Raw genomic sequence first — 563,350 nt, 5'->3', positions numbered from 1 at the left:
TCCATTCTGAGTGGCAGTAGGGACATTTTTTCTCACTGAATGAAACTTTTCCTCTTTTATGTCTAAAAATACACCTTGTGCTGATGGGGGTATTTCTGATACTTTTGTCAATTTTGTCAAATGCCTTCAGTCTGAAAAGACAGTGAAAAATATTTCTGAAGAGTGTTGGAACATCTCAGTTTTCCATTTTTGATGTGAAACTTCTATGTTTTCCTTCAAAATGGTATTTTGCTGGAGTTTAGAAGGGGGAGCAAATGATTCCCTATTTTCTTAGGAAAAATATGCATCTCCTTGCTGCAGAGAAATACCAGTGTGAGAGACCTGGTATTCTACAGCGCTGGAGGGCAATTGTCAGATGGGAGGAAAGCATCTGTGGTCTGGGAATGAAGAAATAGCCAATGTGATATAATTTGGCAAATGGTTTCAAACTGGCCAAACTGTCTGCACTGAAATTCTGTCTCTTCAAAGTGGAAAAGCCCTCAGCCGCCGATCTGAGCCTGACAGGCTAAAACCACCCAGATCCTGCACGATGCTGGTGACATCCCATACACTGCAGTTTACTGACAGGATCCCTGTTGGAAATTGGGACTCTTAGGAGTGATCGGGATGTGATCAGAGGTTCTTTGATGAGTGCTCAACAAGCTGGCAGCTCTCCCGAAAAAATCAGACAGTGGGGTGGCGGCTGTCCTGTTGAGGGCTGGTCCTTCTTCGGAGGATGCAATCCTCGGGCTCCGGCTTGCTGCCGACTGCGGCTCAGGCAGCACAGTGAGGAAGTGAGGAGAGTGGGAAGAGGGGAGTGATTCTTGTTCCCAGCACTCCTGAGCCACTGCTTAAAATCATTTAACGCCGAATAAATTATGGTGTAATTTAGTTGCATAGCGTTTCATGCTCAATTAGTGCCACTTTAGAGGGAGGCAGTTCTCGATGGAGGATGAAGCTCGGGAATTCTACTTTGCACTGGGGTGGGGTGGGGGGAAATGTATCTTTTAAAGATAAACGGGTAACCATGGAAACAACTCAACTCCGGGAGAAGCCGGGAAGAGAGGAGCGCCTGGAAAGGAGCGCAAGGTAGATAAGGGACAGGCTGGCAATAAGTCTTACTTAGGAAACAGATGTATCTGCTGGAGAAGTGGAGCTGCTGGCTGCTGCGTCCAGAGCTTCTGTAGGAGCCCAGCAGTTTGGTAAGGGTGGTCTGCCCGGGAGAGGTGGTCACCCCTGGCCAAAGAGGGCCCAGGAGGCTGGGTCAGGGAGCAAGGGAAGGTGAAAGAAAGTCAGGAAGTCCCTACAGCCGACATCCCACAGGATAAAACTCTTGGGGAAACCTAAGTGGGCTGGCGGTCGTGCCAGGGCTTGGAGAGCATTGCTGGAGGTGGGGTCCCAGCCATGGAGGTAAAACAGCCAGCTGTGACTTCCCATCCATCACAGTGCAGGGGCACTGGTGTGGACATCAGTCTAGGATGTCCAGGACCCTTGGGGAGCCCTTCTCCTCCTGCCCATCTCCTCACCACTGGCACCTGAGCAGGTGAGATGAGAGTCATCCAAGGATCCACCCATGGGAGAAGGATGCAGGAGCTTGGGGCTGGACACCACGAGGAGGATTCACATCCCTCCTCCCAGCCTGTGAAACCAGACATCCTGAGGTCTCAGGACTACAGAGGGCACCCAGCAGCACCCTCTGAATGACATCAACACAGTGGGGGAGTAATGGCAGTGCTGGGACTGTCCCAGCTTGGCACAGGTCTGAGACAATGACTCCTCAACAGGACACTTCCCTTCAAGCTCCGAGGGTTGACGAGTATGTCTTGAGCAAACGTGTCCTCATCCTGTGCCTAAGGATGCAATTCCCCAAGCTAATACATCTATGTGACAGAAAGCATTTCCTGATGTTCAGATGCAGTCTTTCTCGCCTGATTTAATTCCCTTCCTCCCAGTGAAACTGCCAGGGGACCCTTAATACCCTCCCTCCTCCTCCCAAGTTCTTGTAAGCAAGGAAGTCCCCCTTTTACTCCTGCTCTGGGCCTTTCCCCACAGACTTTTCATCACTTCTGCCTATTTCTGAAGTGCCTTCGCCTTTCCGGCAACTTTATGGTGTCCAGGAAGTCACACAAGCACTGTTCCCACTGCTTGTGTGACTTCCCAGAAGAGAGGTCTGATCCAGATGGGTCCTGTCTCCAGATGTCTCCTTGCACAAGACCTGTGTGTGAGCAGCAGCGTGTCCAGCCGGCTCCCTTGCAGAGTGCAAGGGGAGGGTCAAGCCTACCCTCACACTTGGCCTTACCTTTGCTGGTAACTTAAACAGTAGCAGCAAAAACAACCTTCAGCCTCTCTCCTCCACCTTGGCTTCCTCCCCAGGTCCCAGTCCCCAGAGCCCACTGCTTCTCCCTCTGGCAGTGTCTGAGCTCCTCCTGCAGCATTAATTCAAGGTGCATTTAGCATTAGGTAGAGCCAGCAAGAACCCCTCAGGAGGTGAATTCGGGGTACCTGATACCAGGTTGTCTCAACTTAAGAGAAGAAGAGACTGTGCTGTTGAAAAGGATGCGAGCTTCATAACTGGGGGAAAAATTTATTAGCACAGAGAAGAACAAAGCTTTCCTTAAAGAGAGCACAGCGTAAGTTTCCTTCTTTAATAGGCTCCTGCAGTTCTAGGAATAAAACAGGAACTGTCCTATTGAGATCTTAACCACAGGTGTGGAAAACGCATGGGCAGCCACCGGCTGTGCTTTGAAATGACGCACAGCCACGTGGGATAAATGAAGGCATTGGTATAGCAAACATGACAAAAACAAGTGCTCCACAATATCTAGAGATACAGATGCAGATCTGTAATTAAGGGTGTAAAGAGGATATGCCAGCAGTTGTGGAATGGAAAGGAATGAGACACAGCATAAGGTATTTAAACATCCTCTTCCAGCCAAGTAATTCTGGAAGAAAACCACAGGTCATCTGTCATGACCCCCTTTGCAGCACAGCCCTCTTGTGTGAAGCAGGGAGTTGCATCTGGTTTCCGCTGAAAGGCGTCCAGTATTTGACTGGAGCATCTTACAGAAAATCATCCCTTGCTTTAAGATGTGAAGAAATTACCAAGTCCCAGAAGTTACCACATCCCTGGGATTTTGACTGAATGTCTGGTCACATTTTCTGCTGCAAATCTGGGCCTTGCATCTTACTGGAATTTGTCCGACCTTAATTTCCAGCTGTTGGCTCTTTTGTTCCTTTCCCCATGTGATTGAAGAGCCTTTCACACCTTGTATTTTCTTCCTGGGAAGGTACTTATGCACTGCAATCAGTTAAATCTCAATCTTCTTTTTGATGAGCTAAACAGATCAAGAATTTTCAGTCTCTCATTGCAAGGCTGATTTTCTTCCAGCTCCACGGGTTTTTTTTGTGGCTCTTTCCTGCACTGTCTCCCACTTGCTCAACTTTGATCATCTCACTTTCCTGCCCTCATCTTCCTCCCCAAGAGTTTTGCTCATAATTCCCTTGAAACATGGAAAATTAGTCTTTCTGAAGTATTGAGTGTGCGTGTGTGTGTTTCCCTAGCCAGAACCATGCTCCAAAAGATTACATAAATGAAATAAAATGACAATTGCTGGTATTAAGCAATCACCAGTATCCAAAAGCAGGGATCTCACTGATCACTTCATGCTTGCTGTCCATCCTGACACATCTATTACTGACACAGCATTCTTTTGCACCCGGGCAATACCTCTGGTGCTGAGATAGACAGCATCTCTAATTTTAAGCACTTCCCTGAAGCTTCTTTGGAGGGTCACAACATCTTAAAGGGAGCATCTAGATATGGAGACATAGCTGCCAATTTTAATGGCCCGTTGTCTGTAGTGCCCTTTTTGGTTCAAAAAGGAGGATCTTAGGGGGTTAGAGAATGAAATTTGACCCAAACTTGCTTTCCCTCAGTTATCTCACAATATTCATCTCATGCTTCCTGCCTGGGCTCCTTTTCTAGATTCCTTGCAGCCCAACGGCTCCTTTCCCACCTTCAGTGCCCAATATATACCTTGACCTTGATAACAAAAAGCAAGAAACTATGCAGGGTCAGCCCTTGCTCTGCAAATTCCTTCTCTTGTCTCTGTCTAGTGAACTGTGCTGTTCAGTATCATCCCGGGATGTTATTAATGTGTTGTTTACTTCTCCCTCCCTGTCATTAATAAAGATGTTAAACTAGACCAGCTCTCACATCGATCCCTGTGGCACCTCCTGGACACCTTCCTCCCCATGCAGACCCCTGTAGTTTATCATGGCTCTGTGTTTACACACCTCTTAGCCAATTTTCCGTCAGGTGTCTCAGCTTGTATCCACTCCAATTCGAATTCATTTGCCAGGTACGGTTTTGCAAGGCACTCCATCAAATACTTTATTAAAGGTGGCCCCTAGATACTTGCATTTTTCTTCCCTTAATACAAATGGCGCCATCTGAAGAGATAACAGGCAGGCTGGTATACACATTTAGAAGAAGATAGGGGCCATGTTTCATATATAGGCAGTGGTTATCAGCATGAGTGTTTAAGTTTAGGGGTGTTGGGGAATGCTAATTGAAATTGTCCATGCTTTTTGAAGCCAGGTGTTTTGATTCTGGTCACCTTTACTTGGTGTGAATGTGTTTGTTTTGTTTTGTCCAGAACACAACTGCTAATTTTTAACAAGGTTCCACATAACAGATCTGCGAGAGGTTTCTGAAGTGCTCCGTGACACTCAGTCAGGTGTATTTCCTGGAAAACCCCAATTTGCCAAAAAAACTCTGCTTTGAGGGGACTAGAACTCCTGGCAAATTTGGACTAAATCCAGCAGAGAAGGACATGGGAGGGAATGTCTGCCCAGGACAGTGTTACAACCTGAATATTTTCAATGTGAATTCCAGCTGTTTGGCTTCAACATTGGAGCACCTGTGTGGGCAGTGGGAGAAAGCCATGGACTTGCCATATGGATGGGCTTGAGACATTGCTCCATGCCCTTTGTCTGGAAGGAGGGAGCCCTGGTCCCTGCCTGTGGGGACAGTCCTGGCTGCAACGGCTGACTCCTGGCTCACTCTAACCCTGTTGATGCTGCTGGGGGTCACAGTCAGCTCTTGCAGTCTGCTGACTTGGTAGAGAGTCTCCAAACCTAGGTGACTTTCCTCCCAACCCCTCAGGGAGCTGCCTTTTACAGGGCTATGGATTGCAGAGGGAATAGTGCCAGGACAAACCTTGCAGGGTCTGCAGTCGATAAGCATCACAGCAGGTCAGAGAGGGATCACATTCCCATTGCCCTACTTCATCTTTTCCTTCTCCTTCCAGCTAAGCTCTCCATTACAAAATGTACAAGTCAGGCAGAACGGCCCTTCTCCCCTCATTCGTGTGCTTGCCTGTGTGTGTGTGTGTGCAATCATTTTTCTCCTCTGTCAGAAGACAAAGCTAGCTTGTGAAGAAGCCATTAATCTGAGCCCATGCCTCGTGCTCCTTTTCTGCTGTGCAGGACTCCAGAGGAAGTGCTGAACGAGACATTCTGCTGTGCTAATGCCTCCTAATCTTCCCCTCTACCCTGATAGTCTCCAGCAAACCCTCGCTGAGCTCTGGGGCTATACGTCTTCACGGCTGCTCACCAGGGGCATCATTAGGAAAGGGCTCTTAAATGGCTTGACATTCATGGCTTCCCAGAGGAATGGAGCTGCTGACAGATCTCTCCATTTGGAATATGAAATCTATTTGTTCAGATGCATAATGACCGATTTGTCTTCTCAGAGGAGCTGCTGCTGAGTCCTGGGACTCACTCAGTTGTGGTGCTGCAGGCCAGCAGCTGTGTGCTGAGACCGCAGCAGAGCCAGCCCTAAGTGATACTGATAAGAGGAGGGGGAACAAACAGCCCTGAGGGGGCAGAGGTTGGTGGGGAATTACAGTCCAGGGATGGAGAAGGTCTGCAGAAGGAGAGCCCTCAGGGATCCAAGCCAAACAGTGTGCTGGAGCTCACTGAAGCTGGAGGCAAAAAAAGGCAGCAGAGCTCCGGGAGGAGATGCTGAGTAGTGGTGCCATTTCCTGTAAGGAGCCTTGACCATGGCCCCATTATCTTGTTTGCAAGGAGCACCTGGGCACTCATCTTACACTGCACCAATCCTGACACCAAGTGGGAATGGACACTGCTGGTCCTTCTGTTGCTGGTCAGAGCACTGTGGAGAGCAAGGTGGAACAGCAGAGCAGCATCACAGTGCACTACTCAGGGCACAGTGCTTCCACATCTCAGGCTTTGTCAGGAAGGGTCACACCTTTCCCTACCTGTCTCATCCCCCCAAAGCCTTGAGCAGCTTCAGGGCAATGAAGGAAGCTCTGGGGCAAGGAAAGAGCAGAAAATCCTGATGGGAAATTAGAGAAGAGATATCAGAACCCAGAAGGGATTGAGGAGGCAGAGAAGGTCACAGAATCACAAAATCAGGGAATGCTGAGGCTGGAAGGGACCTCTGGAAATCACCTAGTCTACCCTCCCTTCTAGAGCAGGTCATCACACTTGGGGTGATGCAGCCAAGAGTAAAAGAAGGACACAGAAAGGGCAGATGTTAGAAAAGCTTCACCTGGAACAGGGGAGAATCAGATCCCTGGAGAAGCAACCTGGAAACAAGACTTCTTCTGCAAGTGACCTGCATGGATCCAGCATTCCAACTGCCTTGAAGTGGGAGCTGCTGGCAGGTTCCAGGCTATTTCCTAAGGGATAAGGGCAGAAGATGCCCAGGGCACTGAAAGCTTCACCCCAGCCTTCACCAAAGGGTGCAGCTGTGTTTTAGGACCTCCCTCCCTGACACCCTCCTACTGCAGCTGAGTCAAGGCACTGACCTCTACCACCGAGACATGGGACTTTTTGTTCCAAGGGGAATCCCAACATTTCAGTGTCTGCTTGTTTTTCCCAAAAGGGATGGAACAGTTGCCATTTCGAAATGTTCCACAGAGCGATAATTAAACAAACAAACAAACAAAATCAGGAACAACAGTAAATCTGGGCAGCAGCAAAATGTTTTGATGCCGTGAGAAGGTCTGACAGAGTTGGACTTATGTGGTGTAGGAATATGCAGACTGAGGGGATATGGAAAGCTGATGAAAAATTATTCTCAGGTCTGAGCTCCCCTCTAACCCCCTGGCTTGGCATCAACAAGTCAGAAGAGAAAAAGGCATCTCAGGACAATGCAGTACCTGCTACTTCAATGCCAAAATGTCTGTACTTGGTCTGCCTCCCAGCTTCCACCACGGATGAATTCTTTTTCAAAGCAGAAAGCAGCTGAAGATGCCTGGACTTGTCCTGTGCCAATGGGATGTCTTCCCAGGCACACAGAGACTGCTGCAAATGCTCCCAACCCAGCTGCCTGCTAAATCAGAAGCACATTAATTGAATCAGAGGAAAAGGAGGGAAAAGCCACATCTCTGCTCTTCTGTGCTCCATCAACAGACCAGTTGGCTATCTGGACCTTGGGGCTTTTCCAGGGGGCTCTTGGCAGCACTGCTCCCAGGACTGTTTGCCTCTGTAATTACAAATAACACCAAGGAGATTCCCGATGTGCTCTGGGTCACCTTTCATGCTGGGATTTCTCTGTTTGCATTGGGTTATCAGTGTACCATGAATTTCTGGGCGTGTGAATCAGGACAGGTGCCAGCTGGGGACCAGACAAGAGGAGAGCTGCAGAGAATGCCAGGCCCCTGGAGGTCCCCAGAAGATCCAGCACTTGCCCTGGTCATTGTAGTTAGATGAAGGGTCACTGAGGTGGCTTTCCTGTAGCTTCCTGAGGCACCACTGGGTGTGCAGCCAGGTTGGGTGTGGAGCTGGAGGACATGAACATGCCTCTGTGGTTGGGGAAGGGGTTGTGTGGTCTGGTTCAAAATCAAACCAGCCTGGAATGTATCATCTCTATCACTATCTCACATGCACCCACAGGCCAATCTACCACCTGGACTTCTGTTTTCCTCCTTGTCCTGCTGTCAGATTAAGAGGAGAATGCTGTTGTTACTTCACATGAAACCCTCATTCTGCTGTGGAAACAGCCCCGGAGCAGGCTACAAAAGGCTGTGTGGCAAGGGCAGCTCCAGCAGGGAGCAGGAAGAGAAGGGAGCAGGCAGCACAGCGCAGCCAAGCCCCCAAAATGCCTGTTCTGGTTGCAAGCAGCTCTCTGATGGGAGTGCTATCAGGATGTAAACAATGCAGGCAGCACACAGACTGAATGCTTGCTTTTGGCCACAGAGAAGGGAGTAGGAGCTCTGCTCCAGAGCCACACCCATTCCAATATGAGCCATGGTGACTATCATACAGCCTAGCTTGGTCTGTGTGGGCAGAGGTGTGCGTGGGATGCCCTGGTGATGTGTTCATCCAGGGCTGGAAGCACGTGTGCCAACATCTGTGGGAAGCTGGCACCCTGCAATCAGACTCCTGCTAGTCTGAGCCCCCAGAAAGAGCTTGGGGCAGGATTCAGACAATGCCCAGATGTCTGTGAAAGGATGAGAGTGGCTTTCTCAAACTGTATGGAGAAGCATTACTCCCAATACCACAGCAGGAACATCAAGGTCCTTGGGACTGAAGCAGTCCCTACCCACATGGATGGATGAGGATGCAGCCTTGTGGTGTATCTTGGAGCTGATGGAGCGGCTCTGTGAGTGACAAACACAGTTCTCAGGCACTGTTCTCCAGGGACTGCTAGCTTAGCCCCTGTGTGTGTAAAAGCTCTGCTGGAGAGAGGCTGCCTCCTTCACCAGTGACTCACAGCAAAAGAAGAGTGGCCCAGAACCCAAAACAACCCAGTGATCAAAACCCTTCCTTAGCAGGCTTGTCCCTGTTGCAAGAGGGTGAGAAAACAAACAGCATGTCAGACAGATGTTAGTTAATGAACTGGAAGATGCCCAGGGTGCAGCATCCAGCTGGAGTCACACCAGAAGATCTGTGCAAGTACGATAAACCCCGGCTGTAGGCATTTAGTGGGCAGGCTGTGAAACGCAACTTCGAGGCATTTCAAAACCAGGAGATCCTGCTATGCCTTGCACGACTTAATGTAAGGGGATTTTATTTCCTCCTAGTTGTCCCTTGCAGGGTGCTAAGACATTACAATATTACCTGGTTGGTGTCAAAGTTTATTCTGGGGCAGTTTACTTGTGGAGGGAGGGTTGGAGATTGTGCTGATTTGGTTTTTTTTCCCTCTCTCTCTGCAGCTCTGCTCCCCAGCACTGTGGGACCACTGTATCTTTTTTGGCAAACTGTAACCCAGGTCCTGGTACTGGCTGTGAGCACAGCTGTCCATGGAGCTTGTCTTCCTTGAAGGCATTCCTGAAGGATGTGGTCTGGCTTCCCTGCAAGGGGTCTGCTGCCCTCTTACCTTTGTCCTGACCTGTTGGATGGTTTCAGACCTGGCTGGTATTCCCACAGTGAGCTGTATTGCCTCTCTCAAAATGAAGTGTTTTGAGACAGATAGTGGGTTTTTTGTACTTGGAGCTTGGAAAATTTGCACTGGGCCCCTCATGTAACAACGGGCAGAGAAATGAGAATAAACAGATGCCTGTGGTTAGAGTCCTGATACCTGGCTCAGGCCAGCCTGGGGTCCGTGACTGGCTCTGCCCGGCCATGTCCCTGCTGGAGACATGTCACCCCTGAGAAAACACAGAGAGTACTGAGGGTCCCCAGCTCCTCCAAAGACCTTCTGTGTCACTGCCATCAGAAGACAAGGACAGGTCCCACCAGTCTGGTTTCACTGCTCACTCTGAAGTCTCCCTGGGTGGGACAGTGTCTTCATCCTCACCAAGGAGCAGCTGCAAAGGGTTATGGCATGCCAGGGGAAGAACAAAGCAAAAAGCCTGATGGAATCGGCTATGTGCCTGTGTTCTGGAGGTCTGCATTTCCCCCAGCTCTGCTCCACGGGGACTGTTCCCAGCTGGAGGACAGGGTGGCTGTGGGGACTGAAGGGGGATGCTCGGTGGATGTGAAGACCTCCTGGTCATGCTCCAGCTTCTCCACAAACAAATGGGGCAGCAGTAGACCTCAGTGATCCACTGATCCTTAGCTAAAAAATCATCCCAGCCCTGTTTTGTCCTCTCTGCTCCATGGAAAGCAGCTACCACGGTGGTACAGACACCTCATTATCACTGCAGGCCTGCACTGATGTATTTATTCATTTTGTCGTATTTATTCATTTTATCTCTCTCTCCCTGTTGTCGTCCATCAGGGCACTTCCAGGTACTTTGGAGCATCAGCACCCCAGGACCACCTTGCAGTGCTCAGCCCTGCTCTTGCAGAGGCACAGTGTGTTTGCAGACCTGGCTCCACATGGTGCATTAGACCCAGCAGCATTTATTGCTCAAGGAGCAGAGCCAAGCTGCAAAATAAATGTCTGGCTCCTTTACTGCTGGTTTCTAGCAATGAAAGAGTGTCATAAACTTTATGCAAACTCCCAGGTGATAGCTGCAGAGTGGAGGGACATATTTGCTATATTTTTAACTTCCCCTCTTTGGCATGGCATGTTGTTTCCCCTTTAACTGTGGTACAAGGGACATATGTATGGAGGATGGCTCTTTTCTCCCGTTGCTGACCTTTGACAGCTTCTATCGCCTTTCTCCACCTGAGCTCCCTGTGCAGGGTGATTTATCACCAGGAAGACAGTCACCGTACCACAGGGAAGAGCCTGATGGAGTACCTGTGTGAGTGAAGTGAACTGGCATCTAAAGGCTGCCAGACACTGTGCCCAGCCCTGTTCCCTCGCAGACATAGGGGAGGTTGTGTAAAACACCCCGTTCTGTAGATTGTAAAAGCATAAGTGTCACATTCGTGCTACAAGGCAGAGGCAAAGCCCTTGTCTCTGTAGTCACTGGAGAGGACTGGGTTCGTGGCTCTGTTTGGCAGCCTGGCAGTGCCCGCAGCCAGAAGGAGGGAGCAGTGTGTGCTGTCTGCAATAGGGTTATCCCTGCAGCTGCTTTGCTCCCCAAACCTGAGCTTTGTGTGTATGTCCTGCAACAGGCAGCACCAACCCATGCTCCCACGCACCAGGAATGGTGGTTAAAGGCTCAATATCATTTTCCCCATGCCTTCTCCCCAGCTCACCCCTCCTCAGAGATGTGCTGTGTCCATCAGGACTTCTGCTTTTCTTCTGTCTTCCCGGCCACACCGGGGTCTTTTGTCTTTGCTTGTTTGATTGTTCAACACAGTGGGGTTTACAGGGAGATCACAACTAACCTTCCTCAACCAGGCACTTCTCAAGCACCCCCAGCTGCTGCAGGGCTATTGATGGGTGCATGCAATGCCTGGACCTGCAAGGGTCCTGCCAGCTGAAATCACTTGTATTTTAAGGGATCATTCCCATGATCTCCTGGAGTAGGAGAGTTTGAGTGCCCACGGTCACCGGGACCCAGTAGGAGCCTCCAGCATGAAGTCTGTGTGCAGTCCAAGTGCTTTTATCTCTACGCAGAGTCATCTCCGTGGGGACAGTTAAGAGGAAGAGGCCGCTCTTCACCTCGGGAGTGAAACACCAGAGGACAGCTTGCTCTTCTGCTTCCCTTGTGGGCACCATGAGATCACTCAGCCCAATCCAGAGCATGCTAAGGGAGCTCTTGTGGGGGTTTTGTGTGGTTTTTGGTGCTTCCTTCACAGTACTCTAGGATAGCTGTCACCTGCTTTTGCTCTCTAGGATCCTCGTGCGGCTGGGGCTCCTTTTGTTTGCTGAGTTCTTGTTCTCCTCCTCCCTCTCTGGACTTACCATGCCAAATGGATTTTGATTGCCTTTAGCCAGAGATCAAGCACTGTTCTCTCTCATTAGAAGCAATATTTGTTGTACCAGGACTTGAATGACCCCAGTGCAGAGAACTACAGAACAATCCATTTTACTGCTATGCAGAAGACAAATATTTGCTGGTACAAAACACTTTGGATTATGTTATAGGGAAGATTTCTGCACACCTCAAGCATGCAAAAAAACTGACATGCCTTTTCACCAAGTCACATGTACCCTGCTCTATCAGAAGAGTTGGAAAACAATTGTTTTATTTTACAAGGAAAATACATTTGTTGAAAGTCTGCCTTTTTTTTTTTCTTTGCTTATTTTTTTATCTTCCTTGTTTTTTTTTTCCCTTCTCTTGAACTGGAACAAAACCAAGTTTCTTAATTTTATTTTAAATGTATTTATAGGTTGTGGGAAAAGAAATGAAAAGAGCAGTGCTCAAGACTGGCCAACAGCCAACGACCACTTCTTGGTATAGGAGAGATGAAATGAGTCTCAGCCAGGCTGATTCTCCCTTGCCTACCCTGAGTGCTCTGACTTCTGTGCTGTTGGCTACTTTGCATCACTGATTTTCATCAAAAGTCTAATCAAGGACCTGTTGAATTTTTCCATCAAGAATTTAATCAAAATCGGTTCATTACCATTACATATTTGGTTTTAAATTTTTTTTCTTTTTTTTTTTTCCCCCTGAAGTGAAGGACAATGTACTCTTCAAGTAAAAAGAAAATTAATGACCATTTCAAGTTGAGAAACTGAAGTGGAAGAGGTATTTTAAGTGTGTTTTCCCTTCTGACTCTTGGTAGGAAACAGCAAGTGGTGAAATCAAGTTAAAATATTTTTCCAACTGCAGAGAGCAAGCTAGGCTCTTAGCTTGGAGTGAAGGATCAAGGTCCTTTCCTAAAGTGTCACCTCTTCCAAACCAGCACTTTGGTGTGTAGCTACACAGAGAGGGAGAACCTGAGTGTGGATACTTTACAGGCTCCAGTTAGCAACCCAACAGGAGAACAGATATTTCAAAGGGATGGCAACAAGCTGTGCATCTATCCAGAGCTGAGCCATTCTTTTTAACCCCAGGAAACCTTCCCTGGCCTGTGGATGTCGAAGCAGGACAGGTGAAACTGGGAGCAAGTGGGATGGGGAGGTTCTTCCTTGTTGGCTTCTTCCTGTTCGCCTTTTTGGGTTGCTCATTTTTAAATGCTAATGAAGCATGCTGATTTCACAGCTGGGAATTTCTTCTGCAAGAATAATTATCATCCTTTACCTTCCCCTAGCTGCTTCTAGTCCGAGGCCCCTACGCCTCCATCCAGTAACAGATCTTGTCTTGCCAACCCTTCAGGGCTCATGATCTCCATTTGACAGACAGAGGAAAACAAACAAAGGTGAAAACAATGGGCATTTCTTCCCTTCACTGCATTCTTCCCTTCCCATGACAGATTGGGGTCCCTCGGGGATAGGTGCTGTTCCCTCCCTCTGACTCATGGTGAGGTGAGGCTTAGGTGGGGAGGTAAGAGTTAGGTGATGCTTGACAGGCTGATTTTCCCCCTGCAACGCTGCTTTCAGGGTTTCATAGCACAATTTCAACCATCAGGCTGAGCCTTTCCACAGGGAAATAGACCTCTTCCCCTCAGGACTGGCTAGCCCTTGCTGCTGCTTGCAAGAGCAGCAAAATGATGCTCTGCCACACAGACCCAGACTGGGTGGCAAAAGCAAGCACATTCTGGCAAAGGGAAGGGCGGAAATGCCCCACTCCAGGCCCAGAGAAAACTACAGAAACAAATAAACAGTCAAGACATGATGTCTGAGTGCACTGGGCACCAGAAGAGATTGAGTGCAGCATGTTGGGGCACATCACAGGCACAGTGAGCTGGGAACATATCAGACCTGTGTTTGGAAGTGAGCTGTGCCAGGAAGACCAAAGAGAGCCCAGCTCTCCTTGTCCAGGACAGGGCAGAACAGCTGCCCCTTGGGACTCCCTCCTCTCCCTCCAGCCAGGCAGGCAGGGAGGGTTTAGCCACATTCTTTCCCAGCACAGTCCCTCCCCTCGATGTCTCATACAGACATGCAGGTGTGGACATCATTCCAAGGCTCACAGGGGACCAGACTGTGACACGTGGTCACCTGTGCACTCTCCATGCAGCACCAAGGATGTGGAGACCCCACTGATGGGCAGGTATTTGCCTTTCCAGCTACAAACCACCTCCCAAAAGCGGTATTCGTGATCTCATTCCTGGCATCTTCCCATTCCCGGTGCTTGCTGGGCAAAGGGTTTAAGCAGGGTTCAAAACTTTCTGGCTGGCATTCCTGGGTTGCTGGGTTGGCTCTAGTAATGTACTTCAGCCAAAATATGAATTCTGTAATACAATAAAGCCCTAAATAAAAAATCAGATGATCCTCAAATACAGATAGATACTTCAGTTTCTGTCTTAGACTCAAATGTGCTTAATTTGCTGAGCAGAAGGAGGGTTTGGAAGGTCTTTGAAGGACCCTGCAGTTACCAGCGTTACCAGATTAGGTCTCCCAAGGCTCCAAACACTGCTCCATACATCACATGGTGTCTAACCCAAAAGCACTGAGAGCCAGAGAGAAGGAAATTTGGCTTGGTTTCTCATCTATCAACTCTCTGATGCTTCTCTTAAAGCTACAATGTACCCTTTCTCACTAAACAGACAATACTGTGGCCATAATGGGTAGTTTCTTTCCCCATCCAGCTGCTTGGGAGCTCATAATGACACTGCAAAGCATCTCTCATTCTGCAAATTCTCCTTTTAAGACACTTTAGGATCATTCTTTTTTTATGGGAAGAAACAGAGAAGGGAGGAAGGAATGATCCTGAGGGAAAGAGATAAATAATCTTCAAAGAGAACAATTAGCAATCAATTGCAGCACTGCTGTAGAGCAGAGATAGACAGCATATTTCTGGCTTTTAATTCTGATTAATGGGAGAAAGGCCTGGAATCCCCTTTCTCCATCCTTGAGAAACTGGTCTCCTGATTATGTCACAACTGATCTGCAATTGTTCTCTCTGAAGATTGTTTATCTCTTTTCTTCATGATTGCTTTCTCTGGGACCTTAATAAATTGGATCCAGCCAGCAGCAGTGCTTGCTAATTTCCCCCTGAAGAGGATTTGAGTTTTTGTCAAGCTCATAGGGCACCTGTTGTCTTGGTCTCTGTTGCTTCCTAAAAGATTGTGTTTGAAACATCACTTTCCAGCACTGCAGCATCAAGGTTGCTGGTAGTTATGTGTTTGCACCAGATGAAATCAGTAGCAGGGCTCAGTGTTGATCTCTAAATGCTCCACAGAGATGACCTTAGCAAAGACACTTTTTTAGGATCACATTTTTCCAAGCTATGGGGAACACTTGGTTCTTCTCCCCAGTCTTCAGAAAGGAGTGAGATGGAACAGGATTGCCAGAAGCTTGGAAAAGCCTTAGGCTGAGCCAGGTGGAGGCTGGACAAAGCTCACAGGATTAGTGTAAATCAGTGGGTATCCAGGTGGTAAAGAAGGGAAAACCTCAATGGATGCAGAAAAGATGCTCAGAGCCAAGGCCATGGCACAGCTGAATGCTCCTCTCCAGGAGGCTGTGGGTCCTGCTTCAGGGTTGGCTGAGCAGGGGGCACAGTGTCTCTGGTGTCCTGGGGCTCATGGTGCCTCTGCCATCCCTGTGGGCTCTCCCAGGATGTCAGGGAGACTGAGGACCAGCTCTGCAGTAGATTTCTCTTGCCACCACCCTATGTGGAACTTTCCCTGCTGATGTCAAGCTGTTGTATGGATATGCAGTGAGGCAACCCTTCCCCACCAGAGCCATTCTCTTTCAGGTGGAGCAGGGGGGAAATGGATGGCGTCTGTTTTTGTGGGCAGCACAAAGGTGATCATGCACTTGCTTATTGCTCTGCAAGTGAAAATTAAAGATTTCTTGCCTTCCTCCCTTCCTGTTCTCAAGCTGATCTTCGGTGAGTGTATGTGTCTGCACAAGTGTCTCTGTTACTGCCTGCACAAACACAAGGGTCTATCTTGCCTTAATGCAGTCAGATAAGGAGGTCTCCTTGGGGAATCATTCCCCACTGTTTTTATTTCAATATGACAAACACTGCGTGCTTGAGTGGTAAATGAGATGGTGTTATTTCTCTGACTTCCTTTATGTTCTTGTCCTAATATTCCCTCCTATTTCAAGCTGTTGCTACAAACCCTCTCCCTCTGCTCCCTCTTCCCTGTGACTCTCATCCTTCAGATGTTTAGGCTAAGTCTCTCTGTGGGGCCTGATGGGATCAGCTTCATAAACCTTCCTGCTCTTAGGTTACCTAGGAGAAAGGCCATGGGAAGAAGTGTTACCAAAGGCCTTGCTTTCCCCAGAGGCGTATACTGTAACCTGCTTTGTGATATGACCATTTCCTCTTGGTTGGAGTGATGAAAGCTACACCCCTAAAAACCTGCATAAATATTTCAGCTGAAAAAGAAAAAAAAAAGAAGTCATGATGAGAATGGAGAGCCGGCTGCATTGCCAGCTCTGCTGGAAACTGCAAACTGGGATGCGGGTTCTCTAAAGGTCACCCTGAGCCAGAGAGAGCCTCAACTGAATTCAAAATACTTCCCCTCATTATTGGCAGCAGCACATGTGTTTTCAGACAGTCTCTAGGTTTCACTCTTATTAATGTTGCTTCCCTTTTGCACGCTCCGGAGTCAGTCTCCGGTTCGCAAAGGGATGGGAGCTCTCCCTGGTTTTGGGTTGCCTGAGCCTGGTGTGGCTGGATGGAAATAAAGTTGTATTTTCTCAGGATCCCAGCTGGCCTAACCCTCTGCAGCACTGACCATGCCATCAGTCAGGCTGGAAGCTCTTGTGGATGTCTCTTGCTGGGAATTCAGCATTCACAACAAGAAGTCCACCGCTGCCCTATGCAGGTATGGAGACGTCCTCCCATCATCTCATGGAAAAATCCTGTACAGGTGACAAAGCCACACAGCCCTCTGGACACCTGTGTTTTCCCAGGTCTGTGAGGAATACGTGGCTGCTTCCCACTTGCCAGCATCAGGAGGATATTCCCTGGTATCCCAGGGAAAAGCATCCAGCTCTGCCTTGAAATATGTCACAGTAATTAGCAAGCAGCAGCCTGTGAATGACAAACCCCCTGATTAAGAATTAAGCTGACATTTTATTTCAATCTATACCATGTTGTTTTTAAGGAAAAGAGCTGCTCATGCAGCTCTGACCAGTGCCTGGAAAACTGGGAGTGGCAGAAGGTACTTCTCACTGGTCCCAAGCAGCAAGGTGAGTGTGAGAAGCCAGACTGACACCTGCAAGAGCCAGCTGAGCTCCTGAATGCACACACACACACCTGCATCCTGCCTTGAAACACACGAGAAGCCAGGCAGTGGTGTCACAAGTGATAACCACAGCCTGAAATCACAGGTCAGGTTTGGACATTCTCATCCCCTTTCCCTGATGCATCCTTGGCTCTTGCCCAATTTGTCCTGCTCCAGCATCTCCCTGACAGACCCAGCTGGCTGATGACCAGTTCAGGGTGGGAAGCTTCCCCAGAGACCCATGGCAGCCTTGATGGTGCAGTATTAGGGTTGAGACTAAAAACTTCATCTTGGGGCTTGGTGCCAGACCTGCCACTTGCAGTTTTCTCCTCCTGGCTGTAAAAGAGCTCAGGACAACCTGTCCCAGACATAGGCTCACCAGGCTGGAGACATATCCTGGTTTTGGCAATGATGCCCCCTGCTCTAGGCACCAACTCTGCAATTCCAGTTTGTAAGTGTTGAATCTGTCATCAACAAGTTCACCTTCTCACCTGTGGAGAGAAATAAAGTGCTCGTGTACTGTGATCAACCTCACCAGACAGCAGGGAGCGCGAAGAAGGCTTCTCTGACTAGGAAAGGGAGGTGGAGGTAGTTGGCCCTGGATGAAGTGCCCCAGATTTTGTGTCCAGCTCTGGGGAGGTGGGATCTGCCCCCAGCATTGCTGACCCTTGGCACCTCCTGGCTAAAAGGCCATCCTGTGCTCTTGTAATGATGCACTGAAACCTCTCATTACCTTCCCACCAAATGACAGCAGTAAGCAAGAGAGCATCAGATCCCTGTGAGGAAGAGTTCTCCCAAATCTACCCCAGGATTTCCATGAACAGCTGATCCAGCCCAGTGTGCTTGCCCCAGGGAGGAACTCTGAGGACAAGCCTTGCTTAGGAGGTAGATGATGTCTTTACTGACTTCCTCCTGCTGCACGTCTCTGATGGACGGGGTGATCTCACCACAGAGAGCAGAGGGATGGAGAACAGTTCACTCCTCGGTGGGTGGCACTCATTACACAGAGCAAGTGCCTAAAAGCAGCGGGGCTGTGCAGCCTTTCTCACTAATGGGGAGGTCTAGCCTGAAGACTGCAAAATGTGTTATTTTTGCAACTTCCATCCCTGCAACTACATGGAGTGTAACAGGAAAGATTATCTTGACAGCTCTCTTACCTTATTCCCTCATTACAGCTCATCCAGCGAGGATGGAGGGGGGAAGAAGTTAAGCAATGTTAGGAGGCTGTGCATTTTTTATGGTTATGTCTTATGATGTGTTAATTTGCCAAATCAAATATATGTCTCAGCACTTCCACCTTTACCTCCTGCATGCCTGCAAAATAAATAGTCATATTAATCATACTTTGCCATTCTCCCCAGGGACTGGAAAGCAGTTTGCAAAGATGGGTTGGGCCAGCCTTGCTGCCTTGTTGAGAGGGTGCTCTGAGTGAAGCTGAGGCATGAGGAAAGAGGAGCAGCTTGCTGGGCGGTGGGTGAGAAGTGGATGGGTTAGTTCAATCCCCACAGCTCCCTGTACTAAACTGGGAGGTAAAGTGGCCAAAGGCAGAATGGAGAGGACCCACCAAGGTTTGAAAACTGGGTCTCATGAGCTCTCACTGACTGGCAAAGCCTAGCATTGAGTGGTGAAGGGTGGACAGATAAGAGGTACCAGAGATGTGAAAAGGAACAATGAGGGAAAACCACCTCCAGTACATCCAAATGGGAGCAGAACATGATGTAATCGTTCAGCTGTGAGCAGCTGAAGCTGAAGCCAAGCAGCAGCTGCATATTGAGGGAAGGGGTTCTAATGCTTCAGCATGGAGTTTGTCCTGCTTCCCTCTTCCCTCCCCTCCCACCTGCCAACTATAGAAAAATTTTCCCTTCCTTGCAGCCTGCTTTTCCTCTTTCTTAATCTTTGATGACTTCATTTACACTGGTTCTCCGTCTGCTGACACCTGCCATCAGCTCTGAGCCTCTCTCTGCTGGAGGAGTCTGTGACCTATGGGCTCCAGCATGGTAGAATACGTTGTTAATCAAAATAATGTCATCCAGCAGCATTGCAAGCCAGGAAAAAAATAATTTGCTGTAGAAGAGATATTCCTGGGGATCTGCAGTGAGAAGTGTCACTATGTCCATGATGATATGTGTTCCTGGCCAGACTTTCCAGGAAGAAATCAGTGTGGTACATTGAAGCCCACAGTTTTGGGAGCATGTGGGCTGTGGGACTCACTGAGATGTGAGCACTGCAACACTGAAGGCAATCTCCAAGTGTTTAAAAGTTGGAATAAGGGGCTCTCTGAGTGGTCTGCTTCACCACTAGGATATTGCACATGCAAGATGGAGCCCAGAAAACCCAAATGTACAAAAAATCCCTGCGGTCCTGAAAGTAACATGCTAGGGGGAGGCTCAGAGAAGGTAGTGTTGTGTGCCTCATCACCTCTCCTATGAAGGGTTACAACCACTCATGACCTTGATCCCTCTGCAAACATCAGAGTGGATCCCTCCCTGAAGGCATCTTGCTGGATGCCTGGTGAGGAAAGACTGTGCCAGGGTGCAGCTGGGAGAGAACAGTCTACTCCAGGACCCTTTCAGGTGGAGCTGGCTGTAAATCAGATATCAGTCCTCTTGGCGGCTTGTAGTGAAATGACAAAGCTGAGGAGCCAGGGAGGGGATCCAGGAGATATTTGTCTGAGTAGGAGAGGAGGTTAGAAAGAAACTAGTGAACTTTGTGCTCTGCAAGGGAGAACTAAATCTTTTGGCTTGAGGTAAGAGAAATAAAACAGTGCCAAGCATGGCCCTGAGCCCCTCAGTTTACGGCCAAAATGCCACCACACTGCCTTCTCACTCAGGCATCCCGAGTGCTCTCCAGACTCCCATCTCTGGCCACACCACCGTACCACTGCAGCCTTTGGTGTTTGCAGATTTAGTCTGGGGAACATTGACCTGCTGCTCCCCTGACATGGTGCTCTAGGTTTCCGTAACAAAGACAGGTTGATGCAGCACCACCAGGAAAATTTGCCAACCCACCCCTGCCCCATGTCATATGGCAGAGGAGACCTAGCATGGCAAGTGTGATGCTCCTCCTGGATGCTGATGACTGAGCCAAGGACTTGGAGCCACACATCATGGGGGTGTTATCAGTCATGTGGGACACAACCCCTCCCAAGGATGTCATCTTTGAGGAAGATGGGTCACATTTGTCCTGTGCTTTCCATCATGTCATCCACAGTGAATGACTCCTTCTCTTGCCCTCTGGACAGAGTGTTGGCAGGCCACCCTGTTCCCAGCACCTCTCCAGTGTCCCTCCCGTGCACATGCTGGCAGCCCTGTCTCAGTATCCTGAGGCTGTTCCCTGTGTAAAGGACAAGATAGAACTGCAATAACCTGACAAGTCACTTATCCTTATGGCATGGCTCAGTTCCCAGCTTCTTTCCTATTATGTCCTTAGTCTCAAACAATTTGCATTAAGGTCATGGGATGAGACCGCATAGGATCGGAGGCTCCCACATCTTCCAGAGGTTTGGGGACAAAAGGGTGACAAAGGCAGACAAGGACTCTGTTGGGTGCTTCACACTCAGGGAAGGGGTGGAACCAGCTTCCTGCACCAAGAGGGGTAGGAAATGCTGGACATGCCTGCTTCCCTACCTGAGCTTGGAACTGCAGTTATCTGCCAGCCCTAGCGTGCAGCAGTTTTAGGAGGGAGGGTGGCACCCTGCAGTGCCCTGTCCCCCAGCTGCCCGGGGAGGAAAAGCAGGCTCTGTGCAAATGTGCTCCCTTGGAGGCTGCGATGGGCTGAGACCAGCTAAATGCTGATGCGGCTCATGCAGAGACTGTCATCCAGATGACTTGTGGGGAGCAGCGTGGCTGAGGATTGAAGGTGCCACAGGAATTAAAATTACTGTCTCCAGATTATTTGTGAGCCCTGGATGGAGGCATTCATCAGCAAGTCTCTCTGTAGAGTACTGCTCCCCAACTGCTCTGCATTTTCTGCTGTAATGTGTATACATGTCTTATTGCAGCGGAAGGCACAGCCCCTGGTGCCCTTGGGGACACCCCCAGGGACCCAAAACATCTGCACAGGGATGGTGGATACAATAGAGGACAGCCTCTTGCACTCTTGGAAGGCCAGGTGGGACCTCCTGGACATCTCCTCAGGGGCTGGAAACCTCCACCAGACACATGAACTGCTCCCTCAAGGTCACAGAGTAGAAAAGCAGCTGGAGTTGGTTCACATTTTCTTTTTTTAAACAAAACAAGCCTTTTCTTAGATACTGTTTTCAGGAATTTCACCAGGAAGGAAAAGATGTCTTTTATTTCAGGAACATTTTCTTAATGCTCCAAACTGACAGGCACACTGACAGCAAAAACATCCTGAACCCCCCATGACTTTTATTTTTTGCACACAAGAAAATTTGCATATGTTAGCATATATATTTGATATATAATGTGTATATCCTCTGAAAAGTAATTAGTATTTTTTCAACCAGCTGCAATGATCACATGTTCCTAGGCTCCGTGCTGGCATAATTGGATGAAACTCTGTTGTATGTGTTATACTGCCGGTTTGAAGAACACATCCAAAAGTTCCCATCTGGCCCTAAGATTTCTGAATTTCTTTCAGTGTTTCAAAGCATCTCTACCATGGCCAAAAGGTCAGTACAGTGTGAGAAGCTGTGAGGGCTGAGTCTGGGTGTTAAAGGTCATGTCCAAAAAACCCATCAGAATTTGTACAGACTCCTGAAATCAGGAGACTGGGGAGACAAAGCAGTTTTGAAAGCCCCAGTCCCTGACAGCACATTTGAAGAGTGGGGGCTATGGCTTAAATAATCTTGTTTCTGCTTGTTTTCAGTTATCACATCATGCAGCTAAACCTGGAAAGCCACTCCTGACAGGAATGTGTCATGGAAGAAATGGTTTTTTTCTGAGGGCACTGTGAAGGCTTTCTGAGGATAAAAAATAAAACTTGTGCAACTTGTTGTAGGAGCTGCAATACAGCAGGAAAACTGTTGAAAGGAGAACTCTCTGTATCACTGAGGATATGAACTACCTGCCTAAAATTGATTGCCAACCTGCTCATGCTGTGGTCAGGTGAAAACGCTCCTCATCCTCCACTCTGGCAGGATTTTGTCATGGGGAAAATAGGCAAGAGGCAAAATGCGAGGGTTACTTACATGTTTTCCAATGCAGCAGATGGAATAGTTTTTTTATCAGCAGATTTAAAAGACTTTAAATCTTTTGAAGAGTTCAGGTGAAGAGGAGTTGAAGAAGTAAGAAAGGGTAAGGCTTGCTTTCAAGTCTCCTGCACCAGGGGTTTTGTTGATACCTGTGAACAAAGCAGTTTTGGGGTTGAGGTGGGCTGAATTCCCCATCATTAAAAGGAGTTCAGCTGCACTTGTCCACCTTGCAAGGGCATTCTGGGGATAAGTACTGCCAAATGCTGAGATGCTGCAGCAATCACGCATACACTTGAATTAGAAGGTTTCCATGTTGCCCAGAGGCAGCCATTTGCCAGCTGGAAACTCACTGCATTGAGAGGTTTTATTTCAAAGTAAGCTCAGCCACAACAGCAAATGACATCCTGGTGTGTCTGGCGGTGAAGGATGATGTGCTCTGAGGAGCTCTCTAACAGCATGCTTTAAAGCAATTTTGAAGGAGCAGGTCTTGATGGCCATGCCTGTGGATGGAGAACAGCATGGAAGGCCATGGTGAGGTTTTTGTTTGCTGCTTGTGGTGTGCTGGCTGGAAATCAGGCTCCAGGCTTGAGACAGCACAGGCACCTCAGATCTTCAACCTAAATAGCAGCAGGGAACATGTTGGCTCGCTCCTCTCAGCACATACTTGAGCTAATTGCAAAACGTGAAGGATGACAAATGGCAGCAGAAAGCACACCTGACAGAAGGTTCAGGAAAAGGCAGTGCATGTTCACCAGAGCTTGGACACTTGCAAGCAACTACTGTTTTTCTTCCAGTCTACAAAGTGCAGCTACTGTCACGGGTGTTGCAGAACCCAAAATGTGAAACAATAAGAAACTTAATTTAGGAGGGCTGAGTAGAGGAAAGAAATTCAGGAATATTTTTATTTCATTGGCTCTACTTGTGGATAAAATGCCAGTGAAGCCCTGGATTTCATGCACTTGCAAACTTCGAAGCTATTGCTCTGTGCCTTCCAGTCAGAGGAACCTGGGCTTTGTAGTGATTCTCTGGTCAACACAGGAACAATCCCCTTAGCAGAAGGGTCACCTGTTTGCTGGCAGGGCAGGCTGGCCCCCTGGCATGAGGACAGAACACACAACAGCATGGAATGCAAAATGCCAGCCCAGCAATGGTCCTTGCCGGAGCAAGCCGTAGCCAGGAACCACCAGGGCCAGGAGACAACAGCCTGCACACCCCCATTTAAAACCACCTGATGATAAATCCTGCAGGTTCTCTAATTGTTTTCCGACTCTGCAACCTTCTTCCTCACCAGCCCTGAGACTCCTGTTTCAGACTCTGAGCGTTACCATGGTGTTCAGTCCACCAAGGTCACCTCAGCAGCTCTATCAAAGCCCCTTGAACAATAAACTGCTGAAATCACTGTGTGTCCCTGTGACTCTAGCAAAAAGAGTGTCACAGTACTCCTTTGTCCCCAGCACAGATGCTCTGAGGTGTCTAAGGGTTTCATGAGTCCAGTCTCAGACCACTTTCCCAATGATTTGTGCAAGCTGGAGACAGAACTGTGCTCACCCTGACACCCCTTGTTGAACTGTCGTGCCTGTGGTGACACAAGGGACCCAACACCCATGTTTTTCTCATACTTGCTCATCTCACAACCTTACAAGGGATATAGAATGGCAGGAATATCTTTTACAACTGGTTTTTTTTACACCTCCAGATGTTTCACTTCCTCTTTTCCCTCCCACTTCCGGTGACAATGATGAGAGACTCATTCCTGGAACTGGGTTAAGATCTTTGCCTACCAGCTTGGGAATTACATTTTGGGGAATTGCTTTTAACTTGTCATTTCCCAACTCTAGCAGCTGCTGGTTACTTCCTTTTGCCTGATACCATGTCGGTAGGCTTGTTCTCCCCTAAAAGTACTCTGCTAAACTCCAGCCCTCCCCTGCAGAGCCCTTGTGAAGCACAGACAGGCTTCCATGACTGCCCAGTTTTGCATTTATCTCAAAATCCTCCAGCTTATTCATCTCCCAGTTGGATAAAATCTTTTTTGGGCTTCTTACAATCCTTCATAGCTCTGTCCTTTCATCAATTTCTTTCCTTCTTCTATTAACAAATAAAACCCTACACAGTATGATACCACCTGGATAAATCTCACCTCTTGCTCTGTCCTCTTGCTTCTCCAAACCATTAATATTTTCAGTCACACCCCTCCCAAAGCTAGTTCCTTGAGTCTTTCCCATTTAACCTCCCCCTGCTCCAAGGATCATTTATTCACTCCTACCCTTTGTATCCCGTTGCTTGAGCAGTTTTTGACCCACAACAGGATGCTGCCCCTTACCCCACAGATATTTATTTTCCTTAAGAGTCTCCTGTGAGGAACTCCACCAAAAAGCCTTTAGAAAAATCCAAGTAAATTATGTCCAGAAGCGCCCTTTATCCCATTTGCTGTATTAACTCTTTCTCAGGTTTTGGCAGGCTCAGAAGTCATAGATTTCTGTGTCTGCTGCGTTCATGCTCCTCCCCATGTGCTTTCTGTTCAAATACCTGACCAGATTTTTGCACGGCTGGGATGCTCTGAGGTACTCACCCAGCACTGGATTGCTCAGGATACTACCAAACCAAAGATCCACAGGACCCCAGAGTATGGTGCCATCTTAACACAGGGAGGGGTTTTTAAATAAGGGCAAAACTGTGGAGCCAAGATGAATATTCTCACTTTAATTAGCCCAATCTTCCCTCTGGAAAGTGTATTGGGGAGAGAAAAACTACTTCTTTTTGTATTTTCAGATTTTGATTAAATTTCTGTATCTTTCATTCGCTGTTTTTGTTTACTTTTAAAGTTTCTGGTTTTTTAGAAACAATTTAGTGTTGCAGCGGGGATTACTGCAACAAGCATATTTCAAACCAGGAGTCCCGTGGAAACGAAGTATATATGGACAGATTCGTGGTAGATGTTTCAGGGATGTTTATTTCCCCAGCTGCATGGCTGGGGCTCAGCTCAGGAACTCTGCAGTCACGGGACCCGAGGGTCCTTGGCCACACCAGGGAACACAAAACAACCAATGGGGAATGAGGCTGAGCAGGGGCAGGGAAACCCCGTGTCTCCCCCCAGGGCCCATCTCCCAGGGCTACACGGCAGGGGAGGGAGACCCCAACATCTCACCTGTTTTATTTTAATAAAAGGAGAATGAAAACAACTGGATAAACATAACAAGAACAGTTTCAAGACAAAACAAGCCACCCTCCTGAGTCCTTAAATGTCCAAACAGATTCTGTGGAACATCTTAGGGCTGACAGAAGGGAGACAGGACTCTCTGGGCATGCTTTGTGGGGAAACTGAGGCAGGAGAGGGTTTAATTTCTTCCCTCCCCCTTTTCATCCCCCCCTCGGTACCGGAGAGGAATTGTAGGGAAATGGAATTGTATGGGGAAGCCATGGGGTGAAAAACGGATTAGGAATAAACTGGGGATAGGGTAAACTTAGGAAGGGGTTCATATTGGGTATAGGATAAAAGGGGGAAGTAGGCTGTGAGTAAGGAAGTTGCTGGGACGGATATTGTTTATAATTTTGTGCATAACGGCTGCCTTTGACTGGAATACCCCCAGGCCCAGTAACATTTGCTGCTTGTAAACCCTTCTTTCCTTGCACTATATCAAACTGTACAACTTCTCCATCTCCTACACTTTGCAGGTAATTTTTAGGATTATTCCTTTTAATGGCAGTTCTATGGATGAATAGATCTTCCCCTGTATCATCTCGTGTTATAAATCCATAGTTGTTTTTGACATTGTACCATTTCACAGTTCCTGTGACTTTCGTGGCTATAACTTCTCCTATCACGTGCTTGAGTGTTTGTTGTGGCTGCTGGTCCCGCGTGGCCGCCGCCTCGCCGACTCCGACGTCTCGGCCGGGCCCCCGTGTTGCGGCTGCTCCGCGCTCTCCGAGCGGCGCTGCTCCGGCGCGTGTCTGGGCTCTGCGTGGCCCCACGTTGCCATCGCCGCTGGCCCTGTGCCCTGTGAGCGGTTCCGCTCCGCAAACTCCACGCTGCTTTGAGAGCGGCCCTGTTTCGGCTCGGTGCTGCGCTGCGCGGCTTCTCGTGTCGCTGTGGAAACCGCCGCTTCTTCCTCCACAGGGCTCTCCGAGCCGTGTGCTCAGAGCGGCCTGCCACGCCGATGCCCGGTTCCTGGCTGCTTGTGGCCCACGGCACCCGCGGCGCCTGCGGCATCGCTCCCTCACTCGCGGCTGCGTGGCCGGGGACCCCGAGACAGGGATGGGGTCCGCCATAAGGTGCGCGCTCCCGAGGGGGCTGGGCACATCCAGAGCAGGCACCTCCGCTGGCACGGCTGCAGTCACGCGCTCCTGGGATGGCGGCCGCACAGCCTCGGCCATGGGATAAGTATGATCTTCTTCTTTAGGGGTAATGGGACCATACAAATGCTCCTCAAGAGCTTCCCTGATTATAAGGTATGCACGGAAAGGTTCTCTTTGATCCCATACTTTATCCCATATCTCGTCCCAGAAACACCCCTCACAAGATACAGGAGGTTTGATATCAAAAAGTAAGTCTCGAGAAATATAGGAGAACCTTTTGAAAAGCCAGATGAAAAAATGTTCTAGATCTCCCGGTTGCATTACTTTTTTGTTTTGTCGTTCAAGGATTCCTTTTAGTTCTAGATACATTTTTCTCTGTGGCTCAGAGAGCCCCATTTCCCACGATTCTTCCATAGTCCAGAGAGAATATCCAAACCAAGATGAGAAGAGAGAGGTCTAGAGTGGTTATTTTACTCACAAATCTTCCTCAGGGATCGGTGTCTTGCCCGCATTCCTCCACCAGTTTGTTGCAGCGGGGATTACTGCAACAAGCATATTTCAAACCAGGAGTCCCGTGGAAGCGAAGTATATATGGACAGATTCGTGGTAGATGTTTCAGAGATGTTTATTTCCCCAGCCGCATGGCTGGGGCTCTGCTCAGGAACTCTGCAGTCACAGGACCCGAGGGTCCTTGGCCACCCCGGGGAACACAAAACAACCAATGGGGAATGAGACTGACCAGGGGCAGGGAAACCCCGTGTCTCCCCCCCAGGGCCCATCTCCCAGGGCTCCATGGCAGGGGGAAGGGACCCCAAAAATTTAGTAAATGTTCATGTTTTCATCCTGGGATCTTTTAGGCAATCATAAGCCTTTTTCAAATAGAAAAAAAAAATCCTCCTTTCAATGTGAGATCCTCGGTTTATTCCCTGGCATCTCCACAAGGATGCTCCTCTTTATACCTGAGTGCTGTGCAAACCTTCAGAAGGACCTCGACAGGCTGGACAGATAGGTAGAGAAGAACTGCCTGAAGTTCAGCAAAGTTTAACTGTCTGAGTTTTAGTGCAGGTCCTGCACATGGAGAGCAATAAGCCCGTGCAGTCTGGGGGTTGCCTTGCTGAGAAGCAGAGCTGTGGAGAAGGAGATGGGGGTCCTGGTGGACAAGAACCTGCCACTCTGCTCCTGAGCCAGCAGTGCTCCCTGTGGGCCAGGAAGGCTAATGGTGCCCTGGGTTGCATTAGGATAAGCATTGCCAGCAGGTCAGGGAGGTGATCCTGACCCTCTGTTGAGCCCTGTTGAGGTGTCACATGGAGCACTGTGTCCAGTTCTCAGCTCCTCAGGACAGGGGAGACGTGGAGCTCTTGGAGCAGGTTCACAATTCTGTGGTGTATAAGACATGGCCAAGGTCTTTTGTTTGAACATTATCTGTAAGTTTGGTGTTCAGCTTTTGGAAAGATGTTGAAAAATGAATGATTGAAAAAAAGAGCTGCGAAAATGATGGGATGCCCAGGAAAAATGAAAACTTGGAAATGAATGTGAAGAAATTTATTCTATTTAGCCTACCAGAGAGAAGGGTAAAAAGTAATTTGACCTATAGGTATCTATACAGGAAGATGGTATTTGATATTACAGTCTTCTTTAATTGAGCAGACAAAGCAAAATGAGATCCAATGGCTGGAAGCTGAAGATGGAAAAATTAAAGGTGGATATAAGGTACAGCTTTTTTTTTTTTAATAGGCTGAGCAATTAACCACTGGAGCAATTTCCAAGAATGGAAAAATTATCCATCACTCAAGGTTCTGAAGTCAAGACTGGATGGCTTTCTGAAATGCACATCCCATGTCAGTGCCCAGTCACAAGTGCCATGTGGGACTGCTGTAATTCCATGGATCAGGTCCTTCAGGAGGTCAAAACCAATTACCATAATTGCACTGTCTGCTTTAAATTCCCTGAATATCCACGGCCCTTTCTCCACCATGTTTTTAAGACATGACTACTAAGAGCTGCACATCAGAAACCTCTGTTTAGGTTGAAAATGTATCTAAAGGAAAAATTGCCATGATGTCCTTTCCTTTCCCCTCTCTAGACGGCCTTTGGAAACACAGAGGCAGCACTGAACACCGTAACACCTTTCCTCACCACTTTTGTCTTGATGGTGCACATATGGAAGGGCTGCCTGAGGCTGGGCCCTCCCTGTCGATCCCCTTCCAGAGCTGGGCAGTGGATTCCCACCTGCCATTGTCTCTCAATCCTGGCATCCCACAGCCAAGCTGTTCCCAAACCAGCCACCTTGTGTGTTTCCCCACTGGGGCTTGTGTTTGTGAATTCCCTGCGCCATGTTTGTTTTGCTGTGATGTTTGCCCCAGTACAGGCAAATCACATCTGGCTGTTCCCGGGGACCACTGCCTGAAACTGGTCTCATTGTTTTCATGCATTTACCTTAAACTTCTGCCACTTCCACAACAACTTTATTGTTTCACACTTTGCATTAGGAAAGTTGTTGGGGGTCTCCTCTCCCCGCTGTGTAGCCCTGGGAGAGGGGCCCTGAGGGCACAGACACAGGGTTTCCCTGCCCCTGCTCAGCCTCGTTCCCATTGGTTGGTTTGTGTTCCCTGCGCGGGCAGAAGGACCCTTGGTCCCGTGACTGGAACAGTTCCTGGGCAGAGCTCCGGCCATGCGGCTGGAGAAATAAACATCTCTCTGAAACAGCTATCAAGAATCTGTCTGTCCATATATATTTCCTTTCCACGGGACTCCTGGTTTGATATATGCGTGTTGCAGTATCCCCACTGCAACATAATGGTGGAGAATTGTGAGCAGAACGATCCCCGATCCCTAAGTGACTGATTTGTGTGAGTAAACCCTGGAAACTTTGGATTCCTCTTCTTGGTTTTGCTTTGCTCTTCCATATCTAAACTATGGAGGAACCGTGGGAAGACTCTTGGCTCTCAGAGCCACATATGGACATTTAACTTAAAATGATTCTTGAACAACGATTTGTAAATTTTAGCTTGATTCAAGCTCAAAAAGAACTGAAACACTTCCTGGCATGGTTGTTTAAGAACTTTTTCTATGTTTCTTGGGATTTAATTCTTACCAAGGGCTTTTGGAAAACCGTTTGGACACAGTTAATATTGGAGTCAAAATATATGCCAATGGAAGAATATTTTCGTGAATATTATTTAATTACCGAGAGTGTTGAGCAATGTCAGCTGTGTCTTGGCGAAGGGAAGCCTGGCGCAGGGACCGTGCGGCCCAGGCCACGTGCACCGAGCACTCTGCGAGCAGCAGCGAGGCAGTTCCCGCGTGCGGGCGGAGCCAAGCGAGCCGCAGTGTCGGTGGCGGAGCGAGGCGCGGCGGGAGCAGCGGGACCCGGCGGACCCCACCCGGCCCCACGCAGCGCATGGTGGAGCGAGTCCCGTGAACGCCCGACCGAGAGGGGCGGCGCGCGGGCGGCGGCTGGCAGTGATGGCGGTAGAACGGAGCTGCGCCCAGCCGAGACGCGCACTGGAGCAGGGCACGGGGGGGTCATCGCTCGGGGGCCCGGCCGAGACGTGGGTACAGCACCAGGCAGCGGCAGCGAAGCTGCGACCAGAGGAGGCGAGGCACGGAGAACTGAGCAGCGTGGCCCGGCCCGGCCCGCGCAGCCCCGAACGTGACCCCGGGAAGAGCGCGCAGGCACGAGCAGCCCCGACAATTCCAACATGGGAGCAACCGAAGGAGAGAGCAAAGACGCAGCGAGACAGAAAACAGCAGCTACTCGAAAAAAGGAAAAGATCATAGTAACTAAGATCTTAGGGATAGTAAAATGGTATAATGTTAAGCAAAATTATGGTTTTATAACAAGGTGTGACAACCAGCAAGACATATTCGTGCATAGAACTGCTATTAAAAAGAATAACCCTGAAAAATGCATCCCAAGCTTGGGAGATGGAGAGGTGGTGGAATTCAAAATTGTACTAGGGAGAAAAGGGTTACAAGCATCGCAGGTCACTGGACCTGATGGTGTTCCTGTAAAAGGCAGTATATATGCAAAAAATCGTAGTCATGTTAGACAATATCTCCATTGTAAGCCCCCCCTACAGTCTCCCTTTCCTAATCCCACCTTTCCCTTTTACCCTATGTCCTATTACCCCCAGTGTATTCCCAATCCGTTATTTCATCCATGGTTTCCCTCACAAAACCATGCTTTTGCCAATTGTTTCCCCAAAAATCCCTTTCCAATGCCGAGTGGGGGATGAAAAGGGGGAGGGAAGAAGTTAAACCCTCTCCTGCCTCAGTTTCCCCACAAAGCATGCTCAGAGAGTTCTGTCTCCCTTCTGTCAGCCCTAAGATGTTCCACAGAATCTGTTTGGACATTTAAAGACTCAGGAGGGTGGCTTGTTTTGTCTTGAAACTGTTCTTGTTATGTTTATCCAGTTGTTTTCATTCTCCTTTTATTAAAATAAAACGGGTGAGGTGTTGGGGTCTCCTCTCCCCGCTGTGTAGCCCTGGGAGAGGGGCCCTGAGGGCACAGGCACGGGGTTTCCCTGCCCCTGCTCAGCCTCGTTCCCATTGGTTGGTTTGTGTTCCCTGCGCGGGCAGAAGGACCCTTGGTCCCGTGACTGGAACAGTTCCTGGGCAGAGCCCCGGCCATGCGGCTGGAGAAATAAACATCTCTCTGAAACAGCTATCAAGAATCTGTCTGTCCATATATATTTCCTTTCCACGAGACTCCTGGTTTGGTATACGCATGTTGCAGTATCCCCACTGCAACAGAAAGTGAGGTTATTATGTGAACCCAAACCAGGGCAGCCTGAAGGTTCTCTTACTCTTGCTGCCCATCTCTGGCAGCATGAAGAGCTGATACCAAGAGTGAGAACAGGAACCATGCATGCTTTTGTGCTCCTGCTTCCAGGAAATTCTCCTTGTTGTGTGTTTATAGAGCACCTCGCAGAGCTGGCCTGTGATGCAAGTTCCCCAGGGGCATGCTAAGAGGAGCCATTACTATCAATTATTGCAATTATTGCAATTATAATAATTATTATTCTGTCACTTAAATTTCAGCAATTAATTTTTCCAGAGTCTGGTTCAAGCCATTTTCTCTCTGCCAGATGCTGATCACAGCAAGAGCGAGGTGCAGCATCTGCTGCTGATCAGAATCTGGTTTAACTCATGAAACACCACGGAGGCAGGTGCCTGGTAAAGTGCAGGCCTGGGTCTCTTTGATGGGCTCAGGGAGAGCCCATCAAAGCACCTGAGTGTGTAGTGTGATCTTTATGCTGCAGACCAGGCATGGCATTAGTCTGGGTAGTGCAGGCTGGAATAGGACTACACTAAACTGGGCTATAAGGGTTCAGAGCCAGGATGTTGTCAGATTAAGGGGGGTGGGTTATTCAAATTTAGGCAGCTGAAGGCTGTGCCTCTGAGCTATGGCAATTGTCTAGTAACCCACCAAAAGAGCCTGGACACTCCAAGAAGCAGTTCATCCCATCCTCATAGGAGCACCTCTGTTGCAGCGGGAATTACTGCAACACGCATATATCAAACCAGGAGTCTCGTGGAAACGAAGTATATATGGACAGATTCGTGGTAGATGTTTCAGAGATGTTTATTTCTCCAGCCGCATGGCCGGGGCTCAGCTCAGGAACTCCGCAGTCGCGGGACCCGAGGGTCCTTGGCCACACCGGGGAACACAAACCAACCAATGAGAAACAAAGGTGACCAGGGGCAGGGAAACCCCGTGTCTGTGCCCTCAGGGCCCATCTCCCAGGGCTACACGGCAGGGGATGGACCCCAACACGTCACCCGTTTTATTTTAATAAAAGGAGAATGAAAACAACTGGATAAACATAACAAGAACAGTTTCAAGACAAAACAAGCTACCCTCCTGAGTCCTTAAATGTCCAAACAGATTCTGTGGAACATCTTAGGGCTGACAGAAGGGAGACAGGACTCTCTGGGCATGCTTTGTGGGGAAACTGAGGCAGGAGAGGGTTTAATTTCTTCCCTCCCCCTTTTCATCCCCCCCTCGGTACCGGAGAGGAATTGTAGGGAAATGGAATTGTATGGGGAAGCCATGGGGTGAAAAACGGATTAGGAATAAACTGGGGATAGGGTAAACTTAGGAAGGGGTTCATATTGGGTATAGGGTAAAAGGGGAAAGTAGGCTGTGAGTAGGGAAATTCCTGGGATGGATATTGTTTATAATTTTGTGCATAACGGCTGCCTTTGACTGGAATACCCCCAGGCCCAGTAACATTTGCTGCTTGTAAACCCTTCTTTCCTTGCACTATATCAAACTGTACAACTTCCCCATCTCCTACACTTTGCAGGTAATTTTTAGGGTTATTCCTTTTAATGGAAGTTCTATGGATGAATAGATCTTCCCCTGTATCATCTCGTGTTATAAATCCATAGTTGTTTTTGACATTGTACCATTTCACAGTTCCTGTGACTTTCGTGGCTACAACTTCTCCTATCACGTGCTTGAGTGTTTGTTGTGGCTGCTGGTCCCGCGTGGCCGCCGCCTCGCCGACTCCGACGTCTCGGCCGGGCCCCCGTGTTGCGGCTGCTCCGCGCTCTCCGAGCGGCGCTGCTCCGGCGCGTGTCTGGGCTCTGCGCGGCCCCACGTTGCCATCGCCACTGGCTTCGTGCCCTGTGAGCGGTTCTGCTCCGCAAACTCCACGCTGCTTTGAGAGCGGCCCTGTTTTGGCTCGGCGCTGCGCGGCTTCTCGTGTCGCTGTGGAAACCGCCGCTTCTCCCTCCACAGGGCTCTCCGAGCCGTGTGCTCAGAGCGGCCTGCCACGCCGATGCCCGGTTCCTGGCTGCTCGTGGCCCAAGGCACCCGCGGCGCCTGCGGCATCGCTCCCTCACTCGCGGCTGCGTGGCCGGGGACCCCGAGACAGGGATGGGGTCCGCGATAAGGCGCGCGCTCCCGCGGGGGCCGGGCACATCCAGCACCTCCACCGGCACGGCTGCAGTCATGTGCTGCCGGGATGGCGGCCGCACGGTCTCGGCCACGGGATTAGCATGATCTTCTGCTTTAGGGGTAATGGGACCATACAAATGCTCCTCAAGAGCTTCCCTGATTATAAGGTATGCACGGAAAGGTTCTCTTTGATCCCATACTTTATCCCATATCTCGTCCCAGAAACACCCCTCACAAGATACAGGAGGTTTGATATCAAAAAGTAAGTCTCGAGAAATATAGGAGAACCTTTTGAAAAGCCAGATGAAAAAGTGTTCTAGATCTCCCGGTTGCATTACTTTTTTGTTTTGTTGTTCAAGGATTCCTTTTACTTCTAGATACATTTCTTTCTGTGGCTCAGAGAGCCCCATTTCCCATGATTCTTCCATAGTCCAGAGAGAATATCCAAACCAAGATGAGAAGAGAGAGGTCTAGAGTGATTATTTTACTCACGAATCTTCCTCAGGGATCGGTGTCTTGCCCGCATTCCTCCACCAGTTTGTTGCAGCGGGGATTACTGCAACACGCATATATCAAACCAGGAGTCCCGTGGAAACGAAGTATATATGGACAGATTCGTGGTAGATGTTTCAGAGATGTTTATTTCTCCAGCCGCATGGCCGGGGCTCAGCTCAGGAACTCTGCAGTCGCGGGACCTCAGGGTCCTTGGCCACACCGGGGAACACAAACCAACCAATGGGAAACAAAGGTGACCAGGGGCAGGGAAACCCCGTGTCTGTGCCCTCAGGGCCCATCTCCGAGGGCTACATGGCAGGGGATGGACCCCAACACACCTCCAACCAGTGCGTCACCTCACCCTCTGGAGACACCTCTTTTTCCCCGCTGGTTTTAGTGAAGCCCAAAGTGTTTGTTTAGACCACACACCTACCTAAAGTGGGAGGAGAATTCTACCCTTCACGTTCTTAATTGTAGGTTTGATAAGAAACCTTGACACGTGAGAGGAATCCATCAATCCAGAGGTTTAGGAACCACCAATTCCAGGTAAGTGCAGCAAGCAGAAAGCCAGTGGCAGTTTCCTCTCATCAACTGGTATCAAGTGACACTAATAACACACTGTTTTGACAAAAACGAATACAGAATATACAGGTCACCTTCCTGAGCTACAGATCTGCGACCTAAAATTGGCATCAGTTGGACAGGTCCATTGAGAATTATTTAACTATTTTTTTTGTATCAGCTCAGAGCTGGCTTACACCATATTTAGAGTGTAATATTAACCTCACATGAGGTGCTCCTTCCTTGGGCATCACTGCTGCTCCTTGTAATAAGCATTCTTCTGCTGCAAACCCTGAGAAATTCCACACCCAGGCCAGCAAACTTGAAATGAAGGCAGGGAGCTGTACCTCAGGAAGCAGTCATTCTTGGAATGTTCATAATAGATATTCAGTTCACTGCTGTAAGAAAGAGACTGAATGATATCTTTGAATCTTTCAGAAGCAAGACAGTAGGCAGGAACCAGAAGATTGCTGCTGGCTTCTTATTGATATTGTGTCCAATTCTGTGTTTCCGCCTTCCAAAAAGACCTTTAGTTAATTAGAAGAGGATAAGAAAACTGCTGCCATAATGACTTGATGCTGGGGAAGGTTGTCTTCTAGTGAGGAATTCACTTATGTTATTTATCCAAGGGAAAATTAAGAGGCAATTGGATCATGGCCTATGGGTCTGGGCATTGAAAAACAGTCTAGAGAAATAAATGGGACTTTGATTTGCTGGGAAAAGACAGCTGAAAATCCAGTGGGGCAGCAGAAATGAAGTCACACTGGGAAAAAAGTGCAAAAAGTGAGTGGATAACAAGGCTTGGCAGGGTTTCCCTCACTCATCTTAAAGTCAAGGTTGGGGATGTGCCGTGGTGCATGCAAGTACTGTGTGAACAGTGCAGAAATCGGTAGGGTGGAACTCTGCTCTCCTTACTTCTTTTTGGTGTTTTGGATTCTCTAATTCCCAGGCCTACAAACAGCTGCCTTTTCTCACTGATAACTGATAAAAAGTCTTTCTCACACACAGTAGTATGAGTTAGGATTGTAGCAAATAGTCTGGCATTTCAGGCATCAGGGACAATGTCTGTTCTTTAAAAGACACTATTTAACTTCACTTATGTGTTTGCTTGCATGTTTCTTGGTGATCCATGGGAAGATATTCAGAGAAAAAAATTAAATAAATGGACCAGAAACCAGACATGAAACATCTTGCTTTCAATCTGTGTTCTTCAAATTAAGAAAATTAGAAAACAAAAGGCCAGATTCTGCAGGATCCACCAGCAAAGCCCATGTTTAATGCTATGCAAACTAGGGGAAGGTTTCTATTATTTCAATAGTCTTTTTAGTGAGCTCTGCTTTAGTGATGGTGTTTCGTAGTTCTCTAGCTGAAAAATAAAAGGAAGTAAGGATGATTTTTCCTTGGTTGATGACAGAGCTGCAGGAGGCTGCAGGCTGAAACCCAGGGCTGTGAATGGGGCTCCTGGGGTGGGTCCAAGGCAAAGCTGGACCCTGACTCTGCTTCCACGTTTTTAAAAGGCTTCAGAACAGCAAGACTGGAGGTTTGTTACATGAAGGCAATTTGCTCAAGGTAATTGATCAAAAAAGTAATGGAGAGGTGGGACAAATAAAATGTGCAAACAACTTCATGAGTGTGCTGTGTTTGACTGGGATAGAGTTAATATTTTCCACAGTAGCTACTATGGGGCTGTGTTATGGATTTGGGCTGAAAACAGAATTAATAACACAGGAAGGTTTTATTTATTGCTGAGCAGATCTTGCACAGAGTCAAGGACTTCTCTGCTTCTCACGCCACCCCACCAGTGAGGGGGCTGGAGGCTGGGAGGGGACACGGATAGGGCAGCTGATCCAAACTGACCGCAAGGACATTCTGTACCATACGGCAACATGCTCAGTATATAAATCTGGAGGAAGAATCTAGGGGAAGGGGGAACATTTGGAGGAAGTTTTATTCCCAAGTAACCACGAGGCATGATGGAGCCCTGCTTTCCAGGGGAGGGCTGAACATCTGCGGGCCCATGGAAATGGTGGTTGAATCCCTTGCTTGCTTTACCTATGAGGCTGTTTTTATCTCAACCCATGAGTTTCCTCACTTTAACTCCTCTGATTCTCCACCCCATCCCTACACAGGGGGAGTGAGCGAGTGGCTGCATGGGGTCTAGCTGCTGTCTGGGGTTAAACCATGACAATGAGGAATAAGTAGCATTTCTTTAATCCAGCAAAGGATGGCACCAGTCAGAACCAGCAGCTAGAATTCAATTGAGGCAGATGAAATTCAATTCAGAAGGAAAGCAGAGGTTTTTCACTGTGAGACCGATTAACCACTGAAACAAACAATGAAGGAAGCAGTGATTTCCAGCCCTGTTCGTAGATCGGGCTGACATGCCATGTGCAGTCACAGATGGATCCAAAATGGGGTGAAACTGGGCTATGTGAAGTGAGGGAACATCTCCTGATGGTGGTAGTCAGGTGAAGCTCTGCTTTCCAAGTTATCAAGTTATCACTGGCCAGACGGGATGACCATGTGGCCCATCTGCAGTTTCAGACACAGACTGGACTTGTTAACTAGGAACATGCAGAGACCTTTCAGCAGGCTCTGCTCAGCTACGCTTGCATAATGAAGTCCTTTAAGGAGGAACTGTTTCTGTTTAATTCTCTAATAGGGCTTCGTTAAAGCCTTTATAGACCAAAAGACAAAGAGTAACCCAATCAAAGGTCCCTGGTGAAGAGAAAACAGCAAAAAAATGAAAACCAGAATTTACTATACACCAGGAATGTGTGAGCCCATTCCCTACAATGAACAGAGATATAGTTTCTTCCTTGATTTACACGGGCATTTAGTGCTGATTTGCATTTGAAAACGTGTGCATAGAGAAGCAGAAGACCACGGAAGTGTCAGCACTCCCAAGGATCAGTCCTGGCTGGGGTGGAGTACATCCAGCCTGTTTTGCAGAGTACAGGGCTGTGGGTGTGAGGGTCTGGGTCAGTGATGGTGCATCTGGAGGATGGAGTCTGAGAGGGTAAAAGAAACTTCAGTGTGGTGTCACAACAATGACAAGATGCAGCCCTGGCCATGCTCTGAGGACCCAGTTTCTTATATTTTGCACTCCTGCAGGATGAGCCTGAGGTGGATGGCTCCACAGTTGCAGGTGATCCAGGAGGAAATGCACATACAACTACTGAGCCACCCGTCCCTCTACGAGCCTAATACAAAAGGTGGAGGGACCATGTGAATGATCCCAAATTCCCTTGCACTTCTCTTGCTGGAAGGCAAAGGGTCACAGAGAGAGTCATGGGTACATAGAGCCCTACAACGTCCATCTCCAACACCCCAGGAGAGGAACCCCTCCATTGTGCTTGTTCTTGACCCTCTTTCTTTACTGGCCGTGTCTGCTAGTGAGGAAGGGTGTCTGGCAGAGCCTGCAAAGGGAACCTTGCAGACAGTTTTCTCTGAGCTTATCTTCTCCTGGCAATCAGAGATGTACAGTCCCAGATCTCTCCAAGACACACCATGGTCCCTATGTCTTGCCAGCCAACAAGGTCTGTTTCCTGGGAAAACAGACCTTTCTCTCACAGACAAAACCAGAGTGAAAAAATAAAATACCCTCAATGTGAAATGTCTCCCTTGCAGTGAGACGTGGGACAAAATTTGCCACTGGAAAGGACCTCCTAGGCTGCTGCAGTCACTCAGCTACAAGAACCAAAGCCTCTAATCCCATTAAGAAACTTATCCTTCCTGATGGACAGAAAAGCTTTCTTCCATCAAACATCTATTCTGATGGAAATCTTTATACCAGAACTCTTTCTGTCTCACAAAGGGCCAGGGTGCAATCTAAGCCTTTGATGTTGTGTTTGCAGTATAATGAAAGGCATTAATTTGAATAGAATTATTGAAATGACATGTCTGTTTCTGCTATTAATAGAAAAGTTTTAAAACAATGAGCAGCAGAGATGGAGTCTATTGCAGTGAGCAGGAACAAAGGCAGAGCATTTTACTCTGGTTGTATTACAGGAACGGCCCCAGGTCTCTAATGTTCTGGGCTCTGCACACAGCAGAAAAACAAACCTTGCACGAGGCTATTAGAGCAAAACCTTCGGACCTGGGCTCTGTCTGCACATCTCTTACAGCTCAAAAGCTGCAGTGCATCAAAGAAAACTGCGCGGAACAGATCCAAAACAAATCAGAGGTGACGGGTCTACGTTTACCTGGGCAGCTCCTTGCCAGAGGGTGTTATGGCTGCTAAAACTTTATCTGGGTCCAAGGTCAGACTGAATGAATTCACAAAAAAGAAATCCAATAAGGATCAAGCCTATAATTCCCTAATATCTGTAGCATGGGAAGGATGCAGGCGGGGATGATCATACCTGCATGCCATGATATTAGGCCGTCCTTACACATGCACTTTTATGAGGATGCTGAGATATCTGGGTTTTAATCTGACTTAATAAAATTGTTCTGATAGTCTCGAGTTCTTCTGATCCCTGTATGTAAAGTATTTGTATTTTTATATCTGTGCAGCACTGCATAATAAGCTGACAATCATAGATAGACCTAGGTGGATTCCTTGGTGAAAAAATAAAAACCCCAAACAACCCTTCCAAGGGGCTTGAGCTTCTAATGAATTGTCTCTTTGTCTTTCCTGCTTGCTTTCCAGGAACAGGCTGACAAAGTGACTCAGGAATCACTGCTCCTGTGCTGTATTCTGGGAGCAGAGCTGGCAGAGCGAGACAAGGCACCTCATGGGCACTGGTTCCACAAGGAGCTCACAGTGGGAAACATCTTAAGGAAAGCTATCTATGTGGGGTGAATGAGATAGTTCCTCTGTGGTCCAGGAGACTGAGAGTCTCTGGGGAAAGATGGCAGAAAAATGTTCTTGTCATAGTGTGACACAGAGCCCAGTAGTTCAAGAACCCTCTGCAAGAAACTACTTAGTGGTGGATGCTAGAAATTCACCAGCATCCTCAGCAGCTGTTTCCATGAGGGAAAGAACACAGGGAGGGATGTGAGTTTATTCTTTGCCTTGACAGGGGCTTTCTGTAGTTTCCTGGCTCAGATAACCTCTTCAGCTGTATCCACTAACTTTACCTCCAGAGCTGGTTTGATGGGCACAAGGTGATGCAAGTCCCAGACACAGCTTTGGAAGGGGCTAAGAGCACACCTGGGCAGCATGGACATTAGCTGCAGGAGGGCTCTGGAGAAAACCTGTGTGCTCTGGGATGCATTCCCAGCATTTCCTTCTGGCCTCCACCATACATGGAACAAGAAGGCTTGCCTTGCACAGCTGCTCTGAAACCTTGGCACAGCTTTGCCTTCTTCCCAAGACACCAACACCATGGCCAGCGACATCCTCCCTCCTTCAGGTTCTCTGTGGTCCACCATTGCACTGTTGGGGTTTGAAAACATGCACATGCAGAGGTCCTGCAGGGCTTTGAAAGAAAGTGATCAAGGCTGGACATGACCCAGGGTACAGACAGAAAGAGAAACCAGCAGTGGGTTTGCAGAGCAGAGGAGCAAGGGACAGGAATGGGAGGCCAGTTAAAATTAAAGGTGTGAAACGGGGAAGACCAGAAGAAGCTGAGAACAGGAGGCAGCATCACAACTTCTGATCTTTGCTGCTCTGATTTTAATTACCTGGCAAAGCCTTCTGCACACATTCTCACCCCTTCCATTCAGGACACTGGTGTTTCTTTCCTATTAGTCACCACAGATGAAGCCAGCACCACATTTTACCTTCCCCAGACTGGGAGAACAAGGCTGAAGATTTGCATCTTCAAAAGGGCACGGGCAGCTTGGCAGACAGCGCCGTTGTGTGTTGCTCCCACTCTGTGTGTGCTGCACCGAGGAGCCTGCTCTGTGTCAGTGCCACCGAGCTTTCTGCAGGAGCTGGCCCCACCGGGCAGCCGTGCTCCATGAGCTAACGCAGCCCTCTGCTCCATCTGGAAGGATGCTGGATCTGTCTGCAGGCCAGGAATCAGTGGACTGGAGGCCACTGTGCAACACTTATGTCTTGTAATGCAGCTTGTAATGCTGCATTTCTTCTCTGCTGCAGTAACACAGCCCAGGCCCCCGACTTGAAAACCTTGAGCTGCTATCACAGCTGCATCACTAATATGTGTGCATGCTGCTACAGAGTGATGCTGGATAGATTATCCAGCAATGTGAGTAACTAAGGGCATGTCTGTATGTATTGAAGAGCATAAAACAGTCTTATGTGTGCAGGAGGGTCCACTGCGAAGCTGGAAGCAGGAGACCTATGTAGCATCTCCTTCAAGGATGGAATCCCAGCCTTTGGAATGAGCCCTGCCACACGATCCTTGGGACCTTCTGTGTGCAAGGCTTCATCCCCAAGGCACCCTGTAACAGAACTGCCCCAGAATGCTTTTTTTAAAATATTTTATTTAATTCATCCCCCAGCTGCTGCACTATACCCTGTCTCAAAAACTGCCTCTGAAGCACAGCGGTGCAGCACTTTTCTGGGGGATGTGTGGGCTGACGTAGAACAGATAGAGAAGCTTACTGTATCTGAAGAACTTGCAAGCTGTAAACTTTTCTCTGCTTATTATCTGGGCTGATCAGCTGCTGGGTTTTCACACACACTTCCAGAAGCCTGGTCTCCCAGGAACACTGGCAGAGAGGACTGGAAACCAGTGGAAAATGGCAAAGCCAATGAAGCTTTCAGTGGTGTCAAACTGAGCATCTACAACTAAATATGATACCACTGATGCATTTAGAAGGTTACCTCTTAGGATAAAAGGGAGTTGCAACAAACAGATTTCTCCTTTGTCCTTCTTTCCTATTCTTATTTCTCACTGAAACTTGTCATTGTTGAGGACATGGCAAGACCTGCAGCACAGGGAGGAGCAGCAAACACCACATAAAGCCTGGGACAGGACCAGCAGCAGACAAAGGGCCATACTGTAACTCAGGCAGAGATTCATTAGAGTCTGGCAATTCTGCAGGGTATTAATTGCTGCTGCACCAGTCTGGTGCACTGGCACCTCTGGGTTGGCACCACTGTGGCCCCACAGCAGCCCCTGCTCCACCTCTCCTTGGCATTGCTCACTGCCTTGCTCCTGTCTGTCCTTTGGCAAACCTGGCCTGCACATTTGGAAACGATGAGATAAAGCTCACAAAATGAAGAGGTTTTGAGCAGGTGCTGGATCTATTGATTTGTCTGCTGGCCTTTCAATTGCTGGGGGTCACTTCTCCAAGTTCAGCCACGAAATAACAAGGACTATAAATAAAACAAACAGGCTGAGATTTTTCACAAGCCTCTGGTCACTAGCAACTTCTAGAAGACAAAGTACCAGGTATTACAGAAGTCCTCAGGATGTACAACCAAAGTTGTCAGGCTGCAGTCCATGAACGCTTCTCTTACCAGCCATAGGAGTGAACACTCTTCTCACCACCTCCTCTGCCCCCAGCAGCTCTTTCTCCCCTCTATGCACCACTTCCGTAAGCAGATGATGAACTCTAGGTGATCTGGCTTAAACATAGGTGTGTGTACATATTTCCATGTTTAATACATGTATCTATACAGATGTCTTACTTTCTGTCAGTTCAGTGACTGGGGTTGTTGTGTCGCTTCAGAAAAAGGGGATGCTTTCCCATAATTACCACCATTTGCCATGAACAACCACTGTGAGCTGTCTTGCCTGCCCTTAAATAATTTTAGCAGCAAGTCCTCTGACATCTTCCTATGGAGGGAGTTTGATAGCCAAAATCAGCTCTTCCTGAGAGCGCTCCTCTCCAGTCGTCAGCATAAATTTCCTTTTCCCTCTGCTTTGTGCGAAAGAGCTGTGCTACAATGAGTGTTTTATTTTTTTCAGGATCATTGACTCATAGGATCATTTAGGTTGGAAAAGACCTTCAAGATCATCAAGTTCAACTGTTAACCCACTACTGCTGTGTTCGCCCCTAAACCATGAATGTAAGCACAGCAGATCTTCTAGATAAACCCTCCTGGAGTCCAATGCAGCAGCTGCTGTGCAAAATCCACTCATTGCAGGGGCAGAGGCTGAAGAGGGGGAATGCAGGGTGGGCTTCTCAGGGGGCAGCTGAGCTGAGGGAGAAGGCTCTGCATGGTGTGGGAGTGACCTGGCAACCCAAGGATTTGTGTGAACAGAGTCAAGATGAATGGATGCACAGAGACACAGCTGTGGCAGGGCTAAGCAGTGATGATGATGGCAAGGAACAGAGTTTCATGCCAGGAAGTGGGGGACTACCAAGGGGTGCTGAAGGTCATTTAAGCTTCCTTCTCTATGGCCCAAAGTACTACTAAGGGACAGGTGTGAGTGAACATTTTTTCTGAGGATCCTGGGGTGTCATGCTCTTGTTCCTGCTGCTGCCTGGTCCCTTGTACGCATTGATTCCATCAGGCTGAGCTCCCAGAGCAGACTGCTCTGGGTTGCCAAGGCACCTTGTGTCAGCTGAGCCGGGTAACTCCAGGTGCTGCAGACAGAGTTAAGGGTGCTGAATCAGAAGAAGCTGTCCAGCTGCAAGTGAGGGGGTTAAAAACCTCAGCCAAGAGCAACAGAGCTGCTCTCTCCTGCCTGCTGGCACTGACAGACCACCCTGTCAAAGCCACCCCACGACAGAAGTGCCACTGCTGTAGGGGGGAGAGCAAAGCTGGGTCAGTACACTGCAAGCTGTGCACGCCCCTTCTTGGCATTTTACTTTTACCTGAGGCTCCATCTCCCTTCTGCAAAATGGGAGTTTGCAGCTGAACTTCCTTCTCCCCAGCCTTTGGAAGCTCAGTGCTCTGTATGTGGTACATAGATAACCAGGGGTCCTGCTTTTAGCAGGGCTGAGTCTCCTGCTACTCACATCGGGTGGAGGCAGCTGGGTGGATTCTCCCTTGCCTTGTAAGGTGTGAGCATCGCCACCACACCACAGGACCTTTCTGCCAACAGGAATGTTAGAAGGATTTCCTCTCCTCCACCTGGTGCCCACTGCAATATCCCAGAAGCTTCTTGCTCTTCACATGCCCTCTCTCTTGCTGAGTGGGTTGAAGCTGGTCTGTGTGCTCCAAAATGCAGAGGGGAGGCAGAGCAGCCCGCCTACACATCTGCAGAGAGACAGTGCTGGAGCAGATGCTTGTCCCTGAGGACACTGGACAAGGAGAGCTTGTCGTGCCTCATCCTCTGGGAGCCAGTGTCCTCTGTGGGGGTTAAACTTGGCAGGCAAGGTACAAGGACAATTCAGAAAGGCAGGTGGTAAAATGTAATTTCAGATCCCATGCAGGCAAGAAAAGAGAAGAAATAGCAACTGAGAAGACTGAATTATTTGCTAGTTTGGAATGCTTAATTTTTCATCTTCTCTAGAGCCTTTGCATAATCTTTTTCTTTTTTTTTTTTTTTTTTTTTTTGGTGCATGCTGGATTTTTTGCTTTGTTTTGTTTTGGGTTTTTTTGCTTGCGATTTTTTTTCTTTTTTTTATGAAACCCTTTTTTGTCTGTGCTACCTTGGCAGCCTCTGTTTGAGCACCAGCAAATTATTCTGTGTTTACTGCCATTAGAAGATGCCAGCTCTTGGGAGCCTCATAATGCAATTGCAACCAAAGCCTTGGAAAAGGGGAGAAGCTGGGGACAGGGACGTCACTAAGCTGGCTGGTGCCACCATCCCCACAGAGCAAAATTTCTGCACCCAATCCATCAGCCTGTGTGTGTCCACAGCCTATCTCATCCCTGCAGGGCCACGGTGTGTCCCTTTGGCTTTTCAGCCCGTTGCTGTGGGTTCAGGCAGGGGATGGTGCCCAGTGTGGCGTGGGTGGAGGTGTTGCTGAGCAGAGCCAAACCTTGCTTTTCCTTGGCCTATTCAGCATTTCTCTTGATCAGAGAGTACTAAAGCTCAGAAACTCAGTGGAGGCTCCACCAGGGTGTTTCAGCTGGTTATTGAGATCCCTTGCTAAGCCCCTTCGGCACATCGTCAGGCTGACAAACACAAGCATTGCTGAAAAAAAAGGGAGACATTTCATTTAAAAATTGTGCTGAAACCCAGCTTTCAGCCTTCTCTGCAAGAAAATGTGATTAAACATCTCCTCTTTAGCTTGAAAACACTTGCCAAGTTTAATCTGAAAATTCATTACACCCTCTCTCCACATACGTTTTCCAACGAATGCACTATTTATCTCCACCCTATTAAAATATATATAAATATCCGTCTCTTGCTGTAACGCCAGACTGCGGGCTCAGTTCAGAGCTGGCTGGTTCAGAGCCAGACTTGCTATGAGCCTCTTCCTTCTCCTACGTGTCCATAACTGTGCAGGAAATCTCTGGATGATGGACTTCCAAGCATGTCTTGGGGAAGGGAGAGGCCATTTCCAAAGGGAAAACTGAGTTAAATCATTTTAAAAAACCCAGAAAACCCAAGAAACCCCAAACCGACACAAACAAACCAGAAAAACAAACCAAGCCAAAAAAACTCTCAGAAATAAAAATGAGCAAGCTTCTAGCTCACCGGTTGCCTTGGAGCACCAGAGAAGTGATCCTTGATGGCTAGCACAGAGCTATCCAAGTGCTTCAAGTCCTGATCTCCCCAACCAACCCCCCTCCTAATGGGGAATATTTATTCGGTGTTGACAGAAGTGTGGTCCAGGGTGGGAGCTAATATTAATTATATGACAAACACATCCTTGGGCAGTGATTTGCATGCGGCCTTACATCAAACAACTCAAGGTCCTATAAAAGAAGAGTGGAGTCTGCTCCTGCTCCCTGCTGCATACTGAATGAATCCAGGCATGATATTTGATTGCTGTGACCTTCAGGAAGGTCTGAACCTGTTTCCAGCCCTAGTGCGCCCACGCAGGTGACTGGCACAGACCCGGAGCCCATCCTGGTGGGGCTCTTCCAAATAGTTTGGAGTACCTCTTGTGAAATACAGGGTGTGCAAAGGCACAGGGCGCCACGAGCTGGGGTCTGCCTCCTTAAACCAGCGTTGTATTTACAGCTTTATCATCTGCAGAGAACAGCTGGTGCCTCATCCCGCTGCATACTCTGCAGTGTGACTCTCTAACTTGCAGTCTGATTTATGGAGCATGCCTTGCTTTACTCAGTAAAATTTATAAATGGCACCAAAAAAAAAAGAAAAAAAAAAGAAAAAAAGAAAGAAAGACGAAAAGCCTCTTTACTTCATGCTCCACCATCTGAACTGACATGTAAAAGGGCAGATGGGAAAATACCTGCTGAGAATGAAGGAAGATCTATCTCCGCTCCCCATGAGGTTATCAATGCTGTGGTGATTTGAGTATGAAAATAACATATTGTCAGAGCCAGGTGCCAGCAGAGGAATAGCCCAGCTATACAGGGCCTCATAAGAAAACAAATCTGGGGTGTTTGGAGTGGCCCAGCCAAGCGATATCTGATCCCAGAACTGTCTCTTATTTTGCTTATCCATTTCATTACCCGTGGTTGCCTTTCACTGCCAGAAGACACAGAAACAGCACCGTGAAATCCTCTGGCTCAAGGGGATAGGTTTGGAGATGTTTGGGAAATCTTATGATTTTTCCCTCCATCAAAAAAAAAAAAAAAAAAAATTCTGATTTCTCAATACCAAAACTTGCCTTAGGGAATTGTTGGGATTGATGGATTTCCCAACTCTAAAAGTAATTGGTCCCAATACCTTTTGGAATTGTAATACTAAGGGTCTCTGACTTCTTTCAGTGCTTACTTAGGAATGCAACCCCAGGGTAACAGAAATGTTTGAGGCGAGAGCAGAGCAGTCGACAATGACAGTAGTGAAATATTTTGACCGTGCCAAACCAGTCTTGAAGGATTATTATTCCAGTTCTAGCCCAATCTGGAATAGATATTTTGTTAGTTTTCTTCCCCCCCAACACTTTTTTTTTTTTTTTTTTTAAATTTTAAAAATGTTCACAGCATGGGAAAACAGCTCTGGGCCAGGCTCCTGTTCTGCCAGCATCCTATCATCTGTGTGGGGACTGCATGGATGTGGTACCAGTAGGAAACTGTTGGGAACAAAGGACAGAGGTACAGAGAGTGTTCTTGTCAGAGTGGAGCTCCCCATGCCCTAACTGCATGAAACTTGGGAAAATCCTTACTGAAGCAGGGAAGAGGGAAAATTTATCTATGCATTGAACTGAGTGTTTCCTCTGAGTTGTCCAGCACTGGACTGAACCTTAATGACTTGAAGGTAGGAATAAATCAGTTGTGTGGAGTTTCTGAGGGGAATTCCTTTCAAATACCCATCACCCGGAAAGGAGAGCTCAGTGACTTCTCGTACTCCCATTTCCCCTAAACGCTTTGCTTACAAAATTAATACCTGCTGGTCTTTTGTTTTGCTTTGGTTTTTCCCTGAGTGCCTCCTCCCATCAGTTGGGATCCACGACCTGCATCCTCATTCCAGTGGAACAGTTTTTTTTCTCTGGGAAAGTGTACAGCTCTTGCTAGTGCTCTACTCTGCCTCTCCACTAGGATATGGTCCTGACAATGCTGGGAACACTGCACTGTGGGATTCAAGGTGAGCCTTAGCTGCAGCTGATGGGAGCCTCCCCAGGAAAGAAGCTTGTCCAGGCATAAGGATCACACACCTCACCCAGTAAGAGCAGAAACAGCCTCAGAAACAGCCCTCAGGACATGGGGTCTTTATCTTTTCCTTACTGATGTAAAAAAGCCCAAGTTATATTGGAATCTCATTTCCTGGTGATCCTGAGAGAGGGTGCACCAAGGATGGAAACAATTTTAGGCAGGCTGCAGATTAAAAAAGAGGGAAATGAGGGGAAGATGTTGCCTGATGGTATGAGGACTCTGGAAATCCCAGTGTCAGGTGATGGAGTAGAAAAAGGAGGTTGAAATGCAGAGAACAGAAAAGGGAAAAGTCTTAGAATGAAAGAGAACAGCAGCTGCCAATAGCGTGGCTTTGATGGAGAGGAGATACACACAGCTGCCAAGGGGTTTTTTTCAGCTTCATGTGTGAAAATTCATGTGAATTATTTAATGAGCAGATTTACATATTTTCAAATAAATTGCAGTTTGTCCTGACATTGCTTCTCATTCTGTTTCTGTTGACAGAAGCTGTGCTAATCATGGAGCTCTTTTTCTGTAAGGTTTTATATGAGGTGCTCACTGAGACACTGTTGCTCCTTCCAGGAACACATCAGGAGGGGGAAAAGCCTGTGGACAGGATGAGATTTCTCTTAGGACACACACCAAAACCCCATTTCCCGGTGAGAACATAATCCTTTCAGGATTCCATGCTATGCTTCACATAGGGTGGGAGGAAGCTGAAGGAGGATTTGCAATGGTGTGAGGACCAGAGGAGTTAAAAGTGTAGGGACAAGTCAGGAGCCTTTATCCTCTGCAGAAGAGCAGGTAAAACAAATAGTTGTGCTGTATTAATAAAGCCTGGGGATGGCTTTCTATAAATATGCCTGGGTAGTAAGCACACGGGGGTAGGAGAGCTGTTTCAGCCAAAGGATAGTGCTGGCATGAGAACAAATGTATATAAACTGGCCATGAATAAACCAGGCTGGAAATTAGTCGAGGGCTTTAGAACCATTAGAGCAATTGGGTTTGGGGCAGCCACCCAGTAGGAGCCATGGACACAGAAATCCAAATAGCTTTTAAGAGAGAGCACACTCCAGCTCTGAAAGGATGTTGTGATGTGTTGCTGCAACAGCAGGGGTTGGATTTGGCAAGTCTGGAAGTCCCTGCCAGCCCCACGTTCTTGTGTTTCAAGTGTTTGGGAGGTTTGACTTTTTTTTTTTGTAGATAAATATGTCTTTGTGAGCAAAAGCAAATAAACTGCTGGTGCAAAAAATTTATTTGAACATTTTTCAAGGTATTTTAAGGCAGAAGGAGTTGAAAACAAAAGTTGAAAAGCCAGCTCTCACCTCTCTACCAGAGCTATGACAGCCTGGGGTATCCTTTCCAGGTAGTAAAGCTGAAAAATAAGGGTGTGTGGAAACATTACTGACCTGTGGGCTCAAAGAGGGCATGGGGATGGGGTATCCTGGAGACAGTGACCACTGAATTCTAGAGGGGTTCCCCAGGAAAAGTGTCCCACCAGGCTTTGCTCAGTGATGGAAACGATTGACTTGAGTTTCTGAAACAAGTTCCTTCTCATCAGTGCCTTGAGAAGCCCCTGGTTCATGTCCCAAACCAGCAGTGTATTTTCTGTCCTGCTCAGGCCCATGTTTTCATTTGGTAGCTCCCACTAAGATGTGTCAATATCATGCAGTGTGTGGATGAACAGCCCACAGCCCACAGATCACTGTCTCCAGGATACCCCATCCCCATGCCCTCTTTGAGCCCACAGGTCAGTAACGTTTCCACACACCCTTATTTTTCAGCTTTACTACCTGGAAAGGATACCCCAGGCTGTCATAGCTCTGGTAGAGAGGTGAGAGCTGGCTTTTCAACTTTTGCATGTCAGGGACCACCCAGCTGGAAAGCAGCTCAGCAGCAAAGTCCCTGGAGGGCCTGGTGGGCATAAGTTGACCATGAGCCACCAATGTGCCCTTGCAACAAAAAAGACCAACGGGATCCTGAGCTGCACCAGGCATGGCATTGCCAGCAGTGAAGGGAACTGATCCCTGCCCTCTGCTCAGCCCTAGTGAGGCCACAGCTGCAGCATCGTGTCAGTTCTTGGCTCCCCACTGTGGGAGAGATGTGGATGTATTGGAAAGTGTCCAGTGAAGGACTGACAAAGGGGCTGGATCATGTCTCCTGTGAGGAAAGGCTCGGGGAGCTGGGACAGTTCAGCCTGGAGACCACTGAGAGGGGATCTCATCGATGTACAGAAATACCGGAAGGGAGGGTGAAAGAGAACAGACCAGGCTCTTTCCAGTGGTACCCAGTGACGGGAAGAGAGGCAGTGAGCACAAACTGGGACACAGAAGGCTCGTCCTGAACATCAGGGAACGCTTTGTTACTGTGTGAGTGACCAAGTACTGCAACAGGTTGAGTCCCCACCCTCAGATATTCAAAAGACATCTGGACACAGGCAGCCTGCTCTATGTGGTCTTGCTTGGACAGAGGGCTTGGATAAAATGACCTCCAGAGGTCCCTGTCAGTCTTATCTAGCCTGTGATTCTGTGAGTTCCACAGGCAAATGATGTTCTGTTTCAAAGGATCTATTTTATCTACAATCTGCCATCTACAGTTTTCATTTGAAGCCTCCTAACTCCATTGTAAGGAACAGAAAACAACTGGCTTCTCTCCATCCCTTCCTTCCCTCTCACAGTCTTGCAGACCTTTCTCACGCTTTGGTTATCAGTTTGTCAAATCTTAGCCTCAGCTTATTTGGTTCCTCCTCACACAGCTGCAGTTCTATTGCTTCGCTTGCTATTTTTGCCTTTTTCCAAACCTTTCCCAAAACAGCTCGCTCTGGGGAGCATCATGACACTGGAAAGTCCCAGGTCACAAACAGCAGGAGACACATACAACCAATTTATAGGCCTCAGCCATATACAGAAGATGAAATTGAGGTCTTGGCGACCAGACAGGAGCAGTATTGACTGGGAAGCTGATGATCAACAGACAGCTTTGGGATGCTGTGTCTACTTGTTTGCACCAGCAGGATCACTCTCATGAAGGAGCTCCAGATGGACCTCCTAAACTAGTCCTAGAGCTGTATCTGCTCACCTATGCAATATGGCCAAACCCCATTAAACTGCCTGTCCCTCTGGGGCCAGAGTGGAACCTGTCCAAACTCACCCCTAAAGGACTCTAAGTATGATATAGTCGGGGTTCAAACGTCATCCCTCTCCTTGAAGTGAGAGGGGTGGATTCTGTTACTAGGGGTTTCCATGGCTTGCCTACACATCTCCTACTCTCCTTCAATCAGTGAAGCTCTCTTTGTTTGGACCCAACATTTTCTGGCATATGAATGGAGAAACAGCAATTGCCAGAGGTGTTCATGCACTGCAATTTAGCTCTGGGTTGCTGGGCAGAAGTTTAAACTACTGTAATTTCAGGAGACCCATAGAGGGACCCTTCCCTAATTGAGCCTTTTTACTTCAGTCAGTCAGAGATGCTGAATGAGGACAATGAGTCACTATAGAAAACATCAATACAAGAAGTCACTGGGAAAGGAACAGGACTGAGTTCAAACTGCCCACAAACTTCCTGCAAATTTCAGCTCAACAGCAGCATTTCATAAAATCAACCTCCTCTAAAATATTTTTTGAGAGTTGCTGCTTTGTTTTGTTTTTTAAGAAAAAGAAAAAATGTAAGGATCCGCACAAGAAAATGAGCAATACCAATCCTGTTCTCTTATTGTGAAGTATTTTCTGGTTGAGAATTGAGACATGGGACTGGAAGTCAAAGATGATGAAGTCACGGCTCCTCACCTGGATTTCTGGTCAGAGCAGCCCATGTGGGAGCCCGGAGGGGTGACTTTGGAGCAGGGCTTTGTCTCACCACCCACACCCTCCACCCTAAGAATGCTTTTGCTTTGAGTCTGTTTGAGCAGAGGGGAGTAGGATGTGTGCCTGGGAGTAGGATGTGGTCTCATACCTCAGCCAGTACCACTTGTCCTTTCTCACTAAGGCAGCACACCCCTCACAGCTCTAAACCTGGTTATTCCTTCCTGTCCCAGCTTCTGAAAACATTAATTAAAAGCTTCTGGGGCCACTCCATCCTAGTTTGCAGGTGAATGTCTTTTCAGTATTCATCAAGCTTCATTCTCTGGTGCTTGGTGACAATTTTATCTTCCTCTGGGGAAACAAAAGAAGGAGAGATGATGTTGCTGTAAAGAGATGCTAATCGCACTATGGGGATCTCCTGAAGAATTCGAAGAGCTCTATGTTGCAGGATGCGGGTCTCCTTGTCCTCGGCTCTTTGTTTCCTCTCTGATTTCTGTAACAGTACGTGTGGGCAGGAAGAGAGGGTAGAATTTATAAAGATATTGAAGGGCAAGGGAAGGGCATTACTTCATACTGCATCGCAGAGATTGCTACAAGCTGTTTTGAATTGGGTCTGTCTTCTTATTGCACGTGTGCAGTGCCTAGCTGATGGGGACAGGGATCTGCCCTCACCCTGCATCAGTGGGGTGACTACGTTTTTTCCTGCTATGATTTTTGGTCCCTTTCTGGCTTACCAAGAGCTGAAAATGGATCACCATCCATACATATGCATTTCTTCTTCTGCAGTTTGAGCAGAGCTTGAGGAGTCTCTGGAGGAACACATGGAGCCAGGTGTGGAAGGAAGATGCTTCTGGATGGGATTGACAGTGAATGGAAGCTTCAGGTGACAGTGTTTTTTGCAACACTGCCAGCAGCAAACCCCACCTCCCAATGGCAAAACCCAGGGGACATTTTCTCCTCCTCCAACGCAGCCCAAGGGCAGCTGTTTGCAGTCTGTAGATATGTCCAAGACCTGCCTCTGTGCTCTCAAACACAGCCTAAGAAGAAGGTCACCTTTTGCTTGGATCCTGGCTGCCAGGAACAACAATCAGCTGGGCTGTATGTTGCTGGATGAAATCAGCAGTGCCTTTGAGGGCTGCTTTGTTATGTCCATCAGCAGTGACTTCTTCGAATCCTCCATCACCCCTGCAGATGAAGCTACACAAACCCAGACTTGCCTTGCAAGTTGTCCCCAATGCCTGAGGAATACACCTGACCTCTTAACCAGCCTAGCATGTCCTGGCAGCGCCAGCTGCTTGCAAAGCCTTTTGGCTCTGCATGCCACATCCCAATGCACGTCCTGGGCTCTGTGGACTGGCAGCTTCAATGCCTTCAAAGAGTTAACTTCCCTCCAGATACTCTTCCCTGAGTGAAGTGACTTGAAACAGGGGCCAGCACACAGCAACACAGAACAAACTGGAGCAAACCATATGCTTCTGCACAAGAATAACAGCATCATTAAAATCCTGAACCAAGAACTCAAAGGAGCATTTGAAGAGTACATAGCAGCGGGTCCTGAATCCTAACTATCAGCTTCTCTTCCCCTTGAATCCTCTGTATGGGTTGAATGTGAAAGCAAAACGTACACTCAATCACAGCAACCCACTTCCCCCTCAAGTGACTCTCCAGTCGTGTGCTCACCTCACGAGTGAGATGTAGCCTAAAAACAGCAGGGAAACAAACAGGTGAAACAATAGAGAGAAAATGAGTATGGGGGGAGAGAGAGCAAGACAGACCCCAGCCACTGCTTAAAGTTTGCTTATTTACAGCTCCAGCATATATATGAAGATCTATAGCACTTACACCCAAATAAATCCTCCCCTGGAGACAGGTGGCAGATATCCCCCTCCATTATTTACAGCCACTTCTCAGCGAAAACTGCAAGCTGTAAAATGCCCATACAGTGTTGGAGAGATTTATAGTCCTCCTGTATTTCACACACTGCCTTGCCCTGCTGTGCTGCCTTTGGGGGAGACATGGCAAATGGACTCCAAGGTGTTTGACAAAGATGAAGACTCATTTATTACTTGATGCTTTGGAGAGAAATATTTGTACGCAGCAGTCTACACGGGTGGCAAAGGTTAATCCTCTCCTCTCCTGTCAATTCAGCTTTTCATGGGCCAGGGGAAAGCCTATCAGTGTGTTGGCAAGGAAAGGAGTGAGGAAGGGGAGCTGCAGCAGTGACCCATGTCACCCTGCATCCTTTTGCAGGGCCAGGGGAGACTGGGGAGTTCACTCTGTCACTGACCCTTCACCCAACCAAGTTTGAGCTCAACTTTTTCTTTCACAGGTCTTGGTCCTACAGGAAGGGGACTGATGTCTTCACTTCTCTGCAGCAGATGAGCTTTTCTGTATCTTGCCATTAGAGGAGACTTTTGGCTTGCAGGTCAAAAGCATCCATGACACCCAGCAGCGTGAAATCCAGTTGCGACACGCCTGACTCCACCTGGCACAGAGGGGCATAGGACCATAAGGGCTTTTGGCAAATTTGGCTTCGAAGTGGACTTCAGAGTGTCTTCTCTAAGGTTGGGACCCCACAAATGCATCCCCTTGTCCTTCTCTGCTGGCAGTGCCAACAGTACAGCTCTCTCATCTCTGAAGGTGATCCTTGAGAGTGGGATTGAGGGAAAGAGCGAGTGTGGTGCCAGGAGGCTGCTAGCATGCTGCCTGCCCTGGATATAGACAAAGAGCTTCAATCTCTGGGGCTGTCGATAGAACACTTTCCAGCAGCACTAAATTCTTGCAAAAAACTCGAACATGAAAACATAAAAATAAAAACACGGTGTAGAAAACACACAATAAAAATGTAACACCAAATACATCACTTAACTAAAACTGCTTACCCAGTGGCTTTGATGTTAATGCATTGTCTATAACAACGTGACATTCCAGCTGAATACTAACCGGCTGCGGAGCCCAAGCCCAGCCTTGCTCCAGAGGTTTCTGGTTTTACTACCCTGATTTCTGCAGTCAGTCTTCCTCTCCTGGGGTTTATTAGGTCTCATCCCTTGCTGTGATCAACTAAGAGCTGTTTTCACTTTCTCTCCCCAGTGTTAATTAAAGCTGGGGTGGAGTAAGAAGACTGAGAAGACTCCTCAGAGGAGGAAGAGGAAAACTGAGCCCAGCACGACGGCAGGGTTTGATCAGTGGAGAGCTGTGTTAACAAGAGCCCTATGGATGTGAGTGGGATGAACAGTCAGTGGGGAAGGCTGGAACAGATGGTACCCAGCTATGCGTAGCATGGTTCCCGGGGTCTGCAGGATATGCAAAAGCTCCTGCTCACTGCGCAGGCTGCCTTGTGCCTAATGACAGCACCAGCCACAGCCTCTGGAGAGCCATCCTGACCTGTTCCTCTACATGCAGCATGGAGACACCCCAGAGGGGATCCCTCCTGCTCCAGCCCTTGCATGCTGCTAGCACGGACTCAGACAGAAATTACTCACCCCTCTTTAATGGCAAGTTTTAGCGGAGTTCCTGTGCAGACCTGATGCAAGAGTGCCAGCTCTGTGCAGATATTCAATACCCAGGTGCAGGTGAAAGGCTGAGTGAAATCCAGGCAGGAAGCAAGACAGAAGGGGAGTCTCCATCTGGGGACTGTTTTAAGCTGTGACACCTGGAGGCACAACTTCTGTTCCGTACTGGAAGAGGTACCAGTTGCTCCAAAAGATTCTGGTCGCTTTGTTGATGGAGAACCTGGATTTCAGTCTCACCTACTGTGGTCTCTTGCTGACTGCTGCCAGCCAAAGGGTGAGGGAAGGGGGTGAGGATGTCACCTGTAGTCGAGTCCCTGCACTGTAGGTGAAGTCAAGGGGCAGGAACTGAGAGAGGAGACAAACTGGAGGGCTTAACCCTGGGGGCTTTCACTGCAGACAATTTGTAGACACTGTTTCAGCTACAGTTAATAAAGCCAGTACCACAGGGTGATGGCCCTGGATGGCCCTGCATAAGCTCACATTGCTTGCTGAGACTGCAATTGCCAAACAGACAGCTGGGGACAGCTTCTATCCAGAGCCTGTAAATCCACACCCTGAGCTGCTCCAGCCACATTCTGCCCTTGGATTTCAACAGGTGGAGTCATGTGGAGCAAAGTGATCCAAGTTTCCCATTCCTGCAAGGTCATGGTGACCATTCTCTGTTCAAAGGAAAGCATCCCATCTGTTCATGGCTGCTTCATGCTGCAGAAGGCAGGTGGTCCCTCTTCTGTCCCTGGCTTAGCTAACATTTACTTCCATGCCCAACCTTCTTCCAAAACACATTTTTGTTCTCTAAGATAAATCCTGAGACAAGCATCAAGCAAATCTGTTGCTATGCTCTGTGGCTGGGCTACAGCTCCCTGGAGCTTCTCCCTGGGCCACTTCCCTGCTGCTGGATGGAGACATGTCCTTCGCTTCCTCAGCCTCCTACCCTTTTCCTGCCTTGGTATAGACGGTGGTGCTGGGCTGGGGCCAGGGTGAGCAGTCAGAGGTGTGCCTGCTGTCTTTAATCACATGGCAGAGGTTAAGGGCAAGGCTGTGGCTGTGACATGTGTTGGCAGCAGTGTGGCCTCTTCCTGGGTCTCTGGGTTTGGATGCCTGACATGGACAGACAGTGGGAAGAAGGTGGTGTTGGTTAGCTGAGGCAAAGAAATTCTGTTCTGAGTCAGTGGAGGAAGTGTCCAACTTGACCTAAAGGGAGAAAGGAAGGTAAGAAGCAGCTGAGGAGGCTAAATATTACCTACAAGCTTGAGAGTCTGCCCTTCTTTAATTTTTTTTGGCAACTTATTCATCATTGCAAGATGGTATTAAGTCTTGCTTTAACCTAGTTCTCGGCTTTAAGTGACCCAACCTGCAGCAAGGTTCTCTCCCACATTACTACACAGCTTGCTCGAAAAGCTGTGCAAAATTGTTTTGTTCCTCCAGGCATCCTGAACTCTCTGGTGATTTTGCTGCTTGACAGCAAGGGATATGATGGGGAATCAGGAGGAGGAGAAGTGTCTCCCAGTGACGAGGGATGAGTAGCGAAATTCCTCCTGTAAATGAGTCTACTCATTTACTACTACTTCTAGCTGGCACCAAGGACTAGGAGAGAGACACCTCAAGAGCCTCCCATTAAGGGTGTGATGTTGCCTGTCTGTCCCTCTCACCCAGCCCTGGATCCACCTCTGCTTCCTGCAGCATCTCCCAGGCTTGCAGTCCCACTCCACAGCCCCTGTGCTTCCCACACCCGTGGAACATGGAGACGAGCACCTCCCCTCTGCTCTCTCATGCTTCCTGCTCCCATCAGAAGTCCCAGAGAAGCAAGATGCACTGTGGGGGGCTCCAGCTTGTCTTGTCATGCACTGTCTGCTGTGTCGTGGGTTGGAAGCACTCGCTAGTTTAATTAAGGCTTTGAGGACCCAAGTCAGTCAGATATAAGAGAAAATGCTAAGAACAGCTAATTTCTTAAGCTGCCCTCTGGCACCTTATGAAACTTACCTCATGTAGCAAATTAAAAATGCTAATATATGGCCAATAAAAAAAACCCCAAAACCCTTTCTTCTCCGTAATTTCAGTGAGCTGAGTGGTTCTGTGCATCAATTAGTGGTGGGAAATGAGATTTTCTCCACTGGGGAAGGGCCAGGGTGAACGCACAAACTCGTAGGCTGGCTTCTGAAAGGGTTCACTCCCCTGAATGTCTTCAGCAAAGGCGCATGGGGCCATGCTGAGCTGCCCCTCTCACTTTTGTAACTCTTACAGACTTATTACTCCTCATTACCTTTTGTCTCAAGGCAGACTGTAAGTCTGGACACTCAAATGGAGCAAGCACCGCCCCTTGTTTTTCAGAGGACTTGATCCCATCTGGGTATTGCTTTTACAGCAGTAATTAATACAAAATTACAACAGGCACTACCCTTGTTCTGCCTGAAGTTGTCTTTGCAGAGATGCTATCTATTACAACCCCAGCTGCTTGCCAGCAGCACTCACGGCTGCAGCAATCTCAGCTTGTGCTCAGCTGGGATAACAGCAGCTTTAAGGGTTTAGAGAGCAAATGGTCACTGAAGGCCTTGCAGATCCTGGGGACAAGACATGGGAAAACCTGCCTTCTCTGCAATCCACCCTCTGTCACTACAGGGCTGCAAAATGAAAATATATATACCTTTTTTTCTTCCAGTCAGAGGTTTGACGACCAGGCTCCTGCTAGCCAAACAAGCGCTGTACTAGCCAAGACCAGAGAGTTTTGAAGGAAGGATGGATATTGATGAATACTGAATAGTTCATCCAAAGAAGGACAACCACCAGGTAGTGGACACCAGCTGAAAACCCCGTCTCGTGTGTATCTGCACGGGACACAAGTGAATTAGAGGACAGATTGAACTAGGCTTTCCCACTCTCAGTAGAGAGTCCAAACATCAGGATGACTGGAAAACATATGAGAAAGTCTGTAGTGCTTTGGATCATCCATGCTATGCGTCCATACTCTATGATTGCTCCTGGGGCAAAAAGGGGGACTTCGGCTTGGAGAAGAGAAGGCTCCAGGGAGACCTTACAGCACCTTCCGATAGCTAAGTATGCTACAAGAGAGCTGGAGAGGGACTTTTCGCAAGGGGGTGTAGTGAGAGGACAAGGGGGAATGGCTTTAAACTGACCAAGGACAGGTTTAAATTGTACATTAGGAAGAAATTCCTTACTGTGAGATAGTGAGACACCGGCACAAATTGCCCTCAGAAGTTGCAGATACCCCATCCCTGGAAATGTTAAAAGCCAAGCTGGATGGGGCTTTGAGCAACGTGAATTAGAGGAAGATGTCCCTGCCCAAGGCAGGGGCATGGAACAAGATGATCTTTAATGTCCCTGACAGTCCAAACCATTCAGTGATTCTGTGATTCTATCACCATGCTATTTCTACTGAACAGCATGAGCTTATTCCCTTCTTGCACCGATCTTTACACCCTTTCATTGTCATCTCCCATTTGTCTCATGCCAGAAATACCTACCTGTGATCTACACTTTTGAGGCCTTGGCCCAATACAAGCACTCAGTTAAATGTGCAGTCCCAGCATATTGATTTTACAGGTCAGCTGGAACACCTGGGAGGTAAAAAGTCCAGGAAGCCTGAAGGAGGTCATGGACAGCATCACCGCCACACAGTTTGGCCTATATCCAGTGGCTCTGCACTTAAAAGCTTTCAGCCAACTAAAAGCAGTCTTGGAGCACCAGGAAGGTCTGAATAATAACTCTTGAGCATGGTTAATGAAACTTCTGGGCTTGACGTATTTCAGCCACATCGTGTGTCCCTCCTCCTTCTGCCCTCCCATCGCTGCAGTGGAGCAGACAGGAAGGAGTGAGAAAATTGCAAGTGGAAACTTCTACTTTCCTTTTGAAATTGTCTTGACTTTTAAGTCCCTCGAGGGCCACACGAGTTTGTTGCACAGCACGCCCAGCCAAACGAACATTGACACCTTCTTAATTTCCTTGCACTGAGCAAGGAAAGCTTGGTGAGAGCAGAGGGGGAAGAGGAAGGCAGATTCCCAGGGCTCCGTGACCACATCCTTCCACTGTCACAGCAGAAGCACAGGGAGCAGGGAGATAAGGCAGCACTGGGGAAGGAGAGGAGCAGTTTCCAAGCAGGGTTTTGAGCTCAGCTTTCACACACCAGGTGCTTCATGGGGTTCCAAGGCTACTGTGGTCAGGGAGCTTCTCTGCATGGGTGGGAAGACAGGCTGTTCCTTCTGTGGGGCAGAGTTAACAGAAGGGCCCCAGTTGGACGCAGGCAGCTTCTCAGTCACCAGTCCCCAGGATACAGTGAAGGAAAGGATGAAGCCATACAGTTTTGCGGTGTTGAATATTTCTTCTCCTCATGGCCAAAAGACAGGACCAACTTCTCTATACTTGCAAACCCCACATGTTCAGTGCAGCACAGCAAACGCTACGCAGCGGCAGGTCTCCATGAGAGCAAGGCCAGCTTTCACTGCTGGGGTGATGCCACAGAGGATTCTCTCACCATTTCTTGCAGCTCTGTGGGAAACATGCTTCAGCATCACCTCTAGCTCCTTCACACTCACTGGCACACAGCAAAGAAAGACGGGCAGGTCTATAGCTCCAGCTGTCCTCAGCAGAACGGAGAAAAAACCAGCACAAGTTTGCAGGACCTTGGTGATCTAAACGGCAGCAAATCAGGACTGGGTGGTGATGGCATTCACCAGCACTGAGGAGCAGTTTCATGTGCAGTTTTTCAGTGGATGGTTGGAAATTTTCTCAAAGCAGTGTCATTATGGGGTTTTTTGAAGATTCACTTATGTTGGGACAGCATGCAGGCTTTGTGTCCAGGCTTTGGGTGTCTAGATACTTGCCATATTTCAGGTCACTTACAGATAGAAACTGTCTCAGGAGAGGTTGATTTTGATTTCTAGAGGTTCAGTTTTTCTTCTGTCACTAAATCATACACAACAGCAGAGGTGTTGCAGCCACAGGACCATTTTGCCTAAGTAGGACAAGTTTCTATGGTGCTAATCATGCTTTTCCTTTCCTCTGCTGCAGGTCACTGTCTGAAACCAGTTGGGAACTCTAAGTCTCTCCATGATTCCCCAGTGGGAGGTGGTTGCACTGTAAGCTAACTGGGCTATCAGCAGATGCAGCTGAGACTCCTAGGACCAGGGGCCATGAAGGAGAAGACCCTGCTGTCCTAAGCAGTGACCACAGGGAGTTAGAACAAAGATATCCAGGGCTATAAGCTCTTTATCTTACACAAACATTAAATTCAATTTAATACAAAGGGGGGAAAATGAGAGTTATATCTTCCAGATTCTGCTGGTCTGGGACACAAACTTAATTAGAAAGACTGAAATGTCATCATCTCCTGGAGGAGGGTGAGCATCTTTTTCCAAATCCTGAGCATCTTTGTTGGATGCACTCGCTGGCCAAATAAATGTGAACTGCTATTTCTTAAATGGCAGTTTCTCATTGCAAAGAGTGGGGAAATGACCCTGTGGAAAAAGAACAAACCTCTGCTCATCCTCCAGTCCATTTAAGGAAAATTATTAACCTGGCCTATCCTTACCTAGACTGTGCATGCTGTAAAGGGGATCCTGGACCCGGCTGTGGTTTTGCAGCCATGGGGAGAGTTGTAGGCACAGCCTCTCCTGGCTGTGCAGCCCCTGGCTGTGCAGCAGCTGCAGGCAGGGCAGAGAGCATATAGAGGAACACAGGCCTGTGCCTCTTGGCACCTGCTCAGCTGTGTAAAGCATGAGCTGAGCAGAGCTGCAGTGACAAGCAAGGATCTTGTACTACTAGAGGCTGACATCTCCAAAAGGCCTCTGAATTTTGCAAGTGACCATTTAATCTGGCAGGCGATGAGCAGTCTGACCTTGACAACTTCCTAGTGGAGTAAGTGGTACCCACACTTGCAGGACATTAGGCCTGTGGTTCCCAGATTGGGACCTGGTGTCCATGGCATGAAAAGGAAGTCACAGAAGATGACCTGTGGTTGTCCTTGGGAACTGTACTAGTCAGCGTTTCTTTCTCAGTGGTACAAAGAGCCTTAAAACATCTTCGCTCTGCCATGGGATTAAAGCCAAGGTCAGACTGTTCCCGTGGAACAGCCAGGTCATGGAGACATGTTTGTGCAGTGTTTTCTGTTTTCCATTCCAGCTCTGCCCTGTTCACTGCAGCATCTTTCACAGCTCAGGGAGGATGTGTGCAGGACGGAAAATCAGGAGGATGGGGAGTGTGAGATGGAAAGCAGAGATAGGGTGGAAAGCAGTGTCCAGGATAGGTGGAGCATGGATTAGGAGACTGGGGGATGGAAACAGGCCTGGGACTGAAAGCTTGATTTAAGAATAAGAGTTTTGAAGGAGAAATGGAGACGGAGATGGTGGAGAAGGAGAGGAAGAAGGAGAGAGAAGCTGGATGGGTCTGTAGGATAGCCCCCAGATCTTTGTTGTAGTTTACTTTGCCTAAGGCCTGCTCCTGTGAGTCAAAATATTTGGGGACATGTGTATGGGGAACAATCAGGCAGTGGTGATGGGAAATAGAGAAGAAGACAGTTCTTCTCCAGCGATGTTTGATCCTGCCTCCAAGGGAGGGAAAGACTGGATTGCTTTACTGTGGTATGGCTGTAAGCTGCTGGCTTCCACCCGTGGTCCAGCTGTGCCAGAGCTTTGCAGGGCTGGCCCTTGTGTGCTCTTGGGACAGACAGTTGGACCTGCAAGGGCAACGCTTGAGTGTGTTTGGACCCCCAAGTTATTCACACCCTACCCCCAGGACTGCTAAATAGCCACCCAGTGAATCCCAGGGCAGTGGCAGAAAGCTGGGCCAGGGATGGTTGTGCAGTGTCTTCGACATGATATTTTCTGAAGGAATTGTGGGATAAATGGAGGCAAACTCAGACTGAACAACCTTGACCTGACTGCTCTCCAGGCCGCTCTTGGACACGTCCTTAGAGATGACAGATCCCAATCTGCCTTGATGACCATCCAACACCCAAAGCCTGGTCTCCAGTCAGTTTGGAAAGAAGGCGATCACAGGTCTGTGCCAAAGCAAAAATGCAGTCTAGGTATGGATATGGGACAAGAAGTCCTTTCTGGGGAGATATCAAGCTGAACAACACAGACAAGCTGTTTCCAAGGAAGGCTGAGGAGTACCTTGAGTGTTGTGACCTAACTAGGATGGGTCGTATGCCCAACAGCAGTGGTCACTCTGCCCCAGTATGGCCCACAAAGAACACATTCCTTTCAGCTGAACCCCATTAAACCATCAATTTCTAAGTTTCCCCTCAATTACAGAGATCAATGACCCCTTAACTCTGCTTTCCTCCATATATTTCCTGCTTCTTCCAAATGTGGAGCAGTTAATTGCAGTTCACTGCTCATCCTAATGTTTCCTCCCTTACTCACTTTCCCTCTCTGCTGTAATTTACTGACATTTCCTAAGCACGTTTAGGCTGTGTTGGCAGCTGGATTCTGTGATAAGATTTTTTTGACATCTAGTGATTGTTGGTCGATAACATTTCTATCCCATAATGAACACAGGAGGGGAACAGCGAGGGGAAGTGCAGACAAGGAGTGATCTTCAACAGTTAGGAGATGAGATCATTATCTCTCGGAAATATGGGAAAGGCAGAAGTGAGAGCAGAGAGGTGATGCAGTCATCACAGCTGAGAACAACCTCATAATCACCTTTCACAGGGCAGGCACTGCTTGGTACAAACACAGGTGGCCCAGGGTGCTCTCTGCTTCCCCAGCTCCAGCCTTGGGATGTCTCAGAGAGGGAGTCCAATTACAGATTTCATTGCAGGGGATGTGGCCAGGGAGGGAGAAGCTTTCAGATCGTGCTTTCTCTCCATCTGGAGTTATTGCTGCTGGCTCTGCCCGTGTGCTCCTGAGGGCTAGTGGGCAGCCAGCACACTGCTGGGGTCTCCAGAGCTGTGGGATCACATCTCCCTCTTTCTTTCCCTTTCAGCTGATCTAAGACCATGTTTACGCTCAGACCTGCGCCTGCAAAGTCCAGCCTGACTGGTGAGCTCAGTGAAGGCTGAGGAAACAGGGTGCAAAGCTCCTGGTTTCCAGGAAACATCCAAGGAAATCAAGGCTGCTGCAAGTCAGGATTTGTGTCCTTGGGTTATCAAGACCCAGCTGTGTTTTATCTGAGATGGTAAGGCTTCAGAGTCCTCTGCTATCACAAAGCCACAGAATCACAGAATTGTAGAAGAGTTTTGGTTAGAAAGAACCTTTTAAAGGCCATCTAGCTCAACTGCCCAGCCGTGAGCAGGTTGCTCAGGGTCCTGTCCAGCCTGACCTTGAATGTTTCCAGGGATGGGCCATCCACCACCTCTCCGGGAAAGTTGGGACCCTGTTCTACCACCATCATCGTAAAAAACCTTCTTTCCTATACCTAATTTAAATCAACCTTTCTTCGGTTAAAAACCATTAAAACTGTTATCCCTTTTTCTTTCACACTGTGTGAGGTGGACTTGCTTGGGGTTTGGCTTGGCTTGGGCCTCTGGTTAAAAACAGGTTGAATGCTCCTGGATGCAAAATGCTGTCTCTGGTGAAGGGTCCCAGGAATTTCACACAAATACTGTTGTGTGGGCTGGCACCATGCAGGAGGGGTTGTGTTCTGGCTGTCACACAGGCACTGTGCATGGATTTGGCATAATGACTGTCAGTCTTTCTCTTTTGTCTCCCAGACTGCAGAGGAATGATGCTTCCTAGTCAGGAAACTCCTCTGGGCAAGAGCTGCCTGTTCCCTGGCTGCCTGGCAGGATGGAGTTTTCCCCTGAGCTCTCAGGCTTTCACTTTTCAGCAGAGAGAAGTGATTTCATGACCTTGAGCTTGCGGTATGGGTCTTGTGCTGCTCTGTGAGCCTCACTGGGCACTGATCTTTGCTCTCAGCACCGTGGGGTGGAACTCCAGCAGTAACCTGGACTGGCTCACCTGGACCTTGACATGCTCACATGGAGCAACAGGAGATGAGACACCACGTTGCTGCTACCTCCATGCCCAGTCAGATCTTCAGCTGTCAGGGATCAACTGAGACCACAGCATGCAGGGATTCACCAGGCAGCCAGGCATCTGCCTGTCTCTGACTAAAGGCATTGCAGCCTTTTGCAGTCACAAAATTGGCGGTGCAGTTAGTGAACAGAGAACTGCTCACTGCTGGGGAAGTCCCAGAGCAGCAGATTGCTGCCAGAAGGGATGATTTGCTGGGGAAGCACTACTACAGGCTTGTCCTGCTGTTTTTGTTTGAGGTGGATGCTCCTGGCTGCTGTCAGGGACTTCTGGTGAGCCTCACTATGGTCACCTCTATCACCAGCCCTGTGACTGTCTGTAGAGAGGCCTGAAAGCATTGGCACATCTTGTTAAGGAGCCACGCTGAAATGTAGATGGGGTAAGGCCAGACCCGAGTTTCTTTTACTGCCTGCCATTCTTCTCATCCCTGGAGTCTAAAGGGTGCTTAGCTCTGCTTCTGCCCATGCTGGCCCACCCCAAATTTATACCAAAGGTCATAAGGACAGGCAGCAAGGGGCAGAACCATGCTCCTCCTCCCAAATCTGCCCTCTGCCACTTCCCACCAATAAAAATTTTGGAGAGAAACACAAGAGACAAGGCACATATGGCCATAGCCTCCCCACTCCCACACCTCTCAAGATGGTATCTTTGCCCTTAATAGCTCTTGATGGGATTTTTTTTCTTCTACTCATGTTGCTCAGTCGCTTTTGGAAACAGATGAAACTCTTGTCGTCTTAAAAGATCTGCCAGCAACAAGCTCCACAATTCAAACACAAACTGGGAGGTGGGGTGGTTGGTGTGAGGATGGGTGGCAGGAAAGCATCTTTTTGTGTTCATTTTAAGCCCTTGCCTGGTGAATCCCCTGGATGTTTCTTCACCCTTGTGTTGCAAGCAACAACAAAAAGGAATACTTCATTTGCCACCTTCTTTTAACCTGTCAGGTTACTCCCAACATCTACATTCAGCTTCTTCTCTGAGCTGCAGGATCCTAAGTGATTTAGTCACTTTGTGTCCAGAGCTGTTGTGTGTCTCTGATCAGATCTGACACCTTTCCTTTCCTCTGCTGTTTCCAGCTCTCTTTCTTTTCTAAGACAGAGGTCAAGGCCACATCCAAGATGCAGCTCCACTGTGGTCTGTGTGGTCATGCAGATGCCTTCTCCATTCCTCCCCCAATAAGGCACAACTTTGTGCTTGCTTCTTTGTCTGCTAACGAACAGGAGGCTGAGACTTCTGTAAAGCTGTCCACGCCAAACCCCCTTTCAGGAGGATAATAGCTTGTTGTCTGTTGGATACAGCTGTGTGAGATTCTTTGTGGTTTTTTCCCCAGGTGCATCACTTTGCATTTGCAGGAGCCACACGGAGCCAGCAGAGCTACAGGCTATTCACTGCAACCACCATGATTCGAGTCACAGTGTAAGCAATAAACTAATTCAGCACAGGGTTCCTGCACCCCAAATTAGGCAGGGCAAGGTGGGGCAGGACTTGCTTTAGGCTGTTAAAATATTAATGTGTCTGCTGGTTCCTGACTTGGTTTTTAAGGATGTCTGAAGACACTCTTCTCAACCCTGCTGCTGTCTCTCCCAGAAGACACAAAGCCTCTGCTTCCTCAGCACACCCTTTCTTCTGCTTCTTCTTCCACCCACTGCTCTTAATTTGGTCCTTCCTTTATTGAATCAAGGAAAGAGGAACATCCCCTATGTTCTTACCAATCTATCCAGATAAAACTAATGGGATTTCAGGCTGACAGGACTCAGAAAAGACTATTTTATCTGACTGAGAAACATAACCACATGCCTCAGACTGATGGAGAATTACCTGTTGAGAGCCAGAAATAAAGGAGAGTAGCTGCCAGATGCTCTGTTTGGTTGTTAATATCATCCAACTTTTAAAACTCCTTAGTTATCAGATTTTCCAGACCAGCTTAAAAAAGAATTGCAAGATCTAAAAAACAGGAAGCATTTGCTCTTTGCTATATTAGGAATGCATCGCCCAGCTTTTCTCCGCAACTATGACAGCAAAGACTATGCTCCAGAAACTGAAAAAATCCAAGCTGAAGTTCCCTGGAAACAGGCCATTTCCGCCACAGGGAAGGGCATAAAAAAAATGAAAACCACCAAATAAAATCATTAAATGTGAACTGTGGATTGTCTTTTCATCTCTACAGTTATCAGGATAACAAGGAGAGAGGGAAGTAACACCTGAGGAAGGATTTTCTTGGAGATGCTTGTGGTGAGGGTGCCCCAGGAATGGGACATCTGACTTTTGCGTCCTCCTGAGATGGGAAAAGGAGCTGAAAGACACTTCTTCGCAGTCCTCCCAGCAGAGGGAACTATCGGTCCTTGCTGGAGGCAGGTCACTTGGCAGCTGGGAGGTTTAGCAGAGCTTCAGAACAGGAGTGCAGGGGTAGCCGCAGTCTGCACCGGGGGCCACAGGCTGCAGCTGCTTCATGTGCTGAGGCGGCAGGAGATGTTCGCAAGCTCACAGGGCTGCCCCATCCTCTGAAACACAGTCCGTCCTGGTCTTGGGCAGCGTTATGGTAGCTCCTGCTGCCTCTCTTAGTCACCTCCTGCACCAAGATGGTTCACATTCCTGTAGAAAAGTAAGGGAAAATAGATGCTCTCTCTCTCCCCTACCACAGCCCCTGTCTGTACAAACCCTGCCTGGATTTGCCCAATTCCTGTGTTAACTCTGTTTACCTCCCAGCACTGAAAGGGCAACCTAAGCTGCCGGACTGCTGCACCTGTAATATAGACTTATTTTTATTTAAGAGGCATTATAAAAATGTTGAAAGCAAAAATCAACCAAGTAAACCGCAAAATTTATAAGGGAAAAGCTGTATCTAAGGCAGCAAAGTAAAAAACTACCATTTTTGCTGTTGCCGGAGTACTCAATTTCTGCCTCTTCCCACCTGTGCTGTCTGTACTGACACTCAAACTCACCATTTTTCATAGGTCCCCCATATATCATTTAATTTAGGACGTAGGTGCACAAAGGGGATAAATTAAAGTTAACCCAGATAACCACGGATTTCCTTTTCCCCAGCTTTACCTCAGGAATGTAACTTCCAGAGCAGTGTTTACGTGACGCTGCTGTGGCCGTACGAGCAGCTGGGCACAGACACACACGCACACACAGAGGCTGTGGCCACGCTTCTGATGCAGGCTGAGGGTCTGCAGGGAAGCGAGGGACTCCCAAGGAGCAGATTACACCTCCCTTCACAGGCACGTGAGAACGCTCAGTGCACTTCAAGCACAAGCAAATGGCTAACGAGTGGAGGAAACTGGTGTTTTATTGTGCAGTATAATAGGATAGCACAGCGAAACACAATAAAAGGCAGACAGCCATATCCCCGCGACATAAAGCTGGCTGGGCTTTGGAGCATTCGGGGTCTATTACACGAATCTCCGTGGCCTGGGGAAGGCAGAGGATTTCTGCTCCATTTACTGACATTAAGCAGGGCTGCTGCTAGCTTAGGTTCACCCCATTACAGCCACCTGGCAGGCTATCCTGCAAGTTGTCTCTCCCTGAGACATCCCTGGACTTATCTCAGGATATCCACACAGGACAGCTGGAAGCTCCTGTAGATGCCACAAGAGTTAAACCCAGTCCTTCCCGGTCTGGCTGCCTGTTAAGGTTTTTTTGACCATGGTTTTCCTCTTGCCCCTTTTTTTCTTTTTTAAGTCCCCAATTATAGTCCAGCCCCAGCAGCTCAAGGCTCCCCAGGTGGCTGATACAGCCCCAGCCCTTGTGCTCATCTGGGGCCATGGCTGATGGCTGTGCTTGCTTTGACTTCTCACCAGCCTCTTCAGAAGAAAAATGAGCTTTGTTAATCAGCAAGTGGCTTAAGGATAGGACTCGGGGCTAACATACCTAACATGCCCAGAACTAAGAAACTGGGTTGTCTTCTGTCCTCTGCTTTGATGTCTTGTAATGCATGTCACACCTTAGAGAGGAAGATTCAGAGCTCTGCAATTAGGGCTGATTTCTTAGCATTCATTAGGCATGTATTGTTCCTGAGCTGCAGAAGCCCTGGGCTCTTTCAGACTGTGCTATTCAGCATCCCCATGAGCAAAACCTTTTCCTTGTTTCTATTCCCAGCCTCATGTTAGCCTTTCCCTGATTCTGACCATTCCCTCTCTGATGCTGGTTTCTGGGCTGTGCTTGGTTGCTGATGGTCCTTGACATCTCCATCAGAGCTGCAGGAGAAGGTGAGTGCCCAGGTGCATATGAGCTGCCACAGCAGAGATGACCTGTGCTGGGGAATTTGGGTTTGTTCCACCGCAGAGACCTCCCTACGGCTCCTCAAGCAGTGCAGATGGGGTGCTCTGTTGGGGTAAATTTCACACCCCCAGGTAATCTATCCCATGCTGCTTCATCCCTCCTCCAGTCACCCTTTGTGCTGCAGAAGGGCCCCAGCCTGGGTGACTGCTCCCAACCTGGAAACCATCCTCCAGTTCATCTTTGCCAGAACCCTCTAGACCTTTTCCAGCTTCACCTCAATGGAAGACAAAGAACAGAGCAACACCCTGTGCCCCAGGCAAAGGTGTAGTGGCTCTGTTCCACACCATAACGTGTGCCAGGCATGGCAGATCCTTCCTTATAATTCCTGGCTCTTGCTTTGCAATTTCCATCACCACAGTTCACCAAGATGACATTTCACACACAGGTGTCTGCTCCCCCATGATTTTTTACTGTGCAGCAATGCTTTGTTCAGAGCAAAGGAAAGCCTAAGGAAGCCTTTTAACACAGGCTTTCTCCCATAGGCTGATGGAGCAGCGTGAATGGCTCCTGACAAACACCTGCTGTATAATATACATAAGTACATGCTGCAGAGCCTGCCCTCTCTTCCTGCCATGCCTGCATTCCCCACAGCTGTGTTTCACCCATCACTGCTCCAGACTGCCTGCATGAACCTTCCCAGCAGGACAGAGCTGGAAATCAGTTGATTTTGCTCCTGTGTTTTTCCCTCCCTGGGAAGCAGTGAGTCCTCTGCACGGGTCAGCGCATGCATGTGGGTGTGCCAAGAGGCAGTGACACAGGGATTGTGATGCTCCCTGTAGGAACGTGGCTCTCCACCAGGGCTTCTTGGAGCAAGAGACATGCTGAGAAGTCACCACTGCTCTGCAAGGCAGACACAGGAGACCAGGGAAGAACAAGAGGGTAATTTCCCCTCCCCAGTGCTGTCCCCAGCCACCCTTGTGGTAACATCTCACCCACTGCTACCCAGAGCCCATCTCTGCACCCTTGACACGCCTTGAAATGCTGTCTTAGAGAAGCACAACTCCACATGCGACACCTGAAGGCAAATGGACTGATTTAAAATTATGAATCCTCAAAAAAAGCCCCCCGATAGCCTGGATGGAAGTGCATGGGAGGGTGGAGGCAGGGCTGTGGGAAGAGCCAAATGGTGGGGCGAGGTCAGGCATTTGATTGCTGAAGTGATGGGGGAGATGGTTGTCCAAAAGACCTGCAGTGAAAGGAAACAGGATGCCTCAGGGATGAGGATGAGGGCAGCCCAGTTGTGCCCACAGAGGCAATGGCAACTAATAGGTTAATAAGGCAGAGACAAAGTCCTGCCTAAATATAACCACCGTGCTGCAGGGTGGTTAGGCCATGTCCCCAGCAGGTCATTCTGGTCCTGACCTGATCCAGTCGCAGTGACACGAATAGCCATCTGTGAGTTTTGGTGTGGAAAATATTACTAATTAAAATTAAAAAAAGGAAAGCAAAACATCTGTACTCGGCAGCATCTGTCATTCTTGCTTCTTCAGGGCATCGTGCTTGGAAACTTTAAAACAAGAGGGTATTTTTAGTTTGAAAAAAAAATTAAAAGCATAATTTTAAAATTATATAAAAAAAAATAAAACCAGCCCAACTTTCTTTTTTTTCCCCATTGCTGCCTGTGCAGCCTGGAGAAGCTCTGTGAGCTCCTGCCAAGGAGCTGAGCATGGGGAGGGAGTCGATGCGCAGGAGGGTAGGGGTGCAGTCCTACCCCTCCACATCGAGACCTGGCTTCTTTCTCCAAAAGGGAGGGACAGCTGAGCAGGAGTAAGGTCTGACTCCAGTGCTGCCTCTGCCCCTCAACCTACTGAGGGTGTCACATGTATTAACAGCAATGTTTTGTTGATTAGGACGGGGCTGGGTGGATACCAGACCAGGGCAAGAAAATTGGGCAACTTTAAGAAGTCTTCCCTGCTGGCATATTGGAAGAAAATAAATAAAAAGTTGCCTGTGGCAAGCCAGTGGGAGACAATGTTAATTTAATTTGGTGAAAAAGTACCAGGGAAGGCAGAGAAGAAAGCAGCCAACACCAAAAAAGGGGCAGGCATGCAGGTGGTGCATGCCCTACCCGGGTGGTCACAGCCCCCATGACGCCAGTTCAGCCCCATGGTGCTCCCCTCTGGTTTGTCCCTCCATCTCCCCACCTCATGGACATCCCAGAGCCCGGTCCTCAGCCACCATCCAGCAGCACCCCTGTCTCAGAGGTACCATGTACAGCCTCCAGAGCTCTGGAAAACAGGAAACAGAAGCCAAACACTTGCCTAAGTATCATTCATCTCCCCCATGTATGGACATGCCCTTGCCCTCCTGTCCTCTGCCCTGCAGCCCTTGCTGCCTGCTGGCAGAAGCCCCACACTTTGGGAGTGGAGGGTGACCTGCTCCAGAGACAACCCCAGACAGCCCTGTTCTGTAGATCAGTTTGATTCCTGCAGCATCTGGGTTGAGCTAGCTGGGAAATGGCAAGGCTTTTCTAAAGGGCAACAGAATTGTTTGCAGTTTTTCTCATGAATATTTTCTAGATTTTGGGGGTTTTTTGGGGTTTTTTTTTTTAGCTGGTGGCAAAATTACCCAAGGGCTTGTGTGGTTGCCTGCCTTAATCCTGAGCATTTTTCAGTTATTAATGTGAATGAAGCTGAAATCCTTGTCTGTCGGTCTGTGTCTGCAGTAAATATGGAAAGCCCAAGGGATCAGGGCCACTAGGGAGGTCTGGGATGCCCTGCAAGAGCACTGAGTGCTGCAGGATGCTGGCCAAGGTCTCTGCATTGTCCAGGCTGTCCTTTACCCCATGGATCACTCACTTCCAGTTTTGCCCATGTTGGTGACACCAGCCTTTGAGAGCAGGCTCATCACTTCCTGGCTGCTGCCAACATTAAGGGCAGTCACCCATCCTCTCCACCCAAGGCAAACTTAAAGCTAGAGAGATGCAGGTGGGAAGTGCCAGGATCTGTTCAAGGGCCAGACATAGTTTTGGCCTCCTTTCTTTACTAGGTAGGCTCAAACAAAATAATTTCTAGGAGTAACGTGCGAGGTACATGTTTTCATATGTATTTAGGTGTCTCTATGTGCACAGTCATCTGAGTGGCACTTTGGAAACCTCAGGAGATGTTCTCTTCCTGGGAGGAGACACCTTCATCTACTAAGCATGATGGAAAACACGGGGACTTGTTCAGGTATCTCCTATCTTCTTGTCCTCCCAGCAGCAACACATCTCTGCCCTGTGTCCTGCCCACCACCTGTGCCACAGTCATCTTGGCAACTAACAGGCAGGGAGGGTGGTGCTCTGCAAGAAAAGTGTGCTCTCTTGGGAGGGGGTATCTCAACCATTATCCCCCACAAAAGTCAAAAAAGAGATCTGCACCACCCTGATGCAAAATGGAGTTTGCTCTCTAAAAGAGGTGGGAAATTAGGATAATAATTCCAGGCACGACTTGTGGAGGGGCAGGAGAAACTCAGGGCAATCTGTGACTCCAGGAGCCTTTGCACTTCCCAGACAGATGGCACTTGGCAGAGGCTGCTGGCGTGCTGCTCATGTTTGAAGCCTGGCTTGCTTTTCTGGGGGAAGACAACCCACAGAGGGGAAGTTGTAAATACTCCCAGTCCCAAAATCTCCCTGTTATCAACCCACAGCTCTGCCTAGAGCTTGGGGATGCAGGAAACATAGAGCATTCTGGGCAGCAAGAGACGGTTTGCTGTTGCAGGGGCACTCGGGAGCGCACTGAGAGAGGCGACGTAGGCAGGGACACATGGCAAGTGCTGGAGGGGGAAGAGCACAAGTTGTTTAGTCCCTGTTTGTCAACAGCTCACGTGGATGGCAGCTGCTGTGGAGGGTTTGAGGGTTTTGATTATTTTCCGAAGGGTTTCCCTGCCCAAGGATGTGGGATGTGCCAGGCGTGCAGGGCACATGCATGTGCAGGGGCATGTGCATGTGTGCACAAAGCAGTCGCAGGGACGGGACAGGAGCATAACCCCACGTTGCCTCAGCTGCAGCCCATTAGCTGACCATGCTCTCTGCTCCTAAATCATTTCCTGAAGGGCTTTTTGAAACCAAAAAGAAAAAAAATCCCCCTCAAGATGGTGGTGGAGGGGAGGGGGGGGGGAAGAAAATGGTGAAAAGTTCAAACACAGCCTGATATCCCGGAGCTGCTTTCATGCCTGGCTCCATCTACCAGGAGCTTCATCTGGGTATGCAAAAGGTAACGCTAAGCACAGGCACACCCTCCCCTCCACCGGGGTGGGAGCCCAGGGACCCAGACTGAAGCTTTTGTCTTTTTTTTTTTTTTTTTTTTTTCCTGCTTGTGACTTTTTAGCAGTCCTTAGGGGACATTCCAAGTATGTGGCCAGGCATGGAGATAGTTTAAAACACATTAAGTTCACGGACAAGGTGTCATTAGGGCTTCTTTGGAGGGGGAGAGAGGGAGGAATTATTTGAAGTTCATTCGCCCAGAGGGAGTGCTCTCTGAAGAGGAATGGTTTCGGGGCACGGCGGGTCTGGTTCAGGGTTTTTGCTCTTCCTGCGACTTCGAGGAGCTGTTTCGTTTGAAGACGTCGGTTGTTACGGTGCAGGACGGGACAGAGAACAGAAAGCATCAGAGGTATTTCGCCTGCCCTGCCTCTAAAGTTGCTCTCCCCAGACCGTCTAGGAGAGCAGGTCGGAGCCCCAGAGTCCTGTTTCATGGGAAATATCGACCTCTTTGTTGTTGTTGTTCCAAACAGGAATGAAAAATGTAAATTTCTGGTCAAGCAAACATTCCTCAGGGCTGTTCTGGAAAATTGAAGCGACACTTTCTCAGCATTTTTGTTATATTAAAATTCAGCATGCAAATTGGGTGTGTGATATATATTACATAACATACTGTGAGCAAATTGCAATAGAATATAAAGTATAAATCTAAACCATTAATTTGAATGGTTTCCCCTAAATATGTTACCAAAATGATACCTTTCTGGCAAAAGGTTTGGATTTCATTGAAACAGCTTCTTCTTTTGTTTTGGAAAATTTGCCTGTTGCAAACAAATCTGAGCCGTCCGCAGGCATTGTCCCAAGCCAAGCCTGCCCTTCCTCGGGGCCATCTTTCCATCAGGACCATCTCCTCTGTGAGCAATGGGCTCCTTCCACTGCTCCCTGCTCAGATTTTGCAAGAGCTTCCTTGTGGCAGGGGCTGGAATTTTACCATTGTTGCCGGGCTCCTTGATACCAGTCACCTACTTTCTGGAAAAGGCAGGAGAAAATTAGCCAGACCTAGAAGAGCTTCTCCTTTTTTTTTTTTTTTCTTTCTTTCTTTTCCATGTAGTAAGTCTGCAATTAAAGTTGGGGTTTGTTTGTTGGTTATTTTTTTTCTTCTTTTCTTTTGGTGCTGTTGTTGATTTGAGCAATGATGCAAGCAAACTTTTCCAAGCCCTCACAAGCAGAAATGCTGCTTCAATACATGTACTAAAGTGTGTCCTGGGTGCTGAGAAAGATGAGGAAGGCAGGCAAGCCTGGGCTGGAAGTCACTGCTCAGCCTTACTGCAGCAATGGGCTGCCCCATAGTGATGTCCAGGGGTCTGGAAATATCCCTGTACATGTGAAACCTCAACAGGAGACAGGGAAGGGCTGTTTTGCTCTGAAAAAATTCACAAGCTAAAAAGAAAGCAGATATGGAGTGACTTCTGAAGTTTCCAGACCTGAGCACTACCCCCAGCACTCTAAGAAGGAAAAAAGCATCTTTTGAAGACACGACTAACTTTGGATTCACATTGCACATTAACTGCTGCAGACCTGCCTCAGGCTCAGGGGGTACACAAACCTGAGCATCCCAGGCTGGTACTGCACTTGTCCCTGCAGCTTGGTGAGTCTGGGGATCATGTTTCCTTGGGGAAAGTCCTTGTTGTGCAGGCTGCAGCGTGGAGCCAAAGCCTGGCTACTGTGGGGCAGCTGCAGACTTCAAGAGTTGCCTCAAGACAGCAAGATGCCCTTCAGCTTCCAAAATCTCTCCCTCCTGTGCAACACCCCACTGGTGACACAGATGGTGTATGAGGGCTACAAGAGTTTGTAACATCTTTTATAATTCAACGAGGCACTGAGGAAAGCAGGATTACCTGTGTCTGTAGTTGTGGGACGGTTTGGGGAGGCAGAGTTTTTAATGATAATCACTCCAGTGAAGGCTGCAGGAGACATTCTGTCCTTAGCCTGTTTTTCTCCCTAAAGAAAGTCACCAGATTGGCAGGTTAAATCTAGAACTGGGGGAAGATGTCCCTACAGAGCTGGAATAGGGTGGGGCAGGACCTGAGTCCCAGCTCAGTGGGAAGGAAAGGTGTTAGCACCGCTTTAGGATGGCACTGACTGAAAAACAAAACATCACAATCTTTAGAAACCTCTCTCTAACAGTAAAGGAGGAGTGTGGGGCCTGAAAACAAACAGTCTGTGATCAAAGCCTCTCCTACAATCTGCTTGCTGCGAGATGATGTTTTGATGATGTGTTACCTGTTCAGCAGCTGGCAGGGCCCCCCTGGAGCAGGTGTCACCCCCAGGCCTGCAACAGCACCATTCTTGCTGGGGCAAACTGTGCTGGGCTGCTCAGCCCACAGGCTGGTCCACAGCGTGGAGACAGGGGCTGTGCCTCTCCATCAGCTCTCCCTCCCAATGTGCCTGGGCAGACCTGACAGCTAAGAATGTGCCCTGAAAGGCTGCAGGAGATCCCCAGTCTGCACTGCTGCAGCTGGAGAAGGTGGATGATGTTAATTAACTCCATCCGTTTCTAAAGCTGGAGTGGTGAAAATTGTTCTGCCGTCTCTGCACAGCTCAGCCCAGGGAGAGCATCTGCTCAGAAAGGCTTACAGTGAAACCATAGGGTGAGACAGTGGGTGGAGGCAGAGGAAATAACTGTGACTAGAACCACAGAGTGGTTTGGGATGGAAAGGGCCTTAAGGATCACCTAGTTCCAACCACCCTACCGTGGGCAGGGACAGCTTTCAAATTCAGGCAACAAGAAAATTACCTGCATACTTATGAATAGGGTGGTGTGACAATTCAAGCATCTAGGCAGGACCAGAATTCTAGGGAAATTTAACATCTTCTGTCAAACTAACTGACACAGTTGGAAAAAAAATACCCAACTTTTTTTTGGGACACATCAAACCTTTCCCAGGTCTCAAACAGAAAGAGCAAACTTCAAAGGGAAATGCAAATGGGGAAGCGTGGCTCGAAGTTTAATTGGACTTGTTAATCAGCTAGACTGGGGGAGTGAAGAAGTAGCTGATACACGAGCAGAGGCGAGATCCTGGCCTCTGTCCCACAGAGCCAATGCTGCAGAAGCACAGGTGGATCACCACATTGCCACAGTTTGATTTTTAAAAAGATAATAAAAGCAGGTAAATTACCTACTCACCTTCCCTTTTGAGGCAACAAGTGCCCTGGAGACCGGGTCTGCCTGGTTCTGCAGGTGCAGCTCGCATCCCCACTGGGTATCACAGGTCATGGCACAAGGGGCCCCGAGAAGCTGCAGAGCTGAGCTCGCTCATGGATGGCCTGGTGGGGATTCACAGATGTGTCAGAGGGGACCAGAGATGGGAGTTTTACTTTCTACTGAAATCTCTGATATTTCTCCAGCAGAGACATCATGAGGGATCTCACTGAGCCTTTGCTTCAGCAGAAGTGTGCGTCAGGAAATCAGGAAACCACCCTATTTCTGCACGCTGAGAGCCCATTTGGGGATCACAGCCTCAGGGCTGCTTCTTGGGGATGAAGAGGGGTTTGTGCCTGGCATTGCAGATAGAAACAGGCATGTCTGCCTTCATGGTGGGAGAACAGGAACTGGCAGCTGCAAATACCAGCAATGCCTGCTCCCGAGGGGGAATCATATTCAAGAGCCCCAGTCCTGAAAAGCCTGACAGTCTCATTTTCATATTTTTGGTCACTACAGAAGAAAACTGAAAGTTTTCCCAGCCTGAAGCACTCTGCTTTAACTTCCTGAAATTTTTCCAAGTGATTGGAGCTGGTTTAGCATCTCCTTGGAGATGGGCATTGCTTTTTAAGATGTTTCCCTTCAGGAGCCCAATGCCTGTTGCTTTCACTGGGTCCTTCTCCTGGCTTTGGAGCTGCATCTTCCAGTGTCTTCCTTGATAACTGGGAAGCTTGTCTGGAGCAGTCTGTGCTGCATGGTGAAGAACAAGACATTTTAGTGGGAAACTGCCACTGGAGGGAATGATTCACTGGCTCTAGGAAATGCAATTCTCTGTGGAACCATGCTGGTGGATTTACAATTCCTCATCCCTTTTGCATAGCAAGAAAACTTGCATGACAATAGCTTACCAACCTTGAGATGCAAATATCTGGCATTTCTGGAGATAGCAGAGGGCAGAGCTTTGTGCTGGGACTTGGTAGCAGCAGCGGTGTGTGACTGGCAGAAACTGATTTGAATAATTGGGTGTCACGTCTCTATTTTTCTTTCAGTTTAACTACATGTGCAATTAATTAAAATAATAACCTAAACGGTCTCCTGCTGGGGTTGTGTTTGCTGCTTCACTTCAGTCTGCCATCAATGCTGCTGAAAGAGTTTTATCGAGAGTTGCTTCTTGCTGAGAGGAGCTCGAGCAGAGAAAGGCTTTTTCCAGCAGAGAAACCTTTAATGCTAGTGGCATCTTCCCACCCATGCTGTCTGGGTGGTGGATAGACAATAAGCAGGGATTTAATGTATCACTTCCCACATCCTCTGCCTCACCTGTGCTTTGCCCGGCATGGAGAACTGCCTTGTCCATGTCATGGGAAATGTGGCCCCTGTCCTGCATTCAAGGCAGCCTGGCAATGCTGCAGAAGGGCTTGTGGGGGTCGCTGTGAAATCAGGACCTCCCCCAGGTGTAGACACAGAATAACCCTGACTATGTATGACAGAGACAAGGTACAGAACACAAGAGCTGTGCTGCTGAAAGGTCCTCCAGGAGCACTCCACAGAGCATCAACACGTCCAAGACTCCAGGCGCTGAAGTTTTCCTGGAAGTGCCAACTTCTTCTCCTCTAATTAACTCTAATTTCCAACACCTCGACACATGTGCGGCTGCCTCCAGATCCCACCTGATCATTTTGCCGTCTGTTTACATCCACGCTCCCTGCCTCAGCTCTGCTCTGCAAGTCCAGGGCTGGCAGGTGCCCTCAACAGCCTTTGCAAGAGGAGAAAGCTCTGGTCCACGAGGAAACCATTACAGGCCCTTCCTTCCTGCCTGCCTGCCTTCCTGCCTTCCTGCCGTCCTGCCTTCCTGCCTTCCCAATGCTCCCTAAAGGAAGGCCAAGATTTTGGTGCACACTACATCCCTTGCAAGGTCATGGTGCAGCTTGTGCCCGTTGCTTCCATGCTACAGTTCTGTGTGGAAAAAACAAAATTACTTGGGGAACTGTGCTCCAGCTTCTCCCATTCCTCTTAAACACCCTTTATCTGTGAGTACATGCTGTTACAGTGGCAGCAGGAACATACTTTAAAAAATCAAGATGCTTACAAGTCTTTCCCTGTTACCGTATTCATTGCTGGTACAAGAAATATTGTTCCCCTGCAGCTGAGTGCATTCACATCTCATCTTGCTCCTTTTCCCAGTTCTTTTTTCTTGCCTGGATGATTCTTTGTCAGCAGCCAACACTAATCTATCCCTGGCAGAAGCAGTTCCTTCCCTCCCTGCTTTTAGCTTTAAGGATGTTCGAGATGCAAGGTATTGACCATGGTTGTGAGTGAGCATGGTGCCAAACAGCCCCTCACCCCACAACTCCTGCCTGCTCCTGGCAACAGAAGACAACGGTAGAGATTAAAGCGCCTGGCTGGCAGAAGAAAGATTATGAACTTGTCCAGAAGAAATTGAATTGGAATTTAGCTGAATGGGAAAGCAATCAAAATTCAAAAGGTTTTGTTGGTTTTGGGCTTTTTTTTTTTTTTTCTTCTTAAACCAACTGACTGAAGTAACGCTTCCAAGACTTTAAACTGCATTCATAAACTTTAAGGACAGTGAGGACCATTTTGATCATCTGGTCTGGCTTCTTCCTTGGTGTGATCCTGATCCCTCCTGCCAGCTTGAGCACTCCTGCATCAAGCACAGGACTTTTGTAACTCTTCTAGAAAAACAGTCTGTATTGATAGAGAGATCAAGAGAATGGCGAGCATCTCACACTCTTCAGTAGTCCATAAGTGCAGGTTAAGCTCGTTTATCAATTCTTTGAATAAAAGGATGTCTCATGCTTACCCTAGAGATAGTGATGACCTGCTTCTGTGCCCGCTTCTGGGCACAGGGTTCCCAGAGCATAAAGGATATACCAGGATAAAAAGCCAAAACACTGAGCCAGAAGAGAAGGGGAAGGAATCTAAAAGCATCTGCACTGCTTGACAAAATGTTGTCACCAGTTTCCTCTGAGCCCATTGTCTGAAAATAAGAGATGGTGTGCTTTTGTTTCCATCCCTCCTTCAATTAGCATCGTGGGGACAGCCATTAGTACCCAGCACGCCTCGTCCAGAACCCTGACCTCCACAGAGAGGTCTCTAAGTACAGTTGTGATCTACAGCGGGGTCACTGCAGTTATTTATCACTGGTTACAGCAGTGAGTGATGTGGTAGGAGCTGTTACACCCCGAGTACCAGCATTACAGCACTCTCCTAGCATGGGCTTGAAATGACTGCTGGAGGGGGACATTTTCCTCTGGCCCCCACAATCCAAATGCTTGGGAGGTGCTGAGAGGCAGAGAAAGGTGAACTCCCAAACTGGGATTTGCTCCCTGGCCAGCTCAGAGGAGCCTGTGGGAAGAATCCAGCCCGTGAGAGGCATATATGGGACACTGCTGACCTGGGCACAGCCAGAGTGGAGCAGGATCACTGACAGGAGCAAGCTGGGATCCAGCACACTGAGATCTGGGCTGTCCCAGCCCCGTGGGGCAATTCGATTGTTTCTTAGTTCACTGATCTCTCCTCTTGCCTCTGCCTGCCTTATCTGGTGGGTTGCACATCCCTGGGGAACACTCACCTCACCAGCTGGTTGGGATGTCTGCTACCCCCTCTTCTGTCCTGACCTCAACACAACCCTGCTTCACCAGCCAGCGCAGATCTCAGATGTGAGCCCCCATGCTCCTCAACCCAACTACACCCTCCCAGAAGCAAAAATGCTGCTCAAAACCTCTCACAGAGCAAGAGCCACTTGAAGGTGTGGAAACTGGTTCTTCTCAACACTTCTTCTCCTCCATATCACTGCTGCTCTCCCAGGGCTGCCTGAGGAGCCCAGGACCGACTGCTTGATAATTTGAAGACACAGGAGGAGGAGTCCTTGCTTCCCCACACTGCTGTAGGAACAGGCAACAGAGGAAAGATGTTGGGACAGCACATGGACACTGCGAGAGCTTCTCAGGGATATTTTCATTTTTACCATGCTGTAATGTCCAGCACCACTCTTCCCCTTCTGTCCAGACATCAGGTTTAGCAAAGGTCTCTGTCATCCTATTTGTCAGAGAACACCTATCTCGTTTAGACACCCCCCACACGAGGCATCACTAATATTAAACCGGGGGAAAACGCGAGACCACGGTGTTCTCTCTCTCCCCTGCAAGCTCAGCCCCTCGGCGCTCAGCCCTGTCCCCGGCAGGCTGGGGGGCAGCACCCCAGGCTGAGCACTGCCCTCCCGAAACATGTGCCCACCCTTGAGAGCCCCCGCGGCCGCTCCGAGAGCGCCGAGCATCCTCCCGCGGTCCCCGAGCGGGCCCTGCCGGGAGATGGCACTGCAGGCACGGACAACCATCCCGCCGCGCTCCGCCGCTGCCAGCAGCCGCCCGAGCCAAGAAAGTCCTTTTATTTGTCTTTCCCTCTCCTTCCCCTGAGACGCCGCCGGAAAAATATTCCTCTTGTCCCCTGTGATCGCTGCATCCTCGCCGCTTTGCAGCATTTCTTTCGCGCCACGCAGAACTCGCTGCTAAGGAGGCAGCGGGTGCACAAGGGCTGGCTGGGAATAGCTGGCACATCCCTGTCAGCATCCAGGCAAAGAGGGATGGAGGCAGAAAAAGTCTGTGCCCTGGCCTTAAGCGATGAAGACATCCCTTTCCAAGCATGGGGTTTGCAGTCTCAGACTCTGCCTGGAATCCTCCAGAGCATGAATATTTCAACTGCAGCCTCCTCTGGATCCATAATCACCCGAAACTTCCCTGGGAGCCTTTTTTTTGGTTCAAACAAAGAAGCTGTGCAAGCATAATTAATTTTCCCGTCTCTAGGTGGGAAGCTTTGCTAAAGTGGCTGTCAGGAAATCAAAATTTACAGCACCTGAAGTTTTGCTAACTCGCTGTTTCACATCATGGTATCAGGGGAGATGCAGATTTTCTTGTTTCTCATGAGAGCTTGAATCTCCACCTGGACGAAACTGAGAAATTTCGGCAGCCTTTTGCAATGCTGGCCCAATTTCCCAGGGAAATTTCATGGGCTTTTCCTCACCCTGCCAGATTTTTCAACACCTTTCAGGAAGTCACAGCTGAGCAGTTTTGGTCAGGATAGTTTTGCGTTTCAGGGAGAATATTTGGACCATTAGGTCTTCTTGGCAAATAGTTGTTGAATACTCCCAGGATGGGTGTTTGTGCTCCCCAGTGGTGCATTGTCCCAGGCAGCAAGGTGTTCCCAAAATGAGATATAATGCAAAAACCCAGTGAGAGGATGCTCATAATTCTCTTGTGAAAACAGATCTGTTTGGGCTCAGATAAAAGGCTCCAAGCTGATGCTGTCTGAGGGTTGTTGTTTTTTCCTGATGGTTGGGTGGTTTTATGTTTTTTTCTGGTTTGTTGGTTTTGTTTGTCCTTCTTTTTTATGGGGGGTGGGGAGGAAGCCGTGTAGGGGGTTAGGGGAAATTCTCAAATCTGAAGTTTTGAGAACAGGAAAATGTAGGTGCCCTACCTACTCTGAGGAGATGATAAAAAACAATTATGCAATTTGACTTATGCTCTATTCTGGCATTTTTTTCAGAGAAATGGTATGCTCAATTTTAAGAAGGAGCCAAATAAATCTGAAAAAAGATCAGTGTTGAAGTGTCACAAGTGGAACATTTCAGCATGGGGTAAACAGGCAGGTGGGCTGAACACCCTGTGATTGTGCCAGGTGTGTGGCAGAAAAGCAAACGTTTGTCCACTTTTGGGCTTGCCAGTGGTCAAGCTGAAGGAAGGGATGGCTGGAATGTGGCTAATGGAGAAGAGAGAGGAAGATGGCAGAGGAAGCAGGAGCAGAAGGAAGAGGGGGTATTTCTCCACCTTTATAAAAGGGCTGGGTGGCGCACAGCAGTGTCCATTCTGATTTTGTTGGCGGCCAATGGTATAGATGTACCCCACACAGAGGCACCAAGGAGCTATGGGGTGAAGATGAGGCTTACCCCAAGAGGGTTTCACTTGCCTGATTGAGCTTCTGGACTTACAGGAATTTATCCTCATGTTTAAGGAGGAGAAACCCAGCAAATCATTATAAAAAAATGCAGTTTTGAAAGATTCATACTCACTGAGAGCCAAAGAGTGGGGGGGCACAGGAATGGTGGTGGTGGTGGCATCTCTTCACAGGCATCATATTCGGGATGGTGATTTCCCGCTGTAGCTCTCTCCTCTGAAGGCAGCTCATGGGATCTGCTGTTAGAGATGTTCTCATCCCCTGCTTACCACAGCCGGCACTGATGTTTCCCAGGTGCTTCTGACTTGCAGGGTTTGAAACTGAGTCACCTTTGATTTCTCCTGACATTTCCCAGATTTTTTTAGCTGCAATATTGTATTATCCCAAATGTGGATTTCTGGGAAAATTGTGCTTTTCAGCTAAAGGCAATAAAGAGAGAAAGTGAAAGAAAATTAATCTCTCCCCATCAAAAACCCCCCAAAAAACCAAAAAAAGAAAGCCAATCAAAAAAAAGCCCCACCAAAAACCCCAAACCCTTTTGAAAGTCATGGGGGCAGGGGTTTTCAAATTCCTCTCCAAAAGACATTCAAAAAAGCAGCTCTTTCACTTTTTTCTTTCAAACCCGATCTTTTCATGCTAAAAACTTCAAACTGCTCTAATCCCTGGCTTCTGCTTTCTTATGTGAGGAAGATGATTTGTGATAGAAGCCAGTCCCTCAACCAGAGCAAGGAGCCACACCGCAGCAGATGCTGGCTTGCCTCGAGGTGTTAATCCACAGGCGGGTCGTGGGGATGAACCAGCCCTGCTGGCATTGGCCACAGCTTGGGAGGGGCTCACACGTAGCTGCAGAATGGTGGGGTTCTGTGGCAGGGGCTCTCAATCCAGGCAAAAGCCACAACCATCAGGACATCCTTGCTTTCTCCAGGGCAATGAAAGCACTCCTGCCATGCAGAACCTGCATGTTTGGCAGCAGTTCTGCTACAGAAGGGGCTGGAGGCCGAAGGCTGAGAGCAGCGCTAACCTGGGTGTGCCTCATGCCAGTCACATTCCATCTGGACACCTCCATGGCCCTGGCGCTGGCAGTGGGGAGCTCCTGTAAAATGTCCTGATCCGTGGGGAAAAAACACCCGACCTGGCAAACACACAGGATTATGGTGTTGATTTCCCCATTCCAGGAGCATTGCAACACTAATCCTGTAATTCAGGGCACAGTGGTGAAAAACATGATCGCTTTAAGGTCTCAGTCCTTGCCTAAGATTTCATGGGGTTGTTCTTCTGGCACCACAGGAAAGAAAGTGCTGGAGGAAACCTTTTCCAGACCCCTATGCTGTTGTTCCTCATTCAGGAAGACATATGCAAAAATTTATTTTAAATATGGGTTTCATTCCACGCTGAGCCTCTTCTGAGTGAGGAGTTGGCAGCCATGGGTCATGTGTGAGTGGGTGATGGGACAGACGTTATTTATAACAGGTGTCAGGTGATATTTTGTCATCGATATCTTACCCGGCAGCAGCAGCAGCAGCAGCAGCAGTGAGGGGTCTCTCCATATGCCAATCTCTGTTTTCCAGGAGTGGGTTTGGTAATGGCATGCACCGAACCTGACATCCGTGCTGCACATGGAAACTTCACTCACTTATTTCAGCTGACTGGTAAGACCTAGTTCTCTCCGAATTCACTCTGCATCCCAAATCATGACAATCACTCATCTCCAAGGCACTTGATGCCTGTGATCACGGCTACATCCAAGGACAGGATTTTCTCCTGCACAAATCTGCATGGACACGTGACTGCATCACACTCTGTCCAGGCTCTGGAGGTCCCCACAGCCTCTCCCTGCCCACACCTTGTTGTATGCATGCGGATGCTCACTGCCATCACCAGGACTCTTCCCAGACAAATGGGTAATAAGCTGGAAAGCCACAGCCAGGTCCTGTGCTTGTTATCTCCATCTTTGCCTTTTGCACGCACCTCCCACTATCTACACAGGAAGAAGTTTGGCAAATGTAATAAAGACAAGGTGAAGTTTTACATAAAATATTCTCTCCTGCTATGAGTCCTGAGGAATTTTAATCAGTCCAGGAGTACCAGTAGAATTCCTTTGCCTGCAGTCTTTTCAGGATCTTGCTTTCCCCTCTTGTTCCTCGTGGGGAGCATTTGCTGAGAAGATGATTAAATTGGGCTGGTAAAAAGCTCGTCGGCTCCATAGCTTCCATCTTTTCCTGCTTCTTTGCAAGAACATTTGTACTTTTTTCTGGCCTGCGGCATGCAAGGTCAGCTGCTTTCTTTGCAGTTTTCTTGTACGTTTCCTCACCATTGTTGTGGGGTTTTTCCCCCTCCAGAGAATCTCTTTTGTGCAAAGGCGAGAGACAAGGCTCCTAGCTCAGCCTGCTGTGTTGTTGTTCGCCTGAAGTCCAGCAGGAATTTAAGGAATGGTTCCCCACGTCTCCTATTCACCTTGCTTCTGCCAGTGGCAAGGGGTCGGGCAGGGGGCGGATATTTTGGGGAAGCCGTGAGCAAGGAGTGCAGACTCAGGGGCTGATGTGAGCTCAGGGATTTTGGAGGGCTGAAACTCATCTGCTGTTGCCTCCCAGTAGTTCAGTGTAGGAATTTGGGCATTTTGCTTTGAACAAATGATTCACCAGTAATCATTTAATCAGCTCTCCCAATGTTTGAAGAATCTGTGAGTAATTTAGTCAGATGTTTGCCACAGAGTATCAAATAAATGGTTTGGAAAGACACTGGCTCAGACTCTCACCTTGTACATGCACAGCTTTGGGGCAAACCAGGCCAGTGCTGTCCCCTGAGCTTTGGCCTCAGGTGTCCAAGAGATCTGTGCTACTTTACAACTGGCCAGGACCAGCCTCAAACTGGCCAGGTCAGGATCTGGCCACGGTTCAGCTGCTCCATATTTTTGCCATGAAGCTGTGGAGCATCTGCTCTCCTGCTTGGGTTACCACTGCTGCTGGAGGCCGGTGGGCAGCGTGTAATGCAGTAAAGTGACATTTTTGGTGACAAGTGTCCTGGTTGAACATCAGTGTACAAGCTTGTGATGAGCCCCTTGCTTCCTCTGAGTGGCTCCCACTGGGGTGCTGTGGATGGGGAAAGCAGCCCAGGGTGATGGACAGATGCTGGCTCATCAGCTAACGGAGAATAATTTCCCCAGGTCCAGTTCCCTTCCTGGACCTATTAATGCTCTGGTGTCTTTCCATTCCTGTCCCCACAAAACCACCTGCTCTCCTGACACACTTCCCAGTGGCATCGGAGAGCTGCTGCTTCTTGCACAGCTTTTACTCCTTCTTTTTCAGCTCTGCTACTCGCTGACAGCAGGGAGGGATGGAGAGGGAGAATAAGGGGTTGGAATTTTTTTTCCTTTTCTTCCATTGTGTGACTTTTTCAATCTAGTCCTGACTTTCTGGGCAGCAGGGTCACTCCCCAGCTCTGCTGCAACCTGATGAACAGCCTTGGAGACATCTCCTTTTGACTTGTAATTTTCCCTCCTGTTTTCTTTTCTGTTCTTTTTCTGGGACCTGCTATCACAAATTCCCCCAGAGTCCCAACATGCTGGTTATTCTTTGTGGATAAAACAATAAATAGATAATTTATTGTGCACTTTCATCTGAGACAAAACATCATTATTTCCATCCAATTAGTAGTGTCTTTTAGCAGCATCAACGACAAACTAGACAAAATGTGGCTCCCACCCAGCCCCCTTCCTCTGCCTGTGTGACATTATCTCCACAACTGCAGGGAGAGGTGGTAGCTTTGATTTGATCAACACTTATCTAGTCAAAACAAAAGAGAATTCCTTTTGTAGGCTTGCCCAAAGATTACCTTTTTGGGTTTTTCTTTAACAGGAAGATCAGGAAGAAATTTCTGTCGTTTTGTTACTACTGCTGTTTTCTTCAGACCAGGAGAAGTCCTGGAATGTCAGGGAAAGTGGGAACCTGCCAATGGGAGTATTTCTCCCAAGTCTCTCTGCAGAGTTTTTTCACATGTGTTGTTTCCTGAGTCATGGAGATTTGAGCTGGGAACACTCAGATATCTGGAAGCTGGAACAGCTCTTACTGCTGACCTGAATGCTGATGTCCAGGGAGCAGGACCCCAGCCCTGCCACAGTCACCAGGCTGGAGATAAGGGCAGAGGATGTGCATAATTAGTTACAGGGCTCTGTAGGGCTCCCCAAAATCCCCTGTGGCCACTGGCCCCTGCCCCTTGCTGGCAACTAGCCCCTGGCAGGGAGCAGGCTGTTTCTTCATGGGCATTTGTCTTTTCCAGGCTGGGAAAACAGAGGTATTTTTCTGCACACTGGCAGCCAAGTGGGGGATGTGCCTGGGAAAGGCTATTCCCTCCAGGCCCCCTGCCCCATGGCATCCCCCAACCAGTGCCACCAGCGTGCTAGTCAGCCTGTCCCCAGATCCCACCCACAAGGTGTTTGCAATTGCCTGGGCAGTTGGCAGGAGCTGGCAAGGGGCGGGGGTGGATGCCCTGCAAGGGTGCCTTCCCCTCGGCCTCCTGCCCACCCTGCCCTTCCTTGCCCTGAGGCTGCTTGGCTGTCCTTGCTCACCCTCCCCATTGGCTCCTGCTTGCTTGGCCTCACTGCCGCTTTAATTTTAGCAATTCCTTGGAAAGAGTCATTTTCCATAACTCAGCTCTCAGCGGAGCCCTCTGCCTGCCAGCTCTGCCTTCTCACACGTGTTGCTGGCGTGCCCCAGCAGCACACGCCTGCACCTGCCTGGCCAGGCCTGCCTGTCCCAGCCTTTTGCACACCAAAGCCTCACACCCGGCTCCCGTCCCCCATTGGCACATTTCAGCCTGGCACTCCCAATTCTCTTTGTGTCATGGCTGGAGCGGGCAACCTGGCCCAGCTGTATGGCCACCCCTGGGGCTTCGCCCTCATCAGGAATAACTGAGCACAGCACAAGGGGACATCTGTCCTCCTTGACCTGCAGGCCCCACCCACACGTGTGACAGCTCTCTGTCTACCTGTGATGGGAAACGTGGTGATCCCACATGCTACAGGCGTTGTGATGGATGGGCAGGGTGCATTTGTTCAGCACACACCAGCAGGTTTTATTGAAGTGGGGAAGGTGGGTGCAGGTGTGGCGGCAATGGCTGCGTGATAGGGAGCACAGCCCACGCGTGTGTTGGGTGTTTGGTTGTGCAACGAGTGCAAGAGGGGTGAGTGAGGTGCTTTCACGACATTCTGCCCCTTCCTGTGGCGCTTCTGTTGGGCACTCCAGGAGGGTGTTGGTGTGAGGGAGCGCAGTGCTCACGAGTGGGGCTGTGTGCTAGGATGCACACGGAGGTGTGCACGGAAATGGTAGCGCTGTGCCTTCTCTTGGGTCTGCATCTCTTGGTGGAAGGAAGGGGCTGTGCTTGTGGAGGGCACGTCGTGCAGGACCGTGTGTGTGTGCACCAGGGTGGCCACGCTCGGGGCTGCATCTCTGGGGCGGTGGGGGGACTTGCAGGGACTGCTGCTCATGATGGGGGGGGTGGCTCCGTCCCCACGGTGCTTCCACGAGTGTGCGGTTGCACGGGGGTCGGTGGGGCGCGCGTGTGTGCGGTGCCTCCCTCCGGCTCAGCATCCGTGGGGAGGGAGGAGGCGGCGGCGTGCCCGCAGGGGCGTGGACCGGCGTGTGCCTGTGGGGGTGCGCGTGTGGGTGTGCGTGCGTGTGTTTGTGAGCCCGTGTGTGTGTGCGCTGCGTGTGCGTGTGCGTGTGCGTGTGTGTGTGTGTGTGTGTGTGTGTGTGTGCGGGCGGGTGCGCGCGGCGCGGCGGGGCCGGGAGCGCGTCCCCGGCGCTGTGCCGGGGGGTGCGGGCTGAGCTCATCGCTGGCTCCCCGGCGCTCCTTACCAGTGGCTTCTGCGGTCACATGGGTTATGTGCTGGAGTTTAAAAGAGCTTATAGCCCCCGAGCCGGTGCAGAAGCAGCCGGTGGTTGCATGGGGTAGCGCCGGGAGCGGCGGCAAGGAAGGCGCCGTGAGTACCGGGCGGCCGGGGCCGGAGGGCGGCACGGCGTGTACCCCCCCCACCCACGGGACGGGGGAGGCGGCGTGCGGGCACGGGGGTCAGCGGAGGCGAGCCGCGGTGCCCGCCGCCGAGGGAGGCGGAAAGGAGGGCGGAGGGGAACGCTTTTTTCCGCCGCATTCGCCCCCGGTCTGGTGTACCCTCCCGCCCCGCAGCCGCGCACCTTTCCAGCGCCCGCGCGTGTCCGCGCCCCGACGAGGGCCGCGCGTCCACTCCTCGCCCGGGAGGAAACAATTTGGGCGACTTACTTTCCTGCCCCACCGTGCGCGTGTTCCCGGCAGGGAGAGATGGGGGGCAAGGGGCCGGAGAGTCGCCGCACCCTCCGGGGCAGCGGGTCCGCATCCGGGCGCGGCGGCAGGACCCCCGTCCCCTGCCCGGCGGGACCCCCCGTCCCCTGCCCGGCCGGGAGGGCTTCGCGGCCAGCACCAGGTTGAGGACTGGGAGGGATGAGCCCTCCCTGCGGCAGTGCACGGGGCTGGAGCCGGGACTGCGGGGCGGCTCTTCGTAAACCGGAGCCCGTGGATTTCCTGGGCGGGAGAGCAGGCTTCTCCTCCGTCTCTCCGAAGGCGCAACCTGCCTTCTTCTCTGCTGTGGCAGTTCAGATTTTCTTTTATATTTTTTTTTTCCTTCTTTGATTTTTTTTTTCCCAAGTGTGATTTTATAAGGAAAGTGTCTGCATGGCGCTTCTGGGGAACTGCTCTCCCTGGGCTAGGCAGGCAGTTCATCCCGAGCGTGAGTACAAGGGCTGCTTTCCAGAATTGCATAATACACACCGATCCCTATGCTGCACAAAACTCCCTGACATTTCCACATCTTGGTGACTTCCCCCACTGCAATCTTAAAAACGAGTTGTGACTCCAATCAGTTCGTGAGCCAGTTTGTGCTGCCTTCACTGGGGACAGAACCAGGTCTGCATGTTCCAGCTTCCCTGGCTCCTCCGGCAGTTGTTTCTTTAACCACTAAACTTTTTGGGTATAACGATCGGCACTTCTTCACTCTGTTATCCTTCCCCACCCCGCACTTACAGACACATGTGCAGGGTCTGTTTAGAGCGCAGGTTACAGAAAAGGGATTGTTTGCAAAGCTGTTCAGTTTTTTTCCCCATCTCTTTGTGTTTTAATTTGCGGGATGGTTGAGGAGGTCCTTTTCTCGGATTGCTTTTTGCTCGGGAACTTGCTGACTTCTGCTCGGATTTAGCAAATTTCACTGACTGCGCCCGCTCTCAGCGCACCACGTTGTGTACTTGGGTGAGGGACGGGACCTGCATATGCTCCTGCCGGTCCCACTGGCCGTGTGTGCAGGCAGCAAGGCACTGACATTGGCTGCTTCCTGCAAAATGTGCAAATACGTGGGAGCAGCCGTTCTTGCTCTCAGCTCCCTGCCCTGCCCCTCCATGAGGAGTTGGAGCTTTGCTGTGATGTCTGGAGACGTGCAAGGGATGCTCGTGTCTGATCAGGCAGCACGCTGGGACCAGGTCCTGGGACCAGAGGTCTCTGGGGTTCACTGCAGCGGATGGTCTTTCCCAAGACTGGCTGAGCTTTAGAAATGAGAGCCCCATGCCTGGCAGACTTCCTTGCGACAGCTCCTCAAGATAAGTTTATCAGAGCCTCTTGTCAGAGCAGGCCAAGCCGTGATCTAATGATCGTACATTATCTTTGGTCTGATTTACCCCAAGAGGACCCCATCCTGCCAGGACTCTGCATCCCCTTCCACTTGAAAAGTGCTCAGCACCTCCTGGGCTAGGGAAGGGAAAAGCCCTTGTACCTCTCAAAGCCACAAAGCTTGTGATGCACACACACAATCAAATAACTGTGCAGCCAAGGCTTAGCTTTCGGAGACGTGACTGAGTTTCTGAAGCCAGCAGCAGGAGTTTTGTGGGTGCAAGCCCCAGCTCCTGGCCACTCTCAGTTAATTCCCTGCAAGCTGGAGGCATGCATCCTGCTCCAGCTCATGCTGGGGCTGGGTGTGTGCCTGGGGAGCCTGTCTCTCAGCTCTGTCGTTTATTATTGCTGCCGCTGCCATTATGCCTGACAAATGGGAGTTGCTGAGTAATATGCTGTTTGTGTGTAAATATCTCAGTGCTTGCAGCTGAGCTCACTCCTGCCACTTTGCAGGAAGCCATCTCAGCACCTTTCTCCTGTGAAGACCCGGGAGTGCAAAAGCATCCTTCTGCAGGGACCTTCCCACTGCTCCCAGCAGCTCTAGCCTTCGCTCTCCGCTGCTTCGCTGCAAGCGTGAAGCCTCCATCCTCTCCGGCAATCGTGGCGGCCCTGCTGCTTTCCTGAGTGTGAGTCAGGGCTGGGAAAGGGCTCTGTGTGTGCCTGTGTGTGTTTTTGTGTGTGTGCCTGTCTCTGTGTGTGTGTGTGTGCATGCACAGGCTCAGCTGCTCCCGAGGGTCCTTGTCCGAGGCAGAGTGAGTTTTGGGGACTTTGAGTGTTTTGATGGAGACAGTCATGCATAACTAGGAAAGGAGTTTTTGGGTTGATTTGGGATTTTTTTCCCTGCCCACTCAGCCCTGAGTTCCCCCTCATTTCATCCCAATGCTGATGAAGATGCTAAATTACTCCTTCCCAGATTGTTTTCATCCCATTTGCAGATTAACATCCAACTGCTTTTTGCAGTCAGTACTTGCTCAGCCCAGCTTTTTAATCTCCCCTTGTAAATCAATCCCTTCTGCCTCCTGATCATTTTTGTCGCTCGTTTTTCTGAAATCCCTCCAATTTGTCCATTTTGTGTCGGTGACGTATGCCTGGCCCTAAACATGATGTATACCAGGCATGGCAGCGTGAGGGAAGGACACCTCCTCCCCTCCCACCCCGCTGGGGCTTGTGATGCTTTGTCAGCACTGAACTGAGTTACTTCCCCATTATTCTAAGCTATAGTCCCTGCTCGGTGTTGCAGAAGAAAGCAGCATACTCAGGTCAGTGCCCTGGGGAGAATTCCTCCAAATTTTGGTGATGGGTTACCGAGGTTTGCTTGCATGCTGCTAGCAGATGCTGGAAGGGGACGGTGGTCTAGGTGTATTCCTGGGGTGCCTCTTCCCACAAGAACTAATAGTTGAACAGGAGGGAGGAGGAAAATAAGAGAAGGTAAGCTGGGCAGATGGGGAAACTGAGGCACATGCATGCACATTTCCTGTGCACCTTTCCAGCACACAGCTCTTGTTTCGGTGCTCTGTGTGTGGGGTCTGCTCTCCATTGCACTCATTAGTGCTGCAGTCAGCATGGGCATTTTTCAAGGAGATGCTGGATCTTTGGTCAGAGCAGGCTGGCAATCAGGGATGCTGGGTTCTGGGCTGATTTTTGCGTATTGCTTCTCATGCTCGTAGCCAGAGCCTGATGCCACAGGTGCTCTCATGGGGATGAAACAGGGTGAGAAAGTGCCTTGCATTCGTGCACTTTGAAGTTTTATCATGCCAAACCCTGAGCTCCTAGCACTGAGCATTCCCATTCCCTGGAAGGGCTGTGCCCTTCCAGGGTCTATCTATTTTTAGGAGGAGTTGTGTTCTGGACAGTGTCCACTGCAGATGCTCTCTGCCTCCTCCTCTTGGCCCTTCTCCAGGGACACTGTGTGGGCTATCTGATGGAGGGGCAGATCTTGCCGGGGCTCCTCCAGAGCAGAATGGAGGAGGCACCGTGATGGTCATGGGGACACTTGGGGGGGTGTGGGTGCCCCGGGGTGCTGGGGAGGGACAGCAAGCTTACACTGTCCTTTACATGAACTGCTGGGAATGGCGTTTCACTGTGGTCTAGGTGCCAGCAGGACACGGTGGCAGCTTCGATGTGGGATAAGCGAGGGCACTGCCTGGGCCAGGTGGTACCCGGAGCTTGGCGGTACCCGGTGTCAGTCCGTTCGCCAGGATGACACTAGGGGGCACGAGATCTGCTGGAATTCCTTTGTTGGGGATGGGAGAGGAGGTTGCAAAGCTGCTCTTGACCCTTCAAGCCCCGTACATAATCCCCCTGCAGGTACATCATTCCCCTGCACATTTTGTAGGATTATGAGTGTTAAACCCCACGAGCTGTCCCGGTAACTCGTCCTGCTGCCAGGGAAGGACACAGCTCTCCGGATGCTGCTCCACTGGGTCTGTCTGTCACTGACCGTGGAAGCAGCAGGAGTAAGGATGGAAGCGCTCAGCTGGAAACATCTCCGAAGTGAGAAGGAGATGGATGCGGCCAGAGTGCCAGGGAATCTCCGGGGAATCTGGGAAATCCAGGAAAACACCTTAGCATGGTTTTAATGCCTCTCTAGAGGCATTGTCCCGAGCAGGGATTAACTTAGATTCAGGGCTGGCTTTCAAGATGCAGCGTGTTATGGTTTCATTTTCTGCTGGTTGTTAAGTTCATGCGTGATGTCTCCTCAGGGTCACGTTTTCCCAAAGCAGCAGAAACTTTAGAGAGTCTGATTTAATGAATGGTTCTGATCGATCTGAAACATGGAGAGTGTGTGTGTGTATTATATATTTGTCCGTCTACATATCTGGGTAGAGTGCAAAGAATATGTTTTTGAAGGTATGTTTATGCATTTCTGCATACATCCAGCTGTAATATTGTCTTCAGTCCTTAAAATCTATTATTCCAGCTGTGAATGTGTGTATATATATTAAAACACTGTATACTGGAGTCTTTCTCTCTTGTTATAACAAACCTCGCAGAAAGCAAATAAAGAGACATTGTTCTCATAGCAGGGTTTTAAGGGCTCAATATTTATCTTCTATGAATTTTGGTAGTTTTTGTTCAGCATGTTTGCAGTTATGATGGTGGGGGGGGGGGGTTGCCTATCTACTTCAAATTCTGTGCTATTGGGAAACTGAAAACATTTGGATCATTTCAGTTTGTTCATTACCTAATGAAAACAGAAATCAAGCTTCTGGATTGAAATGCTGGCACTTGATAACATTCTGGCATATTAAGTTCTCAGTGGTTGGGGTTTTTTCTAATGCCTTCTGTTGCCAGATACCAGGCTCCTTTGCTGGAGCCCTGCTTCTCTCGCAAGCCCCCGGGCAGTATTTTTAGTAGGACACTGACGCATCGCAAACACTCCTGTTCTGTGAGAAAAAGCTTTGCTGTCTGTTGTTGAAAGTAGCACTAGGATGGCTAGAAACCGGAGATCAGAGGGGGACGATGCTGCTGCTGCTGCGTCAGAGCGTTTGCTTTGTGCCTGTGATGGAGGTTTTGTGTCAGGTCGTGCAGGTGCATGCCTGTGCGGATGTGAGGGCAATTCCCCAGCTGGGCTCTGAGACAGGACTGAGGAGCAGGGCTTTATTTATTTTGAAATGCCTTGTGAAATGGAAGGAGGTCCGGGAAGAAGTGCGGAGTCAACTTTCAAGTCAATTAGGGATGTATCTGGAGGTGTGAAGTGGTTTGAAGAGGACAGGGTGATTTGTCTGAAAGTGTTAACTAATTAGAGGGTATAGTCAGGGCTCTAATTAGCCATGACACCCTAAAGATGTCATCAAAGCCCTCTTGAGGCATGGCTGATCCAGTGCCGTGGCTGTGAGCTGTCTGGTCAGTGTGGCCATGCACGGCCAGAGCTGCCGCCCTCTGTCTCAGAGGCAGCCCAGATGCTGGTCCTTGAGGAGGCTCTTTTCCTTTCAGGTGACTTGTGATACCCTCTGGGGCTGCTGCCAACATCGAGTGATGTTCATAAAGTCACAGAACGAAAGGAACGCTGCAGCAGTTGGAAGAATTAATACTGGTGCCCGTTATGTGGGAAATCTCCTCTCTTTTCCCGGGAGGGGTATCACTTTCTGCTGCTCTGTGCCTGGGGGAGGCTGGAGGAGGAAGGCTGTGAGGGTTTGCACTAAATGATGCTGTACTACCAGCTGGTGGAGGAATCATGACTCCTTTCTTAGCATTGCCTGACAGAGGGGACATGGGATCAGCTGAAATCTGGCTTGCCCAGACCTGGTTGTATTTAAATACTATGCAACACACCCCGTGAGGGGGAACTGTTGCGGGAAGCGGTACAAGAAGTGCTGGGTAAGAGAGGCTTTTCCCTGATACTGGAAGCAGCTTGCAGCCTGGAGCTCTGCAGGACCACACCTGGGTGGTGGGTGGTTGATTCCCCTTTGAGAGGCGGGGCTGGGGGTTGCTCCCTCTGGGGCTGCTCCCACTGCCTGTTCATCCATCAAAACCATTGTTCAGTCTGCCCTGTGAGGAGACGAGAGCGGGAGTTGCCCATTCCCAGCAGTGGTGCCAAGAGCCAGTAGGAGCCACCTAAAGCTAGGGAGTAGGCTGGTGGATGAGTCTGGAGAGCAGGGCCCATTGCCATTCCCAGCAACAGGGAGCAAAAGCATTCTCTCCTCTCTCAAGGCTGAGGTCCCCATGGCTGTCAGAGCCCTCTGAACTGCCAGGAGAGAGAAGCAGTGGGCGGCTCAGACCTCACTGGCAGGAAGGAGGTACTGTTACTCCTGTTTCAGTGGGAAATAAAATAGATCCTGGGGCGAGGATGTTCCCTGTGTGTTTCATCAGTGCTATGAGCAGCCTGGCTCTGCAAAGGGACTCCTTTTGCTTTTGTAGGTGGTATTGCAGCCCCCCAAAAGTGAACACACCACCAGGCACACCTCCATGCTAATAGCTACTGAGGGATGCGCCTGCTTTTAATTATGTGGGTGTTAAGCCAATGAATTAATTTTGTTCACAAAGTCGCAGCCTGGTATTTTCCTGCTGCTCGTGGTCTCTGGTGGCATTCCCAGACTCTGGAGTACACATGCAAATAACTTGGAGACTGGTTGTAGTAACTTGCAGGACCCTGCCACACAGGGCTGACCCACACAGCTCTCCCTGTGCCCCTGCCATGGGGTCCCAGTGCTGCAGGGGGCACGCAGCATTTTAGGGTGCCGTGTTAGAGGTGATGGATGGGGAGCTGCTGCCTGTGCTGAAGCATCACAAACTGATCAGCACAGAGGGGGTGGTCTGCATTGCTGCCCTCCTGCCTGGAAAAGCAGCCTGAGTTGGGTACCTCGGGGACAGGCGTGAGATTCGGTTGTGAAATCAAACAATATCGTGTATAATAAAACAGCCTTATATCTGATTTTGCTCTAGGTACACTCTGCACCACAGTCCTTTTGTCTAGGGCCTAAAAAATGCTGGTGATAATGAGGACACATCCTTTCCTGTGGTTAGCGTGTGGTTCTCAGATGCAAAGAGGAGGCAGCCTGTGCTAGACTTCACCATCAATGTGTGATTTACCCTCCTCTGTGCTACTGAACTAAGGGCTTGAAAAATAAATACATTAAAAGGAAGGAGAGACAACAAAAGGATGCTGCTGCTCTGAAATTCGATCAAAAAAAGCTCTGTCCAGTCCTCTGGGCTTCTCACTTAACTAAGAGCTCCAGAAATAACAGTGTTACGGTAAAGTGCACCCACAGATAACTGTGGGTTTGGGGATGGGACTGCTTAGTTCTTGAGGAACTAGGATGAAGTTCATTTTGGGTATTTTTTCTCCCCAAAGTGGGGGTTATTTTCACTCCGTGAATCCGAGGCCATTCAAATCTGCCTGGGACCTCTCAGCTTTGAAATCCTGGCCTAGCCTGTTGTCTCTCCCCAGCTTGCCAGACACACATATGGGTGGGAGGCTGCTGGATTTGGGAGCCCAGCTGGTGGGGGTGGGAGAAGTCACACCGAGCTGCCGCCGCTGTTTCTCCCGGCTCGGTTCAGAGCAGTTTCCTCTTGCCCCATATCCTGGCCATGTGCGGGGTGGCCGATGGCCCACACGTGTTGCACAGACACATTTCCGTGCTGCCTCTTTGTGCCTGCCTACCTATTTGCAGCTGGGGGAGCTGAAGCTGCTCTTTCTTGTGATTTGTAAAAAAAGTCTCTCTCTGGATGGAGTTGTCTGTGCTTTTATTGACCTGGTTACGGGAACGACAGAGGCTTTTCCGTCTCCTGGATGCGTGATTTCTGCAAGGGCTGTGGAGCAGGGGCCAGCTCTTGCTGCTGGTGTGTTTCCAGTCCTCCTAATGTGATTAGTTTGACAGGCCCATTGGGTATGTTGGCAAGTCTAGTTTTTATTTTGTGCATGAAAGTAAGTGCTGTGACAGGGCACGGAGCAACAGCTAATGCTGACATCTGTGCAGGAGGGAGCGTTTTGGCTGGACAGTATTTTTGGCAGTGCCTCAGATGTGCTATGCCACCTGGCAGGACCCCCTTGACCTTTTGATGGGGCATTTCTGTAATGTCCCAACTTCCTGAACATTTTGGAGGCTCCTCCTTTGTATCTGCAGTTGGAGTTGCTTGGCCAGAAGCTGCAGTTTGAGTTCTGTGAAACCTGAGTGTTGAGGACATCCCAGGCGTGCACCTGGTGACTCCCAGTGAAGGTGTCCATCCTTCAGAAGTCCAGCAAGCCGCCATCAATCATCCCCATTGGTACACTCTGCCTGCTGGGCTCCAGTTTTTTACATGCTGACATCTTCCAGCAATGCTGAGGCACACCATATTCTTGGGGCTTGTTTGGATGAGAGGAGGACTGGAAGGGAGATCATCGATCATCTCCAGTCTGCAAAGTGCTTTTTGCTGTACAGACACATCTGCTCTGCCCCAGCCCTCTCTGCTCTGGATCAGCAGTTCCAGGTTCACCCTAGCTTACTCATCTGCAAAGCAAGGATGAAGAGGAACTTCCCCAACAGCCATGGTGGGTCCTTGACTTCAGGGGCATGCAGCATTTGTGCTTCCAAGTTTTGGCACATCTGTACCTGTGGTCAGGCCAGAAATGGTGGGGTTTTTTTGAAGTGGGGCTGCCTTATGCACAGGGGAGGGCCATTTGTGCGCAAATGGACCTGGTATCTCCCCATAGCTGCTAGAGGAAGGAAGGAGATGATGGCATGACTTGCCCAGGTCGGAAGAGCCAATAGCAAAGGATACGTGTTGATGATTTTGCCTTTGCCTCTCCCAAGGAATTGATCTGGCCTGTTCTTGGGTGTAGGACCCAAACTAGAGGTTTGACTCACTGCACATCTGCATTTAGTCTTGGAGGGTTCCCCAAGGCTGCCTGCTGTAGTACATTACCAGGGTCAGCCTTTAACCTTGCCACCACTAGGAGTTGGAGGGAAGCATCATTGCCTGCAAAGAGGGGAAATAGAAACCTGGAGAGGCTTTGGGATTTCCTTGAGGTCCCAGAGCATAGCTGGTGGCAGAAAACCAAATTTCTTGAGTTGCTAACAGCTCCGGCCAGCTGTGGGGCACATTAGTAAATACCTGAGTAGATCAAAGTAGGGCATCCGGCTCTTTGTGCAGCACTGTGCTTATCTGTCTATCTGTCTGTCTGTCGTTCTTCTGGCAGTCAGACCTGAGATGACATTTAAAGGCTTTACGTTTTTTCTTTCTTGCCAGTTTCAGATCAAATTTGCTGAGCTGTCAAGCTGAAGATGCTTTTCTCCTAAGTGCTGGCCCAGCAACAGCTCGCTCTGCTCCATCTCTATCTTGGAGGAGTCCATCTGGGTTCCTCCTGCCTCCCATCACTGGCATTAACATGTGGGCGCTGGAGCAACAGCTCTGCTGATGGATGGATGAAGAGAAACAGATTTTAGCTCCCTTTTTCTCCCTGTTGTTCAGGCCATTCTAGGCTCAGCTAGCAGTAGGTGTTCAAAAGCAGCAGACAGAGCCAGGTTCACACTGAAAAAGTTTTGTTGGGGCGGAGAGAGCAGTGGTAGAGGCTTGCAGGCAAACCCTTCCTCCTCCCTAAGCCTGTGTCTGACCTAGGTCTTAGATGCAAGCATGTGTGCAATGAGCTGGTGGGCTCTCAGCAGAGTCCCATCAGGCTGGGTGTCTGCCTTGAGACAGCCAGGATGAGTGGCACTAATCAGCATCTCACCCACTGGGTTTCAGCAAGGAAGGCGAGTGCTGTCCTTGTATGTGCAGTGAGGAAATTGCTCCCATGTCCCTGGGGGCTGTCACTCCAACACTTTGCCATGCTCTCCTGGCGGGGAGCAGCACCAGAGGATGCCTCTGTTGCTGCTGTCTGCCTTGGGGACAAGCACAGGCACGTGTCTCCAGCTGGAAGTCAGCTTGGGGAGTGGAGAAACCTCCCCAGAACATGCATTTGCAAGCTCTGGTGTGTCGCAGTCCCTCCCAGTCAGTTACAACCTGTGTGTCACAACCTCCTGCCACTGTGTGAGTGGGAAGGCTCAGTGCCTGTTTCCTGGCTCTGGAATAGGGAGCCAGGAGTGGCTGCAGGCGCTGAAGCTGGAGCCAGAGCCATCCCTTGGTCCCAGCACCAGCAGCCAGCTCCAGCTCTAGTCCTCGGAGCATTTTTGAGGGCTCTGTGCAGCATGGTTTTAACTCCATCCCTTCCTCTTGTGCAAGCCTCTTCCCTGACCAGACACAATGATAAAGTCAGTCCTGAGACAGCTGTAGCTCACTGGATTTGCCAGGCTCTCATCTTCCACTTTACACTCACCAGACCCTGCATGGTGCCTGTTGGGAGCTGTCTCAGCTGTCCCTGAGCAGCATTTTCAGCAAGGATGGCATTTCAGGAGGGTTCCCCATAACTCAGTCGGGTGCTGCCAGTTTAACCCAGCCAGTGGCCCTCTTGCAACCCCAGCTCTGCCTGTGGAGGACACCAAGCAGCTAGCTGCTAGGCAGCGGAGACACAAACTGACCTGCACCTTGGCTTTTCAGGGCAGTTAGGATATGTGGATGGAGCAAGGCTTTGTGACACAAACAATTACAGAGTTGGCTTCAATGCCCAGAGGAGCCAGAGGTTGCTCTTGTCACCCAGACTAGGAGATGGGAGGAATTTATTCATTGTTCTAACTCCTTCCAGAAGTAGCTCAGATGCCTCAGCAACAGGCAGCTCTGTAAAACTGAGACGAAAAATAAAGGATCTTTCCTTTTGCTGTGTCCTGGACAGTTAACCCTTTTAACCATACCATGTCCAGGTGGTGTGACCAGGCTCCATGGGACTCGGGATCATCTCTCCGGAGACACCTTTGGGCACGGCCATGTCCACAGAGCAGCAGTGCAGAATTCTTCCATCAACAGATTTAGGATCTGCCCTGGGTAGAGCCTCTGCCTCGGTACTGCTCAGTTTGAAAGCCCTGCCTCATCATTGTCCCCCCAACAATTGCTGCTGTGGATATTAATTTTTCCCAGATTTTTGCTTCCCTTTGAATATCTGTGCTATGGATCATTTTCCTTTCATGTGTTAGCTGGTATTTTCCCAAAGGTGAATCTTGTGCTATTTCCTGCCTCCCTTTCTATGCTTTCTCTTGCTCCCTCTTCTGTCATGCCTAAAACCACCTTGGGCTTTTCTTCTGCTCACTTTAGAACAGACTGCTCCTCTTCTTCTGAAAGGTCATAAGATGGGAAGAAATGGCCATTTAAAATATGAGGAATCCTGTCCACCCACATCTTGCTTAGCACCTCCCCAGCAGGAGAAAAGTGACTCAAGGCTCCCAGGGTGGGAGGATAAATCAGGTGTTCTGTGGATGGGGAGAGCCTTGCAGGGCAGGAGCAGGCTGCTGAGGCTGTCAGCAGTTTGTGAGGGCTGCAAGGTGAAGTTCCTGGCTGCAGCAGTGATGGGAGGGGATCTGGGAGCTCCTGTACCAGGAAATCTGAAGTACCACCATATGATGGGTGCTGAGGATGAGGCAGCAAGGTCAGGCTGGATGGGTAAGAGGGGTATCTTCTCTCTGGTGTTGTAGCTGTGGTTTCATGTTGGGGAGCTGGGGGTATAAAAATTAGTCAGTTTGTCCTTAAGCAGTGTTTTTCCACCATTCTCTGTATATTCCCAAGTGGAAACTTATTTTAGGCTTGAAGTCTCCCCAAGGCATTCTGTTTGTCTAGCTGTGGGTACTGTTCAAGCTGAGGCTGTGTGGGGAGTATGTGATAACCTTTTTTTTCATGTCTCTTTCTTTAGTTCTATGCTTCTTAATTGATATTTGTAGTCTTTTACCCCTTCCCAGCTGCTGCACTTGTCTCTTCCGAAGGACAGTGGTGCTGCAAGGAGTGGGACAGGATTGCTGCAGCTCCTCAGGCCCTAAGCTGGGCACAGAGCATCCACAGTGTTGGGTCCTCTTGCTTTGCCCTAGTCCTCATGCTGTGCTGTGCCATCCTCAAAAGCTGTGGGCAGCCCTGTTTGCAGGGGGAGGCTGACACAAGGTTCCGAGAGGATGGAGTGGAAAGGTGGCTTTACCTATCTGGAACAATGAGCCCCTTTGTGCACATTGTTTTTTAGACCTTACCTTTCTTGTACCCTCCATCAAAGTAGTGGGAAAATACTGCTTCTCCCAAAGCCAGGCGCCAGGGTACCACTGCCTCATGCTGTAAGCTCAGGAGTCAGACAGCAGCTTAAAGAGTAAATAAATATATCTGCCTCTGCAGCTCTTGGCTTCTACAAAAATAAATCTTAAGGAGGTAACTTTTTGCTGTGCAGTTCTCAGTGCTGGTTCTGCTGTGGTTTCCACTGAGATAGCATTTGGCTAACACAGCCAACCAGGAGTGGAACAGGCCTGGAGCTGTATAGAAAGTGATTAAGATAAGGCAGGGTTATGATTTGCCTGTCTGATCCTGAAGCTTTGTGCATTATTTAGTGTGTGTAGCAGGAGGTCAGTAGCCTCCTGATAATTTTCATTAGATTAGTGTAGTGGTTTGGTCCAAAATACTCATTACTGTTTATCTGCTGTGAGATAAGAATTAGGAGAAATGCAAAACAGGCACCAAACTTGAAAGAATATAAAGAAGTTTATTAACAGACCTAAAAGAAGAAAAAAAAAAAAAATTATACCACCTTCAGAACTCTCCTCCTCCCCCCACCTTCCTCCCTTCTCCCACTGACAACGTTCAAAGACAACCCTTAAGATGTTCAGTCTGTTTACCACTCCCATAATAACCTTGTTCAGTCCATTTAGAAAGAGAAGTCTCTTCTTGCTCATGCTATGAAAACAGTATCACAACGAGACAGCCGCCCACTTCCAAATATTGTTCAGTCCATTTAGGAAGAGGAGTCTCTCTGCCTGCGTGTGAGTCCCTTCCCCCGACTTGCAGCTTTTCCCGCAACTGCTTTCGAGGGTCCACTCTTGAAGTTTTTTGGGGTACAATTTTAGGTTGAGCCGTTCAGAAACAAAAACAGAGGCCCTTCTCCTTCCCTGGGAGCAAAGGGTCTTCATCATCTTCATCTTTAGGACTATCTCTGGGAGCATCTCTAGGAACTGAGGTTTTCTCCTTTCCCATTTGGAGCAAAAGTCCTCATCTGGTTCATCTCTCCCTGTCCAAACTTCTCATGAAATTACAGCTGCGTCAGCATCTGCCTATCTCACCGCAGGTGCTTTTGCTTACGAGTTGAACACTCCACCCCCCATATCTTCATGAAATTACAACAGGATACTCTGATATATCACAGCTTTACAACAGAATTTCAGCTTTAAGCATCTCCTCTCTCTCTTCCCTCAGGTTTTCAGCTCTTCACAGCAATAAAAGGGTTAATCTCACCTCGGCCTTGCATCTTTGCAGCTGGAATGTTGAATTTTTCTTATCGCAGTGGAGAGGGAGGAGAGCCGAGCCGCTCCGGCTGCCCACGGCAAGGCAGTGGGGGGGGTTCCACGGCTGGAACAGGTCCATCGACCCAGGATGGCTGTGGCCCGGTCCAGCCTGGCCCAAGCAGGGCCTGGCCGGGCCCGCTGGCCCCCACACGGGGCCTGCAGCCACCTGTGCCAGCGCCGGAAACGAGAGAGAGCTTGGAGGGGGAGTTTGCCTATTCTTAAATGTGGATCACAGAGGCGGTCACAACTTTAAGTGGCTTAGAGAATTGTCCATATTCAAACTGGCCAGCTGATAGGTTCTATCAGTTCCCAGAGGAAACTGTAAGCACCCCTTAGCAAGGACATCCCTTCCGGGACTATGCTTGCTAACCTATGACAATTAGTCAGGCAGGATAATCACCTGCTCAGGAAAAAACCAACTTGGCACTGTCTGTTCAATAGTTGGGGTTTAACTGAAAATAAATAGTCTTGTAATTATAAGGACATTGTCAAGGTCAAGAGGCTCAAAGATTCGCTTCCTTTTTTCCTCTGGTATGTTTACAGAGATCCTGCAATTCTTCGTGAGATTTTTTTTTTCCTCTCTTAAATTCAAACCAAGATCTTCAGGGCTCTTAAAAGAAATTCAACACTTCCACTGCAGTGGACGTGAGTGGTGTTGCAATAGCCAAGTGGTGCTTGTGCTCTGCTGCAGCTGAGTGACCCCATGCTAATGAGCAGGGCACTCGCTAGCGAGCTGGGAGTGTGTGCAGCCAGCCCAGGCAGACCTAAACTGGGGTAGAGATGCTCTTCCCTCCTCCTCAGGGCTGACTGTGGGATGGATCCAGCCCAGAACACTGGGCCCTGCTAAGGTGGCAGAGGGTATCCCCTCCTTGGGAGCAGTCAGCCCAGCACGAGTGCCACCCTGTTGAAATGAGAGTGCGCATTATCTCCCCCGCGGGTGACTTTACTGCTGTGATTAGCTGAGGCTTTCAGAAAGCCCAGGAAGGAAGAAGTGGGAGTGAAGCTGATGCCCTAATCAACTACCAATGGGCTCTGCAAAGGGTACTTTACTAAAGCAACAGATAAGTTATTAAAGCTGGGGTTGGTGCTTGTGTGGTGCCTAAATCCCTGCCCTTTGTCACCCTAGAAGGGGTTGTGCTTGCAATTTATCTTCCTCATACAACAATAAAGCCCAGAGGGATCTTTGTAGTCTTCTTAATCTGTCCAGCTGCAGGACTGGTGTTTGCTGGATGAGATCTGGGAATGGCTTGTAAGTGCTCAAGGTAGATTCAGAGGTAGTAGTATTAGCCCAAGGTGAGCTTGCTGTGTCCATGCTGGTGCTGTGGTTCCTTGGCAGTATGCTGCAAAGGCAGGTAGCCTTGGTTTGCACCAAGCAGTGGTGTGGAATATATGGGGGAAGCTCTCAGCTCTCTGTCCTGAGCTCTGCTGAAAGCCAGGAGAGCTGCTGGCTGTGCAGGGAGCCTTCAAACATGGTAACCTATATGGCAGAAGAGGCAGTGTTTGCATGCTTGTGCTTGCTGTGCACATTTCTGCCATGGAGAAATGGAGCTGATGTTGTGGCTACACGTGCTAGCTAGTGCCCTAGAGTCCTTGATGCTTTTGTTTTGTTTTGTTCCCAGTCTAATTGCCCATAAGTGGGGATTCTTGTCATCAGAGCTGGTGGGGCTTGTGCTCAGCCCATCTTCACTTCGAACCTGCTGCTCTGGCTCCCTGTCACAGGCTTTGACGGATGTCCCAGGGGAAAGCGAGGGCATGGTTCGGCCTGATGTGCCAAGTGACTGATGGTGTGGTCTGATGACTGATGCCACGCGTCCGCAGCCGGCGTGCGGGTGCTCCCTTGCTCTTCCTCCAAGGGAGATGGGAGGAGAGGGGGCTGCCTTGACAGCTTGCTTTGAAAGCAAAATTACTCCAGGGCTGGATTTCTTCTCCCCACTTCCCATCATCTTCTCCCCCCTCCTCCTCCTTTCTTTTTTGCTTGACAGAAAAAGCATAACTCGTCTTTAATTGGTGCTTTGTGCCTGTCTCCTGACAGAATTCAGCAGAGAGGGGGCTGGCTGGATCAAAACAGCTCAAAGTTGTGAGACTGTTATATGTCTGGCCTCCCTGTTTAAAACAAAAAACTTCCTCAACTTTTATTTCTAGCCCCCCTCCCCATTTTAAGCCAATTCCTTGTGAACCATGAAACCAAGCAGCGGATGCTGTTCCAAGCGCTCCTCAGACATCCCATTGAGGAGCCTGACTGACACGGGGAGCTGAGCATGGCGCACCACACACCTGACCTTCCGCTGAGCCTGGGGCTTGGAGCATCTAATTGGCATGTATGTGGAAGGCTTCAGACCTCTTCATCATCTTACAAATAAGACCTGCCAGTGCCTGAAACACAGAACAAATGTTGCATGGTGGATCAGGCGGGGAAGTGGTCTGCACTCCCCAGGCAGCACTGCAGCATGATGGCAGCAGGAGGAACAGACCTGGCCAGGTACTTGTTCAGCTGTGCTTCCTATGTGAGCAAGGCAAAAGCAGGGTTAGAACAGTGTCCCTGATCCCTTCAACTGCCCTGTTGTGGTTTCCCTCTCTGTTGAACATCTATGATTATAAGAGGCCAGGTAACATCTCCTGGGGTCAGGTGGGGTGCTGGGAGGAAGCCCATGCCCTTGTGGTATCTTCAAGATCTAACTCTGTCAGAAAACAGCATTATGAGACCCACTGGAACCTTTGCAGGCTGGCTTACCCTGGTCTTTGCAGAGCAGAATCAGAGAATGGTTTGGGTTAGAAGGGACCTTAAGGATCATTTCGTTCCACACCCCTGCCATGGGCAGGGACACCTCCCACCAGACCAGGTTGCTCAGAGCCCCATCCAGCCTGGCCTTGAATATTTCCAAGGATGGGACAGCCACAGCTTCTCTGAGCCACCTCTGCCAGTAGTTCACCATCAAATTGTTTGCTGCAAGATGTGGCTCCTGCCTGGTCAAGCACTCCTCTCTCCAAGGGCCTCCAGTTCCTCTCCTGGATTTCTGGAAGGGGCTTGGGTATGTCCTAATGCTGCTTGTTCCAGTCCTGCCTGTTGAGGTGGCTTCCAGGGGTATAAGACATAAGGTGTGTGATTGAGGTCCTTTCCAGCTGGATCTGTCCCCATGCAAGAAGAGGACAGCAAGAAATTAATTGCTTGGGATTATTTGTTTGTTTGTTTGTTTGTTTGTTTCTACTGTGCAGTTTGCAGGTGTTTCTGCCCTTGCCCAGCCAGAGGCAGCGATAAGGCAGCAGCTTGCAAACTGTTCCTGGCTGGGAACTCTGCTAGGCTGTGCTCCTAACTCTGCTTTTGGTGCTGACCAGCCCTGGTGTGGGTGGGGCAGAGGTCATTTCAAGTGGCTTCACAGCAGTTGCTTGGTCCCTTCTGAGGCTCCAAAGCAAACCTGATGCTGGGGTGATACTTCTGTAGGTCTTTCTGGGGCTCCTTCTAGGATGATGGGAGCAAAGTACAAAGTGATTTGTTGCTAAATATTGGGCAATTCCATGGGCATCTTCAGGAGCCATGCCACTGGTGCTAAGCAGCCCTTTCAGGGAAAGGAGATGGCTGGGAAGGGGCTTGAGGAGGATGCAAAGATGGGATTACTTGCAGCTGGAGGGTGGTGAGGTCTGAGCAGGGCCTGTTTGCCCGAGGAAAGGTGGCTTCAATGAAGGGCATTGCCAGAAGTGGGAGCCTGGAGGAGCTGGGTGCAGTCGGAGGGATGGAGTGGTGTTACAGGGTACAGGGAAGGGCCAGGGAAGCACCATGGTGAGCAGATGATGGTCAGGGTGAGAATATAGTTGCTGTGGAGACTTCTGGAGAGAGAACGGGTAAATTGGCTTGTCCTGGGCTGAACTGGAAGTGACAGCTAGGTGTCAACAGGAGAAGTCAGACTTATACTGCTGCAACTACTTCACACAGCCACCAAAGGGCTGTGAGCAGGGTCTTGTCAATGTTTGGTGGGTGTTTGTCTACAGAGAAGGGAAGGAGCTGGAGCTGAGTCCTGGCTGGACTGATGCAAGTCCAGAGTTACGTCACTGCCTGTGGTGAATTGTGCTGCTGCAATGATCTTACCCACCCTTGGGACAGGCAAGGAAGGGAAACACCACCTGTGAGAGGCCAAAGCCCTGATGGGCTGCATGTGTTGGGGATGTTTAGATTGTGGACAGGGCTGGAAGCCCAGAGGAAGAAGTATTTGAGGAAAGCAGACCCTTTGAGCTTGTTTCTTATTATATTCTCTATGGGAGCTTTGGACCCTCTTATGGGAGGGAGGAAAAAATATGTATCAGTTCCATCACAGTAAAATCCTTATTTGCCAAATAATCGTGTCCAAGGCTGTCTGCACTCCGTGTTGTAGGATTTTTCTTTACTTTTTTGGGGACTGTTCCAGGCATTCTCCCTCATGGGTGGTCTCTCTCTCCCATCCACAACTCTTCTTGCAGCCACCCAGAGCCTTTCCCAGCTTGTTCTCTTCTCTGGGTTGAGCAAGGCATTGATGCTCTGGATTGTTCTTGTTTCCAAATTTGTAAAGTCTATTCAGCAGATCAGTATTTCAGACCCTCCCCAGAGCTGGCTGTGTGGGAGAAGCTGGCAGCCACATTTGGGGGCCACTTCTCTCCTGTTTTTAGTTCCAGGTCTGCAGCCTCGGGGCTCCCACCCCACCATACCAAGAGATCTGGTTGCCCTCCCCAGGAATGTCTGGAGAAGAGCAGGGCAAGGTGCTGTAACCTGGTAGTTTAGGTAGTAATGCAGTGAGTCTTTTTTGCTTTTCCTTCTGCTTTAGTTACTGTTTTCTTGCCAGTGGAAAATAACCAGTGTATACCTATTAAGTTCCTGAGAAGTCTTATCTTTATTTCTAGGCTGGGAATACCATATGCCACATGGCAGAAACTGAGGGCTGCAGTCATCCCAGCACTGCCCCGTAGCCTCTGGGGAGCAGCCCACTGCTTCTCCCGCACAGATACTTTGTTGGTATCTCCTTGTTCTTGCTGCTAGGTGTGTGATGGACAGTGGCTCCTCACCCCGAGTCTGGAGGAAGGAAAGTGGGGCAGAGTGATGTCCTTCAGCAGAGGAGGCTGGCAGCTTTCTGCACTGTGCTTTGCTCTGGGGGCCAATTTTCTGCCCCTTCAGCCTGCTCAGAGCTCAACCTGCTACAAGCTTCCGATGTGTGTGCCCCTCCCAGGTGGATAAAGTGCAGAGGCTAGAGGAGAGGATGGCCTCTTTCTGGATCCCTCTTTGCAATAGGTGGGATTAAAAGCTGGGGAGGGAGTCCCTCTTGCAGAAACCCTAATTGCTCCTCTTCCCAAGGCTCCTGTGCGTGTTAACGACCTGTAATGGGACGGGTTGTGCTAGCCCATTAAGCCCCAATGGGGTCCTTGTCGACTTAAAAGTGTGAGGAATTTCACTCAACCATGTTAAAACACTTCCACCCCCTTTAATAGCTTCACGCATTGATTTAACCCTATGGCACCTGGGGTTATTGGCTGGGAACAGCCATCTGGCTCTCCCCAGCCTCCTGCCCTGCCTTCACGCAGCTACTTTGGCCATCATTCCCATTTCTGGGGGATCTTATTAGCGGGAGGGCTGTTCTAGCTCTTGCCTTTGCAGTGTTCCTGGTGGCTGGCTCGACAGAGTCGGTGTGGGAAGCAATTTTCCTCCCATCGCACTGAGCGTGCTCTTGCTTTGCTGCTTTTAATGAGAGTACTTTTGCCCTGGCTTGTGTCAGCTGCAGCCCACCTGTGCTGCCAATTACTCCAGCGAATCTGGTGTGACCTGCCGGGCTGGATGTCCGAGGTTTAAGTGTTTCTGAGCTGCAAGGTGTGAAAAATCTCACCAGCGTTGAAACAGCGGGGTGGGGGAGTGGCTTTCTGGGTTATGAAAGACCTGAGGACATGCTGGTATCAGGTGCTGTTGATCTCCGGGGAATTTAGAGAATCAAGGGCTCAGTAATTGCAGGCGTGTTGCCAGCGTGTTGAGAAAGAAATTCTTAATCACAGGCTGTGTGCCCTCATTTTTTATTATTTTTTCCTAGTAATTGAATTAGTTAAATGTGTATTGTAACACCTCGCTGCCTGGGTAGGCTGGGAAGGGTACACACACAGACCTGAGGTGTGCCTGTGTGCAAGCAGACTGACAGGGCTCTGTGGGAGCGGCAGCAGCAGTTCTGCTACACAAACACGATGCATCTGTCACATATTTCTCATTTCTGGAGAAGCTGGCATGCCAGCTAGCGTGTGCCTTGCTCATGCTGACCCAGGCACCATCCAAGATCAGCTCTCCGCGGTGCCCACGTAGCTGTGACTTCCTTCTGGCTGGTGCCTGATGCTCAGATTCGTTCCTGTCTCCTTGTAAAAACTGTTGTTATTGTCATGGTTTCAGTCATTGCAGGGCAGGTTTGAAGGAGAATATTGGCTGGGCCAGTGTTAGCCCGTACTTGGTTTTTGTCTTGCACCAGGCAAAAGGCAGTAGTGGGGGTGTGGAAGTGTGGGGAGCTGGGTGATTGCTGGGGAGTGAACCCTGTCTTGGGGGTCAGTGTCCCTTCTGTTGTTTATGCACCAACAAGCAACTCCTGTGTGTAAATACACTGATATCTGAGGCACACATTTAGAGTTTCAACTGGCTCGAGATCCTCTGCTAGGGCCCAGCATCTGAAGGTTGGGAGAAGATACAGCATTTTGGATGCTGGCTGGACTCTGCAATGGCTTGAAGGTGCTGTGGTCTTACCTTGGTGGAGAGCAGGAGGCACAGTCCGTGGGGAGGGCAGTCCCTGGCAGCCGCGTGTCAGAGGTGTCACAGCAATAGCAACTCATGTTAGCTCTCACTTTGTCGAGGTTTCTGGTGTGGGGGAGAGCTTGTCTACAGCAAGCAGTTCTCAAAAGGCTGCACCAGGGTACTTGGTGAATTTTAGGGCAGAAGCTCTGCTGGCTCTTGTGGGATCCGCTGTCTCCATGTATCATTCAGAAAGTCCTGTGCTTCCTAATAAATACCTCTGCAGTTAGGGGCAGAGAATAGAGCTCCAAATATTTAAGGTGGGGCAATTGCAGGGAAAGAATGAAGAGGGATGTGCAATCTCTCTCCTCAGAGCAGGGAGGGCAGTAGGGATTGATGCATTTAAAAGAAATGTGAAGATGCTGTTGGTGAAGTGAGGTCTGTTTCAAAGGTTTAAACCTCCTCTGGACACCTGTGGCACAGCCTGGCCTGGGACTTTTTCTTTCTTGGCAAGGATATGTCTTGTACGTGGAAAGCTGGTCTGAGTGACCTTCTGTGGCTGGCTGTCAGAGGAAATGTGCTGAGTCGGAACAAGTGTTTCCAGAGCTGAATGCTCAGGCTCGGGGTCTGTTTATCTCCCTGCTGAGATGCTGGGGTTGGCAGCCAGGCTGTGGTCCTTCTCGAGTGCCTGGGCTCGCTCCCAACCCGGGCCCATCAGACCACTTGTGATATGAGCTTCCTTCTGGCTCTGAAGGTCAAATGGCTTGCAGCAGGGTGACAAAGGGGCCCTTGATTTGAAAGAGATTGTTCTTGTGCCTTGCCCTAGGAGAGGTCTCATGGGCCAGGATGCGTGCTGGCTGAAAGGAATGCTTAAAATGTTCTTTCTTTGCTCCTGTCAAAAGCCTTTGCAAATGTGAATCAAAATATCTGCCCCAGTGCTTTCCTGCTGCGTGCTTTAGGCTGGCTTATTCCTTGGGAATGGCTTGGTCAGTGCAGCCAAATATCCTGGGGTTCTGTCCCTAGCAGTGGACAGTAGTGGACATGCAAGGAACGGCATAACAACAGCGTGAGCATGCACTATGTAACTCCAGCCTCTGACAGTCTGAAAAGTGAAGAGATTTTTATTTTTTTGCCCTCTGCTGTGAATTTGTCTAAGTGCATGGATTCAGGAAAGCAAGTCCTGATCACCCACAGCATCGCCACACCACCCACCCACTCTTGGGAAGAGCTGAGGACCTGGCTGAGCTGGCTTTTTCTCCCTCCCTCTGTGGGGGCTCAGCTGCTCTCACGGTTTAGTGGGAAACTCATCCCTCACACTCCACCACTGCAAAGCCTGTGCTTGTGTACCTGCAGCTGCAAGGTGCCCTCCAGCAAGGCTCTGTGCTGTGAGGAGCCTTGGTGATGCTGTGCACCCCAGCTTCATGCTGCATCCCTCCTCTGCCCAGACATGCCTTGTCAAGCGCATCCAGGTACAGGTTTTATGCTGTATGACAGTAATCTGGTTGTACATCTTCAGCACTGATGTGTGACAGCAGTAGGATCAAGCACGTCCCAGCTGCACCTCACAGAAGTTTTCCCTGTTCCTTCCTGTTCTTGGTGCTTTGTTCAATTACATCTTTGCAATAAAGCAACTGAGGGTGCTCATACTGGGCAAATAAAATGTCAACATCTTCGCCTGAAAAACACCTCATAGATTTCTCTATGCAACTTTAAATTCGGAAAGAGAACCCATGAACTGGCAGCACCAGTTGTGGTAAGCCTTTGGCAGTCCCGTTTTGATCAGGAAGAAAAGGGGCAGGAGTGACTTTGGCATGGCAGAAAGTTGTGCTGGGGATGGAGCAAGGTTCTGATCAGTAGATTGATCATTCAGCCTTAATCAACTGGAGATGAGGTGTTAGTTACTGTCATCATGTGTAAATTAAAGGCAATGTGCAGGTGCTGGGAGGCAATGACTCTACTTACAAAAGGCAAAGGCCTTGCCAGTTGGAGCAGTGTGGCTGTATTGCATTTGTAGCCTGATTCGAAGGCTTCCTGCTCTGCTCCTGCTGCAAGTGTGGCTTTCTACCATCTGCTTGCCCTTGAGCTGCAGAACACAGCTCTTGGCCAGGGCAGTGATATGCAGGGATGTTTGCAGAGCAGGGATGAACTGCATTTAATCCAGAGGGGAAACACCAGCAGTAAAGATGCTCAGTGCTCCCACCTCTGCCATGTGCCTATTATGCTTCTCTGGGAGTGATCCTCAGGAGGATGGGAGTGTTTTGGTGTTGCTCCCCAGCTGAGTGCAGTCTCTTGCTCCCTGTGTAGATCATGGCAGGCTGGTTTGGTGCTTTCAGGTTAGGATAACCCCTCACCAGGAGCTAGCCTGCAGATGTGGTGCATTGCAGCCTTGGTAGCAGTGTGCCTACGTTCTTTTGGGTAGCCAAAAACTGAGTGGCTGTAGCTCTTGCCTTAGGAAAAAGTAAAGGATCTGCCGGCTTGTGGTCCCCATGGTGAGGCAGGGTCTGAGCAGCCAGGCTGCAGCCAGTGGAGAGCATGTTCCCTGCGTGGCATTAAGCCTTGCACATTGCTGTTACATCTGGTTGTGAAGTCTTTGGGGATCTCTCTGCTGTCTGTGCTGTGTAAGTGTAATATAAAATCCAGTCTACTTAAGATGCAGGTCTGTATCCACTCTCTCCATGCTGCAGCTCTGGGTCATGGATGGTCACTTAAAAATCACAGGATTCTGTTTGCCTTGAACTGAAGGAGGCTGTTCGACCCACAGCCTTAGATTGAGATGCTGCACAGGCAGGTGAGGGAGGGAGGGAGATTTTTTTTTTAACCTCTTGTTCCTTGTACCATCCCTTTGAAACGATCTGAGCTATTTAGGGAGTGGATGGTCAGAAGGCTGGCAAGGATGGGAGAATGAGGATGAACTGTCACTTGGTGATGGTCCAGAGTACCCGAGGATCTTATGCAGAACTGCCCAGACATTCCTGCTGGCGGAAGATGAAGTGTCTGTGCTGTCAACAGCTGATGGAGAGCCCCACTCTGATGCCTCCCTGCATCTGCTGGCCCAAGTGACCTTCCCTGAGAGAAAGGGACCTGCCAAAGGGTACTTTTGCTTTCCCTTCTGCTGTTCCCCACATTTGGATTGGGGATTCGGATTTGCATTTGGTTGCAAAGCTGCCACGTTTCTCCAGCATCTTCCAGCTCCTGGGGGACAGGCATGAGTAAGCCTATGCTACAGTGCTACCTGCACCTGGCTGGCCCTGCTGCTTCCCTGAGAACTGAGAGGCATAGGACAGAAATGGCACAGGCTGCAAAGGAGCTGGCTGGTGTGCTTTGATCTGCTCCTCTTAAGCAGATCATGCAGCTGATCAGCAATCCTGGCAGGTTCCTTGTGACCAGGAGCGAGTGTATCATGGCAATGCAGGGAGCAGAGTGCAGAGGGTTTGAAAGGGCACTGGGAGGTCAGGGCTCAGGTCCAGCCGTGGGTGGTGTCACCCTGGGCTCTCCCAGGTGATGTGCAGGAGGATATTGCTGCGGTGTGGGGATTGCTGTGATCCCTTTAACAGGACATGGTGAGAGGCACTTAAGAATTTAGATCTCTGGCCCCACACAGAGTGTTCAGTGCCCTGCTGTGTCTAGGCTGGGCGGGGTAAAGCCTGGTAAAAGGTTACCTCGTGGCACAGCATGATGTTTGTTTGAAATGCTGCGGAAGGAAGGAAGGAAGGAAATCTCCCCTCCTGTTTTTTTCCAAATCCTCTTCTAATCAGAGGGATTAGGCTGATTGTTGGCATGGTAGTGCTCTGACTGTCCAGTTGATAACTTCCACTCTTTTGTCTTAAGGGATGGAAAGTACCAGCAAGTAGTCTGTTTGCAGGAAATTCATTTAAAACCAAAATTGTGTGATACCCCCATCAAAGCTGATAGTTTCTTGTCTGCCCTTTGGCTGTACAAGACCTTAGGCCAGCAGAACCTCAGGTAGAGCCAGTTCCTCTTTTGGTGCTTAAGTGCATAAGGACACCTCATTCTGCTGTTAAGGCCAGGGTCCGTGCACATCATCTGCATTCTCTGCATCAAGGAAACAGTGGGAGTTTTAAGGCCCCTTGGTTGTAAGGCTCCTTTCTTTCCTGGTCTTGATGTAGCTGCAAAGATCTGAGCCTTCAGGACTTTATTCCCTGACTTTTAAGGGTCACCTTGCCTCTTACGACAAAAACCCATGGGCTGTTTTATGATACATTCCAACATTTCTCTGCTCACAAACCTGCTCTCCCTCTCCTACGGCTGCTTGTGTGCGCAAAGTGCTGCTGTGTGGCTGTGAGGTTTTGCCTTTGCAGTGTTTTTTGGGCTGCTCAGTGATGTCTTCAGTGTCTTGGAATGAGGAGTGCTGGGGTAGGGAGCAACATGCTGCTGCATGGTGCTGGGAAGAGGCACCTGAAAATTGTCTCCTCCCAGCATGGGTTGCATTTCTCTGTTCTTGTTTCACTCAGTAATGCCTGACTGAGCTCATCTTGCTCAGGAGAAGTTTGTGCCTGCCTTGCCAGCTCTGAGCCCTTCTAATACGCTTCCCCAGGCATTTATTCCTGTGCTTCCTCCAGAGCTGTCACCAGCTCGGAGCACAAACGTCTTCAAGATTGAATGGTCTCGTGTTATCATTTGGAAATACATGAGCAAAAACGATTTTTTCTAGGGAACAATAATGACCTTGTTTGCAGGCAATGAGACATCAAGCTGCCTCTTCTAGGGTTCCTCTTGTGTGAGTGAAGCTGAAGCTTTCTTTTCAGGGAAGGATCTCTTGGCTAGTCACACCTTCTAGCAGCACCTGCAGCCACCAGGCCCCTGTGTTAGTTATTCATCCTGGGAGGTGAATCCTTCCTTGGTTCAGGCATATTCTTCCTGGGGATACTTCCCTAGGAAGGGAAGCTGTGGGGAGAAGGTAAAGGGTTTTCTTCTCCCCCTACCGCAGACTCGGTCTCAGTGTTGAAGCATCCTGATGTCCCTCTAACACCTTGGATGTGCTTGTGCTGTGGGTGGCGAGCAGTGGCATGGCAGGTCTGAGTTTACTCTCCCATTGCTCCTGGAAGCCTGGCTGTGCCAGAATCCAGCTTCAGACTGGCATCTGGCAGGCCCTCTGAGTTGTGCCACTGGCCAGCAGATTTCAAAGCTGGTGGCCCATCGGGGCGCAGTGCAGGAGCTTCTCTTGGCACATGCTCTGCTGCACTTGGCTGCAAGCTCCGTGGTGTCTGCCATCCCTGCTTGGAGGGGACAGGCGTGCTGAGGGTTTGATCTTGCCAGCTGCTGGCAGTAGCACATTTTAATTTCCGTAATGGACCTGGTTCCTGCAGAGATGGTCTGGAGAGAGATAAATCACACGACTTGGATAAGAGAGGTTGGGTCACCAGGTGAAGGAAGAGCCCATCTAGTTTCCCATCCAGTTCCTTCCCCTGTTTCTTGTTTTTCCAAGGCAGACATGCTTCCTGCAGTCCTGGATCCTCTCCAGTATCTTATCGTTTACCAGGCTGGAGATGGTATAGATCACATAATTCACAAATGGAAGATGCTGAACCTGAGTTTCCTGACCCTGATGGGAGCAGGGGAGGAAGAAAAGGAGCAAGAAGGGCTGAAGAGAGGAGGGAGGTGAGGTTTGAGGGAGATGGTTTTTGGGTAAGAGTGAACACGATGCAAACAGGAGCCTGATTCTGCAGGCAGCGAGGCTGTTTAAAGGAAGGTGGTGTGTAGCTGCAGCCTGTCACTTCTGCTTCCCATCACTCTTTCCCCATCTGTCCCCACATTTGTCACAGCAGCTGCAGGAGATGACTCGGAGGTGGGTGATGGTTCCAGATCTGTGCATCCCACCATCCCTCAGAGGAAAACAGCAGTGCTGGGGGTAGTTCCGTATGTAGCTACCCTCTGCCCAGGTTGGCCAGGCCTCTTTGCTTCCTTGATTGAGACTAATGCTATTAAGAAAAAATGCAGTCTGATTTTAGTACAGGGGCTGTGTGCAGCATCCCTTCTGGATCTCCATGGCTCTTCTGGAGAAAGGGACCTTGAATGTGATGCCAAAACAAATTTTTTTCCCTCTAAGTCTTCTTGTTTATCTGTTTTTTTGCTGTTTGTCTAATGCCTTGCTGCTGAGCATAGGGCCTTTCTGCAGTGAGCTGGCAAAACGTGGTCCCTGAACACCTTTTTGAAAATTTTCCAAGTGGGGAGGAGCTGTGAGACTGTGAGATGCTGTGGTGAGACAATGAGTGGCCTGGGTCTCATGTGTCTGTCCTGTCACCTCCTGGGAGGCTCCAACCAGCCATGACAGCAGAGTAGAAGCAGCCAAAGGTTAGCAGCAACTAACTCCATGTGCAATGGCAAAAAAAAAAAAAAAAAAAAAAAAAAAAGGACCCCAAAGCTTAAGAAAATGACTGAAAAGGAAGAAAAACTTCTTCCTTTTTCCAAGTCATCTTTCTGTTAGACTAACCAGTGAGGTACTGTTGCCAGGGTTAGGAGGCAACCTAAAGGAGGGCAGGACAAAATCCACACAAGTCAATAGATGAGAATTGAACTCTACCTCTGATGCCCCAGGACTGCCCAGTTAAATCCACTCTCTTGCATAAGCTCAAGGAAGCAACCTGGGCTGTGCAAATGCCCTAGGGCTTTGATATCCTGGCCTGAGCACAAGCCCATGTGTCTTTGCCAGTCCTTCAAGAGCTATTAAGTGGTTTTGGTTTGGTTTTTGTGCATTCCCAGCATCAGTTCTGCCCCTTACCCCTGTGCTGCACTTTCCTGTTTGCTTGGAGCTGATGGAGACCAGAATGCACCTCACAGCTTGTAATGAGCATGGATAATACAGATCAGAAGTGCTCTGGGAAATGATGTTTTCCTTCAATTATCTGTGCTTGTTACTTGTGGCAAGGGGAGGAAGTGTCCCTGAAGGTGAAGGGTGGGTAACAGTTCCTGCAAAACCTCAACAGCCTTTTTTGGCTGGTGCTTCAAGTCTCCCTTCCCTCCTCACGGAGGTTTCTTTGCAGTGGTGCCTGGAAGCCACACTTGTGCTCCAACCTCCACCAGTTAGGCAGGAATGGTTGCAGAAGAGCACCTCAGGCAGTGGAGAGGGAGCACACAGCATGCTCTGCTCGCTGCCCTGCAACTAGCTGCCTTCCTCTCTCCAGACCTGGTTTTGTTTTGTTTTTTCTTCCCCCCTCCTACTGTATCTGCACAGGCTCTAAATCTTTCCAAGCAGGGCCTCTCACTGTGTGAGTGGTGTTGGAGCTGCTGTCCCAGCTGATTGCTCTGGGAATGCTGCAGAGACACAGCTGCAAGTGGATGGTGGGGACAAGATGGCTCAGCACTGACTCCACTGATGTTGAGTGGCAGCACTGCAAGCACGCAGAAGTCTGGTGACCAAACAACTTTTATTGGTTCTAGCTGCCTTCAGGAGAAGGTGATGGGAAAGCTGTGATGAAACAGTGAAGGACTTTTGTGGGGAAAAAAATGCCTGGGGCAGGGTTCTCGCTGTGAGGTTGTAGGAAGCTTTATATCCCCAGAATATCTTGCCCTCTTGCATTTTTAGGTTAATAATTCTGTACCTGGGGAAACTGAAGTAGAAAGTGGAATTTAAAATGGGAGGCTCTGGGAGGTGTGAAGTGGCCCTGGAGAACTGCATCAGGGAGAGAACCAGGAAAGGAAAAAAATTGTGAGAAGACATGCAACAGTGAGGGAAAGAAAATGAAATATGCTCATATGTGGATTTCTGTGGGCCTGGGAAGAACAGCTATTAAAAACTTTTCTGCAAGGATGCTGCTGGATGCCAGAGGGGAGTGTGGATGCTCTTGAGTTCACAGTGGGATGAATCTCTAAGTTACGGTGTGGAAGTGTCTGAGCTGTATGATGTCAGCCTTTCCAGCTGCTGAAGGAGAAAGGGTTTTTCACAGTACTGCCAGGGAGAAGAAGATAGAGGGGAGACAATAGGTCCATTAAATAGAATTGTTTTCTCACCAATTTCTTTTCCTATCTCAAATGATTGAGATCCTTGCCATCTCTTTATACCTGTCTTTAGCAAGACTGAGAAAGCCCAAAGAGATATGTGGGAGATTGGGAACAAAACATGACTATACAGAAATAGCTATTAAGGAAAGCTTGAGAGTACTTTGCAAGCATCTCAAATGCTTGGCTAACCTCAGTAAATACTCTTCAGGGCATTAGGGGAATTAATGATGGAATGTAAATAACTGTGTCCCTTTGCTTTAAAAAAAAAAGGTAGTCTGGTGCCACGGGTGTTGACAGTGCAAAGGATGCCCCAGTCTGAGGGGCAAGACGGACTCCCAGTGAGTTGTTCCTGTCGCCACATGGAGTGGTATGATGTCTCTCCTCTCTCACATGCATGTTCAGCTCCAGGACGTAGTTCTGAAATGGGATTACAGCCCCAGCGTGAAAGATCCGTGCCATTTATTACTCAGCTCAAAGAGGCATCCTGGGCAGCCTTGCCTTAAAGGTGAAATGAGCTGCAGCTGGAGGGAGGAGTGAAGACCAGGCTTTGGTGTTGCAGATGAGTTTTAGAGTTGTGTCTGATGCAGAGCTTCCCTGACAAAATTGGTTTCAATGTGGAAGCAGGAACGGAAGAACAGGGAGACTTCAAAGTGATGGAGAAAGACATGAAATGCCTGCTCTGACCTCTTAAGGTTGCTGGTTTGTCCAAAGTGATCCTCCCCTTGATCCAGTGAGGATAGCTGACTTGCATTTTAAAAGCAACATAATCTGCTTTCTTTTTTTCCAAATAACCATTGGCTTGACTCTGAAAACATGGGCTTCTCCTCTGGCAAGTCTCTTACATGTGAAATGAAGAGATAAAGAAAGGTGCCAGAGGGACATCTCAGGGTGGGCTGTCAGTCAATGGCCTTGGTGTTGCGGTGCAGGTTGGCTTCTGGTCCATCCTTTTGGCTGGTTCAGGGATGGGGACCAGGGCATCTCCAGCATTCATCTGCCCTCCTCTGTTACAGCTTGGACCCTAATGGGTGGGGTGGCTTGCAGCTGGAGCTGTCAACCTGGGCATAATACTTTCCACCTCAGCCTAGTTTGCCCTCTTACAGTGACCCACAAGCTGAGTTGTCTCCTTAGCCTTCACTGTGTGGAATCTGGCAGCCCTGGAGGAGAGTCCCACTGCCAGCAGAAATCTCCCTGCACTTTTGCAGGGGGTGATTAAGTCCTCTCGTGATCATCTCTTGGCTTAGTTGAACCAATCGAGCGCTCAAGCCTGTGTCTGCACAGCAGGCTTTACAGTTCCCAATTCATTCTCCTAATTCTTTTTGGAAGCTGTTCCACTTCCACAACCTCTTTTTTTCACAAGTGTGGACACCAGCACTGGAGGCAGCAGCCAGGAATAGTCTCACTGCGCTCTAGAAAGAGCTAATATTAAGCTCATGCTGTTCAGGATACTCCCTGGTGTATGCAGGGCATTTTTTTCCCTTAATTATATTACTGCGCTTGAACAGCCTGACTTGTGTGTAGGAGCCGCAGAGGAGATTTGGAATGGTATTTTAGGATATAGGAGGCTCATTTAGGTTAACAAGTGGGCTGCAGTATTTGATAGTGCTGGCATACACGGTGCTCAGCCTGGAAGAGGAGATTCAGCAAAGGGGACACAGCAAGGAGAGCCAGTTGCCCTTGTGACACTGGGTGTGCAGCTGATACAGCGCGGCAGGGTTTTGCTTATGCCACGGCCTCGGGTCCGAGGGTAGGGATGAAATAGTGATGATTACGTGGGAGGATCGGTTTTCTGCTGAGCAAGTAGGTGGAAAGTCAGGCAGCAAAATTAGCTGAGTACACAAACAGTCTGGGCAGGACGAGGTTCTCTCCCCTGGGAGAGATTAAGGCATGTGGTGCCTTACGCAGCAGCGATGGCCCGTGTGCACTCGCCGTGCCTTGGCTCTCTGAGCTGACAGTTGTTGAGCTGCTGGCTTTGTGCTCTGTCCTCATCACTCCCAGTCCCTTTCCGGTGACCAGCTGGGGTAGAATATCTCCTGACACATGCTCAGCTCTTCTTGCTGCTCTTTTCCCACAGGTGGTTGAGCACCCTGCCTTCCATCCCTGGGGCACTTGAGCTCAGTTTTGCATCTTGCCTGGATCTGTGTGTGACTGTCAGGGTGTGAATGGTGTTGTGGAACAGGCAGGACCCGGTAAGCTCTGTGTCCTGTGGTTTGTGGCAATTGAGCTTTTAACAACAGAGGCTGTACCTGTGAACAGCACATGAGACTTCAGAAATAACTGTGATTGCACTCAGACAGTGTCCCTGAGCTGCTGGATGCAAATGCCAGCACATCCATGAGCATGGGGCAACTGGCATCTCTCTCAGCCTCTTCCCTGACACACAGAGGGGATCACAGAGGGGAGGTGATAGGTGCAGCTGAGCATGGCAATAAAAATCGTCAGATCCTCAGCTGTTTGTCACCTGGAAGTGTAGAAATCAAACTTGGTCCTGGCAGTGGGCTGGTGTGCAGTGATTTTCCCTTGCTCACTGTAGCTGTGGTCTCTGTGGGAGGCTGTGGCTGACCAGGGCCCTGCAGGTGGTAGCTGTTTCCAGTACAAGTCTGGTAACATCCTGTCCAAATTCCATGGAAAAACCAAATAGTCATTTGTCGCATGTTTCTTTTTTTCCTGCAAGTGGGTCATATCTGTGCTTTAGTGTCAATACACCCTAGCAGGTGGTAACTTTTTTGCAAAAAAACTTGATGCAGGAATGGAAAACTTCCAGCAAAGTCTTAATCTTACCTTATTTCTGAGAAGGATGAGAGCTCTTCCCCCAAAACTATCTAACAGGATGTAGATAAACACTTGGCAAGGTCTGAATGTAAAGTCCCTTGGTGGGTCAGAATTCACAGTACATGGCAAAGCAATAAGAGGCTTGAAGGTGTCTCAAGTGGCATTGCAAGTAATCTCTTTAATTCTGCTTTTAATTTATGTCTGCTAATGAGTAGGGAGGAGTGGCAGAAGTCTTAAATTCATCTTGTGTAACTTGGAAAAGAGAATGAAACTTGAGGAGCTGCCAAAAAGAGAAAAAAAAAAAGAAAGGCAAGGATGTGAAAAGAGTGTAAGGAAACCAAAACAAGAGAGGATGAGAAATGAAAACTCCAGGCTACTGCAGGAGGGAAATTAAATCCTAAAGTGTAAGGAGTTTGGGTGTTTCCTGTGCTGAAAGCATCAGACTTCAAGCATTTTGCAAATGGAGTACAGGGGCCAGGTTTCCTTCTGCAGAGTTTGGTGTGTGCCGTGCTGGGTTCCCGTCAGCTGCCTGGCTCCAGATGTACAATTGTCCTGCTTAGGCAGGAGTGGGGATGGGAGGAGAGCTCTCTGATGGTCTCCTTCCTTGGTGTGCACCCCTGGGAACTCTCCGCTGCTCTGAGGCTGCTGGTGTCAGGGCAGAAGTTAACAGTGTGGGTTTTCCAGGTGCTTGCAGATACACAGCTTGACCTGGTTCTCTGGCTGGTTTTGGTAAAAGGGTCATTCTGACTCACATGCTGCTTCTTTGGAAGCATTTAGCACAGGGCTTTGGTGTCTTGTAGCGTCTTTGCCATGGGTGTGTGCCACCCAAAAAGCAGTAAGGAAGGAGCAGAGGGCATGGGAGGAACACGTCTGCATTTTCCGTTCTGTCTTTTTTGCCTCAATTTCAGTCTGAGAAGCCCTAAGGAGATGCCTTGAGGTGGAAAACACATATTGGAAAGGACTGGAATTGTGTTTTGCAAGATCCAAAGGTGGCTTGTGGCTCTGGCACCAAAAGTCAAAAGAGCCCCTGGGCTGTGCAAGTTGAGGGAGCTTTTGCCCTGCCTCCAGCAGACCCACTGAGTGGGGCTTTGGAGCCAGGCACCTTAAACCACAACTTGATCTCTGGCTCCTTATGACTGCCTCTGGACAAGGCAGATGTTCAATTGCATTGCTTCCCCCTCATGTTCACCTGCAGACCCCCACAGCCTTGGCTAGTAAATTACCAGCCTAAACTTCTCCACAGGAAGCTGCAAGGTAAATAAATATTCTCTTTCAGAAACTTCTTTCCCAGTTGAATTGACTCCCTTGGTACTTTCATGCATTTTAAGAAGTCAGAACTGTTCACAATTGAAAACAAGCAATGTTTAGCTCCTGTGAAGGGAAATAGTCAGGTACCAGAAAGACTGTCATTTTCACCATGCTCTTACAAAAGAGGGTGTTACAGTAAACTTGCTTATTTCACTGGAGGAGAATTCAGTAGGCTAGATGAAAACCAGATGAGACAGGCAGGGTAAATGGATTTTGCTGGGCGAATTGAAAGCAAAGAAACATGCATGTGTGGTGGCTGGTCAAGAATTAACTGTGTCTTGCAGAAACCAGGAATGAATTAGGGACAGAGAATTAGGAAGCCCTGAAACAACATCTGTCCAGCTATATTTAAGATCTCTTCACCTGTGTATGCCTCTGATGACAATTGGATGCAGTGAGCCAGGTGGGTCTGTTGAACCGTCTTGCTGCTTTTTGGCTCTCCATGGGCTGGAGGATTAGGGGTGTTGATCTCCAGCAGGCTGCCATGCTGGTGTAAGGTAAGTCAAGGGGGCTTCCTCCAGATGCAGCATCCAATGGGGTCAGCATCACTTGCTGGAGGTGGCCAGGAGCTTCTGAGAACCACTGGGGCAGAGTAGAGGAAAAGGTCCGATGTCTCCTGGTCAAGGACCCCCAGGGGAGGAGTGAAACCCAGCCTTGCTTACAGGGGCAGGAGGTTCTGCATCATTTCCCCACTTTTAGAGGGTGACGCCCAGTGAGCACGGTGTGGGGATCACTGTATCCCTTACTGGCACAAAACACTTCTTCCCTGTTCCTGATGCAGCATTGGCAAGGACCCTTCCGATGGAGTGGGACCTGACCTGTCTTGCTCACAGCTGTGTGTAGGGCTGGGGAGATTGGGTACTGGAGAGGTGTACAGCATCTTACCTGTGTTCTCTTCTGCAACAGCTCACTGCCATAACATGAGAACCAGGCTCCCGCCCTGCAGAGCCTTGCAGCATCTGAGCAAAATTACATGTTTGCAGAATTATAGCTACAAAAAAAGAACCAAATGCTGCAGAGGTGGTTTCTGTGAGAAGCTGCCAGGAGCTTCCCCTGTGTCCAACAGAGCCAATGCCAGCCAGCTCCAAGATGTACCTGCCACTGGCCATGGCTAGGCCCACCAGCAACTATGACAGAGATTCTGGGATAATAGATTTAAGAAATGGGGGGAAAAATAGCAGTTGCAGCCAGAGAAGAGAGGAGCGAGGGTACGTGAGAGTAACAGTTCTGCAGAAGTGAAAGCTTAGAGGGAGGAGGTGCTCCAGGTGTTGGAGGAGAGATTCCCCTGCAGCCTGCGGTGAAGACCAGGGTGAGGCAGCTGTGTCCCTGCAGCCTTTGGAGATCCATCCTGGAGCAGGGATCCACATGCATTCTGTGGAAGACCTCACTCCACAGCAGGTTGATGCCCAAAGGAGGCTGTGACCGTGTGCTGGAGCAGGCTCTTGGCAGGACCTGTGGCCTGTGGAGAAGAGCCCACACTAGAGCAGATTTGTTGCAGGACTTGTGACCCTGTGGGGGTTGCACATTGGAGCAGTCTGTTCCTGACCCTGTGCAGGGGACCCACGCTGGAGAACTGCAGCCAGTGAGAAGGATTCACGCTGGAGAAGTCTGTGTAGGCCTGACTCCTCTGGTAGGGAACACACACTGGAGCTGGAAAAGAGTCTGAGGATTCCAGCCTCTAAGGAGGAAGGGGCAGCAGAGACAACGTGTGATGAACCGACTGCATCCTCTAATCCCCATTCCCTTGAGCCTCTGTGAGGGAGGAGGTAGAGAAAATTGGGAGTGAAGTTGAGCCCAGGAAGAAGGTGGTGTAAGATTTGGTTTAATTTCTCATTACTCTACTCTGATTGGATTGGTAATAAAATACATTAATTTCCCCAAGCTGAGTCTGTTTTCCCAGTGACTGCAATTGGTGAGTGATCTCTCCCTGCTCCTCTTGACCGAGGAGCTTTTGCTGTCTTTTGTACCTTCCCTGTCCAGCTGAGGAGGGGAGTGATAGATGGGCTTTGGTGGGCATCCAGCCCGGTTCAGCCTGCCATGGTGGACTCTGAGCTTTATACCCTGGGGATAACCAGGTGGGACTCCAGCAGAGGAGTGGACAGCATGGTAGGGTGTGCTGTGCTCCCCCAACCTGAGGAAGGAGCCTCAGAACTGCTGGGGGCTCTGTTTAGTGTGTGGGGACAGCTACAGCAAAACAGCCTTTCTGGTGTCATCCTAAGGTAAACCACCTTGGCAGGGAAAAGTCTGAGTGCCAGAATGAAATATCCTCCTTAATCACACCCCAAGATGCTCCTCCAGCAGAGACTTTTTTCCTAAACAGGAGTGACATTGGCCAGGTGTAATGCACAATAGCGGACTCTTTGTGTAGTAAATGTGACCCAGAGTGTTAGGAAGAGGGTTTTAGTTCTTCCACGTTGACTGTCTTGCCTCCCTGGTGAGCACTGAGGCAGAAATATGCTCATTAATAAAAAAATATTGTGCTCTGCCTCTTGGAAGTGACTCTATTTACTTTAGTAAAGGGAAGTTATATTCTCCATCAGTATAAATCAGGAATAGTTGCCAGTGCTGTGTCCCTTGGCAGGCTGCTGAGCTCCAGCCAGAAATGAGGAGCAGAGGCACTCGAATAGGGGGCAAATAATAAGCAAATTATAAAGCTTATCATTTATAAGCTTATAAAGGAATAAGCAAAGCAGGTAAAAACTGAAGAAAGAGGTAGGGGATCTCAAGATAAGGGAGGCTACTTGGGCAGATGATGATGATTCAGGCTTGGCTCTTGGACTGTTTATTTATGTTTTCTGTGCATTTGAAGCCAAAACACCTGGAGTCCCTCTTCACCACTGATCTTTTGTATGAGGTGCAAGCTGGAGATGTGCTTGAGCTCAAAGCCTTGATTGGAGATTCACAGATTCACCTGGATCTTGCATGCTGTGTTGGAAATGGCTGGACCTGGAAGCCTCTGCTTTTGAGCAGACAGATGCTGGCCGTCTCTGTGTGTTGGTTAGTGGCACCGACCAGTTCAGCATTATGGTTGCTGTCAAGGCTGAATGGAAGCCCGATATTTCAGGATGAGAGGGATGGGAGATCAATTTTACATGGGCCCTGGTGGCGAGGGTAAACTAAGTTTGTTTCCTCTTTGACAAAAATTAAATCCTTCAGCTTGTGGGGTGTACCAGCAGCACCTCAGTTTTGCAGAGATATCAGTGTCCCTCCTGTTTCCAGCACTACTACAAGGTTCCTTGGGGCCCCATTGCTGTTTTCCTCTGGTCCTCTTCCCTGTCAGCGTCTCCCTTGCCCCACAGCTGGCACAGGTGGTGTCTGGATTTCCTCTTCCCTGCCAAGGTACTGCCTGCATCTCTCTGCCTGGCAGCAAGCACCTGGATGCCCTCTGAAGGCAATGGGAACTTGCTTGCCTGGAGCTCCCACTAGACTTAGAGGCAGACAGTGCCTTGGGGAGGTGTAAATGATCACTTCCCAGCTGCTGTCATGTCAACAGAGGCTTGCTATGGAGCCACAGCTGCTGTGGGATGGGGGACAGGCTCTCTGTCTTGCTGGAGGGTTTGTTTTCTCTCAGCAGCCTCCTTTTCTGGGTTAAAGCCTTTGACCTGATGGAATCTGGCAAGCTGGACTCCTTGTGAAGTGTGCTTTGGGAAGAGTGTTGCTTAGTGTTGGGTTGTAACTGCCCATTGCAAAGTAGCAGCAGGATTTTTACCTGGTGACAGCATTCCTGTGTTCAGCAGCCTGGCAGGAGGCTGCCTGGACCCAGAGCTATGTTTATCCAGCTGCTCCAGTGGCTTTTGCAGCATCCACTGGGCCCTGTGCCACTGCCAGTGCTGGAGGGTGTTGCATGGGCTGGAGGTGCTTACAGATTTGGTGGTGTCCAGCTGTCAGGCTGTGTTCTCACTGACAGTCTGGCTCCTGGTCTCTCCCTCTACACCAAAAGGACAGGCAGGGCTCTACCTCCCCCAGATACTGCAAGGGCAGGGTATTTTCAGTGTGAGCTACCTTTGTGCCCTTCACTGGCTCAGAAATGTTCTAATCTCTATGCTAATGCACTGCCCCATTGCCCCACACCTCTGGATTCCTTACCCCTCCATCCTTTTAGACCTTCCACCCCAGCCTGGCAGTGCTGTGGGGAGAAGCATCCATTGGGGAATGGGTACCAGACAGCAGCAGGATGAACCGAGGCAGCAGGATGTTGGTGCATCCTAGTCAGCAGTGCCACCTGCGACTGTCACATCTCCTGCCAGCCAAATGCTGCCCGTGGATCCCATCTCCCATGGGCAGGCATGGGGAGCCCATCGAGTGCCTTTTAGCAGGAGGCCAAGGCTGCTTCTCGAAGTTGGGAGGACAATGAAGGCGCTGAAGCAGCCAGAGCACGGCCGGGGGCAAAGGGGGACAGGCAGGCAAGGGGAAGCCATGCAAATGGGGACTTTGATGTGGCTGCAAGGAGCGGGGCTGGAGCATTGTTCCTATCACATCACATCAGTTTCACATTCCTCATGCAGGAGTGATCAACGCTTTCAGGGCCAGACAAAAGAGCGGGGAGATGAACAAAAGCGAGAGGGGGGGCTTTACCTACTGCAGAATAGAGACAGAGGATGAATTGCTCTCTTGGCAAGCCATGGAGATGGGATGGCGGTTGCTGTGCTTTAAAGCACCAGCTTAAAATTTTTCTCTTTTATTTAGAGGAGGGGGGGAAAAAAAAGGTAGGAGAAAGGGTTTCCTGTGTGTAAAAGGGGGCATAAATAAGATTGCATGACAAGTATCTGTGGTCTTCTTACATTCTCTTGCCTGGTCTCCCCAAGTGATGACTCTCATCTTATTGCAGAAGTGTCCTCTTGAGAAGAGGGGCCGGCAAACATGGGTTTGACTGAGACTGCAAGGTGAGAATACTTTCAAGGGAACCTTCTCCCAAAATTAGCAAGGTGAATGGGCTTGGATGGGGCTGGCCACATACAGCAGGAGCCTGGGCTCTGCAGACCCGTGAAGGTTGCTGGCATCAGCCCTGGAATGGGGAAGAGCCATGTTGGAGGGAGCTGACCGCTGTGCCCAGCCCTCCTGAGCTGGGGTGTGAGGAGTGGAAGGATGGAGGAGGTGAGGAAGCACTTAATCTTTGCTGCTGGCCATTCTGGGGATCCTGGCTGTTGCTGCAGGGGTAATTTGATCAAGTCCCTTCACTGGGCTGGGTTTTGCTAGAGCTGCAGAGCAGGCATGGGGTCCAAGGCAGAGTATGACACATGTCCATGCTTGTGTGTGCTTCTGTGCTGCCACCTCAGCCTTCACTGCAGCCCCAGTGGCCAGGCCCAGGGTCACTGAATTCTGGCTTTGCTCACTTGTTTTTCCATCCCTGATGTCTCCTGTCTCTTGCCTGTCACTGACTCCTCTCTGTGAGCCTGGGGTCGCCCTTCCACTTTGTCCTCAGCTTCCTGCTTTCTCTGGTGTGTGCTGTTATCCCCCTCACCTCAGGGAAGAGTGTGTTCTACCAAATCTATATTTTCCCCTTGTGTGTGCTATCTGCAGTTTGGATTTTGCCTGTATTAAATGGAGCTTAATAGTTCCTCAAGGATGCTCTAGCCTCTCAGCCTTTCCCAAAAACCTTTTTCCTGTGGAGGCAGAAACCTTGAACATTTTCCCCACCGCACAGCCGTCCCCTGCTCTCCCAGCCCCATGCACTGCTCTGGATGCCCCCCCTTAGCCCTGACCCACGGCCCCCTCCCCTCCCTCAGCTCCGGGCCCCTCTGCCTGAAAGGCTGTCAATCAGGCTGAATTGTCTGGTGTTTTTGTGATGTGGAAAGACTCCCACCAAGGAGTCAAGGGCCAGGCTGAGACCTTTAAACTCGATCCCATTTGTGTCTTAAATCAAACAGGAATCCAGATCCTGGGATGGAGGGGGAGGTTTAAGGGGATGCAGAGGCTCAAAAGCCTCCACTGCCCCCCCTGAGTTTTCCTGGAGCCCTTTCCCCACCTGCACTATGTGGAGCAGGGAATGTGCCCATGCCCCTGGAGTTTAGGGCTTGTTTCCCTCTGTAGCCCTCTGCTTCCTTTAGTGCTGTCCCTTTGAACCACCCTCTTCTGCCTGGGGTACATGGCAGAGGTGGTCCTCTGAGTGAGGGTTGAGGAATATGCTGGGAAGTAGAGACTGCCCTAGGGAAGGGAAGGTTTTTGAGATCTACTGTTGGGAGCATATGGGGCTGGGGAGGTGGGCAGAGCTCAGCAGCATCTCTGGTCTCATCAGTTTGTGGTGGCTGCTGCTGCATGGGAGAATGTGGGTGCAGAGGGCACATCAGTGACTGATGTCCAGATGGTTGCAAGGTTAAAAGCGAGGTTTTAGCCTCCTCCCAAGACCCTATAGGTAAGCTTGACCTTACTGGACTGTTGAAATTGCAAAGAGGAGAAGTGCCCTGGTCTCTGTCTCTGGTGTGTCCGTGTCTCAGTGGCTTGAATCACACAGTGCCTGGTGTTACAATTCATCTACTGGTGCTCATAGAGCGGGGACAAAACCAAAATGAGATGTCCCAAATTCCCTGTCTATTCCCAGAATAGGGCATCAGGGCAGGCAAGGAGTGTTAAACACCCTCTACTTCTCCTTACTGTGTGTAAAGATGGGCCCAGTCTGCAAAAGGAAGATCATCTTACATGGCAGGTTGGAATTTCTACTTTTTTTCTCTAGAAGGGCGTTTGACAGCAGCAGAGCTAGGGCTGCCATGAGGTTGAGCCCCATTCCATCTCACAGGGTTTGCTGGGGGCCCTTGACCTAGGGCTGCTGCAAAGAGGAGGGAGAGCAGCTCTGGGTGGGGAACCAGCTTTTTCAGCTCAGTTCGTGGTTTTCTCTGCCTGCTCATAAGCAGAGAGTTTGCTATTCTTTTTTTTCTTCCAACTTCTTTCCAAAGTCCACATAGGTCAGAGATTTCATTTTGTCTTCCCGAGGGAAAGTTGCATATCTCTCTTCCCCTGACACAGCCGTGTTTTCAGGAGAAGCCCGGAGCTGCCTTAAGACATGTACAAGCTCAGAAATGCAGTGGCTGTGTTTATTTTTTGTGTTCTGGGCAAAGTCAGAGCTGCTGCCGGTGCTAAGTAAATACAGAACTACCCTCATGAATGACTGCATTAGCCAGGGCTGTACTTGCTGCCTGCATGAAACCAGATGGATCTATCTGGGGACTGGAACAGCAGCTTTCTTGTGACTAGCAAAGGCAGAGCCACTGGCATTTGGATTACCAGCTCTCCTGTGCTTTTAAGAGAGTGCCAATGTTTGACAAAACCATTAAGTTAAATTAAGCCCTACGTGTTTCAAATGGATTCTGAGACTTCTGGCTGACTCATTAGCAGAGCTGTCTCTTCTCCCTTTCGTCTTTCTCTACTTTTTTTTTTTTTCCCCTTCCCCCTCCTCCATTTAATTCCCTCACTGTAGCTAGTTTTAGTGCTGACATTTAAAAGCAACATGTGGAGACACCAGGAGAGATCTGGCATTGGGATGGCACTGCTGTGAGCCCAGACATGCCCGGTCCCGCTGTGGTGGGCAGGGAGGATGCTTGGAAGGTGTTTGCTTGAGGCCAGCCCTGGGTCACACAGAACCTGCCTATGGGTTGGCCAGGGATGCTCCGGTCCCTGCAGAGCCCACGGCTGCTCTGCTCCTACCCATTGCCAGTGTTATTTATGGCCGGGGTTGCTGCTTTGCTGGGCCATTTCCAGAGGGCAGAGAAGGGTGCCCTGGGCTCCCCGGGGCTCGCAGCGCAAAGGCAGGGATTGCAGGCAGCATCGGTGGGAACAGGGGTAGGGGCAGCACGGTCTGTCCGAGTCACCTTGACTTGCCTCCAGCGAAAGTGAAGTACTTTAAAGAGGCACAGGGCGATGACCTTGTAAATGGATGCATGACCCAAGTGCTTCCCTGTGGCGTCGGCTTCTTTGTGTCCCTGATACTGCTCTTCACGCCTGTGGGGAATCACGGGGGCTGGGGGGTGGTTGCTGGGGTCTCATTTGCACAGCTGCGTCTCAACTGTGCAAGCTCTGCTAGTCACTGGTGTGAGAAATGCTGTCAGCCTTTCCCTGTCCCTCTAACGCAGCTTTTCTTGGGGCAGCAGAGCATCTGTGGGACCTCGCTCTATCTACTGATGGAGCTGTTGCTACCCTGGAGCGTATTTTGGGAGTGTACAGTGAAGAGGGTGAGCATGAGAGGGGCACCAGCACCTATGCCACTGGGATTTGGAGGAATGGATGAACTCTGCATGAGGACCAAAGGCAGCTGCTTCACTGCAGCTGTGCTGGGGTTTGAGTGGTGTCAGGAAAGGGGGAGAGTGGTGGCATGGGGTGGGCTTAAAGGCCAGGGATAAAAAAGCACTGAATAGGATTGGAGTGAAGGTTTTCCAAGCAGTAAATGTGCTGAGGTGGACCTGATGGAACTTGTGGACTAAGGAGAAGATACAGCAGTTGGATGGTGGAACAAAGCTGGAAACGGCTTTGTGCTGGTGTCTGAGGCTTTGCAGTACTCTGGTGTGCTGCTCTGTAGTCCTGGTCCGTGGAAGCACACTGTGCCAAATGCTGTACTGGCAGACAACATCCCATATAGAAGCTCCTGTTCCTCTGCCCGAAAACTTCAAAATATCAGTTGCAGATGATGTGGCGACTGCAAGCTTTGGAGAGTCTGGTCCGCACTGCTGGAACAGCCTTCCCACTGAGCAGGTCACTGCTCTTTGCACTGAAGTGCCCTCAAGCCCCTCTGCTCCTGTGCACCTCTTGCCCCTGGGTCTTTGCTGCCTTGGCCCCATGTTTATCAGGTCACTGTGAGATGTGGCCTCTTGACGCACATGATCTCCCCTCTTGCTCTTCCTGTCACAGGCTGTCTGGAGAAGAGCCAGGAGCCGCACGAGGGGAGCTTTCAGCAGATCAACATGATCTGGTCTCAGGTGTGCAAAGCTACAGTGTTAACCCACGGAAAGCACATCTGGGTGAAGCCATGAGAGAATGTCAGCACCGTGGAAGCTGCTCCCATTGACAGCCAGAACATGGTGCCTGTCACCGTATCTCCCTGCTGTGGGCACAGCCCCCACCCCCCATCAGTGTCTTGTTTCTCTGGGTGCTCTCTCGTTATTTCCATGTTCATTAATGCTGATACGCTCAATTGCATCAGCTCATTTCGAGGGACCAAGTGCAATCCTGTGCCTTCATTTGCATCCCCGCTGCCTAGCTGTTGCCCAGGCAATGCCAGGTGCTTTGACATCATTACCCAGCCAACTGGCATCCTCTCTGCCCCATTAACCTTCCTGTAATTGACTTCAAATTGAACGGGGAAGGGAAGGGGAGGGGAAGAGGGAAACTGTCTTGAAATGGTGACTGTTTGCACCACCATGGAGCAGGGCTCTTTGTTTTTTGAAGGGAAAACTGTGACAGTTGTTTACAACTGGATACAACTAGATTTGGGAAGGGTTTCTTGTCTGTTAGGAAATTGTGCAGTTGGGAACAGTGGGTCTGTGCAGCTTGGGGAAGGGAAGGTGAAGCAGGATGTTGGGGGCCATCACGGCAGTCTTGAGCCTCAAGATGGGTAGGGAGAGGCAGGAAATGGGGTGGTTTTTGTAAGCACTAAGGGACAGGGCAACAGACCATGGCCCAGTTTGGGGTCAGCCAGTCAAGCACAGAGAAGTATCTTGTCCCCATGTCAAACACTGCAACAGGAATGGGAGATGGGAAAAAGTCCAGTTTTTGAGATGCTCAGCCCTGACCTGCAGAGCCTCTGTACCTGAGCTGGTTGGTCCTGTGTCCCCTGCATGGCATTAGATTGAGATCTGGGTCAGACTACACAATATTCTATAGCTCTGATCCTAAATCCATTCTGGTAACTAGAAATACTTTTTTTTTTTTTAATCTAAAACTTAGGTATTGAACTTCTCTGGAGTTTTTCCCATTTAAAGGTAGAATTTGGTTTTGTGCCATTTTTGTTTTGTCCTCTTTTGAGCCAAAGTCACCCAAACAGATGCTTCACTACAGAGTCTACCACTGAACTGGCATCTTCTATCAACTTGAGTCAATTTTATTTATTCACCTTCTGCTTGCACAGCACTGCGGTCGCCAAGTCTTCCTGTGTTTGCTCATGACTTGTGCTGGATGTAATTCGTTAGGCTTAATTGAGCTGCCAGAGGAGAAGGGCAGTGTGAGAGTGGATGGATGGAAACCTTGGCATCAGCTGCTTGATTGCCAAACCCAGCAGAACTGGTCCTGCTCCAGCAGAGCCCCTGGACAAGGCAGGTCTGTCCAAAGTGGGCAACTGCTGAGCTTCCCTTGCAAGAGAAGAACTTCCCATGTGCTTCAAAGTTGGGGCAAAGGGGTGAAATGCTTAGAACTTTACTGCCTCTTATTAAGGAATGCAATATTTACTAATATTATTGTTTTATTATTTATTACCTGTTACTTATTAAGAGAGGAGGTAATTCTGCACTGTGTTATTAGCTTTTCAGAAGGCAGAGCTAAGGAACTTGTGGCCGGAGGGATTTTTTAAGCTCTAGGATCTCAGATGGCACGATCCTACCTGCCTGGCATGGGTTGGTTCTTGCATTGCTTCATCTCCTCATTCCCTGCAAGATGCAGGAGTCTGCACAGGACCAGACAAACCTGGGCCTTTTTGTACTTTTGAAGTGCTGCTGGGTTGTGGTGCTAGGAAAACTGCTGATCCCCTCCAAGAGCAGAAATCTTTATTTGGGGTGAGCCCTGGGACTGTCACCCCTAATTGCTGTGTTATAGAAAAAGTCTGATGAAGGCAATCACTGGCACTGGTGGATGGTGGTTTTGCACTGGGGAGAATGTACAAACCTTTGGTAGTCACAGTGCTGGGAGGCAGGTCAGGGATGGAGGAAGTAAAATATTAAGAGATCTCTGGGCTGGGGTGTGCAGCTTGAGCTGGAAGTGCCTCAACTGTGCCCTCAGCTCTCTTGGGCATCTCAGGCCCCTCATTTTGCACTTGCAGTCAGTGAACCATCATGTGAGGGGCACAGCTCTGCCTCTGTTTCCCCTAGAGCTAACAGAGCTTAGTATCAATTAGCAGTTTAATAATTAAGTAATTAATAACTTGCTGCCTCTTTGCTAAATGGCTTGCAGAGGGGCTGACACAGGAGGCTCACACAGTCTGCAACATGCTGTCATCAGCTGCTGAGGAGCATCCCAAGATCTGGGGGGTGGGTTTGGACATGGATGTTTTCAGAAAGCAGGGCAACAGCCCTGGCAGGGGGTTTGGGATGCAGGCTCTCCTGGAGATGAGTCTGGGACCTCAGAACACTAATGCTTTTCTGTCTTTGCATCTAGGAGTGCTGGCTGATAATCCTGGGGCGAATGTTGCTTTAGCCTGTGGCATCACTGAGCAGGGATCAGTCCAGGCACTTCAGTGTCCTCCCACCCTTGCAATCCTGCTGTGACAGCAACCTGAGCAGTGCTGGGGGCTGCAAGTGTGTCTGGTGGGTGCTGTGAGAGGCTGGCAGAGCCATCACTTCCCCCTGCAAGTGGGAGCTCCTCCAGCAGCACAGGTTGCATGTGTCCCAGCCCAGCTCAGGATCATCCTTTCTGGGGCTGACATATGTCATCTTACTTGCAGTTCTTTGTGGGTTTCCCTTCTCTGTCCATATGGATTGTTGCTCTGCTGGCTGCACCATCCCATGCAGGATGATGTGGGGGGACTCCAGCCTGCTGAGTGCCCTTTGCACAGGTTCCTGCGGTGTAGAAATTGGAGCTGCCTTGCCAAAAGTGGCAGTGAGTGAAGAGATAGCAGAGATGCAATCAACCCAGAGCCACCCAGCAGGGATGCACTTGCCCTTCCTTGTACCCCGGCAAGATCTGCTAGCTTTAACTGTGTACTGTGTTGCTCTCCAAGTAGTCTTCATGGCACTGTCCTCCAAGGAAGAGCTGGATGTAATGATGATGATCCCATTTCTTCCCAATCCCCATTCTGCTCCATCCTTCTCTGGCATGCATGTTCCATGTAAGTGTCCAGAGGACTCCTGCCTTGTGTCTTGCTCCCAGGCCGTGTACCATCTGTGTCTCTTTTCCGGGAGCCTGTACCCATTGTAGGACAGAAGTGCTGTCTTTCTTTTTTCTTTAGAGCTTATTCCTGAACAACTGGTTACTGTTTCATTCTCTGAAAAGTCAAAAATGTGTCTGTGTGCACGGAGAAAAAAAAAAATCTTCTATACTTCACTTGGCAGAGGAGATGGCACAGAAAATACAAAGTGTATCTGTGCAGCTGTGGGAACCCCTGGAAAACGATGGCAAGATGTCAGCACTGGGGGATGCTCCGCATGTCCCAGGTGGAGTGGGAGATACTGGTGTCTGAGGGATAGATGTTCTTATGTCACACCAGCCTTGCCTTCCCTGTGTGAGTGATGTAACTGGGTTTGAGCTGTTTGTGTTTTTCCTTTTCAAGGCTTTTCAATGCCCAGCTGTTTTAGCCAAGTGTTCCCTTAACATTTGAGGCTCTCTGTGCAAGGAGAGATTTGCATCTGAGTTGTTTGGCATTCATTTGCTGTCCAGTGGGTCTCCTGTCTGGAAAGGTCTGCAGTCGGGTCAGAAGCTGAGTTAATTTGCACTGGAGGGCAGGCATACTTTGTTTTCCATGCTTGTTTCTTGAAGAAATCCCATTTGAGGTATTGGTTCTCTTCTCTTATTGAAGCCATGTTAGGAGCCATGGCAGCCTCCCTGCAAGGTTGGGAAAAGAGACAGCTAGCCTGAAAGGTGCAAATTAAACCTGTGCTCAGATAAAAACTGCTATTGCACTGTTAATGTGGGCCCTTCTCCAGAGTTTTGATGCTTTTTGCTTGCAGCTGAGGAAGAAATACTCACAGAGACAGTCCTGTGGGAAGTAAAGCGGGCTCCAGAGTTCAGTTTGCAGCTACACTGGATGAAACACTTCGAAAATTCAGCAGAAAAGTGCCAGAGGGTCTCTAACTCTCATTTGGATCAGCTCATGAAATGATCAGACAGGGCAGGCATTTTGGCACAGCTTGCCTACAAGGAAGGAGACTTAGGAAGAGCAGCTGTGTGGGGCTGCGGTGCTGCTGAGAATGGGGAATGTGGCTGCTGCTCAAACACTGGAGGTGTTTGGTTTGAAACTTGATTATCCAAAAACTTTGTTCTTCCCTACCTAGGTGCCAGACTTGGGATCTGTGTGGGTGATGTCCTATGCCTCCCCACGAATGTGTCCTTCAGGAGGGATTGCTCCAGAGCCCACTTGCAGCTCCCAGCAGTGTATGTTTGCATCCTGGCTGGCTCTCACTGCTGACAGCCCAAGGACCCTCGGTGCAGCAGGAAGGGTCCCAATGGGCTGGGGTAGAGATACCCCAAAAACATCTGTGTAGGGAAGGCAGCTCCAGCTGCAAGTCTGGAGGGGATTAAATCCAGGAGAGGCCATAAACCCTCTTTGCTGTTAAGAGGCTCTTGGTGACTTGTTACAACTCTGCATATTGGAGATGCTGTTTGCACAGTCCCCAACTCATCCCAGCCTGGGGGTGCCCCTGAGGCCCCAAATACACCTTTTTCATGCCCTGCAGCAACATTGTCAGGCATTTGACAGGTAGAAAGTGATCCCTATGGAGTGGTATCAGTACTTGAGCTTTCCTTCACCTCCCCTTGCACCCCAGCCAGCCCAGGAGGGAGCTGGGGGGGACACCCATCAGTGATGACAGGGCTGTGCCATCTGTGGAGGGTCTGGTACCAGTGGAGAGCCAGCTGTGGGCTGCAAAGGGTTAAAGAGACATTGACAGTAAACAGGAAGAGAGGACAAAGCAAGTCTGCTGTAATTATGTAGCATTTATTATTAATACGCTGGAATTGCTGGAAGCAGCCTCTGTAATGTGAATACTGATACAGAGGTTCAGAAGACAATTTAGCTCATCTGTCTGTTTATTAGTTCCCTCAGCTCTGGCAGGCAGTGAACTAGAGCCTTGTTTGCCACTGCCTTGTTGCAGTCCCTCCTTCTGCCCCTGAAATCTTTGCTGTTGCCATAAAGAAACCTGGTTTTCCTCATCCTCTGGCCGGGCACTGCAGCAAGGTGTGGCATGATCCTGGATATCCAAGCAGGTTTTAATCCTTGACCTGAGCCTACCTGTTTGCCAGGCATGGCCCAAAGCATGGCACTGGGCTGGGCAGAGCCATTGCCTTTCTGAGGGCAGCACAGCCACAGCCGATGCTGGAGAAGGATGTCCCAGCTCCCAGGGAACAGGGCTGTACATCCTTGGGGCCGCAGCAAGACCACATGGCATGGGCTGCTGCAGGTTGGGGCCCACAGTTCATAATGAGGTTGTAATGAAGTGACAGGGCAGAAGAGCTTTAGGAAGCTGCCTGAGAAGTAATTGGGAAGCTGGCTAGGAAATAATTAAAGGCTGCTGGGGTGGAGAGAGCAAGAAGAAGTTAAACCATCTGCCAGGGGTTGCAACAAGTTTCCTTTTTCTTCTGTGGCTTGCTAGGATTTGTCATTCTTGCTTCTGTCCAAGTTTCTGAGCTCCAGCCTGAGATTTTTCTGCATATCCCAAGCATATAGGACATCCATTCCCTTATGTATTATACAGTAGTTTAAAGAGGATTAAGACAATAGCTAATCTAAATGATGAATGATGTAGATTGCTCAGCCTCTGAGCCATCAGGGTTTTTCTTGCACACAGATTAGTCAGCTCAGTAGCTAAATATTGGGGCAAACAGTATAAATCCATACACATAAGCCTCTCTGGCTTGAATAGATAGAAAGATTTCGAAATGGGCTCCGACACTGCTCTGTGTCTTGTCACGGCGTCTGTGGCTGCCTCGCTGACACAACGGATGGGGAAGGAGGCTCAGTGGCTGCTAGTGCACAGCCCAGGTGGCTAAGGAAATACAGCATCCAGTGCTGCTCGGTCGATGCTGCTTTCAGATATGGATGGTGGCAGGAGAGGGAAGGGATCGATGCTGCTCACCTCCCCGCCGCTGGAGACGGCTGCGTGCTGTTTGAGCCAGGGGAGGCTGATTCCGTCTCGGGGAGAGCAGCCTGCAGAGGGACAACATGAGCTGGTGTGGCTGGTACCTGCCCTCTATCCTAGCATCAGTGCCAGGATGGTGCTGGCAGCCCCCAGGGAGTGTGACCTGTAGGAGAGAGCTTGTACTAGTGCTGGACTGACAGCAGGTTTTTCTTAAGCTCTGAAGCAGAAGGATTTAAATCTTTTATTTATATGTCTGGTCGAGTCTGTCAGAGTTGTGTCAAATATTTTTGACAAGCAAAAATGCCATTTGCTTCAGCTTAATGAAAAATGATTTTTATTTTTCACCCCCCCAGGAGCTAAAGGAATTGTAGTTTCAATTGCAGACCCAAAAGCTCCTCAGGAAAAAAAAAAAAAAAACAACACATCACAAAACAAAACCTAAAACCTTCTGATCGTTGTGAGAGTTGGCTGTTAAAAGAGGCTCTGGGTTGATGTTTTGGGTCTGTGTAAAATGAGGGTCTGGAGAGCATTCAATCATATGGTATCTCCTTTTATGAAGCTTTCTGGGCATATTATTCTAATGTCGTTTAATGGCACTGATTTCTTCATCTTAACCAAGTGGGTCTTTTCCAGTCCCACATCATTTTAATTTGTTCTCCTTCTGAAAAGTATGAGAGCTGGGATTGGCTTTATTTGGCACTGAAGAAGAGCTGTGTTGGTGGTTGTCTCACCCCTCCTGGTGGGGATGCATCTGGCTGTCTAAGGCTGAGGGTTGTGTTGAGGTAAAGCTTGCATCAGGACCAGCACTTGTCAGAAGACCTGTTCTCGAATTTTCCCTGCTCCTCTGGAAATCATTTGTTTTCTGTTGTTTAGTAGGAAGCAGCGTGGACATTATGGCCTGGCCAACACAGTGTGTCTAGCCTGAGGTCCTGTGGCTAAGGCCTGCCTCCTCCTTCTCCCCAGGCTGAAAAGCCTTGGTGTGCTTGGAATGCCCTGATGCAGAAGATGCTTTGTTCCCCCCTTCACCTGTGCCTCTTGTTGTCTCACTCTTCCCTTTCTGTGAGGACCAGAGCTGTGTGTGGTGACCAAGTGACAGCCACGTAGTGGACTTGTACAGTGACAACATGGTCTGGTTTGGGACAGAGGAGTGCTGGACCCTGTGGCATAGGTCATCTACACCTCATGACATGGGTACAAGCTCTGCTCAGGAGTGCAGGGTGGATCTGTGTCTGGATTTTATCTGGTCTCTTCATTGAGTGAGATCTGGGTTAAGATTCAGTCTGGGTCATGGCTGACTGTGGAGAAGCTCTGGGTGCCACAGCTGGAACTGCACACTGATCCCTCTGGCTGGCTGGGTAGTGTGGGCAGAGACACAGGACACTGCAGGCTCGGGGAAAAGGTCATGTGTCCCCCACACCCTCTTCCCCCTTCCTTCCTGAGTTTCAGGCAAGGCTTGCTTTGTCTATGCCATCCTCTTTAGGCACAGATGTCCCTTCTCCAGTGCTTGGTAAGAGAGACCCTTTCTTGGGTGCCAGCTGGGAGGAGGCTAGGGCAGTGGGACAAGCTGACAAACACTGATCCTCCTGAGCTGAAGTGTTTGTCTGTGCATCCTGACTCAGGATCATGCTGTCACAGCCCAGTTCCCTGCCTTGTGTTGCTTCCCCTGGGAGCTGTCAGGAGGCTGCTGGAGCCATGCGGTAACACGGGTCTCAGGGAGGCAAGCAAGGTCAGATGTCTGCTCAGAAATGAGATTGGCAATGATGCCACCGGTGCTGACAAATGGCCTGTCATTAATCTCTGACTCATGGCAGTGGAGAGGGCAGCAGTGGAAGAAACCCATGAGGTCACTGGCAGCCTCTCTCCCTGGGGACCTGCACACAACTTCCACCCTAAACCTTTCTGCATGGGGTGGGCGTATCCCCAGGGATGGGAGGGGGTTCTTTTCCTACACCTGCCCTGAGTGTTGGTGTTTGTGTGCAAGTGCATGGCACCGCTCCAGACGAGCTCCAGTCAAGCCCCTAAGCACCTGGGAACTGGCACAATCCCCCATGTGGGGACTGGATTTTGGCTTGTGGCATAACTCTGGCTCAGCACCGGAGGCAGCAGGATGAAGGTTGAAACAGAGCTTGTGTTATCAGCATGTTGCAATACCGTTGTGGTACACGAGGTGCTGTGCTGCTGGGAGATGTTGCAGGGAGCTGGGGGAGACCAGATTGGGATGCTCAAATCCTGGCTGTGCTCTCTCTCCCATGCTGGGGCATTGCCTGGGGCTGCGTCTGCAGCCTGCTCAGCCCTCTTGCAGAGCAGCCTTCCCTCCCCTCCTGCTCTCTGAGTCTCTTCCCATGCTTTTTATAGAAAGGATGTCTTTCATCAGGTGCAAAATACACCTTGGAGGTTGTAGTCAAAATAGACAGGACTTTCTGTGGTAGTGGATGCTGGTGGAGATGCTGCACTCCCTGCTCAGCCATGCTGGTGAGCTGCACAGGACTGAGCTGCCTTTCGGGGCAGCTGTTGGTGCTACAAGTACAATCTTTGCATACGTGCAGGGAACAGGTGACTTTCTCCTCTGGGTTGTTTGGGGGTTGTTTCAGTCTCTTTTAGGAAGAAAGGAGACATGGTTATTCCACTCCTGACTCACTCCAGGTGGTTGAACCTCTCATCTAGCACTGAGGGAGTGGAGGCAGGGGCTACAGTGTAGGATTGGGATTGGGATTTCTGTGCCTGGAAGGGCAGAGGAGAAGAGTGCACTGATGGGCATGAGGAGGTGCTGATTTTGGAGAGTGAGGGCTGCCACCACCCCAGGCTGCTGCAGCAGTGGCACAGCCTGAGCTGTGCCTTCAGGACCTTCCCCCTCTGCCTCTGCTGAGCTACAGTTTCATTTTTCACATTTCTTCCATCCCCTCTTAACTGGAAGAAGTCCTAAATAAAGTTGCTGTCACTTTTATTTATGGGCACAGAGGAAGACATGGACAAAAAGCCTGTGTGCTCCTGACAGCTACAAAGCATCCGGCTGTTTTTCCTCGCTCGCCTCAGCGAGACAATTGATCTGGGCACAGGCAAGCACCCTCCCCAGGTGCATGGGGCTCCCAAGTGCCCCTGCCCAGGGCACTCCATGAGGATGGATGGGAGGGGGCTCTGCATCCTGGGTCCTGGCTCTCAGCTGTCACAAAGCCAGGCTTGTCTGGGAACACCTGCCCTAAAATCCTGGACCCCTGAAAATACAGATGCATGAACATGCCTGCCTTAAGAATCCACCACAGGCTTCTTGTCTCCATCTTGATTGGTTCCAGTGAGGTCAACTTTTTTTAATAACTCCTGGACTTCGGCAGGGAAAACTATTTCCTTCAGGAAATAATATAATTAAGGCTGCCTGACACTTCTGATTATAAGCCCCTGTCTTCAGTTGCTTGAAACTATGCCAGCCTTTAACCATTTGGACTGAAACTTCACATGTCTGTGCCTCCGGCTGAATTTTTTTGGAAAATTTTAGCAAAGAGTTTTAAGCTGCCTTCAGAACAGTGTTGGGGTGTGGAGGGGAAGGCATTAGTTTATCCACAGTTAAAAATAAAATTTAAAAAAAAAACAAACAACCAGCAGAAAAATTCTTGCATTTGTGCTGAAGAAATTCCAGTGTCTTTGTGCTGTGAGACTGGGCCTGATAGTTTTGGGGAAGGTTTTGAGCCAGGCGTCAGGGATCTGCTTCCTGCTGACGCCACAAAAATCCACCTTCCCCACGCCAAGTCGCGAGGCTCTGAACTGTGCGGGTGCATGTGTGGGTCTGTCACACACAGCGTGTGCAGGGAGCTCCCCACAGCCCGAACTGCGCTGCCTCGAGCACACAGCACTGCAAAACCTGTGCCCCCCAGCTCATGCACGGGATGCCTTGCTGCTGGGAAATGTCGGGCCCCTTCTGCTGGTGCAAGTAAAATCCATGGATCCACGATCAACGTAGCCCCAGCTTGTGTTGGAGAGAAAGATTTTTTGGCAAATGCTGTGTGTTTGGAATTTTTTTTCTTTTAAGCAAGTGGTTCAGTGGGTTCCACTAGCCCTTGCTGTGCCATGCAGATGCATCATGTGGGACATGCAAGTATGCCATGGGTGCTGGGCTTCCTCCAGGATTTTGCAAGGACCCATTTAAAAAGTTAGTGCTTTTGCAGGCAGGTTCCTCTTAAGTCAGCTTGTTGCTACAGAAATGGCCAAAACAGGAGTATTTCAGTGGGGCAGCCCAGACTGGCCCTATAAAGCAAGTGTCACATTGATGAAGTGCCCTGACCATGGCATTGCTGAGAGCTCAAGTCCTGGTGATGCAGGGTCAGCTCAGCAGTGATGCAAGCCCTCCTACAGGGACCTGACCCAGGACTTGTCCCTGCTCTGTGGCTGATGACATTTGCTCCTTATGTGAGCCCACCTGAGCCATGATGAAGACTGTCCCTTGATTATGGGGAAGCACACATCTTCCCTCTGGCTCAGCAATAACTGATGCCCCAAATCAGGTCCTTCAGCTGTTGACCTGGTTTGGACATGCCGAGTTCCTCCAAAACCCAGTTTGACCTCAATTTGGAGTACTCAAAAAGCAAGGTGTGCTTTGACTTCCATGTGGAAAGCTAGGCTGCTAGACCTGTGGCAGGGCTGGCTTATCTGATCAGCACAGGGCACAGAGGTGGCAGGGGATGACAGTCCTTTTGCACAGGTTTCAGAGATGTCTCTCAGAAAAGGCACTGGGATTTTGCACTTTGTACCCATCATAATGCACTCCCTCCCTGAGGTTACTCAGGGCTAAGCCCAGTCTCTCTTCTCAGGTCCCCGCCAAGCTGGAATTAGAGCCCAGGAGGGTCTCTGGCAGGTAATGACAAACGAGCCTCATCTCTTGCTGTAGCCTGGTCTCCTTTGTTCCACTTCATCTGTGGGTAGGGAAAAAACCCAACACCTGCAACCAAAAACATTTCAAAAAAACAACCAAAGATTTACATTGGCATTGCAGAGTGAGAGGAGGCTTGGTGGGGAGCAGCCCTCTCCCCTCCTTGCCAGTCACTCCTCAGCTCTGGGGTGCTTGGCAGAGCAGCTTTTGAGTGATGGGGTATTGCGGGTGCTGGGCTTGGGGCAGCTGGAGTTAAATTTCTTGGTGGCTGACACCTGACAAGCATGATAAATTGTGGCACACCGTGGCTGCCGGCATGACAAACAGTCCACTTCCCTCCTTGTAAACTCTGGGAAGATTTTGTAATTATTTCCAAGCACTTTGCAAATGAGGGTTTCGCCATCAGGCGCCCAGTGGAGTTTCAGGGGGGGACATTTATTTATTTAGGTTTTGTAGCCAGGCAGGGGGTAGATAGGGGTTGTAGTTTGGGTTTCCATAGCATCCTCCCATTGGCTTCCCCAGGCTTTGCATGAGGTCCTGGGAGGAACTCTGGCAAAGCTCATCAGCTGAGGGTTGGGTGCTAATTAAAGCCGGTGGTGTTCCAGACTTGGAGTCACTGTCACCCTTGGGAAAGAATCTCTGCAGGAGTGACTCCCAGACTTTGTCTTGCCAGTGGATTTTGGCTCCTATTTTTGATTTTTAATAATGCAGAGCCATAAGACATTTTTTTTTCTTCCTCTTCAAAGCATTTAAAAAGAAGCAGGGGGAGCAACACAACCTCAGCCACAAGAGCTGGATAATGAGCACAGATCTTGACTGATAATTGTTTGTCTAACACAAAAAGCGTATTTCCTGCTGTAAGGGAGGGTACCACTGGTTACACTAATGCCTGTGACTCCATCTCACCAGGCAGCATGTCAGATGTAGCACAGAAAGTCCTCCTCCTCTTTCCAGTCCTTGGTGTCTGTGCTGCAAAGCCGTACAGGCATGCTTTCCTCTTCACACTCCCAGGTTCAGCCGGAGTGGCCTCTCCCTGCACCGTTTAACACGTGTGTGAGGCTTTTCAGGATTAGGGCTCAGGCAGCACAAGACCTTGTGGGCGAATGCCTTGGTGCTGGGCTGACAGTGTGGTGCTGCTGTGCTGTTCTGTCTGGGGAGCATTGCTGTCTGTCTTTAAAGAAGATCAGAGATGCCCCAAGCTGCAGGGTTTTTTTTCCCCCTCTCCCATTTCATGTCTCTGAATCGAAATAATTAAGCAAATACGTGCTTTGGGGCTGGACTGTGACGCTCTTGTGGGAGGGCTCTTATTCTAACTAGCTTCGTGTTTGCACCGGTTACCCCCAGCTGTCAGGGCTGGGAAACAGATGCTCTCCCACCTTGGTTGTTTCCTGAACGTGAAGCAGTGGCAGAGCTTCACCAGGTAACCTGACAGGTTGTCTCTTCTGTTTTGTTGAAGAAAATCCCAGATCTGAGCGGTGAGGATTGGTCAAGCAGCCAGAAGAATCCCCCAGACGTTTATGAGAAATTGGGGACGCCCCAAGGACTCTCGACTGGTGGAGAGGTAAGAGGTGGGTTAAAAATCTTGCTCACCCAACTTGTCCTGAGTTGGTGTGCTCTCTGGGACTGCAGGACATGTCTTCTGGCGAGGATGGTGTTTATTGAGGTGTGACAAAAGGCTGCTCCTGGCTCTGGCTTGTGAGCAGCCTTTTGGCTGTTGTGTAAAGAGGGCAGATGCTGAGAGCGGTTATTTAGGATGTGGAGGGGCAGGTGTGGATGAACAGCCTGGAAAATGCCTGTGTTACGGGCTGCCCATGAACAACTTCTCCATAAAGAGCTCTCCCAGTTGAAAGCCCTTTGGGCAACTCAGAGATCCACAGTCTAACCACAGTAGCAGGGGTTCTGTGTCGTGGCTGAGCCACTCTGGAGCAGGTAAGTGTCACCCAGCCCAGCTTTGTGGTGGGAGGTGAGGTGTCACCTCTTGCAGACAAGCACAGCTTGGAGCTCTCAGGTCTGCTTGATGGTTTTTTTGCTCTCCTGCCCTGGCAGGCTGCAGCATCAGAGATGAGGTGCATGGGCTTTGCTTGAAAAGGAGTGCATCCCCCTAGGAGACCCCCACCAGCAGCAGCTGTGGGCAAGAGGCTGCCCCACCTCTGACACCTGTTGCATGTGCTCAGTATGGGGCTGTGGTAACACAGTGCCGTTTGAGGAGGGGTTTGGGATCATGTTCTCCGAGCCATGGTGGAGCAGGGAAGGGGCCTCGGGATAGAGCTGCCACACTCAGGGATGCAGACCCTGCAGAGCTGTGCTGGGGAAGCCCAGTGCTTGCTGGTGCTGTGCTGAGAAATTAAAATGATGAATTAAAATTTAACAAGTCTCTAAATGCCAGACAAGGACATCTTAAGTGGGAATTGTCACTGTTTGACTGGTGCAGCCTCTCACTTAGCTAAAACTGCATGGCTTTAATTATGTTGATCCTAGAAAGCAATAGCTTACACCAAAGAGGAGAAACTGTTGGCCAAAATAGCATGAATGATGAATTTTCCTGGTGCAGCTCCCCTGCCCTCTACCCCTGCATCATTCTTCCCAGAGTTGTTTTGCAGCCCCTTTAACCCTGGATAAGCAGAGTCCTTTATACTTTGAGCCACAAGCAAGGACAGAAATGCTCCCTGTGTGCACAGGTGATTGTTTGCCCTGGAGGTAAAAGGTCAGGGGTAAGGAACCCAGTGGTGGGCAACACCTGATGGAGTCACAATGGGGAGTGGGATGGGGTCTGGCATGCAGAGATGCTCTGCAGTAGCAAAACCCTGCCGTTGGCATTGGTCCTTGGTGGCATCCGTGGAGTGGCATGGAACAAGGACTCCTTCCCTCCCCATCCTCGAGGTAGATCAGCCTACCCATGGGACTCCTTGCAGCTCTGCAAATAGAGCAGCTCGAGCAGGGTACGTTGCTAATAATACCAATTACTGTTACATGCTGGCTACAAGGTACACTGGCAGTAATGGGATCCCCGGGGGGATGAAATGAAAGCGATATAATATGGTGAGATAAATTAGCATTGTAAAATTAGCCATGGGTCTAGTCAGGGATCTGACAAATGTGTCGCAGCTTTGGTACAAGCACTGAGCGCTGCTGAATTGGATTTAGTGGCCCAGAGCAGAGCAGATGGGAGCAAGGGAAAAAAGGGTTTGAGGGGTCCCCATACACACGTGCTACCAGTTAATGCTGCTTGTTTCTTCCCCGGATTTGTGGAATGATACATCCCCTGATGCCTGCTTGTGCGTGGCAGTGGAGGAGTAAGAGCCCAGCCCAGATGATGTGCTGCTAGAGGAGCTTGAGCCTGGCAGAGAGGTGGGAAGAGGTTGGAGAAGCATCAGCAGGCTGGTATTCCTGCCAGCGTTGGTGCGTCAGCTGCCGATCCCTGCCCTGCATCACTGGCTTCCTCTCCCAAAGGGTTTGGTGGGACGTGTGGCAGGCGTTTGCACAAGTTTTAGCTGTGTAGGAAGGGTAGAAAGCTGGTTTCTGCTTCCTGTGTTGCAGGCTGACCTGTTTTCCCATGCCTGGATGGGCTCTGGGGCAGAAGGATGTCTGGAGCTGGGCATCCCACAGCCCGGGGACTTCTTCCTGTTGACCAACGGTGTACAGCCAACTCTTTCCAATCCAGATGCACACTTTATTCTTCACCCTCTGGGGCAGAGGGTGGAAGCCAGGAAATGGGGGTTTGTGCTTTATGGAGGCTGGGAAATGAATGTGGCCAGTTGCAGTGGGATCCACTTTCTGGTGGCTCATTAGGACAGGCTCCACCACAGGGATGTGAGCACTCCTGCCCATGAGAGGACAAGAACCTCTCATGGATTTGTAGATGTGGGATAACTGCACATTTAATGGCTGACATATTACATGGGATCTGGGGAGAGGCAGATGTGATTCAGGTCTGGTTTGATAAGGCATGCTACGTGACTCACCATAATAAAAAAGGGAGAAAAAAATCCTGAATATGCTTTGTAGTGCCCTGCAGTGGAGCTGAGGGGGCCAGAGGCATGCCAAAGGGGACTGTGCAAGGCATCTCCCAAGTCATGTCATGATGGTGCAAGAGGAATGGTGGGCACATGGCAGATGTGTCTGCAGGAGGGAACCAACTTCTCCCGTCCCTGGGGATGAGTTGGTAGAGGTCAGGCCGCTGCAGTTCTGCAGCAGCACCAGCTTGAGAAACAAATCCCAAGGGATTGTCTCAGCACTGCTGGGAGAATCCCCAGAGACTTGAGCCAGTTTGTGTGCTGAGCCTGTGCAGACAGGCCTAAGGAGACAAGCTACACTTTGTGGGAAGTCAGCCTGGCCACTGCCAGTGGTCCCTGTGTCCTCCTGCTGCCCTCCTGCTGCCCGCAGGGCACAAGGTGCAGTGGTGACACACTTCAGGTATATCAGAACCCAACCAGCCCCATGGGGCTGAGCTGTCCTGGCAAAACCAAGTGTTGAGCTGCAGCAGTGGAGGGAGTCCCTTCCCTCGACTTTCCAGCTGGAGAAGCAGCAGGACATCAAACCAGTGGCTGGAGTGCCAGTAGCAGCACAAATAGAAATACAGCTTCTCAGCTTCTTGTGCAGCTATGATATATCTTGTTTCTATTGACTTTCTTAAACCTCTAAAATACAAATACATTGTAGATTGATCTACAGATCTGCAAAAAAGCAGCTTTTCTTTTTTTTTTTTTTTTTTAAGCCTAAAGCAATATTCTGCCTGCTCCTTGTGGTTGGCTCTGAACAGACACATGTTCTCTTGTCCTATTTGATGCTGGCATGCTGCCACAGTGGTAGGAAGTTTAGTAATACTTGAGCTGGATCGATTCAAGCCCATTATCTGTGCTGCCTGGGACTTGGTAGTGAAGGGGAAGAAAATATCCTCCCCAAACACATCAAAGCCCTGTGATAAGGACACACAGTTGAGCTCTATTTATAGATGGACAGATGTCATGCCAAAGCTCCACTGCTGTCACTCGATAATGCAGTTTTTGTTTAACAGTGTTTGGATCTGAAGGTGTCTGAGGTGTGTCCCCTCCAGGCACAGCCCCAAGCAGTACAGCTTCTAGGTGGGCTTTGTCCTTCCTCCAGGTAGGGACCTAATCTTTAGATAGTAAGAATGAAGTGGCTGAGAGGTCTTTTCCTGGAGTTGGTGACTCAGATAAGGTCAACAGTCCCTCATCTTGTTCTTGCATCTGCATAGACCTACAGAGCCCTTGGAGCTTCAAAGCAGAACTGCCACATCAAAACAGTGTGGCTGTTGAGCTGAGGGTTCATGGCTTAAGCATGGGCATCCTCCATCTCCTGGGATACCTTGTTCTGTCACAATAGTTATGAATTTGGGAATGGGAGAAGGGCAGAGGCTTCATTCTTGCTTAGCCTTGAGTGTTGTTGTTAGAGGTGCTATGCTGGTTTTCTCTTGGTTCTGACTGTAGAAAAAGGAGGGAAAAGCATCTCCTAGCATCCAGTGGGAACCTTTCAGCTGTGCCCACTGCCACTTACCTTCTTGCTATGGGCTGCTGCGAAAAGCCTGGCTCAGTCTCCTCAACAGCTTCCCCAGACATTTCAGTGGCCATGGCTGAATTTTCTTTAGTTAATTAACACTGGGACTCCTTTCAGGGGTCCAAAACTAAGGGCAATGTCTTGATGTGGTTCAAGTGCTGCGTGATGTGCTGCCTGCTGCTGATCCCTTTGTGGCTTGGGCAGGCAGCTGGCAGGACCTGTGCTGGCACAGAGTGAGTGTTCCTATGTCCAAGCCCAGCACCAAACCACAGCAATGAGCTGGAGAGTTTCACAGTAAGTGCTTCTTTTGAGGCCTCTGTGAATTGTGGCTCCAAGAGGGAAGTTGTCAACCATGGGCAGGTTTGGGGACCAAGACCTGACTTTTTTAATTGATGTAACACATTGCTTTGATCAGGTGCAGGATAGGTGCGTGATGGATCCTGGCTGTGTGCCATTCCCAAGGCTGGGAGAAAGGAGCTTTCTCTTCCTCAGGGTGTCCATAATGTGTTTGCCTGCACGGCTCCTGCGCAGCCCTCCAAGCACCATTTGCTCTCCGCTTGGTTTTAGTCTGTCTCCAGGGTGCTGCTCAGTTCTGCTCGTATATTCCTCTGATGAGTGGGCAAGACAGGAAGCAAATACCTTTGCTACAAAACCACATATGGGCTTTCAGTGGGTGATGACACTTTACCAAGTTATCTGTCTAGCGAATGCACTTTCCCTCCTGCTTGTTTATATTCACAGGAGTGTTGCTTAGCTGCTCAGGTGAGCCACAGATGTCAAGAAAGATGTCGGTGTCAGGAGAAGGCTTTAATGCAAGTCTCCCTGCTGTTCCATGTGACAGATGGTGGATGAGACCCCAATGTGCCAAGAACCAGGGGAGAATGAGTGGGACACTCTGCTGGGTCTGGCACAGCAGCTGGGGTTGGGAGAGTGCTGCAGTAGTGCTGGAGGTGACATTTTACAGCTGGCCCAGGATGCTGCTCTACAGTGCGACCAAGATGATAATTCAGTGGAGGAGGGGTCTGATGGAGGCAAGCTGTGTATTCCAGTTCAAAGAAATAACCATCAGCAAGAAGGGCTGAACTCCTCTAAAGCCATTTCAGAGGGTGTCAGAGATGCTGTGGGTCTCATGGCTCCTGCACAGCCTTGGCAGTGGATGCCTGGTACTCTGCACAGTAAAGCAGGAAACCGTGGGGCCACAAACATGAGGTGCATTTGCCTGGGGTGGGACCTGCCCCACTGAATCCTGGCTCTGAGCCATGGGGAACTATTTTCAGCCTGGTGGAGGGCATAGGTGTGTAAAGTGGGCACCTGCTGCACGAGATGGAAGGGAAAATTCCAGACCTACTTCCTTGTAGTCCCCCTTAATGCCCAGGGAGAGTGCTTGGAATTGGGAATCTACTGGAGGAGCTGTTCAGCTGTGATGCAGATGGACAGGATCCCACATCTAGGTGGGAAGAGGACGGAGGGGCTCAGCTGCACACACCTGGATCCCTTCTATGGCCATGGCATTCCCAGGGTTGTGTGCTCAGCACCAGTGAGGCTGTTCAAAGAGGAGGTAGACAGCACTCCTTAGCAATGTTTAATGTATTATTTCCCCCTTTAAGATTACCCTTTTCAAGTCCTGGATAGCTCCAGGAAGCCTCCACTGAGGCTTATGTCTCCAGGGCAATTTACAGCACACACCAGTCCCTCAGCACTCATTATAGCCCCCAATGAGGACACCTCAGCACTGCCCTTCAGTAAGATCACATATTACTGGCTCTTTTTTCTTCCTCTTGCCCCAAATCGTTGCACTTTACATCTAAAAGGAGGGGCATGCAGGTGGGGAGCAGCACAGTTTATGGATCAGAGATTTATATGCTGCTGCGATGCTGTATTTTTTCCCCACAGTGACACTTTATTGCCACAAATTACCAAACAGGCAAGGTTATGTGAGTGACAGCAGGCAGAGCTGTAAAGGACAGGAACAAACGGCAGCAGGAAAAGTACCCAGAGGAGAGGGGGAGGTCTGGCAGAAATAAAAGAAGGCGGGACAAGCATCAGAAATCAGTTTGCCTTACAGTGGGATATGTGGGTGAAACCTGGGAATCAGTATGCCATGGTACATGGGCATGACATGGGGTTCGGAGAGCAGCTGGTGGTCTGGGTTGGGATTCTGTAAATCCCGGGTTTTTAAATTCCTTTTTCCCCCCCCTCTCCCCTCCTGACCTAAATTGCCAGGTCCTTCTGCAGGCTGCTTTTTTTTCTTTTTTTCCTGTAGAAATTGCAGATTTTTAGTTGTTGAGGTTTTTTTTTCCCTATATTCAGGGTGGTGTCAGCAGTGAGAAGCATCCTTAGAAAGCAAGACTTTATCTTCCTTCCAAGAAACCTTGATCCCTAAAAAAGTCCAGCCCATGGTAGGGGTTCCTGGTAGGAGGCAGTGTGCAGAGGGTTATTAAGAGGTATTCTGCCCTGCAAATGGTTGCTGTATTTCCTTGCTTTATGCTTGTGGAGGGTGCACATATCCCAGGCTTGCCCTTTGGTGGGGCAGGATGGTCACTTACGTCTTTCTGTATTAATACATTCAATATCCTTGATGGTGTGTGGGGGACAAGCACCAGCCCTTGGGCAGAGGAGTGTCCGAGATGTTCTTTGGCTTTGGTTGAGCAACACTGTCTGCGTCCACTCACCCAAGTTAGATCCGCTTAACTTCAAACAAATGTAAAAACCAAGAGGCTGGACTTTGGCAGAGGTATTAAGGGTGCCTTTGAGCTGGGGATGCTACTCAAAGCTGCCAGGGAGCTGTCACTCTATTATTCTTGCAACAAAACACTACTGGAGGAGCTGAGAGCCTCAGAGGCTCCAGAGCCACAGCCAAAATTGCATTTAACTTGCAGAAATGTGCTACAGCCGTGGGGCTCAACACGCCAGCCCCAGGGAGAGTCAGCACTGCCCATGTGCCCAACTCGATGGCAGCACCAAGGGGATTCAGGGGCACCTTTGCACCACAATATGGACCATTGCACAGGGCAATTTGACTTGTCTGTTCCCGTGCTTGTAAAAGATAATTTCCCTTGAATCCCAATGCCACAAGCCAGGTATTGAATCTTGCCTGAAGGGAGCATGTCTAAAGCATGCAGGGCATCACAAACAATAGTAAGCAATCAATAGGCTAAATCCTGAGGTCTCTTACCCAGACTTTGCTGGAGTAAAGGTTGACAAAAGTGCTGAGTAGTTACTCCAGACTTCAGCCCTGAGCTGAGGGCAGAAGTGATTGACTGATTTATTGATGATGCATTTCACTATGAATCTAACCTGTTAGTCACAAATGCTCATTTAAGCATAAATCGTGGTCTCCCGTGAGCAGAGAGCTTCTCCTGCAGCAGAGCTGGGGAGAAAGATTTCAGATGAATGACTTATTTGGTGAAAAGTAGTTTTGGATCAACGCAAATAGCTTGTGTTTCTGTGTTGTGCTTGGGAAATAGCCTCACAGAAAAAAGTGAAAGCCCACTTGTGAAAAAGATGAAGAGCTGGATTCTGACACGATGTTTAGATCTCCTTTCCAACTGGTTTTAGGTTTTCTTCCCAAATCAAAAAGCCAGACAAGTTTCAGAAGATTCCTCTGAAACACTTTTTCCTTGCCCTCTGAAAACCTTTTTCCTTATCCTCTGCAGCAAAACCAGCAACACACAGCACTTCTAAAACCTGGCGCTGACTCTCTGTGATCCCACACCTCATTTATTTTTAGTTGGCCCAGCAGCATGAGGACTCAGGCTCTGGCGGGCATTCATTCAGTGCTGCTGAGCTGTGGTCTGGGATGTGTAAGGCTGCTGGGTTTGCTGCCCTGATGGGGAACTGGGCTTATCCTGCCTGGATGGAGCCTTGGAAGGCTTGGAAGCAGGGTGCAGCAGCCGAGAACACCATATCCCTAGTGAAAGGGTAGGCAAAACATTAGCTGCTCCTGCTGCAAAAGGCTGTGCAAGCCCTTTGGAGGTGTCTGTGGTGTCACCTTCACCCCAGACTCTCAGCAGCTGGGACATGGCTTGCTTGCTCCCCGTTCTCAATTCACCACCTTTTTTTTAATCCCTTAAGCTTAGTAGTTTCTTACTATTCAGGAATAAAACCATGCTACTCTATTGCCTCCATAGCTGGTTTTCCTCCTCATAATGCTGCTTTTTCTTTGTTTTGAGCCTGGCTGCTGCTGGCTACATCTGCTGTGGCTCCCAGAGGCTGTGCTTACTGTGGCAGCACATGGGTGCATCCATGGTGGATGCTGTAGGAAACCTCTCAGACAGATTTGTGCATGTGTATATGCCTCTCTCAGTATTTCCTGTTAATTAATGGGCACTGGAGTCTGTCGTCTGTAACAGCACTCACTGGTGGGTGATAAATTGTTTGTATGACAAGATGGCAGTGAAAGCCGGGTGAGCTGCGGCTGTCGGCACTGGGTTTGGGAGCCAAGGGTGAACGTCAGTCAATATCTGGATGGCAAGAGGGATGGTGAAAAGCCCAGCAGATGATTGCAAGATCCTCGAGGCATCTTGCCTGCTTGTGCTGGAGGAATCCTTGCTGTGGGCTCCAGCAAGAGGGCAACAGTGCTGCACCAGACCCTGTGATTAATTGGCAGACCCCAGCCCCGTTGATGCTTTCTGGTGTGGAGGGAGGAGGAGGAAGGGTCTTGTGCCTTGGTGGCCATCCCCACTCCACAGGGAGGGATGCTGGCTAGAGCTTGTAAGGATACACCTGGAGCAACCTCTCCTGACCCACGCTGGGTTTTGCTGCCTCTCGTACCACAGGAAAGGCACTGTGCCATGACCTGGGATCTCTTCTGCTGCAGTGCTACAGCTTCCAGCAAACCCTGCTTGGTAGCTGGAGTGCCCTGCACTGCTGCCACCACCAGAAATCCCTGACATGCTTTACCTGCTGATGCCAGCATGCTAATAGTGGCACAAGGCTTGGCTAGGCATCTCCATGTGGGACCAGTGCTTGTGGTGACCTTGATGGGCAGCCTTCATGGCAGCAACTGTGTCTACACCGCAGTAACTGGGTTTAAACCACCAGCAGGTGGTGGTTGAGGTGCTCTGTTGCAGAGAGATACGAGGCTTCATGGGTGTGCTGGAGTATGGGGCTGGATGTGATGGATCTGAGCTACTGGTGTTCACAGCGTTCTCAGCCTGGTCAGTTGTAGTCCTGAGCCCAAACTGAGCCCACATTCTGAGCCCTGCATAGGAGACTCATCCTAGGGAAACAGTGCTAGCCCCAGAGTCCAGCCTCCTGGGGAGCAGACGTGGAGTGACATAGCTTCTTGCTGCGTTCCCAATGGGACTGGCTCCTGCTGCAGCCCTCTGGAGCACACCACCTGTGTGCTGTAAAACCGTCTCCGTTCTGGCTGGCATGCTGAAGCTGGGGCTTAATCGCCCATTGTGCTCATTGGGACTCCAGCAGTCAGAGCAGGGATCCTGCTCAGGAGGACAGTGTGGGTCCCCGTGGGATCCGTGCTGCCCTGGGACCTGTTGTGCTTCCCACGGTGCAGGGGGGACAGTCTGGATTTACTGGGAAACAGAATTATCTGCTTCCCCAAGTGGGGAAAACAATAATAATAAAAAAGTGCCTTCCACTAGGTCATGAGCCATTACCTCGAGGGGCCCTTCATCAGCTGATGAATTCTACTTAATAAAATAAATACTGAGAGAAAATGTAATTGGATTTCATTTATTACCCAGTTCCGCCTAGCAGCCCCAGATTATACAAAAGCAATTAGAGAAAGCTCTCCATTAATAGCTATCTTCAAGCCGCCCAATGGGTTCATTCCATCAAACCTTCTGGCTTGTGTAATTTCCTTTCTTGGAGCTTGCTCCTGGCCAGGGGAGGATGTGGGGTGTGCAGCGCCATTGCCAGCAGCCTGTAAACAAAAGCAGCCCTGTCTCTAACATTTGCACAGGCATCGTCTTCCCAAGCATGTGGCTCAGCCAAAGGGTATCCTGGTTTAGGGCGAGAAGCCAGAGCACCTGGGCAGTTTGGCTGCAGCCTAGGGCTTGGTTGTGCCTTCCCTGGGATGAGAGCATCCTTCCTCTGCTTGGCATTGCCACGCGGTGGATCTGACTCTGCTGCTTGGCAGTGGGTGGGTGTTCAGAGTCCATAGGGGCATCGGGTATAACTGTCCACCTGAGGGCCTGGCTGGTTCTTTGGTGCTGATTTTTCCTGTAATGCCATCAGGTTGCATCCCAGCTTCTGTCTCTGGCACCTTGCAGGGACACAGTACAATGCTTCTGCTTCCTTGGGTTTTTTGCTAGGAGCACAAGGCAGGCGTGGGACAGCTTGCTAAAGCTGGGCAGAGGAGGATGTCTCATATTATCTCCCTGAAAGTCTTATGGCAACACAGAGAAGTGTGTTTGAGGACTGTCACAGGGCATGGACAGATGTCTGGCACCTGTTGTCACTGAGGACAATGGCAGGTTAATCTCCAGCAGAGGCTTAACCTCATATCTTGATTCATTATCCCTGTTTACAGTGGTGGATAAGGAAAGACAATTACAGTGGAGATGGCAACTGGGGGGAAAGATGCTGAATGATCCTGGAGGATGATTAGTGAGGAGTGGTCTGTGGTGGAAGTAGAAGGGGATGTGCACATCCCTTGTTTGTGCACATCCCCTGTTTGTGCACATCCCTTGTGTGTGCACATCTCTTGTGTGTGTGGCATGGTGTACAGCTGTGAGAGGCTGCAGTCCTCTCCCTCATTCTTCCAGCACTTGCAGCCCTGGAGGAAAATTGTCTGGCCATGCTGCCTCCTTTTGGGCCAGTCTCATTTTTGAAGGGACCACATTTTTGTTCCACCACAGCAGATGCAGGGCTGGAGGGAGAGAAGGGATGTTAAAGGTTGGTCCCCTTGCATTGTGGAGAAGGAGGGAGGGCTTTAGGGGCCAAAGAGGTTCTTACCTTCTGCCTGTGGGTGACATTGTCTTGTCATCCCAGTTGTCACTCTAGGGAGAAGCCAGCACCCTTTCTCAGCTCAGACAGCCACATCTGTTCCAGCTGATGCTTTGATGGAGTCAGAGTGGCTCATCAAGGATGCACCAGCACCTGTCGTGCTAGGCAACCTGCACTTGGCTCTGGCATCTTTGGTCACTGCTGCTGTGAATACACTCTCTCCCCCACTGCCTCTTGCTGTCCCCTGTCCCAGCTCACTTTTCCTCCCCTCCGTTTCATGCTGTAACATCCCCGGCACAAGGCTGGGGTGAGAGTAACAGCACAGCCAGGAAGGAGCTGATGTTTAGTTTCAGACAAGAAACAACATAAGGCGTAATGCAACCGGAAAGGTGAGGGCAGATGGAGAGGGCCAGCAAGGCTGTGTGGCTCTTCATCTTCATTACAAGGCTGATGTCTGTGGTCTTGTTTCCGTGCTGCTTGCCAGCAAGGGAGGGATGGCTAGTGAGCAGAGATGTGCAGGGAGAGCTTTGCTTGCAGGAGGCGAGGCTGGTCCTACTGGATGGTGAGAAAATCAGAAGGAGATTTACTGGGGGTAGCAAGCATGGGAGTACGGGGGTACAGGAAGATGATGTGATGGAAAACCCAAAAGAGACAAAGGGGGATGCTCTCCTTGATGGGAGATGGCAAATGCCTTGTAAGTGCAAGCTGCCTGCTCACCCTGGGTACTCACTCTGGAGAAAGAAGTGTTTGAGAGCATAGGAGGGGAGTGGTTGATGCTGATATAACTACAGAGGCAGGGGATTAATCGTGACTGGTGAGATGGAAGGTGGTATGGGGGCACCTTGCTCAGGCCAGAGAAGAATTAGAGCATGAGATGGTGAAACTGTGGGTCTGAGAAGAGGGCTGAGGTGTGGAAGAAGGTGGAGACCTTTCCAGCATGGAATGAAGGATGTGCAAAGGTCAGACACGGACAGTTGGACTGCTACTGACTGGCCCTCCCTCCCAGAGCAACAGCTTAACTTTGGCCTGAGGGTTAACCCTGGGCTCAGTTCTGAGATATCAGAGAAAACTCCAAAAGAAGTAAATCCAGCCTCCAAAGAAGAGTGGGGGCTTGAAAACTGCTTTTTCCAAGCCAGCCCACAGTAGTGACCACATGAAACCTTCCTTTTTTACCTCACTGTTTATTTTTAAAAGGGTCTTTTATTTATACTCCCTTTAACATCCCTGCTGTTAAAGCAGCCTTATTAGGATGCTGCCCTTCACCAAGGAACTTTGCTATCGAAAAAGAGCATTAAAGATTCAACAAATAGCTGAGAATTGGGATTGATCCTAACCTCCCATAAATGGGAGTACCTTCCCCATTAATCAGCCTTGGTTTTCACTTACAGGATGATGGCCTCAGTGCTACACTTCTTCAGGACTAAAAGCACGTTAAATATTTATCACAGCTGAGTATTCACTTCCCCCACTATTGCCAACTAAGATCCACTGCTTAAGCCTGCATTGGCTTGACAGGTTGTGTAGTGAGGTGGCATGCCATTAGGAAACCTCTTGTGCCAACATCTCTGCTCATCTGCTGCGCTAAGCACAAAGAGATGGTGGCATCTCTCATCCCAGAGCATGGTCAGCATGGGACTGTGTTATAAAGTCTCTCTGCTGGTATTCTGCATTAGTAAATTAAGCATACTACTAGGGATAAGATGCTTGGGTTTGCTCTTTAGCAGAGGGCTGGATCATCCACACTCCGCCATGTCTCTTTTAAGCTCAAAAATAGCTTTATTTTATCCAAACTGCTCTGTAGGAGCAGCCCTGTACTGAGGCTTTGCCCCATGCAGGATCTTCATTCGCAGTTCAACGTGGGTCTCTTTACATTGCAGTGCCTGGAAACATTTCCCCGTTTACGACCCTGCACTCTCCTATGCTGAAAGGATGGCAGGTATTGGCAGTACTCTCTGCCTTTCGTTAGGATGTTGGGAGAGAGTTCTTACTGCCTTGCGAGGCTTAAAATGATGACAGGGTGTTCAATGATCCAGTTATTGGTCTATACATATGTAGATACATCCTTGCTAATTGTGCCTATAGCATTTCAGGTGTGCCTATAGCATTTCAGGTGTGCCTATAGCATTTCAGAGAGCAGCTATTTTAGGAGCATCTCTGGAAGCTGCCTTTCTATTTTGCTCTCTGATCTTGTGCTGGCTTTTCTTAAAAGATGGCGCTCAACTTTGAGAGTTGCTGATGAACCTCAGAGGTTGGAAAAAGCAGGGGCTGCGCCATACCTGAGGTGCCTTATGGTGCTGCTGAGAGCAACCCCTGACCCACAATGGGAGCAGTTTATCTGCTCAGGAAAAGCTCCCTGCAATGTTGGATGGAGTTTTACTTCTGCACCCGAGCTCCGCGCAGACTTCCCTTGGCCAAGTCCAAGAGCTGAGATTGAGCTGTTGTTGCTGGGTTAGTGCTTTTTTTTTTCTTTTTACATTTTCAACTTGCTGGTTTGGCATCATCATGATGCATCTCCCCGTCTTGGCACCCACCCCCTGCCGCCCCCACCTCCAGTTTGAGTTGCTGATGTGTGCAGCCTTGTTGTAACCGCTTACATGTACGGGCGTACAATGTGTTTCATTATCCTTGTCTCAAACTTGTTTTGCTGCTGTCACGCACCAGAAAAGTTAAACACGTCTGATCAAAGGCATGTAAACACAGCTTCAAAACAAATGCCCTCGAGTCCTGCCAAAAGCACAGAGCTGTCTCCGAGTAAATCACGTCTCGTATTCCCCTGCCTGTGCCTCCTGCTTCTCCGAGCGGGTGTGCGATGCCGCCTGATCTCCGGGAGCCTTGTGGGCTGCTGTTTGCAGCAGGGAAGGATTGCCCACTGGTTGAACAGACTGCAGTGAGGATTTGCCCCAGCGAGGCAGCTGGGAGGAGAGTGGAACCTCAGCCTCAGGGCAGGAGGGAAAAGCTCGCTGCATCCTTGCACATGAGAGGCAGCAAACCCCAGTTGTCTGCAGCTCTGGTGGGTCAAGGGAGAGCAAAGCATGATATGAATTGGCTGAAAATAAAGGTGCCAAGTGTACTTTTTCCAGGTCTATCCTCGTGCTCCAGCTGGTGTATTATCCTGATGCAGTAGATGTGGGACCAGGAGCATCCAAGGCTACTGCTGTCTGTGCTCCCAGGGCATCACTGGCTTTTGGGCTTGGTTTGACGCACAGTCAGCCAATTGCACCATTTGTGGGATGAGAGGGGCCGGGCAAAGGAACTGGAGATGGTTCCAGACCAGGAGATGCTTCTCCTCTGCTCAGTTTCCAGCCCTGGGGGGCAGGGAAGGATGAGGTGAGGTGAGGTGAGGTGAGGTGAGGTGAGGTGAGGTGAGGTGAGGTGAGGTGAGGTGAGGTGAGGTGAGGTGAGGCTTGCACCCCTGGCTCAGGGACTGATGTCACTCGATCTCCCATGAGATTGATAAAAAATAGGGAATTCTCTATAGTGGCAGACAAGTCAGGTTTTCATCTTACTACAGCTTTACAGAGGGCTGGATATGCATCTTAAGCAGGAATGGAAATCTGTGGGTTTTTGCAGCCTCTGAGGGCAGGTGTTTTCAGAAAACACTGGCTCCTTTCAAATCTGCCAGAAACCTATTCACAGCTTGGCTACCAGCACGGCCAGCAAATAGTTTGGGAATTCATGAGCTTGTGAACTGACCCGGACTCTGCAAATGAGTTGCCCAAGGTCTTTGCCAAATGCCTTTGAATAATGGACATGTCAGAACCAGATGGGGTTGCAAATGGCAGGCTATTAGTGCCCGATGCCTGTGCCAAGCAATGCTGCACGTGTGTGCAAGCACGCAGTATGTGCAGGGCTTGTCCTGGGAGCAAGTGGAGTGGCCGAGTTGCTGCAGGTAAGATGATCCAATGGGTCTACTTCAAACCACCTAATTGCATTAACAGGGGTGGTAAAATCTCAGTTGCCCCCCCTCCCCCCCCCACTGCTGCTGGGCAGTCGCAGGCAGGCTGCAAAATGCCCTGCAGGCAGTGGGGACATGGTCAGAGGTTAACGACAGTGTCAGCCTTCATAAATCATCCCTAATGAGACCTGGGAAAACGTTGGGTTGCAGCTCTGATGCATGGCTTGGCTGCACTGTCTCCCCTTTACTTTGTGCTTCTCCTGCAATTTGGTTTCTAGGATCATCCGTGTGAAACCTTTGTGAGGCTGAAGGCGCTGGAGGATTTCCTGCCTGACAAGGAGTCCTGCGCTCTGCTCCTGGCACAGGCACAGGCTGCGGAATAAATAAATAAATTTCCCCTTTTTGTTGTCCCTAAGGACAAGTTCATGTGTCCCTAGGGTGCTAGGAATCTTGGGCTGGAGGGTATTGCCTGTGTCCTCGTGTGGAGGAGCAGCATGCTCTGCGCTTGCTGATGCTGGGTTTGGGAGGCCTCCAAGTGGAACCTGAATCATAAAGACTGGCTGGTCCACTGCTGCCTCTGGGCATCATCCTAGTCAGACAGAGGGCTGCAGGCACCTCTCTCAAGCTTTCCTCTCAGCCCTTCTCACCTGCATTGGCACCCCATTATGGGCATGTCATGAAGTCCAAATGCTTCCTCTGGGAGAATCCTGTGCAGGAAGCAGGTCTCCAAATACGTTTTGCAAGGTGGGAGGATGAAAAAAGGTTATTGATGTCCTCACCAAAGGCTGCCTCTGGGCCTGGCAGTGGTGGGCTGCTCTAGGCTGTGTGTGGTCTCTGCAAAAGCTGCCAGACACCGGCCGGGACACTGGGAGGAGTGAAGCAGGGTACAGTCAATACTCCCTCCGATTTATTATTTATAAAGTACTGTCACAGCCCTGGAAGTGTTGGGACTCTCAGAAAAGCTGTAGGAATGTACTAATTAAAGAACACAATGGGAATGTAAATTGAGAAAGCTCCCCAGGGGGAAGCGGCCCTGGGGGGAGCTAATTTGCCAGTCCCCACTCCTCCCCTGCAAACTGGCTGAGACACTGGAGCAATTAAGGAGGAATTTGAGTGTAAAATATAATCTGGAATTGTGTTTTTGGCTTTTTTTTTTTTTGTAATTGGTTTATTTTTCTCTTGGGTAACCGTGTTACCAATTCCGTAATTGCGACTTTAACCCTCTGTTCTGCTACAATAGGGTTGTTTGTGGGATTTTTTGCAGGGGGTGGTGGTGGCATTGGTCCTTGTTGTTGGAAACAAATTCAGGTGAGTCTGCCAGCACCAAGGTGGCACGTCACCTCCCTGTGTGATGAAGGATATATGGCCCCAGGGCAGGGATAACACCAGCTGATCTGGTAAGAGACAAGCCCTGACTTTGGTATCATAGAACCACAGAATGGTTTTGGTTGGAAAGGATCTTAAAGATCATCCCATTTCAACCCCTCTGCCATGGGCAGGGACACCTTCCACTAGACTATGTTGCTCAGGGCCACATCCAGCCTGGCCTTGAACACTTCCAGAGATGGAACTTCCAAAACTTCAATGAGCAACATATTCCAGGAATAAAGTATGATTGTCAGAGTTGTCTCCTGAAACCCATCCTAAGAATATGGCTTTTTTGATCTGTCTTTCTTCCTGACCATTTTTCTTCTGTGTGGCCTGGCTTACTCCTTTCTCCTGTTTTCACTCATCTTGCTCTCCTTGGGAAATACAAGTATTTTGTGTCATTGGAGCGGTGGCCAGTAGTGTGGGCTCAGGGTAGTGGCTGTGACTTATTTCTCTTTTCCTGTCAGCTTCTGTTACACAGTCCAGGGTGAGAAGACAAACAGAGAGATTGTCACAGATGGGAGTGAAGTAAACACATGCTGAGGTTATGGTGGTCAGCAAGGGGTGGCCCTCAGCTCATGTGCTGCTTGGTGTCGGGTTCATGGGTCAGCTGTCTCCCTGTGGTCAGGTTTGCAGTTGAGCAAAGGGTTTGTGTTCTTGGGATTTGGGTTTTTTTCTTTCCTTTATCTTTATCACACACTTCAGTGTGCTGTTTAGTGGAGGATCTTCAAAGCTGTAAAAGAGCTTTGAGAAGAAAAACTGGTGTGATTGTAGCTGCAGTTATTTGTGATGGCTTGGTTGTTCAATCATTTTAAGATGGTGTTCTCAGGCAGGCAACAACTAGTGTGTTGCAGGGTCCTCCTCCCTCTCTCATTTTTATCCTTCTGATTAGCTTGAATATTTATTACATTTTATCAATAGGCATTAGTTGCCTGAGGTTTCATCCATTGCTAGCTACCGTTTGCAAGGGTTTGAGAGCTCTCAAAGCCAAGACATTGGAAAACATCATAGATGTAGATTCATGTGATAATGAGAGCCCTCAGAGAAGTAAGATTTTGTCTGGCTGTGGGGGCTGACGTGCTCTGGATAAGCTAATGCTTTGTGATAGAACAGCATCCCTGGTCCTAACCCTGAAAAGCCTGAATTCAGCCTCACATGAGGGTTGCAGAGCATCCCCCTTTCTCCCAGGGATATTGGGAAGGGAAGCCCCCATCCACACAGCCTGCTGCAGCTGGTGGTTTCTGCTGCCACCAGACCAGGCTCCATCCCCAGGGTCAAGCCACAATACCCCATGACCTCCTTGCTGTGGCTGCTCCTGGACAGCCTGGTGACTCTTCATCTCCTCTGCCCACGTGGATCCAATAGCTGCATGCAGTGAAAAGTCACACCGAGCTTGGGAGCCTGGGGAGAGTCCCTTCCCAGCTGGGGCTGGACCAGCTTCTCCCTGCCCAGGACAGGAGGGTCATCTGGTGGAGCTGCCACTGTGGTCCACATCTCCCACCATGGGCCACATCTGCCACTGGCCAGAAATGGGCCCTGGGGTTTCAGCATTGTTCAGAAGATCGCAGCCAGGATCCGGAGCAATCCCAGCCGTTTTCCTCTAAGCCTGCCCATATTTATTGCCATTTGTTCTGGTTTATTTTTCCAAAAATAAAAGTTGGTTGAAGTAGCACAAAAGCTGGGGAGGAAACAGGCTGAAGGAGCCTGAGGAAATAAAGATTTAGAGACTGTGCTGTTCGCTCCCCCCCCCCGCCCCCCACTACCCCTCACCCCCATGTCTGAAAAATCCATGGAAATGTGGAATTCAAAACCCTTTCACCTTTTTTTTTACTGTAGGGCCTACAGACTCCATCTATTACAGCAGGTAGTCCAGTGAGGCAAAACAGGAGAAAAGTAGTATTTTCCCTATTTGAAGGTGGGAAAGGTAGGGCTGGGAAGCTGTGGTGGAGGCAGGAGCATGGCCCATACCTCTCCAATCACTGGCTGTCCCTTTCTCTACTGCCTCTGCAGCACCAGTGATGGTCTTTTAGAGACCATGCTGGGACCTGCTGATACTCAGGATTGCATTTAGGTTCCAAAATGGCATTTTCCAATGTGACCTCTGACCCGCCTGTGCTGGGGTATCCAATTCTCTGCAGAGCTGGTGCTGATCACTCTCCCTTCCTCCCTCTCTCGCCATCTGAAGTTAGTTTCCTCTGGAAGACAGGGGTCAGGAATACTCGGGTGCTGACGGATCAGTATGTGCTTTCCTGGATCGGGGCCTTGCATTCCTCTTGCCCGTCCAACTGGATGCGTGATCCCTCCTGGCCTTGCAGCGCTGGGGAGATGCTGCAGCGGGGCATTGAGACCCGAGCAGTGCAGCAAAGCCACTCGTCTGCAGCCACTGCTGCTGCTTTTCTGCTGGCAAAGAAACTCACCTCGAGTGTGGGGATAAATTAAAATCAAGGAGCAGCTGCTGCGCACTGGGGTGGATCAGGCTGATGGTGGCTATCGGAGCTCAGTCCTAACCCCAGCCAGCTCATTTAACTTTCTGACCTGTGAGACAGCAGCTTCCCGCTGGGAAACAGCCCTCGGCTTTGCTTGTCCTGTCTTTGGGCAAGGGAAGAGGCTTCCTGGAAGCGGGCGGTCTGCGATCTCAGTCGGGGGACAAGGTAAGTCACCTCCTCAGCGGGGTTGTTTGCACAGCTGCGGGTGGCCATGCCCGCTCCAAGAACTCCGCATTCTTCCCCGCGCCGAATATCCGGGACAGGCATCATCCCTCCGCGCTCCGCGCACTTTCCTTTCCGTCGGCGAGCCTGGGGAGGCTCACCCGAGCATCCGAGCGCTGGGGCTGGCCCTCCGTCATCCCGCCGGTGTCCCTTGCCTGTCCGACGGCACCTCGGTGCAGCCGGCCCCAGGCTGCTCAGGGGGAAAGCCGCCTGTGGGAGTGCCGCCCCTGGGCGCACACGCAGTCGCTGCCGTCCCGCTTGGCGTGGCTCGCTGGCAGCCAGGCTGTCGGGGCAGGAGGATCTCTGCTGACAGCCTCCCTGCGCAGAGGGGCATTGTCTCTCTCCGCTGTCACCCGGAGCATTGTTTTGTTTGTCACCAGCCCTGCCGCTGCCCAGCCGAGCCCTTCCCTGCGTGCGGGTTTTATGGCGGTGCCTCCGGGACACTGACAGCCCGCTGACAGCCGTGGGTTGTGGGTTTTTTTCATTCTGCCTCCATCACCCCGAAACCCCAGCATGAAGCCCATCTTCAGGCTAGCAGCCGCTGTGAGATTTTCATGGCTTCTCTCTGTTCCTTTCCTGCTTTGCAGAGCGCTCAAATCCTGCCCCATTTGTCCCGAGACTCCACAAAGTGGCGAACCCCGCGCAGACAGCATGCTGGGGCAGCTGCCCGTGCTGGCCCTGGGATTTACTACAGGCAGTTTGTCTTCTCGAGGAAGTTACTTTCCAAGATAGCATCTGGTCTTTTATGAGGTCTGATCTAATAAGGTGGTATGTGTGCAAGCATGGGGGTGGTGTTTTTATGTTTGTAGATGTATTTTAAAAGTTTTATAAATAGCAGAGTGATGAGATGCTTTCTTAGTCCAAAACTGCATCTCTTGTGCCTGTGGTTTTGCTGAAATTATTGCTGGATCCTGAAAGCAATTTGCTTCTCTGAAACGACAGGAGGGCGGTACAGATAGTCATCCTTGGAAGACACACACATTAGCAGTAGTATTCTGCAACGTCAATGCAGAATTATTCTCTAAGAGTCTTATTCACAGCACAAGAGGCAGTCAGCCACGGAGGTTATGGGGGAAAACCAAATACTTCTGCACACAGCTTGCTGGCCAATTGAATCTTCTTCAGAAAATAGCAAGAGACATACCATGTTTTTAGGGGGCTAGGGCTCAGTTTGCAAATGATTTTCCTGGAATAAAAAAAATAATAAAAAATAACAAGAGGTTTCAATGTGTGTTTGTGGGCAGAGCTGGAGAGAGAAGCTACATGCAAGTTTCCAAAGGGGCTCTGGTCTTTCACTGGTGCACAGCAAGTCCTGCATGGAAAAAGGACTGGATGGAAATTTGCTGTGGAGCTGCTTTTGCTTGTATTTGTTGCTTTTAAAGCTTTGGCTGAAAGAAAGGAACCTAGAAATTGAGGTGCAGCTCTCGGGTGTTAGCTTTTGGAGGAATTTCTTCCAGTAAAATTGGAAAGAGAAGGAGGACTGGCTGAAAAGCATTGTAGTGATAGGAGAGGGGACTGTGCTATCTGCAGGCCTTTCATTAATAGGCGGTTAATAAGTGATGTGCTAATGGTGTGTGGGGACCTGGTTACTTGTGGCTTTCTATCTGGGTAGTTTTAAAAGTATGTACAGAGCTGTCTCATCTAATTTATATTTTAATGCTACCTCCTCACCTCTTCCCCTTCCCTTTCTTCCTCTGTGTGCATCCCTTTCACTCTTTCTAGGCTGGCTGCAGCAGAGCAGGTAGGCACCATCCCTTGGCATGGGGTTTGTCTGTGGGAAGCCTGGCTGCCAGGGAGGCCACCAACACGTAAACTTCTCCAGGTCCCACCAGTGCTTCGGCCAGCTGTGGAACCCACGGGGATACAACCCCCCCGGTGAGACCTGCCCTGCCCTCCTGTTGGTTTTCAGAGTATCTGCCCCTTTCCCCTGCCTTTACAGACCCATGTCTGGATGTGAGTGCTTAATCCCCTCCTCCCGTGGTGACCCCCACAGAGCCCACCCTGCCCGACAAAGATAACACCACGCTGAAGCCACCCCTCGGCACATCCCCAGCTCCAGGATTTGTTTTTCATTTCCTCTTGGTCTCCCCTCTCTCCCACTGTGAGATGTAAGGGTTTGGCAGCAGATCCCATTCACCCTGTTTGCTTTCATGCAGAGAATCATTTCTTCAGGGTGTTGTGTTAGCAGCGCTGGGGGCCTGAGCTGAAGCCACTGATGTCTTCTTGAAGAAGATGTGAAAAGCAAATATGTGCTGTGTGACCTAACCTCCTACCTCCTCGCCACTCCCTGAGGGACCACCACCAGCTTCCCCAGATCCACCCTTTTTGGGCTGTTCTGTACACCCTATTTTTTCTTGCAAGTTTTCAAGCTATTCCTATAAACTTGTACAGAAAGGGGAGACAAAATGTCACCCGTGTGAGATGGATTGACAATAGACCTGGTATTTCCACTAATTTAAAGCAAGCCATCCATCATCACATGGAACCAGGGTTTTCTTTGCCATGTCAGAAAAGCATTACCTAGAAGCCAACAAAAAAAAAAAACAAAACCAAACCCCAAACCAAACAAATCCCACCTTCTCACCGGAATACAGAATTACCAGCTGATTTAGCATCTGCACCCAAGCTTTGCTGTTCGGCTAAATCTACACATGGGTGTCACTGCAGTCATTTCCAGTTTGGTACCAGCTGTCCTGCAGGCATCTCTCAAACAGTGCCCACATGATGACAATGTGATGCTGTGTGCAGGTGCTGGTTTTTATGAAGATCAGAGCTGCTGGTCAGGAGTGGATGATATTTCACACAATGAGCTTCTCCTCTTTCTGCTCCAGGAATGGCCAGGAAGCTGTTCATATGGAGGGGAAGGATTCTGGGGACAAGAAGTTAGTTATGTGTGTGTTTAGAAGGGAGATGGGAGAGGTCAAGCCTTTTGATAGTTCAGTAAAGGGCCTAAGAAAAAATAGCCCTGAGCTTTGATTGAAGGCCTGGGTGCTGCTTTACCAGGAAAATGCTACTTGCTGTTGTTTGCACTGCTGTGAGATACTCACTCAGTGCCTCCTGCCAGCAAGTGTTTACATCTCTCAGCAGCAGCTCGCCCAGGAGGAACTTGCCTCACATCTCTGTTTCTGGCTTCTGGTGGGACACCCAGCCCTGTGGGCATGAGGACACTGATGCTGGGCTACCTGCAGCTTCACAGAGGACAGCTGATGTGCCAGTGGCTCCTGCTTTAGCTTTTTCTGGAGACACAGGGCTCTCCCCAGAACCTCTGTCAGATCTTTCCAGAGCTCAGTGGAAGCAGGAGGAAAACGCCTCCTCCTCAGTTTTGTCCTTTGTTTCTGGCTCCACCTTTGCTTGCTCAGCTGCCGTCCTGCTCTCTGCAGAGGGCAAGTCCAGTGCCGTGAACAAACAGCACTGGGGACTTTCTGCACCCAGTGCATGCTCATGTCCAAATTCAAAGCCATCCTTCCATGAGGGCTTTGTAAGCCACTCTGCTCCTATGCACATTTCTTACCTTTAGCTGAAGTTTTTCTGGGAAACAGACACAAACTCTTCATGGGAAATTATTGTTAGGTATTTGCTCGGTTCTGGCCATGCCTTGAGGAGGAGCAGGCAGTGCCTCACCATGACCCGGGAGTCTCTGCTCAATCCTCTGCCCTTGCTGGGCAATGGAGCAGATAAGAGATAGCTGCCTCATGTTGCACTCTTTTTTTCTTTCCCCAGCTTCTCATTTGGGATGAGGTGAGCATAAGCAGGGATTAGTTTGTTAAGCTGTGACAGTTCATTAAACTTCTTGGACTTTTTTCCTCTGTGTTTCCTCTCCAGACACTGCTGATGGCTGAGCTTGTGTGGGGGTGTGTGTGCAGATACTATGGGACAGGGCAGGCAGTGGAAAATTTTGAGATTTTAGTTTCCAGATGCCCTTATCTATTTGCAAAGCCTGGCAAGTACCTTCAAGAACTTTTGCATTTTAGATATTTCTATTTTGAAAAGCCTCTGGAAGTAAAGTTCATTTTCCGCGGCTATTTTTTCCCTTGAAGCAAGCCTCTTTTTTTGGTAGGAACTGATGGCTAAGGCTTAGATGTGTAAAACTTGGTGAAATTAATGGGAGCCATGCCCTGAATCTCCTGCACGGCTCTTAAATCCTCTGACTTGTAAACAAGGAGCCTAGTTTGCAGCTGGCTTTAAAAGTCTGCCAGAGCAAAACCCAGAATGCTGAAGGTAAAACTAGGGGGATGCTCGCAGGGAAGGGGAAGGGAGCAGTGTCCTGCTCCTTGATTAATACCTTGTTAACTGCTGCACAAATATCGGGGTTGGAGCTGTGGTGGTGAAGAGTGTCAGGGCTGTGCTGGTGGGTATCAGCATCACACCAGTCCCTTTTGGCTCTGAAGCCTGTGTAACCCCATCTTTTAGGGTTTGCAAGGAGACCCCAGCACTGAGGACTCTCCAGGCTCTTGCAGTGGGTTTGGCTGCCCTGTTGGGTTACTGTGCATGGGAATGTGCTGCTGGCTGTATTTTTCCCAGTGTGAAAAAGTCATCTTGGAAGGGAAATTAATTGCATGCAAAGCTGTGCCACCCCACAGTGAGTTTCACCCTGCACATAGCACAGAAGGGGCAGCTGAAGGTAGAGATGTGAGAGCATCTCTTGTGTAGCCACAGAAATCTCATTTGATCCTCAGTGGTGGGAAAGGAAACGAAGCAATAACCCAGGACAGTTTAATAGAGTTTGGGTGAAATACGGTTGTTTTTGTAAGCTGGTCTCTGTGCAGTGAGGGCTCTTTAGCCCATTTGTTGTGCTTGGCTCTGCTCTGGATGTTGGCATCAGCTGCTCTGCAGGTGCACGTGTCTTTGGCAGGAAGGAATTGGGATTTGGGGATTCGCCTTTGTTTTGGGAGGGGGGAGAGCGGGGGGGTGGAGAGGGAAAAAGCAATGAGATGATGTTTGTGTCTTTCATGTGAGTAGGACACACTGGGGAGGCGGAAGGACACAGCCCAGGGTTCAGTCCTGTCTCAAAGAGTCGGCTGGAGAATGGGGTCCTCTCCCAGTGGCTCTCTCTGCTTTTCCTGGGACAGAGCAGGAATGAATCCTACAGGCTGTGGGGCTGCAGTACCAGGATGAGGCCAGCTCTGGTGAGCGGAAGTTTGCCCCAGAGTTGAGTGCAGCTGAGACAGGGAGAATTTCCTGTGATATCCCCAAAATCTTGAAAGTTTGGGGCAGCAGGGAGGTTGTGCATTTCCAGAGCAGAGCCCATAGGGATGCAGAGACATGACTTTTTGGGAGGTTTTTTACCATGTACTTTGCTGTTGTTTCCTTCTCCACCTTTGCTTCCTCTTTCCTGCCTTGTGCTGTGCAGGGGACCAGCAGGAGTCAAAGCAGGAGTCAAAGAGGTCAAAAGCACAAAAAAAAAGAAAAGCTCAAACCCCAGGTGCGCCTGAGGAAGTGGTTTCACCCTTCCAGTGGTGGGACAGAATTCTGAGGGCAACTGGTCCCCGTGGCCCTCAGATGTAGTTTATGGGGGGCATCACTGCTGCGAGCACCCCTGTGCTTGCCAACTGCTGCCCAGTTTTGGAGCACGGGGACTGGTGGGAGCAGACTGGGATCCCCTGTAGCTAGCCCTGGGACAGGGGCTCTTTGGCCCAGCAGACAGAAGAAGGGAAGAGGCTGATGTTTGCCCCAGCTAAACCCTGCGGATGAGCCGAGCTCCGCACGCTGGCACGAGCCCAAGGCATCTTTGCTTCCTGCCACCCTTTCAAATTAAGCAAACGATTCATTTTATTTCTTTAATTTTCCAAATGGAAGTGAATTGGCTGCGCTGGCAGGTGCCTGATTGACGTTCCAGAGAGGATGGGAGCTGGGGGCTGGAGGGGGCTTTCTGATCCATGCCTGCCCCAGTAGGGACCCAGCCCTGCTGCTGGGGGCCACTTTGTCCTTTTAGGAACAAGAAAGGGATAGGTGCATTTCAAGCCATGGGTAAAACAATTGCAAAGCTGAGCTCCTTCGAGGTCTTTCCAGGGCAGAGGAGAGAGCCGTGGCACCCCTGGTGCCCCCTATTAACTCCTGGCGTTTGGTGTTTTATGAGCGTGGCTTTTCCTCTTGCCTTTATGATGCTTTGCAGAGCCTTTCTCATGCATTCGTTCAGTCCCTGCCTGCTTCACAGGGACACTATCAATAAATGACACTGGCTTCACTGGTGAGAGACAGAGTCCCCTCTTGCAAGGAGGTTTTGGGGTGAGATGCTCCCACTGGGGACCCACAGGGAGGGCCATGCACCCCTGCTGCAGGGCTCAGCACCCATCTGGGCGCTTGTAGCCACACCCCTAAACCTCCCTGGCTCTGCACACAGGTGCAGGGCTCTCTGCAGAGCTGGCTGCAACTCTCCCTGCAGCGAAATAAGTGTCCAGAGATGGAGAGGGGAAGATTATCCCCACTACATGACAGTGATTATCAAATCTATCCGCTGCATCGGTGAAATGAATGGCAGCTGGTGGCTCACTGCCCAAGTGCATGGCATGTAATTAAGGTCTAGCTCCCCAGTCTCTGTAAAGATCCCTTCCTAATCTCTGGCATCACAGTCTTGTTCTGGCTTTTTACCCTGCTGCTGTTTTTCTGTGCTGTTTTTTCCCCTCAGCTGCCCTCCCCTGTCTCTTGGCGAGCAGCAGTGGGGTAGGAATCCTCTTCTTGACCTGGTCTGGGGTGCTGGAAATGCAAACCCTCAGGATGTGAAGGCACCGTTGGCTATCCTGGAACTGAATCAATCTTACTCTGAGATGCTACTGAATTGCCAGGGCTTTTTCACCTTGCCTCCATCTCCCTGAAGCATCTTGGCTGCTCCATGGGGTCCCTGGGAGGGTGCAGGGGAGCAGCCTTGGCTGAGCATATAAACCCCTGGGCTGTTCCACTGTGGAGCAAGAGAAACATGGCTGTGTCATGGTGGTGATCCCAGCCTGAGTATTAAAACAGAAGTTTAATTGGCCATTTGAGGGAGGAAGAAGCAGTTCTCACACTCACCTCAGCTGCTCTCAGCAAGGAAATCTCCCCTGAATTTCAAACCGGGACCGATGTTCTTGGGACTCACGCTGCTGCTCCTCTGCTTGGTAAAAGTGTCACCAACTCTCAGTCTGTGTCAGTGGGGAAACTGAGGCACAGCATGCCAATGCAATGCACTTGGGGCTGCTCAGCCTGTGTCCCAGTCAAGCAGGACTCCCAGCAGGGCAGGGACCACCCATGGGACAGCAGAACCCACAGCTGTGCAGGGGTTGCAAGCCCACAAATCTTCTGCTTTCCCTGATGCCCTGCCTATGAAGGACAAAACCACTGGCAGTTTGAAAGAGGAAAGGTAAAACATGAGCTGTGTGTGAGCTGCATGGCAGCCAGAGGGGTGCAGATAAAAGCTCTCCTGTCTACCACCAAGATAAATTTCATCTCTGGCTAATTCAGGAGTGAAAAGGAAGCTCGGCAGCTGGGTTTTGTAATCCTGCACAGAAAAGGTTTTCTGGGAGACACTGGAGCTGACTCATTTTTACGTGGGCATTAGAGATGTGACAACTTAATTGCGGTGAGTTCTTTGGAAGGGGAGCAGGAATCAATAGGTGTTGGGTAAGGCGCTCGTTTTAAGATAACGTCTGTTTGTTAAATTATAGTAATTTGTCTCCGTGCAGCCTCAGAAGCTGTTAATTGCGAGCAGCCCAGAGGGTCGGCATGCTCTGTCCCAGCTTGAAACCCAAATACTCGCCCTGCCCTTAGGATGCCTGGGATGGACATGCTGGCAGTGCTGCCGGCTAGTGGTGCCGCTGCCGCGGTTCAGGCAGGAGGGTCCCCAGCTCCGGGGGACGCTGAAGGTTATGAATTCAAGCCCTTAAGCGTGTCCTGTAATCCCTTTTCTGGCGCGGAGAAGAGGCAGCCTCTTCAATTACCAGGGCATGAAGGGCCGGAGGGTATGCATTTCCCAAAGGCCAGCCCAAGGCTGCAGGGAGAGCAGCCAAAAATACTCAGCTTATTTGGGCACGGTGGGGATTCGCCTTACATGGCTGGAGAGTAGTTTGTTAAACCAAAAAAAAAAAAAACAAAAAAACCCAGCAACCCACCCTGAGACCAGATGCTGAGTTTTGCATGCTGGAGCGGCAGGGAGGTCTCCACGGGCTTCCCGGGACTGGCTGTGCTCCAGATGTTACAAGCACAAACCTCCCTGCTCCTGTCCTGGTCCCACTAGGGCACGGCTCTTCTGGAGCTAAAGCCTTTTCTCTCCGGGGCTTTGGGCTGACATGGTCTGGGCTTAGAAGTGTGTTGCAAACAGGAGAAGCTTCAAGGGGATACTGCTGCTCCTGGATGGGTTTGAGGAGGGGGCTCTCATAGAATCACAGAATGCTTTGGGTTTGGAGGGACCTTAAAGATCATCCAGTTCCATGCTCCCTGCCATGGGCAGGAATGCCATGCACTAGGTCATATGGCTTTGGTGTGGCATGGTTGGACAGATGAATTCCCCCATCTGGTGCATGCTACAGACCTCCTCTGTGCTCCTGGCAGCTCCCTGCTCCATGTCTCAGCCACTTTGTAGGATGTGGATCCAGTGGGACACTGCACACCTGTGTGTGAAGATGCCACAGGAGTATGGGATAGCTGGAGGTGGTGGGTGACAACTGCAGGAACTGTGTCTTCCAGCCCCGTGCAAGCCACCCCTCAGAAAAGCCTGCATTTGTGCGCCTTTTCACAGCAGGCAGGAAAGTCTCGACAAGTGCTGTGTGTTTTCTACCCAGAGTTTTGCTTAGAGCATGTTTTATTTTTCTGATTTTCCCCCTCTGCTTTCTCCGGCTCTTCTTTCACTCCCCAGCCGTGTGAGCACAACTTACTGCCACCTGGTGAGAGCTGTCTGATGCTACACATCCCCCTAGGCTGGGAGCCTTCCCCGGGCTGCCTCCCTACCTGGTCGGCTTTGCCCTGCCCAGCTCCTCACAGTTCACTCAGCTGGTACCCAAAAGCAGCAAGGGGTTGGGAAGAACAGCAGCCAGATCAGAAAATTAAGAAGAGGCTCTTAATGGAGCAAGGGATTGTATATTCTCCCTGTCTGACACTGGGGATATCTGTTGTGCAGTGGTCTGGTCGATGGTGCTTGATGTATCCTCCAGAGCTCTTGGGAAGAAGGAGCACACAGAACTGGTTTAGTGCTGCGCTGTGCTGTGGCAGTCCAGCTGAGGAGCAGGACTAGATGGGCCCTGGTTTTCCCTCCATATCCAAAACGCAGAAAAGAAGCCAGGAAACAGTTCTTTCTGCATCTCAGCCCTTCTGTGCTCAACAGGGTGAGGGCCTTGTGTCAGTGGCAGGGAGACCTTGCCAAAGGAACACGTCGTGTTTGTCCTGGAGCAGGTAGGGAGAGTGTCATGCAGTCATACCAGCATCCCTCCCTCAACACCGTGGAGATGGCTAGGAGGCTCTCCAGGGAGGGCAGTACACAGAGTATTTGGGAGAAGAGTTTCTCAAACGTCTTGTTTGATCAGTAGGGAGTGAGGATCTTGTCTCTGCAGAGAACTTGAGGCGATTTTCTTTGCAGGCCAGGTAGCCAGCAAGCTAGCACTGCTCACCTGTGATTCACTGCTTTCAGCCTTCAGTACAGGCCCCACCATGCTCCCCTATCTGTCTTCATCTTCCACTAACTCATCAGTGTTAGCCCCTGGATGTGGTATTGGAGTGCCTTTGGCAGTGCCTGAGCTTTGGGTGCTGGTGCTGGAGGGAGCAGGATTTGACCTTCCCACTCCCATGGTCTCTCACCATCTCCATAACCAGCAGTAATCCTAGCAAGAAGGGTTCAGCCCTTGTTCCCTGACCTGAAAGGGCAGGATGCTCCAGCACAGCCAAGCATGAAGCAATGTGGGTGTGCTGGGATTCAGGGCATTTGCAGGCAGGTCCCGCCAGGGCAGCCAGGAAAGTCCTTTGCATGTGGGCTGCATGTGTTGGTCTGCACCAGGCTTTGTGCTGGCACGTTTGAAAGGACACGTGTGTTCATCCATGCACGTGCATCCCCTCAGAGGGACGGGGAGGGTGCCCACATCCTGCACGTGTGGGTGTGGAGGTGGTTTCTGCACTCGCAGGCTCCAGGGAAGACGGAGGCGCACACATGATGGTCTTTGTGCCTGCACACCGTCCACATTGATCTCATGTGCTGAGATTCTCGCAGGCACCCAAAGGAGTCATCGAGCTGCATGCTGATCGCTGCACGCTGCCAAAATCCTCTGGAATCTGCTCCCCTGCGTCGCCCCTTCCCAGGTCAGCGTCAGGCTTTGCCGCAGCAGGTGCTGAAACCCGTCCCTCCTCGCGACCTGCCTCCCTTGCTTTTCCAGCACATTTTCCAGAGGTCAGTCATCCCCTCCCCACCGCTGGATTGCTTTCCTGCCCCTTCCCACCTGCTCCATCCACCCGGCAGATTTTTGGAGCTGGAGAGCAGCTATGGAGGGGTCTTGCTGGGGGAACATGAGTCCAAAGGAGAAATCAATCCTATCCCAACCAGAGCTGAAATCTTGTAAACACCATGTTCCGATCCAGGAGCTCTCGAAGAACCAGGGCCGAATATGGCACTAGCTATTTCTGCCCACTGGCGGCTATTCCTGGCCTTGACCCCAAGGTCAGTCCTTTTTTCTCACCTCCTTCCCTGTGTGCTCGGGTGAGCTCAGTTCAGGGTGTGCACACTCAGCCAGCTATAAATAACGGCAGCCATGGATGACCCCTTGGAAGGGCTCCAAGCAGAAAGCATCCCCAGCTCTGCAGGCAACCAAGATCCCCTGACCCAGCCCAGCTGAGAGTGATGGGCTCTGCCTTCCCACCAGGGGTAATTGGGTGTTTTCCATGGGATTTTGAGTCCCAGAGCCCCACTCTTTCCTGTAAGCAGCCTCTGGGACTTTTCAGGCTGAGTGAGTGCTCATGGAGGAGTTTATTTTTTTAATATTTCTTGAAAGCCACTCAAGCTCCACTTGCTCTCCTGCAAGTCACCTGGGTTGAAATATCTTTTTTCCTCCAGATCTCTTTTCCTCTGAGGAGTACTGAGCAACCCGGTGGATGTGGCAAGAGGAGTGTCCAGGCAGAGGCAGCTCTGCGGGAGCCTGCATGCCGCCACAGCCTGCTGTTTCCTCAGTGCTTTTCTCCACCTCACTCTCCCTCTTTCCTTCTCCACACTGTTGCTTTCTCTGCACTATTTCCCCCTTTCTCCCTACTGTCTGTCTCCCTTTTACATGCTCTCACCTTCCCTTTCCATCAGTTTTCCTCTGTGCTTTTCACCCCTCCGCATTTCACTGCATAGCTACCCTGCCCTCGGGTACACTCCCCTCCCTATTCCCACTGTTTTTTGCTCTCCTTCTGCTCTACTCCCTTTCTCTCCTTGATGCTCCCTCAGCCCCTCTCTGCAGCTGGGTACCGTTTTGCTCTGCCAACACCAGCTGTCTTGTTTTTCTTGTGGTGCAGCAAATGTTTCTGCAGTGTTGTGGAGATTGCCAAACAAAAGGATCTTTTCATTTTGGTTGCAGGATGGAGAGGTCGGCGCTCAGGTGGCTCCCACGCCTACATCCAGCCACCTTGCCAGCCTGAGCACTGACCCCCCGTCCACGGAGATGAAGGGAAAGCCTGGTGGTCTCGGGGTCGCTCTGGGTTTAGTTGAAAACACCCAGCTTGTTTTCACTTGTTCCCCCCTCCTGCCTCTCCCACTGCAAAACCAATGTAATTGGAGCAGGAAATTAAACATTTGAAGTGTTAACGTGATAATCTGCTGGTTTAGGCTTTGTGGGGGGCAGGGAGCTATGAGCTGAGTACTCTGCTGCTGCCATGGTGCGCAGAGAGGGAGAAAGGACGTGGCGCCAGCGGGGTCTCTTCAGCACGTCCCACCCTCCTGGCCCATCTGGGGAAACCACAGGGAGGGCTCTTCTTCAGTTCGTTCTGGCCTCAGGTGGTCTTTAGGCTCGTAGTTAGGATGGTTTTTTGTTTTTCCATTGCTCCTGGTAGCTGTGCCTCATTGTCCTTGCTGGTGAGATCAGGACCACTGCTGGTGTGTGGCTGCACTCATCACCTGTGATGAGTTTCTCAGTGTTTTGCTGATGCTGGTGGTGTACAAAGTTGGGAACCTATGTATGTCCCACATCCCCAAGGCCATGGTTTGGAAGTGTTCAGTCTGGAGAAGAGAAAGCCCAAAAAAGCTGTAAGCTTTCAGAGATGCAAAAATCTCCTGGAGAAACCAGCCCTTGTGTCCCTGGGGCAATAAGCTGGGGGGGTAAAACACAGTGTGGGAGGTTCAGGCTGGGTGCCAGGAGAAATGATCCTCATGGAGAAGATGGGTAGATATCCAAACTGACTGCCAGGCAATTAAGCTGGGTCTTCCATCTCTAGAGGCGTTGAAGAGCTGAGCAGATCATGATCAGGATGACTGCACCAGGATGGTCCTGGGTGCAGTGGAGGGTGCATTCCTCTGAGGGAGTTGGGGCACCCGGCAGGCTCCTCAGTGGTCTATAAAGATGACTGGCACAACAATATTATGGTTTTTTTAATTCTTTTTTTTTTTTTTTTTTTTTGGTCAGGCTTGGATTGTCAAGTAGACGCTTGCATTGTAATTTTTTACTTTAATAGGAATCATTTGTAGAGAGATCTGCTGAGCTCAGCATCCCAGTTAGAGCTTTTGCATTATGGAGAGTTGCTGTCTTTGCAGATGGATGAGTTTCAAGGATTTCTAAATACACAGGCCTATCTGTCTAAACAAAAGTTCAAATGCTGTGCAGTTCACTGGTTTGGAGCAAATGTCAAAGAGGCAGACTGGGCTGTCACCACTAAACAAACCTCTGTCCCATTTTCTTTTGTGCTTTCCACAAAATCCTGCACGAATTTGGTGTGATCAGCCCATTTCTATTTATGGGGTGAAACACCAGTGTGGAGCAGAGCTGTGGGGTTTTTTGCTCTGCTTGAGCTTGTGAGAGTGTTGAAGGGAGGAACAGTGCCACAATTGCTGTAATCCCCTTCCCTTTCCAAAATGCCTTTCAGGGAAGAGACTATGACCTTTCCTGAGAAGTATCAGTCTCTCTTGGCCTGAGATGCTGAGTTGAAGCCTTTTCCCAAGGATCTTAGATGAAGATGAAGGTTGTCCCATGTGCTCCCTTATACTGGAATATGACCAGCCTTCTCTCCTTCACCTATGCGGATGCTTGTCTCACTTTTCCTAAACAATACCCCAAAACAGGGGCTCTGGAGCCACTGGCTGCAGAAGTGGGACAAGCTCCTGCTGTGCCTCATGGGTTTTAACATGCTGCAGCACATCTGAAAAAAAAAAAAGTACAGTTGTTTGCTGACAGGGATGTCACCAGGAGGTGCCTTGGGGGTTAGTGTTTAACTCCTGCCCTGACCTTTGCCCCTTCCTTTGTTGCACCTCTGAGGGCAGAGAGAGGAGAATCTGCTTTCCCCAGTGATGCTTATAGCTGAATGGCAAGGTGATATTTGGGTGGGGGCTCACATGTACAGCTCTCTATGTCAGCATGGATGTATTTGAAGGCTTCCAGAGTAGGTATCATCTCCAGACACTGGTGCCAATCCTCCCCTTTCTCCACCTGGTCCAGTTCACTGACAAGCCAGTGGAGGGAAAGGATCATCCTTGGCTATTAACCTCTCATGGGAAGGCTTTGTGGGATGGAGATAGCAGCCTGGCGTGGGAGACAGGAGACCTTTTTCCCTGACACCTGCAGATGGTGCGACTTCGGCACAGCCTCTCACATCCGGTGTTTTTTGTGTGTTTTCCGAGGCGTTTTGTATTTGCTCCTTGGCCGGTGCTGGGAGGACTGGATTGGAAAGGAAAGGGATTTTCATACTTCATCTTTTTCTCACCGGGGCCTGAAACGTGAGTGCCTCGGAGGCGTTGCCGAATGAGGTGGTAATGTGTTCATCAGCTGGGAAATCACCAGACCTCCGAAAACAGGGAGGGGAGAGGTGGAGAGACACACGAGGATTTGTGTCTGCCCATCTGCCCCATGGAAGCTGTGGCTTTTAGGATGCAGCTGGTGAACGTGAGGAGCACAGTGTTGAGGAGCATCCCAATGATGTTGGGAAAGCTGGGGATTCTGCCTCAGGTTCCCCACCGTGGGCAGCAGCTGCCCTGGAGAGCTCTATGGATGTGGCATTCATAATGATGTGCTGCAAGTGGTGCTCCTCATCAAGGGTTGAGGGAGACATGAGAAGAGAAAGGAATACCTAATTAAATACCTAAATATGCCAAAGAGGTGCTCAGGAGAGCCTGCCTGCTGCAGAGCATGGGCTGACCCTTGGCTCTGTCCAGTCAGGTCCCATTTTCCTGTCTGGATACAGGTCTCATCCATAAGACCTCGTGCTGACTGTGGTGGCGTTTCTCCAGACCTTGGTGTTCTTTTCCCAGCATGGCTCTTCCTTCACCCACTCCCAGTGCCACCACACACCTATGAGTCTTCTTAGAAATCAAAGCACTTAATTTTTGTTCTCAGCTCTCCCTGGTTGTGGATCTGCGGGATGCTCGGAGGTGGCACAGGCCTGGCTGTACACCAGGTGCTACTTGTGCCAATAAAGCATCTTGAAGTCTCCTTTTTAGTTTGTAGACTCTCCCGCCCTTCCCATATTCAAGGAGCATTTATCAGCTCCCTTTCGTTGCTCTCTATACCTCCTTTCTCTTCCTGTTTATCCACCTCCTTTGTAAATTAAAGTCTCAGGCTCCACTCTTTCTCTGCATCTCGTTGCTTTTATTGCCTGTCTCTGAACAGATACTCTTTACCCTTGACTTTTTTTGTATGCAGGATATCCAGGATTAATCAGAATGTTCCAGGTCAGGGCGTATAGTTGATTTACAGCATCACATATAATCCTGGGTCTTTATATATCACCTAACATTTTGTTTGCCATTTTAGCTGCAGCCACAGAGCAAAGGCTGACATCACTTTGCTGCCTGTTTTCAGCTAATTTAGGCTGCAGCAATATATGTGGTTAGTTCAAAATCTCCCTTTCAGCATGCGGTGCATTGCATTTGTCATCACGCCATGCTTCCTCAATGCCTGGCACTGCCACTCACTTTGATGGTCTCCCCTATCTATCCATCGTATTCTTTATTAGCCTAAATAGTGTTATCATCTGCCAGTTTTTCCTCCTCATTGATCAGCCCCTCTTCAAAGCATTAATAAACAGATTATAACATGCTAAGCCTCATCCAAAACCACGAGGCACAGGGAGCTGGCAGTGCCAAGCTCAGTCCGAGTTGCTTTGGGTGCTTGATAAATTCGGGGTCTGAGACATGAAGAAGGTGATAGCAAAAGGAGACAGAGAAAACTTCCATGGTTTTGCTACAAATAAAAGTGTTTCTATTTTCTGACATGCCCACATCGCTGCCCCATTCACTTTATGAATGGTTAATGCTAGTCTGCATAACCAAATATGCTCCTAGTGCTAATAATTTGAAATGTAACCATTTTGCATTTGAATAGCAAGGGCCTTTTTAGGGGAATACTTAGGAGTTTGGTTTCATGGGAACAGTTTAATATGAAAGTGTAGAGTATTATTGATGTGCAATACGGTAAAATTATGGATGTGGATGTATGCTTGTAGTTAAATCAATAAATGTTATTAATGTGTAAAGATATAATTTTTATGTTTATTTTTTTTTCCAAAGGATTTTGTGGTTAATTTGTATTTTGAGCTTATTGATGAAAGAATAGTATTTATTTTGAAAAGTCAATGATTCAAATCAGGGCAATTTTTTTAATGGGCTGTAACTTGTAAGCAGCATAATAAATTTTCTTTGTCATTTACAGAAGTATTTCCCTTTGTGCTCAAGATGAATGTTTCAGTCTTCAGGTCAATGGCTCCATTTTTCCCTAAGGTAAATTCTGGAGGTGCTGAGCTGGCTTCTTCAGGGTGAAAGCAGATTGCAAGCAAAACCCTTTAAAATTTGCATTATTTAGGAAAGGAAGCAAGGGAAGAGTGATCACAGCCGTGTTCACAGTTTTCCTACGTGTTGCCCAAATTGAAATAAATGTAATTCTTAAAGGACATAGGAAATGTGGCAGAAATAGCACGTCTGTGCTCTGGTTTGTAGCCTCACGGCTTCTTGGAAGCAGCTGCTGCTCTGGCGGCTGCGTCAGCGTTAGCAGACCTGCACTTCATGAAGGTCCCTTCCCATCTGCAGTCAGGATGGGTGGGTTTTTTTTGTACAGTATGCCCTGGCAGTGATTTCTGATGTTTTTTTTCTGAATGAAAACACCATGAGAGTTGTGTCTTGTGCTTGCTGTAACCAACTGTTTGATGGTTGCATTGAGCAGCCTGCAATTGCTGAGCTGGGTGGGGAAGCAGCCTGTTGCTCCCTCTTCACTTCCCTGTTTATTTTGTTTGTTTTGCTTAGAACTTCACTATGGAGAGGTTGGGGACTGCACTGCAGCTTGCCTGCTTCCAAAAAACTCTACATAACCTCCTTTGAAATGCTGGCTGGGATGTGGAAGGAGAGCTCCCACCTTTGTGGGGGTGCCCTAGGGGTGCCATGCCCCCTCTGCTGGCTCCAGCTTTCCTCTTGTCTCAGGCAAGCTGTGCTCTTCATAATGCTGAGCAAGAGCTGATCAGAGACGGGAGATGGACTTGGTTGGCTTTATTTGTGTCTTTGCATTGGTGGGATCAAATTTCTGCTCTGCCTCTGAGTTCAGCTTGGGTCCTTGCTCTCCAGACTCCCACTGCACTCCAGAGCTGTTGGGAATATGCTTCTCCAAAAACCTCCATTTCCCCTTTTAGAGGATGGTGGTAACTTTCTTCTGCTCCTATTTTACTCTGTAAATAGGATGAAAATAGATGAGGTCATTGGTGTCTATACAGGCAGAGTTGGCCTCCATTTTCTGTTTACTAGGACTGCATTAGTTATGAATAATGGCGCGTCAAACTACTCGCTCCAAGCAATTTATTCATGGGATTTGGCCCCGCTTGCTGTCTGAGAGTTGCCTGCCAACAGGATCTGATTTTTAAAATACACTTACAAACATGCAGCCATTTGCCCGATCTGTTTGCAAATATATCTGGGCCTCTGGGTGCTCAGTCCTTCTCTCAGGGTGGCACAGCTGGGCTCCACAAATCACATCCTGGTGTTTGAATCCATGCATGGGCAGTGGCCGTGTCCTCTGAACCAGTTAAAAGAGATGGAAAACTATAAGTCATGGGTGATTTTAAATAGTCTTCTTTCTCTTTTTGCCCCAAGGGAATGTCATTATGGGAAGCTGGCGGCACACACGCAATCCCAAGCCTTTGAGAAAGGATTCCCTCCCTGACCCAGGAGAGACGGCAACAATTTCTAGCTCGTTTCTTGCCGTCTGGCAAATTTTACGTCTGATTTTTTGCTCTGTCACATCCCTGCAGAATAACCATTGATTTATACGGCGTCCGAGTCCAAAACAAATGCTGGATACCTGTGTTCTCTCCAAGAAAGGGTCCTGCTCCCCAAACTTGGATTAGAAAGCAAAAATCAAAGGGAAACCCCCACTTGCTGTGATGTTGGTGAAGAAGGGATACAATAGCCCACGTGTGATGGGAGGCAACCACTGGCCAGCCCTGCTCCGCTGCTGGTAGGATGTGCCCCGTGCGCTGCTCTTTTCCCAGGCATTGCTCGCTTGATTGATTGCTTAATTCGCGTGCTGCTGCGATAGCGACTGTCATGCAATGGCTCTTTTGTCACACTGGACTGAAGGATTTTATTCTTGGGAGACAGTTTAGGCTCTGAGATGCTTCCCGAGAATGCCTGGGCTGTTGCTCCCATGGGCCATATTTGGAAATCCCAACCATTTCTGCTTGGCCAAAAGCACCAGTTGATTTTAAGGGACATTTTGTTTGTGTTATTGTGCAAGTTTCTGGCCCCTGAGAGTCTTGAAAGGAAAAAAAAAAACCATGTTCCCAGCTCACAAGACATTTGTACTAATTAAACAGCAGGGAATTTGCTTCACTTCACCACAGGTTTGGTTTTTAGGCTTCTGTGAGGCTTTTTGCACACAGATTTCTACAAACCTCATTAATATGGATGGTAGATGTCATACGAAGTTGGGCAGTTTTTTCCTCTTGAAGCTGGTGGGTTACAGGCTGAAGATTAGGGATGTATTCCCACCACTCAGTCCCATTTCCTGCAGTTCCAGATCCCCTCCCTTGCCTCTACAGGAAGGAGGCTCCTCAGTTTATTAGGGGGTGATTTATGCCAGGAGTCTGTCCAAGGTCCTTTGTGCTTCTGCCTCTCTCCCTGGATGTAGAGGTATTTTGGGAGAACTGCATCCCAGCCAAGACAGTGAGAAGGATGCACAACCTCCCCTAGGTACCACACCGCAACTGAAAGTCTTACTACTTTTATCACTAAATGCTGGAGCCACTGGTGAACTTGAGAATCCCCCTTTGTCCCAGGGAAGTGAAGCAGTCCCTGGAAAGCCACCAACAGATTGGTCTTTGGTGATTAACCTCTGCTGCCAGTGGAGCAAGCTGGGTGCCATGACAGGAGAACCCTCTGGACTGTAATAGATGCCCTGGTGTTACTTGGAGTGTTGGGACCACAGGGGCAAAGCTCCTGCTCCACCCAGTTTGGAGCAAGGGACTAAATCCCTCAGCCCACATCAGGGCAAGCCTCTGCTTCTTGTTCCCACAAGGTCTCTGATTTCGACCACAAATTCCCCTTCTTCATCCAAGAGATTCTCCCTGAAACACCCACCCCTTCCAAGGAATCTGAGGATTTTTTTCTCTTCCCCTCCTATGCAAAATCACACAGTCAACAAAATCTTTTCCAGCGCTAATCCTCAGCTATGCAGGAGGACTCCTCCGGCCCCGCGATAGTAGGGGAGAGACAGATGTTCAGCAGATAATTAGTGCAGTTGTGCAGCGCCTTCCTGCTTGAAGCCTGGATGCCAGAGCCTCCAAGTAAGTTGCTGTGTGTCTGCCTGCATTGCTTTGTGCTGCAAGGCCTCTTTGGAACACTAGCACCAACGGGACTTGCTGCTTTAGGAGACAGAGAAGTCCTCTCTCACCCCAGTTCCCAGAGCCATTTCTCCTGTTATCCATTAAAGCATCACTGAGCCTCTCCAAAGTCATTTTCCTATGGGTCATCCCCAAAAGAGGTGCTCATTTTTCCCTTTTGGAAGTTTTCTGAAGTCAAGGGTTAAATTTGGGGACAGAACCAGTTCTTTCCTCCTGAGGATATAGCAGGACTGAATGCAGAGGGAAGTGACAGTTTCAGCACAGGGCAGGGAAACACTAACGGTTTCTAGAGATTTCATTTCTTAGTTTCCATTTTTGGGTTGTTTTCAGAAGCAGCCAGAAAAGGCATAGGCTGATTTTGGTTGAAAACTAGGCCAGAGGAGTCCTGACTCCTGTTTGAAAAATGACCTGAAGTTGGGTTGCAAATCCCCTGCAGAAACTGGGCTTTGTGGGAACAAGTGGCTCCCTTTTACATTTTTCCATGGTGGTCCTGTGGTCCGTCGTCAGCTTGTTTCCTGGTAATCAGTTTGTGTGGGTGTGATGGCATCTTTTAAAGAGCCAGGTCATCCACAGGGCACTGGAGTGCAGCTGGGGAGTGTGGCACAGGCCTGTCCTCACAGCAGGGCTCCTACGCCAACATCTGAGGACACCTGTAAGGGGAAGCTGGCAGCCACGGTGGTCAGAGGTGCCCACAGTGTTAGAAGCATTGGATCCTCCTACATGAGAGGTCCTAATGGTTGAATTCAATGAGATAAGAGGTCTTCTCCAGCCTTAGTGGTTCTGTGATTCTTGGTTTATGTGGCTCATTTCTCCCTGACTGGGAGGGAGTGGAAATGGGGAATGCTATTCCAGTTTCCCAGGGCAGCAGCATCACCCCCTGAGGATGAGCACCTGCATCCCTTCTGGTGTGAAGAAGACCTGCCTGAACTTCCTCTGTGTCATTCTCCAGCTACCTCTCCCTCCTAGACTCCATTTGATCTCGGACTAGGATGTTTTACAGAGCTCCTGCCCCTCCAATACCTGCTCCCCAGATGAAGTGCCTATGGCAGCTCATCATGGGTCTGATGAGAGCTGGCAGCTCATTGTACCCATTTGAAGGCAGCCTGGCCTGGGTGGACCTACTCCAGGGCACGCTCCTTTAACATGCTTTTCAGCAAATTTAGTGCTGTCTTTTAAATCTTGGTTGTTCATACAGAAGCACTGCTTGCTTTCTGTGTGCTCGTGGGGTGGGGATGACCTGAGACAAGGCTGGCCATGTTTGGCCCCAGCAGCTGGAGAAATTTGTGAGTGGAATAGCAACTGGAGAGCCCAAAAGTGGAGCCAAATTGCTTATCCTTCCTCTGTCCTCCTCTGGGCAGCTTTGTAGCTCGCTCAATATTCACCATGCAGCACGAACTGACTGTTCACAGCACCTAGTGCTGCAAAATTAGTCTTTTGGGGTTTTTCTTTGTTTTAAAAAAAACCTCTTTCAACCAAAAAAAGGGCAACTTTTGATGCATGTCATTCCTCCGTTCTTGCATATGTTCATTTTTGATTCAAACACACTGTTGAAATCTTTCTTCCCTCACAGAGCAAAATCCCCTGGAAAAGAGCAGAGCCTGCTTGTGTGCATTTATTTTTACTGGATCTTGAAATAATTTGTTATTTTAAAGGAGACGGTGGGGGGAAAAAAGTCTGTTCCTGATTGAGACCACTGAGCATTACTGTGATAGAACTAAAAATAATAAGGTAACAAGCAGCTCTAACCTTAGCTTAATTAACACATCGTTAAGATCAAGTGCACAGAGAGGTAGCAGCTCAGTGTCTCTGTGCCTGGCACAATGCTCTTACGGGTGAACTGGGAGGCTTGGTGACCTGAGAAATGCATCACAATTTATTTCTTATTTGATTGTTTATTCTTTAGCCCCAGTGAATAACATAAGTAATTTTTCCAGGGGAAACCTGCAACAGTCGTAGCAATTTTCAGGTACGAGCGGAAAAAAATGAGTATTGTGAGAAAGGGCAGCATGTGACGAGGGAAGATTTGCTCAGAAGTGCAAGCAGGTCCAGATCTGGATCCTGGGCTGCTGAGAGCAGTCAGGAAAATGGGACATGACTGAAAGCTTTTAGTGCCAGAGCTATTTGTTGACGTTCGAGGCAGATCACTTTCTGATCTCATCTCCCCTTGCGCTGGGCTTGGAACCAGAAGGAGAGGTAAATGGGTCAAGATTCCCAGAGGGGCAGTGAGAAGGGCCAAAAAGCAGGCGTCCGCGGGGGGAAAACAGTCGATTTGGCAGGTCTGGAGTTCATTGAGAAGTTATTGCTTTGGAAGGCACAGGAATATCTGTTGGGAGTCATAGAAGAGTTATTGGTGTTGGAAGTTATGATGTAGAATTATGGTGGAGGATATAGAGACCCTTATAGAAGCTCAGCAAACCTGTGAATCCATCTATCTAAGCACCCTCAATTCCCACTGAAATCCTCTTGGAACAATAATAATCATTTAACAAAGGAAATGGTTTTTGACCCAGACAACTAAATGCATTTCCGCTTAGTGCTTCCCAGCCCTCGCCTGATGCTCAGCCGTGTGTTGAGGTTGCCTGTTATTTTCCCAGACATCAAAGGCTTTGAAGGAAAAAAAAAATGCAACTGGGGAAGAATTGATCATTTGCCATGAAAATCTACACTGAAAAGAGCACTCTGAAGAACAATTAGCCAGAGGTATGCAAACAGATTGCAAAGGAAAACACGGCTGGGGAGGATTCCCCTGGGAGAGGTGGTGCAATGCCCTGCTGATACAGGAGTGGTTAAGGAGGATGAGGGCATTGCAGTGACATTAATGTCTCCTTTCATCAGGTTTTGTTAGGGTGGGTGGTGGAGGGGGATCTACTCTGAAGGAGTGCTGTCAGGAGGGAATGGAGGAAACCTGGGCCTTTGCTCCGCCTTTGGGATGCCAGGTCCTGTCTAATACATCAAAAGCCCAAAGAGCACCATGCCCTGGGTGGAGGGACTGATCTGCAGCCTACCTACCCTCTCTCCTTCAGCTGGGGAATTGGGGCTCTGAAGTACTGTCTTTCCTGTAACAGCAGGTGATGGTACCCACGCAGGGGTGCTGCTGGACATCTCTAGCACGGACACCTACCTGTGCCAGCTATCCTGCTCTGAAGCCCCTTTTGGGTCATGAATATTTAAAGCTAAATTATAATTTTGGGTCATGAAAACTCTCTACCTGCAAGCTACAACATCTCTTCCTTGACAATGGAGAGAAATAAATCCAGCTTTGTATGGTTCTGTCTGCAGAAGGTACTGTGAGCCTCTGGGAAGGACCAGAGTTCCGCTGGGATGCCAGTGACATGGGGCCACATGCAAGCACCGAGTCCATTTTGCCATTGCAATCTCATTCCTTTATTTTTTGTGTGTATTTTGAACTAAAGAATCATTCTGAGAAGGGATCAATAGCTCAGCCAAGTGTTCAAGTTATTAACTCACAAACAAACAGTGTCAGGGTTGATGGGAGGAGGAAGAACGTCAATTTTCTGTGCAAATGTTATTGCGAGGAGCCATCAAGGAGTGTTTTATTTAGCAAATCGGGGCTATAGGAAATTGTTATTCCCTTGCTGGGAGAAGGGAGAGAGCTGAGGAATCAAATTATGTATCTGGTAAAGTGTCTCAGGGGCATGAACCTTCAGGCTGAGGATCAGCCTGAAGGGACCAGATGGGGTAGGATGTCAAGTGCAAAGGATTCCTCTCTTTTCTTATCCGCCTGCCCATCTATCTCTGCTCCCTCCAGTAAAAAAGCTCTCTGCTGAGTCTCCTCTCTTCTCTCCCCTCATTTTTGGGATGTTTGCCTTCACAGGCAAAGGACATGAACTTCTCCTGATTCTTTCCGTAAGAGGAAAAATGAGAGCTGTCCTGTTCCAAGTCATCCTCCATTAGAAGTGGCTGATAAAAAATGGGGAATCACCCACTCGTCACCACAGAGCAGAGTGTGTGTCTCTTCCTCCTTTGAATCCTCATCCTCCTCTTGCCTAGACAGTGTTTTACATCCCCTCAGATCATTTCAATCTCATTGCCTTGTGCCCATAATGAAGAGTGGCAGAGGGCTGGAGGACCAGGCTGGCAGTTGGGGTTGTCCCAGTTCTTAGCAGATCCAACCATGCATTAAAATGTTTGAAATGCCAGCCCTTTTCTCCTGGTATTTCCCGTGTCAGCAGTGACTCAGTATGTAAAAGGTGTTACCAAGGTCGGAGTGTATGCTTTGAAAGCTGCCACAGAGGAGGTGGCTTTGCAACACACAAAATGTAGTTGGTGCCTTGCCACATCCCAGACTTGCAATGTTCCATGCAGTGTGCTCTCTTGCCTGATGCTTAGGAAGTACATGGGGGGAAAAAAACCTCCATTTCATTGCTCTGCACTTAGGTTTGTCCTGCTGCTAAAAACAGAGAGGGTGAGGTAGGATTTCTCTAATGTTTTGGTGTGGATCTCTCTTACTGAAGTTTTTGCAGCCAGTGTGCTGAACCCTTATCCTGCAAGGGCATTACTGTGACACCAAGGGGCTCTGTGAGAGCTACAGCAGGGAAACCTTAGGTTAAACCTGCTCAGGTTTAGTGTGTTCCCTGATGAGCTTCCAAATCCTGGTGTTGCTGTTGGGCAGAGCATGTGCAGGCGCCATCCCTCCACCCTTCTCCGCAAGGCAAGTCAGGTGCTGGTTTTGGGAAGGCAATTCTCTACTCTGGCCCAGCATGGGTGCAAGGGGTTCGAGGGCTCCTGCCCACCTAAACCCCCTCACTTTGCACCACCAAGAGCACTCTGCTCCCCTTTCTGCTGGTAAAACCTTATAGGTGGCAGGTCTTCAGGAAAAGTGAGCCTGATGTTTCTGGGGAGCTTGCAGCCACTTTTCCTTTGCAAGCCTGTAACAATAGGGTGGAAAAAAGCCTTTCTATTGCCATGCAGCCATCTGACACCTAAGAAAAAAGTGTGCAATTGAGGCAAACATCTTCTGGTGTTCTTGCGATGCCTCTATTTCCATGATTCTGTGGGGGTCTCTGGCTATATTGGGTAAAGCCCTGCCCACTGAAAGGGGTCTGGCTGCAGTGGTGCATCACAGCCTGGGAGCTTTGTTTGGCCTGGAAAGCAGCCAGCCAGTTTTTGGGATTCATGATTGTACAGTCCTGACGCTTTCTAGGTGTGTGAGGCAGAGGGCCCCAGTGCTCCTGGACCCAACAATTGTTCTTTGCTTGCTGAACCACATCTCTCAAGCTAGATTTTTAGGTCCTGATGTCCCAGTTGCTGGAAGCAACAGATGTCATGCCAAACCCACTGGACTGCACAATTGTTCCTTTACATACCTTTTGCTCACACATCTGTATATCCCAGGCATGCTCCTGTGAGCATTGCAGTGTCTTACAGGCTGATGAAAAGCCTTTTCCTCAATTAGAGGTGGAAAAAATAGCGAGGGGTGGCATTGGGTTCACATCCATTAAACTTCTCCCAGTGCTGGTTTGCTGTGCAACATAATGCTGTGTTCATGTGAGGAAGTGCATGAGGTACCTTGCTGAGCAGCAGTCATGCTCCAGAAAGCAGTTGTCTGCAGTTTTGTGTTACTTTCTCCCCCCAAAATCCTCTTATTTTCAAACACAATTTGCTAGTGATTTTCTGCTGTGCACATTATGCCCTCTGACTCATGCACCAAAGGAGTTCAGGCTGGAGGGGGGTGGTGGTTTGCAGGGCAGAAGAAGTTGTGTGAGGAGGCAAAACAGCAAAAGCTTTGCTCTTGGATGAAACAAGAAAATCTGTCCATAAAGTCCAACACTTTATTCCACATACAGCAATTCCTTTAAAAAAAAAATAAAAATGAACGAGCCCTTCATATTTTTGCAGAGCTCTGGTCCCAATCAAATAGCTGGACTGGGAGAAGCATTAGAAAATGGGAGAACAATCTCATGTTAGTCCATTGGGAAAGCTAATAGACATTTTCCATCCCAAGTTTGTAGGATTCTGGGCTTTTTGCAATAGCTGTTTCACTTAAACCACAGCTCTGTGCATTGCCTTGCTCAAACTGACGGCTCCTTCCCCTCCAGCGGCCCCGCTTGTCTCATTAAAGCTCCCACCTTTCCGCTGCTCAACTGAAAATCAACAAAGGGAAATTTAGGCTGGATATCAGGAACAATTTCCTCAAGTTGACCGTGAAAATGCCTCCAGGGAAGAGCAGCGGAGGCTTCACTGCTTGCAGTGTTTAATGGGTTTCCCATCTAGGTGTAGGAGGGAGGGTAGCCTGTGCTTGGAGCCGTCCAGAGAACTCTGGGCATCCCTGGCTGTGGGCAATGGTCTTGCCCTTCTTTTGATCATTTCCCTAGGGACAAGCCGAGCAGGTGTTGCTGATTCTCCTTCCTTACTGCTCGCACCCCAATGCTTCAGGCATGTCAGTGCAGTGGATTTCCCCATTAATAAACCCTGAAAAAACTCCCTGCCTGGGACAGCGACTGAGGCATACTTGACTTGAAAGAGAATGCGCTCGCTAGCTGCCCAAAAACTGATTTCAGGTGAGAGTAACTCCACACGTGTGCTGGAAAAAGCAGGCGCCTTCCTTCAATGACTCACGTTCTTTCAGCATCTCATCCTCGGCCCTGTGTTCGCTGGAAGGGGGTTTCACTCACAGTTTTGCTGTCCCAGGTTGGCTTGGCTTGGCTCTTCCCTGTGTGGGGTGAGCCTGTGGCTGCACTGCAGGCTATTGCTGCTCTGTTATTTACTGTATGGATGGGGGAGTGTTTTTCCAAATGGAATGTGGTGTCCTGCTCCATGCTCCATCAAGGCGAGTGCACAGAGCGCTGTCGGGGCTGAATCCTGGCATCAGCACATTGCACATTCTCTCCAGTCCCTAAGGAACCATCACTGGAGAGGGTCCCAATGCATTCCCTTCCTGAGGAGGCTGGTTGTGGCATGTCACCATGCTGGAATTTAATTTCATGCTGGACCTTTAAACTAATTATTTTAACTGGAAATGCTATGTCTCATGTCAATCCTCCTTGACCAAACAAAGGGGCAGGGAGGATGGACGAGCTGCTACTTCACTGAGGTCAGTCAGTTTGAATGGAGCAAACCATGTTTCCCTGGAGGGAATGCTTGCTGCAGAATTATCATGGATGATGCTTTGGGGCAGAGGAGGCCTGGAAAGGAGCAGGCATAGGCAGGACTGCCATTTCTGGCTGGCAGTGCAGGCAGAAGTGCTCACAGGTGAGAGGTTCTGAATCAAAGTGAAGCAAACATCCTGAAGAGCTAAGCTGAGGGGTCAGCTTGCAATTCAGACAATGTGAGAGATGAGAAGAAGAGGCAACAAGGAAGAAGCAGATGCCTAAGGGGAATTAAACCCTCACTTAGACTCCTGAAGCATGTTGGAGGACTTCTTGGAGATCAGTGGTGTTGAGGAACAGAGAACCTAAGAATTCTACAAGGATATTTGATATTACCTTGGATCACTTTTAGCCTGGAAGCCTGGAACATGGAAAAAGGCAAAGAAAGATCTCATAGTTTAGCATCTCATCATATGGTTGCTGTTGCGGGAGCTTTGAAAGGAGAAGAAACCACATCTGTGGCGTGAGGGGGAGGTGAGTGTTTCCGCAGTCCATGTTCCTCATGGTGCCACGTGAGTATCTTACGGCTGCTCGTGGGCATTCCCCTTGCAGTGACCTTGTGAGGCCATACATATGATGGAGAGAGAAACACCAGGGTTTCTGGGGACCACCATTTCAGGGTGTTGGCAGGTAGTATCCCACAGTGATTTTTCTGGGTCACATGTCCTTCCTTTCCCACCCTCCCTCCACAGCTGGTGTTGAACAAATGCAGAGGAGGACATTTAATCCTTTCTTTGAATAATTTCATAACCTAAGGCTAAAGGCTACAGATGAGCATGGCCTGTGGGGGACGGGGAACAGTTGAAGGTCCTGGTCAGTGTGACAGGAGGTGGTGTCAGTGCAGCAGCCGCCAGACTGTTTTAAAGCAGAACCCTCTCCAGATAGCTTTTAAAAATGTACGTGATATCTCACAAAAACATGGTCAGGGTGTGGATTCCAGCTGTGCACTTCAGAGATTTCCGATCTTTTGTTTCCCGTGCATGAACCCAACACTAATCTGCAATTTGGGTCTGACTCTGCTCTTTGCTCCAGCCGGTGGAGCTGTGCTGGGAAGTGGGACGCCACGTGTGACCCGCAAGGGCTCGGCAGAGAGCGAGCCAGGAGCAGCGAGGGGGAAGGGGAGCAGGTTGGGCTTGATTTCTATGGCTCAGTTTGCAGAACGCTGTCTTGCCATGCAGGACACTTCTGGGAGATGGGGCATCTCCTTGGATGCTCTTCTAAAGACTGTGGATCCTTGCAGCAACCTGCTGCCCTCACAGAAGAAGCACAGTGTCAGGGCTGTCCTGTCCTGCACCCACATCCCAGGTCTCTAAGGATTCATTGCTTGGAGTCTTACTTTGGTGTAATGATGTGCCCTGAAACTGCAGGCTTTGGGCAGCATCCCATAGTTATAACATCTTATAGTTGTCATTGATAAGAGTGCAAGCAGGCTCTGAGTAGGGACAGAGCTGGTGCAGAGCCCATTTTCCTTATGCATCACAGAGGACCAGCATGACGGGGGTATATCTCCAGGTCTTTTCTCTATTAGCATTGTCCTTAGCCCCTCCAAGATGGGCCCTGGGTGTCTTCACCCTCCTGGGCACAGGAGCTTCATGGGCACTCCCATGGCATCACTGGGGAGACTCATGAAACAGGATGAAGACCTGCACAGGAGCCAACACCAGCAGGATCCATGTCAAGCAGTCTGCAGTCAGGGTGTACCCAGGCAGCTGGGTACACAGGCCTCAAGAGTTTCTTTGGAAGAGGAAGCCACAGCCATGTAACACAGGCAGGGCTGTTCCTGTAGCATGCTGTGGGCTGCGAGCGATTGCCTTTGGGAAGCCCAGATGCAGCCCTGCAGCCTTTCCCCAAACTTTCTTAATTTCGTCACTGACTCCGGCAATGTGAGGGTTTCCCTTGTGCCACGAATGCTCGTTTTGCAATGGAAGTGACATTTGTTTCCTGCAATGATGACACTTTGCCCTTCCAGAGCCAGAAGAATTCTTGCTAATCCTCCCTTCCCTCTATTCACACATTTTTTCTTCATTCTGCTCCTAGACCACAGCGCTTCGCTAAGCATCACAGTCACCAGCAGGTAATTTAAGCACACATCTGCTTGCAATCTGGGAGGAAGGAGAGAGGCAGTTTGTCTTTGTTAGAAGCCTGGCGGTCATTGCTCTTTGCTTACCTGGTGGCATTAAGGCTTTTCTGTGGCTCTGTGGGGGCCAGGTGGGAACCAGGGGTTGTCTAGGATGGGACAGTGCCTGGCTCTGATGCCTTGCCCAAAGGTATCGCTGGGGATGTCCAGCCACAATTGATGTGCTGTATGACCCAACTTGAGCACTGATACCTGCCTAGTTTGGCGTCCTCATCTCTCTTCCCTTAGCTCTCCTTCTTGTGACTGCTGGACTTCCAGCCTTCTCTGGTGAAGGCTCGCTGTCCTGCTGGCTGATGGCACCCAGGTCAGACAGACTGAGAAAGCCACTGGAGTCAGCACCCAGATCCGTGCCCTTATTTCAGGAAAGCTCTGAGGTTTTAGCCGCATCCCTGTGGATGAGACAGGGAACACAGTACTCACAGGAGGAGGTTGGAGCTATTGCTGGGTGCATGGGGGTATTAAATAGCACAAGCCTATGGGAAACCAACGCTTCTCTCCTTCCAGTGCTTCAGGGCAAACTTATTTCAGCAAATCCTCCATCCCCTATTGCTATTCCATCTCTTGGGTTTCCTCTTAATACACTGAGCTGCTGGGTTTATTTTTGGAGCTGCCCTCTCCCCACTGGCAGAACAGACATGCAGGAGCATTTATGTGTCAGAAAGGCTGAAGGTCTGGAAATCAGGAGGTAAGTGCTGATTTTCCTGAGGAAATTTGGACATGTCCCCTATGTTTTTACAAGGAGCTGTAGGAGTGGAGCAGTGCTGAGATGCTACCATGAGAGATTTGGGCTGTGGAAGGATGCTGCAACCCTGAAACACTTCGCATGCCCCCTTGCAAGACCTCTTATTTCCTGTTTGAGTCCCTGTGACTAGTTTTTAACTGCATCGAAGGCTTTCTTCATATTTTGCTAAGTTTAGACTGCTTGCCATTTCTTTCAGTGTCCCAAAACAGCTGCTGAGTGAAAGGCAATCTTTTTCTGATATTCAATACCATAGGCAGGAGTGAATTGAAAATGTGTTGATTCCTTAGACTGTGGGAAAAAGACCTGTACTGCTGGCAAAACTGGGCTGAAAAGTAATGTGGGTTTTTTCAGGGTTTTTTTTTTTTTCTTTTTGCAATAGCTTCATGGAAAAACAACTCATATTTCTTCATTGCTTTGAATTTTCCCTGGAGGATTCTGAGGGGCTGAGGTCTTGTATTTCTATACACTTGTTTGCAGAGGCGGCAGAATACAGTGGATTCACACAAAAGCCTCAGATTTGGCAGTATTCAAAAAAGGGGATCTGCATAATGCCCCGAAGCATCGTTCTTACAGCCCACAAAAGCCAGACATCCCAAGGGGAGCCCGATGCCAAAATTAGCTGAACTCACAGCCACATCAGTGGGGTGAAGTGGCTGTCCCGTGGCTGGTGCCGGAGGAGCTGTGCTTCCCGGCCCTTGCTTTGACACAGATGTTTTGTGTCACACTTGGGTCCACTGGCAGCAGTGCAGGGGCTTTCCACTCTCTGTGCCTTCAGGGCATCCGTGAGGGAATTGCTCCCACCATCAGGCTCAACCCTGCTGGCTAAGTGCAGGGTGAGGGGCTGATACCCAGCCTTGGTCCAGTTGCTGCGCTGCTGGCTCTGCATGGGCTTTCCTCCACCCAGACAGCAGCCTCAGGTCCTCTGAAGATTGCTTGTTTGAGATATGTGTAACATTAGTCCATGTAAATCACATCAAGCCCATGGTTTCCAGCACTGCTGGCTTGGGCTCTTGCAGACTGGCTCGCTGTCACTCAGCCACAGGCCGTCTAGGTTAGCTTAATGAGGAAGCCAGACTAAGATGAAATAATTAATGCAGCTGTAGGAGTCTTTGGGGAATAAGGGAGCTGGCCCAAATCTTCCTCCTCAACCAAAGCAGTCCAGGCCTTTGTGAAGGTTCGGAAATTCTCCATTTCCACTGGGTGCTGAAGGTGGGTCTGTGGTCCTTCCAGCCCAGGATGCTCCCAGGAGCTCTGTGAATCAGCTGCATAGGCATGGAGACGTGGACCGGCTCCAGGGCAGCAGCTGGGCTGGGATTGTGAGCAGGGAGCATTGTGGGGGGTCACGGGTGTTTTGGGAGGGTCAAAGTCCCATGAGAGGAGCGAGGAGAATGGTGCTAGGCTCTGGAGGATACTCTGTGGCTGGGATGCTCCAGTTGGCTCTGAGAGTTGGGAGACGTGCCAGAGACCTCTCACTCAGGGCTGTCCCTGCTCCAGCAGTGCAAATGGGCACTGACAAGGGGAGGCACCCGCTCCTGCTGTGGTCCTGCTGCTCAGCACGAGCCCAAATTAAAGAAGGTTTATTTAGTAAACCCATTCCAGGATAAAGCTTTTGATTTATAGGCGCCCCAATAGCGCTCCAAGGAGAACTTGTACAACTTTAACTGCATTTTCTCAGCATCACACCAGCCCAATAAAAGAGAGTTCATATGCGCTGCACAAATTCTCACTTCCAATATAAAAAAGGTTTTATGAGACTGGAAGTCTCACTGGCTCTGCAGGGCCGGGTGTATTGGCGGATACTCCGCATGACAGACCCTTGATTCCTCTTTGAGTTGTCAGACTTCAGTAGCATTTACAGCTATTTAGCTATCAAATTTTATGTGCAGCTCTGAGAGAAATGTGTCTTTTAAATACTGCTCTGTCTCATAAACAGCAGTCTGTTAAACTATGTCAACGGTACAAGCAGTTTGTGAAGTCCTTCAATGCAATCGCCTACAGGTCCGCTCGTTACCTGAGCAGCAAAGTGCTGAACAACTCACCAAGTTAATTTCTCGAGCCAGTTGTCTTGGCTGGGGATCAGCTTGCCAAGCAAAACTCGGTAATAACCATGCTCCAGCAGCCCACATTCAGGTCATGTTTTAGGTAGAGTCTCACTTGCTCGGTGCTCACTCAGACAAGTTTGTCATCTCTACTATGGTTACATCAAGAAGCCATGTGCAAGTGTGCATCCCTGATTTTCTATCCCAAAACTTTGAAGCTCAGGATCCTCTCCTTTCTACAGAAAGACCTTTCAGTCTTCTCTTTGGTCCTTCTCCTCAGAGAAGAGGCTGGAGGCAGGATATTTGCAGGGTGCTGTCCTTGACCTTGGCCATAACAAAATCCCTTCACTGCCCCTTCAAACTTCCCCCTAGTATATGCCTTTCCTGTTGCTTTCCCCCTCTGCTTTTGCCAGCCACGGTTCAGGGGAACAGCATGTACCACATTACATCTTCACTCTATTTATTTGGTGACCCAAGCTGAGCCTGTTTGTATCAGATGAGGAACAGAAGCGTTCTTGCCCTTTTTGCCGATAGTGCAATCAGACCAACTCCAACACTGGGATATAATTTATGGACTCTGAGTTCGGAGCTGAGCCAGACATGAGCTTTCAGACTCTTTTATTTCATTCCTTACTTCTTTTTTTTTTTCTTGTTATTATTTTAGCGTAAACTGGTGACTTTATGTGTGTATTTTCGAGCCTGCACCACTTGGAAGGTGCAGACGGTGTGAAGAGCCCAGGCAGTGGGCGCCTTCACCCTGAGGCGTGGGGTAACGAGTACTTGGATGCCTAATTGCTGCCGTGTGCTGCAGACTGGGAGGTTTGCTCTCCCATCGCTGCTGTTTCCGTGTGCAATGAGCCGGGGGGACGGCAAGGAAAAAAAAAATATATATATATGTGCGTGTGCAGCATGGTTATTTTCAAATATGAAATTGCACCTGCAAAAATAGAAGCCAGGAAAAGGACTGGCAAGCAGCTTGGATCTGGGAGGCGCCATGCGTGCGGAGCAGAGATGGAGACGGCGTCTCTGAGTTCCTTTCCCATGCTCGTGACGCCTGATAGTTTTAGCGGACATTGCTTTTCCTCCCGCTTGCATTTCAATTAATCATCTGCTTGTCAGCGCTCTTCTCCCCAGCTCCCCTCCCCGCCAAGTCCCGGGGAGCGGTGCGCACACATGCAAAGCGCCCATGCACGCAGGCTGCGTGCTGACGGGCTTGGCCGCTCGTTAATCACTTACTGGTGTCATGCGAGGCAGTCCCCGCAGAAGGAAGTTTGGAAAAGGGACAGACGGCCATCTCCTTGGTCTCCATTTCATCAGTGGGGTTGAGCTGAGCACAGGATCTGGCCCTGACACGTTGCAGTCCCGCGGTCTCTGTTGGTCTCCATGGTCTACGTCCCGCTCCAGGCAGAGGGCTCGTCAGAAGCGCTCACCCAGATTTTGCTTTCCAATATTTAAAACAAGCACTGAGCAGGGCCATCCCCAGCAGAATTTGTGGGGGACTTCATAATATTTAATTTTTCTTGGCAATGGCATGCTCATCTGTCCAACAAGGTAAGAAATGGCCTGGGAAGTCCCTAGTCCAGAATCTTGCCCCAGGCAGGGTGAATACTGAATGTGAACCAGTTTACTTCACCCGTTTGGGTTTTGAAAACCTCCAGGCTTAGGTCCTACAACCTGTCTGGGTTCATCTTCCAGCAGGTGACTGTCATGAGACTATGCCTTCCTTATAGCAAGCCTGAACCTCTCCTGTTGCAGCTCTTGCAGCTCATGCCTGTTGTCTCTCATCTTCCCACCATGGAGAAAACAGCCTGTCTCCATCATCTCAGTAATCTCTAGGTAGGTACTGTGAGGTTGCTGTTCGATCCCTCCAAAACCATCACTTTGGAGGCTGCACAAGCCCTGTTTTCTCAACCTGTCCTCATCCCCATGTGCCTCAGCCTCATCACCACCCTTCAAGGACTTGCTGGAGGTCAGCATTGCCAATCTCGTACATGGGCCCCAAAACTGGGCACAGTGCTCCAGATGTGATCTAAGGACTTTTTTTTTTTCCATTAAATTTTTTTTTCCCATAGTAGATCTTGCAGACCCTGTCTAGGCATACACTTGGCATCAAATTTCCTCTCCAGCTGGGGAAGGTTCCCAAAAAAAAAAAATTAATAAAGTCTCTAATTTGGTGTGATTCCTGTTTTGAAGATTCAGTAGATTTTTTTTTATTAATACTTTTCACAAATGTCTGCAAAAACTACCGTTTGAGCCCTGCACAAAGGGGCTGCTCTGCTCAGAGACTCCTCTGCAGCCCCAGCAGGAGCTGTGCCCTCTTCCCAAGCTGTCTTTGACTTCACTTCCACAGAGATAGTCAGATCAGATGGTTTCTTTTCCGACCCCCTCTCCTTGCCCAGGGTTTCTCCTAACTAGTGCACTGAGTTTTTTCTGCCGGGAAGAAGCTTTTTTTGGGGCTAGTCAGAATTGTTCCAGCAAGGCTGGTACACTCTGTGCTGGGAGAGCAGCTTGATGGGAATGAGGGGTGCAACCAGAGTTGGGGAAAGGGAGCACAAATGATTTAGAAAAGGTTAAAGAAGACACCCTGGGCAGGCTGCAGAGCAGGAGGCAGAGGTGGGGGCTCGAGGGGAAAAAGGGAGCATTTTCTGGAGATGAGCATCCCAGTGAGAGGGCGAGAAGATGTTCGGTGTGAGGCTGGTCCTTCCAGAAGAGCTCACTGGCCTGTTACAGAAAAGCAAATCCTGCTGAGACAGAAGCTGAGGGGTAAAGGGAGGGAGCCAGCAACACTGGAGGGAGATGAGGGCCCGAGCCATGCCAGTCATCCCCTTGCTGGGTCAGGCTCTGCTCTACGGCCACAGTGGAGTATTTTCAGTCCTCCTGAGTTTTGCAGAAGGGCATTAGCTAATGGATATACCCAGTGGCAAGTCCAGGATGAGCCAGCTCCACATCCCTGGAATGGAGAGCTGGGATGTGAACTGAAACCACTTGCTGTGCCAGGGAAGTGGAAGTCAGGCTCCCACTCTCCATCCAGGCAGCATCAGAATGGGCTCAAGCAACCAGAAAGCAGCAAAACCAGGGGTAGAAATAGGTTTCCCCACATTTGCTGCTCATCTGTGGCTCTACCCTGTGGTGAGCGCAGCGAGCTGATGAGTACGCGCAGACCTGACTCTGGCTCAGTTTTTCCTTTGTTCTGTCATTGACAAATATTCAGGGATTGAAAGTGAAATACTGTGCTTTCCTCTTCCAAAGAGAAAAAAAAAAAATAAAGGGAAGGGAAGGAGCCCCTTTTGCATGCTGCACCGGCGAACCCTCGTCATCCTGTAGCAGGAGGCCAGCACACATGAATATTCCTGTGCAATATGCACAAGTGATGAGCCCCATATGCAGGCCTTGGGAGAAATTAAATGTTTTCTACGGCATTTTCCAAAAAGCCTTTCTATCAAAGTGCTTGGTCGGGAGCCAAAAACGCCCCAGCTTTCGTGGCCCCAGCTGGTTGACACTTTTTTATTATTTTATTTTTAAATGCTGATGAATATTTTCTAATTAAAAAACAAGCCCTCCCCTAAACTGAGTCTTGCCCCAGTGGATGGAGTGGAGCCAGAGGTTGGGAGGGGGCTGGAGGCCGCTGGGGACTCCATGGCTGCTCTTGGCTGATGGTTTTCTCTTCCTTCAGTGCTGGAGCTTCCAGGAAGGGTCCTGAGACAAAAGGCACACGTGGTTCACATCTGTCCTGCCACACCTGGTGGAAGACAGCCGGCCAGGCAGGGGTGGCACCCTGGTTCCTGCCTGCTGCCTGGCCCCCAAGAGAGGGGAGGAATGAGTGCAGGCTCCAGGCAGGAGGTCTAAAGCACACCAACCTCCTGGGATGGGGATCACTGGGGTGCAGCTAGGCAAAGGGATTTCCAAGTCAAATTTGGCATTGCAAGGGCTGTCCTTCATACACTGGCTGCTTTGCCTGCAACGGTGAGAAGGAGCAAAGCCATGGTGTGATTTTAGGGGTGGAAGAGATGGGGCAGTTGCTGGAGGGAGAGGGAGCCTGAGGAGAGGCAGATGCACAGAATGAGACTTGATACCGGTACTTGTCTTGAGCACAGGATCAAAATGTCCCAATAATTTTAAGGCATATGAACTTGGTGCAGAGTTGGAGAGGGGCTGACCTGACAGGGGCATAAAAGAGAGATAGGCACTGGTTCTGTGGCCTGGAAGGACAGGAGGGCCCTGAGAGCCCAGAGAGAGCCTGGCTGGTGGGGCAGGGTGATTGTGTAGGGAGTGTGGGACCAAGCAAGAGGAGTATCAAGCACTCCCCTGCTTACTCCTGGAGTCTGGTAGCATGGCCACCTCCAGACCCACAGCCCCTAGAACTGCCGTAGGATGAAGATAGACCTGGATCTGTGTTCTTTGAATGTGAGTCTTCATGGCAGATCCCAGAGGCCAATGCATTCATATTTAGTGTTTGGCTTTGGGGGTTTACTAGTGGAAAAAATGCCTTGCTGCAGGAATACTGGCAGCAGGATGGAGAAGAAGGCTTCTGGGATCTTGCCAAGTGGGACCTCTCCCAGCTGAGTTGTTTTTCTCCTATATGGCCAGGTTGGCTTCAGACTGCTTTCAGTGTTGGTAGGTAGGAAAGTGATGGTGTGTCCACCTTGGGTGCTGTATCCCATAAACAACAGGAAAGAGAAAAAGAAAGGAACTGCATGGTTTGACACCCCTAGATCAGTTCTGGGGCTTGGTACCACTGTACGCATCTTCCCTCCCTTGCAGGGCTGAAAACAAATTGGATTTTAATCCAACCTCTTCTTTATTGAGTATTCATTTAATTCTGCTGGCTTTACATGGCAAAATCTTCCTCCAAGTGTACATCCTCTTGGCTTTGGTTTTTTGGAAAGAGGCTGAGACTCAAATACCGTTTCACACACGCCTCACCTGCCAGTGGCAACACGCAGCGATGCTGGGCTTGCCAGAGCCATGCTTGGAGGGAATTCTCTTTTCCAAAAGGGTGTTTTGTTTCCCCCATCACCATCGAGCCCAGCACACCACCCCAGCATGCGTCTCAGTGCATCCTCCTCTCTGTCCCAGTGAAACTGCTTCCCTGATGTCAGACAGGGAATACACCCTAACAAACATTTTAATTTAAGAGCTGTTAAAGCCCAGGGGCAGCAGGAGGTCACAGTCTGCACACACAGATGGTGTTTTGTCCTTGATAATTAAACTTTCCTGTAGTTTTGGGTGAGACACTTTCTTGACTTTTATTCGGCACAGCTGCGTCTAGCCAACTCCATTTCTCCCTCCTCATCCTCTGCTCACCCTCAGCAAACGCTGTCTGCAAGGTCTGGGGCTGGATCCTAGGGAGGTCAACGATCCCCAGGGGTTTTCAGAGGGGTCCTCAGCAGCCCCTTGGTCTCACCCCACAAGTTCTGCTGGCTCCAGGCTGTGGCAGTCAGAGACCCTCAAAGAGGCACCAGTTGGAGGCCAGGGGAGGAGAGCCAGCCTGGGGCTTTGGGGTGCCCGCAGCCCATTTAAGCAATGCTGTTTCTGCCTCCCATGGCTGCTTTTCCCCTTCCACCAGCTGCATCCAGGCAATGCCAAACTGATAGGGGGCAAGGGGGCAGGGGCCAGTGAGGTCCTGCTGCAGACTGAGGCAGCAGTGGTGCCAAGACAGCTGCTGCCATGTGGTGAGGCTTGGCCTGTGAGTAGGGCCATTTGGGGGGGGTCAGAGCAAAAAGAGGTCACTTCTATCCACTGCTTTCCCAGGAGGGTGTTTGCAAGCAGAAGAGGGCAGGCACATCACCCCAGTCCCACTGCCAGCCTTAGGCTCAGTTCTGGGGCAGACCCCTGAGCCTACCAAAGAGACTGCTGGCAGCAGAAAGCCCCCTTCCAGCATCACTGGACACAACATGGGCTGCTCTCACTGAAGGGTGGGATTAGTTCCTCCCTTCAGTGCCACCCTTTTCACTTGTCATCAGGGTATTACAGAAAACCCACATGCCTCCGTTTTTCCCCCTCAGTTGCCCACTTCCAGAACTGGGTGCTTCTGTGACGTAGGGACACAGATCCCAGAAGGCTGCATGGGACATGCTGGGCACCTGTGAAACCACCTGGGGTGAGTGGGGTGATGAAACTGGATGGAACTGGGTGAATCAATGACCACCAAACCCCATCTGTCTGCGATTCTCTCCAGTCTGCTTTTTCCTGGCCAGGTTTTGAGCAGCATTCTTGCAGTGAGGAAGGAGGCAGGGGGCAGCCCATATGCAGCTGGAGGACAAATGTCCTCACTGTCACATCTATCCTGGCTGCCTGCACTGGCCTGTGTCCCCACAGCAGCTTGTGGGCCAGTGACCCCGGGCCACTTGGTGGTCTGAAGGCATTAGAGGCATTAGTGGGGACACCAGCAGCTCCTGTGGAACGTGGACAGGGAAGGACAGCAAGCAGGGACCCGTGGGGACCACACAGTTCCCAGCATCCTGAGCCCCTGTCTGCCTCCAACAGTGTTTGCTGCTCTCCCTGGGCCTTGGAAGCTGCCTGGGTCCTGCCTACCCCATCCTCCTGCCAACTTGTGCTGCAGGCATGGAGGAGAGATGAAACAAAGCAACACAAGCCATAGTCACCATCCCTGGAGGTATTTAAAATACATGTGAATATGGCACTTAGGAACAGGGCTTAGTGGTGGACTTGGCAGTGTTAGGTTTACTGTTGGACTCGATGAGGTTTTTGTCCAACCTAAATGATGGATTTTATGATTGCATGATCCTGAGGCGTCTCTGGGGAGGCAGCATCAGAGTCATTGGAGTGGCTTCCTCTGTGCCAACAGCTTAAAAAAAAAAAAGAAAGCCCAATCAAAAAGCCAAGCTAAAATTAAAATGCCCAAGAAGCTCTGTATAACTGGGTGTTCCATCGCTTACTCTCACAGTGCTGCTAAGCCCTTCCCTCTTCTTCCCTCCTTGGACAAGACATCTGCCAAGGTCTCTTCCAATGCTCCTCACTCCAATCCTGCTCATGTCCCTGAGCCCCTGCAACACAACTTCAGGCTCTCATCCTCCTCTAGCTCTGTCTCAGCATGCTGGCAAAAAGCAAACCTGTCCTGCTTTTTGAGCAGCAATGCTGTGGCCTCAGTCCTTGGATGCCTGTGATTCAGGAATGAGCTGTAGCTCTCCCTGGCCTGGGCACATCACCACCAGGAGGTTTATTGGGGCCAAGCTAGCATGGCCCTGCCTGCACTGGAGGAAGGGGGTCCTGCAGGGTGCCAGCAGCTGGGTTGGGATGGCAGCTGGCACTTTTTCCCTGGTTGCCCCTGTGCTTCCACAGCAGCGCCATGCTCTTCACCTCACATAACCCCAGTGCCACGGAGCTCAGATACAGTGCCCACACTGTGTCCAGCCCCTTGCATGGGAGCTGCAGTGAATAGACCTCCAGAGGAGCAAGACTGGGCTAGCAAGAGATGCAGTCTTCATGTTTCAAGCAAAGCCCTGTGGAACCTGTGTCTGCAGGTGCTACTGAAGGGGATGCTAAAGCTTCTGTGGCCAGACATACCCCAAAAATCGCTCCTAGTAGTAACCATGGGAAACACCGTGCTCCTCTATGCCATGTCTGCTGTGTAGTGGGCATCCAGCTGATAGAATAAATCTGGACAAACCCTGTCTGTCCTCCTTTTCCTATTTGTTTTGCTCAGGATAGCACATGACTATGCCACAGTCCAGAGTTTAATACTAGGATGCTTCTCTCTGCCCTGGAGCTTTGCATCTGCAGGGATGTTGGGCATTTCATAAAGCAGGCTCGCTACAGTCTCCCCAAGGCAGAAAGCAGGGTTGTGAGCAAAATCCTAGGGGGACTGAAGGGCAATGCAGCCCCGCAGACAAAAATAAGAAATGTTGACAGCATTTGTCTGGAAAGCATAAACCAAACCTGGCATGAGACAGCAGGACCTTCCTAAATTATTTGGGGTTGTTTGCTCAGTTTATGTGAGTTTGGTTTTGATTTTGTGAGGTTGTTTAGGTTTTGTTCCGCATCATTAATATTCTGTTTTTGTGGGTGGAGGCTGAGAATCGAAGTGCTGAAAACCAGCATGACACCAAGAGCTCCATCCCACAGTAACCACAGCCTGGAGATGCAGAATGAGCAGGATCTGCTCCCAAGTACGCCCATCTTAGGTGATTTCTCCAGCTTCCGGAGAGGAGTACTGGGAAGCACCTGAACCACAAGCATCACCCATCTCCAGTCTCTCTCCCTTCTCTGTCTGATCTCTTCTGTCTGTCCCTGACATGGCACCATCTATGGAGAAACACTGCTCAGGACCTCATTTTAACGGAGGCTCCAGACAAAAAGCACTGGTTCTGGCAGTTCTTTAACAAAGCAAAGATATGATTGATTCCTGCAATCTCTCTCTGCAGGGAGCCAGGAAATGCTCAGTGCAGAGGAAAGTTGAGTAAAAAGAGAGGGAAAATTACATTTCCCATTGTTGGTCTGAGCTTTCCTGCATCTCAGAGGCTGGCCAGGGGTGGCTGTGGGCTGTGGAGGAGTGGGGTTTGGGTATGGCAGCTCAGCTGACCTTCCTGCCCAGGTGGCACTCGTGTCCCTGGGGAACAGTCCTGGGACAATGTTCCTCCTCTGACATGGGATTTAAGCCCCCTCCTGCCCTGCTGTGCCTCCTCACAGTAGCACTGTTGAGGACGTGCAATGCTTTATTAGTATGCTGTTCTTTGCATTGGCTTTTATCACTGCTGGAGCAGATGGCTGGTCTTGGACTGCTGCCTTCCACTTGCAGAAAAACTGGTTCACATGGTGGGAGGTGTGAGGACAGGTATGGGCTATGGGAAACATCCCCCGTCAAGGCTCCGTGCAGGAACAGGGAACGGGCAGCAGCACTGCCCTGCAATGGATGTGGCACCGGGGGCTGTTGCTGGGCAGGGTCACTGGAGAGGTTCCCATCGATTGTACCTGTCCCATGCTCTCCTGACATCGTGCTCCTGCCTGTCCTCAGGCCACGGAGGAATCATAGCACCCCAGTGTGTCCCTTGTCCTGCCAGGGACAGGGGTGGACTGCACTGCCATGATGCTTTAGGGCACCAATTTGAAGGGCAGCAAGGTGTGGTTTGAGAGATCCCCATCTTGCTCCTGGAGCAGGAATCCCCCAGCCCCTGGAGCTCCAGGGTAATGACCTCACTCCTGGGACTCTCAGGACCCTGCTGGTCTTTCTACAGCTCCCTGCCCCAGTGGGAGCATGTTGCCATGATCCACAGAAGCAACAAATTACCTGTCCTGGGTGCCAGCTTGCCAGTTTGGCATATTCTCAAACAGCCTGAGCTTTTTCATGGGTTCTTCCTCCCCAGACCATCTCAGCTACCCCTGGAGCTCCTAAACTGTGCATTACCCCTTGCAAAGTAGCTCTGGTTTCATCTGGGCTTCCGAAGAGCTGCTTTCTTCATCCCCATGGATATGGGGAACAGCTTTGCTCATTGCTTTTAACACAGAGACACCCTGCCAGTGGCATCCAGGGAAGATGGAGCAACTCCAGCAGGTATGTTGGAGCCAAGAGCTCTGCAAGTCCACAGCTGCCTTCACAGGCACACCTTCAACCAAAGCAGCTGGGACATTTTGTAAGGACCATCCTTCCACCATTTGTCCATCTTTTAGACCACAAGAGAAGGAGGGTCTGCGCAGCCACCCAGGGGTCCAGCAGTGCTCGCTGGGATGGTAGAGGCTCAGTGATGAAGGAGCTCTGCTGTGGGGTGCTCCTTCTTCCAGGGTATCCTCTTCCTTGGGGTCTCCACTTCATTACCAGAAAGGGAGGAGGTGGAGGGAGGAAAGTCATGGTCCATGACAGCCAGGAGTGAATTAATTTCAGCTGGCCCTAGTCATCCCTGTGGCACTCATGGTCCAGCAGGGCAGTGCTAATTGCTCTATTGACAGTGGGGGTTTAAATTAGATTTAAGAAAGCTTTTCAAGCACTGGGCATTCTGTCTCTGCAGATAAGGCTTTCTGATAGCACGTATGAAGGAGATGATGAAGTCCCTCTTTTCTCTTTTCCTCTTAGGCAGCAAAGAGGAGTTTAGTGCTGACAGGGCACTGTAAGGCCAGAAGGTTTTATGGCTGTTAGCAAGTGTCTGACATTAAGTGACAACTATTTTTTCCTCTCCTTTCCCTCGCCTTGCTGCCAGGGATGATCTGAAAGGAGGAGACAGCACTCAGTGCTTTCGGGTGCCCAAGCACTGCTGCCCACAAGTGGTGCAATCCCTGGGAAGCCAGGGCTGGAGGGTGTCCTGCCGGCTCCAGTGCTTCACTGCTCATACCAGCATCACACCCTGCCCTTGGGGAGGGATGCCTTCCCGTGGGAGGCACCCTGGATCCCCGGGGCTGGGGGAAGCTGTGTTGGGATCTCTAGCAAAGGCCTACACTGAGGAGTCGAGAGTGGCTTTGGTAAGGGTGTTGTTTCTCCTTCGGTAACGCTGGGGCCCAGGAGGTGCCTGCTGTGAGTGCGGGGGCACTGTAATGGCTACAGTCGGCATCTGCACTACAGGCACAGCACCACACCCCAGGAAGAGGCAGGCTGTGACCTGTCCTGCAGGGTAGGTGGGCTGCAGTGTCTTCAGTCAGCATCTGCACTCCAGGTGTTCAGTACCACCTTATAGCCAGTGCCTGTGGTACAGGTGTGCAGTACCACCCACGCTCGGCATCTGCTGTACAGGTGTGCCCCAGCATGCGCAGTGGGTGTCTGCAGTACAGGCAAAGTGTAGCAGCTATAGCCAGTGTCTGCAGCACAGGTGTCTCCATCCACAGCCCATGCCTGCAGCAGAGGTTGTGCCACAGCATCGATAGTTGCTGTGGGCAGAGCACTCACACCGTGGTGCCTGCCACAGGTGCCTGCAGGACAGGTGCTGCAAAGCTCCTTTGGAAGGCTCTGGGCAAGGCTGCAGGAGAAGGAAATGACTAAACAGAGTTTGTTTTCCCCCAGTTCACCACTTCAGAGCCAGACCCCATAACAGCACCTGGTGGGGAATTGCTTGACGGAAGACTTTGTCATGGAAACACTAGGTTTTGAAACTACCACTTTTCTTTCATGGCAGCCACACACTTCTAGAATGAGATTTTATTTATTTATCATTGCTGAGAGCAGCCTATGGCAGGTGAAAGTTGTGGTGGGAGACTGAGATGCAGCCCACATCCCTCGCTAGCCAGGGACAAACCTGCCCTGGAGCTGCTGTTTCCAGGTGCCAGTTGGTACCCCCATTACCAAAGCTTTGGAGATTATACAAAGGGACAGCTGGAACGGATCCATCCCTTTGCCTGCTCAAAAGAGGACACTGGGACTGTTCAGTAGAAAGTGTCATCCTACTTTTTTGCCTGGGTACACAATCCCCTTCACTACTGCTGTGCCCCCATGGCACTGTCCTCACCCCATCACACCACAACAGCTAATGTCACATTGCTGTGCGCCTTCAGTCCTGATCCAGCTCAGGAAACACATGACTAGAAACATGTTTTGGTTTAGGCTGAGAGCTGCTGGAGGGGACCTTATTCATTTCTATGTTGAGTTGTCTTCTGCTGCGAGTGACCATGACTGATGCCCTCACTACCCTTGGTGTAGAGGACAAGGCAGGGAAAGATCAGCTATTTGCTCTCTCCCAAAACAGGAGGCTGGGGACAGGGAGGATGGCTCCAGAGCTGCTGGTCCACCACTTCATGTGTTCCCTCACCCCTCTTCCTTCTGCCCAGGCTCCTCTCTCCTCTCCACCTCCAAGAAATGATTCATTACAGGGGGAAAATCTACCTTTTGCGCACAAGATTGAGTTTCCCACTGTTGGCTTCTCTGCGTAATATATGTGGTTCCCCTCCATCACCTGTGAACTGCTCCCTGCTGGCACGGGACATAGCTCAGGAATCTGCACACCTGGTGAGCTGCTGCTTACTAGCCTGTGCACTCCGAGTGCTGGGGTGCTGGCTTTTGCTAGAGAAATAGTTAAGTGAGCAAATACAGCAGCAGAAATTTGCATTAGAAGCATCTGCAGAAATTGCGAAGGTTTTTTATGTGCTTGGGGAAAAAAAATCAACATGGCTTTGGGCAAAACAGTCAAACAAAGTAAACACTGCATGGAAAATTGCAATTCAAGTGAGAAAAAGTTGGTTTTCTGGCTAGATTTTTTGGACTAAAATAGCTCTGCTACTGCCTGGTCACAGAGCTCATCTCTAAGAAGAAATGAGGTTTTCCAGGATGAGAGCAGCTGAGTGGTGAGTTCTCTGTGCTGTCACTGGAAGCCTCTGCCTGTGTCCTGGTCATGCCACAGAATCCCCAGGGATCTTACCTGGGTCCTTCTGCTCTCTCCTACTCCACCTGTATCCCTTGAGATAATCAGTGTTTCAGGACAGGAAGCATTCCTTGCCACACAACTGTGTCTGTTTCGATGCTGGCCCAGGCACATGGGCAGGAGCAGCAGCAATTATTTTAAGAGCTGATAAGATGAGGGAGGAGCAGCAGGGGGGGCAGCAGGTGGCTTTGCTCCCTGACAGGGCCGGGAGGTAGAGCATGAGGGTTGGTGATGGTATTTGCACTGAGCCAAGCCAAAGGCTACATCGAGATCTCACACTTTCTGAAGAGCTGGCTGGTTGCTGGGGGGTCCTGTCCTGCCTCCTGTCATTGCCACTGTCCCCAGAAATGGGGTGGCTGCACTAGCTGGGGATATCTGGACTGTGGTGAAGGGAGGCTCTGGCCCCCGTTTCCTTGCCTGCTTCAATTCCTGGTGCCACCCATCAGCTTCCAGAGCTGTAGGAAGGGACTATTCAGTGGAAAGTAAATTTGGGAGTAAATAGGGAGAGTTGGCTCCTGGTTTGCAGGTGGTTTCCAAGCTGCTCAGTGCCTCAGGTTCCAGCTATCACCCACTCCCCAAGCTGCCCCTTGTGATGGCAGCTGGAGCACAGGTGGGGTGGCTGCTGGGGAGCCATGCTGCAGGCACAGAGGGGACGCATGGAGAAGGCAGTGGAGAGCAGGCACAAGAGGAGCAGGAGGGAAGAAACAGAGGGAGTGATAAAGATGTTGTAATCAGCACTTAGCGCTCCTCGCCCAGAGCTTCCAGAGGAAGGTCACCTTCATTATCTCTGCTTTACAGATGGGGGAAACTGAGGCACAGGGGAGGCAGTTAGAGTGATTTGCTCAAGGTGACTTGTGAGGGCTGGCAGCAGGGTCTGGGGCTTGCATGTCTCTGCAGCACCAGCACACTGGGAATGGCTCTTGCTGCCAGCCCTTCGAGCCCAAACCCAGCACCCAAAAATCAGTAGTGAAGGCTGTGGGTCCCTTCTCTGCCCATCTCCAGGCTCGTCCTCTTCAGACCCACTATCTCCCCCAGCACCCCTGCCCCTGAGAGGCATTTGAGATCAGGCTGGTCCAGCTGCACCCCAAAATCTGCTCATGAAATCCCACCCAGCTGCTCTTGCCTTCCCCTCCAGCCCTGCAAAGGCTTGCTGTGAACCAGAGGCCATCTGGGCTCCTGCAACAGTCGTGTTGGGTAATGGAATATGTTTTGCTGGATTTTTTTTCTCTTGCCAATAGAGCTCCCCCTTTATTTAGGTTTAAATGGATGCCATCTGGCTAATGAGCCCATACTCATGTTCTAGATTAAAAGGCAATCCTGTGCACGTTACTGATACGGCACTGGAGATTAGGGAGGTTTAAATGGTTTTGAAGGTGGAATTTGCTTTTCATGCATGGTGCTATTTACCTCCTGGTGGGTGGGCCCGCATCCCCATGGCTGTCCCCAGCAGCTCCCTCCTGGCTCTGGTCTCCTCTACCAGCCCTGGCTGCAAGAAAACGAGAGACTGGGCATCTCCAGCTTGCAGGGCCGTGCAGGGTATCCTTGTAGTTTTTGCTGCCATTTGTCCACCCTTGGAGGGGCTTTTTGGTGCAGGGAGGATGTCTTCATTACGTGCTTTCTTAGCTGTAACCCCCTCCACACCTCCCTGCACCACAGCATCCCCTGGGACATGGCACAGCTCACCAGGATGGAGTAGCCTCTGCCCCTCTCCCAGCCCAGAGAGGTGGGGGACAACTGTGGCCCATCAAGATATTGATGGCAGGTGGCTGAGGCTGAGGTCTGTGCTGAGATCAACATCTTGCGTGTCCTAAACACCACCTGGTGCTGTGAACTACCTGGGTGTGCTCCCATCGCCTCAAAACCCCTCTGCAACCCACTTGCAGGCAGTGCTGGCTCCTAGGAGGATGCTGCATCTGCCAAGGAGAGCCTGGCACCAGGGGCTGGCTTTCCTAAGGAAAATGTTGAAAATGAGATAGGGAAGATAGAACATTTGTGCAAAGCATATCATCACCTCCAGGCACCTCCCGTGGAAAGGGCCACAGGCTATCGAGTGATGAAGCGTGCGCCAGCAAAATGCCTCATTTTGCAGTGAATTTCCCCTTGGCTGCGATGGAGTTGGTTTTACAGTCATCTCCTGCAGTCCCATTGCTGAGGGCTCTCAGCATTGGGGGCAAGCCCTGACTGCTCCTGCCTGTGTTTGCTTCCACAGATGGCTAACCCTGTCCCGTCAGCCTGCTGCGTGGTGCTCGCCGTGGTGGTGGTGGTGTACGCCCAGAGGCACAGCCAGCAGGGTGAGTCCTTCACGCCTCCCAGGCCTTGGGGGTCCTGAGAAATGGGAATGCTGCTCCTCCAGCCTCTCTCCTGGGGGCAGCTGGGAGCACCCTCCAGGTGTGCCTGATACTGCTTCTGTGCATGTTATCACTTCTCTCCATGACAAGCGTCCCCTCCAAGCCATCACTGTGGGGTTTGGGCACCCTGCATCTCCCTCTGCTGATGCCCCTTGCCCTGTCCACACCTCTCTGTGTCCCTACTGCCAGGACACTGCTTTGGATGCCTTCCCCCACTCTTTTGTGCCCTATGCAGCCCACCCATGAAGGGATAAGAGTTGGGAGGAAGCATCAGTCTGACAGCTCCATGATGCCCTGCCCCAGGACAATCATGGATGGTGCTTCATCCTGCTCTCACCTCCTTGGGATGACTTAATCCCCACTGCCACCACGTATCTGGGCCCACCACTAGCTCACATCTCTCCAGGTTGGCAGAGGATTCAGGGCTTATTTTAGTGGTGGCTTTAGAGAGATTACATTTTAAAGTCACTGGTGGCATTGAGAGCTGGAGGGCCCCACATGATCTTGGGTCTACGCAGGAGCAGGAAGGTCATCAGGGATGGTTGCATCTTGCTGTGGAGTCCAGCCCTGCAAAAATGGGACAAAATGGGGAACCTCCAGCATTCACTGCTTTTCCTGGCAGTCAGTCTGTCTGTAGTTGCTTTTAGAGGATCTTAGAGGGGGATTTTGCTGATGAACTCCAGTAAAGACATCTATGGGTTCTGTGAAATTGAGGAACCCAGCCAGAGTGCCCTGCTGAGCTGCCCTAAATCCAGTTGGGTGGGTTTACATTGCCAGAAGCTGCCAGGTTGGACACAAAGCAGCCAAGGTTTGGCAGCACATCCGCATTTGTGGGGACAGCCACCCTCTGGACATGGAAGGAGCTTGCTGGCTGGTGCTGCAGGAGGGTCCACTACCCCTTCCCAGGGAGCCTGCTCAAAGCATTTGGGTGCTGAGCTGTGTGCTGCTTGTGGTGGTGTGATGCTTCCTGCAGAGAAGCAAAGCTGCTCAGTCCTGCTGTGCTTGTAGGACCACTACCTGGGAAGCTTTGAAGGACCCAGCAATAGGACTTGCAGAGCATCCTTTGGACGCACCATGCTGTTCCTGCTGTGCTGTAGGAACAGTAGCCCAGACCTGTTGCACAGGGAGATGCACAAAACGCAGAAGTGCCAGGTACCTCAGGGTTGCACACACTTGTGTTGTCTAGACAGAAACAAATGCTGCTCCTCACCAGTAAGCAGGACCACGTATTTTGCCACTGACAGCTGGTGCAGAGCTGCAGCGACTGTCACCTTCTGCTCTGTGATCCAGTAGGATTCAGGGGTTTGGCAGCATAGCCTCCCATGTCCTCCTGTCCCTCCTGTTTCCCTTGCTTGCCTGTGTCTGGGAGGGAGGTGTCTGGGTCACCAGCTCAAAACTGAAGCTGCTGAGGCCTGTGTGCATCAACAAGTGCCTCAACAGGGGGTGAGAAGTGAGGCAGGGATCTTCCCATCTGCAGGAGCTTCACTGGGGGACAAAAAAGGACACAGGGTCAGAAAATAGGTTACAAGAGCTGGAGAAAGGCTAATAGGGCACTTTCAGGACTGTCCTCAATCTGTTCCCCAGAGGCACTGCGTGTCCCTCCTGGGCACCTCTCAGAAACACCGAGGTATGCTCTGCTCTCCTGCCCACCCCACCGTGCCTGGCTTAGGGAGGCTGCATGCAGGCAGGTGAAGCTGGGGAGTGTCTACCCCACACTGGAGACCCAAAGCTTGTGCCCTGTGCTGCACCTGCCCTGCTGCAGCCTCTCCTCACCAGCCAACCCCAGAGCTCATCCCCCACCAGTGGGGCACTCAGGCTGGAAAAGCACAGCAGGAATGGGGTGGGAGGATGGATTAATCCCACTGGTGGCCGGGACCCGGGGGAGTGGGGGGAAGATGCTGGCATAGAGTCCATTTATCATGCACTTGAGGCACGTTTGACTTTAATAGCTCATGAAGCACTTTAAGAGATGCATTAGCACTGAATACTTGAGTGAGGAGGATGTGACAAGCTGTTAAGTGAGCATGAGCACAACGGAGAGAGCCTGGCCACCCTCTCCTGGCTCTCATATGCACCCTGGTGATTACTGGAGCATCCTGCAAAGTGCCACATGAATTAATAAAAGCAGCATCAGCCTTGGTAAAGGTGAGGCTGCTCATGTATTAACCCCTCTGCTGCCCACCTTTGGTCCTTCTCCTTGGAGCTGGCAGAGCACAGGGGGCATCTGTCTGGGATGTGGAAGCCCGGGATGATCTCCAATGTCGGGGGAAGGGAGTGGAGGGGCTCAGAAGTCAATGGATTTGAAGTTCCTGTGATCTTTGGGGTGACGGAGCTCCCTTGCTTTGCATCCCTGGCAGGTTGCTCAGGTTTCACCTGCATGACACAGCTGGGGACTGCAACTTCCAGCTACCCATGGGGATGGACACTGTGTGATGGGAGACCAGAGACATCCAGCAGGGCAGCCCCAGGGGGATACTCTGAGGCTGGCACTAATATTCTGGCTCTGGCAGTGGGTTTGGGGTGTCCTGCTTCAAGGAAGGGCAGAGGGGCAATGGAAGAGCATGTCCAGGAGTGTCATCCCCAGCACATGAATAAGCAGCTTTAGATGGGGCTGCCAGATTGGGCCAGACTGCCTGCAGCGATGGGTATTGCCCTGGACAGTCTCAGGGCTGTCCCCATCTGCACAGATCCAGCTGGCATGGAGGGATGGACAGGAGCTGCAGAAAGAATGGGAGAGGACAGAGTAGACAGAACAGGCTGAAGACCATAGGGGAGAGCCTTGTGCCCTCCACACAGAATCAGAGAATGGTTTAGGTTGGAAGGGACCTTAAAGATCATCAAGCTCCAATCCCTCTGCCATGGACAGCAACGCCTTCACTAGATCAGTTTGCATAAAGCCCCATTCAACCTGCCCGTGAACACTTCCAGGGATGGGACATCCACAGCTTCTCTGGGCAACCTTCACCAGTGCCTCACCACCTTCAGAGTGAAGGATTTATTCCTGATACCTAATCTAAACCTACTCTCTTTCAGTTTAAAGCCATTACCCCTTGTCCAGTCACTGCATGTCCTTGTGAGAAGTCCCTCCTCAGGTGTCTTGTAGCCCCTTTGCGTACTGGAAGGTGCTATAAGGTCATCCTAGAGCCTTCTCTTCTCCAGGCTGAAGAATACCAAGTATCTTGGCCTTTCCTCATAGAAGAGGTGTTCTAGCCCTCTAATCAACTTCCTGTTGTTGTGCATAGCTCAGTTTTCCTTCCCATGTTTTGTTCTTCAGGCAGTGGTTGCTGCCAACGTATTTCAGAGTGGAGGAAGGTGGTGGGGACAGCTGAGCACCGACGCGATGCTGTCTGCTGTGACACTCACACCTTTGGTTGTCCAAGGCCTCCACTGTGTGAGAGCAGAGCTGGTGGGGGGTCCCTGCAGTGCAGAGACCCTCTCCCTGGCAGGGCCTGGGTGCCTCCAAAGGTCCGGGAGAGGTCACAGCACGAGCTTTGGGGTTTTACCCAAGCTCTTATATGGGAAGTGTGTACATGGTGGAGATGCCTAACCACATGTCAGACTACAAAGTGCACATGCATGGGTGATTTCAGCTTTTGCTGCTAAATGCTGTGACTGCCTGTTGCTGGACTTACCTGTTCTTATTAGACCCAATGCCTACAGCAGTCCTGAAAAGAGGGAGCTCTGCTTCCCCAGTCTCTTGCTGTGACAAAGGCATTTTCCCAATCCATCAGCTCTGCCAGAATTATGTCCACATCTGTCCCAGACTGAGATTTCTTTGCTTTTAAAAGAGGAGTAATTCTGCTCTATTGATCCTCACCTTGCTGAATTAACTCATGTTTAAACAATAATTATGTTTTCACCCAGGAGAGGAGACAAAGAGATAAAAGTCTCTGGAAATGAATGCACTTCAGATGCCACATGCCGGGGTTAATTTATTGATAGGAGCAGAAGCTCCCATCTCCTCTCTTCCTCACCAGCAACAAGCAATTAGCCCCCATCATTCCTCAGCCGAGGAAAAGAGAGATTTTGTTTCGTTACTCTCCCGTCTTTCTTGCTCTCTTAAGCCCTGACACTAATCTTTTGCAGTCGGTTCTGCTGCAAAGCTTCCCGGGGGCTCCAGTTTGCACGTGCCTCATTAGAAATGCTGCTGCAAAGACAAAGCATGGACCGGTAAATAGTCTTCAAAATGCACAGCAAAGCCATGCAAATTGGCTTTTCAAAGAGAAACCAACTATGGATAGGAAAACCTCTCTCCCCTTCTCAAATTGCCCAACCCTGTCTCTGTTGCATTGTTTGGCTGACAGAGATGTGACCAGCTCTTTCTGTACTCTGCTTCCTCCACATAAGCCAACCCATGCCAGGAAATGCCCTCTGCCTGGCATGCTTAAACTAGTCATTTTGATTTTGGAGTTTTGTCTGGATTTGCTGTGTAGGAGATGGTTAGTACATTCTCCTCTCCTCTCCTCTCCTCTCCCTTGTGGCACTATCACAGTGTCCTTCAGTCATGCATTAAGTGACATGACAAACATCTGTCATTTTTTGTTTGTTTTTCCACGCAATCCCCAGGGTGAGTTGAGTGTGCAACAGAGTGGTCTGGAATTTTTGTAATTGCCAGGGCACAGGCAGTCACTGGGGAAGGCAAGGTCGAAGGGACTGACTGTGTGTGCTGAGCTGGGAGGCTGGAGATGGTGCCTTCTTCCAGGCTCAGGTTGGGGCCAGCTCAGGAAAAAACTCCGTCTTCTCATTACACAGCACCTTCATACCTCCCGTGACACTTCCTTTTGCCTCTGGCCAAGTTTTGCTCTCAGCACAGCACACTGGCACTTTATCTCCATGTGGCTCCTGACAAGGCCTTATCAGTGCTGTCGTCCCTGGGACACCATCCTGCATTCTGTGAGTCTGACCTACATTCCTCCACTGGAGATGAATGGACTTGTGTTTGGCTGCATAAAACACATGCTCCTGCCGAGGGAAGGCTCGTATATTAGCTGCTCTGGACTCTGTGTGTGATGGACTCATCCTTTCCATTATGTACATCAGCCCTTGTGTCACCAGCAAACTTTGCCAGCAACAGTTTTATGTTGCCTTCAAGATAATTGATAAGACGAGTGATTAGCAATTGGCCAAGAACAGATCCCTGCGGGGCCACACTGGGAACACCCTCCTGCAATGATGATTCCCCATTAACAATTAATTCCCCATTAGCAATTACATTTTTTAATCCTTCCTGTTATAACTCTGGATGCTCTCATTATCCAGCTGGCTGAAAATACCAGCCTCGCTCCAAACTGCAGCCCCATTCAGCAGACCCTGTTTAAATCATTCTGAAGGCTGCCGTTCAAGGGCAGGCATCTGCTCTTTGCGTCCTTTGCCTCCTTTGCCTTGCTCACTGCTGCTCACAGCTAAGCTAGCCCAAGCTCATGGCCACCCACTGGGAATCAGCATTGTCCTACTGCATCTGCTGGGGGCCAGTCTGCTGGCCCATCCCTTGCTGGCCAGGGGTACAACCTGGCTGTAGTTCAAGTTGCCCTCTGATGCCTTTCCAAGGAAGGTCCATCATCTCCATCCCTGAGCATTCATTACTGTGATGGTTTTCCCACTGCCTCCCCATCTTCCCTGCCAACCCACAGCTGCAGGGAAGCAGCAGAGACAGCAACCCCACCTGCAGTGACACCCCTGCTGCAACGCATTAGACTCTGCTGCATGCTGTTAGGGTGTTTAAGAGCCCATCAAGTTCTGGGGTCCCCTTTGTTACTCTGATCTTCCCTGGTGAAGGTGATCCTGTCAAGAAGAAGAACCCCAAACCCAAAGAGGCACAAACATCTGCAAGCTCCCCTTTCCATTTCTACCCCTCTTTCTGTCCCTGACCACATGACTTTATTTTTCTTTTTTTCCAGTACAAGATGCATCTCCCGAAAGGTTCTCTGTCTGCAAAATAAAAGAAAATAGCCGAAATAGCCCAAGGTCCTGGAACAACTTTTCCTATTACTGGACATCCCCCTGAGCTAAAGTAGATTTCCTGCCCAGACACAGAGTGAATTACGGCCAAGCTCTCGGCAGCTGACCTTGTGGTCAGCCAGAGCACAGGCTTGCTAATAAATGTGGTCAGCCCCTACCGCAAACAGCCTATTTTTAGTGCCTGTGCTTCCTTGCCCACTGCCTCATCACTCCACAGGGTCCAGAGCCGAGCTTCCCACAGGGGGCCAGCCAGCAGTGCAGGGTAGCCCTGTAGGGAGCACATCCCAGGCTTGATCCTCCCCCCTGGGAGCTGGGAAATCAAGAAGGTTCATTTCCATGCACTGTCTGTTAATTTTGCACTGCAGAAAGTCGCTGGTGCATGGTGCAGTGTGGCTGGTCTTGCTGGGACACGCTGTGGGAGTACAGCTCATGCCCATCAGACAGGGACTGGAGACCTCACAGCTCTTGCCTAGGGTCTGTTTGAAAAATAGCCACAGGTCAGCAGTAAGACTGATGTCCCATTGTGCTCAGTGCTGTCAAATGCAGGAGATGAGATGTTCCTGAAGGGTGAGTGGGGGAGAGAGAAGGACAGGAAGAAAACTAGAGGGACTGGCACTTAGGTGAGAGGAAACACAGCTTGGTGGTTCAGGGCTTTTAAGTATTGCCTTTTGCAAGTTATCAAAGTTTGTGGACATTGCAAAGAAGCTGCCTGCTTTCCATGTACAGTTCTGTTTGGAGGCACTGGAACTGAATTTGCCACTTTCTGGAAATGGAAGAAGTTGTTTGAAATGGAGCTGATGGAGTTCTGGAGTAAAGTGGAGATCTGCCCCTCTTGAGCCATCCAGGAACTTGGAAGGAAACCTAGCTGGCAATATCTGTGATGCTAACAAAAAAGGGAACCCTTCCCCAAAAATAGGTCCTGTGTATTGAAGCAGATGACAAATCTGTAAAAGAATAAAAGACAGAAAAGAAAAAAGAAAACACATCTTAAGAGTGTGGATCTATCAGACTTTGGACAAGCCTGTGATCCCACAGAACTGGTGAAAATAGTTTGTATCTGTGGTGAGAAGAAACTGCCAGGAGGATCACAGTCAGCCAGGACTCATTAGTTCTGCCAGTGTCAAGGAAAAACATGTCTCAGTAGTCTCTTAAGGCTTCATTACACATCAGCAGGCAATGAAGGAGGAGGAATGGGATTTGTAGTCCACCCAGACATCTAGAGAAGCTTCAAGTGGAGGATTACTGCTGACATAGAGCAATGATGCCACAACCTGTGGGGCGGAGGCTGGACGTGCCAGGCTGTGGCTGTGCAGAGGGGACAGCACTAAATTTGTGGACCATCTACATAAGCCAGAGAGTCCTTGCCAACAAATCCTTGCTGACACCCAGTGCTGAACAAGGCCTGCTTATTGGGGAGAGGCTGAGAGGAAGGGTTTGGATTTCCTTCTCACCATGGCACTGCCCTGCTGTGTGGAGCAGGAGCATGGCTTCTTCTGCGGATGCATGGTTCTAAATAGACACATTGCCACAGCAGCTGGGAGCCTCCAAAAGCTGATAGAAGCCAAAATCTCATTTGCACAGATTTTCAGACCCTGGGAAGCTGAGGTTTAGCCCAGCACAGAGGGAATAGCCATGGGCCTTGTTCTTTATGTGAGCACTGGCTGCTGAAGAAGGGCTGTGTCCTGTCCTAGCACAGAGCTCCTTTTGTGGAAGAGGAAGCAATCCTCACCCTTTCTTTACATTCTTGAAGGCTTCCAGAAATGGAAGATCGCATAAAACTGTCGGGTGGGGTGGAAACCTTTGGTGCTTCAGGCATTTGGCTTCAATTAGCCTCCAAAAGCTCCAAAAGGAAAGGTCTCACCTTGGAAGTCACATGTGGCCATCCCAGTGAGCCAGACATCTCACATTTCCAGAGCAGCCTGCTCCCACCAGCTCACGTGTCTAACAGAACTTGGACTGAAGGTACCGCTCACTATTTATCTGATTTGAAGAGTTTCCAGTGTCTGAAGTCCTGGATGCCCTGGAACTGCAAAGCCTATCTCCAGGCAGGCTCAAAGAGCAAAACATGGCAGCCCTGGGGGAAGCTCTGGGCACCACTTGTGGAAGCACAGAGCCTCAGTAGAGGGTGCTACAAATCATCCCCAGGACACATCACAATAGAGCTGTGTGTGGCAGAACCCAGGACCTAAAGGTCAGGAAAGGCTGAGACATTCAGGTCCTGCACATCCATCTGTAGTGTTGGGCATGGAGTCACTTGCTGCTATCTTCAGCCCACCTGTGACACATCTGGGAACAAGCAAAGCCCTGGATAATGGGAACACAGGCACAGCAAGACACCGAGTACAAATGTAATCATCTCTGCTTCCTCAGAGAGGATTTTCTGGGGTGGAACAGAGCAAAGATACCATGAAGCACGATCAGGAGTGCAGATCAGATGCTGGGACACAACATCCACAAACCTCTTTAATTGAAGTCCTTGGTGGGGTTAATTTCTCTGAGCAGATACTGTGCTTCTGTGGAAAGGGAAATACCAGATTCCTAATCAGGCCAGCAGATGCTGGAGTGTAAAAAATACACAGAACAACTTGCAAGATATGCAGTCTGTGCTGTGGATGAAAAGAGCATCTTTCAGGATAAGCGGTCTTGGGCAGCACTAAATGGGGTGGATCCATGCAGAGAAGCCAATATAATTGTGGCCTATTAAAAGGAGAAAGAGAAGAAGGATTGAGGAGGGGCTGTGGCAGGCTCATTACAGAGAGGAAAAGCAATGTGTGTCACCTTGTAATGACTGCTCCAGGAAGGCCCATCAGGTGGAGAAGTGAAGTGAAACCTCAAGGCAATTGACAGTGATGGAGGCAGGAGGGGTTACAGCAGTGTTAGTCCTGTATGAACTATTGATCTCTTGGTGTACAATTTGCTGGAAAACGCTGCTATCTAGGCTTAGCTCTTAGCACGTGCTGATTGAAGCCGAGCAGTCTGGAGCCTCATTGCACTTTCTTCCCTTGATTAGACCCATACTGGGGAGGCTGGTGCTGGGGAAAGGGATTTTTGGCTGTGATTCACAGCATGGGGAAAAAACAGCTTTATCTCTACTTAGGACACAAGGGGAAGGGGATAAAATATCTGCATGCAGGGAGAGTACCTGGCAAGACACATCCACTTCTCAGTTCAAAATTCCCTATGGATGGGGCAGAACCTCACCTCGGGGTGCACATGGTTGACAGAAAGGTAGTGCTTTTCATCCCAGGTTCAACGCACTTGACCTTCCTAGCTTTTTCAGTTTGCAAAGCCTGCAGCATTTCCTCTGGAGCAGACCTGTGTTAGCAGATTTAAGTCATCTGCCAGTAGCCAGGCTCTTCTTAGTCATCTATTCTGGAGCTCTGCAAAACAGCCAGAGGTCTACAGAGCTGATGCTGGAGAACATTGACCTGCAAGGCCAGGAGCCCATAGGACTTCTGCCAGCCAAGACCTCTGTGATTTGTAGGCAGAGCAGAGCCGGCACCATCACACTGAGGAATTGACTGGGATGCACAACCTAAAGCAGGGCTGCAGCATGTGGCCTGTCTTACTTGATTCCTGCTGGATTTGCAGAGGTGTAATGAGGTGTGCCCTTGTGTGCATGCATTTCTGATGTCCAGGCCTCGAGTGTGCTGCTGAATAACAGCTCTGCTCGAAGACAAATGGAGGGGAATGGATGTTTTGCTCCTCCAAAGAGCACTTCTGTTCTCTGGAGAAAGGTCCACTCTGTGCTCAGCTGGTCTCTGCTGCTTGCAGCAGGGCTACACCTGCTGCCTCCAGGATCCAAACTGAAATAAAGCCAAGGAAGTTGAGGAGCATCCCTCACAGAGGTAACAGAGCTGCAGAGGGGGATCAGGGTCTTATCCTGTTGTGAGTGGCATGAAGGCAGGCTCACAACAGCAGCACCTCCTGGAAACCTGGGTGGTGCAGAGTGTACACACAGGGGTCCACTGCCAAGAGCTTGTCCTCATTAGCCCCACATCCATTCATCCATCCAAGTGAGGATATTCTCCAACCAGGCGGTTGAGCTCTGCTCATCATCTGCATTGTTTATGCACAAATCCACTCCCAGAGGGAGTGTAAATTGAGCCTGGAGTGCTCCCGATGGGATTCTCCAGCCATAGCCACGAACTTGAGATTTTGTAGGATGAGTCACAGAGAGCCTCTGACTCCAGCCAAACCACAAGCCCTGGCAGGTTGGACTCCGCTGAGTTTGTGGCTTGCCTGTGCTGTGGTGTGGTTGCTCCAGCTGACAGGATGCTGTGCAAGGGAGAAACTGAGGCACATGGGAGTGAGAGTGCATTAGATACAGAAGCTAATGTCTGTCTGTCTAGTCCTCTCCTGCAATTTGCCATAGAAACCTCCATGTCTGGCCGTAACTGTGAGTCTGGAGACCTGCCACAACCTATGCCAGCTGCTGGGACAACTGGAGAGGCAGGGTGCAAAGGGATGAAAATCCAGTGATGTTGCCGAAGAGTGGGAGGAGGCTGTTGAGCCCTGCAGGAACTCCTGCTGTTGAGAGGGGGTGCAGCATTACATAGGATGCAGCAAGGCACGAGCCTGGTGGTCATATTCATGGCATAAGTTCCTGTGCTCAGCAGACTTGAAAATTAGTTTTACCTTTATGGTATGGAAAGCACAAGGTCTTGTGTTTTTCCTTTGTGTGAGGGTCCCTCTGTGTGGCAGAGTGGAGGGGCAGATCAGGAGCTTGGATTCCCCACTGGTGCCTGCTCACCTTCAGAGCATCACACAAGCCCTTTGGCACGATTAGGAACCACAGCCACAGGCTCACCGGCTGGTGAGCTCCAGTACTGTTCCCACTGGTGATCCAGTGAAGTCCATTCACTCTCCTGTGACTCTTCCCTGTCCCCTTTGCTCTCAGGGAGACTCTCCATCTTTGTCCATTGACACCCAGCCCTTGCTTTCCCATCTCCCAGCATCACAGGGCACATCACTTTGGGAACTAAGAGAAAGGGCTTTGCTCATCCTTTGTCTTTCAGGGTGCTCGTGCTCTGTCTCTGGTCCCATGCAAGCACCCTCCTCTTAGCCTTGGCTGGGTGTAAAAGCTGTGCCAGCTCCGTGGTTCCTGTTGGGGGGAGAGCCTTTAGGGATGCCTGCGGGATGCCTCACTGCTGATTTACAGCTGCAGCTCACTGGGGTCTGTCCTGGCTCAGATGACTCCTCCAGGTCTCAGCTCTGACACAGACATACCTGTCCATCCCTCCTGGTTTGCAAAGAGAGCTTCTGTTGTTTTCAACCCCAGTTGCTGGAGGCTGATCCTTGCTTTTATGGAGCGTGAGCCCTGAATATTCAGGAAGCAGCACTGAAGTTGGTTCGACCATGGTTGGCAGGCTCTGGCCCTTAATTAATTAGCATTGATTGTACTTCCAACAGTGGAGGAGGGAGCTGCAGCTCAGGGAAGCAGTGAAGTGTTGCAATATAATCACTGCAGCTATTTTCACGCTGCTGGTTGGTGCTCTTCAAAAGTTACCTAGCTGCTGCATTCGCAGCATGGTAGACAGAAAGGAAAATCCCAGGGGGAATAGTAGCAACATGGGACTTTCAGAAGCTGTCATGTCATTTTAGAAGAAACATCTGTCTGCATGTCTGTATAGGGTCGGGGTTTTTCTAACTTTTTGGTTTTTTCTTTTTGAAATTTGTTATTTATTTATTTATTTTCTGGGTATTGACATTGTCTTAGCTTATCAAAGGTGCTGTTCATGTCTTTTGCATGGCAGCAGGGTCAGTTCACCCCTGGGCCACCAAGAAGTGCTGTTTAAGAAGTGGGATGTGCCTTGTCTCCCAGGAAATTTGGAGCAGGTTGTGGGGCTGAATCAGTCACTTTAAAGTGGGAGTGTCTGCCCCATCTGAGCAAGATAGCCAGTGGACAGCCCAACCTCTGTGTTAGTGATCCCCTTCACTCTGTAATCTGAGCAAGTCTGTTCCACAGAGCTCTCTGAGTCTATGGGCTTTTGTATCCGTGACGCATTTCTTCCTCCATATTTTTGTAATTTTCTTCTTGGCAGCTCCAGAGAGATGGGCCCAAGCATCCTTCTATTGATCTATGAGAAGGACTTGGAGATGTAAACCCAGAAGGAAAATTTCAGGATTTAGGTAGACAGATTTAATCCCATCACATTCTTCATCCTGCCCTAAATCACAGCTCCAGAATGAAGAACTTCACAGTGAGAGCCGCCACGAGCGCTCACAGCTCTTTTAATGCTGTTACCTGGTGTTGCAGATGTGTCTCCCAGCCTGGTGAATACCGAACCCTCCTGAAAACATTCAGTGCCTTTAATTTGTGCTGTGGCATGGGCTTGTCCCTGCACAATGTGCTGGGCTGTGACTGTGTGCTGGGAGCCAGGGCTGTGGTGGGGGGCTTTCTTTCCCACATGTGTGCCCAGAAACCTTGCCAGGATTCTGGGAAAGCAGTGTCAGGGCTGGATGAGGGGTGGAAAGTGGGTGTCAGCAGGCAGAGACCTTCAAGTCAAGCCTGGTAGCAAAAGGGATTAGTGGATACGGGCTGTTGGGTGATTTAATTGTGTTTTCCTTCCTCCAGTGAGTTTGCGCCATTTTTCTTGACTTGCTTAGCCCTGAGGAGTTTTTTAGTGTAACCAGTATTTATGGAAGGCTTTTTGCTTTGGTGCCTCAGAGGGAGTCACTGGTGCACACGGCAGCAGCTGTTCCATAGCCCCACAAGCCATCCCTGCAGTGCCCGAGTGCAGGCATCCCGAGAGCCATACGGGGGTCCCAGGTGAATAAAAAGGCACTGGATGAAATTAATTCAGTGCTTTGTGGTTTTGTATTTCAGCAGGGTCAGGAGAGCCTGACCAAACCCTGGTGTCAATGTACCAGGTGCCATAGGATCACAGGGAAGGAGGAAAACCAGAGCCTAGCTCTGATGAAAACAACTCTCCTGGGCCAGTTATTTCATCTGCTTTGGGGACTTCAGCTCCATGTGTAAGGCAGGGAGAATGATGCTCTTCTCATTCGTCTCACTCATTTGTGTTGTCAGATCCTTTTGGCAGGCGCTGCATCTTGCTGTGTGCCGGCACCAAGCAGTGGATGACAGGGTGGACATCCCTGGGGGGCTGCAGGCAGTGTGGCAGCATGAGTGCTGAGGAGGAGCTGCCTCCATCCCCTGTGCTTCCCATGAGGGGTACCCCCATCAGGGAGAGAAGCGCTTGCTGCCAATCTGTCCTGGGCAAAGCTGATGGGCAAAATCCTCAGGGGAGCTGTTTCCTGTTGGAAATTAAGTCCCATCAACATCTAAATGTTTTACAAAATCATATTTCTCTGTCAGGGGAGATAACAAAGAGATGAAGCATAGGGGAAGGAATGGCTGAAGTTTGTCTTTTTGGTATTTTTCAGAAATTGTTAGGTTCTTCACTTTGAATTGACCCCCCCTTCCCCTTATAGAAGCAAATGTTTTGCAAGCTATTTGTACAACTCAGCGTAGACATTTTGAAAAAACACCCTAAAACACATGAAAACCTTTGTTTTCCTCTGAAGGAAGGAACTTGCTTGTTTTGGGGCTTTTTTCCCTCTTTAACAGAGAATATTTGTAAATTTGGACCTTTGCCCTGGTGGAGGCAGAGCAGCATTTTCAACTTCATGGCACCCTGGGCCTGCCCTGGCCGTGCCAGAGCTGCGGGAGGGGCTGCAAGCACCAGATCCTGGAGTAGCCGGGGCATCTCCTCTCGCCCATTCCCGCTCCCGTGGCCACTCTCCCGTTGCCGTCTGCAGCCGCTCTCCCTGGGTGGGCTGCAGAGCATCCTCTTATTGCTGTGCTTCAGTTTTCCTATTCGTGATCTCGAACTGGAGGTAGGGGAACAGCCGCTCTCTGCCTGTAGCTGTATGCATGTGTGCATAGATTTGCACTGATTTTCTCTCCTTAAGGACTTTCTCGTATTCCCCCCTCGCAGGCAGTGCATGCAGTTGTTTGCAGGCTTCTGCCTCTGGGCAATTTCCTCCTCCTCATTACTACCCTTCACTCCCTCATCCTTTATCCTCTTCCTCCCTCCTGATGGAGACAGTCTTTCACAGCCGACTCATTTCAGAGATGTTTTTTTCACTGCCGAAGCCAAGATTTTTTTCTCTCCCATTGCACATCGCCTGGAAATGGGAGGAGGAAGCAGGTTTTGGGTTTGGTTTGGGATTTTTTTTCAGCAATAAATAATTTCTGAATGCTGAAGAGGCAAGAGAGTGAAGCTGGCGTTAGGCTACATTGAAATACTCCATTTGTTCTGGGAGTCTTTCTCCCCCCTCCTCCAGAAAGCTTCCTCTAGTGTTTAATTTTAAAGCAAATTGCTATTATTTTTTGTTTTCTTACTTTCCAGAAGAGATTCCTCTATTATTTTGGCTTGTCTGGAGATTTCCATGTACACCAGAATTTTTTTCCTTTGCTTTTCTTTCCTCTTTGATTTCTTTTCGCCGGGGTTAAAAGCCCCAAGTCAGCAAGGTACTTAAACACATGCTCAAAGTTAAGGCCTTGCCTAAGTGCTTTTCTGACTTGGAGCCAAAGATATTTTCTCAAGTCCTTTAAATGCTTCTGAACCTGAATTCAAAACGTTTTACAGAAATTCCAGAATTCAAGTATCTCTTGTGCTAATAATAGTTGTAATTCAGTACTGCCTTCAGATGACTGGAGCTCTGGACATGGTGAGCTTCTGAAGACTCTTACTCTCAGAAAATGTACTTCCCTAAAATCTTCTGCTTCAAACTCAAGAGCTCTCCAGAGAGTGGGGCACACTTACTTGTATTTCAGGCAATGATACATAACTGGCCTTTTAGCTGTTGTTTTGCTACACTCAAAGCTTTTAAACATTGAAATTTAGGAAATAATGTGCAATTGGTTCAAGTCATACTGAATGAATGTCTGCTCCTGAACATTTGCTCATTGTCCCCAACAGAGGGAATGAAAAAACCACACCAAACTGACAGCTCTCTGAAATGGCAGCATCACTTATTGGAGGTTAGGAGATGCTCTCAAAGGCAGACTGGGCTCCCAAAAGCAGTGCTGCTCTCTGCTTTTGAGAGTTTAATCAGATGGATGGCAACAAAAGTGGTATGGAGAGGGAATGGCAGTGGGTAGACAGGCAGGAAAGGCTGTGTCAAAGAGGAGGAGGAGGAGAAGGTATTTCCAGAAGCAGAGAGACCATAAATATCAAATGGAAATTACAGCATGTTTTTTTCAGGCTCTGCATGATGAAGCCGTGAGGGTTCTGCATGATGAGGCAATCAGCCAGCCAGTGGGAGCTGCTTTGGAAATGCTCAGCTGGTTAAGAGCATCTTCTTCACAGGTTTTGGAAAAGGTGCTGGACATTGGTGCTTAGGGCACCAGCAAGGGAGCAGGGCTAGGCAGGAACAGTTCACAGTCCCTCAAGGACCTGCATGCTCCCTCCTCTGAAAGTATTCTGTGATCCTTCCAAGAATGGGAACAACCCTGCTGAAAGCTCCTGGCTTACTGTCCTTGTCTTAAGCCTCTCTCTTCTGAGGTGGTGTTATCCCCTGCGAGCTTCTGCACTGTGCTTTGCAGATAGATGAACAAGAGGTATCCATTCTATGATTCTGTAGTACGTGCACATCTGTCCCTGCTCATGGCAGGGAGGTTGGACTAATCATCTTCAGAGGTCCCTTCCAAACCATTCCATGATGCTATGATCTGTGCAAGAAGGCATGCAAAGGCTCTGTCTGTATGCCCCAAAGCACCGTGCACTTTCAGTCCCCTGCTCTCTCATGGATTGACTTCCTGCTGCTGGAATCATCCATGTAGTGTGCAGAAAACCCCATCTCTCCTACCTGCCCAGAAACAAATCCAAAGGCACTTCCACCTTTGATAGCTCTCTGACCACAGAGTAATTTGTAAATACTCAGGCAGTCTGTGGATTTATGGGGCTCCCAAATAGTGCTGGCCCCCACAAGCAGCTCAGAAAGCATTTGGGGACCATAACCCTGCAGTCATGATGTCCATTGTTCAGATACACTTTCCAGCCCTTAATCAGAGTCCCAGCCTCATTCAGCCCCAAGCTGGAGCCTGCTTCCCAGCTCTGCTCAAGATCCAGGAGCTCTGTCCTGGGGTCTTTTTGTGTGGTCTGTAGTGCTCCATTAGCTATACTCAGCTATTTATTTTGTGTCTCTGGTGTAAGTAATGCTCTTTCCAGCATGACATGGCCCATCTTTCCCCCAGGAGGTACTTGCACCCAGCAGGTACTGTGTGATGGGTGGGCTGCAGCTCTTCTGGCTGTGACACAGCTCAGCACGTGCCGGTGATCCTTTCCAGGCTTGTCTTTGCTTGAGGATCCTTCAGAGTGAAAGGTGTCAAATGCAAATGCAGTATCTCGTTATTACCAGTGCAAATCCCAATGCCTTGCCTTGGTTGTTGATACAGCCCCTGCAGGGGGGAGAAGATGAGTGCCTTATTTTTAATATTGTTTTGAAATCAGCACCGGGCTCCAGATATGCAGGTGTTACTTGGAGGAGTGATGGTGACTGGGTCAAAAAACCCCTCAAACTTGAGAAAACGGTTCCCATTTTATCAGCATCTATTCTTCCCACCCTCTTCACTGTGCTGCACTGGCAGCAGCTCAGTTCCTCTGCTATTCTAGCCATGTGCACAAGAAAAGTCTTGGTGCAGGGGTAAGAAATCCTTCTTTTGGGAAGAAATGAGCCCTGGGGTGTAACCTTCAGGTTACAGGTTACAGGTTACAGGTGGAGAGAAAAGTTGTGGTGCTTCTGTTGGGAGCCCCAGGGAATGCCCTGTCCCGTGTGTCTTGGTGCTACAACAGGGGTTGATTTCTCAGTCCAGCTTCCGTGATGCTTTTGAGTCCTGTCCCTGTGTGCAGTGCACTCTGTGCCTCCTCCTTGTGGGGCTGAGCAGTAAAGGGGAGGATGAACCTCCTGTACCTGTGGTTAAAAAAGCAGAGGAGTTTTTCCATCCTCAGGCCACAGAAGTTCATGTGTTAAGTTGTAGTTACCCCAGCTTCAAGCCCAGCTGCTGCTGATCCACCCAGGGGCGTGAGCATTACATCTGTAAGCGACAAGCCACTGGCCTACAGCAGGCAGAACCCAAGCCAACAGACAGACAGAAAGAGCCTGAGGGGCTGAATTTTAGAGCTATTAAATGATTAAATGCAAGGGAAAAAAAAGTTAATTTAGCATCGCGGTTGTGATTTTACACACCCAAGAGCCTGGAAATTGAGAGCTCTGCTTCTCACACAGGGATCGTAACTTGGCACTGCACAGATTGTACAGTATGTAAAATTAGACTGGAGAAATAGTAAATATGCTGCAGGGACCAATACTGTCTTGGCAGAAGGAGGATGGACTGAGTGGGACCCAACAGGTCTTTTACGCCTCTGACTTCCATAATTCTGTGCTAATAAAAAAACACTGCACAATGCCTGATACTAATCCGCAGCCCTGAGTGAGGTGAAGCAGGAGCTGGGTTGTTATGTGAACAAATAGCGGTCGCCCCCGGTATATCTGAGCGGAGCAAGGCTGTTATTTGAGGGCGGGCGTGTGGGCATTGGTGAACGGGGATGGGGAGTGCTGTGCACCGGGTTGGAAAGGCAGGTTGAGGTTGGTGGGGAGTGAGGCACCCTGATGTCTCTATCTGGCTCTGCCCCCACCTCTCCCTCCCCAAACCTTGGTAAATAGAGGCGTCTTCACGCTACTGCTGGACAACAATGAGCTTTTCTTGTGTTTATGGCTCTGATTTGGGCACCTAATTCTGAATCATATTGATTTCCCCCTAAACGGCATTGAAAAGCCTGATCTAAGCACTGTTTTGTGGCCTAGAGTTATTTGTCCTGTCTGCATGAAAAAGCAGGACAAAAAAACAAGCCTCTAACTCACCCGTGGTGCTAGCACTGGTCATTTGGCAGCAAAGGTTGAAGGCTCAAGTGAGCCCAGCCTGGAGGATGTTGGTGGGGTTTTCCTGCTTGTGTGCTGGTTCCCCTTAGTGCCATTTCCTCTGTTCTTCCAAACACCTTTCCCTCCATACCACCCCACATGCCGGAGCAGCCCGATGTAGTTGCAGGGAACTGGAGGAGTTGCTGCTTTGCCAAGCAACTGCACTTCCTCAAGATGAGTCGTCTCAAGCTGACTTCGCAAGGAAGCCAAGGGGGCAAGGTCCCATTCAACCTTGCTTTAGGATGAAAAGTGTCACAGCTCAGCAAGTTGCAGCAAGGAGAGCACTTGGAGTCCCAGGACACTTGGACTAGAAGAGCTAGGACAGAAATCCAAGTGATGGTCTTACCAAGACCTTCTGGAAAGCAGATCAACACATGAACTCAGGTCCCCTCCTGGGATGCAAGAACAAAGCCTCCTGTGGAAAAACCCAAAAAGCCAAGATCACCAGCCCAAAAGAATCCAGACCTCTCTGCTGTAGAGCAGCTGAGACAGAAAAGCAGAAGTAGCAGCAGAGGTGCATCTTCTGGTTCTGGCTGGGCCAACACAACATGATCCATGATAGAAGTATGCGACCATTGCAGATGGGTGCACACCAGCATTAGCATCCTTGGGCAGAGCTCACTCCTACCCCGAAGCCATGGGAAAGGGCAGCTCCTTTGTGGTCTCCTGCCCATGCATGGCTGAGGAGGCTCTGTTACAGAGGCAGGATGGATTTGGTTGCTGTTCTCAGCTTTGCTTGTCCCCTGTGACCAGGGTCAAGTTGTGCTTGGGGCAGCACATCACTGTACAGCTCCTACTACTCCCAGCGAGAGCTGGGTTTGATGGCATGCAGGGAAACAAGGCTGCCTCTGACACAGAGCCCTTCTGGCTTGCAGCCAGGAGCACTGCCAGTGTGGAGTTCTGGGCTGATGTGATATGTCAGATCTAAAGAGCTGCAAGAGAGCTGCAGAATGCAGCAGTACCAGGAGAAGACACAGACATAATAGGGCACAGGGAGGACACACTCTGCCCTGGTGAAATCCCACTCAGACCAGACCAAACCAAAGGTGTTGATTCAGCCAGGCTGATGATATGCTACAAGCAGAAGAATGACACTTAACTTACTTGTCTGCTAAGGCAGCATTCCCCATCCTCCTACCGTGTCTGCCAGCCAGGGCTCCCCATCGGCCCACAGCCCAAAAGGCACAGGGAGCTGCTAAATCCCATGGAGCTGAACCAGTCCTGCAGCAAAGACTTGGCCCTCACTTCTGCTGTGAGACTGTGTGTCTTCTTCTTCCAGCAGTGGGTCTCTGTTCTCTGGTTTCCTGCTGGGTTTAGCACTGTGTTTTCTCCGTGGAGGGTGTTGATTCTCTGCCACTGCACAGCCTTGCTGGCCCCTGTGCATAAGCCATGCAAGTGACACCATCCTGATGGTGCTGCCATCCTGACTGTGTCACCTGGAGCTCAGCCTGGGCAATGGCATGTCAAGGTCATAGCAGTGCAGGCATCACACCCCCCCACTGCTGGACCATCAAGTCCAGGAGGGAGCCCATGAATTGGATATCATTTGTGACAATGCAACTTTTGATGCTAAATGTGTCCCTTCATCCTCAGAAAGACCCAGTAGATGTTGTATTAAGGCTCATGGGAGAGGCACCAGCCTTGTGCAGTTGAGCAGCTAGAAGGGCCACGAAGGCCCTTGTCATGCCATGATGGACATCCCCAATTGGATTTGGGATGCAGCTTCAGAGGGAGGTGAAAGGTGAGGCTGCTGAAGAGCTGGAGCAGAACTTCTCTGGGGGCAGCAGAGCTTTGCCAATGCTCACAGGAGGATGATTTGTGTTCACATCCAGGCTGAGGGAAGAGGTTTTCCTGCCCTGGATCTTGCCCTGAGCCAAGCATATCAGAGGGGTCAAGTCCCTCCTTCACAACGCTCCTGAAGTAAACCAAGGTCTGCTTCCAGGCTGTCATGATGTGATTGAGTACAAGTCCTTTAGCACCCATCTGTTATCTCTTAATTAAAGTTTCTTTCTAATTATTTTTTCTTGTCAAGAGCAAAGCTGCTGACTCCAGGGATTTACCAAAGTAGAGCAAACAAATGCGGGCTCTGCTTTCTGCAGCTCTTCATTAATGGACAAAATTAACTTGGAACAGTCCATATCTTTGGCTGCATCAATGACACTTAATTATGCTTGTTTCCTTACAAAGATGTACCCAGTTTTAAATCACTTGTGGAAGAAGTGCCTCTTTAAGCATGAAATTTCTTCTCCATGAAGGAAGATTTCTGCTGGTAAGAAAAGCTGTGCGAAGACCAAGTGGCATCACAGGGAATAGATGTGAGGAGATCAAGACTGGGGTATGCTTTGGGAAGCTGGTGTCAGGAAACCCTCTCCAGGGCCAGGGACTGCTTCATCTCAAGAAGGGCAGACCTCAGGGGCTGTCAGGCTGTACATGGGAGTGGAGCCACTGGCATTTCTTGGACACAGTTGGTGCTGCTCAGGGCAGTGGGCATGGGTCCTGAAGCAAGTGAGAGGCCACAGGGTTGTGCCACTACCCTGTCCCATGGCTGGAGGAGGCCAGGAACATCCTCATCTGGAGGCTGATCAGGACACCCCTCTGTCCTCTTGCCCCCTCCATCCTCTGGGGCTCCCTGCTCATCTCCTGTGGGCTGATTCATCTCATTTACCATGGGAAGTTGTGGAGTGAAAGACCCTTCTGGTTTATATGCTTGGAAAGCTCTTGGCATAGCCCTGGCACTGTGTAAATATTAAATGTATAATTTATTGTGTACACAGACAGCTAATTAGCTGCTGAGACAATTATTTGTGGCTGGTTTCTCAGCTGTGGGAGGGACATACGAGGCCCAGTGGGGTGATGTGAAGGCCTCTGTCCAAAGGCACATAAGTAATTCTCTGTCCCACTGCAGAAGTGCTCCATGTCCTATCAGAGAAAGTGAGGACCTGGCCTTTCTCACTGCTTTGGCTTCACCATCTGCAAAAGAAGGAAAGAGCCAGAGTCTCTGCAACCTGCAGAGTGCTCATCCCTCTCCCCAAAAATGCTGCAGTGCCTTTCTTTTGCTCGGTCTCTGCTTACACAAGCCACAAACTTGCAGTGCATTTCGGCAGAGCGCTCAGAGGGAATCTTTGTCCCCGTCTGCCCACAAATCACTGTCACAGCAAGGGTGGTTTTGGCCGTGTGTGTCTGCTGGATGTTGTCTTGCCACAGGCCCTGGCTGAAAGACCCCCACTGAAGGGCTGTGGTGAGCACTGGTGCCAGGAATGCAAACCATCCTCGCCACTTCCTCTGCTCGCTGTTCCAGGGACCCCTCAGGCGTCTGGGCACAGACCCCCAGTGCCACATCCGTGGCTCCACACATGCCAGTGCCCAGCAGCATTCCTGCCATGGCTGGCAGCTGCCCATGCTGGCAGGGTGGGAGCCTCTGCTGGGGCACAGGCAGAGGAGTGGAGATGGAAGGTCCCAAGAGGAGTTCTGCTCCTTTTTAGCACAGTGCATGCCAGGGCAGTCCTCAGCTTTTAGCAGGATTTCCCTATGCTGTTGCCCTTGATGTAGGTCAGGATTCATTAAGGAGGAAAATGAGGAAGAGGTTTCTATTGGATTTCCAGATGGATGGGTTTGGAAAGCATCAAATATGTTTTCATGGGCCCCACATCTCAGCTGCTTTGTCTCATCTTCCCTCCACATCTCTCTGCTGGACTGCTGTCCCGTTGGTCCCTGTTGCACTTGCAGGACCTATCCAGCTGTCACTCATCATTCTTAGTGCAGCAAAGCAGGTCACAGCTCATTTCACCAAGCTGCCCCAGGTTCATTGCTGGAAGCTGTGTGTGTTTATCCCACAACTGGCTCCCATCTTCCCCCCACTGCAGTTTTGCAGAGCTGTGGGTAAGATGTAATTTCTGCCCCCATTATGCATCATGATTGGCTCCTTTCTAGGTCTGGGACTTCAAGTCATAAGCCATGTTGTGCCTGACAGAGGATGTGGCCCTTGGCAGGCTGGGATGCTGAGAGGCATGTTGCTGGTTGGGTGCAGCAACACAGCCCCTCTATGATGACATCACAGCCTTGTGATGTCACTTGACCCAAAAGGCTATGGCTATCGCTCTGGCTCTGTGGCTTCTGTGCCCAAGTGCGGGGTGTAGCGATCTCTTAAAGGTGTCTCCAAAGCGAAGCCGCTCAGCAGGATCAGCTGCATACGCTCACACACGCGCGCACGCACAAACGCACGGATAGTTTCAGTAATATAAGTCGGCAGCAAAGATACAAGAAGGGTCTTCGCATAGACTTCCACAGGAGCAGCTTGCTGCTTCTACATTGTGAAGGGTTCCAGAGGCAAGAAACCCAGAACAATACAGAACTCAGGTCTAACTACAGGAGTGGGGCTAGCACCAGGAACCAATGGTGTGAAGGCACGGGGGCGGTACAAAGGCGGGACTAGGGAATGGGGACCAGTGGGGGAGCTCTGGGGGAGTGGGGAGGGGCAGAAGCCAATGGGGGCAACCTGGAGTGGAGAACTTTCTATGGCATGGAACACACATGGTAGCAAGGGGGCGGAGTGGCCAACAGCCAACTGGGGAAGCAGAACGGGGGTAGATTACCGTAACAGAACAAAGCATCCTAGGAGAGGCTTCTTTTCTCACCCTGACCTGCAGAGCTCTCTGTAATAGGGACTGTCTTACCGAGCACTCTGTCTGTTATACCGCAGGCTAACCAGCCACCACAAAAGGCAGCACACTTTGGAGAAGCAGGGTGATGTAGGGATAGGACAGCATCTTGAGGTGTCAATTCTAGCCACTGATCACATCTGTGTTGCTGGGAAGGAACATTTGGAAGTGTCTAGTCCAGTGTTCCACTTGGAAAAGGTCTGTCCTCAGCAGAAGACCAGATCAGCCATGCTTTTGTCAACAGAGCCCTGACAAACCCCATGGATGAGGATCCTCCCTCTCTGTGGGTACCTGTCCCAGTACCCTGTTACTCTCCAGGAGAAAAGATTATTGCCCATGTCCAGCTCAAATCTTCCAAGCTGCAGCCCTCAACCATCCATGTCACCAGCTGATGTCCATGCAAAGGGGCTGGCTCTGCAGCAGAGGCACCATTGTGGTCACTGATCCCATGTGTAACCAGTGACCAGGAGTGTGGACAAACCACCCTTTCCTCCCTGTTCAAGGGAGCAGTGGAGCTCTGAGTGGGCTGGAGGGGCTCCGGCCCATTCCCAGCCTGCAGCAAGTGGAGGGTCCCTGTAGAGCTCTGGTCACCCCTGCCCATCCCCATCCTAAAGCAGAACTGGTGTTCTCAGTGCAGGACAGGACTGCTCCAGCATTCCAGGGGAGCTGTCCCCATGGTGCCCCTTCCCAAAGGGGCTGCCACACATGTGCACATCACTTTGGTTGGGTGGGACTCCCACGTCTGGCATGGAACAAGGGAGGACATGAGGACCTGTCTCTGCTCCAGTAAGATCATCAGCAAACTCTGCTGGGAGAAATGCCTCCTCTGAAGCTGTGTTTAGGGTTTCTCCTTCATCAGGAACCTTAAATCATTGCCTTGGAAAGGAGCGTCACTTTCAAAGACCTGTCTTCCAGGAATGGCTCCCTCAGCCCTTCTGGATGAATGCTGGTGTGTTTGCACCATTTTAAGGACAAACAGGAAATAACTCAAGGTGACTTTTTTCCTTCCCAACTTAGTCCTTCAGCCACTAGTTACAGACAAGCTCTCAGCCACAGTCCTGAGAGGTAGAGATGAGCATCCCAGAGCTTTCCCCCATCTCAATCCTTTGGGAATAGGCATCAGGTAGGCAGGAGCCAGGTGAAGGAGACAGGTCTGTGGGTCCATCACTGCACCGAGCCTTTCTCCATGCCAGGCTGGTGGGTGGTGCAATGTCTTCAGTGTCTATGCCAAGCAGGACTCCCAGTGTAAGGACAAGATTGTCAATAGTCACATGTGAGCCAGCAGGAAATGGGAAGACAAAACCTCTTTACCTTATGCAATAAAAGAAACTAGAGGAGAACATCAGTAAAATGATTGAATTCTTACTGAAACTCTGATATCTGTATTTGTCCATCCACACATGTGCCTAGTCATCTGTGTGTCCATCCATTCATCATCCAACCATCCATCCACCTCCAGAGCCATTCAAATAGCCAGCCATCCACCCAGCACCGCTCCCATTCATTGTCCTTCCATCCCTCCTTCCCTCCATCCCATCTGTGCCCATCCAGCCTGCTGTCCATCTGTCTATGGTTACACACATCCATCCATCCATCCATCCATCCATCCATCCATCCATCCATCCATCCATCCATCCACCCACTGTCTCCTTCCACTTCTGCCTATCTGTCTATCTGCTCCTATTCCAGCTACCCCTCCTCACACAGATGCTTCATCTTAGATGTTCTTCCCTCTTTCTGCCTTTCAGTAAATGCTCCCAGCTTTTTAAAGACCCTTGAAATACACTTTTCTGATCAGTACAGTTTCCCAAAGGTCTCCATCCTTGGCTAATGTCACAAATGGTCCTGAGGCATTCCATCAGCATCTTACTCACTACAAACCAGTCTGCCCCTGTCCTTAGCACCCCCTTTCCCAGCAGGGATAACATCCCCAAAGTTGCTCTATTCCTCTCAGGAGCAGGTGTCCTGACAGACCATCTGCAGGAGGGCTGAGACCTGCCAGGCACACATCCAGAGCCAGCTTTGCAGATGGGATCAGGATGTGGGCTTAGACACAAGGAACGGCTGGATCGTGCCCATGTGGTTCCACCTATCAATGGGACCCAAGAGCTGACATCTGGAGAGGGAGAAAAGAGAGGAGAAGCCTTGGAGGTACTTCTCCCATCTGTCTCCACCATCAGCTGCTTGCAGTCTCCCAAGGCTCACTGGGCAGCTCAGTGTTTTAGGTCATGTCTTGTGCTATGGATTCATTTACTCACTGTTCTCGCCTTCAGTGCTGACATCAACAGCATCTGAGGGACATAGATTTCTGTAATTTAATCACAATTTGTGCAAAAAAAGACCACTTTCTTTTGCTTGTTTTGCTCCCCCTTATTTTATTAGGAGAAAGAGCAAGCTGTCCTTCTCTATTTGTCCTCTTCATGTCACTCGTCATTGCTAAGGTGTCTGTCACATCTTTGCTTGGTTGTCTCCTTTTATGGGTGAAAGGTTTGAGTCTACTAAACCATCCTTACACGGGATCTGTTTCCAACCTTAGCTGTTCCAGTTTCCTTCCTCTGCCCTGCTTCCAGTGGTGCTGTGCTCCTAAACAGCAGGGGGACAGGTTTGTTCATGGCTTTCAGGTTACAGTGCTTTCCATTTTGGGTTTGAGATGTCATTTCAGCAGTGACATCTTCTACTGCTATATTTGATAGCTTTGGTCTCGTGACTTTAGCTGCTATAAATCCTCGCAAGGACTTTCCCCATGTGTCAGGGCTGCTTAGTTTCCTTGGAAGGCACTTTGTCAAATGTGGTTTTGAAGCCCAAGAGAATTTTGAGAACTGAACCACCCTTGTCTGTGCACAAAGGTTTGATGAAGCCTTGAAGGAACCTCATCCCCATTCATCCTCCCATGCTGCTTCACCCTGTGTCACGCACACACACTCACATGGTTTTATCCTTGCCACATGCAGCTCAGCACAGCCAAGTGTAGCAACACGGGAAATATTCAGTTGCTAAGGATCATTAATGAATGTCAGCTCCAGCTCCTGTCCAGAAACCTGACAAAATTCAATTAGGCAGCTGGTGCCCAATGAGCTGTGTTGCCCCACTCGTGAGCTGCTACATCAAACAGCTCAGCAAGGCATCATGTTATTGTGGAAAGAAAAGAAAACCCAGACAGAGAGACAAACAGCACTGCATGCACCAAGCAGCTGTGCCTTTCCACAGCATGGTTAGGTTGCAATCCTCCTATCTGCTTTCCTGGATAGGGAATTGCAGGGAGAGTTACCTGCTTCCCATCTGTGCTAGTAAATACGTGGAGTTTGTTGGTGGCAAGTCCTGGGGCTCTGTTGTATCTCTGATGGGAGTTTCTGATGCGTGTGTTTGATTTTTGTCCTGCAGCAAGTCACCTAGATACAGGACTGGCAATGTGTTGTGTGCCTGGCTGTGCTGTGAGGTGTTTGGCTGGTGAGCCATACTTGCACCCCTGACATGTGTTCTCCATAGCAAAGGTGAGAGGAAACCATCCTGTGGGTGAAGGTGGTCCACGAATACTGATCCCCTGGTATTTGATCACTTGTCCACTCTAGCCTAAAATAAATCATGACTGGGGACAGGAGAAGAACTTGGACTTCCCTAGCCAACAACAGTGTCAGTCCATGCCTCAATCCTTCTCTTACTTAATGGATGGGATGGTAATATCTTATTTCCAAGGCAGCTGTGCTGAGAGGCTCTGAGCTCACCTGTTTTTCTCCTCTTCCTTCCCACAGACAGCCACACCCAGTACGAGCGCGTAGGTGCGGACGTGACCATGAAGTGTGGCTCCATGGACTGGGATGCAGCCGTGACCTGGACAGCCAACGGCACTGACATCGATGAGTCCCACCTGAATGGGTCCTACCTGATCCTGAAGAATGTCGACCTGTCACAGAGTGGCCAGTATTCCTGCTATGAGGGCTCCTCCTGGCACCTCAAATACCAGACCTACCTGAAGGTGGGAAGTGAGTACCCCAGCATGCCACGTGGAGGGGGGCAGTTTCTGCTCCCATATTGACTCCTCACAGCCCCCTCTCCTGCCATGCCAACCCCTCTACTTTCCATACATAGGGTTGTCAGCTGCACACCACCATATGAGGTCCTCATGGCATACTAATCCCTGCTGGAATCAGCCACTCTGCCCCAAGCCTTGGATCAAAGCCAGTAAATTAAATGGTGCCTCAGGAATAATTTGAGAAGGGATGTAGCTTCTCCATCCAGCCTTGTGCCACAGAAACCATCTCTGTAGATGGAAAATGCAGTCAAAGAGGATTGCAGTCAGCAAGGACAAGCCCTGGCTGGCATTACTGCAGTGTGGTTGTTTCAGAGGAGCAACCAAAAGGTGTTGGTGATCCCTGGGTTTGCACAGGCGTGCTGGAGGACAGCTGCTTGTCCCTCAGCATTTTGCATTCTACGCGAGATGTGCCGATTCACAGGCCTCAGCGTGGGAGATAAGAGTTGTGCTATATTTCACATGATGCTGAGAGCTGATAGCAGCTGTGTGTTTTGAGGACTGCTGTGTTTGTACAGCTGATAGCAACTGTGTGTTTTGCAGCACAGCGTATCCAACTGGCAGCCGTGGGTGTCTGGGAGCACCAGCCAGCTTAGCCGGCTGCAGGATGGTAACTGTGATGCACCAGCTGGGAGCTCCACCATCCAGGGATGTGTCATGGTGTTTTTAGGTGGGTGTTATGTTCCGAGGTTTGGAAGACACAGCAGAGCCTTCCTCTACTCCTTATCTCACCTTCTGCACCTTGCATCAGAGCCAGGGTGGTGTTTCCATCCTAGGCCATGGTCCAGGGACAGAGGGTCACAGGAGGGTCTGTGTAAGCCCTGAAAATAAGGCATGAGGGGTTCACTGCACCTAGAGGAGGGATTTGAATTTTAGCAATGTTGTTCAGTGTCCAACTCATTTAGGGTCATGTGGGATGGATCCTGCGTGTTGGCCAACAAGAAGGGGTGCTGGAAGGAGCTGGTAGGTGATATGAGAAGCAGGTGAGGGGAAGCAGTCAACACAGGGCAAGTGAGCAGGTGTGGAGGTTGGGAGTATGACAGGCAAAATGGCCACTGCTGCTGCCTAGCAAATGAGTCAGGGGCTTTTTAGCTGCATTGTCTGGTCAGGAGGTGTTCACAGCTAGTTCAGAGCCGGAAAAGGCAGGAGCTGGATCTGGTGCAGGCAGCAGCAGAGGGAGGCTGTGCAGCTCCTTTGCTTGGGCATGTGCTCACCAGATGCCATCTACGGAGAGGTCCCAGGCTGTGCCAGTGCACAGAGGGCTGCAGCCCGGGTCTGCAGGAAACGGGGAGTGGGGAGAGGTTTGCAGCCTCCAGCCACCTCCTCTGCAGCTGTGGCATCACCGTGATTTTGCAATGGCTCTTCCGTCTACTGAGCAGCTCGCTAATAGTAATCCCTGTCAATCCACTCAGGGACCCGTGGGAATTGCTCAGCATTAGAGCCCAAATCCTGCTGTTTTCTATTACTGTGTTCCCACTTGCTGGAGACTCACAGCCCCCTGAGCACTGGGCAGCTGAGAAACCCAGTTGGACACTGCTGGGGCCACTGGTCCCAGGAGAGAGGGTGACAAATAAATAAACACATGTCTGGTGTTGTTAACATAATTAACTGTGCAAGGAACTAATCAGGTGAGACGCTTTTAGTGGTAATTAATTTAATTGGCTGGATTTTAATTTAATGTTCTCTGCAGGGTTTCTTTTCCCAGCACTGCACCCCCAGCCCCTGCCTCCCCCACCCCACCCCAAATGTGCTGGCTCTGCTGGGCATGATTGATTGATTCTCTGGAGGTGTGTGGACTCATGCGAAGGAGTGGGTTTGGGAGCATCCCAGGAGGGAATGGAGATGGGCTTGGGCATGTAGATGGAGAAGGGTGACTCGAGGGAGATCTGCAGCATGGCCCTGTGGTAGCATCGCTGCTGCAGCTGAGTGCATTGGGAGCCCAAACCTGGGATTTGAGGGATCTTGGACTCATTTCATTTCAATTGCATGGGAAATTAAATGAAAACAGGCCTGTGCCTGCATTTTTCTCTTTTACTGGGGCAACAAGAAAGACGACTGCAGTGAGAGTGAGAGGCTGGGGCTGCACGTGGAGAAGTGCTGGGGATCTCATTAAATAAATGATGGTACCTGGAATGTGGCCCCCAGGCAACGCAGGGGTGCTCCTGAGCATACAACACCCGAGGAAGGATGTGGAGAGGGAGCAGAGAAGGGTCGAGGACCAGGAAAGGGTGTCAATTAGCAAAGCAAGCTCTGGTGTGGGGGTCAGTGAGCACAGGGATAAAGGGAGACCTGCCAGAAGTCAAGCTGAGCAAGACCTTGCAGAGGAAATGAAAAGGGGGGTTAGCCATATAAATGCAGAGCAAACGAGGAGAGAAGAGCAGAGCTGGTTCTGCAGACAGGTTTCAGGGGAGATTAAAAGTAAGCTCGGCAGAGCCCGATACCAGATGAACCCCACCGGGTCTGAGCGATGCTGAGAGCAAGGGCAGCACAGGCTAAGGGAGAGGAGGGAGCATAAAATGTGGAGATGATCCACTGTTGTGGAGGCACCGTCAAAGAAGACAATGCCCTGAAGGCTTGGGGAGAACCTCATCCCCATGTGAGGACATCTGTTCATTAGCAAGGCTCATTAGCAGCTGAGAGGTCAGTGGTGGTACCCAGTGCGACGTGTCTCCTATGCCTGAGAGAAGGAAAAGTCCTGATCAGACAGCCTGACCCCATAGCACAGTGGGGCCGCGGGGTGCACTTGGAAGAGGGAGCAATTAAAGACGTGGAGACAAATGGAAAATGGGAAAAAAACACAAGGGGGGCTTGCCAGGGATATATCACAGCAGATTAACCTGATAGCTCTCTTTGATAAGGGAACCAGTTTTTTAAGCCCAGAAATGTGGTCAGTGTAATCTGTCTTGACTTCAGTGAAGTATTTGCTATGATGCCACATGGGAAATTATGAGTTAAACCAGAGAAAATGTGGATTAGTATGAGAATTGGAACACAGCTTAGGAAATAGCTACAGGGGATCAGATTGTGCTGAAAGGGGGAGCTCCTGGAAGGGATGGGGAAGCTTCAGCACCAGGTTTGGACTGCATTTGAGCCACTCTCAATGGTGTTATCTGTAATGGCTCTGGCCCACAAGGAGCAGGGAGCTTTGGTTAGATATGCCAGTGGCTATGGAGGGACAAGAGGATATCTGGGGTGGGGATTTAATGCTGAAGGGGCCAGGATGCTACATAATGGTGCAGGCACAAGTGTGTGAAGGTTTCTCATAAATGTGGCTCAGCAGGCGGGAGGGAGGGCACAGGTAGCTCTTCTGGTCCTTGAGAAGAGTTTGACACCTAGGTCCACATCATGGGGGATGTGGCTCAGAGCCCAGCAGCACCCTGCAGAGGCTGGGGGTAGCTGGGCTGTCTCGCCCACTGCAGAAATGGGAACACTGGTGCACATGCAGTGGGACAGTGTGCATCCAGGGATGGCGAGAAGGAAGGGCCCACAGGCTTGTCTATCGCTAAAGGTCCCAGACCAGCCACCTACAAAGCATGAATCCTCAGCAAAAACTGGCCTGGGGGAAGCTGGCACTTTTCCAGGGGAAACCTCTTCCAGGGCACTTTGAGCAGTGATTTGTTGGTCTGCCCCTTTTTTCAGGCAGGTGAGTGTGAGGTGAAGCACAGGAGAGCAACCAGGTGTTTATATCCAGTGATCACCTGCCCTGCAGCCTGAGAACAGCAGATGCCCAACTGTGGCCAGAAGCAGGACATGGATCCAGGTCTTTTGACACACCAGGCATCCCTGGCCTGAGCCCAGGGCTGAGCACCAGGAGCAGGCCAGGAGGGAGGGCAAGGCTCTGGGTAACGGGAGTGTGGTGCCGGGCTCCTGGCTGCCCCCACAAGCCACAGCTCTGCATTTGGAAACACGGAGCCGGAGGGCCCGGGGGTGGATATAACAGTGACGTTGGGAAATAATGCACTCTTGAGGTTTGGCACACGGCTCTGTGCGTTACAGAATGTTATAAAAATACTGCTAATGGGCCAGAGAGGAGTGGAAACGCGCGTCGGAAAGGCTGCCAGAAGCCGGAGAGCGCACATGGGAGTGGGGAGGCCTTGTGTGCAAAAAAGGGAGGGCGAGAGGGAGGCAGCCAGAGCAGGCACCCTCCTTCCACTCCCATCCCTCTGTCCCTTTCTGACCTCCTTATCTCTATCCTGGCCCAGCACCTCTGCCCGTTTGCCCTTCCGTCCTGCTTTGGGGATGCCCAAGCCCTGGCGGACATCCATCTGACCCTCATCATTGATCCTGCTGCCCAAAAAGGCTGCAGCCTGACGGGGTGGAGTGCAAGCAGGGATGGGGTCTGCATGGGAGAGGAAATACAGCAGAATCCCCTCCAGCAGCAGGGGCACAGATCGGGATGCAGGCAGGGGAGTCGTCTTCCATGCCGCAGTGGTGGCCTAGCGTCTTGTAGCCTGGTGCTAGTCCCAGGGGCATTGCTGCCTCCCAGGCCATGGATGTGGGAAAGGGACTGGCAGAGTACAAGCAGTCCCAGGCTAGCCTGCTTCCTCCATGTCTGTCACTGCAGCGGCTGGCGAGAGAAAGAGGAAAAAACATGCGGTTTGACAGAAAATGACATGGAAAAAACAACCAAATTAACAGAAAAACAAACAAAGCAAAACCAGAGAGAGGGAGGGGGAAAGGGGCAAAGCAACAGGAACCACATGTGAGCGGGAGGCCAGGAGAGCCTGAGTGTTCTCTGGACTGATTAGCAAGCAATCAAACATCAGCCACTAATAAATAATCAGAGCCTCCCTTTTCTCTGCCTTAGAAGTCTTTTTCCTCCCAGCTGGGCTCCAGCTGCAACCAGAGGGTTGTACTACAAGTCTGCATCTATTTTTGTTGTTATTTTTAAAACATTTTTTCTGTTTCACCTATCCAAAATAAAGAAGCAAAACAAGGAGGTAGTGACCTCTCCATGTAAGACGTGCACCTCTGGCTCTACCAGGGCAGGCATGAGCATCCCGTGACGGGCACTGGCTAAACAGTGGAGGAAGGCAGTGCTAGGGACTGGTGTGTGCCTGCCTGCTTCCATGGGTTGGTTGGGTGGAAAAAGCTGCAGAAGGGCACTGATGACATGCCAGCTTGGGAGAACAGAAGTTTGGCTGGCTCTGGCAGCCAGTGGTGAAGATGCCTCTGCCTCAGATCAGGGTGCCTCTGGTCAGGCTGGTGCTCCTGCCTGGATGCTGAGGAAGAAGCATGGGCTTGGGGTCAGTGTATGCAGATGGTTCCTTGCTTGTGTCCAGCGGTCTGTGATCCAGCAATCTGTGATCCAGAGCGTGGTTGTTTTTTTTTAAAAAAGCCCTTTTTATGGATTTTTCCCCGCTGAACTCTTCCAATCCCTTCCCATGGCGATGTAAACTTAGGCTATTTCAGGAGCAACAAGTTAAACATGACTGCGACCATTCCCTCGTACCAGGGCCAGCTGGCAGGGAAGAGCACCTGCCCATTGGATTCATCCCTTTAACCCTCCCAGTGTGCTCCTGCCCTTTGGGGATAGTCCTGCACAAGGGCAACCCCAAGGCTGTGCCCAAGCACTGCTTGAGGCAGGACTACATTAACATGGACCAAACCTACATGTTGATGGACATGAACATGGACCAAAGGGTGGAGCTAATAAATTTAAATGACTGCTGGTATTCCAGAATCAGGAGATGCACCCCAGGGCTGTTGGGTTCATTACTACGGAGGGGTTTTTTTCCCCCATGTGCCGGCAGCACTGGGGGCTGGGTAGGTGCAGTGGTCCTGGGGTGATTCACAGTCAGGCATCACCCCCTGATTCCTGAGAGCTGCAGAAAGGGAGTGTCAACAAGCTTGCAGGTATGCTTCGTTTATTGAAATTTGGCTTTATTTCACAAGGTGTGCAGGCCTTCCCATGTTGTGCTGTTTTTTCATGGCTGGGAAAATTCAATGGATGAGTTGTGCTGCCTGCGACCAGATTTCGGGTCTTGGCCCGGCTGAGAGCTGGAAAGGCGTACCGGGTAACAGTATGCAAATTATTATCCCGGCTCTTTAAGGAGAAAGCCAAAAAAAACCCACCCAAAAACCCCACCACGCTCTCAAATGCAATTAGTCCTAATCGAATTAGGAGCCGGACTAGAAAAACAAACACGTTTGCAGGCAGCAGGCGACCTTTCCGCCCCATTCGGGGGGCTGCAGGCTGCATGCTGCAGCGGGAAGGGCTGAATGAAGCCGTGCCCCATGGCCCACGTGTGCACACACTCGTACGCTCACACCCGCGCCCTGCTGCTCCTCTCCGCCTTCCCCTCGCTGGGCTGGGCAGCCAGCCCAGCTGCAGCATAGCAGAGTGATGCTTCCTTGGCTCGCTACGTAAAACATGATAATCTGGGGCAGCCAGTGTCAGAAACAATAAAAATATCCCCTCTCCCATCCTTACGGCTCGCCCCTTCCCGCAGGGGAGTTGGGGATGGCGAGGAACATGCAGTGGTGGGGCCAGCAGAGTATCACGTGGCATTTATGAGTAGCCACGGCTCGGGACAGCAGCACCAGCAGCTCTGTCCTGGCCTTGCCAATGCTGTCTGAGGGAGAGCATGCCCAGGAGGTGGCCAGTGTGACCAGCCTGAAGGGATGTGGCCCCACACTCGACTCCACTGACCGCCGAGCCCGTGTTGTGTTGGGTGCTACGGGGAGCTCATGGCTCCACCAGAGTCATGGCAGGAGCATCATGCAGCACAAGGGCACTGAGAAGGGGAGAAGGTGGTCACTCCCTTGCCATCCTCCTCCAGTGTCAGAGTTCCAGGGTTGCCGGTGACCAGCCAGAGCCAGGGATGGAGTGTCCATCAGAGAGGCTGATTAAGATGCAAGAACCCTCTTAGTGAATGTGAGATCCTGAGCTTTGGACCTACGTGTGAAATGAGCCCCAGAGGCTCACTGTGCATCCTCTCCTGCAGCTGGGCTGGGAATAAGCTGATGGGATAGGACTGATAGGGAGCCCGGTTCCAGCTGCCGGGCTGGAGGAGAAAAGGAAAAAGGGCTTTGGGCCTTGGCAGCTTCCCGGAAAACCCTCCCCATCCTTGCCTAGCACAGATACTGAAGGCTGCATGCAGCACCATCCCATGTCCAGGGTGGATGGCAGCACAGCCTCCTTCTGCTCTCCTGAGATTTGTTTATCCTGCCTAACTTGACAAGAACAGCTCCATAATTAAAGAATCCCAAGTCCAGTCTAAACAGCTTCCCACAACCCTTGCTCTTCAGTGCCAGGAATTAGGGATGCCTAGGGCTGAGAAGACAAACCCTCCTTGGCTGGGGGAGGGTGGCCATGGGTGGGGACGGTGACTGCTTTGGGGACTGGAGGGGACACACACTGGTTCTCTGTTTGCACTGGCCTCTGCTCCAGGAAGGATTTTATCTGAGCTGCTCCTAAGTGCCCCTTGTCAAAATATTTGGTGCAAGCTTCCTGCCGCTCACCAGCAATGTGTCTGCAGCTTTCAGGGTCCTGGGAAGGGAGGAACAGGCTGGGATACAGCCACCCCCTGTCGCTGCAGCCATGGGGCAGTGAGCAAAGGGGTGGATGCTCCACATGTGAATGCTGTTTTCCTTTCTCCACCACAGCTCCAAACGCCTCTGGTACTTATATAAGATCACTGTTTGCTTCCCAGAAGGTGCTGAAAGAAGAAACCCCACCAGTGTCACCAGCACAGGGCATAACTCTTGCCTGTCACTGCCCACATGTGCCCATGTTTGCAGGGACCCAGGCCAGGCATGGGAAGACCATTCACCAGGGGTGGGAAGACCCCACAGTGGATCCTCTGTAGCCACATCCCTCATATCTGAAGGAGAAGAGATGGCAGGCAGCAGCAAAGTCTCATCTTTTCCCAATATCCAAAGCTTTTCCATCTCTCTCTGAAACTTCTGGAGATGGCTGGGAATGACGGTGGGGCCCAGTCAGGCAGGGAGGTGCCAGCCAAGGGCTTAGCAGGGTCAGGGCAAGGTCCAGGGTACTTCAGCATGAATGACATTGTCATTAGCTGTGGTTTCCCGAGCCGCTGCGTCTGCTGTAAATAATTTAGCAGACTAAATGTGTGCTAACAGCAGGTCAGGAGAGGGAGCAGAGGAGAAGGAGCAGAGCTTTGGGCCTGGAAAGCAGGGAAGCACACCAGGATAAAGTGAGATTATTTTCCTCCCGTTAGCAGGACAGGGTGGTGTCACCCCCCCGGAAAAGGAGTCAGAGGATTCCCATGCCCAATGGATCCCTTCTCTCCCCAGTCCCTTCCTGAGCTGTCAGCATCAGTACCAGAGGCAACTGCAGGACAATTTCCAGTTGCTCTTGCTCCAAGCACTTTAATGCTGTTTAAACAATTACGCAGTTGATAAATTTTGACAAGAAGAGATAGAAATAGCCTGGGAGAGCCATGCAGTAGAAATGCTCTAAACAGATGTCCCTTTTCTCCCCCTCCTGCACTCCCTGGGGGTCTTTATCATTTTCTGCCAACTGAACAAGGCAGTGTTCGCATGAGTTAGGGTGGTGGGGAGGGGGAGAAAAAATGCCTTATTAAAATGGTTTATGATACCATCCCTAGGGTGACGGCTGCTTGTTTTCTCTCCAGGATGGTCTTCTCTGCGCTGACGGGAGCCATACACAGACTGCCGAGCACAGCTAATATCAGGCTCTGTGCCCCTCTCTCCACCAGCTCACAGGGTACCAGCCTGGGCAGCCTGGCTGCTGGTGATTCAAGGGAGGGAGAGGGGTGTTTGTCAAAAGCAAGTGATCAAAGATAAGCCTGTGTGCCAAGCCACATGGGGAAATTTGGTCTTGCTCTGGGGACATGAAGAGCAGAGTCCAGCAGTGTGTGCACAAAACCTTGTGTCAGCAGGGACCAGCAGTGGCTCCCCAGCGCTGCTGTTTGCCCCAGATGGGAGATGTGGAGGAGAGTGATCGCAAAACCAGACTGGGCCACAGTCAGGTTCACAGGGAAACTCGATGGCCTGTGTGGCTGAGTGTGTAGGAAGTGTAGGGTGTGTAGGGTGTGTAGGAAGAGTAGGTTCACCTCTGGTGGACAGGAGATCACTCAATGGGTCCACGCCAAGAAATCGTGAGGAGGTTTGGAGCTGTAGCTCAGACCTTGGTGCTGCATTTTTGCTCGTGTTGGGCTGTCTTGTTTAGAGCATTCCCAACCCTGGATGTTCTTCCTCTCCACAGCTGGACAATGTGAGTAGCTTTGTACTGAGCATGCCCCAGCTCCACATGTTCCAAGGAGCAGCCTTGCATGGCGTGGCTTGTCACATGTCATGGCTACATCCTGTCCTCTTGGTCAGGGAGGAAAGCAGAGTGTTGCAAGCAGGTCTCTGCCTTTTGGCTGCTTTCTGGATGCCGTTCAACCTGTGTTGGTCTGAGCCAGTGCCTGCTGGAAGCAGGGATCTGTGAAATATGTTGTATGTATGGTGGATGAGCTGGAATTTGTCATCTCTTGATGTCTTTGCAGTTGATGTGGTATCACTCACTTTTTTAGGGGAATAATTGCTCAGCCCTCCAGTGCAGAGCTCATCCCTGTTCTGTCCATATGACCCAAGCTGCTTCCTCTTCCCTCTGTGCCTGACCTCCCTGAGTTGCCAGCCAGGTGCTGCTGCCCTCTGAAAAGGCTCTTTTGACTCACCAGCCTCTTCCTCCTCTTTCTTTCTTGCCCTCTCTGAAACCCAGGGACATGGACTCCAGTGCTGCATTGGGGATACAGAGGAGCTACCTCCCATTCCTCCCCAATTCTGGTAGTAAACACAAACGTCAGAGTCTAAAGGAAAAGGCAGAAGGGGAAATTAAGACACGGATTGGGGAGGAATTTTCTGAAGCCACAGAATTTGGCTTAAAAACCTGTGTGATGATTCAGTACCATCCTGACCCTACAAGGCTTCCCAAATGGGGTGTGCTAGGTTGGACACCCCCAATGCCAGGACTCCAACCCACTGCAGCCCACCCCAGGGCAGCATCACACTGATCACACAGTTCTGCTTGTTCCTGCTTCACACCATGGAGTGAGACAGCTCACAGGCAGCTGGGCTGGATGTGTCAGCCATGGACAACCTCCCCTTTCTGCCACAGCCTCCTCATCCAGCCCTTCCTCCCATCGCTCCCCCCTCTCCTGGCCAGCATGTGAGTTTGTTTCTGCTTTTTTCTGCTCCCAGAATCATGAATTCTTGGGAGAGGGGAATTCCTCTGTCTCCTGCTGACCTGAAGCATTGGACTTAAGTGGCCAGTTAAGGTCCAAATCATAAACCCAGACATTCCTAGAGGAAAGAGCATGGAGGGAGGAGCTGGTACTGTGGGCAGTCCTGCTGTTCACATGAATGCAAAGCAAGTGTGATTACGCTGCTGGGTTGTTCTGTGCAAGAGCACCAGGCTGTTCCTTGCTGCAAATGTCAGTGGTGATACATGGCCTTTGCAAACCTCTCTTGCTTTGCTGGAGCAGCATAGCCACACCAACAATGCTCCCATCACCCTCAAAGGCTCAGGAGGGGAAGCACCACTCACTTTTTTAGCTGCCAAAGCAGTGTTCATAGATGTGATTTTTACCGTGGTGGTGTGAGGACTGCTGTGTCGGCCCATCGTGGGTTTTGTCCAGAAGTGGAAAAGAGCAGTGGGCTTTTACATGGGCATTAAAAAGTCACTGTGAGACACTGTGAGACACAGTCGTTGCAGGCATCATTTTGCAGCATCCCCTACTCCTACTTCCCTGTCTCTCAGCAAAACTCAGGGATGATTCCCACTTGGAGTGAGCAGAGCAGTTGCCCAGGAATGGTGGCAGTGTGACGTCTGTGCTGCCACACACCTCCGGGGCTTGATTAAGATGAAAAAGCAAAATTGCAGAGAGCACAGAAGACAGCTCCTGCAGGAGGGTGCCAGGATGGAGGTGCCCCAAATTGTGAGTTTGTGTTGGGACAGACTGGCCAAAAAGGGGACTGACTCTTGGATCCAAGATTGAGCCAGCTCTGCCAAGTGCTGCATATGTACAACAAAGACAATATTAGGTCCTTGCTTCATTCCTGTGATGTTATCAAAGAAGTTATTTGAGAAGGACCCTGGGAAAACAGGGGAGTAAAAAAGGATGTGAAGGGACCAGGGGGAACTGCCAAAAGGAGAAAGACTTAAAATAGTCTGTTCAGTGACTTCAGGGGAAGCTGGAAAGATTCCTTGACTCCTTTTGGTAATTACCTCCAAGCAGAGAAGGTACTGGGTAGTAAACCAGCAAGCAAAGGCAGAACTAGAGCCAATAACTGGAAGCTGAGCCACAACCACGTTTGAATTAGAAATGAGGCTCATATTTTTAATAGAAAAAATGATTAAGCGTTGGAACAAACTGCCAAAAGCCATGTCGGCTCCTCTGTCGCTTGTTATCTGCAGAGCAAGGCTGGCTGCCTTGCTGAAAGATTGTTCCGTCAAACACGAGTTACTGGGCTCAATAGAGGGGTAATGGAGGGACGTAATGGCCTGTGCAACCCAGGAGGTCAGGTGAGATGAACTAATTTTCTCCCATGGCCTTCAAGTGAATGACTTAAGGAAGGTGCATATCCCTGTCTTGCAGATTTAGCTGCACGGTTGCTGTTTCTTTCATCGGATAATGTGGCTCGGGTGTTTGGTGGTGCAGATCAGGGCTGCGAGGAAAAACCTGCAGCACAGGAGGATGTGGGGTGTTCGGAGGATGCTGCATGTCCCCAGTTAGGGTGCTCCTCACCCTGCTCCATCCCAGCTCCATGGTGCCTTGGCTTTCTGTGTGCCCTGCTCCTAGCTGGGAGGAGAGAAATGTTGCCTAAGTGCTGGGGTGTCTGCAAGGCACAGGCAAGGCAGAAAAAGCAGATGGGACAAAATGGGTTGAGATGGCGTGGGTCTGAGAAAGGGAAGGAAGAAGAGAGATAGGATGGAGATAGTCATGTAAGCATTAACATGAAGGACAGAAAGCTCTCACAGCCCTCCTTCGAAGGAGGGATTGACAGAGAGCTTTTGATGAGGAGCCGAATGGAGATAATGTGCCATCAAACGGCACGAACTCTGCCTCCAGCGTGCAGACAGGAGCTTGGCACAGCATGCCCAGAAGCACTTACCTTCCTTAATGGCTGGGCAGAGTCTCTCAGGTCACCCCATTACGAGCTGCCTCCCCAGGCAAGCTGGCACAAAGTGCTTGGCCAGCCCAGGAGCAGTTGTGCCACAAAGCCAGTGATGCTCCAGCCCAAACAATCCCAGCCCCTCAAACAGGGTGTAAGGCAGATCCTGAGAGTACAGTGGGGCAGCACACAGGTTTGGGGTCAGACCTGATTAGTTTGTCTCTTTTTAAAGCTGTCTGAGCCTCCGGGAGCAGGAAAAGCCTTGCATCACTCAGGGGGGCCATGCACCCTGCGCATCCTAGTGTTGACATGGTTCATGGAGACACAGCCCAGAGCAGGAGGAGCTGGTGGCAAATGGACTGTGGTGAGCTTGCAGCTGGAGTTTCAGGGTGGTGTTGCTTGTGAGCAAAGCAGCACCCACTCCCCCAGGCTTTCCACCAGCACTCTGCAAGCAGCAGGCACAGCTGAGTTTACCCTCGGTGCACAGTCCAGCAGAGACATAAGAGGAGGGGGATGCAGCCCCAGCACAGGGCTTCTGATGAGCAGCTTTTCCCCACGAAGGAACTGATGCGCCAGCAGCTGCTGCCAAACACGATCCGGGGCACATATCAGCAGGATAGCTCCTCGTGCTAGGAGGGGGCCAAGTCATGTTCACTTACCACCCCAACAGCGCTCCCTGCTTTGCATGAAAGAGGCGCTTTGATTGCTGACATCTGTAGACAATCAGATAAGAATTAGAGTTATTCCTCTAGGCATAAATGGTATTTCTAATCTCATAATCCCTTAATATTGTTCTCACCAGGATGTGGCTGGTGCTAATCCCTGAGAGTTTGTTCTAGGGCAAATTTCAGGGAAGCTAGGGAGGTGCAGGAGGAGGGGTTGCCCACCTTCCCTCCCCTCGCTCCCAGAATCCCTTCTCGGTGTAAAGCGGGCAGGGACAGCAGGTCAGCCTGCAGCCCCTCTTGCCAGCTGGAGGATGCTCACACTAGGATAGAGGCATTTGCAAAGCCCTTTCACCACAGCTGCAAAGAGCCCCTGCAGGTCTTCCTGCCCTTGCCACCGCTCCAGGTTTTTCTCTTGCCTGATCAGCTCTGTGGCACCAGCACTAGGCTCCAGCCTGGTTTAGCCACTTGGCTGCTTTCCAAAAGCAAATACTCATCCCTGAGGGGCACCTGGGGCCTCTATTTCTGTTCTGAAGAGGTGCAGTGAGGGAAACATCCTACTGCTTCAGGGCTGCAAAGTCCAAGGTTCCCAGCCAGGTGAGGGTGGTAAGTGTTTTGCAAGGACCCTGGGCTGCTTTTGGCCCTAATTTTGCATCCTCTTTGGGACAGGGTAGGGAAAACCACTTGGGTTGCTCCTTACCCCCTGTTCTGACATTGGTGTACTGGATACTGATGTGCCTCTCCTCAGCAAACCAGAGTGGCCTTGCATCCTGGCCACCTTGCAGGCACAGTCAGGGTGGGAAGGGAGCTGAAAACCTCTCATACACTCAGAACAAGCAGGGATTCCCACTTCTCTTGTTCCTGCTGCATCTTCCCTTCTGCAGCCCAGCCCAGCTGTGTGTGACAGCTCCAGTGGTACTGAACCACTCCAGGGGCTTGCACACAGCTCCCAGTGGGAGCTGGGATGAAATTCAGCCTGGGTGACATGGGGCTCCCCTGCTGTCTGCAACCATGAGCATCCCACCGTGTTGCAGAGATGGAAATTCTGCTCTGGGCACCAATCCATCCCAATGGATGGGAAAGGGCCAAGGTAGCATTGTCTCAAGGAAGCAGCTTGCAGTTCAGAGGACCTGGTGTGTGCAGACGCAGGTCTGTGCCTTTCCTGTCTTCTGGGTTCCTATGCTTTTACAGCAGATGCTGCTTCTCCTGCTGTTTCAAGTTCTTTCCCACTTTTATTCTGCGGACAGGTTGGAGAGGCAGCACAAGTGCTTCAGCCGTATTCTGGGCATCTCCTTCATCCTGGTGAGGCGAAGGCATTGGAGATGGCTTGGCAGCACTGAATACCCAGCAAGTCTGTGTCTATTTGTGAAGTTTAGAGAACCTCATGCTGGTGGTACATGCCCAGGGCATGGGCGTGCAGCAGGACAGGAGATGTGTGAGGAGGCTCTTTCCGTAGGGAAGTGTGCCCATCACTGTACCCTCCATACTCCTCTCACAGCATCCTCTCCACCAGCATTCTGCCTTGCTGAAACCTGTCCATCACTGCCTTGCAGCCCTGAGCAATTCGTTACTATAGCTACATTTTTCCATGTGGGAAGAGCTCAGATCTCTGCCAGGGTGAGGTCTCCCTCTCATTCTTTGTGGCTGGAAGGGAAGGACAGGGCTTAGCCTGGAGGCCAGGCACTGAAGACTGTGCCATGGGAATACTGTGATGGCAGGACTCAGGACATAGTGGTGTGATGGTCCAACCTGTCCAGGACTCCCTTGGTGTCTTACAAACACTGAAACTCTGAAAAGTCCCTGGGAAGAGAGGGGTGGATGGTGTAGGTTTGTAGTGAGCCAGCCTAACACCACAGTGTATTTCCCTCCTGCTCCCTGAAGGGTGGCAATTGGAGAAGGAGCTAGCAGGAGCCCCCACTGCACTGGGAGATGCTAATCTTCAGATTCCTGAGTGGTTTTCCCGGAAAGAAGAAATGAATGGGATTTGCTATTCACTGGCAACTTTGGAAAAATGCCCTGGAAGTCAGAGCCAGATGAAAATTTTTGTTGTATATTGTTCGAGAGTTGAGCACTTGTGGTCAAGATTTTGCTCATTTTATTTTGGTCTGATGAGGTTTTTAATTAAATCATAGGGAGCTCCAAAAGGAAAAGCACTGAAAACTCAACCTTTCATTTAAAATCACCAGAAGCAAAAAAACCCTGCTGTTGTTGTCCTGTTTCTGTTGTGAACAAACAGGCTGCAAAGCAGCCACAGATGTCTGAAAGCCTTTGGCATATTCAGATCTGTGGTGTTCCCCAGGGCAAGGTGCTGGGAGGACAGTTTGCTTTGTACCCATTTGGGTGGTCCCTTGGTGCAGACAGGCCCTGTCTGCAGTAGCTGGGGAGGTGGTGGGTCTCTCACCGTGGGTGGGTGAGAAAATGCTGTTCTGAGCCCCCTGGGGCTGGTGTGGCTGCAGAGCTAACAGAGCAGAGCAAGGGCTTACCAAACCCTGAGACACGAGGGTGGGAAGGAGACAGGTAAATGTGTCCATTGGCACTGGAACTGTGAACCTCTGCCTCTTTCCATGCTTCCCATGCCAGGACTACCATCACTCTGCCCAGAATTTGGGCCTTTCCCTGTGTCAAATCCTGGCCATATAGTTCCTGAGGTCAAGTAAACATCCTAACCTTGCTTGGGTGCTTCATACTGAAAGATGCCATACGGCATCTACATCTGCAGAGGGAGGGCATTCTGTGGGCTCTGATGACCTCCAGAAGTGGATTGTGCCTGTGTTATCTCCCTCCCCATGAGCAGCCCAGTCCCCGTCTCTTAAAACTTGTTTTAACCAGCCTTTTTTCTCCTTGGGGCTGGGATAACATTGCTGTTCACAGCTGAAGGCCCTCCTGCCTCCATGGTAATCATCAGGGCTGCACGAGGAAAAGCAGATAATTAAATTCAGGCCCTTGCTTTTCCCCCATCAAGCAGATGCAGCTTGATGGCAGTCCTGCAGAGACTTTATTTGGGACAGGGGGCAGAAATTTCAGTCTTGAACTTCCCCATAGCAGCTGCTATTATGTGTCCTCTGAGGCGGAGACCTGCTTCCCCCTACCCGGCCATGCCTCGCTGGCTTATCATTTTCAATCCTATCAGAAACAAAACTGCTGCTGCTTAATGCTTCATTACAGGCTGTTACGTGTCTCCTGCACTGCCCAGGAGAGCTGCAAGAAGGGCTCTGACTCTATTTAATAACTGTTTCATGGCTCCTAATTGACAGATAAAAACGCTACTAACTCAGTTTCATCGAACATAAACCATGGGCAGGAGCAGCGGTGCCCTTCTGGAGCCAGGGTGGCAGCACGAGTTCTGATCCATTATTTTGACGTGGGAAATCCATAATGTGCCCATATGCCATCACAACGATGGGTTTACACCTCACTTTTTCCACCTGTTGTTGGTTTTGGCTTTTGCAGCCTAGGGGGAGCTGTTGGGGAGGGATTTGGGGAAGGGTGGCCAGGGAAGACAGAGGAAGTGAGATGGTGGTTGGTGCTTTATTTTGGGGGGCCATTCCCACAGGGCTCTGCAGCACCCCTGGCACGGTGCTTGGCAGTGAGGATTGGCTTTGCAGTATGTGCCCATGGGGGATCCATGTTTGGTCACCTCAAGACTGTGCCTCATCCTGGCAGGTCCCCAGCCCCAGGTTTGTCACGCTGCGGTTGTCAGGCTGAGCCATGCTTGTACCCAAAAATTTCATCTATGGTAGAAAAGGGCTTATATGTGTTCAGATGAAATGGGTAAGGATTTGTTATTTTAATTTGGAGATGCTGGTAAATCAGGGTGTTTCTTTGTGCCATGTGTGGTTAGCAGGACTGCATCAGAGCCTGGGGGGTTCCCCTGCCTCTTTTTGCTGGTGTAGGTGACCAGGTGACCCAGACTTCTTCCATGCTCTGCGCTGAGAAACTCCAGACAGAGAAACCCCTACTCTCTCCAGCAACAGTAATGATAAATGTTGGGATTCAAAAGCCACATGCTGGACCTGAAACCTGCTATTCAACCCATGCACTCTGGGATTTGCCTTATCAGATCCCACATGGGGCTGGCACTTAAAAAAAAGTCTTTTGGAAATTAGATTTTTCAGGGCTTTCTCCTCCCATCACAATGTCTGGAAACTTAAATACCAGCTGGGAGTCCCATAGGTATTTGTGACTGCTGCTGGGGTTGAATTGCACCTGGGGTGGGAGCAGCCTCTCTCCCAGGTATGGGCAGAGGCGGAGTTGCAGAGAAGTGTTGAGGGCTCATAGCTCTGCGCAGAGCAAAGCAAAGCTGACCTCCACTGAAGGCATGCTGAGAGGATGAGAGGTTATTAGTAGTGAGCGCTTCAGGGATAACACAGAAGATACTGATTTAAATAAAAATCACCATAACAGCAGCTCTAACAGTACCCTGTTGGTCACTTGGAGGAGAATCAGAGGCAGCGGAGCTGGCACACTCAGAGCACTTCCTAGCTGGAAATATCATACTGGAGAGAGCCAGGACTGCTGCCCATGCTCCTGAGCAGGGACAGGGACAGGGAAGCAGGCACTGTGCCACGATGTGCAGTGCACACTGGGATGCCTAAAGAACATCACTGTGGTGAGGTGAGAGGCTGGACCCACCGTGACTCACAAGGGCACGCGGTACTGTTTGCAGCTCTGCTGGGAGCCACAATGCCGGGACATGGATATCCATGATCTCAGCCAGCTGCACAGCCTCCGTGGAGGTCAGATTCCCATGGTGTGAGTCAGCTGCATTCCTCCTCAGGGTCATCGAACTGTGCTGGGCTTCAGTGGCCTCGGCTGTCTCCTGCCCCGACGCTTGCAGTGATTAACTGCACTGGGGATGCTCGGTTTGGGTGGACAACACAAAGGCTAAGGGTCTCAGGTCAGCTGGGGACAGCTTCAGCTGCTCGTCCATGGGAGAGGAGAGGAGCAGAGCGGTTTCTTGGCCACCCCTCATACCAGGAGTTCTTTTATCAATGGGGTGTGAAGGGGTGATGAAATGCTACCAACTGTCTCCATAGACAGCTAATCCATTGGTATGGATTTGTTGTTAGGGAATCCGGCAGGCCTGTGCAGTTCCTTGTCGCTGGCTGTAGCTCTCCTGCCATGGGTACAGCCATCTGCAACCCCAGCTGCCCTCATCACAACATGGAGCTGTGTCATCATGTGCTATCAGCAAACGGAGATGTGATGAGAGATAACAGCCAAGCTGTCATGATAGAAAAGGTCTCAGCACGTAACAGAAGAGTTTCTCCACTCCAGGGATTTTTGTATGTGGAGTTTTTAGTGTGTTTCCTCCTGATCTGTGTGCTTCCATGAGAACAGGGCATTTTGCAGAGGAAATCTCCCATGCCCTTCAGCTTTCCCATCGAATATGGGCAGACCATCTGCTGGACCTGCTGCACAGACAGCATGGGCTGCACCAAGATGGATCCACATTACCAGATCTCGTCACTTGCTGCTCAAGGGAATTCAAACCACCTGGAGCAGCCCCTCCCTCTGGGAGGACACAGCTTCTGTGGGGCCAGCTCGTAGCCTGGTTCTGGCATCCAGCAGCATGTGTAAGGCTCCATCCAGCACATTCATGGATTAGAGTCAGTGAATGGAGACACCTGCCCATCCTGGATCCAGCCCTGATCCAGCCCACTGGGCTGTCCTGGGAGCATTACACACCTGATCAGCATCTCTCTGAGGACAAGGCAAAATGAGCAAACTCACCTGCTTGGAATGGCTGATGGAAGTGGTCAGGTGCCAGGAGCTGTGGCTGGGAGCTCCCCATTGCCTTGTGTGGTACCACAGTCTCTGCTTGCACTCAGACTCTGCACCAAGACAGTCACTCAGGTTTAATGTCCCTGTAAATGACATGTGTGGGGCTTTTTTCCAAATCAGCGCGACCTTCTTGTAGATGTGAAGCTTCCAGTGCAGTGCTGCAGCCCTTCACCATCACCCCTGTGCTCTGCACAGCCCCTCAAGGAGCTTATATCTACACGGAAAACCCCACAGGGGACAAAACTAACGGAGATGCAGCACAGTCAAAATCCAGCTGTCTGGGGCTGCACAAGCCTTGCTGTCAGTGAGTCCCAGCCAGTGGTAGTATGAACACGGTGTCAGACAGCATCTGCAACAGGGATAAAGATATTTCCAGCCCTCTTAGAGGCAAGTTTACAATGCTGGGATTCTCTCCAGCTAAACCACTTGGGTTCAGATTTTCACTAACCCACCTAATTTCCTCATTTTTCTTAATCTCCCAGCAAAAATTGAACCACTGGCTGCTTTGACCAGCTCCTTGCCTGGAATTATATGACTAACTTCTGGCCACTGGTGGTCCTGGGCTGGCTTGTCCTAGGAGGAGGGCAGTAGAGAGTAAAAGAGGGGTAATAGAGAGTAAAATTGCAACGAAAGTGCTTTGGCCAAGCAAGCAACTTTGTCGCCAAGCATTACAAGGTGATTGACCCCAATATCTTTGTGCCATGGGAAAGAAAAGGCAGATGTGTGCACCCCCTGCAGCATCCCTGTGATGTGGGATGTGAGGAAGGTGAGGGCGCCCAAGGCTGCTGCCTGCCCTGCTGCGTGGCCCCTGCAGGGCAGGATACTGCCCTGAATAGATCCCTTTTTGAAGGGCAGCAGAACTGCGAGGAAAGCTTTCGGCCCTGATATAAAGACTTCCAATGGCAGGGAATCCTCTTGAGCCTTTGTGAGCTCTTCCAGGTATTAAAAACCTTCACCATTTTTTATGCATTTTTGTCAGGCACTGATCTCTTCTCTGTGGTGACAGTGACAGGACCTGAGGGAATGGCCTGAAGTTGTGTCAGGGAAGGTTTAGGTTGGATATCAGGGAAAGATTATTCACCCAGAGGGTGGCTGGGCACTGGAACAGGCTCCCCAGGGAAGTGGTCACAGCACCAAACCTGACAGAGTTCTAGAAGCATTTGGACAATGCTCTCAGGCACATGGTGGGATTCTTGGGGCTATCCTGTGCAGAGCCAAGAGCAGGATTTGATGGTCCTTGTGGGTCCCTTCCAACTCAGCACATTCTGTGATTCTGTGAAAACACTGCAGACAGGTGTGTACCCCATTTAAAGGACAGATTCAGTCTGCCTTCCCCAGGTCTCTGTCTGTCCCCATCAAGCATGGCAAGAATGGAGACAGACTGCTTGGCCCAACCAGTTCCTTTCCAGGTGGCTAAAGATAGATAAAGGCAACTGAGAGCATCAGTCCAGCCCTTCAGAGAGGTGACTATCCAGCTCTCCATGGCATTCCTGCAAAGTTTCTCAGGCTTGGCTCCCATCAGGCTGGCATCTCTCCTGACTCAGGGCTTGGGGAGGGAAAGATCTGCCCTGCACATCTCTCCATTATTCAGTCTTCTAAATCCTGCCTTGACAGACATCCCACATCTTGAAAGACTTTTGGCCATGTCAGAGCCAACATCCCCATCCTGTAAACCCTCAGCTCAGGAGGAGCTCAGGTGGTTTTCCTTACGGAGATCTATTGGTAGCTTTATTTTTAATAGCACGTACGTGACGTGGACTGGGATAGACCACTCCAGCTCTGGCTGGCACATTATAAATCTCAGAAAAAAAAAAAAAATGCAAAGGGCCAGGAGGCTGGGGGGGTGAAAAAAAAGCAGAAGAAAGAGACACTTTTCCCAGAACCCAAAAGCAGACAGGCGTGGGGAGCGGGAAAGGCAGGGTTGTACGGCTCGCTGGGGCAGAGTGTGCAGTTGTTTATACTGGAAATGAGTTTCTGTTTATTGCAAGCTATGGTGGGGAGACCACAAAGTGAATGTAAAACAAAATGGGAAGGGTGTGGGAAAAGTCAGGGGAGGGGGAGCGGGTGCCTTTGACAAACTCCAGAAGTCACGTCCAGTAATAAATCAAGCCAGGATCTGTCCCAGGACACAGGACCCAGAACATCTGCTCGGGCTGCAGGGAAGCCGTGCAGGCGAGTAGGGATCTCCCAGCCTTGCCTGGGGCCAGGTAGGAGACAGGGGCTTGGGCATCTCAGCCACCCAGGGATGCTGAGCCCAGCAGTGCTCAAATGCCTGCAGAGGTGACTGAGCACTTGGGGTTCACCAGGAAACTGCACTCCGGGCTGAGGGATTTAACAGGCATCCTCAGTCAGCCTTTCCATCCTCAGCCAGCCTCTCCATCCTCAGTAGCTGTCCCTTGACTGCTCTGTGCCTCCATTTCCCTGTGAGATGACTGACTGTAAGGTGACTGTAAGGTTGCACAGGATGCCTTTCTCCCATTTATTGCTTTTCCCAAGCCTTGCAGCAAATACCACATGGGCAGGCAACTCCTGCACCGGTTCAGAGCTGGGGCATGGTGTAGGTGCCACCAGGAAGGGAAGTCCCCTGCCCAGTTCCGAGGCAGCAGGAATTAGTGTGTTAACAGGGCTGCGGGTGAAATGAGAGACAAATCTCACAATAACTCCGCGGGGCCAGCAACGCATTCATTCGGTGTACAGACTTTGAAGGTATTAAGTGCTAAGGATTTTGGTTTGACATCTGAATCCAGCTGCATTGTTGTGAGAAGCCCTTGCAGGTTATTGCTCCAGACCAAACTTCCATAAATAATCTATTGCCTTGGGTGTAGTGCTTCAGAAGGGGTGGTGAATGTTTGTTTTGCTGATTCAAGCATTCCCCTCCTCTTCTTCCTTTTCCTCTTCCTTGAAAAATGGATCCTATTAACCACTGCAGATGACACAGCACATGCCAACATATTTGCAAACCATTTGGCTCACAGTGACGGCCGCTTTCGAGCTGCAATTTCTTCAAGGGTCCAAGTGAAGCATCAGCATGGGGGTGAAACAAAGTGCATCTGCCCAGTGGGTCCTGGCCCAGTTCTTGCTTTTCCACCCCATATTAGTGCAGAAAGGAGGATGGACAGCCAGTGAGATGTATGTGTGAGTTATGACCTCAAAAGTCATTTGAGTTTCACTGTGCTGGGCCATGGTTGAGCTGCTCTGCCATAAAGCCATGGTTGCTGCTGTGGGATCTGCTCTCCAGAAATGCAAACAACTTTCTGGGCATGGGGCAGGTACTGATGCAATGCTTCTAGCAACTCCCTGAGGCAGACAAACCCCAAATCTTCCCGTGCTGGATCCTGGCCGGGTTCAGCCTCATGTCACCGCTGGAAAGGACCGAAACTTTGGCAGCATCACAGCATTTCCCCACTTATTCCAGGCCTGTTGCCTTCCTTCCTGTACTGCTGGTGACTTACACACCATGGGACAGACCTAAATGCATTGGCATTAACCCAGTCAGAGCTGTTTTTTCTGCTCCAGTAGAGGATGGCAAGCTATCAGGTAAACCCAGACTGCTCTGCCCTGTCTGGTTTTGCCAGTACATCCTTGCAGCTCTCATCTGCAGCCAAGCCCTGGCTCTCAGACCTGTCCCAGCTGCTCACCTCATCTCAGAAGGATTCTGAGCCATCTGTGTGCATCGAGAGGAGAGTCCCTGTTGCAGGAGGCATTTGCAGTGTGCTCCTGGTCCATGATAGGGAAATGGGGCTCACTCACAGACACTACAGCACTTATATGCTGCTGGCGAGGTCCAGACCACAGGGCTTGCTCTTCACCTGTAATTTTCTGTGCAACGCTTCAGAGAGCACAGCAAAATCCTTCAGTGACTCTAATAACATTTCTCTCCAAAGCTCTAGGGTATTTCCCCCCCCATCCCTGTGAAGTCACGCTTCAGGTCTGCTGAAATCCTAGCAAATGCCTCCTAAAATCCCCTGGAGCCCCTGCAACAGTTTATGGAGACTCCAGGACTGTTTGACCTTGGAGAGGGTGAGAAAGGGAGGGGAAGAAAGAGCAGTCCTAGGCTTCCCTGCCAAACTACTTGATCCATTGCTGAGCTTCTTGCAGAGACCACAACACAGCCGGAAATCAGTCCCAGACCATCAGTGGGGTATCTGGGCACAGTGCCTTCCTCTCTCCTCTGCCCCAGGTCTCCCGAGCATCTCCTGCTGTGCTGGGCAGTGCCACTGCATGAACAGTCTGGTGTGTTTTCCCCAAAGAAGCAGCAGGGCCCCAACTACCTGTGCATGGTGCCCATCCCAGCATCCTGGCTCCCTCATCCTGCCCAGAAAAGGTTTGTGAACATCTGGGTGACAGCTCCTTCCTTGCCGTGGTGCTTGGAGTGTGCAAGAGGGTTGCCCACGCTGGGAGAGCTCAGTGTTGGGCATTCCCACCATTCCTCAGGAAATAATTAAAACACTGATAACAATATTTTCATATGACAATAAGTGCTTGTTATTTCTTCTTTGTTGTAAGCAAGTCAGAGAATGCCTGACAGGCTGCTGTCCTCCATGAGGAGGGAGAGGCTGTGCTGAGCATCCAGGTTATCGCTGTCAGGGCAGACGTGGCAACAAGGCTGCTCTTGCCGCTGATCCGGTGCCGATGCTCTCAGGGAAGGTGTGTTTGCTTCTGGGGTTTCATTGTTAAAAGACCATCGATAAATTACAGGGAGTCCAGAGGAAAATTGATTAAAGAATTAAAAGATACCGTATGACCTAAAGGGGAGATTAAGGGAATTTAGTGAGGTGCTTGCTGCGGAGCGGAGCTGCGGGGAGCAGAGAGGGAACAAAATGGAAACAACCTTGCGAAGGTGGTGATTAGAGCAGGTGGAAACAGGAGCTGTGAGTAACTGAATTGGTTTGTGCCTCACGTTTTGTTTTGCAAATGCTAGGCTCTCACACACGGTGAGAGCTTGAGCTGCTGGAGATGCCCTGGCTGCACATGCCACAAACATCCCCTGGGGTTTGCCCTCTGCTGCTTGGGGGGATTTAAGCATCAAGCCAGGATTTGAGGAAGATGAGCATCATTTTCTTAAAGCAAAGGGCCTTTTCTTAGCTCCATTTCTTTACGGATGGGTGGAATAATGGGACCTCCCTTGAAGCCAGCTGAGTAAGGATGCAGCTATTACTTCCAAATGCAGTGTAGTCTGGAGTTGTGTGACTTACATCATCCCAAGGACCCCATTGCCTTAAGAAAAGAATGAGGCCAGGGTCTGATTCAGACCTGAGGATAAAAAACCAGACATTAGTAAAGAGAGCAGTGGTACTGAGCAGTGCTGTTAGCTGAGCTGAGCAGTGCTGTTAGCTGAGCTGGTATGGCAGCCCAATGCCTCCAGAAATGTAACACTCCTCTGGTTTTCATCTGCTTGAAGGACACATTTTGGGTGAGCTGCAGAGACTGATGCTCTTCCTGCCTCCACCCCAAAGTACCAACAGCACAGGAGAGGGTTTCGGCTTGAGCTAGGACACCCCTACTCAGTATTTTCTGACTGGTATTTTCTCAAAGCCAGAGAGTGAGTAGCTAAGGACTGGTGTGGAGACCTCATTTCCTATGATCAGTTAGGCATCTTCCCAAATGTCTGTCACTAATGGGCTATCATCATCCCTGAGCAGCCAGAATAGCACCACAAACCGGAGCCACCCCCTGTGGTGTCCATCTCAGCTCCATCCCCACTATGGCCCAGTGCTGTGATTTTTCCAGGGTGTATTATGCAGAAGCACATGTGGGATGGGCCAGGTGGCTTCTATGGATATACCAAAGGAGGCTGGCTGCTGCTGGGAGGACTCACACATGTTTGGGGTGGGAACAGCATGGGGGGAAGCTCCTTTTGTGTCAGTTCTCTACACCCAACTCCAGCATTTCCTTTGGCTCCAGCCCAGCTGTTTTTGCAAGGTGCCTGCAGTTGGTTTCCCAGCAGGACTGCGACAATGACATGGAGCTGGGCAAAGCCACCAGCATTACGGGGGACAGGGCTCTCACATACTCACAGCATGGCCCCTGGGGCTGAGGGACAGGCACAGGGTGCAGATCAGCCCCAGAAGCAGAGTAGCATCTCACCAGGAGATCAAGTGGGGCAGAAGGGCAGCCCCAAGGATGTGAGTTGCTGACCGGGGGATGCTGAGCCTGCATGAGCAAACCCAAATGCAACCAGGATGGCCAAACACAGGATGAGCAAATGGCTCCTCTGCCTGTGCACTGTGTGGTACAGATGCCCACTATTAAGCCCCCTGTCCTGACTGAATCTGAGGTAAAGCATCAGTACAGGCTCAAGGACACCATGAGGTCTGCCTTGTGAGGGGGTAGAAGAACAGACTGCAACATACTCCCCAGCAGAACATGTGGGTGAAAGGAGAGGGTGGTTTTCAATAAATGCTGAAGGGAAGGAACTTTTCATGCAAAAGCCAGTGCTAGCGCGAGAAGAAAGTGGGTAGGGGATATGTCTGCTTACTAAGCCCTCCCATCGGCTCCTCCCGCCCGGACAGGAGAAGCCCAGAAATATCCTTCTCTCCTGCAGAGAGTCAGAAATCTCTTACTTCTTCCTCTCCATTCCCCGTGGGGAGAGAGGCCTCTCTGTCAGCAGGTACCTCCCTCACTGGGGAAGAGGAGAGCAGAGAAGGGGATGTATCCAGACTGCATGTCAAGGCAGATGAAGAGAGAAGGAGGCATTTTTGGAGAGCCACTGCCTGTTAGAGGCAGCCCACTCTCCCCCGCTGGTTGATTGGTGGTAATATTTGTGGCTAGCTCGTTGCTCAGTGCATGACAAAGTGCTTATAGCTTCCCTCCAGAGGCTCCTCCTGGATAAATATACAACTTCTAGGAGTTCTGGTGGGACAGCTTTGCCAAGGATACATGGCTGTTGATGGTCCCAGTTGTGTTTGATCACACCTGGTATTTTCCCTGTCTTCTCCATCTGCAGAGAAGATGGATTGCTTTCTTGCAGCCATTAAATAAGGAGATGGAGGGGGCAAGGGCATTGCATGGTGTAGGTTGTGCAGGGAATTTCTGCCTGCAGCTGGGAAAAGAGGGAGAAGGAAGTTCTGAGTTCTCTTCTCCACACAGTGCAAGGCAGGGCACCCTTGGGGTCCTCAATACCTGAAGAACCCTTGAGAGCACCCTACATTCCTCCTGCACAACCAAAACAAGGAAGCCACAGCCCTCCCTCTCAGCAGACAGGGATGTTTCCTCTCTATGGCTTTTCCAGCTGAGCTCCTGGAGGAGATTGTCAGGAGTCTGCAGGCTGCTCTGGTCAAGCCTTTTTTCAAGGAGAACCAGCTACTTCTCTGTAGAGACCAGGGCTGTGATGTGCTCCCAAGTGCACCGACCACAAGCTCCTCGGGGTGTGGAGCAGTTACTGGGGAACCCGTGTGTTATAAAGAACATTTCCCTCCTGGATTGCCTTGGCACAGTGCATCCAGCCCCATGTCGAGGAGAATAGTCCCCTGGAAGGAGAAATTATTTTGGCAGGGACTGGAAAATCCCACATAATTCATGCCCTTCATCCTTCCCAGCCATTTTACAAGAGACAGGCCCAGCATTTGGGTGGGAGCTGCAGGGGCATGAAGCTCTCCTCTCCAAATCCCAGCTGTGGAAAGCCCTGTGAATGTGCAAAAACTGAGAGCACATCAGCCCCCTGCTCCTCTTTCCCTGCCGTCTGCCCATGGCAGACTGGCATTCTGGGATGCTCCAGCCCTGAGCTGTGGGCAGGGATATGCTCTCCTTCCCCAGACCCTCCTAAGGCCCCGTTTGCCGGCACTTTTCCCTCGGTTGCTGCACACTCCCTTACCCCAGACCGCTCTCCAGGTCTCCAGGAGCTGGACGGGGGCCCGGCACAGTCAATCCCAGAGCAGCCGGTAACGAGGTTTGGTCATTACTGCCCGGGGCTATGTGCGAACCAGTGACCTGGCTCTGAAATGGTTTATGTTACATGCAAATCCCCTCGCAGAGGTGTTGGGGGAGGAAAGCCGGCCTCGCCGTGAACTCCCTGGGCTGAAGAGGAAACCCCAGCGCTGCAGAGAGCTTCCCATGCCCGGCGCGCTGCCGTGCTGCCGCATCCCGCCTTGCCGGGGTACCCATCCCAGGGGTACCACACCGAGCACCGCGGCCCCGGCCCCGCTCCAGGACTGGCGGTGCTACTGTTATACACAAAACAATAATCAGCTGCCGTAACGAGGATGCAGAGTAGCTGAGCTGGCTTCCCTGCTGTTGTGCCGGCTCCAAGTGGAAACAGCTGCATTTGGTTTGGTTAAATGTTTTATTTACTCACAATTATCCCAGATAACAGGTTTTTCATTCGTTTGTTCAATATTTAATATTGTTTCAGAGCAAAGCTGCTCTTTGGTTTCTGGTGGAGGACCGGAGGGTCAGAAGGGACTTTCTGCTGTGGTGTGGGGTGAAGTGAAGGGGTGGTGTCGTCCAGCATCCCTGCTGCGCATCATTCCCTAAGGCACCCAGCCTAGAATGCTGCCCCACGGGAATAAAGTCACCTCCAGGAGCACAGCTGGGCTTGGGGTGCTGATGTGCTCAGCAGGATGGGCATTTCCCTGGGACAGCAATGCTGCCAAACACCAGCGCTGCTGGAGGGAATGGGAACAAGAAGGTCTGTGCATTTCAGGATGCCAGATGGCTTCTCATGCCTAAATAACCTTGCTGTAGCATCCTGCACCTTGGGGAGCACCTCCAGCAAAGGCTGCCAATCCAGACAGCCAGCCCACCTCATGCCAGGGTTGCCAGAGCCCCTCTGCTCTTGCTCTTTCCTCTCACAGATCAAGGCCGCGAGGTTTGCTGGATAATTTTCTGGAGGCTGAAGAATGATCAGGTTTCAGGAGCAGTTCTGCTATGCTGGAAAAAAGCACTGCCTCATGCAGTGCAAGATGGAGCAAACTCCAGGGAGCCTGTGATCACACTGGGAGCTTGCCCTGCCACTTTGGCCGAAGGTGGGATGCTGGGCTTTCTCTTCTCTTTTCTCTTCTCTTCTCTTCTCTTCTCTTCTCTTCTCTTCGAGTAATGCCTTGCCCAAAAATTTACAGCATTGCCTCTTGCCATGCTCACTGAATTTTCTGCAAGGGAAATGAGAAAATCCATAGCTTGGTTTATGAGCCCCAATCAGTGTAAAACAGGGCCTTTTAGAAATTTATCTGTTGCTGAGTCCATCTTTTTCTCCAGCACCTTCTTGGGGAATAAATTCTTTCTCTTTGAGGCTGGGGAGATGGCTCTTAGGTGGCAGCAGGGTCAGGGGACTTTGGTTACAGCTGCAGGTGTCCCTGGCCCATTTTGGGAGCTACCAGGGAGGTGCTGCAGTGTTGGGTATGAGGGCTGGGCTAGGTGCTGGCTGGATGTGGGCAACTCTGGTGTTCAGCTGGTATACTCATGCTCCAGAGGGATATATCTTCAGTGTCTAATTTCAAGGAAAAGGAATGTTCTCCTGAAAATGTCCACTTGATAAGCTTAGGGTGGCTTAGACTGAAAGGGAGAGACATAAAACCTGTCTCCACCACTTGCCCAGGTCACCCAGGAGGTCAGTGAGGAACAAACCCACGACACCCTGTGCCCCTGCACCCCTGAGTTCTCTTAATTCTCTCTCAAATGAATTTTGCTGAATTAATTAAAGAACAAACAAATAAACCAACAGCAAAACAAAACAAAAAAACCCCAGCAAATCAAACAAACAACTTCCTTTGTCCTTCTTGAAGAAGTGGTGGTTATGAGCATGATGTTCCCAGAACACAGGGAGCATCACCTGCCTATGTACCCCCACACTTCTGTCCTCTGCACCCCTTCTCATCCTCACACTTATCCAAGAACAGATGGTCAAGGGGAATCAGAGCAAATTCAAAGCTTCACCTCCCTGCCTTTCTCCAGCAACAAAACACAGTTGTACCCAAACATTTGGGTCTATGGAAGGAACCATCCCCAGCCACAGCCACACTGCACTCCAGCACAGGTGGCACACGGCAGACGGATGCTCCCCTGATCCACCTGGCAGCAGAAATATGATTTATTCATCATTGCTTTCTTTGTTGTTTCCTTCCAGCCTCTCATACACAAACAGGCTTTTAGAAAAGCAGCGTTGGATAAATAATACATCGTGCTGGCAGCCAGAATATGCATAACAAAAGCATCTGTGTAGAAGCGTGTGTGGACGTGCGGGGTCTGCTGCTCTTGTGCCCACATGCTCAGTGTTGGCATCTTCTGCCCAGGTGGATTCCTGTTGTGCTGTCCAAGCCTCTGCAGCTTTGCTTTTGGTCACTTGGGTGTTTTTTTAAAGTATTGGTACATACCCACCACCTGTGGTGTGAAAAAAATCGTCAGGTGATGATCTGGTCCTGCCGCATGCACTGGGGTGCAAACAGCAGGAGTTTGGCTGCACAGCAGCATTGTTTGTGGGGTTGTCCCCCCATATGGGGCAGCAGGGCAGTCCTGCCCATGTGCAGGCAGGCTGTGTCACAGCTGTACCTCTAGCACAAGCACATGCTGCTGTCATGGACCCTGGAGTCTTTGCTGGCCCAAGACTGAGATGATGAGTTATGCAGGTGACCCCAAAAGCACACAACGGGCTCATTATCCCCCATCAGCCCAATGCCTGAATGTGCCCCGAGTGCACCAGAAAAAATACCTCCTACAGAAGTGTTTGAGAGGCCTCTTAAAACTTTTATTGGCGCTATTTTTTGTATCCCTCCACCTGTGGAGCAAGGCATCTTTAGTACGTTCAGCCCTCAGCAGGAGAGCAAAATTATAACTGATCCATTTCAGAAACCTCTAAAAGTGACCTAAAATAACTTTTCTATATATAAAAGTGTCATGATTTTAATGTCCATTATCTCATGACCTAGCAGAGCTAGGAAAAGCTCTTGTAGATCATTTTTAGTGGTTTCCAGAATGGATTGGTCACACTTTTCCCCTGCACAGTGGGACTGAGGGTACAAGGATGACTGGGCTTTAGAGATGAGGAGGGGAACAAAAATCTGTGTCTGTGCTGGTGTATCCAGAGCTGTTTCATCCTCAAGGACTGCTTGTGGTGCTGTCCCCAGCTGAGCAGAAGTGCTGGAGCTGGCCAAGTGACAGCTGTTTCCAACAAGATGGAGAGACAGAGTTAAATGAGTGCAAAGCATGGTGGGAAAGCCAACTCCTTCCCTGCCACTGGTCTTTTCAGGGGTCTGCAGAGATGATGACCCTGGCACCAGCTTTCACTGCTATGGCAGCCCCAGATTTTGCTGGAGCATCTCATGGCTTGTGAGCCATGGGCCCAGATGGGATGTGCTCAGCTCTGAGCTCAGCTCTGAGCCTTTCTTCACCTCACCCAGAGCTTTTCCAGCGAGGCTGGTTGCAACCCAAGCCTCTGGGAATCTGCCAGAGCCAGGCATTAAACATGCTGGGTTTTCAGAGAGGACATCAGCAGAGCACATGGGAGAAGTGGCTCCCTGCCATGCGAGAGGTTAATAGACAGATTAGAGAGGGCAGGCGCTGTTTGTGGCAAAAGGAAAAGAGCTCTGCCTTTACAGAGTTCAGCAGCTCCATGAAGCGACAGGGATGTAAATATTTGCCAGAATTAGGGAGGCTGTGTGCAGGAGCCCAGGGAGAACTGCCCAAGTAGCTCAACATGTCGTTTGGGCTGGTTTTGATGTGGGGCGGGTGCTGAGAGCTGGATGTCATCTGAGGGAGGATGGAGAAGGTTGGAGCAGGACACCCCACACCCAGAAGCACTGCCCAAAACCTCAGGGCAGAAAAAGCCTTTAATGCTGCTCCCTGATGGCTTTGTTTTCCTCCACTGCCTTTCTTGCTCTCTCTGTCGGCCTGATGGGCTGGCCCACCTCCAAAGACAGCATTACAGAGCGCCGGATCGATTGGAGCCTGCAATTTTATTTGCTGTCTTTAGGAGCCTTTGATGGGCAGCATGAGCTGTGCCAGCGAGTGCCTTTCCTGGGAGAGAAGGGGAGAGGATCGAGGTTGCAGGCTACCATCTTCCGTAGGGAGATGAGGACCCTGCCACCAGCTTGGAGAAGACACCATGGTCGGGTGGGCAAAGAGAGGCCTCCTGATGCAGCAAGGCAGCTGAGAAGGGGTTTGTAGCCCTCTCCTTTGGTGCCTGGAAGTGGTGGCCATGATCACCCGTGTGCTGCCATGGTCACAGCCCCACATGGCACACTGCACTGGCCCCACATTCTGCCATAGGGTGAACTTTCTGCCCATCAAGGTGGAAAGTGGGGGAGCTGCCTGACAACTCCTTCCCAGGACGCTTGTGGCTCTGGCACTGACAGCTCTCTGAAGGGATGGAGGTTGCAGGAGTGTCGCTGTGGGACAGCTTGTGTTTGCCTGGAAATAGAGGGCAGAGGCTGGGGTGAGACAGGCTTCATACAGCAGCATCCCTTCGGAGGATCATTTTGTCCCCCTTCCCCAGTCTCTCCTTCCACCTCTGGCTTGCTGAAAGAGGGTGAGAGGTGGAGCGTGCTGGACACAAAGGGTTGGGGTTGCAGTTGGGGTCCAGCCTTGAAGCAGAGGACCGGATTTTCACGGCATTCAATGCTGTGGAAATGGGGCATCTTCAAAGGCTGCTGCAGAGTGCAGATGGAAGCGGGAGACAGCATGGGCAGCCCGCCCTCCTTCTCCCAGCAAAATGAACCTGGAGGAGTGAGCCCGCCCCAGCCTCCTCAGAGGAGGAATTAGCAGACATCACAAAGAGCCAGATCCGGCGCGATACTGGAGACAATGGAGATAAATTATCCTCAGATGGACTAATCGTGGCGCATGGCAGTGCAGCTTCTGAGGCCGTGCAGGTGGGGGGGGGGGGGGGGGGGCGCCTTGCAGGACTTCAGGAACGCTCGAAAAAACCCCGCCTGCTTCTGCCCGGCTTCCCGGTTCCGAGCGGGACAGCTGAGCACAAGCAGCAAAGTGGGCGAGCCGCCTACGGTGGCATCCCCAGTGTCCCCAGCATCCCCAAGCAGTTTTTCCAGCCCCATCCCGGTTTGCCGGGTGCCGAGCAGGTGCTGTTAGCCCACAGTGCCACCACGCGGTCACCCGGCACCCAGAGGCTGTCCCCAAGCCCCCTGCACCCCTTCAGCCCCTCCGGGACACCTCCGGACCCCCCATTGCACCCCGCAAAGGGCAATGCTGCGTTTGCTCCTGCCTCGCCCAGGGGAGGCAGGGAAGGGGTTAAAGAGCCTGCGGGGAGGAGGAAGAGGATGGAGCTGTAGCAGGGATCAGTCCCTTGTCTCTGGCTTTGCGATCAGCCATTCTGTTTTGATGTGGAGGGTCTGCTTGAATAATTTAACCGGGAGGCTCATTAACCAGGCTCTGGCCTTCGTCTGTCGGCTGAAGGCTGAAACAGCCATTAGGAGGAACACTCGGAGCGGAGCGACACAGCCTTCCCTCCCGCCGGCCCCTCTGTTCCCTCTCCCTCTGCTCCTTGCTCCCTGCTCCCTGGCTGTGCTGTACTTGGCTCCCTTATCAATTGAGGGTGCGCAAACCCTGTGCCTCAGTTTCCCCTCTGTGGTAGACTCTGTAGACTCTGTAGGCTCCAGTCTCAGCTCTAGCTCATTGCATCCCCTCAGATGTGCCCCCGAGTGCGTCATGCCAGTGACACCTGGGCTGTGGGGCTGAAGAGATGCTGAGGCTCCCAGGTCTGCTCAGTTTGTTTCAAACCCCCTGCCTGGAGAGAAGAGCATATCCTGGGATATTCCCAGTGGATGGATGGGGGTGAGGATTAACAAAGGAAGGGAAAGAGGGAACACCACAGGTTCACACGGCCTTTCCAAGGGGAATCCTGGTGTACATCCAGCCCAGGGAGTGTATTTTATGGCAAGGCACTCTGCTAGGGTGCTGCTCTTAGCAATCAATGCAAGTTCCTGGGTACAAAGTAGAGTTGACTTCGGTGTCAGATCAGGTAAGAATTTTACCAACAAGGGCAAAATTTATCAGCTAAAAGGTATCACATCTCATTCTTCGCATGCACTGTCCCTCAGCCTTTTGCAGAGTTTTTCCTGCAGCTCTGGCTATGCTCCTGCAAAGAGCAGAGTGCACTGCACATATGTCCAGGAAAGACAAGTGCAGTGTGAACACTTCACTGGGTTAAAAATCCTCTTCTGCCTCTAACCTTTAGGATCAGCTGACGAGGCCAGAGGAAGGCTGCTCCCGCTGGATGCTCTCATCCTGTCTCCTGTTGCCTCTATGTCTCTTTGGAGGCGAGGCCCTGGGATGGGATGTTCTGCCCCATGCCAAAAGCGTTAACACTGTTAGTCCTCCTGCAGAGCTGGATTTTCTCAGCTGGTTTCACGTTGTTCCTCCCCATCTTGCCAGTGGTCCTTCTTCCTCCCTTTGGTGACCTCTGATCATTTGGAGGATGATCCCGTCAGTAAGTTTATCACCCTCCAGGGATGTGGCAGAGATAGCTGTGAGAGGTGTAGATTAATGGGGTCAAGAGAGCAACACCTCCTCCTCATCACCAACATCTCTGTCACAGCCTTGAAGACAATTTTCCCTGGTACCTGCAAACCCTCTCTGTCACTCCATCCCTCATTAGAGGCAGTGAGCTGCCTGAGGAGAAGGTGAGCTTTGCTCAGCCCAGCCCAAAGCAAGGTGTCATGGACGACCTCAACAGAAGACATGGGACAAAAACCCCCCAGATATACTTCCAGCAGTATAAACACAGGCCAGGCTCCCCTTGCAAACTCTCCCCTCCCAAGCAGGCAGCAGCTGGGAGTGGAGGGTCATCCCCTTGCTCAGAAAATGGCAATGACCCCACCTCAGCAGGTAGTTACTCTTTCTCTTTCCCTGGCAGCCCCGCCGAAGGAGCCAGTGCTGATGTGCCGATCCAACAACTACCCAAAGGGTTTCTACTGCAGCTGGCACCTGCCCACTCCTACCTACATCCCCAACACATTCAACATCTCTGTCATGTAAGTCTCTGGGAAGAAAGGGTGCAATGGGGTGAGTTTCAGTCCCTGCAGCCTGCAGTAGGTCTCAAGTAGAGCCACGAAGTCTTGGGGCAGTGGGTCCGACCTGTGCTGAGCATATGGTATAGGTGTCCCAAAAATGATGGGCCCGGGGGAGGATGTTCCAGGGACACACAAACTGGAAGTTTCAATTTCCCTAGAGGGGACCAGGAAGATCCCCATCTCCCAGGTGTCCTTTCCTTGCTTCCCAAGACCATCCTCTCTGCACCAGTTGTCTGTAGTGGATGTTGTGCCCACTGTTTTTTGGCACATTTGGCGCATCCCTGCTCTTTTCTGCAGTAAGCTGGTTGTGGTCGGGCAGCAGCAGTGTCTCTCACCTAGAACTGGCCATGGTATGGCATCATTCCCTACCCTGAGCCCAAGTCTTGGCACAGCCCTTATACAGGCTGGTGCCATGCCTTACCTTCCGGGTCTTGTGTCACTATCAGAAAGGAGACCTTATTTCTCTCGTGGGAGGGGCAGACACAAACCCAACCCCAGCAGGGTCCCATTCTTTCCTTGGGGCCAGCATGAGGACATTCACTGAAGCCTCTGTGTAGGGTTGGGATAAAACCTCATACACAGGAGCCCACACAATTCCCTGTCAGGAGAAAGCAGCCCTTTGGCCGCAGCAGGGGCTGGTGCATGGGGACCATTGGCGTAGTGGGGATAGAGCTGCACAGTCTGCCTCCTTCCTCCAGCAGCTTGGGTGCATCCACAGGTAACAGCTCTTCTCACCTCTGCTTTCCAGACACGGCACGAAAGACATGGTCTGTGAGAAAGATGCCGTTCCCAAAAACAGGTGTCACATCAGATACCTCCAGCTCTTCTCGACAGTGAAGTACAAGGTGACTCTGACAGTCACGAATGCTCTGGGCAAAAACTTCACCACTCTCACCTTTGACGAGTTCGCCATAGGTAACTTCCACGGCAGCAAGTGGCCTCTCCAGTGCGGTGTTGGGGTTGGCTTGCTCTGCAAACAGTGTCATCCATCTGAGAGGTGGGGCTGGGAAGGGACTGGTTCTCCAAGTGGAGATTCTGCCTATCCATGGAGACGGGGTCTAAGCCACTCTGGCATCCTCCCTGTGCCCCTCTCATTCTCATCGCCCTGCTGGCACCTGAGCATCCTGGGGGAGCCAGGCAGGATGCCCACAGGCAGCCTCCATGCTGGTCACATCAGTGGCCTGGGGCCATGCATGGTCCGACCCCCAGTGGTCCAGATTGCCCATGGTAGCTGAGTTTCTCCCTGTTTGGGATGCTGGGGAAACAGCTGCCGTGTGTCAGGGCAGAGAGCTGTGAAAATTGTGTGGTCCAAATGGTGTTGCCATTCTTACTCCTCAGAGTGTCCCTAAAGAGAGAGAGGTTTGGTATTTGTGCTGGAAGCAGAGTCATGGGAATTAGGATTGGAAGAGAAATTAAAATGTCCCATTACCTTCCCTTCATCATTAGTTAGGATAAAGCTCTCCTATTGTCAAGTTCCCCCAGTCCTTACCTAATATGCTCCTAAAAACCCTATTCCTCCTTCTGCACCCCTTCACTGCCCCATCAGGACAGCAGAGGCTGTGCCACATAGGGCAGGGAGCAGCAGGCCCTGTGGCCTGGGGTGTCCGTGTCTCAGGCTGTGCCACAGGGATGCTTCTCAACCATGTCCAGACTCACGGCCAAGATGTTCCTCTGACTGTGAAGGGCAGGCATGAACCAAGAAATCCAGTGCCAAACACAGCAAAGCAGGGAACTTTTGCCATCATCCAAAGCCGGATTACAGCTGGTGCTGTGACATCCTCAAAGAACAGGAAAAATAGGAGAGAATGGAGTTCAGGAATACGCTGAAAAACAATTTGCTGGCTGCATGTGGCAATTACTGAACCAGAAAAACAAATAAGTGAATCACTGAAGTGCAGCCAGTGGTTGGGCTTTGCCTCCAATGTGCTACGCATCCCAGCATGGAGAAGCTGGAAGTGCTGGAGTGCAATAAGAGGAGCTCCACTGCTATACGAGATTTTCCCTTTGTACTCCAAATCCTGGAAAATATCAAACAAAGCACCAGCTCTGAACAGAGCAGGGAAACAATTTTGGAGCAGGGACTGTCCTGCTGTGTGTCTGCAGCCATGGTCCATACCTGAAGTTTGTGTTCATCAGTGCATCAGGAATGCTGATAACAAGGCAGGGAGCTTAGCAGGGAAGTGGTGGAATTTCAGTCACTCGGGTGCCTTTAAATGGAAATTGTTGTGTTTGTGGAAGATACACTCCTTAAAAATGAAGGTAACCTCCAGCCTGCATGGCCCAGGACAGCAATTAAGCTACATTTTCCAAGTTCCTTGCATTCCCTCCTGCAGGAGTTCAGGGCACCCTTTTGTAACATCTGTATCCCACCCATGCCCTGCCTGGCTTCCCAAACATCTGGTCCTCCATCCAGCACTCAAGGGCAGCTCCCCCGGGGAAGCACACCCAGCTGCAAGCCTCGGGCATCCCAACACCAGCACAAAGCTGGATCCAGCCCCACAGTTTGAACTTGGCCCAGGTCAGAGGAGCGGTGAGCAGAGACCAGCGCTGCCCCAGGCCAGCCCATAGCAAGGGTGCTGCCTCTTACATGAGTGCCTGGAAGGGTGCAGAGGGCCTGGACACGTGTCAGCAGTTGCCATGAGAGGTCAGACCACCCAGCATCACCTGGCTCCAGGGTGGCACCTGGGGAAGGGGTGATGGGCTGATGCCGATAGGAAGGGCCGTGTCCTGCACCAGCCCACTTCCATAACCACTTCAGTGTCCAGTGGCCTTAAAATCTCCGTATTCTGTATGACTGTGAAATTCTCCTCCTCAGGACTTGGCACGGGTGCCATGCACCAGTGGCACAGCCAGGGTGGTGACAGCATGCTGAAGCAGTCAGTCACAGGCTTAGCAGATGATTAGAGCCTCTGCTGCTGCTGAACAACAGCCACCTACCCCGAGTGGAGCTTCTCCTCGTGCCATCCTGGTGTTAAAACGAGTGCCCTGCATTGCTGCATTTTGCCACACAGTTTTGCCCCAGGTTGCCTGCAGTCCCCGTGGAAGCTTCAGTGTGTCTTCCAGCTGCCTTCTCTGCAGGTGCAATCCAGGACTGTGTCCCAGCGTGGGGGGCGCTGGAGGTGTGGATCTAGCATCCAGTAGGTTCTCTGGGGATCTCAGCTGGCCTGATGATCTCTCATCTTGGAGGTTTTGCTGGGTTTTCCTTTGCTAGATGAAGGGTGGAAAGCCTATGGCTCAGGGCAAAGCTGCCGCTTCAGCTCATTGGAAAAATGCTGAGTGGGAACATCGCAACATCTGCACACATCCTGCTACAATGAAGAGACAGTGTCAGCCAGGACCTGTGTGATGCTTCTCCTGGAATCCCTGGGCCATGGTTGTCAGAGCCTGCCTTGTGTTTTCCCCTTAGCCTAGAGAAAAACATGATACATTCTGCATGGAGGTTAAAGTGCAGCCATGTAGCCCTGATCTCCTGCCCTGCTGAGGACAGAGTAACCCAGAGCCAAGGACAAAGCAGTGCAGGGCAAGGAAGCTCTCCCTCCCAGCACCATCTGAGCCAGGAGAAGACCCTCAGCTGGGTCAGACCACCCACCCAGCCTGGGCAAGCACAAAAAGCCCTCCTGGGAAGGAGTGATCTCCTTTAGTTTTGCTTTTTCACTCCTTCCTCCGTCCCTGGAGCCCCCAGCAGAAAATCCCTTCCCCAGCTGCTCTGAAGATGGTCTCTAATTGAGTGGAAAATGACTGGTACTTTCTTTTGCTGTCCTGAGCACATGCCTTGCTGGCGGTCGTGCCGTGCTGGTTATTAGCAGCCGCTGCGAAGGGTCACTCTGCATTGTCATTTTCAATGATGACTGGAAAAGCTTTTCCGGCCCTCTGGCCCCCATCTCCCACTGGTAGCAGATCCGGACTGCCTTCCTCCTCATCTTGCTCCTGGAAATTGTTTCCATAATTACATCTTCTGCAAAAGTATTGATATTAATAAAGGTGAGGGGGAGGAGGTCCTGCAGAGCCCTACGGACATCAGGGCTCCAGCCCCAGGGAGGAGGTGGAAAAGGGACTGTAGGGGAGGGACCTGGAGGCAGAGGAAGATGCCAGGGAGGAGTGAGATGGTGTGTCAGGAGCTGCCACCTCCTTCATGATGGCTGGCGCAGCATGGGGACGTTTTTGGCCAGGACACAACACCACCTTCCTCACTTGTGTTTCAGCCCAAGAGCTGCTTTTTGCATCCCCCAGGAAAGCTGGGACACCACCACCCCACAGGAACACCGGCATCCTGCCTCAGCACCTTTCTGCTCATATGATCCTAGGGGAAAACATGAGAAGACGCACAGCAGTAAAAGGAGGAAGGCAGCCTTGGATGGGGCCTTGCAGGTGTGGATGCCTTTCCCAAATCTGCTGCCCAACCCTTGTGTGACCTTGGGAAGGTCATCTGATCCTTCCAACTCCAGCTCTGGAGTTGATGATGCAGAGCGATGATGCAGAGCATCTCAGAGAGGCTGCATGATGCCCATGTCTGTATGAAATTCGGAGTCTTTGAACACAGGTATACAGTTGCCTAAGCAGAAGGTCAGTTCAATTCATACTACTTAGGGAGGCAGAATTAAATTACCTGGACTGACATTTGGCTAAGACATGGAGTTTAATATCCCTCTGCTCATGGAAAATGCCAGGGGATATTTAATGGCCGCAAGGGATCCATTTTAGTGCTCGCTGCAGAGACAGGATGGGCGACGGGCCTCTCCATGCCACAGGGTCCCAGCTGCCTTTCTGAACTGCCAGATTCATTTTGAGACATGTCTGACAACAGCCAGGGGCGATGGATAGCTAAAGACTCGCAGTTAAGCATGAGCGTGCAGCGCCTTAAGGAGAAGCTCCTCTCTGATGCTCTTCTTGCACTTCAAGCCCTTGCTTAGACACAGGAGCCAAAAACCAAGTGGGAAGAGCTGCGAGTAGCCTCCTGGCCAAGTCCCCTTCCCAGGAATGTCTGATGATGCTCCCTCAGCTCTGCAGGATAATATTACATCTGGTTTTATAGCCGCTTAACCAGTACTCAGCCTAATGCCCATCATCCATTATTATTATTACTATTACTGCTTTTATTATGTTACTGCCTGCAGGCCCTCGGTGAGGACAGGGCTCTATTATGCTGGCTGATGTACAGCCAGACAGCCCCTGCCTCACCATGTGCAGGCTGAATGGAGGCAGACAAAGGCTGGGGAAGGAGGAGCACTCATTCCTGTCTGCAGGACATAAAGGACTCCTTCAAGGTCATATAGAAACCAGGGAGCTGGACACAGCCCACTCCCCTCACTCCTCAGCTGGCCCCTGTGGGACTAGCCCAGGTGTTTCCCGTGATGAGCACAGCAGGATGAGGTCTGTCCTAAGAGACATAGGTTTGTCCTCTCTGGACTGACTGCTGGAAGTATGGTCCCCTCTCATGGCTCTTGTGTCCCCACTGCTGTGGAGGGACATGGCAGGTACTTTTGTGGTTTTGGGGAGGTTGGCTCTGCTGTGCTCTCTGGCCTGGGCAGGAGTCCTGTGGGTGGAGGGAGGCACATGAGGAGGTACCAGGGACTCTTGGTTTTCCAGTGCTGTTTGAAGGCTTGTAGAAGCCAGGAACACGCACATGAAGCCAGGGCAGCCTTCCTCCATGCATCAACAACAGTGTCCAGCTCGCAGGAGAGGGGCTAGGGGTCATGTCCCTGCAAAATGGGCAGGTGACTCCCACCTCAGCATCAGGGCACTTTTTCTTCTGACTTCCTGTAGCAGTCACAGTAGTTTTTCTCATTGCTGCCCAAACACACTTGCCATGCCCAACTAAATTCAATCATCCCTTCAGGCTGGCATAGTAAAAACCAGGGCCAGGCCCCCTGCGTTACTCCAGGGAGTATCCGTTGCGTCCATTCCTAGCCCAGCACTTTCCTTCCCACTTCCTCGCTGCAGAGCTGCGGTTCACAGTCATCTGCATTCGTTCAGCCAAACAGACTTTTGTTTTGCAAACCCAGCCTGCTGAGCCAATGCTGGATTTATACTTTTCCGAATGTGTTTGGACTCCAAGTCCCTGTCGATGGAAGCTGATGTCCAGCCCTAGCCCTGGGATTCAAAGTGAGTGGAGCCATCTGGAGTAGCTCAGCACAGCACAGCCCCACCAAAGTGTTCCTGCTGGTGAGGATAAAGCTGCAAACGAAAAACTCTGCCCCATCCTGCCACAGAGGGGAGTCTGTGGGAGCTGAGAGGTGGCACTAGGCACCCATGGTCAGGCTCACCAGCTAACCAGCCACCCCCAGAGCCTCTGGGAGCATCCTCTGAGCATGAAGTGACAGGGGGAAGGAGGAAGCTGTCCAGCCGTCCTTGCACCCGCTGTGTCAGAGGGAAGGTGGTGAAAGCCAGGATGGTGGTGAAGATGATGGTGATAAAGACCTGAAGCAGGGTGTGTGCCAGGGTGCTGAGCAAGAGGAGGCTGGGGAGAGAGAGGTAGTGGTGGGCTGTGTCTCGGGGGAAACACGTCCCACCAAGGTAGTCAGGCTGTGCCTTCATTCAGCACCCTCTCTGCCTCACCTGCGGAAAAGAAAGTGTGTTCTCACAGCATCACAGGCTGGTTTCTCCTGAGAGGAGCAAGCAGTGGTGCTGCAGGGACAGTTGCTGCGATGCCACCATCATTCTGAAGCAGGGGTGGCAGTGAGCAGCTCACATGTGACTCCACTTGCAGCAGACTGGCCACACATCAGCACCTGATCCCGAGTGAGGGAAGGATGCCCTTCACGCACAGGGCAGGGCTGCAGGCAGGCAGGCTAGTGAGGGAGCAGCTCACTCACCACCACCTCCTTCCTCTCTCAGGGTAAGCAAAGCCCCTGTGAGGACGTCACTTCCCACCCACAGCAGGTGAACCCTGGAGTCAGCATGGAGAAGACCTCTTGACTGCAGGGCAGGAGCTCTGCCAGGCAGAAGGGGGCTCCCCACAGCCCCACCATCCCTCCTCCATCTTTGGGAGGAGACTTTGATGCTGACATCTTGACAGGCTTCTGCTCGAGGCAGTCAGAGCCAGGGGACCGTTGTTCAATCCAGAAATTTTCAGGTCAGGAGGGATCCATTTGCCTGCATGTGGACTTGGAAGGGGATTAAGGGCCTTCCCAGGACATGAGAACTCATGTGCATTGCTATTCTTAAAGTGCTCAGAGAGCCCTCTTCCACCTCTGGCACACAGCTCCCTGTGTCCAGCTCCTTCCTGTCCATGATTAAAGGATAAGCATGGGCATACACAAATTTTTTCAGCTTTGCTATTGCAGTTGGGAGTTTGAGCTGTCAGGATTTGATCAAACCTTTGGCAAGGAGCAAGGACTGCTCTGCAACAGGCAGTGACATTCATCACAGCCTGTCTGTGATGAGCTTCCGGCACTCTGGAAGTAGCTGCAACATCAAAGCACGTTGCATAGCTCACAGCCAATTAATATTCACCTGAAATACATGTCAGGTAGCAAGAAAATATCCCCATATCCCAAAAGCAGAGAAGGGCAGTGAGGGTGGAAGGTGACCAGGGCAATCCTTCCCCTTTAGCAAATATGATGTGCCACTGCTTTGAATCCTCAAAACCCCAGCCCTAAACCCAAGGGCCAAACTCTGCCAGATTACTGTGAGGTAAGTGGGCTTGAATGTGGGTCAGACTCACAGAAATCAGCAGGTGCAATGGAAGTGCAGGATTTGGGCTTGGTGGGCTCCTCACCCTGATCCAGTTAGCCCTGTGTAGGAGGGATGCTCTCTGCCCTGGCCCAGTTGTTTCCATGTGTCTCCGGTGCTGTCACCTCCTTAATGGTGGTATTTTGAGCTAGGACAGCCATACCACTGACCTGGACAACCAAGAGGTGATTTGCATCTAATTAGTTTGGGAAAAGGAAGCATGTTGGCTGCTCCTCTTGGAAAGCACATGGTGCAAAGCCCAGCCAGCTTTGCCAAGGGGCATAAAGGAAGGGTGCCACATGCAAAGCTTTGCCAACCACCCCTCTTTTCTTCTCTTCCAGTAAAGCCAGACCCTCCGGAGAGTGTGGTGGCCAAACCCGTGCCCAATAACCCTCGGAGACTGGAGGTGTCATGGCAAAATCCCTCATCCTGGCCTGACCCTGAATCTTTCCCACTGAAATTCTTCCTGCGGTATCGGCCTCTCATCCTGGACCAGTGGCAACACGTGAGTGATGCTGCACTGCCTGGGATGGGAGGGAGACGGGCGAGCTGGTGACTGGAAACAAGCTGCATTATGAACAAGTGTCCAGGGACAAAAAAGATGTATATTTACTGCCCAGGCAACCTGGACCCTGTTCCTCTCCTTCTCTTTCTCATTCCTTTTCTCTTGCTCTCCATCTTTCTTGTGGCTCATACTCTGCCTACAAATGGCTCTGCAGCCTCTCCCTGCTCCGCGTTTTCATCCATGGCCCCTATCTACTTTCCATACATATGTTCTGTATAAAACTTGCCAACGAGATGTAAAAGGCATTTAAAGTATAAATGTCACCACATTTAAATGTGCCTCTGCCACATTTAGATTTTGAACTGGAGATAAAATACCGCTCACCATAACTCAGAGCACAGTCGCAGAGCTATTGCTGCGATGTTATCGTATTTCTTACTTTTATTTCTTGTTTCTTAAAAAAAAGTAGTCAGTGAAGTCCTTGGTAGCCTGGAGGAAAGATTTCATTTGTTACTGCAGGAAGATAACAAGCAGGCTTTTTTTTTTTTTTTTTTTTTTTTTTTTTTTTTTTTTAACCTCTGTGTGCTGATTGTATGCTCGAGTTGTGTGGGAAAGCATTCTGTGGCTGGAGAGGAGGTGCTGCTACTGTGGCATAGCTCATCCAGCATCCCTTCTGTGCCCAGGCTGGGCCAGTTGAAAGCCAATTAGGTGCTTTTCTTGATAAAGAGTTTTCCTAAAAAAAAAAAATAAAGTCAACTAAGAGGCAGCACTGGGTCCCTGGGCACCTGCACCAAAGAGCTAAGTGGGATTTTCCTTCAGCCAGCTCTTCCTGGGGAGAGAAATATGTGGGACAGGGGATAGGAGGTTTGGCTCATGGCTCTGCAAGGTGTCTTGGTGACTTTTTGTGTTTGATTGAGTTTTTTGATGAAGCAGCACTACGGGTTGTGGTTCAGATTGCAGCATTTGCTGATGGCTCTGAAAATCAGAGGGTTCTCCTGCTTGCCTCTTTGCCCTTTGCTTCCCTCCTAGGAGTGTGAGACCATCTATGGAGCATCCAGAGGGGTAAGAAAGCATAGGTGGAGTTTGGGTTTTGGTTTTCTCTAGGTATTTTATTTCATCTGGGGAAGAAATGCTCAAACTGCAGCAGCTCTGTAAAAAGGGGAAGATTTAATGGGAACTGCCAAACACAATAACATTTTTTTCCCAAGGTGTGCAATTGTTGTGGAAAAAGCTGATGTTTTTACCCTGCCCCAGCCTGATCCAGCCAAATACCCTGCTTTGCATCCAAAAATGGTGGGATAGCCACTGGGCTACCTCCACCTCAACACTCTCAGAGTGCCTGGTCCCTCCATCACTGGGTGTGGGGTACCATATTTGCAGGGTCAAGCCATGTCAGTTGCCTCAATGCAGAGCCCTGAGGGGATGACGTGGCCTCTCCATTAGTGCTGTCAGGCAGGCAGTAATGGTGGGAAATACATGGAGGTGTTAGTGACACTGGTGGCAGGGCCACACTAGTTGGAAAAGGCAGCTCTTGGGCAGTAAGAACTTAATTTATTCTATATAGAGATACCCTGAGGTGCAGAGAGAGCTCAAGGTACCAGCTCTCCTGGTGGGTGCAAGGATGGCTTGGGAAGGGTTCACCTCCCAGCATTTCAGGAAGGCGCAGCAGTCGTGGGTACTGCTTTTAATCAATATCCCCTTGCAAGAGACATGTTCCTCATCACTGACGGATGGAGAAGAGTGTTTGGGGAATAATTTGCTCAGTGAGCAAGTGCAAGAATTCAGTGAGTGAGGTGCCAGCCTTGTTTTCTGACTCCCTGCCCTTCTGGCTGGGTAATGAAAAATCTGATTTGTGGATGATTTGAGGAAAACTGCCACTATTCATCAGATGAATTATTTGCGACGCCTAATTCAATCGTTTCCCAAACACCAGAGAAAGGCAGCGCTGCAGCAGCTGGAGCTGCTCTGACCCCAGACCCCACTGGCACATTCAGCCTGCTTAGCCCAGCTGGGCACCCTGCAAATGCAGGTTTTTGTACCCAAAATTAACCCCACCAATGTCAGCATGCTGTGAGCATGCCCAAGCCTCCCTGCACTCTTTCTTTGACTTATTACTTGTTGTCATTTTCAAGGATGTCTCTGTTCCCCCAAATCCAGACAGAAGAGGGGAGGACATGGTTTGGTAGGGCCAAGTCTAGCTCATCTGTGCCTCTTGTCCTGCAGTGGTGGTGTTGGGTCACAGCTCAAAGGGACATCCTGAGAAAGGATGAGGTGGTCCCACATGCCACACTTGCATAGGAGTCTTAATTCTCGTGGAGGTGCAGGTCTCTTGTCACAAGCTGCCCCCCATCTTGACAGTTGCTGTCCCTATGGGCTGTTGGCACAGAGAAGCCCTTGCTTTTTGTGCCCACACAACCTGTATGCTGACCATGGGCAGCTTGGAGCTGGGTAGGGAGAGGAGAAGTCCCTGCCAGCAGTCAGAAGGAGTTGGGTAACCTCATGTTCTGGCACATCCCTGTCTGCCCAAGGTCCACCGGCTGAGCTCTATCCCTGTCTCCTCATGGCAGCCCACTTCTGCACCAGCCATGAGTTTTAAGCATGTACTTGGCAGCCCCATGGGAAGCCCAGCATCCCTGCCGGAGAAAACCCACAAAGGAACACTGGAGGCTGCCCAGAGACAGAATATCCATGCAGGCCCTGCTCACACGTGGTGTTTCTTGGCAGAAGAAGCAGCTCCTCTTTCACCTCTCCACCTCCTGTTATCTTTGCAGGGTCTGATTTATGCACAGCACCTCGGCAGGCAGGACCGAATGAGCACTAATAGGATCAGATGGATGTCGAGCTGTCGAATACCATAGGGCCTGATTCAATCAGTGTCTGCTTTCTTCCAGGCTCTTCCTTTCAGGATTTTAATAATGCCAGGGCTTGGCACCAGAAGATGAAGCAATCAGTGGCGGGAGCAGTGGATCTTATCGAGGCCACCACTGTGTGAGCTGGCCATGAATGCAGTTTTCCCTCCACCAGAGAAAGTCAGGTGATGCCTGGCCCAAGCATCCCACACCATGAAGCAATCTCTGGGGCTGAGCCAGAAGTGGAGGAGACACCCTCATTCCCTCCCCAGGGTTTTGCAAACTTGGTTTGAGCTCCAGCGTGCCATTTGCAGTCCCTTTCCCCTGCTCAGCAGTGCCTTTCCACCCAGACCACTTAGCAGCTCTCATGTTGCAGTTTGCTCTGGGAATTACAGTGATGTGCTCTGGGAATTATTACCATGGAGGGATGATGATGATGATGATGATGATGATAATGAGTTTCCACATGGGCATGCAGTGAAGCATGTGGTGGATCGTGCCACCTCACAGCAGCTCCCTTGAACCTGGGCACAAGCACTTCACAGCTGTTGGGGATGCAGCCGTGTCACATCATGTGGCCAAAGACTCCCCTCCACCCCACCAGCACGGAGCTCACTCTGAAACTCAAGCAACTTTAAAATCACACTCCTCCCTTTCTGGAAGAGGGGCTGGTGGTTTCTCTGCTGCCAGAAGAGAGATGGATATTTGTAGCCTAAACAGGTTTTTTATTCTCTCCTTTTGGCAAAATCTCCCCTTCTGTCTCCTAAATATAAAACATTAAATGTTTAGGGTATCCTTTATTTTTCTCCTGCTTTTAAGTTTGTAATTCAAGCCAGATTAGCGTGGTTTCCTCTTCTGTTTTATAGCCCCATCCTGGCCCCAAGCGAGCTCTCCTAATGCTCTCAGATGTTCCTCTAATGGCTTACCTAGGCTGGAACTGGATACCCTTTCCTAATGGATTGCTAATAGCCTGTTTCTGGTTTTACAGGCTCCTTCAGTTAACTCGCAACAGCAGCGATTGCCGCACTCACACATGCGATCTCCCCAAGCACATCTGCGTGCTCATCACTACATGCAGACGGGTGGCCAGACACCATCCTGAGCATCTCTGGGGAGCCCAGGGCAGGTCTTGCACCCAATTTGCTCCCCTCCCATGGCATTTTCTGGAGCAGGATCCCCCCTTTTCACAGTTTTTGGAGGGAGATCACGTGCGCTGAGCACTTGCCTGCTCGATGCACATCCCAGGAATGTGGCAAGGCTCAAGAAGGTATTTCTTATTCAGTGTCAGAGCTGGTGGCCAGACCGAGGAAGGATTTCCTCCTGTGGGTTGCCAGCAATTTGCAGATGCCGTCGTGAAGTCTAATTGAACCCATTGGCCGCGCTGACAACATGAAATGTTAACGAACCGTGAGGCGGGCTGCGCCTCAGATCTTGAGATTTGCAGTAAAAGGTCATGAGATATTTAAAGCTAATAATGTGGTTGGGTTCTCTCCTTCCTCTTCTGTGCTGGAAGCATTAGGGCCATGTTGGTGAGCATTTGCAAAGGCTGGAAGCATCCTTCTCTGGGAGTGCGAGCAGCAACGCTCCCACCATCATGGGATTTTAGGAGCTGGGGCAAAAACCAAATCCCCACGCAGACATCTGTGCCTGCTCGGATCCAGGCAAATGATGGGGTTTTGGGGACAGGAATGGAAAGTTTTTTGGTATCAGCAAGTACTTAGTGTTGGTGCAAGGATGGCATTGTCCTCTGGACTGGCCTCCCTCACCCATATCAGAAGTGGCTACCAGGGTGGGCTTGGGCTCATCTCCCAGGGCAAAGCAACATTTTTTGGTCAGAGAGGTGAATCTCACAGGCTGTCGCTGGAAGTTCCTGCCTTGGAGCAGCCTGAAATAGCCTGAAAGTGTGAGCTAATCCGCATATCCTGCCTGTGAGGGGCAAGGAGAGGGATGGAGCAAGCTGGGGAAGAAGGCAATAAGTGCCACTGTCTGCCACAGCAGCGTCCTCCCCTGGCGCGGTGGCAATGTCACATTGCAGCGGGCGTGCCTCTTTGTCTCCATTTGCATCCCCCCGTGCTTCTGCTGCTTTGCCTGCACTCCCCCTCTTTGCAAGGCAACCTTGGCAGGGAGGTCACCCTGAGCAAGCTGGGTTACAACTTCACGCCTGGTAGCTTTTATTGCAGCATTTCTCTCCCTTCCCCTCCTGGCTGCAAAGTCAGTGATTAAAAAAGAAGGGGGAAAAAATCCAAGGAATTAATAGGTGGGAGCAAAATACTGAGGCTGTAATAGTGTCACTCGCAGCTCAGCATGGGGCAGGCAGGGCTGGAGCAGAGAATGTCTCAGAGGAGGGTGGGGGGTGGGAAATGCCCAGAAATCACCTTTTCTGGGACAGAGCAGGTTCAGGACCCTTGGCTGGCATTGCCTGGGTGCTCTCAGCCCCCTTGGAAACTGCTGGTGACCTAAAAGTACTGAGCACCTGTGAAGGTGCCACTGAGCAGCAGAGCACTCATGCGTGCATGTCCTCACCTCCATGCTCACACAGCTACAAGGAGGTAGGAAGGTGCTGGCAAGCCTAACTTTCCCTGCCTACATGCAGACCACACCAGGCAGGTGTCTGTGCCCTGCCATGCCCGTGCACAAGCTGCTTCCACCCCCAGCCCACTGCATCAGCATGGTGAAGGCATCCGCAAGCAGCATATGGCAGTGCCCGGTGGGTTAGAGCTGTTGCTGAGCGCCCTCAGCACCCCTGATCCCATCTTCCCCATAGCCACAAGCGAAAGTGACCTCTGACAGTTGTCACTTGGCAGGAGGGGGCCACCACATCTGGAGAAAATTTCCCATTATGGGTGTGGTTACAGCTGCTGCTTTCAAAGATGGTGTTTATTCTGAGCTAGAAAGGAATCTGTCCAGCTGCATCTGGTGTGGCACAGCCCGGGCTGCAGAGTTCTGTGGTAGCTCACCCTCCCAGACCCACAGCAGGGCTGGGCTGTGTGCAGCACCACAGCCTTTTCAGGAGAGGTTGACAGCAGAGAGCACAGCTCAGACCCTGCTGGAGTGGCTCTTCCACTACCTGGCTGGCAGAGAATAAGAGGGGATCGTTCACTCTTTCCAACCTTTAATTATTCCAGAGTCCAGGTAGAAAGTTTTGTCTGGGGTTGTACCAGCTGATTCTTGCGGCTCTGCAGAAGGAGGAGGTATTTGGGGGTGCTTTTGTTAGTAATCAGTGTCAGACCTATTTGCTCTCCAGGCATGGCTTTGAAAGGGAGAAAGCAAAACATTTCTTTTCCTCATGGTGACATCTTTTCTCAAGCTGCACTGGCTGTTTGCAGTGACCATCCCACACTTCCCAGTGGTGGGGCAGTTTGCTTGGGCATTACTCCTGCTTTTGGTTTATCCTGTTCCCCAGGATGGGTGGAAGCCCTGCTGGGATTCCCCTGCACTCACAGGGACTGAAGGCACCTGAAACAGCAGCTGTTTGTGTAGTTGAGTCCCTGCAAAGCTCATTGCAAGGATCTGGCCCTTGCTGTGGGGAAAAGTGGCTGTGAAATCAAGCCCACTGGGGTGTCCCCTCCCTATCCCAGTTCCAATTTCCCCCATCATCCAGTATAACTCGAGTAGCATCCAGAGGAGGAGGCTGCAAGAATGCCAAATGTTCGGCAGACCCAGGCTGTGCTCTTAGAAGGGGTTTCTTCCATGTGTGCTGCGGGTGGCAAAAGCTCTGTGAGCACATCAGCTTCACCCTACAGTAGCCAGGGTGCTCCTTTTATTTTGGAGAAGGCAGACTCATCTAGGCTTGATACAGCACCTGGGACAGCTGCATGGTCACTGTCCTGTCACACACAGAGATGGTGCATCCCTGCCTTGGGACAGAGGGGTGCCGGTCCTTATCCCCATATTGCCAGTGGAGCACCCCCTTCCCACACCAAGAGCTGCACTGGAAAGCAGGAGGTGTCAAGGAATGGAAAACAGAGCCACTGCCACCACAGGGGAGCCAGCAAGCACATTTTCATGTGGGATGCAGAAAAGGAGGCTTCTGATCCCCCCTTCTCCCCCTCCACCTCCTTTCAACACACACCAGCCCCCAGCCCAGCTGCCAGGGCAGAGAAGGGTGGGGTTTTCTTCCCTGCCCCCCTACCCTATCCCCTTCCAAAGGCCATCTGGGCTTCAGAGCTGCCCGTGCATCACCCTGCTCACACATAATTGCTACCTGGTCACCCTGCACCAGGAGCAGAGCCTGGGTGCGAACAAAGCACAGTGACCTTTTTTACTGCCAGGGCACCCTGACAGGGTGGGCTGGGGGCCATGGGAGCAGGATGAGGGGAGCTCAGAGAGGGGAATGGCTTCCTTAACTCCTGCTGTGCCAAGCACTGCAAGGCAGGGACACCAGTCTGCAGGCAGGGACTGGAAGGAGGGCACACGTGGGTATTCTCTGTTGGGGTGTGTTTGGCTGCTGTGGATGTCCCCAGGCCTCCAGCACATGTGCAGGGAGGACCAGCATGGACAAGGGGAAAGCCAAGTGCTGGGCAATCCTCCCCTCAGCCTGCCCTAAGTGCCTGTCCCCATCCCATCAATGTGGCACTGGCCCATGAGCTCATCCTGGCACTTGGGACTGTGGGTGGGCACTCAGCAGCTCCATAATCTTTCCAAGCAGGAATGTGGGGGTATGTGACCATGGCAGGGAATGGGATCCCAGCCCACGCTGTCCTCAGCAAGCTGTCATCTGAATTCAAGGGCTTTTTTCATTTCTCTCTCCTCTCTCTCTCTTTTCTTTTTCTTTCTCTTTTCTTTTTTTTTTTTTTTCCACAATGCTAATAGCTCTGCATTGCACTGGCTACTGATCCCTCATTAATCTGGGCAGCACTTCACAGCCAGTCGGAGTGACTTTTGGCAGGTGCACAAAGGCAGGCAGCGATACGCAAACCCCCGCCCCAGCCAAAAAATCTAACATGCACAGCCTTCCTCCAACTTTTGTCTCTGTGTGGCGAGGACACGGATTAAGGAATTTCTCCCTCTGCCTTTGATGCTGTGTGTGCATCCGTCCCCCCACAGCCTCCCCAGTGTGTCTTCCCCCTGTTCTGTCTCTCCCTGTCTGTGTTCAATTGGACCTGATCCCTGTGGGCTTTCCCATTTGCTGTGGCACTTCTGTGTTGGGCCATAGGCACCCACCCAGTCGCTTTCTCCCCACCATGACAAATGCTGGATGTGTCTCTGGCTGTCCAGCTCAGAGGTTCTGCATCCAGAGGTTGTGTGTGTGTGGGGAGAGATGGATGATGTCGTCTGTGCTTTCTCTTTTTATCTACTGTGTTAAAGTGGAGTTTAGGGCAACATCCTCCCAGATCCCACAAGGAAAGTCCTCCAGATCCTCTAGTCTGGGTCCTGGGGGAACACTCCCCCTGCCCAGGCAAGGCACAGACTTGACCCCACTGTGCCTGTGACACACCACCTACAAACACTCAGCTGCCGGTTGGTTGTGGGTGGAAAGAGGCAGGAATTGCTCCCAAGGGAAGGCTGGGAGGGCTCTTGGGATGGAGAAAATGCTCCTGATGGAAAAGCAGCCTGGCCAGGTCAGCAGGACCTTAGTGGGGCTGGTCTGCATGCAACCTGCTTGGTGCAGGTCCCAGGGAGGAGCCAGGGCTTCAGAGGATCCTGAAAGTCTTGGAGAGGGTCATACACCAGCTGGATAAGCCCAGCATCTTTCAGAGCCCTGTCCTCATTCTCCAGTTCCAAGCCACCACCCAGCCAGCATAGAGCGAGTCAAGTCAGCCGGGAGTTGGCAGTTCAGCCCATGAGGTTTTGTTTCATTTAATTATCATTAGGAGTTAATTTAACTTGATTCCCTCAGCACTGCCATCCACATTGGATGCCACCAAAGAGCTCCCAAGGTCTGGGTGGCAGAGAGAGCCTCACTGTGCCACTACACTGCAGGGAGGTGCCCTGCCAAGCAGACCAGGTGATTCACAACCTGGTGGGTCTCCTGCCTACCCATCCCGAGGTGCCTGGGCAGTGAAGGTGTGTCCCTGTAAGAACTGGGTGCAGAAGTTGCCTCCTCAGCTCTGCTGGGTGCAGCGGTAGGTGCCAAGAGCCCATTGCCTCTGGGGACCCTGGTCCAGCTTGGGCTTTGGTTCTGGGCTGAGGAGAGCTGGAGCTTGGTGGGGCTGGTGGGATATGCCTTAGCCAAGACCCTCCCCTTGTTGGAGGATCCATGCGAGGAGCTGGCACCTTCCTTATTTTTATCCCATCCTCCTCTACCCAGACTTCACAGGATTTCAGTTTTCACCTGAGAGTGAAATGGCCCAAAACCATTTTCCTGCAGGATGGGCTGTGCCTTGCTCCAGGATGGGACCTGCTTATAGCGCCCCATGGGTATAGACTGCTGGGGACCAGACCTGTGAACTGACCCTGTGTTATTCTGACAACAGAGGCAGCACCTGTGACTGCAGGGCTGACTCAGCCTCTTCATCTAGCTGGAAACTCAGGGAGACCCTGCATGGAGCCCCACTGGGGTCACTGTGTTCATCTGCCCCCCATGTCAGGCTCCTTCCAGGCAGGCTCTGACCTCAGGTCCCCTTAACAGACACCCTGAGTAGCTGTCCCCATGCCAACAGGCCAGACCTGATGGTGAGACCCATGTCACAGTGGAGAGTGTCCCCTGGATGGTAGGGATGGATTTGGGCTTTGGCTGTTGATGGTTAAGTGCTTAGGAATGTCTCAGCTTGGCACAAGCCTGCAGTGAAACCACTAGCATTCCCATTTGCATCCCACCAGCACTGTGGGGGTCAGTGCTGAGTTGCTGGTGCAAGGAGAGGCAGGACTCCCATCCAGCCCCCAAACCTGCAGCAGTGAGATGGACACACGCCTTTCTCCACACTGCTGAGGTTTGGTACCACTTCAAGCCTCGCCGGCAGCAGGAAGCCCTTTGCTCCTGGTGGCTGTGGGGAGACCAGTCAGGCCTGCCTCCAGATATGCTCCAGATGTGAGGCTCCTGCTGGCTCAGGTTGGGTGGCAGGAGCAGCTGGGAGTGCAGAGCCCAAGGGGTCCGATATTCTGGGCGGAAGGCTGGATGCAGCCCTGGAAGTGGGAATAGGGAGGGAAAGGCTTTCACTTGGAGCAAGAAAGCCCCTTCTCCTGTTAGGAATCCCCCAGAGTGGCTGTAAAAGCGTGGAGGGGGCTGCAGCTTTCATGCCAAAGGGATTGCATCTGTGCTGGGGTGTTGCATGTGCTGCACTGAAGGGACTGGAAAAGGGCTGGTTCTTTCTCTGGGTGGGTTCCTGCTTTTAAGGTACTCCTGCAAGCAGTGGGGTAATGGCACTGACCGTCTGGCATGCACACCAGACCTCGTGTGTGTACAGCCACGCTGCCAGGGCAGCCTCATCCCACAGGTGCATTGGCCCAGGTACCTCCTGGGCACCCCAGTGGTGCATCTTTCCCTTTCCCTTCTCTTTCCTTCTCTTTCCTTTCCTTTCCTTTCCTTTCCTTTCCTTTCCTTTCCTTTCCTTTCCTTTCCTTTCCTTTCCTTTCCTTTCCTTTCCTTTCCTTTCCTTTCCTTTCCTTTCCTTTCCTTTCCTTTCCTTTCCTTTCCTTTCCTTTCCTTTCCTTTCCTTTCCTTTCCTTTCCTTTCCTTTCCTTTCCATCTTTTTCAAGGACCAGGCAGAAGTTTTGATCTTCCTCCGGTCATTGGGCTGTTGGTGCTACCTGGGACAGTGTGATTTTGTGCCTGACCTTCTTCTGGGTGGCTGGGGAGATGTGGAGGACCCCACATAGGCAACACTGTGAAGTTGCCCCCACCCATGAAGGGAAACGTGTTCTGCTCAAGCATGAGCCCCTGGCTGGGCACTGGTGCTTGCAGATGGGCTGTGTCAGACCCGCACCACCCCTTATCCTGCAGCATCTTTATTAGAAATGTGTCTGGGCAGGGTGCAGAGCAGATGAGGAGTCCCCCGTGTGCCCCCCACACCACACACAGCACCACAGGGGTTACTGAAATGGGCAGCATGTTGGTCCTCTGTCTCAGAGATGGGGTGGAGGGCAATATCCCACTTAGCCTCTGCCAGATACTCCTGCCCTGGTCCCCTCCATACCCTCAGGACCCTGAGGCCAAGTCCAGCTTCATCCCTGGACAGTGACTTGGATGCTGAGCCCTCCCCCTCTGTCAGCCACCTGTGTTTGCTCACTTTTGTCCATGCCATGGGGGTGCATTTCTGCTGAGCACCTGCATCCCTCTGTCCTTGAGCCAAGCTCCAAGTGGATCAGAGATCCCTTGGAGAGTTAAATGGGGTTAAGCCCTTGCGCTTTGCAGCAGAGAGGACAGCAGGATCTTCTGTGGCTCAGACAGTAGTGACAACAGGACAGAGGGAATGGTTTCTAGGAAAGACGTCTGGACACAACTTGATCCTTGTCCAAGGGCCCAGCTGGAGGGATGCAAGCCAAAACAACGGGATGCCAGCAGGCACGGGAGCAGGCTGGCCAGAGGTGTTGCTGGTGGGGAAGCCTCCTCCCAGCACTGGCAGTGGTGCCCTGAAAGCACGTTGCACACCCCACCCACTGCCTGCAATATCCAGCTCCCAGCTGCCCTAACATGTCCGAGGGAGCCCGCGCACACATCTGCTAGTTTCTGGTGACCTCTAGAGGAAGCTACTCCACTCTGACGCCGTGAGTTTGGGCGTGGAACCAGGTCTCTAGACCTTCTGTGTAGCTGCAGCTGGAGCATCTCCCTCCCTGTCCCTCCGTGTCCTGGGCTCGTGCCTCTGCCCAAAATGCCCTCGTGTTTCCAAAAGTGCTGCAAAAGTCTTGTTATCATCTTCTAGCCGAGCTAAATATACTGATTGTCTTACACCTCCTGGGGGCTCCTCTGACCACCCTCCTGTCCCCATTGCTGCCCTCAGGTCGAGCTGTCAGATGGGACATCGCATACCATCACGGATGCCTACGCTGGCAAGGAGTACATCATCCAGGTGGCAGCCAAAGACAATGACATCGGCACGTGGAGTGACTGGAGCGTGGCTGTCCATGCCACCCCCTGGACAGAGGAGCCCAAGCATCTCACCACGGAGGCCCAGATCACAGGTAAGAGCCCTCTCCCAGTACAAACAGGCTTCATCCAGGAGGAGCCCAGGACTCCAGGCTGAGGGATCTCCTCTTTGGCTCCATGCAGGCTTTGTCCCCAGCCAGGGACAGCCCCCAAACACTGGGGAGCAGGCTGCAGCCCTTCACCCTGTACTTTGCCCCCACCTGTGGCCCTGTCAGCAGGTGCAACCGTGCCCTAAAGAATGCTGACTCAGCTCACCTGGGTCCAGCATCCTTCTCACCAGGATACCTGGGGTGGGACAATGAAGCTGGGCATTGTATTACTATTGTTGTTGTTGTTGTTGTTGTTTTTATTCCCTGAAGTGCTGTCCCACTCCAGCCCTCCCTCCCCTCTCCAGTCCTACCCCCTTCACACCTCTGACCCCTCAAAGTGGCTCCAAGGGATGCCAATTCAAAATAAAAGCCACCAAGTTAACAAGTCTCTGTTTCTAGGAAAGAGCTGGGACTGTGTCCAAATGGGTGTTATCAGCCCTCCGTTTCCCAGAAGGGATGGAGCAGACCCTGCACTGGTTTCCTTGACTCCTGTGCAGAGAAACCCCCCTTTTAGAAACAGCACCTGGTAGACCACCTACCAGGATGCTGAGGCAGCAGCAGGGATTTGCAGGCCCCCCCGCCATTCCCAGGTGGATGAACCCCCCGGAAGGAGTCCAGGAACACCTTGCAGCAGCACTGGTGTCAGTGTTTTGATTTTGCTTCTGTTGCCACCTGCATTGTGCTAAACGCAAATGCCCCTTCCAATGTCACCTGCCCACTCCCTGTGGTGGCAGACGTGTCCGTCACACACACGCGTGTTCCTCGCACACACCTCCCTGTAGCCTGGTGCAGCCAGGCAGGGCTGGTGTGGGACATCCCAACCCCAAGGCTGAGCCCCACTGTGACACCTCAATGGAGTGTGAAAGATGCTGAGACACACTCTTTGGTCCCCAGCATCAGCCCAGACTCTCTGGCCAGGGGCACACTGGGGCCATCTGGATATGGCCAAAGCTACCCCAGCATGACTGTCCATCCAAGCACTCCCTGCAATCCTCCAGCCCTCTGCAGGGACAGACAATGCATCTGGTCCAGTACAAAGCAAGACAAACCCTGTGAGCCAGTCCAGCAGATGTAGCCTGCTGTGTCTGAAATGTTCTGTGGGCGAGGGGTGCTTTCTTCTGAGCACTAGTGGCTCATCATGACCTTTTAGCTAAAATCCCACAGAGCTGGTGCATAGAGTGGCTCAGCTGGTCAGGATGGGGATGAGAAGGATGCTCAGCTCTACCTGATGCCACAAACAACTCCAAGCAGTAGGTCCACTCTCACAGCAGGGAAAGTCTCATGGATCACACCAGCCCGTGGATCATCCCAGCCCTCCACCTCAGCCCTAGCATGGTATAGCACTGAAAAGGGCAATTTGGGGCCAGCTCCTATCCACACCAGCAGGAGAGCAGGGCTGCTCCTATGGGATGAATCCCAGGGCATCCCAGTTCCCCTCACCATCCACTCTCCTTCCTTGCAGAGACAACAAGCGCTAGCACCTCCTCTTTCATGGCACCACCCACCACCAAGATCTGTGACAAGGGGGCCGTGGTGGGCAGTGGGGCCGTGGCAGTGTGTTGGACAGCTGGACTGGTCGTGGCTGCCTATAGTGTCCTCTTTATTTAGTGAGTATCTCCCAAATTGGAGGCGTAAGAGGCAGGAGGTGGGTGCTGGGATGGGGCAGGGATATGGGGAACCTCAGCACTCTAGTGTGGTTGGGAAGGGGATGCTCCAGCCAGGCTATGGGTGAAGGGCATTGAGAACAAGTCATTTGGGGTTTTCTTGCAGTTTTTTGTAAATGCACCCAGTCCGACTGCTTTTCCAGATGGATATTTGGCTGGAGATCCCAAAAATGGCTTCCCAAGCAAAGCTGGCAAGGTGGTCGGTCTTTGATGTCCTGTTCTCAGCAGCCCTCTCCCATCCTCACTGCTGACTTTTTTAAGAGGCAAAGAGACCATATGGAAATCTAACGCCTTTGCTCAGTGATGAAGGAAAAATTGTCCAAGATCAGAAAATTCAGATTGCATCTCAAAAATGTCCTTAGTTTGGCTTAGAATGGAGCTGACAGCCTGGAGAGCCAGAAAATGCCCCTCTCCTCTACAGACCAGGGCTGCTGTCTCATGGATGTCACACCCAAATGCCCTTTCACTGTCCCCATACTGCCCAAGGACAGGGATGGATCCTGGAAGCAGCCACACGTGTCACTTTCGGGAGATAAAGGATATGCCACGCATCCTTTGGTGCCCAAAGAGAAGCCTCTTGTGGGCAAGGGGTTCTTTGCTCCCCTCTGACAGTGTCATCTCATGTGTGACACTACTGGTGGCATAAGGAGAGGTGGTGGCATGCAGCCAGGGGAGGGTGGGCAGGGCCCAGCCCTGGGAGGAGGAGGTGGAAATGGTGTGTTTGGGTACCTGGCTGAAATTTCCCTTGTGGAAGAAGGCCAAATTCTGTCCCACCAGTGAGGGGGCACAGGTGAGTTCGGAGCGAGACTGTGACCCTTCTACTCCCTGCTTGCAGATTTCCATCTGTCCATCCACCGCAGCCCAGCGCAGACGCCTCCCCACCGCCCACCGCCGCCCCTGCCCCCGCCCCGCCGCCCCGCTGCCCCGCTCCCGGGTTGAGTCTCTTAGCTCTTCGATTTTGCACACACTGAGGACGTATCACGCTTCTCGCCGTCACTTCGGAGGAGGACAGAGCTGCTGCCGTCCCCTGGGGAGCCGCAAAATCCTCTCCCAGCCCGGAGTGAGGAGACACATCCCCGTGCCCCTTCGTTTCCTCAGCGAAGTGAAGCGAGCCCGGGCCCCGCGCCGCAGCTGAGGGCCCTGCTCATACAGCTAACCCCCCCACGCCAAAGACGTGCCCGCCGCCCGCCCGGCAGCGCACCGAGAAAAGGGGATATGAAAACGGGGGGGTGGTGAGGGGAATGATGCTCCAAGCTGTGTACCCCCTTATGGCTAAAGGGGGTCCCCCAAGTACTGGACTCGCTCCCCTGAGCTCTCGACCGTGTGGCGAAGCTGGAGGGGTGCACGGATCGGGGGGGGGTCTTGGTCCCCTCCGAGGGGATGGTGGAGGGGGGAACTGGTGGCTTTCACAAGTGCCATGCGGAGCAGGGAGCTGGCAGGGTTTTAACGGGAAAAAAAAAGAGAAGTGAAACACCAATAAAACCGTCCTGCCCCTTGCCAAGCACCTGGGAGAGCTGTCCCTCCACCTCCCCCTCCCACAGCACCCTGCAGGAGCCTTCGCCACCCCCAACCCCACCCCAACATCACCCCCAAACTTTTAACCATGTTGGATACAGGGAATCACCCCCATTAATGTCTTTGTCTCATTCTACAACAAAAGCAGAATAGCTCTGCTGTTGCCTTCAGAGCTGGAGCCCTGCAGACCTGTGCCCCGCTGTCCCCCGCTGTCCCCAGCTGTCCCCAGCTGTCCCCGTGCCTGCTCTGCTCTCCTCCCCATCCTGCCCTATGTCCTGTTTTGTAAAGACACCTCCTCTTGGCCCTGCCTGGACCCAAGCGCAGTATTTAATACCGTACGTCCTAGTATTCCCACTGTTGACATGCTGTATTTGAATTTTTTATAGATGTATATATATAAAAAAAAAAAAAAAAGAATCAAAAAAAGAAGTAATAGAGGGGATAAAACTAAGCTCACACAGAGACAACGCACACACGCACACACACACACACGCACCAGGAGAGACTGTCTTCATTAAATGTTCATTTCATGATGACTGGCGGCTGTGGGTGTTATTTCCCTTCCATCTGGAGCGGGAGGTTTTGGCTGCCTGCTTCCATGTGTGGTGCTGGCTGAGCTGGGGAGGACATGGGAACAGCACTGAGGGGGACACACACACACCCCCTGGAGCCTGCCCTGGGGTTTGAGAGCACAGCCCCATCTTCCGGAGGGATGGAAGACCTGAAAGCTGGCCTTCAGGACATCCTGAGAAGGTGCAAGGGGGATGCCCGCCCTGGAAACCTCTGGTGAGGGAAAGGGGATGGTTGTCACCACCCCATGTGACGCCTGTGCTGTGACAGCAAGGTGCCACATCTCCCCATTCATGGGCCCTGGAGGATCCCATGTGTCCCCAAGCTCTGGCTGCACCCTGACATCTCTTGGGCAGGCAGCAGGATAGAGACCTGCCTGTGCTCCACTGCAGCCTGGGGGCTGGAGGTGGCACGTAGTCACGATTAATGCACTTCCCATGTCTGATTAATAATTTCATGTTAGGAAAATGTCACTGGCCCAGATGCTCTGAATTAAACTTCTATCAGAGCAGGGCTCACAGGGACCCAGTGTGGGGGCAGTGGATGCAGCGAAGCACATTGTTGGAGGCTGTACTTTCCCCATGTGCCTTGCTTGTGAGCACCACCTGGAGCAGAGATGCCATCAAGCAATGCCTGGGGGAAAAGCTCCATTTTTTAGAAAATCACCTGTCTGGTGCCCCAACTAAGTCTCTACACCAGGGAGAGGGGTGTGTGGCTGGCTGGCTGGCAGGCTGACTGGATGCACACATGCATGGGGTGGATGGATGGGTGAGTGGGTGGAAGGAAGGAAGAATGGAGGTGAAGGAGACACAGCCTTGGCTCTGCAAAGCCTGAAGGCAGCACCAAGCCAGTCACTTGCTCCCACCAGGCACTTGCTGTGATTTTAATCATGCTGGGGCTTTATTTAGGGGAGAGCTCAGTCTGATGCAGACCTGTCTCTGGCTTGGCCATGCTGGCGGCAGCACTGACTTGGTTCACTGGTTAATGTTCCATTACCAGACAACATGCCTCCGTCATTTATTAATGTTTCATTAGTGTTAAAAACATCTGGTAATTAATTATGCACTAATTATGGATTCACAGTGCTAAAAGCTGGGGTAATCTACCATAGCAGATGGCTCTTTGGGGCAGGGGGAAGGGACAGCTCTTAGCAGAGATGAAAATGTCAGGCCCAGCCCTTGCCAGGGGGAATCACCCCAGACAGACAGATTGCCTTCATCTGCACCCAGGATTTCCATACCTGGTCCAGAGGCATGTTGTCTCAGGTTATTAAGCAGAAGAAACCTGTCCCTCTCAAGCTGTTTCAGGGACCAGGGGAGTGGTGCTCCCCCTGCCAGGGGCAGCTGTGTGAAAGCCATCTGAGAGCAGTGGCTTTCACACAGAGCCCCAGGCACCATCCAGCACCTGGAGTTGGTACTCGGCTTTCTGCCGGCTCCGGGATGCCGTTTGTCGGCCCCTCTCTGGTGCCTGGCCACGTTAAGCAGCAGTCCATAAAGCAAGGGGTGTCATAAAAGCCCACTCGTTAAGTGCCCTAGGAATATTATGTACAGATGTGCAGAGATGTTTCAAACTGGGAAAGGTCCCAGGGGAGCATCCCTGCCAAGCAGAAAATCCATCCACTTAGCAGTATAAATCCATTCAGGAAGAAAGAGGGAATTACAATGCTCAGAGAGACCTGTGCATCACATAACCTGAAATCCAATATATCACCCGGGTGCAATGGGTCCCTGCATCTTCCCAGCACATATGTGGCAGTAAATCCCACCTTAGGTGTTGTTTTGGGCTGTTGCTGATGCGAGAGCAGCCTTGCACAGAACTCCCCAAGCTCTGCAAGAGGGATCAGACATGTGACTGGAAAGCAGGAGCTATTTCCTGGACTTGAAGCCTCGGAGGAAGCAGAAACCCCCCTTGCTTGAGCAAGGGGCTGAGCAGTGGAACGGGGCTGAATCACTGCACCTCCTGCATCCTTCCCTGAGGCGGGTGCTAGCAGAGACTTTATTCTCCCTGACCCAATAGTCAGAGAATCCACCTGCTCCCACATCAGCCTCCCAGGAGCCTGGAGCTCCCAGGGGGTAACAGCCAGCTTATTTATCACAAATTAGGCTGACAGCAATGCGTCGTGCAGCCTTTGATGGGGTGTCATGCTTTGGTGGATGAAGGAGGAGCAGTGGGTACCATGCTGTGCATGTTGGCTCTGACAGAGCATCAGTCTGGCACAGTCACAGGTAAGAATGGGGAATGAAGGCAGGCTCAGCTGTTGAGAAAGCACACCCATGGCTGCACTGCCAGACCTGATCTAAGAGCTTGCTGAGCTTCGTGGAAGTACCAGTTGGCAGAGGAGAGCTGCTACTTACTTTCACAGGGGTAGACCTGGTCCTTCAGGGGCAGATACCCTCCTCTATCACAACCAACAGAAGTGTCAGGTGGAGATGAAAGCAGCAGGAGCTGGTGTAAAGGCGGTTGCTGGGATGAAAGTGTGAAGGGCAGCATCTGTGAGGGGTGGGGGTTGTAAACAGAGTCAGCCTGACTTGGAGGAGCCCAGACTCCCCCAGTCCTCAACCTGCAATAGTGTCAAGCCCAGCAAATACAAGAGTCCACCCCAAACCACGGAGTATCGATTCAGAAAAACCTTATGTCTCCTGTACAGAGCTTATGTCTCTTGTACACTGGATGCCTTTGGCAGATTGTAGCCTTCCTCCCGGGGCTTTCTTCCCCAGCGGCAGGAGGGACAGTTCTGGCGACAAGGTCCCGCCACGAGGAAAGGCTCTTCTCTGACATCTTTGGTGCAGGAGTGAGCCCAGGAGCTTTGGGTTAATCAGCCACCACCACACAGAGAAGGAGATGGAGCTGCAGATGGGGACCCTGGGGGTAAAAACAGCCTCAGGCACCATCACAATGCTGTAGGGCAGAGGTTTGTAGCAACAAGAGGTGACAGATGGTCACAGCAGACCACAAATGACAGTCTTGGACCATCTTATTCCTTGGTGGCTCCAGACAAGGGCTTGATTCATCTCCAGAAGTGACTGCCTGTTGTTTGAAAAGCCTCCAAGCAGTGATGCTCTTCCTTCTTATGTCCATCCTGACTGGCTCAATGTCTGTCCTGGCACTGTGTCCCTGATCCCCAGACACCTCTGCCTGCAGCTTCATGCCCTCCCTCTCCACCAGACCAGTCCTGGAACCTTCTCACTGCCCAGATGGGCAGCTCCCACCACTGTTTTCCCATCTCCCACCACTGCCCAAGTGCTATGACCTCCCTGCTCACCTCTAGTCTGCCCCAGTCCCCTCCCTGCTCCGGCCAGGGTGCTACGACCTCCCTGCTCACCTCCAGTCTGCCCCAGTCCCCTCCCTGCTCTGGCCAGGGTGACCCACATGGATTATCTACTCACAGCATCCCAAACCTCTCTACACACAGACACGGCAGCCAAGCACAGCCCACCCAGCTCAGCTGCAGCGTGGAGACCAGACCACACCAGGGTCCTCTAATAAGCCATAAACTCTTTTTTTCCTCCCTTTCAAGAAAAAGCCAAGCATTAATTTGGCTTCTGCCACTCTGTTTATCTAATAGCATCACTGATTGATTGTCTTATTTATAACCCAGATCCGGTGTCTGGGCTGCTCGTGGAGACGGGGTGATTGATGGAAAGAAGACAGCCAGAAAGGGACTTAATGGAGCCATGTGGCTGAGCAGTGGAGTAGTGGCTTAGGCATGAAATGAAAAGTGTCTCCCACAAGTCTGGGCTCCTCTCCTCCTTTCCTGCATGGTTCCCAGGGAAGCTGCTAAGTGCTGGGAGAGAGCAGCATGCTCCTTACACCCTGCCAAAAGCGATCAGGGACCATACTCAGGTCTCCTCCAGCAGCCTGGCCAAGGGGACACAGCCAACAGGGACTTGGACTCCTTCCTGAGAAGGCGTCATACAGTCTCTGGGAAGGTTTCCCCCTTCCAGGATGGAAGGCATGGTTGAAAGGTGTGAGACAGCCTGAACCCTGCCCAGCACCAGCGTGCTGTCAGGATGCCTGTCCTGCCAGCTGGAAATCGGGTCCTTGCACAAATAGATGGCGCAGAGAGAAGCCTTTCCCAAAGTCCCCTCCTGCAGGCTGGCAGCACCTTCCAGAAGTCTCAGTTTTGTCCAAAGCTGGACTGAGATATTTCTACATCCCTAGGGAAAGTTTCTCTGTTCCTCACACCCAGTGGTCACAAACCCCAGCAGAGTTACCAGCTCACACATGAATCACCCCATGGAGACAATTGTTGCCATAAAGCACCAACAAATGGGGAAGGAGATGCAGTCCCAGGAAGTGACATGCCATCATTCAGGGTCATGCCGGGGATGTGTGACAGCCTGGATATGTCCCAAACCTCCAGCCTGCAAATTCACCCCAGAGCAGCCTGTCCCAGCTGCAGGATCAAGTCGTGGTCAGGATATGGCTGACAACTCCAAGTCCCCAGGAAGGCATTTGGCTTTGATCTGAGCCAGAACTAAACCCTCATCTTGTCCATAAAGATCAGTTTGGGAAGAAAAAAAGCAACATACTGGTTCAGTCAAAATATTTCATCGCTGTTTAATGGTCTTTATTTCATGTTTGATTGTAACAGATAATCTAATACAAGCCTCAAGCAAAGCCAAACACAGTTGTTTCATTATGAAGGACCCCATCAGCCAGCTTTGACGTGGCCAAACCCCACTCCTTTCCTTTTTTTGTTTTTCTTCCTTTATTTTTTTCCCACATCTGAAATTTGAGGAAAACCAAAGCAACTTCATGAACATTGCTGTTTTAGTAGACTGAAAGAAACCATCCAGGAGACAGGTCTCCAGTACTGGAGATATTGTTGCTCCCGACACCAGTGCTTGGCAAACACTATCCAATGCCTTATGACAGAGTTTTATTGCTTCCAGGAGAAACCCCTCCTCGGAAAGTCCCCCTGGACCAGCAGATATGGGCAGGTGATGAACACTCCCTTTGGGTGGGGTGCCCCGAGTGATGGTGGTCCTTCTGTGGGTGATGCCCCTATCACCTCACCATGTGTCCAGGGCTGTGAGGAGAAGGGACCAGGACAAGGCAATCCTTGCAGGATGTTGGAAGATGGAGGGGCCCCCGAGCAGTGGGAGCGGAAATGGCCTTTGATGTGGAAGCTCTCCTTTCACAAACACAATGAGTTGCAGAGAAGTTTTATAAACATGGCTATTGTTGCTCCATCCCTTTGGTGGGAACAGATGGTCTGAGGGCTCTGTTCGGCCCCCCCTTCCCTCCCCTCACTCCCTATCCCCATTAATAAAGCCCCGGCAAGTCCAGCACCGCTAAGGTTTTCCCAAGGGGGATCAATAAATAAATGTAATAACAACAAAGGGGCCCATGCAGACAAGATTGGGTTACAAAGAGGCCTCAGCCCCCCTCCTCCTTTCCGGGTGAGAGTCACTGCATGCAGGCACTCTGGCCAGTTCGAGGAGAGGTTCCTCCATCCCCACTGTCTGTGGGAAGCAGGGACAGGATCTTCCCACTGAAAGAGCCAGGCAGTACCCTGCAGTCATGAATGGCACAGTGTGACCTTGGTGGTCACCTTTGCAACCTTGGCCATGGGACATTGACGGCATATGGCTGTCAGCTCCCCACCTTTGGAAGTCACCTGAGGTAGCTGTAGGAACAGGTTCAGCCACTGACGCTGGGTCTGCAGCACGCAAGTGCCTTCTTCTAAGATTTCCTGGCCAACAGGTTTCTCCAGGTCCTTTCCCAGAAGGATCCCATCCAACACAGTGCACTTGGGAGCAGGCATCATGGCTTCACCTGGGGTCACTTTTTGCCTTGCTCTTGCCTGATGAAAGACCAGGCTATATTCTGGCCAGCTGGAAAGCATTGGTGACTCTGACCTGCTCCTCAGTTGTGTGGTGAGGTTTAACAGAGGACTGGAATCTAAGGTCAGCTGGGATTAAACCATGGCAATCTGCAGGCAGGGTATTCCTGTGGAAACCACCAGCACACACCAAATACTGCCCATGAGGCTGCAGGGCAGGAGAGCAGCTTCTCCAGGAGCATCCAGAGCATCTGAAAGTGGCCACAGCATCTCAACGAACTTTGAATGTTGAAGAAGTCACATGGAGACACTCCACTCAGTGGCCTCTCCTTTGGGAAAGGATACCAGCTCCACAAAGCTTTCCAGGAACTCATCTACTGAGGAAGGGCCCAAGGCTGGAGTGACCCCATGAGCAAGGCCCAGAGGGGACTTTGGTGATGTGCAGGAGAGACTGAGCAGAGGGTTTGATCCAAGAGCCAACTCTGAGCCTTGCCGACACATCTCTGTTTGCTGCCATTGTCCAGCCTCCTCCCCAGCTGGTCCCTGCTGCTCCAAGGTGATGGGATGCTGGTTTTATCTGTGCAGGACTCCTGCAGCAAGGGGTCTGTGGGATGAAACGTGTTTCACACACGCACATGCACGCACTGCCGCCTCCCCTCTGAGCCGCCCTGGGAGTCCCTGCCTCCCCCCGACCACTAGCTCATAAAAAAATTAAAACTCTCGATATCATCTCTCACAAATGTGGATTTGAGGCCTCGTCAGTCACCAGACACGTCCCACAATCTGCACTGGCTCCAGACAGCTGGAGGGGCTTGCTGGAGGACCAGAATGACCTCATGCCGCCTCCCACGTACCGGGGGTTACCCAAAGTGCTTGGTGTGGGGAGGGGAGCGGGGGCCAGGAGCTCACAGACCCATCCCCACCCTGCTGCCACCATGCCATGCCCTGGACCCAACAGGGTGGGTGCTGGCCTGGGGAATGACCTCAGGCACTGATAGAAAAACTCTCCCGAGGGGCAGAGGCTCTCCCTGTGGGCGCAAGCAAGGCAGCTGGCCCGGGCTCCGGTGGCGGAGAGGTTTATATGAGGGCTGACCCCTTGCACCGAGTGCCTGGGGCAGGATAAATCCCACTCCGCCTAGGAGTGCAGGTGCACGGGGCTGCTGGGGAGGGGAAGGGACTACAGATGCATGGGGGATCCGGCAAGGGGGAGTGTGGCTGGCCTCAAGCTGTGTGCTGCTTTGGGTCCATCCCAGAGGTGGGAATGGTCCCCTGGCCTGCTCCGGAGACCTCTGCATTGCTCTGCGGGTACTCTTGGTAGGGCTGCCTGCACACAGCCTGCCATGGCGAAGCTCAGAGGTGCAGGAAGACCTGCACCATGCCAGAAGATGTGGTGCAGGATGCCCAGAGGAGACTCGTGGCATTGTGGGGGTACCCACAGCATCCGCTGGGTACTGCAGGTGTTTGGAACATGGATCCATAGCTTTGTGCCTCACATTCACCCCTGGTTTAAATCCTATCCAGGACTTCCAAGCCACTATAACGACGGCAGCAGGAGATCGCCTAGTCCCTATTAGGCCTGATGTCTCAGACATGGTGACATTAAAGACGCTGTGCCAAATGCCTCAAGAGAGGATACTGGTGATGTCCCCAGCCATGGGGGCTCCTGTCCTTGCTGCAACACTGGGAGATGCTTGAGGCCTACACTGGAAAATATACCTAGGATCAACACAGCCCTCAGTTCTACAAGCACCACCCTGTGGGTCCTGCCAGGCCTGGGACATGGGGAACATCATGTACAGGGCTGAGAGCAAACTCTGCAAGAGCTAAAGAGATTTCAGCCCATAGCTCACCTCCCCCCTTTCATGTAGCACTGACCTGAATTCTTGCCTTAGGAGCCAAGCAGGGGGTTGGGAACCTTTCTCTGAATGAATTATAATCATCTTTTGGAAAAAAAAAAAAAAAACACAAAGGCTGAGCTCGAAGGTGGATAAATGCCCATCACAGAGCACCTGACTGAAGCCAAGTGCAAGCTTAACTTTGGACTGTTTGAAGTCAGCACATCCTCATGCTCTCTGTCGGTTTGGGGCTTAAACCCTCCGTGCGTGCCTTCTACCAACACTTTGGTAATTTATAGACATGTGGGGGCTATTCAGAAAACTTTTCTGTGAACCTCCTGCATCATCCCAGTCCAGCTGGTTGGGTCATGTTTGCCTCTCATCAACAGCTCAGTAGAAGCACTGTGCAATGCGAATCAACTCCAAGAGTAAATGCTAAGACTTGGTATCCCAATCACAGGCCACATCTCTCAGGCATGCCATCCCCTGCTGCATGGCTACCTTACCCTACCTGACAGGCAGCCCATTGACTAACAGATGTGCACACCCTTTAATTAAAGCACAGTGAATCCACTTAGTGCTGTTTCGTTAGATATCTTGTCTATTCAAGGAGCTGGAACGGTACTCACTCAGCTCAGCAGCCCAAGTCTCAGGATTTTCAGGCCCTTAATATTCACTCTGATCTGTTCATAAGTTATTCATGGGGAGTGGGAAATGCCTTACAAGAGAACTCACTCCAAACTGCTAGTGCTTCTGAGGCACCTCACAATATGCTTGCACAGGGAAAGGAGGGGAAAGTAATGAATAAATGATTGTTTACAAATTATTTACTTGTCTCCACTAATTTCCACACTGTTTACCTGGCAGTATGCTGAAGTCAGGAGCAGTTAGAGAAGATTTCATGCTGGTGTATCAGTGGATGGAAGTTGAGCAGCACAGGGGGAAGGAAGCCAGTGCAGCAGAAGAGCAAGGAGCTAGCTTTGTCTGCCAAAATTGGCTACTGAGTGCAGCCTTGCTTGGTCTTCACATTCCAGAAGAAATGGTTGTGCAGGGCTGTATTTTTGTCATAACTTCCTAGGATGCATGGAGTCAAGTCCAGGATCATCCATGCTGATGAGGGTTGTAAAGTCCTTAAGAGGACTACACCCTGCAGAAGATAACCAGGCCTTGCTAGGAGTTCACTGTCTCTCCCCAGGAAGCCAGGACTTTGTGGGGAAAACCAGGAAAAGATCCTTGCTGTGAACTATGCAGCAGAGTAAGACCTGGCAGAAAGACTGAGCTGTTTTGGTATCAACAGTGTAAGGTCTGTGAACATGGGAATGATGGTGCTTACAGTCCATGGCTACCTAAGGCAGGCAGCAGAATGAGCCCCTCCTCCTACTTAAAGCCACTTTAGGCTTCTCTGTCCCATCTCAAGCTAATTTCCCACAGTAAAGCAGAGACAGAAAATCACAGTGAAGAGGGATGGGCACCAGCAAAATTAATGTGTGTGTAAGTGTCATTTGGGGAAGGAAAAGGCAATCTGGCTATATCAGGAGAGCAGGACAAGCTGGGAACTGGTCAGTCTCAGCTGTGTTGATGTGCCTTCCAGACTTTCCCATGCTTCTTTCCCCTCCTGTTGCTCAAGGGTTTGTGAATTCCTTTTGGCTGAGCATCCTGGGAAACATGAACCTGGACTGCCACCAGCTGCTGGCAAAGCTCAGGTGGGGACTCAGGGCTGGGATAATGCAGTTGCACAGTGCGTGATGAACCCATCCTGCAGGACAGCGACCCACAAGAGGCAGAGTGATGCTGTCTATAAGGGACTGACAAGGTGCACAGAAAGGACAGGTGGAAGTCAAATTACCCAGATTCAGCCTGCTTTCATTAGCCTGCATGGAAAAGATGTACAAGATGGGATAGACTCGTGCCAGCAAAACCCTGTCCCCAGTGCTCACAGCAGCCTGTGCTTTGGCCATACCCTGGGGAAAGACAACAGTGTCCAAGCCCTCAGGCTGCAGGAGACTGAGCAGGGCTGCAGAGATAGAGGGGGGATTTGGGATGCTCTCACCTGTAGCACGGAGGGAGAAAGCTGTCTGCAGACTGCAGGACACCTTTGGGACCTTGTCTCCTCTGCTCCCTTCCTAGTCTCAGCTACCTCTCACTCCGTCTCACTACCCCTCAAACTCCTCCATGCCCCAACCTGCTTGGCACTGACCCTGCTCCCTGCAGCCTTCCAGCTCATCAGTCCCTGTGAGCAGCCTGTAAATCATCCTTGTACACATATCTCCCTTGGCCTTGGGGAGAGGGAATTTATCCCCCTAGCTCTGCTGTCAGGCACCTCCAGCTGCCAGGAGTGATCAGCATGCTCTTAATTCATTGCAAAGGGTGCAGGGTTTCGATGAAAGTCCCATGCCTGCTTCCCTGCCAAACCTTTGGTGCATGCCTGCACCCAGGCCGTGGAAACTTTCTAGGAAAATTGCCCAGCATGACTTTATTGCTGTGGTCCTTAATGAGGGCACATGAACCTGGTGAGAAAGCAGAGAGGCAGGAGGGGACTGCAGGCAGGACATGCAGCTTGGGAGACCCAGGCATGCTCCAGGTATTGAGTATCTTCATGGTGGAGGCTCTCCCAGCTCCCTGGAGAGTCCTGAAGCATCCAGAACAACAGACAGCAGGCAGATGATTCAGGATTGCCCTAACTCTTGCCAGTCCCTTGTCAAGTCCATCACAGGAGCATAAGCAACACATCCAGATGCAAGCATTTGGGTGTGCAGCCCCTCTTGTCATTGACCTGAAGAAATGGTGTGGCTGAGGAGGTGGGAGGGAGAAACATGTGGAAATGCCTGTAGGTCCCTTGCCCAGCGCATGGATCCAGCAGGGATGGGCTCACAACTGGATGAGCTGCCTGGGAGCTGGCAGCAGTTCACTCACTCACACCAGTCTGCTGATCTCCCTCCAAAGCCCCCCCCAGAGCCTGGATCTCTGGTGTGAGATGAACACTGAGCAAATACCCCTGCTTTCGTGCCACAATTACTCTCTTTAACTTTTCAACTTATCACCTGCACAGAGGTTTATAAAATTTTAAAGCTAATGGCGTCTCCAGTAATGATACTGCAGATGTACAAGCTGCATCCTGGGATGAATAAATTATAGGAGGCCAAGTAAATTGCAATGGGAAGGACAGCAGCTGCAGGATGGAAACAGATGGCTTCGCCGTGCGCCACAGCTTGGTGTCAGTGCGGGGTATGTTCCCAGGGCTGGCTCTTTCGTGGTGGCCCTGAAGAACACCTGGGCACACCTGAGGCTGCAGATCCCCAGAGCATCAGCAAGTGCTGTAGCCAACATGGGGGTCTGTGCAGCTGGTTGAGTGCTGCTGTGGAACTGGGGCTACAGTGGCAGTCTGTGGGCCAGTAGTAGGAGAGTAGGAGACCTGTCTTCCTTCTGCTGCTCACTGGGTTTTCATGCAGGAGGAGCTCACAGTCTCCAGGAGCTGACAGGATGCTTGGCAGCTTTCTTGATGGGAGGTGGCTTGTGGTTTGATTTACTGCTAAATTTCTCCCAGCAAAGCCTTTGATGCTTTTCTCCTCCCCTTCACATGCACACAGTTTGCAGAGCAGGGTGGCTCATTCTCCTCTGCGCTACGGCATGAAGCACCCAGATGTACAACGAGGGTGCACATGGGGTTGTGCATCAGGTGCATGTTTGTGTCCTGTTTATGTGACCAATGGGACCACCACAGATCAATACCTGGGCTCCTCTGCACTGAGGGGCAGCACAGCCCAGCTGAAGTCCAACAGTGCCACATTTCCTGAGCTCTGGTTCCAGCAAAGCTGGCAGCACACTTTTCACATTCAGCAGGGTGACAGGACAGGGCTGTCTCTGTCCCAGACAAGTTAACAGAGTTAACAGCTGTTAGCAGATCAATTAAGCCGCATATCCCCTGGCTGCTTCAGTTCACCTTCCCCTGTGCTCTGGTTCACATCCCAAATTCATCCTGAGACAGGTAACTCCTGTTGGGGCACGTTCAGTGCTCCCCAGAAGCTGCTGCAAACATGGCCTCAGATATTAACCAGCCTGGGCTAACCCTCACTGCAGGGCTGGGGTCTCAGCCACACGTCTGCTGTCCCCTCTGATTTGTTGCTGGAGCAGCTCAGCCCCAGTGACATTGAAGGGATGCAAAGTTAGACACGGGTGGCAGAGGAGCTGGGGACATACAGACAGGCAGTCCCTAAGTCACTCTGTTCCCTGCTTTTCCTTGTGAGAACAGGGTCCTCCGGCCCAAGGTGTACACTGTGGAGGCTGCTCTGTCATGAGGATGCCAGTGAGGGGGCTTTGCTCCCAGAACTGTCAGTGCCACCAGAGGTTCTCTGACAAAAATACAGAACTTCAATATGCAACCAGCCAGCATGTCTCTGTCTCTGAGGAATCCACTGTTCACGCAAACCCACACCTTACATGCATGGGGTCCAACCAGCCTCACCCCTGCTGCATGCTGGCTGCAGCACAATACTCCATACCACTCCTCACAGGTGCACCTGATCCAGGTTGGGAGTGTGCAGGAGGAATTCATCCTCTTCTAGTCCTGATGCAGGAGTGGCTGGAGGGCCAGAGGATCATGCTGCCATCCTGAGAGACCTCACAGGCTGGAGACAGGGGCCAACAGGAACTTTATGACATTCAGCAAGGAGAAGTGCAAAGTCCTGGATGTGGGGAGGAACAACCCCGTGCACGGATGGATGCTGGGGGGACACTCAGAACGAGCTGGAGATTCTGGTGGACACCAAGCTGAATACTGGCCAGCAGTGTACCCTTGTTGCAAAGGACTTATCCTGGGTTGCATTACAGAAAGTGCTGGCAGCAGGTCAAGGGAGCTGCAGTGGTGAGAACACAGCTGGAATCCTGTGTCCAGTTCTGGAATCCCAGTACAAGAGAGATATAATGGAGAGAGTCCAACAAAGGGCCACAAGATGATGAAGAGATTGGATCATCTCTCCTATGATGAAAAGCTGGGAGAGACTTGTCCAGGGACAGGACAAGACGCAATGGGTACAAACTGAAACAGGCACAAACTGGAACATAGAACACACTTTTTTATTGTCCAAGTGACCAGCCACAGGAGCAGACGGACCAAGGAGACTGTGGATTAACACCTTTGGACATATTCAAAGGCCTTCTGGATGTGGTTCTTGCCAACCAGCTCTAGGGGGCCCTGTTTAAACAAAGTTTAGCTCTGGAGGTCCCTGCAAACCTCTGCCACTCTGTGATTCTGTGAACAACTTTGTAGACATTACAATTTTTGCTTTACATTACAAATCTTACATGCATTACAACTTTTGCACTCTGTTTGTGTGCCTGCTGGTTGGAGGCTGACAGGGCTACACTCAGTCACCCAGCCAGGAGAAGTTGGGCACTCCTGGAGATACAGCCAAGCCTTAGCAGAAGGGGAATACTTTCTCAAAGTCTGTTTACATCCGTGGGCTAAACCAGCCCAGCAAGAACACCTGGCACCAGCACTGGTGGGGCTCACTCCTTTGTCAGCAACCCCAAATACCACCTGGCCCACAGAGCATCCCCAGAGAAGAGCTGGGAGGGGACAGGGCAGCCCTTCTCTTTGTCTGGAGAAAGTTTAACTGCACTGGGTAACACCATCTTACTCCACTTTCTTTCACGGATTCATTGCCTCATTCCAGAGCGATTGAGCAGGCGAATGTGTCCAAAAGCAGATGGATCCGCTAAGCGGTTCTTTCTTGCACATTATCTCATACAGTTTGGGTGCAATAAAACTTCCAGGCAGAACAAATCTTCAAGCTTGTGCCGTGCCTTATTTTTAGCTGCGAAGTACGTCTGCTTTAGTGCTCCTAATCCCTAGCTTGATAGTAATTTATGGAGCAAGCTCTTGGCTCGCTTGGGCCAGAAGATTTGTAGTAAAACTTTTATAAGTTGCAGAGATAAATCCCATGGACTCTTGCAGTCTCAGGGGACTCTCCTCCAGAAGTGTATTTTGCTGAACACTCCCTCAGCATGGGAGTATGTTCAAGTGAGAAAGCATCAAATGGCTGAGAATAAACTATCCTGGGTGTCATCGTGATCTGCAAATCACCTGGAAGGGAAGGACAGGGGAAGCCACGGATTTCCCAGTCTCAGACACTCAGCCAGAGTTTTGAGAGTACCTGCTCAGTAGGACCTGTTTGCCTCATATTTAGGTCCTTTGAATAGTGCCTGGCAAACGCTAGGGATGAGCAAAGTTATCAGGCTATGCCAGGCAGCGAGATGCCCAAGAGAAGAGTGGTGGCTCTGGTTTTCATGGGGTACTTGGGGTGATCAACCTCTTGCACATAAAGGGATACCTGCATGTGAATCACCTTGGAGCTTTTAGCATGGACAAGGCTGTGATTTAAGAGCAGGGGCAGTGGCAAATGTCTATTTTTCCACTGGCTTGGGCTCCCTCAGGGGAGGGCTTTGCAGGATGGGGCACTACTTTATGCTTCAGTGGAGCTGGGGGTTGAAAAAAGTCAAGGAGCAGAGAAGGGGAAGAGGATCAAGACATGGGACCCCACAGCAGCCCCTTCCAGATGCCAGTGGAAACATGGGCCCATAGATGTGCTCCCAGCTCACCCATCCAAAGGCTATGTGTACCATCAGACCTGGCTTTCTAGAAGCCCAGATATTTTCTAGAGCTGGCAGCTCTCAGAGATGCCCTGTGCCCTGTCCCCGAGCCCACCAGCCAGGGCAGGAGCCTCTGTGTAATGACCATGGCACATCACAGCGGGGAGGACGGTGATTCACCATCTGCACACCGCACTGCGAAGGGCTGGTATTTGCTTTGCAGATGTTTTTAGATTCACACAGACCCATATCCTCAAATACTTCATATTCCCAAGAGCCCTTTTTCAGAAGAGAGGGAATATTCCCAGAAATCATAAAGGAAGGAAGGTCAGATCCAGAGAGGAGTTGCTGCAGTTCTACACAACTTTATAACCTGAGCAGGTACCAAGGTTATCTGTGGCTGATGGGTAAATGATCCCCTGGTGCAATGGCTCCTCCAAAACTGGAACAACCTCCTCTGTACTTGGTAGAAGGATCATGGAATCATAGAATGGTTTGGGTTGGAAGGGACCTTAAAAACCACCTCATTTCAATCCCACTACCATGGGCAGAGACATCTTCCACTAGAGCAGGTTACTCAAAGTCCTGTCCAACCTGGCCTTGAACGCTTTCAGGGATGGAGCACCCACAACTTATCTGGGCTCCTGAATAGGACAACCCTCTGGTGCTGTTGCCTGCTGTTATAGTGGGGAGAATGGGTCTTTCTCGAATGGTTCCTGGTAATTGAGTCAGGGATAAAGTCATCCAATTCCCAAATTTAGTGCCTTTGTTTGGTATTCTTTCACAAATGTGGAGAGCAGAGTCAGTCCCATCACAGCCTGTTGGGTCCTGATCAGTCTGGGCTGAGCAGGGGGATGGCCCCCGAGAGGTATCCTCATGCAGTCCTGATGCAGTCCTGGCTCTCCTTCCAGAAATGCAGATAGTCCAGTTTCAGTGGCCTTTCAGGGATCTTTTCCTGGGAGAAAAGTCCTTCAAACACCATCTGGAGCTGGGAAATACTGGAAAACTTCCTGTGCTTTCCTGTCTCTAATGAACAGTGTCTCCAGTGAGGAATACCTGCCAGATTAGCAGTGGGATCCTGCACAAACTTTTACCTTCTCACCCTCCTGACTGCCTGCTGGTCCCAAAAGCCTGCTGCTCCCTCTGCAGCTTACAGCCCACACGTCTTCTGTCACTTTCCCCAGCCCCAGCCTCTTTCCCCATCCCTTCTAGGAGCAAAGCTGGTCTCCTGTCACACTGGAGATGCTTCTGTCATCCTGGGCATTCTCTCCTCCCTTCACAGGGCTCTGAGGGGGCATTGGGCTGAGCAGATCCCCCCTCCCAGCACCCTCAAGGTTTTTGCCAGCATGGAAGTGGCAAAAACTTCCACTCCCTGTCCCCAATGTCCTGCAGAGGTGTGGCCTTTTGGTGCACAGGGCAAATTCTGGGTGATCAGGGCTCCCCATGCAGCTCCCAAAAATCTGGCTTCCTTTTCTCATGTCTTTTCCCATTTTCAACCTGATTTCCTCAGTGAATGAGCAGGATTCACATAGCCTAAGGCAGGTGACACACATCTCGAGCGAAGTGGACCCAATCAGGACGGTCACTGCATCTCATGCACCGCAGGGAAAGGAGATAAAATGTTTCCTGAGCCAGCCGCAGGAATCGCAGCAGCCCCCTCAATCCGAGCAAGCACTGCCCTGATGATGGGGGGGGGGGAGCATCGGGCAAGGTCCTGAAGGACCTGTGTGGAGAATTGCTGCCAAGCGGGTGTGCAGGCTCTGGTCGGCTCCTAGTGCTCCTGCGGCTGCTCCTGCTCTCGGCGGTCTGTGCTGCCCTCGCACGGCTGCTCGGGATGCACTGCAAGGATCCTCCCAATCGACCAACTGCACCCACAGACCCGGGCTGGGCTCCTCGGCTACCGCCAGGCCTGTAGGACTCCCCGAACGGCCATGGATGTGCTAACAGTGCCACCCTACTGTGAGATGTCTGCAGGGACCCCCGCCTGGGGAACGCTCCCTGGCAGCTGCAGCAGGCACTCTGCACTGGGGAGGCTCTCGCAGCCCCTCAGTGAGGGACAGACAAATTCCCTAAGCAGGGGTGTTTCCCGCTCTCCCATGCCACCGTCTCATCCTGATTCCAAGAAGGAGGCCCAGACCAGCTTCCAGCAATGAGCTGTATTCCAGGGACTTACTTGAGATAGTGGGTTTTGACATACTGCATAAATCCCTCTTTTCTGGTCACAGTCTTCATCTGCCCTTTCTGCCTCCCTCCTCCCCGCCTACACCCCTGCCATGCTGCTCCTGCCACTGCGAGTGGCACCCACTGTTCCACAGGTGTCACTTCTCATGGGGAGCGAGCATGAATCCAGTGATACACAGAGAAACATCAGACTTTCCTGGTGTCTCACGTAAATCTCCAGCCCACAGCACCTCCCCCTGGTTCAGGGGGGGGCTGTTGCTCCCTTTCGTGTATGGGTGTTCTCCATTTAGACCTTGCTCAAGGGATGCTTACTGTTAAATATGAAACTCCTCTTTTTTCCCGGTGCCTCTAGCCTTAAGGTCCATTTTCTCATGACGCTGTGCCGTAGAGGCCAATGTCCTGGACTGTTATGCTCCTTCTGTCCCAGGTGTCCCACTGGATGCTTATCCCTTTTTAAAGATTGGAAAGTTTTGCCTGAAGGAACATCCTTGGAGGATATATCAGCAAAATTCAAAATCTTGGTGAAGTTTTGAATGGGAATGGGGTATGGCTTGGCCCCCCTCAGGAAATCTTTGTCTCACAGACGTCCTCTGTGCTGGCTGCCTGTCCCTGAACCCAAGCATGTTTCTGTTTTGCCTGAGACAAAAATTACACCTGACACAGTCCACACAGCACCACTGCCCTTTCCACCATAGTTTTCCTGCTTTTTTACTTCCAAAACTTTGGCTTTACAGGTGGTTGTTGTTGGGGTTTTTTGGGGTTTGTGTTTGGGGGGTTTGGAGGGTGGGGGTTGTTTGTTTGTTTGTTTGTTTGTTTTTTCTCAGAATAAAAAACTCCTAACAGATGGCCCCAAAGTTCTGGCTATTTCAGGGTTCCACTGCATCCCTGAGCACTGCTGGGCCCTTGAGCACCAGGGAACCAGGAGACCTGGAGCATGGAGGAGAGATGTACCTGTCACCTTCTGCAGGACAAGCCACCACAACATCACTGCTTAAAGGGAGCTTGGCTTATAAAAAAGAAATTTTCACAAAGTCAGATAGTAACAGGACAAGGGGGGATGATTTTAAACTAAAAGAGAGATTTATATGTGGCGTTACAAAGAAATCTTTAGTTAGGCACTGCCCAGAGAAGTTGTGGATGTCCTGCCCCTGGAAGTGTTCAAGGCCAGGTTGGATGAGCTTTGACCCCCTGGCCTAGTGAAAGGTGACCTTTCCCAGGGCACGGAGGGTTGCAGTAAGGTCATCTTAAAAGTCCCTTCCACCCCAAACCATTCTGTGATTCGGTGGCACCACTGGCACTAGGCATCCCAGTGCTCTTTGTCATCAAGGGAAAGGAGCAGCGTTTGGCCATTTGAAGCCTGATGCTGTCCCCGCTCCTGCCGTGACTTTCTCAGCAGCAAAAGTGCGGTAACACAACGCCCGGGGAAGCTCCAGTTTGACGGGCTGGAGTTGCTGGGTACTAATGGTCCTGTGGAGCGGGGAAAGGGGACAGAGGGTTGCAAGCCGCAGGTCTGCAGCAGCCCGGGAGCACAAAGGAGGCGGATGCTGCCCGCGAAGTGAAGCTCAGTCCTGTTCGGCAGCCGGGAGAGGGCAGCCGCAGTCCGAGCAGCGCAGCCGGCAAGAATACCTGCATCCCGGGCCTCGCCGGGGACTGCTCCGTCTCCCCCCGCAGCCGCCCAGCCCCAGCTGAGCACGCCGTGGCCCGGGCTGGGGGCTGCTGGTCCCGCCGGGATGTGCGCACACCAGCCCCATGCCCGCCCGCGAGGCAAACCTCCTCCTTCAGCAAAACCACTACGCGATGGAGCCGGGGATCCAACAGGGCAGAGGGGTTTTAGCGCCGGGCTCTCAGTCTCCCCATCTTATCCCTATTTCCCGACTGTGTTCCATGCTTCAGCATCACCCACATTCCAGAGGCATGGATCTGGGCTTGCGAGGGCAGGAGAAATGTGACTTTCCGTGTCAGCATAAAGACCTTCCCCATCCCATGTGAGCCACAAACCAGGAGCAGCCCCCAGGAGCAGGTGCTGAAGAAGAGACCCCATCCTGCCCTGATTCACAGATGTCAGCAGATTCCAGAGATGGCTGCATCAGCAGGAACAGCAGCATCTCAGCTCTGCTGAGATTTGCTGGAGAGATGAAGAGTTACTCTGCCATGAGGAGCAGGAACGTGACTGGTGTATCCCCGGGTCTGAACAAAGAAAAGACAGCCTGCAGACCGTCACTGAAGGCTTTGGGAAGCTGCTGAGCCTTGCCCGTGGGCAGGGTCTCCTTGCACAGTGCCCAGGAGACGGGCTGCATGGGCAGCATCCAGATGCTGAGGGCTGGCACCAGGGTGATGCTGCCCAGAGATAGGAGAGAAATCCACCCTCCAGAACATTCCCGTTTTTCCTTTGTAAATAAATTCTTATGTTCCACGTCTCTGGGTTGGTTTTGATTGGTTAGCTGGTTTTTGCTTGCTGTCTCACCCAACGAATTTAATGTGTTCAGAAAGTCAGACTCAAATATTGCCATGGACCTCCATGGTCCAGTCTGCCTGGATTTTATTTTGGTGGAAAACGTGGAAATTTAAGATGCCTAAATACAACAAAACTAACATCAAGCTGTTACAATCCTCCTTAAAATGCAGATCTCTCTCTGCCCTTCATAGATTTAACTCTCTGTGACTCAAAACCCCGTGTCAATGATTTCAGACCAAGTGTTTAGTCCCACTTAGTAGGCTCCAGCACCCGGCTGTCTATTCTAGGAGCAGGGCTGCCAAGTTGCCCATGGTTTCAGGAGCTGGCTCACTTTCCCGTGTTTATCAGCTCACTAGCACTTTCTCCCTTTAATAGCAATGCAGTCCAGCAAGCCATGTGACCCTGTGGGGACCAGGAGCCCTCTGAGGGCTGGGAGGTTTTGTTTCATGTCCCCAGGTTGCTGGCTGGTGGTTTTGGACTGTGCTGCCTAAACGCCAGCCCAGCCCTTGCTGCTGCCAGTCAGGTCCTGGCAGGAGGGCAGTCCCTATAAATAGCCATGTGTATAAGTCGCCTCTCTCTGCTTCTCTCTTCAGCTGCAAGTTTGCCCGTATCTCTCATCATGCAGTGCTTCATGTGGTGCCTCCCGGGTGCTTGCACTGCACAGTGGTGGGAGCAGCTGGGATGGCTCAAGTCCCCACACAGGCACCTGTTCCCAGCCCCACATAGAGAGATTCCCAGTCCCCAGCAACCTCCAAACCTTCAACTCCACCCTTAAAGCAACCAGAGTCACCACCGTGGTGTCCTCTCTAGGATGAGGACCTGCCATGGTGGCAGGGATGGAACAGGCTGTGTGAAGCTGCTAGTCATGGGCAACAAAAAACTGGGGTTCAGAGAGTCAGCCCAGGCTCTGCACATGGCAGTGGCAGCTGGGCAGTGTTCCCCACATCTCCTTTCAGGGTGACAGAGCTGGATGAAAATCCCTGGAGCAGCAGCTGTGGAGACGTAGGGCAGTGCTCACTACTGTTTTGCAGAGCAGAAGTGAAGAGCCAGGGAAGATGTAACCAGGCTGGGACATCCAGGTGTTAATGCAGGTAATGACTATGATGTGACATTGGTCTGGGTATCCATCAGAATTTCCCCTGGCATAGTGTGGCTGGACACATCTGGGAAAATCCACCCTGGTCTAGGACAGGATCACCTTTGCACAGCACTGAGCATCCTGCCATCTCGCTCGAGGACTGCTCCCAGCTCCAGGACAGCAGTGTGAATCAGAGCAGAGCAGGGCCGGAACTGTGCTGCAGCGCTTGGGGTTTTTGCTGCCTTCATTTCACAGTGTGGGCAGCCCAAGCTGTGACCATAATAAATAAAGTGACAGCCAGGGAGCAGAGCTCTCTGGTTTCCTGTACACCTCAGGCTGGCCAGGGTAAACACACAACAAGCCTGCACTTCAGACGGGGCCATGCCCACAGCACGTCAGCCAGAGCCTGGACACATGCCAAGCCAGCCAGAGCAAAGCCGCTGAGCAGGAGGCTTCACAGTGCAAGTCCCACACAAGGCAAATAGGCTGGTGCTGAAGGGCACAGCCCCACTGCCCCAAGATGCCCTGCATCCAGCAGGCACCTGCACCTCTGGAATGATCACCCGTGTCTCTGGGATGTCAGGGACCATCACTGGGGTTGGCTTCCAGGGCATGTGCCCCATCGTTGCTCAGGCTACAGGGTTGTGGAGCATTCTCAGACAGGCAGCACTGAAATGAGCACCGGGAGAGGCTTCACACCATCAGCCAGGCCTGCTCTTGAGGAGACATACCTTGTGGCAGTCTCCTCTGCACAGAAACCATGAGAGGACACCACAGACTTCAGATATACTCATCTCCACTCTCCATAGTCCTCTTCCATCCATTCATCTGCTCCCCTCACATCATGCAGGCAGAAATCCAGCAAGTGCTAGCTCAGCCAGCACGGCTGAGGACCAGTGTCCCTGTCCCTCAGCACATCATCATGATAGGGCACCTGCACAGCAGCATGACACATCTCACTTCAAGTCTGGCCCAGCTCCAGCTCTCAAGCTCATGAGCCCAAATCTCTCAATTCCATCACCAAGCCCGGCGCATGGGGGCCCAGTTCATGAATGTGACTGCTTCCTCCTGGCAAAAGAGCTCAGGACATCTTTGAGCACACAGCAGGAGCGAGGCAGAAGAAGCTGCGGACTGATGGCCCAGTTCAGCTTGTCCTGCATGGGTTCATGGTAGTGTAATATCACCCCCAGACATCTGCTCACGTGTCCTCTCTGCTCAGAGGAGAAGGAAAGGTGCTTAAATTCAGTCCTTTTGGGCTGCTGAGAGGGAGACCAGCTGTTGGACAGGATGCTGCAGACAGCCTGAATATGTCCTTTTGCCATGGCAGAAAGGAGGAGCTGGGAGCCATGTGGAGCTCATGATCCTCATCTGAGCCTGAGGATGGAGCAGGGGAAGAGCTGCAATGTCAGAGCTGCCCTGTGCCAGGGAGGTCCAGCCCCAAGGACCCCAGGGTGCATGCAGCCCCATGAAGTGCCCTGCTCATCTGTCAGACCCCACATCACTGTCAAACCTCCTCCTTCTTCACCCATCATTGCAGCTCTCTAGCTTTGCCCAGAGCTGGTGGCCCAACATACTCCAGATCCCCAATGCATCCCTCCTCCCAGCACACCACGGACAGTGCCAGCTCCAACCCCCTGTGCAGAGACCCCTCCAAATCAAGTTCTGCTCTCAGATTCCCACCCCCAAGGGTGGCCCCAGCCCTGCAGAGCTGGGGGATTCCCCAGATCCTCAGCTCGGCTCAGTTCTCCAGCACTGCAGCGGCAGAGAAAGCAGCGCGTGGCTCCAAGCCAGCGCTGGCGCCAAGCAGCCCAGCTCCCAGTGCTCTGCAAGCACCACGAGGCACTGAGGAAAGCTCAGGGTCTGCTCCCAGGGGAGGACCCAGGGCCAAATGCGTGCTGCAGCCCGTCCAACTCCGCTCCTTCCAGAGGAGCTGGCCGATCCTGGAAGACGCTCAGCATCCCTCAGCTCACGCAGACTGAAGAGAGCAGAGCAGTATCAGGAGGTGAGAAGGAGAAAGTTTGGAGCTGGATGGAGGAAACCTCTCTCTGCCCAGGATGAGCCCCTCCTACATCCCCAGGCTCCCAAAATCCACATGAGCTGCTAGCTGAGAGCAGATGTGTGCAGGCTGGTGGAACCAGAACCTTCCTGCAAAGCACCTGAGAGGCCACGTGAGCTGCCTCAAGGAGGGACATCCTTGGCCTTGGCACAGGCCCAGCTCTTGTAGTGCAGGCAGGATGGCACTGGCCACATGTGGCTGGTGAGGCAGTAGCCCCAGCCATGAGCAGATGTGCCACATTGGGCTATTCCTTGGGCTATGTGGGCACCAAGCCTCAACCATGACTGAGCACAACACTCACAGTGCAGCCAATACAGGCACTGCTCACACACAACCTCCACCTCTCCCAAAGTCTGATACGGTGGGGTTGCATGGGAGAGCTGGGATGAAGGAAAACACTGGTTTATGACCATATGGATACACAGGAAGTGGGATAGCTCATGGGCGTGTTTCTGTGCTGTTGTAGAGATAGGATGGGACAGCAGCAGGTAGTTCTTTGTTACTTTAGGGTTCAGAGATGTGCCTGGATATGGGCAAGGATCAATTTGTCACTGTAGGGTTGCAGAGGGAGTCTGTGACCCTGTTCACTCCTGCCAGCCTACAGAGCCTTCTGTTTTTTCAGCAGAAGTAGAGCTGCGTGGGTGCTGCACACACCTGGAAGTTGTGTCCATTATCTCTGCACAGGCAGCTTGTCTGGAGAGTAGGGAAACACTGGATCCATCCCAGGGCTCCAGCAGTGCCTTGATGGCATCACACGGTGAAACCCCAAACCAGACTTGGCCTCAGGTGCCACCGGAGAGGAAATTTCCCAGAGGGTCTTCACCAGCTGGTTTCCTGTTGCAGACTTTCAACAAATTTTTTTCCTCTTGAAAATTTTCACTGCAATAAAATGGCATACGAAACCCATTTCCAAGGGAAAGCAGCTTGGGTGGTGGATGTGTCCTGCAAAAGAGGGATGCAAACATGCACCACAAGCTGCGAGGAGGAAGGAGCCTTTTCTTCAACTCAGGGACACAAACCCCGCGGTCAGATTTCAACCCTGCATGTTCCCCATCAAATAAACCACCACAATAATAAACCCCAAAGAAACGGCCCGCCTAGGGGCCAGGGAAACTGAGTCACAGGCAGGACGTATCTGCCTCCACTCCTCCGGGATGCAGGGATGGGGGCAGGCACGGTTGGTGAACGCAGGAGGTGCTGACCTCCAAGAGCACCGGGGAGGGTTGTGCACTCTCGGGGGGTTCCTGAGCCTCAGGGGGACACCCGCGCTCCGGAGGGCACCGCACATCAGTGTGCCACGGTGGGATCCCCATCCCAGCGCTCCGGCCGGACTGGGACGGGGAGCCCCGGGGAGGACCGCGAACCCCGGGCAGGCGGCGGGCAGAGGGTTCGGATCCCTCCCGGTCCCGGGGGGGGGCTCACAGGCAGGAAGCGTCCCGGGGTGGCGGCGGCAGATTGGCAGAGCCCTGCTCCAATGGAGCGGCGGCGGCAGCCCCGGCGGCTTCGCACCGCCTGCGCTACCGGCCCCAGCCAGCCCGGTGCGGGCGCCCCGCTCCCGGCCCCGCTCCCGCTCCCGGCCCGGCTCCCGCTCCGCTAGCGCCATGGACACATAGCCGCGGCGCCACGCAGGAAGGTAGGGAACAGTCCCCCGGTCCTCGGCCCGCGAGGGGAACGAGTCGCCGCCGCCCCGACTTCGCGGTGAGGGACGCGCGGCTGCGGTCAGGCGGCTCCCGGAGCTGTTTGCTGCCCGGGTGGAGAAAGTTGTGCGGGTGTGTGTGGATGTCTGTGTCTCTGTGTCCCCTCGCAAAGCAGCTGCCAGGGACTTGCCCTCCCCGTCCCTCCCGGCTGCCTGTGGGTACCCAGTGCTGCTCCCCCTTCTCCGCCCTCCGCGCCTCCGCCTTGCCCGGAGATGCTCGGGGGGTTGATGTTCCTGGGGTGGGATGTTTGAGCCCCTTCTCCAGCCTCCACAAACCACCCTCCCTCCGTTTCCTACTGCCACCCCTAATGTCTCTGAAGGGAGTTTTCTGGAGAAAGGCTGGAATGCCAGGCAAAGCGCCCCCCCTGACAGGGCCCCCTCTTCTCCTGGGGGGTCCAGGGAAAAGCTGCTCCCAATTAGGAGAGGCGCTGAGAGAGGCGCTTTCCCATGCGCGGGCGCTGGCAGGGCTCTGCTTGCCTTGTCCTTCCTTGCCCCGGGATGCTGTCTCAATCCCAGCTTCTCTGTCCTGTGCCAGCCGTGATGAGTGCCCAGCTCTGGGTTGTGCCCACCACCACTCTCAGAGGCTGGCTGTGTCACCCACCCACCAGGTCCCCTCCAAGCTCTGCCTCCGGGCTGGTGAAGGCCATCAGAGAGGGCCATGGGGCTGAGCTTGGCTTGGACATCACTGTCAGCAAACTGAGACCCCTCTGAGACGGGGCCCAAGGGTGCTTTGTGCCTGGTCCCCATGGATGGGAAGAAACCCAGAGCTGCAGCAGCTCACAGATGTGTTTCCATGCACACAAAATGGTGTTGGACTGAGTGGCATTGGTGGCATAGCCAGAGCTGAGACTTCTGGGGCTGGCCAAGCACTTTGTGTGCCGGGAGGTGACTGCCCCATGTCTGGCTGTTGTGTTTGCAGCAGGAGGTGGTGCATTTGCACTCTGCTGTTTATAGGAGGGCAGGTCGCAGCGAGGTTGCGTGTGCTGTGACTTGAGGCACATGGCATCCCAGCCTGGCGCAGGGAGAGGAGCTTCACAGGGAGCTGGGAGCTGGTGGAGGCCCTCCTGTGGCGGGGACAAGGATGAGATATGGGCACAATGCCCCCTCATCATCCACACACCCTTTGCCCCACCAACCTGGCACTTTTTGGGGGGAAATGAAAGGGGCAATATGTGCTCTCCAGGGAGCTGTGAACTGACCTTGGTAGCCAAAGTGGGACTGGTGGGGGACAGGGTCTGACTGGTGACAGCAGGGTTGTGCTCAGGACTGGTTGTCACCAGCGGTGGGTGAACAGGGAGTGTGGGGTTCAGCAGGGTGGTGGGGAGGGCTCCCTGGAGGGTGCAGCTACAGGCAGAGCCTGCAGGAAGGTGGAAGAAAAGCAGCTCTGGCCTTGTGCTTCCTATTCCAGGAAGAGGAACCTCACAGGGAGGGGAAAACTTGACTTGATTATATCTAATAAGCCACTTTTTCCCTGTCCCAGCAAGCTGTCCCAGCGGCGGGGGGAGGAGGATGCTTGGCCAAGTGCAGGCCCTGTTTGTGAAGGATGAATGAATGACTCACAGCACAGCAAGTCTCCCCGCCGTTTTCATCGTGGCAGCAGCAGCAGCAGTTCCCCTTTGCAGCTGCTGGGTTTATCAGAAGCTGTCATGCTGGGTGGGCACCCAGGCAGCCCACACCTGCAGCCTCCACATGAAGGTGTCCTGCCTCCCCTGCCCGTCTCACACGGCTCACCTGGACCATCCTGAGTGGGGAAACCCTCACGGGTGGTAACAGCGCATGGCATCCTCACCTGCCATGAACTAGCTGAGCACTCAGTTCAAACCCTTTCTTTCTACTCTGCTCTTGTTCAAAGGCAACTCCAGGCTCTTCCTGCTCACACAGGCCTCAACCTCCCTCCGGTTTCCTGCCGAATGCGTTCCTGGAGAGCTTATTCCCCTGTGGGTTTGTGCCAACATTGTGCTTTTAGTTCAAGACCTCTTCTCCCTCTCCGGTGTTTACCCTGCTATATTTATAGCTTCCTCGTTAGGTTAAGCATGCCAAAGGATTCTTGCCTCCTCTTCTCCCGCGGGTTTGGCTCTAGAGGAAAACCCCTTGCTAGATGCTTCCCGCAGGAGGGGGCAGGTGCCGGCTTGTGTCTCTGCTTTTCTCCCTTTGGAAAATTTCGGCATCTCTCACAGCTTGTTTCCCCTCCTCTTGTTTAGGCATGAAAGAGGGTGGCTCTGCCCCTGCCCAAGATATCGTCAAGGACTGTGCTTGGATGGTATGGGAGCTCTTCCCTGTAGGCAGCACACTGGGGCTTCAGCAGCATTTGGGATGCTGATACAATGCCAGCGTCAGGGATTAGCCCTGGGATGTCTGAGGTGGCTTGCTGGGATGTTTAGAGAGTTTTTGGTTTTTCTAAGTGTTCCTGTGGTTACAACAGCATCGCAATGTGTGAAAATCACCAAATCTCTCTGGCTGGGGATGTCATGACCCTATGACCCAAGTTCCTACCAGCAAACCTCTCTGCACCTCCTAGTGATGGTTTTCTTCTCCCATCCAGGTTGTGAAGGTGGGGAAGGGCACAGATGCCTTGCAGTTATTGTTGCAGTTGTTGTTGCAGTTGTCTGTCCAACAGCCAGATTCCCATGCACCTTTTCCATGGAAAAATAAAAATTCCTTTGGAGATTAGTAGCAGGTTTGCAGTGTCAAGGATCAATGTGTAAATAGGAATTATCTCTCAAGTTTGGCTGCTTCCCAGGTCTCTGAGTCATCCTCGCATGGGAGTGGGACGGGGTGAGCTTTGGGCTCTTTTGAAAGGTCACAGCACCTCCTGGAGCATCTGCCAAGCTCTCTGGTACAGGTGGATAGCTGGGCTGGAAGGTGCAATTCCTTCTCTCTAGTGGTACGAGCCTGGGATGTGGCAAAAAAAAGCTGACAAATACTTCCTCCCACTCTGGTGTTTAGGTTGGGGGCATCCAGGAGAAGAGGGACAAGAAATTTGTCGAGACCTGATTTGCCTCCATCTTACCAGGACTGTTCACTGTGGTCACATTGGTCACATCTGATCAGCACAGCTTGGGCTTGCTCCAGCAGGCATTGGTCACTGCTGAAAGGCTTTTGAGGAATTTTGGAAGAGTCTGTGCAGGGGAAGATCACATCCACCTGCTCGTACATGTTTCCTAAAGATGCTTTTGGGGAGGACAAGGAGGCTGGAGGGACCTCAGGAGATCTGACATGGTCGGGCATGGGGCTGGCCCATGCAGGTAGCAATGGCCTTCATGCAGCCAAGAGTGCATTGCCCAGGAGAAGGGAGGATGCTGAAAGCACTTTGGAAATCAGCCTGAGGCTCCTCAGAGGCTGCTCAGCTCTAGTCCATTCCTTTCAGTATGGAAACGGCCAAAATAGAATCTGCCTAATGAAGATTGTTACGGACCCGCAGAGATTGCCGTATAGGGAGAGGTGGAAGAGCTCAGTTCATCATCTGATGAAATCCTGATGGTGGGAAAAAAATCATTTGGGCATGTTCTGGTTTATTTCACCTCCCAAAGTGTAAACAAGGAATGCCAACTGTTGTTGAGAAGCCAGTGCTGATGACACACTTAGGGGAAGAAGGGAAGGAGGAAGCTTCCAGCTTTGGTGGACCATCATCTCTGCAGCAGTTTGGGGAGGATCTTCTGACCTCCTAACTTTGATGAGTGTTGTGCTCAGCTGTAGCTAAGTGTTGTCCCACCTTGGGGAGCTCCAGACCAGCCTTAGGGCTGCTGCCTACCATCCTGCTGGCAGCCTAAGGGGTGTGGATGTCCTCACAGAAGAGCACGTGGGAGGCAGTGGGGCTGGCACAACATCCCTGGAGCCCCCAGGCTGGCGTGGCTGGGCCTGTCCAGCTGTTTCCTTTGCCTTCCTGTGCTTTCACCATACTCTTCCTTTGGGACAGAAGGCTTTCATCCTGGCCATACCAACAGTCCCATCGGCACATCACCAGCCCCTTTTTAGGGTATCAGGGCCTTTTGAATTCAGTAACATCGAGAAAGGTGCAAATCCACTCTTACCTTCCTGCAAAAATAGACAGGGAAAAGCCAAAAGCGCTGTCATGAAGGGTCTTCATTGTGGTCCAGCCCAGTGCCGTGCCAGTGTTGCGACAGAGCTCACAACAGCTGTGCTGCAACAGCCCTGCAAAGGTCTCCCGGGATGGCCCAGCTGCAGTGGCCCGGCTTGGTTTTGCAAAAGCTTCTGTCACGCAGGGTGCCCAGGCCAGCTGGCACCTCCCCAGACTTCCTTTCAGGGCCAGGGCCAGCCCCTGGCTGCTGGGGAGGTCTGCAGGAGTCTTTGCTTTCCATGAGTTTTGCCTGAGGCCTCAAGGCTTAGGAGGAGCTGGTGGACCCAACCAGCTATTGCTCCATCCTTGTCTTGCAAGGGCCAACACGCAACCCCAGGGGTTCTTCGGTGCTTCGGCTGCTTTTGATTTTTTTAGCTCCTGCAAGGCTCCCGCCGGGCTGTTTCATGGCTCCCTTGAGGCTACTCCACCCCATCCTGGCTTTGAGTTTTGCAGCTTCACGGCTGGAGCATGGCTGTGCCAGGGGAGGCGTCCGTTTTCTCTGGCCTCCCTGATCCTTTGCCCAGCTCCATTTCCCCTCTCCAAGTGGGACTGTGCCCACAGTTGTTGCACCCCAGCATCCAAAAAACAGTGCACATAACAAGGAAGATGAGGCCCCCCAGTGCCTGTGCTGGCACAGGGAACAGTCAGTGTGAGAGACTGGTCTCTCAGAGTATCTGCTGCACATCCACATTCCTCCTTCCCAACGGGAGGCTGCAGATATGCATTGGGTTCCCTGGCAGCTCCTGGAGCTGGGTGGTTTGCCCTGGAGATGCCTTGGAGAGCTCTGCTCAGCAAGGCACTGAGGCTTGGACTCAGTGGTCTGGGAGGATGATGAGAAGCTCATCATCCAAGCTCAATCTTAGCTGGAGCAGCAGTGGTGCTGTGCCTGGGATGGATGGATGGATGGATGGATGGATGGATGGATGGATGGATGAAGGACTTGAGCAAGGCAAGGCCTGTGGGGAAGGTCATCTTGGTTTTCACCCCTGGGGTGCTGCTGTAAGAGTGGGATGGTGCTGGGGCAGCGTGTCCTGCTGCATCCCCAAACTATGTCCCCATGAGACGTGTCCCCAACAGGGTGCTTGGTGGTGAGCCATGCATGGAGAACTTTCTTCCTCCAGTGCCTGGGAAGGTCTCTGAGAGCTTTTTTCACTTATTTTCCCCACCTATCAAGGGCAGAGGGGCCGTGCAGCAGCATTTAACCCTCCTGGGGTATGTGGGGGACCTCACATTGCTGCTGGCGACGTGGCTGCTGCATCTCCATCAGTGACAGCATTTCAGGGGTGACAGCAAATGCCTCTCTACCATCCCTCACCACAACCAGAGGAGGGTTGAGTGGAGCCAGAGGCAGCATTTGTGGCCAGTTCTATGAATGTCCAATTACCAGCTTGCCTTGCCACTGTGTGAGAGGTTCCTGCACCTAATTTTTGTTGAAACGATCCATTTTTCTCAGTAATTTAATAGCGTGGGCAGGCTGCTTGCTGTCGGAGGGCCAGCAGCGAGCACCGAGGAGCCTGTGTGCCGGGCTGCCGGCCGTAACCACCTTCCCTGGGCGACGCAGGAATGCTGACCTAATAGAAAAGACATTTAAAGAGGAGTTTTGGAGAGCAGCTCAGCTCTTACTCGGCTCATGCGCACGGCTGCCGATTGTAACAGGGTCTCTCCATGCTCCAGAAGGTGCTGGGGACCAGCATGGGCAGTGGGGACATCCCTGATGGGAGCTGGGCACCAGGGCACAAGCCATGCCAGACATCAGTTGCTTTATTTTCCGGGTAAAAAAGTTGCTTCGGGGGGGCCGTCACAAGTTGTGAACCGAGGCTGGGTTCAGCGCCCGGCTGCGGTTCTCCCAGGCTGGAAAAGCCGTGGAGTTTTGCTCTTGACATTTTCCAAATGAGATGTTTTGATTTATCCTTCTTTTTTTTTTTTCCCAATTTATTTTATTCCCTGCCCCAAGGTAATGTTTGGAAGACAAATTTAGCTCGATTTAACTCAAACCTTTTTAAAAAAGTAAAACCACTGAAAACTAAACAAGGCCTATCATTTAGAACAAAATGTTTTGGTTTTCATTTTCCTTTTGGCATGAAAAACACAAACTTTATTTTTTTCCATTTTCCTCTTGACCTACAAACAATTTTACCATTTTCTTTTCTCCTCCTTGTTCATTCCCAAGACCACATTGTGCATTGTGGCCAGGGAACAGGCAAGCCCTGGTACTGTTCCCAGTGGGATGGGGGTCCCAGAGTGGGTACTTCCCCGTGGAGACCAGAGGAATCTTGCAAAATCAAGCAGGAGCTGCTCTCCCTGCTGCCAGCACTGACTCAGTTGGGAGCTCCTTGTAGAAAAGGGAGGCCCCCGGGTGTGGGTCTGTTCCAGCTCTCTTAGGGGGATGTGAACCCCTGGGCAGGGCAGAGCTGTACTGCGGGTGCTATGTTCTGCTGCTGGGCATCCCTACTGGGAAGGGCGAGCTCTGGCATTGCCTTCTCTCCTTGTTTATTCAAGTTTAAAATTAATCTGACCTTCCCCTGCTCAGACATGTGCAAACACGGCACGTCCCTGAGCAGGGAGCTCCTGCCGGCCCAAGGGGAGCCCTCTCTGTCCCCAGCTTGCGGCGTTACTGTCCCCTGTGGATGAGGTCCCCACCAGGATCCGGGTGCTGGGGTATGGTGGGGCTTCCTCCTGGCAAAGGCAGCTCTGGCCGTCAATCAGCGCACGGTTAATCCTCCAGTACGAGCTGCCAGAAGCCTGAATGCCCGGGTCTGGCGTCTCTGAGCTGGGCAAAGGATGGCTGCAATGCTTCCATCCCGGGCAGGAGCCCGTGTACCCGAGCCAGCGATTGTTTCCCCAGCCTTGACCCGCTCCACTCCCTGCCAACTCAGCCCTGCGTCCTCCACCCTTTGCCAAGTCCCAGCTCTCTGCTCTGCCCCAGCCTCCCCAGGCTGTCAGCCGGGCAGGGAGCAGGGAAGGGATGATGGGGAGCAGCACGGTCGCCAGACCTGGTGCAGAAGCAAGCACCCGACTCATCCACCACCTGATTTTATTTTATTCCCCTCTCAGTGCCTCGCTGCATACCACAGCCGTGCTTTTTATAGCCCCCAGCTGCAGCCTCGGCGTGCTCCCAGCCAGCTCCCCGCCGCAGCCCTGCTCGCTCCATGCCAGCAGCCCCGGCCAGGAGGGGATGGACGACATTCCCGGGGTCCCTGTGGCGGTTCAGGCGGAGGAGAGCATGGGCTGCGGAGGAAGGCGGATAATTAAACCCTAACGCGGAGCCACGCTCCCGTGCGGGCGGGGGCGCTCACCGAGCCGCGTCAGTCACCCCCCGTCGCAGCCGGCACGTGCCGCCGGCCAGGCCGAGGCCGAGTGCTGGTGGCCCGTCCCTCCCTGTCCCCTCTGCTGCTGCCCAGGGCTGGTCCCAGGCAGCCCGAGCCACCAGCTCCTTCCATGAGCCAGCTTGCTCTGCCGTGGCGGGGTGGTGTGTCAGCAAGAGGGGTACCCCCTCCATCCCCGATGGCCCCCCAGCCTCTGGCGCATCTACAGAAGTTAGAGGGAGATTAGAGGCTCCTGCCCACTCCCCGGGAGCACTTTTATGAGCATCTGGGGCTTGCTGCTGCATTTCCGCATCTCACAGCCACTTCCACAGCTGGGATGCTGCTGTGGGATCTGGAGCAAGGAGGAGGAGGAGATGAGGTATGAGGCTGTGCTGCAGGCTGCATGCCTGGAGCACCCCTTTGTTGGGATGTGGGGTTTGCAGAGTGGGGGCGGCCGGCCAGCAGGCGGGGAGCAGCATCCTCGCTGGGAAGCAGCGGGGGGGCCCCCGGCGCCTCAGTCCCCGGGCTTTCTCCAGACGTGATTTCACCGCTGCGGGGAGGGAGAGCGGCCAAGGGACGGGCCCTGCTCGCCCCGACGGCACCCGGTTCGCTTGCCGGGGCGTTAGTCATTTGGGCCGCGGCTGGGGATGATGGGATGTGCCTCGGGTCCCCGTGGGGCAGGGGCACGGGGGCTTGGAGAGCCAGTACAGGGGACAGGGATGGGGTCAGGGATGGATGGGGGGTGCGTCTGGGCTCGCAGCCCACAGTCCCCTCCTTTACGAGCTGGGAAGGGGAGCAGAAGGCTGTGGTGAAGCCAGATGTGTGCTGGGCATCTCCAGCTGAGCAGGTGGGCCAGGATGGGGCCACCTTTGCTGGGCTGGTGCCTGCAACTGCTTCCCAGCCTGCTGCTGTGACTTTCCAGGGCTGGACATGGCAGCATGGAGGCAGAGGCGATGCTGTGGAGAGGCAGCATCCTGCTTCAGGGATGGATTTGGGGACATATCCCAAGGAGAGGGCTTCTCCAGAGATTTATGGGGTCCCTGGGAATGTGGAGAGCCCCATGGGACAATGGCATGCCTCATTCTGAGTGGGCACTGGGTGTTGGGTGCCTGTGAATAATTTTAAGCCTTGACCACAAGACCATCCAGCTTATTTTACTTCCAGCAGGGAGGCAGGGAGAGGCCAAGCAGTGGAGTACCAGTGGTGCTGCCATGTGGCTGCTGCCAAGCAGCTGGGGCCAGGCAGCCTTGGCTCCATGCAGGCAGGGCAGTGGACAAGGGAAAGCAGGGAGCTGCGGAGGCGTTGAGGAAGGGATGTGCAAGGGTGGGTTTTACAGAAGCACAGCTGTAACGTGACCCAGTATGGGTAGCTGTAGAGGGGGGCCCTCCCAAATCTGCTCCCTCCTGGAGATGATGAGCTTCATGCCATGAGGGCTGGGGTCTCGCTGACAGCACCTCAGCCCTTGGGCGAGCTGGGGATGGCTGAGGGGGCTGTGGGAAGGGGGAGCTGCTCGTGCTGCCGGCCAGGTGCCAAGCATGACGGGAGAGGGGAAAGCCTTGGAGACTCGTTCTGAAACAAGGCTGCCCTTTTATTCTACTTTACAAGTGCATTTTAATATCCACAAACATCCCGCCCTCCCCAGGCTGCTGCCAGCGGAGCCTGTATTGCCTGTGCTTGGCCTGCCGAGAAACCCCGGCCAAACCCTGGGCCCCAGCACAGGGGAGAGGATTATTTTTCCCCCCTCGTTTTTTTGTAAGATATGTTTTCTATAGCTCTAATTGGACGGGCTTGAGCCCTGGCCAAGGCAAACACACCTGGGGGAGCCTCACTTTACAGACCCCATCTGCTGTGTCGGGGGCTCTGCTCCCCACACAGCCGCTGCCTGGCCCCTTTATAGGGGAGGGGGCTGTTGGGGATGGGGGGGGTAGGACCGCTCCCACGCCAAACCACTGAGCAACCTCCGTGGAGGAGGAGAACCCAGCAAGGCGGCTCAGGGAGATGGTGCAGAGGCAGCAGGGGCACCCAGCAGAGCCCCATCCCACAGCAAGATTCCAGCCCATCGTGGAGCTGAGGTATCTCCTCCCTGCCAGTGCTGCTGTGGTGGCATGGGGCTCGGTGTCCATCCCGGGTGGGATGCTGTGGGTGGGAGGTGCAGCAGATACCAGCAGTGTTTTGCCTTCCTGAGGTGACAGCATGTTCATCAAGGGGTTGCGGTCCCCAAAATCTGCATGTGCCCAGAGAGGGAGGATGTGGGGGTTCTCCAGCATGCCGGGTTGTGTTTTGGGCTGCAGGATGACCTACCCAGTGACACCCATTCAGAGACTGTTCTGGAAAGCAAACAAGGGACTTCAGCATGCCAGGCCACTCCAGTGGCTTGCATTGACATCCAAATCCATGCTGGACTGAGCTTTAGGTGCTCCTTCCTGCAACTGCTGGCTTTTTTGTGGGGCTTTTTAGCTGGGCTCTTCCCCTTCCAGTTGTTTCAGGGTCCGCTTCCAATGCCCCCTTTACCAGCGGGCTGCGCAGTGCTGGCACCCTGATGCCAGGGTCTCATGGGTTTCATCTCATATCTGTACTTAGCCAGAGCCAAGAGAGCTGTTGGGGGTCTCTCCTTGACCACGCTGGGGTCCTACCTCCCAGAAGGGACCAGGATGCATACCCTGACAGCATGCTGTGCGCCAGGGAGCAGCAGCACACTTAGGTGGCACCCATCACTTGGCTCATTCTGGAGTACCTTTTGTCCTCCCTTCTACACCCCATCTCCCAGGGGTGTGCAGGGCACAGTGCTGTGCCCCCCCTCCATCCTCAGGGATGTGTGCAGCGCACCCTCCCTTCCTTGTCTGGCTGCCCGTGTGGTTACCTGGCAGCACTGAGGGGGCATCAACGCTGCAAACTGCGCTCCTGGTGCTCGAGGTGCCACTGATCACTCCCAGGAGGAGCTCTGCACCCTCTGCCTGGTGCTATGGAGGTGCTGCCTGCAAAGGGAAATACTGTGTTTTCTTGAGGTGCATTGCCACACATACCCCCCAGTGCACCCAAGTGCTGACTTGGAGCACCAGCACTGCTGACTTGGAGCATAAGAACTGAAGTATCAGCTTAAAATATGAAAAGGTAGGATCCAGGCTCACCAAGGCCTGCTGTTTCACTTCAGGTGAATGGGATGAGCTGTGGGGAATTATGGAGGCTGGGATGTGCCTCTGTGTGCCTCTGTGCCCCTCTGGTGGAGCCAGAGGATATCCCTGTGCACTGGGGGGCTTTGGGGCACAGCCGGAGCTGTGGCAATGCACAGGGCAACTCAAGCATTTCATGAAGAATTTTGGAGCTGTCTTGGCCTCCAGTCAGAGCAGGCTGCAATGGGAACATTTCGAAATTCTTTTGGATGAGGAAAATTCCATGGGCAGCCCCCCTCCAGAGAAAGTTTGGGATGGCTGAAATGTTTGGAGTGAGAGGCTGCTTGCTTTTGTTTACTCTGAACTATAACAGTGGAGGGGGGGAATCCAAATGAAAAAAGAGAGACAATAGGAGCCTGTAAACAGAGCTGGCCCTGAGTTGGGCTGGGGCTTCTCTCCAGCACTGAGGAAGGAGATGTGTCAGCACACTCATTGCATGGCCCTGCTTTCCCCCTCTTGGATACGATCACACTTAATCTTTCAGAACTTGGCCCGGTTTTTTTCCCCCTAGCAAAAAATGAGCCGGACGGTGTTTTTCCAACCTTCTCAACTTTAGCAGGGCTCAGCCCCCGTCCTCTGGCCTTGTACTACAGCCCCCAGGTTTTCCCTGTCTTTCCACTTTTTTCCATGTTTCCAGCTCCTTTCGGCTTGGGGACTGCCGTCTGATTGATAAGAAGTGTGGTGTGGGGGCACAGATGCTGCCCCCAATGAGGTGTCTTCCCAGCCTCTCTTCCTGCCATGTGCCTTGCACCCTCCTGCCTCCCCTGAGCTGCCTCCACATAGCAAATTCAATGATCTTAGAGGTCTGTTCCAACCTTAATTATTCAATGATTCTGTGAAAGCAGGTAGGGTTGGCTCCAAGCTTGCAGAAGGCAGGACATGGTTATCCTACCAGGTGAAGGAGACTGGTGCCATTATCCCCACATCACACATTGTCGGGGGTCTGCAATTTCCATCCCCCTGCCCTGCTCCCGCAGGGACTCTGCTGGTGGTGTACAAAAGGTTAATGGGCCACCCTTTGGCGGTGGCTTTATTTGGGCCACCCCTTGGTGATGGCTTTATTTGGCTGCCCAGGTGGTCCTTAATGACTCCTGAAATCCCTCTCTTGCCCAAAAGGGATTTTGTTTTGCACAAGGACTGACAGCAAATTGCTAGCTGGGGGAGCATTTGTGTAAGGTGAGCTGTTTATTTTGGCCCTGCTGTGTTTTGGCTGACCCGTGCGCCTTCGTGCCTCAGGGATGGAGCTGAGCCTGATGGCTTCTGGGCTCTGGCCAGCTTTGGAGCAGGGGGAGGGAAGGGGGAGCATCGTGTATGGGGGATGCTGTGGGGCCCCGCTCCTGATCAGAGTTCCCAGCCCCAGGCTGGAGTTCATCAGGAGCATCAGAAGGAGCTGGGTGTGCCTGGGTCATTCACAGGTATGTACACTTACGTCTGTCCCTACATATATGGATACACGCACCCTTGTATCAGCTCCAGGGCCAGCTTATGGGGGAACTTTGGTCTAGGAGATGCAGGTGGTCCTGGGGGGCAGGCTGCAGGCTGGTACCCGCCTTCTCCGCCGTACTGGGAGCTGCGTGTTCACTGAATTCTCTGCCAGGCTGGGCTGAGCCCAGGAGCAGAAAAATGTCCCAAATCCCAAAATGTTCCTGGGACAGAAAAAGCCTTTCCCACCCTGCTGTAATCACAGGGTGGCCCAGCTCTCTGCTGCAGGTCCCACCCGTGTCCCCAGATCCAGCACTGTACCCATCCCTATCCTGCAACCATATGCCAAGGACAGTGGGATGCAGCACCCCCTCCCACCAACTTCCATGCCTCCACCCTAAAAATAATCTCCAAGCTGTAAAGAAACCCACCAGCACTACAGCTACAGCACTGCTAGGTTTCTTTACAGCCAGGAGATTATTTTTAGGAATGTCTCTGGCACGTGGCTTCGGAGAGAGGAGTGTGGGGATGGGGATGGAGAGGGGGCGCCCCTTCTCTCCCCCCCTCGGAATGCAGCGCTGCCAGCTGGCACAGTGTCAGGGCTGCTGGCTGCTAACAGAGCCCTCGCTGTTTTGGCCCTTGCCGATGCCTCCAGTTACAACTGGGAGCCAGAGACTTCTTCCCGCAGGATGGAGCAGAGGAGAGCGGAAATCAGGGCGTTGGGGTGGGAGTTTCCCGGCTGGGGTAAGAGCAGAGCCTGACCTCCATGGTGCTGCTGGCATGATGAGGTGTGTAGGAGCCCCCCAGCACCAGGAACTGCTGGCAGCTGCTGGCTCCACAGAGGAGAGGGGTGACCCTCAGGTTATGGAGGGGTTTGGGCTTGGCTTTGGACACCGGTGGGGCTGTGGTCAGCTGGGTGTCACCAGTGGATGTTGGAGGGGATTGGTGTAGTTTGGATGGAGATGTGCATTGTATCTGGCTGTGGAGATAACTGGTTCCCTGGACGATGCTGGGGTTATCCCTGTGTTTGGGCTGAGCTGGGGTTAACCCCACTCCCAGGTTGCATTTGGCTTCGCCCCACATTTGAACTGTGTAACCCCATGACTGGGCTATGCTGAGGTTAACCCTGTGTTTGAATTGAGCTGTGCCAAGTTTAACCCCATGTTAGGATGGCATAACCACATGTCTGACCTGTGCTAGGTCCAGCCTCACATTCTGGCTGAGCTGGGTTTAGCCCCTCTCCTGGGCTGGGCTGAGTTTAACCACATATTTAGACTGCACTGTATTTAATTCTCCTCCTGGGCTGAGTGGGATTTAATTCTCCTGGGCTAAGTGCGGTATAATCCCATATTTGCATTGCCCTGAATTAAGCCCCGCTTCGGAACTGTGCTGGGTTTAGTCCTGTGTTCAGACTGTGCACCAGGCTTATTGGACTGCACTGGCCTCACAGGGAAAGACTCCAACTGGTTTTACTGGTTTAACTGGGGTAATTCCAGTGTGCTGGGGTTGCACTGGCTGCAGTTGTGCGTGTGTGTGTTCTGGCACAGCCCAACATGGCATGGTACCCCCACCACAGCAGGCATGGGGACCCATGCACCCCACCAAAGTGGTGAAGAGGATCACAGCCCTTTCTGAGGTCCCAAAGGCACCAGGGGGGAGTGCACAAAGCATCATGCCTGCAGTGCCCAAGGTGGGCAAGGTATTGCCTCTGGTGCTGCTGGTAGCCCTGGAGATGGTGCACGGCCCTGGTGGCCCTGGAGGTGGTGGGGGACATGCTTCCCTCCAGCACCCACTGCTGGGCTTTCTCTGGGCACCCAGAGAGGGTGCCAGCAGCATTCAGGGGACGGGTGGCTGTTGCAGGGGACCATCCAGCAGTGGAGTTGATGCTCCCCCACCTCACAGGCATGCGTTCATGCAGCAATGATGGAAGTCACCGGTGCTGCAGGGATGGGGCAATTCCAGGTCCCTGGCCAGGTCAGTGGCCACGGGGATATACTCAGACCATGCCATGGCTCCTCAGAGCATGGTGCTCCTGCCAGGAGCAGAGGGATTAGCAAGGCACTGCTCCCAACCCCACAGAGAAATAAGGAGAGAGGAATTCCTGCTGCTTTGAAATGATGCATTTCAATGTAGGACATGTTTCCTATGGCAGTCACTGGCAGAGAGGAGGGTTGGTAGCACAGGGCCAGGGACGCTCCCCCAGCTCAGGAGCAGGAGGAGTACTGAGTGATGCCATCTCTAGGGCATTAGAACCAGCTTTGGGCCTTTGCCCATTGCTTTTTGGAGGTGGGTGACTCCATCAGGGCCTGGTACAGGACAGGCAGAGCTGCCAAGTGCTCCTGGGTTATTTGCCATATCTCTGTTGCAGCAATGCTGCCCCCCACCACCCTGGGAAGAGGTTAGGAGGCACCCCAGCTTTCTGTGCTCCGTGGGGAGCATCCCACGTCTCCACGCAGCCATCTGCAGCCCTGAGGCACAGTGTCATCTGCTTCTGTCCCTGTCCCCACCATCCCAGCTCTGTGTGTGGCCCATCTGCTTTGAAGAGTGACTTCAAATGAAGCAAAACAAAAAAACACTAAGAAAACAAAACCCAACGTCTTTCAAAGCACCGAGCACAATGGAAAGTTGGCTTCCCCCAGGAATCTGTGCTGGGCTTTGCCAGGCCACGGCAGAGCATGGCACAGAGCAGCTGCGCCGAGGGGACTGTCACACCTGACGTGGACATCGGTGCCAGTGCACATGGCCGTGATTTTGAGGGAAGTTTTGGCTTATAGCACTTCAGTTTGCATGCAGGAAGGGGCTTGTGTCAGGATTTCTCCCCACCACTGCCTGAAAGCTTTTGCTTGAGGTCAAGTGGTGCCCAGCAGAACAGCAGGATCAGGGAGGGATGGAGAGTGACTCTGCATTTCTGGCTCACATCCCCGGGTGTCACAGGCTGCCTGGTGACCCTGGCCATGCCAGTGACAGGAGCATCCCGTGCTGAGGGAGCAGGGTCTGGCACTGCTGCCCTTCCTGCTAGGACCAAACCACGCCCCCAGGCTGAGCTGGGTCCCTCTACCCTGGCCGTGGCATCAGGATGTCAACCAGCCCCAGGCTGGCGGCGAGCGTCTCTCTGGCCAGGACTAGCATGAACGGAAGAAGAAAAGCTCTGATTGTTCCCTCTGTCCCAGCTTGGCTCCAGGACCACTGTGCCGGGACTCTGTGTCCCCAGAATGTGTCACTGCTGGTGCAAGCATCAAGGGATGTTTTCTCTGCCTGTGTGCCCATCTGTGGGGGCGTGGAGCCACCAAGGAAGATGGGCCTGGCCATTCACACTTGTGTTCATTTGCACACCTGTTTTTCCCTTGGCCAGGGAGGTTGGTGGCAGAAAATAAGGGAATCCTTTCTGGGCAGCCTGTCTTGCAGCCTCTGGCCCCCTGCCCTGCTTCTGCACCTGGTGCCGACGAGGGCTCTGGATCTTCTCCGGCTCTGTGGCTCTTTCCCCTGTTGTTTGTGGCTTTTGGGCAGGCAAGGAAGGGCTTGCCCTGCTGCTTCTCTCTGCAGCGACGCTCTCTCAGGGATAGGTTTTGGCAGTGCTGGTGTGGGTCATTTACTGAGTCAGTGTATGTCTGTAGGGGCTCAGTGCTGCCTTCCCACCCTGTGCTGGCAGGGGTGGCCCTCTGGGGCAGGGGAGCTCATGGGATGCTGGGGTGAGGGTGGGGAGCTCTGGGAGGACCCTGCGACAAAGGGTGATGAAGGGTGGAGGATGTGGACTGGCCATCAGGATGAGTGGTGTTAGGGTTAGGTTTAAGGGTTAGAGTTACGGGCCACAAGGATTAGGGTCTAGGTGAGAGGTCCCTAACTAGACTTAACCACTAGTGTCATTATGGAGACATGTTGGATACCCTCTGCAGTGTTTGAATGAAAAGACAGGTCAGGAGAAGAAATTATTTTATTTTAAAGCTATTTTTTCTTTCTGTATATTAACACACTCTCCCTTCTTCCTGACACACACACATACACCCACTCCCCTTCCCCGCCTCCTCCCAGAACTATTCCTTCACTCTGGCCCACGTGGTTTTTGGAGTTATTTTTGGTTGCTGCTTTTGAGACTTAATACACTCATTTTTGTCTTCTTTTTTTTTTTTTTCCCATCACCAAAATATTTTACTTTCAGGCCAAATGTTCCCAGTTACTTACCAGCATAGTTTTGGCAGAGACCTTTGAACTGATATTTCATGGGAATATTTCTAGGGTGGTTTGGTAGGAAAAGCTTATGACAGTCTCATGAAATTATTTACGTTTGGGGCTTGTGTTTGAGGCTGCCTGGCATGTTCAGAGCGGGGTTGATGTGGGGTGCCGCACGCCTTCCCCCCTGCAGCAGATTGCCTTGTAGCTCTTGTTTCCTTTGCCAGGTGGTTTGGTCTGTGGCCATGGGCAGTCGACCACAGGAGGGGAGCCGGCTGCTGCTCTGGGGTGTTTTGCTGGGCTGGAGCATCCCTCCCTCCAGTCTCTCAGCTGTTGAACCCAGGGGGACACAGATTTATGCCTACAGATTTATGCCTGCACTTGGGGCTGGCAGGGAGCTCACTGCCCTTTGTGCCCTCAGCCCCTGCCTGCAGCTGGGAGCAGAAGCTAATGGTGTGGGTGTAAATAAACAGGCCTGTCCATTTGTGAGGGGTGGGCAGGGGGGTCTTCTAGGGAGAAATGATTCATTTCTGACTGAATGAGACAGCGTGGCACTGCTGGTAGGGATAGGATGATGCGGGCTGGGATGGATGCCCTGGGGTGATGTTGGGTGGCACAGACAGGGTGGCGTGGCTGGGTGACAGGGTGACACTGGCTGATATGTCCTGCTGATGCAGGACTCTGCAGGAGGGTCCAGGTGCTTTGGGGTAGTGCTGGCTGGCACAGAAAGGGTGCTGGCTGGGGTGGATATTGTAGAACACTGCTGGCTCTGATGGGCAGGGTGATGGTGGTAGGGCAGGACAGGGCAAAGCTGGCTGTGTTGGCCAGGGTGACACTGGCTGATGTGGGCACAGTGGTGTAGGTTGGGATGGAAAGGGTCATGGTGGCAGGGAGACTCCAGTCTGTGGCAGGGGTTGACCCATGAAGAGCTGGGTGCACACCCCTGACTCTGTATCCCCTGCCTCTCTCACCCCTGACCTGCTGGTGATCTCTGAGTGGGAGGAAGGGATTTCAGGGCCATTTTCCCACAAATGGAGACCTACATGGACCAGCCTCACAGTGGGTGCAGGCCTGGGCAGTGATGTGAGACTTGGAATAACCTGAGATACCACAGCCCTGCTCTCCCTGGCTGTGTTAGCCTGTTTAGATCAGATTGCTGTCACCTGCCACATAAATACAGGCCAGAATTTCTCCTTGGTCCCTTCTCACCCCAGCTGCACATGCATAGGTCTCTGGACCACCCGGGGGCTGGGAGCCAGCCAAGACTCCCAGCACAGGATTGCAATGGCAAAGAACCCTTAATCCCGCCAACCCACACAGCCCCAAGCTCCTGGTCAGTGTTTGCTCTCTGCGTCCCTGCTCCAGGCGTGGGGACTGCTCAGGAGCCAGGAACCAGGTGTGACTGTGGCACAGACACTGCCAGATGTCACAGTTGGGGTCCCGGGATTCAGTCCCTGTTCTGTCCCCAGCAGGATGGGATGAGATGAGAGTGAGATGCAGAATCCATGGCCCTGCAGGAATGCTGTGGGCTGTGGGCCATGCCAGCTGCCCCACTGAAGGGAATCACACCCTCTCCTCCCCTTGTCTGCCTCCTCCAGATGCGCAGTTCCATCCCAGGCCTGGGCAGGGTGATGGTGTTCCTCGCTGCGGCCCTGGCATCAGCCTCCTTTGCCATCCCTGAAGACTGGGGAGAGGAAGGTGAGACCCCCACCAAGCCCCCCATACAGCACCCCCTCCATATCCCGGGCATGAGGACCCTGAGGGCATCCCGCTCCCCCCAGACAGGAACAGACCTACCAGGGCTACATGAAACACAGCCCTACACGCTACAGTGATGGCCAACCTGTGGCCAGTGCTCCCCTGTATCTGCTCATTGCCCAGCCCCAACTGGGACCAGTCCTTACTAGACCTCCATGGTGGTATCTGTGTGAAGCAAGACCCCACAGCCAGTGCCCACAGTGGGATACAGCCCCAGGGGCTCCCCACCTGTGCCCCCAGCCCTGGTGTGGAGTGCTAACATGTGGGGATGTGTGTCCCTCCAGGAGTGCAGTATGGACAGCTGGGGACAGACGTGAACCTGTCATGCCCTGGTGTCCGTGCTGGGTAAGTCTTTTCCGTGCACACCCAGGGATTTATCCAATGGGATGGTTTACAGGGTGGGCCTGGGGTGACCTGCCATCCCTGTCCCCTAACACAGCCTGCCTGGTGTCCTCCCCAGCTCACCAGTGCAGTGGAGACGAGCAGGTGCCACAGCACTGCCAGAGGGCTCAGCCGTCCAGCAGGGATCCCTGGTGCTGCCAAGTGCCAGCTTGGCCTCCATGGGAACATACAGCTGCCATGGCAAGGACGGCGGCCTCCTGCACACTGTGTCCCTGCGTCTGGGGCGTGAGTAGCACGGGCTGTTCCAGGGGGAGGGTGGTGCGTGCACCCCTGCCAGGGGCTTGCCAAAAGGGGGCTTTGTGTTGACACAGGCATCCCTGTGTGCTGGATGGGCTGCAGGATGGGGGACTCCTTGCTGACTGCTGCTTCCCCCGGACCCCAGACCTGCCTGGAGTCCCCTTTGTGTCCTGCAGAGCATCTGACTATGAGAATTTCTCTTGCTCCTGGACCTCCACTGTGGAGACCTTCCTCCCCACCAGATACATCACCACATACAGGTGAATATCCCTACAGGGCATGGACTGGGGGAGTTATGGTGTGAGCTCTGGGTCACAGCCAAGGATAACCACCAAATCCATCTGGCCATCGCTCTTCCCCAAGGACCATGCTGCACCCCAGAGCAGGTTCTGTTTTGGGGTGAACAGAGCACCAGGCATTTGCTTGCTCTCAGTGGGGGTCTCAGCAGCATTGGGGGGCTGGCACAGGCAGGCTCCCTCCCTTCTGACAGCTCTGCCAGCACCAGAGGGGCAATAAAAGAGAAGCAGGTCATCTGCAAGCCTCCACACTCCGGCATGCTTTGGGATGAAAGGAGCCCTGACAGCATCACTGCTTCTAATTATCCCTGCAAGCCAAATTAGCGGGCGGCTTTGAAGTCCAAAGGAGCTCATAAAGCACAGCCCTGCTGAAAGCTGCAGGAGCTGAGGGCTTGGTGGGGAGGGGGCTGAGTGGAGTATCAGGGGGTCCACAGGGAGGGGGAGTGGAAGCAAGGGATTTGGGGGCCTGTAGGGGGAGGGTGAAGCCAGGCACAGGGGAGCTGCTTTTATCAGTATCTCCATGTCTTTGCTGATGAAACCCCAGGCAGGGAAGGGGGTCCCATTTCTTTTCCCTGGGAACCCTAGCTCCTGCTGCCAGGCTGTTCTCTAGAAGAGCTGGACGTGGTTTTAGCTCTGTCCCCCATGCTGTCACATGTGTATGTCAACGTGGGAGTGGGGAGCTGCTTTGCAGTGTGGAGCCTGTCCCTCTTCTGGGTCGTGGTGGGGTTCACTTTGTGCTGCCCCCTCATCCTAATCATCTGCTTTCCCATCTGTCTCCATGGCAGGAAGAAATCGCTGACAGGCGAAGAAAAGCGGAGGTAGGACTGACTCCCACCCTGCTCCTGCTCCCCAGGGACTGGCCCCCATCCCAGAGGCTCTGCTGCTGTCTTCAGCAGGGACCCCAAAGCAAGAGCTTCAGAGAGCCAGCTACCTAAGCCTGAGAGTCTGGGAGAAGGGTTTTCCTCAGGGAGGGACCCTCCCAGGGGAGTGTGGACCTGGGATGGGGGTCCCTTCTGTCATGCCCAGAGGGACATGCCAGACTCTGGAAGGATGAGTGCAGCTGAGCCAGAGGGGCTGCCTCCCCCACCAGGGTCTTGGCGTGGGGGTCTCCCATGGCTCCTTCTTGGCAGCGTTTGGAAACTGTGCATGGTGGGTGGGTAGGACGTGTCGCCACCCTGCCTCCCTGTCTGCAGGAACAGGAACGGGCACATGGGGCTGTGCCTGCAGGATCCATCCCGCCCTGGCACCTGCACCGTCCACAGGTCAGAGTTCTGGAGCTCCTACCGCCTGAACATCACCGAGGTGAACCCCCTGGGCTTCAACTACCGCCTCCTTGATGTCACCATGCAGGCCATCAGTGAGTCCCCGTCTGCCCATCTGTCTGTCCCACTGTTTGTCCATCGCTGGGCAGTTACCTGTGGGTGGCAGCGGGGAACCCTACACCCCTGTGCACAGCAGTGTGGGGTGACAAGGGCTTCCTGTCCTCTCCCACATAGTTAAGCCGGACCCTCCAGAGGGTTTAGTGGTGGAGCCCATCCCCCTGGCCCCACGGCGGCTCCATGTGAGCTGGAAGTACCCTTCCTCCTGGCCCAAGGAACCCCACTTCCAGCTAAGGTTTCGGCTCCAGTACCGACCCATCATCCACCGTTCCTGGTCCGTGGTAAGTGTGCAAGGAAAGGCAGGGCCAGCAAAGGAGTGAGGTGTGCATGAGGCCAGGGAGGGTAGTGAGGGATGCCCCTGCCTGCCCCACAGCTCCCCTCTGCCTGGCACAGGTAGAGACGGTGAATCTGTCTGAGGTTATCACGGATGCCTTCGCTGGGCTGGAGCACGTGGTTCAAGTCAGTGCCAAGGATTTCCTGGATGCAGGGAATTGGAGCGAGTGGAGTGCCGAGGCCCGGGCAACACCAGTCAGAGGTGAGAGAGGGACAGGCTGTTGTGCCATCCCTCCCCAAAGCCCCTCCTAAGTCCCTTCCCTATGGCACTCATTCCCCCAAATATCAACCAGAGCAAGTCTCAACTCCCAGGCCACTTAAGGCTGGGAGGCAGAGCTGCAGGAGGACAAAACCCCTGTAGACAGCCCATGTCAGTCTACAGCTGTGCCGATGCCATTTGGGGATTGTCCCCCATAGGCTTGGGACAGAGCGGGGCTTCCAGAGCACCGTTAGCACCTTGGTGACACCCTTGGCCTCGTGGGATCTCTGGAACACAAGGACACCCTTCCTTGCTCTTCTCTGTGGGTCCCTGGGGTGCTGCCTATGCTTTTGGTGAGTGTTTCCATCTCTTCTGTTCTTCCAGACCTGGCCTCCACAGCAAGTGAAGAAACCACTACAGATGCCAGACTGGAGAGCCTGGCTGAGGAGCCCTCCCAGGCTCCCAACCCTGAGCCCATCAGTGAGTAGAGCTGGGGGTGGTGGGCAGGAGTACCATGTGTGTGGCTGAGAGCAATGGGAAGGGTCTCTTGCCCCATGCCCGTGTGTGGCTGGGCTGCTGGAGTGTCCAGGAGTGTGCCATAGGATCCCCTGGGTGCTGGGGACTGTGGCATCCCTTGGCTGTGACAGTCTCTCTGTCCCAGATCACAGTGACCCCTTGGAGAAGGTGGCTGTCCTGGTGTCCCTTGGGATCTTTGCCTTCTTCGTCCTGGCTGCTGTTCTTGTCATCACCATCCTCATCTGGTAGGCTGGGTTTTGAGAAGGAGGGGCTGTAAGATTGTTGTCCCCATCCCATCCTGAACCCTCAGCATGGAGTGCCCTGTGATCCCCCAGCCCTGCTCTGGGGTCCCTGCCAAAACACACTTGATGCCCTATAGGGTGTTTTATGCTCCCCTTGCCCCTGTGCCACACCAGGGCCTCTTCCCAGCACACCCAGTACTGCCCAGCCTGGCCTGGGCTCTTTCCAATGAGCCCAGATCCAAGGGACCTTTCTCTGAATCCCCTCAAGATGCTGCTGCTTTTATTATCTGCCCAAAGGCTCCTGCTGGGGATTCTCATGCTCCAGAGTCAGCACAGACACCCCTCCATGTGCCTTTGCTCCCTGGGAATCTTGTCCCTGGGTCCCCTCTCATCCCGGCATGGGATCTCCATGCCATGCTCCTGCTCTGCTGTCAGTCCCTGTTCCCATCCCAATCCTATTCTAACTTGTGACCAATTCCTGCTGTAGCCCTGGAGCTGACCCACTGGAGAGGTTAAACTGAGCTGGGCACAGCTGGATGGAGACACAGAGCAGAATCACTGGGAATGTGGGCAATCCCAATGCTATGGGGGGCTGCTTGGGGTCTTCAGCCACTACTGCTCTCATCCTCAGGCTCCGGGTGAGGAAACATGGCAAGGACAAGACCAAACCCAACTTTCTGGTTGCTGCCACCCACTTGAAGGCACTACCAAGTGAGTCGTGGTGCAGGGTGGGGAATGGGGGGAATGTGGGGCAGGGAGTGCAGAGTGTGGGGCAGGTCAGTGTCCCCAGTGCCCCCCTGATGCCCTGTCCTCTCTCTCTCTGCAGAAGCTCAGATCCTGTAGTGAGCCCTGGCCAATCCCTGCTCCCTGCACCTGCTTGCCCACGCGTGGGACTTGATGCCACTGCTGGCCCCCATGGACCCCACGCCTCTTGGGTCACCCCACAGCTGTGGACATTGCCGGAGCCCCCGACACCCTGGGGTTGCAGGATGGATCCTAAGGAGAGAGGCTCTGCTCCCAGGAGCGTTGGACTGCCTGAGCCCACCAGGAGCCAGCTGGAGTCACTTCAGGCTCAGGGTGACAGGCCAGCTCCACCTCCGAGTGCTGCTAAACAAATGGGGATAAGACACTGAGCCAGCCCCACTTCACTGCCTAGTGTTGAGGGGGACCATGGGTGTAGGCTCCCGGGGGTGCCGGGCACCAGTGCCAGCCGAGGGGTGCTGATCCCTGCCTGTCACCCCCCACCAGCTGCCAGCAGGTGGAAGAGAACACCCCCTGCCCATTCCCTCTGCCCCAATCCCCCGTGCTGTGGCTGGACGGAGCAGCGATGCCAATAAAGGGGATATGCCAATGCTATTATTGGCACTGTCCAGGCAAAACCCCTTTGCAGATCATGCTGTGCCAAGGGAGGGGTGAGTACCAGCTCGGGAATGGTCCTTGCAGGAAGTGCACAGGCACTTCCCAAACTGTTCAGCCCTCTCCTCAGGTGCCTGGAGGGGCTGAGAGAGACCCATGCCGAGGCTAAGTGCCAGAAGAGGCTGCAGACAGGCAGCTGTGTGGGACATGTCCCTTGCCCTCACCAGCGTGACAGCCGAGACAGGACCCTCTGCACAGCCCCCCTCACTCTGCATGTGGCCCCCTTGCCGCACCTCGACCCGGCCCCTCTAATGGCTTCCATGTGTTGGCACCTCCCAACCCCGGTGCTCAGTGCCAGCAGCCCAACGAGATCCAGATGGAGCTCGGTGGAAATTCAGACAGCAGCAACGCATGGAGCACGGGGAGCAGAGCCAGTGCAGGATGGGGACCCACGCAGGTCCTGGGGCTGCCTGTGAACCCACGATGCAGAGGGAGCCTGCACTGGTCCTTGTGTGGACTGGGTTGGAGAGATCTGGGGCAGGCTGTGCCTTTTGCAATGCGTTATGTGCCCATAGGCTCCTTGCTGCCCTCACTGGGTGCCCTTGGGTGTGGGGTCGTGAGGGGTCTCCATGCTTGGCTTTGTGGGGTTCCAGCCCCTCAGTGTCCCTCATGAGCACAGACACTGTGAATGAGAGAGATGGGGGTCAGCCCTCTACAGGGTGCTACCGGTGTGGCACTGTCCTTGGACCAGAGCAGGGCTCTCCACAGGCCAGGTAGGGCAGGGCATCAAGATGGGGAGGTGCAAGGAGCCAGATCCTGCCTCAGGCTCAGCACTGGGACACTCAGCACATTCCAGGCTCAGCAGCTACATCCCCTCTCCCAGGGGTATCCCACAGCTTGACAGCTCCAGGTATATCACACTGCTGTGCCCTGCTGGGCTCTGGTCCCCAGCATCCAAACCACATTCTGATGTGTCACACAGTCAGCCTTGTCTTGTCATGGTCACCCTTGTCTCTTCTCAGTTCCCAGCATTGCATTGGCAGCATTTACCGCTTGGAAGCTTCTTCTCATCACCACCAGATCCCACCCCTCTGCCACTGTGGAGAGGATCAAGGCAGTGGTTGCCCAGAGATGCTGTGGAACACAGGTGATGTACCTCCCATAGGTGTGGCTCCGGTGTTTGCAAATTACTCAGTAATTTCCTGGCATCTGGTGCTGGTTTAGAGGCTGATGCCTGCTCGAGATGTAGCAGCACAGCAGCCAGAAAATGGGAGAGTGTGTGAGACAGCAGCTCTGGCCCCTGTATTCTGCCTGCTTCTAAACTCCAGAAAGCCCAGGCATGCTCGAAATAGAAATGTGTTGCTGCTGCCTAGGGAACCCATAGATCTGTTGTCCCCATGTGGCAAGCCTTGTGTCCCCTTCCTCAGCTGGGGCTTGCCTGGCCAGGCAGTGGGGACATCCAGTTCTGGTGACCAGGGCAGCTTCAGGGCAGGAGAGGCACATCTGGTTCTCATCACTGCATCCTGCTGCCCACAACCCTACAGGGAGACCCCTTTCCTCTCTGATGTAAGGAGTCATGACCTGCCACCCGTTTGGCAGCTGGAGATACCAAGAGCAGGCAAGGGGGCCACATGCCACCACAAAGTCCTGCCTGCCTGCACTGCAGCTGCCTGCTGGGATGCCCCATGGCTCAGCTCCCTGCCCCAGCAGCCTGTAAATGTGACACGCAGGCCTTGGGGACCCAAAGAAAGCCACAAACCCTGTGCTTTGGGTAACAAAGATGCCTGGTGCTGGGTGCTGCACTTCCAGGTGCCCAAGGTGAGGATGCACTGGCGCTGGACATGGGCAGACAGGGCTTTCCAGTGGACCAGAGAACATGCAAGGGAAGGGCCGGGGTGAGCAGCAATCTGGAATAAAGGAGAGGGATCCAGATGCCAAAATCAACTTTGTCCTCAAGCCATGGAGAAGAAAAACAGGAAGGGACCATGAGACCAGTCCCAGTGCCAGCACCTCCCTGTCCCACTGTGGGGCCAGGGCACTTCCTCCAAGGCTTGGGCTCTCTGGTGGCTCACACAGCCACTGAGCGAGCAGAGGCTTCCTGCTGCAGGCTGGAGCCCTGCCTGGACGCACCCTGCCCCAAGTAGGCAGAGGCACATCCAAACTTGCCTTTGCTGCTGTATCCCACCCTCCCCAAAGTGGATGCTGTGCCAAGATCGCCAGGGGAGCTGGTACAAGCCAGGCCTGCATATGCTGAGAATGTGCCAGGTCAAAGCAGCCCATGGACTGCATCCACATGGAACAGGGATGGGTCCAGCTTCCTGGCATGGAACAGGGACCAGCCCAAGCCCAGCAGGAAAAAAGTGCGGGAGAACATGGCCTCGGATATACTGGTTTAAAAAATTTCCATCAGGCAATGCCACACACCGGGGAAGGTCCCCAGCACGGAGATGCAGAGAGGTCCATGTCCATTGTCTCCATCCAGCACAGGGTGGCTAGATCACGTCTCAGGCAGGGACTTGTTTGGGAAATCTATAGCTTTGGCAGAAGCCTTTGCAGCAGGGCACTGGCTGTGGGCGGTTGTGCAGCTCTGCCCCGGCTGTTTGACTGCCACCAACCCTGCCAAATTTCTGAGCTAGCCCTCAGGACTAGCCTCCTCCTCTCCCTGCCTCGCTGGCAGGATCAGCCCGCATTTTGCAGGGGAGGAGGCCAGTTGCACAGGACTGTGAAGCAAACAGTCTCAACTTACCTCTCATGGCTGATTCTGCTTCCTTCTCTGCCAAATCCTGAGCCAAAGAAAGAAGAAAGCAGCTTCAGCAGAATGTGGGAGACATAGGCCATGAAACATACATCTCTATGTCATGAGGTGGTGTAGAGAGCAAAGGGTACATATACAGTCAGGGGTTCAACAGGTAGGGAAGGATGCATGGATTGAGGGAAGAAGATGTGCTGATGCATAGATGGATGCATGGATTGGTTTTCAGAGGGAGGAAGGGATAGATGGATTTATAGATGAATGTATGGATAGGTAGTTTGGACACTCAGTTACCATCCTAAGCATCAAAGATGCTCACTGTGCAGGGGCTGACTTGTGCAGAAGGGTGAGAGGCCCATGGGCAGAGAGCAAGGACTGTGTTTGGGAACAAGTCTTGGGTGTGACCCATGCACCCAGTCCTCATGTAAGTGGTATCACAGCTGACATGAGGAGACAGAGCTTGAATTGTCACCAGTGCAGGTTCTGAGAGTACTGGGGAGAATGTGGGGCATCTCCAGAAGGATTGCATCCCCCTCAGGAGCTGCTTCCATCTCATGCTGCCCAGACACTGAGAGAGTAGGAATAGCAGGAACCATGCCCAGAGATGCAGTGAATCCAAACACAAATGCTTTAAAAATGCAGAGCTGAGCATTCACCCTGACCATGGCTTTCATCTCACCTGCATGTGGATACCTCTGCCTGGGAACTTGCTAGAGATCCAAGCACTCAACCCATTAGAGACCCCTGCGAGCCCCCATGCTCCCTCTTCTTCATCTGCCTCCATTTCTAGCTGCCACAGGCCTGAAAATTCCTTGCCCATCTTTCCTGAAACAGAAAAGACATCACCTGCTGGGCCAGATGTGCTGACACCCAAACAGATGTGGAGAAGGGAGAGACCTGAGACATCTCTTGCTACTGCACTGTCAGCTTCCCCCGCCAAATATGGGTTGTTTCTTTCTTTGCTTGCTGGGACTGGCCCCTTCCCTGCCTCTAGGATGCTTTTGGTCTTTCACAGATGGGAAATGCCAAGCATGTGGCCACAGAGATGCTGGGAGACAACAGCCAGCAGCACAGCTCTGCCCAAGCACTGCTGCTCATGATGCTCTTGGGAAATGGCTGCTCACTGCTCCAAGCAGCAGCAGCAGCCCGCGATTTTCCTGCTAGCTTTTTGGCTTTTTTTTTTTTTTCCCCACTGGAAACAGTCCTATTGTCCAAGCAAGAGGTCCCAGTGTTTTGTGTTCCTGCCCTGGAGTGTGGTGGCACTAGGGGACATGTGCTGTGTGCTTCCCATGCACACATTTCTGCTGTGCAACACGAGGACTACAGCTCCTTGGTACTGCCATGTCGCTTGCTCAGAGGAGATATCTCCTCCCTTCCCCGTGGCAGGATCTCCATCTTCTCCTCCGGCTGCAAGGACCAAAACAGAGCAGGACACACTTTGGGAGCTTCCCTGGGCAGCCTCTCTACCTACTCTCCTCCCACCAGCTGCACCTTATGGTCCCCTTCATCCACTGCCACATCAGCTGTGTTGTCTGCATGGGCAGAATAAACAAGTAGAGGTTATGGACAGCCCTATGCAGGAACTTCTGAACCACCTGGGGCACTCCAGTGCTCCCCATGTTTCTGGGATTGCATGGAGCAGGCACTGGGCAGACAGAGCTCTGTACAGCTGGGCTTTTCTCCGCATCCTGAGTATGATGGACCGGAGTTAAATGTGCCTTTGGGAGTCTCATGTGGCTTTGCAGGTTCACAACACAGCCAAACAACTCCCAGCCTTTGCTCTGCACTGGAAGATCCACCAGATGTGGAAGCAGCTCAGCTCCACATGAATTCTAGGCACCAGCACCAGCATAGTCACCTCTGTGCTGATGGATCGGGAGGTGGTAAGGTGCCAAAAGTGTCAGATATCTCCAGGATCCCTTCCTGGGATGATGACTGACCCCCAGGATGATCGGAAGGTCTTAAAGGCACTGATTCCCAGGGGAAAGCCAGCCTGGAAAGTACTGATCACCAGACATATGCTGACCTGGAAGGCACTGATGCCAGAGAGGATGCTGACTTGGAAGGTGTTGATTGCCAGTGGAGTGCTGGAGACGCCAACCTGGAGGGCACTGATCCCCAGGAGGATGCAAACCTGGAAGAGGGAGGCCTGGGAGGATGCCAATCTGGAAGGTACCAATCCCCACGGGATTTGCTGACCTGAAAGGCAACATTTATCCAGAACATAGTGCTTCTCCCCCTACTACAGAGCACTTCTTTCAGCTCCCCACTTACACTGGGCAGCAGCTCAGCCAGGGACTTCTCCAAGGGCTTGGGCTAGGGATCCACACTCAGGCAGGCATCTATGGCTGGCGAGCTGCCCCAGGAAGCTAAACCAGCAACACCTCTTCCAATTTCCCTCCTCCCCGGAACTCCCAGCTGGGAGCCGCTGCCCAGCTATGGGCAAGAGGGCGTGTGGCCCCTAACTACTGCCAAAACAACCACAGCCCCCATCCTTCTGCAGGCAAGTGAGATACACAGACTCTGTTTTCCCACTAGATGGCAAACATTGCCTTCAAAATCAGCCTTTGGAGAAATTGCGTCCATCCCTGTGAGAGGAGGCTGAGAAAGCCCTCAGGGAAAAACCCTGGGGGGGACGGGCCTGAGGCTGCTTCAGCATGGCGCTGGGGGTAGCAGGGACCCCGGCATGCTCTTCATCTTGTTTTTTCTGTCATTTCTGAAAATGTTTTCCTTTCCCACCCTCCTGGTTTCTCCCTGGTCCTGGAAGACGCATCCCTTGCCCTATGCCGGTGGGACTGAGCACCCTGGGCAGGGAGGAGAGGCATCTGGTTAACCCTGGGTAGCACCTTGAACATCCACAGCCACAGAGTGAAGCCCAGAAGCTTTGCTGGGAATTAATTAGGCTGTGGTTTGTGAACCAAATGCATGTTAATTCCTCTTTGCAAGTGCTCAGGTCCACAGACAAGCCATTATGCTGTGTGTAAATAAAGTAGGCAGGGATGAAGGCTGTGCATGGGGATGTGCACACTTGTCTAAGGTCTTCTACCAGCTCAGAAGTATTCCCAGGCTTGTTTAAGTTTGATTTCAGGCCCAGATTTTTTCATGGTCTCTGCATTATCCTTGTGCGGAAGTTCCCTGAGTGTTTGCTGCTGGCCCTGGCATTGCTGCAATATTGCTGTGTGGTTAAACATGATGTGTCATAACTAATGAGGGAGCTAACTGTGGATGGTAAATGTTTAATATGGACAAATCAAGCCAATTAGGCAATGTCAAGAGAAAAGTGTGTCATCTCAGCTGTGTCTGTCCTGGGTGGAGAAGAGGTTCTGTGAAAGGGTAAAACCCCTGCCCCTGCAGGATCAGCAGCTCCTAACACCAGCCAAGGGTAAAGATGCTGGATGCAGATCCTCCTGCAGACCTTCAGTGCACCCAGTGGGTACTTTCACCTGGGGGACAAGGACAGCTTTTTCAAAACAATATTTTCTGGAATAAAGACCTCTGGGTAGCTGGAGGGGATGGCAGCCATCTCCAGTGCCAAGCTGCCAAATGGGAAGTAGTAAATCATCCCACTTAAAGCACTCCTTGTAGACCCCCAACAAGACTCTTGGCCATTCACAGCATGCTGCCTGCTTTTGTGGCAAGCCTGTGGCCCCAGAGCTCAGCAGTGCTCAGACAGGAGCACCATGGATCCCCAGCAGTGGGGTTCCCAGTGGCAGGCCCCCGCCAAGCATTAATTAACTCATGGCAGCAGCTGTATTCCCTCCACAAAGGGCTCTGGAGCCCTGCTCCTCACAGCTTCCTCTGCCCTCTCTGCCTCAGTTTCCTCCCAGGCACATTGTTTGGTATCATTTACACCTGGGTGAGAAGGATCCTTTGGGTCTCCTAGCCACTTCCTTCAGGAAGAGATTATTGCCTCTTCTTCCACAAGGGCTGACAAGTCCGTCACAAGGCTATTAATAGTCACAGAGAAAACTCTAGAAAATGAAAGGAAAAGTGTGACTGGGGAATAGAATCTGAGGGAGCTGTCGAGAGCCAGTCTGCAGCCTGTGGCTCAGGGCAGCAAGCCAGTGACGGATCGTGACAGCCACTGATTCACGAGCCAAGCAGGTAAAAAGCCCTTCTGGCCCTTTCCAGCTGGGCTCCCTGCCAACCCTTGTGTTGGCGTGTGCTGGTGCATGGGGACAACAGGGTAGAAGCAGTGACAACATGGATGGTACACCCCTGTGGCTTGAGGCTTCCTCATCCCTTGGTGAAACTCACAGCCTCTGCAGGCAGCAGAATACAAGTTGAGAACAGATATGGCCACTTCACTCCTGAAGCTGAGATTTACCAGTGCAGGAGGGTTTGACCCCTGCTCTTAACCCAAGGAATGAACAAGTCCCCATGTCTGAGGCTGTCATATCTTTGCCTTGATGTGTGCCTGATTCCAGCTCTCCAGTCCAGGTCCTGGGAGTGTTTCTGGCCCTTCCCTGTAGGCTCAGAGTTCTGGGAATGGTTTCCACCAAACAAATGCTTCCTGCCTCTGCATGGCATCTCTAACTGGTGACAGGCTGCCACGGGCAGCAGCCACCCTCCCACCCCTTGGTCTTACTTCAGACCGTGTCTCAGATCCCTGGAGGCTGGGCCCTGTCAGGAGAGGTCTCAAGATACCCAGCAAACCAGGGGCTGAAGCAAACTGGGAACCATGTCCTCTCCCACCTGCAGCAGGGTGACACCATCCACATCCCTCAGCTTGTGCTGCCAGGTGAGAAAATCCCCTAAGCATGAAAGTGCCAATGCTTCAGTAATTCTGGTGGAGTTGCACTGAGGGTAAGGACCTGCACCTCTCTCCCAGTGGCCTTTCCCAGGGTTTTGGAATGATCTGGGGCACTGGTGGTAGACTCAAAGAGGCTGCAGGGACTGTGGGGCTGGGCATCCTCTTTGTACTTGTTCAGATCCCCCAGCAGGAGATGGATGAGATGCATGAGCAGGCAAGGTAGCCAAAGGAGCTGGGGAAATGCTTTTGCTGTGTGCAGAGTTGAGGGATGAGCCTCTGCAGACCCATCTGGCCTTGCTCTTCAGCAGGGTAAAGGCAATAACCCACCATGGCACTCCGAGAGCCCCAGGAGAAGCATTGCGCAGAAACCAACCCCCTGGCCAGCAAAGAGAGGAGCAAGGACGCTCCAGATACATTTGCACTAAGAAACCAGCTCTGCCAAGGACTGCTTTCTGGTTGGGAATGATGCCTGCTTTTGGAGTCAGGCTAGCTGACCTGGGCCAAAACCTGCCGGAAATGATGCTCAGAGTATTCCAGTACAAGGGGACATTTGCTTCAGTTGCTGTCACCTGTGCAGCCCTGATGCCCTGCAGTGGGCACCGCTCTGTCTTCAGGGGAACTGGGACAGTCGAGAAGATCAGACTGCTGCCTGCAGCCTGGCTAAAGAGAACTGCTGCGTTCGCGGCCCACTGGATGGGTAAATGGAAGGAAGCACAGTACAACTCGTGTGCCACCATTGCTAGGAAGGCAGCCTGCTGCTGCCCAGCAGGAGGGGAACCCAGCAACAACCAAAGGCTCAGATGGAGGAAAAAGGAAGAAGTCGGCGCTGTTGGTGGCTCAGATCCTGCTGTGGGTTAGTGGCCTCCCCTTCCTGCGGGATTTTTGCTGTTTGCTTATTCTTATTACATAAGCATAGGAGCTTGGCTCTGCTCCAGAGCCCAGTTCTGCAGAAAATAACCTCTTTCTCTTCCTTTTTGCATCACAATCCTTTAAAAGCAGCAGTCCCTAAGCTGTGGCATGAGGATCCCCGGTGAAGACCTGACAGGTGATCTATAGACCTGCTTCACCTCTGCAGTGCTCCTTGCTCTGCAGGGCTGGAAAGCTACAAAAGTGTTAGAACTGGGATCTGGAGCCCAGAGGAAGTGTACTGATGCCCGAAAGGTCATGCTTTCATTTCTCCAGGAAGACAGTCGCTTCAAAGATAAAAACCTGAAAGGATCTGCCACTTTCACTGGAACATCAGCTGCAAAGGGAAGTGCAGGTTCCCTTTGCACAGGCTCCAGCACAGCCCATGGTGACCAGTACTGTGATTCCCCTGGCATAATAATTCTGATACCCTTCCTCAAAGCACAGCTCAGATCCAGAAAGTGAGAAAAGCCCCACAAAGACAAGGAGACTGGATGTTGGGGTGATGGGCAGCAGCTGAAACCCCACAAGGGGCAAGAGGGGGGTGCTGCCCACCCAGCTCTTGGGTCTTGCTCCTGTCACATCAAGGGAAACCCAGCTTCCTTGTATCTTTGGAATCTGGGCTGTTGATGTCTCATATCTCTCCTGTTCTCCTCATCTTTGCTAAGAACGGCAAGGAGACAACACAACTCCCCACTGCCCCTCTGCCCGTGGCCATGCCAAGCCTCTCCAAGGCACACAGTCCATCAGCAGCAAAGGACAAATTACCATTGGCGGTGCAAGAAGAGAGAGGACAAGACCAAGGTGTGGGGCTTGCGAGTATCTGTGCAAGGAAACGAACCTTCGTTGTACCACTGTGAGTATTTACTGAAATGTACACGGGGCTGTGTAATCTGCAAACCTGAGCAGACTGTGAAAAGGAGGATAAGATGCCAAGTTCTCCCTTTATCATTTAGATTTACCTTCACTTCTTGTTTTCTTTGAAGACAGTTTCCAGGCTAAGTTTTTGTATCTTGTACCCAGAAATATCAATAAAGATATTGAAAGCCCTTTAATCTACTGCTGTGTAATCAGCAGTTTATTTCAGTGCAGAGGTAAATGGCACTGGTGTGAGACATTAGCTGTGCATGTCTTGGAGCTCACTGGAAAGCATCCTTGATTAGCTGGGAAGTATTCACTGGCATGCACCTGGGGCAGGATAAGCAGTCTAGCCTCACCTCATGCCTGGCTGCAAACCAAGTGGCTTTCAGTGTCCTCTCACAGATACAGGAGGCCATGCACAGCCTTGTGACACCATCCAAGTACTCCAGGAGGGTGCCAGGAGGGATAAAGCCAAGCGATGGCAGTACGGAATGTGTCTAGGGCTCTGATGCGATGTCAGCTCTGAACTGACATTAGCTTACATGTACCAGCATGGGAACCTTGAAAAAGAGTAGCAGAGACCCACCAGGATGGAGATTTTGGGTTCCTCCCGTGCTTGCTGTGTCCTCTGCAAGCTCTTTCACCATAAGCCATGGGCATATGTGGCTGTCACCTGTGCTCAGCTCCCACTGCCTGCCTGCAGCCACTGCTGGTGCTGGTGGGAGTTTGGCAGATGCCTTCTCCTTGCTCTGTGTTTGTGTGAGAAGGGAGCTATGGGAGGAGGCAAAGCTTGCGGACCCATCCCAGCACCTCACAGCCTCCTTGAGACGGCATCTTCAGCAAAGACAAGCGTTGCATGACCAAAACAGGGCTACCTTGGCCTGGAGGCTTGTAACAGTGTTTTCCTGTGGCTTTAGGACAGTAGGGGGGGAAAGAGAACACTGTGGCGTTTCCCGTGGCTTGTGCCAGCACTCAGCACCGTGGCTGTGGTTCCTGCACACCAAAAGGAGCATCAGCACTCAGGTGCAGGATGTGCCAACCATGTGTGCCCCTCCAAGCCACACAGGAACTCTTATTCTCACAGGTGCTGTCCAGAGACTCAGACCTGCACTAGACCCTAAAGCCCTCACAGTCTCATCTAAACAGACCAGGCATATAAAGAATGGAAGAGTTTTCTGCCACTCCTGTACACAGGGAAGGAGGAGGACAGTGAGTGGCACACAGAGACCGTAGCAGGGCCACAGTAAAAGGATGAGCCTGTTGTCACTGTGGAGCAGAGCTTGGAAGTGTCATTCTCCCATAACACAGGTGGTCCTGGGCTCAGAGCTGCAGCTACATCTGTCTGACAAACTCTCTGACACAGGCAGGGAGCAATCTCTTCTGCTGGGGCTGCTCCTCCTCTCTGGGGCATGCTGGTGACAAGGGGCATCTTCCCACAGCATGTCCACAAACCCTCATGTCCCTTCAGAAATGGTGTTTGGGATGCAGCAGCAGCAGCTGCAAGAAATTTAGAGGAAGGGCAGGCATCTGTCAGAGCAGCCTCTTACTTTGTGCTCATCTCTGAGTCCTGTTGTGTTCACCCCAAGCACCCCTGTCCACAGAAATCACTCTCTTTTTAAATAAAAGAAACCAAAACAACCAACAAACAAACCAACTGAAACCCACTAACAGCAACCAAACCACAAAATACTTGAAATGTGTTGGGAGTGACCCATGAGCATTTTTCAATCAATAGTAAGCACAGATGTGGTCCAGGGCTCTCTACTGCAGGGAACTGGAAGTACCCATCATGGTAAGCTCACAAAAAAACAGCCCAGCCTCATGCATCATGTCCTGAGCCCTGCATCCCCACTGGATGCCCTCAGGCACAGTTCTCTCCAGTATTTTTATCTCTACTGCCAGTTTCCGTGGATCTCCAGGATGTGCTGCCACACACCCACAGCCTGGAATGGCTCCGTGTGACAGCTAGCCTTGGACTTTGCCTGCTCGAACAAAGACAAGAAGAGACCTGATGGTGCCTTCCTTCTTCCCAGCGGGTGGCTGCCTTTTTCTGCTGGCTGGGATTTTTCAGGGAGTCAGGGACATTGGATTAAGCATTGCTAGAGCAGGGCAGAGAGCCAGAAGAGCTCTTGTTCCCGTAGCACAGGAGGTGAAAGGACCAGCACGCTCCCTCCCAGACAGCACTCACAGCTTCTTCGTCTGCAGCCACTTCCTCAGGATGTGAGAAATGCTGGGTAGGTAAAGACCTCCTGGGGATGAAGGACAGGGAAAAACCTCTACTGGTACCCCTCATCCCAGCCCCCTGTAGGGTGAGGTGTGGCTCAGCAAGCAGGATGCTTAGAACGGGCAGCAACTACAGGGCAGCTGCCCCAGAACCCTGTGGGGCTCGTCAGCAGACACCAACAAGAAAGGTGAGAACAGGTTAATGAGCCTCTTTGGTCATTCAGAGGAGCGGCAGTATATACCTCTTACAAGAATAAAAGGATGTGAAAGGCATCACGTGAAATTTCACAGTGCAAAGGATGAAGGAAAGAGCCCAAGAGCAGCAGTGCTGGGTAAGGACAGAGGCTCTCCCGCTCTGTCTCTCTCTCCAGCTGAGACCACTACTAGGTACGTAAGAGAAATCAGTGGACACAGAGTCTTCCAGAGTCATCCTTCCCTGCCACCCGCTTCCAGCGCCCAGGAGTCACCAGTGCAGGAGCTTCCCCAGGTGAGGCTTGTGTGGGAACCATGTGCACCTACCTGTGGTGGGTTTGTCCAGCTCCTGGCTGTGCCCCGCCAGCACCCCGTGCTGAGAGCTCAATGGATTATCCACAGAGAGTGTGAAAAGAGCACTGCTGTTGCTCTTAAACTTCTACCTGAGCATTTCAGGGATGCACATGGAACAGGAGCCCTTGGGTTGACCCTGGCAATGCCGCAGTGGGCTGTGAGGGGGATGTTTCTAACCAAATTTGTCTAGGGGTGCTGGGTCAGCCTCCCTGAAGAAGAAGGAGGCTTTAAAAGACCTTCAGGGACTCCAGGGGATCAGTGCACTTCTAATGCTACAGGGGTAGCTTTACAAGAAGGAGAGGAGCTCAGGGGCTTAGTAGCTTTCAATGCTGCCCAGTTTGATAGTTCCTTTCCAACAATTTAGGAGTTTGGCTAACACAATGGCTATGCTTGGAGTGGGATGCCTTTTCTTTTCCCATCCTTCTGGCTGTTATCTTGATGACTCTCCCCTCTGCTTCCAGTAAGAAAGGATGCACGAGCAAGTCCTTCCTTAGCAGGGCATGGAGCCAGTCTGCCTTATCAGGCACAGAAGAGCCAGCCAGGGACTTTCCATTCCTTGCTGCTGTGCTCTTTTAGGAATACCAGCCTGGTACATCTTACATACTTCAGAGACTTCCCTAGCTCCCCCTGTGCACTCTCGGCAGTTCTGTCCCAAAAGAGTTTAGCTTGACTTTCTTTGATGGCATTTTCCTGTTCCTCTTAAGCCTCTGCCTGGAAATCCTTGGACAGGGGTATCCCACAGGAAAACTGGGAAGGACAATGCTGTTCTGGAGCAATACAGCCCCTTTGTTCCACAGGGAAGCCCTCAAAAACCCAGCCACTGTGGCCTCCTCCAGCTTTCCTTTGCAAGCAGCTGAGAAAAAGTCTCACTTTGGAGTTCTGTTGTTTGGCTCTTTGCCTGTGCTGTCCCTGATGGCTCATGCAAGTACGGCATGGAGCTGCAGACCCTCTTCACACCAGAGCTGTACCAAGACTTGATCTCCTGGCTGTCAAAGACAGCCCATTGTAGCAGCTCCATATCAAATCCCTGCAGAACTACCAGCCATCCACCTTCACACATACTGTCCAGAACAGGAGAGCAGGAAGAGAGGGAGAAATGTAGCAGGAAGAGAGGGAGAAATGTAGCAGGAAGAGAGGGAGAAATGCAGCAGGAAAAGAGGGAGAAATGCTGAGCAGACTGGGGCTGTTCAGTCTGGAAAATACTGACCCAGAGGCTTTTGTGTAAGTACAAGCAGACATAGTCAATGAAGGACAAGATCTGGACCAGGAGGAATTCTTTCCCAGAGTGCACTGAAGGGGTTCTGGAAACAGAGAGGGCAATGACCCTCCTGAAGCCCAGCCAGAGTCCTTGGAACAAAGCACCTCAGGGTCACATTCACAGGGGTGAATGCCCTGTTCTCTCCCTACCTTTGCCTGCAGGCAGCACAAGAAAGGCTGCAGCCTCAAAATTAGTGGTGCAAGTGAGGCAGAGCCCTCTGGAAACCTGGAAGGTTCTGCTCATCATGGATTTGTCCCAACTGCTGGCACAGCTCATGATGAATGGCCCCAGCCTGTTCCAGCACACCACAGCCCCCCAGCATTTACTTTAGACAGCTGCAGCACAAGGAAGACAAATGAGCTCCAGAGAAACCCAACCTTCTGTTGGCCCCCTCTGTCTCTATTTACATGTCTGTTTTCTTCTCCAAGGCCATGCATCTCCTTTGTTTAGGAGAGTGTCTGGCTTCTGATCTCGTTCCAGATATTTTTTTGCTTGAGTCCTTCCTTATTCTGTTAGAGCACTGAGCAAAGAGACTTGAGGGCCTGCTTTGATTAGAACTCCCTTGACTCCAGTGCTTCAGACCTTGCACCAACTCAAAACCATGGCCTCTGCTTGGCACTACCCTGGGGCCAGGCGGTGCCCATCTCCTGCCAGCCAAACTTTCACAGCTGCCTGCCACTCCAAATCTTGGAAACATCACAAGGGTGAGGATATACCACGAAGTGGAATGGTCTCCATCTCTCTGAGATCTCCAGAGAGAGAAAGAGCCTTGCAAGGGCTTCCCCCTCAAGATGAGCCTGAGCTGTGCCCTTGCACCAAGCCTGGGCTGAGCATCAGGATGCTGGCGATACACCCATGCACTCCACCAGAGCATGCAGCAGCATGAGAGCTCTGCGGGGAACCCAGCCCTGCGAGGACAGGTGGTCTGGGAAGTGTTTGGCAAGATGGGAACAGTGTGTTCTGCCAGCTAGCTCTCCAGCTTCAAACCAGCCTTTATTTATCCCTGAGCAAGGCTGCACAGCTGCTTTCAAAAGGCGTTTGATGCTAAACTCCTTGGCTCCACGTTCACCCTGAAGAGCTCTTTTCTGTTATCTCTTTGGGTTGCTTTCTTTTTTTTTCTCAAGCCCAAACTCAAATTATGCTGGTGAAACTGAGCCAAGCCTGCCAAGGCCTAGCATGTGGCCCAGATGGTGACAACAAGAACGCTGGTTTTCACTGCTGATGGTTCACACTCTGTTATTATCATCGCACAGCTTGCTCCACTTCAAAGGTACTGCTAATGGAAGACACACAAGATCTGTTTCTTTCAGTCTGCCTTGGCAAGCTCTCCCCATGCTCCCAAGGCACCTTCTTCACATGGGCACTAGGTCAGATCCTGGGTTTGCATCCAGGACCAAGGTTTTCTTGAGACCACAGGAAGCCTCACATCAAGCATCCAACAAGTAAGTGGGGGCTTCAGAGTGTAACTCCATCCTCCCTTCTCCACCTTTCAGAGAGGTTCCCAAGGTCATGGGAAGTGAAGGATTTCATGTAGCCCTCAGAAGTACACAATAAGGGAGAGAAATTCCACCTCACCCCCTAGGAACCTGTTAGGACAGTATAACAGGGGGAAAAAAAGGATTAGGAAGGACTGCCTGGGGTCATCTAACCCATGCTATGCTGAGCCAGAGCCAGCACTACTTCCAGTTTCTTACAAGCTCTGGTATAATTGTAGAAGTTTCGGGCAGCGGACATGCAGCATTTCTTCATCCGCCTCTTCCTGCTAAATGGAATTTCCCCCAAAGCCCAACCCCTGTGGTTTCTCAACTTATCAGAATTAAACTCAGTACTTCTTTTCACTTTCTCCTCACTATATCTGTGCACTTGGAGAGCGTGTCATCCATTCCTGGAAGCAAGATTAACTCAAGATCCTTCAGCCTGTTGTTTGAGGCCACATCATCCAGACCTCTGATCAAACTCACTGCTGTCCTCCACAACCCTCCCAAGTGTGTGCACACCTTTCCAGAGTCCAGCTGTCCCATCTGGATTTTTACAATTCATGCACTACAGGACCACTCATGAGTGATGTCCAAAATCCTCACTAGAGAAATCTCAGAGAAAAATCAAGCAGCTGGCCCTGCTGAAAGGGAAGGGGATGGTGCTGGGATGCAGTGACAGCAAGCTGCAGGACATGTATCCCCTTTTCCTCTTCCCAGCAGCTGCAACACAACCCCCACTTCTCCCATTAGCACTGCACCAGCTGCCAAGTTGGGCTGGGGGCCTGAGCACCTCTTGGTATGAGGCTGACTCACAAATGGCTCTTTGTGGTGATTTTCTGCTTCAGTCTGCAGTAACTCAGTTTTGAGCACCAACTCACAGCACACAGGCATGCCAGGAGATGCTATTTTTTGCAACAAACCACCTGTGTTGGATTTGCTGGCAGCAGGGCTAGTGAGCAGTTTAGAGAGGTAGAGAGCATCCCTCCTACCATCCTCTGTCAAGCTGCAAAGTATCTGCTGCTGCAAGTGTCTGTACTGCAGTGGGGGACAAAGCAGTGCAAACAGGACAGAGCCTCCCTATCCAAAGTGAGGAGTGCTGAGCTGAGTGACAGCATCTCCAGGATCTGCTGCCCTCCTGAAGCCAGCTGAATCCCACAGGCTCAGCAAAGAGCCATTGCACAGTACAGACACAGCCTTCAGAAGCAGCTGGGTTCAACACAGCAGATTTCAGCCCTGCTTTCACCCCAGGCAGGCGATGAAACCCACAGCCCTGTTGGCTCTGACACTGGGAATTCCCTGGGGTAGCTGTCCTTGGCAGGGTCAGAGGACAATGCAGTGGCTGGGAAATGAAACCAAGCACTGTGAGAAGAGGCTGAATCTGTAGTTGTAGCGTATCCGGGACACTTCTGCATTTGTTCTTTGCAGCGCAGTGGCTGTCATCCATCACCGTAAACCCTGCCTGGTGCCTTTCCAAAAGCTGTGTCAGCTAAATGAAAAGGTGGGAAACTATAAGTTGCAGGTACTTTCAAGGAAAGCACTTGATTTATTTGCCAAAGACCACCTCAGCAGCTCACATTTGTGGAGCATTGTCCCTCCCACAGAGAGCAGAAAGTCACAGCTTGATAATTTAAACAGGATTAAGGAGTGTCCATGTAAACACAGTTGTGGGCTTGCAGTGTGGGGACAGTCCATGCACATCCCAGCAGAGGAGGGGCTTTCCCAGCCATAACATCTGCAAGAAAGAAAATGTTGTTTTCTGTGGGAAAGTGGGAAAGTGGGAAAGAATACAATATCTTTGGAGAAAGGAATGACCAAAGGCTGCAGCAGGTGAACTTCCCAAGCCAGGAAGCTTGTGGAACACCACACCTTGAAAATCTGCATTGACACAGCACAGCTGCCAGATCCTCTGGACAGGCACAGAACAGTCACTGTGCCAGTAAAATCTATCTAGGGCAGAAGGATCCAAGGAAACTGGGCAGAAACTGGGCAGCAGGGGCCCAAGCAGACAGAGGGAGACAGCAGGATTAGAGGTTTGTGCTTGTTAGATCTAAAGAAAGATTGCAGGAAGAGCCCCTGGGTCTGCCTTAATATCACCAACCTTCTGGCTTTCCCTTTTCACCATGGACAAGGAAAGATTTCACATGCTTAGGGGTATGATGCATCCCAGCCAGCCTCAGGCTGCACACCAATTTCACAGATTCATGAGAAGGTCCAAAATCTTCTCATCTTTTCTTGCCCCATGGCTGTCCCTCTCATCCCAAGCAGAGCTAACCAGATCTTTACTAGCCCCTCCAAGTCCCATCCCTGCAGTCTGAGCTGGTGGTGATCCCTCACCTCAGTCTCTGACAGAAAAAGCTCTGTTTTTCCCTGAATCAGGCCATTTTGCTGTGGTTGCAGAGCAATTGAGAAAAGAAGGGAGGATAGGTTCCCCCCAGCCTTCTGTGGCTGGGCAGGCACTGTGGAGAGCAGAAGAAAGCCTTACCTAGAGGCACAGCTAAGCAGGAAAACAGGAGGGAGAGGTGGGGAGGGCCATAGAAATGGCACTGAGCCTCCTGTCACTGCCTACTGCTTGTTCCAGAGGGATGGGTAACGGGTACTTTCCAGAGCATTCTGTCAGCAGGTTAAGTGTTCTCTTTGCTTGTCCTCCTGGTTTTGTCTTTATCTCCAGCTTTTACTGCTACTGTGCATAGAGAGAAGATGGGTGCATCTGAAGGCAGAGAGGATGGGTCCCCCCTTCCTTTCCAAAGGGTGTTCTGAGCTCTGGAATCTGGGCAAAGCTGCGCCTGGCTTGTGGTTGAGCCCACACTGCAATGAGCTGTAGTTCCTGCTACTTCTAAAAACACAAAGCAGAGTCAAGTTCTGTCTAGGCACAAAGGTCTCCATATAAGACAACTTTTGGGCTCAATTTGACTCCAGGAGTTCAGGCCAGGGAAATCCCATGCTCCAGTCCTAGGGATGAGGCCATGGAGGTGCAGGCTGGGCAATGCCACCAGGGAGAGTTCAGCTGCAGGAGGAGCACGGCAGGAATGGCACCAGCTCCTTCTCGGAACCACACGGCCTGGCTAAGAGTGCTGGCATCTTCCCACAGGACAAATCTCAGCACAAAGTGTCCAGACAAGCAGCAGTGGTGATGATATGCTGGAAATGAGGGGGGAGCAAGCAGGGGCCTGAGGATGAGAGATGCCAGGTCTGGATCCTCTCCATCATCCACACATGTTGTTTAGGCAAGAGCTAACAGTAAAACGGAACAGACTAAAGGGGCTTTTCCTCATCTGGCTTCCCACCCTTCCCAACCATCCATGTCTCATCTCCTCAGATAAATCCAGACAGGTCCCTGAGCCTCTGCCAGCTGGATCTGGCACTTGTGCCAAGGTAGAGCAGCCCCTTGCCTTGGCACCACGGAGAAGAGACCACCAGAATGGGGCACAACTGGCCCCTGCACTGGCAAATGTGCCCAGGGCATGTCCACAACTCCTGTTGACTCTTGCACACCCAGGAGTCCTGTGAAGAAGCTGAGTGAAGGCTGTGAGAGGCAGAACAGCTTTTAGCCTCTGTGGTGCTGCTCACCTTGCCTGCAGGTCCGTGTGGGGAGGATGCAGCCACTTCCTTCCCAGTCACTCCAGAAGCAGCATGTGCAACACATGGGGGATGCTGGCTACAGAAGAAGCCCCCGTACACCATCTCTTTGGAGGCAAGGGACAAAACCAGTTCCAGTAAAATGCCTGGAAAGGGTATCAGGGCACTAAGGGAGGCCAACGTAGCATTTACCTTGGTGCCTTGCTCTTGCTGCAGAGAAGCAGATGGGTGCTTTTGCCATGGAACCTTCAATCCTACCTCCCAGCTGGGTATGTCTGTGCCAGGTCAGACACCTTGAGACCGCAGCAGGTTGTGCCTGCTGTGTCTGGTGCCCCTTGAACTCAGCCTGTGAAGCATCCAAGACTGCTTTCACCATGCCAGGCACATGAGTGCTCTCATGATCCCAGCTGTGAGTGCTGGCTGTCAGGGAGCAACCCAAAGCCTGCTCAGTTTGCTTGCATAGATGTAACCTTGTCCTTTCTCTCCTGCCTTGTGCACAGTCACCAAGAGAGCAGCAGTTTTGCCAGCTCCCTGTGAAAACTTCACAGTTATAGCATCTTGTTACTCCACAACATGTGAAATACAGGTCTCAGCTTTGAATAGAGGGCTACAGGTGATTCAGTCAATGCTCCAGAGCCAAGGTAATCCCTGCACGTAACTCCAGAGCTACTGAGGGCATGTCTGCACTGTACTGCAGTGGATACTGGTCCTGCACCACCCATCCCTGAGGATGCAGTGAGGGTAGGAAAAGAGCAGAAAAAACATGTCTGGGGAGTGAGAAACAGGAGGACTTTTTTACTGAAACTAGCTTTGGGTTGGGAACCGATGTTTTTGACATGGCAGTGACTAGCTGCTTTCCCTAAGGAAAGTGGCTGCTTCCTTCTGAAGAGATCATTGACATTTTGAATCAGAGAAACTCACTCCCTAGTTTACTGAGCACTGAACCAGTCTGGTTTTGACAGATTTCCAAGAGGAGTTGGGCTCTGGACAGGGGGGAAAGGCTGCTGCAGGGCTGGAGGAGGGACAGGAGCCAGGGTCACGTACCTGGTCCAGGGCAGCATCTCCTCTTGTCCTCCCCTGGGGGGTAAGAGCAGCATGCTGCCAGAGCTGGGATCTGGATCAACACCCACTTGAGAACCATGGCAGACAAGGACCTACCAGGGATCTGTGGTGTGCAGCTGCATTGCTCTGAGGAGAACACATCTACTGCTCCCAGGAGAGATGGGAATCCTGGGCTTTGCAACCATGCTCCTATGGGCTGATTGGCCAAGACATCCCTCAAACTCTTATGGAAATAGACTAACCTGCTTCCAGCATCCCAGAGATCAGTGCAAGCCCCTTCTCCCTCATTTTTCCTGGTCCAGAACACTGTTCTCCTTGTCATGGTAGCCTGCAGCCAAGGACGAATCTGATCCATCCCAGGCTAAGCCCCTCTGGCAGTCCCTGTCCTTCACAGGGACCAGCTCCAGCTGCAGCAGCTCAGCCTCAGAGCAGATCCATGCCAAACATCCTCCCCCTCCCCAGTCACGGCCCCCTCACAGGTCACTGAGCGAGCAGCAGGAAGGCTTCTGTCCAAGCCAGCGCCAGTTATTCTCATTTCCTACTCACACTGTTTGTCTTGGCCTCTCTTCCCATACCAGCCTTCCTTCTCTTCCTTCTTCTGCCCAGGATTGAATTGCTGGGGCTGTCACTATAGTTAATGATCTGGGACAGAGCTGGTGCTCTGGGAGAGTCACGCTCAGAGACATCTGAGCCCTGGGCAGTGTGTGGGCAGATACCAGGGAGGAGGACCCCAGAGGGGAGAACACCTGAAAGAGAAACAAGCCACCAACTGAGTGAGCCAGGCAACCAGGGGAGGAGAAGGGACAGGACTAAGCTTGCATCCAAGAGGTGTCAGCAAAAAGCCATCAGGTACCTGGGCACTCCCCGGCTTGAACAGCCCAGCCACAGCACCACTATGGATGCCATTCCCTGAGGGCTGGTGGCCATGCTCCCCCTTGCCTTCAGGAATAGTCCTGGTCCATTTCACTCCCAACCTGTGCCCAGGCATGCTGGCTAGCACCAAACCCGACTAATTTAATGATGTAGAGAGACACACAGTGGTGCTTGGGAGGAGAGGGCGGTGCCTGCCTCTTGGACATACAAATCCCACTTGTGCGTGTTCCACCCGTGCTTCAGCTGGACAGAACAGCCTTGTTCAAACATCACATGGCCTGGGCAGAAGCGGACATAAGGACAGTCTGAGATAGTAAGACCTTAGTCTGAGTGCACAGCAGACCCAAGGCTCAGGAGGAAAACGGGCACAGTCTCTCAGCCTACTGTTGATGAGTGGCAGGAGCAGAGGGGCTGCCATCTGTGCCTTACCCATGGATGTGCCCAGGAGTAGGTGTCTTTGCAGCCTCCATTGCCCCAAAAGCTCATCTTTCTGCTCACCTGCACCCCAGCTGCCAGCAAGAACTGACCTGCTGGAGTAATCAACCACACTGTTCCTCAGTTTCCCTTTACTGCAAAGACAAAGCTGCAGCTCTTCCTGCAGCTCTTCTTCCATGTCCCATGCTCCTGTGGAAGCTGAGAGATGGAGAGCTCCAACCCAGCATCTGCACAGGCAGGACTGAAGTGGTTCAGGCTGCATGATGCAACACTGGCATGCTCCCTCCTTCCCCATCCCAGCACACCTTTCCCCAGGGACCTGCTCCTGTAGCCCGGTTGAGCAGTGCAGAGCAGGGCACTTGTTTTGCCACTGCGCTGAGAGACTCCCAGGAGAGACCTGCAGCCCAGCTGCTGTGTTTCTCACCCCTATGAATCCTCTTTCCTTCTCCCCACATCTCAGCACAGCCCCCTTGCCACTGCAGCACAGTAGGCAATGCTGTCTGCTCACCACACACTCCACATTGGCTTTCAGGCTCAAACACAAGGCGTGAAAACTACCTGCTGGTTTTTCTTTTTATTTAACAAAATCACAGCACAATAAAAAAAATTTTAAAAAGAGAGTAAAGAAGCAGTATACACATGGAATTGTTGCAATGAACAGACCTAGCAGCAAATAACAGACCTAGCAGCAAATAACCTGAGAGTAGCATGACCTCTAGGCATGGTCAGGGGGCAGGGGATAAGAGCCACCTCACTGCCTGCTGCACATTAGTGGCTCTATTTCTACCCTTGAAAGGAAAGGCAGAAGGGAAACAGTGCAGGGAATCCAGGAGTGAGAGAGGAACCACATCAGCCATGCATTTTCCAAGGGCATCTGGGTTGTGCTTGGCGAGGATCAGCACAATGCGTGGCCACTGTGGAACCTCTCCATCATTCTCCTCCATCCCCACACTGCCCTGTGCTGGCAACCCTTCCCAGGGATGCAGAAGGACTGCAGGCTGGGGCTCACAATGGAAAAAAAAGGGATCAGGCTAGAGCTGGAGGTCACAGCCGCTGTGCTGAAGGGAAGTCTGAGACTCCCCAGCTCACCTCGCAGATCAGTCCATCAAGTAGCTTCCAGACTGCAAAGGTGATGGAGTCCAGCAGCTTCTGGCTCAGGCTGTCACAGGTTGCTGGATCACACCAGGGACAGAGGGAAAAAGAGAGAGCAGACAGGGCTCTGCCCAGCCCCACACACTGGCATGAGTCTCAAGGAGGGTCAGCCCTGAGACTGGAGGTGGAAGCAGGTTGGCTCCATTAGTATCAGATTCACGGCTGGGAGCTGGTCCCACTCCAGCTGTTGAGACCAGCCAAGGGCTTCTTTGGGACCTACTTGCCTTGGTGTTTGGCCTGGGGAAGTGAAAAACCCAACTGGTATTAGTGTGCTCCTTGGGCAGGAGCCTCCCCAGAGTCCCTTCCTCTGCTGGACAAGCCATGGTGGGGATGGACCTGTCAGGGCTTGCAAAGCGCCCACCAAACTCATCACAAGCCCTCCCCACGAATTTGCACAAGCAGCAGACTCCAAGGTTGCAGGGCAGAAGTGAGGAGGGATTTTGCTCCCGGTGCCATTTCCATGGCACACGCCAGGCTCAGAGAAGAGTGACACTGGGTAGACAAAAGTCCCAGGGATGCATTTATTTGGGGTGGAAGAGGGACTGCTGAGGAGACAGACTGGTCCCAGTTGGAAGGGGGAAGGATGGAGACCAAGACAAATTATTCATGGCTCAGTAGATCATGTCCCTGCTCTTCCCAGCAGCCCAGTCGCACTTGGAAAAGCCTCTCTGGCAGTGGATAACCCCCGCCACAGGTGACCTCACGCCTGGCTGAGAACAGGGATGGTTCTTACCCTCTGGGCAGAGCTGGCATCCAGCCTCTCTCGGAGACGAATCACCCACAGGGAATGGAGGGGTGCACAGAGGCGCTTGCCCTTTGTGGTGATGAATCTTCCAGGCCCATGAGGAGAAAAAGTAAGATGTAGTGAGCAGGACACCCCATGGATGCTCAAGAACAGCTCAAGCTCTCACCCAATGCCTACCTCACTGCCCTGCTCCATCTCTACCTTCAGATGACTTTCTCCCCTGGCTTTTGTCTCATGCTCTCCCCTCTCAGCTGCTCCCCCTCTGACTGAGCCTCTGGACCTCCAGGATCTCTTCCGCTACTCTCCCTATTCCTTTGCCCTCAAATCCAGCTCAATGTCCCTCCTCCATCCTCCTCTGCCTCCAATCCTGCCTCCCTGCAAGGTCCATCCCTTGGCCATCATGAGGCCTTCTCCCTCAGCCATCACCACGTGGGCTCTTACATGGCAGCAGGGATGTCGCAGCCGTCCTGCACCAGCTGGAGCCGATAATCCTGCACGATCCGCCGCGGGATGGGCGTCTCGCTTGTCCGCAGGCAGCAGTCCAGGACGTTGTTCCCGCCATGCACTGGAGAAGGAACACACCATGCAGGCTGAGGTCAGCTGCACCACTCCCAGCTTCCCTGGAGGGTGAAGGGGCTGCGGCGGGATGGTGCCTGCAGGAATGGTGCTGCACGCTGCCCTGGCTGGGCACACAGACACCATCTTTATTGTGCTCACACCCCAGTGCCAGGAGCCCTTTGCCCCCTTCCAACAGAGAGCAAAGGAGATGGGGAACACTAAACAGGCAGAAGGCAACCCTTCGGCATGACTGTGTCCCTCCTGCACCCCGGCTAGCAAGGCAGGACACAGCAGTCTTTATTTACCCCACGTCAGGGTGCTGCAGTACAGACACACATTTCCGAGGGGCTGGGGATGGCTTCAGCTTTATTTACTGAAGCAATCATAGGTTTGGCAGCCACCCCACCACCAGCGCCCCCCCCTCCCCGCCCCCCCACGGATCATTCTTGTGACAGCTGAAGGACATACCTGTCTGCACTTCCCTGCAGAGAAGGAGATCCAGAGTCACCCTCCCAGAAAATGCTGTGTTCACTGCTAATGCCTGACAAGGCTGGCAGCGCCCACGGATGTCTGTAGCCCCCAGCAGCAAGGTCTGGTGCAACACCACAAGGCGTATGGACCCACCCCCAGCTTCCCACCACAGAGCAGAGGTTCTAATGTCACCCAACCAGACAGCTGTGACCTGTGCAAACGCCATGTCCAACACCAACAGCCCCTCAAACATGGACCCTGCCCTACCAGACACCTTCCCTCTGGCTCCCAGCCCTGCCGTTTGCCTCCAGGCTGCCCCACACCACAGGGTGAAAGGAATGTTCCCTTGGTGTACTGGGGAGAATGGGACCAAGGCAATCCCAGGCCAATGTGTGCAAGCTGGGCTAGGGCACTGGGAGGCAGGATTGCTCCATGGCCTTTCCCAAACTCACCTTCCCAGCCCCAGAGCCCCGCAGGCTCCTGTATGGACTTTGGGCAGGACAAAGTCCCTGTGGGACAGGTTACAAGAAGAGGATGCAGGAGGGCTGTGATAGAGCCCCAGCTACTTGTCCCTCTAAAAGTCTGCTGGAAATGCAAAAGAGAGAAGAAACTGAATTCTCTCCCTTCATTCCTTCACAAGAAAGGCAGCTTGAGAGGTCCCCTCTTACCATCCAGGATATGTCCCAGCACCAGGAGACTGAGGCAGAGAAGGTGAAGCTGCTGCATTTTGCTGCTGAGTCTGGCAGAGGATGGGCTGGAGGCGATGGAACTCCAGGCAGGAGAGGTGAGCTCTGCACAGCTTCCTTGTGCTCTGCTGCTGCTCCCCGCTGCTTATATATCCTTCCAGCCCATGACTTTCACTTTCTTTTGGAGAAGGTTGGGAGTTTGCAACAAGTCTTGCCACAGGCTGGATTTTAATCTTTGAGCAGTTCCCGAACATCCCAGCAGCTGCTTTCCCTGCAGCCAGCTGCTCCATAGTCCTGTAGCCAAACACTCTTGCCCTCTCTGCCAGCACTCAGGCCACAGGTGATGCTGGTCAGGACCAGGCACATCCAGGGTCACTTTACCTTGTGAAAGCACCCCAGGGCCCTGGGATGGCGCATGGGGCATCTCACCCCACACATTTCCCAGTCTCTTCTCCAAGACAACTCTGGGACATTCACATTAAATATTGCATAGACTCAACCCTCTGATGCTATGGGGGGTAGAACTTGACTCACCCCATTTTGGGGGTATATGTTGCTACAGGGGTGATGTCTGTCTCCCCCCCAGAGTCTCCCCATCTGATTGCTGGGGCCTGGCTGTCTCTCCCTGCCCTCCCTGATGCCTGCATGGGGGCATATCCGAAGCCAGCAGAGAGAGGAGAGCCCAGTACTGCAGCATGCCCCTCCCCAGGGCCAAGATCTCACAGGCCAAAAGACAACCTGATGTGCAGGTGTCCCAGAAAATGGGTTCTTGGCCAAAAGCAGCTACAGAGCTTCCTGTAAACAGGTTTTCTCCATGCAAGAGCAGAAATCCCCCGTGGAGGCTGTGTGCATGGTGCGGGCTGCCAGCAGCTCACCCTCTGCGTGGGCACTGCCGAGAGAGAGGACCAGCACTCCCGCTTTGAATCTTCACAGGAGCACAGGGACGGGGGTTGTTTCTCCTTGGTACGGTGACTCACCACCGTGCCAGTGCCAGTGCCACCTGCAGTGATGTCCCTTAAACCAGGCTGCTTCAGTCCCTTGTGGGAAGCAGAGAGCACTGGGGTTGTCAGCCCAGGGAAGGAAGGCTCACTGCTGTCAGCAGCTGCTCTGTAGGGGATTGGAGGCTTGCCAGAGTCAGGGTCTTCTGTGAGGGGCCCAGGGGCAGGACAAATGTAAAGGTACCAGATGCACGCAGATAAATTCCCACTGACAACAGCAAAAATACTTAGCAACACAGGTGAACGAAGTCTGGAGCAGAGTCTCTATGCCTGCACCTTTTCCCTTGCTCAAGCTTTGGACTGTCCTTGCACCTCAGTGGAGAGCACTGTGGACAAATATCTACCCGGCTACAAGGCACAGAGCTGGGACCCAGGGACCTCAGTGAGTCCCTCTGCTCCTCTCAACAGTAGGAGAGGCTCTGCCCCTTCCCCACTCCATGGTAAGAAGCAAGAGGAGACTCCAGCCATGCCACCAGACATGGTGCTGTATGCGTGCATTGGCACCAGCACCGTCACCAGCTTGATATGTGGGGTGATCCCCTCCATCAGGAAAGCATTGCCTCTGTCTGTTCCTGTGCCCTGGCAAGCCAGCGCTGTGGGGAAGGGATCAGGCGGGGGCTGGTGGGCAGGAGGAGTAGCACAAACAGGATGTGCCAGCTTAACTTCAGTCAGCACCTGCTGACACTCACAAGCCAGCAGAAGGCGAGTTTAGGTGGTGGAGGATTAGCGTCTGCCATCAGCCCTGGGCTCCCTGCAGGTTTGGGGATGTAGTCTGGTTCTGCAACCTGGTCTCTACTTGATCTCCTCAGAGCGCTGCCAAAGAGATGTCACAGCAGGGAGGCTGACAGCTCCTGGTTGCTGGTGGCCAGAACTGCTCCTAACCCAGAGCCAGCTCCTCGCTGGGGGTTGGTCTGATGGTGTGGAGCCCTCTGCAAAGAGTGGGTCCCAAGAGCAGAGCCTTGACCCACTGGCAAGAGGTGCTGGGGGTGCTGCCTGGCAGCAAACCCACATCTCCTTGCATGTTCAGTGTGTTTGACAGATCTTGGAGCACAACCAAGGGTTACTGGGTGTCCCGTGCTGTGGGACTCCCCTCCAGGCACTGCTGGGTCCTGCACTCCATGGCAAGCAGGAGTGTCCCCAGCTACTACTTCCCTGGCACAAGGTTCTCCCGCCTGCTGCTGGCTCCCAACTGGCTCTACACCAAAAGGAGCATGCTGAGTTGGGAATATATCTATCTGGGACTAAACCTCTTAGCCACCTCCGGCTGCAGGGGCCCCCTATCCCTTGAGCTGCCCACAGCCCTTCCAACTACATGGGCAGGAAAGGGAGGTTGTTCTTCCTCATGACAGTTGTCTGGGAGCCAAGTGGGTGAAAGCACAGCTTCTTCACACGCCTCTGCTCCCCAGGAAGAACATCAGAGAGTGAGGAAAGGGGCTTTCCGCCTGCATTGTGAAAGGGGAATGTGGTGGGTTTCCCCCCTCTACTGGGGTCAGTAGGATTTCTAAGAAAAGTGTAGTCATCTCTGAAGTGCATCCCTGTGGCATTCAGGAAGGTCAGCCATCCCCCCCACAGAACTGAGCCTCAGGAACCAGAAGAGGTGGTGTAGATGGGAAAGACAGCAATGCTTCAGGGTCCAGGGTTCCCAGAGGCACAAGCTGGCAGGGGATTTGGTGGGGATGAGGGAAGAGCATTGTGTGCACTGACTCATTTAAACCTCTTCCTGAGCAATTAGGGAGCACTGGAGCTCCAGCCCCAAGGACACCACAGGATAGAGCATGAAGCATCCATGAGCACTCACTCCTGCAGAAACCTCGATAATGCAGTTGTTAATTAAAGTGGAAATCAGAAGGAACAAATGATCCCTGTGGGAAATCCAACACATGAAAATGTAAACGGACCATGTGGGTATCACCTTCACCCCTGGGCTCTCCTCAGGGAGCACTGGCCATGCTGCTGCCTTCCTTGACACCTGATGGCCCGCAGGAGCCCCTGGGACAGCTGGTTCCCGGGCTGTCTGGTAGTGGTCTGCCTTCCACCTCTGAGCTACGGAGCTGGAAAGGACGAAGGGGGAATTTCAGCAAATTCCAGCTACAGCCAGTCCCTGGGGTGGGATCTGGCCTGGATGCATTCATTTTGTTGGGAAATTCTGGGCAAGCACTAAAGCTGCTTCAATTCCCCTTGCAACACCCAGCTCGTGGCAGCCTCACACAGCTCCTACCACATTCCCAGTCCTGGTGTAGCACAGGGACTGAGGCCACAGCAGGGCTCAGGGCCCCACTGGATCTCCTCTAGCTGAGTTAACACAGTCATTCTGATTTAAATGGAGATAAGGGGGGAAAATTTAATAAGCATGGCTTTGCCCAGAGGTCACCATGAGTGATGAGCAGCAGATCCAAGAGCCTTCATTCGTGTCTTGCTCTGCACTCCTAGGCAAGTGACCATCTCCCAGGATCCATGCAACACATGTATCCCTCAGCATCACCCTTGGGCTGCAGTTTCCCAGCCAGATGCTTCCTGCAAATAGCACGGAGATGTCAGTGGCCAGGTGGGATGCCCCCAGCCCTTCCTCTCTGCCACCTGTCCAGGGATTCCAGAGGGGATGGCTGGGGACATCTCGAAGACCTGTACAAAAAGCAGCCCACAGCAATTTCCTTGACATCTCCTGTGTCAGGCTTGGCAGGGAAGGATGCCCGGTGAGGCTGCACACCAAATTCACCTGTGGACAGATCTACAAGCATATGGGACAGAACAAACTCTTGGGGGCTGCTCTCACTGCTCTGTTGGCTCTTTGACAATGGGCAGGGAGACCATGGAATTCTTGGTTTGTTGCAGCTCTGGGTCAGGGCTCAGGTTGGCCCAACACATGACATCCTCAGAGTAGAGCAGGTGCTTTCTGCAGCCCAGGAGCAGATCTGCAATGGGGAGACAAGGACTGGAGACAAGCAGAGGGACCTCAGTTTCTGGGGAAATGGAAGGAGGAATAGCAGCATGAGACACCCCAAAGCCAAGGATCTTTAGACAGCAAAACAAAAGGTGGGGGAAGGAGGACACCTGGGAGTTACATGTAGGCAAAAAAAGGGTTGAGAGGAAGCTCTGGGCTGTGCCCTCTAGGATGAAATGAGTGCCAGGAGATGGTCAGGACTGCGAAATACTTTGGGGCAGGAAGGGTGAGAGCCCCTATTGCCCACCAGCCACTTTTCCACCTCCTCTCTGCTCTGAAGACCATGGCAGACCTCAGGAGAGCAGTGTTGGTGGAGAGAACACCAAAGAACACCTTGAAGCTTTGCTTGGAAACCAAAGCCCCTCTAACACCCGTGCAGCCCCAAAAGCAGCCCTTGGTCCCCATGAGGCTGCTGCAGTACAGCCAGCTCCTGCTGCTGGGCAAGGACATGGCATGGAAGGACGGAGCTGGTGTGCCTTTGTCCAGGTGGGCCTTGCTGGAGCTCCGCCTGGCATCACAGCCCAGAGCGTTCCGCTGCTGGCACACCCCCAGAGCATTGTCTCCACCAGCTAATGACTTGAGTTAATCATTTGGCCTGGGCTCAAAACTTTCTTGGCCGTGTTCTGTCTTCTGTCTCGCCTGGCTGCTCTCTGCTGTCACTGAAGCATTTCTGCTCCAGGGTGGTTGAGCTTTCCTAACTTTTTGCTCAGCTTGACATTGTTGCAGCTTTCTTTCCTTCCCTGCAGACTGATTCTATGCCTAGGTGGGATTTTATACAGCCCTTGCCTACCTACTACCCCAGCACACACTTCATCAATACTGCCTTATCTTGGCAGATGGGGCAAAGCAGCAGGTTTTCCCTGCCCAGGCGTACAGCCATGCAAATCCTTCCTGCTGCTCCACTGCTGCACCGTCTTAGACCTTCTTCTTCACATCTCTTGTCCCAGCTGGGGTCTGTAGATTCAGGTCCTTTGTGACGAAGGAATTTTGGTGCCCACTGAGTGCTGCAGGTCCCAGCTCATCACCTCTATCAGGGAATCTCCTCAGAGGTGTTTGCCTGGTGCCATCTCACCATAGCAGCACTGTGGCCATCTGTTTCACACCTGCCTCGAGAGTAACCCTGCCACCTTGTTTTCCTGGGAAGCAGCATTTGGCAGTAAAGCTGGAAGCAGAGTGCAAACACCTGTGTGTGTGCAGGCACAGGCACACACGGGGTTACATGAGTGCATCTGTGTCCATGCTCACATGTGCCTTCCTGAGCATGGGACAAACTCCGGTGCACTTCCAGACCCTGGGTTTTGGGTAAATTTTAGGGCAAATGAGAACACCACCACAACCATGTCATTTTAACCTGTTTTAGCCTAATGGCTTCCTAGCATTTAAAGGGAAAAAGCTCTTCTGTGCAGTGTTCACTTCCACAGCCACAGCGACACCAGGGCATGCTTCACACATGCTGGCTCACTCCTGCCGTTTTCTCATGCTTAGTTGTCTGTGGTTGCAGATGTATCGGGCTGGACCTCATTTCTAGAGAATTTTTGTGACCACTTCACAATCCCCTGGCACCACAACTAGCACAAGGAGTTCATCAGAGGCAGGGCCAACCTTAAGCCCTGGATGCAGTGTGTCCCCATCAAATACAGGGCTTCATCTAGCCCTCCCAAGCACCCCCAGCTGGCTCCTTGTATGCAGGTGTCAGTTCCCAGGATCCCAGCAAAGCACAGCCTCATTAATAACCTGTTTTATTGCTGTTGTCCCAAAGCAGCAAGGAGCACAGAGCCCCTGCTTTGAACAAGCAGTGCACATCCAGGATGGGTCAGAGTTGGAGGGACAGGTTCGGCCATGAGCAAAGATGCTGTGTCCAAACCAGTGTTGTGCCCATGTTTTCTGGCACCTCAGAACCCCTCACTGCGATCACACGAGCAACCAGGATGTCTCCACCTTGCTGGGTAACACAGCTACAAGAGAGGGGACTTGCACTGCTCCACTGTGCCAAGAGCTCCCAGCCCGAGCACCCCAGGGACGCATCGCACAGAAACACTGCAAAAGCCTGGACCTGGGGCATGATGGTGTGTGGGGCAGGAGAGGACCCCACCATGCAGCCCTTCCGACCCCACCAAAGCCCATCACAACAGCCGGAACGAGTGAGTTTGGTTATAAAGCATATTTTATTGCCACACATCCTGTCCAAAAGCCGGTCTGGCAGACGGCCGCGTGCTCCATGTGGAGGAGGCAGCAGCAAGGAGACAGCTCAGTGCCTGTCCTGTGCTCAGAGCCGGTATCTTGGACTTCACAGTTACTTTACACAGCCTCAAAATAATACACCTAAATGCCCTCTTAATAAAGCAGTCAAGCCAGATATATGTACTTGGTAGAAACACTCAGCTACAAGCTTTACTCCAACGAACACACAGCCCATGCTGATACTGTTAAGCTCTGCAAATCCTATTATTGCATTTATATGACTTAATAGACCTTTACTGACCAAAGTCCACATTCAAAATCTCTGCAAGCAGATAGCAGTGTGGCTCTAGTACAGCTGTTCAATTTGCTCCTTCTCAGCATGCCAAGGAGGGCAAGTTGCAAGTACAGGGAGATGCCATTTCCCCTCCAGCCCCGTCCCAGGGGTCTGTCCCACCTCTACCTGCAGTCTCACCTAAAGGTGTCCTCCACTTAGTGACTTCCCTCACTAAAGGTTTGGGACAGAGATGGTCTCAAATGGCTGCAGGATGTCTACAATGAATTTTACGAAATCTTCTATTCCCCCACTTTCACACCCTCACATGCATTTTTCCCCATGTGGGCTTTTCAGATTTGGTAAATAAGTATAAGAGGGTTCCTGGTGCTTTTTTTCCCAGAAAACTAAGCATTTGTCTTAACAGTGTCTGAATCCCTGACACAAGCAAAGCCAGGGGAAAGAAAAGGATAAAATCCCACTAAACCGAACAATTTGTTCTGATTTCATTGCAATTTTGTAGCCAGGGGAGCTAAAAGGGTGTAATTCCACTAAATTGAAAAATTAGTTCCTATTTCATGGAAGCATTTTACCTAAAAAAGAAAATAAAAAAACCAAAGGGACAAATTGTGGCTATCTTTATCCAAATTACAATGCAACAGTGCACCATAAAAACTGAAATACTAGAACAGCCTAGACACAGAGCCACACTGTTACCCCAAAACTCTCCATCTCAGCCAATATTAATTGCTTTACAAAGAAGCACCCAGCAAGCAGCTCAAGTAGGACCACAGGACTTGGGACCTGCCTAGTACCCCACGGCCTTGTAAGCCAAAAAGGAGCAAAGAGATGAGAGGAAAATAAAATGCAGCCATGGTTTATTTGGTAGAAAAATAAGAGAAACCTTCCAGAAAATCTAGCCTGCAGCATAAGGGCTACTTTGTGAAGCACGAGGAGACTGAAGTCTTTCAGGAAGACTGAATGAAAGCACAGTTTTCAAATATAAATACAAATGTATAATATCCCCCGAAAAAAGTCATAGGAAAAGCGGCCATCCTGCTAGGCTAAATAACTCCCCTTCAGTGGGAAGCCTGTCCACTTCCCCCTAGGGGCCATGGCTCAGTTCCCACTCCCAGGTCCCCACCTATTTGGCCGTGGGACAAGTGAGGACCTGGGTGCCTGCTTTGCTGAGAACACCCAGGCACTGCAGGTGCTGGGGGATCTCTGTGTCAGGCATAGCAGCAACAAAGAGGTTCTGGGGCAGCGGGAATCCTCCCCAGCCTGCCCCATCCCCGCCCTGGGGTCGGCGGGTGGGTGGGTGTGTGGTTTGTGTATCTCCATTGCCATTGCCGGGCCGTGGGTCAGTCACCAGTGGGAAGGCATCCATCCTAACAAAGGCAAGGAGGAGGGGGTGAGATGGAGAGGGTCTCAGCAAGAACACCCACCCCAAATGGGGGCCATTCCCTAGTGTGACCTGCCTTGCCCATCCCCAAGCATTGCCTTATCCCAGCAGCTCCAGAAACAAATTTAATTTCAAGGCAAGCACAAACCAGGAGAGAGTCGTTCCCTAAGTGCCTCCGTGCTCCAGCCATGGCTCTGGCAGTTCTCCCAGGCTTTGCACCAGGAGCTGAATGCCCACCCACCCACACAGAAGGATCTAGAATGGGGTGCAGCACCTTCACCCTACTGATCCCCCTCACCCACCTCTTCAGGCCTGACTTAGACCCGCTCCCGCCTCTGCTTCTTGGGTCTGCTCCTGGGACGCTGGGTCTGTGCCCTGCTCTTGGCATTCTTGGCCTTCTTGTCCAGGTGGCGCATCAACTTCTGGACAGCATCAGAAGAGGGAGAGGCACAGATTTTCTTGTTCTTCTTGGTGGTCAACCTGGGGGAGCAGCAGAAAGATTTGCTGGAGGTGGGGAACAGCGGGAGGACAGAGGAGGGTTTGTCTGAAGCCAGACTGTTCCAAGTGGTCCTGACCACCACAGGGTACTCACACAACAGCACGCAGAAAACATCCCGACTCGGGTCCCTGGAGGCGGTAGGATGCCACCACACCAGTGGGGATGTCTTTCTTGCTGTGCTTCAGGCAGCAGTCTGAGGCTGAGCTTCCAATGCCTGTGAGCAAGGAGGGGATGTGGGATTTGGGATGGTCAGTGAAACGGGACATCTTCAGCACAGAGTGCCAGCTGACAGCACAGGGCTTGTTTGGTGTCACTGCTGGGGGTGATCCTGGGCAGAACATGGTGTTGGAAGCTCTCAACCCCAGTGCCCAGTTACAGGTCAGTCCTGGCCCCAGGAATACGACACACCACATCCGAGAGTGGTGGAGGGGAAACTGAGGCAGAGATGAGCTCCTTGAAAAGGGACTGAACCTCATTCTCCTGCCTGTTCTTCTGAGCTCCGGGTGCTGCTGCCCCACCAGCCACATGCACACAGACACGCTCCCAAGCCGAGCAAGCACTGCAAGCCAATGCCACAGGCGCACAGACACACAGAGCCCCACATACAACCGCAAACCCCAGACGCCAATGCACTAAAACACCCCCCTCACCGGCCAGCACCCTGCACAGACCCCACTGAGTACCTGCACGCCCTGCCCCATACCAGCTCAAGCAGGCAGGACGGCTCCTCATACCTCACCTTGAGCCTGGGTGATGAGGAGGGTGGCAGCCAGCAGCAGCAGCAGCGGCAGGAAGAGGCGGAGAGCCATGGTGCTGCCTCGGGTGCTGAGCAGGACAAGGCTTGGGAGCAGGACAAGGCTTGGGAGCAGAACACGCACTGCTGCCTCGTGCTGAGGCTGCTCCTATTTATCTCTGGATTCCTTGCTTTCGTTTTCGGACAGCCTGGCAGGCAGCCCACCAGCCGGCCAAGGGCTGCAGAAGTAGAGGGTGGGGGATTCCTGTAAGCTGCAAGCCCCCCTTTACAGACACGTCCTGTCTTGTTCCCGGCTGCCCATCATGGTGTGGGGTGCCAGGTGGGGGACATGCTGGAGATACAGCTCCCATCACAGCTAGATGAGTTTGTGGGCTCCAGTTTCCTACACAGTCTCACAACCTGCCACTACCTGCTCTCAGAGGGTCGGGTGTTTACTCCCCTGAAAGGGACTTTGGAAAGTAGCCAAGCTGTTAAAGAAACCAAGGAGTCAACCTGTTTTGCTCCCCCACTTCATGATTTGCTTCCAAGCCAAACCACTGACACAAGTAATAGGTGAGAAGCGTCTCAGGGTGAGCCCACAGCCCTTCCCCCTGAGCCCCCATCCACGTCTGGCTGCCTCGGGGAGCTCCCCAGCAGAACAGAGCTGAATACAGCTGTGTGAGGGCCAGACTGCAACGGGGCTGGGGGAAACAGCACAGCCCACCATATTTTGGTGCTGATAGCAAATTGTGAGGAGCTGAGGATGAGTGGGGACCTTGACGAGGTGAAGGAATGTGCTGACAAGGATGTGAAAACCCACAGGGCAGGGTGGCAGGACCCTGTACAGCTGGACGTAGCTGGACAGATGGGGACTATGCAGAAGTGAACCCAGAGAGCTGAACAGGACCCCACAGGAAATTCCTGTGGTGACAAAAGCCATCCAAAGAGATGGCCTTTTTCACCAGACCAAGCCCTGAGCAGCTAGGGTGACACTACTCCTGCTCATGAGAGGACGTTCAGAAACCTTTATGTTTTCAGGTAATCACCAGAGCACAATCTGGAAGAGACCAAGGACGGTTTCACAACTGCTTTGGGCAACCTCTCCCAGTGTTTGAAATGTCCCCAAGTTGAAAATTTTTCCCCCACTATTTAAGTGGAATTTCCTGTGATGCATCTGGTGTCACTGCCCCTCACCCTGCTCCAGAGCTCCTCTGAGAAGAGATGATGTCCCAGCATCACTCCAGCCCCCCTGGACAACCCCCACCAGCAAGAAGTCCTCCTTGCCATACTTCACCACCCGCTGCTAACAGCCCCTCTTCACTCACCCTGGCCTCCAGCTCCTTGGCTAGCTCCAGTCCCAATGCTCATACCAGCTGTGTCCTGGGAGGCCCAGTGGGATGGGCAGCCTTCATGGGGTCTAACCAATGATAGTGGGGGTCAAACCCCTTCAAGAGCCCCACTGCCTGACAGCGGGGTTGTAAGCCCAGGACTTTCCAACAGTTCCTGATAATGACCCTGATAAATAGTCATCAAGGACAATGAATAACCCAGGAGAAGACCAAAGTCCCAGCTGCCGTAGAAAGCAGAGCTGTGTAAGATGCCCGCATTCTTGTTCCCCTCAGCAGGGAGAAGGCAATGCTGGAGTCATGGATCATCAACAACTGCCGTGCAGCCCTCTCTTGGGCCACGAGACAAGAATTCCTCCAGGACTGCCTGAGGCAGTGTGCCAGGGCTGCACTCCTGGGGCTTTCTCCATCATTCATGCACAGAGATCCCATTCAGGGGGATACCCACGTGCCCAGCACCCAGACAGGGGGAGGCAGCTCCCCACACACTTGTGCAACACAGAAGCTGGTGTGGAGTTGGGCAGCAGAGCCTGGGGCAAGCAGCAGGCATGGGACATGGGCAGTAGCAGATTATCTGCAGGTGCATCTCCCCAGAGTACTTGGCAGCATGGGGAATGGGTCCCCAGAGGCATCCTGTGTGCTGTCACCCATCCCTCCAATCCCAAAGCATTGGTGGCATAAGGACAGGGCAGAAAAAGGAGAGCCATGCTGGCACTTAGTGCCTTTCCAGCCCTTACTTGTGCAACCTGCCCAGACAGTGGTGCCCAGGTGCTGAGCACCTGGATGAATCCCCAGACTTGGCACAGCTGGAACACTGCCCCTGTGCTGAAGAAGCTGGGAGAGCTCTGATCCTGTAGCCATCTACCCTGGTCAAGTGTCTCTCAGAGCCTATGTGGTAACAAGACAAATGACGTAGAAGGAAGGAGGGAAGATGTCACAAGTTGCCACCAGCACAGACCAACCCACCACAGGACTCCCTCTGCTCGCAAAGGAGCCCAGGAGAGCTCTGCAGTCACAGAGCCCAGATTCCTTCCTTGCCCAGTCTGTGTCCCACTATGGCAGCAGGCTCCTGGAAAGTCCCTGGCTCTCTGAGTGTTTTCAAGACACCGCAGCAGCAACTTCTGGCCAGAGGCCAGCCCCAAACACAGTCTGAGCTGCTGAGTAGGGTCAGGGCACGCGTTTCCCTTCCCAAAGGCATCAGTCTTTGGCAATTCCCTGTTACTGTGATTTGCACCTCTAACAAAGGATCTGGATGAGCAGACTCTCACTCTTTCCAAGGAAGGTGGCTGGAGAGCTCCCAGGAGGGAAAGGGGTACCTGGCTGTTGCAGACACATCTGCATGTCTGAGCAGCAGGGCCCCTTGGAAATCAGTCTGGGGGTCCATGCCCCATCTCCCCTTCTGCCTCCCTTCCCTCAGAGCATCCCCCTTCACTCCTTCCTCTTGATGTGCCTTGCTCTGTCACCTGTTCCCCCAGCCCAGGGAGAAAGCAGGGGGCTTCTGGCAATGAGAGATGAGTGAGCGTCCCAGTTTGCAGGGATGACCGAACTTTTGGGATACAGAGGAACTGACAGCAGGGGGGTGGAGACGAGGCTTTTTAGGGTTCTCAAACACCAGAGGCTTCCAGCAGCCACTCTGGCCAGACACAATTTCTTGCATGCACCCACGTAAACCTGTCTCTCATCATCCTGGGTTCCTATAACCACCACCCTTTTCCTGTAGCTCATAGGTGCAGGATGGAGGCAGACACAGGGAGGGATACATAACAAAGCTGGGTGCCCTCTGAGGTGTCTCAGCTACAGACAATCCCTCTCTGAGCAGAGGATCTGTGTCTGACACTGTACAGAGCCCTTGCAACAGGGCTTTGTACAGTGGTGCCTCCAGCTACCCCCATGCTCAGGCAGCCCAGCTCCCGCCTTTTGCATCCCTGTGGTGGAGGGACTTCTACAGTGTATGAAGAGGGGAGGGTGTCCTAGGCAGAGACTGTGGTGTTCCCCCACACAGAGAGCACAGAAACAGCAGGACCATAGCAAAATTTGCCTCGCTGCCTTGCTTGTGATCCTTTCCCAGGCAGTAAAACCACCTTGGCACCTTGTAGGGGCTCTCTCAAGCCTCCATCCCAAATGCTTCCCAAGTTTGCACCCTGCACCAGAACACCAGAGCTCCAGGGCCTGGAGTTCACCTGTGGATTTCTTCCCTGGTTTCTAGCATCACAATTTCCTGGCATCTCAACCCGTATTGCAAGGAGATCCGTTCTCCTGAGCACTCAGCCCTCTGCTCATCCCCACCTGGGCTGACCATCAGCCCTGCAGAAGCCCCCAGCTCTGTCCCACTTAAACAGACTGCAGGATCTGCTCCCCAGGCAGCTCAGGGCTGGGAGCAGAAGTTACTCAAACTGAAGGCATCAGGAGGGGCCAACCACTGGGACTGGGAATTTCCAAATCCTTGTGGATGCTGCCTCCCAGTTAAAGTCACTGCTGACAGGAACAGGGTCGCACAGCTCAGTTCAACCCGCTGACCAGCAAATTCCTTCCTGCAGAGGCCCATATTCCCAGGACCCTGTGCAGAGGTAGTTTGCAAAGACCAGCGTGGAAAACCCCCATGTCTGGGAAGGGGAGCGGGCTGCCAGGCACAACGTATAGAAATGTGGAATAGCGACACATATCTTGGGACACAGGAAAGAATTGCTGGAAGCCGGCGGCACACGAGCCGGGCAGGCTGCCTGCTGGCTGCTGCATTGTCCCCGGCCTTCAGCGAGGCCGATGGGAAGAGCAGGGTAAGCACAACATGCTGGGAAGGGCAAGGAAACTGCTCCCCGGGAGTGCACGGTGCTGAAGCCAGCTGGGTTGGGAGAGGGTCTTCAGCCTTGAAAAGTCTGCCCCACACACACTCTGCATTTCTATAGATGGAAATTTTATTTCCCAGCCCGGTGTGGGTTAACCCTTTGGTTGCTAGCATGGCTGCAGAGTGGCTCAGGTTTGGGACAGGACACTGGAAATGTTCAGGGGATAAGCAAGCAGGCTGAGAGGAACCTGAGCAGATCTTGCACCCTGGAACAGTGCTCTCTTCCCACAGCATCCTCTGAGGGATGTGCAGTGCTGCCCATAGTGATTGCTCAGACCCAAAATCAAGGGACTGGGCAAGATAGGTGTTTCGTGTCCCCATGGAAAATACATGGTCAGCACTGCTCAATTCTCAGCCCTCCTTGATCCAGGCACGTGGGATCCTTTGGACTGTTGCTGTTGTGACTGTGCACTATGTCACCAGAAAATGTAGGGGTGATGGCTCAGAGCCTGTCACTCTGTGGCACGGTAGAAACATTCATGGGATGGCCAAGAATTGTGTCGGAAAGGGGACAAGGCGGAGAGCAGGAGACACTACAAGGAAGAGAGGTTCAACCGTTGTTTGCACAACCCTCCAAAAACAGTTCCTCTCAGATAGTCCTCATCCCTTCCACCAACCACAGCCACAACCCTGCCTCTTCCTTCAATAAGGGAAGTACATCAATACTCCAGCCAGGAATCCCACGGGTCCTCGTATGGAAACGTAAAACTCAGTGGAAACTACTGGCGCCAACCCAGCCTTCACTGAAAGTGGAGATGTAACAAGTCATAAATCCTCTTACGGCAAAGTGAGCAGTGGCTCCCAAAGCAGGGCAGGCATGTGCCAGCCGAGCTGGAGCTCTGGGTGGTGGGAGATGGGTGGGTTGCACAGGCACTGTCCAGGATGGGATGCGCAGCTCCGTGCGCTTTGTGCGACGTCATCGCTCTGGCGTGTGAATTCACAGAGACTTGAGAAGCTGCTGGGAAAAAAAGCTGTCTGAGTGTTGTTGGAGAGGAAACTGTTCATTCTCTGTCTTGGGATGTTGGACTTTGACACCAGGCAGAGCGTCGCTGCAGACACCCAGCAGCCCGCTCTGCCCCACTCTTCTGGCACGAGCTCAGGTCCATGGGATGGAGATCCTGAACCAGCCTCCAGAGGAAACAGCAGCTGACACATTCAGTGAGTTCATCAGTGGGGTGGGAGGGGGGCTGTGTATGTGGAGACAGAGGAATTAAAAGACAGCCAAAGGGAAAGAGGGCAAAACATTGAGAAGGCTCTGGAGATTTTGCAAAAGACATTACAGCAAGCCGTAAACTAGGAACTGGATATGCTTCAGCCAAGACTGGAAAACACCAGAGAAGGGCTCTGCTCCTTGTGGTGGCTCAGCCAGACACCCCAGCCAAGGAAGCAGCTGCCAAATGCCCAGGCAGCAGCAGAAAAGGCAAAGAGCAGAGAGAAAGCAAAGAGAGATGAAGCCCCACAGTGGGAGGAGGTGTCAGGCACCAACACCAGGCAGAGACACACTGTGTTGCCTGCCAGTTTCACGGGCCACGAGCATCAGGGCTTGGCATCAAGGAGCGCCACTGCCAGGAGAGCACCTGAATAGTGGTTGGCCAAGCTGTTCCCAGCAGCCTGAATGGAAAGGAAACAGCTGCTGGAAGAGAGGGAAGTGGATAGGGGGCTCTGGGAGCTCAGCTGTGCAGGGGACAATTCTCTTCCTGCCCGGATATAGTTAAAAGATAAGAAAATGTTACATACTCCAAACCTAATTATAACTGGCCATGAACAGTGATTCAGAGCAGTAGGGCAGAACAACAGAGCCTTCAGAACTTGGCAACAGCTGGCTTCACCATGAGGCCAGTGCTAGAAGACATGAGGTGTGACCCGAGGGTCATTTTGGCACCAGGCAAACACGATTTACGGAGAGGCGACATCCTGCACCACCAAGGAGACCTGCATGATGCAGAGCAACCTCCTCCCAGGCACACACAGAGCAGGAACTGGCTCAGGCCCACCAAGGACCTAGGGAGTCAAGACTGGCCATGTGACCTGGCCATCATCAAATGGGTGTGTCCAAGAGGATGTAGAAGACACATGCCTAAACATTGGGAAAAACATCGTTTGGAGCTGGGACACAGCTCAAGATACTGCAGCCAGACAGCATCTGTGGTTCAGCGGGTGGCTGCAGGCAGTGTGTGATGGGCTGGGAACAGTGCAAGGGGCTGGAAATACCCTTTGGGCATGGGGATCAGGCAAGCATCTGTTTACAGCAAGGGAAGAGCCGCAGGCCCAGAAGCCGGGACACCTCCTGGCAGCAGCCGCCTGCCAAAGCCCCACAGGTCCTGCAATGGCAGCTCCAGAAAAGTCACCCAGACAGCTTGAGAGATTCTCTTTGACAGTATCTGGCTCAGGCATCAGGTCAAAGGGCAGACACACCATCATACCCACTGATGGACTGCATCCCAGTGCCTTGGCAGCAGAGCAGGCCATGCATGCTGCAGAGATCTGAAGGGGCTCATGGCTGCCAAATTAAGTGCAAGCCCTGTTCCATGTCCTCCAGAACTGGCTGACTGTGCTCACAGTCACAAAGAATACCATGAGGGCTGCAGCCCCCATTTCCAGCCACGCGGGACTCTGCCTGAGGACTGAAGGTCCCTGTGGTAGTTGCCAGCATTGTAAACCCCGCAGGCAAGGTTAGAGAGGCAAGAAAGAGGTTTGTGAGACCAGCTGGTACAGTTGGCATTTATCAGCAGACAGAGGGAGCATCCTCAGGACAGGTCACCCAGAGAAGCTGTGGATGCCTCATCCTGCCAGGCTGGCTGGGTCTCTGAGCAACCTGGTCTAGTGGAAAGTGTTCCTGCCCATGGCAAAGAGGTTGCAATGAGATGATCCTAAGGGTCTTTTCCAACCCAAATTATTCTGTGATTGTATAATTCTATGCTGCTCTCCCCATTGCCTGCAGCTACCTCCCACAGAAGAGCAGATACCTTACACAAATACTAAAGCCCCTGAAGCCCCTCAGGACACAGCTCTGGCAGATGTGGCCTATCCCATTCCCTTTGGGTTTCTCTCTCCACTCAGTAGGGAGATGAGGACAGATCCAAATCTCCCCATGAGTTTCCAGACACAAAAACTGTTCTGCCTGTTCCCATCTCTTCCTGATCTTAGGTTCAAGGCTGAACATGTCCCACCAACAACTTGTCCCCACGAGGGGGAATGAGTTCAGATGGAAAGAGAGTAGGTTTAGGTAAGACACAAGGAAAAAAATCTTTATTGTGAGGGTGGTGAGGCACTGACATGTTGCCAGAGAAGTTGTGGATGCCTCATCCGTGGAGATGTTCAAAGCCAGGTTGCATGGGGGTCTGAGCAGCTTGGTCTAATGGAAGTGGAAGGCCCATGGCAGGGGGGTTGGAACGAGATGATCTTTAAGATCCCTTCCAACCCAAACCATTCTGTGATTCTATGAACTCACAGCAGTGGCCTCACCCTCCCATCACAGCCCTGGGGTAACACAGCCTTAACTTAAAATAGGCTGATGAGCTGTTGTGGGTAAGCAAGCAGCTAAACATACGGCTCACTCACTCCCTGCCAAGTGGAGTGGAGGAGAGAATCAGAAGGGTAAAAGTCAGAAAACTCATGGCTTGAGATAAAAGAAGATTTAATAGGTAAAGCAAAAGTTGCATGCACAAGAAAAACAATATAAGAAATTAATTCACTACATCCCATCAGGAGGCAGGTGTTTACCACTTCCAGGAAAGCGTTCATCATGCTGATGAAGTAAATACTTCATCACGTATGGTGGCTGTTTGGAAAGACAAATGCTGTAACTCCGAATATCCGCCCTTCCTCTTTCTTTCCCCCACATTTTATTGACCACAACACCATTGGTATGGGGTACACCTTTGATCTGTTGGGGTCAGCTGTCCCAGCTGTGTCCACTCCCTACTCCTCATGCACTCCCAAATTATAAGAAAGGCATTGAGACTGTGCAAACACTGTTCAGCAATAACAAAAACATCCCTGTGTTATCAACACTGTTTTTGATCACAAATGTAAAACAAGCACCACATGAGCTATTTTGAAGAAAATTTACTCTTTCCCGGACAAAACCAGTACTATCCTCCCCCCTTATTTTATACCATTTAGGTTATATTCAGGTCTCACACCACCCAATACCTCCTTGTTAACTATCACCTCTCCCCTTTCCCATCCTTTGATTTATAAACAGGCATCAATCTTTAGTCTATTGGCCATCCCTGTAAAACGTCTACAAAATGACCATCGAATTCACTTGGTCCATGCCTTTGGGCTCCATCTGTTATGGTGGTCTCTGGGGCAGGGGAGGAGGTATTGGGTGGAGTCACCAGGCACCAAAGCCAGCTCAGATGGGGTCACTGCTGCACTTGCACCGCTTCTTGTGAGACTCATCCTTCACTGGCTCAGGGGTTCCTGATACAGTAATTCCCACAACTTGCCACTCAAATCCCAGGTTACCACAATGCAAGGTGACAATTTCCACCCCTGGTCTCTTGGGCAGAACACTGTGATGATCCTCACCCCTTGCCCCTGCTCTGCTGTAGACTTATCCATAGGCCACATCCCTTTAGGGGAGAGCCTGATATGATGTGCAGACATTTATGGCCCCAGAGACTTCAAGGTGTTCCACCACAGCCTTATCCATGGTCACAGATGCTTCACTGAGTGTCTGCTGCAACATGGACATACCTGTGGCCAAAATCACTTTGAGGTGCAGCACACCCACACTCCAGAGACTCATCTACGGGTCACAGTCCCTTTTCTAGCAGTTCACACTGGAGTTCCAGCCTGCCCAGTACAGCAGCACAGGAACAGCAGCGATGCTCTGGCCATCTGCCTGCCCAGGTCCATTGGCATGGATGTTATCAGAATGTTCCCAGGCACAGCAGAGGAAGGTGACAAGTTGCACAGCGCTGCAGCAAACTGCTAAAGCAAAAAGCAGCCACTGAGAAGCACTAGGCTCCAGTATACAGCCAGGCAAGTGAGCCCCATGGCAAGCACAAGAGCTCTGGCCACTGACAGCTAAATAATAGTAACAGATATAAATTCAGTCTAACACACTCCAATCAAATCTGTCATTATCTCAAACCACCACACTGGGTGCCGAAAAGGCCTTTTTCCCAGACAAAACCAGTACATCTGCCATATGGCACATGAATACCTTTCTATTCCATGGTTAGTGCTTCATAGCTCACTCCAACTCTGCCCATGATACTGTGGAAGCCTCAGGTCAGCATGAACTGCAAGACACAACCTCCTTCTGTCATTGAGGTCAAGATACAACAGTCAGGGAGGTTTAATTTGATAGATATGAAAGATGGGAGCAATAGTTGTGTTCAGCCTGTCTGACTGCAGGCCAGGAGCTATCATCAACACGATCAATCCAGTCCATTCCTCTTCTGTAAGCACAGCCCAGAGAGCCCTGCTGTCCATCAGTATGTTCAGTATCAATAATTTCAGTGGCCGAAACAACCTATACTTACAAGATGTGTGTCTGCCACAAACACTGGGGAATCACAAGCAGGGCATTGGAGCTGATGTGCCCTTGTGCACACGAGCATCAGGGCAGGACTGCTGACATCACCCAGCTTTGGAGTCAACCTTTCAGGAAAAAAAGGGATAAAGCCTTGAAAAAGGGATGAGGAGGGACACACCTGAAGGATGGGATGACATCCAGAAGGATAAGCTCTAGAAGTGGACGTATGGGAACATCATGAGGTTTAACAAGACCAAGTGCTGGTGCTGCACCTGGGTCAGGGCAACCCCCAGTACCAGCACAGGCTGGGCATGAACAGACCCAGAGCAGCCCTGCCCAGAAGGACTTGGGGGTGCTGTGGGTGAGAGGCTGGACATGCCCCGGCCATGGCACTCACAGCCCAGAGAGCCAAACGTGTCCTGGGCTGCACCCAGAGCCCCGTGGGCAGCAGGGGAGGGAGGGGATTGTGCCCCTCTGCTCCGCTCTGGTGAGACCCACCTGGAGCACTGCATCCAGCTCTGGGGTCCCAGCACAGGAGGGACAGGGACCTGCTGGAGCCAGTCCAGAGGGGAGGCTACCAAGATGGTTGGGGGGATGGAACATCTCTGCTGTGAGGAAAGGCTGGGAGAGCATTGGGATTGTTCAGCCTGGGAAAGAGAAGGCTCCAAAGAATTGTGGCTTTCCAGTACCTGAAGGGAGCCTACAAGGAAGATGGAGAGAGACAATTTACAAGGGCATGTAGTGACAGAACAAGGGGGAATGGCTTCAAAGTTCATGAAAGAGAGCAGGTTTAGGTTAGATATTAGGTAGAGTGTGGTGAGGCACTGGCACACGTTGTCCAGAGAAGTTGTGGATGCCCCATCCCTGGCAGTGTTCAAGGCCAGGCTGGATGGGGTTCTGAGAAACCTGGTCTAGTGGAAGGTGTCCCTGCCCATGGGGGAGGGGGTTTGGAGTGAGACGATCCTTAATGTCCCTTCTAACCCAAACCATTCTATGTTTCTGTGCTGCGGGCTCATATCCAAGCAAGAACCTCTGTTTATGGCACTGGGGCAGCTTTAATAGTTGTCTCTAGTGGGGTAGGAGAGTGGTGTGCAGCCTTCACAGGCACCCAAGCACAAAGTGTCCCACCAGATTTGTCCCGTGACAATATTCATCAAGCACATTTGCCATCTCAAAGCTGCAGGGCCAAGCCAGAGGGCTGTGAGCAGCTCTCCATCATTCTGTTTGGCCATGGCAAACAGTCTGTTCCCCACAGTAACAGTAACAATGAGCTCTCTCACGGGTACAACATCCAGTTTCCATGACAAGCACTCCACAGAAGAAGAAACATCAGATAAAACTTCCGTCTAGTATATCACAAAGAAATCCTACAATGGGCAGCTAGGACTCACAGCTTTCCCAGGGAAGGAGAACAGGTGTAATTTGTGGAGACAGGAGAATATTTCCAAATCCCCAGGCAGCCCGACGCTCTTCAGGTGGTGCCATCAGATCAAGCTCAGGATGAACCGGACTCAAATGTCCATTGTACCCCTGTGCTCCCAAATCATGAGCCACCTCTCACTCCACAGGACAAAGCTGCCCTGGAAAAAGGATCTTACCTGTAGAATAGTGAGGAAGCTGGCATCTCTTCTGAAGAAGAGCCAAAATCTTTCCTCTCAAAATTGGAAGGATGAAAGAGAAATCTGCTTTGGCCTATCTGGTACTTCCCACAGCCCAGAGCTGCTCTGTCCTGATGGACTGGTGTGTTCTGTCTCCGTCCTTGTCATGTGTCTCCAGAGCCTTGGCAGGCAGACACTCTCAGGAGGTCACCCAGCTTCTGGCCATACAGCTCTTCCCTTGCTGTAAACAGCCACTCGAGTGATCCCCAGCCCCAAAGGGAATTTCCATCCCCTCACACTGCTCCTGGACCATCACACATTGCCTGCAGCCACCCACCAAACTCCAGAGCTCAGATTCTGCCTGGCTCAGTGTTTTCCCTGTGGGCTGGTGGGTGTCTCTCCTCTTCTGGCTCCCCTTAGCAATGCATTCAGTGTGACACACGGGGCCCTCTCCCCTTTGCTGAGGGCAGCGATGTGGTCTCAACACAGCCAGGGCTGTTGTGGCATGTTCCCACTGGACAGAGGGACATCCCTGGACATTCCAGGCTGGCCTGTCCCTGGTGGCCCAGCTGACGGGTATCTCTGAACACACCCAAGTGCGCACTGTGCACTCCAAAGGTCCAAATCCACATGTTAGGAACAGAGGCCCCATTCCTGCCTCTCTCTACAGGTCTTGTCCCAACACCTTGGTTGCAGACAGACCCTACATGTTGCAGGAGTCTGGGGGAGCTCAAGGTTGCCAAGATGAGATTCAGACCAGATTATGCCCCATATCTCCCACAAGTAATTGACTGTGGTTGTAATCAGAAAGGGAATTTTGCTCTCCTAGAAAGATCACAAGGGCCATGGCCCTAATTCCCATCTGCGCAGGGCTCTGCTCCAGTGCTGAAGGTCTCTGTGAGAGTTGCCAGCATTGCAAAACAGCCTCCCTGGAGGGAGAGCGGGAGGATGTACAAACTAGCAGCAGAGGACTGTGTGCCAGGGCAGTGTCGAAAGCTTTGGGGATGTTCTGGCTCTCTCTGAATTCACCCTATGCTCCCACCTCTGGAAGCAGGACTGCCAGGGGTCTGCAAGCCCAGGGCCCACTCCCCTGCTGAGCTGCATGCCATCTACCCAGAGTAGGGACCTTTGCACTAAAATCCTGGGAAACCAAACTGTCTTCCCTCCTCACTGCACAATGTAGCATCCCTTCATGATAAAACAGCCAAAGCTTTGTGGCCAGAGATGGAAACTCAGTGTTGGAGCTAAAATCCAGAGCAGGAGAGGAAAGGAGCAGAGTTCAGAACATCTCCTGATGCTTCTGGATGGGCATGGACAGAGGGCATGGCTATCCACGATGCTGGCAGTGCTGTGGGGTTTAGAGGTGCAGATATGGAGCTTCAAACCCCACACAGACACCCCCCTATTCATCTCATACCTCCAGAATCATAAAAGGGGCACCTCAGGCTTTTTTGACAGCAGGATTTTCTTTGGAGCACCACCTGTATTTCCCCTTCCAAACAGTAGGACCCCAACAGGCCCACATCTGCCCTTGCCAGAGGGGTGACAGCACTCAGGAGCAGGGAATGAGGATGCAATCCTCAGCACGGCCACACCACAGCCTGACAGGATACCCTGAACACACCTGGTGTGAGAGATTCCCTCCTTGCTGCTGCAGAAGTTATGTGACCACCTCACCCTGTGCCAGGACAGCACCAGCACATGTAAAGACTGGTCAGATTTGGGGAGCAGGGTTTGGAGCACAAATGCAAAGGTGCTTGAAAATACACAAGATATTTCACTCTCAAAAGAGGAAGGCTGGTACAAAAAGATGTCCAACCTCACGCCTCTGCCTGTCTCCAGCTTCTCAGGAAAATAAACTCTGTTCAGGGGACCCCAACAGGACCCCAGTGTGCCACCATCAGCCCAAACACACCAATCTCCTCCCAGTATCTCATTAAGTGCCTTTTCACCTTCCATCCCCATGATGTTTGCTTCTTGCTGCCTGGGATAATAGATCTTCCTGGAAACTAATGAAATCTCCAATTGCCCACATATTACAGGGAACTAAAAAATTAAGCCTTTCTTAGGGATAATGAGCCCGAGTGGAGTGTCCAGCTGAGATCGCACACAGCCACTTTGGCAAGAGCTCTTCAAAGATAAGGGTAATGCTCCAAACATCCAAGCAGCTCTTGAAGGTCAAGTTGTTCTCCCTTCCCACTTGATGTTATCTGCCTTGGGATCTGCTGGGTCACACAGAGACTTCCAGAAAAAATTATGTCTTATTTAAAAAGTTTTGATTTCCAGAAACATCCTGCAGCTTGGGTGAGTGCTGAGACTAAGTGCCTCACCAGACATGCGCACCATCTTTCTAGTCACCCCTGTGCCCCTGTCAAATACTGGCATAACATTTTCTTCTAAATCTTCTGGAAATTCCCATTGTCCTGAGACTTGGCTGGTGCTTGTCCTCATCATGTTTTGCTGGAGTAGACATTTTACATATGCTAAAGAAAGTGATGTGAGACATTAGAAGAGCTTTTCTGGGGTGAGTGGAGCCCGTCTGACATTGTACCCCAAAACTCCCTTTGAGGACCTCCCTGAAACACTGTGCTGGGTTCATCCACCTCCACCACAGTCCCTGGACTGTGAGACACTCCAGAGTGCACGCCTTAGGCTTGCCAAGAAGAGATGTCTGCAGAAGGCTACAGCTGGTGGACCTGCAGCCCAGGCCCACCCCAAACCCACTGGGGAATCAGCAGCATCCCTTGTCGGTCTCCATGAAGGCAGCATCCTGCCTGCCCCAAAGCAATCACAGTGATCTGCGGTTTGCACTGTGCAGGGCTAAGACTGAGCAACCCAGTGGTCTCCTCCAGCTTTAAACACCAACCCATTTAAGCAGAAGCCCAGACAAACAAGAAACAAGGGGAGATGTGGCACCCACACCTTCTTCTGCCCTCACTTCCCAGCCAGGGCTCTCCTGCTCATCCATGGATGCCAGAGCATCTGCTGGGCAAACACACTACCTGATCCCTTTTCCCCCTCTGAGAATGCCCACATAAAGAGCTGTCCTTCCAGTCCCTCGGCACTAAACTCAACGCTGCAATTTCTGGGAAGCTTTGGATCTCGCATATGTTTGTCCCACTTCCCCGGCTCGCCAGCTGCCCAGCTGTTCCTTTCCATTTGAGCTAATCACGGAGATTAAGGCAAAGACCCAGCCTGGAAGGTTTGCAAACACTTCCAGCCTGTTTCTGCAAGCAGCTTTTGCAGTCACACTCAGGCACAAAAGCACATGGGCTAATATAAACCCTGTGGCATCTGTGAAGGGAATTCCCAGGAAGGGCTCAGTGCTAACCCAGGCAGGTTAGCCAGGCACCAGCTTGGGGACACTGCAAACCACAGGGTGGCCAGGCACACGCCCTTCAAAGGGGAAGGAAAGGGAGACAGCAAGGCTGGGGAAAAGGTGCCAGAGGTGTCAGAAAGGATTCATGTCCATAACACATCTCACCAGAAGCCTGGGCCCCAGTGTCCCACATGCCCTCCGTCCTCCCGAACACATTAACACGCTCACCCCTCAGGGAGGTGGCAGCCCACCGTCCTCCAGGGCTCAGTGGAGCTGAGCAGCCAGCTCAGGGCAGAGTGGAGCCTCCATCACAGTCCTCCCACCCAGATTCCCCTGTCCTTGTGTTGCCGTGTGCCTGGAGGCAGTAGATGCTGCCTGGAGATGTTCATTATTCGATTGGCTCTGGATTTTGCAGCCCTCAAACCCTTGTGGCCCAGAGACCCCAAGCCAACACCACAGAAAAACCATCCTGCATCTGTCCAGCTGTGTGCTGAGGCTTCTGCAGCCTCTCCCCGAGTCAAAGCCTCTGTCCATCAAAGGAAACAGGCTGTCCTCTCTCCACTTACAAGCTTGAGGGTTCACTCTGGACCCCCAGACCATCTGTATGTTTGCCACTCCATGAAGCAAGCAGTTTACAGCTGGCCTCGCTGTGATTGCATGGAGAAAGAAAGGCGTGCAGCCATCTGGGGTTCCTGATGGACTGCAGTATAGGATGAGCAGTGGAGAAACATGACCCCTGAGTCCTGAGAGATGGACACGAGGGTGAGCTGGGCAGGAAAGAGCAGATAGATGCTCCCATAAGAGGGGCTGGTGGTTGAAATGTGATGTTTTCCCCCAGCATGGTGCTTTTGGGGTGAGGAGACATTTCCTTGAGCAGTTTGCCTGTAAGAGCATGGCAGTGGGACAAAGCGCACTGCTCTGATGCCCATGTGCTTTGGGGCCACAGAGTGGCTGATATGCTGACACCAGGGCAGGAGCAGAGCTCACAACCCATTTCCTGCCAGTGCAGGGACCCGAACAAGCCTGACAAGCTCCAGGCGTGTCAAATGGGGAGGTCTGTCCTTCTCTCCTTCCTCCCCCTGCCACCAGCCCCCTCACTCTCCCCAAGGCCAGCACAACACAAGGCTGGGGGAATTTACATTTGGCCTTGATTGCAGCCATGCCAGGACCTCCCCTGCCTGCCCGTGGGTAGCTCTGAAGGCCGGCAACAGGCGGTGCTTGCGCTGTTGCCACACACGAAGCTCAGGCTAAGAACAGCCAGATTTTGGCAGGGCACAGGGTGACCAGAGATCTCGATGACCCAGATGCAAGGACCCCGACTGCCCCATCTGTGGTGTTTCAGATACAGAAGATCCCATCCCCTCCTCAGCTTGTCCAGCTGTTCCCAGTGTGATGTCTTCCAGGCATGAGAACCCAAAGTTTTGCCGGTAATACAAACAGAACAACTTGGACTCAAAACCTGGTCAGTTCAACCAGAAACATAGCTCAGATTTAGAGGGGAGATTTTGAGACAAGCAGCTAAATTAATTAAACTGAGGAAAACAATCAGAGGAGGAAACATTAAAAGTATTTGCAAATGGTTTTTTCTATTTTTCTTCTGGTTTTTGTTTTGCTTTGTTTTGTTTTAAATAAGAATGTTCCTGAAAGCCATATGAGTGAAAGTTGAAAAACATGGGTTTTCCAGTCAGGAAAGCTGCCAGAGGAGCACAGAGGACCCCAAGATGGCCACAGGACACTGGGAACCCACAGCACTGATGAATGCCCTCTCCCTGAGCCATGGCAAGATAGGCAACAGTTTCTTGCTAGTTGGGAGGACAAAGTCATCCCAGAGAATCACAGGGGCATGATCAGATAGAGTAGCTTTTTGGGTTACTAACTGTCCATGGGTGAGGGGCAAACAAGAATGAAAAGACAGAGAGGAGAGCACACAGACTTCCCAACTTTGTAATCTTTGGGACTCTTGGGAAGAGACAAACTGCAGTGGCCTTTCTGTTCATCCCTTTTCCCCACTGGTTTCTCCATAGCTGCAGCCCCTGGTCTCTCAGCCAAGAAACCAGGGGTCACCTGCAGCTTCAGAAAACTCTCTTGCATTTGTTCCTCCTGTTTTATCACTGCAGAGTGATGGTGTTGTCCTGAAGTGATGCTCAGGATGCAGCAGCACCACTGTAACATTCCTGCATGTGCTGGCAGATTGTCTGCACTCTCTGCTACAGGCTTCTGAGCCAGGCCAGCTAATGCCAGGCTAAGTGTATGGGAGTGAGCAGGGCCAGGGACCATCCTCAAGGGACCGGGGAATGTGGCCACTCCATCCAGGGATGAGAGAGCTTGGCCCCAGGCTCTCCCTGCCAGCTGGCCGCGGTGCCTGGTGGCTTTGTTGTGCACATTTAATCACCTCATCCAGACACGGCAGTTCCTTCATTAATCACCGATGAACACGGGTCCCACCAGATGCTGAGACAGCCCAGACATCTTCCCTGCCCTGTGCACCCTACCATTCCCTGATTTACAGCCTCCTTCCTCCGAGGCGTAGGCGTAACCTCATGCCCTGCTCCATTCCTGATGCAGACGTCAGCATCCCATTGTTTTTCCCCTAGAAGGCAGTTCTGGCTGCTGGCATCCGAGCAACTCAGCCCCCAGCCCCGCTCAGGACCCCCCGGCCCCACACCACTCTCAGACCCTTGTCCCACAGCCCTCTGCATGAGGCCAAAGCATTTGCAAACTTTTTCCAAGCAGCTCCATTAATTTCCCCTCTCCCATCTCCTTTGGAGCTGGCAGAAGAGCATGTTGGATGAGTCCGAATCCAGAAGGATATGATAGAAATTGGCTTTATTTCTTATCCAAGCTTGTCTGACTCCTTATGCTGTTTGGTCCCGCTTTTCTCCACCAGCTCCAAGAGTCTTGTGCTCCAAGCAGGTCCTTGCCGAGACCAATTCTCTCCCAGTCTCAGACCAGGCACCAGGGACTGGTGGCAGACCAGGCCTGAGGTAGAGCAGGCTGTCCTCCCACCAAGCATCAAGCTTTCCCTTACCCCTCCTTCAGACTCCCTCTGCACAAGGCCACTTTCAGTTACTGATCTCCTCAGTCTCCTTCCTACACCTTCAGGGAGTGACAAATCCACCTCAGGAACTCGCAGACCAAACAAGGTCTCAGTCCAACCTTCTGTACAAAGCAGGGACAGCGGTGGGAACACGGAATCACAGAACCTCTTTGGTTGGACCGGGTTGCACAGGATGCCCATCTGCATCTTGAGATCATCTAAGGCTGGAGATCCTTCCAGCTCTCCAGGCCCCTCTTCAAGCACATGACTGTGCCCATGGGGGTAATTTTCCTGTGCTACAAGCTAGATCGCTCTCTCTCATGCCCCCCATTTTGTGCACCTCCATTAAAAGGTTGGCTCCATCTTCTAAATAATCCACCCACAGATGTTCGGGAGCTGCTCTTGGGTCTCCCTAAAATTATCCCTTCTCACAGGTGGGCAAGCCCAGGTCCCCAGCTTCTCCATGCAGGGCAGGAACTCCAGCCCAAGTCATTTTAGTGGCTTCTGCTGAGCTCACTTCAGTTGATCAATGTCTCTCCTGTACTGAGGGGGCTGAAACCTGAACACATCACCCAGATGTGGCATCATGAGAGGCCAGCAAAGGACAGCAATCACTTCCAGAGATCAGCAGGATAGAGTTGAGCCCTTCTGCCTCTCAGCAGCTCAGTGGTCTTGCCAAAACGATTGCTCTGGCAGCCTCGAAGTGATGATCAGCTTTTGTGCTTTCAGAGGACCTGTGAGTGATGCCCAGCACAGCAGCAGCCCCCTGTTTCTGTGTTGCCCAAAACCTCACAGGGTGTAGCAGTGGAGGAGGTCTTTTGCAGACAACAGATCCAGAAAAGGACCAGGTTTCCTGCCTCTTTGGATGTCTACGGGAATGTAGCAGCTGCAGGATGCATTCTCCTCAGTCTCAAAAAGCCTACAGCCCAAGGGAGACATCAGATGATCTTCTCACAGCCCCAGGTCTCACTGGTGGCTGTGTAGATGCCCAGTTCTTGCAATGTTTTAGCTCCCTGCTTGTCTCCTTGTGCCTGCAGATTTCATCTACAATCATTTAATATTCATTTCCTGTCATGCGGAACGTCATCAGGTCCAGAACTGGTCCTGGAGGAATACGCTGGCAGGTGTCACTTCCTCGCAGATGGCTCCCGGTGCCTCCTGTCCTGAGCCACCTCCTGCTTCTCCACAGCTCAGGGCAACCTGACGTCTCCAAACTCTCACAGGGACTCCCACCTCCACTGCGTTTCTAGTGTACCTGGAATACCTTTCAGAGCACAGGAAATGACTAGAAATGGCTGTTAAAAGCTGCGGAATGGACAAAACAAGTTGGAAGTTATTCTGGAGACCTGTTTTGTGTGGCAGGTTGGCAAGAAGCAGCAACTAAGCACTGTTAGGACGTTTTCTTTGTGGGGAGCAGTTCTGCAGACTCGTGATCAAACCTCCAAAGGGCTATAGAAAAGAGAAACCCCATTAAAATCCATGCACACCAAAAAGAGGTGCTGTCTCCCAGCAGCAAGATACAGGGTGTCCCCATGTCGAGGGAGAAGTGATCTCTCTCCACAAGCTTCTTACCACAAGGATGGAGGAGGCAGAAGTGGAGAGCTAGACAAAGGGGGCCCCTTCCCATGGGATGTGTTCCCATTACCCTTTAAAACCTCACATGGGAATTGCATCGGCTTTGCTTTACCCTGCTCGTGCTTTTCCCAGAAAGAGCAAGCAGACAGTCTTTTTTCAAGATGCTTGTAGTAAGAGCCATGTCATCGCTGTGGGCCTGACTCACATGAAGGATGCTCTGTGCTTCAGGGAACGTGGATGCCTGAGCAGAGAGATACCCAGCAGAGGTCTGTCAGCCTCAGCACCTCCTGGGAGCACCAGGGAAATTCCAGTTGTAAGAGAAATAAAGACTATTGCAGCTAAGATTCCTCAGCCCATTTTTACAGGGCTCTTGGGTATAATTTATGCAGGCAGCTACTTTTGAAATATTTGCCCTTGGTGTATGTCTTCTAGCATCCCCTATAGTGCCTAATAAACTGGAAAATATTTCAGTCTTCCTTTCTTCTTCCCAAGCACTGAATGCAGACATTGCTTTCCTTTCTGCATCTTGCATAACAGCATTTTCTTTCTTTTGGGAAATAAATTTAAAAGACGAGGATGTGTTTTTGCAGTACCTCCTCATCATCATCATGGCTGTGGTCAGCCATGCATATTTCCCAGAAGTATTCACAGTTTTATACTTCTCAACTTCCTATTTGCATCTGTTCATGCCAACCAGCTCCTTTTGTGCAGCTGCTCCCCCTTTTTTGCTGAGCACACCAATGGACCCGTGCACCAGCACAGGCATAACCCACAGACACAGTTCCAGTGCCTCCAGCCCAGCGCCACCTGCACTATGCAGGCTCGAGGGGCTTTGTAGCCATGCAGAGATCCCAGGGAGCAGGCAGACCCCATCTCTACAGGGGCTTCTCTCCCTGGGTCAGGTCCATGTTTCTCAGGCTTTCAGGGGAGTGAGGCTCAGCTGCTCTCCACAGGAGTGGCCAGGCTGGGGGAAGGAGCAAGACAAATTGTGGAGCAGTAGCGGCAGAGGTGCCTGGTGCTCCAGGCTGAGGCAGCAGCCCCACTGCAGCTGGAGGAAGCACTGCCATGACAGTCACTGGGCACTGGGTGGGCAAGGGATGCAGTGCAGGGCATGAGCCAGCCTCGCAGGGATGCTGACGTGTGACCTGCTCTGGCTTAGCCAGGCACTTTGGACACAGGGGTCAGTCACCACCAGCAGACATTTGGGCAGCAGCCAGTGCAACCTCCCCATGAACCACTGCACTGAAAGGTTCACAGCTTCATCTCCAGCTATCTTCCTGCTGTGTGTTTGCTGCTTGTCTCCTGGCTCAGCTCCAGATTTGAGAGGACAACAGGCATGGTAGCATGAGGCTGGCTCCTATCCTCAACTGTGCATGAGCATGGTGTGGTGGGATTAGTCTGATGGTCATGTGCCTTGGGCAGGATCAAAGCTGGTCCTGCTGCAGGTTCTGCAGCCTTGCAGAAGGCATTGGGAGGGGCTGGGAGGACCAGAGACAACCCAGGAGACCCTAAGCATCTTCTCCATTCAAGAGAAATATCTCACACATGATGTTCCCCAGTGATAGTCGCAGCTCATCAAGCTCTGCTGCCTGGCTTGCAGCCCCAAATCTCTTGCCCCTGAAGGGCTTGGGGGCAATCAGGACCTGCAGGCAGCTGGCTGTGCCTGGAGAGCCCAGCCAGCATCCTTGTGTCACTGCCAGCAGGCTGGGAGGGAAGAGTCCAGGTAGTGGGCATTCACAGACAGGCCGTCATCCTTCTTTGACAGGATCAAAGCTCATCCTCTTGCCAGTTCAGCTACCAGTCCTGCTGCCTTATTGTCCAGGCTGGAAAGGGCTGGAGGGGGGCCCATGGACAAAATGAGAGTGCACAGGGACTCTTCCTAGTGCCAAGGCAGGTCCCATCTGGGCAAAGGAAGCTCTCACACACAATACTTCCCAGCACTGGCTCCTGGCTGTCACACACAAAGCAGCACGGACCCTCCCAGGCACGGGTCTTGCCTCCCCACATCCCCACAGAAGCAGTAGCCCCCCCTCCACAAACTGTGGCAGGGAACCTGCCAGCCATAGCAGATGGCACCTCTTCCCTTGCTAATGAGCCGCCAGGATTTAATTCCTACCTCCCATTAACACTCATTAGAGTGTCACTTGGCCATTCTTCTGTGTCTATCACATCTCTGAGGCTTCGGCTTCAAGATGTTCATTTGGGGCCATTGTTGGGGTGGCCACCATCCTCCCAGCCACCCTCAGAAGGCTGCTGCCTCAGTGTCCCCCAAACCCTGCCTTCAGTGGGTCTGAAGAGGAGGCAGGAACAGATCAGCACACTGGCACCCATGGAAGAGATGGATAGGTATGGTCGTAACCTGCAGACCAGGTCTGGACTCAGGGTTTTCCCGTGGTGTCCCCACCCTCCCTGAAATCCCACAGCCCCACTGAGGGCACAGAGTCTCAGGAATATGCAGCCAGACCTACCACAGCTTGTTAGGGGACAGAAGTAGGTTACTTTCTGCCACGCATAGAAATGACGTGATGCATATTCATCAGTCACGGTTGTGCGGCGATTACAACAGTCGCATAAATTGCAGGTTTAGGGATCATCAGCTGCACTCCATGACTTTTTCAGGGCTTCCTCCCTTGAAAAAGAGATGGAAATTGGAGTCATCTTGTGAAAAATAAAGGCCAGATCTTTAAGTGACGTTTTAGAAAAATGCAGTTTACTGTACATTTTTTGCATCCCTCAGGTGAACAATTCAATGATCATAAGCTTCATCTTATTATTTAAAATTGTATTTATGAGCTATAATCACTGTCAATACATTTTTATTCTCAGAAATAAATTTACCAAACTATTCACAGATACGATGGAAACAAATTGAATATGAAGCTCTGCCTCACAGGATCGATGCTAAGCAGGTCGCTGCATCTGTTTACAAAGGGAAAATATTCTTTCCTGCAGCTGCCTTTGAGCATAGTAAAGCCCAGGGAGCTTAAAAGCTTTGAGAAGTGGAGCAGATTTGAGGATTGATGCTCTGCAATCACCCATGAAGGCAGGAGCTGGGGGCAGAGCTGTCCCAGGGCATGCAGCCCTGCCCTCAATCCCCTGTGGAATGAGGCTTGTCACCTCCAGAGCCATTTGTCACCAGCCCACCCATGTCACCCTCTCTCCGGTGTGTGCCTCCTTCCCAGCCTTGCCACGTGATGAGGGATCCCTCTGAAGTGTTGACAGCGTGGTAACGGCTTCACCCAGCAGTGAGACCCCGCCCCGGTGTCACCTGCCTCAGGGACCTCACAAAACGCAACACCCAGTGCAGAGATACCAGTGATAACCCCCAAAATTATTTGGGTTCCTCTTCACCACAGGGTATTGAGTTAACCCTGGGGTCAAATGTGCCTATCCATGACAGACAGATCTTATCTGGAATACTGAATTTTGGACACAGTTAGAAAGAAAAAAGGACTGAGAAAACACTGATGTGAGCACTCTCCGTGCAACACGGACTCTGGGCAGTCAGCCCCTGGCAAATACTGATTTCTGCTGCCTGCTTCCTCAAAGAGCTCCAGCACTGCACATAGCAATGGTCGGCCAAGCTGCTGACCACTCGCTTTTTCACACTTCCAACTACTGCTGAGGCAGTTTTCTATCCTGAAAGCAGAACAGCAGATGAAGTATTACTGCCTTTCAGTTGCAGAGTGATGGCACAGCAGCTCAGAGCTACTGGAAGCATTTCAGTGCTCCTATGTTTTGGGGTACCTGTTATCACAGAAAAAAACCCCAGGCTCTTCACAGCCAAGTTTTTCATTAATTTTTCATCCAAGACACAAGTTAATATGCGAGTGTAAAGATCCTTGTTTCCCTAAATGTGTCACTTGAACTACATGGGACTTAGGAAAGACTATGTATTTCCCAAGCAGGTGCTCTAGGTGCCTTGGGATAACACTGCTGTTCCTTCATTGCTCCTTCAGTAACCCCTGTATCATCGTCTGTATTTTCACGTGCTGGTATCAACAGAGGAAGCTGGGGGAGAGCCGCTGTTAGGAGCAGTTCAAGAACAGCTTCCGCGATCTGTGCATCCCCCCCAGTGCCAAGGAGCGGGGATAATAACTTCCCTCAATCCACTGGACACTCTCCTCCTAATGTAGTCCAGGATGTGGTTTCCCTTTTCCACGACAAGAGTGCTCTCTTGGCTCACGTTCAGCCCAGTGTCCACAATAACACACAGGTCCTTCCCACAACCACTGCCGCTCCATGCTCTGCTCCCTGCCTGGGCTCATTGCACCTCAGGGCTGCACTTTGCATCCCCCCTGATGAATTCCAGGGTCTTGGTATTCACTTTCATCTAATGTGTTTGCACTGAGGCCGTGTCAGGTGTCAGCCACCCTCAACTAGTGGCACCTGAGGTTTGGCAGAAGGTTCATCCCCTGTGGGTATCCCCGTTGCTGATGGAAAGCCCTATGTCACCCTCCAGGTGCTTCAGTCATTACTGGCCATCCACCAGCTGTCGAGCTGTTGGTGGTGATCCTTGGAGTCCAGCACAGCTTTCCCTTGGGAAATCCTTGCTTGCCCTTTGCATGCTGAGAAATGAGATGCTGCCCCATAATGGGTCTTACAGTAATTCTCACTTCCTGTACTGATCCTCACCAAGTCACATCTCTTCTTCCCCCAGAGAGCACAGAGCCCCTTGACTCCTGCATGGGTAATCCCCACCACCCAGCCCTCCTCCTGCACCCATATTGCAACAGAAATCACAGAAAGTGGGGGGGCAGAGACCACAGGATGTCTCTGTGCACCCTCTGCTCTGGCTGAGCCCAGGCAGTATGTCCCAGGCAGACAGCAACGTCCTAAAATCTCCTTCAGGATGATCCATCTCCAGAATAAAGATTTGGGTGATCCAGCTGCGACGTTTCCGCACAGGCTGGAGCTTTGCATCCCAAAAGCAGCCTCAGCTAGTTTTATACAAAGACGTTAACGAAATTCAGGATATCTTGGTTTTGAAAGCACTGCATAATTGCAAGCTGTTATTGTCTGAAACCGCATTTGCAAGATGCAGTCTCAACAGCCAGGCAGCTTGGGGAAAAGAAGCACTTCTTCAGTGTGGGAGAAGCTCCTGCAGAGGATACAATACCCTTGCCAAGCATTCACAGGGCTTCAGCTGCCCAAGAACCGCAGTTTTCAAGCAGAAACTTGTGGGCAATGTCCTACTCAAATTGCCCCCGGCTCTTGCCCTAAGCTCAGGGTTTGTTCTGTTCCATTCCTCTGTATGCCATACAGAAACCTTCATCACACCCTCAGCATCAGGTAGCAAAACCAGTGGTTTCTTGCAAAGGGGCAGGTCCACAAGCCCCCCGCCCTGAATTGCAATACCCAGAAAGCTCTGGCAAAGCCTCCCTGTACACATTTCAACCCCACTCACAGCACTGCTGCAGACTGAGCCCTTCCATGCAAGCACTTGTGACTCCCTCTTGACTGCTTTTCCTCAGCTGCCTTGAAAAGCAGAGATGAGACTGGGAAATGCTGGGTTTGATCAGGTATTGGCAATGCCACAGGGATGAGCTTTGTTTCAGGAATAGGATCCAGTGAAGGAGTAGAGTACCCCAGCAAGAGTACAGCTGGATTTTGTCTTTAGCTTTGTTGTTACATTTCATCCAAAAATCTCAGCTACTTTGGGCAGGATCCTGCATCTGCTCAAGCTCTGATCAATGGCTCAGCAACAGTTCAAGTGACAAGTTCAGTTGTTCCCTGTAGGACATCCCTCAGTCAGGAGAGGTAGCCACATGCACTCCCCATTACTGTCCTGTCACAAATAGAAAATCCATGCACATCCCTTCCCTCGGTCTTGTCTTCACTCATCCCAACTTCAGAGGAGCTGTTAGGTCGTACAAAACTTAGACGATGCCTTCTTGATATCACTTGGCCTTGGGAGCCATATTTTGCAGTGCATCCATTTTTGTGAAGCATGGGACAGTCCTGTTTGAAATCTGGTCGCAGACAAACGATCCAGTATGTGGGGACAAAGAGCCAGGGGCATCCATAGACTGACTTCAGCTTGGGGCATTCCTCCTATGGTCTGTGCCTGAGAGCAGGCAGGACTTTCTGGAGTGGGTGTCCCAGGTCCTCCAGGATGCCTGAGGGATGAGAATGGCTCAGAGTCGGACAACATCCCTGCCAAACGATGCAGTGGATGCTGCAAATCTGCTTGTGTTCAACGGGAGATAAGGTCATGGGAGAGAGACCCTCTGTTAAGTACAGCCAGCTGAAAACTCACACAGTGGCCAGCATCCCCTGCCCCTGGCCACCACTGGATGCCTTAGGTTTTAACTTTTATATTTTTCAAATTCTGTACTGCTTGGTGTGTGTCTCTGAAGTTTTTTGTAGCCTGTTAATTTCTGCTCTCTCATGCTAGGTAGACATAACAAAGCCTCTCCGGCCCTGCTTTCCAAGGACACCAAGACTGTCCTAGGCCAAAAGTATAAACCAAAGAGCCGCTAAGGGGGGGGGCGGGGGTGGGGGGGTGGGGGGGGCGAGCTGAAATGAACCAAACCTGTAAAAGAGTGAAGAATTCGTGACCTGAGGTCCATCTTGGGGTCCATTTTTGAGAGGGGCTTCTGGCTCCCCAGGAGGTACCTTTGAAGGCCTTTCAAATAAATACCTGTTTTACTCCCTTACTCCTGTCTAGCCTCTGTTTCTAGGAAGCCTCTTAAGGCATCAACTAACCCCAGGGGAGGGTGGCAGAGGTGGTGGCCAGGCATAGCTCTGCATGGCCCGGCAGCACCAGTGTTAACTGGGCTCTGCCCCGGCCTGCCGAGAGTGCACATTTGCCTGCAGAGCTGTGTTTCCAGAACACTCCTTGCAATTACATGCCCTGCCACAGTTATTAATATTTATTAGGCTCAATTATTCATGGCCTCTTTAGGATCCTGTTGTTTAAGTCCAGCTTGAGATCTCCAGGCTAGCAATCACAAAAGTTGCTTTCCAGAGGAATTACAGTAAATCAAGCCATTGGAAATGTTGCAAGCAGATGTAAAGCTCACAGACAGAGCTGTCCAGAAAAGAGCCTTGTGTCCAGCACTCAGAGGCCCATATGTGCTACATATGAGCTCAAGTCTTCCTGGGGTGGGATGCAGGGTCGTGGGACACCACATTCCTTCTCCCCGCCACCTGCACAGCGGTCACTCTGACCATCTCCCTCTGAATCTGCAGGGAAGAACAGCCCAAGAATAACGGCTTGGAGGCTTTTCCCTGTCAAAAGGACACATGGTGAGGATGGAGAACAAAGCATAATGTTTATGACAAAGCAGGCAATAGCTAGGAGGTTGCAGCCTGTCCTGGTGGCTGTGGCACAGCTGTGACCAGGGCAGTCCTTGTCCCAGCTCCTGACTGGTGTTTGGCCCATAGTGGGGAAGCCACAGGCAGGATGCAGGATCCAGGAGGGATACACCAGGGTATCCTGCCCAGCAAGCACAACCCATGGCACAGGGCATCCCACTGAGGCCTCCTGGAGCTAGCAGCACACACAGCCCAGAGAGGGAGCATGTGCCTTCCTGCCCTGTTGATGCCCAGATTGGCACTGTGGCAAGGTCTGGGTGAGTCCCAGTACGAAGCACTGAGCATACCTGCCCTGAGGGTGTACAGGAGGAGGCAGGGGGTCTGCCCACACACCACCTCCAGCAGATGAGAGCTGCCAGGGCTGCACTCTGTCAGCAGAGAGCCATCTGGGCCACTCAGAGGTGCTTAGCAAGGCTGATAAGCTAACTGAGCTGTCTCAGGCTGCTTGCAAAGCTCCAGGCAGTGCAGGCAATCCCAGAGCTTCCCCTGCAAAGCCTGGGCTACACTCCTGCTGCTGACCTCTGCATCTGCTCCCAGCCTGAGACCCACAGTAGCCATCCCACAGACCATGGCCACTTCAGCAGCTCTTGTCATCATAGAAATAACAGGTGGGACAGGGGACTCTCGGGGATCCACAGGACACTGGAAGGAGCTGTGGTGTGGGCAGGGTCCCCCAGGCCATTGGGCATGGCACAGGTCCCTGAAACCCTTGTGACAAGGACGAGGAGACAGTCTCTGGTAGTGCTGGCTGTCAGGGCATGTGAAGATTGTGTAGATGCCTGGAAGAGGAAAGAAAGAGCTCATTCCAGAGAAACAGACTTCCTCCAGCCCCTTCCCTCCACAAGCACTGGTCTCTGGAGAGCTGGGGCCTCTGGGGAGCAGAGCTTGGCAGGGAGGAGGTGCATGGCCAGGAGGGAACATGGTGCATGGGGTCTTCTCCAGAGACCAAGAAACTCCTGAGGAGCAGCCTTGCCCACAGTGATTCACGCTGGCAGCGCAAAGGGATGCGGTGATTCGCTCAGCACACAGGAGGAGGAGCAGGGGGGCTTCAAGGGAAGCAGTCCTACATGTTGAAGCCTTAGCAATGAACAGTAAAAAGGGACTTGCTGCTTCTCCTCCACAGCCAGGGGAGGAGTCACCAGGCTCACATGATACTCGGGGGATGTCAGAGCCCAGCCAGGGGATGCTGAGGGCATGAGGAACTGGGCAGAGGCACTCAGATGCCAGAGCAAGGGCCATCCCAAGAGACAGGATGCCAAAAAGGCCACATGTCACCCTCAAAAACTTGGTTTCCTTGTATGTCATCTTTTCTCTGACCTGCCCTGCCTGCTCACCATCTCCCCTGTGTACCTGCAGCATGTGATGTCTCCTGTCCATGCCATAGCCCTCCTTTGCCCAAAATCTGCAAGTAACTGAAATCTGCTCTGCTCTGGGCTCTGGCACGGCTCAGAGTATAAAATTTTGATCTGTTAAATGGGCTTTCAGAGGAGGCTGGAAGAACTGGAGAAAGAACACACATCCACCTCCATTCCTCCTCCTGGGGCAGTTCCCTTGACTGCATCACACAGGCCAGTGCTGAGAGACTGCAGCAGGGCTGGCAGGCAAAAAAGGGCTCATACCATGCCAGTGCTGGCATAAGAAAACAGCTCAGAGCCTGCTTGGCAGGGCTGGAGGAGCTGGAAGGGCTGATCCAGATCACAGAAAGGTCACATGGGGCAAAAAGGTTGATTTGGAAGAGAGGAGGGACAGGGTGACAGCCAGGAGGCAGGGTAGACAGTCAACCCAGCTCCAGAAAGCAGGGCAGGCACATGTCAGCAGGGACCAGTGCTCCTGGGAGCAGGGATCCTGCTTTGTACCCTGGGATGACAGCAGGCTGGGGACAAAGAGGGGACAGACCCTCTGAGCAGTAAGATCTGCCCCACATCCCACCCCAAGCCACCCTTTTTAACCTCCTCCACTGAGTCATCACACCAGCTGCCTGCACCACCAGCCTAGCCAAATTTGGGGGTGAGAGATCCCCAGAGCCAGCACCCATCCCCACACTTCCTGCTCGAGGTCCTGGGCATCCTCATCTCACAGCCCTCCCCTCACCTTACTGAAGGAACCAATATGATCCCATCCCCAACAGTGCGCCAGACAGTCTCCAGCAGGCAGGGGCATATTTTTGTTCCCCAAAAAGCCTCTGAGTCCCAGCAAGAGCTGTTTTAATCAGAGCTTTCTGCCCTGCAGGACTCAGCGTGGGGTTGTGAAAGAGGCACAGGCAGCCCTTTTACTCTCTCCCCTTCCATCAACCCTCTGTTTGGCTTCCTCTTCTTTTTTAATTCACCCCCTTTCCACATTTCAAGCCTGCTTGGTAAATGTTTGAAAGTGAAGCTGATGTGGTTGGTATGGCAACACCAGGCTGGGGCCCTCGCCTGAAACCCCAAACACACAATTAGCTGATTAAGAAGAGAGGCAGTGGCGTGCTGGGGCTCTGATTCTCCGCAGGGCTGTTCCAAATCACCCCATCAGGGGCGCTTGGAGGTTCCCAAGAGGGAAGACAGGGAGCGTGCACAGCCCCTCACATGGGTAAAGGCTTTCCAGGCTTGGAGAAGCTGGGGCCGAGCCTTTTCAGGAAGCCAGTCTGTAAGATGCTGCAGTATGGGAACGGGGATGATGGAGACACCAAAAGCAATGTGGAGCCTGCTGGACCACTTGAAAGCACCATGTCCCTGTCCAGATTGCAGCATTCAGTAGTCCAGGATCACTGCAGGTCACACCAGGTCCCATCTGCGTGTTAGAACAGGACCCAGCTGTGCCCCAGGGGATGCAATGGCCAGATCCAGCACTCACAGCTCTCAGCTGAGAGGAGAAGATAGGAAATGAGCTGTGTGAGAGGAGAGGGAAAAGAGAGGGAGAGCCACTCTCCTCTGCAGCCAGATGGGCTCTGCCTCCAGCCCTGAGGGCTGCTTGCTTGTCCCCAGCTCCCTTAACAGACCATGGCAGTGCCCTTGCCAGCAGGGCAGAGGTGTTTAGATTGACCTCTCCCCTCCCCTCCCCTCCCCTCCCCTCCCCTCCTCTCCCCTCCCCTCCCCTCCCCTCCCCTCCCCTCCCCTCCCCTCCCCTCCCCTCTCCTCTCCTCTCCTCTCCTCTGACACAGCCTCATTGCTCATAGAGTGGCTCAGGAAGGCAGCAATCATCCCGGTGACAGCCCTGGTTAATGAAGTCGGCCTTCATTAGGCGTTTCCGTTCCACTTGAAAAGCTCCTCTGTGAGGATGCTCCACCAGCCTGTGGCAGAGATGGAGGATGCAGGGATGGAGATAACGCTGCAGGGTGACAGCCAGGCAGCTACGTGGGCTGGCACTCCTGTGGGGCTGAGTGCATGTCCTGCAAGGTGCTGTGGGACTACAAACCCACATCTGCACCCATCCACAGTCCAAACTCAGCACTCTCCCCACAAAGAGCCCTGATCCTTCTCCCCATTCCCAGGGCTCATCCTGCTCTCCAGAGCCCATCAGTGTCCTGGGGAACAAGTCCCTGCACCAGTCTTCACTATTTGACTACACGCATGTCCCTGCTTAGGAGAGGAGGGTGCCTGGAGAGTTGTGGGGTCTAACCCAAATTTTCTGGGACTTGCAGGTGGAGCAGAGGGGACAGGCTGGGAGAGGTGCCCACTGTCTGGGAGCTGGCTGGAGTAGTCCTGTGAACAGGGTCATTTAGCTGATGCCGGCAAGAGTGCTCCTAGATTAGAGAGCTCTAAATTGCTCAGCTATTATCTGTCCAGCGGGAGCACCCTCATCTCATCAGGGCCAGGCTTGGTGAGCCACCAGCCATAGGAACAGGATCGAAAGATCCACAACTCCCTGCCCCAGCTGCTCTGCAGGGACCTGCCACTCCAAGGAAGGGCATCCCAGGATAAGCACAAGCTTGGGGAACACCTTCCTGCAGATCCAAGTTCTGGAGTATCTCCTCTGGGCAAGATGGGTTGCTGGCTTCCTCCCACTTCCTTCATGTCCTTGCTTCCCTCACCCCTGAACCTTCCCCCCCAGCTCCACACGGGGCATTTTTGGCACTTGGGCATTGTCAGACCACATCCTTTCTTTGTACTCCCTCCCCAGGTCCTAAGAGTGGTCTCCATCAGCTTTTCTCCCTTATCATGGATGAAGGCAGCTTATGGAGGAGCAATATGGGCAAATGACTGCACAAGGTAACGTGGTACGGAGAACCTCACACTCTTTCTAAGGCTCTGCAGAGCCCAGTTCTGTAGGATAAGGGAACAGCCATACTGTGACTGTAGGACTATAGCAGGGAGCAGAGAGCAGCACACAGCTCTGGAAGTGGACAAGTGGATGTGGAGAGGATGGATGGGCTGGATCTAGGCTGTTAGAAGAGGACCCAGCTGTGCCCCAGGGGATGCAATGGCCAGATCCAGCACTCACAGCTCTCAGCTGAGAGGAGAAGATAGGAAATGAGCTGTGTGAGAGGAGAGGGAAAAGAGAGGGAGAGCCACTCTCCTCTGCAGCCAGATGGGCTCTGCCTCCAGCCCTGAGGGCTGCTTGCTTGTCCCCAGCTCCCTTAACAGACCATGGCAGTGCCCTTGCCAGCAGGGCAGAGGTGTTTAGATTGACCTCTCCTCTCCCCTCCTCTCCTCCAGCAGCTGGAGAAGCTGCTAGGATGCACTGCCTGCTCAGAGATGCATGCCCAGCAGATCTGGGGCTGCTATGGCTCAGCCCAGCAGATGTGGGGATGCGGCAGTGAGGTAGGAATGGCAGCAGACACAGATGAGGATGAGAAGGAAGCAGCACTCAACTCTGTACCAGGTCAGGGCTCTGGAAGGAGCTAAAACCATCCTGGGAAACACAAAGTGCTCATGCTCCAGGAGAGGTTGTTGGATCAGGTTGGAGTGGGACCTCAGACCAAATTTGCAGCTGGACAAAGGAGGGGTGCCTCCTATCCACACAGAGTGGTGCCTGGCCACGCTGCAGCTGGAATTCTGCTGTGAATCCAGACAGACCTCAATTGCAAACTCCCCAGTCCTGTGTGGCTGAAGATAGATAGACAAGTTCTACTCCAGGCTTTTGTATTGGGGGATTTTTGAACACCACCGAAGCTGTTGGGGTGGGGGCGGTGTGGGCAAGGGCAAAAACAGCATTTGCACCCTGGCAGTGTAAACAGGGCTGCTCAGTAATGATGTCTGGCAAGAGCTCTGCACTCTGGGATGGGAGGGGAGAACTCAGAGCACAAAAGCTTGGTGCCACAGATGCAAGGCACACAGCCAGCATCCGCGGCATCTTAACCTACTTCAGGTTTGCCACTGCATGGCTGCTGATGGGGGCCAAAGGAGGGGCTGTGCCCATGTTGGGCACCATCTGGCCGCTCCTGCTTAGGGCAGTCTGGCTACTGAGGGCAGGGGGAAAACTGGGATGATCCCTGTCCCCATCACCATCCCAAAAAACACAGCAGAAGAAATGCAGGGAACAGGAGCCACGGAGCAGTCATCACCCCATCACCAGTTTGCAGTGGCAGTGGCGCTGCAGCCCCACACACACACATGGAGGGGGGGACATTGTTGGAGACAGGAGAGGGAAGGTATCAGAGCAGCCTAGGATTCTCCAAGATCCAGATCCCATGGGAAGCAGTTTTAAACCTTTGGGATAGGTGGCACAGGACCACAGGTCCACTCCACACTCTGGCCTGAGCTGCAGGGAACTGGAGGTTGTGGGGATTGATGGCTGAGCTGTCAGGGTGTGGGATCACCAGAGGACAGCTGCATCAATGTAGGGAGTGAAAGGCCATGTCAGTGATCTGGCCTGGATGTGGGAACATGATGGACAGCCATTAGCATCCTGCACAGTGCCTAATTGATGACCAGGATTGTAGTCATCAATGAGCCAGTGTGAATGTCCAAGGGCAGGGATGGACGACTCTCAGTGGACATGAAAGACAGACATTGGCTGGTGGCCTTGGGAGCACTGGGAGGTTTCCTGCTTGGTTGCCAGTGGAGAGCAGGATCATGTCTGCAACTGGGACCAGGCCCATAGGTAAGATCCTGAGCTCCTTTCCCTGCATGGAGCCCACACATGTGGGGTTATGGGCTGTGACAGCCGGAGGGAGCCAGGCATGGTCTCCCTCACTCACAGGCTTGCTCTTGCACCACTTATTCCAGATGATGGGCGATGCTCTGCCATTCCCTGCCTGCAGTCTGACACGGCAGCCCATCAGGCAGCCAGTTTTTATCCAATTTCATGCTGATGTTGGTATCATCCTTCCCTCCTGAAACAGCTGCCGTGAGGGGAGTCGATGCCTCTTCGAACCCTCCCCGCAGCGCATCAACACTATTATCTCCATCAGCCAAACTTGCAATCTCCTGAAAAAAGATATCTCGCTATTTTGACAAGTTCTCTTTTCCATCACTCCCCGCTGACTGGCAGGAACGCCGGCTCGCGCAGGCGCGCCGCGGCTGCTGTTCCTGCCAAAACTTCGGGTCCCCCTCCCTCCCCAGCAAAGGGCAGACCCCCGTGCCGCCCAGGGTGCTGGCAGCTGCGGCCCCGGGGGCTGGGCAGGCGCCCGGGTGCGCCGGGGCAGCGCACGGCGTTCCCGGTCGGCGCGCTCCAGAAGCAGCCGCAGATGGTGAGCCCACACGCCGCGTCGCCGCAGCAGCCAGTGACCTACACGCGGGCGTCATGCGAGATTTCGGAGCGGGGAGAGGAGCTGACGAAAATGCACATTCCCGCTGCAGCTCAGCTCTCACCTCCGCCCCTGCAGCCCTCCTCCAGCAGACCGGCGCTGCCGGCTCCCTGTCAGGAGCTTCCCCAGCCTGTTGCCGGTTGCGCCGCTCCAGCGAGCAGCCAACCACGCTGTGGCTTTTCGGAGAGGACAGGGGACTGTGTCCTCCTCTTCCCCAAAGGGTGCGAGACAATCCTTAATCCGGCACAGGGTGTCCTTGCAGAAGCGGATCTGGGCTGTAGCTCTCATTTTGGGGGACACCGCACCTGCCTGCAGCAGGATTCTCAAGGCCTTTGGCAACGAGAGCAGGAGCGGGGCTGGAGCTCCTCCTTGCCTCTGCTTTTCCAGGAACCACTGCACTCGGCCCCGGGACTGCCAGGGCAGGGCCCTCCCCACAGAGGCACTAAAAGCTTTCACCGCATGCCCGCACACTCCTCTGCAGTCCTCTGGGGCCAAGGTTCGTCTGTGAAGATGTTGCCCGTTGGCCTCCCTTACAGCTGGCATGCACTTTCTCCACCCCACAGCCATCCCAACACCTTTCCACCATGCTCCCCAGGCCAAATAATTCACCCTACAGGGAAGCATTCCTGGGGAAGGATGAAGCACAGAGAGGCACTTTGGGCCAGGGCAGAGCACCCAGAGGCTCCATTAAGGCTCCTGCATCTGATGGCGTGTAGCAAGACAGGACCTGACATCCACAAGCTGAAAACAGATAAATCCTGTCTCCAGCCTGGCTTTGTGCATCCCCAGACATGGGGAAGAGAGCCATGGACCAACTCAAACCCCCGCACAGCACCCAGATGCTGCCTTTCCCAGCCTCTGGACATGAGCTGCAGATGATCTCAGCTTACTCCCAAACGAGGGATCTGCAATGAAGGTGTGGGTATTGTGGGATCAGTGTCAGTGCCCATAAGTCTAGGGAGGGCTGGCACAGGGTCTTGAATAGCAGTCAGGGGTAAGGAACCATCCTGGCACCAGCACGTGGCACAGGCATATGGAACCTGTTCCCCTCAGAGCTGCCCTGTCCCAGTCACCTGCACCTGGGGAGCCAGAGCACTCCAGGGGTGTTGGATGCCACATCCACCACATGTTTTTTCAGGGGTGTAGAAGACCTCAGGCATGGTGCTGCCCATCTTCCAGAAGCCAGGAAGCTTCAGTCATCAACTGATTCTTAATGCCAGGTCTCCCACTCCATGCTGCCCATGCTCTCACAGGAAAGGTGACATCCCCACCTCTCCACTGCTGCTCACTGCTGTCCACACGTCCACAGTTCTGTGGGGCTGGCAGACCTGGAACCTGATAGGACCTGCTCAGTGGAGGACACAGGGGCTGGCAGGGCTAGGATGTGAGTCTGGGATGTGGGGTTCCCCCCAGGCAGTATCCTGGGAACAGGAACCGTGCAGTGGGGCTGAGCAGAGCTTCCCTCTCCCCTCGTCAGGACAGGACCTGCTGTATCCAGCCTGGCCAAGGAGCAGGGCAGTCCTGCAGCATCCCCACTGCCCAGGCTCCTCTGCTCTTACCTTCAGCACTAATCCCAAGCCTGGATGGAAGCTGCTCCTAGGAGGGCTCAGTCTGTTTCACCCTAAATCATCCCCATGCAGAGCTGTCTATTCTGAAGGGGAAAGCACAGCCCCCTATCAGTGGCACCCCCTTCCAGTAAGGTGTAAGGGGGCTGAGTGACCATTTCCACCAAGCTGATGTGGGGTAGGTGGGGATGCATGTGGACCAGATATCCTGCCTTCAGAGGTGCTGCATTAGACCTGTGCCCTCCTCTCCCCACCAGCATCCTCTCTCCTGCCCCATCACCTCCTTCACAGCCCCTGTGTGCCCCCAGCCCTGATGCAGCCCTGTGGTGTCCACCCAGGTGATACATCAAGTTCTGGGGACTAGAAGAACAAAAACCCTGGGTTTTGCATTGCACCGGGCACACAGAGCTGCACGTAGCCAGCAGCCACAATGCCCCTGCTGCACCGTAGTGTGGGAAGGACAGCGTGCCTGCAACACTGACCAGCAGGTATTGGGTTAAAGCAGGTGCAGGTAGCCTGTGACTGGAGCACGGGTCTGGGGAAGACCCCACAGCGGGGGCAGATGAGACCTTTGCTCATCCTTGGATGCAGTCCCATCTCTGTAATCCTTGAGGTTTTTTCTAAGAAAGGCGGTACAACCCAGGGGGCCAAAGGAGATGCAGGGAAAGCTTTTATTGGTATCTTCCAGCACACGTCAGCCCGGTTAAAAAAAAATCTTCGTTTCTCGGAGAGCTTTTTAACAGGGCTCGGGCAGCAATTGGTACAGGGACAGCAAACCAGGCTGCATCTGCTCAGCCCCAGTCACAAGCTCCCTGCTTCCTCTGAGAGAGTGTGTGAGTGTGTGTGTGTGTGCGCGTGTGCGCGCTAGACACAGGCATCCGCTCCCAGCATCTTGCTGCCTCCTGCATCCTCCGGCAGCAAGTGCACGGCTCTGGCTTCCCGGGTACCACCCTCACTGCTCCATCCCCTGACAGGGATTTGCACGCGGAGCACAGCATGCAGTGAGCACCAGTGGGTGGAGAGGGGCTCGTGGCCAGAGGCAGCGGCAATGGACACTGTGTGGACTGCTGTCTAGGGCTTGTGTTCCCAGACCGACTCCGATCCTGGTAAGAGGTTTTTTTTGCCTTTGTGGGTGCTTTCCTGGGTGCATGGCGTGGGCTGTCCATATGTTGTGTCACTGCTGGGTGGGTTCCCCCACTGGTCCCAGGGTCCTGGTGCCAGGGAGAGTGACCAGAGCTCCTGGGATGGGATACCTGGGAGTGGGGATGAGGATGGGGTGAGAGGGTCCTGCCCTCGGGGTCCTCATGTGGGTACTGGGGAGAGGGGCTGGGGAGGGAGAGGAGAATGAGAAGTGCGGAGCTGGGCAGAAGCTGTGTCTGCTGCAGAGGAAGGGACTCTGCTGTCATGGCATTTTCATCCCCCTCTGGGAGATGAAAGAGTGCGACACACCTATAAAATCTGCCATAGCGCGGCAGGACGGGCAACCTGATCCGGCAGGGAGAGCAGCCACCAGCTTGGTGTCCCCAGGACTGGGACACAGCACAGCTGGGGGTCCTGCCACCTCTGCCCCCCCCTCCTCCCCCCCCCCCACATCCCCACTGGACTCCCACAGCCCTGCAGAGGGTGGGAGGGTACCACAAGCCACAGATCTCCCGGCCCCATGGCAAATGGAGCACCTCGTGGCAGCAGTCCCAGCAGTGCCACAGTTCCAGCATGTGCTGTCTGCCCGGGAGAGGGGACAAGGGGATGCTGCTAGACCCCTCTGGCCATTTGCAGCCAGCTCAGGGAGGTGGAATGCAATGTCCCCTAACCAGAGCCTGCTGCCTTTGATGCCTGGTCCCCCTCACCCCAGGCAGGCAGCAACTGTGCAGGGTGTGCCAGAGCCATGCCTGAGCCACGGCAGCTCCTCCCAGCCCTGCTTCATGCCCTTCAGACCGAGCCCTGGGACCAGGCAGCCATGGGCTCTGATGTCCCAGGGTTGTCCTCCCTGTTGGTACCCCACTCCTCTGCCCCCAGGGTCCCTAACGCTGCTCGCAGTAAGACACAGCACTGCGGGGCAAAAGCCCCAGCAGCCTGGTGAGGGCAGGGAGGAGGCCTGGCCCCCTGGCAGCCTGTGGGGACCAGGTGCATCCTTCCCCATGATCGGGGAGCATACTCCTGGCACCGGAGGAGGTTCTGCTCCAGGCACAACCCTGACGCAGCCCCTTGAAGGTGGGTGCCATGGATCCTGCTCAGGGGTGCACCAGCCCAAGCACCCTCTGACCCTTCATTTGCTGGCAGGGCCCTGCACTGAGGGCACACCGTGGGGCAGGTAACAGTCAGTCCTAGAGACCTGTGGCTCCACACCCCCATCTCCCCAGGCTGCCACTGCGCACCGCAACACCTCACTCTGCACCCACGGCCCCCAAGAAGCACCCATCCCGCACCCCCAGCTGCCACAGACACCACCCCACTCCCACAGCTTCTGCAACATCCCTGCACCCAAAGCCACCACCCACCCCATGCCCACACCGCTGCAACACCCTCCAAGGGCCATAACACCCGCCCTGCACTGCCAGCCACGCCATAGCATATCCACCGCAAAACACATCCACCCCTCGCACCTCATCCACCCCGTAACACATCCAGTCCTAACAAACACACCCCACCTGCTCTGCTCCCCGACACATCCATCCTGCGCTCCCAGCCACCACACCACCCCCGCCGTGCTGCGCTACGCCCACCTGTGTGTAGCCCGCCACCCCGCACCCACCACTAACCTGGTACCCCGTAACCCTTGCACAAGCCACATGTGTTCTGCCATGGCAGAGAGATTTTGCAGCTATGCAGGGACCACTGGTTCTGTTTGCATCTGGATGCTCTGCCCTGTTTCCTTTTCCCGGGGTGCCTCCGTGCTAGCCACCAGCTCTCTCTCCATTCCCACCTAACCCAGGCTTAATCCTCACTCCAGCTCCACCAGCCTTGCTTCCATGCCTCAGTGTCCCCCACACAGAGAGGAGTGTGATGCTGGGAAAGATGCGTCCATGGGTGCTGAGAGGATGAAGTGCTTTCTGGCTCAGTGTTTTGCTGCAGGAACGAAGCAGCAAGGAGCAAATCCAAAAGAGAAGAGTGAGGGGAGTGGATGTTGCCCAAGGATCAGGGCATGGGTGCAGGGGGCTGGGGGAAAGAGAAGGGAAGGGGTTGGGAAGGTGCCCACCACCGACTGTGACAGCCCCCGGTGCTGGCAGGGCTCAGTGGAGCCGGGTGTTTGCAGGCAGCTCCTGCCTGTGCCCAGATTTAGCTCCTCTGTGGGGGCGACCTAAAAATAGTCCCACGGTGCAGCCTGGCAGCAAGGTCGAGGCCCCCACACCTCTTAGGTCACGGTGAGACAGGTGGTGGTTCTGTTTACCTCGGGGGGTGGACACAAATAGCACTGGAGACACTTTCCCCCAAGGACATGTGGGGACGCAGGGGTTGCTCGGGTGTCTGGGCTGCTGTGAGGCAAGACTGCCCCTGGTCCTCCCTCCCCAGGAGAAGGGGGACTCCCCAAGTCTGGCAGAACCCCAAGTCAGGCCAGGTTCTATGTGAGGGTGAAGTCCCACCCCACAAAGCCAGGCAGGTCAGGTAGGGTATGGGGCACAGGCAAAAAGGGGTCTGGAGAGTGCAGAGCAGGTTTGGGGTATCTGGGGAGTAATGGGGCCTGTGGAAAGGCAGTGGAGTCTGGAGACTGAGTTCAAGATGAAGCCATTCACCCCAGATGCGCAGGCAGGGTCCAGCTGTTCAGCACTAGCAGGAGCAGGGAAGCCAGCAGAGCTGAGGACAGACACAAGTCATGATAGGAGTGACACTGTCCAGGCTCCAGGCACACAGTTGCCAGTGTCAGAAGGCACTCAGGGTAGGCTTGGGAGAGGACAGGAAACAGGGAGGTGGGCTGGGGTCTTCCAGCAGCAGCACAGTGCAGGTGGGTGATTATGACATGAACACACAGGGGAACCAGATTTGGGGGGGGAAATACAGCAAGTCCACACACCAGCCACCCTTCTAGTGCCTGGGCTGCCCCACTGCACTGCAGAGTGGCTGGGGTTGGGGTGTCCAGAGCTCAGCAGCACCGTGGGGAGAAGCTGCCAGCACACTGGGATCAGGAACACCAGTGTGGGTACCAGGGAGACTGATGTGCTGTGGGTCACACCCCTCTTTTCACTCTTCTCTGTGAGCCTAGCCTCTCTGGACCCTCTCCTCCCTGCTTCTTGGACAGGAGTAGGCCTGGATCTGGCCAACACTCAGTGGTGCAGGGACCTGCAAACGCAGATCTTGGGGGGATTTCCCTGTGACTTCTCCGACTCTCTCGCTCGCAGGCAGAGCTGCAATGCTGCCCAGCAGCAGAGCTGATCCAGACCACGGCAGACGTGATCCTGAGCCAGCCAGGCAGAGGGTGGTGGCACGGCGAGGAGGTAGAAACACCCAGGTGTTTTCCTTCCCACTGGCACAGCCGCAGAGATGCTGCTGCTGTGGCTTGGACACGTGCCTCCAGCTCTGCCCCGCTCCCACCTTTGCAAAGCCCCGGGAGCTGAAGAATGCCGGGCACCAGCTCCGAGCCAGGCACTGCGGCCAACAGGTGCAAATACCCCAGCCCACACACGCGCACGCTGCTGGGACCCCCACGCGCAGGACGGGGCCCACACGTGTTGCGTACCCGGCTCAGCGCGTGGGAATCTGCAGGCAGATGGTCCCGCTGTGGTGGGGAGAGGCTGGGAAATCACATGCGTGTGCACGCAGTGGTGTTTGCCGCCTGCCAGCATGCTCTGCTCCGCTCCGCTCGGCCCTGCTGCTGCGGGGTACCTGTAATTACCCTGACCAGGCTCCCTGCCACAGCAGTGCCCGCGGTGTCGAGTCCTCCCACAGACAGCGAGATCCCGGCGTGTGCACGCATGCTGCTAATTATCCCGCTACCTGGGGACTTCCCTGCTGAGGCTGGCGGGGCAGGAGATTGCTGCTCCAATCTCCCCGCGTTGCCTCCTGGTCCCTGGGCACCACCTGGGAGTGCCTCTGTGCTGCAGCATAGAATTAGAGAATAATTAAGGCTGGAAAAGACCTCTAAGATCATCAACTCCAACCATTAACCCAGCACTGCCAAGGCAACCATTAAACCATGTCCCTGAGTGCCATGTCTACATGGTTTTTAAACATTTCCAGAGATGGTGATTCCACCACTGCCCTGGGCAGCATCTTCCATAATGCAACCCCAGCACAGCACAAGGGAAGCCCTTGGACCCATGTGGGGTGATGCTGTGCCCCACAACACTGGAGGTCAAATCCTGCTTCTCCCCAGCTTCAGCTCACACCCAGTGAGACAGAGTCCAACTTGTTAATGCTGCTGCTGTTGGCCTCCCCATTTTACCCCAAGATGATCTTCCCTTGGTACTTGGAAGCCAAATATCCTTCTTGGGACCCATGTGTCCCAGTCCCATGCGTTGCACCTCTTCCCCCTTGTACCCTCACAGCCCTGCTACAGCTGGCCCAGCCTCCCCACATGGCTCCTTGCAGGATGCCCAGTGATCACAGCAGCAGCAGCACACACACAAGCATGTGAGTGGAAGAAAGGCAGGTGAGTGAAGAGGAATTTAAGGAAGGTGAGGGGTCAGCACCAGACCTGCTATGACTGTGTCCTGGGCAGAGCTGAAGGGAGGACATCTTTCACCCTTGACTGGCCACAGAGGCTGTCTTCAAGGCAGAAAGGAGATGCACACAAGAAAGAGGGTTACAGCTGGTCCTAGTCCCTGTGGGTGTTACTGATCTGGCATGGGAAAAGCCTGGATGTGTTTCTTGTTAAGCTGGAGTCCATAGAGCAAGGGTGGGGAGGCACCCCCAAACTATCTCCCTGCCTCCTGTCCCACTCCCCCACCCACTCAGACCCTCCATGGCCCGGAATCCATCTCCCCATAGCCACCATCATAACCCCAGCACCAGCTTGTCACAAAGACCCCATTTCTGCTGCCCTGAGCTGCTCCTCACACAGCTGGGGGAAAACCATCGGGATGCCCTTTTGGCGTCAGGGACATAGCACCTTCCTTCCCACCGCAGAGCCATGGGGGTGCTGATGTCGAGGAGGCAGACGGTGGAGAGGGTGCAGAAGGTCAGCTTGGCCGTGTCAGCCTTCAAGGATGGGCTGCGGGAGCAGCCATCGACACGGCGTCGGGCGGAGGCGGGCACCGCACGCCAGGGGACGCTGGAGCAGGAGGTGCAGGAGGGAGAGGAGGAAGAATCAGCAGGACCTTCCCAGCCGGAGGAGAGCAGTGCCAGCAAGGCAGCCTGGGAGCGGCTGCGGGATGGCCGGGGTGTGGAGCCTGAGGAGTTTGACCGGGCCAACAGGTTCACACCACCTGCCTTCATCCGGCCCAAGAGGGAGCTCCACGATGATGAGCCCCCGGACATCAGCCTGGAGCAGAGGGAGCAGGTAAGCTGCTGGAACCACAGAGACAGTGTGGGAGGAATGGGGACAGGGCTGGAGGTGCACAGGGGAGAGCCCAGGGCTGTATAAGCACCTGAGTGCCTGCCAGGCCATGACAGTCTCACAGGGCATGGCAAAGCCCTATGGAGGTGGCTCAGTGGGGCAGTGTACCAGTGGCCAGGCTGGGCAGGTGGAGGTGCCACACGGGGAGGGGGGGTGTAACTACTCAGATGTGCCCTGGAGGGACCCTGGGATGTCTTGGAAGGGAGAAGTCACTGCTGGGCACAGACAGCTCTAGGTCTGGGGAAAAGAAGACAACTTGACCTACATATTAGTCCACCTGCAGTCAACCAGCCTGCAACTCAACCCACCCCTCCATACCTGCAGCCCCTACACCCCTGCCCGTCTACAACCCAACAGTTTATCCACCCATGCCCTCAATCCTACAACCTACCCATCCACACCCACAGCCTTACCCATCCAGCCACCCACCCAACAAGCCTACACCCCAGCCCACCTACAACCTTATGTAGCACCGTACAGACATAAAATATCCTGAGTTGGAAGGGACCCACAAGGATCATTGAAGTCCAACTCCAGGCCATGCACAGGACACCCCAAGAATCATACCATGTGCCTGAGAGTATTGTCCAGGCTTGGTGCTGTGACCACTGTGTTCCAATGTCCAACCATGTTCTGAGGCTAGATCAGCCAGGGTACCCAGGTAATATACCCAGGTTAGTATCTCTTTGGAAGTGGAAATGGAAATGTGTGGAAAACCTTACAGCTTATCCATCCACACGTGCAAACCTAAAGACCAGCCAATCTACAACCCTACAGTCCAGCCACCCACACCTACCATGCTGCACCCCAGAGAACCTACAACCCCATGGCCACACCAACCCTACAGCCAGACCCATCCACCCACCATTCATCCCCACCAACACACCCACTAACCTCCTCTAACTCAACCAGCCACGTCCCTTACGACCTCTTCCCTATGCCAGCCCTGCACATTCACATCTTCCTGTCCTCTCTGCCCCTCAGCATCCACCCCCACCTGCAAAGCACTGCCCAGATCGAGAAGCCAAGCCCCTGCTCATTCTCCTCTTCTGAGTATCTGCCCATCCCTCCCCAGATCCTGAATGATGAGATGTGTGAGATCTGTGAGGTGTGGACGGCCGAGAGCCTCTTCCCCTGCCGCATCTGCCCCCGGGTGTATCACGACGGCTGCCTGCGCCGCATGGGATACTTGCAGAAGGACAGTGCCGTGGAGGTGACGGAGACAGCGCACACTGAGACAGGCTGGAGCTGCTACTACTGCGTGAGTGCCTGGAGTAGGGGACACCAGGCCACTGCTGGGTGGTGGGTGCTCCCCAGGGAACTGTGCCCCACATGGAACATGAGCAGGATCCCACCTCACAGCCTGGTCTGGGACAATGGGGGACCTGCTGCTCTCCAGTTCCCACCACCCACCTTGGCCTGATGGGGTCTCCAGACACAGGGGACAGCGGCCCTTCTCCACCTTCCCACCCCTGCAGCTAGCCCTCCAGGACGTTGGTGGGGGATGTGGCACCATGGGTACATGACATGCTGTGTCAGGGCCGGAATGGCCAAAGCCCGGGGGCATGGAGCCATTCCACTGCAGCACCCTTGGGTGACACAGCACAACATCCCTCTCTGGGTGGCCACACCCACACGCTTTCAAGGGATCCCAGTGCTGCCATACAGAGGTGTGCTCCCTCCACCCTATGTCTTTGCTCCTCTCTGCCCCCCACCCCAGGACAACCTCAATCTGCTGCTGACAGAGGAAGAGATGTACAGCCTGATGGAGACCCTGAAGAACTGCAAGATCATTCCAGGTGCGTACCCTCCATGCGGCAGGTCCCAGATGGCTGCAGGAAGCAGCTGGGGAGGTGGGTTCCCCCTCCTTCCTGGGCACAGCCAATCTGTCCCCTGCAGAGAGCTGCCTGACCCTGGATGACTTCCTGCACTACAAACACCAAGTGCACAAGCAGCAGTTCGAACGGACCATGCCTGAGGCACAGGAGGAGCAGGCAGCCCTGCAGTTCAACGCCCTGGACCCCGACAAGAAGGGGCACATCGAGTGGCAGGACTTCCTCTCCCATGAGTCCATCCAGCTGCTGCAGAAAATACGGCCGCAGGTATAGTTGTGGCATCCAGGGCTTGCTCCCATGGCTGGCACACATGGTCACAGCACCCAGGGCTGGCTACCATGGCCAGCACCCATGGTCATGGCACCCAAAGCTGGCTCCTGCAGCTGACGCCATGGCTCTGACACCTGGGGCTGACTCCCATGGCCTGCACCCCTGGCCATAGCACTCAGGGTGGAGACCCCTACAGTTTTGGGCACGTAAGGAGGGAGGTTCCCATGGGATGAGTGCTCCACCTTTCCTTCTCTGACCCCCCTAGAATGCCCTTCTGCGGCTGCTGACACCCAAGGAGCGGGAGCGGGCACGGGCAGCCTTCCTGGCCCTGGACCAGGACAACGATGGCTTCATCGGGGAGGGCGAGTGCCGCCAGGCCCGGCACACCTGGTTCCGCAAGCACCAAAAGGAGATGCTGTCCTGCAATGTCAGGTAAGGGGATGCTGGATGCCCACCCTGGTGTAGGGGTGATATCCCAGCAGGACTCCCAGCATGGCCCCAACACCTTCCAAAGGGGCTCAGCAAAGGGGCTGCCCCCCCTTCCCGCCACCTCCCCCTCCATGGCCCCTCAGCCCTGTGCACCCTCTTTCCCCACCACCACCATTTGGGGTGCAAGAAGTGGGGATGAAGAACACCGTCCTCCCTGCCACAGCATCAGCCATGTGGGGCCCATATCAGAGGGCAGCCCCGCCAGCAGCAGGAACGGCAAGAGCCCGGAGAAGATCCTGCCAGCCACAAAGCAGGAGGAGACCAGGTGAGGCAGGGATGGTTAGGGAGGTGGTGGACATTCCCATTTTGGGGGGAGACCCTGGGGGAGCAGCATTGCCAGGGTGTCCGATGAGCCCACATCTGCCTGCAGGAGCATCGACTGGCCCGGCTTCCTGCGGGAGAATGTCGCCTACATCCTGGCAGCGCGCCCCAACAGCGCAGCCCTGCACCTGCAGCCCCTCGCCTAGACCCAGCCATGTGCCACACCTGCCATGGTGACCTGCCCCGCCCAGCCCCCCCCCCCACCCCCCCGCAGCCGCAGCCGGGCGCCGATTGGCTGGCGGGGAAGCGGCCATGCTGCCCTCTGCCCCACCTCCCCCTCGGATTGGCTGTGAAGAGGATGGGTGCTGGGCTTTGATTGGCTGAGGGAGCGGGAGCAGCTCTCGGGTCTCTGATTGGTGGGGGAAGCAGGGCGGGGCAGGGCGTGTCCCCACTCCCTCCCCCCCACGCCCTGCAGGGACCACGGTGGGGAAGGGTCCCATGCCCGGGGTCACCACGGGGCACAAGGGGCACGGAACCTGCTGCCCCCATGATCCCCGTTCCCACAGCACCCAGGGACCTGCGGGTCTGCCCTGGGTAGTTGTGGGGCGACAGCAGAACCCAGAGCACCCGTGTGCCCCCAGCCTCCCACAGTGCACGGGGCAGAGCCTCTGCGTGCCACGGGCAGCACCCACAGGTCTGCGGCAAGCAGTGTCTCAGCTCATCAGCATGGTGGATCCTCAGGGGATGTGGCTGACCCTCACTGGGGTCTTTCACATCCCTGCTGTACTCCAACAGGGGCTGGAGCCCAGTAGGTCCATCCTTGCATGCATGGCCCGTGGCTGTGCCTGGGAGACTGTTCCCTGGCATGGCTCAACCCTTCCCTGCTGGCAACCAACTCTTTAATGCCAACAGTGATGGTGTAGGAAGGAGCACCGGGAACAGAAAGCTTCAGAGGGATGGGAAGGCAGGGTCAGATGTAGGGGAACCCTCCCATGCATCTGATCTTGCCAGCAGCACTCCCCTGCATCCCTCATCCCCTCCTGTACGCCTGGTTCCAGGGGATGCTCTTCATCTGCTTGCCTTTCCTGTCCCACACCAGTCCTGTTCAATCCTGCTCTCTACTCACCACATCAAGTGGGCAACCTCGCCTCTCTGGGAGCATTAGTGCTCATGGTGAGGAGGAGGAGGCAGAGCTCAGAGCCTCCCCAGATGTCAGCTGCAGGGATGAGGCATTCACTGGCCACATTGGCAGCCCTAAGGTAGACAGATGCGCTCAGCCCACAGACGAAGGAGCAGGGAGCCCGGAAACCTTGCCCCAAACACTCTAGGGGTTGGGATGCCCAGGTCCCACGGCAGCCCCAGAAGCTGCTCCTGCCCCTCCAATCCCTTCCCCACAGTGCCCTCAGCCTCTCCCCACCTGGTGTGCCCTGGCTCAGCCAGGGGGTCCCGGGGTGTACACAGACCAGGGCTGCACTTGCAGCAACCTGGTCACTCCCTCACCTCCGTCCCCAATGCCCTGTGGGCATCATCCCAGTCATCCCCCTTCCCCCAGCCAGGGCACAGTTCCCCTCTCCAGGGTCTCTCCCACTGCAAGACCAGGAGGCGCACCAGACATCTTCCTCTACCACCCTGGCATGCCAGGCCAATGGGGATATTTTGGATGCCAGGTCCGAGAAGTGGCCAGAGCGCCAATGGGGATATTTTGGATGCCAGGTCCGAGATGTGGCCAGAGCCATGGCGAGGAGGCAGCCGCGGATGCGTGGGTTGCAACTCCCTATCTGTACTGAGATACATTCATTAAACAGCTGTGTCCAGCTAGCCTCCGTCTCGTGTGCTTACAGGGCTTCTGGCTTTGCCACGGGCCTTTCTGGGGACCCACAGCTGCCTATTGTTTAAAATCCCACCCCAGGCTCAGGTCACTGTCCCATCAGGCAAGCTTGGCCTCCTGTCCCCAGACTGTCCCACAGCAGTGACAGGGGACAGCGAGCAGGTGCACCCAGGATCCAGCAAGCTCAGGGTGCTGCATGTCTTCCCAGGAAAGCAGACAGTAAGGAGAGTGGATCATGGAACCACTGCAAACGCTGCAGTGGAAGAGACAGCCCTCCATTGGGATGAGTGTGCTTCCTGCCTTCAGAGGCACTGGATGCTGAGAACAGAGCACTGAGCACTGGAGACAGCTGGATGCTGGGAACAGGCTGTCTGCAGCAAAATAACTCCACAGAGACACCAAAGTTCCCCAGGAGTGTGGTCCCCATGGCTGGAATTCTCCAGCTAATCACATCCACAGGGCTCCCAGGAAAAGCTGCAGCTATTGCTGGCAGCACATGGTCTATGGAAACCAGGCTGCCAGCAAAGGGAGCTCACCAGCCTGGGGGGGACTTTCCTTGCACAGTGCCCATGCTGCAGCTGGGAGGGGAATGGGATTTGAGAAGAGGATCTGGGAGGGAATTAGGAGGGGGGATGCTACACTGGCAGCATCTGTTCAGTGTGTGGGGACACAGAGCTTGCTGCTAAAACCTTGACGTGGACATTTGAGCCCAATCCCATGGTCACAGTGGGATGCAATTGTGTACAAACCACAGCAGTGGTGTCCAGCTCACCCACAGGGAAAATCCGGCAAGCATTTCAGGCTCTGAGAGACAGATAAGCCGTAAAATTCTCTGTGTCATCTGGGAGAGGCACTCATCACCTTGGGGAAGAGGATGGACATCTGCAGGAAGGGGGAGCTGACGGTGGTTTTGTGCCTGATGATGGGATGTCATGGATTGGGTGATGATGCGGGCTCTGTCAGTGGAGGGAAGCCCTCGCCTGGCGAGATGGTGTTAAATCACTGTGTTATTGCTCCGTCTGCTGGAGACGAAAAGCAAGCTGGCGCACAGCACAGGCTTGAGAATCCTGGGAGTGGGGCACCCACTGCCAGCACCCCAAAGCCACACCCCCAAACCCTACAGGATTCAGACTGAGAGGGCAGAACCTCACGGGTCCTAATCCAACCTCCCTTTGTACCCAAGCTTTTCGCCTGGGGAACAAGGCACAATCAGCTCTCCCATCCCCAGCCTACCCTGTCGCTTCCTGCAGCAGCCTAGCACCCCTGCCAGGGCACACAGCTGGCTGGTGTCCCCGGGGAGCTGCGTAACAAGGGCTGCAGGTGGCCGTGATGGCCTGTGTCCTGCAGGGCTGTGCTGTCACCACTGCAGCACCAGCTTCCCAGCTCTGTCACGGCTACACGTCCCCAGTGAGTGACAACCACGCAGCAGTGTGCCCCAGCCGTGTCTCCACATAGGCAGCATCGAGGTCTTGGCAGAAGCAGAAGGATGTGGTGGGGGAATGGGCAAGGTGTTGCTGTGGCTCCTCTTCGATGTCACTTGGTCTTTCAAGACTGCTAACCTCAGAGACACTGTCCCAAGAATGCCTCTGTTGCCTACAGACCACCCTCCCTAATGCTGGGGCAAGCCTGTCTTCAAATGCTGGGGGATACGTTCCCCTGCATACAGTACAAAACCTCCCAAACACCCAAAATCTGGCACAAATCTCCCTCTGGACACTTGTGCAATCTGCTCACTGCACGCTGGTGCAAACCTCTCACCAGATCTTTCAGAATGCTGGTGCAAACTGAGTGCTGTTGCAAACCTTTCCCTTAACAGCAGTGCAAACGGCCCCATGGTGATCCCAGAGGCTCCACACCAAAGGATCGGGATGCTCGTATGAGATTTAAAGCTGGGGCAAAAAACAGCTGTCCAGCCCAACCCTCCCAAGCCCTGCTGAAGTGACAGTGCCTGTGCAGCTCACTCATCTGTCGCCCACCACCAAGTGCCACACAGTGGACACTGGGGGCTCCCAGCCCCAGGGCTTCAGTCCAGCATCACCCTGCCTGGGGTCAAGTCCCAGGGTCCTGGGGGGCAGCTCTGGCTCTTGTGTTTCACAGCAGGCAGTGGTCCAAGTATTTTCCACCCTTTACCCAGGTGGTCCTGCTGTCTGGGAGGAGACTGGCAGATCCTGCCTCGCTCAGGAGCAGCCCACAGGTGATGGGGTGCTGCCCCATGGGAGCCCCAGGAGATTGGCGGGGGGGAGTAGTGCCTCACTCTGTATTGAGGTTGCCCCATCTGCCAGGCTGTAGGACCATTGCACGGGGCTGCCACCCCCTCAAAAAAAACTCTGTTAGTGGGGAAGATGAGTACTTGGTTTTGCACCCCAGGGTGCACGATAGCACCTCCTCTGAGCCACTTCTGCATACCCCTGAGGCTCCCCTGGGCTTGGCCAGATGCCCTCAGGTGTGGTGTGTCCTGCAGGGCTGGTGTGTCACTGGAGGGGAAGTGACCATGATGAGCCCCACACCAAAGCCAGATAATCTTCAGGAGAGCTATGCTGACATAGAGGGGAGAAAGGTGACCAGAGGGATACACTGGATAGTGTCACTATGACCCCTGGCTATCACTGGGGCAAGATGTCAGAGCCCCATTCCATCATTGCCACAGGACCAGTCAGAGACGACTGGCATGAAAAGGGGGTGCTTTGGGCAGGATGTGACAGTGACAGTCATAGCAGCAGCCACAGCCCTTGAAGGCAGTGACCCCTGGTGACCCCAAACATCCTTCCCTCCCAGACCAGAGCAGAAGTAAATGCCGACCAGGGATAAAAGATGTCCCCATTTAGCAACATCGCGCCAGATGCAAGCAAGGAAAGGAGATGGGAAACCTGAGAGGATTTGGGAGTACAGAATTGGGATGAGGAGATTGGATTACCCAGAACTGATCCCTCCACCCCGAATCAGGGTCCCTAGGGACACCAGGGCCCTCTGGGGACACTTGAGGGAGGACTGTGGCTGACTGGGCTGGGGAGGGGTGCCAGGGGCCGTAAGAAGTATGCGTGTTCCCCTCACCAGAGTAATGACCATAGGGTGTCGCCCGTGCTCCACGCCGGGAGCCGGAGGTGCTACTTGGGAATACGCGGAGAGCATGCAGGGATGCAGGGATGGAGGAAAGGGGGGACGCAGGGACTCATTTCAATACCCCGAAATCATTTCAATCAATCAATAGGCTGTTTTGTGACCCCGTTCCCTTCCTGCCCCAAATCCAGCTCTGACTCCTACTTCTGCCTCGTAGGACCCTCCTCCTCCCTGATTATGTGCCCGTGGCTGGTGAATGGAGGACCACACCCGCTGCCCGAGGAGCTGGGACTGAGCCCGGACAGCCCCAGGCTCCCGCAGGGATGGGCTCCATTCCCCGCAGCCCCCTGGAAGTGGGAGACCCTGGGCCTTGGAGAAGACGGATTGACTCAGGGCTCCCTCGGGTCTAACATCCCTTCCCCACGAGCTGCATGGGCAGTCGGAGCCCCCTCCTCTCTTTGTCCCCTGTCAGGAGCCCTGGGCACTACCTCCTCTGTACAGAGCCACTGTACAGACACTCCAAATAGCCGCAGGGTCTGACCACACCCGGCACTGCAACCCAACTATGAAGATTGTTCAAGTGATAGAAATGAAGCCTGGCACTAGGTGTGGTGTCAGCGGTAAGGACAGCAATGCCCACCAGCACCTGCTGGGACCAGTTTCATGCTGCTCAGGTCCACAGGGCAGTCTGGAGGGAGCCGTATGGGACCTGAGCGGGGAAATGACATCCCCTCCCCGCACATATCCAGCCCACTTGCCAGCTGTTGGGTGAGCTGCCCCAACAGGACGCAACCCCACAGGCACTTCAGCATGGAGAGGGTGTGCTCCTCTCCCGGGAAATGCAAACGGCCTAGGCCACCCACAGGAGCCCACACAGGGCCTGTGCACGGCTTCCAAGCTGCACACTGTGCCACCAGCTCCTGCCACCCCCGCATTGCTGGCTCCATGACCCCAACACAGTGCAGGGCTGCCAGACACTCCCTCCTGTTCCCAGCACACTCTCTCCCACTTCCCTCTGCACAGCACGGCTGTGCGGGGGGACACGGGGTGTCTGCGTGGTGCAAAGGGTGAAGAGGAGGCCCTGGGCTGAGGGGGGGCACAGTACAGTGCCGGGCATGGCAAGCATCTTGTTCCCACAGCAGCTTTGCTGTGACTCATCCTGGCAACCCACACAGCACTCAGGCAGGGTGTCCAGGTCCTCTCCTGCCTCGGGGCAAGGTCATGCAGGAGCAACGCACTAACAGCACTGGTTTCCAGCCTCCTCATCTTCCTGATCCTACTGCCCTGGCATTACAGTGGGACTGGGACCTGGCTCCAGCGCTGGGCTTCCGTGTCCCTTTCTGCATCCCACTGTCCCCTAAGCAGCTGCTACCAAGCACCAGGGTTGGTGTGGCAGGGGCCATTGGCTGCCAAATGAAGCAGAGAGTGAAACTATTTGGGGTACAGCAAAAGGCAGGACCTGCCTTCCCACAATGCTACGGCTGACATTGGAACAGTCGCTGATGGTCCCTCTGGGTAGCAAAGTGGGCGGTTGTACAGTGCCATGTGTCTCCTTGTGTGGCCCAGCATCCCTCATCATGCCACGTGTGTGCTGTGCACCCCAGTACCCCCTCTTCATTTGGGATGTGCCCCTGGACCCCTAAGACAGTACACATAGTCCTCTCAGCTCACCCTCAAGTCATGGGGCTCTGATAAGAAAGCATCTAATGTGGGATCTCAGTGGGGCCAAGACATACCCTGCTGGCCAGGGAAAGAGGAAGGCAGCCAGAGTACCTGGAAAGCAGGGATTTGGACCTGAGCCACTCCAGAAAATGAGCACTCTGCTTGGCACAGGCAGAGGCACCCAGCCCTGAGATGACTGGGAACACGGAGCTCCATCTGGGGCATCTGCCAACCCACACAGCATCAGTGGGGCCACTCACCCCGCAGGAGTGGGGCCTGGGGCTCTGGCAGCAAGGATGGGAGTAATAAAGGGGGGAGGCACCTCATGTTCGGCATGGAGAATGCCATGACCCAGCAGGAAAATGATCCAGGGGCTGGAGTGACTGATCCGCGAGGAGCCGCACAAAACTATATCTGTCTTGCTTGGCTGAGCGATGACTAAGGGAAGGACAGGAGAGCAGTCTGCACACCGCCAGGCAGAGGAGGAATTATTTAGGCTGGAGCATGGGGGTGGAAGGATGGGGGCTGGAAGGAGATGGGTGGAGGGAAGGTGGAGGCTAGGTGGGATGCTCTGGTAATGCTCCCCCTCGCTGCCGAAGGGACACCAGGTACTGGTGAGAAGCAGCACAAGAGCTGGGGAACTGGAAGCTGCTAGCTCACTTTAGGGGAAAATACTTTTCAGCCAAGGGAGTGTCCTGCCCTGGCTGCAACCCTGCAGCCAGGCACTGGCTCAGAGACCTACCATCAGCACTGCAGGACAGGCAGCACCTCCCACACACATGGGAAAACACCCAGTAGCTGCCTGCACAGGGCAGGCCCCAGAGGGTGGAGAAATGGCCCCACTACATGGCACCTCTTCTGAGCCCCAGCCCACAACTGTGCTCTCATGTAACCACCTGGCACGCAACAAAAATCAAAGGAGAAGGGGATGTCAAGACCAAGGGGCTCAGCATCCTCTGGGACCAATCCCTGCTCCCAGGAAGGAAGGGACCTCACTACCTCACAAAGCCAACAGGTACCCAAATCTATTTCATGGGGTCATCTAGTGCTTTAGGAGCTGGCATAAGGATGAAGAGCAAGTGAAGGATACAGAGCCACAACTCAAGCTGACACCTCAACTGGGCCACCCCGCCTCCTTTACCTGAAGGTTGCCACGCTGCTACCCACTTTGCAAAGATTTTTGCAGCATAACTGTGGTACAAACATCCCAACCCAGTCGGCACATGAAGCTGTGGAAGCCCGCAGGCTGCTCCATGCATGGGGAGCACACTCAAGTGACCTTTGTGCCCTCCAGACCATCCAGCCCAGGATGTTTGCTAGGGTGTATCATTTTTAGCTCAGAAAGTCCCCGACCCTTGCAGCCAGGAGTCCCATCAGTTGAACATAATAGGCTACAAGAGCAGGACCACACCCCAAGATGGTGCAGGAAATGAAATTAAGGAAGGGGCTATAACCCAGCATGATTTCATGACCGTATATTCTACAGAGCTTGTCAAATAATCCACACTTCTTTATTTGATGACTTCATAAATTCATTGGCTAAAACACCAACATGGACATACGAGGCTGCTATCAGGTCATCCCTTCATCACCCTGAGCACTGGGCAGTGTTGGCAGAGCACTGAGCAGGGTCAGAGGGAGCACTGAGCAGTGCCAGGGGAGCACTGGAGGGCAGTGCCAGGGAGAGCACTGAGCAATGCCAGTGGGAGCACTGAGCAGTGCCAGGGGAGCACTGGAGGGCAGTGCCAGGGGAGCACTGGAGGGCAGTGCCAGGGGGAGCACTGGGCAATGCTGAGGAACACCAGGCAATACCAGGGAAGAACCAGGCAATATCAGGAGAGCAGAGAACAATGCCAGGGGAGCAGAGAGAAATGCCAGGGGAGCAGAGAGAAATGCCAGGGGAGCCCCAGGCAACATTGGGTGAGCACTGCAAGGCCAGTGACCTGCCAGGGCCCAGCCCTATGGACCTCCACCCATCACACCAGCTCCCACAGGCAGCAACAATTCTGTCACTGCCCAGCCCACTCTGAGATGGTCTATGCCTGGCATGTCCTTGAGCAGGCAGCAAGGTGGGATTCAGAAGCCACAGCATCACCCCAGTTTCATCTCCCACGGTCTCATCTTCAAAGCAACCTGATGTCCTCTTCCAACACCCTGGGCGTAGCCTGGCAACGGCAGTACCAGCATAGAAACAGCTGTACTGGCATGGAAACGGCAGTACTGGCATGGCAACGCGGTGGTAGAGAGATAAAAATGTCAGGCAGATCCCCCCTTCTGCTTCTCAGAGCAACAAAGCTTCCCCATCTCCCTTGGATACCTCTGAAGGGTTCTGGGCACCAGACATGATGAACCCTGCCAGCCTCATCTCCCCTCCCCATTGCCCAGAATTGTATGAGATGAGTTGCTGGGTCTCAGCCCAGGTCTCACAGTCCTGGCATATGGGGAGCCACGGCAGCAGGCAGACGCCCTTTGTGGGTCCCTACGGGGGTAGAACCATGCCCCCCCTTTCCACTTCCAGAGTAAACACCTGGTTTGAGGGGCACAAATCTGTGAGACCCGTTTTCTGTGGTTCCTGCTTTTTTGGTTGCCAAGGGCATTTCGCCTGCAGCCAGTGCCTCCGTCTGCCGTAGCTCGCCTGTCGTTCAGGGATACCCCTGCGGTGGGGAGGAAAGACACATGCGACATTAGGACTGCCCTCCTCATCCCATTTGGATGAGGGGAAGTCTGCTCAGCAGCAGGCAGGAGGGCAGCCCGAACATCCCACTCTGCCGGGTAAGGAGATCCGGCGGGGTATCGGAAGTTACACAACGCTGCGCTATGCAGACAAGGGAGCGAGCACTGCGGGGGCGCACGGCAGCCCCCGCAGTGAATTCCCTGACGTGGCAAACATCTCCCGAAGCCCCCTCCATGCCCACCTGCACACGCAGGCAGGAGCCCACGCACATACGCAGGCAGAAGCCCACACGCCGGCACACGCCTGCCTCTAAAGGAAAAGCCGAGCCAGAGCCAGAGCTGAAATAGTGAATTGCCTCATTCATTCACCCTCTCCGGAAGCTTTGCCCGTACATGCAAACATACGCGCAGGCAGACATATGTGGCAGACACGTGCGACCATCCCCTACGACCTCCAGGAATTCTGGCCCCCCCAGCCACTTTCTTCACCACCCTCTCCAAACTGAAGTACAGTCTGCACCTGTGCACGTCCTGCCAGGAGAACCCCAGCTCCATAGGAGGGCAACCCTGATTGGGGCAGATTCATGGCATGGTGGGGGGTCCCATATTCCCAGCGGTGGGGAATGCCCTGTCACTTTTACGTCCTAAATCCAGAGACTCTCACACGGGACATACCTCCTTAGCACACAGAAAAGCATTCCCAGCCACTTTTGCCCCCATGGCTCAGTGGAGACCCTTCTACAGGGATGCTACTGTAGCAAAAACCCTCACCATGGCCACACAGGTCAATCCACCCCAAAAAGCCTGAGCTGGACCTGGCAGGAGCTGTGCAGGGCCTGGCACACGCATGGCACAGGGGTTACATATGTGCATGGCAGGCAGTGTGTGAATGCCCACTGACACATCTATGTGGGATGGGCATGGACAGAAACCTCCATTACTAAGCTGAAAGGTCTGGCCTCGGGTTGTCACGCAGCGAACACTCCCCAGGATGCACAGGCTCACAGGTGCCACAGATGTCACAGCACACTCCAGTGTGCAACCCCTGACAGATGCAGTCTGTGCCCACATGAGTGTGCGCACCCCCGACACACTCCACGATGCATGGGCTCTGCTGACCCAGCACACATGGGGCACACACAGGCATGGCCAGGCAGCAGCAGGGCAGAATGATGCCTGCCTGTGCCCCAGCATGACTCCGCTCTGTTGGTGTGTCCTCACATAACTCCAGATGAGTGTGGGACAAGCCACTGCACTAAGCTGGGAGATGGAATTGATTCAGTTCATTACTTTTCCTAGAATAACTTCAAGCCCCTCGAGGTGCCCAAGAAAACATCCCATCTCCACCTCCCTCCCACTCACTCAGCAGCACCAACGTGCAGTGCTGCAGTGGCAGCCACCACAGTGTATGTGGCATCCATGAGCATGTCATCATACCCTGGCATGGGACCCCTTCCCAACACAGAGCCAGGTCACAGATCCTGGCATTCATGATGCTCAGCTGTCATGACACATCCCAAATACTATTCTCCCTCTCCTCGTACGGGAGTGAGACACTGATGCACTCACAGGTACCCCAGGACCTGCAGGACAGGTACCCAGCTCAGTTCCCCCCTCTAATTGCACAGACATGTGCCAACATCTGCGTTGGACAGGGAACATTTCCTGCCATGGGTACTGGTGCTCACCTCAGAGTGACCCAGGAATTCAGATGCCCAACACACACCTCAAGGAAGCAAAAGCATCAGCACCCACTGTGTGCCCTGTCTGGGCCCACAACCTCAATGACTGCTCTTCCCATTTGACTTTGAGCATTCATATTTTTCCTCAGCCTTATCTAGAATTTGAGACCAGACACAGGGACCTGTATGTACCCAGACTGCTGGTTTGTCCTGACCTCGCCTGCTGTCTCTCTTGCTGAACCCTCCTCCACCACAAACACAGGTCATTCAGTCCCATGCCAGCTTGAGAGACACTTTATAAAGAAGGTGGTTTGCCAAAGAAGGACCCTGCCACCATCACTGTGTGGCAGCAATCCCAGGTCCCCATGGTGCAGCTCAGCCTCTCTCCCCAGGCCCAGTACATTGAACCTGCTGTGTTCCTGTTCCTTTCCAGCAGCGGCAATTTCTCCTCTCCGCCTCCCTCCCACTCTCTATCCTCTGGGCTGTACTTTCAGTGCTGCTGCCCTTACTGAAATTTGAAACAAAGCAGGCGATCTGTTTGGGACTGATTTTCTGAAGCATTAATTCTTCTATCCTGTTCTCATGTGGAGACGCTGCTGCTCTCCTCATTTGCTCCATAATTACACAGCACTGTAACTTTTCCCTCTCCATGCTCTCTCTCCCAGCAAATCAAAAGGGGGGGGGGCTTGCAAAGTCTCACTTTCACTCACCACCACCCCTGACCAGGCTTGGATGTATTTTCTTTGTATGTACTTGATACTTGGATGTATCGGGTTTATCTTGGGGTCTGGCACCATGTGCCAGGTTGAATCCTCTCTGCAGTTCTCACCATGGGAAATAGGACATGGCTTTGGGAATGAGAGCCCCAGTGCTCCGTATGTGGGCCACACCGCTGGTCATCTGTGCAGGGCTTCCAGATATCTTTGCATCCCCAGGGACCTGGCCTCTCTGGGGTCCCACCTCCACAGGCTGCTGGGAAGCATTGGTGGGTGCTGGGGAAGAGCCAACCCCCTGTCCAGTCCTTTGGCCTGGGCTGAGAGGAGAATGTGGGGCTCACTCTGCTCTTGGCGTCTCCTCTCATGTCTGTGCTCCAAAGGAGGACAAGCTCAGCCCCAAGCCCAGGCTCTGCCAAACCTGAGTGATGGAGGTGATGAGCAGGATCCTCATTCCAAGCTGGGCAAGTGTGGAAGGAGCAGGACATCTTCCCAGGTTAGTGGACACCTTTGAGGCCCCCTGGACAAGACCAATCTCCTTTTCCATAAGGAGAAGAGCAATGCATCCAGCAGAAACACATGCAGAGAGCAGCCACTACAGACATGTCTGCCAGGAGAGTATGACTGTGCTCAGATACCTGGTGATAGCCACCCAGGGAGACCGGATCCAACTGAAACCCCCAAGGACTGCCTTCTGGATCAGAGGGACATGAGAAAGCTACTTGACTTGCAGATAGTGACCTATAACACACTGTTAACCACTCCCCATTTCAAACACCACCCCCACACCCTGCCCCATCTCCCCCTATTCTGCCTCCAAGCAAGAAACAGCCAGAGGGGAAAAGCCTCCTTGCTACAGCCTCCAGCCAGAGCATTAGATGCTCAGCCAGCCCCTGCCAGCATCCTCAGCTCACTCACTACTGCAATCCCCTCCCAGTTCAGCGTCAAGACTGGCTGGTGTCTTGGGCTCCTGGTGAAAAGCTCTAGGCAAGACTGTTCCCTGCCAGGAGCAGTGACCTGGAGATCTGCAGAGCTATCACACAACCAGCACAGTGGCGTACAGCAAGTCCAAGGGCTGGGCTGAGAGTCACAAAACCCCATGAAACTGAGTCAAGATGCCCAGAGTTAGGGAGCTCCACATGTCTCCTTTTACTTTTAGAGACAAGACAGGGTCACCTCAGCATCCTCCAGCACTCCTGAGGGAGTGTTTGGGAATCTTAACCCTGTGCTTTCTCCTCTGCACAGGGATCTTTAGAGCTTCTCTTGCCCACTATCCATAAGAAGATGGGATACTAAGGAAGCAGCAAAATCAGAGAGATTGTAGTTATGGGCTGTGGGTAGACAGGGAAGCAAACCACTACCACTGCAGCACCAGCGGAATCTTCTGCCCTCAGAAGAACATCACCTGCATCCCTCTAAGCACCACCTGTCATGGGGCCAGGGCAGACACAGGGAAGGAAGTTTGGTAGGCAACAGAGAAGAGTCAAGACCAAAATAAAGGCAAGCTAGCCTGCTACTTCTGAAAATCCTCCTTGCAGACAACCCCTGTGATATTTTTACTTTTATTCTAGAGGTCACAGATTTGGTAGCACCACAGAGGCATGAAGCTTCCTATAGCAGTCAGCTGGGCCCCACTTGCTGTCCCAATGAACTCCTCAGAGTTCATTTGGAATATCAATAATTAGGTGCCAGGCAGATCTGCAATGGAAAGGTATCAGATGGACACACTTCCAGTAGATGTAGCAGGGTATGTCTCCAGCGTGGAGACACTACCCACCTCCAGCTGTGTCTTTCAGGGACAACACCCCTGCTGGAAGCACCTAGGGACACCCCTGTCCTGGAAAGCAGGGAGTTAGGATGTTTCAAGGCCAAAATTTCCTAAATGGGCTGGCTGGTGAGACTAGAATGGCTCAGCGTGCTTGACACCCAAACAGAGAGCAGAAACAACTTGGTCAAAATGTAACTTGGACAGAGAGACATCCCCAGGAGAAACCAAGTAAATAGCTTGGTCAAAATGTAACTTGGGAGAGACGTGCCCAGGAGGAACCAAGTGCTGCAGGACAACTTCGCTGACGAAAGCAGGGCAAAGGCTGGAAGCTGAAATAGAGCCAACCCAAACTTCAGCGCGCGTCCTCCACGCGCAGATGGGTCCCCAGGGGTGGCTGACGCTCTTTGGCTCCCTGTCACAGCTGGCTTCCCTTCCAGGGAGATGTGGAGGTCAGAGGTGAGTGGCAAGGACGATGGCAGGGGCTGTGGGGGTGCTGCTGGCTCTCATTTATCATCATCCTGCCTTGCTGGGTAGCATCACAACCAGAGCCAAGACACTCCAAATTCTAGTCCCATGGCTGCTGCTGATTCCCACAGCAACCTGGGACAAATTGCTACATTCCAGCATGCCAAGTCGGGGTGGAGACACTGCCCTTTCTCTTTCACCTGCTTGGATACAGGGCTGGCAGAGATGTCTCCACAAGGGGCTTTCCCCTCCCACACATTCTGCATGCCCAGTTTAGGCCTGTGCGTTGGTGGTTCAGCAAGGGAGACAGCAGGCTAGGTCAGGACAAACCGAAGTGTCCAAAGGCAGGATCTGCCTAGTGGAACCTTTCTTTTCCTGAGGCTCTACCACAAAAGAAGCACTGCAGCATCCTCCATGCTTGCCCTTTCCTCCCACTCACTTCTGTCCTCAGGATCTGGCCACTCCAGCAGAGCATGAGCACAGGTGGGGACAGCAAGGGACTTGGAGAAGATCGAATTCTCCCACACACTGCTGCCCACTGCCACTCAGAGCTGCTTGCATCTCACCCGCACACCTGATGTGGGTGGCAGGAGAGCCCTGCTGTGCTCATCCGAGGGGGTTGGCAGGGGTCAGCCCAGGAGATGGTCTCCAGCAAGGGCTGCCTGCCAACCACCAGCTGGGAACCACTCAAGAATAGCGGCAGGAAGGAAAAAAAGAAAAGAGATAAAAAGAAGAAGGAAAAAAAAAAAGATGAAAAAGAAAAAATAACCCAGCTGGCAGCACAGACGCTGCCGGGAGAGGAAGCGGCAGGTTGAGACAAGGACATGGCTCATTATGCCACCCCCGCAGGTGCGGAGTGCCGAGCAGAGCGGCCGGCTCGGCTGCCGCCGGCGGCGCTGGCAGGGGGTAGACAGAGGCCACCATCCTCAGCCCCAGCCGGGAAGGACAAACTGAACACCATCATTATAGCTGAGAGTAGCTTCCACCCCCTTCCTCCCTCACACCCTGGGAGGCCAGTCAGGCTCTGGTGACACACAGCAGCACAAGGACATGGAAGATGCTGCTGGAACAAGCTCTTCTAGTGCTGCAATGCCTGTCCTTGGTGGTTTGTAACGTCAGCCTGGATAAAGCCCCAAGCAGCGCATGCTGACCTTGTGGCTGATCCTGCTTGCAGCACGAGACTATTGGGAACCACTCCCGTCTGGGTTACCCCATGCTCAGAGCCAGGCAGACACAAGCCCACCACATGCTGAGGCTACCGACACAACCAGGGTGACTGGGAGCGGGTGAGAGCTGGTGGTTTCCTCAAAGGACAGGCCAGGGGTTGGATGAACCCCGAGGAAGCTAGTTCCCATGTCTCCTGGACAGGGTTCCCCTGCACAGACAGCAGCTTCTGAAGGAACTAAGAGCCCAACCTGTCCTGGAAGGTGACCCACCAGTATCTCCTTAGAGATGCACTGAGCTCAGACCACAGCCAGGACAGCAGCAGGCAGGGAAAGGTGCATTAATCCCACCAAAAAAAAAAAAAACCAAAAAAAAAAACTGAGCATGGATTTTTCCTTGCAGCTTTTTCCTCCTGCTGCAGCTCAGGGTGCTGGAAAAGGCGGGCGACATCTCTGAGGATGGGAACAGGCAAGAAGGAGAGACAGCACCAAATGCGTGGGTGCTGCTCTCACCATGGAGAACAGAGCGCAAACCCTGCTGCTGCCAAGCCCGGTGTCCTCAGATGCATCTCCCCAGCTCACCCAGCCACAGACATTGGAGACTTCCCCGTGCTGTGCTGAGCAGGAGTCTGAGCGGGACAGGAGAGCAGCAGGGAGCCAGTGCCTTGCTCCTGCCCCATCGCTCAGCCATGGGGAGACCCAGATCCAGCTTGCAGGAGGTGGAAGCAAGCTGGGAAAGGTCTTCCTTGCAGTGGCATGGCACTCAGGTAGGTCGTTGAAGTGCTAAGTGGCCTTCTCCTCTGCTTCAACCTTCAGACACCAAGTAATGATGTTTTAACAGAAAAACAGCCCAGGCTGCAGTTTCCCACCTCCCCAGTACCTCTGGAGGTGAGGCACAAAGCATTGGGATGAGCTGAAGCTCCAGGTGAACACAGCATGCTGCTCACTCCTGCAGTCTGGGGATTTCCTGCACCAGAATCACCATCAGTGGGCTCATCCACCCTCGTGGATTTCTCTTTTCAGGAATTTGCTCAATTGCCTTTTCATCCCAGGCAAGTTTCTTACATCTTCCCTCCACCACTTCACCTAAGGCCACCATCTCCACAGGTTAATCCCAAACTGCTTCAGAAAGTGCGTTCATGTCCTGAAAGGTCACTGCATCTTCTGACACAAGATGCCCCATTACAGGAACTCGAACAACCTTTCCCTGCTCACCTTCCTTCCCCCCACCACACAGGATTTTATTATTCCCCATCATGCCTCCCTCAGTCATCTCTTCCCCCAGACGGAAGAGAGCCAGTTTATGTAATTGTTCCATCTATGGAAACGGCTTCGTACCTTTAATTATTCCTGCCACCCTTCCCTGCACTTTCCCGACGTGTCTTTAAAAGGGTGCGGATGTGCAAGCGAGGGAGACGGGCTGCGAAGAAGGTGCGGTTTTGGTTAAAACACACTCTGCGCCCCAGGAGGGGAGGCTGTGGTCTGCCCTGACCCCGCTGCTGCCCAGCGGGGCCGCAGCCAGCCCCTGGCCCAGAGCCCTTGTTTGTCCCCGGGCAGGCTGCACTCCAAGCAGATCATTTGTGAGCACGGGGACGGCCAGCACCAGCTCCCCCACCCTGGGGCCCCCAAAGCTCCCGGCGATGAAAAGCCGGAACAAAAAGCATTTGCAAGGCCAGGGCTTGGGCACGGCGCGGGACACGCAGCACGAGCCCCCCCCCGCCGCGGGGACGGGGCCACCGAACAACACACAGCAAAACAGACGGGCAACAGTAAGTGCTGGTTTAGTACCACGATGACTCAGCCACTCCACGGGCAGTGCAGAGAGACCTCCGACTCTTCCAGCTCAGAGGGGCTCCACAGAGAGACCATGGTGGGAAACGAGGAGCCCAGGTGGCTACTCACACCCTGCCTGGGGACTCCGGAGAGCCAAAGACCCCAGCCTAGGCAGGACAGGGAGACCAATGTTGTGATCAAACCACAAGGGACGGACGAGATGTGAACTCCAAAGCGCCCTGTTCAAACACTCCATCAGTAAGGGGAAGCACAAAGAGGTTACAAAAGGACAAACATCTTAACAGCCTCAGACGTTCACCGGTGCTCAGCTTCGCCCACGAGCTGCAGCACCTGCACAACCAGATGCTTCCTCCTCAGTCTGTGGACAGGTGTGCAGGCAGGATGCTGTCCCCACGTTCCGCACCAACTCGACAGCATCAAGAGATGGGTTTTCTTCTCAAGACAGGCAGGTTTTCCCAGGACAAAATCCAGGTCACTGGGTCCAGACTGCTCCTCCAGCCAGGAGCCACCTCACTCCCAGTCCAACTCAGGCCGGGATGCTGGAAAGATCAAGGGGGAGACTCACATGGCAAAAGCCCAAACACACCCCCACCTCGGAAGGGGACGCGTGACAGGGCTTTGCAGCAGGACAGCACTGGCAGCGTGTGTGGCTCAGTTACCCAGTTTCCCTGCTAGCTGGCCACAGCTGCTGCGGAGCTGGGATGCACCGATGTCAGAGCAAAAGCTGTTTTAAACACAGACACTGAGCCTCCCACTGGACCAGGGCTTTGGAGTCTAGTGGCTTTTACACAATGAAAAAACATAACACAGTGTCAGCCCTCCCAGCCTCACACAGCTAAAGACTCTCAGCCACCCTCTGTTGCATAAGGACCCTGGCCCCGTCACACTGGGTGTTTGATCTGGCAACAATATTGTTCCTGGGCAGTGGACGCTCACCCACCACCCCTGTCAGACACATCAGAGCACCCCACAGAACCACAGAACCAATTAGGCTGGGAAAGACCTTTGAGCTCATCGAGTCCAACCTATGACCAAACACCACCCTGTCAAGCAGATCGCGAACCAACTGCCACATCCAATCTCTCCTTAAAAACCTCCAGGGACAGTTGACTCCACCACCTGGAGTCCACAAATAGGCAGTCCATTCCAATATCTAATCACCCTTTCTGTGAAGAAATGCTTCCTAATGTCCAACCTAAACCTCCCCTGGCACAGTTTGAGGCTTTGTCCTCTTGTCCTGTCCCTGGCTGCCTGGCAGAAGAGATGAACTCCCATCTGGCTATAATCTCCTGTCAGGGAGTTGCAAAGAGTGATAAGGTGCTCCCTGAGCCTCATTTTCTCCAAACATCCCCAGCTTCCTCAGCCAGTTCTCATAGGACTAGTGCTCCAAACCCTTCACCAGCACTATTGGCCTTCTCTGGACTCACTCCAGCACCACAATGGCCTTTTTAAGTGCCTCAGGGACTTGCTGTCCCACCTGCCCCCACCAGTCCCATATGGAGCAGGGCACACCTTATGCAGGCAGGGCTCTTGGGATGCCTACACTGCCCTGCACTCCCACAGCACGGCCCCACTGCTCCAGTGCTTTCTCCTCACAATTCCCACTTTGGGTCCAGCCCTCCCAGCCCTGCAAATTGCTTCCAGGACCTTGAACTTCCTTCAGCAGAGAAGGGCAATGGAGCTAGGGAAGGGTACAGGGCTCAAGTCTGATGAGAAGCAGCTGAGGGAGCTCAGGGTGTTCAGCCTGGAGGAGACTCAAGGGGGCCTTATCACACTTTATAGTGAGCTGACAGGAGGGTGTAGCGGGATAGGGGTCAGTCTCTTCTCCCTGGCAACAAGTGCGAGGACAAGAGCACAAAGCCGCAAGCTGTGTCAGGAGATGTTTAGGTTATACATTAGGAAGAACTTCTTCACAGAAGGACTGACTGGGCATTGGAATCGGCTGCCCAGGGAGGTGGTGGAGTCACCATCCCTGAAGGTGTTCATAAAAAGACTGGACATGGCACTTTGGTGCCATGGTCTGGTTGATAGGGTGCTGTCTAGTCATAGGCTGGACTTGAGCTCAGAGGTCTTTTCCAACCTCATTGACTTAGTGATTCTGCGATTCTGCACAACGCCAGCCCGGCCCGGGCCGGGGTCCTGGGGGGCTGCCAGACTCTGGGGGATGGGGCACAGGCCGTGCGTAGCCCCCAGCCCCGCAGAGCGTGCTATGTGCCCCTGGCGCTGTAAGAACCACCCACCGCCGCTGCACCGCCCCGGGTCCGGGTCACATCCCCCGCTCCCCGAGCCCCCGGACCCGCGGGCGGCGGAGGAGGGAGCGCTGAGGCACGGCGTGAGGCGCGGCTCCGCGGTGACGTCACACCTTTCCAGAAGATTCCCCGCGGGGATCCCGCCGCGGCGAGCGAGCGCCAGGCCAATCAGAGAGCGCCGAAAGGGCGGTGCAGGCTTGAACTGGCCAATGGAAAGCGGCGGCGGGGAGGCGCAGGGGGGAGAGGCGGGGAGGGGAGGGTCGGGGGCCCTCCTTCGCCCCGCCTCCCCTTCGGAGACAACCAATCAGCGCGGCGCAGCGCGGCGATGGACAGCCCCCCGGCCCAACAGGGGCGGGGCGCGCGCGGGCGGGACTCCCCTGACGTGGCGACAGGGGGGCGGGGGCGGGGGCGGCCCAGCGAGCCCGCGGCGCCCCGGGACAGCGGGAGCGGTGAGTGCCGGGGGGGGCCCCCCCGACCGCCCCCGGACCCCCACACCGACCCCCGCACCCCGGCCCCGCCTGCGCCACCGCGGCGGGACACCGTGGCGAGGGGGGGACAGTCTCCCTGCCGAGTGGGGTGATAGGGTGTCACTGTGGGACTGCCGTGCGGTGACAAGTTGTTGTCGTGGGGCTGGGGGGAATTAGTCCCCCCGCCCCATGGAGCGAGGCGGTTCGCCGTGGGGATGGGGGGGTCGTGTCACCCCGCACTGGGGGGTGACAGGGTGTCACTGTGGGGTGGGGCGTCACTCTCTGCGCCGTGACAAGGTGTTGCCGTGGGGCTGGGCGGGGGTCAGTCCCCCTCACGCCGGGGGTTGGCCCCGGGGCGTGACAAAGTGTCACTGTGGGGCGGGGGCGGCAGTGCCCCTGTCTCGGGAGTAACAAGGTGTCACCGTGGGGTCAGTACCCCTGCCCATAGGGTGACAGGGTGTTGCCATGGGACGGGGGCGTAATTTCTCTGCGCTGTGGGTTGACAAGTTGCTGCCATGAAGTTGGGGTGATTCGTCAGTCCCCCTGCCCTGTGGGGTGATAGAATGTCACTGTGGGGCTGGGGAGGATCAGTCCCTCTTTCCCAGGGCTGACAGGGTGTCATTATGGGACTGAGGTGGACAGTCCCTCTGCCTGAACGGGTGACCGGGTGTCACTATGGGGCTGGAGGCGATTGGCCCCTCTGCCCATGGGGTGACAGCATATGCCTGTAGGACTGGGAAGGAACGCTCGCCCCACTGCACCCATGGGGTGACAGTCTGTCCTGATGTGGGGGCTTAAACCTCTGCTTTATGAAGTAATAGGGTGTCCTCAGGGGCTGGCAGGATTGACCTCTCTGCCCCAAGGGGTGACAGGGTTTTGCTGTGGGTCTGGGAGCTTAGCCCCTTTTCTCCTTCATGGTTGGGGAACAGAAGCCAACCACTCTGTCCTGTCACCATGGGATGACATGACCTCTCTATGGGGCTGAAGGTGGGGGAGGAAGGGGTTGGCATCTCTGGCCCCTGTGGGATGTCAGGGTTTCTTGGTGGGGCTGTGGGTCAGGGTTAACTGGGCTGCCCTACTTGGTGACCACATGTCCCTGTGGGTCTGAAGGGGGTGGCAGGAAGGGGTTAATCCCCTCTGCTCCGTAACGGGGATAGTGCGTCCAAGTGAGGCTGGGAGAGAGAGATTAATACCCCTGCCATGGGGCTACAATACAGCTCTGTGGGGCTGGAGAGGGTGGTGAGGTTAGGGTTAACCCCTCTCTCCTGTTTCGCTTTGGAGGGAATAATGTGCCCTGTTTGAGCTATGTGGTCTGGCCAAGAAGGGGTCAACACTCCTCCACCACCATACTGGGGGTACCTATGTATCCCAGTGGGGCTGAACTGGCTGGTGAGAAAGTTGGTAACCTCCCACCCAGGTAACAGTAACAGGTTTAGAGGGACCAGCATGGAAGGGGTTAACCCCTGTCCCCAGTTGAGGTGACAGTGTCTCCTGGGAGGGCTGGCCAGGAGGGAAGGGTTAATCTGCTTTCCTCTTGGGGCAGACAGTGGGTCCCAGTGGGGCTTGATCATGGCAGGGGGTCATGTGCCCCCTGGACCCCGTGGGTCTGTGTACTGGGGCACAACGTGTGGGTGAACCCCCATGTGGGTGACAGCCCCTAAAAATTATAGTGCCTGTGGACTTGGGAGGGGGATAAATCCCATCCTCATGAAGTTCTTAGCCCCGCAATGGGGCTGGGCAGGGGGCACGGGGTGTCGATCTGTGCAATGAGGGGGTTTAACCCCATCCCCATGGCATTGTGAGCATCCTGCTAAGTCTGGAAATAGGGCACCCTACGCGGGGAGGCAGCATGGAGGGGCTTGACCCTATCTCCACACAACTGTGAGCAGCTGTGAGTGTGGCTGAAAAGAGGGGAACCTACCCGGGGAGACTCTGTGAGGGGCTTGACCCCATCTCCACCCAGGAGCCAGCACCAGATAGGTCTGGAAATGGGGGACCCTGTCAGGGGTGATAGCAAGTGGTATTTGACACCATCCCCAGCAGCACTTTGTGAGTATGGAAATGGGGGACCCTCTCTGGGGAGATTCTGAGCGGGGGTCCTGATCCGTGCCCACGCAGGAGGCGGCCGCCAGCGGGGCTGGCAGCGGGGGCTGTGCTGGCAAGAGGCACCGAGGGGAGGGTTAACCCCATCCCCACGCAGGTGCCGGCACCCCAGTGGGGCTGTCGGTGGGGAGGGGGAGGCGGGCGGTGCGTGTGGGGGCTCGGGGAGGGGATGATTCATTGCGGGTAGTCATGACATTGCTGCCTGGTTGCCTGCGCCTGCCATCCAGCACGGGCACGGGTGGCTCTGCCTGCCCCGGCGCGAGAAGATCCCCGCCAGCTCCCTGACTAAACCCGGGATACGCTGCCATGCCGGCCATCCTGCTCTTCTGGAGCCGCGCCGAGAGGTATGCACTGCCTCGGCACCCGCGCCTCGCCGAACCCACCCGGCTCGGAGCTCGGCGGGACCCCAGCCCCTGGGGCCGCAGCAGGATAGGGGCTGTCGCCCGCCCGGCGTTTTGCTTGCCGCGGGTGGGATGCAGGAGCTGCCTGGTGATGTTCCCAGTACGGCTGCCCAATTTCGGTGTAGGGCGTCCGGAGAGGATGCTCTCTGTGGCCCGCAAGTGATGGTGACAGACGGGGGAACGCGGTGGCATTGGCTTTCCTTGGCGCGCCTGAAGGTGACTTCTCAGAAGTAGGTTTTGCGCCGTGGGCTCGGGGGACGCACCGTCCCCGTCCCGCTGCCCTGCCGCCACGGGGAGCGCCGGATGCCGGGCGGGAGTGCGGCACTCAGATCCCTTCTGCCGGGGGACCGGTGCCGGCGCCTGGTGAGGGGGATACAGGGACCCCCATGCATCCGAACGGGAAAAGCTGGGGAGGTGCACATTGGTTAACGTGACTTTTTTCCATATCAACACCGCCCTACTTTTCTCCCTACCCGATTCGCCTGGCGGGTGCTCAGCCCTGGGCGTCAGCAGAGTCGTTTCTGGGGACACCGGGGGGCTCCTGGCTGCGCTCCCTGCGCTCCTCGGCGGGGGCTGCGTGGGGGACGTGACGGTACCGGGCGGCTGGGTGCCTTGCGGCAGCGGGGAAGAGGAATGCCAGAGCTGACGGATTAAGCAGAAGTGTCTTAATCTGTCAGTTTAACGAGAAAGCGTCGAGAAACCAATTAAAAGGAAAATTACAGCACGGCAAGTGACTCCATTGAAGGGTCTCTCCGTGCGCGGCTGGGAAGCACACAAAGGACGACAGCTCCCCAGCAGCACCGCGTTGACTGGAGGAGCCCTTTCGGACCCAACCTGGGAGCGAGGTCAGAGGCAACCACGGCTGCCGGGCTGGCGAGGAGCAGCCCTTTGGGTGTGCCGGAGGAGGTGGAGGAGGGGCCTCGCCAGCAGAGCATCCCTTGGCGGCGGCGGCATCCCCGGCACGAGCCGGCACCTTTCGCTCCGCCACCCTCCTCCCGCCCTCCAGTGCCTCCCGGCCGGGCACACAGCACCTGCCGCCGCCTGCGGACAGCCGCGATGTTTAAAATAAAACTAGAGCCTTTAAAAATGACAGCTTGGACTATGAATGTGTTCGTAAAGTTTCGGTAAGTGGGTTTCTGCCTCTCGACCTTGTGTCCTCATTAAACCATCAGTGCCTGTCTCTGGCATCCCGCGGTGACCTTGCACCCTGAGATGGAACAAAAAAAACCCTTGTGCCGTTGCCAGGGTGGGTTTGTTCCCTTAGATGACTGCCGAGCGGAGGGATTATGTCAAACGATCGCTATTCAGCTGGCGCGTTCGCCCAGCAGTTGCTCGGGCTGATGTCATGTGCGGGGCCGGAACAAAGATTTATTCTTTATTTAATTTTTTTTTTCTCTTTTGGTGTGGTTGCAAGAGGAGGATGGAGGCTGGGCTGGCTCGGCGGGGCATGGGAATGCCTGTGGTTTTCTCCAAGGCAGGGTGGCCGTGGCTTATCTGGAGGCATCCAGTTTGCAAGGGCAATGCAGAAATGCCTTTGCCTGCCTGAAACCCCCCACCGCTCCCGAGGGGGTTAAATGGGAAGGCAGGAGAGGATGACTGAGCAGAAGGGGGAGAGGATCGGTGGCAAGGCGCAGCTGATCCCAGAGAGGTGGGAGGGAAGGAGGGAGGCTCTGCGGGGACAGAGTCGTGTTTTACCACCATTGTGCATGTGAGCTGAGCCTCCGGAGTGTGCCTTAACCCACCGGGTCACCCGCCGGCACCTGGTCCTCTCTGGCACGGTAAACCGCGGCACCGGGATGCATTTCGGTACAGAAATTCCCCCCTCCCCTCGGCTCCCAGCCAGCCGAAGGGGTCCCCGGTCAGGTCAGAGATCCTCATCAGGCGTCCCCACCCTGGCCAAAGATCTCTCGCTGGGCAAGACCAGAGATCTTGTGGGTGGGGGCAGCATTTTGCCAGGAGGGGATGTGTTTTCATGGGAAGCGCTGCGGGGTTTTGGCCAGGTGAGGGGGTCCAAGTGGTGCTGTCAGGTTGGGCTGCGTGGGGTCGGAGCCAGATACTGTGGTTCCTGAGCAGCGACAGTTAAAGGTTTGTCACCTCTGTGTTGCTGGAGCTGGGGTGTGATGGGGTAGTCTGTAGCACAGCTTGGTTTGTTCTCGCTGTGGGAAGGTTGGCAACCTCCAGACAGGGCCAAATCCTGGTCCCAGTACTGGTTTCAGGGAGCCCCTGCCCTCCACTGGGGGTAGCTGTGGGGAAGCAGGGTGTTGGGTTGACCCTTGGTGGGGAGAATGGACAGGCTAGCTCTTGGCTCTCCTGCCTGTTGCTCGCCCCAGGGTCTCCTGCAGCCCCCCCGCCACTTAGGGAGGGTAAATGGGGAGGTGGGTGTGGGCTGGGGGCAGAGCATCCCCCAGCACCTGCGTGGGCTGGGTGCTGCTGGCGTCTCTGCTTGTAGGAGCTGGTATAGAAATGTGCTGGCATCTGGGAGCTGCCACAGGAGATGCTGTCAGATGCTCTTTATGCCCCCAGGGACCTCCTCCCACCTATTTTGTGCCCCCTGAGCTGCTGTACAGTGTTTGCAGATGCCCGTATCTCCCCTCACTGGGTCCTTCAGGGGTACCTTAGCCCCCCTCCCCATCTACAGCAAAGCACCTGCTTCATGGCTGGAGCAAAAAAAGAGCAGAAGTTGGTGGTTTGGAAGGAGGTGGCCAAATGTGGGGCCGATTTCCAAGCCCCTGTAGGTGGTCATTGCCCAAGGCATGACCCAAGGCAAGTGTTGGATGCTTGATGTGGCTGCCAGGGGCTCAGTGTAGCACCCAGGCAAGGATCCTAGCGGAGCATAGCCACCCTTGGTTGACCTGTGGTGGCTGGGGGGTCCCTCTGTGACTTCCAGTGGGAGGTCATGGATAGAATAAGGATGGGGAGAACATGTGGTAGCTTGTATGATGGTGAAAAAAAGGGCCAAGGCTCACACCCTATGCCAAAATCCATCTGCTGGAGGGGCACAGTGAGTTGAGGTGGCTCAGGTGTATTTGGAGCAAGGATGGGGTGAAACCTGGACTGTAACAGGGAGCACAATATGAGCAGTGGGAGTGCAGGTCTGCTGGGGCAGCACCTGGGGAGCAGGGTCAGCACTGAGTGTGAGAGGGGCCAGGCAGGACCCTGAGGTTCAGGGTATCAAGTGTTTGCTGTCAGATAGCCAAAAGTCGAGGAGCACTGGGAAACATCTGTGAAGAAGCGTGGGACTTGTTAGCTTTTTCCTGGAGGAGCAGCCCTGCCATCTCTCCTGGCTGCTCCCTGGGTGGCTGCAACTCCAGCGGTGGGGGATGAATTACAGCCACCGGGTTTTCCATGCCTTAGTATAGGCATGGGCATGGCCTCGGCCCCCGCACGATGGAGCGAGTGAGCCCTGAGTTCCTGGCTTACTGCAAGATCCAGTTGGAGGCTCTCAGGGAGTGCAAGTCAGGCTAGAAAGTGTTGGGTTTTTTTTAAACAAAAAAAGAAAAAAGCCCTCCCACCATCACAAGATGTTTCTGTCTAACGGCTCCGTTCTCTCTCCGCTAAATACAAATTATGGCTCTGACAGCCGGAGGCGCTTATCAGCTGAATTCCAATTGCTTTCAGGAACAAAATGTTTGAAGTTCCTTTAAGGTGAAGGCACAGCGTGGTCCCTGCCACTGCTTTCAGCCTCCAAAACCTGCTGTCATCACCCTGACTTGGGTCTCAGGTCCCCAGCTGGGAGAGAACAAGGTAAGGGGGTGGACACAGGCAGGCAGCTACATTTGGGCATAGCTCAGCCCTCCTGACTCAGGCAGGGGGGGACAGACAGGGACGTGGTCCTGGCCTGACGTTAGCAGTGGCGTGGCCCCTATAATAGCGCCGTGCCCCGACTTGGGCTCTCTCTCCCTGTCAGCCTCAGAGATGAGTCTGTCCATCCCTGCCGTGGGGCTTAGCAGGGTAAAACCAGAGCTGGGACACATTCTGGCACCAGGGCTCTGACCTCTGTTGGGAAGCGTGGACTTGAGCCAGCTCTGGTGCTGCTGGCCCTTGGGACGCAGGGAGCATCGGCTCCGTGATAAGTGTGTGCTGGTCCCGTCCCCAACTGCTCCAGTGTGATATTCACCTTACGAAGAGCTGTCTTTCTCCTTTCAGGAATAAGTATTCGGCTCCCGGCAGCGTTGCCGTCATGGGGAAGGACTATTACAAGATTTTGGGCATCCAGAGTGGCGCCAATGAAGATGAAATCAAGAAGGCTTATCGGAAAATGGCCCTGAAATATCACCCCGATAAGAATAAAGACCCCAACGCTGAGGAGAAGTTCAAGGAGATTGCAGAGGCTTATGATGTCCTGAGTGACCCCAAGAAACGAGCTGTATACGACCAGTACGGAGAGGAAGGTAAGGGGATAAGCACTGCCCACTGGGAGGCAGGGATGTGGAGTCCAAATCAGTTTTAGAGGTGAAGGGAGGGTTTTCACAAAGAGGTGGTTCAGTGTTTCATGCCTATTCCTGAAATGGGAATGGTTTCCAAAGAATCAGAGAGAGTGAATGCTCCACAGGTGTCAGAAATCACCTCTTATCCTGCTCCTCCCCAGGCAGCTTCACTTTTCCAGCAATTTGTCACCTTGCTTCCTGGGGTGGCTGGGCTCTCCCTGCTCTCTGCCCCAAAACTCCAGGCACCAGCTGAGAAATGGAAGTGAAAGGAGCTCACCTCCTGGGTCATACCTGGGGTAGTTCGTTAGCAGCTCTTTAAATGACCTAAATAACACAGCAGAGACTCGCTGCTCTGCCCACATTCCCCCTGCACTTGGGCACTGGTCCCATTGTCCTCCCTGGTACAGGCTGACCTACAGGATTCAAAGCTTTTCCCAATTTAAGTAATAGGTCCTTGTTTTGAAACCAAGCGGCTGCTGTTGTCTGGTGGTTGGCACGGAGGAGGAGGAGGAGGAGGAGAGCCGCTCCAACGAAGGCGGCCTTATTAGTCGAAGATGGAAGAGCGCAACCCCATTCGAGGAGAGTGCTGAATAACATCTGCATTAATCAGCCCAGGACTTGGGTGCTTAAAAGAGCAGGAGGTCTGGCAGGAGCAGGCTGCTGGGTGGAAGAGGCAGCTCCTCTCTCAGGCAGGTGCATCCCCTCACAAGCCACCGGCAGGATTAAGCAGCAGTGGGTTAATTGTTGACCTGTTAGTTATGTCAGGGCTATGATGGATGCACCAGGCACAGTGATTTGCCGCCCTGTAAAATGAGAAGAGACTGTCTCAAGTGGGAAACCAGCTTTTCCCGGGAGGCCTCAATGAAATCGGACCTCGCTCAGGCTGGCGTCATGGGATTAAAGGTGAAACCTCCTGGCTGTACAGTCTATTAGGAATGGGGCTCACTGGGGATTTGGCAAAATCCCCATAGCCTGCAGGCATCTAAAATAAGAGTGAATTAAGGAAGAGGGTAAGAGTGTCCCCCTTGCTGCCCCATCAAGTTAAAGACCATCTTCCCCCATGCCCCATCAGAGTTGAATCTCTCATGGTCCATGACCCCCCCCCACACACCTTTTGTTTCCCATTTGTTTGAGCAACGGAGGTCAGCATTTTGAGGAGCTTCTGGGTCCCACATTCTGTGTAGGCAAGGTGAAGCACAAAAGCCCCTTCAACCCACTCAGAATACTGACTTCAGCACTCAGAAGAGACCCCCAAACTTGTCCTGCTTGGAAGGGGCGTGGGGGACTGGGACAAAGGACAGCCTGTCAGAAACAGTCCTTCACTGTCACTGGTGTGCCCTGAAAATAGTCCCTGAGCTAGGCTTGGCTTAACCCTTCCCAACCCTCCTGGTCAAAAATAGCCTTGCAAAGCATGTGTGACCTCTTTGGGGGGCACTTGTCATGTGCCTTGACTCCTTGGGACCTGGGAGGAGTTGCAGTGACGTAAGGCTCAGCCTGGGACCTGGCAGCAGAGTTTCCCATGGGAAGGGTTGCCGGATGATCCAAACCCGGAGCTTACCTGGCATTTTACAGCCAATATGCAGGGAGCTGCATGCTGACCTGGAGGTCTGCTCACTTCCACCTGCCTATAGAATCATTGAGGGTGGAAAAGATCTGTAGGATCATTTAATGATGCACTGCCATGTTCACCACAAACCCATGTCCCTAAGTGCCACATCCACACAACTTCTGAATATTTCCAAGGATGGTGACTCCATCACTTTGCTGGGCAGCCTGTTCCAATGCCTGACCAACTTTTCTGTGAAGAAATTTTTCCTAATGTCCAGTCTCAGAGACAAGGAAATTGGGACAGGAAGGAGCCTGCTCATGGGGAAAAATGGAGATGGGCTGATCAGGATATGTTTTAAATTAAAATTAGGTGAATTGGGTGGAGAGAACCAAAGAGGTCCTTCAGTAGGGATAGAGGGAACAAAACCTGAATGAATTCGGAGCTTGCAGGGTGTAGGGGTAGGACTGTGTGTCATGGGTGGAGATGGTGCCTTCACAGTGGTTGGGCTGGAGGTGGTGATCTGCACACCAAAGGAGAGGGTGGAAGAACTGCCTGGAGGTGGCAGAGGTCATTCTCCCACTTGGGCAGTGCAGTCCCAGCAGAGCATTCCCCCACAGGGAGCATTCATGTCTCCTCTTCCCCCTTCTCTTCCAGGCCTCAAAACTGGAGGTGGCTCTTCAGGTGGCTCAGGGAGCACCTTCCACTACACTTTCCATGGAGACCCCCATGCCACCTTTGCGTCCTTCTTCGGAGGCTCCAACCCTTTCGACATCTTCTTCGCCAGCAGTCGCTCCCGGATGTTCAATGGCTTTGACCAGGAAGACATGGATATGGATGACGACGATGACCCTTTCAGTGCCTTTGGCCGGTTTGGCTTCAATGGCATTAATGGGGTTCACCGGCGGCACCAGGAGTCCCTGCACACGCGGAGGAAGGTCCAAGACCCACCTGTCATCCATGAGCTCAAGGTGTCCCTGGAAGAGATCTACCACGGATCCACCAAGAGGATGAAGATCACTCGCAGAAGGCTCAATGCTGATGGCCGGACCATGCGGACTGAGGACAAGATCCTAAACATTGTCATCAAGCGGGGTTGGAAGGAGGGAACCAAAATCACATTCCCCAAAGAAGGGGATGCCACTCCAGACAACATCCCTGCAGACATTGTCTTCATCCTCAAGGACAAGCCTCATTCGCACTTCAAGAGGGACGGGACGAATGTGATCTACACGGCAAACATCAGTCTTAAAGAGGTGGGTACGGCTGCTAAATCCCGTGGGATGGGAGGTGGCACTGGTTCATGACATTTGGGGCAACTCTGGATAGGAAGGACCAGGTAGGTCGCAAGAAAGGAACTGCAGAAGCCAACTTGGTCTTGGTTTTGGAGGTTCTTGACCTCAGTGCTGGATGTGGGACACGGACGCTGCAGTCCCTACTAAACACACCTCACTTCTTGTGCCAATACAGGTGGTATTTATTAATTTTCTCCCTTCTCCATATGTCTTGTTTTTCCATTTTAGCGTAGGGTATTCACATGTGGAACATCCTCTGTAGGAACAAGGGAAAACCCGGGTTGGCTGGCATCCATCTGATTCCTGCTTTTCCTGTACCTGAGCCTGCTGTGGCATAGTTACTGCCTGGGGTTTCACCAGGTGCCTCTCCCTGTAGGCAGAGAGTGGGATCACGTGGAAGAAAGTGATCCTTCGCCCTCCCTGAGCAGTGCTTTAGCTGTTTTCCTTGATTCTGAGATAAAGAACCAAACAAAGTAAATACCCAGGCAATGAGTAAAACTCGACACTTCCGGGCTGCCAGTCCTGGAGGTCACGGCGGGGCTGGATGCATCAGATCATCCAGCAATCTGCACGAAGGTGGGAGAGGAAAGGGGAGATTACCTCAGTACAAGATGTGCTGTTCGCCACCGCTGCTGTAAAACTACCTTTTAATAAATCCCAGCTGGCAGCTGCATTTAACGTTGACACTTTTGGCAGCTGCCATTTGCTGTTCCTTTCAGACGGTAGACGCTGTCTGTCTTCTTAATGTGCTGATTTTTTTTTCCTTCCTGAAGGCAGATTTATGTTCTCAAATGCGTTTAATAGAAATAAGCTCAATGGGCCAGACCTGAGGCAGGGAAACGTGATCTTGTGAAGTGTGCCGGCGAGTCAGGAGAGTTCTGCAATGGCTCTGCATCCCAGCTCGGGCTGTGCCACTGGTGGCAAAAAGCATGTGGGCCAGGCAGAGCTAGGCACTCCTGAAGGAAGCTCAGCTCCACTTAACCTGCAGACTCAGAAGTAGAGTTTCCCTCACAGTGCAAAGTGCAGAGGTTTATTCCTGCAATAGCTGGTTCTCCTGGCTGATCCAGAAATACTTGGGAGAGACTGCCTTATTTATGGAGCTGTGCATGCCATATCTCAGATATTTCCTTCTGTTCATTCCTCTTATCAGTAAAGTTAACCCTGTGCTGACTGTGCTGATGCCCAGACCATGTTAGCCCAAGTTTGTGCACTGCTCAGGCTGGAGGGACTCGTGCCTGGAGTTGACCTTTGAGCAGCAACCAGAGAAACTTACTCCAGCTCCACATACTGTTGCACCAGAAGTGTTGGACACCTGTGAGCTCCATGAGCAAGGCCTGCAAGCTGGCAGTGGGTTTGCACAATGCAGTCACAAAGCAGAAAATTGCTGGTCCAGGCAAATTCCTCATCTCTTTCAGCTGGAATTTCTGGTCTCTGACCTCCCCCACCACAAACCCAACATGCTGGGTGTCCTCATGGAGCTGCTGGTCTGGCTGTCATCCCCAGCCTGCTGCTTGCCAGGGCAGTGTGATGCTCTGCTGCATTTGTCTTCCAGGAAAAGAAGTTCCTTAAGTGCTCTGGAGCACGATCAGATGCTGGGAGCTCTCCAATTCTGTATGCTACCACCTCAATATGTGACAGAGCACAACTTCTCCATCTCCTCAGCCTCTGGGTGCTCTCCTTGCACCTTCCTCCTTGCAAGGCTGCCTTTTCTAGCCTGAGTTAGTTCTCTCATGTCACTGCCATGAGAGAACATAGTGCCATCAGGAAAGCTGGCATGTGATGGGTGCTTCGCCCCACTCTCAGCTGTGCTGGAGGGCCCTCCCAGCCCTCAAGTCCCAGCCCTGTTTGGTGCCTGGCCAGGGCAGTGCAGGCTTTTTGCCACCTGTCTGCTGCAGAATCAAAGATGTATGAGTGCTTTTCCTGGGATTTGTTGTCTTCCTTCTTAAAATCAGAGGCGTGTGCCACAGTGGGGAGCTGCAGGAGGGAGGAGGCTCAGCGCTCCGCCAGCAGCTGCCTCTGCTGGGAGGCAGTGCTGCTGGCAGGGCGTTGTGCCCGCCTGGCTGCTGCCTAATGCCTGCCCTCAGCACCATCCTGCTTTGCATCCTTTACCCGGCATTACCTTCCTTGAAGCACCTGCAGCTCAGCTCATCCCGGCTGGGACACAGCCGATGCCGACATCCTCCCTGGTGGCTCCGCTGCGAGCAGAGGTGGACCCAACACTGACCTAGATAAAGCTCTTCTCACACAGCACAGCACTCAAACCCAGGGTGATTTCATCCCCAGAGATGAACCAAGCCTCTTTCTAGGATGCGGGGTAGCTCCCGCAGTTACTGGTGTTACTTCAGCAACCGTTTTCCCAAATGCCAGCAAAGTTGAGCAAGAAGAATGAAAAATAGGGACATACGGCGGGGGAGCGATTGCCTCGGATTCTTGCGTCTTGGCTCTGGGAAGGAAACATTAAGATCCTGTCTGCCTTCGCTGTTACTGCCCGCTTCTGCTCACATCTCTGTCTGCTTTCCCCATCCACGTGTTCCCATAGGGAGTTCTTGTGCTCCTTTCCATTTTGTGGCTGGAGGTGTCCTTTTCTTGGGACACGTGGGCACATGCAGCCATGGCACACAGCACTGGGCACCAGCGAGCAGGAGGGCTTTGGCATCCTTGCCTGAGTGCACAGCAGAAACTCCTTGATGTGGGAAGATTGTCCTTTGTTTACCCCCCAACCTGCTGGAGATCAGCCAAGCACCTGCTGCTCACACAGAGCTGATGATGGCATCCTCCAGCAGGCTAAAGACTTCATCCCTGGAGGACACGCTCTCCAGGAGGAGACCTGTGCAGGTGAGCCATGCAAGGAGACAGGACCTTCTCCTTTGTTCTCCACTCACCAGAGACCCCCAACCAGCCCTGGCACAGATCCCACTGCAAGCCCTCTGGTTCAAAGCCTTGGTTCAGCTGCAGAAGCCCCATCCATCATCTCAGAGCCAGTGGCCAGCATGAGATGTTTCTCCTGGTGCCTGTTCCTGCTCTGACTCTGGAGGCTTTTTCTGGGGAGGGGAATGCAGAACATTCCCCCACCTACCCCAGAAACAGCAATTGCATCTTCCTCCACTCTCCTTGCAAGGTGCCTTGGGAGGGCTGGGACCCCCAGGACCCAGTTCAGACCTGTGCCAGCCCCCACATGGAAGCTCGAGGCTGTAGCTCAGCAACCCCCCACCCCCTGCTCCCTTCCAGAAGCATCGTTCTGCAGTCCTCTTGTTCAGCCCTTGCCGAAAGCCTGGAGACGATCCTGCCCACATGTACGACAGAGCTGTCTGAGTTATTTAAGGACACAAGGATTTTCTTGCTGCATTCCCGTGTCACGTGGCTCGCCAATGCAGGCCAGTGTGCGGCTGCTGCCAGGGGCTGGGGTACAGCAGGGTGGCACCCCCACACCGGCTCCTGGCTGTGCAGTGGGATGGGAGACAGGAACCAGCCCCTCCAGCGCCCCAGCTCCCAGGGAAGCTCAGTGCCACAGCCACAGCATTGCCCCATGCTGGCATCGTCTTGTGGGGGCTGTCAGTGACAGGGCTGGGACATGGGACATGGGCTGTGCTATAGATAACCCCAGCACCGGGCAGAGCTGCCGTGCTCTGGAGGGTGACAGCTGATGGGCTGTGGCGGCATCCCATGATCTCAGCTGGGTTTTCGGCTGCCTGAGGCTGGGCAACGAGGCTGGAAAGGGGCTAAATTTAGCCTGTGCTGTTGCTGTGGGTGGCTGGGTGCTTGCTGGTGGTGCCTTCTGGGCAGCCCAGGAGGTAGGAAGGAGAGTCCTTCCCCCCATGAGGGCTGGGGCACCCCTCTCCTGGGGCACCCCTCTCCTGGGGCACCCCTCTCCTGCACATCTCCTGCAGCCCAGTTCATGGTGGTTGGACCAGGCTGGCACCAGCAGCGAGCTGTGCTTGCACTGGTGAGCATCACCCAATGCTCTTGGGCAGCATCCAAAGGGAGCTGGGCAGTTCAACCCAGGGAGCAGCCAGTGGGGAGACAAGATGTGGTTGTTGGGATGCTCTGGGGTGTCACCCCATCTGATGGCCTGTCCCCTCCTCCTCCCTCAGGCCTTGTGCGGCTGCACCGTGAACATTCCCACCATCGATGGACGGGTGATCCCACTTCCCTGCAACGACATCATCAAGCCGGGGACAGTGAAGAGACTACGTGGGGAGGGGCTGCCCTTCCCCAAGGCCCCCAGCCAGCGAGGAGACTTGATCGTGGAGTTCAAAATCCGCTTCCCGGACAGAATAGCTCCCCAGACGAGACAGATCCTTAAGCAGCACCTCCCATGCTCCTAGAGCCCAGGGACTCTCCTCCAAAGCAGCAATACTCCAAACGCATGTGCCGCAGCACCTGGCCCACACAGAGCCAAGGTGCCACAGCACTTTTAAATGCAAAAAAAAAAAAAAATCCAACCCCTCACACTACTTTTCTCCCTCAAAAAACCCACCCGACCCACCCCCTATCCATCCTTCTTGGCCGGTTTTTTACTCCAACAATGGGGAGACTCCTGTCTGCCACAGCTCTCCCAGCTGCCACACCTTTTCTTTCTCCCCAGAGGTCCATCTTTTCTGCCTCGCGTGAGCGGGAGCCGTGGGCCCTTTGCCCGGGGAGGTGCGTCGTGTTGTGGGTTTTTTATGTCACCTGCTTTTCAGGCCACTCTTCCCACAAGAAGCTGGACTTGTCGGGGTCCGGCGCAGTGTAAATAGGACTCCGCAGGATCTGGCATCCCCGCTGCTGGTTTTTCTCTTCCCCTCTTTGATACTTGCTGCTGTTTGGGGTCCCGGCTGAACCGCGGTGCCAATCACTCCTGCCTGCGGTGGCCCCCCCAGTAGCCGGACAATTTCTCACCTGGGGCCATGGTACCAAGTCCAACCGTGGTCCTCTCTGCTGTGCCAAGCCTACACCGAGCCTCGGCTGTGCCAAACAACGGAGCACGTGGGGATGGTCCATCCAGCCTCCTGCCCCTGCCCGGGGATGTCCCCAGTGCCCGTGGGCAGCACTTGCCTGCACCTGCTGCCCACAGGCCCCCAGCCAGCAGGAGGAGGGGGGAAAGCCCAGGGTGGAGCTTTCTTTTTTCAGATGTGTTGAGTTTGCATTGCTGCTTTTATTTTTTAAATACATATATATAGAGCTTATTAGATAAACTTCGTAAGGGTTTTTCTCTGCCTGTATTGGGGATACTGGCCTGACGCACCCAGGCTTTTTTTGAAAGGGGGATGATTCAGCCACACGAACAGCAAACCCTTGGAGTGGGGTTGTGTGTGCGTGTAGCACTAATCTGGGTGCAAAAGCAGAGCCAAGCGTGAGCAGAGCTGTGGGTTTCACTAGTGTTTCAGGTCAAATTAGGGATTCTAATAAGAAGAGAGAGGCGTGTGTATATATTTTTCTACAGGGACAATTCATTCAGGAGGTGTTTCTGGACATCAGGGCGGAGCTGGGAGGTGCATGAGGCAGTCTGTTTAGTGGCTCCATTTTCAAATACTGTATTTTTTTAAAACATTTGGATTTCCATCAGGAGAATTTTTATATTTCTTACCTTTCTCGGCCCACTCTGCCTCAGGCCAGTTTTTTTTCCCAGGAAAGGGCTGCTATGGAGCAGGAGGCGCGTTCGACCTGGCTTTGTACAGCTCTTTTTTGACCACAGCACCACCAAGAAAACCCCTGCCAAAATATTCCCCCCCACTCCAGGAATCCTTTTTTTTTTTTTTTTTTTTTTAATTTCTTAAAGAAAAAAAAAGAGAATTCACTGAATTGAAGTGGGGGGTCCCTGGGGGCAGGGGCTGTGTGGGGGGTGTCTGTGGGGCTGGGGGTACAGCTGTGCAGTGTTACCCTGTGGGGCGAGGAGACCTGTGAGGTGCTGCTGAATCAGTCGCCCGCTTTGGCCAGCGAGGGGAGGCCACTGGTTCCCTCCACTGGTCCCTGTGGAGTTCAATGTGGAGAAATGTGGTGGACGCCGTGAGCGAGAAGACAGGCCAGCGCGCAGACGCAAGCTGATTTGTTTTTCTCGGTTTCAACGAGACCTGAATGTTTTATAGTGGGGTTTTTTGTAATTTTCTTTTTTTTTTTTTTTTTTTTTTTTTGTAATGTCAGTATTGAGAGAAATAAAGAAGTATTTTGAAAAATACACTTCCTTGGGGTGTGTTGTGATGGGAGGTGTCAGGCTGGGCTCCAGTAGACAGCGGGCAGAGGGCTCTGTGCCAGGGTCATTGCCACCACCAGCCTGGCCAGGTGCCCTTGTGGCTGGCAGGGAGAGGGAAATGTATTTGTTCTGGTCCCTGGTGCACAGAACCTTCAGGGCCTGATAATGAGGGGATGGGAATGAATACATGACATGCTTGGTCCTGAATGGCTGCTCCCCTCATGCATGGCCTCAGTTGTGCTGACCACATTGCCAAGGACTGGGAGTAGAGGGTGCTGGTGAGGGGCTCTGTCCCCTCAGGGCTCTGGGACATGGCTAACATGGGCAGTGGGATGGTCAGTGAAGGGCTGCAGGGGGAGGCTGGGAAGAGCAGTGCCCATCTCAGAAGGACACTGGGGCACGGTGAGAGCCAGAGGCATTACTGGCACCCATGGAAAGTCCTGCTGATGCCAGGGAATGTTTGCACAATGCTCCCATCAGGAGCAATGCACAGGGACAGGAGATGAGAGCAAAACCCACGGGCCTTGTGCCTGTCTCTCAAGTCCGGTGTGTGGCTCAAGAGGATTTGATTTTGGGTGAGAATAGTCAATGAATTAAACTGTATGGTGTTAATTGCTGCATAACACTGCATATAGTTTCCATGGCCACTATATGCCCATCACCCTCACTGGGCACCTCACCTCTCCAAATCTGGGGATATGGACCCAACTCTCCTTTGATTGCCATGTTAATGAAGGATGAGCTTTGATGAAACCAGCCAAGCCCAGCAGTGATGGAATCAGAACTGGTTCCTACATGTGACACCACCACACACCATTATTCCTGCCCCAAAAGATTCTTAGGACAGATGAAGCCCAAATCACAGACTAAACAGCCTCAAGGGACTTTGTAGGGAGGGTGGTCCATAGACAGGGGGAATGGTGTCACCACAGAATCAAAGAATGATTTGGGTTGGAAGGGACCTTAAACCTCATTTCATTCTACCCCTCTGCCATGGGCAGGGACACCTTCCACTCAACCAGGTTGCTCAAAGTGCCATCCAGCCTGGCCTTGACCACTGCCAGTGATGGGGTATGCACAAATTTTCTGGGCAACCTATGCCAGTGCTTCACACCCTGACAGTAAAGAATTTCTTTGTGATATCCAATCTAAATCCCCCCTCTTTCAGTTTTAAGCCATTACTCTTTGTCCTGTCACTACATGCCCTTGTCAAAAACCTCTCCCCATCCTTTTTATAGGCTCGCTTCAGGCAGTGGAAGGGATCAAAAGACTGATATCAGAAGACAGGAAAGGTGATGGGGTATTGGGAAGTGGGGGACCTGGCATGATGTAAATGGTATGGAAGAAGTGGTGGTTTCATCTGGGATAGTTAATTTTCTCCCTAGTAGCCGTTTCAGTGCTGTGATTTGGATTCAGGATGAGAATCATGTTGATAACACGCTGATGTTTCAGTTGTTGCTCAGCAGTGCTTACCCTTACTCAAGGACTGTTTGGTTTCCCATGGTCTGCCAGTGAGCAGGTGCACGAGAAGCCAGGCGGGAGCACGGCCAGGAGAGCTGACCCAAACTGGCCAAAGGATTATCCATGCCATAGAACACCATGTCCAGTGTATAAAATGGGGAGAATGAGTACTCACTCATTCTGCTGCATGGCATGGCTGCATGGCACTTGTGAAACCTCAACAGTCCTTTCTGGTGCCCAACATGGGCCCAGAGGATGGAGTAACAAGAGATCTGAGCAGACTGTGTTAGACGAGGCTTGCCATAAGCATTTGCTGTATTAGTTTAATAGTTTCTGGTCACACGGTTGTTTTGTTTGCACTGAAGAATTCCTGTGCATGTGCTCACAGGAGCACCTTGCTTGGTGCGTGTCCCCTGTGGTGGCATTGGTCCTCCATGGGGCCTGGGTGGGTTTTTCTTTGCACTAGTGGCTTATAGGTGTCTCTAAGTGCCACATCTACACCATCCCTGAAATTTTCCATGAAGATGTGCAGATCTGGTGCTTAGGAACATGGTTTAGTGGTGGACTTGGCAGTGGTGGGTTAATTGTTGGACTCTATAATCTTAGAGGCCTTTTCCAACCCAAATATTCTGTGATTCTATGATGCACATCTTTTAAATACTATGGGGATTTCACTGGGAGAAGAGACCCATCGCCGCCTGGCTACAGCCTCCTATCAGGTCACTGTAGAGAGTGATCAGGTCCACACTGAGCGTCCTTTTCTCCAGGATAAACACCTCCAGCTCCCTCAGCTGCTCCTCACAGGACTTGTGCTCCAGACCGTTCCCCAGCCCAGTTGCCCTTCCCTGGACACGCTCCAGCACCTCAGAGTCTTTCTTACTGTGGGGGGCCGAGAACTGGACACAGCACTTGGAGTGTGGCCTCACCAGTGCCCAGTACGGGGGGACAGTCACTGCCCTGGTCCTGCTAGCCACACCATTGCTGATACATTCAGGATGTCCTTGGCCTTCTTGGCCACCTGAGCACACTCCAGCTCATGTTCAGCCACTGAAAAACAGCAGGTCCTTTCCCACCTAGGAGTTTTCCAGCCACTCTGTCCCAGCCTGGAGCTGCAGGAGGTTGTTGTGATCCAAGGGCAGGACCTGGCACTTGTCCTGGTTGAATCTCACACAATTGGCCTCAGCCCACAGATCCATTGGTACAGCAGAATCTCCGTTTGTGAGACAAATCTGATACAAGCACTCAGCACTGCCATCCCCTCTGTATTTCGGGAGCCATCTGTTGGGAACTGTTCATAACTGCAACCTTTGGCCCTTTTCCTCGGAGAGTCAAACTATGGGAGAAGTATTTTTCTGCATCTCCCTTCTTTCACAGAATCAGTCATAGAATGGGTTCGGTTGGAAGGGACCTTAAAGCTCATCTCATTCCAACTCCCTGCCATGGGTAGGGACACCTTCCACTAGACCAGGCTGCTCAAAGCCCCATCCAGCCTGACCTTGAACATTCCTAGGGATGGGGCATCCACATCTGTAATCCCTTCCTGCCTTCCACCTTTGGAAGCCCTCCATTCCCCCAGACTGGTAACAGCAGGCATCCTTTTAGGGAACAGGCAGGGGATGGGGTACCTGGTGATTTTACCTGCGAGAACATGGAGACGAGACAAGAACGTGGGAAGGAAAACCTACCTTGACCATAGAGACACAGGTATGGGAATTGCGAAGGAAAACAATCAAAAATGGGGGTTCTTCCAGAATATTCGCTGCCCAGTCTCCAGTGGGTAGTTTCCCAGGCAGAGTCCAAGGGTTGATGGTATTCCTGATCCTATGGCAAGAATGAAGCTGTGAAGCTCTGTGAAGGGGAGATTTAGGTTGAAAAGGTTTTTCACACAGAGGGGTGGTTGGGCACTGGCACAGGCTCCCCAGGGAAGTGGTCACAGCACCAAGCCTGAGAGCTCAAGATGTGTTTGGACAATGATCTCAGGCACAGGGTGTAACCCTTGGGGTGTCCTGTGCAGTGCCAGGAGCTGGACTCGATGTTCATGATGTGTCCATTCCAGCTCATGATGTTGTGTGATTCTACAAGACATCCTAATCCATTTCTACAAGAAGTGAGTGGCAAATCCTATGACCAGGACTAGAAGGGCCCTGCTTCTATCCTCTATCCCACACAGGGCACCTTAAAGTCATGGAGCTACACAGGGCAGAACCCATTCATATTTCTGGAGGGACAAAGGAACTCTTCAGTGTTCTGTGTTCTGCCAGTGAGCAGGTGCACAAGAAACCACGAGGGAGCATGGCCAGGAGAGCTGACCCAAACTGGCCAAAGGATTATCCATGCCATAGAACATCATGGCCAGTGTATTAAATGGAGGGTTGTGGCAGGTGGGGTGGGAAATGAGCAGCTGAGAGGTACTAATTTGCCAGCTGGGTTAAGACTTCCGCAGAAGGGGAACATCCTTCTTCCCCTTGGAGTAGGAACATCCATAGGGAAGTGATACCCATGGGGCAGGAAATGTCAATGGGGAGGGCACATCCATAGTGCAGGGGATGCCCATAGAGGAGGGATGCCCTTGGGATAAGGATAGCCACGGGGAGAGGATGTAGATGGGCTAGGGGGCTCAAGAGGAAGAGACGTCCTGGGGGCCAGTGATGCTAGTGGAGCAGGGATGCCCACAGCACATCCATGCCTGGCCTGGAGAAGGATGGGGACCTGCTGAGAGCAGTCACCCCTGGCCCTCTGCTGACAGGAGCACCTGCTGGGCCTAGAGGGTTTTGGGGTGGTGCAGGAGGGTCCCAGTCTCTTGGATCAGGGACCAGCCTCTAACCCCAATACTGGGGCCTGAGAGGGGTCTGCCATCCTGCATCAAGTGTGGCAGGACTGTGGCTCCCATCAAGTCCAGTGGTCCCCATGGGGCCTGGCTGTAGGGGGTGAAGGGACTCTGGAGCCACACGTGAAACCCAAGGGGGTACAGGAAGCTGCTGATCATGTGGGCAAAGAAAGGGGATGTCCTCAGCTTTCCCATCATTAATCCCACACCAGCCAGGGCAAGCCTGAGCCAGCAGCATCTTCCTCCCCTCAGTATCTTCAGGAGCTGCCCAGTACCCCCAGCAAGGATCTGGGCAGGGGAGGAGGGTGCTGCAGAAAGGCTCTTGCCCTGGCAGTGACCAGGGTCTCTGCTGGAGGGGTCCTGGAAAGGGGCAGGGCTGGGGACAAACGCAGGCCTTGATACCAACTGCTCACCTGGGGCTGCTGAGGTTCACAGGGAGGGCTGTGAGTGCTGATCTTGGGGACACCCTCAGCCCCCCCAGCAGGTTTACACAGCCTTGGAGCAGGGATAGATGCTCTTGGAAATCCTGTAGGTGCTGTACCCCCACCAGGAACCACGTCCCACAAATGGCAGGGAAGAAAGGAGGAGGTTCTTCAGCCACTCTGCTGGATTTAATTAGCATTTGCGACTAGGGAGGCAGTGGGGAATATATGGGCTGCCAGGAGCAGGGACATGCACCCCACCATCCCATGGCCTCATCACCCCAGCCTCCACAGCAGACAGACATGCCAGGATGGATCTGCCCCTCACTTGCTGGATGGTGATGTTCTCACACTTGCAGAGAGGAAGAATCCCCTGTGCAAGCTGTGGAAGACTTCGGGGAGTCCTGGAGAGCTCCTTTCCTGGGTGGCAGAAAGCTCCTGGGTTTAGTTCTGGTATCTGTGTCCCTGCAGAGCTCAGAAAGGAGAATCAATCCTAGACCAGAGAGGTGATATTTAACCCAAAAACGGGCTGGAGTAGGGCAGGGTAAGCACCGGCCCTCCCAGCCTCAGCCCTGCTGCCAGTAGTGTCCCTGCCAGAGCCGGCAGGAGCGATTTCCCCAGCAGAGGTAGTGTGAGGACGGGACAGCAGTGCCGGCAGACAGCTCCCAAGTAGGACAGCGCAGGTGAGCTGCCAGCCCGGGCCCCCGGGGCCTGCACCGCCTCCTCCCCCACAGGAGGTTGCGCTATTTAAACGCAGCGTTCCCAATTTCATTGTGCTTATCCCCACGGCTCCGCACAAGCCCCTTCTCCCGCCCAGTCCCATCCTTCTGCCATTAAATCCTCTCCCCTTAAATACAAATGGCTTGATGGAGCCCTCCAAGATATGCCAGGCTTTGGGACAGAAACCCCACAGCCCAGCCTCACAAAACTCCTGCCCTCCCCCTCATGGCTCAGCCCCAAAGGCCCAGGGAAACATTGTCACACAAATTGCATTTTACCTTCCTTGCAGAAACCCTCAGTTCCTGCATTCCCTAAAAGCTGCTCTGTGCATCCTAAAGCCACTGCCCCCCTCAGGCTGAGGGCTCAGCCGTATCCAGCCTCTTGTCTGCTCCTGCTCCCTAGGACCCAGGGCTTTCCTGACATAAAGCAACCACGTACAGCAGCAGCACATTCTTCAGCTCACAGAAGGGAAAAAAAACGAAGCAGCAAGGTGGGGAGTCAGAACAGGTGAAAAGGAAGAAAAACCATGATCAGAACCCAACTACTGAGTCTGGGTCACAACACAAGGCCAGCTGGCACCAGAGATCCAAGACAACCATCAGAAAGCCACTGGGACACATGGAATGCGTTGAAGCTCCTCTCTCCCCAGCCACAGTGGTGTCACACTGTGCCAGAACCCCAGAGACACCCCAAGCGCCCCTCATGCCTGGATGAGACGGGGATTGTTGGAGAGGTCCTTCGCTGCAAAGCCACAGCAGCAGGAGACCTGACAGCTCATGGCCAGCCTCGGAGAAGCAACACCAGCTACCTGCTGCCAGGCTCTTGCTGCCAAGCCAGGGCAGGGCAGAGACCCTGCCAAACCCATTTCTTCCACTAACAGAGCTAAGAGGTGTTAAGCATAAAGAGCAGCCCTATCCACAGCAGGGGAATACACACACGGATGGGCTCCACTGGAGCAAGGAGTGCTCAGACAGCACGCCAGAAACACGGGTTTAGACAGTGCCATCACCACACAAAGGAACTGCTGGGGCCTGGCTAGAGTTTTGTGGGATTTTTATTAATTTTTTTTTATTCTTTTTTATGGGGTTTTATTTTTTTAATACAGGCTAGCGTTGTACCCTTTGCTAAAGCTGCTGATTCTGCCACATAAACTAGAACAGAAATTTCTCAGAAATTAGTCAGTTCCCCTCCTTGTTAATTCATTGTCTGCCTCCCAACTGAACACCAGTCTTTGCAGAAAACATTCCCTGTACAAAGTCTGACGTGCAGCTACACTGTTCTGACTGAGGAATGAAGAAGCCAAGAGTCCACTGAACACTGGATTTTTCCCTGTACAACGTGGCCTGATGTGGAGTTTGGTCCACCGAGGACAGCAAGTTAACCATAGAGATCGTCGTCATTGTCTTCGCTGTACACGTTGCCCCCGCTGCCACCTCCTGTGCCTTGGCTCGGACCAGCGCCGCCCTGGTTGCCTGACGGGAACCTGCGTGCAGCAGTGCAGGACAGAAGAGATGCTGTTGAAAAGCCTGCTGGCAGCTCAGCACCATCCCCTCCCTCTGCGCCAACCCCCAGTGACAACTAGGATGGGCAAAGAGGAATGGGATGAAGCATTAGGGAAGGTCTAAGGGCTCGTGGCTGCTGGCTGTCACTTGAGTTAAAGGAAAAAAAGGACTTCAGGAGCACTAATAGAGCAGCTACAACCGACCTGCAGCACAGCCTACACCCGCCACACTGTGTAGTGGTGCTCTACGTGCTGGGTTGAATGGGAATGTGCAGTAGAGAAGAGGTTTGTCGCCCAGAACCCAGCAGAAAGCTGCCTCAGTGCTGTGCTCCGGCCTGGCTGAACCACACTGCCCACCCCTCACACCCCAAAGGTACCTGAAGCTGCCAAAGCCACGGCTCTGCTGTAGGGTCTGTGCAAACATCTCATATTTCCTGATGTCATTGTCGCTGACAGAGCGGCGAGCAAAGCGCATGGCCTCCTCAAAGTGATCCCTGCGGATCTCGGGAACCGGGTCATCCTCCTCCACCTCCTGCAGCGGGACAGAGGGACCAGGTGAGCTGTGTGCCCAAGCTCCACAGGCCCAACAGCTGCTCACAGCTTCCCTCCAGGTCTGGAAGCTCCCAGCACCCTCCAAGGCGGGGGCTGGAAAGGTGTGCATGAGTCAGGGCTGCAGCAGGCACCTCCTGAGCAATGCTGACCATGAGGCATCCCAGGAGGGTCCTCAACCTCCCACAAGATGAGAACAAAGTGCTCCAGCTCCCCGCTCTGCACAAGAGCCCACTCATCCCCGAGGATGACAGAGGAACACATCACACCTCACAAATGTGGGTAGGGAGAGCTCATTGTCCCACTCACCATGGCAGAAGGGTTGGTCTGCCTCTCACGCTCTCGCCTGATCTCACTCTCAATGGATTCGCGAATGGCCAGTTTGCAGGCACGCTGGCAAATTTCTGTCAGGTCAGCCCCTGAGAAGCCGTTGGTCATCTTAGCCAGGAAATCCAGGTCGACATCCTAGAGAAAAATACAGAAGAGAGGCCTTTCCTTTATACCTCACATCCTCAAGTGACAGAAAGGTGTCGTCAGATCCCAGGGTATCAAGGTGCTCCCTTAACTATGGCCAATTTTGGAAAGATCAGCTGTTAAGATTCTCATTTTCAGGAAAAGTTAACCACACATGAAAGCAGGCTATGCTCCTCACACCCACCAAGAATCCAAAAAGTGGCTGTAAATGCCTCTGCACTTACAGATTTAGGATATGACTTGCTCAGGTCTCAGCATGAGGAATCAAACAAAACACCATCACACTGGGAATAGAGATGGGGCACAGGCAGACCAAGACAGCCGACCTCCTCCTCTCTTCCCCCTCAGTTGAGAGGGTGTTACTGCAACCTCCTTTGAAACTTTCCTTCTCAGCAGCACCTAAATAGGCAAGCTTGGGCTCTCACTTCATGTCTGCTTTTCTTTGATTAACTCTCAGCTTCATTATTGCCTCTTCCCAGGCAAGGGACACAGTTCTTGCCTATGACAGGGTTCAGCAACAACTCACTGCAATGATTCCTCTTCAATTCCTATTTCCCATCTGTGTGTTCTACCCTTTTTTTTTCCCAGACTGTAAGAATCTTTTCCACCTCACCAAAATAGGCTTTTCTGACCCTGCACTGTGAGCAGAACCCCACTTTGACACAGTCTTGCTGTGCTTGCAGACCGATTTCCAGCTTTTCTGACACCTAACCTCAGAGCTCCAGCCTCCTCTTCTACCCTACTATACAGATGAGCCTCCAGACCTCTGTGCTGTCCACAGCCTGTGAGGAACACGAACAGCACACAGCAAACCCAAGCCAGAAGCGGTCAGGGCACAGATCCTACCTTGGCAACTGGTGATTTCCTCAGATTGGCCTTAAGGATTGCAACCCGTGACTTCTCGTCAGGCAGGGGGATGTAGATGAGCTGATCCAGGCGGCCGGGGCGCAGGATGGCTGGGTCAATGATGTCCGGCCTGTTGGTGGCACCAATGATGAAGACGTTTTTCTTAGTGGACATTCCATCCATCTCAGTCAGGATCTGGTTGATGACACGATCTGCAGCACCGCCGCCATCGCCGATATTCCCACCTCGGGCCTTGGCAATGGAGTCCAGCTCATCAAAGAACAGCACACATGGGGCTGCTTGGCGAGCCTGCAAACAGCAGTGGGCACCATTATTCCATGCTAATACTGCCCAACAAGGAGCACACTGACTTCATTATAAGCTTTCCTTACCATTAACACAGCTCAGGAGTACCAGAAGCTCTTCACAAGAACAGCTTGGAAGAGCTGCTCCAGAACAATCCCCTGCCACACAACCCCTCCATCAAATTCTCCTGAGCAAACTGGATTTCCCCACAGTGGGAATATTGTGAACCAGGCAGAAAAGTAGCAACTCCAATGTCCAGAGTGAAAAATTCAGCCATTTTGCTGGACTAGAACTCTCCCTGCAAGACCTGAGGATGTCAGCAGGGCATTCAGGCACACAAGTAGGTGAGATATATCCAGTGGAAGGGAGAGAAATCCAATTGTTGCGTTCAGCTACCTAATGTATAGTTATAGGGAGCTGGATCTTTTTTCACAGTGTGCAGTGAAAGGAGGAAAGACCACAGGCACAAACAGCTGCTGAGAAAATCCCAGTGAGAAATAAGGAAAAAAAAATGTTCACAATAGGAGCTCTCCAACACCAGCAAACAAGCCCAGAGAGGTCAGGGATTCTCCACCCTTCACCCATGGCCAGAACTCAATGCACTGAGCTGATGAAATTTCAAAGTTATCTCCCTGCTCTGCACAAACAGCTGAACTAGACAGTCTCTGAGGTTCCCTCCCACCGAAATTCCTCTCTACTCTCCTGACAACTTTGGTCTAATAGCACCGTCCCCAACCACAAGGGCAAGGATTCACAAGATAATCCATGCAGACACTATGGGACAACTGAGCAGGAGTGAGCTCCCTTCTAAACTGTGTATATTGCATGACAAAACCTCACATGAGATTCTAAAAATCTGTAGACGGTGACAGTTAATGAGGTGTTAATCTAAGTTTCCAGGGATGTGGAGCACACATGTGCCATCCTAACCATAGCCTCTGCCAAAGGCACTGGGGAATTTATCACCCTCTAACAACAGACGCCAACTGCAGCCAGAGGAAACCGTTTTAAGAGTTATGTTGCTGAAGAGGATTAATTCCCCCAGGAAAGCAGCTCCTGCTCTCAGTGCAAGTGGGGAAAACACAACCAAGAACCAGTACGACAGATGCAGTGGAGACAAAGATAGCACAGGGAGTAGGAGAAACACTTACCTTGTCAAAGATCTCGCGCACGTTGGCTTCAGACTCACCAAACCACATGGTGAGCAGTTCCGGCCCCTTGATGGAAATGAAGTTTGCCTGGCATTCGTTGGCAATGGCTTTGGCCAGCAGTGTCTTACCACAACCAGGTGGCCCATAGAACAGAACGCCTTTTGATGGGGTCATGCCAAATTTGAGGAACTTGTCTGGGTGCTCCACAGGATACTGAAGGAGAACAAAACAAAAACCTCTCATGATGAGCCAGAACAGGCTACCTTGGAAGTACAGAATGGTTTGGGTAGGAAGGGATCTTCAAAAGATCATACAATCCAATTCCTCTGGCATGGGAAGGGACACCTTTCTCTGAGTCAGTTCTTCTTCTTGCTTCTACCAGAAGCACTGCCTGAGATTTCTGGTGGGTTAAACACAAGATCCTGCCTGGTGCCACCGCAGTTTTTAAGTAGACACTGGTTTGGAATGGTGCCTAGAACAACCTATTTACCTCTAGGAACTAAGTACCAGTTCAGTACTTTCCAGCACACTTAACCTCAGCTTCACTTTTGCCCTGCAAAAGGGAACAGCTCATTACCTAACCCATTTGTTCTGCTCTCCAGAGACAGGCAAGGTGTCTGATGTGAGCCTTTATCCTCAGCAACGAGGTCAGATACAAGACAGGTGATGATTTTAACATCAGAAAATTAGACTGAAAATTTAGATTCTTTTATTCACAGGCAGGATGTTTCTACAGAGCTAGCTAAAGCAGGAATGTATCAAACCCAAACCATGCCAGTGCAGACACCTGGAGTTTCCACAGACCGTTTGTAACATTTTGTCCCGATCTTTCCTTTTGTAGAGGGCTTCACAATTACTTCTCACCTGTCCCTGTGCTTAGGCTGATGGGGAGCCCTTCAGAAGCTCTCTGTATTAGCATCTTCATCCACTGCCTGGCAGATAAAGCTACCATGTAAGATGATTCTCAGCAGTGGTCCCACTGCTGGTCTCCACTTATGAGGCAGAACTGTGGCTGTTTCTGCACGTTGCACAACATCCACATAAAATGTCACTGTAGATTCAGCTCAGGAAGACCTGATGCTGCTTCCCAGCACCTTCCTCCCCAAGTTCACTAAGATGGAACAGCATGGTATTTATAGTCCATTACAAGTAGATACCATAAAGCCTCTGCATTTACTCTGTTTGCAGCCCAGACAAGAAACTGAAGATATTCTGGATTTTATTACTATAATTATTTTTTAAGCTGGGTAAGCAAAAAAATCTGTTGTAAAGCCTTACCTGTACAAGCTCCTGGAGTTCTCTCTTCACATCTTCTAGGCCACCAATATCTTCCCAGGTAACTTGTGGCACCTCCACCACAGTCTCCCGAAGAGCAGAAGGGTTGCTCTGGCTTAGAGCCCACTGTTGTTAGAAGAAATGGTATTATATGAATTCTAGCATGTTACCTTCTCTTGCTTCAGAGAAGCAATTAATTGCACCCAGAAGAAATGAGAGGCACTCCTGCATTACCCTGAAGTCATCCATGGTCACAGCCAGAGAGTTCATCACTTCAGCATCGATGGTTTCATCTTCCAGGTCTATGAGATCCATCTTCTTTCTGATAGCCTGAAGAGCAGCTTCTGAGCAAAGAGCAGCCAAGTCAGCACCAACATGGCCATGGGTCTCGTTTGCCACCTGAAAGCAGAGCACTGACCATGACTCACAGGGATACAAGCAAGGGCAACACACGCTCTGGTCCCTCATTGGGAAGGGAGGGCAGCAACACCAGGGCTTTGCTGCACATTAAGAAAAGTGCTACCACTCAGGCAAAGACACTCTGCTTTCTACTGCCTACTGCAGATCCAATCTGCATCTGGAATTCAGATGGTGTGCAGAAAGGTAACCCTGAGGACTGCAGTTCTTCATTCAGGACAGAGATGACAGAAACCATCCAGCTTACAAGTGGTGTCTAGTGACATCACAATGTTCAGCCAGGTGTGTGGGAGCTGTTTCAGGCCTGCTGTACTTTTAAAGGCAATGCCACAGCAAACAAACGCAGGAGGACAGTGGCAAGGCACTTCCAGATTGGAATGACACATATTTGTTTCACTTAGCTATGCCATTGTTAACTAGTGAGTGAGGACTTGTGGTCACTGGTAAACTGGTCAGAAGGAACCCCAGAGATCACACATTCATGCAGTTTCATGCTGTCCTAATTGAGCTACTGCACTTGTACAATCAAGCCTTAACAACTCTTCCACTACAGAACAGAGCACTGAATAGGAGACAAGCTTTCCTAATGTCACTCACCTGTTCCAGATCCACATCATCAGCCAGTTTCATATTTTTTGTGTGGATCTGCAGGATTTCCAGGCGCCCGGTGGCATCTGGGATACCAATATCTACCTCTCTGTCAAAACGACCTGGGGAGTACAAACATGTTGAGCTGTTGATTCTGCACACCAGAGGAGCTGCACCTGCTGCCTTCCACTGACTGAACAAGTAATTTTTTCCACAAAATTTCAGAAAATACCAGAGTTTTGGGTTTCCCTGCAGCATCTATCAGCACAACAGAAGAGACAGATCACAGAAGAAGGAAAGGCAATAGGCATTTAGGGTAAGTGAGACTACTGTGAGACTAACAGTAAGAGCTGGGGATGATACAGCACAGAAAACTGCTCATTTAATAACTTTTTCTGAGCCTCATTTTTGGTAAAATAGGCTTCACTGAACCAACATACCGTGAGACATTTTTGATTATTTCTACCTTTGTGTCCTTGTCCACAAGAGTCCAGAAATACTGAGAGATATAATTTTTTAGGATTTTCAGAGCAGTACCCAAGTGGTGAAACACTTGAGGAAAACAGGGTATCACTGCAATATTCACTATGATATGCACACCTCTATTTTTCCTCCAGTCACAGCTGTGCTTTCAAATGTCTCACTACACATTTAAGAGGTCATTTCCACCATACACTTGACAGGTTTGCTATTACAAACTGTACCAACTGGTCATACACCAGACATTCATTCACAGTGCCATGTCTTGAAAACCTGAGTCTCAGAAACTACTGTACTTGCCATTAATAAAAGAAAGACAAATCAAGTAACTCACAGCCTTCTGCAATCTAATGCACGAACATCCTCTTAGGCATTTCCTCCTTAACTGTGTCCTGAAACAACTTCACCTAATAGAGGCTAGCACACTTTTCCCACTTCAAACTATTATTCTATTTCTACATGCTCTCACCTTACATGGCACAGAAAATGACATCAAAGGCTGCAAACCTGGAAATTAATTTCTAGCAAGGAGCTGGAGACAGGTCAATAGTTTATGTAACACACAGAAAATGTTCAGCATGAACTTCTGCTCAATCTGAGGCCCCTGAAGCGTGGCCTGTCACAGAGTGTGTGACACACGGGGAAGAGAGGGCAGTGGTGGTTACCAAATCGCCGGAGCGCTGGGTCAATGCTGTTGGGTCTGTTGGTGGCTGCCATCACGATCACATGTGCCCTCTGCTTCAGCCCGTCCATGAGGGTCAGCAGCTGGGACACGATGCGACGTTCCACCTCCCCGTGTGTCTGTGGGGAGAGAAAGCAGCGCTGAGACCAACAGCTCTACAAGGGGCATGGGAGCCAGCACTGCATCAGAGCTGGCAGATACAGCAGCCACAGGACGGTAACAAATGTCGTGAACTGTATCTGACCCATCTCATGTCCAACTCAATTCGGGTGTTAAGGAAATGCTGCTTTACCCTGTAGTCAAATGCAGGGACTCATGCCAGCTGCTACCAAAAAAGGACATACTAATTTACCTCCTACAGGCTCTCTTTACCTTCTCTCTCTTAGGAGCAATGGCATCCAGTTCATCAATGAAGATGATCGCAGGAGCATTCTTCTCTGCTTCTTCAAAGGCTTTCCTCAGGTTGCTCTCAGATTCACCAGCCAGCTTGCTCATGATCTCAGGACCTAAAAAATAGTGGTACTGTGGCATTCAGAAGAGAGGCAGCTAGTCCCAAAAACATGCAGCTGAATTTTTTTAGTACAACATTCACATGGGACAAACTATATTTCAAGCCAAAGCAAATACTATCCATCAAATTCACTAAATCTGCAGCTGAAAGGCAAGACCAGCATGCAGAATTACTTTCTATCATTATTTTGGTGTTTCCACTTTACTCTAAGAGAATGCAGCACTAGTCAATGAGCTACCTTTAGCTGCCTCTTTCCTTACCCTATTTCACACTTGGTGAGCTTCTCTGTAATGTGCCACCACACACAGTTAATGCCAGTCCTAGCTTGCAAGAGAAGCAATCAAATTATAAGGTGATGAATTACCAGGATAGGGAAGGAAAACCTCTATGAGGCCATCTCTAGCTTACATTATACAGGTATATATTTACCTCTGTATGATCCTAAAAATTAGTTTAAAAAATCAAAACAAACAACCACAAACAAACAAAAACACAACCCCCATCTCCTTTCAAAGGTTAAATACAAAATAAAAGTGTGTAAGCACATTGATCCCAAATGGATGGACAGCATTCCCCTGACATCTACAACTGCTGAACACTAGTGCAGGTTTAGAGATTTATTCTGTTTTTACAGATTTTGCTATCATGCTGATGGCAGACGTAATGAAGAGAAAATATGCTTCTAAAGGATCCAAGAAAAATAAACCTGACCCTCAGGCACACAAAGCTGCCAGGTGCAAAGGCACAGGTGTGGCCAGGTGCTCCAAGTATTTCATTACAGGTAACTCACCAGTTCATATCAGCCCTGCCTACAGCTCAGGAGTGGGGCCAGCAGGCAGCAAATGCATCGCTAACTCTGACAGTGTTATTTTTATTATGCAGTAGATGTACAACCATATAAAGAAACGGCTGGTGCATTAGCATTCAGTGACAGCTTCCACACACTTGAGGAAGTATATGACAGTGGTGACATATGGATAAAACCAGCCCATTTACATCCACTATCTAGAGATAAAAGCAAGTCACCAACCCTACTGCTGGTCACTGCTGTGCTGTGTTATACTGTTGTTTGCTGTCCCTGTCACATGATTGAAACCAGAGAAGAAAAGCTGCATTTTCCTTCAGTAAAAATGTTCTGTTATTCCAGCACTGATTAAAATGGGACAGAAAAGCCGTGTGGAAAATTCAGAATCTGGCCCTTACTAGATATCAACCAGTAGCCACCTCAACTGCTACAGGTGAGAGTTATCAATAGGAGTTCTGTCACTTGTAGCTAAGTCTAAAGGATCTCATTATAGTTTTCAGCGAAGTTCCTTCCAAATAATGTACTGTGAAACAAAAGAGGTCTTTGTGCTTTACTTAGGGGAAAGAGGAATCCATAGCAGCTTCTTTTCTGAATGGAGCAGGGTGGGACCAAAGCCAGCCTGCCAGCTCTGCCCTCACCAACATAAGTGGACAGACAGACTCCAAATTCCCATGTCCCACCACAATCTTCCAAGCACTCTGCTACAATGAAATCAAGCTTCAGGGAAGTGCCACAACGGATACTTTCACACAAAGGGCTTCCAAGTATCCCCAGAGGCATGCTTGAAAGAAGTAAGGAAGGATGTCAGGAAGACAATGGGGCTCTACAAGCCTTAATAACACCATTCCTTACCATAAGGTGGACGAATGAGCACACAGCAGATCTGGGGCCAAAGCAGACACAAAACTTACCGTTGATCAGGAAGAAGAAAGCTCCCGTTTCGTTGGCCACCGCTCGGGCAATCAGTGTTTTACCAGTGCCAGGAGGACCATACAGCAAGATCCCACGTGGAGGCTGAGGACAAAGGCAAGGGACTTAGGTGGTGAGTATCTGACTGCTTAAGCAGCTTCACACTGAATTTGTAAGCATTTGATAATGCTAGTCTGAAACTGTGATGCAAACTCATGCAACAGCTGCCATCCCAGCATTGCTATCAACACCCTTACTACTTCACACAACACACAACAAAAACCTTGCCAGTAACTGGCGGCACTGATTCAAAGCATCACTCTGCTTTACAAGCTGCCAGTGCTTCAGTCTGTGTCCAGAACACATAAGCAAATGCTTTCCAAACACTAGCATTAAAAAAAAAAAACCAAAACCCCACACCACAAATTATTTATTCCCCTCTCCAATTTCTCCTAAACCTCTGTCGTGGAGAAACACTTCCCAGCGTAAGCCCACTTATCCACCTGCACACGGGGACATACCTTCACCCCTATGGCCTTGAAGAGAGCGGGGTGTCGGAGGGGAAGCTCCACCATCTCTTTGATTTGAGCCAGCTGCTTCCGGCAGCCACCAATGTCATCATAGCCCACTTCATTCAGCGACTCCTCTTCATCCTACCCAGGAGGAAATACATCAAACATTTGAATGAAAACAATACTTTAACAACCCCTCCCAGTCCACAGAAGCCAGGAATATGGCTTTTTAGACATTTCTTGCCTGTCTTGAGATTCTCCCTTTCAAGTCTTCCTGATGTCTTCTATAATTGTTTCTTAGCTTTGTCTTCCCAGACATAAAAAGAGAACTGCCTGCACGTACTCAGACTTCACTGAAGCCCACCCTCTGGAATGACAGCCTCTGCTGCCAGGTTCCCTACAGACTCTAGCACAAAACAAGCTCTGTGACTCTTTGGTGGGGCTAATGGAAGTAACAAGAGACAATGTCAGTATAAAATATACCTACTTCTTAGAGTAAATGCTATGTTTAACTATCTGGCACACTCTATCTGCCAGTTACTCAGGTGCAGTGTTACCTTTTGACACTGACTACAATTAGCACAGAATGTTAAGGTCCAGACAAATAGATAAGATTAGTTGTAACCAACTCTTCCTTCACAGCATCCATTCATTCAGCTGTCCAAACCTCTACTGGCCTCAGTTATTTAGGCCACACTAAAATAATAACACAGCCTGGAATCTCAGAGGCGCTCAGTTTAAGCCTCACCTACCTCAATCAGGCCACTCAGGGGCTGGACCTAACAAGCACTGAAGATCTCAAGCTTGGAGATTTCTGCCCTCTCTGGTCTCTGCTTTCAGGATCGGGAGAAACATTTTTCCTAGTATCTACTGGTAACTTCCCTTGATCCAGCTCATGCCAGTGCCTCCAGTCCTGTCCTTGGGCACAGCTCTCAGAAGACTCTGGTCATCTACCCCTTCCCATCAGGTCTGTCCCTTTGCCTTCCCTTCTCCAGGCTGCATCATCCCCTGATCCCAGTCCCTCCTCATTCATTCCTGACCTCCAGCTCCTCATAACTTTCGTGGCCTTGGCTGAACTTACTCATATCTATCTCTGCTGTGGCCTGAAGAGGCCAAATTGGATTCATGGAGTGCCCAGGTGCAGTCTCGCAAGGGTCACAGAGGTGAGTTCTTCAGAAGGCAGCTAACAACAAACCAGCACTCACTCTATTTGCAGGGAGAAAAAGGTACTTATTCTATGAAGTATGCACCCACCTTAGCTCATTTCCCTGAGATTTCCTACTCTGTAACAGTCAGGTGGCCAAGACCGGTCAGACAAGCCCTGCAGGCAGCCACAAGGTTGCAACACTCAGGGCTAGACACCTTAATGGACCGGGGAATTCTTATTTTTTTAATGTCAACCATTTGGGGATTTCAAATTTCTCTCAGAAAAAGTGCCTGTTACTTTCTTTTTACACAGCATGAAATTTAGCAGCATTGTAAGCTCTCTCTGCTACGAATCAAGGGAACACTGGAATTAGAAGATGCGTCCAAGCACAGTGTGAGATATCTGCAGGCAGATGCAAAGCAGCTGCTGCCAAAGCATGGCATCTCATCAGCAAATCTACCCCCTGCTGCTTTCAGCATATGAGGAAGACACTGGAAGTACCTTTCTCTTATTACCTCCAGCAGAAGCTCATCCCCTGAAACCGGTGTTTCCAACCATTACAGTCAGTAGACAAAATGTCAAAACAGGAACTGCAAACACTGCTGCACTCCAGCCCTGTCCCAGGAACAGACTCTGGACAGAGGAGAACCACATGGCAGGGTTCTACTCACCTCTCGTTTGATGGGCTCTCCCTCACAATGGATCACTGTGTCCGGAGCCACTATGCAGTACGGGCTTGGATCCGTCTCCACCACTTTGAACTCCACTGCACGCATCCCTCCACGCACCAAGAAGATGTCACCTGTAAAACCCCACATATCAGTCAGGGGCCTGTTGCAACCCACACCTGCAAAATGTCAACCCCTGTACAACCAGCAGCCCCAGAGTTCAAGGAAGCGGGTCACGCCAGCAGACACCGTGGCATTTATAACACTGCTTTGCATGTTAAACTCAGGATCTGCATCCACTGAGACAGCCTGAGCACTGTTTCAGTTCTCCAATTTCATCCAGTAAAAAACAGCAAATAGAAAAGAACACCCCGCCCAAATACAAAACACAAAGGCAAGAAATCACATTTTTTTCCCATTCAGTTTCAATTTAACATTTCTAGAACAGGCAAAAAGCCTTAACATAATAAAAATTCATTTTGAATTCATATAACTAGTTGTTACTAATTGTAACTACTCGTCTCCAGAAGCAGAATAATATATAAAACTGCACTACAACTCCTGGCTGCACTGGGCTACAGACCTGGATAACTTCAACTTGTTTCTATATAGTGTACTTTCATCTACGTTACAGCAGAAGTGCTATGAACACAATCCCAAAAGTGCATTTGGTTTTCTACTCAGTCTCCCAGTTATTCCTTAAATTACTCTAACGAAGTGAATTTAGTCAGGGTGCCAGCTGATATACTTGTATTGGTTTCATCTGGGATAGTTAATTTTCTCCCTAGTAGCCGTTTCAGTGCTGTGATTTGGATTCAGGATGAGAATCATGTTGATAACACGCTGATGTTTCAGTTGTTGCTCAGCAGTGCTTACCCTTACTCAAGGACTGTTTGGTTTCCCATGGTCTGCCAGTGAGCAGGTGCACGAGAAGCCAGGCGGGAGCACGGCCAGGAGAGCTGACCCAAACTGGCCAAAGGATTATCCATGCCATAGAACACCATGTCTAGTGTATAAACTAGGGGGATTTCACTGTGAGACATCACACACTGATGAGGGACAGGCTGGGCATTTGTCAGCAGGCGGTGAGCAACTGTCCCAGGTGTCTCTTTGAGTTGCATCCGCCCTCTTTTCCATTACTGCTACTATTATATTTTAATTTGTTTCAATTTCTAAAATGTTCTTAACTCAATAAGTTGAGTTTTTCCTGATCTGCTCCCCATCCCACGGCTGGGTGGGGAATGAGTGGCTGTGTGATATTTAGTCACATGCTGGGGTCAAAGGACAACAGTCCTTTCTGGCACCCAGCATGGGGACGAAGGGTTGGCATAATAACAGATCTGAGCAGAGCATGTTAAACCAATTTTGTTACAAGCATCCAGTATATAACAGTAGCTGGTGACTATGTTTAGTCGTGCTTGTTCTCAGGGCACGTTTTTTAACACCTCACTCGGTGTAGGTGTACCCTGTGGTGAGGTTTATTGTCTTGGTGCCTGGGCTAAGGTTATCTTTGTGTTGCTCCTTGCAGCAGGGGCTTATGGATGCGACGGAATCACTGGTCCTGAGACGAATCTGATGAGTGAACTGAGCACTGCCATCCACTCTGTACTTTGGGAGCCACCCACCAGGAACTACTGGTAACTGCACCTTTCCTACATCTCCCTCCTGAGGTCTTCCTTCACCAAGCTGGTTACAGTAGCATTTGAGCATTTTAAAGATTTTTAATACCCTTTCAGTACACCTGAAGCCAGCCTGGTTCTTATCACAGAATATATGAGTTGAAAGGGAACCAAGGGGATCACTGAGTCCAACTCCTGGTCCTGCACAGGACAGCCACAAGGATCCCACCACATGCCTGAGGGTGTCGTCCAAATACTTCTGGAATTCTGGCAAGCTTGGTGCTGTGAAACAGCATGTTGCTGAATGTGGTTCAGGTCTTGTTTAAGGTTATGTGATGGGATATGTCTAGAGGACCAACAGTTATAAGTGGCAAAGTGTGTGGAATAGTATGGGAAAGTGTCCAGGCTGTCCAGTGGACCTACAACATTTTGGAGTTTCACTCCTGAACAAATGTAGAATCCTGAAAAACTAGTAAATATGTGGAAAAAGGTCATGCTGGCAGATCCAGAGACACAAATCACTGCAGTGTGCCGGGACCTGGCCCAGCACACCGGAAGTCTGTTCCACGTTATTCCGTAACCTAAGAGGAAGAAACGGTCTTTGGATCTGATGACAAAACATCAGACGCTGAGGCTACTCCAATGCCAGGGAGAGGCAAAGCATGGCACTGAGATGGTGTATTGCATTCCTATCGCACATCAGCCTCTGGAAAACCAAATGATGCAATGGACTGTTCATGACTACACTGAGAGCAAAGTGCGGTGGGAACAGCAAACTTTGGGACACACATTTAGCAAAAGCCACCTGGTGACTGCCCCTCCCCAGCCAACATTTTACATACTGTAGAAGTAGACAAAGTTTCTGTAATGCACGTAATATGCTGGGATAAACAGTCTGGGTCACTGCTGCCTCAGGCAAAGGCAAGCCCACCCATGGTTCTGCTTTTCCTCAGGGACCTGGGTGCACTTCATGGGTGATGTGGGAGGATGGAGAAGGCCAGTGTATGGCTCAAGGTGACTGGATTTTAGGTGAGAGTAAGAAGTTAATTAAATTGTATGATGTTAATTGTTATATAATGCTGCATATGATCACTTCTATGGCAGGTATATGCATGTCACCACATTCAGCACCACATAGCACCCAACTCTACCACTCCAGATGTGGGGATCTGAACCTGACTCCCCTTCAATTACCACATTAATGAAGGATGGACTCTGATGAGACTGGATAAGCACAACGTACACCCAACCAATTGATTAATACGCAGGCAACTCACCAATTACATCACGTGCTAGCAACTTAGTTTAATGAGATTTTCTCCCAAGTTCCACCTAAGCCTTTTTGATGCTCTCCCATCTCATGTAGCTAAAAAACGCAGAACTACCAAATTGCTCTGCTAGCCAGCAGCAGCAATCGCTCCTTCAGAAGATTAGGGAAAATTTAAATCAACGCTAGCAAAATCTCTCCCTACTGGTGTCTAAATGCTGGTCTAATGCTTTACAGAGATCTGTGCAAGCTTCTAGAAATTCTCTGTATTCAGTCTCAGGACTAGCTCACACTTGCTGCCATGAGGACTTCAATGACAGGCATTATTACCTTTCCTGATAGGTCTGTAAGCTTCCAGGAAGTAGGGCTTGAGATAGACCTCAAACAGATTCCCCGTGATCCCTTCTACCGTGTCATCAATTGGCAGCACGTGGATACGTTTGCCATATTTCACATCTGGGCAAGGCTGGATGCTGCAACATAAGAAAACCCCAGTTAGCCACATCATGCTGGACTTGCACCTCAGTGTTACACCTGGAAAAGAAAAGATATGCCCCTTCCCACAAAAGAACACCCAAAGACTATCAAAAGCCCTAGCAAGACTTCCTACTGACACAAGAATATTTCAATGCTGACAAGGCAAAAATCATACCCAGAGCTGGTCTTCACAACACACACCTGCCTTCACTCCTTTCAGCCCTGTCCAAGACCACTGGAGAGTTTCATAGTTTCCTCCTACCCTTCTGCTCTTCTGCAGACCCCCTCACCACATTCACACACCTCTAATGCAGTGAGAGTCATGAGGTAGCTTTTATTTCAACAAGCTACTGCAGAACCAGCTGCAAGGAAAAGTGAGCTGGGGAAAACTCTTTGTTCCTTCCTCTCTCTCACTACAGTCCCCAGAGTCCCTACTGCTGACAAACCTGATTCCAAGCAAAGGCTCTCGCAGTACGAACCAGGGGTAAACAGCTCGGCAGCCACGTGTCTGTCAGTCCCACTTTGTAGGGGCTGATAATTAGGTTAAAGGCTGAGGGTCCCTTCCCCCTTTTTAAATACATGCTACAGTTATTATTTTGCAGTGTAGCACAACAGCCTATGGTAGCGATAGCTCAAAGTATCCAGCCGTGGCAGAAACTGGCTTCGCCAGCTAAGAAAAGCCTGCATGGAAGTGCAGCTGAGCAGGCAGCTTTTCGTATGTGACTTTTGTTAGAGACTCCTAACAGATTATTTTACCACGTGCTTTACAGAGAGGACATAGCAAAAGGGTAAAGACACACTGTCCCAGAAGGAAAACATTTGACAGACCACAATCAGCAAATGATTAGCACATGAATCTGGACTTCGGCAGAAACCAGGACACAGTAACACTATAAGCTCTTAAAGATTGGCAAGAAAAACCTTGAGGGCAAGTGGTGTGAAAATTCCCTGACCTCACAGTGAGTCAAGACAACTGGTAACACATTTGGGAGGCTGAGAACCACTACAGACATAGTGCTAACAAAGAGGAGAGCATGGGCTGTCATGCTAGAAGAGACTCCAACAGGAATCTCACATTTAGTTAAAGTAAGAATTCACCTCTATTTTAAATCCAAAGACACAAAGCACCATTCTGAACCAACTACAGTGGTGTTTAAAACTTGCCTTTTTAGTGGTAGAGGGATGGGTGGAACAGCCTCTTTTCTTCTCATCTACTAAGTTTGTATGAAACACATTTTGCATTTAAAAATTATTACAGATACCACTTCAGAAAGTCTGGTGTCAGAACCCAAGCTCTTATTTTCTCAGAACGTGTGGGATATTCCATATCAGGACAATGCTCAGGAGGAGGAGCTGATAGCCCTGTCATATTTAAACCTGTAAACTACCATTTTTATGTTCAGGAAATGCTCACGTGCTACCCTTCTACCCACTCCCATCACAGAATAGGACTTGTCTCCTCTAAGCAGAGATCCATACTTCAAAGTTCTCCTACTGCTTTTAAGGTCCCTTCCAACCCAAACAATTCTATGATTCTATTTCCTGCAAGTGCTGCACAACAAAATTTCTGCAACATTTTTTCAGCATTCCTAAATTTAAAATTATTTTTACAACAAAAATTGGAATATAAACATCCTTGAGGGATTTTTAATCTTGCTATTTGGCTGTTCCATTTTTTTCTGGCACTCATTTCTAACAGGTTTTAACTTGTTTTTGCAATAGGGCAGCTCAGATACTATGAGATAATGTGTGATGTTGCTACTGTCTTCCACTGGTAACACTGTGTCCTCACCTGATCACATCACCCAGGCGCACTCTCAGGTTGTTGCGAACAACCCTATTCATGCGAATCTTCTCATCTGAGCAGGTATCATCTGACAGAACAATGCAGACTGCTTCTCTCCTCTTCTTTCCTTTGAGCAGGACAGTGTCTCCTCTGAACAGCTGCAGTTCATCCATCTTTGCCTGCAAACAGCAAAATGTTAGAACAAGCTTTTGAAAAAATAGGAATTCGAGCATTTGAAGAAGAGTTATTTGACTTTGGAAATTACACCTTGGAAGCGATATATTAAATCCAGAGGACAGAGACTCTCACTACAGTGGTATAGAGCTAATCCTGAAACTAGAGGAAGGGCACAAGCTCAACTGAACCTACAAACTGAGACTCAAAAAAACATTTTATCAAGGAGGAGTGTCAGAAAACAAGACAACCCTCCCTCCGTGGTAACAGCTGTAGCTTCTGACGCAAACACTTGTACTCATGTTGCAAAGTTACATTTCAAGTTAACAGACAGCAACAGCTCGCAAATTACCAGATTAAATGCTTTGCCTCTACAGATGACACACCTGGGACAGTGACACAACACTGTTGTCTTCATTGATGGCTTCATCAACAATTAACCGATTGGGCCTGTTCTTCTGCTTCAGAATAGCAGTCGACAAGTCATCAGCTTTAGAGCTGGGAGAGAAAACACAGCTTATGAGTCTGAGTGATACTGGCCCTGTCCAGCCACCCCCCGTTTCATCTCCACTTCCTACAAATCTCTTTGTTGTCTTGTCTTTCATAAACTATACTTGTTTGTAGAACAAAGGAGAACATTACTTCCCAGAGACCAGTAGCAGGAGTTCAAGGGACGACGTTTTCTGTCAGAAAAAAAAACTATGAGCTTCCACTGAATACAGCTATGAAGCTATCTATGAAAAAAAGTGGTCAGTGAGATGTTGCTGACTGTAAGATGTTTTGCCTCAATGAATTAGTCAGACTCATCTGAAATCACATGTAACTGCTGCCAACATAACAGAAGTTCAAGTCTATTTGGTGTCAAATCCCAGATAAATAGGGGAATTAAAGGACAATGCTGCAGTAACCCTGACAGGAAGAGTTGTAAAAGTTTAGCCTGTCGAGGCCTGTTTGTTAAACCAAGCAAGCCATAGAAATATTCAAGTGGTCACAGAAAATGATTTTGTGATGGGATTTTTTTAGCACTATTCCATAATACCTTCACAGGAGTCACAGCAGCTCTGGCCAACAAAGCCACGAGAAATACAAGAAATCATTCATTTGCCTTGACAAAATGGAGCAAGAAAAACGTCAGGGCAATGGAAGAAGGGCAGATCAACTGTTCTCCTTCAAAATCTAATACAGCAAATAATTCACTCTATGTTATAAAAGGAATTTGAACCAACTTATTCTTGAGGAGCTCTTGGAAGCTGTACATTAGCCACACACAACAGGGGTGGAGTACTGTAGCTTCCCCCACTGGGCACCTGACTACTTTCTCCAAGTATGTGGCTGTGCCAGCTTCCAAGGTAAGAAAAGAAAACTTTGCACAGTCTGACTTGATTCTGAAAGAAAATAAAGAAAAATAAAGTCTTCCTTTGTCCTAAGCAAGCATTGGCAAAGAGTAGGGAGCTTTGTGGACAATGCTGGCAGTCATAACTTTGGCTCCATCTCACCCTTTTAGAGACAGAATGACCAGAAGAAACCAAAACTTGAGTGGAAATGGCAGCACTTGGCGTGTTCACTGCATTTTTAAGAGTCCATCAGAGAGTGGTGACATACATATGGTGTGATGTTACCCAGGTCCCTCCCCCCCTCAAGACAGAGGCTTTTCCAAGTCAGGCTATGTAGTGTTGGCTCCTTTCTCTGACACGTAAAAGGGGAAACAATACCAAACAAGCCTGTGAGGGCAGCCAGCTCGCTTCCAAAAGTTTCTCAAGCTTCCCTTAAACGGTGGTAGCACAGAAAACATGTTGCGAAGACAGGCAACATTATTTTAAGTGAACAAAACAAGTTGTAAAACATGTTCTTTCCTGGAACGCCAGCACTATGAAACTTAGCTTTTTACTCTCTTTATTAGAGTGCAAGAGGTAAGACACTGCAGACCTATTCTCTGAGCAAAAAAGGACACAATAAAGGCTGATGCATACATCCTGGAAAGGGCTTATAAATGTCGTATTCAATCTAAAAATATGGTCTTGTTGCAAATCCTAAAAAGTCTGTGATTTCCACAAAAACTGAGAGAGCAATAAGAAAACTGAACATACGTTATCAGGGCAGATTACAGGTAAACAGTACATAAAACCAATAACCTACTTGTAAGGACTTTGCCTCCTCCCACTGGAAACTAATCCAGCAAGTAGATTTCAAGATTTTAGCTAAGAAACACCAGGGAGACACAACACTCGTATTTGGGTTATTCAGAGTGTGACTCTAACTCATCCCTCTGCACATCCCAAGGCCTTTTGATAAGAAACCCCTGCCAGACTTTGGCTACGTGATAAGTGTTTGTCCCTTGGGATGCAAGGACTGCTATCCAGCCTGAAAACCAGCTTGGGACACAAAATGAAAAATAAATGATAAAGGAACTGGGTAACAAGTGGAAGCTTTTCAATCAACACTGCCTACAACGCAAAAGCTGTAAAAAACTGGAGAGAAAGTTCAGATAACTCCTGACATACAGCAGTGCTGAAGAACACAGCAAGAATCCACTTGGTTCTGCTGAAATAAGAGAAAAAAGTTTTAGTATGGAAGAACTGAACCTACAGTTCCCTAAGAACTGAAGGCTGGATCAATACCAGATACACTTAGAAGGATCAAAAAGCTTAGAGGCATTAAAAATGGAATAAAAGTCTCCAAGAAAGAGCATCCAGGGAGCTAAACGTGCAGGGTCAGCTTCAGTGCTCTGACCTGACAGTTCTGCAGAGGAAAAAACAAAGGTGCTACAAAATTCCATGTCAGCTATTCACGGAAATGATGTTACTCCTCCTGCAGACAAGGGTAAGGCTTTGAACAGACAAGCACTACCCATCTTTCAGCAGCAATTTATGATATTGTTACCATCATCATTTGCCCTCATTGCATCTCTCCAGGGGCTCCTCGCACTGCAGCTGAAATAACAGGGCAGAAGAGATCTGTGCACCTCAACCCTGCTCAGACAAACCCCAACATCTGTGGGAAGGAGAGCACGAACAGAAAATACCAAAGAGGAAAGCCTAAGGCATGGGTTGGGACTCTGTCCTGCCAACTTTCCTACCCCTGCTGGGAAACTTCAGGAAAGGACAGGGACAGAAAGCTAACCCAGGTAATTTTAAAGCTCCTCAATGAGCTTCTGGTCAGAGACCGAAGTGTAAACCCTCCAAATCACCTCCCTGACCCACTCCTTTTGTCAGCTCCCTCACATACCTTCCCTCTCACCCCTTTCTTTCCCTGACTTAACAAAGAGACAAACTGAACACAAAATGTAGCTTTAGAGCTGTTTCAGAATTAAAAGGAAATTCAAGGTCTGCGTTAAGCTGCCCCTAGACAGAAGCCAGAAGTGAGGACACAAATCACCAGTACAGCAAATGGCCAAGCCAGCATATAAAGTGCAAGACATCTATAAAACTGAAGCAAATATGTACTAGCCCTGAAGGCCAACCATAACAGGTTCCCTCAGCCTCCTTTTCTCTCTCATTAAAGCAGTTCAACAGCTCCATTTCACACATGGGAGAACGAGGGGACTTTCTACAACTTTTAGAACCACAGAATATCCTGAGCTAGAAAGGACCCATCAGGATTATCAAGTCCAGCTCCTGGCCTGGCATAAGGCAGCCCCAAGAATCACACCCTGTGTCTGAGACCATTGTCCCAATGCTTCCTGAACTCTGTCAGGCTTGGTGATGTGACCACTTCCCTGGGGAGCCTGTTTTGGTGACTGACCACCTTCAGAATTTTTTCCTGATATTCAACCTAAACCTCCCCTGACACAGCTTCATGGACTTAATTACACCACTCCGTGGTTCCCCTCTGTGTCAGAGCTCCCCTTGTTCAGCAAGTGATAATGGCCAGAGGCATCACAGGGGAGGGTATGAACAGCCAGAGCAGAAAGTAATTACCAACTAATGATCCTTCTGAAAATGACAAGCATACTCCAAAGCTCCACTTAAAGAAAGGAAACAAGCTGTTCCTTCAAGTCTGTGCAAAAAATAAACAAAAAATCACTTCCCAGAATTATTCCGCTGCAGTAACGAAAGTGAAATCAGCCATGTCTTCTGCACACTGGCGTGGCTTTTTACCACCACCCTTGTGAAATCACTTCTCAGATAAAACCCATGAGCAATTTCTTACCAATCCGAACATCTGATGTACAGACTGGACTGCTTTTACCAGGTAGGTATTAAAGAAAAAAAAAAAAATCATAAAACGTTTTTATCCCCAAGTGAAGTGTCTGAGGTATGTGGTGACTGCAGCCACTTACTGAAACAGGACAACTATAGGGGGGAGTTTAGACCCATTGTGTAGAAGCCAAGTTTTCAACACTGTTTCAGACAGGCTGGGAGGGGAAAACAGGAATCCCTTCAGAAACCACACTCCCTTAGCTTTTGGAATGTTTCTTGCCATGCTGAGGCTCGGTTCAGCAAGATGGCTGCCAGCAGCTGTGACAAAAAATGGCATCTAAAAAGTAACCGTGTTCTAGCTGCAAACTAACTTTTGCTGTTTCCTATGTGGGTGAGAAGAACTTTGCTAAAGTAGAAATCCCTTTTTAAAAACACTGTTAACTCGCGCAGCTGCACAACTGGGGTCTGGGAATGTCACCTCCACTGCAGACACGGAATTTCTGGCACATCTCCCTGGAACTGACCCGGCTGGGACAAGCAGGTTTAGATTCCACGAGTCGCAAAAGAAGAGGAAAACATACTCAAATAACATCAAAAGGCACCAAAGGGACCAAAAGTGCCTCTAGCGAGGTCAAAAAGTCACTTCGAGTATTCTTGGATTGGGAACATTTATCTTTGGATTCTATTTTGCTCCGCTCAAAACGCACGTGGGCTGCGTGCAGACACTGTTACTCATTTCTGAGGAGCACGGAAGATGATCCTCAGCCTGTAACTGAGTACAGGCAAGAAGAGTGAGGCAAGACACCCGAGACGGAAACACCGCCGATCGCCTCGGCCATGCCCGGCACAACATGTCTGCCTCGGCTAGCGCCAAGTCACTCGCCAGCCCCGGCCCGAGGACCGCTGCGAGCAGGAGGAGCCCGGGACGGGTCTAGAAAACAAAGCCCTCCGCAGTTCAGGACCAGGCGGGCGGGCGGGCGGCCCTAGGCCCGGCGCTGGCACGGCGGGAGGCCCGGCCCGGCCTCACCCCCCCGCCATGACTCGACACTTCCCGGCGAGGCCCGGCCGTGGCGGGGCCCCAGGCGGGAAGCGGCTCATCCCCGTCCCGGCGCCTCCTTCGCCCGCCTGGGGCCCGCGGGCCGCCCCGGGTGAGGCGGGCGGGCCGGACCGGGCCCAGGCCGCGGCGGGGCCTAGGCCGCGGGGAGGCGGCGGGGCCCGCACTTACTCGGATCCCGAGGCCATGGCGCTGCGGGGAGGGGGCGAGGGGCGGCGGACGGCGGCTCCTCGGGGCGGGCGGGGGGTCCGGAGGGTCGCGGGGGTCGCGGGCGGCGGGCGGAGGGCTCGGGGCGTCCGCGCTGGCTGAGCCTCAGCGCCGACTCATCGGCGAGCAGAGCCCCGCCCACGCCGCCTCGCCTGCCTAGCAACAGCGTGCGCCGGCCAATCAGAAATTCCGCCCGGTGGCCGCCTCGGCCAATGGGTGGCGGCGAAATAAAAAGACGGGAGGCTCAGCCTGAGCCCCGCCCCTGGGTGTGCTCTGGCCAATCGCCACCAGCCAAGCGCCCCTCCCCGCAGCCAATCGCAACGCGGCTCTCCCGCCGAGCGACAGCTCCGCCTCGGCCAATGGCGAAGAGCCACCGACGGGACCATGCGGACAGGAAGTCCCGCCCCCAGAGCCGCCGCTGATTGGGCAGCGCCCGGGGGCAGGGCCAATCAGACGGGGCGGGGCGCGCAGGAGCGGCGGTTCCCGCCACTCAGGCCAGGCGGGCTCCTGCTCGTGGTGATGGAATGGCCGGGGCGGGGGCACCTCACAGAGCACCCGGCCCCACCCCTGCCCCTGCACGGACTCCTCCCGCCACGCCGGGCTGCTCAAGGCCCCCTCCAGCCTGGCCTCCAACACTCCCAGGGATGGGGCAGCCACAGCTTTACAACAGTCACTTTATGTCATTGTTATAAGTCGCTCTCCTGCTCTCCAGTCCCTTGAAGGCATGGACAGTATCCTTGTGGCCTTCTCCAGGCTGAACAACCCCACTTATCTCAGCCTTTCCTCACAGGAGAGATCCTCCAGCCCTCTGCTCATCTTGGTGCCTCCTCTGGAGTGGCTCCAGCAGGTCCCTGTCCCTGCTGTGCTGGGACCCCAGAGCTGGATGCAGTGCTCCAGGTGGGTCTCAGCAGAGCAGAGCAGAGGGGCAGAATCCCCTCCCTCCCCTGCTGCCCACGGGGCTCTGGGTGCAGCCCAGGACACGCCAGTGTTTTCCTGAAGGAACTGCAGGACAAAGCCCATGCAAAGCCCCGCTCTGTCCCTCCAGCATTCACAGGAGGCGACAGCAGGTCCTACCTTGCACTCCCCCGAGCTCTGTTGTGCCCTCCTTCCTCTCCCCCCACTCCTTCTTTGCCTTGCAGCCGTCAAACACCCCTTCCCACTTGTGGGAAGCAAGGCTTGCCAAAGGCTCAGGTCATGTGGTCAGGGGACCTTCTTCATCCAAAAATAGCTCCACCAGACACCAGGGACATGTGCTCCTTCACTTCCCTGCTCACTGTCACTGAGGGGCCTGGAGCTTCAGCATTGGCACAGACCCTCAGGGACAGAGGGGACACACAGGCATGGGTCTGGACCCTGCTGTTGTCTCTGGCTAGTGCAGCATCGTGAAATTCAGGCTTCAGAGCTGCATGCTTCAGACAAAACCACTTCTCTGGGCTCCAAACCACAGTAACTGAGCAAAAAAAAACAGTACACAAAGCACAGGTAGGACAGACCACGAGCTCCCTGGAGCCCGAGTTGCAGAGCCAGCCCCACCGTGCACCGGGCACAAAGGATGGATGGATGAGGGTATCTCTGCCCTTGATCTCTCACACATCCAGGGCACAGCCATGTAGTAGCTCCAGGCGGAGTCAAGGCCATGACTGCAACATTTTGCTCTGGAAAAAGGGCCTGGAAAAACCCAAAGCTTAACAGAGCTGAGTTTTCTATTAGAAAAGGAGATCTATTCTGTTTCAGTCCTTTGGGAATCCAGCTTCATCATAGAGTAATTCTAAGTCTTGAAGGAGTCCTTAAAGGCCTTGTACCAGCCAAGTGCAGGGAGACCTCAGCAGGTATGGGGGGCATGACCAGGTTAGCTTGAGGTGTCCTGGGCTGCTGTCCCGAGGTAATCCTGGATGCTTCTGGCAAGAGGTTCACTGTGAGGGAACATAGCCTGCTCCAGACATGAAACCAGATACAAAGGGAGGGGCCTGAAAGAGAAGGGAACATGGCAGCAGTGAGGACTGTAGCATTCCTTTGCCATGCCCTAAGACATTTGTCCTGCAGATCCCTCTGCTCTACCTGCAGCCTCTGCCCTCCCCATCTGGCTCCATGTCAGCCCTTCTGTGCCCCAGGGAGGCCCAGCAGAGCTACAGCCTGTGGCCCCTCAGAGCCGTCATCAGGGGAAGCTCCTCAGACACCTAAAGTGTCTCACCTCACAGCCTGACAGTTTGCACTGCTGGATGTGAGATCCCACCCATCCCTCTACACACCTTCCCTGCCCTTGCTGCTGCCCATCCTCTTCAGGGGAGCTCTGGGACAACTTCTGCCACTGAACAGCTGCCTCCTGCTTTCGGTTCAGCTTCCACAAGGCCTGCACCAGGTAGGAGGTAGCAGCTGGGTCACCTGCAAGCCAGGAAGGATCAGCCTTTAGCAGGGGAAGAGCAGGTCCTCAGCATGGCTGTGGGTTGCAGGGTATTATAAAAGAAGCTTAGAAGCCAGACATGGCCAATGAGTGTGAAGAGAGGTGGTATAATGGGGAGGAGGCTGCCCTGGCTGTGTCACAGGCTCTAATTAACCCCGGGGCTGGCAGCCAAGGCAGATGCTATCAGCCCTGCAGCACAGCCTGCCACACCTCTCCTTGGACAGAGACTGGGGTTTTCCTTGCAGGCACGTCTGCACCCTCAAAGGGAGGCAGCCATGGTCAGGACTGGGACCAGCAGGTCTGGCAGATCCTGGTGAAGTTCACACCTTTGCAGCGTGTCAGCACAGGCAGAGCACTAAACAGGAGAGAGCAGCCCTGTGAGCAGCACTAGCCATGCCTTGGCTGAGCTCAGGACATGAATGCTCCCCTTGAAGGCCTCTGTACTGCTAGGCATGGACATGCTGCTTCCTGACATGAAGCACAACTCCAGCTCCTCTGTTGTGGGAAAGCAGACCTGTGTGGGACAGAGTTGGCTGTACCAGGCTGGGGTTGAGGAAGGAAATTTCCAAGCTGACAGCACAGGTTGTTGTCAGAGTTCTGATATACTCCTCTGACAACAGTTTTGGTCTGTTTCTCCCGGGCAGTGAGCCGACCAGGCCTCACAGAAGCATCAGTAGTATGCAACCTTGCTAGTGGCCCTACTGTTGTCTGTGACACCTGAATAAATGTGGTCTAAAGTGTAAGAACTTCCTGCTGAAGACAGCAAAGCAGCCCAGGACAAACTTGGGGAAATCCCCTGTGTTCCTCACCAAAATGAGCCTCTTACCTGGTGAGATCTGCAAACTGTGCTGGAAATCCAACAGGGCTTCTTTGTGCTTCCCCAGCTCCAAGAACTGCGTTCCTCGCCCGATGAGAGAGAGCAACCTGATCTTCTGGAGCACCTCCACTTCGGCTGGGAGATTCTCTGTCACAGGAAGACACACACACCTGAAGACAGCATCCTCCTTGTCCAAGCAGGCTGAGCCAGATTAGCAGTCAGGATAGGCCAAACATTTACTTGGGCTGCTCATCTTCCAGCTCTGCAGACAGATGGCAAAGCTCAGCCTCTTTGCCAGGTAGGAAGAGGTTGGGAGGCAGCAGAGGGGGAGAGTGAAGAATGTCAAGAGCCCAGAATGTTACATGGCTGTGGTGAACAGTGACCTCAGCAGCAGCCTGGCCTTTGGCTGCCCCTCTGCACCACTGGCACATATCTTTTCCCCAAAGACTGGATTGGAGAAACTTTCCAGTTCACAGCCCATTTAACTGCTACCTAGACAATGAAGAAAGAGGCAGAGTCAAGGCCAAGCTCTGCTACAGAGCAGAGACACTGGCTACAAACAATGCAGCCAGTGTCTTCAGAGAATTCAGCACGGCCCAGAGCTTTGCACCCTGGGACAACTGCCTCTTGCCAGACTGATGCTGGGCCCACCACGTTGCTCCTGTATCTGCTGCTGCCAAGCACACAGATCCTGACCCAGCCCAGGCCCCACACAGGTCCCACCTGTGCAGTGTCCTACCTGTTGGTTTGACACCAGACCCATGAAGCTGGAGACGCAGGAGATCATTGAGGCACCTGTGGGTGGGAGGACAGAGGAGCTTTGGAGCTGCTCCTGGGCTGTCAGGAGTGTCAAGTTGTCAGGGCAGCCCCAGTGCCGTGCTGTGCCCTGCCCTGGCCCCACCATGCATTGCTGCCTGCTGGGGAGGGCCCTTCTCCCAGCAAGGCTTCATCACCTGCTGAACTGTGTTACAGCCTCCTTGCTCTCGCCCAGCTTGGCCCATGCCCAGCCCTGGTGCAGGTATCCAGCTGCTCTCCAGGCAAGGCAGCACAGACTCTCCTTCTTCTGGGACAGGAGTCCACCCGCCAGTTCTGCCCCTGGCGATGAGCACTCCGGCTGCTCCAGCCTCGCCTCCACTCGTAACACCCGTGGAATGAGGTCAGTCGTCCGGCTGATGACCTCCTCACACACGGTTATGGCATCCTGGTGCCTCCCAGCCTGCCCCAAGGCAGATGCTGCTTCCAGGAACACCTCTGGGATCCTGGGCACAGCTGAGCTATCATCCAGGGGCACCTGGGGAGCAAAAGTGATGTCAGTGCTGCAGAACTGCAGAGTTCTCAGCCAAGCAGAATGACTCCGTGCATACTGGGAACCTGGAGCTGCTGCCCAGCAAAGCTCAAGCCCACTCCCACAGTAACTGGAGCCTGGTGGAGCAGGCAGAAGGTGTGAAGCACTCATAACTCAGCAGAGTAAAGGCATCAAATTCCTACTCTGGAAGTGAAGGACATCCAAAATCAGGGTGACAGATACACCCCACAGGGAAGGGGAAGCTGTCTCTCCCAACAGCAGTGGTGAGTGCTCTCTGGTGTGAATCCAAAGGCAGACATGCCACAGTTCAGGGGTGCCAGCCCCCAACTCATTTCCTTCACATCTCAAATTAGACACTGAAGTCTGGAGTCCAGGGCTGATGCCTGGGCCTAGCCCTTGGGATTGGGTTTGGATCCCTCCAACCCTCATCCTCCAAGTCACCAAGAGAGCTCCTCCCCAGGACACCTACCTGCTGCTGCAGCCCTCCCTGAAGGAGAGACAGAAAATCCAGGTAATGTTCCACTGCACCAGCCACCCTGCAACAGGAACAGGACATGTGGTGGAAGGAGCAGAAGTGCCATCAGCCAGGTGAAACCTGGACTGCCAGCCCGCAGTCTCTCCCCCTGCACCACACTCGCCCTGTTCACAATATCCATGCTCTGAGCAGACCTACGACAGCAGTACTGAACTGGACCATTTCCAGGAGAACAAGGAAAACTGCAGAGCCCAAACAAGCAGCATATTGCAAGCAGAGCAGAGGCACTGTTACCTCCCATCCTGGAGACACCGCTGTGCCAGCAGGTACTTCACTTCAGAGGGGTGGTGATGGCGAAGGAGAGAAGCGAGTACTGGTGTGTGGACAAGCAGCTCTGTTTGCATTAGGAAATAGGGACTAGAGGAAGCAGCTGCTGGAGGGTTTTTTCCCAGAGCCTGTGAAACAGGAACAGAAAATATGATCAACACCACACTGGTCAAGTCTCGGGCAGCTGCAATCATTTGTCACTTCTGATATCTGGAAATGCACCCGGGCAAGCAGAAGTGCTGCACTTCACAAGCACAGCTACATTGTTCTCATAGCCGCTTCCAGGAAGAGCCATCAGGATCACACGGGGGCAGGCAGACCTCTGATCTCCATGTGGCACCAGGAGATCTGCAATGTCACCCAGATCACCTCACGTTCTTAGTTCAAGTTGCTTTGAGCTGCCTGGAACACCACGTCCCATTGCAGCACAGACCTAGTTAGACCATTTGTAAGGAGAGAGTTCCCTCTCCATAGCTCTGTATGTATCTGACAGTTTCAAACAGCTGAAGAGATAATTCAGGGTCTACTGCTCTGACCTGCTCTCCCAGGCAGGTTCACACAGCTAATGCACACTGCCTCACTGCAGCCAAAATCTGCCCTTAAAGGCCTCTTTACTACTACATATTTTATTAGGAGATTGATACTTTCTGACCTGAGAGTATAACCTCTCCTCCCAAGCCACCAAGAACATGAACTAGGACTCAAGGTCTTGCCACATCCCAATGTAGTGCTGAGCAGAAATTTCAGATCTTGCTGGGCTCCTTCCTGCCCACTTGCTGAAGGCAGCACCATGCTATTTTGGAGGCCCCTTCCAGGGTCAAACAGCCCTCCAGAAGGAAGAAGCCTGCTTGAAGTTCTGTGCAGGCTCTGCTGGGCAAAACTCATCCCAGAAGTACAGGAACCAGACAAACCTCGTAGAGCAGGGTCAGGGCCTGCAGCTCCACATCGGTCTCTCCCAGTTCGTGGTACACTGCTGCCGCGTGGGATAGGGCAGGAAGGCACTGGAAATCTATCTGGAGGGCCCGTTTCAGGTGCTGAAGGGCTGTCTGAGGCTTGCCCTAGGTGGATGGGAAGACATGCATGTTGCAAGGACATCTTGCTGATTTCTTTACTGTTTGATGGGATCCAGATTCTTGCTCTGCTTCCCCAAGAGATCCCCACTAAGCAAGGGCAGCACTTCAGCCAAAGGCAGCCCTCCTCAGGTTGGTTTTTGAGCATCTCTCTCTGCAGTGACACTTTGCACTCAGCCAAAATCTTTGCATGGATTTTGGAGCCTGTCCAAGGAGGCTGGGGCCACAAGGGCAACTTCTGCTCAAAGCCTTCCCTCCCTGCAGAGGCCTTGGGCCATGCAAAGGCAGTGTGGACATCAGCCTGAGCCTGCTCACCCCACAGCTCTAAGCTGCCCTTCCGCTCTGTGCTGTCATTACCATTCGCTGAGCGCAGCAGCCAAGGCAGGTGTAGATCTGGGCCAGGATCTTCTTGGAGCAGAATCCTCCTGCAGCTTCCTGAAGGAGGGAAAGGGCGGTGGGGAAGTTCCCAGCCTCCAGCTCCTGCAGCCCTAGGACAGACCCAGCATCTTGGCTCAGTGGCTCACCTTCCTGTCCCATCTGGCCCCAAACAAGTGTGGTGGCCTTTTCTTCCCAGAGCTATAGGGACCTGCCTGATCCCCTCCAAATGCAGCAATGCACAGCAGGATAGTGCCAAGCTGCCATCTTTGCTTTAATGGTTTTGCAAGAGAACAAGCCACTCAATGGAAATGTTCCGCAGAAATAACAGCAGCTTCCAAGTCCAGAAACCAAGATGCCTGCTTTGGCCCAGAACAAGGACAGGGGTATGTGCTGGGCAGGTTCACCTCCACATTCATCCAAAATGACAGTAGTGCAGATGGGGAAGCACACACAGAACCTCAGAATCTTTCCAGCACATCTGGGTCACTTCCCAGCAGGATGCTTTGGGATATCAATTCATTAATATGTATCACAACTGGTTATTTGCTTTTCCTTCAATCTTCCCTTCAGGCTTCCCTGAGGCTGCTCTTACATACCAGCATCACACTCACATCTGCCACCTCCCTGCTGGAAGTGCTGGTGCAAACCCTAGAGTATTTTGGCTCCAGTTCTGTGGGCCAGAGCTCCTGCCCTGTCTCCTGGCAGGAAGGCCCTGTATGAGCCCAAGCACACTGAGGCAGCGCTGGCTGTCCCTGGAGCTGCTGGGGTTGTCAAAACAGTAAAGGAGAGAAAACAGGCAGGGTGGAACACAGCGGTCAGATGAGATCCACTGGCTGCTGTGACACCAGGCTACAAAGCCTCACAACAGCTTTTCGTGGCTCTTGCAGCACCATAATCTGACAGGAAAAACATGTTTGCAACAAGGCACGTTCCGGAAGACAGACAGAAGAAAGGAAGATCTTCCTAAGTTCCCTGCCAGCCTTCTGCTTTAGGGTCACAGCAGGGCCCAAATACCTCCCGAAAGTCACAGACAGGCAGAGGAGCTCTGTGATAGCACAGAGAAAGGATGGGCTAGGGAAAAAGCAGGGAAGCTCTTTGAATATGGAATGTAAAAGCTGAGACTCAGAGACTCAGCCCAGGCCCTCTTCCAAAGGAACAACCCAGAAAACCCCAAGGGCCAGTTTGCTTGGGAAGAGAAACCAGGATAAGGGCAGGGAAAGTGGTCCTGGGACAGAGCAGGAGACTGTGCTGGCATGAGTACCTGCCCCCCACAAACCTTGCAGGAAGGCTGCTGTGGTGCAGAGGATCTCCTTCAAGTCCTTGGCACTCTGTACAAGGGGCAGGGAGGCCCCCTCAGGAGGGACCCTCCATGCTTTGATCAGGGAGAGGAGCTTGTTCTGCTCCTCACTGCAGTGAGATCTTCCTGGCTCCTGTGAAGGCACAGAGGAGAGAGAGCAGGGAATGCTGAAGGGAAGCAGGAAACACTGGTCCAAGGGCACAGAGAAACATGTCCCACCAAACCACACAATACCACTCCCTGCACTGGGAGCAATGTCCTACCATCTACTCACTTCAGCTACAACCCCCTTACTGCAGTGATTCCTGCCTGGCCTGGGGCAGCACCTCCCCACCTCAGAGTGGGGTGCACCTTCAGGGCCTCCTGGCATGGCAGATCCAACAGATGCTGATGGATGGGACCCAGCAGCAGCCTCGCAATCAGCAGGGAAGGTTCTGCATCCCACTGCTGTTCCCTACAGAGTCTGCAAGTCCATCTGCAGCCTTCTTCCAGGCCGCCCAAGTCTCCTGTCTCAAACACAGAGGTCCAGGGCCCCAACAGGCAGAATATTCTGGGATCCATTAATGCTCTCAGGGCCATTAGGCTATGCCGGGAATATCAGGGGGAGGATGAGTCATGCTGACTGGGCAGCACTGATGGGTTCAGGTGTCAAAGTGCCACAACAACATTTTGCAGAGTGAGTTTTGTGAGAAACACGGTATTTATGCCAGCTCTGCCAGCATCTGCCTGTGCCCAGTTACCTCAGCGGTGCTCAGGAGCTGGAACAGGCCAGCAACACTTCCCAGACGGCCGGCTGCCAGCCACCAGGCTGCTTGCAGGGCCCCCAGACGGTGCAGAGGTGCCTGCAGCTCCTCCACGGTTACCTCCTGCAGCACCTTTTGCCACAGCTCCTCCGTGCCAAGATCCTGTCCGCAGGCCCCACAAGCCTCCAGAACTGAAAAAAAAAACCCAAGCAAAAAGATCTGCAGATGTGAGGCAGTGGGTTGGTGCCCCATAACAGGCACCCTGGCTGAGAGAGGGAGAGAAAGCCTCAAGCAAGCACGGGCTCCTCGTAGTGATGGTAGAAATGGGGTTGTAGGGCTGGCCTGGCCTCAGCAGAATGGAAAACAAGTTCTGAAAGAGAGCAGCACACTCAGGAGACAACACACAGCACGACTCAGAGCTAGACCCCAGCTCTGCTGAGCCCTCATGAAATCATTCGCCCTCAGGTAAACATGTGCCAACACTGCAGATCCACCTCTGAACTGCAGCCTCTTTCACTGAGTTTCCTTTGAAGACAGCAAACCATAATTAAAGAAAACATTTATTTTATGCTGTCACTAAAACTTTGCTAGAGACTTAAAAACCGTTGTTTCTCTTGAAACTTCCAGCCCATCCCTGCAGGCAGCAGCAGGCAGGCAGCTGCACATTGTCCCTGGCCACAAGCCACTCCACCTCTAGTCCTTACAGGCAGGGCCTGGATGTTTGCTCACAGTTCCCTCCATCTCCAGCACTTCCAAGCAGAGCCAGGCATGCCTGCCCACAGTTTCCAGGTGGAGCCAGGCGTGTCTGCTCACAGTCTCCCCCATCTCTGGCCTTTCCTGGCAGAGCCAAGAGTGTCTGCGCATAGTTTCTGCACCTCCAGCCAGTCACCAAGTATCTCCAGAGCACAGAGAACACTCTCTTCATCCCAAGAACTCACTGTACAAAGAACCACATCCTTACCCCTGAGAAGCCCCTCGCGTATTCCCTCTGCTTCTCTTTTGATGGCAGAGTCAGATGCTCCCACAGTGAAAAGCAGGGAGTTGTAGAGGACAGTGAGTTCTAGAGGCAGGGCAGGGAGGGCAGCCGGCAGCCCTGTGGGCACAGCAACCCAACAAGAAATTTAGAATAAACACTTGAGAATAAACTAAGAATAAACAGCCATCCATGCTCAGGTGGCAACGCCTCGCTTGGTGACAAGAAAAGTGGCTTGGCAAGAATGTTTTAGGGATTGTGGTGTGATTTAGCCAGTTGGGAACTGCAGTGCCCAGACAGACAGCATGTCTCAGCATTCCAGGTGCCAACACTGCTTTAGACATCTATTCCCCAGCTATCCAAATGCTGCAGTCCTTCAGGACTTAGGCCTTTCAGCTCTCTCAAAAGACCATCCATAGCCTGCTCTGCTCCAGTACACATTCACCCTTTCACACACTGTGTCTCTCTCTCCTTATCACAGAATCACAGAATGGGTAAGGCTGGAAGGCACCAGAGTGGCTCGTCTTGCCTAACCTCCCTGCTCAAGCAGGGCCATCTTAGAGCATGTGGCACAGGACTGCATCCAAATGGTTCTTGAGTATCTCCAGTGAGGGAGACTCCACAGTCTCTCTGGGAAATTTGTTCCAATGCGCAGTCACCCACAGGGTAAAGTTATTCTTTGTGTTCAGGTGGAACTTTCCGTGCATCAGTTTCTGCCCCTTGCCTCGTGTCCTATTGCTGGGCACCTCTGAGCAGAGCCTGCTCCATCCTCTGACCCCTCCCTGCAAACACTGACAGACATCGATGAGGTCCCCTCTCAGTCACCTCTGCTCCAGACTGAACGTGCCCAGCTCACTCAGCCTTTCCTCACAAGAGAGATACTCCAGTCCTCTAATTATCCTTGTTTCCTTCTGCTGGACCCTCTCCAGGAACTCCGTGTCTCTCTTGCACTGAGGAGCTGAGAAAACTGGAAATCAGGCTGCCTCATATGGGGCTTTCTCTGCACCACACTTGTATCAGGGAGCCTCTTCCCTGACTTTCCAGGGCAAAGGCTGCCTCACTCTTTTTACAGAAACCCCAAAGCTCTGCCCAGCAAGTTAGGGTGGAGGCTGGGGCTAGACAGTAACCTTTCTGCTGGCCCAGGTCAGCATAGGGCAACAGGGATCATATCACCCTGGCTTGTTTCCAGCAAAGGGATACTGGAGCTGCATTCAGAGAAGCAATGGCCATAAAATAAAACACAAGAAGCTCCACCTCAACTTGAGGAAGAACTTCTTTATGCTGAGGGTGGCAGAGCACTGGAACAGTTGCCCAGGGAGTCTCTGGTACCCTGTTGTTACAGGGCACCAACCCTGGAGTCTCCCTCTCTGGAGCCATTCAAACCCCACCTGGATGTGTTCCTGTGTCACTGCTCCAGGTGGCCCTGCCTAGGCAGGGGGGTTGGAGTGCATGACCTGATCTTCAGAGGTGCCTCTCAAGCCTGATGATTCTATGATTAACTTCTTTGCACGCCCCGTTCAGCACGGAGCAGTGGAGACCGTTTCACCCCGCCCCCTTGACGGGTTTGTTTCCAGCTCCGGGATACCGGAGCTGCACCCCGGTAAACAGAGGTGTTCGAGACCCGGTGCTTCCACGCCCACACGCTTCAGGCCCGGGACAGCAGCGGGAGGTGAAGGCGGCCGCCACTCACCGCGGATGCGCCGGAGCAGTTCCCCGAACTCGTCTCGCTGCTGCCGCCGCGCCCGCCGCGCCTCTCCGCCGCACCGCGCCATCTGCAAGGGACGCACTTACAGCCGGCCCGGCTGAGGACCGGCACCGGCGGCAGCCCCGCGGCTTGGGGAAGGAAGGGGAGGGAAGGGGACGTGCCGCACCGTCCATCGCCCGACTAGCACCCGGCTGTGGGCGGTCCAGGCCCGCAGGCAGCCCCGCTCCGGCTCCGGCTCCGGCTCCGGCCCCGGCTCTGTCCCGCGCCGCCGCTTCATGGCCGCCGCCATCGCCAGCCCGCTTTCCCGCCCTCGCCGCCGATTGGCGGGAACGGCCGTCACCACAGCAACAGGGAAGCGCGGGGCCGAGGGGGCGCGCGCCGGGAAGGGGGCGGCCGCGGAGGGACAAACCTCGTCGCAAGGCGAAGCCAGCGGTCACAGAACCAGTTACAGAATATCCCGAGTTGGAAGGGACAGATCAGATCGCCAGCTCTGGGCTCTGTGCAGGACCCCACAAGAATCACACCACGTGCGCTGTCCAAACGCTTCGTGAACTCCGGCAGGCTTGTGGCTGTGACCCCTAACCTGGGGAGCCTGTTCCAGTGCCCAACCACTCTCTTGAAGAAGAGCCTTTTCCTGAACCTCCAGAGTCCTGGACCCCAGTTCAACCTAAACCTCCCCTGACACAGGTTCAGACCATTTCCTCGGGTCCTGTCAGTGGTTTCCACAGAGAAGAGATCAGTGCCTAACCCTCCACTTCCCCTCAGGAGGAAGTTGTAGATGAGGGTTCCCCACGAAGGAAATCCCGGACAGGCTGGGGAAAGAGATGGAAGGAGACAACACAACTCTCCTTGGCTCTCACAGTTTTATTTGCAGACATCATTTTCACAGCCACCCAGAGCCCTGTGCCACCCTCGCAAAGCAAATTTCCACTCACACCTCACCCCACTCCCGATTAATTAATTAATTACACAATTTAATAACGGAGTGACCTCTCCCTGGCTGCCTTCCTGGGTCAGTCGTGCCATACCCAGCGCTGCTGGATGCAGGACACCAATCTCAAGGACCACGGCTGCCAGGTGAACCAGCACTGCCAGCTTGCCTGTTTTGGAGCAGTCTTTGAAAGTAAAAAGGCTCTGCTAGCCAGCAGAGACTTGAGCTTTGCTTCCACCTTCCAGGTGTAGCTGCTGGATGTGAATGAAAGCGTTGGCAGCCAGATATGTAGACACCCAGGAAAGTGTAGCACCATGCTGCATGCAGAGCTCCCAGGTTGCTTTCCACAACTGGGTCCATCCCCTTTTTTTTTTTCCCCATATGAGGGACTGAGGCACACAGAGGTTAATAAAAAATAAAACAACAATCTTGCTCCAAGCCACGTGGTGCACTGAGTCAGGGTTCGGGGGAGAGAGCAGCGCTCCCCAGCCCTGCTCCGCACACACTGGCACTGCTGTTTCCTGAGGGGAAGGGGGGACATGCACACCGAGACTGGGACTGTGCCTTGGCATAAAAAAGCAGCCTGAAGAGTTGAGGGGAAACCAGAGAGAGATAGGACAGAGGAATGGCTGTGGGAACAGAGCTAGAGCGAGCCCTGGGCTCCTCAAAACAGTGGCATCTCTTGGGATCAATGTTAGCCCCATGGACCAGAACTGAGGGATGCTCTCAACACTCACAACCCTTCACAGTGGCTGCAGGTTTTGGTCACTGTTTTCTAGGCAGCAAAAAAGAGACACAACTGAATTCTTGTTCTGTGCCAGGACCATGGGACACACCATGGGCATGAGCCAGGAAAGTTTCCCAATGGCTCTCCCCAAAAAATACATGCACAACACTTGCTAAGCCCAAAGCGCAGAAAGATTGTGGAGTGCAGGATGGAAACTGCTCAGCTGAGCACTCTGTCCACTGTCACACTCAACGAGGGACACAGGGACCAGAAATAAACCACTTGGAATAACTTGTCCAGGAGAGACAAGTGGGGCCCTACAACAACCTCTCTGGAGGGATGTGGGGAAAAACCTACTCCCCAGCACACCAGATTTCCCAAAGAGGCTTGGTTTGGACCAGGAGGCAATCCCCTCTTGGGGTTTTAAATCAGCAAACAGCCCTGTCTGCTCTAGCATCAGCAGCATGATCTACTTCCAAGGCCACCAAGCCCTGGACTGGAATTAACTCTCTAATCCCCGGCATGCTCAGGAGAATGGCAGCCAAACAATCAGCTTGACGGCAGCTGAGGAAGGCTGACAAAGGCTAAAACAGTCAGTGAAAAGAAGCAAGAGCATCTCCAGCCCGTGGAAAACTCATCTTCATGAATCTGAAATCTTTGGTGTAGCAGCCAGTCTGCCGTGTCCGAGCAGCCAGCACTCCGTGGCATCTCTGCAGTGACAAGAATGTACTTGCAGCTCTTCTACTGCAAGTTTTGTTTAGTCTCTGGCGAGATAAGTGTGTGTCCTTTGATGACGCTACAGCTCTGCTGTTCCCTCTGCTCTCCCTGGTCTCCTGGGACCCTGAGCCCACACACAACAGAGGGGTGACATGGAGGGGTGAGGAGAGGATGCCCAAGCCCCTTGTGAGTGCTCCAACCATGAACAGCGAGCATGGGAAGCCTCAGCTGCACTGGAGTGACCAGTGAAAGAGGAACCAGTCCCAGAGATGGAAGCCAAGGGGCCTGGATGGCAGCTGTGGGGATGTCAGGAGTCAGTCCTACACTATCAGTGACCACAGGGACTTCTGCCAGCACAAATACAGTCAGGCAGAAAGTTCCTGACCAGGTTATGAGGTTACAACAAGACCTATCTGAGCTCCAGCCTCAGGGTTTAGCAACGTGTGTTATCCAGATTAACATCACATTTAATGAAAATTTACTGGGTATCTGCTACCTCCACCCCCTTCCTCCTCCCTGTATCGATGCACCCCTCATTCCTCCAGAAGCATTATGGCCATCAGAGAGTTAGCTTTCAGCAAATAACCTATTTTTAAGGGTGTGACTGCGTAAGCCCATTTTATTTGTGGGCTGATGCATTCCTGTAGCTTCCAGCTTCCCCCACTGTTTGCTGCTGCCCCTTCCTTATCCTAGCACTGGTGTTATGCATCCAGGCAGTGAGGCAGGCCAGGGTGTGATACCAGCTACAAACCAGTCCCTGGTTGTGTCAGGTGAAACTGAGCAGGACCACAGAGCAGAGGAGATGAGAGGCTGAGGTAGCACAGCACAGCCAGCAGCTCAAGAGTAGGCCAGGCAATGAAAACCTAATATTAGAACAGTTTTAGTCTCCTTGGAATTGCATCCTATCACCTGAGCAGGCATTTTGCAGGGGTAAAATACAAAATTCCACTTGCCCTCAAGAGCCAGAGCAACTGAGCACTTGGGAAAAATGCCAAGAAATGAAATAATGAGAGAGGTGACACGACATTTTCCCTGGGATTCTGCAGGGCAGAGGAGAGGAAGAGCCTGGAGTTATGCTAACAGTCTGCAGTAAGGAACTCCAACAAGGGCAGTCACGGTGCATGAGTTAAAAATTAATGGGATTGCAGAAATCCCAGGCAAGCAGTCCTTGGCTCTATCCAGAGAGGAAAGAGACAAAAGGTTTCATAGCACCAAGTAATGCTACACAGTGGTTCAGGGCAGTAATGAATCCCAGCTCAAATGAAACTGCAGGAGGAACTGAGCTGGGATGTGGCCAGGCACCATGGTCACCATCCTCTACTTCTGCCCATAAAGAAAGAAACACCATGTCTCCTGACAGTGAGCAGTCAAGGGCATGTTTGGCATAGCTCACTTGTGGCATGAAGTCTAACAGAGAATGCCAAGGCCAACAGGGAGACAAGCACCAAACATGGGATCGTGGATGTGATTGACTGCATCTGGTCCATAGCACCCAGCACATACACAGGCACCAGTGAGTTAAACCATCTCCCAAAAGAACTGGTGCCTTCTCAAGGCTTTCAAGTAGCTGTTCCCAGGCTGGAGCTCACACCAAGGCTACTCCTGCAGCTGGGACAGCTACTCCAGGTTCCCCTTTCCTGCTGGCCAGGCCCAGTATGGGTGAGTCCATGTTCTGTCACTGCATCCTCCTGCATCTTAACTGTTCACAGTCAACTGCCAGCATCCAGCAGCACATACTCAGGGAGAGATCAGGAGCCTTGGCTGCTACCACCCAGCCCACAGGGACCCTGACGGGATGAGAACAGAAGTGGAGAGTTTCTTGGTCATGGACACAGTTGTCCCTGCTACCACTGCCCCAAGCTAAGCCTGCTGTACAAGGCAGCCCAGAGTGCTCCCCACTGCACTTCACAGGGCTGAGGAGAACCAGGAAAATGGGATTGAGTGTAGGGCAAGAGAGGCCTCACTACAGAGCAACTGACTGACTTTACAGAGGAGTAGCTGCCACCAAGGCTCCAGGAACCATCTGCATGGAACCATGCACAGTGTGATTCCTGCATGAAAACCAAGCACGTGAAAACAAGTGGTAGCCGTGGGACATTCCCTCCCCTTCCAACCTCCTCTCCCCTCCACAGCAGGTCCCATTCCATGAGTCACTGTCTTTGCACAGTCAAGGTGACACCCTGCTGGCCACTGAAGCCTACCAGCTGCACTTTGCAACAGTTGTCAGGAAAGTAGCAGCAAGACCCCGCTGGTGTTTCACCAGAGCAGCACTTCAGCACTCTTGGGCTCCTGCAGCAGAGTCCACCTGCTGCCAGCAAAGGCCCAGTGAGAGCTCTGACCTCCTCCCCTGCTGAGAAACACCATCCCCGTGAGCAAGAACAGTTGGCTCCTGTCCTTTTGTTCAGCACAGAGCAGGGAGCCGGGGATAATCCCTGACTGCTGTGGCAGGCACTCGTTGCTGGCGGCTCATGTATCCCTCCCAACCCGAGGGAGGCAAGGAGACAGCCGCAGCCTGGGCCGACGAGCAGGTCAGGCTCCCCACGTCTCCAAGGCTACCTGAGCCGAAGCTGGCTGAACCAGGTGCTGACAGCACAGTCCACACGCATCACCAGCGAGATCCCCAGCAAGAGGCAGATGCTGCTCACCATGAAGCCCAGCGACTCAAAGAGGAATCTGCAGGCACAATAGAGGCAGTTAAGGATACAACAGCCAGCATCACTACAAAGACAGGCTGCTACCCTCCAGCTGACTGATTTTCCTGACAATGAGAGGCTGGTACCATCTCACATCCTAAAACCTGAATTACATTCACTCCCCAGCAGTTGCTGCCTAAAACCTGTAAGCCAAGCGCTCCTCTGGTTCAAAGGCTGCTCAGGACCTGTTGATTCAGGTGGGATTTTGAATCCCTCAGAGGCTGAGGCCACCCCTCGCACCAGCTAATTCAAAGGTTTGCTGGTTCAGCATTTCTGGGTTTATCACTCCTGGTCTGGTATCCTTACCTTTGGCTCTCTGACCTACAATATTCTCAGCTTCCAGTTGGGCTCTGTTTGTCCTTGGAAATTAAGATGAGGAGAAACTTCTAGGCTCTAGCTTAAGTCTAGCTTCTGAATTTCAAGCAGGAATTTGTTAGGGACATTCCTACAACCACTACTAGGTAATGAGTCAGAAGATCAATCACAGGGTCTCTTCCAACATTACTGTCTGTAAACTCTAGTCAAGATGTCAGGGATTTAAGTCCTAATCCAGCATCAGAGCAACTCCTGGGACTTACTTTGGGGCAAAGACCTTCCAGACCATGAGGTGTCTCCTGAGGATCATAGCTGCACAAACACAGGCCAGAAGCTGCAGGGAAGATCAGGAAAAACAAGTTACAGGTGACTCTGGAGAGACCTCCTGGGGACTAGGTTCACATCTGAAGGTGGTACTAAACTGCACATGCCTGAGAGGCTGGCATGGCACGCACCAGGAATGAGCATTCTAAAGAGGACTCCGTTCCATGATGTCCTCAAGTCAGGAAACACAAGCAGCTGGGGGTATGTGCAGGCCCTCCCGAGGCCAGGCTGGGGCAGCACAGAGGAGGGCTCACACTGTGGCTAACCTGACCTGCTATTTCACTGAGAGGGCCACTCCTGCTCTCCTGCTGCAGGGCTTGCCCCCTTCCCCTGCACTGTCTCTGGTCAGACCACATGGGAGAATGATTTGAAGGGATAAATCCCAGAAAGCTATTCACTTCTCTCACAGGATTAAAGTTTCTGGTGTTTAGCTCCCTATATCATCACAGCACATACGAAAACCAGAGCTGGTGTGAGACAGGAATGGTAAGGAAGACAGGGAGTAGGATCACAACCATGCAGCTCCTGAACAAGACATTACCACTCTGGGCATATGGGTGTGAAAAGTGTCCTAATCCGCACGGCAGCTTCCATGCTGGAGCCCTTCCCAAAGCACACAGCAAGTGGCATGGCTGAAAAGGGACCTGCTCTTCCACCTGCAACCAGACACATCACCCCCCCACCTGTCTGTGTCCTGGCTGACCCCTTTCTCTCATCAGAGTGCTCCACAGTTCTCACAGCACACCAGTTTCCTCCTAGACAGCCTTTCCCACAGGCACCCTCCCTCTGCCCGTACCTGTGCCCCAAGAACAAAGAGGTACTTCAATCCCAGCCGTAACAGAGCCGTGGAGAACTTCTCTGGAGACTCCCGCAGCCTCATCTCCATCATGCGCTCCTCCACCTCCTGCAGCTCCTCCCGGGACTCCTTCTTGGGCTTCTTCCTCTGTGAGTTGGTCATCTCACACACAAAGGGCCACAGCAGGAGCAGCGGGCAGCCAACTACCTCAAGGACAAAGGCACATGAAGTTACTGGAGCCCAGGAGGTGAGGAGGAGTCTAGGCTCTGCCATCCGGCCCGGGATGTGCAGGAAGCATACACCTCAGCTCCAGGGCAGGCTGCTGTGGTGCCACAAGGGGAACAGTGAGGATGCTGCTGCTCAGCTGGTGCTGGAGCCTTTAGCACCTCATGCTCAGCTGCAGAGTCCCAGACAAGGCGCTGCAGTGAGCTGTGTCTGCTCAGGCTCCACAGCCCAGGAAGAACTTGATTTACCTGCAAAGAGGATATGGGAGGCGAAGGTGTTGGCGCCCACCAGGACAGCAGGCAGGAGGTTCGTGCTGTGGTCAAGGTGGAAGCCAACAAAGGCTGCATTCCAGTGGATGGCTGGGAAGATGGGCTGGTGGCCTGTGGAATAGAAGAACTGGGAAGCAGCAAGGAGCCAGGAGATGACTGCATACCAGGGCACTGAAAATGGCTCTGAGAGATAAAGACAAAAGCAGAGGCAGGGGGTGGGGATATCAGCATGAAGGAACAAGACAGATCCATGGTCCAAAAAAGCCTACTGACCTTTTTTTCCAGGTTTCCCTTCCATGTTGGCTCTTTTAAGATAGAGGAAACAGTCCAGCTCCCCCCACAGATACAGCAAGGAGCTGGCATCCCCTCTGCTGGTGCCAGTAGCCCCGCCACTGGACTCTGTCAGCACCTGAGAGGTTTGGTGACTATTCATACCCTGGGCAGAAGAGGTAGGTGTAGAGCTCCTTTCCTTGACCCAAGACACTCCTCCTCCACCCACAACACATTCAAATCTAGAGCATTTAAGCAGCTCTAAAAAAGCTAAGAGTATCCTGAGGATCAGTGCATCGGTATTTCCCAAGACTAGAAACTGGACCCTGCTCCTCCCACTGGAATTACGGCAAGGTCACTGCAGGTGAGGCCCAGATCACACATCCAGTGGTTGCTCTATTGAGCCCGGACTCACCAGCATCTCCAGCAAGGCCTCTGGCACATGTGTGGATGTGCAGCAGCACGAAGGCCTCCACAAAGAGGAGCAGGAAGGCGAAGCTCAGCCGCTCACTGTGCAGAAGCATCAAGAGGAAGCCCAGGAGGGTGAGGGCTATGACCAGGGCTGCTGAGTACACGCTGCCCAGCCCATATGCTGCAACAGTGGCCCTGCAGCTACCCCGCTCCAGCCGGCTCCTCTGAGACTCCTGCATCCTCTTGTAGATCTGAGGGATGACATGGCGGAAGTCGACTTCGGAGCTGGGAACCCCCAGGTAGGGAGTGACGATGGATCCTGCCAACTCCCGTGTGTCCTTTGCAAACACTGTCATGGGATTGCACAGCAGGAGCAGCAGTCCCACAGATGCTAGTCCATAGACAGCCCGGGGAAAGACAACGACTGCCACCTGCACCAGCTCCTGCAGTTTGCCAAGAGAGTCATCAGCACTGGAGGCAACAGCCCAGTAGCAGGCAATGCAGAGGACCACCAGTGGGAAACCCCAGCGCACGAAGAGCACGAGGGGGTCCGAGCTGTTCAGGTTGCCATAGTGCCTCAGCCAGCTCTGCACTGCGTACACTAGCCCAGCCAGCAAGGCCACACACAGGAGGTAGAAGAGGTTCTTGGCCCGTGTGTTTCTCAGGCTGGCAAGCGGGGAGAGGAAAACAGAGGGCCGGCACTGAGGAATTTCTTCACGGCACTGGTGGAAGAAACTGGAGAGGCGCACACAGACCAGGAGCATGGCCACGAGGCACAGCAGGTACCAGATCTCTCTCCGGTAAGAAGAAAAGCCAAGGAGCTGCTGCTTGGGACTTTCTGGCACAGTCAGGCGACCATCCCAGTGGAGCTTCCCTACTAACAACATCACCAGCGAGGCCAGCAGGAACGGGGCCACCCGTGCCTCAGCCACAACAAAGCTGTCAGAAAACATAGCTCCGCAGCGGAAGAACAGAATGCCCATGGGGAAGGCCAGCCCCAGCCATGCTCGCAGCCTCTGCCTCAGGCCACTGCTGGCCAAGGGCGGCTGACTGCCTGCCAAACGGGCTCTCTTGGGATGCTGGCCCCACCAGTGCCAGAAAAAACCCAGCTGAGAAGCAGCGGCTGCCCATGACGACACCAGGAGCAGATCCAGCCCCTTCTGGGTGAAAACGTGGGCCAGCCCAAGCAGAGCCCCCACAAGGACCCAGGGCAGCGGGTACAGGAGGCAGCTGCGACAGAAAGAGTGCGAGGACGTGGCAAGCTCTGACACCATGTAGCAGAGCAAGCAGGAGGAGGCAATAAGAATGCAGCCCCCCACCATACGCAGGGGGTGGAAGCGGGCCCAGGACTGGGTGCACACAGCCCGTGCCTCCCGTAAGTAGCGCTGGAAGCGACCGATGAGGCTTCCCAGCCTGGATTCCAGCTCTGCAGGCACCGCTGTCGTCCCCTGCACCTGGGCCAGCAGCTGTGTGTGCTCCTCCACAGCACTGGAGAAGAGCTCCTGCAGGTGCTGGAGCTGCTCTGCTGGCAGGTCCTGAGCCACCAGCGAGTAGGACTGCAGGAAGCGATTCACCTGCAGGAGAGGGGACAAGGGATCAGACAGCAGCACAGGGAACACTGGGAATGGGATTCACTACTTTACACTGCCCTTTCAGAATGGAAACAACCCCAATCTACCAAGCCGTGCTAGGGCAGACCTGTCCCCAGCCACATCACCCAGGGCTGGTCACACAAATCCAGGATGTCCCCATCAGAAAATTCAATCCCTCTGGCCAAGTGACATCCCTTTCAAGTGATCCATCCATCCTGACAGTCACAGTGATTCCTGCAGCTACACCTCTGGTAATGCTGTGCATCAGTACGGGCTTTTATAGAGTCTTTGGCAGCAATAAGGCAAATGTCCTCCAGAAGTCCAAGTCATTTCTATTAATGACTTGTTAATCTGCACCCCATTTTGAGTTTATAGTTTTGTCTGAGGAAAAACATCAAATTAAAAAGCTCACAGTGGGTCAAACCAAGCTGCTTCCCTTTATTCAATACTAGCACATTAATAGAGTGCACCATAGGTTAAGGAAAGGTCATTCTTTTTGCTTTCTGCTTCAAGAGGACATTAACAGAGGCAGCTACAATCCTAAAGTCATAAAAGAAGTCCTACAGGGGCATTAGCAGGGCAGAGCACCTGCACATACATCCATCTGCTTAGCAGGGTAGATCTGCTCCAGTCCTGAAATGCACCCGTAACTTCACACACCTTCCATTTGCCTCAGAGCACAGTCAGAATCAGTCTGGCTCTGCCCATGGATGGCAAACACATCCACTGGCTCTCTCATGGGCCCCCGTGGAATGCCACAGCTTCTTCAACACCACTGTTATCAAGCCAGAAACCTCCCCAAACAATGAATGCAAATATTTAAAGAGGTACGACTGGATAACACTAATTCCTAACAGATGATGATTGATATCCTCAGTGATTACTGCACACTAACATCACGTATGATCTTTAAATGTCACTGGACTCTGCTGCTCTGTGAATACAGAGCTGAGTATTTCTGTCTTCCCATCAGCAGTGATTCTCTCCAGCTCCTCACTGGCTTGCACCAGTGCTGTCCAACTGGCACTCCAAGGAGCTGGTTGGACACTGGAGGAGTTATTCCTGTGCTGCCAGCAATGCAGAGTCCCTCAAAGGCAAACTGGCCCTTAGCTGAGATACATGCCTTGCAATGCTTGTGGCAAATCTGGTTCTGTAGCATGACCAGAGCCACAACAGATGGCCCTCACATCACTCATAGAGGCTCTCACTTAGCCTGCTACATTGCCTAGGCTTCTTTTATAGCTCATGGAGAGACTCTCATTTAAATTTTGTCATTCTGCTGCTGGGCTCCTGTTGCACTTTGTTGCACTTTGTACAAATTGCTCTTTCAGTATCCTACTTTAGTATTACCTGTTACATAGTTATTTCTTTTATTTAGTCCTTCACTACTGTTTTCCTTCTTTCACTAATCTAGAGTAGCCTTTTGTTAACACTGTTTCTCCTTCAAAACTGAAGCAGGATCAAAACCTCCACTTTTACTCTCAAATCTCCAATCATGAGACTTGCCTCTGGTCATCTTCAGACTTGAGGAACCAGTGTCCTCTATTACCTAATCCACTTCTGACCATCTACATCCAACCCTCCTCCACCTTCCCAGACAGTATTTTTCACACCATAGCACTAAACAGGTGGCTCTCATTTCTCTTTGGGGAAAATGAGGCTGTCTTTTACTGGAGCAAACACTGCAAGGATGTAATGCTTCAAAATAAGTTCCCCATGAAGATAACAGCATGTCATCACCCCACCTCCACCTAACAGAAGAGGATTGCAGTTAAAAACCCATTCCTTCTCCTCTCTAGTTCAATAGGAGGCCTACCACAGCCCATACCTGCTTGGCATTGATGTGATAGACCGAGAGCTGCTGCAAAGCTGCAGACACAGTGTCACCATCCCCAGAGAACAGCTCGGCCATCACCTCCCCAATGTTACTGTAGGGGATGGGCACACCCAGCAGCAAGGCCATAGTGGGCACCAGGTTCACTTGGGGAATGGTCTCAGGCTCCTGCAGAGACAGGGGAGGAATCAGAAATTCAGAGAGAACACAGCAACGCAGCTTTTCACTCATGTGAAAGGACAGTGGGGAAGACATCCCCATCCAAAGGTGAATCCAGGCAGAAGCACAGCTCTGCTCCCCCCAAGGGTCCTGTGACGGGAAACATGCCTGCTGGGAACTGCAGGTTGATGGGAAAGGTGCTGTCTAACAGCACATCTGGCCCCACACAAGCACCCCTCACAGCCGTAGTGGCCTGAACGTGAGTTCCAAACACTTCAGTCCTCCACATCCTGTGTCAGCCCTTCCACTGTTCTCTCAGGACATGGTGACAAACTCCCCATTCCTCTCACTCAAGGTGAAAAGGCTGGAAAGCAGTGCCACAGAAAGGGACCTGGAGGTCCTGGCTGATGGCAAGTGACTGTGAGTCAGCAATGCCCTGGCAACCAGGAGGGCCAACCCTGTCCTGGGGGCATCAGGCACAGCATCGCCAGCTGGGCAAGGGAGGGGATTGTCCCGCTCTGCTCTGTGCTGAGGCAGCCTCTCCTCAAGTGCTGGGGGCAATTTTGGGTGCCACAATATAAGAAAGACATTAAGCTATTAGGGACCGTCCAAATGACAACCAGGAGGTTGATGAAGCGTCTGGAGGGGAAGCTGTGTGAGGAGTGCCTGAGGTCACTCGGTCTGTTCAGCCTGGAGGAGACTGAGGGCCTCAGTGTGGCCTTCAACATCCTAACAAGGGGAAGAAGAGGGTCAGGCACTGATCTCTTCTCTGTGGTGACCAGTGACAGGACCTGAAGGAATGGCTTGAAATTGTGTCAGGAGAGATTTAGGCTGGATAGTAGGAAAAGGTTCTTCACACAGAGGATGGTTGGGCACTGAACAGGCTCCCCAGGGCAGTGGTCACTGCACCCGCCTGACAGAGTTCAAGAAGTGTTTGGACAATGCTCTCAGGAATATAGCGTGACCCTTGGGGTGGCCTGTGCAGGGCCAGGAGTCGGACTTGATGATCCTAATGGATCCCTTCCAACTCAGCTCATTCTATGATTCTACAACAGACTGATCATCCCTCCCAGTCTAAACAATCCCTGTCACTCTCTGTAATCCCAGGATGTAGTTTTCAGCCTGGATACCACCTCAGGCAGTGATAGCTAAGAGTCAGCTTCTCACCTCTGGAGGGCCACTGCCAAACAGGGGTGTCCTGCTGTACACAAACAGTGCTGCATTGACTTCCTTCTCACTGTCGCCACCATGGTCTCCAGTTTCTGTCATGCCATGGTCCCCAGCCACCAGAAGAAGAGTGTCATTCCCCACATGATCCACCAAGGACCTGTCATCGAGATAAGGAAGGTCAACTTCTCCCTGGACAAGGGCTCAACTAGCCTAGGTGGGAGGGGACATCTGCCTGCACCACAGAGGTGAAGCCCACAAAAAGGTGTGAGCAAAACTAAATGCTGATGCAGAACTGTAACAAGCTAGGGACCAGGGTGTTTTAAATTGGTGATTTAAAGCCAAACTGAAAATCCAGAGTCCTAAGACAGAGTGGACTGATCTTGCTTGGGTCCCCACTGAACAGTGCCTTCAGGGGTCTTGACAAAACACAATTCAGAAGAAATGCTCCTGACAATAACCAAATTTTAGGCTGCCTCTATTTGGGTCATGTATCATGTTGTGTGAGCCATCTCCCACTTCAAACGAAAAAAGGAGGGATTAGTCCCTGAAGGATGCTGTAAGCATGACACAATATAGACTGTGCTCTCAGATACAGCAGGGCAAGTTACCAACTCCTTCTAGCAGCAAAACTTAGAGCACTCCTAAGAATCAAAAGCTGCAGCATTTTGGGCTGATACAGATCTGCATGACTGAAATTTCTGGATCCCATCCTGCCCTCTGGCTCAAAGGTGCAACTCATGGGTCTGTGTGGTAAATGCAGTATTCATTCCCTAGCCAGGGTCCTCCATCTGCTTCTCAAACGTTAGCCAGACCTTAGTGGGACAATCTCCATGTTAAAGATGGAAAGAGTGAGGCTCAGTTGTATTCCAGCTGCACTATCGTCTCATGGCTTGGTAGAGAACCAAGGCTCTGAGACCTGAAGGCAGCCTTACCTCTGAAACCAAACCTCTCAACACGCATCTCTGCGAGCAACACTGCCTATAGCTGGGGTTCCAGCTGGCCAAAGCTGTTTTCCATGTTAACAGGCTCAGTAAAGCATCCCATGTTGCCCTCAGTGTCTCTAAGTTCCCCAGGAAGATCCCAGCAGTCCGGCTGAAGTAAGAGGCCAGCTAGCAACCCCACCCTAATCACCTGAGCATCTCATTCATCTGGGTGAGCTTCTTTGCCATCTCGGGATGGTCAGGTCCATGTTTGTGCCCACAGTGGTCGACGCCAAGGAAGTGAGCAATCAGCACATCCCATTCACCACTGTCCACTGTAGAACAAAAGCAAACTTATCACACACCAGGCTGGAATTCTAAGCCTGGATCTTCCTTCCAGAACTTCCTAGTTGCCCCTGGACACTACTGTTTCTTCCCTTCCTGCCACTGTCACTGCCAGCTCCTAAGGAAATCAATGCAGGTTTTAAGTGAGGCGCACTCTTGGCCACGGGTTCCTGGGTGTAATGGCACAGGGATCTCAAAGCCTAGCAAGCATCCCTAGTTTTTTCTCACCACTCCTCAGGAAGGGAACAGTACAATGTCACCCAAGTCATCCTGAACTTACCTCAAAACTGCCACAAACCGAGCTAAAACAAAGGTATGCTCAGAAAAAGGAGAACCCAGAACTCCCATCTTTCCCTGAAGATATTTTAGGTTGGACCCATCAATGTGCCCCTGTGCATCCCATCCAGGACAAGGGCATGACACACCAACACAGTCTCTAGTTAGGAAGTTACTCTGGCCTCTCCCCACTGCTTCAGGGCTTTGACACATGAAAACCAACGTATTTGAAGTTAAATTATGAACTGCAGCTCTCACACAAGGCACGCTTAGATTCACATACAGAAAAATGAAAGAACATTTCCCTTAGTCCCAGTACCTCAGGGAGGTGGAAATCACCTAAAATTCTCAAACAATCTCATGCTTCATCTTCTTCCCATGACTAGGAAGCACCAATGCTTTGCTCAGAGCAGTGCTGTGTCTCAGCCTCCTAACTTGTGTTTTTCCCAGAGCACTGTGTGCCTGCCTGGGCAGCCACATGTCAAAGTTAAGCTGCTCCTCTGTCTCCAGCCTGCCAGGGTATTTTGCAAGACAGAGGTAGAAGTCTAACCTGATCCCAACAACCTAAACTCTGTCCCAGACAGAGGAAAGGTATCTACAGAAATGGTCCGCGGACTCCAAGAAGTGGCTTATCCGTGGAAATCCAGCTAGAGCACTGTAATCCTTGGGCAGCAGCATGTAACTGGCCAGTGCTGCTCTGCAACAGAAAAAAAGCCTTCAGCCCTACCTCAAATTTGCAGTTGAACTCCCACATTAGGCCAATGTTTATCCATGCCCTGGTGAAAGAGCTGCTTACCAGTTGGATAGAGATGCTGCAGGATCCCATCATCCACAGTGTGAAGATCCTTTACGTTAAAAGAAGGGAAGAAATACGAGCGGAAAAACTTCTTTGGGAAGAGTCCTTCCCATGTGTCATCACCCATGAAGACCACTCGCCTTCCTGAGCCAGACAGAAAGGAACCAATGAGAGATGGAGACCTCCTGAGTCGTGCTGTTACCACAACAATCCCAAGAGCCTGGGCAGACCAAGGTCAGGGTCTGGAGCAATGGCTCCTCTCCAACCCACACTCAAAACTGACCTAAAATTAAAACGACCATCTGACTGCAAATGACTTTGAATACAGGGAGGGACCAGCCCTGTCTTTAAGCCCTTGAGTGCTCCCCCTGTCCAAATCCACCTGCACAACCTCACAACTTATCACTGACCTGTCATGTCACCCTGCAGACTCTTGGGCCACCACAACACAGGTGGCTGCAGGGGGTGCAGCACAAACCAGACAAACCCTCACCAGAGGCCTGTGACCCCACTGCAAAATGCAAGGCAGCAGGTGATAGAGTAGAAGACACGAGTCCTGAGCTCTGGCTTTTAAACACAATGGTGATGGTGTTTCAGATGTGGAAAAGAGAAGGCAAAAAAGCACTGATGCTTCCCTCCGCCCTTGCTCTGCTTGTTCTGCCTGCCATCAGCCAGCTGTGTTTCCACAGGGCCTCTTCAGCTTGGGAGCAGGAACCCTTTCCTCTAAGGCTGCTGCTCTGGCACTGGATCTACTGCTGCATTTTGCCTCAGATGATCTACTGCATTTGCCCACCTTGCTCACACAAAGTCATGTTGCCTTAGTCCAGTCTGAGCCTTGGGAGGAAGTCTCTCTGGGTAACAACCCACTGTGGTCTGTCCTGTTCCCTCTACTCCATTATCCCACCATAACAAGACCTTTACAGCTGCACTAAGCACCCCCCAGCAGCACCAAACTACAATGAAAATGGGATGAGGTCACTGCCTCACAGGTGCAGGTAGCTGTCCAGGCAGGCTGGCTGCCTGAGGGACACCCCCATGGCACACCTGCCACCACCTGGCACACCTGGCTCCTCCCCCATCATGCGCCTCACACGGCATGACCGAATGCCCTTGGCTTCCTGCAGGCATTCCTGGGGGTGACCTTGGGACAAGCACCACCAGTGCAGCCACTTTCACCTGCTTTCTCGTCATCTTTGAAGATGATGATGATGAAGCCATAGTCACAGCTACTTCTCACTCGAAGCACAAGCTGGAGACACCCTGCCTGCATGACAACTCTGCCTTAGGTAACTGTCACTAAGCAGGACAAAACAATTAGCTCACAGGGTGGAGCTGTTGTAAGCAGTGCCCTTCCCAGGGAGAAAGGAATCAAGGTTTTGAACACAGGTTAAACTGAGCAGAGGTTTGCATGCTGCCCTGCCCACACAGAGTCACAGAATCATAGAACGTTAAGAGGTTAGAAGGGATCCTGCACTGGACCAGGTTTCTCAGAGCCCCGTTCAACCTGGCCTTAAACACTGCCAGGGATGGCATCCACAACCTCCCTGGGGATGCTGTTTCAGTGTCTCACCACCCTCATAGTAAAGAATTTCTTCTTAATATCTAATCTAAATTTCTCCTCTGACAATTAGTACCCATTACTCCTCATTCTATCACTACAGTTCCTGATGAAGAATCCCTTTCTGGCTTCTCTGTAGGCCCCCGTTCAGGTACTGGAAGGCTGCTACGAGGTCTCCACACAACCTTCTATTCTCCAGGCTGAATAGCCCCTGTCACAGAATCACCAAGGTTGAAAGAGACCTTCAAAATTATCCAATCCAATCATCCACTTACCACTATAAACCCTAAACCACTAAACCACATCACCCAGCATGAAATCTGGAAGCCTCTTAAGCACCTCCAGGGATGGTGACTCCACCATCTCCCTGGGCAACCTACTCCTATGCCTGTGAAAATTTTTTTTTTCATATCTAGCCTGAAACTCCCCTGCCTGAGGTTAAAGCCAGGAACCCACCGTTCTGCACCAGCTGTGCCAGCAGGTTGTCCTCCTGGATGGCGTAGGAGGCAAAGTTGCTGCCCACATCGATGAAGGTGGGCAGCGAGCCAGTGGTGAGGCCCTTGATGCGCTGCATGGTGGCCGTGGGGGGATCAGCTCGGAAGCGGTAGAGCCGGGCATGGCGGGGCTGGGAGGTGGCCAGCTGGTGCAGGACACTCAGCTTGTTCTCGTAGGGCAGTGGGCTGGTCTTGGCGGGGTCAAAGCGGGCGAACTCAAAATGGAGGGCATCGATGATGATGAGCACGGCCTTGGAAAAGCGTTGCGGTGCCCAGCAGGAGCCCGGCGGGAGGCTCTGCCTCTCCCAAGGTGGAGGCACGAGTGGGTCTGCACAGGAACTGCTGCTGGCAAGCTCGATCCGGCTGAGCAGGAAGCCGCTCATGAAGAGCCCGATACCAGCAAAAAAGAGAAAGCAAACCCAGGCCAAGAAGAGCACCACTGGCCACCGCTGCATCCTGGAGGGAAGGACAGGCAGGCTCAACCCCCCGCGGCTCTACCTGGACCGGTACCACTCCCTACCAGCACCCACCCCCGGCCCAACACCTCGCACACGCACCTGTCCCGCAGCAGCCCCCACCAGCCTGATCTGCCTTGGTCCCACTCTGCGTCCTCGCAACTGCCCCACGCACCTCCTTGCCTCCCCTCCTGAGCGTAAGCCGAGCCCTGCTCCCTCCCGACTGCCCAGCGCTGCCCAGAGCCTTTTCGGCACCGACAGCCCTTCTCCCGCACCCCCATCCCCTTCCCGACACCCCCATTCCCCTTCACCCACCCCCAGCCCCGCCCCTGCACCCCCGACTCCCGGTCCGCCACCTCACGCCTGCGCCACCCTTGTGTCCCCCGAGCCCCAGACTCCCCTCCGGCCCTCACAGACCCTTTTTTCTCCCCGGGGCTCCGCTCCCGTTCTGTCCCACCTGCGGCTCCGGGCGCCCCTCGCCCCCGGAAGCGCCGCGCGTGGCGCCGACCACGCTAGAGCGGCACCGCGGGGAGCAGCGCGGGGCGGCGGCGCCCTCTGGCGGCCGGGAGGTCCCCGCGCACCTCCCTTCACCGAGGCACACTCTTAACGGCGAGGGTGTTGTTTTAATTAATCTATTAATTAATTAATCGACAGAGGCGCTCCTCGCCCTGTGGTGCGCACTGTGAGGAGCCTGCTGTAGAGAACGCACAGTCATGCACTGTAGGGACAACTTCTGGGAGATAACAGAGAAGGGGATGATGACAGGAGCTCACATTCCTAGAGACGTGATGTGCTGGGCAAGGCATCCTTCCTAGGAGTGGGGTCCCCAAATTCAAAGAATCATAGAATGGTTCGGGTTGGAAAGGCACCTTGAAGATCATCTAGTTCCATACACCCTGCTGTGGGCAGGGACACTTTCCACTCGACCAGGTTGCTCAGAGCCCCACAACTTCCCAGGGCAACCTGTGCCAGTGGCTCACCAGCCTCACAGGAAGAATTTTTTCAGAGTATCTAATTTGCCACTCGTGCATGTGACTGCATGTCGATGGGAGATCCCAGCAGGAGCCTGCTGAGGAGGGATGGTCCCCCTTCAGCATGGAATGCTGGGGTCAGGCACCCAAGCACGAGGGAACATGCTGCAGCAGCACTGTTACCATTTATTACATGATTTAAATCCAATATAAAATAGGGACTAAGGGAAGAAGAGCGACTGCCCACAGCAGAACAGGACTGCCGGCAGGCCTCAGGAGAGGGTGTGGGATCCTTCCAGCCCTGTTAGCTGGAGCTGCCCTGTTCTGCCTTCAGCACCTCCACGGCAGGAGATTGGGAGTCCTCATGGGTTTGGGGCATCCCATCTTGGGTCTTCACAGCTTGTGGCTTGGTCAGTGTGGTGTAGATCCCCAGGGCCTGGAAGGAATGAGACAGTCACAGGGAGCGGAGGAGAGGACAGGGCCAGGCCCCAGTATGGGGCCCTCTTCACCTCCTCAGAGCAAGACTCACTTGGGTGAGAGCAAGAATGGCTTGGGTTAGAAGGGACCTTAAAGATCCTCTTTTTCTAACCCCCGTGCCATGGGCAGGGACATCCCGCACCGGACCAGGCTGCTCACAGCCCCATTCAACCTGGCCTTGAACACTTCCAGGGATGGGGCATCCACAGCTTCTCTGGGCAACCTGTTCTAGTGCCTCGCCACCCTCACAGGAAAGGATTTCTTTCTGATACCTAATCTTAACCTACTCTTCAGTTTAAAGCCATTCCTTCTCATCCTATCATTACATGCCCTTGTAAAGTCTCTCCATCTTCCTTGTAAGCCCCTTTTAGGTACTGGAAGGCACTACAATGTCTCTCTAGAGCCTTCTGTTCTGCAGGCTGAACAACCCCAATTCTCTCAGCCTTTTCCTGTAGGAGAGGCATTCTATCCCTCCAATCATCTTGGCGTCCTCCTCTGGGCTTGCTCCAGCAGGTCCCTGTCCCTCCTGTGCTGGGACCCCAGAGCTGGATGCAGTGCTCCAGGTGGGTCTCAGCAGAGCAGAGCAGAGGGGCAGAATCCCCTCCCTCCCCTGCTGCCCACGGGGCTCTGGATGCAGCCCAGGACACAGGGGACTACACTGACCTGTGCGACCATGTTGGTGACATCGCCGGTGTTGGCGGGCAGCAGGACAGTGTTGGAGTCTTTGGCAATCTTGGAGAAAGCGTTCACGTACTGCTCTGCCACCGACAGGGAGGCAGCAGCATTGCCGTGCTGGGAACAGAGAGACAGGTCACATGCCACCAACAGCTCATCCCTGCCTGTATCCCCAGCCCACCAAAGATCTTCACTCCCTGCTGCTGCTGAAGGTGCCAGGGAGTGTCCAGGAGAAAGCCAGGTGCCACCTCGCCCATGGTTTCACCTCCCCCAGTGCCAGCACCAAAGCAGTGGCTGGTCCAAGCAGCCATCACTCACCTGCTGTGCCAGAGCAGCTGCCAGGAGCTGAATTGCCTCTGCCTTGGCCCTAGCCTTGACCAGCATGGCATTGGCTTCTCCTACAACAAACCACAGCAGGGAGCACATCAGAATCACGACAAAGCACTTACAAGGACTGAATCCCGACCACTTCAGGGAGCGAATCAGGACAATTTCATGCATGCATGGCTGTCTCTTCCCCAACAGCAACACTGGCACATGCCTCCTGCTGCTGCTGGCGGCTGGGGCGGGGCAGCAACATGAGCTGGTGCTCAGCCTGAGGCCCCAGCAGGGAAGGATCAGAGTGGCTGAGGAAGCCTGGCCCACAGTGATGCAGTCTCTCCCCAGCAGCACCATCTCTCAGTCCAAAGGGCTACAGATGCCCACATGTTCTAGCCCAAGGCATTACCAGCAGCTTTGTTGATTTGTTCAGCCTTCTCAGCTTCTGATGCCAAGATCTGGGCCTGCTTCTGGCCTTCAGCCACGTTGATAGCTGACTCCCTCGTCCCCTCTGACTCCAGCACTGTTGCCCGCTTCCGTCGCTCTGCCTCCACCTGCAAGCACAGCTCAGACACCAGCCTGCCATGGCTGTGCTGGGGAAATCCCATTTGTGGGGCAAGGACATGCTCCTCTGTCCTGCTGGGGGAAGCATGGCTTACAAAGCATGAGAATGCAGCTACAGAACACTGTGTGGTCCTGGCAAGGGCTGGTTCTGCTCCTCACGTCATGCAGCCCTTCCCAGCCCTGTCCACACCTACATGGACAGCTGCTTTCCCCTCCTCCCCTTCCAGCCCAGAGATCTGGTGTCCAGCTTTCCTCAAGGGGAGACCTTCAGCTCTGGGATTTGCTTCCCCACAGAGCCCAGTAGGGATTTTAAAGGGAGCTGGCATGGTGTGTATGTAGCAGGCAGGGGTCATCACCACAAAAATTATGACAGGATATATTTATTCAGTAGCTTTATGTCTCCAGCCAAAGTGCCCTCCTGAGGTAAGGGGTGGGTGCTGCCCACTCTGCACAGATAACAATAATGAACCATAGCCTGTATCAACAATAGTGTGGCCAGCAGGATGAGGGAAGTGATCCTCCCCTTGTACTCAGCACTGGTGAGGTCATGCCTCAAGTCCTGTGTCAAGTTCTGGGCACCTCAATTCAAGAGGGATATTTGAGGTGCTGGAGCATCCAGAGAAGGGCAGTGGAGCTGGGGAAGGATCTGGAGCGCAAGACTGATGAGGAGCCCTTGCGAGAGCTGGGTTGTTTACAAGAGGAGACTTGGGTGACCTTATCACTCTCTACAATTACCTGAAAGGAGGTTGTAGTCACATGGGGGCTGCTCCCAGGCAATCAGCAACAGGATGACAGGACATAGTCTTAAGTAACACCACGGGAGGTTTAGGTTGGATATTAGGAAGAATTTATTCTCAGAAAGGGTGATTAGACATTGGAACAGGCTACCAGAGAGGTGCTAGAGACGCTGTTCATGGAGGTTTTTAAGCAAAGACTGGAGATGGCACTTTGGTGCTATGGTCTGGTTGACAAGGTACTGTTTGGTCATAGGTTGGACTTGATCTGAAGTCTTTTCCAACCTCACTGATTCTGTGACTCTGTGATGCAGTGAGGAAGAGGAGGCTTCCCTCTTGTTCCAGACCTCCCTCCCAGAGAGCCTCACCTGCATCTGCATGGATTCCTTCACGCGTGGGGGCACGTGGATGTCCTTTATCTCATAGCGCAGACACCGGATGCCCCAGCAGTCTGAAGCCTGGTTGATGGCATCCACGATGCTGGCGTTGAGGGACTCCCGCTCCTGGGAGGTATAAAAGAAACAGCAGAGAGCAGAGAAGAGGTGCTGAGCACAAGAGAGGTGTCAGGAGGAAAACAGACACCTCCCTCACAGGCCAAGGTCTGCCAGAAAAACCCATCTCCACAGGTTTCAGGCAGGGCCAGGTGCTTCCTGCAGCTCTTGAAGGGGTCACCACCTCCTAGGGAGGGCAGTGCCCCACACTGAAGCTGCTGGGATACAACATCTGGCATACATCTGGATACAACAGAATGTCAACAATTCCAGTTTCTTCCCAGCAAATGCAGTTACAAGGATTACAGCACCCCATCACCCAGGTCAGGGATACTCATCACTGGGGCTGAGCAAAGAGTCAGTGACTTAAGAGAAACATGGCTGCACCAGCTGGGTCTGGGCACATGCCACCCATCACCCCTTCCAAATAACCCAGGGCAGGGCAAAAAATAGCTCCTGTTACAAAAACAACCGAAACAAGACCCATCTCCAAGGATTCACCAATAGGTCAACTGAAACAGAAGCCGTAAGTCCTCTAAGCAAAGGGCATTTTGTTGTTAAGCACATCAGCCTGGCCATGCAGGCTGTCCTGGGGTTTTGAGAGACACTGGCAGCTCCATGATTCACCTCTCCAGCTCACCCGAAAGACTCTGTCAAGGGAGAGTTTGCCAAGTTCAGATCTCATGGTGGTCTGGGCCAGCTGGGTCACTGCATACTCAGGATCTTCCACCCCATAGCTGGCCTGAAGAGCAGAAGCACAAAACAGAGTGGATAGGGGTGCCAAGAGGGACCCTGAACAAGGCAGAAGAGACAAACACAGCACTAAAGCAAGAAACCTGCCAGACACTCCTGCTGAAAACGTGGAGTCTGGAGCCTTGGGAGGAGTCAGAGTATCCAGCCCACCTGCTGGGCACAGCACAGAGGCTGGAGCACACATTTTGGGGAGCAGGGAGTGGGCAGAGCCAGGAAAAGCTGCCCAAGGGGCAGGGATTGTACCTTGTAGGGGTCCATAACCCGCAAGTAGAGCACACCATCGATCTGCAAGGTGACATTATCTGTTGGGAAAGAACAACAGCCCCGTTTACTGAAGCAATAAAAACAAAACATGGAAACCCCCTCTTCCAGAGCACAGCTGGGCAGGTCATCCCCTTCCGTGCTGGCATAGCAGCATGGCACAGAGAAGGATTGGCTGAAATAGATCTTCTTATCTAAAGGCTTCATAAAAAGGATCTTACGTTCCCTAGAAAACACTGTGATGTTTCAGTACACAACAGGTCCCAACTTTCCAGATAGAAAATCAAGCATTTCACACTGTGGCTCTCATAAATAAAGACTTAAGGAGGAAAAAACTAAAACAAACCACTTATAACTAAAACTGTAACAGAGCTGTCAATTAACATTACATCCATTAACCTGTTCTAAAATGTTTTTTTACAGAAACAGAAATTTCTTTTGTGGTTCAATAAAGGAAAGCACGTCAAAAATGTATTTCTGGCCAGGTGCATTCAACTCAGCAAGAAGGGGGAGCTGCAGCCCAGAGAGACCACATGGGACTTCACTTCCTGAGGTGCGCCCACTCACAGCACCAGCCTTCCAGTACCTAAAGAGAGCTAAGAGGGACTTTTCAAACGGGCATGGAGGGACAGGACAAGGGGGAATGGCCTTAAGCTGATGGAGGGCAGGCTTAGAGTAGATGTTAGGAAGAAATTCTTTCCTGTGAGGGTGGTGATGCACTGGAACAGGTTGCCCAGAGAAGCTGTGGCTGCCCCATCCCTGGAAGTGTTCAAGGTCACGCTGGATGGGGCTGTGAGCAACCCAGCCTAGTGGAAAGTGTCCCTACCCATGGTAAGGGGTTGGAACAAGATGAACTTTAAGGTCCTTTCTAACCCAAACCATTCAGTGATCCTGTGATTTTATGGCCAAGCCTGGGTACCAAGGGACAGAGCTGAGTGCAGGAGCTTGGGACAATTCCACTCATTCCCACATTGTCCCTTGCTCACCCCAGATGCAGAGGAAGGAAGGGGGCAGGACACAGAAGCTGTTCCTCACCCAGTGTGACAGCTGACTGCTCTGGGACATTAATGACGATTTCTTTGAGACTTTGGACGTAACGAATCCGATCCAGGAGAGGGATGAGAAAGTTCAAACCCTGGGAAAAGGGTAGGATTAGATGGCTGATAGCCAGACTAGACAGAGTTGTGCAACAAAAGCACATGCCACACACTGCAAACACGTTTTACACACAGGGCATTTTGGTTACTCAGTGCTTTAAACACCCCACCAAGAAAAATTAATCCACAGGCAGCCAAAAGGATTTCAGCCTGGGAAACTAAGCCCACCACCCCTCGGATCCTCGTGCAAAGGACGCGCCTCGCTCCAGCTTTAGGAACCTGCTGAATCCAGAAGGGGAGAAAAGCTGCTCCTTACAGGCTCGAGGATTCGGTGGAACTTGCCCATCCTCTCCACCACCCAGGCCTCCTGCTGCGGCACAAAGAGCACTCCGATGTTCACGGGCAGCCCGGAGTTCCAGCGGCATGGAGCTGGGGCCAGCCGTGCCGCACGCTTCAGCTGCTGGGAGTGCTGGGAGAGGAGATGGAACAGGTTTGAGGCCAGCTGCTGGCACCTCAGAGCCCAGCTCCACACCTGTTACCCCATCTGGGCTCACAACCCAGAGACCAGGGCAGGAAACAGTGCCCCAAACAAGCCCACGCTGTAAGGGTGTTCCCATAGGGATGAGGCCTGGGCCCCAGGGACAGTCTTCTCCACTGGTGTAGGGGGGCTCACTCCCATGTGAGAGCTTTCTGCACATCTCTGCTCCTCTTACATCTACCCTGGAGGGGGAACAAAGCCTCCCTACCACTGTTAAGGGCAATGACGCATGTGCATGTGGGTCTTTTCTGCTCCGCTCAGTCCCTATAACCTGCTCAGGCCCACTCCCCCCAGCTCTCTCACTCACCTCAGTCCCAGGCCACCCCTTTTTAACAACCTGTCCCTCCGCAGCTCTGGCTGCCTCCTGGGCTCCCTACAAAGACCTGTTTTGTCCAGGCATTCCCCCACCCTTCTCCCCACAGACTCTCATTCACACAGCTTCCCTCGACCTTCCCACATCCCAACCCAGCTCACACCTCTACAGCTCCACGCATCCAACTCTCCTACAACAATCCACCTCACCACCCCATGCTCAGTCACCCCCCACTGGCCCTCTCCATACCCATTCATCCACAGCCTCCTCTGCAACCCCACTGTACCCCAATCCCTGCCCAGGTCACCACCACCACCCCAGCACTTCCCCAGACCCCCAACACCCCCCCACTGGCCCCTCCCTCTCAGTCCCCCTCATACTCCCACTTGTTCTCTGCACCTCTCCTCCTCACACTTCGGTCTCTGTCCAGCTCCTCCGCATACACAGTGTTCCCCAAACCCTCAACACCACCATCCCACTGAACCCCCACCTCCTCAGTTGCCCCCATGCCCACTTGTCCGCCGTACCAACCCCCTCACCTCCTTTCTCTCTATCCTTGTCCATCCCCCTGCTCCACCCCAGCCCTTCCCCAGCCCCGAACACTCCCCACTGACCGCCCTTTTAGTCTCCCTATACCTGTCTTGTCCTCTACACCACTGCCCTGCCCTTCCCCTCTATCCCTGTCCGGCTCTCCCCAGACCCCCAACACTATCCCACTGCCCCCCACTGCCCTGCTCAATCCCCCATACCCGTCTGTCCACTGCACACTCCGCCGCACCCCTTCCCCCATCCCTGCCCAGCTCTCCCCCACCGAGCCCCCACACCGCCAGCCCTTCACCGGACCTCAAACACCACCACACCGACTCCCCCTCAGTCCCCCCATACCCATTTATCCTTTTCACCCGCCGTGTCCCCATAGCCCTATTCCTGCTCAGCTCCTCACCACCACCCCAGCACCTTCCCGGAGCCCCAACACCACAAATACCCCCAATCTCCTCAATTCCCCGACACCCATTTGTCCACAGCCCCCTCTAACCCCCGTCCCGTACCCCCATCCCTGCCCCAGTCCCCCTCACCTCTTCCTCGGACCCGCGAAACCCCCACCCCACTGAACCCCCACCTCCGACCCCCCCCGCCTGTCCACCCTCTGCCTCCCCCCCACACCCCTTGACCCCATCCCTGCCCAGTCCCCCCCCAGCACCTCCCAGGCCCCCAACACCATCCCCCTTATCCCGGTGCCCCCAGCCCAGCCCCCTTCTCCCGGGCCCTCCAGCACCCGCTACCCCGGACCTCCCCCACGTGGGCACCCCCTGAGCTCTCCCCGTTCCCTCCCCTCCCCGCTGGATTCCCCGCACCTGCAGCAGCCCGAGGCCGGGCCGGGCCCGGATCCCCGCCCGCGACAGCATCGCCCCCTCCGCCCGTCCCGCTCGGCGCCGCCGCCGCTCCCTCACGCCCGGAAGGCCCCTGCAGCCGCGCTGCTTCCGGGTGTGCCACCCGGATAGGTCCCTCCGGCTCCTTCGGCCGCGGCCCCCGGTTCCGCTCGCCCGCCCGCCCCGCGATTCTGCACCGGCCCGCTTGGGAGCGGCAGCCCCGGGCTCGTTCTGGAGCTCCAAACGGACGTTTATTAAATTAAAAAGGAACACGAAAAAGTACCGGCACGGCTTTCGCGAGCCCGCAGGGCCACGGCGACAGGGGCAGGCCCGGTGACCGGAGGGCGAGGGGACTCCGGTGTCATGGCGGCCCCCGGGACCCACTGCTCAGGGCAGGGGGAGGAGCGGCCCCCGGTGTTTGGGGGGTTCAGATCCACGGTTTGGGGGATTCAGGCCCCCGCTGTGAGTGTATGGGCGGGTTCAGGCCTCCACCTCTCAGTGCAGCAGGGCCGGAGCCCCTTGGCCGCCCCCGGGCAGGGGAGAGCAGGACCTCGACCCCACACCCCCCACTCCTGGCCCATGGCCACACCGAGGCCCCGGCACTGGGGTCGCAGCCCCACGGCTGGGAGTTGATGGGGTCGGGCCTGTCACCCTCTTCTTCCCTCTGAGAGAGGGGCTGAGGCTCCCCAGAGCCTGGGCTGGCAGGGGGAGCCTTGCCGAGACGCTCAGAGGGCAGAGGGGTGATACAGACACGGGATGTGCAAGCTTGTTTTGCCCTCAGCCCTGCGCCTCTCTGGATTCCCCCCAGTCCTGCTCCTGAGAATCCAGCCCAGCTCCTGGAATTTGATGTCCTCTGTTGCTTCCCTGCTTCCCAGGGAACTAAGCTGGGGCTCCTGCCCATCCTCCAGCCCCTGACCACGCTGCCAGCAGACCCTGCCCAAAGCTGCCTCCTTCATAGGATTCACCCCCCACCCACTGACAGTGCAAGGTTCCTTTTTTTTTTTTTTTGGCAATCTTCTCAGATCCACAGCACACGTGCTCTGGAGGCTCTTGCCCAGAGGGCTATCCCCATACTCCTGCAAAGAGCCCCAGGTCCCCATCCACGTGACAGCTGTGTCTCTTACCTTCAGGAACCTGGCGGTGGCCATTTCCTTGACAGCCACAGGCCTCTTGGGGTTTGGTTTGCCCTAAAAGACCCAGAAGATAAGTGCAGGCCTCCCCAAGCTGCTTTGAGTTGGGCTGGCCCTGCATAGCAGGTGCCAGCAAGGCTGAGCCTGTCATAGGGTGTTTAACACAGCCCTGGCCTGGGAGCTGCACCCTGGTGAGCAGTGGGTCACTCTCCCTTCCATGGGCTGAGGTGTCCCTGTCCCGAGTCACCCTCACAGTCCCCACAGCCCTGTCCCAACACAGGCAGCCTGGTGGGGGCAGGGCTGGGGGGAAGAACAAGCACGGAACCTCTGATCCTCTGCACCAGCCTCCTCTGCACTCCCAGTAACAATAAATACTAATAAATACAAACTCTTCCACATTTTCTACTTCCAGACCCGGGACTAGTGTGGCTGGTCTTACCCACAGCCCCAGTCCAACTCTTCACTCCCCACCCACCCACCTCGGCCACAGCCCAGTCTCCAAGCTGGGAGCAGTGCCAGCAGAAGGCTTGGGCATGTCCCTGGAGTGCCAGGGCTGCTCCTCAGCCCCTGCCACTCTTGGTTAAGCCCCCGGGGTGATCCCAGCCCTGCTGCAGAGCGTGGTGTCCGTGCTGGTCAGGAGGGTGGGGGATATCTCAAAGCAGTGCTTGCTGCCCCTTTACTCATCTCCCCCCTAAGTGCTGGGCTGGAGGCTCCCCCAGTGGCCCTTGGGGGGTGGGGGGTGAAGAAGATCAGGCCCGGGGTGAGTAGCAGGGGTGCCTGGGCATCTCTGTGAAGGATTTCAGTTCGTAGGGGATCCCCGAATCCACTTCGATCGACTTGCGGGAGAAAAGCAGCCGAATGTCGTCATGAAGGTAGATCTTCCCCGACTTGGAACTGTGAAACCTGTGTGGAGACGATCAAGGCAGAGGGACCTCAGGCTCCCAGGCAAGGGCAGGGCATCCTCAGTGAGGGCACAACCCCCTTGGCTACTTTGGCCCCTGGTCAAGGAGCAGCTGGTCCCTGCTCCTCCCCAGTCCCTCCTCCAGTCTTGCAGGCTTGGGACATGTTGGAGAGGAGCACAGGGGTGGCCTTGGGGCAGGTGCCCACCCCTCCTGGCATGCTTTACCTTAGATGCATCAGGTAGCAGAGGACCCTGCGGGGTGGGCTGGTGCCCAGTGGGTCACTGGGGGCCACCGTGGACCCCTCCTCCTCCCCCACGGGCACCAGGAAGATGCGATGGCGTAGGAAGGTCATGTGGTTGGCTGGCATGTCCTGGAAGTCGTACGTCACCAAGAACATCTTCACCACAGTCTTGTTGGGGTTAAATAAGGTCTGGGGGCAGAGGGGTAGAGAGTGAGACTGGGAGGAATGCAGGGCAGAGATGGGGCATCTGAGAGCAGAAGCTGCTGGTCAAAGGATCCAGAAAGCCTCACACCAGTCCCAGAGGGCTTAGCCTGAGTGTCACAGGTCAGTCCTTTACATCCACCTTCACACGTTTGCTCCCCTTGCATCACATCCCATTCCCACTGCACATGCACACTTTCCTGCCAAAAACCCTCACCAACCTCTTCTTTCCCTGATTCTCCCATCACCTTGTCTCCCTGCCAGCATCCCAGGTACCCTGTACTCCCCTCTGCTGTGCTGTCTTGGTGGCCATGTAACCCCTCTGCAGAAGACAAGCCTTCCAGCTGCTGCCCTGCCTAACAACATAATGGAGCATACCCACCCCAGCAGGGCAAACAGAGCCCACCCAGCCCCACCCCCACACTGCTACTGCAGGCCAGGGAATGACTCACCACTTGGATGGTTCCAGCTTTGGGGACACTGTAACCCTTCTTTCCCAAGGCCTCCAAGTCAATCACTCCCTGGGGCAAAATAAACAGCATGTGAGAGAGGGAGAAAGCCGAGGGAGAGCCCAGCTGGGAACCAGCATGGGCCTGAGACTCCCTCGCTGGGAACACCTGGCACAAGTCAGCAAGAAGACCCCCAGCTCAGTTCCTCTCCAAACCAGGAGCAGCAACAGAGAGGTGGTGACAAGAGAGGTGATGACAATGACAACCATGAAGCAGCTGGGCCTGTGTATGTTCCCCCTTGTTTCCCGTTTGGCTTTTTGGGTTAAAGATTGCCCCTGGCACAGCCAGCCACCTCCACAAGCAGGTGGTTGCTTGAGCCACCCTCTAGAGCGAGGGGCTGCCCCAGGGTGCCGGGGTACAGCCCCCCTCCCCCACATCCATGTACCAGGAAAGGCGAGGGCGCGCTGTGTTCAGAGATGTCGAAGTAGGTGACGTCGACGGGCAGGGTGACATGCTGGGGACAGTACGAGCCACTGGCACCGATCTCTGCTGTGAAGCCCTCGATCCTCCCCGATGGTGCAAAGCGCCCTTTCAGGATGGACTCCTGAGAGGGGAAGGAAGTGTTAGGGAACCTCAAACATCAGCCCCACCCCCTGCCTCAATGCTCCAGGTGAAGTCATCCCCATCTTCACTGCACCCAAGTGACTGCTTGCCCTCATGTGCCCAGAGACCTCGCTCTAAGACAGACACACCCTGAACTGGTGAGATAACACCAACCATCTAACAGGGAGAAGCTGTGAGAGTACCTTGGCTCAGCCTCACAGCAGCCATCTGAGCAGGTTCCACCCAAGGATCTGCTGGCTGAGCGGTTGCCACTGCACGGCAGGCCTTTTGGGGACAAGCAGCCCGGCCCCACACCAGGGCTCCCATCAGGTTCAGCCTCTCACACCCATTGCTAGCCCTGTGTGGAGCCCCCAGGACCCACCTCCCCCCAGCAGGTGGGCGCTGTTACCTCAAAGTTGCCCAGCAGAGCATGGCTGACAGTGGTGGTGGCCCAGGGCACTGTGGGAGACCTGGTGCCCCTCCGGAGGCTGGTCCGGAGATGTCGCCTGGGAGTGAGGAGAGAAGACTGGTGTTGGACTGAAGAGCACGCAGCCCTGGGCTGTTCATGTTCCTGGGAATGTGGATCCCTCTCCAGGTCCCCTATACCTTTGCTGGAGGTTGAACCCACTTTCCTACATCCCATGGGAAGAAAAAACCCCCCCAGTCTGTGGTGTCCAAGAGGGGAGATACCTGGGCCAGGGCAGGGAAGAGGACTTGACCCATCCTGAACCTCCCATTGGGCTGCAGGGTACTGGGGTGGGCAGGCACCCTGAGCCCTCATGTCCATCCCATGGGGCTGCCAGGACACTCACGATTTGAGGCGCAGCCCACTCTTCAGCCTCCTCCCAACCGCAGTGCAGTCTGCAGAGCTCTGGAGGGGACACAAAATGGAGAACTCTGTTAGGGCAGCAACCAGGGCCTGTGCACCCCTGGGAGGGGCCATCGCTCCTTGCCCTGCCCCACATTCCCATGGGGGTCCCAGCAGATGAACAGGCTCCAGTCCATGGGCAGCCATCAGCAGCCTCTGCAGGGGTGGCCAGCAGGGTAGCACAAGGACTGGGGTGTCTGGTGGGGACGTAGGGCTGCCCAAACCCCAAAGTGGCTCAGCTGGGAATGAGGGTGTTGGTACCCAAGGGTACAACACACTATTCCCGCTCTACAAAGCAGGTTTCAGGAGCAGCCCCAGTGAAAGACACCTGTAGACAGAGCCATGCAGTGACACCCCCTTGCACCTCCCAGGGATTGGGACACCTACAAGGATGCTCCCTGACCAGCCTGGGAAAAGTTCTGTCCTCTGGTGATTCATGCAAAGTCCTCAGCAGTGCCACCAGGCAGAGGGGTGCGTTTCCCATCGCTACCCACAGCTAGGATCCTACAGCTGTGGGGTGGGGGGTTAAAGCCACAGCCACACTGCAGCCTCCTTTTAAAGACGTCCTCTTTTCAGGGGTTTTCCCTTCTGGAAGCCAAACAAAGGGCAGCACAACACAAAAGGATGATGGAGCTGGCTGGCATGACCGGGCGGGAAAACCCAGGGAAGCTGCTGGAGGGCTTCACTCTGCAAGGACAGTGCTGGCAGCAGCTGGGCTGAGGGACAGTCATGAAAAAGACTGGCAGGGATTGAGCTGTGCCCCATGGATGGCGTGTCTCAGCTCCACGCAGCAAGAAGCCAGCATAGCTCTGACATCAGTTCCTGTGTGTCCCCACACCATGGGATGCCCCAGAGAAAAAGAAGAGCATGCCAGGTCTGGCCTGAGCCTGCTGCAGCCTCAGCTGGCAGGACAGGTAAGGGCAGGGAGCAGGGTAAGAAAAGAGGAATTGCAGGCAGCTCCTGAGCTGCTAGGGTGGTTGCAAACCTCAGAGGTCTGCCCCATTGCTAAGACCTTGTGGCACCTTGGGGACATGCCACAGGCGCCCCAAAATGGCAGAAAAGCCAGTGGCATCTCTACACACAGCACTGGGCTCCTTGGTCAGAGTATGTCCAGTCCCACTGCCTGCCACCAGACACTTGCTCTAATGGGCATCATGACCAGGAGTTCAAACCATCCCATGCATCTGCCTTCCTCCTCATCAGGCAGGTAGAGGCCAACTACTCTTCCCAAGCTTGCTGCTATATCATGGCTTAACAGGAAGCCATGAGACATCAAATGTGGTTTCACGATGTGTCCAGCTCTCACTGCCGCGGGGAGGTTGTCTCCTCTCCAAGCAGGGCTCTCCAGGAGAAAAAGCTGGTTGCATCCAGAGTATCCAGTGACTACAAGATGTCAAGAGCTGGTTAAAACAGACCATGTGTGCCAGGGCTGGCTGTCAGCTGCTGCCTTGCTCACACCAGCAGCTCGGGGCATGGTGCCACAGTGGGGCTGGGCATCCCCAGACCATTCGCTGCCTCTCCCCATGAGCAATGCTCACCTTGGCTGCAGGAAGCAGGTGATTCCAGAACGGAGCTCCCTTGGCATCAGTGCTGCGGCAGGCTGTGGGCACAGGATGGCATGGCAGGACCCTCTTTTTCCTTGCTGGTGGGGACAGGCTCTCATCCTCAGAGCAGGAGTCGGCCGTAACCTCGCCAGCAGGCAGCAACTTCCTTTTGGCTGGGCAGGTGCTGCTGAGCTGGCTGCTCCCACAGGGCGTCATCTCCTGGGAGCTCAGGTTGCTGGGCTCGGGACTGAGCGCTGTCTGTGGAGTGGGGGGCTCCCTGCACCCATTGGCCATCACTGGCCCTTCCACTTCTCCGCTAGCCCTGCTGGTGCAAGCTGGGCTGCTCCCTGGCTTCTCTCTCTTCCCACCAGGGTCCAACTGGGTTGTTTGTGCAATACTGTGCAATTCAAGGTGAAGTACATTGTGGCCACTTGCTGGCTCCCCATTCTCTCCATAGTCTATGAGCTGATCCCCTGATGAGACAGGGCAACTGTCTCTCATGTGCAAAGTACTGCAAGCAATGTGCCGGGGCCAGGATGACGAGGAGGAGGAGGAGGAGGAGGAGGAAAAGGAAGAAGAGGAGGAGGAGGAGACATCCTGCGACTTGTCTTCTCTGCTGGCCTTGGGGCTGTGGCTAGGGCTGCCCTCACAGCGGTGCTCCACCACCCGCAGCCCACTGTGGGAGAAGTGCTGGGCAGAGCCACAGAGCGAGAGCTCCTCCACCAGCAGACCATCCTCAAAAGTATCATCATCATCCAGGGAAGGCTGCCCAGGGCCCCCATCCACCCCCCTGTCACCCCAGTGAGTTCGTTTGGGATCTCGCCCCCCCTCCGGAGTTCGCTGCTCGGGGTATCCTCTCTTGACAGCTGGCCGGGTGCCTGCCCGCTGCTCTGTGCTCTCAGAGGAGCTGGAGAGATGGGAGAAGATGGACACCTGGTAAACCTTCTGGCGCTTGATTTCTGTCTCGTTGTAGCCCATGAGGATGCTGCGGTGGGTGCAGCACTGCGAGGAAGGCTCCAAGGGTGTCTCCCCGCTGGGCCGGGACAGGCTGGGGTCCGTGCTGCGCTCTGGGGGCAGGGACGTCTCTGTGTGGATGTGCCGCATGGAGCCTCACTTGCTGGGACTCCGGGCGGAGCCCATGCGGCAGCAGGAGGGGGACTGTAAAGTGCCACACGTCAGGGTGCAAGGGCAGGGGGGTGGGAGCTGGATCCCCTCTCACTCACGATCTCTGTGTGAGCCCTCTACTATGAGGTGCTCTGCAGCACAGCATCTGGAAAAACAAGAAAGCAGAAGGATGAAGATCAGCCTGGAGCCCCCATCCTCATTCAGACTTCTGGCTGCAAGGGACCTACTGGGACACGGGCAGCTCCTAACACAGCCTCACTTGAACCTCCCTCTCCAGGGACAGGAAGAGGAACCAGGCTGGTGTGGCTTTCTGGGAAATCCTGAGGCATCACCCACCTGCGGGTTCAGCACTTCCTTCCCAGCTCAGGCAAGGAGAGGTCTCCAGACAGGCAGGAGACTCCTGGGGACAAGTCTGGACAAGCAGGGAGGAAGAGGCCTGCCCTCTGCCAGGGACACGCTTGTGCTGTTGTGGAGCACAGGAGTCAGGCAGGTCAGACCAGTCCCAGGGGCTCAGGCCTGTAATCACCCCTTTGGGCAACAGCAGCAACGTCTCCCAGCACTGGCCAAGACAACCTGTCCCAGCCACGTGCACTGAACGAGGCAGGGCTGGTGTCAGTCCCATGCTGGGGACAGGAACCTGGCCTAACATCCCCGTTACCCCTTCCAGCTTGGACCAGGCACCTCCAGCACCTCAGTCAGCAGCTGGGAAGTACCAGTGTCACCATTCACCCACTCCTGCCAGCTCCGAGGGCCTGCCCTCCTCCATGCTGCTTGGTGCCTCACTTTTGATTTTCAGTCCAGCTGGAGGGCTGTGAGAATCCTGTCTATATGTTGTTTCTTTTCAGGCATGAAAAATACTGAAATCGCTGCAAGAGCTGAGGAGATGCAGGAAAAGTCACCAGCAGACTGAGGAAAAACTGCCCATCCTGGCAGCTCTGACTTTTGCCTGTCCTTGCAGCTGTGCCTGATCTTGTGGAGCAAGGGCTTAGGGGCAAGTGAGCAATAGGGAAATTGGTTCTCCAAGTTGATCAAGGCTCTCTGGACAGTGAGGCTGCATATGCTATTTTGACCCTGCTGGGATGGGGATGGGAAAATGGAAGGCCAAGGTGGTCAAGACCAGGAATTTTGTTTAAAAGAAGTGATAAAAGGTATAACCATGCACCAGGATATGTTGGGGGCTGACTGGCTGGAAGGCAGCACAACAGAAAAGGCCCTGAAGGCCCTGGTGGGCACCAAGTTGTCCATGAGCCAGCAATGTGCCCTTGCAGCAAAGAAAAACAATAGTGCACCAGGTACAGCATTAACAGCATGTTGAGGGAACTGATCCTCCCTCTTTGCTCAGCACTGGTGAGGCCACACCTGAGAGAGTGCAACAAAGGGACCCTAAGAAACGATTAAGGGACAGGAGCATCTGTCCTACGAGGAAAGGCTGTGAGAGCTGGGACTGTTCAGCCTGGAGAAGAGAAGGCTCAGTGAGATCTCATCTATATATATATCTATCTATATATATAGATATATAGAGAGATATATATAGATATATATATAAGAGGTTCCCTCTGAATATCAGAAAACACCATTTTCTTTTACTGTGACCAAGCACTGTAACCAGTTACCTAGAGAGGTTATGGAGTCTTCATCCTTGGAAATATTCAGAAGTCATCAGGACAAAGTCCTGGGCAATGGCTCTGGGTGGGGCTGGTCCAGTTATCCCCACCAACCTCAATCCCTCTGTGTAGCCCACGACACTGCAGCCTGTTCTGGCTGTCCCCCTCACTTACCCCTCTGCAGCAGGACCCTGCTTTGCTCCAGATTAACCTCCCTGCCCTGCAGCAGGCGGTCGTTGGCACAATTAGCTGAAGACACCTGCCAGTCAGGCACCCCCCAGAAGCGGCGTGGCTGCCGTGGAATGGCTCCCACCATCACGGTGTGCCTCCGAACCTCTGCAACGTCCTCTCCAGCTCTTCAGTGTCCACAGCGGCTCTGAGGGGAAGGAAAAGGGGGAGATGCAGGGCTGGGGTGGTTCAGATGCTTCCTGGGAGAAAGGCAGGACGGTGCTGCCTGTCTGCAGGGTCACACAGGCAGGGAAGGCAGCATTTAGGCTCAGCCTTTCCCAACCTCCCAAATCAAAGGCCACATACACCTCAGCCACCTCAGGCAGTGCTAACACCTTGATTTCCATTTGAACCACAAATATTTTAAGCTAAGCTGTGAACTCTCATACCTGGCTTGATTTTACATCCCTTTTGCATGCCTTCCTGTATGAAACCCTGCGCATAGGAAGGGATTCCTCTTTTTTCTGGCGACCATTTCATGCCTTGCTTTCCAAGACACTGCAGCAACCTCTGGGCCTCCAGCTAGCTCCTGGTCTCATTTTCACCTCCTCCCCCTTCCACCCACAGCACAGGACACTTTCTGGCCCTACAGATAAGGAGAAGAGCTTGGAATTGTTTTCTTCCAATAAGAGATGCCTTTCAGGGAAGGCAGAAATGAGGAGCCTGACAGCCCTGAGCCACGATGGCCCCCCACCAGTTTTCCCCAGCACAAAGACAGCAATCCTTTCATGTGCACAGCAGTCACCTGTTCAGATGTGCCCTTGATGCACAACGGAGATTTGCGGATGCAACACAGCTCCCCTGTGGTCATAATCCATGGGCACTGCAGCTTTGATGCCTGGAAGAGGGCGTGGAGGAGAGTCAGCTCATGCAGCAGCTCATGGTGCAACACCTTCAGAGTGGGCAGGAGCCCTTGGGCACCTGCAACCTCAGCACCTCTACAGCAGAGGCAGCTCATGGGCTTCACTAGCCCAGGGACCTGCAGCTGAAGGAGGAAACGGTGCCTGTCCCTGGGGGTTACGCCCTCCTCTCCTCCCTCCCCATGCATCCCTCAAAGAGGGGCTCACTGCAGCACCCATCCAGAGGGAAGTCACTGTCTGGGCACCCCAAGCCAGCAGTGAGTACTGCTCTGAAGGCTGGAAACAGCAGGGCCAGAGGCAGCAACACTCAAGTGCAATCCCCTTCTGGCATCCCGGTCTGGCAAATTCTGCATCCCCCCAGCTTGCATGTGGGAAGCCAGCATCAGCTGTGCTTGCTGCCTGACCTCACCTGACCCAGAAAACAGGCTGTTCTTTCATTACATTTCCAATAAGATTTGTAATTACAGGCTGTCATGACCAGTCCCTGAGAGCTGGACAGCTCAAAAGCCACCGCCGCTGCTGGGGAAGGGCACTGCCAGCAACCAGCCAGAACAGGACCTGTTGAGATTCAACACAACAGCACCCAAGGAGCACTTGCAGCAGGGCAAATCAGTGCTGCAGCACAACAAACCACAGGTCCAAAACCTCAACAAAAGCTTTTTGTAAAGACCAGCTCCTCCTGGGTCCTTCCCATATGAGACCTGCACCAAAGCAGGTAGGAAAGCAAGTGAATGCCCACAGTTGTGGGTGGATGCTGAAGTGGTAGCATGCTGTGCTCTGCCTGCCTGGAAGGTTGCTGTTTCCCTCCTCCATCCCTGAGGGAGACTTGTACCATGACTTGTGTGGCACAATCAACCCCTGGGAAGCAAAATCAGCAACCAACAGCAAGAATCAGCCTGGTTCAGTGGAAGAAAGCATGTGTCCTTGCCAGAACAAACACACAGTTTCACCCGCATCCTTTCATTCTCTTCCCTGTGTCCCTCTGAAGTCACAGCCATTTTCTCCCCAGCAGCAGCTACCTTTCACAAGAATGGATGTATCGGGACAGGCTGACCTGCTAACACCAGAAATCCATCCCAGCTGAGCTCTCAGCACCAGTCCTCAGGTGCTGCCAGCACCAGCCAATAGAACACACAGCTAGAACAAGGGGCTGCACCATCTTTTGCCAGCCCAGATACTGTTGCTTGGAGCATCATGCTGGAAATGCCAAACCCATGGTGGGGACAGGAAAGTGTCACCCAAAGTGTCTCCAAGTAGACCCTAGGATCTCCTTGAACATCCTTCTGGAGGAATGCCCATCAGCCTGGGATGGGGATCAGCTGGGGCATAGCACTGCTTCTCACCCCCTTTGAGATGCAAGGAGCTGTGTCCCAGGGAGGTTCTCTTGGCAGTGCCAAGCGCCTCCCAGGGCAGTTCCTCCCTGCTGAGAGCCCATCCTGCTCACAGTAGAGCTCAGCCTCTGACAGCACTACGGGAGTCCACTACCTCCCCCAGAGCAGGACAGCAATCCTGGGACCACAGCCTCCTGCAGTCCAGGGGACAGGGAGAAAGCACCTGGTCACCTCTGCCTTCTCTTCCCCTTGAGACAGGCATTGCCAGAGCCCTACTTCTGGCCACATGGATGGGACAGAGCCAGGCCCAGGGCCTCACCAGCTCAGCTGAGCAGCACAGGTACCAGCCCCTGGACACAGCACATGGGGCTCCGTGTGCCTGGACCAAGGGTTTGGTCCCTCCTAAGCCCACGTGATGCTGATTTTTTTTGACAATGTTTCAGCCCATGCTGGTGCTCTAAGACAGGACTCAAAAAGATTTCCCTCTTGAGGGAAGCCTAGCCAGAGCTCTTCTACTCTCTGCCCCGCTCCTGCCAAGGCTACTCATTGCTCAGAAAACAGGCAGGGCCCTGTGCTTTTGCCAAGATCTCCCAGCACCTGGATCTGGAGCTATGCCAGGCACAGCTTTCCTCTATTTCTTTGCCTGGGGAAGGGCACCACGCTTCATCACCCAAGAGATACCCAGTGCCAAAGGACCTGCAGAGAGGGAGCATGTCCCAGGCACTGGGGCAGAAAGGCTGTGTTCCTTGGGGACGCTGAACCACCAGAGCCTGACATGGAATAACACAGCCAGGCCTGGTGCGGTTGGGTCAGGGACTTGGCTTACCTGCTGGTTCCATTGCTATTAGCACATCCAGGGGGAAGCCAGGATTAACAGACCATGGTCTCAGTCTGGAGGAAACAGAGCAGGATGGCGAGTGAGGACGGGTTCCTGGCTGGGCAATGCAGCAGCAGTGCCACATGCCGGGCTGCAGCCTGCAAAAGGATCTGTTGCTGTTCGAGCTGTACTGCGCCAGCCAGAGAGGAAGCGGCATGAGTGTGGAGCAGGGAGGTATCTGTCATGAGGCAGAACCCTTGGGAGCCTGGCAGGGATGGCTGCACAGCACCAGTGCAAGGAAGAGAGCAAGAGCTGTGCCCAAAGTTGCCACACTCATTCAGGGGGGATCCAGTGGCTTCCCAGAGCAGCACTGCCAGCCGGTCAGAAGGGACACATGGCCAGTGGACAAGAGGCTTTGACTTGGGCACTGCTGCCTGGGACAGAGCACCAGCCTGGGGGCTGGCAGGGCCAAGAGAGGTCTTTGCACAATTTAGACCACAAAAAAACCCCCAAACCAACCCCTAAGTGGCTCTTGCTGCCTTCTTCTCTCCTGCTCCCTTTCCTGGGAAGTGCTACGGAGAGACTCTGGTGGCCTCACTGGGGGTGAAGCAGGAACCACACAGCCAGGAAAGAAAAGGGCCATCATTACCAGAGGGCAAATAATCCTTAGAATGAACAGAGCACAAGGCAAGAGAAGAGGCAACAGAAACTGCTGGAAACAGACTGTCTGGAGGATAAATCACAGCTCCACAGGTCCTATCTGAACCCAAGGAGAAAGAAGGAAATCTAACCAGTGGTGAGCACAAACCCAGGAGCTCCCTGGCACAGGCTAAGAGCAGAGCTTGCAAAGTGCCAGCAGGCAGAAAGTTTCTGTCACAACCCTGAAGGATGGCAGCACTAACAGCAATGCTGCCACCAGAGAAGGGTTCCTGCACAGTCTGACAGATCAGGCATCTCACCATCAGGAGAGAGACAGACACGTGAGGCTGGGGAGTACCTCCAGCACCGTAGCAGAGGTGGCAATCCCAGGGAGAAGCTGACTAGTGAGATGCTAGAGGAACAAACTATGCTTGAAGGGAAAGATGACCACTGGCCATGGCTCTGGCACTATCCTGAAATTCAGGCTGTGGAGGAAGGAGCTGACACTTTGTGGAAACAAGAGGGAGGAAGAAGGAGAGGGAGGGGGAGTGGAAACAGAGGGAGGGAGCTTCCTTGCCCCACTGCAAGGGCAAGTGCTGCTCTCGAGGGTCCTCAGGAGGCCTCCTGCCAAGCCAGATTTATGCAGCTGCAGAGCCTCGCTCAGTGCTAGCTCCTGCTAGGAATGGAGAGGAAGCCTGAGCCCGGAGGGGAAGGATTGGGCAAGAGGTATCTAATGTCCATGTCAGGAGTGCAAGCTCCTAGAAACCACCAGACACAGCTTCTACAGAGAGAGAGAGACATGACACCTCCCTGTGCCCGCAGCACCGTGTCCGTGAGGTGCTGCTGCTCCCTCCCATCCCGCGGGAGGCGGCACTGACGGGGTGCAGAAGCCCCCGGGGACAGAGCAGCCCTCTCTGCAGTACATCTTGCTGGGGCTCCAGGCTGCAGCAGCCTCCTCAAGGGCTGAGGTCTGCCCAGCGACATGCAATGCCTCCCCAGCCCCAGCACCACACGCAGGTGCCGCAGGGACTGAGCCCTTCCGCTCGGCCAAGTCAGGATAACACAATGAAACCTCTCCTGGGAGCTGGGGGAGCCGGAGCAGAGCTCCCAGCCCAGTGACTTACCCCTTCTCCCTCTGCTGCCCCTCGTCCTGGCACGGACCGCCTCCGCACACCTTTCCCAGGTGCCTGGCTTGCAGACGGCGACGCTGACAATAGCCTGCGGCTGGGAAGGGGGGCTTACAGGGTCTGCAGGCAGATCCCACTATGCGACAGTCACCTGTGTAAAGCTTTCCCCCACGTCCAACCCCCTCCTCGCCAACCTCGCCTCCACGCACGGCTGCCCCTCTTCCCAGGAAAGCGCAGTCAAAGAATGAAAAGCAGCTTAAAATCCGGCAGGACAATCGGGCAGCTCTCCAAAGCCGGCAGCACCCTCTGCCCACCCAGCCCAGCAGGTTCAAACCTCTGCGATACAGCCCACGGCTGCCCAGCTCCAGTGTTCGACCGGGAGCCCAGGAAACCTGCAGCAGGCAGGGCAGGGAAATCCCATGCAGCAGCCGCTTACGGGGAGGACAGCCCAGGTTGAGGACAGACCTTTGTCTCTGCCTGCCTGTCTCGCTCGCTCGCTGCCGGAGGAAGAAGAGGGGGGCGGTGGGGGACAGCGAGCAAAGATAACACCCCTAGGAGGGATGTCACAGCCACGTTAATCACTTGGAATTCCAGCCAGCGCGCCGCAAATATGGGCAGCAAATGGAGATGCTCAAAGCTCTAAAATAATTGGATCCTTTCACAAGAGCCGAGCCCAGAATCCAGCACAGGAATTCAGTCCCCGCTGGAAGTCGAGAGATCAAATGCATTGAGAGGCAGGCGCAGCACAAGCAATCCTCAGCCACCGCTGTATCCAGCTCCATAGCCTTTGGCGCTGCTTTAATCTCAGGTGCCTTCCCAGCGGGAGCGAGGGGGGACCACAGCGGAGAGCCCGAGTGCCCAGCTGAGGACCAGCCCCTTCCCATCCAACTTACTCTACTTGTGGCAAGGTGCAGAAGCGCTGCCAATGCAAGAGAGGGTTTTGTGGAGGAGACCAGCTGCCTCGAAGCCTTACTCGACCGGAGGAACAGTCCCCTGGAAAGGAGACCCCTGAAGCTGCTGTTTGGCCCCCGCTGCCCTGCAGGGGAGATGCCTGGCCCGGCAGGATTCCCAGCCCGCATCACATTCCCGGCGAGACGCACACACGGCACATGTAGGCTCCTGCTCGGCGCCTCAACGGCAATGAAAAGGCACAGAGGCTTCTGCCAGAAAACAAAGAGGCAGCGGCAGAGCTGGGGGTGGGGAAAACTCTCCGCTGCCCAAGAGGATCCCTGCAGAGGCAGCAGGATGCTGCTAGGCTCCACCGCAGCTATTCACCCCCATTAGCCCGAGGTGGCACCCACTTGCCCGGCACAGGGAGTCGAGGGTGGGCAGCTCCCATTCCCCTTCCCAAGGCAGTGCTGGGTGAGAAGTGCTGGAGGACACGAGCCAGGCCCAGGACAACAGCTGTCCACTAGCAGCAAATTCCTCTGTGCTGGCTCCACTTCACAAAAAGCTGTGTCTTTTCACCTCGGGGTAGCTGCTGCACAGGAGAAGGTGCAGCCAGCACCTCGCCTGCAAGCCTTGGGGACCCCCATGGCATTGGACTTGGGGCAAGCACAGTGGCCTCAGCAGTCACCCTGAGGCAACAAAGAATGTGAAAGCAAGCCCCTGGCCACCCAAGCACAGGGACATGTCAGCCAGCTCCCTTCCAGCCCTCCTGTCCCTCTCCAGGGGTGGTGGCCTGAGGGACGAGCGTGGAGGACCTCAGCCACTGGATGACTACACGGACTGGCTGCTCCAGTCCAGACCCTGGTGCCAACTGAAACCAATGGAAAATTTTCCACTGTGTGATTACCAAGTCACATGCCTGTGAGCCAGTCACAGAATGGCTTTGAGAAGGCAAGTGGGATCTGGCCAAAGGCAGGGACCACTTCTGGTCTGCACTTGCATGACACCTGAGGTCTCTGGCCATGACCAGGGCATCAATGCACTGCCACATTTCAAGTTCAATAAGGATGCTTGTCCAAGAGAGGCATTCCCCAGGCCCAATCTGGTTGAGGCCCCCACCACTCTAAGTGATGTACAAATGTTAGCACCAAGAGTCCCTTTTATCTGATCTCCCAAGAGGAATAATAATACCCTGCAGATGGTGTCTGCATCAGAAGCCCTGCAAACCATACTCTAACATGTTTAACTCAACTCCAGTGGTAAGACAATCACACAGTAACTCCCATCCTGTCAGCTCCCTTTCCTGGACTGTGCACCATGGGAAGCATGATCTCAGTGTCCAGCATGAACAGCCCAGCCCCTTTTCCAGCACTATTAGCTGAGTACAGAAACAGGAGCCTCTGACAGGGAGCTCTGGTAGTGGGGTGACATTTTGCAAGCTGGGAGAAGATATGCACAGAAATCAGCAGGTGATAGGACCTCTGTTGCTCCCTGCTCTGCCATCTCCTTTCTTCTCCCTCTGGTCACCACTGCATACAGCCACAGGCATTCACAGCCTCCTTACCAAGCCAGCTCCTTCTGTACCCTGATGCCCCATAGCCATTCACACCGCCTAAACCCAGATGCACAATACTGCCCCTTCCCCACATCCTTCACATGGCACCTGGGCTCTGTATCCCCACAAGTGTGCTCCTCTTCATTCCCACCCCATCCTCCACCACCATCAGACCCTGTCCGGTTTCTATGAACCCCCAAGGCAAGCCCGTAGCTCTTACCTGTGCTCTGTTGCCTCCTGATTGCTGCAGTTCATACCTTAACTTACCCCAGGCTCCTCTCATTCCCGACTGCCACACACCCACAGCCCCAAGTCCAAGCCTCCTTGCACACATTCAGCTGATGAGCCCCTGACACCCAACAGACCCACGGCACCTTCACCTTTCCCTACCGCTCCAAACAGTCACCTGGCACCTCAGGGCAGTGGAGAAAATCCCAGGGATGCTGAATTGCTCTGATCAGCTCCGGGTGTCAAAGCTACACGTTGGAAGAGAGAGTAGGCAAATGGCCTGCAGTGGGGAGGGCAGCAAGGATTGTGCACTGCAGCATTTGCCCCGTGGGAACTGCCCCTCCCCACCGCAAACCCTCTTGCAATACACTTCCTTTTACTGTAAGAGCCCTCCAAGGGAGGTGCTTGAGCACAGGCACTCGGGCCTCCCGCTTGGTTACCAAGCTGCAGCCTGCAGATAAGGCTGCAGCAGCTGTGGGGACATTCAGCATCTTTTCCACTCCCCGTACTAGACATGTACGTGGCACAGGGGGAGGAGATACCACACACACACACACACACAGAGAGCTGTGCACAGCCACCCAATCCATCCTTTTCCAGCTGCGATTTAGAAAGGCTCAAGTCTAGCACAGGCCAGAGTGATGGCGTGTGCTGGGCAGGTATTTGGGCCATAAGGGTGAGGCTTTGTCCATCTTTGATTTTAAGAAGATGGACACAACCAGGGCTACTGCAGGCAAGGAGTATTTCCACCATGAATTCAATGTCCTGCATCTTGTCACAGAAAAGGAAAACCTCTCTTTCCTGTAGGACTGAAAGTGAGAGAGAAACACCCTGCTGGAATTACGAACAGGTTGTCACACCTGTCATTAAACACTGACACTGTTGCCCATAATGAAGACAAACACATGAGAGCAGAAGGCCCTAAGAAGGGAAATGTGGGGGTAGCAGGGACTGGAATTCTGACTGTAGGCATATTCATATGAAAGGCAGCACAGGAGACGCAGTCCGGCTCCTATTATGTCCTGTGAAACTGCAAACCTCCTGGTCCATACAGAGTGAACCACCCCTGGGGTCCTACAGACAGCAGAGGCAACTAGGTCAAAAACACCTTCAACCTGATGGTTGATCCATGCCACTGAGGACACAGATGTCCTTCTAGACCTGACCCTCCTAAGGAGACAGAGCCTGTGAGAGGCCTAAGAGCTCTCCCTGGATTACCAGAAACCAGCTCATCCCCTGCCACGCAGCACTTGTTCCCGCAGCTGGGAACAAACCTCAGGCCCAAGCCACCAGATCCTGCTGCTCCTGATGCACAGGGGGTGCTGTGACAGGGACATCCAACTAAAGCAAGCATGCCCAGAACAGTATTGAGTGGACTGCCAAGGAAGGGAGAGCAGAGCACACAGGGCAATGGCAGCCCAGTGTCAACAAGCCTGAGGGAAAGACTGAAAGGAGCAACTTCAGAAGGGATCTGGGGACTAACACAGGTTTACGAGAATGTTCTAGACCTTGAAAACCTACATAAAGGGAGCCTGGACATCCACCCAGCCTCTGCCAAACAAGAAAGCATATGTAGCTACTGCTGCAGGTCAGCTTAACCCAGGCACCATGGCTATAAGCAGACCCCTTTGCTCTGGTTCATTACTCTTGCAGACAGGATGGGCCAAACACTGTAAACACCCTCTGAACACTTACACACCAGACATGGGCTTCTGCAGCATTAGATACCAGGTCAAAGCTCAGAGACACAATAAATCGCAGAGTGAAGTTGTTCCTGAAGACAAGACTCCTAAGACTGCCAGCAGCCAGCCTTGCAGAAGGACAGGACCAGGAAAAGAGCAGCCATGAGAATAAAAGGCTGGCAAAGAAACAGAAAATACTGTGAGCAAATAATTCTTTCCAGACAGTCCTTTGGGCTCATCTCAGCATCCATCTGCTGAGGATGGTCAAACAGCTGGAACCTTTAAAAAAGCTACCAGTGATTTCCCTTCCAATTGCCACTATCTCTGGGACAGGCATCATGGGGAAGATAAACCTTCCATCTGGAGGGCTGGAGGCCAGCCTCCTCAGGAGCCTTCCAAAAACACCAGCACCCCCTACATATCACAGCTCTGTGCTTCCAGCAGAGCAAGGAGGATGCTTTACATCCTGTGCTTCACTGCCCACTGGTTTCTTGTGCTCATGTGGAGAGGAAATAATGCAGAATTCCAGAGAGATGTGTGCTCCAGCTAAGGGAGACTGGGGCAAGTGAATGAGCTGAGCAACACTCCTAAGGCAGTGCCTCCATCTCCCACCACTGCTAATACCATACAGGTGAGTCCAAGTGAGAAGGGGACAGACAGAACAAGACCCCAAGCCCTCCATGTGCCTTCAAGCTGGCCAATCCAATAGTCCATAACATGTGACATAGCCAAGCAACCTGAGAACTGCAGAACTGAGGAACAACAGTGGGAAGGGACCTCAGAGGGTTTGGGTCCAATCGCGCTAACAGCAGAGCCAAGTTCAAGCAATGGTTTGCCCATGCCAGGAGCTGAAAGTCACCAAGTGTGGAAACTGCCTCCCTTCTCTGGGCCCTACTCCAAAGCCTAACTGCCTTGCAGAGAAATATTTTTCCTAACATCTAATTGGAACTTCCCTCATGTGCCACTGCTTCTCATCCTGCCCCTGGGCACTTCTCAAGAGAGCCAAGCTGCACCTTCACTGCAAACCCACAGTTTGCAGCAGCAGCAAGAGCCTCCTTCGCTGCCTTCCCTCTCCTAGGCGGCACAAGCCCACCACTCTCAGCCTCTGCCCACTGCAGCACACAAGAAGCCAGAGCTCCATCTCATCTCTGCAGACTGTTGGAGCCTGCTGGGCTCCATCCTGCCCAGCCAAGGGTGCCACCAGGAAGGACGGGAGGTACCTGCACCTGCATACCTTGGGGGTGTTGAAAAAAGAGACTCACCTCAACACTGAGATCAGCGGGGGCTGATTTGTTCAAGTATCCGATCCTTGCTCTGGTTGGTAGCAATACCAGTGCCTGCTGCAATACACCTATGTTATTCCAAGAGAGAATTCCCAAGTACCTGCTCCAAGAAGTTTGGCCCTAGACACAGAGAGCTTTGGTTGTGCTACTGTAGCTCTGATACCAAAGCTGTCACCACCATGCCCACGAGGGACCTGTCTTCAGGAGTGATGAGCAGGACAATTAGGAATCCAACTCAGCAGAGACCAGCTGTGCTAGATGGAAAGTCAACAGCCCAGAGCAGGTCCCTCACTGAGGGAAGCAGCCATCTGGGACCCCTGCAATACCCTCAAGGGTCTGCAGCAGAGCCCAGGTCACACAAGAGGTTTTGGAGCCAACAACTAACCATGTCCCCAAATCTCCAGTGTATTATCTACATCCCAGCTCTTCCTTCATGCTGTCTTCACTCAATCCAGAGCTATTTATCATTCTCTGTCCCAGAAAGTATCACTCATTTTTCCATCCTGCATCTGCTTTCTCAGACAATTGGGCAGGATCTGATAGAGAACTGCTCAGCTTGCCTGAACTGGCTGGACACCCCACTGCCTGTGTGGGGATGAAGATCCACCCCATTCACTGGAGGCAGGCATACCTGGTCCCCAGACTGCTCCCTTGCAGTGCTCCTCTTTGGGAAAGCCTCAGCACCACAAATGCCCCAAGCCTTTCCAGGGCAGCAACATACTCACAGCTGGAATTCAGCATGTAGCTAAGATCCTGGCCTGTTCCCGAGGCACAGGCATTGCCTCCACCTGCTAAACCCTGCAGCTTTCCCAGCTCCCCTCTGGCACCCTCAGCCCATCTCCCAGGGGCTCAGCACGAGCTGCCAGACCCTTGGGCTCCCTGAAGGCCCTGTCCTGGACCCGCCTTCTGCTTCCCACTGACTCATTCCCCTGTGATTCACCCCCTCCTGACTAACTCATCTCTGCCACAGCCCCGTGTATGAAGAGAGTGTGTGAGAGTGTGCATGTGCAACATGGGCAATGACATGGACTCTGCAAGGCAGCAAACTGGGCAGGGAGCCTGGCCTGGCCATGCCAGAACCCTCGCCCCCTGCAGCACCCAGCAGCCAGAGGGGCAGAGGTGACACTGCTGGCTCAAGTCCATTGTGGGGAGAAGGGGCAGAGAGGCAGGCTGGGAGTGCTGTTCTGTGCCAGCACTGCCAAGATAAGGAGCAATGCTAGGGGAGGGCTTCCTCCAGGCTCTGAGGCTGCCTTCCAGGCAAACCCATTCCCTTTATCAGCCCTCCACTGCTGGCTGTGGGAGGGTCACCCAGCACTGCCACAGCTCAGATCCACAAGCAAGATGTCTGCCAGCTAAACTGCCTTTGGGTACAGTCAAACATGCCCCCCCCAGGCTGTGCCCCTTCCCAGTTTCACTCTCCAGGTGGACAGATTTCTGGGAGACACAAAATGACTTCTAAGCATGGCTACGGTCAGCTGGCATCAGCTAATGCCACAGTGCATGCAGGGCCCACAGGCTTGGCCAGTTCCTGAGTGTGGACAGTGCAAGTCACGCACATGATCTACGTACACACAGATCCTCTGCAGGCTGCTTGTCTGACTGGCGATTCCCTAATGCTTGGGGCTGAGGCTCAAACAGGCTTTGCCCCACATCCTTTCCCTCCCCTCTTTTCCATACCCTGGCCTGCTCCTAAGCCACATACATTGCCTCCACCTGCTAAGCATTTCTGAGGGCTGTCCAGGTAACCTCAGTCTCCTGGGAGAGACCAGAGCAGACAGAGGAAGATGGCACTGTGCAGCTGTGCCAAGCCCAGTGAGAGCTGTGGCACACCTCCCAGACAGCAGAGCAAGGGGCTCTGCACATCCACCTGTGTCTGAGCACAGGAGAGCTGTAGTGTGAGCAGGAGATGCTGCTCTGTGCAGCACACCCATTCACAGACCTGTGCCTCTGCCTGTCTGCCTCTGATCCATTTCCTGTTGACTACAACAGAAATCATTGGGATCATACAGGCTCTTCTCTCACCCTTTCCTCTCCACATCCTATGGGTCACAGTCATGCTGACAAGGGGCTCTGGTCCCTTCCACCCAGGAGCACTTCGCCAGCTGCAGCATTCTGCCTGCAGCCGCACACAGGATACTCAGGACAAGCCTTGCTGATGCTGCAAGAGAACAAGTCAGTCAAGCAATATGTCTTCAGCAGGGTCATGCAGCCCCAGCTGGGACAGAAGGCCCTGACACCCAGGAATTAAGGCCAAAGAAAACCACGCTTTGGCCAGGGAGCGAGGGACGACACTTTGGACTGGAATGTCACATATTAATAGGCACAAAGAACGATTTTCTGCCAAAGCTTAGGATTGTATGCCAGAACTGCTGCTTCTCCCTGGACTTTTAAATTTTTGATCCTCACTATGTATATCAGAGCCTCTTCTCTCTCTCAGGACAAAGAAATACAAGTTTTTGTCCCATGGCTTCCTTATAAGCTCCAGCAGCTTCCCCTGCACACCACTCGTCCTCTCATCAGGATGCTCCAGTACTTTGGGTCTCTTTTAAGGAAGCAGGGGGGAGATCCATAGTGCTCACCATGTGTCAGCAGGGCCAACACCATGATCACAGTGTCACCAAGGTCACAGCAACTAGGCAAGCTCCTGAATGAAACTCAGCAGGCACCAGCAGGACAGACCCAGCAATTTAAATGCACATGCTTAAATCAGCCTGCCACCACTGAAAATGGGTTTGCCTACAAACTCTGGGAGCCCCTGAGAGAGCAGCAACAACCTATATGAGTTCTTGGACATGGTCAGCTCCCTGACACAGCCCCTGGGGACAGAGGAAGCTGAGGAACTGCCCCACATCCAGTTAAGCAGCTGGGGACTGATCCAGTTTGAGCCAGACTGACTGACTTTTGAGCCAGACTTTCCTGCCACACCCGCCTTTGTGACTAACAGAGGGGTAACATCCCATTTGCAACACCCCTCTCCATCTGGGAGAAGGAGCAGAGCAGAGGCAGCCAAGCAGCCCTTGATTCTGACATCGCTCCCACACGAAGGGGAACCCTTGCAAGTGCCTCATGTTCTCCTTCTGCAGCCTGGGTGGCCAAAAAGAATGGCAGAGTGTCCACCCAAAATACAGTGAGTAGACCCTGCTGTCTTCAAATTGCCAAGTCAGCAACCTGGGAACTAACAGCAGAGAGGAGCCCAGTTGTCCACCCATCTTTATGTTAGTGGCAGGCTTCTGTAGCACAGGTGATACCAAAGGACAGGGTGAGAGAGAGGATTTGGAGAAACAATAGATGGAGGAATTCAGGCTTTCTCAATGTCAATGCTAAGCAGCAACAAGTCCATGAAGTTGATGCTTCTGCTGAAACAGTTCCTGGTTACTGGGACAGACACAGAGAATGACTCTGAGAACAGGCTGGCTACCAAGGTGAACAAATGTTCTGGTCTGCGAGAGCTCCAAAACAAGCCCCCCTTCTCATGCAGCTCTGCGGTCCCACAGTCCTGCCCTTCTAGTGCTTGAAAAAGTAGAGAAGCCTCTAGGCTGCTAACTTAGGTGTTGGCTGCACAGACCCTCATGGGGTATTGCCTCGAACCAGCTTTCATCTCCCAGGCAGAGCCCAAACAATCCTTTGCTCCAAAAATCACATCTGAGGTCATCTCATCCAACATAAAGACCAGAAGTGGAACTACTTTAAATGAAAGGTCAGCTCGGGGAGCACGCTTGTGCCAGTGAATGGCCAAATTCCTGCTAAGCTAGCACTTAAAACCTGAGAGTTTTAAGGACTAAACCACTTTTTTGCATACCTATCTTGGGTAGGTTAGCTGGATGGCTCATGCCATCCAAAGCTTAAGATGGAAACTACCTGTGTCCACTTTTCCTCTTGCTGCAGGAAGGGAAACAGAGGTTTCTGCCATCCATTCCCTCCCTAGCCCTTTTTCCTGGACCCTCTGCTGCTGTGCCCCATGGGACATCCTGAACAGACAACATTAAGAAGAGGGGCTTGGAAACCAGCTAGATTTGGGCTTTCCTGCTCAACTACCATGAAAAATCCAGTTTTAGCCTGGGCCCATATGAAGCTTCCTCTTCTGTCAAGGCAAAATGTGCCTGTAGGCACCAGGGCCTGTCTCGTCTTCTGCATTTTAGAAAGATCTGCCCTTACAGCCACTGCCTTTTACCCTCTGCTGCCTTCACCAGCCTCGAGCAGGTTGGAGAGGCCCAAGTTCTGGCTACACCAGTGATGCTGCAAATTCAGGTGCCACGTGTGGGGGCAGCTGTAAATGCAATAGGGGGAAGAAGGTGGAACAAAACCAAAGCACCCAAAAATTCCAGGGCAGAAGGTACCCAGCATTGTGTTCAATAATTATTTATCCCACGATACAGTTCCAGTTTTTACCTGGTCTTAAAGCTCTCCACTAAGCTGCTCTCACTGACTTTCACGATTTCTTTTCTCTCTGCCCCACTTCCAGCAGGGAGCTCAAAGGCTGCTGCCTCCCAGCAAAAGGGTCTCCATGACCTTTGTAATTCAACACACTGGGAAAGGCTCAATCAATTCCCTCTATTCCTAGGCCAACACAGACCTTAAAAGCCCTCTTTGTTCCTGTTACAAACCCTATCCCACAACCATGGCTTAACCCTTAAGGCACTGCCTCAAATGAAGAGAGATTCACAGAAGCTAGGCAGTTCGCAGCATCCATGGGAAGCTGGACCTGCCCTCCACTTACAAAAGAACTGTACTGACAATCTGCTGGTGCCATGCATCAGATACTCACAACAGGGTGGGAGGGATGTCTCTGGCCATGTGCATCATCATTACAAACTACTGTACCTCACACTGCTGCAGCGACACAGGCAGGGGTTGGACTTACACCTCTTTATAGTCTCCTGGTTTTGCTCTGCCTCCCCTCAGTTCAGCAGGTTCATTACAAAACATGCTCCATGCATGCAGCTTTGGGGTCACACAGAGGAATAGGGCAGATGAAGGAAGCAGCTGGGACTGGGCACCCCCACTGTCAGTCTTGCAAGGACTCCTCTGCTGCTGCCCCCAGGTACAGCCATTGCTCCATGACCAGGAGCAAATCAGAGCCAGCGAGGGATACCAGGCTGTTACACAGCCTGCACGCTGATTCTGGCCTTGTCTGAGATAAGCTCAGACCCACATCCTGACCAGCAGCCCAAAGTCACATGCCAGGGGAAGCAGTGCCATGGGACTGTGCATAATTATACACCCTGCACACGGGAATGCCGAGGACATGGAAAGTACAGCCAGCTCTCCCTTCCTAGCATGATCCCTGGCACAAGAAAAGGCAGTATGGATCAAGGGCTGCCAAAAATGCCAGCTTTGCAGCTGGAACAGAGCTGCCCAGCAACATCCTGAAACACCAGCTCCATGACAGACAGAGCCTGCTTGTACCCCAAAACACCACCCCGACAAACAAGATGGGGTAGGGCCACCTTGCAGCACCCCAAAATGCCATTTCCTACCAGCTGCTGTAACTTCCCCTCTGCCCCTTTCCGGTCCCGCTCCACCCCTCTCCTTCTCCTCAGGCTTCAGGGAAACTGAGTCACAGCATGCTGGCCCTGCCCCAAGGAAGGAGAGTGGGTGGGCAGCCCCCAGCCCCTGGCACAGCGTGCAGTAGGGCAAAGGTGGTACTGAGACCTCTGAGAACCCCAGTGATGGGGAGGGATAAAAAGGTACCCACATGTTCTACATCCATCAGCTTTCCCAATTGTGAGCCTCCTCTGTTCCCACCTCTCTTCAAGCAGAAGTTGGCCTCAGTCTGCTGCTTGGCCATATGGACTGCACCTAGCTCTGCTGGGCTACATCTGGCCTCACAAACTGACTCACGTGCTCTCTGCCACCAGGGGGGACCAGGACATGCAGTAACTTAGCATAGCCCAGAAAAAAAATTGAAAAATTAAAGATCCAGATAGAGCATTATAAATCAGAAGAGTGCCCTACATCTCAAAAGGCTGGTAGGGGACTGGTTGTTTCATTGAGAACAAGTTGTGGCATTGTTTACCTTAAAAGATTCATGTGTTTGAGTAAAGACTTGACACTCTGGTCCAGCTCTAGGAGCTGGTAAGTTTCCAGGTACTGACCTCAGGCTCTCTGTTTTTATCACACACCTACAGAAACCCTTTTGAGGGCCTGCTAACCAGCTAAGCTTCCTGGGACCAGGTCTACAGCAGTGTTCACCCACAGCAGAACCCTTTAAAATCCCTGACTGGTGCAGTAACAAACCACCACCCATCCATCTGCCTTGTAGACAGAGAACTTAAAGATTTGTTCATTCAGGCTCTGGGTCAGACATCTCATGAATGTTATTAAAGCTAGGGTTTCTTTAGTATGTTTCTCAAGATTGCAGTGAGGCTAAGAGCCCAGCATTGCCCAGTTCAGCTGGGACATGGAATGGGAAAGCAGAACTCAAGCTGCAAAAGATGCACAGTTATTACACACCGCTCATCTTTAAGTCTCCGGGCATCTTTTCCCAGGCTCCTGTCTTCTTGATTGCCTCGCTCCACCTTCCTGGGGACTCTCTGAAAACTGACCCTTTCACCCCTCCCCAGGGAAGTGTGTTAAGGTGGTATTTGCTGTTATTGTCATGCAAAGCGTAACATTATTGCAATACCCTTGCCCCAGCCCTGTCTCCCAGGACAACATAATACTAGATGAAATTCATTATCCCCTATCACTTTATGGTACTATCTTTTCATTTCTCTGTTAACACACATCAGAGACGTATCAAGTTTCACGCCAGCTCACTCCAAAGGAAATTCTCTCTTTCCTTACACAGATTTGCACAAGTGATACCTTTTTTTTTCAGTACCAAAAAAAGCCCAAACCACAAACCAAAAAAAAAAAAACCACCAAAAAAAAACCCACCAAAAAAAAAACCCCAAAAAACCAACAAACAAACAAACAAACAAACAAAACAAAAAAACCAAAAAAAACAAAAAAACCCCCACACTCCAAAAATAGCACTTGAAGGTTCACTTAAGGACAGATATTGCCTTTTCTCTCCAGACCACCACTTTGGTCAGACCTTTCCCAGGCTCTGGAGGGCAGCATTCTCACTACTGCTCAAAGAGCTTCACCAGCAATGTTTGGAGTCCTGTAGCGAGGAAGCTTTAACGGCGAGATGCCTTTTCCTTCCCAAAAGTGCCCAGTGCATGAACACAGGCATTTCCTGGTAAACTGTTCCTCCTTGCTTCCAGCCTCTGCTACAGGGATGGCCTCTGATAGCAGCCTTCCTCCGGAAACACCACCGCATTTTACTCAGTTACTCCAACACTGTCATATTGTAGGGAAACAGAATTAAACAGCTGAAATCTGTAATAAATCATTCCTACTGAGCTGCCAGGGAAATTGCTGCACAGAAGAAAGAGGAGAGCTGTAAGTCTGTTTCCTCAACAAATCTAAGCCACAAAACAGCCTCTGGTTACAGGGAACATGCACAGCAGCAAGAGGAGCACTTTCAGGGTGGCAGATTGATGCCAACAATTTTTTGGTTCTCTTTCTCCAGATTCATCACATGGCCAGAACAGATCATTGCAAATACCTTAAGAGCCCAGACTGTCAGCCTAGGAAAGAGGCTGGCAGACCAGGCCTAGAAAAAAAGCCTGAGAATATTCTAATTCCTTAAAAACAGCTTATATTTTTAGCTGTTGCTGCTTTTAAAAGATGAATTGAAAGCAAAGCTCAGACTCCCCACTTGATGCCATAACTGCTCTATTTTGCTGGCAGCCACAGCAGAGAGGATCTTGAGAATTACGCCCTTTGTCCACTGCTGGCCCAGCTATGCTAATCTCATCAGCAATGCAAACGCTGGTATAGAAAGGGCTGAGTGGCAGCGTTGGCCTGACAGCTCCAGCAGCGCTGACTGGCAATAAGCAAACCCTGGTACACAGCATCCAGGCATTTTCTCCAGGCCTGAGTGGAGCAAAGAGTCTGCTCTTGCAAGCCATTCTTCATGCATCTTCCAGGCAGGGCAATCTGTGCAGCACAGCTGGACTCGGCTACCTTCTCACAATTTAGGGAATGCAGGTAGAAACACCCCCCAAGTCAAAGTTTCCACTTGGTCCCACTGATCTATCACCTCTCTGCTGAAATCCCCACCACTCTTCCCACAGCAGCAGCATTTAGGTTGCTCCTGATGTCCCACAGGGCACTGTCCAATTTTCCAGAGTGACACTGCTCAGGATGGTGTCCCCACCTGATTACAAGAAGGCATGCATGTCCTGGACTTGTCTCAGGTAATGGCAGCAGCAAAGCACAGCAGCACGTAACCAACACAGTACTCTCCGAGCTTCAACACCACGGCTCAGCTAGGAGGAAATCTCTCTTGGCTGCCTCTCCCTAAATGCTTATTCCCGCACTGCCTGTCTTAACTCCTCCCCAAATCAGCAGCAGCATATGTGACCCCACTACCTTTGAGCTTTTCTGGTCCTTTGTGCTTGAAACTGTGTAGTAGGAACAGGTAAGACAGAAAAAGAGGGGGCAGCACTTCAAAGATGACATGGTTGTAACTCATGGGGACACAGTGCCCAAGAGATTGAGCTTTGGGCAGCGATCTTGGCAGGCAAGGTGCTTCACAAATGATAAAAGAGACAACATCCTCTGCCCTAGAAAACAGCAATTCCCACCCCAACACACACATATGACCCAGAGCCTCATCTGCTTGGGCTCTGCACCACTCCATGGTATTTCATAGCACATCCTGGGGCCTCGGTCCAGAGGAAAGATGACAAACCACAGGCTGTGAAAGTGGGGTCAGAGGGAACTACAGTGTGGCTCAATGGATTCTTACCATGCTCTGGCATCACCTGCACCCATAATATACTGTAACACCAACTCTTGCACCAAGTGCTGAAGGTCACATATATGGAAAGCAGTGCTTGAGCTGCTGACCCAAAACTGCCTTCAGTGTCAGGTACCAGTGTCCCGGATTCCTCCCTGGGAAGGAAGCTCCAGCTGCCAGTGCAGAGCAAGCTGTTCCCCTCTGAAAGGGGAAGGAACCTGTTGGAAGTGAGAGGGAGGAAGCAGACCGCTGCCTGCCACGGGCGGCTTTCCCAGAGCCTCCATGTTCCAGCTTCCACCTCCTTGTTTGCTCTCCCTTGGGAACACCAGGGTCTGGAGTCCAGGGAACATTGTGCAAACAAGTCTAGCCTCATTGAGAGTTTTAAGATGACTGGAACTGCAGCACTGGACAGAAGTGGGCAGTCCATACAGATCTTACAGTAGCCCTACATTGCAGAAGGATGCTATGACACATTGGAAAGGGTGAAATGGTTTTCAGGGGAATATATGAGGCCTTGGAAAGGAGGGGTCACAGCTCAGGCAAGGATTATGACATTTTGAGTGCAGAGCTATTTGGGTAGCTCACAGAGCGGCATCCTTTCCCATCCATTTTTGACTGAACATCCTAGTCCCAGGCAACTCTGGCCACAGGCACTAGAGCAGCATGTGCCACCCCATGGCAAGCCCACACGTTTAACCTCCATACATCTCCAAGAGCATTGTTCCCCTCTCTCTCTGGGCTGCGTGCAGAGCTGTGGGCAGGGCTTTGCAGCTCGCTGCCAGCAGTGACCTTTGAGAGGTGTAATGAGAGAGGTTTACAGCTCACATAGCCATCCATGTTGACACGGGCAACCTGTGCTTGCTGCCAGCAGGTCCTTTTCCCTGGCTTACATCCAGGCCTTTAGGCATATCATGGATGACAGGTCAGGTCTCAGCCACACTCACATTATAGCCAGGTTGGAGATGGCTTCCTGACCCATCCCCTCTGCTAGTGAGTGCATGATTTTCTCTGCTCCCTTCACCAACAGCAGCCTGCTCTCTTACCAGGATCTGGTAAGGGGTCTAGCCAAGAGCAGCTTCAAAAATGTTTAACTTCTCCTTTACCGGTCCCAATGGTCTCAAACCATATCAGAGGGGGTCACAAGAGTGTCTGCTCTGCCTCAGAGTACAGATACCCTGGAGCAAGGCAAACTGGCTGTGCAAGGTGGACAGCACAGCACAGGGCCAGGCATCCTGGGAAGGTGCAGTCATGGCTGGAGCCACTTAGGTTGATTAACTGAGGATAAGCAAGGGCAGCAGAATGACTCGCCTTCTTCCATGGTACAGTGAGAGGGATCAAGAGACCGGTTTGTTCCTGGCTGGGCCTGCTCGGCAGCTCAGGGCTTCAAACCAAACAGGTGTGCAAGCAGGCCTGCCCACGTCCCAGTGAGGGGCAAAAGCAGAGAGAAGATGGACAAAACACCCCTCACCACTAACCCTGAGGCTGCTGCCAGGGGAGAACAGCTCCAGACGCCAGATTGTCAGGCAGGGTCCTGGAGTCCCAAGCCCATGGCATAGCTGAGACTGGGCTGCATTGAGGGCTGTGGCACTTTGCACATCTGCCCGACTGCTCTTCTGCCTTGCCAGCGATGCTGCCAGTGGCAAGTTGCCACAGCAATACCCTCCAGCATGCTCCCCTGTCTCTTTTCCCCCTTGCTGTCCTCTCCCTGCTGCCCCACACATAAAACACCCAAAAGCTGCAACATGCTCCTAAAAGGCAGCACCTTCACCAAGGAAGGAAACAGGACAGAGGTGTAAGCCCACTTCCACAACCCATCATCCCTGCTTACCTCAGGGGCAAGGACCCTACTCAGGACCCAGGTGCATCGCACCCCACCTTGTCTAGTCTCAAGGCAAGGCACAGGAGAGCCACGCTGCCAGACTTGGGGAGTAGAGGCCTTTTTAACTGCATCTCCTTTATGCTGTGGCAGGCAGGGATGCTTCAACATCCTCACCTGTCCCACAGTGCCTGCTCCATGGGGGTGACATGCACCCCCTGTCCAGTCCAGCCCAACACAGCTGCCTACAGGTCAGAAAGCCTCAGGAGCTCTTTCTACATTGCAGCAGCACCAGATCTGATGGGAATGGGGGGGGTCTCAGACTCTTCTTGCTGCATCCTGGCAGGCATCTCCTGAGCCTCTGCTCTCCAGTTCCAGAGAGTTTCCACTTCAGATCTGTTTTGCTGCACCAAACCTCACTGTGGCATGAATTGGAGACAGGATCTTGCTTTGTTTCCTGCCCTAAAAACTCTTCCCCATCATTGTTATGTGCCACTAAACAGTTACCCAGCCTGGGTGGTAAGCAGAGCTCTTCTCCCTGTCACCTCTCTCACAGAAGCACAAGACAGAAGGCACAAGACAGAAGGGGAAGAGACAAAGGACCCTGTTGAACCACACTCAGGAGTGATACCTCTCAATATCGTTCAATATGTGACTTTAACAACTTTGCAGACAAGAAAAAAAAAAAGAACTTCTAAAAGCTCTGCTTGTCTCTCCGTTCTGCCCTCTCCCACAACCAGTTACATCACTTGAGGGTTATAGCAGAAGCTCGCAAAGCCTCGGTCCTGATCCAGGATGAGTCATGGAGCTCCGGAGGCCGTGCAACTTCCTTCTGATACCATCAACCATGCCTTACACAGCTAAAAATAAAGATGGGCCAAAACTGCAGAGCCACATCTTGCCTCAACACGAAACTTAGCAATGCTCAGCACTGCTGAAAAATTACCTGAGCAGGTGGAAACCAAAAAGTGCAGGGAAGCCAAAAGTCTTGGGTGTACCAAGAAGTGAGAGGCTAGGAGGCCTCACCCTGTGCCACACTGTGCTGGAGGATGGTGGTGGAAGATGGCAAGTAGCCATACAGAGATGGCCAGAGCCAGGCTCTCATCTCACTCAGATGTGGGCCTTGTAGTATTTCCACACCTAGAGGTTTCGTGGAAGACTTTTCGGCAATGCATGCTCCCATCTGAGACAAAAGGAATCGACTGCTGCAAACAGGAAGGATGCTGCATTTTTGTCAGGAAAAGATTGGAAAGCTGCAGCCTGCTTTCCACCAGGCAACACGTGGCCATCCACAAAGCAAGGTCCAAGGGATGTTTGGAGCTAAAGGTAGAAAAAGGGGTCACGGTTACAGCTGATATGGCTTAGATGTCAAGGTAAGTGAGGAATTCAAAGTTCTTCCTAATCCCTGGGACACCGTGCCCAAGCAAAACCTTCACACATGAGGATACAGGATTCTCACACAGATCTTAGCAGGAAGCTGTAGGATTGCACACAAATAGGACACACCAGCAATGTCCAGAAACCTAAAATAGCCTCAGCAGATGATCCTCTGCTCCATTCTTGGGAGCAGCAAGAACTGAACAAGGATCCAGCTGTCCCAACACTCCCATGAGCAGGATCTTTGAATACCCAACCTATTTGCAACAGAGAAGGTAGGGCAAATAGGGGATTCCTTGCATAACTCCAGTGCCAATACCCACAAGGAACCCAGAGCCCTGTTCTGAAGGACAAGGCAGCATTTTCTTGTGGTCTTCAGTGGAAAGATGACCTAGTGCTACATCAGCTGGTCAGACTCAGGGGCAAGGGCAGCCTACACACTCTGAGGGAAGGCTGAAGGACATTAGGCTGACTGCTTTCTGTTGAAGATATAAACTCCACTTTGCCCAGTTGATAGGTTTCCCAGCAAAGGGAAACCATCCCATTCCCAAGAGAGGAAGCCTGCAAGTCTGTCCATGGGTCTGCAAGCTGTATCAGTTTCCAGACTACTTCCAGCGGCACTAAACTGAACCAACATTGTTAATTTAGCCCAAATATAAACTTACTGATATCACCTGGGTAAGGTGACATACAAACAGAGAGTAAGTTCATGCTGTGGCCGAGCAACAGGAGAAGCTGCTGCTTTACACATAAATGGGAGATTTGCTGTCCATGAAGATATTAAGCTAACTGGTTAGCAAGGAGGGGTGGGATAAAAGTGGATCCAAATACTATGCCAGAGGCAGGTGAGGCACTGGCACAGGTTGCTGAGAGAAGCTGTGGATGCCCCATCCCTGGAAGTGTTCAAGGCCAGGTTGAATGGGGCCCTGAGCAACTTGGTCTAGTGTGTGGCTCCCCTCCCCATGGCAGGAAGATTGGAATGTGATCTTTATGGTCCCTTCTAACCCAAGCCTTTCTATGATTCTGTGGTGACCCCTGTGTTAAAATGCCCTTTGTTAAAAGGCAGGGGAGCCCTGAGAAGATGCTGTGAACTTAGTGGACTGGGACCTACAAGCAGCTCCAGAAGAATTGAGGGAAAACCTTTTCTATGGTCTTTGTCATGTCTCTCATCAGTAAGAGAGATATAAAATCCCATCATGGAACAGGTATCAGTGAATGCCACAACCCAGCTGGATAAAGGGGCCACTCTGCTGTCACTGCACTGTGTGATTGGGAATCTGGAGCACAGAGCACTAGCATGAGCAAAGGACTTCTTCCTTCATTCCTTCCTTCCTTCCTTCCTTCCTTCCTTCCTTCCTTCCTTCCTTCCTTCCTTCCTTCCTTCCTTCCTTTCACCTTCACAGGTAAATCTATCCCTGCCTCACCTGCTGTAGGTACCACTTCAGCATCAGGCTGCAGGATGAGATGGCCTGAGGCCCAGTTTCCAGCTGCCTCTGGTCTGGTCCCAACATCCCTGGCAGACACTTCAGAGAAAGAGCTGCAGAGCCTGGGCAGCCATGCATCCTAAACTACACCTTCCCCACATAATCTCTCCTGGCCAAATCACACCTGAGCTCTGGGGTGAGAGAACGGTTCAGCCTGCCCTGCCGGAGGCACAGTCCTGATGAGGGCTCCCTTCCAGGTGAGAGCACTCTGTGCAGGTAGGGCAGGATTCTAGGCAGGCACACAAGCATCCAGGGACAGGGCAGGAAGCCCACAGCCATCTCAGGCTGCTCCAGGCTGGTTACCTCAGAGCAGGTAATATTTCTTGCCAGTGGCAACACAAAAACTGCTGGTCCTCCTAAAACACTTCATTGTCAGTCTGAGCCTCATACACCAACACCAAGCTACAAAATCCTGGGAAAATGCAGGGGAAACCCAAATGCTTCTAATAGAGAACATGAGGACGTCTGCCACAAGCTCTGGATAAAGTCTCAGCTGGGTTCAGGTGAAGGACAGCAGGGACCTGCAGCTGGAAAATGCTCCCATCAATCCTGCTGGCATGGAGAAGGGGGAGTGTGGCAAACAGCACAGACTGCAAGTTCCCAAGGGTTTAGAACACACCACCCTTGAGCTCCTGACAACTGTGTGCAGGGTTCAACAGTCTTAACAGTGCTGGTTGCACACATCCAGGTTCCCTTTGCCATGCTGACAGCCAGGTGGAATGCAGGAGTACCCAAAAAGCCTTGGCTGGGGGAGAACCTCACCTAGGTGACACCTACTTTACGGAGTTATCCCTGTGAGCCAAGGGGAGAAGAGCACGGAGTTCCCTGTTTCTTCACACATCCCTGATGAGGGAAGGGAAACCAGTGACGCCTGAATGTTGCTAACCTCGTTGCAGGGCTGAAGCAGACAGAGAAGGCAGCTCTCAGCTGTCAGCACTCGCAGTGTGGCCTTAGGGTTGCTTGTTCTGGCTGTCTTGGGTCACCTGGAAAGACAAGTGCACAGGCACAAGTTCAGCTGGAACACTGGGTGGGCAGTAACTGCTCATCCAAGCCAAGTGAGTTAGTGGCCCATGCACAGAAGTGAGAGACCCCAAGCACCCCACCAGCTCAAAGATCCCACCACATCTTTTACCGGTGCTGAGGCTGCCCCTCCAGCTGCAGCCCTGACTCCCTCCTGGGTTCCATCTACCCCCAGCTCCCTGCATGACTGCGGGTGGGCACACAGTTGGTTCTCCAGAGAGAGCTGCTAAGGTCACAGCCACGATCTCCCTTCCCGGATTTCAGTGGGAAATAAAGGCCTTTCTGTGCCTTTGGCTTTGTTCTTGTCCACCCACGCAGCTGTAGGTTTCTTCACCACACAGGCTTTGCTGGTACTCGAGTGGGTGCGCTGGCATATGGTTTATCTGCAAGAACAGGTGCTGGCTGTGGTCTCCACAGGCCACCTGCTAAGCCACCCCACAGAGACACAGAGCCAGGGCAGGGAGGGACAAACTCCACTGCTGGAGAGACACCCCTCCCAACAACCCAAACAGACCAAGACAAATCCAACGCCGCAGCGTTTCCCAGGCTACAGGGAAGGGAGAAAACGACAATTGCTTAATAGAAATCTCCAAGAGGCCTGCCAACACCATCACAAAGATGTTGTTTAAGTCTCCTCCCCAGGCTCCCAGTGCTTTAACTACAGACCATTGGAGATCACATTTTGTGGGGGCTAGGTCTTCATGCATAGCAGATCCTGAAAACCAGGACAGTATCAGCCTCCCCAGGATCAGGTCTGACCTTCCTCTGGCCTCAGGCATGATGAGCAAAAGCTGCTATGAGGCAGTCCCTGCTCCCCAGCCTGACCATCCACACAGGCAACCACCCTGCAGCATGACTACAGCACAGCCCTGCTGTGACCAGAGCCACCGTGCCGGGGAGCAGAGCACTGTGGGCAGACAGGCTGCCAGTGCCCCAGAAGCACAGCCTCCACACCATGGTGCAGGGAGGCATGTCCACACTACCCTACTGGGACTCCAGCCCTTAAAACAGTCCTGAGGGCACCCAGAAAGCTTGTGCTTAGTGACATCTACATTGGCATCCCAGGAGAGGTCCCACCTGGATTCTGCACTAGCTAGGCAAAAAGGCTATCTTTTTGGAGAGCTTATAAGCAGAACAAGCCCCAGTAAATGCAGCATGGGTGTATGTAAATATATATATGTGTACCAACTTCCACCAAGTCCCTGTTCTAGCACACTTTCAGAGAAGGCTCAAAAGGCGCTAAGCCTGAGCAGTGACAAGAATTGCTTTGGACATGGCTGAAGGACTGCCACCCACATACTGCTGCAGCACAGGAAGCGATGGCAATGTATCTGACAGGGATGGGTTGAAAACACTACCCAGGAAGAATGCAATTACCCCAAGTGGACTGAGGCCAGCAGATCTGGATTACCACCTCAGCTCTTGCATAAAGGGCTTTGCATCTTTGTTCACTTCCAACGAGAAGAATCACAGGGTTGACATCAGCCCTGGCCCGGGACATGCATTCGTTACTAAAAAGCACTTCCAGCTGAATCACTAACTTCCCATTTTGCAGCACACAGGACTCCTTTGAAGGTTTCCTATCCAAGTATTGTTCTACCATCATGCTGCTTAGCTGGGGGGTTGTCCAGGCCACAGGCAAGTATGACTGGAAACCACTGGCCGGTCCTGAAAAAGCTCTCTGAAATGCAGAGCATGTGAGCCCAGCTGCTCTTCATTCAAGATTCACAACCAGCTGAAGATGCAGACAGAAACAGGGGGAAAACGTGTTTATTGGCAGCTGGGCATTCACAGGCCAAGCAAGGGAGACTGTGAAAGAGAGGGGCAAAGCCAAAGAGAGGATGAACAGAGACACTTCCCTGTCAAAGAAAATAATTTTTAAAGCAGGCCTCGAACTTTGTGAGACCAAGTTCTCTGGAGTTTATATTCACCTGGCTCACCTGCCCACGAGCAAAACCAAAATCAAAAAACAAAGGAACTGAGCTGGTCAGAAAATAGGCTCCAGGGAGCAGAGGTGCCAGGCACTGAAGATGGAAGGATCAGAAACAATGTAACATGGCATTACCAGGACACAGAGAGCCACACAGCTCCCTGGAGGAAGGGGGTCCCTGGGAATGATGCAACGTGGAGAGACACCAGGCAAAAGCCTCTCACAGAAGACTCTCACAAAGTAACCTGCAACAAACCATCTGCCAGCATACAAATGCCTCCTTTCAGGATTTCCCCCATGCTGCCCTTCACACCTGTCCTGTCTCAAACCCGACTCATTAATTCCTCCAGCTACCAAAGCCTCTGATAATTTGATTACAGCTCCATTGACAGCGTGCTGAGGACACCACTTTTCTAACCATATGGCTTCACTTTCTTCTTTCATGTCTGTGGTCACATACCTACCAACAACAGGTTTTCTTGTTCTGCATCAGGAAGTGTCCTGGCCCCCAGGCATGATGCATTTCCACACAGCACATGACGGTGCTAACCAAATCTAGCAGAGGACAAACGTGGGCAAGCCCAGAGCAGTAAGAGCATGTAAAGGACTTGGGTAGAGCCAAGAGCCTTTGATGTTGAAGACTCAGATCAATAACCATCCCCTTCAATCACCCTCAGACTCAGAGAGCAAAGTTTGGGTATCTCTGGCCTCTGGTACTCAGCACAGTCATGCAGAAATGTGCCAGGGCAAGCAGCTGGTAGCAGACAGCAAGAAGGAAGACCAGGGGCAAAGATGTGCTTCTCTGCTCTCAGAGGTGCCTTGAACACAGGGAGGGAACTTCCTCCTCCTGCTCTGCATCCTCAGAAGACAGCTGAGGGCAGAGGGGTTGAGAAAGCTCAGCACCACCAGCCAAGGGAGCGTTTAGGGGCTGCGGCCTTCATCAGATTTGGAGTAAGCCACCAGGAGCGAAAGAGCAACCTTACCAGTAAAATTTAAATTATCTATAGTTCCCTAAAGGCCACTTCTGGAGAGAGCAGACATGAAAAATAGAGCATGGAGAGCTGCTCTGCACGACTTGCTGCAAAAGCAGGGAATCAAGAGAGCTCCTCAGCAAGCTGTGCCTCTGAATAGCAGAGTTCCCACAGTCAGTGCAAAGTGACCCCACAACCTTTCCTTCTTTCAGTGGATAAGAAACTTCTCACATGAGGAACAGAAACAAGGTGGGCAAGTGGCAGAGCTGAAACAGCCCCAGCACTGCTCCAACTGCAGCTGGACCTTGGTCCACAAGCGCAGCTCACCAAGGGCCACAGTTGTACAGCTGGGTGACAGCAAGGGCTCTGCTGTACCCACACATCCTGACCACCCCAGGCTCCATGGCAAGGGACGTGTCCAGGCCCCACTGGAGTCAGCAGGAATCCAGTGTTATGGTTAAGTGTTATGGGAGCAGGGGCTGGAGGTCAGGCGAGGGCAAGTGTTGACTCCCTGGCAAGAAACACTGTGGCAGCAGCGTCCCTCGGAACCACCCCTGTCCGAACCCCTCAGCCCTACCAACTCCCACCAGTGCCCTGCCCTAGCACAGGGGACTGCATGCTGGGACATGTAGAGTCCCTACCAGGGCCCCACCACTCACGCACGCCGAGACCCGCACCATGGGAATTGCCGCAGTGAAACAAGGCGGTGACGAGGCTTTACAGGATGACTTCATTCTCCCAGTCCTCAACCTAAAGCCCAGCCCTGCTGAAAGTAACTCTAGCACTATCACATTGGGAGTTTTCTCCTCTGTCACCTGCTGGACCTTGTTCACCTCCTCGTGTTACCACGCTTGCCAAGACACTGCTTTGTGTCAGGGTTCAAGCCTGCTACACTCCACAATTTCCCAACCTCCCCTTTTTGCTGATGCCAACAGACACAATTCAGGGAGAGGACAGGTCCACAAGCAAATCTCTGCTTGTCTGATGTTTTTTAAAAGGCAGTGATTGCAAATGCCTTTCAAAACTAAGACACTGCACAACATTCCTCTACCATACACTTTCCACAGCAGTTGCAAATTCCACACTACTTCCTTAAAAGAAAAATAATAAAAGGAGTGTGGAAACCCCAGAGGTAAGTGTCTGCCCCTCGCACTGATGGATGTCGTTCACGGGCGGGCTGTGAGCAAGCCCACCTCCCCAGCATCCACCACGCAGCCATTCCCTCTGCCTTCCCTAACGCAGGCCACCTTTCCAAACATGACACCCGGGCTAACGAGCACACGCCGCCTGCGTGATTTCTGTATAAAACCCGCAAAACACTTGAAAACCTCGCTAGGTCGGCAGCTGCTGACTTCGGGTGGGTGACTGTCCCCGACGGGCCCTTCCGCCCGCGGCTGGCTGTCACCAGAGGGCGGCGGATGCCGGGGTTCACATCCGCCCCGGCGCCCACCCCGCAGCCCCACGCCGGGGCCTGGGAGGGACCCCCGGGGCAGGTGCCGCCCGAGCCGCGACTCCCGCGCCCCCGGGGGACCCGGCCCCACCGCCGCGGACCGTCCCGGGGGACAACAACCCACCACGTCCCAGCTGGGCAGGAGCTGATGCCCGCGGGAGGAAGAAGAGGAGGAGGAGGAGGAGGGGGAGGAGGCCCCACCGTGCGGGCAGAGCCGCGGACAGGCTGTCCCTGCCCATGTCACAGCGCAGAGGACGTGGCCCTGGTGGGCGAGACCAGGGAGAGTGCAGCCTCCCTGAGCTGCCGGGGCATTGGGAGCCAGGATCGGGGACACCCCGCAGCATAGCCTGCACCCCGCTTCGGTCCCTCCCGCCTCCCCCCACACCTGCCTCTGCCAGACACAGCCCTCCCGATGCCTCAGTTCCCCCGGGCACCCTCCCCCCGCCCAAAGTCGCTCTGCGGTCATACTGCCCCCTGCCCTCCCCGCCCCGGCACCTCCTACCACAGCGCCCCCCGTGCCAGGCCCCTCTCCGGTCCAAGTGCCCCGGCTATAGCCCCCACCCCGGTCACGATCCCCCAGACTCACAGATCTCCATCCCTGTCATGATCCCCCCAGCTCAGAGAACCCATCTCGGTCACGATCCCCCCCCGCTCATAGCCCCCCATCCCGGTTACGGCCTCCTCGGTACTACCCGATCACGGCCCCTCCCGGTCGCGCCTCCCCCAGCTCCCGCTCGCCCCTGCGGTCTGGGCCCCCGGTCCCAACGGCCCCCCCCGAACCTTCTGGAAGTGGGGGATGGCGGCGGAGATGGGGCGCACGAAGCCCTTCGCACGCAGCACGGGCTGCCCGTCCCCGCCGGAGCCCGGTCGTGCCCCGCGCCCCCCGGCCCTGCCCGCCGCGGCCCCGCCGGACCCACCAGCGCCCCCTCCGCCGCCGCCGCCGCGGCCCCGACTGTACGCGGCTCCTCCGCTCCTTCCGGGTGCCGCCGCGAACACGCCCCCCGCGCCCGCCTCCCGCGCGCTGATTGGTGCGCTGGGCGGGGAAGGGCGCGGGGCGGGGCGAGCCGCGGGGCCGCGCGACCAATGGGAGGTGAAGCAGAGCGCCGAGACCCCGCCCACGGCCCGCCCCCTCCACGTGCGGGAGTGTGATGACAGCGGGGAAGGGGCGGGCCTAGGCGGAGCGGCTTCTCATTGGTCGACGGCGGCGCTGGGGGCGGGGCCTTTCTCGGCGCGGGGCGGGGCTGTCGCCCCCTCGGCCCTGCGGGCTGAGCGAGGACCCCCGGCCCGCGGCGGGGCTGCGGCACGGCCCCACCGGCACGGCGTGTCCCACCCACGGGCACGGCCCCACGAAAACGGCGTGTCCCACCCACGGGCACGGCAAGGCCCCACGGGCACGGCGTGTCCCACTCCACAGGCACCCCTCATCCCCAGCACGTCCCACCGCATAGGTGCCCCCGGCTCCACGGCGTGTCCCACCCCGCGCACACACCCACGGGCAGAGCGTGTCCCAGCCCCACGCGTGCGACATGTGCCAGCCCCCAAGACAGCCCTCCCCTGGACCCATGAGTATGGCCTCCCTCAGGTGACACCCCCGAGGTGTCCCTTGCCCCATGTCCTGAGTGGGGTCACCCTGGTGTTCCCCACTCCCCGGGTGGTGCCGCTGCCCCGCAGGCCCGGTCTGCCATCCGCCCACACTGCTGGGCTGGGAACTAGCCTGTGCCAGAACCCACAGTGGATGCCGGGCCCGAGGGGGCAGCTGCCCCCCGGGACAAGGCTGCTCAGAGATACCAAAACACCCAGCAGCCGTGGGGCACCAGGGCTCTACCACCTGCCCGTGAGGACCCCCGACCCACTGCCCTGAGGGGAAGCGGCTCGCAGCTCACCAGCCTGACCACAGGCCATTCAGGCCAGGGAAGAGATGCCTTGACTTCATCAATTTTGGGTGAAGCTTGGTAAAGATCAGTCCCCCAGCTGACTCACTCCACTCCTCAGAGAGCTGCAGCTGCAACACCACTCTAAAAATAGTGGGGACCAGTATCGTCAAGTGATAAATATAACCAAGATCTCGTCTTCTGACTGTGCTAGCATGCAGTGAGCTGGATAGGAACCTGCAGCACACCGGCTGCCGAGTCCCAACGCCCCCCTCGCCTTGCTGCTGATCCTGGGGCATTATTTTCGGAGGTGCCGTCATGGATAAAGCTGTGCTGGTGCTGTCTGGGAATAGCAGTGAGCAGGGGCAGCAGGACAGACGGTCCTCTGACAGCCGTGCCCTGCACGTGCCTCTCTGCAGGGAGAGATGGCAGCTCAGTGTCCTGCTACGTTGCCATGGAGCAGCTGCCAGCACAGGACCTCATCTCCTCCTGGGCCTCAGGTTGCTGCTGTAGGAGATTTCTTGCTAAATAACCCCTGGCTGCCCCCAAATTCAGCTTGTGGACCACTAAAGTGTATTTAATATATGGGATATTTTAATTTCTGAGTGTAATGACAGGAACATGCGATCCTCCGGTGTTCCTGGTGACTTAGGAGCTGCTGCCTCAAACTTCATGTGTGCAGGTGCTGGTGTCAGGAAGAGCCGAGGAAGCTCAGTTCCCCCACATGCCTGCTTGTCCTTCACAGTGCGGGTTTCCTACAGACTTCCAGGGCAAACTTTAGCTTTTGACCCTGTGTGTCATCTCTGCTGGGCTGGCAAGAAGCTCTGGAGTCCAACCAGGAAGGCAGCGGAGGCCATGGAAACCAGGCATTGGCTGAAAAAGGCTCAGTCTCCATCACACAGCTGCTTCCATAAGCTGTGTTTTCCAGTGTGAACTGGCTGAAATGAGCTCACAGTTAAAAGATGGTTAATGAACCCTTATTGGTCTGAACAGGAACTCAACTGGAACAACTTCAGTCGAAGCTGAACCCACCGTGGAGCTGAATCCAAAAAATTTGCTGGTTCAGCTCCTTGGCAGTGGGGAAATATGGGCTCCTTTGTCCTTGACAAGAATAATACATTTCTGTTTATTGTGCGGGCAGTGAAGGATTAATAATATCCCAAGTTATTTACCTCCTGCTTTTGAGTGCTGAGGGTTTGTGAGGGATGTCCCTGCTGAGCCCACCATCCCTTAGCAACCTCCCCTGATTTTTGAAACATGTTCTCGCTCCAGAAGCAGGATTAAGGAGCAAGACATAAAAGTCCCTCTTAGCAGACTGATGGGGTGAGGGTGCTCCCACTCCTCTTCCCATGGGGCAGAACCTCAACCATGGTGATTTGATGGGAACAGTAACGCACGCTGTGGTGCTTCGCAGAGCATCTGGAAAAACTTCCAGAGGCTTGGCAGGGTTGGGGAAGGGGTAGACTTACTGCACAAGCTGTACTACTCCTTTGCAGAGGGCAGCCCGTCCTAGCCCTTGCCAGGAGTAGGCTTCATCTATTCCTTACACACCCTGGGGCTTGAAAAAGGCTTTACAGGGCTTGGTGAAGGCAAACTGGGGGGTTTAAGTACATTAGGCATGGCTCTGCACCATGGCTGGCCACCTTCCAGAGGCTCGCCTTCCAGAGGGGCAGGAGAAGGGTGCTTCCCCAGGAAGATGAGGTGTCCCAAGCAGCGCATGGTGGAATGATGTCCTTCCTTCGTGAGCCCTTCTGCCTGCAGGGCTTCCCTTTGAAGGGTGCCCTGGTGAGGTGCCTGAGTGGAGGTGAGTTCATCTCTGGGTTAGCTCCCTCCTGGAGCTGCCAGCACTGCCCCAACCTGCCGGCAGCGGGCTAGGGCTGTTCAGCCTGTTTTCCAGGCTGGCTGCTCCCACCGGAAAGGCCGTCAGGTGCCAAGCTCCAGGGTGCTGAGGAGCTGACACAAGCAAGGCTCCTGCCCCAGTTTTAATTTAATTTAATGGTTTTCATCATGGAAGAGTGACATCCCCATGCACACGCTCGTTTTGTTGGTGTGGGCAGGTTTTGCAATCGCAAAAACGCCTTTGAGAAAGAAGTACGTGGATCATCTCCCAGAGCTGATGGGGCAGGATGTGCCTCCACAGGGGTGATGCTACCCCTGCACCACCTGTATGTACCCCTGACAGCAGGCTGTGCCACGCTATGCATGCCTGATCCAAGTCCATAGGTAGGTAAAGCAATAAAGGACCCATGTGCAGAAGTGAGCCTGGAAAGACCTGTAGTTCTGCAAGGGAGAGATTGTAGGGAATTTTAAAAGGACTTTGGAGGAAACTGGTGGAAATCAGCTGTCACGTTGCTTGGGGGCCCCTGGCAAATGGTGCCAGGCTGGGTGGGGTGTGGAGCAGTGGCAGGGCTAGGGCAGGCACCTTGTGGTGACTCATGGCCTCATCCCAGCTGGCAGAGGAGCTGGAGAAAGCCCAAGGGGCAGGTGTGCTAGAGGAGCATTGGGTGTCACTTCCATTCTTAATGGTGTGTTGCCACAAAAAAGCTTGGGCTTTTGTATCTCTCACAGCCCCAGACCTTGGCGTGCAGCACAGATGGGATATCTCCTGCAGCACTGCCTCCGGGGGTTTTCGTGCTTCTTGTCCTCCCCATGTTTTGAAACTAGAGGAGACAGAGGCCAAAGCCTGTCCCTCTTTCCCTGAGACTGTCACAAGAAGATGCACTGCAGTACCCTGTGGTCCTGTGCTGGAGCCAGGGAATGTCCCCAGGGGAGTGTGAACCAGTGCTGCAGGACCTTTCCCCTGCAGGAACCTGTTTCCATTATGCGCTCGGTTTACCTGTTTGACCGAAATAGCTGTAAAACTGGAGATAGGAATCAAACTTGGAGAGTTTCGTGCTGTAGGAGCCCTCCTCCTCTCAGGGGTGGGGGCGGCATTCCCTTTTGGCACTGTGAGAATCCCTTCTGGTATGGCTCTGAGCAGGGCTTGGGATCACAACAGAGCTGAAGTCACTGTGGTACCCTGACTGAGTCCCAGTGCCCACCGAAGCCTCATCCCAAACTGGGCATGTCTGATGGAATTTGGAGTCCTGATGGGAAAGGGAGAAGTGACAGCACTACCTAGAGCAGATGGATCTGATACCGCATTAAGAAGCACTGGTGGTAGGGCCAGGCAGGGCTGCTCTTTTCCTCCCATACCCATACCACACTCACAGCTTCAGTGTTGCCTCTCCCATCAGCTGTCTCTCAGCACCTTTGTAGAGGAGGGCAGCATCATGACCCCCGGGGGGCCATGGTGGGCCTTAGGGACTGAGGAACAAAGGCTGGATGATCTGCTGCCAGATGCAGGTCATTAACCCAGCGCTACAGCCACCAGACTTCACTGTTGCTTTGTGTCTATGACACATATGTGACTTCCCAGAATCAAACAGGGGTCTTGGCTCTGTACAAAACTCAAGAGGTCCATCCTGGAGCTGCTGGCAGACCGTGTTCTGGGATAAGAACTGTTGGCTACAGCTTGGCAAGCTGAGTATGCTCAGCAAGAAGAATTTCTATGCAGCCCAAGGCAGGCATCTCCAGGCCTGGGGATTTGAAGTACAAAGCCACAGCAAATATGATGCTGTGTTGGTTACACCCTGCTCTGAGCAGGAGGTGAGGCTGAGTATGTCCCTGCCTGTCCCTGCCACCCCATATGCAGAGCTGGAACAACACCTAGGGACGCATGTGCCTGCTCAGCACCAGGGAAGTAATCCCGGCTCTCCTTCCACTGCTGGAAATGTAGACCTCCAACTGCTGCCACTTCACCCCTCGGGATCACCCATTGTCCTGGACAGCTGGACTTTACTTAATGGCCCTCGACTCTGACCTGCAGCCTGGGAGTTGGGGGACGGACTGTGGATTTAAGGTGGCATCAGGGACGTGCTCTGAGGAGGATGCCGGTGATCTGAGCGGGCCCCGGGAAGAGAAGTTCTCGGCCCCACCACTGGATGTGTGAATAGGTCCCTCTCTCGTTCCCTTGTTCCTGCCTAAGCCTCTCCCCCTACAGCTTCCCTGCAGAAATGTTTCCTTTCTTTCATGCCTGCCTTGAAAACGAAATAATAAAAAAAGAAAACCTGAAGGAACTGATAAAACTCCGTTTACCCATCCAGATAGCATCGGCTCCAAAGAGCCGGCCGGTGCGGGCCGTGCCAGGCCTGCTGCATGCCGGGGCTGCCCGAGCTGGGCAGTGCTGTCTCAGCCTTTCTGCCGCCCCCCGACTGCCCCGTCAGCCTTCGCCGGTGCCAAGTGTGCAAACCAGGGCTGATAGCAGAAGGCAAAGGTCCCCTTGGCGTCACCTTGGCGCGGTGGCAGAGCCTGGGGCCACCCAGCAATGCCTCTGGGTGAGCACCAGCGCCCGAGGCTGCTCGCTCATTGCCTGCACCTGCGTTTCGGACTTTGGGCATTTCTCCGCTGGGCATTGGGGACAGAGCCTTCCTGCTGAGCTCTGTGGCCCGGAGCACTCCCAGGGATCCTGTGCCCCACACAGTGCCAGCACCCTGGGGTGCTGCACCCTCTCTTCCAGCTCCCAGGCCTTTCCCCGAGGACTCGGCTGCTGGACGACAGCGCCAAGATCTGCACAGATACGGGAATCTTGAACCCCGAGGTGTGGGTGAAGATGTCTTCATGCAGGGACAACAAAGCCCCTTGTCTGCTCTGTAGGGAGCAGCTGAGCTCTGTGGGCTTCATCTGGAAACTGGGATATTCCAGGATGTATGCTGAGGGTATATGCCCATTTAGGTCACTGAAAATGTGGGGTGATGGAAAATCTTTGGATCTCTATATGGAAACTTCCCACGCCAGGCTTGGTCAGTGGATGCTGCCTGTTGGCACAAGGTGGCAGCCCAGCCCAGCTTATTTTGAGCAGCACCTTTGCAGGGGAGCCTGGGCCCTGCCATGACCTGCCCCTGTCCCCCAGACATGGGCTGCATGTCCCCCACGGGGTGCTGCCCTCCCCCTGCCGTGGGTCAGCATTACAGGAGAGACAAGTCCTGCTGCGTTCGGCAGTCCTGCCCGTGGGCACACAGGGGGTGCATTTTGACCGTGCTGGCTCTGCTGTATCTTTCCTCTCTGAGGGGATGTGGGGACAAGGGACATGCTGGTGGGCAATAGTTCTTCAGCTCCTGGACTGGAGAGGGCTCAGGGTGAGGCCACACCAGGTAGGCAGTTGTTACCAGAATCTTCTTTCAGGGGTTTTCTGAGCAAGAAGGAGCAATGTCAGTTGTTACCAGAATCTTCTTTCAGGGGTTTTCTGAGCAAGAAGGAGCAATGTAAACATGGGGGGGGTTTGCCAGTACGGCAAAAGGGAATGATGGGCTCTTCTCTGCCCTGGTGGGAGAGCAGGGACACTATGAAGTTCGTGATAATCAGTCCAAGGTAAGGGTGTTACAATGAACTGAAAGCGCTCATGGGCTTCTCACCCTGATGTGCCCATGTGCCTCCAGTAAAGGGATGTTTGCCTCTTACAAAGCCTTGATGCTGTGGGGACTCCACTGTTTTGGCACCAGTCCTTACCTCTTGGGGTCCACCATATTTCCATATCCTATTGCTTCCATCTGAATATGGCAGGTTGGAGGCTGGTTTGTGCCTGAAATTCCCCGTGAATATGTTCAATCATACAGCTATGAGGAGGCATGGAAGGTTCCCATTTCTCTCCTCCATCCATGCTTGCTCTTCAGGTGCACATTTGTAAGAACAAGAAGAGCTGTGAAGTTCCTGATATGAGATTATTCGGGGGATCTCCCTGATGGTGCCTGGCTCAGTTTTGGGGTTTGTGAAGGTCCCTGGAGCAGCCGAAGCTGCTGTTTGTGCATGCATTGCTGGATTGGCTCTGTTTTGATGTGCAGCCTTTTGCATTTCTGTTTGCTCATCTGTAATGGGGACACTTGAGAATGCTGTTGATGTGACAGACCTTGTTAGAGGCCTTGTTAGAGACCTACTTACATTTCCTTTGAGTTTTCAGTCAAATCTGATGCCAGACCTGTTTACTCCTTGTTTTTATCATCATCTGAGCCTTGACTACCTAAGGCTGAGAGCTGAGCACCCCCAACCCTTCCTGTCTTTGTAGGGCCCCACTTTCCAAGTGCTGCACCTTTATCTTAATAACCTTTTTTTTATTTACAGGAGTTGCCCCCAGCTTCTGTAGAAAACTATGGCAGAAATATGCCTCTCTGATGATCTTCCCTTCTGTGCATCTTTAGCTCATCTGCATCTACCTTTATAGAGGAAACCAGATCGGAAGGAGCCCATAGAGCTGAGGGTCAGATCTAAGTAACCTCGTCTAGTGAAAGGTGTTCCTGCCCATGGCAGGGGGGTTGGAATGAGATGATCTTTAAGGTCCTTTCTGACCCAAACCATTCTGTGATTCTATGGTCTGAAGGAGGGGCTGCCAGCATTATCAGGGTGGGCTGGGCAGCATCAGCAGGCTGCTGGACTGCTAGAGTGCCTGTGAGCATCCAGAAAAATCTTGTCTGAGCCTCTACCTGCAGACAACTGCTCAGTGTGTTCAGATGTGCAAACACACCCAGCACCACAGCATGGGCATCACTGCACTCTGGGGGCAGAACATAGCAGAGAGGACAAGCATTCCCGGCCCAAATCACAGCTGCTCATGGCCTGTCACCTCTGCTGCACTGGGCTGGGACCCTCCCTAAGGTTTCAGCATGCTGCATGTAGGCAGGATGGGAGCTGCTGGCTCCAGCTGATTTGCTGGACAGAGAAATGCCCACAATGGCTGTTATTTCTGCCTTAGCTTTTCTCACCCAAAGGCACATTTGGGAACAAACTGCTCTCAAACCAGGTCTTTTCAGCTCCTGGTGCCTTGCTCTGCCCCTCATGCCTGTCCTTCTTTTCAGTGAATGCACTCAATCCTTCACCAGGCTCTTGGGAGGATTGAGAATTAAACGATGGAAAAATCCCTGCCAGCTGCCCGCGTGGGGCTCCCTGGATGAGTCTCACCGGCTCAGTGCGGGCGGGTGCACAAGAAACGAGGTCACAGCCACAGGGGAGGCAGGAGCCATGGCACCCGGCTCCAAGCACCACGGCTACCCCCATCCCAGGAGCACCTGCCAGGGTGCACATCCCTGGCACCGTGCTGCAGAGGCACAAGGGGGCCCGGGGGCTGAGTAAAGCCCTCACACCCATGGGCTTTGCTGTTGGAGGATGCTGCAGCCATGCTGGCAGTGAGAGCAAGGTTTGGAGAGTGTTTTTGGGCTCTCTGAAGAAATTTCCAGCCTGGAGGACCTACCTCTGTATCTTTTGCACTTAGATCTGGAAAAGGAAAAAAGCCAAAAAAAAAAAAAAAAAAAGCTCCCTTAGCAGAGCTGGTTTGATTTTAGTTCAGAGGGGAAAAAATATTACACCCCATATGTGATGTAGTGCTGATAAAACATAGAATCACAGAAGAAGCTGATTTGAGAAGGACCCACAAGGATCATCAAGTCCAGCTCCTGGCCCTGCACAGGATATCCCTAAGAGTCACACCATGTGCCTGGGAACATTGTCCAAATGCTTCTTGAACTCTGTCAGGCTTGGTGCTGTGACCACTTCCCTGAGGAGCCTGTTCCAGTGCCCAACCACCCTCCGTGTGAAGAACCTTTTCCTAATATCCAACCTAACTCTCTCCTAACACAACTTAAGGCCATTTCCTTGGGTCCTGTCACTGGTCACCATAGGATGATGATCACTCAGGTGATAGGTCATGTCACCTTATGCCAGTAAGTGAATCCTTTGTTCACCATCTTCAGCCTGTGGAGGCCAAAAGGCACATACAGCGTAGTTTTCATCAGCAAAGCTTTCCAGTGTGAATGCTCAATGGCCAGGGGAGGAAGAGATCACAGCTCTCTTGTTCCAGGTACAGGTGGCTGCCCTGCAGTGGGAGGCACCTGGCTACTTTTGGAGTACCCATCCCCAGGCTGTGCTCTCAAACATGCTCCACAGGGACAAACTGTTTCCAGGAGCTGGCTTCTTGCCCCAGAAGGGCTGGCTCTTCCTCATCTCTGCTCGCTGCAGCTGGAATAAACACAGGGGAGACGAGGGGTGCATGTAGCTCTCACAAAAAGGTTGCTCGGCGGCCTCGAATCCACTTTCATGCTGAATGGGTGAGGGAAGGAAAGAGGATGATGTTCATGAATTAAAGTTACAGCCCTTTCCTCCTCTGCTACTAATCCCCATTCAGATTTAATCAAAGAGTCCTCGTGGTCTGAGCCATTGCAGCAACAGTGCACTCCAGAGGGGCTGTGCCTCAGTAGCTGCTGTGCCAGCTCACAATGAAAGGACAAACGTGGCTTTGAGAGGTTGAAACACAGCAGCAGGTAGAGACAACGCCAAGGGGCATTGGGAAGAATGTCAGCCAACACCACACAGATCTGTGCCTGATAGCTGCGCTAACCAGTCAGGTTACATTTTGGGAGTGTTGCAAGAGGAGTGTGGAGGGATGCTGAAAACCTCAATCAGGCAGTGGAGAACTAGGAGAGCTGGGTGAAAAACACAGGAGGTTCATGTGGTTTCTCTTTAGCACTGTCAGCCAGATGGGTCCAACATTTGGCAGGGAAAAGATCCTTTGCCACAGAGTTCAGAATAGCTCAGATGGGAATTTTGAGCAGACTCCTTCGTGTGGGGGAAGGGGGAAAGAATAGTGG

At 52.3% G+C, this 563,350-nt stretch overlaps 11 protein-coding genes and 1 long non-coding RNA gene across 45 annotated transcripts; 5 read left to right on the top strand and 7 right to left on the bottom strand.

Annotated features, from left to right (window-relative positions):
- The first annotated feature begins 86,676 nt into the window (after positions 1 to 86,676).
- CNTFR (ciliary neurotrophic factor receptor) lies at positions 86,677 to 288,857 on the top strand. Of its 9 annotated transcripts, none has more exons than XM_048292000.1 (11): positions 86,776 to 86,862; positions 89,025 to 89,197; positions 140,380 to 140,484; positions 204,801 to 204,882; positions 231,236 to 231,466; positions 264,847 to 264,964; positions 265,752 to 265,918; positions 273,016 to 273,179; positions 284,908 to 285,088; positions 286,605 to 286,749; positions 287,642 to 288,857. In XM_048292000.1, coding segments are annotated over exons 4-11 (1,089 nt in total). In that variant the 5' UTR covers positions 86,776 to 86,862; positions 89,025 to 89,197; positions 140,380 to 140,484; the 3' UTR covers positions 287,643 to 288,857. The 9 variants fall into 9 exon arrangements, with proteins under 9 accessions (XP_048147953.1, XP_048147956.1, XP_048147957.1 ...); XM_048292002.1 differs by having other exon boundaries at positions 140,380 to 140,491; XM_048291996.1 differs by lacking the exon at positions 89,025 to 89,197 and having other exon boundaries at positions 86,677 to 86,862.
- A 23,536-nt stretch (positions 288,858 to 312,393) lies between these two features.
- Positions 312,394 to 344,898, top strand: IL11RA (interleukin 11 receptor subunit alpha). Of its 4 annotated transcripts, none has more exons than XM_048292149.1 (13): positions 312,394 to 312,505; positions 330,309 to 330,408; positions 330,753 to 330,813; positions 330,908 to 331,095; positions 331,253 to 331,367; positions 332,189 to 332,221; positions 332,597 to 332,760; positions 332,900 to 333,063; positions 333,176 to 333,317; positions 333,699 to 333,794; positions 333,976 to 334,075; positions 334,704 to 334,783; positions 334,899 to 344,898. In XM_048292149.1, the coding sequence occupies exons 2-13, from the start codon at positions 330,309 to 330,311 to the stop codon at positions 334,913 to 334,915; spliced, it is 1,260 nt and encodes a 419-aa protein (XP_048148106.1). In that variant the 5' UTR covers positions 312,394 to 312,505; the 3' UTR covers positions 334,916 to 344,898. The 4 variants fall into 4 exon arrangements, with proteins under 4 accessions (XP_048148106.1, XP_048148107.1, XP_048148104.1 ...); XM_048292150.1 differs by lacking the exon at positions 312,394 to 312,505 and adding an exon at positions 312,552 to 312,570; XM_048292147.1 differs by lacking the exon at positions 312,394 to 312,505 and adding an exon at positions 320,105 to 320,330.
- Positions 344,899 to 356,706: 11,808 nt separating this feature from the next.
- CCL19 (C-C motif chemokine ligand 19) lies at positions 356,707 to 360,187 on the bottom strand. Its single transcript, XM_048291347.1, has 5 exons — positions 360,145 to 360,187; positions 359,746 to 359,907; positions 358,490 to 358,613; positions 358,037 to 358,133; positions 356,707 to 357,540 (listed from the first exon to the last, which is right to left on the bottom strand). Exons 1-5 carry the CDS (start codon positions 360,185 to 360,187, stop codon positions 357,520 to 357,522), a joined length of 447 nt encoding a protein of 148 aa, XP_048147304.1. The 3' UTR covers positions 356,707 to 357,519.
- Positions 360,188 to 365,848: 5,661 nt separating this feature from the next.
- Positions 365,849 to 368,954, bottom strand: CCL21 (C-C motif chemokine ligand 21). Its single transcript, XM_048292863.1, has 4 exons — positions 368,795 to 368,954; positions 368,149 to 368,269; positions 367,859 to 368,036; positions 365,849 to 367,542 (listed from the first exon to the last, which is right to left on the bottom strand). The coding sequence occupies exons 1-3, from the start codon at positions 368,862 to 368,864 to the stop codon at positions 367,874 to 367,876; spliced, it is 354 nt and encodes a 117-aa protein (XP_048148820.1). The 5' UTR covers positions 368,865 to 368,954; the 3' UTR covers positions 365,849 to 367,542; positions 367,859 to 367,873.
- A 35,321-nt stretch (positions 368,955 to 404,275) lies between these two features.
- Positions 404,276 to 414,711, top strand: PHF24 (PHD finger protein 24). Of its 3 annotated transcripts, XM_048292246.1 has the most exons (9): positions 404,276 to 404,381; positions 404,523 to 404,654; positions 409,609 to 409,981; positions 411,114 to 411,299; positions 411,759 to 411,837; positions 411,938 to 412,140; positions 412,409 to 412,575; positions 412,760 to 412,897; positions 413,003 to 414,711. In XM_048292246.1, the coding sequence occupies exons 3-9, from the start codon at positions 409,613 to 409,615 to the stop codon at positions 413,097 to 413,099; spliced, it is 1,239 nt and encodes a 412-aa protein (XP_048148203.1). In that variant the 5' UTR covers positions 404,276 to 404,381; positions 404,523 to 404,654; positions 409,609 to 409,612; the 3' UTR covers positions 413,100 to 414,711. The 3 variants fall into 3 exon arrangements, with proteins under 3 accessions (XP_048148203.1, XP_048148202.1, XP_048148204.1); XM_048292245.1 differs by having other exon boundaries at positions 404,280 to 404,654; XM_048292247.1 differs by having other exon boundaries at positions 404,283 to 404,654; positions 412,796 to 412,897.
- Positions 414,712 to 432,316: 17,605 nt separating this feature from the next.
- Positions 432,317 to 447,940, top strand: DNAJB5 (DnaJ heat shock protein family (Hsp40) member B5). 6 transcript variants are annotated; one of them, XM_048292105.1, is made up of 4 exons: positions 432,317 to 432,396; positions 439,065 to 439,309; positions 441,549 to 442,147; positions 446,278 to 447,940. In XM_048292105.1, exons 2-4 carry the CDS (start codon positions 439,099 to 439,101, stop codon positions 446,509 to 446,511), a joined length of 1,044 nt encoding a protein of 347 aa, XP_048148062.1. In that variant the 5' UTR covers positions 432,317 to 432,396; positions 439,065 to 439,098; the 3' UTR covers positions 446,512 to 447,940. The 6 variants fall into 6 exon arrangements, with proteins under 6 accessions (XP_048148062.1, XP_048148061.1, XP_048148060.1 ...); XM_048292104.1 differs by lacking the exon at positions 432,317 to 432,396 and adding an exon at positions 434,686 to 434,861; XM_048292103.1 differs by lacking the exon at positions 432,317 to 432,396 and adding an exon at positions 434,876 to 436,042.
- A 5,176-nt stretch (positions 447,941 to 453,116) lies between these two features.
- Positions 453,117 to 467,495, top strand: LOC125319944. Its single transcript, XR_007200941.1, has 3 exons — positions 453,117 to 453,127; positions 458,011 to 458,019; positions 467,407 to 467,495. It is a non-coding gene; the product is annotated as an uncharacterized LOC125319944 (long non-coding RNA).
- LOC125319940 (valosin containing protein) lies at positions 454,822 to 477,399 on the bottom strand. The gene is made up of 17 exons (XM_048291731.1): positions 477,294 to 477,399; positions 472,316 to 472,427; positions 471,762 to 471,934; positions 469,823 to 469,965; positions 466,610 to 466,740; positions 464,801 to 464,932; positions 464,282 to 464,384; positions 462,427 to 462,560; positions 462,038 to 462,173; positions 460,902 to 461,014; positions 460,122 to 460,286; positions 459,891 to 460,013; positions 458,613 to 458,825; positions 457,156 to 457,464; positions 456,145 to 456,300; positions 455,664 to 455,818; positions 454,822 to 455,268 (listed from the first exon to the last, which is right to left on the bottom strand). Exons 1-17 carry the CDS (start codon positions 477,308 to 477,310, stop codon positions 455,163 to 455,165), a joined length of 2,421 nt encoding a protein of 806 aa, XP_048147688.1. The 5' UTR covers positions 477,311 to 477,399; the 3' UTR covers positions 454,822 to 455,162.
- A 1,415-nt stretch (positions 477,400 to 478,814) lies between these two features.
- Positions 478,815 to 489,110, bottom strand: FANCG (FA complementation group G). Of its 4 annotated transcripts, XM_048291732.1 has the most exons (14): positions 488,988 to 489,110; positions 488,807 to 488,888; positions 487,105 to 487,236; positions 486,141 to 486,334; positions 485,380 to 485,533; positions 484,083 to 484,213; positions 483,567 to 483,713; positions 482,623 to 482,783; positions 482,323 to 482,389; positions 481,501 to 481,838; positions 481,287 to 481,342; positions 480,557 to 480,694; positions 479,579 to 479,711; positions 479,015 to 479,296 (listed from the first exon to the last, which is right to left on the bottom strand). In XM_048291732.1, the coding sequence occupies exons 1-14, from the start codon at positions 489,108 to 489,110 to the stop codon at positions 479,179 to 479,181; spliced, it is 1,974 nt and encodes a 657-aa protein (XP_048147689.1). In that variant the 3' UTR covers positions 479,015 to 479,178. The 4 variants fall into 4 exon arrangements, with proteins under 4 accessions (XP_048147690.1, XP_048147689.1, XP_048147692.1 ...); XM_048291733.1 differs by lacking the exon at positions 479,579 to 479,711 and having other exon boundaries at positions 478,815 to 479,296; XM_048291735.1 differs by lacking the exons at positions 479,015 to 479,296; positions 479,579 to 479,711 and having other exon boundaries at positions 480,602 to 481,039.
- Positions 489,111 to 489,667: 557 nt separating this feature from the next.
- On the bottom strand, positions 489,668 to 506,638 carry PIGO (phosphatidylinositol glycan anchor biosynthesis class O). 4 transcript variants are annotated; one of them, XM_048291730.1, is made up of 12 exons: positions 506,516 to 506,619; positions 505,606 to 506,099; positions 503,592 to 503,735; positions 502,386 to 502,509; positions 501,252 to 501,411; positions 499,920 to 500,093; positions 496,504 to 498,073; positions 495,798 to 496,001; positions 495,325 to 495,527; positions 494,468 to 494,538; positions 493,753 to 493,869; positions 489,668 to 493,546 (listed from the first exon to the last, which is right to left on the bottom strand). In XM_048291730.1, exons 2-12 carry the CDS (start codon positions 506,096 to 506,098, stop codon positions 493,453 to 493,455), a joined length of 3,354 nt encoding a protein of 1,117 aa, XP_048147687.1. In that variant the 5' UTR covers position 506,099; positions 506,516 to 506,619; the 3' UTR covers positions 489,668 to 493,452. The 4 variants fall into 4 exon arrangements, with proteins under 4 accessions (XP_048147687.1, XP_048147683.1, XP_048147682.1 ...); XM_048291726.1 differs by having other exon boundaries at positions 489,668 to 493,869; positions 506,556 to 506,638; XM_048291725.1 differs by having other exon boundaries at positions 489,668 to 493,869.
- Positions 506,639 to 507,235: 597 nt separating this feature from the next.
- STOML2 (stomatin like 2) lies at positions 507,236 to 514,748 on the bottom strand. The gene is made up of 10 exons (XM_048291747.1): positions 514,646 to 514,748; positions 512,756 to 512,908; positions 512,378 to 512,477; positions 511,325 to 511,383; positions 510,969 to 511,070; positions 510,206 to 510,340; positions 508,949 to 509,093; positions 508,540 to 508,619; positions 508,210 to 508,338; positions 507,236 to 507,505 (listed from the first exon to the last, which is right to left on the bottom strand). The coding sequence occupies exons 1-10, from the start codon at positions 514,694 to 514,696 to the stop codon at positions 507,374 to 507,376; spliced, it is 1,086 nt and encodes a 361-aa protein (XP_048147704.1). The 5' UTR covers positions 514,697 to 514,748; the 3' UTR covers positions 507,236 to 507,373.
- Positions 514,749 to 514,892: 144 nt separating this feature from the next.
- On the bottom strand, positions 514,893 to 553,788 carry FAM214B (family with sequence similarity 214 member B). 10 transcript variants are annotated; one of them, XM_048291739.1, is made up of 12 exons: positions 553,725 to 553,788; positions 548,323 to 548,419; positions 526,573 to 526,637; positions 524,301 to 524,393; positions 523,502 to 523,703; positions 520,593 to 521,868; positions 518,999 to 519,057; positions 518,596 to 518,692; positions 518,029 to 518,187; positions 517,587 to 517,655; positions 516,917 to 517,122; positions 514,893 to 516,693 (listed from the first exon to the last, which is right to left on the bottom strand). In XM_048291739.1, exons 6-12 carry the CDS (start codon positions 521,700 to 521,702, stop codon positions 516,540 to 516,542), a joined length of 1,854 nt encoding a protein of 617 aa, XP_048147696.1. In that variant the 5' UTR covers positions 521,703 to 521,868; positions 523,502 to 523,703; positions 524,301 to 524,393; positions 526,573 to 526,637; positions 548,323 to 548,419; positions 553,725 to 553,788; the 3' UTR covers positions 514,893 to 516,539. The 10 variants fall into 10 exon arrangements, with proteins under 10 accessions (XP_048147696.1, XP_048147693.1, XP_048147694.1 ...); XM_048291736.1 differs by lacking the exon at positions 526,573 to 526,637; XM_048291737.1 differs by lacking the exons at positions 526,573 to 526,637; positions 553,725 to 553,788 and adding an exon at positions 553,588 to 553,667.
- Between the last annotated feature and the right edge of the window lie 9,562 nt (positions 553,789 to 563,350).

This window comes from Corvus hawaiiensis, chromosome Z (genome assembly GCF_020740725.1).
Source record: "Corvus hawaiiensis isolate bCorHaw1 chromosome Z, bCorHaw1.pri.cur, whole genome shotgun sequence".
In the NCBI taxonomy this organism is placed as follows: Eukaryota; Metazoa; Chordata; class Aves; order Passeriformes; family Corvidae; genus Corvus; species Corvus hawaiiensis.
The sequence above is the reverse complement of the archived record's forward strand: the minus strand, read 5'-3'. Positions and strand labels throughout refer to the sequence as shown.

Bases quoted from the DNA above. Each gene is read 5' to 3' on its own strand.
- STOML2 (XM_048291747.1), bottom strand. From the start codon at position 514,696: ATGCTGTCGCGGGCGGGGATCCGGGCCCGGCCCGGCCTCGGGCTGCTG. The intron at 511,071-511,324 runs GTACAATCCCTG...TCTGCTCTTCAG, and splicing joins GGGTTATGGACCCCTACAAG to GCCAGCTATGGGGTGGAAGA. The intron at 509,094-510,205 runs GTGAGGCTCTCT...CTGTGCTTGCAG, and splicing joins AGGAATCCATGCAGATGCAG to GTGGAGGCAGAGCGACGGAA.
- FANCG (XM_048291732.1), bottom strand. From the start codon at position 489,110: ATGGCGGCGGCCATGAAGCGGCGGCGCGGGACAGAGCCGGGGCCGGAG. The intron at 485,534-486,140 runs GTAACTGGGCAC...GTGCCTTCACAG, and splicing joins AGCTCCTGAGCACCGCTGAG to GAGCCAGGAAGATCTCACTG. The intron at 479,712-480,556 runs GTAAGAGGCTCA...CCTGGCTTGCAG, and splicing joins CAGTTTGCAGATCTCACCAG to GTGACCCAGCTGCTACCTCC.
- FAM214B (XM_048291739.1), bottom strand. From the start codon at position 521,702: ATGCGGCACATCCACACAGAGACGTCCCTGCCCCCAGAGCGCAGCACG. The intron at 517,656-518,028 runs GTACATGGATGT...ATTTTGCCCCAG, and splicing joins GCGCGCCCTCGCCTTTCCTG to GGAGTGATTGACTTGGAGGC. The intron at 516,694-516,916 runs GTAAAGCATGCC...GTCTCCACACAG, and splicing joins TGCTACCTGATGCATCTAAG to GTTTCACAGTTCCAAGTCGG.
- CCL19 (XM_048291347.1), bottom strand. From the start codon at position 360,187: ATGCCCCATGCGCCATCCCAGGGCCCTGGGGTGCTTTCACAAG. The intron at 359,908-360,144 runs GTAAAGTGACCC...AGGATATATAAG, and splicing joins CCCTGGGGTGCTTTCACAAG to CAGCGGGGAGCAGCAGCAGA. The intron at 358,614-359,745 runs GTAAGAGGGGAC...TTCCTTCTCCAG, and splicing joins GCTGGGACATATCCTGGATG to TGCATGGCGGGAACAACGTC.
- DNAJB5 (XM_048292103.1), top strand. From the start codon at position 435,975: ATGTTTAAAATAAAACTAGAGCCTTTAAAAATGACAGCTTGGACTATG. The intron at 436,043-439,064 runs GTAAGTGGGTTT...TTCTCCTTTCAG, and splicing joins AATGTGTTCGTAAAGTTTCG to GAATAAGTATTCGGCTCCCG. The intron at 442,148-446,277 runs GTGGGTACGGCT...CTCCTCCCTCAG, and splicing joins CAAACATCAGTCTTAAAGAG to GCCTTGTGCGGCTGCACCGT.
- PIGO (XM_048291730.1), bottom strand. From the start codon at position 506,098: ATGCAGCGGTGGCCAGTGGTGCTCTTCTTGGCCTGGGTTTGCTTTCTC. The intron at 496,002-496,503 runs GTGAGTCCGGGC...TTTATCTCTCAG, and splicing joins AGGCCTTGCTGGAGATGCTG to AGCCATTTTCAGTGCCCTGG. The intron at 495,528-495,797 runs GTAAATCAAGTT...TCCTTGAGGTAG, and splicing joins CTCCCATATCCTCTTTGCAG to TTGGCTGCCCGCTGCTCCTG.
- CNTFR (XM_048291996.1), top strand. From the start codon at position 86,764: ATGTGCTGGAGTTTAAAAGAGCTTATAGCCCCCGAGCCGGTGCAGAAG. The intron at 140,485-204,800 runs GTAAGAGGTGGG...TTGCTTCCACAG, and splicing joins GACTCTCGACTGGTGGAGAG to ATGGCTAACCCTGTCCCGTC. The intron at 231,467-264,846 runs GTGAGTACCCCA...TTTCCCTGGCAG, and splicing joins GACCTACCTGAAGGTGGGAA to CCCCGCCGAAGGAGCCAGTG.
- CCL21 (XM_048292863.1), bottom strand. From the start codon at position 368,864: ATGGCTCTCCGCCTCTTCCTGCCGCTGCTGCTGCTGCTGGCTGCCACC. The intron at 368,270-368,794 runs GTGAGGTATGAG...CCTTGCTCACAG, and splicing joins CCTCATCACCCAGGCTCAAG to GCATTGGAAGCTCAGCCTCA. The intron at 368,037-368,148 runs GTGAGTACCCTG...CTGCTCCCCCAG, and splicing joins TGTTTTCTGCGTGCTGTTGT to GTTGACCACCAAGAAGAACA.
- IL11RA (XM_048292147.1), top strand. From the start codon at position 320,289: ATGCTGCTGTGGGATCTGGAGCAAGGAGGAGGAGGAGATGAG. The intron at 330,409-330,752 runs GTGAGACCCCCA...GTGTCCCTCCAG, and splicing joins TGAAGACTGGGGAGAGGAAG to GAGTGCAGTATGGACAGCTG. The intron at 331,368-332,188 runs GTGAATATCCCT...TCTCCATGGCAG, and splicing joins AGATACATCACCACATACAG to GAAGAAATCGCTGACAGGCG.
- PHF24 (XM_048292246.1), top strand. From the start codon at position 409,613: ATGGGGGTGCTGATGTCGAGGAGGCAGACGGTGGAGAGGGTGCAGAAG. The intron at 409,982-411,113 runs GTAAGCTGCTGG...ATCCCTCCCCAG, and splicing joins GCCTGGAGCAGAGGGAGCAG to ATCCTGAATGATGAGATGTG. The intron at 411,838-411,937 runs GTGCGTACCCTC...TGTCCCCTGCAG, and splicing joins GAACTGCAAGATCATTCCAG to AGAGCTGCCTGACCCTGGAT.
- LOC125319940 (XM_048291731.1), bottom strand. The intron at 471,935-472,315 runs GTGTGTCATCTG...TGCTGTTTGCAG, and splicing joins GTGTTGTGTCACTGTCCCAG to GCAAAGATGGATGAACTGCA. The intron at 464,933-466,609 runs GTGAGTAGAACC...CCTCCTGGGTAG, and splicing joins GAGAGCCCATCAAACGAGAG to GATGAAGAGGAGTCGCTGAA.